This window comes from Catharus ustulatus, chromosome 2 (genome assembly GCF_009819885.2).
Source record: "Catharus ustulatus isolate bCatUst1 chromosome 2, bCatUst1.pri.v2, whole genome shotgun sequence".
NCBI lineage: Eukaryota > Metazoa > Chordata > Aves > Passeriformes > Turdidae > Catharus > Catharus ustulatus.
In genome coordinates, this window is record NC_046222.1 from 84,511,812 (window position 1) to 85,088,527 (window position 576,716).

At 40.5% G+C, this 576,716-nt stretch overlaps 6 protein-coding genes across 14 annotated transcripts; 2 read left to right on the plus strand and 4 right to left on the minus strand.

The window, feature by feature from the left end:
• Nucleotides 1–7,998: 7,998 nt before the first annotated feature.
• ZIC5 (Zic family member 5) lies at nt 7,999–14,633 on the minus strand. Its single transcript, XM_033051374.1, is given in 4 exon segments — nt 7,999–8,644; nt 13,112–13,994; nt 13,997–14,072; nt 14,074–14,633. Coding segments are annotated over 4 exon segments (1,737 nt in total). The 5' UTR covers nt 14,397–14,633; the 3' UTR covers nt 7,999–8,189.
• Nucleotides 14,634–14,721: 88 nt separating this feature from the next.
• Nucleotides 14,722–22,214, minus strand: LOC116992125. 6 transcript variants are annotated; one of them, XM_033051376.1, is made up of 5 exons: nt 20,515–22,214; nt 19,750–19,852; nt 19,492–19,555; nt 16,816–16,998; nt 14,722–16,099 (listed from the first exon to the last, which is right to left on the minus strand). In XM_033051376.1, exons 2-5 carry the CDS (start codon nt 19,757–19,759, stop codon nt 15,493–15,495), a joined length of 864 nt encoding a protein of 287 aa, XP_032907267.1. In that variant the 5' UTR covers nt 19,760–19,852; nt 20,515–22,214; the 3' UTR covers nt 14,722–15,492. The 6 variants fall into 6 exon arrangements, 4 of the variants coding, with proteins under 4 accessions (XP_032907267.1, XP_032907266.1, XP_032907268.1 ...); XM_033051375.1 differs by lacking the exon at nt 20,515–22,214 and having other exon boundaries at nt 19,750–20,050; XM_033051378.1 differs by lacking the exon at nt 20,515–22,214 and having other exon boundaries at nt 15,698–16,449; nt 19,750–20,050.
• Nucleotides 22,215–23,361: 1,147 nt separating this feature from the next.
• On the plus strand, nt 23,362–28,122 carry ZIC2 (Zic family member 2). Its single transcript, XM_033051379.1, has 3 exons — nt 23,362–24,425; nt 26,164–26,327; nt 26,523–28,122. Exons 1-3 carry the CDS (start codon nt 23,423–23,425, stop codon nt 26,778–26,780), a joined length of 1,425 nt encoding a protein of 474 aa, XP_032907270.1. The 5' UTR covers nt 23,362–23,422; the 3' UTR covers nt 26,781–28,122.
• Nucleotides 28,123–63,844: 35,722 nt separating this feature from the next.
• On the plus strand, nt 63,845–344,641 carry PCCA (propionyl-CoA carboxylase subunit alpha). Its single transcript, XM_033053042.2, has 24 exons — nt 63,845–63,924; nt 71,323–71,400; nt 74,518–74,565; nt 74,654–74,722; nt 100,481–100,594; nt 102,078–102,131; nt 139,881–140,012; nt 146,510–146,546; nt 152,024–152,102; nt 160,251–160,353; nt 166,246–166,340; nt 171,860–172,010; nt 182,247–182,390; nt 184,087–184,161; nt 189,312–189,380; nt 191,119–191,194; nt 203,548–203,658; nt 212,463–212,565; nt 234,639–234,741; nt 272,363–272,461; nt 284,252–284,305; nt 328,650–328,790; nt 341,032–341,109; nt 344,310–344,641. Exons 1-24 carry the CDS (start codon nt 63,871–63,873, stop codon nt 344,376–344,378), a joined length of 2,136 nt encoding a protein of 711 aa, XP_032908933.1. The 5' UTR covers nt 63,845–63,870; the 3' UTR covers nt 344,379–344,641.
• Nucleotides 344,397–371,651, minus strand: GGACT (gamma-glutamylamine cyclotransferase). Of its 2 annotated transcripts, XM_033053041.1 has the most exons (3): nt 371,584–371,612; nt 368,759–368,785; nt 344,397–347,677 (listed from the first exon to the last, which is right to left on the minus strand). In XM_033053041.1, exon 3 carries the CDS (start codon nt 347,658–347,660, stop codon nt 347,187–347,189), a length of 474 nt encoding a protein of 157 aa, XP_032908932.1. In that variant the 5' UTR covers nt 347,661–347,677; nt 368,759–368,785; nt 371,584–371,612; the 3' UTR covers nt 344,397–347,186. The 2 variants fall into 2 exon arrangements, with proteins under 2 accessions (XP_032908932.1, XP_032908931.1); XM_033053040.1 differs by lacking the exon at nt 368,759–368,785 and having other exon boundaries at nt 371,584–371,651.
• A 2,584-nt stretch (nt 371,652–374,235) lies between these two features.
• TMTC4 (transmembrane O-mannosyltransferase targeting cadherins 4) lies at nt 374,236–430,323 on the minus strand. Of its 3 annotated transcripts, none has more exons than XM_033051477.2 (18): nt 430,242–430,323; nt 427,808–428,023; nt 423,196–423,311; nt 421,035–421,251; nt 416,976–417,063; nt 406,302–406,399; nt 404,162–404,254; nt 400,673–400,834; nt 398,943–399,145; nt 395,507–395,678; nt 395,290–395,421; nt 387,943–388,022; nt 387,663–387,770; nt 387,395–387,536; nt 386,587–386,701; nt 385,966–386,078; nt 379,833–379,902; nt 374,236–379,314 (listed from the first exon to the last, which is right to left on the minus strand). In XM_033051477.2, the coding sequence occupies exons 2-18, from the start codon at nt 427,967–427,969 to the stop codon at nt 379,163–379,165; spliced, it is 2,223 nt and encodes a 740-aa protein (XP_032907368.1). In that variant the 5' UTR covers nt 427,970–428,023; nt 430,242–430,323; the 3' UTR covers nt 374,236–379,162. The 3 variants fall into 3 exon arrangements, with proteins under 3 accessions (XP_032907368.1, XP_032907367.1, XP_032907366.1); XM_033051476.2 differs by lacking the exon at nt 430,242–430,323 and having other exon boundaries at nt 374,236–375,658; nt 379,150–379,314; nt 427,808–428,038; XM_033051475.2 differs by lacking the exon at nt 430,242–430,323 and having other exon boundaries at nt 427,808–428,038.
• Between the last annotated feature and the right edge of the window lie 146,393 nt (nt 430,324–576,716).

Below are 576,716 nucleotides of genomic sequence, written 5' to 3' on the forward strand. Positions count from 1 at the left end.
TTTAACTCCGCCAATCTCTTCGGAAAGACATCGGGGCTAATAGGTGAAGTCACAGCTGGGTCGGGCTGACTTTTGCAGCACCGGCACTGGCCTCCCCAATCTCGCCCAGCGGCCCGCACCGCAAGTTCGGGGCAGAGAGTTCCCCCGGCACACCCCCGGCCCGCTATTCCCACCTCCATCCTCCCCTCCCACCCGTCTCTCCGGGGGGCGGCTGCTCGTCTGCTCCCCCCTCGGCGCGGAGCCCCCCGGCGCGGCTCCCCCGGGGTGCCCGTGCCCGTCCCGTCGGGGCTGCGTTGGGTACTCACTCGCTCGGCCCGGCCGCCTCGCTCGCACCTCAACCAGGCGCCTCCGCGGCTCTCCCCAGCCTAATTAAAGAGGGGAGAAGTGGAGCTCTGAACTTGTGTCTACCACTACAGGACGGCTGTAATTCCACCCCCCCCTCGGCCCCGAACCCCCCCACCCCCCTCGCATACTCAGACACACACACACTTCTTGAAGAAACTTAAGCTAGGATGCCAGGTAGGGTGCTTGGGAGATTTTGGCAAGGTGCCTGGAAGGGGATGTGTGCCCATTTTTCCTTGAAGCGTTTTCTTGTTTGAAAGGCCATTTGGAGCGCTTTAGACGGGCTTGCCGAGTGAAAGGAAGAGGAGGAGGAGAGGGGGAACACAGAGATTGAAAAAAAAAAAAAAAAGAAAAGAGTAGAAGAAGACGAACAGAATCTGACTATTGGGTTTCCCAGCCTCACGCTTGGCTTTCCCCTCCTCATCACTCGGGCAGGGCAGAACTGAGGTGAACCATTACCCCCTCCCCCCCATCCAATTAAGGGGTCCCGTAGCCCGACCTCAGCTCTGAGTGCACTTCGGGGCAGTGGGTCCCCGCTGACCCCGGGGGGAACGGGGGCACGCGCACACACCCCCCCCACCTGCAAAGGATCCCTCTGCGCCCCCTTGCTTTCAACACCCGGTGCCTTCGGCAGGTTGAAAAGGAGTAGAGAAAAGAGGAGCCGCCCCCCAATTTGCACCCCCGCTGTTGGGTATTCGCTGAGTGCGGACACGATGCCCCTCACGGGCAAAGCCCCTCTCGGCCTCCAGCGCTTTCAGGGAGGGAGGAACGAGGCGTCCCATCGGGGTTCGAGGAGACCCCACGGCCGGGGCGGGGGGCACAGGGATGGGGCCTGGGAAAGGCTTCTCCCCGAAATGCGGGGTGCCTCGGTGCTCCCCGCAGAGGGGAGAGCGGCGAGTCCCTAAATACGAGAAGGTAAATGCAGGGCGGGGCGTCCCGCCGGATGTCCCCAAGCCTGTGTGTCCCCCCTACTCCCGTGGCTGTCCTCGCCCACCCGCTGCCTGGTGGGCACTGGGGGCTGCCCTGCGCTGAGGGTCGGCCTCATTTACGGGTCCCGCAAAGGGCAGCGCCAGCAGCTGCCTGCATGCGGCCGGGCTACAGCCGGAAAGGGGCACAGGCACACGCCACGGCTCCCCACGCAGCCACGCGTGGGCTCCCGTACGGGGCTGCCGCCAGACAGCAGGATTTTGGGGAGGGCTGTTTGATGCTTAATTTGTTTTTTGGGTTTTGGGGTTTTTTCCTTTTTTCCTTTTTTCGCGGAAAACGATTAATTTGAAACAAATTAAGCTCGCCAGCCTCTTGTTTGCCAAACAGGCTGTTGGCAATGTGCAAACAGGCTTTCACCCCGGCACCGTGCCCCCGCTCCCCTCCCTGCTGCCCTGCTCCAGCCTTGGCCGCGCACCCTCCTCCTCCTGCCCCGCCGCGCCAACCCCCCCAGCCCTACAACACCGCTTGATTACTATCTCCCTGTTGCCCTTAGTGCACGATCCGGGTTTCTCTTCAGCCTCAAAATAAGAAGTGACACATGCACCACTAAACCAACGTGTGGGGAAAGCCCGCGGTTGAGAGGGGCTATTGATGGGAGCGCTGCAAAGAGACAAAGCTGGGGGCTAGTGGAATCAGATGCAGCCCTTAATTAACACCATCTTAAATAGTCCAACAGGCACTGAAGACAAAGTTGAAGAAAGACTTTAAGGCTGAGTGCCCCTCGACAAGTTCTTTTTTTTTCCTCATGTCATTCAATATTTAATGCACTGTGCTTGTAATGCTACTACTGGTGCTCCTTTCTCAGCAAGTACATTATTTTTTCACGGTGCCCATGGCCAGGGAAAACCCTTTAGGCAAAGAAAATCAAAATGTTTGTTGTTTTGGATGACTTATAACTCTTGTTTAACACAAGCACTTTCAAGAAAGTATAACAGGCGCAGCCTCTAAAGCAAACAACGAAATCCTTGTGACAGAGTCGGACACAAAAAGCACATTGTGTTATGGACTATCCCTTTTCTCTCCTGCTAGATGGGTGCCTGTCTGAGGCTGAACACCACGATGCCATTTTACTTTTGAACTATTGTTTTTGAGTTATGCCATGTGGTCAAAAGGAGAAGAAGGGAGGTTGTTTCCAAGCTCATAAGACAAACGAGTTGCCTTTCATTGAACTACCCCAGAGCTCCTTTAAAACGAGGTTTAAATGTCACCTCCATGTTTTTAATGGACACAGGGCTTCAGGGGCGACCCTTCAAAGCGCCTTCGTAATAAACGACCCTTATTAAATATGTCTCTGCCTGGGAAAATCACTTGGCAGAGGAGAAAAAAGGGGGAGCGGGGGTGGGGGAAGGAGAGACACGGTGCTGCCGGAGGAGCTCCGCCACCCCCCTGCTCCCGCCGGGGCCGGGACGGAGCGGAGGTCGGTCCCGCTCCGGGTCCCTGCCGCCGGGAAGGGCGGGGGCTGGGGGGTGCTGCTACACGGATACACTCGCCTCCCCCCCTCGTCCCAAACCCCCTTTTCTCCCTCCGCCCCTCTTCATCCCCCAAAATAAGAGGCTGAGTGAAAGGTTGGGGTGTTTTCCTCCTGACTTCTTTTTGTCCTTAGAAGAGCGGCGTCTGCGAGTCTGAGCTGCGAAGTTACTGATTTGCAGGCTGCATGTTAAGGCAGCCCATGTAAGTAATTTCTGCGGGCATCCCGGCAAAGGAGAACAAATCGTTGACAAAGGCGAGCCCTTTCAATTCAGCAGCGTCGTTAAGGAAACCAAAAAGTATTCTTCCTATAATAAGTTCCACTTCAAAGGACTTCTCATTCAACGGTGACTGCTTCGCACTTTTATTAAGTCCGGGCTTTTTCACTTGGCGGAATCATCTGTTTGGTTATTTTTCATCGTGTTTATTTTTCACCATTCACACAGTACTTGTATTAAATAAACAAAGAACAATCGCTCTGCAAATAAAAGTACTTAGGTGGGGGGGGAAAAAGAGAGAGTCAGAAGAGGAGAAGAACTGGAGATGGAGCTTCTTCCTCACTTATTTGTTTATCTGCTGAAGTTGGGGGGGGGGGAAGGTCCTAAAAAAAGAGGGGAGGGGAAGGGTCGTTGGGAGAGAGGCCAAAAAATATGAGACGTTCTGATGAAGTGAAAATTGACTGCGCTAACACGGCATGAAACTAAAGGTCACTGCAACTGTATCTTAATAGAGTGTCTCGAATCGAGGTGGACTATTTTAAATGCAGCTTGCTTTTGCTGCGCTCATTGCCATAGCAATCCTAACGCTCCGTGTTGATGTACCATAAAAGCAGTAGTTTGAATTTCAAAGAACCTGCCTTTGAACTTCTCCCTGCCTGATTAGGCACTTGCGTGGTGTGTGTGTGAATGCGGGAGCGTGGTTGTGTGTGCTGGCGGTACGCGGGATGCGGGGGGGAGCGGTGGCAGCGCCCCGCCGGCGTTTGGGTGTCCGAGCCAGGGGGGAGCGCGTGTGTCTGCCTGTGAGTGTGTATTCCAGCACACTCCCTGATCCCTCCTGCTCGGCTCTACCTGAAAATGTTGTTACGGGGTGATGGCCGGGGAAGGGGCGGAGGGGAGGGGGGAAGTATGTGACAGTCCATCCTTGCCAGCACTTCACAACTCCCTGGCGACATCTCCAGAAGCACGAAACACGCGGAGAAAACCCCTGAAAATCCTTGGTTCTCCCCACCACCCATCCTCTGAAAAACAAAGCAGCAGCTCATCCCGGCTGCCCCGCGTCCCACACCCTGCCCGTGGCGGGTGCGTTGTGGGGCGCAGCCCCGCGGCTCTCCACCGAGAGCTCCCCCTCTTATCCATATCCACAGCCCCCCTCCCCGCAATGCCATTTCCCACACTCCCGAAATTTCTTAGTCCCTTCAAACTTCGCTACCGCCGCTCTCGCCTTTAAAGGGCCGAGCGCCAGCAATAGTGTGTGGCGAGATGTCTCCCAGCCGCGACTACAAAGGTAAATGATTTAAACAGTGTTTGCTAGGACCACGTTTCGCCTAGGAAAAGATGAAGTCTTTGATGATGGCCAACTTGGTGTCAATAAGTGGCTTTCTTTGAGCCATATTCAGATGGGAACGTCTTGCTTGCCAATTGCCATAGAAATCCTAACACACCATGAAGATTGTCCAAGCGCCAAGCCTTCCGTTCTGGGCTAAATTACTTTGAAGTGGGGCAGGACGTGCACTGGTCAATGTTAACTCTATAGGGCGGGCAGGGAACACTAGGAGAGGGAGGTTGGAGGGGGGGGAAGCAGAAAATAAGAAGGGGAAACTTGTTTTAGACACTCTATACAAGGTTCTGCTCATTGTCAGATATCTTTTATCTTTTATATTTCCCATGAATGATTCATGTCTCGGTGGCTTTGTGTCGCCCTCCTTTTCACAAGAAACTTCATTAGGGAGCTATAAGTTTTCCCATTGATTGGAGCCCTCATTTATGAGTGTTTTTCTGCTTCGTATGTTGGTTATTGTCATTCTGCTTGAAACAACTCTTTGCAACCTGTTTCACCTTTACCACATTTAACAAAACTGACTTAAAAAACACTCTAACCTTTTGGTGAAACAGTTCTTGACATTTTGACCAGTCATTTTCGAGCACTGGTAAATTACAGGGCGGGGGACAGTCACTCCGGGCTAGTTTCATTTAATTCATTTTATTTTAAAAGAAAATTAAAAGGGGAAATAATCCGGGAGGATGCTGACACATGATTCCGTCCGGATTTTCTTCATGGGTTTTGCTCAGTTTTCCTCTCTCGAAATAAGAAACCTGTCCTCACTCAGCTTCTAAAAACTTCGGGGTTTTTCTTCTCCTTCATTCCTGTGATTTCCTGGCGTTATTTCTTGTCTGACCTCACTCTGTGTTTCAGAATCATCCTCTGGCATACAATTTCGCTTCTATGGCTACTACCGAAGAGTAGTGCTATTTAACTCACGAGTATCCTCAAGAGAATACTGCCAGGAAGATCTCCCTTTTTTCTTTTTTCCTTTTTCTTTTTTTTTCCCCTCCAACAGAAATAAACATTTTAATTTATTTGATTTGATGTTCCGATTAGCTGTCCTTGAGAGGAAGAATGTCATGTGTCTAAAAGTCTGACCTCTGCCTGTCTTATCTCTGTCTGTCTGTCCCTCCCTCTCTTCCTCCTGTGCATGGGATGCCAGCAGAAGAGCACCCAGCTGCTGACCAGGCACCCCGAAATCCTCTGCCCGCCCCCCACCCTTAGCCTGGCTCATGGGCAAACACCCCCAGGAGCAAGGCCCGCAGCCTGGGGGGAGGCAGGGCTGGCTCTGCCCAGAGCATCCCTCCTCTACCTGGCTGCAAACCCAAAGATAAATACGAAGGAGAACCCTGTTTTTACTCACACTTTTGGCTGGGCAAAGCCAGAGCATCTCAGCTGCCCCCAACACGTCGCAATGCTGCTCCTGCCGAGCTGTGAGGTTGTAGCTGGATCTGAATCTACCTGCTGACCCTCGGGGGGAAAAGGGTCTGTGTCTGCTCCTTGTCTGTTAGTAAGGCACATGCAATACGTAGGCATAATATTTTTATTCATTTGCATGATTTTTTTTTTTTTTGCTTTTTATGGGGTTTACAGAGATGAAAAGTTTTAAATTCGCAATTTTTTTCATTATTTAGGAGGTATCATGTGTCATAAAACTGTTGGGCAAGTGTGTGACCCTAAGTGTAGCAAATACATAAAAATAGTGATATATCCCCCCGAGCCGTAGTTTATAAACCCTGCCATGTCGTAATGTATAGTGCAATCTGTTGCTGAAAAAATGCATAAATTAAAAAGTTCGTTTATAAATCAGCACCAATATATCTCTAATAAGATTACATTACATAAATTATTTTTTAAAAGTTCATACCTTACTTTATTATTTTCTATTTATTCAAATGGGCTTTGAAAAACGAATAAAAAGCAAATCGAGTGAACTTTAAAAAATTATTTTCTATTCAAGTTTTCTGTTTGTTTTCAAAGTAACGCCTGCTTCTTCAGATCCAACACAACAGTATGAAGACAACGTTTAAAGGCTTCCAGAGTGACAGCACCATGCACTGTACTAATAATATAATATCTCTATGAACTATACATATATTTATATATTATCAGCACCAACACACCGCACGGAGGACATGCAGGAAGAGTCTGTTTCACATTACATCGTTCATTCAAGTAAGCTGAAAAATATAAGGATTTTTTTTTTTTTACAAACCACATCATCATAAACAACAATCTATCACCAAAATTAATAAGATAATTCTTTGGTGTGCTCTGTACTGTTCCAGGGGAGTAAAAAAAAAAAAAAAAAAAAAAAGGTGATGTCAGAAAATAAATTAATTTGACTGTACAAAATAATCGCGTTCACATACACGTTATTAACAATGACAAGACGACATCCACCATTCACGGCACACAAAACACATTTCCACAAGCCCTGAGGGGGAGGGGAGGGAGGCTGCCGCTTCTCTCAGGGTCTCTGAGGAGGAATTAGTGCTCTTTACTTCATTTGCGCCCCGCTCCTGACTCAAGGGCTCTAGGCCAGGATGTCCCCCCATGCCTCGCAGCCCCTCGGCTGCAGGGTAGGGTTGTGCAGGGCTTTGGGGAGGTTGGCACTCTGACCTCAGCCTGTGTCCCCATCCCTGGCTTCCTTCCCAGCAGCTCTGGTCCCCACCTCCCAGGTGACTCTGCCGGACCACTTCAGGGAGACGGTGAAAACACGCAGGCATCAGCTCGGTTGGAGAGATGTAATAATATACATAAAAATAATAATAAAAGATAATCCCTCTATGCCTGCCCCCTGCTCTGGGACTCATCAGGCCCAGGGGGCTGCTCCCCAACCCCTCAGGGGGCTGGAGGGAGCATGAGGCAAAATCTTGAGAGACGAACTTTAAAAAGAAAATAATTAGAGTAATAATAACACCAACCCCAAGGAAAGGAAAATTCACTGTTTTTGTGAGAGCTTTTTAGAGAAAAGAATAAAAAATATGTCACAGTATCACAGTTGTCAAATAGCAGCGTAGTTTTTTTTATTCTCTGGCTACGTTTCAGGAGCCATACAAGTACAAACTGTGGAGAAATGAAAAAGGAGTCCTGCATCTTTTGTCTTTCCTTTCGTAAATCGTTTTCACAATGTTACGTCAAAGGGTGAAAGAAAGGCTGGAGAGAAAATGCTGGGTGCAGGTGGGACCCCCCGACTCGGGAGAGAAACCATCAATTACAAAGGAGCTGAACTGCAAGAGGCGTGGGGAAACGCATTTATTTAATTTTATTTTAAGGGATGCACAACCTGTCCTTGACTGGCCAGAGCTTCAGCAGGTGCTGCTTTACAGTCAGGAGGCTGCTGCTGTCCTGGGGTTTCAGCCAGGCCAAAGAGGAGGGGCTGGCATGGCAGCTAAGGTACTTAAGAGCCATTCCAGATATCGGCTGGGCTCTGCCTGCTCGCAGCCTACGCCAGCTAACTCTTATTAAGAGCAATGGGCATGGGTAGAGTGGAAGATAGGCATCTCCCTTGGCACCGTCCCCCTGCAAAAATTGTGCGGCTTGGGTGACTGGGGCGGCCCAGCCTGGCATTATTAATGCTTTTATTTGATGAAAAAAAAAAAAAAAAAAAAAAAAAAAAAGATTAAAAAAAAAAGATTAAAAAAAGAAAACAAAAAAAAAAGTCCGAGTCTTTTTAATTAAATTAGTTACCGTACAAACACCATAGGGTTTCGTACATGGAATAAATAGCGCAAGTCAAACCTGATGGCACTTCCACGGCAGCCCTTGGTGCCAGGTGGCTGCCACTGCAGCCCGGGCCAGTGCGGTGGGGCCGGGGCCACCGGCAGCTTGGCACGCTCGGCACGGCCCTAGGGAGCAGTCCTGCCTCCCGAGGTCCTGTGGGGCTCGTCCTCCTCGGATGCCGGGGAGCTGTCGCGGCTGGAGGGGGTGCGGGGCCGGCGGGGAGCCCCCCCGGCCTGGCAGACGTACCACTCGCTGAGGTTGGTGACCGGCGGGGAGAGGGCGGCGGCGCGGCCGCGGGGCGGCTCGGCGGCCGGGTCGGCCTCGGGGGGCAGCGGGCCGTCGGGGGGTCCCGCCGCCGCGTAGCCCTGGGAACCCGGCGGCGGGGAGGGCGGCGGGGACTTGCAGTGGATCTTCATGTGCTTCCGCAGGGAGCTGGGGTGCGTGTAGGACTTGTCGCAGCCACGGATCTTGCAGTAGTAGGGCTTGTCCGAAGTGTGGACGTGGGAATGCTTCTTGCGGTCGCTGCTGTTGGCGAACTTCCTCTCGCAGCCGTCGAACTCGCACTTGAAGGGCTTCTCCCCTGCGGAGACACAGCAACGGCACCGTTACCGGCGGGCGGGGGCCCGGCCGTGCCCGCAGCGCTCCCGCCGCACCGCAGCCCCTCCGCAGCGCGGCCTCCGGGGGCGAGCGGCGAGGGGAAACTTTCCCCTTCCCTCCTTCCCCTCCCCTTCCCTTTTTTCCTCCCCCTTCGCGACAGTCGTGACACGCCCGAGGTTTGCGACTTTTTCCCTGTGTTTTGCTGCCTGTCACACGTCGCTGGCAGCCCTCAGGGCCGGAGTCCCGGGCTGGCGGCGGCAGGGCCCCCCCGGCCTTGTTTGCCCTCTGCGGCGCTCCCCTCGCACACGAGAAACCTTCATTACCGCTCTAATGACCGAACCCAAACAAAACCTCTCAATGCCTTTGCCTGCGAGGGCTGGCGTTTGCCGGCAGCCTGGCTCGCCTGGCACATCTCCTGCGTAATCCTTTCCCAATGGGCACTGCGCTAGGGGAATAATTAGTTTGGGGGAAATAAAAGTAACACCTGTTTAAGCATCCCGACACAAAGAGGGAGCACCCCGCAGCCCGGACTGGGAACCTGCGAGTTGGGGAGACCGAGCCAGACACCGGAGACGAGGGCAGCAGACTGCTGCTACTGTAGATGGTTACCCTGGGCAAATTTGGGTCTATATGTGTGCGGATGATCTACTTTTAAGAGTTTTTACACATTGTTTAACAGTTAAAAGGGTTGTGAAAATCAGCCCGCGGCTATTAGCCTGGTGTACCTTTCTCAAACACGCTCGTGTGCTGTAGCATACCCTGGAATACATATTATCTGGGACTTATAGCCATGTCCTTCCCCATAGCTCCAGAACCGACCCTTCCTCATAGCTGCCGAATAGGGCTGGGTAAATGCCTATTGCTGAGACACCGGAGGAAAAAAGAAAAAAGTGCCAGATCCCTGTACCGAAGCTTCTTACAGCAAGTTTTTCTCACTCTACCATGCTACACGTGAGTCCAGCACAGACAGACCAGCACTGATAATTTTGGTCATGACTATTGCAAATCTTGAGTCTGTTCAGACATGGCTGATGCATATTTTCAGATGTGTTTTGCTCTGAGGGGTCAGATATAACAACCCAGCAGCTCTCTCGGTGGACATTTTCTCCTTATCACCAAGCAATTTTTACTGCTCCTCCCGTTTGTAAGATCGTATTGTGTTTATTATAGATCAAAATAAAAATGGAAATAAGAAAACTATTTTTCTTTTTAGAAGCAATTTCTTGGCTGTTACTATAGAAACATACACCTCCACAGCCTATTTATGCATTAATTTGTTCAATTAAAAACGGCTCACCTACCACCAAAGTGGTAGCTCTAGAAAGTGCAAAGTTTATCTTCCAAAAAAAAAAAAAAATTACTGAAATTAAAATTGTGCCTCGTAGGTTTTAAGTGCAGGAAAACCTCTGCACACCACTGAGACAAGTTTCTGGTCACTTTGTTTGTTCATTAATTACTATTACTTCTTCCTGGAAAACAAATCAAATCTACTGGGGGGTTTGGGTAGTTTCTATCTGTGTTACCCCAAGGATGAAGGCTCACACATTTTGCTGCTGGCCGGGACCCTCAGAGCCCGAAGTGCAGCCCACTGAGAAATGCTCCAACCAGCTGCACCAAACCGTGTCCACTCCGTCAGGGTTTTAAGGAAGTGTCTTTCCACTTGGGTTCACGCGTGGGCACCCTCGCCAGACTCCAGATGGCAAAGCTCAAATTCCCCATAAGACCAGGACTGGGGAAGGTCCCGGTGTGTCCCCGTTACTCTGACGAGGGCATCACGTCAGAGTTTAACCATTTGTAGGTGGTTTCAACCCGCGGAACGGGGCGAGATGTTGGGAGCCATCCCCTAACTCCTCCTGGCAGCAGCAGTGCCGGCGGCGGGGAGGGGCACAGATGGGCATGGGGTCAAATTTTTGGAGGGTCTGGGAGTCATTGGAAGGAAGCCCGGCCATCCTAAGCATCGTCTTCGGCGAGGGGACAGCAAAATTGCAGAAGATAAGAGGTCCCCACTCATTCCCGCTAGAATGCACCGGGTGTGGAAACAGCTATTTGTCCCCAAAATTGAGCGGTAGCTGCAGATCGTGGTATGCAGCCAGCCCCCAGGGTGATGTTGTTTTTTTTTTAAAGAAAACAACTCCAAAACAACAAACGTCTCCTGAATTACTGAAATACTCTTATTCCTGCAGGATTACCAGAAACATGCAAAATCGTCTAATGATACGGTTATGGTGTTATTGTTTTCCCCCCCTCGGGCACCAAATGCCTATAATAAACGAATAGTTTGTAAATCTCTCCTGCTCCCAGGCTGCATAGGACTAAGTTAAAGCTGAGGTGGCAAAATGACAGTAATTAATCCGATAGGAACGGACAGAGAGTTTGGGATCCCTTGTCCACTCGAAGGCGTGGAGGGAAATACGTAGGGAAAGAATCCTGTCCGCTTTGCCCTCCCATGGGCCGAGCTGTCATTCGAAGTGGGCCACTGCCCCCACCCCGAGGGCTGCTTTGGTGCAGCGACTCCTTCTGCTTCGATAGAGCCTTTCCCTGTGGACTCACGCACAGTAAGCCTCCTGGGGACTACGGGTAGCCTCAAGCTGAAAACTCCTCCAAATTTCCCTAGCAAGATGCAACGTCCCACGCATTGCCTCGGGGTCCTGATAATCGGACGAGCCGTGCCTGACACGTATTTGGATTTTGGTAGGGGGCTCTTTTTCCCTCTGAATCTCTGCTTCCCTGCAAGCCTCTCCCTGACTCCTTCCCACCTCCCTCCCTTCTGCCTCTTGGAGCTGAGATGGGTAAGGAGCTGAGGAGGCCAGAAAAGTCCGCGGTGAAGTTTTGTTTTTCAAATCAAGGCAGGTAGAGAAGGCTATAGATGACAAAACCGGGGGCCTCCAACCAATTCCACGGTGTCATTAACACAATAACAACAACAACAACAAAAAGTGTCAGACCTTACCCCCTCCTCTCCCCCCGAGAAATGTCCCCCCCACACACCAGCCCCTAGCACTGGGCACCCTCCGGGCTCCGCTGCTACATATGGACTCATGCCTGACATATTCTGGAGATAAAAATCTATAATCCTTTCAGCCATGGGCCATTTGGTTTTACATCGGAACAACACGTTGTAGGGTCGCCGCTTTTCTCTTCCCGAGCAGCAAACAATAAATCAAGAAAGCAATTACGGCAACTCCACTTCCTTAAGTATCCTCCAAGGAATAATATTTGTCTGCCGCTATAAATCCCGGCTTCGTTCGTTTTCGGCAGAGTTTTACACCCAGATGGAAATGCGTATTTCGGGAGTGGCGAGGAATGAGGAGAAAGTGAGGGAAAAAAAAACAACCCGAACCAAAAAAACCCCACCAAAATCAAACCCAGAAAAATTAAATACTAAAAGGCTCAAACACCCCAAGCCCTTCCAGGGGGCCCCGCCTGTCCCCCGAGGCATTCTCCGGGGGTGCCGCTCCCTCCTCCCGTACCCCGCCGAGCAGTCGGGGCGACTTTGAAGTTTGCTTCTCAGATCCAAAAAGGGAGGGAAGCGTCCTCCAGTGAGAGCCTTCCCCCGCCTCGCTCCCTGCTTCCCGACTCCGCGGGTACTGCCGCAAGCAGGAGCAGCCCCGGCAGCACCAGAAGCCTCGGGACCGGAGTCAGTCCGCTAGCCCAGCGGCACGGGCGGTCCCGGCAGTGCCCTCAGCATCCCCGGTTAGTTCCGCAATAACAGTAGCCCAGGCCGGGGGGTACACTCGGCAGCATCCTTGGTCCCCGTAGCAGGGGCAGTCCCGGAACGGGGGCAGCCCCAGGAGCGCTGGTCACAGGGGCAGCCCGGTAGCACCGGCAGACCCGAGCACCGCCGCCCGCAGCGCAAGGGAACTGCGCCCCCAAGAGCCCCCGCAGCCCCATCTCCGTCGGGCCAAACGTCGCCCGCCCGGCTCCGTCCCCGCCGACAGAAGCGGCAGGAAGAGCAGAACCGCCGTCTTTCGCCGTGGCGGCTGGAAGCGGCAAAGCGCAGCGCTTCCCAGACGCGGGGTGAGCCCCCCAGGGTGCCCCGGACAAGGGCGGCGGGAGCAGGGACGGGCGAGCGCTCATCCTCTCCTCGCTCTTCCGCAGGGGCTGCTGCTCATCTTCCCCCGGCTCTGCGTTATTTATTAATCGGTATATTTATCCGGTGTGCCGGGATGTAGGGAGGTGGGTAGTGGAGGGGGGGTGGGGAGGGAGCTGCCCAAGGTGAAGGGGGGGCTGAAGGGGGGGACGGGACACGTGTGTGCAGGGCAGATGGGCCGGGTGCGTGTACGTAGCTGTGTGTGCGTGGCCCGTGTGCTGCCGAATTACTTATTCATGAAAAAGTCACATGTCCGATGGTGCGTAGGAGAGGAGGAAAAGAGGAGGAAAGGGGAGGAAAAAAAAAAAAAGGAAGGAAACCCTTACGGGGGGGGGCGGGGAGGGGGGAAGAACAACCCACCTGTATGAGTCCGCTTGTGGATCTTGAGGTTTTCGGAGCGAGCGAAGACCTTCCCGCAGCCGGGGAAGGGACAAGGGAAGGGTTTCTCTCCTGTGTGTACTCGGATGTGGTTGATGAGTTTGTATTTCGCTTTGAAGGGCTTGCCTTCGCGGGGACACTCCTCCCAGTAACACACGTGGCTGCTCTGCTCGGGCCCACCGACGTGCTCCACTGTGACATGGCTCACCAGCTCTTGCATCGTGCTGAAAGTTTTGGAGCAAGGCTTCCTACCGCCCGGTGGCGGCGGCGGAGGTGGAGGAGGCGGCTCTCGGTCGATCCACTTGCAGATCAGCTCTTGTTTGATGGGCTGTCGCATGTATCGCAGGAAGGCCCCAGCCGCCGCCGCCGCCGCCGCGGCCCCGACGTGGGCATGGTGGTGGTGGTGGTGATGGTGGTGGTGATGGGGATGGTGCGGGTGCCCGTGGCCGGCCGCCGCCAGGTTGAGGTTGACGGAGCTGTAGCCTTGCAACGCCGAGGAGGAAGAGGCGGCTGCCGCCCCGTAGTGCGCCTCGGCGCGCCCGTAGATCTCCCCGGCGGCGGCCGCCAGCCCCAGGCGCATCTGCCCGTTGAGCGGCGGGTGGCGGCCGGCGGGCGCGCCCTGCTCGCCGGGCGGCGGCGGCGGGAAGGCGGCGTGCGCCCCGTCGGTCGCGCCGTAGGTGCCGGCGGCCGAGATGAAGACGCCGTGCGCTGGCGGGTGTGGAAGATGGGGTGAGCCGGCGGGTGGGTGCTGCTCGCCCAGCGCCCCGTGCACGGCGGCGGCGGCGGCGGGCAGGTCCCGCCGCAGGAGGAAGTCCCGGCCCGCCGCCTCCCCCGACGGGTATCCCGGGAGGGCGGCGGCGGGCGGCGCGTAGGCGGCGGCGGTGGTGGCGGCGGCGGCTGTGGCGGCGGCGGAGGCGGAGGTGGTGGCGGCGGGCGCGGCGAAGGCGGCGGCGGTGAGCGCCTCGGGCGTGAGCTTGAGGGCGGCGGGCTGCGCCATGTGCTCAGGTCCGAGCGGCGTGAGGGCGCCGCCGGGGTCGCCGCCCGCGTCCCCGGGGTGGAGGTGGGCCGCGTGGTGGGGGTGGACGTGGTGGTTCCCCAGCCCCGGGAAGCCTGTCATATTCTGGTGAGGATGGGGCTGAGCCGCTGCCAAATCCGCTAATCTCAGTGTCGGGTTCCTCTTGCTCAAAGGGGGCTCCATAACGACACAGTCAAGCCCATCTACGCTCGCTGTTGTTATTTTTTTCCCTTTACCCGCCTTCAAAAACATGTATATATTAAGCGGCTCTTTAACTTCTTTTGTCTGCTCTCCGAGCCCCGCGCATCCCTGGCCCCGCTCTGCCCGCCCGCGATTGGCAGAGCCCTCACCACACTTCGGCGGCGCGCTGGGGAATACGGCTCGGACACCGCGCCGGAGGGATTGGACGGATGGCGATGATTGGCAGCGGCCGGGGCCGCGCGATTGGCTCCCTTTCAGGCCGCCGGCGCAGCGGGGATCCGCCCCCGCAGCCCCCCCGGCCCCCCCCGCGCCGCCCCCCGAAGTTGCACTTGCAAAACTTCGCGCGGGGCCCGACGGGGCGCACCCCGCGCCTCCCCCGCCGCCCCCCGCCGGCAGCACCGGGCAGCAGCTGCCTCTGCTCCCCAGGCATTGGACTGGGCGCCCTGCTCAGGTGCTCCGCCGTGTTTACGTTTGCGGGGCCGTGGGGTTTCTCTCCTAGCCTGGCGGCAGCCCACGCTCGGCTGCTGCCCGGCTCTGCCCACGGTTTCTTTTCCCTTTTTGTTTTTTTTGGAGGGCCACGTTCATTCATGGATGAGGCGGGAAAGCACTCCCTCACGCAACAATGCGCGCAACCCCACACCCACGCGAGGCCGACGCTGTGTGTACTCATGCCCAAGGCACCACTAGGGGAAGGCGGCCAAAGTTTCCCTAAAAAAAAAGACGACGGGCGTTAGGATTCCTTTTCTTAAGAAAATAAACGAGCAAGCGGGGAGGGGAGGAGGAGGGGGGCAAGTGGCACACGTTAGAGTGAAGTATTGGGAGCCTTCGCTCGCTGCCGTTTTATGGCTTCCTCCTCCCTCAGGGGCTTCCCCGGGCATCCCGTGGGGAGAGCAACCCCACGCCCCTCGGCGGTCTCCGCCAGCCGTAGTTCAGGCAGCTGCATCCACTTCAGCCCCAATTCAGCAGCGACGAAATAGAGATGAAATCCCCGCAGTGATACTGGCCCCGAGCGTAAATGCTCCTCGACTCTTTAGGATGTCGGAACGGGAGGGGGGAGGTATGTTGGGAAATGGGGGAGTCTCCGGCTGGTGGGTGTCGGCCCTGAGCTGCTGCCCTAGATGAAAAGGCAGGAAAAGTGGGAGCTCTCCTAAAAGGGAGCAGAGGTAGAGGACAGGCGGAGACAGCGATGAGACCGCCCCTGGGGTGCGGGGTGTTCTGGTCCTCGAAAGTGAAGCTCTTTGTGGAGCCGGAACTGGCCCTTCGGCACAAAGGATGCTGCCCTTTGAGGGGGTTGACTAGGCAAGGCCGGGATTTCCCTGCGAGCCAAAAGGGGAAAGGAGCATTGTCGTGACTTTTCCGTGGGAGGAGAAATAGCTTTTATTGATATGTCATCTGCTTTCTTCAGGCTGTTAGTGTCCCCAGGAATGCCTTGAGCTCTCGCACTCCTGGAAAGTGCAGGCAAGCTGGCTGCCCTTCCCTCTCTGCGGGGCAGCCTGGGACGCTTCTCCGTCTCTCCAGGAGAGGAAACGGGGCGGGGGACGCCAGTGGACCCGCACACACCCCCGGCTCTCCCCGGCCACCTAATCCCCTTGACGAAACTACATCTGTGCGTCTTGGCCGCTTTCCTGTGCCAAGCCACGTTCAAAGGAAGCCCCGTGCTGGTTCGGCATTTCCTGGGCCAGGCTCCAGGCTCCCCCTCCTCCACCTCTCCCGCCGCTACTCGCGGGGGAAAACTCGCAGAATTTGTCCCACGCCTGCCAAAAGAGGGGTGAGAGGCTCTCTAGGGAGCTCAAAGGGGAGCGAGACCCGCCGGTCCCCTCCCTTCTCTCCCCTCACCGGAGACAAGCCAATGCTCCCGGCTCGCGTGGCAGCCGTGGGGGTTTCAGTGATGCTGCAAGGCAAGGAATGGGAATAAATGACCCCCTGGTTATAAAAGCGGCTGCTTGATGGTTTTATTGCACAGTAAAAACTTCACGCAAAGTAGCCATACGTCTATACGGGTATTTATATAGGTATATTTTCTATAGGTTCATCCAAATAGTGCCTTCCCTCCTCCCCATATTCTGCGTGCGTTGCTGGAGATGGAATGGTTTGACGGGAGATGCTGTGGAGGTGAAAAACAAATATCACAGCTCCGCAGAACCTTCTGCATACCTTCTTGTCCCTCTCCTGTTAAACGCAGGTGATGTGTATCTGTCATCGATTTAATATGTCTTAATTCAAATATATACCCCGATCAATTTCTTTTTATGGGAGGCTATAAAAAATGAAAATATTTTATAGCTGGCTAATAGGCAGCTGACCTGTGACTATGGAGAGGGAGGGGTTGATGGAGACTCACGTGGAAATTCGCTCATTTTTAGGACTGGCTGCAAACACCAGGAAGAGAAGGTGGCTGCCCTCGCAGAGACAATTTTGGACTCTGCCAGCTCCAAAAGAACCATGAAGAATTTAAAGCCCATTAACTCACCGACACCAGCTCAGGCCCAGGCTGCCGCTGCTCTCTGGGGCTGCAGCAGAGGGGAGGCGTGCTGTGTTACCCCCACAGCCCCCCCACAACCCCGACAGCATCCGTCGAGGGTCGGAACGCGCCCTGTTCCCGCGGCGGAGCCGGCTGCAGAGCTCTCCCGCTGCGCTCGGCTCGTCGGCAAACCTGCCAAGGGACATCGGGGGAGGCTGCAGAGGCGAGGTGAAAGCCTGGAAGCCTTAAAATTTATTTCGTAAAGCTTCCTCTATAAACTGAGCTCGGGCTATCGGCTTTAGGAGGTGTTTAACTGTAAAACGCTGCGCTGTGAGCTGCATTATGTAAATGTATGCTAATGATCATGAACACCATTTACAAACAATCGTCTTTAATGCACGTCTTATTGATAGTTAGGGAGCGGGGAGCAATATTTTAAACGTGTAAAGCATTCTTCTGGGGAACCATTAGAAAGGGAGCGCGGTTGCCGCTTTCCTCGGGAAGACCTGCAAGACTCCCCAGATATGCCAGAAAAGCCTGCCTGCCTCCCGGCCCGTCGCCGGTGGCTTTCTACGCTCGTGGGGCTGCTTTGCGGCGCAGGGGGAGCCCGTGGCGCGGTTCCCCCCGCGAACATGCGGGATGGGAGGTGGAGTCCGCCCACAGCAGGAGGGAGCTCCCCGAGTCACAGCCCCATGGAGACCCACACGGGCAGGACGTCCCCACGGCACCCTGCTCACTGTCCTGTCGGGGGGAATAGCACAGAGGCGCAGGGACCTCGGCCGAGAGCCGCCCAGGCTGCCCAGGGGCGTGAAAGGGAAAGAGAGAGTAGCGATATGGCAGTGAGACTCCCCACCCCTTATTTTTGGAGGGGCTCAGCGGATAGATCGTTTATACTCTTTAAAATTAAACTTCTGCTGTGCCAAATGTCGTCGCTCCGTGCATCCAAGCGGGAGCCTGAGGCAAGGATTCGACGTCCAGGCTAGGGGCTGTCGGGGCCGGGACCCGCTGCACTTTTGGGACAGGAATTTACGAGCATAAGTTTCGGAGCTATCGTGTTCAGTGTGCGCCTCGTCGGGGAAAGAGGGGCCATCCCCTTTGCTCAAATAGGGACAAAAATAAGAAAAAAAATTTCTTCTATCTATCTATCTATCTATCTATCTATCTATCTATCTATCTATCTATCTATCTATCTATCCATATATAGAAAGAAAGAGATAAAGAGAGAGGCGGTCTCAGGAAACCCAGGCCAAATTTTGCTCTGCTCTCTCTCTCTTTTCCACTTCCCCTCTCTCTGAACGTCACCGTTGGAAGAAGCTGTTGAGATAAATCAAACAGTGACACTTTGACGGCTTTACTTGTATAAGCAATATGGTTACCATATGGCATTGTTATTTATGAATGACAGCATAAATTGTATTACAAAGTCCATCGCGCCTTATTGGGACTCTTCTCCCCGGCCTCTAACGTTTATATGGGCATCTCCAGATGGAAAAAGGTGCATGTAATAAAACCCGGCAGTGCTGCAGCAGACCCCATTTTGGGAGGCGTTGCGCCGGTCTGTGCTGGCTGCAGGATGAGCAGGGCGCGCAAAATACGCGGCGCTGCGCGTCCCTCAGCCGCAGCTGGGCAGGGCAGAGGCACCGGCTGCCGCTCAGCCGAGGTTCCCGTCCTGGAAAAAAGTGCTACACTGCTCCTGGCCCCCGCCGTCTCATGGCATTGCTGCTGAGAGCGAGGTTTTATACATATACAAGCGCAACTGAAGGAACAATAAATATTAATGGCACAAAAGCGAGGTGCTCCCTCCTTCTGTCCCTACCCTGCCTAGAGTATTTTTTCCTTTTTTTTTTTTCTTTTCTTTTTTCATTTTTTTTTTCTATTTTAGATTTTAAAGAAGCGTTTAAAAGTTACAGCTTTGGCTGAGATTTTCATTATTTCCCCTTTTCCTTTTACATTACTCTGCCGGTAGAGCCTGACAAAGAACTTTTGTCTCGAAGTGTGTGTTTTACAGAGGGAGGCTACAGCACAACACATGTGGTCTTCACGGGTCATAGGTCGAACGGCCTAGAAGTGGCTCGGATCGGCACCATCAAAGGTAACCTGCAACTTAATATCCTGTTGATGAGCTTGTTGAATTTATGAGCGTCTGTGATACAGACAACGGTGCAAGTGATGCCGCTCAACTGGCCTCTTCTCACCAGGCTACGGGCTGGCCACACTCCTCCTCCTCCTCGCCCCGCACCTCGTCCCTTTACTGTGTTGGACGGCTGAATTTTGGGGGAAAGACACCTTCTTCCCCCTTTTCCTCTCTCTCTCATACGCACACACACCCGTCTCCAGTGGGTCATTCCACCTCCTTTTCCCGACGAAGCCGTCGCCAGCCGCATCCTCCCATGGACAGAGCCCCCGGTCCCACCGCAGCCTGCGCTCCCACTGCGGCACCCATGGCTGCCAGGGAGGGGGGATGGAGAAAGGGGGCGCGGAGCCTCCCCAGAGGGCGGTGACATCTCTCGGGAAAAGGCTTAGAAGGAGAAGACGATATATACAATCCAGGGGAAGCAAGAAATTGCTCTCCCCTCGTCCCGCCTCCCCCCCCCCCCCCACCCCACCCCGCTCCAGCTCCCTTCACATCACCAGCCGGTAACAACAAGAGAAGAGCAGTTTTAAAGCGAATTTCGGAAAACTTACAAAGACGGGAAAGCTTTCCCGGGGAAGCTGACGTTTGCTCTGTAGGTCTGGCACCTCCAGAAACCTGTTGAAAAACTTCTTTCAATAAACCAGTTCAGCACCGACTTTGGGTGACCACTTGCTTTCCTCCCTCGAAAGCTGCCGTGAGCCGCAGGCTGTGTTCGTGGCCGTGGCCCGACGAGAGAGTGCGGGGCTGGCTGCCGGTGCCTCTGCCCCCCTCCCTTCCTCCCTTCCTCCCTCGCTCCCTTCCCTTGTTACCCTGTGACATGGGGGAAAGGGGTTTTGCGGTTCAGAGGCAAATAAAGCACTTCTTAGGAGGGACGGCGACGTGACTTTGAACTTGGATCAGCTCCTCTGTTTCCTGCAGAGAGAGTAGGGCTGGAGACCTGAAAGAATAGCAGAGAGCGGCCAGCCTGCGGGGGCTCCGGCTGGAATTCACTGCATCCCCCCGAAAGCGCCCCGATGCCGGCACCGCTGAGCAGGCAGAGCGAGGGGCGAGGGGAGGGGAGGCAGGAAATGCAGAAAAATAAGGTAAGGAGAAGAAAGAAAAAGGAGACAAATTAATAGAGGGGGAGAGAAAAAAGGAATAACAGAGAAAAGGAAGACAGGGAAGGAAGGAAGGAAGACAGGGAAGGACGGAAGGAAGGAAGGAAGGAAGGAAGGAAGGAAGGAAGGAAGGAAGGAAGGAAGGAAGGAAGGAAGGAAGGAAGGAAGGAAGGAAGGAAGGAAGGAAGGAAGGAAGGAAGGAAGGAAGGAAGGAAGGAAGGAAGGAAGGAAGGAGAGGAAAAAGAAAGAGAAAGAGAAAAAGAAATAAAAGGAGGGAGGAAAAGAAAAGAAAAGGAAAGAAAAGAAAAGAAAAGAAAAGAAAAGAAAAGAAAAGAAAAGAAAAGAAAAGAAAAGAAAAGAAAAGAAAAAAGAAAAGAAAAGAAAAGAAAAGAAAAGAAAAGAAAAGAAAAGAAAAGAAAAGAAAAGAAAAGAAAAAGAAAAGAAATCTAGAAGGTAGATATTTGTATGAATATTCACCCTTGTTATTATATTTTTTTTCCAAAACTGTTTTGAATTGCCAATTTCCTTGCCCATATTTGTTCTTTTTTTTCATCTCAGATGTAGTTTAAATGGGGGGGGGGGGGGGAGTGTATTCAAACGTCTAGTTTTCTGTGTGGTTTTTTTCACTAATCTGGAGGCAGATGATGCAGGAGATCAAGCTTTCTTCTTCCAGCAACGGTGGAGAGCTCCTCTCAGACCTCCGTCTCGAAATCTTTTCAGAGAAGAAAAATAGAATTTGTTCACTGTCTGTTCCTTGGGAGCCTGGGGGGTCAGGACAAGGACAGCATATGCTCCCAAGCTACAGCCTGGAATGGCAAGATCTGGGGAGCAGACACTCCTGCCTGCAAAGGCAGGACCGAATGACAGCGAGCAAAGAGAAAAAAGGCTGTTGGCATCAGAGGTGCAGCTCTGCATTAATATTCGGTTTATCTCCTATTGCCCATTTCAGATTAGAAGGAATCCCACTCCTTCCCAATTTAAATCCTCCCCTTGTTCAAAGACTAATGTCCAGTACCGGCACATTTCACTTTCGGACAGTCTTGGAAATATTTTAACTATTTAGTGACAATGATGGGAAAGACCTTAGATTGTAGGCAGTGCCCACGCTTGCCTGCCTTCCTTCCTTCTTGCCTTCCTGCTTTCCATCCATCCATCCATCCATCCATCCATCCATCCATCCATCCATCCATCCATCTCTCTTTGTAAAACTCCTGCTTGGACACTGCGGGTCCAGGTTTGAGCCTGCCTGTGTCTGATGTGGGATTTAATGTCATAGGAGGAATGTCGAAGAGAAAATTTCAAAAACACCCCCAAAACACACAAACCCCTATATTTTGGGTTGCTTCACTGCCAAGCACAGAACTGATGGGTATGGAGACGCAAGGTTTCGTGTAGAGTAGTTAAGACGGCAAATGTTATGCCAGGCTTTGATTTTTACAAAGCCTTATTTATTGGTGAGCCTCTGCTCTCGAGATGATTATTTTTCAGCCACTACAAAACAAACCGAATCAGGGGCCAGACGTGTATTTACTGGAGGGGGAGGGGAAGGGGACTTGTTTGCTCTGTGTGTGTGCGTGTGTGTGTCTGTGTGTGTGCTGGCTTTATGCTTTTTTATTCCTGCCATGTAAGAATCCGGTTTCCAAATAACAATGGCAGGGTGGGGTTTTGGGTAGGGATTTTTTTTTTCGGGTTTGTTTTTGTTTCTTTTTCAAGAAAGAGAAAAGACAAGGAAAACTCCTAAAGCATCTACTCTCAGATACCATTCACAACACATGCAGATCGCAGATCGACTTCGCTACTCCTACATAAGTGGTTTAAATGCCCAAAGAGCCAGGGCGACCGTTCCCTCTTATATTTTAATTTTTATTTGATTTTTTCTTGTCCCAGCCACCTTCTCCCCGTCAACGTGACTTTTATTTGACTCCCCCCTCGCTCCCTTTATCCATCATAGGCTTCATCTGCTTTAGCCGAAATGGGGAAAGGGGCTGCAGGGGTTATATTTTAAGCCCCTCGCTTTGTTTGTTTGCCTCCCGAGGCAGGATCACATGCCAAAGCGTACATCGATATTTTCCGAGATCGGCGCGCCTCTCCCCGCGCCACCCCTTCCCCTCGCCACGGGGGAGGCGGGCGGACGGGGGGAGTGAGACTCCCCCAAAAAATCAAGAAGCCACTGGCAGTGCAGGGCTGAAGGCGGCCACCGGCGCCGAGCGGGGCCGTGCCGTGCGGGGGCCGGGCGGCCGCGGGGCGATCGGCGGTGGCACGGCGGGGCGCGGGGCGGGCGGTGGGGCGGGCAGGGCTCGGGGCGGCCGCTCCGCCATTAGCCGGTGGCCGGGGACGCCCGGATGGACGGGGCGGCTCGGGCCAATGAGCGGGAGCCGGGAGAGCGGCCGGGCGGCGGGTGAAGGCGGCGTTGGGAGAGGAGCCGCCAGTGCGGGCGGGGAGAAGGAGAGAGGCCGGGGGAGGGAGGGAAGAAAAAGAGGGGGAGGGGGGGGGGAATAAAAAGCCGCCGCCTCAGCAGCGCCCACCGAAATAAACAGAAGACCGAAAGGCAGCGAGGACCCGGGCGGAGCGGGGCTGCAACTCCACCGCCCCGGCCGCGGCGCTCCGGCACTCCCCGGCCCCTTCCCGCCCCCCGCCTCCCCTCCTCACCCCCACCGCCGCCCTTATTGTTTTTAATCCGCCTCCGGCACCCCCCTCCTCACGCCCCTCCGCCGCGGCGGGCGGGGGCAGCGCGGCGCGGGGCACCCCCCGGGTCCCTTCGCTCCGTGGGAACCCGCGGCTGCAAGTTTTTCTCCGTGAGAGACACCGCTAATGCCCGGCGGAGGATAAAACGAGAAGCGGAGGCCCGGGAGCGGCGGGGGGCTCGGGGCGGCGGGGAGGGCCGCGGCCCACGAGGGGAGCGGCGCGGGGCCGGGCGGGCGGGGGTCGGCGGCGCTGACATCCCGGTGGCGGCGGAGGAAGCGGGGGGGTGGCGGCGGCGTGTGTGCGGGTCTGTGTGTGTGAGTGTGTGTGTGTGCGTGCGTGTGTGCCGCAGGGAACGGCGAGGCGAGCCTTGCCCCCCCCCACGTCCCCAGCCCCGTCCCTCCCCTGCTCCCCCTCCCCTCCCCTGCCCGCCCCCGCCTCAGCTCCTTTAATACACTTTGGTTCTCTGCTCGCCTTTGGACTCTGCTCTGCCTGGCTCCGGATACGACTCCGCCGGCGGCGGGCAGCGGCAGCATCGGGCCGGTGCGGGCGCGGGCGGCGGCGCGGGGACGCGGCGGCTGCCGGGGGGAAGCGGAGCGGAGCGGCGGCGGCCCCGCGCCGGGGCGGGCGGGCGGCGGCAGCCCGGAGGCGGAGGCGGTAGCGGGGAGGCGGCAGCGGCTGCGTCCCCGGAGCGGCGCGGACCATGCTGCTGGACGCCGGCCCGCAGTTCCCGGCCCTCGGAGTGGGCACCTTCGCCCGGCACCACCACTCGGCCGCGGCGGAGATGCAGGACCGTGAGCTGAGCCTGGCGGCGCAGAACAGCTTCGTGGACTCGGCGGCAGCGCACATGGGTGCCTTCAAGCTCAACGCCGGCGCCCACGACCTCTCCCCCGGGCAGAGCTCGGCGTTCACCTCGCAGGCGCCCGGTTACCCTGCCGCCGCCCTGGGCCCCCACGCTGCTCATGTCGGCTCCTACTCCGGGGCGCCCTTCAACTCTACCCGGGACTTCTTGTTTCGCAGCCGGGGCTTCGGGGACTCGTCGCCGGCCGGCGGACAGCACGGCATCTTCGGCCCTGCGGCCGGCAGCCTGCACCACCCGCACACGGACGCTCAGAGCCACCTTCTCTTCCCGGGCATCCACGACCAGCACGGCCCCCACGCCTCCCAAAATGTTCTCAACGGGCAGATGCGACTGGGCTTGCCGGGGGAGGTATTCGCCCGGTCGGATCAGTACCGCCAGGTTTCCAGCCCCAGGACTGACCCTTACTCGGCGGCTCAGCTGCACAACCAGTACGGCCCCATGAATATGAATATGGGCATGAACATGGCAGCCCACCACCACCACCACCCAGGTGCCTTTTTCCGCTACATGCGGCAGCAGTGCATCAAGCAAGAGCTCATCTGCAAGTGGATCGATCCTGAACAGCTGAACAACCCCAAAAAAAGTTGCAATAAAACTTTCAGCACCATGCACGAGTTGGTCACCCATGTCTCGGTGGAGCACGTTGGGGGACCCGAGCAGAGCAACCATGTCTGCTATTGGGAGGAGTGTCCCCGCGAAGGCAAGCCCTTCAAAGCGAAATACAAACTGGTCAATCATATCCGAGTGCACACGGGAGAGAAACCCTTCCCCTGCCCCTTCCCTGGCTGCGGAAAAGTTTTCGCCAGATCAGAAAATCTCAAAATTCACAAAAGGACGCACACAGGTAATTCGGGTTTCTTTCGGCAGATTTCCTCCTTCTGCCCTTGCCTATATGTGTGTATATATATGTAAACTGATAGATCAGACAGGGTGATATTAAATTAGGAGAGTGATAAAATAAGCTTCCAGTTTATTTTTTTCATACCCTCTCCATCACATGGCTGCGTTTGTTTTGGTTTCTTCCCCGGCAGCATACACCCCCCCCTACACCCCCCACTCCATTCCAGATATCGAAAGGATATTTTACTAATTTGTTTTAATTTGGGTGTGAGAGCTGTAGGTTCGTGCTGAGGGTCAGCGGAGTCTTTCCGCAGAAACGTGGAATGCAGCGCGGACCAAATTTTGCCGTCTTGCTAAAATACTAGAAGACATCTGTCCATCCATTCATCCATCCATCCATGTGAAACGCCTTAGTCATTTGCTCTACGCAATGTATTTGCATGCAACTTCAGCTCTTGTGAGCTTGGCTATTATTTATGGATACCGAGAGAAACTATATAAAAACGTGCAAAATCAATCACTAGTCCTAAATCCCGTTAGAAGTGGCAAAAAGTCCCTTTCTGGGAATGCTTTCCATTAAATTTAAATGGTGTGAGCAAGGCAATAAAATTTTCTCATTTAAAAAAAAATTGTTTTTAAAGTCTCACTCGATGTGATTTAAGGTGTTTTTGCGACAGTTTATTAAATTATGTAATAGGGAACAGAGGATTTGAGGTTCGGAAACTTCCACCCAAATCAGGTGGAAGAGGGTCGTGGGAGCACAGGCTTTCCTGATGGAAAATCGCCTGAGCCGAAGGGTAACAAAAATAAACGCATCCTCCCGCCTCATCTATTATTCATTTACTACTCCTGCCGGCTCAAACCGTGCCAGACTATTTCATAAAAGACGGCCAAATATTTTAGCGACTTCCATTCCAAATATTTACCCGGAGAAAGGCTAAAAATCTCGAGGCCTATTGTTTTCTCAAGTGCTAAGCCCGATGCGAGGTGCGAGACGAGCTTTAACAAGGTTTAAAATTTGAGAAATGTATTTGCATGAGATGTCCGCACTGAAGTCATTGTGTCTGAGCGGATGTCTTTAAGAAACAATTTAGGTGCTAATGGAATCTAATGTTAAATGCTTCCCCCTCCAAAGGCGAGGGAATGTGGAGTTCTCACCTCCAAAGTACTCCCTGGCATTTGGAGTCCTGGCAGCCGGGCGAGAGGAATCCCTATGAAAATTGAATGAAGTATTTTACAGACGTTTAATTTTCCCAGCGGATATGCGTTTATCTCGAATATCCATACACGAAACAATATGCCCGGCCTTAAATCTGTCGGTAATGGTTTCCAGTTTAACAGGATAGCGGATTTGGTACCGAGGCGAAGCGGCTCGGTGATACTTGCTCCTATTTTTTTTTTTTTTAAATCGTCTTTCTTCTTCAGTCTCTGTCTGGGGCTGGCTATGTGTATCAGTATAAGTGGAAATAAAACCAGGCAAGGTGCTGGGACGGGGATATCCCTCGGGTTTTTGTAGGAAAATCAGGTGAGGGATGGAGGTTGCCTCGCTTGAGGGCAACGCGTGAGCGATGCGGCCCTCTGGCTCTGCGGGTACCGGGACACAGCCGGCCGCTTGCTTCGGGAAACTGCTGGACGGTGCGACTGGGAGAGGAGGGTGAGGGCGGGGAAAACAGGCACGGGGCTGCGCGGGGTTTGCGCGGGGGCGGCCGCGCTCACCCCGCTGCTGCGCCGCTCTCTTGCAGGGGAGAAGCCCTTCCAGTGCGAGTTCGAAGGCTGCGACCGGCGCTTCGCCAACAGCAGCGACCGCAAGAAGCACATGCACGTCCATACCTCGGATAAGCCCTATCTGTGCAAGATGTGCGACAAGTCCTACACCCACCCCAGCTCCCTGCGGAAACACATGAAGGTACCCGGCCCCGCAGCCGGCGGCGGGAGGCGGGAGGGCGGCCGCCCCGCACCGGGCGCCCCGACGGGGCGGCGGGCGGCGGGAGCGGGGCCCAGGGGCGGCGGAGGGCCGGGCCGGCGGCGGGGGGTGCGCCCGGGGGGCGGCCGCGGCCTCGCCGTCCCCCCTCCACCCGGCCGTGTTGCCTTTGCCCCCCAGGTGCACGAGTCGTCCCCGCAAGGTTCCGAATCCTCCCCGGCCGCCAGCTCCGGCTACGAGTCCTCCACCCCTCCGGGGCTGGTGTCCCCTAGCGCCGAATCGCAGAGCACCAACAACCTCTCCCCTGCGGCGGCAGCGGCGGCGGCGGCAGCGGCGGCGGCCGTGTCCGCCGTGCACCGGGGCGGCGGCGGAGGCAGCGGCGGCGGCGGCGGCGGCCACAGCGGCCTTTCCTCCAACTTCAACGAGTGGTACGTGTAGGGCCCCGCCGGACTGCTCTGCGCGGCCCCGCCGCGCCCTCCCCTCCCCGGCGGTGGTGGTGGCGGCGGGCAGGACGAACCGAGCGAGCCCGCCGGAGACGCACCGGGAGACGCAGCCGCCGGCAACGAAATGACGGCCGAGCAGGATGGGGACAAGGGAACTTCATCTCCCCACACCCTCCCGCCTTCGCGTCCTCGTTTTTTTTTTGGTTTTTTTGGTTGGATTTTTTCTTTTCTTCTTTGAGAACATTTCGAACCAGCGAAAAAAAAAAAAATTCAAAACCTACGTCCTGAAAAATCATGAGAGAATGAGTAAATCAACGGAGGAACGGAAAGGGGAGAGAGAAAGAGGGAAAAAAAAACCCCAAGTGCCACCAACACATCACCCAGCTGAAAGCTTCCCAAGCCAGCGGAAAGAAACTCTCCCTCCGGAGTCTTCAGACAAAAGATCAGAGACTCAAAATCCTCTGGTCCCCGCGCCTCCCCGCCCGGAGCAGCCAGCGCCCTCCCGCCCCACAAACTGTGTATATAGCAGCCCTCTCCTTCCTCCGGCGAGGTGGGGAACGAGGTTTTCCTGGATTCTCGGTGTATAGAAGTTCGTCCCGTTTGTAAACCGCGGATTGGTCCCTTTCTTCTTCTTCTTCTTCCTCTTCTTCTCCTTCTTCTTTTTTTTCCCTCCTTCTTTTTTCCCCCCTCTTTCTCCCTCCCCGAGAAAGTGATGGACTTGTTTTCTTTTCTCCTGCTCTCCCTCCCCACTTCCTTCTCTTCTCCCTTTTCAGTTCATCCCTTAAAAAAAAAAAAAGTAACGTGGAAGAAAAAAATGGTTTCTTTTGTAATTGTGATATCTTGAATATTGTGTTCCTTTTTAAGAAGCAACTTGATTGTAAACTGCATTTCAACTATAGACTGGGGAAGAAATACCGTGCCAAAGTCTCCATTCTGTTACTCACAGACACACACATGAACAACGCTTGTGAATGTATTTTTCTGTTAGCTGGGTTTACATGTGATGTTTTAGTGCTTTTGCAAGTTCAATTTGTTAGTTCCTGTTCGGAAGATTGTGAGGAAAAATAAACGTTGTGCCGTTAGCTTTTCCGTAATAACGCCCTTCCTCCTGTAAATACCTGTTACCATATTTATCCATTTGTAATTAAATTATGGTATTAACTTGCTACAGAGGAAACAGTATTTATAAAGAATGTTTCTTAACTATAAATATGTACAATTGTGAGCATAAACTGTTTCAGATTTTTTATTTGAAGGTTTAAGTGGTTTCATCATTTCTTGTGATATGTTTTGAGAGTAATGCATACAGAAATATAATAAAACGTGTTGAAACTGCACGAGCTGTTTCCTTTTCATGCCAAAGGCTCTCTAAAACCTGCTATAAGGTACATGATGAGCTGAGCATCGACTGCAAAACAAATGCTTTGAAAACTTCCGCTGATTACTAGAACAGGATTCCTTCCAGCTGGGCTCTCCTGTCCAGATGAAAAAAAAAAAAATCCACAAAAGCCCCTAAAACTTTGTGAAGTCTCTGAGCTGAAAGAAAAGGGTGAGGATGCATATTCTCCAAATTACTTGTAAGGCAAGATCTCCTGTAGTAAAATATTTACACAGTGAGAGCACATCTTCCTCCGGCTCCTGCTTTCCTAGGGCTCACTCCTCTCTCCCCCGGTGCTTGTCTGGATGGGGAGACCATTGCCCCACAGGCTGAGAAAGCAGGTTTTTTCGGGATGGAGGTGGAGGGGCAATGGCAAGGCTCTGAACTCGGCTGTTTTAAGCCGTAGATTGTCCTTGCCTCCGGTCTTCTCATCTTTTTGGTAGCCTCCATGCAGCTTGGGAGAGAAGAAAGTTCTGATGACCGAGAGCTCACATTTCCCCTTCGAATTTTTCTCTCTCCCTCTTTTTTTTTTCCTTTCTTTCTTTATATATATTTTTTAATTTCTAATTTTTAAAATTTTATTGTATTTTAGCTCAGAGAGCGGTTTGGGTTGTCAGAGGTGTTCAAGGAGGGACGAAGGGCCGCCGGGTGATGACTTTCCCGGGATGCTGGCCAGGCGTTCGGCCCCACGTGCGTCGGAGCCCGGCTGGCAGAGCCGCCCGTGCAGGGCAGTCGGACAGCAGCTCCCCGGGCACAGCCCGCCGCAGCAGGACAGACAAGGAGAGTGTGACAAGCGGCCAGGAAATCGTGGAAAAACCTCGGCCTTGTCAAGCCACCGAAATACGCCTTGCGAAGAGGGAGTGCTGTGAGCCGGGCTCCGAGCGCCCTGCGGTGGCTGCGCTGCCTTCAGCTTGTGCAGCCCGGGAAAGCCCTCGGCTCCTCACACCCGGCCGAGCCCACCTCTCACGCCCCCTCCGGACCAGGCGTCGCTTTGGGTTTTTCGGGCTTTGTCCAGTGTGTTCAAATATCAATAGAGCTGCCTCCAGCTGGTGTGGGGGAGTTAGGTGAGGAGATGAGGGTACACGGGGGCCTGCTCACTTCTGGGGTGAGAAGAGGGTTACCTACACCCAGGGGAAGGGGAGGAGGGAGGGAGAGACACCCCCTCCCCCCGTCCCGCCGCTGACAAGGAAGTTTAGATGAGGAGCGGATCCGGAGCTTCCTCGGCGGCCGTGCTCCTCCCAGAGCGGCCATCCCCGCGCACACCGCAGCTCCCCGGGTAATCAAACGGCTATTAAACCCTAATTTATGTTCGGTAATAATATTACGTAAAAAAAATATTTATTAAAATCATTGGCATATGCTGCCTGTCCCTTGGAGACATCCGTGGGAAATCCAGCTGAGAGGATCCTTGCTTGTCCTGCCGGCCTCCCCGCAGCTGAAAAACCATACGGGGGTCCCGCTTCAGAGCCAGCCCAGTCTGCCCAAATGCCCTCCCGGGCCCAGGGGTGCACGATCAGCCCTGCTCAAGGGCCACCAATCCTGCTCCGCCGTCCCCCGCGCCGATGGGCTCGGCTCCGACCGGAGAGAAGGGCTCGGGAGCCGGGCTGCCCTTCTCCCTCCCCTCGGAGCCGTTTTGGCTTCGGGGGAACCCAGGGGTGATCCTTGAGGTGGGAAAGCGGCCTCTCTCCGGGCAAAACGCAGGTCATGGCCTGGAGGGACAGCCCCAATCCCTCCGGCAGGGACGCCTCTCCTCCGGCAGGCCCAGGGATGCGGCCGTGGCGGCTGTGGCAATGAGCAAGCTCCCCCCCTTCCCTGTCCTACCCAGGCTGGCCTTGAACTTGACCCTGCCTTGGCGCATCCAGCCCACAGCCCCTCTCCACCCGCCTCCCTCGTGCCCTGACCCTGGCCCGGCCCTGCCACGCTTAAGGGAGAGCGGTAAGTCATCGGGTTCAGAGGTTGGGGTTTTTTTAGGGGGTAGAGCAGCCAAGATCCCTTTCACAGCCTTGTGCAAGGGCGGCCCACTGGCCCAGAAGTCCTCCTCCTCGCCCCTTTCCTTTGTCCACCTCGACACCCTCAACTCCAAACCCCTCCCTCTCCGCAGCTTTGTCTCCTACTCTGAACCTGAACTTGCCGAATCTCCCTGCCCTGGCCCTGAAGACAACTCGGGAACCAATCTGGAGGGAGGCCTGAGGCTTTCCCAGCGGTCCCGATCTGCCGTGGCATTCCTCAACCCCCTCATGCCCAGCCACCTGGGGCGGGTGTCCCGGCCGCACTCCCCGACGGCTCTGCCCCGACGGCTCCCGGGTCGCCTCGGCCCCGCGGCCCCCCTCCGCCGGTGAGCAGTGGGAGGCACGGCGCTGCCCCGCTGCCGGCACCCCGTGCCCAGCTGTGGCAGCCTCATTCGGCCGCTGTCCTGCTGAAGTGTGATTCCTCTTTTGTACCGTGAAAAGCAGCATGGAGGGGTGGGTTTCGTTTTTGTCATTGTTATTAATAATGAAATTCTCTCCTAACTCTTCCTGAGGACGCCCTGAAAAGACAGATTGATTTCGCTGGGAATCACTCTCTCAAGCCAAAAAAATTGAGGGTCCGTCCACAAAAAAGGCTGTGCTTTGCCCCTTGCACCCGCAATTGGAGGGTAGTTCAGGGCTCTGCCTTCACCTGCCCCGTCTCTGCTTCACCTGGCTCGGCTGCTCTTAGTGGCTTTGGGTTGCAGCCGATGGTGGCAGAAAAAAAACTGAACTCAAACCCGAAGGTAAACCAATTCCCAACAAACAGATAGACATGAGAACAACTCAGACCGAAGTAGAATAAAATGCAGCAGCTTTCACTCGAACCCGAGCGTGGAGCGGCTGCAGAGCCTAGCAGCAGTGCCGGCGGGGCTCCGCAGCGGGCAAAGGGCTGCCCCTGCACGGCCAGCCTCCCGCCGCCTGTGCCGGGGGGCAGCAGCTCGGGCTGCAGCCGCTCCGCTTGGCTCTGGCCAGACCTCCCCAAACCCGTATCAGCCTTTTAAGTTTCCTCTTTGTTTTCAGAAACTCGTACACATTTCCTGCCGGCTATGAAGACATAGCAGGCTCCCCCAAACCTCTTCCCAGCCACAAGTGCACGCTAGACGTGCTCCCGGGCACAGCGAGGTATGTGTATTTTTTTATTTGTCATCTTCACGCACAGTTGTGAGGGTTGGGGTTTTTTGTATGTTTTTTTAAATGTCGTGGGTCGCTTTTTTTCCCCCCCCTTCCTCTTCACCCTCCCCCTTTTTTTTCCCCCCCATTCCTTTTAGATTTGGGGTATTCCCCTCCTATTGGATTTGGGTTGTTTTCTTCTTTTCCCCAACCCAGACGACTGGGGATGGAGCTGCATATTAGCAACAGAGCAAGCAAGAACTATTGTCCCACCCTGCAGGACATGGTGCCCCCCTCTGTCCCAAAGTGCAAGTCTTCCCCAGTGCTTGGGGTTTCCTCATTTTTCTTTCTTTCATTTTTTCTTTTAAAAATTTATTTTCTGGACGGCTTCTCTGTCTTTAACATTTTTTGGGGAGACAAAAGAAGAAAAGAGGAGAAGGAGAAGGACAAGACGACCGGGTGAGGGAAGAGGTTTCATGTCTTTAATAAACACTTCAAAGTCGCTGCCTAAATGGTGTCCCGAGAAAAGGAAGCGAGGCACCAAACGGACCGCGGATCCCACTTCCTCGCAGCGCAGGAAACACGAGCAGGTTCCCCCGCGTGGTCCCAAGCGCTTTTCAATGAGGAGCGCGGGGGAGCCGGCAGGGAGGAGCGGCGAGACCCGGAGCGGAGCGAGAACTCCTCCAGCGGCCCCCTCGCCGCGCCGAGGCCCCACGCGCGGGATCAGCTGTTGCGTTCCGGAGGGGGAAGGACGCTCTTTCGGTGTTAAAAAGAAAATAATCGGCAACTAAAGCAGGGGAGGGGGGTGGGGAGTAATTCAAGCGCCAGTAAGTGATTGAGCGGGTGTTTTACACGCGCGGCATCGCACCTCGCAGGGGGCTCGGGGCGGCCGGGGGCCCACGGGGGGCAGCCGGAGTGGCCCGGCCCGAGGCGGGCAGGGTTGGTCGCCACGGGATCTCCCCGACACCTGTCTGCGGGATCCGCCGGGTGCGGGTGCAGGGGGGCCCCGCACAGCGCCCCGGCCGCCCAGGTCCGTGGGTGGCCGCGGCCGGGGAGTCCCGGGGGCAGCAGGGACGGAGCTCGGCCCGACCCCCGCTCGGCCCGCGTTCCTGTCCGCGGAGCACCCCCAGGGGACGGCGGCTGTGCGGGTGTGCGCGGGTTCGGGTTGGATCTCGGTGTACAGCGGCTTGCGGCGAAAAAACAAGAAAAACAAAACCCAAAAAAACAACCCAGAAGAAAAAAGAGCAATTTTCATTCCAACTTTTTTTTCCCCTTCTTCTTCCTAGACTGCTAATTCCTCTGTGTGGGCAAACACCCTTTCTCCTTTGATTCTTAGTCACAGCGCCTAGATTAAATACCGTTTTTAATGAGAGCCGTGGCAGTGGCCGCATTAGGTGATGATAGTTATGAAGACGATCTGACCTGTTTTGATGAAGACGATCTGACCTGTAGGGAGAGAGGGAAAGGTCAGCCACATGCAGTGGCCAGATTTCTGCTTGTTCCTGGCACATGCTGCTACAATATTGATCCGCGGAGAAAGATAAACATAAAAGATAGATCGTATGTGCTGAATACTAATGAATGCGGCTTCCAGATTTTAATTGTTGTTGACTTCTTATTTCCACCGTAAACATTTGCTGACGTCTGTAGGGCATTTTCCCCAGTTTTTGTGGTGGGTTTTCATTTATGTATTTGTTTATTTATTTATTTATTTAAAATTTTCTTTTGTCTTATTTGATCTTGTTTTGATTATTTTAATATTTTCCTCCCAATCTCTGAATGTGTCACTTGACGGAAATCTTCCCAGCAAGTTATTTTCCCTATCAGCCGAAGTGCAACCACCCGAAAGCCAGCATCTCCTTTCCAGCGAAGGAAACCGCTCCTGACAACGGGGAAAGCTCCTCTGAAAGGCAGCATCTCTACTTGGGATGCTCCTTTCGAATTTCCGCTTCATTACTCGCTCCATTCCTTTGCAGCAAAACGCTGCAGATGACACCGGAGTTGAGGGTTAATTTTTTCCTCCCCTGCTCTCCCGGAGTGGACTGCTGCAAACCCAGCAGTTAGGCTGGAAGAGAGCTCTCCTTTCAAAGCCTCCCCAGTTTCCCAACTGTTCCCAGACTAATACACCTACGGGAGGCAAAGAGATGGAAACACGCCGTGCCTCGGGGAGAGAGGCATGTCGGAGGAGCTTTCCCCTCGGTTGTGCAGAGGGAGGAGGCTCTTTTCCGAAGGTTTTCTCTGCGATACAAAACTGTTAAGGATCATTCACTGCCCTGTCTCTTTCATTTTTTTTTCTCTTCGAGATGGTCAAATTAGCTGTAAACCGAGTAAAGCAGTCAATGAAACTGCTATCCCCAAACGCGCGTTTCAAGTTTCTGCTGCTTCGCGAACGAGAGTAAGCACCATCGGCTATGTAGTGGCAATTAACTATATCAGCCTCACATTTAAGAAAAAGGGGGAGATACTAAACTCTTAATTCCCATCATTACGAATAATTTTCATGAAGGGAACTTCTAAAAGATTTTTTTCAACTCCCTTACACTTTCCAGTCTATTTTTTAACCCCTGAGTGATTTACTACGTAAGTAATTTTAGAGGATGCAGTTTACAGCTTGAGTTATTAGACTGAACACCTCTGGCTGACACCACAACACCTTTTTTTTCGCCTGCAGCTGTGAGTCCCAACTCCATTTTCATACCAAACTGCTGCACATTCCTTTACAATATAGGCTTCCTTCTTGCAAAGATCAAACACTCTGCAGCCAACGTGTTTATTTTAAAATACAGGAAAATTAAAACTAAACATGGACTTAAAAGAAAAAAACCCAAATGCATCATTTATTTCCCTGCTGTCTCTTCTACTAAAATAAATTAGAATAAAATTAGGAGGGAACGGCGTAGACTGCTCCAATAAAATAATACAGTGACAGAGCCAAAACAGTTGTTTTCCACAGGAATGGTCCCTTCTGTTTGCTGTTATTTATTTATGTATTATCGTGGTTATGGTTTTAATTATATGTGGGAATATTAGGCCAAGATGCTGTAACCGTAGCCTCGCTTTAACACACTTTTCTTATTTGTTTAGTACCAGCGCTACAAGGCAAGAACAGGCACCATAAGTAAAATGCTTTTAATATTCTGTTTAAGAGCTTACAACAGTGAATCCCGGAATTACAGGAAAACCTGCAGGCCTGCTCCGTGGAGGTACCCGGCAGGACCAGGCAGATTTCGTGTTCCTCGGCAGGTTTCGGGGTGCGAGGAGGGAGAGGAATTGCGGGAGAGGTGCCCGGAGTAATTTTTTACCTAGCAAAGCAGCATTTTGAAAGCCTCCTTGCTGTTCAGCAGCACAGACACTAGGATGCTTCTTAATTTTGAGCATGGTAAAGGTAGACTTAATCTCTGCTCCTTCCGGTAACCTACTGCCTACTCTTCCCCTGGGGATTGAGGGGAGGGCTTTGCTGCAAGTCCTTTTTCTTCCATTCCATATTACGGGTTTTGTTGGTTTTTTTCCTTTTTTTTTTTTTTCCCTTGGTGGACCGTACTCGGTGGCGTTTGCGTTGCCCATAATATCCTCCTGCTCCTTCGCAAATCTTTCCCCACGTCACCGGAGTGATGAGTGAGGCGGGGAGAGCGGGACATACCTGCCTACATATATTTATCTTTGGTTACTCATATCGAAAAAGAGATTACTTTAGAATAAAAAAAAATAAAAAAGAAATAAAAAGTGAAGCGAAGGATCATTCCCTTAAGGAAACAGATAAAATAGTTTCTCCTCTCATCCCTCCAAATTATCCCCAATCCAAGTGGCCCCTAAGAGCGGAGCGAAGCAAGCCACGAGCCCGCACTGCGCTCTGGCTGTCTTTGCGAGGGGAAGCACGACCAGCCCTTGCCAACGGGGCCACGGCACGTCCCCCGCGACCCAAGGTCCGGCCCGATGTGCGCCCGACAGCAAAGAGGAGCGGCAGAGGCTTTCCCCGCTGAAATCCCTCCCGTGCCGCAGGGATCATCGCTGCCATTCCTGGGGCCTCGCCATTCGCGCTATCCGCACCTGCCCAAGCGCTCTCCGACCCGCGCTCCCGTCGCTGCTGCTGCTTTCCTCTCGCTACCTGCGCGCTCGCTGCGCGCACCGCGGGGGCGGCAGAGCCAGGACGGGCAGCAGCAGCAGCGGGGCCCGGGGGCTTTCTCGTCTGGGACAAACGACGCCCGCTAAGGCGAACGGCTGTGGCCACCAAACACCCTCCCCAACCCCCGCCCCCCACCCCCCAAAAAAAAAAAAAAAAAAAAAGAGAAAAGAGAGGGAGGCGAGTTTCTCGTTTCCAGCTTGTAAATGAAATTCTGGGACTTGGCAAAGACAGCGCAGGTATCTACGGGTGGCCCGTTCCACCCGCGGAGGCTGCCCGAGTCTCATGGGGGTGTTTACTAAGGTAGTTCCCCCCAAGGTGTTTCCCCTCACACGCGCCCCCCAGCTCAGAGGGCGATGTCGCTGCGACCCCTGACGGGACGTGCCAGGGGCAGCGGACACCTGGCCCCCCGTGCGTGCCTCCCCTGCTCTCCCATCAGGGGTTGGCCCCTGCACTCCTCTCCGCGCTTTCTGCACAGCACCTGCGCGGGTGCCACGAGGTATTTGGGGTGTCTACAGCAGGTGGACTGTTCGTCCCTGAGAGGGATCCGGATCCTGCTCCCCAAGCCTTTCCTCTAATGGATGTGTAACAAACTGGCGCAACCCCCCCCGTCTCTCCCCGGCAAGGCGCTTCGTGCATAGAGAGCTGGCAGGGGTGCACTTCGCGACTGCCCCGCCCTGGTCGGAGGGTCCGATGCTCAGCGGCCAGCACACGCCGTCTGCCTCCCGAGAAGTAGGAACCTAACCCTTCTCAGCGGGGTTTGAACAAAAAAAGGCAGTTGCGTTTAATTAAAAGCATCGGCTGAGGCCAAAGGAAACCAGGTTCAGGAGGTGCTCTAGCGGTTGAGGGGGATTTGACTTCGGGGTGCTCCCGCCCGCTGGGAAGGTTCCTATTTCCGCGGCATTAGGGGGAATGGACGTAAAGGTCGGAGACAGCTTTTGTCCCCAAACCCGATGAACCGCTGAATGCAATTTTGCAACGCGATGAGGAGTTAATTTTTTTTTTTTTTGGTCGGTTTTTCCTCCCCGGGAAAGCACTGAAAGTGGCTCCCCTCGAAAAAATACAAAGGGAATGTGCGTCCTGGCCCTTCCAGGCTTCGCTCCCCGAGCCCGGCGACACACAGTCCCGCCGGCACGGGAGCAGCTCACCCAGAGCGCCCAGGTTCTACAGCAGGACCGCCTGTCCTGTTCCCGCTTCTCCCGCGGCGGTAACAGCGGGACGCCTCCGCCCCACTGGGGCCGTGCATCCTGCTGCCCTGAATTTCACTGCCGGGCGAAACGCTGGAGACTTCCACCCGCGGGGCCACCGAGCTAGGGGTCCCTGACCGGAGGGGTTTCGGGTCGCGTTCCCCCGTGCCCGTCATTTTGGCATTTCGGCATTTCGTGGCGACCTTTAGATGTCCACCGCACTAGGTATGTAAGGTGCTCTCGGGCTTTTTGGGGCTGCCCCCTCCTCCGGGGTGACCTGGGCAACGAGGGGCGAAGTCCTCGTGGAATGCCTCGGAGTCAGCTCTCGGGAATTACACGCGGGGCACAGGCACACGCTGCGCCATCACTTTGTGAAATATGCCTGCCAGGCTCCGCAGCCTCCGAGGAACCTCCCATAGTTAATCCCGGCCCCTCGCCCCTTCCAGCTCTTGCAGCAGGAGGGACGCGAACAAACAAGGCTGCGGCTCCCTCCCGGTTTCCGCATCCCCCAGGCCCTCCTCGGCAGTGCCCTTGGTGCTGGGAGCTCCCGGGGGGGGGGGTCCTGGTTCTCCCTGCGCCGCCGGGCGGGGTCCCGTACGCGCCGTCGGAAGAAGCAGCGGGCAAGAAACCTCGGGGGTTCGGGACGGGCCGTGTGGGGCCGGCGCGGTGTCCCCCGCCTCGGAGTGTGTGTGTGGGGGAGTGTGTGTGGGTGCATGTGTGGGTGTGTATGTGGGTGTATCTGTGTGTGTGTGTGTGTGTGTGGGTGTGTGTGCGTGTGTGGGTGTGTGTATGTGTATGTGCGTGGGTGTGTGTGGGTGTGTATGTGTGTGTATGTGCGTGTATCTGTGTGTGTGTGTGTGTGTGTGTGTGTGTGGGTGTATGTGTGTGTGGGTGTATGTGTGTGTGTGTGGGGGTGTGTGTGTGTGTGTGTGTGTGTGTGGGTGCATGTATCTGTGTGTGTGTGTGTGTGTCTGTGTGGGTGTGTGTGTGTATGTGTGTGTGTGTCTGTGTGTGTATGTGGGTGTGTGTGCGTGGGTGTGTGGGTGTGTGTGCGTGTGTGGGTGTGTGTATGTGTGTGTGTGTGTGGGTGTGTGGGTGTGCGTGGGTGTGTGTGGGTGTATGTGTGTGTGTGTGTGTGTGTGGGTGTATGTGTGTGTATGTGTGTGTATGTGTGTGTGTGTGTGGGTGTGTGTGAGCAGTGTTTGCACACACCGCACCGAGAAGCGCCGTGGATGTGGCAGCGGTGGCGGCTGTTGGGGCTCAGCCCCACTCCCGGGCACCAGCAGGTTGAGAGGCTGCACCGGTGCTTGGGGCCCGGTATCAGAAACTAGACCATTGGAAACTAGACCATCGATAGCATGCCTCTGAAGCAGGGGGAGAAGGGAAGGAGCAGTCTTTGCTACACTGTTTCATATTTTGGTGGGATACATCCACATTCACGAGCCCTTTCACACTAATGCCCTTTTTCTTACATTTTCAATGCTTTCTAAGAGCACCCTCGTGGGTGCACCCCATACAGCGTGTGGGCTCCTCCATTGCCAGCTCAGCAGATGCTGTGGCGTCTCAGCCCCCGGCTTGCTAGCCCTATCTGCCCTCAAACACCCATGGAAACACACAGCTGTTTGGAGACACGAATACGATGGAGAAAAGATGCTCCACGACACAAAAGGTAATGTAAAATGTAATGGTAACCTAGTACTGCAACAGTTACATGGGAAAACCCCCTCATTTCCTTTGTCTATACAGTGGAAAAATTTTCTTTCCAGAAAAGAGAATAGCAAGCAGAAGGCACAGAGGTGCAAAAAACCAGCTTTAGGGTCAGGTTCCTGTTTCCCAAGCAAACCCAACCAACCACCACTACCAGCCAAAAGAAATCTTGTATGTTTTATTTGCCTTCCATGGACTTGTATATTCAGCACATCTTTTATTGCCCCACTGTGCTTCCAGAAAGTTGCTATACCTTAGCCTGAAATCACGGGCTATGGCATGAGCTTTTGGCAACTCCCTCCTGCTACAGCTGTGAAAGGAGATTTAGTCTCCAGCAGCATTCTTTCATCCCATCACTCACACCAGATATGAAGTGACTAAATCAGCTGCTGGAGTGGTTCGTTGTGCAGCCAAAACGATCAGCTCCCATGTGCAGCACAGTAGAGATATCATCACCTAAAAGCCAGAATGACGCTAACATGCAAAACTCCCCCAGCCAATGGCTGGGTATTAATAAACAATGATTACATCATATACAGCTCATACCAGTTTTGCTATTATCAAAGAGCAGCAGAAGCTATGTGACAGAACGCAACACCAGAAGTTCTGAGGTTAGCCCAGGTTAGGGACCTGCGCATTGAAATTAATGGGTATGTTAATCTTACATCTTAATTTCTGCAGGAGATGAAGCAATAAGAAATCACGTTGGGATTTTTGCCTTTAAAATATGTTTCTTTGATACTCTCAAATAATAATCCCTAAATGCATGACTTCTTACCTTCATGGGGTTTAAGTGGATTTCAAATAATTCCTAGACCTTGCACAGTCCTTTTATAGATAAATACCTTTTATCCTTTGCATGTATTTTACTAAGCAAGTATTATGGTGGGGTGTATCAGAAATATCCAGATGGGCAATGCCATCATCTGTGGTACTGTCAGGAGTTGCTGAAGAGATAATGGAGGTGTCAAGAGGCTGCAGTGGGGATTGAATAGCAAGAACTTATGAACTTTAAGAGCAAACAGACCATTTTAATTCAATATTCTAGAATGGGAAAGACAAATAGAAACACTCCAGCAGAACTGTTTTCAAAGAATGTTTTCTATGAAATCTCAATGGTGTTATGGGCATATCCCATTTGCTTCAGAATATTTACTTTTCTGTTGGTTATTTGAGAGTCTTTGATGTTTACTCAGCTGACCCATCCTGATTTCTTGCCCTTTGCTGCCCGTAGGCACCTTTTGTCACTGCATGCCTACATGCTTTATATTCAGCTTCCATACGGATCAGAGTTGTCTCTTGGGCAAGCCAGACAAAATGAAACCTCCAGGTTTATTTCAGCTGATTTGAACTGCTGCCAAGGCAAGGGCCACACTGTCTCAGGGACTGAGTTTTAAAAATCTAGTAAAGAACAGAACACTCAATTACTATTTATTTCCAGAAGGTATTTCTGCATCTTCTTATGGTTGAATTTTATGAAGACTCACCCCATCAAATTTTAGCCCCAAGCTGTGGTTTGGTTTTACACATGTCAGTGAGGCAGTTTTCCTCCTACAAAAAAACAACAAAAAAGGCCCCTGTTGGTTTTAAATCTAGCATGATTGAATGTTTGATTATTGTGATCACTGTGAAAGGGACCTGGAGTTCAATAAATAAGTAGACAATCAACTTTTTCTTTCTTTTTTTTTTTTTTTCTTTTCAGGATAAGTGTTAGTGAAATGGAAATGTTTCTATAAAATAAGAACAGTGCTACTCTCCTTTAAAAAACTATATGAAATACTGAATTTGATAAAACTCTGTGCACAATTGTTCTTTGAGACACATCCTAATTCCTAGTATGTTAAAGAAGACTGAATTTTAGGCTTCAGTGTCTATAGAATTACAGATTAGCAAACAAAAAATTCTTCAACCTGTTCTTCCATGTAGATGCCCAAACCACACTGCATATCCTGAGAAGTGGTCTTCCTTGTTACTTTTGTGAGCAGTCTTCAGTGAAGAAGCCAGGTACCAGCAGGGGATGAAGAGTGACCATCTTTCTCTCCCCAGGAGGTGATTTCATCAGGTCAGGATTAAGGAAAATAGCAGGGCAGGTTGGAATATCTTGCAGGACTGTCAATCCAACATCTTCCAAGAACAGCACATTCCCACAAAACTATGAACAAGAAAAAATGTGTGCTAACTGCAGCATATGAGCAGAAAACTTATTATGAGCCTCTAGAAAAAGAAATCATCTGTCTGCTTGGGAAAAGTAAAAAGCATATGCTCGAAGCAGTTATCGCATAAACACATGCCTAGAACATGAGCTCCTTCCAGCATGCAAATAAATTGACTAGTCACTCAATATAGTCTCTATATACTGAAATTTAAAGTAATTAGAGGAGAATTGCTGGGCTCCATTTGAAAATATTTTATTTTAATAACACTCAGGATATTTTCTGTATTTCCAGAGGTACTAGATCGCAGTTTGCTACATTTAATATAATAGAAAATTCTGTAGTCATTATTGACTGCAATTGCCAGCATACAATTTGAGAAGTAAAGTTCAATGTGGAAAACTGGTGATGGATATTGAAAGCAGTTTGTGTTCATATTCCACCTTATAACTGACAATTAGAACGAGTTGTTTCTTTGAGGAGATACAAGGGGATGTGGAAGTTGGTTTCAGACAAAACCAAACAGTTACAGACATAGCACTGTGTCTGCAATTAGTAGGTTGGTCTGTGATTTCAGACTGGTTTGGTCCAACAGGAACAGATACCTGGAATTAGAAGCTCATGACAATGGATTTGATAGTATGTTATGATATTCAATATATCCTCCTGCATTAGGGTGACTGCCCATTTCTTATTAGGGTCAGAATGTTCTCATTAGTAAATTGACCTTCATGATCCAAAAGTGCTTTCCCTGTGGGCTGAAATGAAGTGCTGCCCTGTGGAGAAGGACCATGGGGATTATCAAGTCCCAGCCTCTCTGCTTGGGCCTTTCAGCATTGTGCCAAGCAGAGGTTGATGAGATCTGAAGAACACCCCTGTCCCACTGCCAGGCAGGGGTTTGGTCCTTACGCACAAAAGAGCTTGGTGCTCTCCTTGCAGTCCAACATCCCTGTGATCTGTCTTTCTTTTCTTTTCTGTAAAGATGCAGAGGCTCAGGCTTATGACTCAAATTGTAGGGGACTCTAAAGAACTCTTGATGGAAGCGGAACCTGCCTGTTCCCCTCACAGATGGTATCACCTCGTCGTGGGGCTTAAAAGGGACCTAAACATCTGTATTTCCAGTGACACTCTGGCTAGATCCTTTTGTTCTTGATTAAATTTTACCTGAAATTGTAATTGGAAAATCATTAAACTTTTTTTGACAAGGAGATGGAGGCAGTGTCTGGCTGTGTTCTGCTGGTAGTGAGAGCTCAGTACCTTCCCTGTCCACTTCCCAGAGACCTCTTAGGTGACCTGGTTTGGGTGTCAGGATATAATGAACACTACTCACATGTCCACATTTCAGTGTTCTGATCCCACACAAATTGCTGTGCTGTGACAAAATTGTGAGGGCTTAGAAACAGAGTCAAGGTTCCCAAGCATGCAGTGCCATGAGCTTGTTTTGCTGTGTGGGGCTTCCCTCTGGAACCTCAAAACCACCTATACTGGAGAGGCACTGAATCATCTCTCAGGAAGTGATTGTCACTTAAAAGATGGAGATACCCTCTCATGAATTAACACAGTCTTTCTCCTCTGACATCAGCAGATTGTCCCTGTGAAGGCACTGGACCCATGGAGTTGGGTTAAATCTACTCCTTTCAATGATACAGTTAACCTCAAAGGTGTAATTTTTTTGGGAATATGTTTGAGCAATTTTTTTCTCCCAACATTTATAAGGATTTTCAGTATTTCGTTCCTGTTACCTTAAATTTGACTGTCTTTAAGATAAATAAAATCCATTTTAATTTATAGAAATTTATTTTAAAATTAATGAAATGCTATCCTGCTACAGAACCAGTTATAGCTACACTACTCAGGGGTATGAGCAGAGAGCAAAAGCAGTAGCCAGGGACATATATTGCCTTTCTTGCTGTGCTTTAAGGGGTAAGCACTGCAGATAATCCGGATACCCAAGTAATGCAGAACAATTGTCAGCCTTTGATGGAACTGAAAAATAATACAATCCCCCTGTTTTATTGCAGCAATATTTTCTCACTCCGCTGCTTTGAGGTTGAATGGGAGACTGCAATATGAACTCAGGGGGCTCATGGCTGTATGACACTTCCCATAGGACACGAGATGAAGAAGAGGAGAGCAGCTTACTTGTTTTATTGATGAAATATTTAAGTTTTGAGGCCTGTAGTCTCAATCCTACAGTCTCCATATTCCACACACTTTTGGGAACATTGATGAGAAAACACACATTTCTGGGAATCATAAGGCAATGAGCACATAACCTGGCTCACACCTGAAATCTGACATATTGTATATACTTAGCTTTTTCATGTGCAGCTTATACAGTAAACATATCAGCAAATGATTACTGGTGTCTATTATACTCAAGGTTGCCAAATATTTTCAATTTAATAATCTCCTTTCTTTTTTTCATGTGATCAGTTTTCCTAAAAAAATACTTTGTGGCTTTGAATTTCCTCTCTGTGGCTTTTGCCCCTAAATGATTTTCCTACATCCTTTTTTTACAGTGTTCTTTCATCCACTTTTGAAGTGGTGATGGCTAAAAAAAACAAAAAAAAAAAGAAAACAGAAGAAAATGGTTTCCACATAGACTAAACCTCCCAAACTATGAGAGTCACAGCAAAGTTAATATGGACATAACCTGCATTGAAGACCAGTGTCCTCCAGTCAGGTTTTGATTAATTTTCCACTAATTTTGACTGTTTTGTAGTGGGAACCTTCCATTTTGGGAAAGAAATTTAAGAGATTTGACTGGAAAGACAGATACTTCAACATAGGTTGTCCTCAGTCTGAAGCCTCCAGATATATTATGCTCATTAAGTGTCCCATTCCTCTGTCTGCATTTTTGTTTCTAAGAGGCAGAGCCTGTACCCTCTTTAGGATGAATAACTTGGAAAGAAAGAATTTACAAGCTCCACAAGTTTATTGGTTCCAGATTTCTTTCCTTTCCTTTTTTCCCCATCCACACATAATCTGAGATGCCTTCTTCTTAAAAGTTTAGATAAATATGTTGAAAACATTAATACATCATAAAGGTCAAAAGATTAAGCATTCAAGAGTCAGTCAACCTCAAGAATTATTGTAGTGAGATTTACACAATCTATATCCATTTCAAAACACATAGTATCAAGGACAGTTACAAACTTGTGCCAGGATTTCAATCTGCCTGTAAATTAATTTCCTGTTTAATTCTTTGCTAAAACATAAACTAGAGAGAAAAGAGGTTACCACATTACCAAAAATTAACATGAAATTCCTCTGATCTTAGTAGGCAGGATGTGGATAACATTGAATAAACCATGCATTGTGACTGCAACCTTGGCATTTTCCAGGTAAGCTTTCAGCCATCTAGAGCCTGAGCTCAGACAAAAAGTCTATTACTTTTCTCAGTGGCATAAATAATTTTAGGAAAATAAATAGACTGCTCCATATACAGCAAACTAAATGAATTATGATTCAAGGCGGGAAAAAACCCAACCAAAACTTAACAAACCAATTCTGATGTCACCTTATAACAGTGGCTGCTAGGTATGTATATCAAATTAATATCGTCTCTACAGATTAGTTCTGTTAATCTGAAACTCTGCACCAGTTATACAGACCAAGACAAGCTAGGAGGGGCTTGGACTTCTCTTTCAACTTAGAAGGATGGTTGCTCTGCCGCCTTCTCCTTTTCACTCTGCAATCTTCTCCTTTTAGGGACTTCAGGGCAGCAACGTTGGGCCAGTTGTGAGGAATTACTTAATTTTCCCCACTGCCACTGAGGGGGCAGGCTGCAATGTTGCTGTTTTAAAGTGCAATTAAACTCTGTTTTCTCTCTAATCCTTATTTTCTAAGAAAATGATGGTCAGGACTGATAAATGCTCAATATGGCAGTGGGTAACTGCTTAATCTAAACTAAACTTTGTTTTGGGATGAATCTGAAATTAAAATTGCTCCATGTTTTCCTCACCCCTAAACAGGACTAAATCCTGACTCCCAATCTGCCTGAGAAAGGTCTGATGGAGAGCAGCAACAGCAGCAGGAGCCAGAAGCAGACCAGCTGCTAAAATCAGGGAGAGTGAAAAGTATTTGTTTCCATGACAGACATCACCTGTCAGCTGTCATGGGTGGCACTATGAGGGATAGGTACCGGGATGTGATGGTAAAAACCTTCCTTTCCCTCTAAAACAATTGGCCTGAACTTGTATTTTACAGCTAAGTGAAAAGCTATTTACTTTTCCCAAACACACCATGGAAGTTGATGATATGGAACAAACTTGTCTCAGACCATTTATAGGCATATTGGCCCAGGAACTTACTTTAACCATCTCAGAGTATAAAAAAACTAGTTTTCTCTTCTGTAGCATCTTTTGCTAGAACGCCGTGTTGTTTCAGTACAGATTTTCAAGAGTTTTTTATTTCCCCACTCCACAGCTGCAGTGCTAAGATATTATTCAACTGCAGCTTTTTGTTATTTCTAATATCATCATTTGAGTCTTCCAAGAACCATCTAACACTTTTCCCATATCTATCAGGAAAACAGCTGCAGACCAGGGAACATCGCAGCGTTTGGGTGTATTTTCCAGATATTCACATTACCTGTGAGGACTATGAAAGAGGCATCTCTTCCTCAACCCTGCTCATACCTGAATGAAATTCCATTTCCTATTTGACTGTATGTTTTATTTTGTAATCACTTTTCCTCCTTCTCAACAATTACAAAAGGATAAAAAAAAGGTGGAATTGCTTATGCAAAGCAAAGCAGTGTAGCCTCTGTAGGAAAAAGACACATCTTTATATATAGCAGGTTTTAAAGAAAAGTTAATTTAATGAAATAATTTGCAAAATAATAAATGAAACATAATGCAGCTTGGACTCTACCACTGTTAGAGAGGTCCACTGAGGTCAACTATTCTCCCTTACAAAATTTTATCAACATCTTCATGCTACCTTAGAAGTGTTAAAACCCCTACATTACCCCTACAAAATCTACTGAAAGATGTGGGGAGAACCAAAAAGAAAAAAAAAAAAAAGAAAAAAAGAAAAAAAAAGAGGTGAGTAAAGAAAATCTATCCCTTGTGATTTTTTCTAAGGAGGCAAGAGCTTCTTTCCTGCCAAGAACCAATGTCTTCAAGGATCATGCAGCACTTGCAGCACTTGGTGCCAAGTGTTTTATGGCACCACACTCCAGCTGGCAATGGGTTTTGGACGCAGCTTCGGCAGTGGGAGCAGGGTGAGCTGACTGTTGTGTTTCTGAATGTAGCATGGTTCTGATCTGACAACCCTGGTGTGATGCAGAAAGGCACCTTATTGCTTCCTGAGAAGCTTTCACGAGCAGATTAGGTGCCTGGTCACATGGGGTGAAATATTTAAAATTAAACAGTTATACTCAACAGCCAATCTACCCGGTGCCCAGTACTGGTCAGGGAGCCCCTCCCAGCTGGGTAAGAAAGTTGTTTTCAGAGACGTTCTGACTGATAAAGAGAAGTTTTAAGTGAGGTGGGTTGAGAGCTGTTGAAGGATCGAGAGGTACAGCATGGCTTTCCTGGGGAGCCTTGTAAGTGGAGGGCAGCTGAATGGGGGCCACATCCTCTACCCCTGGATTGTGGCAGAGACAGGAATACAAGAGTTATGAGGCTAGGAGGAAGGCAGGCAAGAAGAAACATCAAATAAAAACCTAGGGGTAGGGCAGCCAGCCAGAAGAGGGAAGACACCTAGCCAAATACATAAATAATCTTGGGAAGCCAGAGTAGAAGTCAGTAATTCCCCAGTGCTTGCAAGCCTGTGGTTAAGGAGCTGAGACTGGATCTTCTAAGGCAAAGGACTGCCTATAGCTGTGGCTCAGGCCACTTCCAGCCACTCTGACCACCTTGCACAGGGATCCAGATGAAGAATAATTTTTTACTGAAATCACATTTTTGTGCCATTTTTATCCCCAGTGCAGTGGCACAGCAAATAATTCAGGCCTACCTGACAAACAAAGTTAAACGTATATTTGAAGAAGCAGAGCCAAGAGAGTGTATTTAGTCTCCACACTGAGAGTGTCCCAGACTCAGCAAACTTGCTGTCTTCAGTTTAACATGGTGATAAATTCAGAACCTACTCAGATAAGAACCTGATGCATTAACATCTGAGTAGCTGTAAACCGTAGATCACATAGTTCTCAAAACAGCCTTTTTACAGACACACTGAAGTTTTTGATAGGAGGGGAGTGCTAACATAACAAAAAGTAATACTTCTGGAAATGGGGGTGGGCTTTATTCCTTATTTTCTTTAAAGTAATGCAGATAAATACCAATATTTCATATATACCTCTCATAAATGGGTGCACCTAAACAAAGTTATTTCTCGAAAGTTTGAAAACTTCACAGCTTTTAACTCCAAAGAGCCAGTGGCTGTGTTCTTCATATCTTAGGCAGGTGTATACTGAAAGACAACCAAACGTTTACTTTTGAGATACCTGCCAAGTTTCCTATCTCCTTCTATAATGACATTTTGTCAGAAAACCCAAAGAATGTCCACCTGAGAAAAAATGCTAAATGGCTGAAATGGCAATGAACTGATCTATCTGCTGCAAGAAGGTGATATATCTCTGAATATCTGCCCCAAAAAAGAAGTGGAGGCCAAAACATTTAAATGGCAATCCAATGCTCTGTCATCAGCAGGAAACTACTTTGTCACTGACTGTGACAGAGTTTGCAAAACCTATTAAGACATCAGATGTGTAAAGAACTAAGAAAAACACATTGCAAGTGTATTTTATGGAACAAAGATCATATTGCCATAATGCATTTAAAAACTGTAACACCCTGAAAACAAGAAATGTTGTAGATGCATTAACTTATACCCTTAAGTTTTGAAACAAATTCAGGAACTTATGCAGACTACAAAAAAAATGTCTGGAACAACAGTAATAAATGTATTGGAAAAACAAAAAGCAAGCTGTAATTTTCCACAATAATCCACTGTTTCATGTGGGACACACTCTCTGAAGTTAATGGGAATTAAGGTGGATTTACAGAAGGATGTGGCCTGAATTTGATCTACAAGGGGACCTACAAGAGGAAAAGGGCAGATTTGTGAAGGAATCAGGCTTCAGACACACCCATGTGAAACACTGCATAGTATGTACTTAAATTGATGTTTACTAAACAGTAGTGTATTACAGGATAAAAGTCATGATCCAGTCCTGTGAGATGTCACAAAGACATGTGACCCTTCACTCATCTTCCCGCCGAGTCAGAGAGCTCAGTGTTTCAGAGAAGCTCTCAGGCACACACCCTGATGCAGAGCAGCTCACACAGCACTGCCTCACGGACCTGAGGCTCTCATCAGCAGAGTCCCCAGGAGACACAGCCATTCCCCATGCAGGAGAGAGCTGTGACAATCTGCCCTTTCTAAATGAAGGTGAAGAACAACAATTCCCTCTTCTGCACAAGGTACAATTTTCAAGGATTGATGGGTCAGTCATATCTCAACCAACATCCCTTGGGTTATTCATAGATACTTTTCAATAAAGAAGTATTCTATCAAATGTTATCCTTTTAACTTCCAGGCCTTTATTCCATAGAACAGGATGTAAAGAGAAAAAAAGAAGAATATTTTGCACTGTCTTGAGATTTGAAGATTTCTGCATTGTCTTGATCAAAAAAATCCCATAAAATTTCCTTTGAGGAGACTGTGAGAAAGCAGATCTTAGAGTGGAATAGATCAGGAAGCTGCATGGAATAAAAGATGGTGATAACATGGGCTACATCTTTGCCACATCAGCTGTAATAACTTGTTATTGACATTTTGTCTTTGAAAACATATTTTCTTCTCCACTGCAGGCTAAAAGAGTGGACTGCAATGTTTGAGCAAACCTGGAGACACAATACTATTTCTTAAGTAAAGCATATAAGAACAGATGAGGAAATAAAACATTCGGGTTTAGAGAAAAGTGTGAACTCAATATTCTTTAAAATATGTCAAATTGATCTGTCAGACTTCTCAGATAGAAAGCCATCAGAATCCATACAAAATTTAGGATTGAGGAACTGAAGCTAGGAGGGATGCCATTGGTCCTTGTGAGGGTGTGATTCTCAGGTTATGAGCACTGTGATTTCAGATACAGTGAAATGTGTACATGACACCAGTAGATGTAGTTTGGAGAAGGGAGTGAAAAGAAAAGTTGGAAAAGAAAACAGACATCAAAAGAAACTTCAGTTCCATGTAGTAGAAAACTACTTGGACACATAGAAACTGTATAGCCACATCTGTGAATATAAAAACCGCAGTGAAAAGGACATATTTTCCCTTTTTTTTTTTTACAACCCCCTGACCAGAAGGCACAGATTGCATGGGAAACCACAGTTGTTCTGGCTTTGTTATATTCAGGTGAGACTGATGGTTGCTATCCCTGCTCCTCATTCCTGGTTATTGTGAAAACCAGGTGTTCTGCGGAGTGCAGCAGGAGTGGGATGGGGTGCTGTATGGAGGCCAGGGCTGGCCATCACCCTTGGTGGGTGCTGTCACATGGGTGCTAAGAGCCCTTGACACTTTTGGGTATCAGTGAATCCAGGAGAAAAGCTCCCCATGGTGCTGGGCCCAGGCCTGGCCAGAAACAGTGCAGAGATGTGGCTGACATGGGGCATGGCTGAGCCAAAAGGGAATCCTGTGCCCTGGCTGGAGGTAGTGTGCATGGAGGTCACTGGGAAGACTGTCAAGGAGTGTTGGGGTTGAAGGTACCCTCAGGAACATGACACAGAAGTCACAAGTCAAACCAGAAGCATTAGTCTGCTCAGGAATTTGAGGCATTCTGGTAAAGACAGTTTTGTGGGAGGTTCCTTGAGCAGAAACGCGCTGTGCTGTTGTCTTCTCCACTCAAGTGCTTGCTAGCACAGCCCAGGAGATTATTCCTCATTATTTATTGTTTCCCATGATTAGGAAAGCAGGATCTCTTACATCATCTCAATGTAACAAATACACCACGGCACTGCTGAAGTAATGTAGGCAAATATTTCCTCACCAGCACAGCAATGCAGGCAAGCTCCAGCTTTTGCCTGGTTGCTCTGGTTCCCAGTCAGAGGACAGTCCACTGCAGCTGTGCAGCCCAACACCCAATTCTGTGCGCAGATTCCCACTTTCTGCTTTTGAAAACTCAGTCCAGATTTCCTTTCACTCTGGGGCTTCATGAGCTGTGGATTTGTTTTCAAATACCAAACACACTGACTGCATTTTGGAAGGGTCTCACTGTAAATACTCAACGAGTTTTTCCTGCAAACTTCATTGTTACAAAATTACAAATGACATGGAAATGAAAACAGGTCAAAACAAATTACAAACATGCATTTTCTGTTAAGAATCCATTTCTCAATGTATGAACTCATTTTTTGGGAAGCATGCCAAAGCATTGTTTTGAATTTATGTCTATCTCTACCAACATGGGATTACAAATATGAAAAAGATGCCAGAACTTATTGTAGGCAGAAGAATGTGGAAAAAAGGACAAACTTTTGCTTAACTCTGCTATGCAATATTTTGTATCTGTCTATTACTGGTTGTATGGGATACTCTGGACATTTTAAATTCAAATCCCTATGGGGTGTGATAAAATGTCTGGTGCTATAAAATGCCAACAATCCAAGTAACACACGTCCAACAGGTAATAAAGATACCCTTTAATGGCACAGTCATTAGCAAGGAGCCTTCATTAGAGGCTGGTAATATCCTGCTCCTTTTAGGCACACATTTATCACCTGATTCAGTGTTGCACCATATGACTGTGAAGACCAGGGCCTGACTACTTCCCTTCCTTCCTAGATTGAAAGTTTCTACTGTTCAAACTGGACAATTAATGTTTCTCAGTGGAGCAGAAGTCCTTCATTGGCTCTGGACTATTTGTAAGTTCTAACTCCTTGTTATATATATACAGTCATTTATTCTGAGATGTCCATAATTCCTAAAAAATATTTCATTTGAATATTGTATGTAGCCAGTAAAAGGACTAATATACTAAAAATGTCTGTTTTCAGAAGCTGAAAACTACCAAAATACCTGCTGGCACATTTTTCCTGGGGATGCTTTAAGCAACTCAAGAGCAAATTTAATTAGGGTGTTGTAAATTGGAATGACTCTACTGATAACTGTTGAGTTCTTGTTTCAGTGTAATTGGTACAAAAATTTCTTTCTGCCTTCCAAATAAATTTTTTGGAAGTGGAACTACCATGACTACAAAAACTATCAGCAGAAATAGAGGAGCAGGTGGAGTAATCAGACATCTAGACTATATATAAACTCTTGTGGAAAGAGAGGTTAGACTACAAGGGGCTGCTTGTGTGATTACATTATTTGCAGAAGGCTGCTGTTGACACCATAGCATTAAACATGGCTGAAGTAATCTTCCAAGTCTAATGTAAAAAGTTGCACTTCCCTTGAGATCTGCTTCTATAAGGGTGACACTGCAGGATGCCTTGGAGACAGTATCACTATCACGATATCAGTCTCCCTAGCACCTTTCTCAGATAAAAAATACCTGTCCCTGTTCAGAAAACTGATAGCAGTAATCAGTAAATCAGTAAATAGTAAATTCATTTGAACAAAGCAATTGGTGCTGTGTTTTGAGATGTAAAAGAGTTGTAAAACACATACCTGCCTCTTCCTATAACTATAAAAAGGCTCTGTGCTGGACAGAAATCTCTCAGAGGGCAATGGACAGATGGATTTGAGCCATGCTGCAGCATGAAGGGATGGAGTGGTGGAGGCTGTGGTGGCTGGGCCATCATGACGCAGAGCTGCTTCCACTTCCAGGTGCATACCAAGGAGCTGTGCTGTCACTTGCCTCTGAGCTATTCCTGCAGTTTCCCTATTGCTCAGGTCTTCAAGGTGTGTGGGATCCATCCTGCAGTCCTCAGCCCCAAGCAAGTCTGGGTGCAGGACCCATAGGATCACAGCACTTGCTCCTCTAAGAGGGGACACTTTTAAGAAGGGAGGAGTTCTCTTGTGTTTATTGAAATACTATTCTGCAGCATTTATTACACAGCTGCATGCACCATATCAAGAAAAATAATGTAATAACTATTTTATGTAACACACAACAAGTAGCAATTTGGTATTTCCTACAGATTTTCTTGTCAAAACCTCTAGTTGACTTGTACTTTATGCTCTCTGTGCACAAAATAAAGCCATGGTATTGGACTGAGCTGTTTCTTCTAAGGATAAAACAGTAAGAATTTATATTATATTTTTAAATGCTGCATACTGTTTTGGTTAATAAGTCATGATCTCTATTATTGAGGGCATGACGAACACTAGGCAAGCCTCTACTGTACAAGAGTACTGCAATGCACACCTGCTCAGCAAGCACCAAACATCTTTTATGTACTTCACAAAAGGATAATATTTTTCTTTTAGCAACATTTTTTGCTTTGGCCACAGTGAGTTTTGCTTTATTACCCTGCTGGTATTTTGATATTCATAAACAAGTCTCAAAACAGTTTTAAAACCAGCTTTAGAGGAGTAGTTCAGCAGTAGAAAACAACAGAGCCTCTGTCTACATATATCTTCTGCAACATTCAGCCTCTTCCCTGAGGTGTTGGACTTCAGACACATTTTATTAACATTCTGGAGTTGTACCCTCCTGACTAACCAGCCATTAGCTGGCTCACTGATCCTTAACTGCAGATCACTTTCTCTCTTATATAGGCTGCATTTCCCTTAGGTTCCAAAATAATTAGTCTCCCGGCTATGGATGTGATTTCTGTTTAAAGCAAAGCAGAAGAAGCACCTCAGCCACTGCTGGCAAGCATCTTTATTCATGCTAAGCTCCTTCTCTGGTTGATATTCACAGAGCACAAGATTCTAATTCTACTTAATAATTAGACTAATACCAGACATACTTACATTTGCCTTCCAGAGCAATTTTCAACACAGTAAGCAGAGTTGCGTGCACAGAGCTCCCATAGCAACATGTTATTGTTAACCAAAGTTGTGTGCACAGCTCCATGTGCTAAAAATTCACCAAGGACCAATTCAGCTGTCAGATACACAGGGGCAACTCCCACAGGATGCCAGAGGAAGGCTCAGAGGGCAGAACAACCTTATAAAAATATAATATTGTGTTATGGTAATAATCACCCAAAGTTCTGCTAGTCAATACTGTGAGCAGATCTGGTTTGGATCACAGAGATAAACCCCTGTGCTCTTTCTTTTGCCAGTGCTGAATATAAGGGCATTGTCATTACAAAATATTTGAATACTGTTCGTTGAAATGGGCTCTAGGTGAAATACTTTTATACTAAGGAAGTGTTGGTGCATCCTGATGAATTGTGTGACTGCAAGCACCACTTTGGAAAATTGAAATGAAAAAAACCTACTCTTTATCTCAGACTAGTAAAAAAAATACTGCAAGTGATGTCAGGAGGAGACAAGATAAGCTCAATGCAAATATTCACCAAATAAAATAATAAAAATATTTTTTTGCAGAGCATATACTGACCTCTTCATTTAGGAAAGGGAAAAAAGAAGGTAATAGAAATGCTGTACCTGAGGACTCACTTTTGCATAGAGTCACAAAAGTGGACTTTCCCTAAGCATTTCAGAGTCACTACTTATTTTGATTGCCTTTTAATCATATAATGCCTTTTGATCTGGCCTCCTATTTATTGAATATATCAAAAGCAATTGGAGTTGTAATAGACTAGAGAAATTTTACAGAAAGGATAGATACCCAGTAAGTATCTTTTGCTGCTCACACTTCCTGCATTGCATGATTTTAGCAACTTTAGGAACATGTTTTAACTCAGAGTACTGGACACTGTGAACCAAGGAGAACAAACACAGTAAGTAGTAGGTCCTCATAGAAAGTGCTGTGAATTCAGCTCCCCTGCATCCATACATAGAGATATGAGAACTATTCCCCTCCTCATGTTTGCATCTTCCTAAAGTAGGCAGGACTAGGCTCTCTCTGTCCCCCTGCCAAGTCTCCTCTGAGTGTAGAGGCTCTGTGCTGTTGCAAGTCCAACTACATCTGCTGTTTCTAGGTGCCTTCTTGTATCACAGTCAATCACAGCTGTAAATGCTGAGACTCAGACATCTTACCTCACTTTCAAACACAGCAATGCAATGCATAATAGCAGCCTTACTTTCCAAAACTAACCTGGAAAATAACATTTTCTTTCAGAGACAGAATCAGTCCCCTGTCTTTCTCTGTACATGTGCATATACCAAGTCTGACATATCTATTTCATACAAGGATGACTGGTTTTTCAGTCAAGCACATGAAGTCAGGGAGGGAGTCCTCTTAATTCCCTGGGAGGGGAGTACTTGGGCAATCTGCATATTTACTTCCTTTCCCCCCCTTATTTTATTGGATTCCATCTCCCTTGATAAGTAATTTTAAAATGTACATTTCAGGCATTTACTTTGATCTGTTTTCCTGGTAATTAAATTGCCAGTCCTTAAATTGACAATTTAAAATAATCCTAATTAAGACAAATTCCCCAAACTTCAAACACGGGTTTTGAATTCTAGTGTGAAGAGAATAAATAATGATTCTCTGAGTATTCACTTTAACACTGTCAACTTCTCCCAAACAAGGAAATTGATTTTCTCACCTGTCATGTTAACTAAGGGCACAATCCTGCAAATCCTTACTTCTTGCAAGTCTCTCTTAGTCAGACAGCAATTCGCTGGAACTAATTACAAGATTTGCTCACGTGAATAGGGATGGCCTGGATAAGGTCATTTGAATAAATGTGCAAGTGTGTAAATGCACTGACTAAGCCTGTGCTATTTCATACATACTGATGCTTAAAATCTCCCCTTGTGAGACAGTACCTGCAGTTCACATAGGAAGAGAAAATACAGATTTTTACAGGTTGAAATGAAAATAATTACCATGGACACATAGATCTATGCAGTGAATTGCTTTCAATCTGTATTGGAGTAATTTATAATCAGATGATCTGACATATATAAAAACCTGTAGTCCTTTATTTTAACCAACTACAAATATCTTTGTATATTGTGTGATTATGACACAGAATACTAAGACAGACAATAGCTTATGAGCAACTGTGACAGTCAGGAGAATATGAAAAAAAAATAATCTGAATGTCCAACTACTAATAGTCTACAGAGACTGTGAAACAATTATACATTACTATGTTTACCTCAGCCTTTTATATTTACATATTGGAATGCATGTTGGAAGGTTTAATTGCGAGGTTGTCAAAAGTAAAAGCACTTTTAGAAAACCAAACCATGCAATATTACAGGGGGGAAAAAAGATTCAAAAGTCTTTTGTTCAAATGGAAATACAGAAAACAACATGTTGTTTAAGCAGGATTTTATTTTCTTCTACTCAAGTGATGAAGAGGCTTTTGTAAAGAAAGGCTTTCATCTTACACATGCAGTACTCCATCACAACATAATTACCCTAATTTGTATTCCACTGTAGAAATAGGCTTTTTCAGCTTAAACAAATTAAGCAACAATCACTAAGTGTACATGACCGGCATTCTTTCAAGTAACCTGTTATCAGCTCCGGCTACAGCTTTATCTTGATAAAATGGAAATCCTTTCTTATTTTCCTACTTTCCCAGCCCCCCTAGGATCATGCCAGTCAGATTGCCTAGAGAGGGACCATGATTCACTGGCTGGAGAAAGGGACAGTGCGTCCAGAGATTATTTCCTACAGCCTCACTAAATCATTATGTGATCTGGGTCAAATCCCGCCTGCCTTTGGGCCTCTGTTTAGGAGAGAGCCTAAGCACACACTTAACTCTGCACATGTGAATAACCCGGCCACATTCAGAAGGTCTTTAAAATAGCTGCATGTGCTCCCTGCTGAATAGAGGCTGTTCTGCAGCTCTTTTCCTCTGACTTTGGTCGGTATTATGTGTTCTGAAGGATGACAGGACAAGCTCCATCTGTATTTATATTACAATTCCTTTAGCTGTGTAAATATGGACATCCCTGCCATTTGTACACATTCTTCTAAACATTAGTCTCACTCTGACCTGGCCTCACTTCAGTGAGGCTTTGCCTTCATCACCTTGTCCTCCTCAGTTCCTCCAGGGATGACCATGGTTATCTTCCCCACTGCTGGATCTGGATGAGTGCCCACTTTACAAGGTCCAGCTGTGCAAATGGCATCTGGCTTCATGTGGGCTTGTTAAGATATTTACATTAAAAAAAACCCCAAAAAACATCACCAAAAAAGAGAAGGCCATTAAATAAGGCCATTCCAGAGGTGTGGTAGGAGAACAGAGGTACCTGTCTGGTCACGAGGCAATAGTTACCAGAATTTGGACATTTCCCCAGGGAATAAAATGATGTTCCTTCAGCCTAAAGGAGGCTGATCCACCACACAGAGATCTTTTCAAAGTAGGTAGCTCTCAGCAGGAATGAGATGAATGGGAAGAGAATATACCTAACTCCAAAGAGTGGGAACTATTGCTGCTTCTCCTGAAGTGCTGGAGAAACAGCACATTCGTTGTGATCTTCTCTGACACAGCTGAGGTCAGCTGTCAGAAATATGAGAACTAGTGGTGGCAGCTGGGGAAATACTACCTTCCCCAGAGCTCTCCCATCTCCCTTTCTTTCCCAGTCATCCCTTGCAGACTTCCCTTTCTCCCACAATCCCTATCCCTATAGACTGTCAGACATGAGCAATCTGAAGGCTGCTTCACCTTCAGGGAAGGTGAGCTGAGGATGATCATAGCACAGGCATGGCGGTGCCCTCACAGTTTTGAAGGCAACAGGTCTCATCAACAGTCCAGCAATCTGAAAGGGGGCTCCTGAACATGGGCAGAGGGTGTGGATCCATGCGGCTTCAGGGGACGAGGCATGAAAAATAGGGTGAGTTTTCAGGGATTATGGAAGTCAGGAGCTTAGGGTGGACACAGCCCAGATGAGGCAGTTCCACAGCAATAGATCCCACTGTCAGTCCCATCATCAGGCAGAGACAAGGTCCAAGTCCAAGGTCAACCCAGAAAATCTGAACAATAGTTCAGGAACAGGCAGCTCAGAGCAGGCCTAATGACCCAGACCTGAGCTGAAATGGGGGTAACTGAGGTGATGACATGGGTGCAGTGAGGCTGACCAGGACAATGAGGGTCCCATCCCAGCCTTGCCCAGTCACCAATCTGGATTGAATGGAGAACGCTCTTTTTCTTAGAAAAGGCAATGAGAGAGAGCAAGTAGTGGTTGTAGTGTTCCTCCCTCAGTGTTTAGCATCTTATTTGTGCTCAGGAGTTCCTGAAATTAATACCTCAAAATCTGGTCTTTGTTAACTATGCCACCCTTTGAACTACCAAAATCCAGCACTTCCTAGCACCTTATGGTGAATGCATTGTCCTTCCTTGTCATCACTGGATCCAAGGAGGGATATGAAACTGGGGGCATTGAGAAATTCATACCAGAGAAAAGTTGTAAAGACTTAGGGGACTTAAATAGCCTTTACAGGCAAAGTAAGGACCTGGCAGGAGTATCCTCATGCTTGACATGAGGATTATCATTGATTTGTCATATGTTGTGCCACATCTGGAAGATACTAATCATTCCGAGGAAAATGGGATGGGAAAATCCACGCAACAGAGACCTCTTTGTGTCAGAGAGCTGTGACGAAATTAAAATGCTGCTTGACTTTGAGATTCAACGTTATTGAACTCCTTTTTACAAGCTTGAAATTTCCACTGCCTCCATCAGAAATTAGAGAAGATGGGTAAGAACATAGGTCTTTGCTGCATTAGCAAGAGAAATTGTAACCTACTTAAGATTGTTTCAATTGACAGCTCTGGCTGCCACTATCAGGAACAGAGCTGAGCAAATATTTTCTCTCATGCCTGCTCCCCTTTCCTTCCTCAGTGTTTCATTTCCATCTCTGTAGTCAGGGGTATGGTTGCACTATGTACCCAAGAAGAAAGCTTCTTTTCCTTTCGATCAAACCAACCTGCCTCTTTTGCTCCAAGCTTTCATGCCATGGCTGGAATCCAAACAAATTATTTAGTCTCGTTGAATTTATTGCCTCTTTTAAGGAATTTCATCATCTCCTTTAGCCTGTCCATGCCCAGGAGTAGCAAATTCTAAAAGCAATCTTAAATTTAAATGTACCATTCTGTTTACTGAGCAGTGAACCTTCAGGCAATAAATACTACAGCAGGAATTCACCAGGACTCTGTTAGGGCTTGACAGCCCCGACAGCCATTGCGCAAATCTTTGTTAGTCCTGACAACATGCTTTTTTTTCCAACCAAATGAATTACAAATTTTTTTTTAATCTTTGGGGTTACTCCTAATGCCTTAGAAAGGATCCAAAGCTGTTTAAAACTGTATTCACATTACAAGCAGGCAGTAAATGTAAGACTACTAGGCAAGCCCATTGTCACTCAATGTGAACAGAGAAGCACAGAGAAGCACAGAGAAGCAACTCAGTAAAACTTTTGTCCATGTACTAGAGTTGTTTAATGCATTTCATACACAACAAGTGCTCTTGACCTCTCTGGTTTTAAAAGTCATTTCCCTGGTTCCCAGACAGACTACCCACCCATCATGCAGAACCTTTAGAGGCATCATGCAGGTGGTAAACAGCAATCCTAGCAATCATATGATTGTGTTAACTTTTCCTTGGTCCTACAAGTGTGACAGCTGCAAGAGTTGTTCAGTCAGGTTCCAAGCCAAAGCTAATTTCTGTACAATGGGGTAAATAACACTCTGAGTTCACATTTGCTCAGACTTGTAGAGCCATCATGGTTATCCTGGCTCTGTAACACCCTTGTCACAAGGCTCCTGAAGAGGAAGACCTTTACATTGGCACAGTCTGAGTTCTCCCCAGACTATGAATTTCTTTCAGTATTTCATTAAGGTGGTATTTACTTCCAGGCTACACTGCAATATATTTTTTTATTCTTTTTGCCTTCTCTCTGTGAATTTCAGATTTTCATCCTTTTCCTCCTTAAAGAACTCTCTGGATCTCAGCTACTTTGATGCAGTTTTGCAGAACCCTTCAGTCCACAAAATCAAAGGAAAAACACAATTCCCGCAGAGACATCACTTCTCGGTGTCAAAACAGTTGAGATTCCTGTGCTAATCTCATAAGAAATTTCATTAAGGGGTATCACTTCATCACATCCAAGTTCGATGCCTTCCTGAAATGTGCCATTTAGGGCTGCACCTCACGAGCTGCTTGGAATTATCTGATGGGTGCTCTGCTACCCAGCCTTTGCCTCCTCTCTCCGCTGCAGGCTCTGTGGAGACCCCAAAGGCCTGAAGTAAGCGGTGCTTAACTCCTAGTTTTTACATCATGCTTCTGTCAATGGGCTTCTAACATCCTGAGGATGTGAAAAAGATAAAAGTTGTGTTTGATCCAAATCATCAGAGTGGAGGAAGCCAGACATGGTCCTCAAGACAAAAGGACTCTCACTCAGCTAATGTGTGAGCTCCTTCCTGCATCTTTCCCCATCCAACTCTGTGTTGCAGTGAGCAAATTTGACAGGGTGTTGGAGCACAGAATGCATCAATGGCCTTTAATGTGCCTGACCAGCCTCACCTGGGGCCTTCACCCACAACCTCTCCCCATATCCTGGGACATTCATTTAAGCTCAGTCCTGAGCTTTCAGCTTTGCTATATTGTTGGAGGTGTATTTGTCTCCAGTCTCTGTTCCTGTCTCCTGGCTGAACCTTGCTCTACTGTCACTGCTTTATGTTCAACCCTGCCTCTTGCTGCTTCTGACAGGAGTTCTAGGATAGACCTCTACCCAAGTCATCAGCCTGCCTTCAGCAGTCTGGGACTGTTGATGGACCTTGCTACCAGCTCCCAGGTCTGCCCACCCTGTTCAGATCCTATGGGACTGTGTCCTGCAGATGAGGGCTCCCTCAGAACTCTTGCCTCGGCTTTGAGGCTCCTCTGGCATGGCTGGGGCCAGCTCATGCTGCTCCCAGAGTTGTAGGGACTGAATGACTGGTGTGGATGGAATGGATGTGGAGTTATGTGACCAGCAGCTGGAAACTGGGATGCTGAAGCTGTGAGGTTGAGCAAGAGTTGGACAATCCAAATTTCCCTGAACTTTTCTCTTAGACTGTGTGGTTGGAGAGCGTGAGGTTGTCCCTGGAGTCCAAGAGGATCATAGAAGAAGGTAATCTGGCTTGGTGATTCACCATCCTCCACATGGCTTGGGGATGCCACCCCTGAAGCCAGGTAGGGGATGAGGTCAAGCCCCTCTAAGAATGGACTAGTGCTTGAGTTGCCTCTGAGAAACTTCTGAAGTCAGGGAGGTTCAGGACTTTCCCAAGGAGACCCGAAGGCTGGGGAAGTTGAATGATGATGCCTAGGTGGTTCGTCTTCCTGGAGAAAGAGAGACCACATGGCACGCAAAGCTTCAAGCTACCCCTGAGGCCAGGAGGACAATTTAAGGATCAAGCCAGCTCTGAAGCATGTGTTTATGTGGTAAGGTCAACCCTGAGGAGGCTTAGAAGGGGAAGGGTGTTCCTGCTACCTCCTAAGAGCCACACTATACTCCAAACCCTGGGCAGCTGGGCATGGGGTTGAACTTAAGGTGCCCCAGATGGGTAGGGAGCTGTTAGCTTGCACCCTCTCCAGGCTTCCCAGTGTTTGTGGCTGGAGTTTGGGGTGTCTGAAAACCCCTCCATCTCTTGACTCTCTTAGGTGAATCTGGCATGAGGGATCTCTCCTCACAGTCAAGGTTTTTCTGTGGGTATGTAGCAGAGAGATGTAGGGATATATTGACTAGTCTGATTCTAAGGCTGAATTTCTGTCTCTTGCAGAGTGTTGAGCAGAATGCTGATAGAAGAAAAGGTTGTTTACAGAATATATAACAGATACTTCAAAGAGTTTTTCTAGCTTTGAGTTCTTCAGGCACAGGCTTTTGTGCATAAGGCATTTCATGTTCAGTAAACCTGATACAATATATTCCCTATTAGATGAAGGATTGCAATTGCTCCAGTTTTCTCCCTGGGTTGCAGCTTAGAATTTACGTGATGATACAACAACTTACGATTTCTGTCTGAATTTGGGGTTATGTTAGAAGATGAAGGTAACTCTCTGCTCTAATGAAAGGATCAAAGAAATTCTTACTACTCAAAGCTGCAGTTCTCTAGGACCCCCTCAAAATAATGAGAGAATAAGTTGCACAGTGTTCCAGTGTCTTATAAACCTGCTTAACTTTCAGCTGTTAAACAGCTTCACTGAGAAAAGAGTGTATATTGAGTTATGGCATTACAAATATGCTTATACCCATGCAGAACTAAGGTCTTTGTTTTTATCCAAACTCATATATCCTTTAATTATTCTAGATATTTTGGTTTTGCAATTTAATTTTTGAATATCTATAATTTCTTTAGCAGTTGTGATGTATGTGAAGTTCTCTCTTTTTATTTTGGATGCTCAATAGTAATTGTGTATAATATTAATCCGTTACATATCTTCCTTTTCTTACAGAAACAAAATTTTATATTTTGTGTGCACTACCCATTTCAAAACAAAATAGACAAAAAGACTACTAGTAGAAATCTGTCAGTCAGAATCAATCATACTAAAAGCAGAAAACTTAATGTGCAAAGAGATTAGCATTTTTTTTCTTTTTTCCCCTCAGTCCCTTCGACTGGTGAGGAGCCTTAGCTTCACTTGGTAACAGGCTTGCATTAGGCCATTTCTCATCAAGTTCTTTATGCACCCAGCTGGCGGTGTCTGTGTGTAATCCCAGACAGTTTCCCTTTGCAGCTGTGGGGGGCCTCCTTTGATGCGCCTCTGTAGGGGGCTGCTGATCCCTCAGCTGGGGCTGGCAAACAGAATCTCCTCTGTAGAGGAAAAGAAAACACCCCGGTGATGCCGTGTGACTCTTTGCTTTATGTGTGCAGGAGGAACTGACGTCAGGTGCCTCAGGATATTGTTTGAACGCAGAAACACAGTGTTATGGTGTGTATCTCTGTGCATCTAATATTCCTAATGCAGTGGTGAATGTGGTCAGTCCACCCCCCTTCTGTTCTTGGTCTCTTTTACTTTCAAGGCTCTCCATGTCCACTGAAAAAAAAAAATCTGCAAGGTCTGCTTGTGACTATCAGTTGAAAATACGGTGACCTGCTCTAGACATAGTAAGAGCAGTTTTCTTGCATTGTTCCTACCTGTGCAGTTGTAGGCATTGTTAATGCAGCAGAGCAAATGAGCAAGTGTGCAACAGATGATGATTTCACTCTTGCTGCTCGCTTGGGAGGAAAGGGAGAGAAGTTACTTCACAGATCTTTGGTATGCAGCAGAGTTCACAGAATGGTTAAGGTTAGAAGGGACCACTGGATGTCTTCTGATCCAAACTCCTTGCTCAGGCAGGGACCCCTACATCATGTTACTCAGGATTGTTTCCAGATGGCTTTTGAGTAATTCCAGGAAAGGAGACTCTGCAACTTCTCTGGGGATTCTCTTCCAAAGTTCAATCACCCTCACAGTAAAGATCTTCCTCATATTCAGCTGGAATTTGGTGTGTTTCAGCTTCTCCTTTTGCCTCTCATCTTATTGACCAGCACCACTGACAAGATCCTAGTTCCATCCTCTTGACACTCTCTTTTCAGATACTAGCGTTCTCTTCTTTTTTTTTATTTTGTCACAGCTTTAATGCCTTTCAGTTTGAATGTAAATACTGATACAAGAGGTTTAAAAAGTGATGTCAAACAATAAAACTAGGTTGAAATTTTCAATATTATGTGTAAATGCAAGTAGGGACTTGTGATTTTCTGTGGGGACCATGAACTTAGTGTCCTATGAAAATATTCACTGGGTTTGGGTGAACCCAGTTGCCCAGGAGCTTCTGCCCTCCTCTGGTGCCTCTCTGCAGCATGGGAACATGCAGAATGTGACTGTACATATAGTATATATAGCCTGAGAGAAAACTTACTGAGGACTATAAAAGTATAAAATGTAAGGGTTGTTATGTAATGATGTGTGAATTGAGGCAGTGATGTAATCTGGTAAAACCTGCACTTACATAATCATCTGTCTGTATAGGAAGTACTTTCTTACCTGCCCAAGGAGCTATACTATTCTAAAGCCTGAGAGGGTTATTCCTAATCTAAATGTGTGTATTGCTCATATAGGTTTTCCTTATGGATGTAATTTTTTTGTTTTCTTCTAACCCTATCAGGAGCTTGTTGTAAAGCATGCCTTGGGTGAACTTCAAACTATGACCTATTAATTTTTCTTTACTGAGAATAATTGTCGTTCAGCCTCAGAAAATGTAGTCTTGATCTGCTACTGTAGTAAGGAGAAAGAGGAGGCTCGGGTCTACTCTCATCTCCCACATCACCATTGTAGGGAAAAAAATGGTAGAAATAATGTTATTTAAAAGAAAAAAACCCTGTTATTCCTGTGCTTTGTACTATTTGTTCCTATTCCTATGCTCGTTTGTACGTCCTGGACTATCTTTTCTGCGTTTCAGTGCTGTGGGCAGTTTATGCCTCTGCTGTATTTTAACAGAGGTCTGAGATGGTATCAGTGATACTTCTTACGCACTCTAATCATGGCAAAACCTTTACAGCGTTTCCTGGGGTGACAGTCTACTTGGGGCTCGGCTCTACTGTGTCATGGCCATCAGCTGAGATCCAGCACACCCGCAGCCGAGAACCTGGACCCAGCTGCACAGGTCATTTCAGAAGGGGCTGACTCGGAGTTTCTCAGTGCTAGGAAGCCAAGCAGCAAGTACTTCCTGCAGATGATGTGAAGCAGAGGATGATGAGCACCTCTCTCATGCCAACCATGCTTGTGTTTCTTAGGGCAGGAGCTTGTATCAGGCAAGCTGTCACATTGGCGCTTCTCACCTTCTCCCCAGGGAAGCCCAGGGGAGGAATGGATCCCCTCCCGGTGATGCTGGGGCTCCTGGCAGTGCACAGGAGCAGGCAGCCCCCTATGCTCAGGGCAACAGCACGAAGCTGCGTCGGGGATGTTTAGGCTGGATATTAAGAAAAGGTTCTTCAGCCAGGGCTGATTGGGCCCTGGAACGGGCTCCGCAGGGCAGTGGTCCCTGACAGCCTGGCAGTGCCCAAGAAGCCTTTGGACAGAGCTCTCAGGCCCACGGCGTGCCTCGGGGGCTGTGCTGAGCAGGGCCACCAGTTGCCCTTGGATGACCCTTGCGGGTCCCCCCCAGTCGGGGATGTTCTGGGGCTCCGTGTGCGCGCGCAGGGCGCGGCCCGGCCGGGCTCGGCCCCACGCGCCGGGCGCACACGGACGCAGCGCGAGCGCGGCGGGGACGCGCGCGCAGCCGCCGCAGCCGCGCCCGGGGCGGCGCGCGCAAGCGCGGCCCCGAGGGGCACGTGCCGCGCGCGGCGGGCCCCTCGCGCCCCTCCCCGCCCCCGGCGGGCGGGCGCGCGCCGGGATTGGCTGCGCGCGGCCCGGCCCCGGCGGCGCGGGTGAAAGGGCGGCCGGGCAGTGGCGGCCGCGGACATGGCGGTGGCTGGGTTCCTGCGCTGGGGCGGCCGGCGGGCGCGGCTGCCGGGGGTGAGCGTCGCCTTCGGGGCCGGCCCGAGAGTGGCAGCAGCTTGGGGGCGCCGAGCTGTGGGTGGTGGAGGCTCCCCGTGGATGGGGTCGCCGGGCGGGGGTTCCCTGTGCGGGTGGGCGGGGGGTGGGTGGTGTCTCCTCCGAGGAGCTTCCCCGTGTGGCCGGCGGGGATCCCCGGCTGGGTGAGCGGCTTCGGGGCTCTCCGTACGGGCTGGGCCGCGGCCCCGGGTGGGCGCCGGAGCGGCCCCGCGGCCGGGGGCGGTCAGCGAGTGCCGGCCGGGAGCAGGCGGCTGCCGGGGGCTGTGAAACCTGGCTCCTGGCCGTGTGCCTCGGGCTCCCGGCATCCGAGAGACCGTTCCTTGGCGTATCCCGTCGGCGTGTTGCCAGGAGACCGTGATTTTTTGTTTGTTGTCTTTTTTAAAAATTAATTTTTCTGCTGGTGAGCCGGGTTATGTGACACTAGGGTGGTGTAAGATCTGACGTGTCGCTTAGTGCTGTGGTCCAGTTGACATGGTGGTTTTTGGCCATAGGTATGACTCTAATGTCTCAGAGGTCTTTTTTGGCCTGATTGATTCTGAGGTTCTGTGATTTCAGTTTCCTTCTGCCCTTTCCAAAGCTCTGTTGAACACAAGCTTATGAGAGCTCTAGGGTAGAGGGTAGTTTTGTGTTATTTTTAGTTGCATAATGTTAACTAACAGAGAAAGGAGTTATCTCTTCCCCCCATCTCCCCCTTTACCCCAGATACTTGCGGTGCTTTCAGCTGTTACTTAAAGCTTTACTATGGTTTTCTCCTTTTGTTGCTTTTCATGGGAAGGCAATAAACTCGTTGCAGACCCATACCAATGTTTTTGATGAAGACCTGAAACTGTCTAGAAAATCTTATTCTGTAGCCTGTGGAGTAAATTCACTGAGGCACCTGCTGTGTTTTCATCTCTATTATTTCTACAGATTGTATTAAGAGATATTATTTTAGATAAGAACAAACAGCATTTGCACGTTGTGTAACAGTTGAATGACACTGCAGTTAGTTTCTTTATGGGAAAAGCAGTGCAACATACTTTTAATTGTTTACTGCAGAAAGAATTTACAGTTTGTTTTTTTTTCCTGAAAAGAAAAATTTGTGTAGCATTCCAGTGGAGAAAAGTGCAATGAATTACAGAAAATGTTTTGCCCAGCACACCCCTGAGGGTGTGGAATGGGCTTCTCTTTAGAAATGTTGCCTCATAGCAATGCTGTGAAGAACTCCTCACCTGCTTCTAGGAATCATGTAAAAGAGGTGGTTTCTGTGGGCAGGGAATTTTGAAAAGGGATTAAAGAGGAAAAGGACATGTGTTTTATCCAAGTATTTTTCCTTAGGAAATATATATGTAGTAAACCTGTGTTCCTGTGAAGGTGTATGCAAGATAAGCTTTTTGAAAACCAAACTTGTTTAATTGGAGATGACTTCATATTAACAGAGGGCTCATCCTGTTTGACAGCTTCATTTTTGGTAGCCACGAGTATGTGTATATAGATGTGGAAGGCTTCTTCTCTTCCTACAAAGTAGTTCTACAGCTTTGATGTCAGTCCTTTGGAGCCTCTGGAAGGCCTGTAAAAGGCCTACATTGTTTCTTTCTGGCATCTCAAGGATGTTGTCTGACAGCACCAGTGCATGCAGTATTGAAAATGTTGCATTAGTGGCACCTCTGTAAAAATAACGTTTCTGTAACTATTTAATAGCACTCATGAGTTATGTCACTGAAGTAATTTCTAGCCCTGGAGGTCACCATCAAGACAGCAGTATGTTGGGAAACCTCTAATATAACAAATTTACATGAAAATTGCTTTCCTAGATTCTTTTGTGTTTTCTGGAGCTGTGAGAAGCCCTCATTCTCTAACTACAGCCTTCTTTCAACATCAGGTTGAGACATGGCTCTTGATGTTTCAGTCATGAGTTTGAGAGAGCTGCTGGACTGTTAAAAATAATGTAAAACAACTATACATCATGACTTCAAGAGCAGACTGCTGATATAGATTTTATCAGCACAGGTAAATTTTTGTAATAATTGAATTGAATATATGGCAAGTTTCTCTGCCATCTGTGTACCCAACATTTTTAACATGGAAGTTATCTGTACTCTGGGAGCTCCTTGCTCTCTTCTCTGATGTTATTTTTAGCATGCTGTTATTCCAGGGAAATATTTTCACCCTTGTTCATGAGTGCAGAAGTATCAGGCTGATGGGATAACAAGGTTAGATATCATTTGCCACTAGGGAAGGGAGTTCAAATGATTGCCAGTCTGTGGAGATGTATGTAGCCATATGCTTCAGGAGTTTAGTGATTGTTTCTAGTATGTAAACTACAGATTTTAGTACTGACAAGCACTCTTAAAGTGTAATTCAGGCAGAGATTTCTGGTTCCAGGAGTTGCTTTTTAGAATTTGTAGGCAAGGTGTGCTGTGCTATGGGCAAAAAGTACAACAAAAAGTTTTTAAAGGAAAAAAATTGAGAGTTCATTAAAGTCTGTATTGGGTAAAAAATATCATTCTTGTTCTGAAACACTCTTTGTGTTCTAATTTATTTTGTCTGTCCCCAGCTTGCACAGATTGTTACAGTACTGTGATCTATTTCATGGGTGCCAGCCAGCCTTACTGGACCTCTTAAGGCTGCTGCCATTAGAAACTGTTCCAGCTTTCTGCAGCTGCTTGGTCTTAATCACAGACTGCTCCTTTTGAGCTCCTGCCTCCCTCCAACTTGTGCCAGCACTGCTGCATGAATATCTTGGATAAGCTGGACTGAAATCTGGCTGAGAATACATTTTTCCCACTCCTTGTGAGTAGCTGCTCAGCTGGTTGTATTCCCATGCCTGGTTCGCTATACAGGCTTTAGGAGCTGGCACAGAGGAGAAGCTACCTGGATATAGGAATGATTGAGCTTAAAAAAATAGCCTTAGGCAGATGAGTGTTTCCTTGTTTGTAGTTTGTATGCTATGTTGGCAAATATGAAGGAGATTTTCTGTTCTTAGAATTGGGAGTGTTCATCAGTCTGCTCAGAGAGAAGGAACTGTGAAGTGCAGTGTGCATTACAGACCCTTGTACCACAGCTGTATTTGCAGTGGGCTTCAGGAGAGTCTGCTTACAGCTACAAGGGCTTGGCTGTTCAACACTCTCAGCATACAAACGAAGGGAAAGTGCTTCCTTAGAGAAAAGAAATATAGAAGTGTTATGTTTCCCTTCCCGTATGAGATTTGTACAATATTCCATTGCTCAGCTATGTGTTCAACCTTATAGATTAACAGTGGTACAGTCACTGAGGGTGTCTGCTTCCTCTGTACTTTATACCTACACCATCAGTAGAGTTCCACACACAGGAAATTATGTTGTCAAATGAATTGAAATAAGGTTGCTGTGTAATCGAAGTATGAAAAAAATAATAATTTTTGTCAGTTTTATAACTACTCAGGAATACTGATGTCTAATACTAGATACACCACAAAGATAAAGGTGTTATTCTCATGGTGTCTTACACCCAAATATCTGAAAGTGTAGGGGCAAAAGTCTTAGGAGAGGTTGAATTTTTCTAGTGAAAAGAAGTGTGCTAGTCTGGCTGTTACTCTTGGGTATTGCTTACTGTATTTTCTAGTAAGGCTAAAATATGCATTCCTTCCTGTACTAGACTTCTTACAGCAAATATTGATATATGATGCTTTTTCCTGCCTGAAATCTGCAGCTCTGTGTCTCTGTTTAAACACTGAGACCTTTTTCTGCCTGTAAAACTCAGTATCAATGAGTTATTTACAAGCTGACCAGCATGGCAGAGAGATTTCCTTCCTCCATGAGGGCATGTAAACTTTTAAAAACACACATATAAGCCATATCTAAATAGCAAGTTATTTTTCTGTTTTGCTGTTGTATGCTGTGTCCTTAAACCACCTCAAGAGGTTTCCTGGGGTTGGGTGCCCAAGGGGAGGGAGGTTGTCTATGAGGTGTCAAAGTGGCAGTGTGCAGTAGGCATACTATTCTACGAGATTCTCTGTAGTTTGGTTTTTTTAAAATATGAAGTTATTTTATAACTGTTACAGCTATTTTAGCTCAGTTTGGCTATTTTGCAATTAATAATAGACAAAGCAGGATGCTTTTCCAAAATATACCACTGATACTGTGTTTTCCAAAAATTTGCTAGATGTGGGAAACTCCAAACCAAATGCAGAAGTCCAGAATTGAGTTCTCATAAATGAATGGCCTGCATTCTTGGGCTTTCAAGACTCAAAAGCTTTATCAAATGGAAGTAACAAATCATGAGAAATACAGGTTATATCAGATGATTCTACTGCCCTCTCCTAGTTTTACAAGACTTGGTCTTTGGGCCAACCTGAGCTCTCTGGGCAGTGTTCTGTGGAAATGTCTGTGTAAGGTATAATAGTGAAGGCATGTGTGGTTTGGGGGAGGTAGCCAATTTTAAGTACATAGCTTGAGAATGGCTTTTGTGGGTTGTTTTTTTGAGAGATCTTTGGGATTTGATGTAGCTCTTAAAGAACCTACCTATGGCAAAATCTTGGGAGCCTAGGGGTTGATGATTATACCTGCATAGCTGTTGAGTTGGAGATGGCAATTTATAGTGTTCCTTTGTGGTCTTAGATATGCATTATTTATAAAATGCTTGTTTGTTTTTGAGTAATTATTCAATTGCTCATAGTGGCTAGTGGCAGACCTCTATAAAGAGATTTTTCTTGAAGTGGATGCTAGATTAAACAAGCTCTTAAACCTTAGTATATATTGATATCGATATATACAGAACCCCTTCTTTTGAAAGCTATGAGCTGGAATTTAACATCTGAGTTGAGCAATATTCTTGATTTGGTTTAGGCAATTACCCTACAAGTACTCAGTTCAGGGCTGAACCTGGCTTTCTAAGTGATTTGCTTGTGTGTGCGAGAGGAGGCAGTTAAATTTTTAAACATAGGTATATAATTAGGTTAGGCTATTACAAGGTTTTTATGTGGGATCTGTGCAATTCTGTAATGTAAAACCAGACCTAAGTGTGATTTAAAGTTTTTCCAAGTTTTTTTAATTGCTTGATAATTTTATTCTTTCTGCATAAAAAGTTTTAACAAGGGTTTTTTTTTCCCAAGATGGCTAAGACTCTACAGCTTAATGCTGGCTAATTTCCCCCATCATAGCCTTTCCTTCCAGTCTCCTGTACATAGCTCTTCTGGTTTCTCATAGGCATCCAAAACTAGTTTTGCATGAAAGGTACTTACAAGAAAGTTCAGAAGCTTTTCCTTCCTTGCCTGGTTGTTGCCTTTTCCCTGCTAACTGCAAGTTTTTAGATTAGCCCCACTGACCCTTAACGAGCACTTTCTCCAATGAATAATATTAACTCAGTGGAGAGTTTCTGTGTGTCCTGTATGACCTTCTTTAAACTATTTGTGGTCCCTCAAGCACTTCTGTCAATAGTGTTTCTGAGGAGAGGGACTCAATCTACTTAACCATGTGTATTCTGGAGCAGGAGAGTGTACTCTGCTGCTTCTCAAGATATCCTTCCTCTGCCCTCTGACAATATCTAGATCACAATACAGTCACTGGAGGTGTAACAATTGTGGTGTAAACTTGGGATAATGACCAGCTGGCAGGTGTGATTTCAGCTTGCAGAATTCTGTCCTTTACTCCTCTCGTTAATGTCTGAAACAGATTTACTATCACACTCTCAGATAAAGAATAATATACTCCTGCAGAAAAAAACTTCTACCAGTTTTGAATCTAGCATATCAAATGACTTGTGTTTCAAGTTGGTTTGGATTTTATCTTTGGGGAATGAAGTGAAAGAAATAAAAGAGGCAAAAATGCCCACCAAAACAAACAAAACTGAATGGAAATCAGTTCACTGAAACAAGCTGGAATGGTTGCTTTCCACTAACTTTTTTTTAGTTTCAGAAAAATTAAACATATATGGAAGAATTAAGTATAGGTGGATTATCTGGGAACAGTATATGCTATGTCTGCCACTAGTGACTGGCAACTAAACAATTTGTGTAATTATAGTAGATTTCTGCTCATAAAGCTTGGTTGGAGCTGGCAGGGGATGGTATGGCTCTAAGACTTCCTTTACTTTTGTTGAAATATATTGCTTTTCCTTTATAGCATTAAAAGATTAGCTGCATTACAAATGTGATAGTCTTCTCAATCCTGCACTGGTTTCTGCTTTCTGTGATGCAACAGGAGAAGTATGTGATCAGACTAGAGGGCTGTATAGGGAGTGTTCACTTTCCAATTATTGACAACCACTGTTACCTCAAAATCAATATGAGCTTACAGTAAACTTAAAATTTTATCAATTTTTGAATTATCTTAAGTTCACTACTGTTGTGGAAGGTGCAGCTGAATTCTCTAATTAGGCTCTTTATGTGAACATATGCTTCCTTATTTTTTGTTCTTTTTTTCTAATGTCTGTGTTCATTTATTTTTTCCCAGTCTTTTCACAGGACAGCCTTTACTTTCTACTACTTCCTCAGATTTCTGCAACTTTTGAAAACTGTGCTTTAAGACAGAATTGACAGATTATGAGTTCTGGCAGTTCCCATTGCTGCTGTTTTGTGTTTCCTACTAGACAATGTCTAGTATTAAGGATTTTTATAGTCTTTTTGATTCCAAGTGGGTAATTAAGTGTGACTTTACCGGAGCTGTCTGTATTTTTTATATATTTTATCTGTGTGATTATTTTTTTTTATGGCTAACTGCCATTACGTGAAATGACTTGCTTAAGTAACACCTATCTGAATCTCCTTTTTGATGCACTTATAAATCTGTGATATCATCTATTGTGTTTTCTTTGAAATAGCATGTGTTTACTGCTTTTTCCTATGTTGTGCAAAAGTGTTGAACTATAGGAACTGTCTTTGTAGAAGTTGGTTCAGAGCAGAAGTCTAAGGGAAAAAGACCTCTTATCCTCAGACCACTATCAGGAGGTTATGATAGGGAAGGCTGAGACCTTAGCTACCATCTAAAGTCTGTTCAACATCTCCCCTCTGTATGGACCCAGTCTGCTGCCTGCCCTATGACCAGCAGTTCCCTAGCAGCGAAGGCCTCTCCCCATCCCCACTGTGTGCAAACATATGCATGAATGGTCCTTTGAGAATTTCTTGTAGGTATTTCTTGGAGCAAGAAGGAAAGAAGATGGTATAGTAGATGGTATAGTGTTGTTGCAAAAAGAGTTATGCTTAAGCTAGTGCATATCTAGAGCTTTTGAATTGTTTCTAGTTACTCTTTGTGGGTGTTTGCCTGGAGAAGGGCAGTTCTCTGAGCTTTTATTTGCTTGGTGAGGGAATGAAAGGCTATGGAAGTTTCCTCAAGATGTCAGTGTATGAAATGTTCTTAGTTTATGGCATACTGTAACAGGTTTAACTTCCTGTTTCTTCTGCAGTGGGAAACACTGTGTTCAAGATGGTGCCTTATAACTTCACATAAACTCTATTCTACTGTGTATGATCCAAATGAAAAGGTAAGTAGTGTGGTGCATGTTTCTTTTTGACATCTTACTGTAATACTGACATGTGGGGTTTTTAAGCTACCCTCTTCTTTGTGCTGTTGCTAACAATGGTAGTAGTTCTCTTGGTATAACCCATGACTGGTTTAATAGCATGTTTTTCTTTCTAAACCAAAAAAGAAAGTTGCTTTTGGAGGATACATGTCAAGCAAATTTTGGATACTACTTTGAGTGTATAACAAAAAGCTTAAGAAGTAATTGTGAGCTTGCGAAAATTACATACTGGCCTGAACATGTTATAGTTATGAAACAACTGTTAATGTTTTTCATGATGTGGGTGGTAATGGGCTTGTTAAAACATCCAGGAGCTAGACTAACCAAAAACTGTTTGTGGAAACAAAAGTATGTAACAGTACTACTAGCATGTTTGTTGGATGATCTGGCATGGGGGTGAGAACTTCAGAGCTTGGAAAAAGATGAGCCTTTAAGGCCTGCAAAGAATAGCAAATCCTCATTTTGGGACTTGTGCAGTAGCAATTACAATTTACAGTTATGAGCCAAGAAAAACTTTCCTTGTGGCAGATTGTCTTGGCATGGCCTCTGAAGTAACACACTTGGAAAAATAATGGAATTGAAGGTACACTAATATTCAAAGGCAAGGATGTCAACAATTCAGGACTGATAGGCTTGTCCTTATATACTGGTATAGAAGCAATCAACTAGACATGAAGCAATATTAGGAAATTTGGTAAACCGGTGTGTGTACCTAGAACTGTGGGTTTACAGGTTTTTTTCCAGAAGATTTATTTTTCTTAAGGTTCTTGCTTAATTAAGGACCCCCTGCTTTTCTAAATGCATAATTATATTCAGGCCATAGTTGGGTATTTGGTTTCTCTCAACTAGGAGCTGTGTCATTTCAACCAGTGACTGCCACAGACAATGGAAGGGGCAGTGAACAAAACAAACCACAAAAGAGCTTAAACTGTCTTCATAATGACAAGACTTTCATGTGACGCCTCTTCAGTCTAATTAGTGGAAATGATATAAAAAAATTACTCCAAAGCAGTATGTGATTTTAAATTTTTTTATTGTGCTGGACTTGAGTTTAATCTGTGTCTTTAGACAGACTAGAATTGAAAAATTAAAATGAATGTCAAATATTCTTATAATCTTGATATTGAAAGTCTTGTCTTGCACTGCGACCACAGCTGATTAATAAAACAGCTTTTATATACCAAGAACTAGGTTGGTGGTGAACTTAAGTCATGACACTTTTCAATACCAGGTATTTGGGAGTATTTTTTTAATTCCCCCAGAAGTCTGTATGCCTAAAAATCTTTAGGTACCTAGAACGCTGAAATTTAGATTCAGGAACAGTTTGTATGCTTATGTTGATAACCTTTTTAGACCAGATTCCCAGCTAAAAAAAAAACTGTTCCAAAAATTGCTAGCTCCTGTGGTATTCTTGAAGTTTGTGCCTCTGATAATTGAGCTTGTTTAAGGATGTTTAAGTTATGTCTGAGTTAGATGTACCTGTGCACTGATATTCAGCAGATCTGCCTGAATTTACTGTATAAGCTTGCTGCAGCTCTCACCTGGAGGGATTTCTTACCACTTAATTTCTGTATGGTGTTATCACATGGTAGTATTTTTAAACTGGTCATGTGATGTCAGCTCAACCTGACTTGGAAAAAGTAAATTTGGTCAAGGGCACCTTGAGTTTCTCTGGAGTATACAGCAAACAATGTCTTCTGGTCTGTCAGTAACACTTCCTGTTGGGGTTTTGCAGTGTTCCTTCCTCTCCTCTGGCACCTGAGTTCTCCTCCTCAAGTTAGCTGATGACTATGAGGCTTGTAAACTGTTTAGATATTGTGGTGGCAATACCTTCTCTTACCCTAGTTCATATGAAAACAAGCTGTTTGATGTAGTGGAGGAAGAATAGCTGTCAAATGTCTTTGGGTATCATTTGATAAACTTGATAGGATATGACTGCTGACTGCCCCTGAAGTAGAGAGTCCTGCTATGTATCCTATCTTTCATTTGGAGCATGGGAGGCAGAATAGGGCTGTTCAATTACTGTATTAAACTTGTGATGTGTCCTGGAGCTGCAACGCTGTGGTCTGAGGTGCGGAAAGCAGTGGGCTAAGTACTTTCACCCAAGACAATCCCTTTTGGTGAAGTCAGTATTTATAACTGAGCCAGTGCAGTTCCAAGGTGCACCTGTGTGTTTAGCAGCAAGGCCCATGACTGCAATATCCCTCGCTCCCAGCAATGAGATTTTTATGCTGAGCAACTGTGCTGCTCCACCACTCTTTCTGAATGGGAAAGGGTCTATGGCTTATTGACTTCCAAGAGCTTGTTATCCCTTTCTTACAGGCTCCAGGTGCGTCTGGAGCATTAGTGCATTCCAATGTGGAAGGTGACAGTGAATTTCAGGCAAAGTTTGATTTGTTAGTCTGTTGCATTGCAGATGCTACTTAGTATTGAGTGTGTAACAATGTCTTGATGGCCATGCAGGATTTTGCCAGGTTCCTCAGATGAGGCTCAGATAGGAGAAGGGGCAAGGCTGGTATAATTCAACAGGTATGCCTGTTCTGGATCAAAATGTTGATCTTTTATCCTTCGTGACCTAGGTATGGTGGAACCTCTCTTCCTTATGACTGGAATACCTTTTAAAGGGCTTCCGTAATTGATGAGTATTGTGTTCCAGATGAGCTATACTGGTTAGGGCCAGTGACCGCAGCATTGTACCTGTATGCTACCAGCATATACCTGTGCTGCTTCCAGGCAACATAAAACCTACTGCACCTCTTCCCTGGGCTTGGCTGACTTCTAGAGCTGCTGTAGGTTTCTAGTTGGCAAGGAGATCCAAGTAATGCTGGTATGAATAGTCAAAACCTTATTCTTCTGAACCTGTGTGTGTGCTAGGTAGATCTAGTATACCATACTGTTTGTTATATCATCATTTAAATCAGGAGAATGCTTTTAAAATTAGGTAATCTCAGAATTATAAGCTCATGGATAAACCATGATTTTAGTGGAAGTGGAGGAGAAAAGAAGGCATGTTTCTTGAGGGAGAAAAACTTGTATTCTGTTGGTCTCTCAAGATTCTTATTGCTCTTTTCCCTTTAGACTTTTGAAAAACTCCTTATTGCCAACAGAGGAGAGATTGCATGCCGAGTAAGTATGTAATATTTTAATTTCTTGATATTTAATTCTAAAACCATTGGTGTTTATATATTGATAATTGTCACTTCTTATGTGGTAGGTCATCAAAACGTGCAAGAAGATGGGGATTAAAACAGTTGCCATACACAGTGATGTTGATGCCAATGCTGTGAGTATTACTTAATTCAAGTGGTACATGAGGTTTTAGTAATTGAGCCACACTTGCAGCTGTTTTGCAGTCTTTTTGATTATTGTTGTAGGCATGTTGGCAATTCTAAAGTATCTTTATAATATGTCCTTTTCATTTATGTGCTTGAAGTGAGTGGAGATTCTGAGGTGGAGCAAGGATTGCACAAACATTTAACATGTTTCTTCTGTGAACTCCTGTGTTTTGCTTGTGTAAGTGCTGCCTTTCTCTTTGTGTGGATTAAGCTAGATACATGTGCACATAGGTACATATGGGCAATGAGTGAGAGTGGCAGTGAAACCTAAATTTTGTTTTGCTAATATGCAAAAAAAGGCAGTGAAGAGTGAATCCTAGAAGAAGGTGTAGATCTTAGTCTAAATTTTTTCTGTGTCTGGTAATATTTTTCATTACTTCCCATTACTTCCCACTTTCCAGAGAAAAGTTCCCTTCTACCAGGGATGCTACAGAGGCTTAATGGAGCTGTTCCATTTGATGAGGCTGTTGATGTGCCTTCAGTATAGGGCAGCATAGCAAGAAGGTGGCAAAATGGGATTTTAGACAAGTAAGGTACCTGTCTTGCCCATTTTCAGGTTTTGTAGTCTCTTCATTATCATTCGTGGCAATGACAGCAGGATAATTTCTTGTGTGGCGTAACAGCAAGTGTAGTCATATGTGCATATTCTTGTTGACTAGGGAGAACGCAGTAATATTCCTTGCCTGCAAGAACTGCTACAGCAGAAATGACTGGGGGTACCCTCATGTCCCAGGAAAGTTTGTTGAAATGAGGGAGTTAAACCCTGTATTATGATTTAATAAGAAATCACTCAGACAAGCTGCCAGGGAAAAATAATGTACAGTAATTTCACGACTATAAGGCGCACTTTTTTTTGCAGCGGGAATCTGTGCCGTGCGCAACAAAGTAACGAATTAGTAACGGAATCCCGCAATCGTGGAGTTTACTGGCAGGTGCTCAATTTGCAAACATTTTTCACAGATTGGTGTAGCCTTTAAAAGCATCCCCAAGCCCTCTCCCCGCATGTGGGCCCCGGCACTCCCACCCACCCCCAGCTGCCGCGGCTCGGGGCGGCCACAGCTCACACCTCAGGGCTGCCCGCGGTTCGGGGCAGCTTGGGGCCGCCTGCGATTCGGGAAGAGAACATTAGCAAAACTTAAAAGGACATGGGTGACTTCAGAGACTTTGATGCTTCTGTATTAATGCAAGTTTACAGATAGCTGCAAATGACATTAAATGGGATTGAATTGCATTTAGTTTTGTGGAGGTGGGAGGGTGTGTGAACTGGTGGGGAAAAACAGCCTGACAAAATGGCTGCTGAGACCCCCATAGAGCATTACAGTTGCTCATGTGGTACTGAATAAAATAGGTCATAATTGTTGCTTTCAGGTTCTTGAAAATAGTGGCTAATACTCCTTGATTGCATCTGTTATTTTGGGGAAAGCAGAGAAAAAAGTTGTATGCTGTTCAAAATGCTGAGTTTTGTTGTTTTTTTAACTTCAGTGTTCAACTTTGAAAGCACAGATTCTTTACACTTGAATAGGTAAAGTGGGGGAGGACCAGTAAAATTCAGTTTTTTTAAAAAATTAAAATCTGGTGGAATTACTTTTGATACGGGAAAAAAAGCAAGAAGTTTCATCTGAACAAGAGTAATCGTATGTACTTTTCCCCCTGAACTGATTGGAATAGAGGGTTAAGATGAAAGAACCTCCTCAACCATAAATGTAACACTGATGGTGCAAACATTGTCAGAGAAAGCTAGAGAACTATTGTAATGCCTAACGTAATCAGCTAAAAGTATGATAAATGAAGAACAAGCTTTCACTAATTGGATCTGAACAAAAGAAGGTATAGCATAAAGCAGTGAATGAGATATAATTTTACTTGGCATTTTTTAACACAGCAGGGATTCTATAGCCATATGAAGCAATGAACTATAAATGACTGAAAAAATCCCATGGGAAAGTAATGTAAACTATTAAAACTTAACTGAGTAGTGGGCAGTGAGTTATACTTCTTTTATGTAAGGTTTTTCCTATCAGTCACTTAAGACTTCAGGTGCTATCGTATTAAATAGTTTTGCGCCACATAATATAAAATGAAAAATAATGCAAATGCTCTTATTGATGTAAGCGTAATTGCACAGAATTGAGCTGTTCTCCAGAAATTGTCTTTTGAATGACAGAAAATGGAAAAAAATTAACTAGAAATGTAAGATCTAGTTACTTTCCTAACTTTTCTTGAGCTTGGAGTCTGAGACACTATTTCAGAAGGGTGTTGGGGAAAAATCTGCTTTAAGGAAACTGCAGAGTTGATTAGGGTTATGAGTTTCTATGCCATGTCTTTACAGGAGCTGAATGAATTTGAGTGAGTAAGATGAGTTTTTTTTCTGAAACAATAAAAACTTAGAATTTTGCTGAAGACTTCTCTGTAGCTTGGTGGGATACTGTCAGGTTCCTTTGTTTTTAAGGAATCTAACGGGCAAAAATAAGTATTGGAGGGCAATTTGGCACTTAAGTTGTAGTCTAAAAAAATTAGTCTGCAAAGTGGAAGTTTATCTAAAACTGAGGAGCTGACTTACTTGTGAGTAACTTAGATGTTTTAACAGTTGTCCAAACTCTTTTACTGTTTTTTGCTGTTTTATCTTTTGAAATATGCAAAACTTTCTTCTGTCATCTTCTACAAAACTAGAAATTCAGTCATTTTGACAACCATTGTCTCCCAATAGCATTTCAGGGATTTGTACTCAGAAAACTTGGCGAGATCTGTTTTGAGTACTTATATGAAAATTAAACTATTATTTTAATACCTTTTAGAAATATGTGATTGCTGGGCTGTTCAGAGTGTATAGAGTGGACTCTGCCTCCATGTACTGTCTGGAGAAATTAATTCTTCCTAGGTGGTGGTGTTTGCAAAGTGTGCAGAACAGGAGTTGGCCAGATCATACCGAGGAAACATTAGTCAGATTTGTGTTGCTCTTTTGTTCTTCCTTCAAGGTATTTGCCTTTTGTTTCAAAAGCAAGACAGCGTGTTGCTCATCTCTTCATGATAGGGGATGGAGATTATGCTACTGTCCTGTTCCCATGTTCACATTGAGTGAACCTCTGGACAGTTTTATAAAGCATGAGAAATGCAGGTGGTGGTAATCGCATGAAGGGAAATGACTCCGTGGAAGGAGTGTGCTTTTGTTCAGAATTGTAGCTTGCTTGCCAAATAATTTGCTGCTTTTTTTTGGTAAATTTATAATTGCTTTGAAACTGAGTGGGTTGCTGGAGGAAATAATTATTTTTTCATTGGCTATAATGAAAAATGGAAGCTTGATCTACTATTTTACAAGTTGGAGGGGCTCATCAGAACTCTAGAATCCTAAAGTTTCAGTCTTTTAGTGTGTGTTAATCAGTAATAGGATGATAGGAAATGCATATATGACCTCTGAAATGAGTTGCACTCCTGTTTGATGGCTAAGCTGAAATGTCACTTTTGTTGGATCCTTGTTGAAACTCTACCACTGAGTAGTGGAGGAAGGATGTAGAGTAGAATGCTTTAAGCATCATGCTGTGGCCTTACTGGGGCCACTGCCTGGGAGGTGGAAAGTATATGTTGTTAAGAAGGAATTGATACTGGATCTTTGACTTTTGTGGGAATGGTTATTTAATTACTAAGATGATTTATTTGTAGGATCAATACATGGATTAAAAATAACCTCCTGTCACAAAGTTCATTCAGGGCAAGTTGCTGTTGTCAGAGGTGCTGAACTACTCTTGGGAGAGGAATATATGGGAGCCCAGTCATCAAGATTAATTGCATCTTAAAGGTGTAGGTCCTCAGTGCAGTGGGGAGTCAAGTGGTGGTTCTGTGATGCGGAACCTGTCTACACCAGTAGGTAGTGGGGAGTAGCAGGAGTGCATCTGTGGAGTGAAATGGTTCATGCTGAAGACATGATGTTCTTCCTTTCTGGCTTTCTGTATCTCTGTGTGCTTGGTTCTAGTCTGGTGCTGAGAGCTTGGTGTCTGTGGTGGTTTGCTGTGCCTGACAGGTATCTGGTTCATCTGCTTTGAGACAGCTGAGTGTTAGAGACAAATGTGTTTGAAGTGGGGATGGCTGTGAGATTTACTTAAAAAAAAAAAGGCAGTCCTGATTTGAACTTAAATATTGATGTGTACTGAAGTCACTCTAATTGCTTTCTTGGGACAGCCCTCCTGGTGCTCTAACACTTCTCTGATCTTGTGCTGGGTTGTTTCCATGCCCTGAACACACCAGGCACTTTATTGATTAAGTTAGTTAAAACTTTTTCTACTGACTTCTTGGACTTTTTTGTATTAAAATATTTCATTGGAGTGTGTGACAGGTGCTGCAGCCATGTGTAGAAACAAACTGAGTTGGGGTAGGTCAGTAATTTTTCTAGCCTTGGCTGGGCTCTGATGCTGTACCCAGAGCTCTGGGGTTTGGGGAGATGCACAGGCATCTCAGTAATCAGGTCTTAAGCTTTAGGCTGAGCAGGGCTGAAGTCATTAGGCTTCACTTGTTCTAGAGATTTGCCTCTCTTGGACAGCAGTGACAGAGAGCAGGCAGCTCCTTCCTCTGAAACCACAGGTATGTGTAGAGAATGCTGCCATCAGCAGTTCTGGATCAATGTCTCCTGCTACCGTAATTCTGGTTCAGACTTAATGTCCTTGTTACGCTGGGTTTCCCCAAGAAAACTACTTGGTGTACACCTATTATAACCTGTTTGCTTTGTGCTGATCTCTAGAGCTTTCCAGAGGTGGTGGAAAGTGCTGTATGTAGTAATTTTAATGCAATTGAATATTGTCACTGTGACCAAAAAAGACAGTTTTACCATGTGCCTCTTTTAAGAGGAATGGCATAGTTTCCTGCTGCCTCGCCTCCTTGGATACAGGACATAAGGTCCCTTGGATTCCTCTTTTGAGGCTTTGAGAATGTCCTCATATCCTCAACAGCAACTACTTCATTGTGCAGATTCATTGCTCCTGTGGTTCATGTCCCAGTTGTGCTGTTTGTTATCAACTGTGGTTGTGGTTATTCAAGGATGATCTGTTTTCAGGCACTATTAATGAACAATACTATGTGGTAATATTATCTCTAATTTCTTGTCTGTGGTGGGTGTAAATACTGGTGAACAGGCCCCAGGCTGAATTTCTTTTTAGTATTTGGATGAGCTCTAGACAGAGAGGGACCTATGGCAGGTTTTCTCTGAATAGTGTTCACAAGTACTTAGAAAATTACTTTTACAATCAATGTAAGTTGTGCTGTCTACTAAGAGTAGTTATCTTCCTTTCTATCTTTTGTGTACCTACTACATGTGCAGCCTTTTGTTAAATTGATTCAGGCTACTTATCTGTATGAGAGCGGGGAGAAAAGAAAAAAAAGAAATGTGGATCAGCAAGCTGATATGGCTCTTTACATAGGTTAATGAATGCTAGAGCTGATGGCGTGAGGACACATGGTTGGGGACAAGGAGAATGAATACCTGATTAACCTTTTGAGAGGCAGTGTAGATTTAGTGTCTTGAGTTAATGCCATCACACATCTGAATAGGGGAGGATGTGGAGAAAAGGGAGCAGGGAAGGAAATATGTATCAGATACAGGTTCACACCATGTGAAGAGCTGGATTGGCGAGTGGAGCCATCTTAAAAGATCCTAATAAAAGAAACATTGTATTTAATACCAGTTACTTTCCTTGGTTGTTAGCTATATTGCTCAACAAGCAGCTTCCAGGCAGTTCTGGAGTCTGGGATTCCACAGATGAGATCCTGGTGCCATTTTTCCAGGGAGGAGTGTTAAACAAGAAACTGAATTGCTTATGAGGTGTCTGAAAAATTGGAAAACCCAAGATGGGAGACAGGAAATGAAGACACAACTTGTGAGGTATAAAGTATAGATGCATATGTCCTTTTAGGGGTGTTGTGGTTTTAGGTTATATTCTTTTACCTTTTTCATAAAAAGCATCTGTCACTGTATAAAGCATGAATGAGATATTGTTTTACTTATTACTGCTGAGTTGTCTGTAGGCAGCAACTAGCATCCTTTGATAGTTGTTTGAAGCCAAAAACCGCCCCCCACCCGCCAAACCCTTCATACATCTTGTTTATTATACAGGAAGAATGATAATCAGTGTTTGACTAGTTGGTGCGAGCTAATAGGTGTACTGAGTGGTGACTTGGATTTATAGAAATGCATGTATTCTGTTTAGATGTCGTACTTCCTGGTTTCTGTCTGTCTTGCTGTGCTAATTGGGCAGTGCTTCAAGTTTCATTCCTGGACTTTAACTGCATATATAACATTGCATGAATTCTCACAAAGTCCCTTTGTAGCTGGTGTTTAATGTCAGCTCACCTGTTGACCTGTAATGTTACTGGTCTTGTAAAGTAGACTGCTGACAGTTCTGAAAGTGAAACTGTTTTTAATGTGAGTTTAGTTGTTGACAAATTCGTGACAGCATACCGTCTCCCTTGTCTGTTTTTTGTAGCAAAGGAGCATCCCTGTCCGGGAAGTGTATCTCGTAGAGTGATCTCTTGTAATTTTGTTTGGATGGGGGCCCTGCATCAAACTGGTATGCTATGCTTTTAGCAACAAGCTAGGGGAGCTAAGTACTTGTTTGTATAATGTGATTTCTTTGTTAAAAGGTTTTAATAGATATTTGTCTGTTCTTGGATGGTATCATACTATAAAGTATGCTTTGAAAATAACATTAGTCAAATATTGGGGTTTGGTTTCTTATGATACTTCCTGCAAAAGATTTCCCCTACCCTCAATTAATCCTTAGTGTACCATGTTGTAAGAGTAGAAGAAAAGCATCTTTGAGTAACTGAACACATGTTAATCATAAATCTCTCCAGCAGCCATGAGTTGGTATTAAAAAGTTTATGGAAGGAATAGGGCTGTGGTCTTTAATGTCTTGGACTCTAGCAATTGCCTGGTGCTTCTCTGTGAGACTGAGAGTAGGAGCTAGGGGCCTTTATTAATGTGAGTTTTGCTCTGGTCCAGGCACTGAGTTATAGGGGAAGGAGCTGCAGAGAGATGAAATGACTTGCAGGATCAGGAAGGACAAACAGACTGACAGGCTCTTTGCAGAGAAGCTGCAGAGCCAACAGATTTGCATGAGACAGATTTGCTTGAGTAAGTGGAGGATAAAGAACTTCAGGGGAGGCTGTGACTCCTGCCACTAGGGTAGGTGGTGTTGGATGCCATAGATATGGTCATGAATAAGAAGCATAGAAAGTAATTTCTAGAAGACTGGAGGAAATATTGTCATTCCAAGACACTAGTACTAGTGAGACAGTGAAAACAATTGAGTCTTCTTGAATGTGTGGAGAATTGTTTCTTGGCACAAATGATTGAGTTAACTAGAGGAGGTGCTGTGCCGGCCCACTTACAGAGAGGGAAGAAGTAATTAGGGATTTGAAACCTGGGACTACTGTGAAATGGTGAGGTTTTGGTTTCCAAGAGGAGTAAATAAGACAAACAGCCAAATTGCAACCATGGACTTTGGGAGTGTGATTTTTTAATTTTTGTCCTAAACCAAGGATTTGCTTGCCAGCGTGTCATGAAAGGCTGTTATGGAAGTCAGAGTGGCTCAGGAGAGCTTGTTTATACTCAATGTAGTCTTCCGCAAGCAGAGGAACTTGGACAGAGAGTGTATAGAGCAGATGAAGTGGTATACTCCATAGTTTTCATAATGAAACTACAGCTCTGCTGGTGTTGACTATATATTGAAGGATATAAAGGGACAGGTGGAAGTGTTTGTGTAGAAGGTGAATTTGTGAGGTGGTCAACTTAGGTAAACTACTACGTGATTGAAAAAATGGATCTGCTCGGAGAGGTCCTGTCCAGCTGTAATTGTTGTTCAGTTTTGTTTACTGCTTTTTTTTAAAAGCTCACATAGTGGGAGAACTTGCAAAGCAGAGCAGACTAAATTTTTTCTGTTATATTTACAAATGGACAAATACATGATTAATCAATAGTCCTTAGTTATGCAATATGAAAGAAAGACGCTATCTATTTGACCATTTGTTGCATCATATTTGATGAGAAAAAGAAGCCTCTTCACAGATAATTTAAAAGCTTATTGTGGAAGTATGATCTGTGGTGCTTATTTATTTATTTTACTTGGGGGATTTCTTTTTAAATTGCTTGTCACCCATAGCAGAACTATCAGGTTCAGCTTTGGGGAGGCCTTTTTCAGTGAAGATTTTCATTTGGTAATGAAATTACCAAAGTACTGATGTGATTCTGAGAAGGTATAAAAAGCTAATAATAAAAGTACATATAAGCCTCCACTTGTATCTGAATTTTAATGAAAGTTGAGTGTAAAATTTCAAGACGAAATGTCCAGAGAAGTTTAATAATAGCTCATGTTTATGACAAACTTTTGCTTGTAATTTTGCTGGTCTTGTGGTTAATGTTTTCCAATTTTATATATGGTGCTTTAGCTGTTTGAAAGCACTTCAGCTTAACTTTTGGGACATGGTTTCATACCGAGTGCTTAACTAGCACTTCTGGATGATGCTGCTGATATAAGTTGGAGCTGTCAGTCCCCTAGAAATGTTCCTGAACCCAAGAAAAAGTTAATTTGCTGACCCTGATTCAGATTTTCTTTTCCTTCAAGGCCTTTCCTGAATATAACGAAGGTGTATGTATTGCCTGACTGATGCCTGGCTGATGTTTGTGCTCTGTGGAGGTGAGAAACTCTATTTGAAATGTGTTGGAGATTAACATGAAAAAAAAACTTAAAAAAATCCAGGGAGGGAGCAGGCAGGGAAAAAAAAAAAAAACCAAAAAAACACCAAAAAAACCTGTGATAACAAGTTTTAGGTGCTGTGACACACTCGCATAGCATTAGGGCTTTGGCAGTCTGCTGTCTGGTGCAGGGAAGGCTTGGTGCTGGAAACCTGCCCCAGCTTGGCCTGCCTGTTGGCACTCCTACGTCACTCGTGCTCTGAGAAAGGATCCCCAGCACCTCTGAGTGTGAATGACTTAGTACTGCTTGCTTGTATGTATTTAGCAGCTGCAAACCTTGTGTGTATGGGAGGGAAAGAACCGTGGTTGAGGGACTGCCTTTGAGTGCTATTGCTAGATAAAATCACATCCTGGGTTTTGTGAACCTTTCTTTTTGTAAAAGAGTGAAATGTAGAATGCTTGAGCTTGGGCAGCATCACTGCCTGCTACAGTGAGTGGCTGTGGGGATTTGAAAACCCATTGCTGTTCTTTTGTTTTTCTCTTATGCTTTCTGCAAAATCCTGCTTTGCTCACCTCTAAATTTTAGGTAGACTAAACTACTTATGTGTTTGCTTTTATTGTTTACCTTGTTAAGCATAGCAAAATTTTTGAGAACTGTCGAAACCACTGTTACATCTCTTGTACTTTAGTTTGAGAAGCCATTTTTTGTGTTGGTTGTAATACTTGAAAAATTCAGGAATTGATGATTCTCTATGCAGTAGTTAAATGTTGAATCCAAAGCTTTATTTTTACAAGACAAGTGCTAGTAAGGATTTTGCTGTTAGATTTTGTAATTTTAATGCTTTTATTTTAGGTGATAGCTTTTATTTGATAAGGGTATGTAGCAGGTCTGTAGGTACCTTAAATTACTGTTCTCTGTGCATACAAAACTGACTGATGTGGGAGAGATTTTAGATGTACGATAGGTTTTTTTGATAATAACATGAATTTGAATAGAAAATGTAGTTTTGGTGATAGTTAAAATGTAAATTGTATTTGATTTCTTTGTTGGTTTTGAACAGATTTTAGTATCATTATTGAATATGGGTTGAACTGAACCTGAAGTTTTGTCATGTCGTTGTTCAGTATCTGTGGAGCTCGAAATTGGCAGATAAACTTAGACTGTGAACTCTGCAATACTGATGCTTGTTGACAGCAGTTTCCCATTTACTCTTTTTTTTTCTTTAGAGGAAGTACTGTAACTCTGCTGCAAGTTAACTTCAATAACTTAAGAGACAGTGTAGGGGTTTTTTATCTCTTAATGTGTCTAACTCAGTATTCATCTGATAATAAAGTTTGCCTCTGTGCCAGTTTTTATTTTTTGTGCAGAGAATTTTCCAATTTAACTAACAAAAAGCATAATGGGTGCTTCTTGTCAATTAGTTCTGAAAGCTAATTTTTAAAATTAGGATGCTGAGATTCAAGAAGTGACACTGCTGTGTTAAGATTTTTTTTTTTGTAAAGCTTGAACATAAAGAATCCCATCAGCTGAACTAAAGCTTAGAATTATTATTCCAATTTCTTGCCCTCACATTTCTGTGAGTACAGCTGACAGATTAACTTCGGTAAATTCATTTTGCAGGCACGCATGCTTGTGTATTCTCAGCACCATTATTCTTTCTGCAGAAGAAATTTCTGTTGCCTTCTAGCAGTTAAGCCAACAGTAGCCTTCTCACAGCGCAAAAAGACCACATGTTCTTTAAGAAACCAGAGGTGTGGTAAGTCTGAGATGAAGGTGGCTGTTTGCTTTTAAGTTAAGATGAAAATATAACACTTCTTTGCTATGAATTTTTATAATGGAATGACACTTCTAAAATTTTTTAACATCTAAGCTTGTTTGGAGTGATATTTTCAATTTTGTTGCTATTATATTTGTTTGTAGCCTTACTCTAAACATAGGAAGGAAAGCACTGAGGTTGTGTTCAGTGGAAAAAGGTTCAGTTTTTGCTCATAATTTTGCCTTGCTTCATGTGCTAGAGTGAAGAGGTTGTTTTATTTTTCAGGCTCTCTGGTTCTTTAGGGGAAAGTGCTTTGAATTCCTTTGTCCAAGCATGTGGTGGTTAATAGTTCTTGGACAAGTTGCTGTGAAATCTGTTATACTTAGCATGATTGGTAGGGTTGGTAAGGTATGTCAGATAAGCCAAAGAGATGAGGGGTGTGGGTCATAGATTTGAGAGTGAGAAATCTGTATATGTGGATTAGAAACTGGTTTTTTAAGGGAGAGTATTTTGACAGGAAGCTTGTGAAGAGCTCTTGGGTTTTGAACTTTGGTAGTGATCCATACTTGCTATGAAAAGTAGACTCTGAATAACCTATGTCTCAGGTATGTAGTGCATCCATACCTAAATGACTTCATTCAGGGTTTTTATGGAGCTTTGCTTTTCTGTTGTATTTGCATTTACATATCTTTTAGAACACTTGGAACATTTGAAGGAGAAACTTCTGAGTTTCTCCTTGAAAAATGTTATGTTAACATTATTTGAACAGGAGCCTGTAAGTTGCTGCCTGTCCTGTGTAGCCCCACAGGGAGAGAGTACTTTGAAACTGGACAAGGGTTTCATTGTGAGCCTGTGATCGTATTTCAAACAGTCTGGGGCAGCGGAGGTGCAGGGAAGTGTGTATGAGGGTTCCTGCCAAGTTCAGGTGCAGTGCTGTGGGCAGGCAGTCGCTGGATGCACAACCAGAGTGCCTATAGCAGCAGTACCATCCACAACTGCAAGAGAGCGCCCTGCTGCTCTGGCTTGTACTGAGTGCTTCAGGTGTCTTCAGCCAAAAGAAGACTGTGGGATGGTAGAATGTGTCTTTGTACTTTCTTTGTTCTGCTACCTATTCTTTGCTTTTTCTATAGCGTTCTCAGTTTTTGATCCTTAGTTTTGGCTGTGTTTTTTTTTTTTTTTCTCCCTGACAATACCTAGCACAAGCATACATGGTTGTGGAATTTCTTCACACTTCCCCATCATATTCTTTAAGTATTATTTTCTTATTTTTTTCTCTTAATCTGTTGTGTAAGTGATGCACCATGCATTGAAGAATATGATCAGCCATTGTGCAAGTTTATTTTTCTCACCCAAGGTCATCATACATCATCACTAGAGTGTATTACAGATCTAGAAGATGGTGGTGTTTGTAGTTCCCTCTCTAGAACAGCTTTTAGATTCTGTTCTAGATAGCTTTACCATTAGAGGTTGCTTTGGTTATATATGTAATTGGACTGAGAGAGATGAAAGGACAATACTATTTTTGGAAATAGGGAAAGAAGTAATATTTTCTGAGTAAGCAGCTACTGCTGAGTTCTTATTTTGCTTCTTGACTGATAATCCCAGCTGCCCCCATCAGCTATTATTGAAGCAAGAACATTATCTTGTATCTTCTTTCTGTTGTGGAAAGTGAACTTTGCATGTGTCAATGAGTTTCAAAGCTAGCATTTCTTCTTTCAGACCTCTGAACACATTTATATTGTTTCAGCGGGAAGGATCCTTAAATTTTGAAACTGAACTTTGAAACTTTAGGTGGATTGATTAATGTTCTTCTTAAATTAAGGAAATTTACCTGTCCTTCTCCCCTCCAGAGAACCTAGGGTTTTTTTTCTCTCACTTGAACCCTTGAGATGCATTGCCTTGCTTTCAGCATGTCCTTTTCTGCCAGCCTACATACACATGGTAAAATAGATGAATATTTGACATTTACCGTGTTAAAACAAAAAGCCAACAAAATTCATGAAAATCTCTGAGAGCTGCATCTTATCCAGGTGGCCTGCTGTTTGAAATATGACTCCTGGTGTGTATTGTACTCTTAGCCCTAGGATTCAGTAATGAGATTGAGTGGTATCTTGCGTGAGCACTTCTGGATGATTGACAGTGAGGTGATGTGAATCATCATTTATCAGGATATTATCATGCCTACCCTTGATAATTTCTCCCTGCTGTCTGGGGAGGTGGTGAAGACAGATAGGACTTTGTGATGTCAAAGTAATTAGTGTGTGTTGGTTTCCAGCTGAACAAACTGGGAACTAATGATCAGGTAAATGAAGATGAAGTGCATTAGTGTAAGGATGAAGGTGCAAGGACCTTGGGGAAGAGCTTATCAAAATTTCATGGGGGTTATTTGAATATCTTACAATTTGTGCAGTTGCAAGCAGTATTTTTAAACTACTAAAGGATACTTCTGCAACAGTCTATTTACATGTCCTTTGTTGATATCTCTTCTAGTGAGGTTAAGGACATTAGACTCCTGTAAGGACTGGGAACTCCTTATGATTTTCATAGAGTCTAAATAGTCAATTTCTAGCTAATGGTAGCAATTTTGAGTTAAATGCTAAGGAATTTCAGTGTACACTGAAGAAAGGTTAGATTTTCCAGTGATTCTACCCATTTTTAAGTGGAGAGATTACTATCATTTACCTTTATATTTGACCCATAACTGGATCTGTTAATTATTAAAATATTTTACTGTTGCTTGATACATTTTAAAATATCTTTAAAAATGTGGACTTCGCTATATAATATGTGCTATTGTAACAGGCATTTAGCAGACATGATAGTTTCTTGATACAAGTTCTGAAAATGTTATGGATCTGTCATTAGTGAAATATTTTTTAACCTGAAAAAACTTTGTAAAGGTGTGTGCAGCTATTTTTAATTATGCTTAATGCACAAGGCTGGCTGAACATAATTGTTATACCAGCAGCAAGTGATCTGAGTTAATTTTATCACATGTGATTAGATATTACTAATTGTAATTAACTGATTGAAAAGCCTGTTTTACATGCTTGCTTTTCAATTATTAAAATGGTAATTTACTCATTGCCATTTATCAGTAAACTTGTGTTAATATACCAGTTTCCCAGATACCTCCAAGAATAACATACTTGTGACAGCAAAGTTTTGTAATTACAACCTTGTGGCAAAATTATTTTTTTGGCTAATTTTTATGTGTACAGCTTTTTTCTTATTTCAGTCGTTTCTTTGGTGGAAGTGAGTGGGATAGAATCTCTGGAAGGAATTTGTCCATATTAATATGGCTCATCAGAGACATTATATTTAATTGGAGAGCCTGCGGTATAGTCGCAGGAGGCTGGAGGGAATTATTTAGCATTAGCAATGGCTCGTCTGGGAGTTGTGCACTAATCAAGGAGCTTGTGTGTTAACTGTAGGGATGATGGGAGTTATGACGATTATGACATGTGAGCACATGTCTGAATGAGAACTGGACAGGCAATGAGTTAATCAAGAAATATATTAAATGGCTCCCATGCTGCTTCATTATTACTCTGTAGAGTGTCTGTCAGATTGTGTACTTTAACGAAAAATAAAAATCTGACGAATGGATGTTTTTGCAGGTAAAGTTAATACTAAATTTTTAAACCAAGAACTTGTTTCCTTTCTCTATTTTTGAAGTGAATGTGTGCTTTTAAGCACTGTACTGAAAGAGGTGAATGCTTGGCCTGCAGAATGTATTTAAACACTCCAATCTGCAAGCTTTTGTATTTTGCCAAATGCTTGTTTTCAGTAAATATGAATTACTTCCCACTTTCAACTAGATTTTCAAAAAACCTTTAAGCTTTTATATAATTAATAGCTTGCTAAAATATAAAATTTATTGTTAGCTACTTAGCTTCAAGGAAATAGAAATGCTAGTATTTTCTGTTATCAGGATGCTCCAAACCTTGTAAAATAAAGAAACCAAACACAGCACTCTTCAACTGCATGGACTATTTATTTGCCAGGTAGACACATTCTGTGCTCAGCATGGTTGGAAGCATCCATTTCCCATCCGTCATGAAATTATCAGTTATGCTGAAAAAATTCATGTTTAGAGGAAATGGAATTAATAAATTGTCCACCTTAAAAATAGTTAAACTGAATTATATTGGTAGGCAGATTTATCCCAGAGCTACTGGATGGTGAGCATGTGCATTTTTCCTGCTATTGTAAGCACTGACGAATTTAATACAACTTTCTACCAAACTGTAACCTTCATGTATTAGATTAATTAAAGCAGTATCATGGCTACTACCCAAAGTGTTAACCTGTAGGAGGTTGTTATTGAAATCCATTATCTGCGGAGTCAGTATTAGTGGTCAGCAGCAGCAGAAGTAAAACTGCAAGTAAGACCCTCCCTTGGGTGCTGTGAGCTCAGCAGGTTAAACTGTCAAAGCTTCTTAAAGGATGGATAGTTGAACCCCCTGGAGTTAAAGGTAAACCAATCATTTGCTGTCAGCAGGAAATATGACTTTATTTAGCAGGTTGGAGGGGGAAAATACCCAAACTTAAATGCTAACAGGAAAGAGGATTTAGAAGGAACCGGTCTGTAAGGGTGTGTTGCTATGCTGTCTAGATTCCATGCTACCTGGATAGATTTTTTAAAAATTCCAGGCTTTTCTGAAATAGGAATTTGTTTCTAGAGATGTTTACTCCAATGGCTTATAAAACTATGCGTAAGGTTGGGTTAATTTATTCAATCTGTGAATATTATCTATATGTTGTGAGGAATGCAAAAGTTTATGCCTCTTAAATGGAAACAGCTGTCACCTTGCAGAAAAAGGTTTTCTTTCCTTTGATGTTGTACTGGTGTTGCCTGTATATAATTGCCATGCAATTATCTCTTTCCTTATAAAATATATTTAGCGTTGACCAAGTGTGCTACATTGTAGATCTAAATATGTATTAATAGAATTTGTATGTATAGGCCTCATATTTATGATACTGTTATTAGGCTGTTCTGATAATGGTACTTCTCATTTTGTCTAGCTTTTACTTAATCTTCAGAGGTGAAGATCTAGAGCATTTGTCTTAGCACTTCTGAAATTCTTGCCTCAAGAAAGAGAATCAGATAAGTGACAGCTTGTCATGGAAGGATGGAAACTAGATGGTGAGGGAACACTTTGCTATCCTTCTGTTCATTGGAACAAGATCTGTGCTTGGGTGGGGAGAACTTTGTAGTGTTCTGCAAAGAATGCTCTTTTATGTATCAAGACCTGTTTCCTCAAAGCCGTGTTTTTAGATTAAATCTGCTTGATGTGCTGAAATAATACTGTCTAAGATTAATGGGAGGAGGAGCAATGGAGGCTAAGATTCTGTTCACTGTCCTTGAGTTAACTTAAGTTGGAAAAGTGTGTATCATGGGAAATAAGCTAGGAGGTGGAAATTTTGTTAGGGAAAATACTCAATGAACTAAAACTCCCCAAGCAAATAAAAGATCTTTCTAGAGTCACACTAAAATAAAATTTTTACAATTTGAGTAGCTTTGGCAGAACTATGAGGGCTGTAAGGAAAAAAAAAAATAGGTTGAAAATATTTGTATCAGTTAATCTGGAAAAGGATGGGACCACATAAAGTCTGGTATCTGCTACTGTGAATGAATTGTCTAGTGTTGGTAGTAACTGTGTGGAAGCTTTATTTGGACAGTGCAGGTTTCCTGTCTATTCCTGCCTGTTTGTTAGACTGTACACAGTCCTTGCAGACTTGGTGAACTGACTGCTTATCTGTGCAGTTTTTTTTGGGAGTGCTTGGTGCTTTTTCTCCATTGCACTGTTTTTGTAGACTTCCTCTTGACATCTGTATCTTGAAATCTCAAAACTGTCTTGTCTTTCAAAAGAAGACTTAGGATGGGTTTTATATAGAGGATTATCTTCTTCAAAGTTGTGCTGTAATGAATAATTAGTCTACACTGACATAGAAGTAATTTTCTTGCAAAACTAACAATTTTGCTTAAGAACTAAGCAAAAAATTATTTTTTTTAAGAAATCTGAACCTTCACATTAGGGCATTTTGAAGGAAAAATGCTCTACTTTTATAAATGTTATGTAATAACATAGTATTAAGTATGAATATTTTGAATGACATTTAAAAGTATTTAGTTCCTCATAAAAGCATAAGATTATGCTAGCCATGATGGTAATGTTGAGATTTTTATTATGCAATTTTTGTTAATTATATGAACTGCTTCAGTACTTAGCCGTAGTGAAAAAACCCCCCTCATGTATATTGGTATTTGCATACATACATGTCCACATATATATTTTCATTTGAACATATATGTATTGCATAGACATGAGGAATATCTATGTTTTAGGAAACCTGCTCTGGAATTTTTTCATCCTCACAAACTGATTTTTCTAGTATTTTCTTTGGATTACTTGACATTGTAGAACTTGCTTCATATTAGGTCTAAATTCCTTTAAGTCTAAACTACTTTCCTGCCCCTTCTCGTTCATTCACTGTATGGGATCTGATGGTCATGTGGCTGGGAGATGGTTTAACTTGGTGATCTGACAGAAGGCTGATTTTCCTTCCCCTTAGATTATTTTTCCACTGTGTCTGTTCAGTTCATTGTTCTGTTTCAGCTGTACTGTAATTGCTGGAGCTGAGTGTGGAGGAGATTTTAGGGGTGGGATCATCCTTTAAATGGCATTTTTTATGTGCCTGAAGTGTGGCTTATTGTGAAGCTTAATGTAAGTCTCAATATATGGTTCATTTTGGGCCTGAAGTTAGCCCACAATTGGGAAGGACATGACTCACTGTATGTCTGCATCTCGCATTTGTGATTTTAAAGAAAACTTAGTCTGGATCAGTAGTTGGAAGATTGTTGTATTTAGTTGATGTCCACATTTCCCTTTTCACCTTTCTGTTAAATACTGTTGTGTAGTTGAAATGCCAGGTGGCTGTGAATTCCCCTTGCTACTGTAAGCTATCCTCTCAACACTAGACTAGTTTTAGGAATCCCTGATCTTTGGATGCTGGAAGTGTTTCTGCAGTCCATCTATCTGTAGACATCTGAATGGCTGTGTACTGTATTCATCTGTCTGAAATTGCAACTCTGTCCAAAATAGAGCTGAAAACACTGGATTGGAGCATGTTACTGGTGTCTACTATGTGTTGCTTTGTACTGTGGCTGTTTAACCTGCTTTTTCTGAATCCCGTGTGTCCTGGAATATCTAGCTTAATTAAGAACTAAATCTCTACTGTATGAAGTTCTGTAGTTGATTACTCTTCCTGACATGTGATATTGTTTCCTAGACCTGCTTAGCTACTAGTTTTCCCATCTCCTACATGTCTTAATCCCTTTAGAAAGCAAAACAGAGAAGCATGCATCAAATGCATTCCTTGGTGAGCTTGTTTTTGGGGGAGGCAAGGAAAAGAAACAGCGTGAGAAAGATCTGTCCTATTGCTTTGCTAATGTGCTTAGAAACTGAGATTCCATTAGGGAGAGGCTGACATGTGGGTTCAGATGTGTTTGAAATGCAGGGAGGTTACTAAAAACACTGTAGGACATCACTATTTTGTTAACATCACACAAACTTAATTCTTTTTCTCAAACACTTAAAGTGCAGAATCACATACACTGCAAAGATGAAACTCGAGCATCCTCACAGAATGTAGTGGACTGCTCTAAATATGATGAATTGCTCAACTCCTGGAACAGATGGAGACTTTCTTTGGTAAATATGTTTATTAAATATCTTCCCAAATTGTTAGTGTATGCTCTGAACTAAAAATCTCCTGTTTGTCCTGGAGACTTGCTCTAGATAATGTATTCCAAAGTAAAAATAACCTGCAGACATATGAGTGGAGTTGCAAGCTTGCAGACTTTCTTCACAGCACCCCAGACATCAGCAAAGATGGTGTTGAGTGACTGTGCTGCCTCCTATTTTCACTTGAGTAAAGGAACTTGGTAGCTCTCCCACCGAGGGAAACACCAATGGAAGGAGGCAAGGGGAATGCTTTTCCCTCAAGATTGTTAATGTGTTCTGCTACTAATTCAATGTCTTGGAGTTAGATTGAGACATTCTGGTTTTCCCTTCCTGACTGCTCTACCTCTGTTAATCATCCAGTTCTTCCAAAGGTAGATTAGTGAACAAGGTGACTTACTGACCTACTTTTTCAATTACTCTGCCAAAGACAGACTGTTCCTGGTTGGTGTTGAATAAAACTTGTCGGAGATTGTGATACAAATTAACTATTTCATTCTGCTAAATTTTCCATAGCAAATTTGCATACTAGTTGGAGAGTTCAACACAGTAAGCACTTCCAATAAAATTCTGATGGAGAAGCCTTCTTTCTCACCATTGTTCTAGAAGGTGCTTCATTGAAGCTGTCTGACAAAGAATAAGCATATAGGAAAAGGCTTTTCAGAGCCAAGAGCTTTCTGGAACTCATCTCTAGAGTCTTATCTGTAATGTCTTCAGGATTCAGGAGGCATTTATTTGCTTGTCCCACAAGCAGAGCACAGTTTGAGAGTATCGTTCTATGACAGCTTTAGCATGGTCTGGTTTTCACAGTAGAAGAGATCAGGCCTCTAGGTACACTGGGGAGTCCTTTCCTTTTCATGATACAAGTAAAACTGTGTGTCTTTTTAGCAGCAAACAATGTTCCAGAGGCTCATCCGTGGAAGAGAGAATGGAGATTTACTTTTTTTTTTTTAAGGTTACCAAAATAAATTCGTGTGTATAAGTGAGAATGCAAACAGATGAACATCTTGATATATGTTGAAATATGACTTCTCTTGGTGTTGGTTAAAAATGCAGTCTTCCTTGCATACTTCATGTTGCTTGTCTTTTAGTGATTGTTCAGTTCAACCTGGATTTATTAATTTTAATTTTAGTTGAAAACTGTGGATTTTTGAGGCCCTTGGTTACTGAGGTTATTTACTGTCTTCGTTTTTTGACCAGTTGGCAAACTTGAATGGCAAGACTGGCAAGTAAAGGAAAGGGTGTTATTTTTAAAATTTTTTCTCAGCTGGTGTCCGTGAACCAAGGCTCTAATCCTGCAGATGAATGGATGGGCTGTTTTGAGGGTCATTGTAGGCTTGGAGGGGAATATTAGTAAATGTCCTTCACCAAAACACATTTGAAGGGCACTAAAGAATTGTTTTACAGAGTCCTTGTAAAACTGTTTGTGGGCCATCAAATTAAAATAGTTTAAAATAGGCTTGCAGAGAAATAGATTTATGTTGACTCGCAGGTTGACCTGTTTATTTTCATGAATTTTCCTTTAGGTTTTTGGAATGCTGAGTAAAATATGGGATAATTATGCTATTTGTCTTTCACAGTTTTGTTTTTTATGTGCTTTAGACCCAGGTTTCCATTGTTTTAGGGTTAAATGCTGTGATGGTGTGACAATATTTCTTTGCAGATAGCACTTTAAAGGCTGTATGACTACTGTGCACTATGTGCTTATACTTATTGTATTACTGGTATGTGTATTTTAATGTGAAGCTGCTAAAGACACTTAGGTCAGATGAACGATATGTTTTCGGCAAAGCAGTGAATTTGAACCTTTTTTGCATCTGTTTGGTATATTTGTTTTTTTAATTTTTTTGTTGTTTTTTTCTTTTTTTAAGGCTGTTCAATGCCACAGGCTTTTTGTTCTGTTTTGTCTGTCTCTTTTGGCAATGGTGCTGGCAAGATTTGAGGTGGTTGATTTTTTTTTTTTTTTTTTTTAGCTACCTTACAAAGGATTTACTCATTAGCCCTATTTTATGGGTTGAACTAATTGTGATTTGTCTTGCTGAGCGGTATTATGCAGTTTGGGCCAATTAAGTGAATCCACTTACACCAACGGATGTTGTTCCAATGTGTAATATTGATTTGAGCTATAAAAGGAGAATGACTTGTTTGATTAGATTTCTTTGTCTGAACAATGCTCAATCTTATCTAGTGTACCAAACAAAAGTGTTCTCTTCACTGAGGTTGTTTTAATTGCTTCTTAGGTTTGATTAGCACTGCATATGCAGCTATAACAGTTTCTCTATAACATAAATTCTGGAACAACACAGAAGAATTAGGGGGAAAATACAGCCTGCAGCTCAGTGTAACTGTCTCTGCTGCTTGAATATCAACTTGTATTGAGACCTGGGGATGTGTGGGCTGACCTACCCTGAAAAACTGGGACACTGGGGAATCCCAGACACTTACCTTCTCAGAGATGGAGGAGAAGAGGGAGTGTGTGTGTGTGTGTATGTGTTAATTAGACATTTACACTGAAGTAAATTGCATCTGTCACATGATAAGCCTCAGAATCTGCTGAAGTACATAAAGTCATCTGTGGAAAGTATGCAGATGATATTAAACACTGTTGGGAAATGCATGTAGATATATGTTTTTGTTCACAAAGTCAACCTTTATTTTTTGGACTTAGTAAATGACAATGATTGATTGTGGAACAAACTGGGGAGAAAAGCACTTTTTATTGTGAACCAGATCCATAAGAAGGTAAACTTGAGTTGCTGAATAATTATAATGCTAGGAATCTGTAGATTTTCTTGTGTCTTTGTTTTATAGATTGTATATGCACTGAAAGTGGTTTAGTTCTTTGCCTTAAGATATTGTTTAATACATTCTATATTCATACTGAGAACTCTTCTATGTTTTAATGTTGAGAGACGTAAGTATTTAAATGTAATTTGTTTATCATGTAGATTTCAACTAGGGATCTACAGCGACTGAATGGCCATGGAGAAGGTTACCTTGATTCTGTTGTGTTAAACAGAATACCTCTAGGACGCCTATGTATATTTTAGGTAGCAAGTTACTAATTTTGATTTCTTGAAATGATGATTATTTGAGATACAGGTTTAATTATGAAGATAATTCAGTAAATTCAGAGTATGACTGAGCAAGAGAGCATGCTATTGTCAAATGAACACATGTCACTCTCCAGGATAAAGGAGAGGTAGTATAATCTAAGTAATTTGGGCATGTACTAGCTCTAATTCAGTGCAGTCCTTCTAACTTGGGTCATCTGCAAGGCAGATATTGACTATTTTTGTGGTATTCCTATCCAAAACTTTGAGTTATGGATGTATTTGTCTTCTGGAGTATGATGCCAAACCCTGCCATCAAACCTGGTTTATAAATCCTCCTGATTTGTAATGTAGAAGGATCTCCAAACACAATTGCTGCTACTGTTCTCTCTTACTGCACTCTGCACTCTGAGAGCTGCTGCAGCCTGGAGTGGTGCTTGAAACCAGTCCAGGCTGAAAATGACTGGCAAGTCATCCCCAATGGACTCCTTACTTTACTTACCTATTTGCTGGAAATGTGGTGAAGAAACGTGAAGCTGTTCTTGTATAAAGATCTGGCAGGATTTGCTGATTTAGATGCCTTGCCATGAAGGTGGCTTCTGGACCCAAACTAGTTTTGTAACCACGGGACACTTTTGTACAGTTTGCTTCTGAATGAATAAGCATGTTGGACTTGAACTTCTTGTCTGTTTGTTGGCAGGAAGACTTGTGTAATAATATAGTTGTACTTCAAATTATTTCCAGTTGACTTTGTATCTTAATCCAAAAATAGTTACACCATTTAATAGTATTCATTCTAATGTTGTTCTGCTAGTTAGACTCCTTGTTAAAGCTAGAGTTTTATTACTAGTAGCTTATTTCTCATAGCTGCAGGAGTCTTTAATGAGCTGGTTGGCTGTTTGTGATTGGTTTGGATTTCCAAAGGTGACTGCTTAGTCTCTAGTTTTTGAATTAGGTTGAGGTCCTATAAAGTGAAGATTCAGTAGGTTTTGGTTTTGTTATTTTTGAAATATAATCGACCTTTATGAAATAGACTACTTAAAGTGTAAAACTTTTACAAAAATTTAACGCTTTTACAAAGAAGATGTCTTTCAATGATTTCTGGTCATTTGTATTCTGTAACTTAACAAGCCCTTGGTAGCTGCTTGAGACTTCTGTCTTGAGGCCCAGGTAGCCCAATATGATTAAAACCTGTGGTATAAACCATTAAGCACTTAGTTTCAACTGTTTTCCAGCCTTTGTTGTTATCCATTCATGCTTGAGATTGCAGGGTCAATTCAGATATTTATGAAGGAGTTGCATTTTTTTCAAGAACCTTCTGGGACTTGCTTCTTTGTTTTTGTTGACATTGGGGTTTTTTTTGTGAACTAAAACAGAAAAGGGAGAAATTATACTCCTGAGGTTTTACTGTTAGGGACATGTTTTGAATACCTAGGATTGTGTGATTTAAGTACTTAAGCAATCCTTGAATTTGAAAAACAATAAATTTGAAACTTAGGAGGCTTGAGGAAGGAGAGTTGCTGGATTCTTTGGACTGTCTAGAAATATTGCATTATAAGTTAGCTTCTGCAGAGGTAAAAAGTTTAGTGAATTACTGTGTGAAGCAGGCAGTACTTGGTAGTAAGGTGAAAGTTTCAGTTGTCATATAGACTCACATGATGGCTTTTCCTATGTTTACTAGTAATTATGTTTGTACTGTACTAAAAAAGATCTACCGTGTATTTGTATTACAATATTTGGGGTATTCTTCTATGTTCTATATATATCTGGGGTTCTTCTATGAACTACTTACTGTGCATTGTCAGAGAAATCTAAATGCTAAGGGGAATTGTCATTAAGAATTACTAAGTAGCAGATTTCCAGTTTATATGTGTGCTGGATTACTCACAATAAAAGTAGATATGAGAAGCCCCCTAGATGGAACAGCTGTCACTGGTCCTGAAAATCTAGCAGTTTTGAACTAGTGGAGGTGGAATGGAGACCTATTTTTTTTTTTTTTTTTGAGAGATTTGGCTGATGCATTCAAGGCTGAATTGGCACTGAACTAGAGAAGGTGCCAACAACTTGCAGTAAGGTGAACGAAGAGAAATGGATTTATCAGGTTACAGGGTAACATGGGAAAGGAAGAGTTGAAACTCTGAAGAGTTGAACAGCAAATGAAACATTTCGGAGAGGAGTGGGGGAATGTTGGGGAAAAGTGTACAAGACTGTTTATATGTATGAAATCAATTGACTTGCAATATCTTCTATGGCTGCTTTTGGTACTAGTGGGACTGTATTGGTGTCTTAGTGCAAGATGTGAGTGGATATGAGGTTTTCATCTTGATACCTAGAAATAGCTAACGATGTTTAGTCCTGTTCTATAAGGAAGCTTTTGGTTTTGTAAAACACACATTATTAATTAAGCTTAAGCTTGAATGATTTTGTTTAGAAATGTAAACCACATTGGGATTCAGAACAACTTTAAGCATATAAACTGATCATGAAGATGAACAAACACCATGTGCTTCTTTAACTTAATGCTGCAGGAAGGATGACACAGCCTCATCTTGATAGCATTTGATCAAAATAGATTACTTAATTACTAAGGGGTATGTACTAGAAAGCACTGAAACCTCCTGCATGATTGACTGTGCTAGCACTCCAAGATTTTTGGTTTTTTTTGCTCTGTGTGTATTGTGAGACCAATGCTGAAGTGATAAAACAACACAGTTGTGACTTTATAGAAGCAATAGTTGAAATGTGAAATATGTGGTGATTCCAGGAGGTTATGTGAACTCTCATATACTTAAGAATATAGCAAATTCAGAAGCTATTTAAAAGATGTCTCCAGAAAGAAAGATGGAATTAGGTGCCAAGTTAATATGCTTCTTGTGGGTAGGATTAACTTTTGCCAAGTTCAGAAAAGGTCAATAAAACTGAAGAAAACAATTAAAATGCTCAATAAGTGACTCTCTTCCTTGTCTTACATTTGTTTTATTTACCTGCTACTTATTTCTCATTGTATTGTTCAAAATACTGTCTGAGTGCTGCATGTCAGTGTTTGTTGATGGGTTTTGTTTGTTTTTTTTCTGGACTTGTTTCTTCTGAATGAGCCAATAGTATATACAGACTACATAACTTCTAGTTTGACACACTTGACAGCCTTCATACTACTTGCAAATAAAATTCCTTTTCACAAAACAAAATTTCCTGTTAATAAACACAAAATATTATGCAGAGTTAGAGAATATCCTGAGTTGGAGAGGACCCACAAGGATAATAGAGTCCAGCTCTTAAGTGAAGGACCCATACAGGGATCAAAACTACAAGCTTAGTGTTGTTTGCACCATGCTCTGACCAACTGAACTAATATCAGGGTCTTGTATTTCTCAAATATATATTGAATTAATACTAGAATAATTAGAATTAATGCTATTCAAAATTAATACTAATTGTCTAAAAGAAAATAATTTTAGACAATGTAGTCTGTTTCAAATGCTGAAGATATCAAATAGTTTTAAAAATTGGTAAGCATTGGAAATGTCAAATTGTCATTCTAAACAAGTCTTAGTGACAGCTAACAATCTTGCACAGTTTAAGCAATGGCATGCTTTCTTAAATACACACTGAAAGGGAGCCTACTAAAAGCAGAATGAGAAAAAGTGGTTGCTTGGTTTCGTGGTTATATGTGTATCTTACTTCAAAGAAAAGTACTCTGAACTCTAAAAGCATGTTAAAGACCAATCTAATTAAACTTTTTAAACTTAAAGATAAGCATTCTTGTAAGATGTAAGAAGACTTCTAACATCAAACCTAGCCATTTTAGTATTCTTGGTAAAATGTTGGAGAAGTTTGTCTCTTTTGTTTGACTAAAAAATATTTGGCAAATGCATATAAATGAGGATAAAATGGATTAGAAATCAAACATGAGCCTGCTTAAATAATTCTCAAGATTTTCTGGTTCACGTGTAGTGATATTGAACTCTTTAGTCATAGGCTTTAATTTGTGCATGGTGCTGACCTGATGCTGTGCAGGGACACTCATTGCATCCCTTCTTTCAATTCACTCTAATTATCCCCAACTTCCTGGGGAGCCTGCTTAGAACTGGTCATGAATGTTTGTTATTAAGTATTTAGATATTAGACTACCCTGGTTACAAGTAACAAAGTTTTTAGTCTGAATTTACATATAGATTATCAATATAGGAAGCTGAAATTATATTTGTCTTGATTTTATTTAATCAAATTCAAAATAATGTATTAGAACAAATAAAACATTTTGACAGTGACTTAAGCTGAGAGTTAAATGAAATAAGATTTATTGTGCAAATACTTGTATACCATTGTTGGTAATTTCAGTGTGTATTTTAGAGTGGTTATGGTATGTAAATGGTCTTTGACAAAATCAGATTTGTGTGCATGTAACTGGATGATGTTAATTATTTTTGCTGGGAGCATCTGTTAATGCAGAATATTGCCTCTTCAGGTTCACGTGAAAATGGCGGACGAAGCTGTCTGTGTTGGCCCAGCTCCCACCAGCAAAAGCTACCTCAACATGGATGCCATCATGGAAGTCATTAGGAAAACCAGGGCCCAAGCTGTGAGTCTGAATGTGTCTATCTGCTGCAGCTGTTTCATATATAGAAAGCAGAAAAGCCAGAGTTTGTATTTTTTTTAAGGTGTATGGAGGGGAAGTGATTGAATATGCTATTCCAGTTAGTTCATGTCACATGAGTTAAATGTGTCTGAAATCGCTACTGGAAATCAAAGGCTTTGTAGCATCTGGCAGCACTGGTTACTGATCCTGCAGGTGGCTGCTGGATTCAGCTTTCACACCAGGGAGCAGCTTCAGTTCATTTCCAAATTTGCTGGGGGGAAAAAAAAATTCCCAATTAGTTTAGAGTGCTAACCCTTTATATGCCATAATGGCTTTTCTAAATGTTTTACAAAGTGTGTCCAGAAAGGCTTTTGTTTAAACTTCATTTGAATCACTTTCTACATTGTCTAAATGTTACTTGCAGGAAGCTAAATGGTGCATCTCATAACCACTTTTGTTTCAGAATGTTTACAAAATGCACATTAGCTTATTTGTGTAAATGTGGGCAAGTCTGCCTTTTTTTCCCTCCAAGTTGGCCAGAGATTCAAAGCTTAACAGGAATCAGTAGGAAAAACTAATATGTAGTCATGCTCACATTCTTAATGTTGTTTGTTCTGTCACTGAAATAAATGTATTATTCAGAGCTATTGTACACAGAGCATTTATTCAAATAAAATTTGTGTATGCATCAGCAACACTAACTACCTTTGAACAGTTGGATCAGCACTGTGATTTCTTTCAAACATTGTTTTGGTACAGTGCCTTTAGAGGCCAGAAACTTTCCTGTGAAGAAAACCAGTATTTTCCTCCCTTCGAGTTTCTGAATATGAAACCCAGTTACTGGCTCTTTAAAAGAGGTGAATGAAATAAATGGCGTATGCTTTGTCTGTCAGAGTATATTAGATCAGGATTCTTATGTGACTTGCAAAAAGTAAAATGAAAACTTTCTCATGCTCCTCTCAAGTAATTAGGCTGAATGTATATTAGGGTGTGAGTAGCAAATGAGGCACATGGGATGCTTTGACTTGACTAATGAAGAGAGTATATATTGTGCTCTCTAGCCAAGGTCACTAGAGGTAGGGGGCTTATGACTGTGGACCTGTGCACCATTGTTGTGGTTAGTGCTGGAAATATTTGGGGATACTGAGTACTTTCCAGTGGTTACTGAGGAGAGTGGATGAATATATAGAGCTAAAAAGAGCAAAAGGCAAAATCACCAAAGGGAACGTCCGTTTACTCTGCAAACAGCTCCATTTGCTCTGCAAGCAACCCTTTTCTCCCTAGTTAAATTGGGAAAGTTTGTTTCAGAAATGGTAGCTCAACAACTTCAGTTAGGACAGAAAAATCAGTGTGTTAAGAGAGTTTAAGGTATTCAACCTATTTAAATGCTTAGTGATCTACTTCCCCATCCCCTGTATCTGAAAACATGTTTGGTGTCTAGTTGCAGAGTTCAATCAGCTTGGATTTTTTCTTTTTGTCTTCCAAGGTACACCCAGGGTACGGATTTCTTTCAGAAAATAAAGAATTTGCTAGACGTTTGGTAAGTTATTTTTATTTACTTGGCTGTGACTGATGCACTAGGTGGCACATACTCATTCCAAGGTATCTGAGGAATTAAGCTATCAACTCAAGGCAAATCTGAAAGATACCTCAACATGGGGGATTTCAGTATGCTTTCTGTACACGTGGATTTCTTACATTTTGAGGATGTAATTGCAGCCTGAGTTTTCTTTTGGAGAAGCCTGTTGGTAAGAACTTTACCCACGATGTAAAAACCTTTCAGGATTTTTGGTTATGCCTGGACTGTTTATGAGGCTGTTCTGCAAAACTGGGTCACTGAAATGATCTTGGTTAAAAGTATCTGGTTTTAAATGATCATTTTGGTGATTTGTAGCACAGCTGGTGAACAGCTGTATCAGCAGCCCTGAGAAGGTGCTGAACTGCACTTTGGGATGGGAATAGAAAGCTGTTTAAAAATTGGCTTCTCTGCTGGTGTTATTGTATTGTGGAGCTGTGTTCTCTGAAAGGACCAGAGAGTCAAGAGGATGCTGTTTTCACTTTGTCTGAATTAATAAAAATTATTGTTCAAAACCTTTTTACTTCAGTAAGGTTTTGTATATCGCAAACTGATATATAGTCTGACTCTTTTTTTTCCCAAAAGCTTTCATGCAGCTGCTTAAAAATGTGGGTAATGCTAGGAGGAAGTTACATCCACAATGTTTGTACAAAGTCCTGAGTAGATGCTGTATGTGTTGTCACTGCAGATCATGTGTTATTGTCTACAAATTTTGCTCAGACTAAGGACTAGCACATACTAAGTTGAAGTTCAAAGTAAAAAGCCTTTGCAGCTACCAACTTTGTTATGGAGTAAATGAACCACGTAGCTGAAGAAATGCGGGAAGCATTTGTTTCTGCTTTTGAGAAAAATTTGCACCTGTTTGGTTCAGAATAAAAAAAAAAACTTAGATGAACAATGTGATTCTAAAAGCATAGTTTTTTTGTCCTTAGCATTGTGGAAGTCTTCAAAGTATGTTCCTTGACTGTGTTCCTTTAGTTGCAATACTGGCCCTTACAATTCAGTTGATTATTTGGAGTTAGAGAATACCACCTTCTCATTAAGAGGTCTGTTTGAGAATGAAATATAAAAATTTCATACTTTGCAGTTGCTGCGATTTAATTTAATTTATTTATTTATTTATTTAAGCCCCTAGACAAAAACCAAGTGCAGGTTCTGTGGGATGCTGAGTACACCCTGCTGAGTGCTGGTGATGTTAAAGTTGAAAGGAATTCTAAGCACTTGGTGTTTGCCAGGATTTACCAAATCTGGGGTAATCTCTTACATGTTATTTTCATGCAGTTAAGCAGCTTGCTTTTATCACTGTTCTGCTCCATGTATGTTCTTTTTACTGGGAAGATTCCTGACTTAGTTTATAACAAACTCTGTTCTCAATTGATTAGACCAGCAGGATAACTGGCTTTCATTTTTATTTAACTGTCAGCTCCTGTTTTTTTTAGTAACGAAAAAAAATGTAATGAAATGGAAGTACTCACGCTATTTTGCTTTGTTTTGCTGCTGAGCATGGAAATTTGGTAGTTATTACTCTGAACCACTACATTCTGTCTTGAATCACTACATTCTGGTCTTGTTGTTATTTACAATAAAATGTAAGTGGTGTATAATGTCAGTTACAGTCTTGGTAATGTGACAGTCTGGAACAATTATATTGGCAGGATTAAGCAGAAATAGAGGAAGCACAAACATTCCTGTAGGTCCTTTCTACCCTTTGGTTTCTCATCTTTTCACTCATGTACTAGAAAAGTTTCTGAACAATTTCCTGAAATAATGTGGTGACTAAAAACATGTTCAAGTTTTCGGTTGGTGCTGCAGTCTCCAAATAGCTTTAATTTTGTTTCAGAAACCCGGTGCGTTCAGTTCTCTAAAAATATAATAAAACAAGGTAATGTGATTTTGTTTTGTTAAATGCACTATTTAAAGTCTCAAGACATAATCATGCTTCCCTTGATATCAGTTGATCTAGAACATCAAACTCCTCGTGAGAACTGGTGAAATGATCTATCTTTTTGTCATTAGAGCTGCTTATATTTTTTTCAAGACACTCTGATTAATACAGTTAGGAGGAAAACTTGTCTGCTGTTTCTTTTCTTTATTGAAGACTGTAACTGTTACGTTGTTTAAACTGTTGTGAAGTTGAAGACTTTTTGTTCTGTTTTCTTTCTCCCTATCCCATTCTTTGTATATACACTATTTTGTTCTTTTGCACTGAAAGTAGTGATGGAACTTAGGAAATTTGGGCTTATTTCCTGGTATGCATCTGTACTTTCAAAGCAAACTTCCTAAATTGGGAAGCTGAGAAGAGCACTAAACTTTTGAAACTTGCCAGTCTATCTATAAGAGCAGTAATGAGCTCAAAGCAAAGCTTTGTCTTCAATTAATGCATGGAGGGTCCATTCACATGTAATCCCACTGTGTGTGATTTGAACAAAAGCATGTCTTTTTGTTCATTGTCTGAATGACTCATGGAGTAGTATACAGCTATAGACAGTACTTCAGAAGAATTTGATAGATACTTAGAGTGTTGAAAATTGCTGGTCTTTATTTTTTTTCTTCTTTAGAAACTTAATTTTATTCTCTCTTAAAATGGGCAGGGGAGATACAAGTAAATGATCCTTTGTTTCCAAAACAAAATTTCCAACAAACAATCAGTGGATGAATATCTGGCATGTTGTTCATTGTGATTCAGTAAACAAATTGGTGCATTCAGTCCTGTCTTTGTGTATCTACTCTGGTTGCCGTTGTTGGCTGACAGACAAGAGATCCATGACACTTGCACTGAGTGAGTCTGTCAAAGATTTTATAATTACTAAGGTCAATTTCTTAAAGATTAATATTTGAACATGGAATCTTTTGACAAATTTACGATAATGCTGATAACATTGTTATGTAGAATAACAAAATATGGGTTTATGCAAGTGAATGTATTTCCTTAGAAAATAATTTGTTACTTTTAGTTTATGCATGGAAATATATTTTCATATAATTTCCCTCCTTCAAGGAATAATTGCACGATATTCAGTATTGTCATAAATGTTAAGTTGAAGTTAAAATCTATTGCTATATTAGAAAAAAATTGCTAGTATCCTTTGCCAGATGCTATGCAGAATTGAGCAGTTTGTTCCTTTCCTGCTTTAGAAGAGTTTGCTTGTGACCTCTGTCTTTTAGGTTGGCTTGCTTAGTGTTCCCCATTTTTTAAAAATTTAAGCAGACTTTTCCTGAGAAGCTTTGTCACCTCTGTTACCTAAAGCAATTCTTTGGAATTTGGGAAGGAGAAAGGTCTGAGACTGAGATGAGTCCTTTGGTTGACCTGTAATTGAAAGATATACTTTTCTGAAATTGCCATTTTTCTTTCCTTGCTTGCAAACCTCTAGAGCAGTGGGTTTGGTGAGTGGATGGGAGTGCTGAATTGGGTCTCTTAACATCCTGAATAGTTTGGGAGGATTGGCCCATGGTCCCAGTGACTCTTTTTTTTTTTGTCTGGGTGAGAAAAGAGTGAGAAGAAAGTGAGTGTGATTGCGTTGCACGGTCGTTGTTCCAGAGTCAGTGCAGCTACTTGTCTATCTGATGTTAGCAGCAAGTAGGAGTCTTACTCTTGCAGTTGAGGTTATTTTGAGGTTCCTTTCCTGCTTCCTGATAGACCTTGATGCATGATGACTCTGCCTTGCAGTTAGTCATAATGGGATCAGTTTTCCTTTTAATTTAAAGAAACCCAAATGAACTTCCACTTTACTGACTGTCATAAAAGTAAACAAAACAAGTAAACAATCGGTGAAATTATTATTTTGCAAGTCTAGTATGAAAAATATCAGTTTGCAAGATTATAAATCTTCGGGGTATTTTGGTGTCTGGTAGGTATGTGATAGTGTTTGTGCTTTCATAAAAGGTAGTGGATTGTGATGTATTTATTCCAAGAAAACGATTTAATATGTGAATAAAATTATCTCAAAATGATAGCAGTTAAAATTACAAATACAACCTTTATCTAGAATATTCTTTTCTGAATGCAGTCTTGACAATATTCTGATGCTCTGTTTCTTGACGCAAAAATAACCAGCCATTAACTCCTGCCAAAATCCACTCCTTGGGATAGAAGCCATAAACATGGTGAGAAAAAAGCATTCAATTTTGGAATAAGACGAATCTTTTTGGAGTTCCTAGCGAAACCTGGTTGTATACCTCTTTTGTGCCTTTTTAGCAACTGCTGTTTGACATGACATGGGGGAGAACAAAGCAACCAGTGCTATTTCTCTTTACCTTTTGAAGATAGATTAACATTCTTGGTGGAATTAAAAATCCCAACAATGTATTGTCTGAAATAAATGGGCAAACAATGTATATGGAAATGGATGATCACATGTTTGTAAATGGCAGCTAAGTTTGAGAAGGAAAAGGTAAACCAAAGAACAACTTGTGTCACCTTCTGTAAGGGGACACATGTCTGATCTTTGAAAAGCTTTGTGCAGGTGGGTCTATGGACCTATGCACAGCTAATTATGGGAGTCTCACCATTTAAAATATAAGCTCTTACTGGCAGGAGTGTTTCTTTACCATTGTTGTGCATGGGTTTGTTACTTGTAAGAAAATTGTGAAGTTCCTTTATTGTGGTTCAGTGGATGTTTCATTTTTGAGAAACATTTGGTATGATTCTCATGCTGTTTCCATATGCTTTAGCTTTTTACCTGACAACTCTTGTGACTGATTAGCATTTGTGCTTCTCAAATTGTGGAAAGGTGGTCAAAAAAAGGCAGTGGAAGTTTGGTACTAAGAAGCTACTTATGGCAGAGATTGTATACTTCAGGGAGTGGGGAAGACAGAGCTTTTGATGTGTGTTTTGTACACTATGCCTTGCAGGCCAGAGTTTCATTGCCTGCTAAAGCCAGCAGTGTGTTTGCTACCACTGCCTGTGGTGGCTTAAGGTGCTTTGTCTGTTAGAGACTGGAGGTTTTGTCTGCACAGGGTACAGTAATTTCACGAATACAAGCCGCAGCAATTTGACAAAAATTTTGGTGGAAACCCGGAAGTGCGGCTAATAGTCGGGGGCGGCTAATATGTGAATAATTTTCTGACATTTACAACCCCAGACGTGCCAACCAGAGTGCCGAGCCAAGCACCTGCCAGTAAAAGCCGGTGTTCTGCAATTGTTACAGTGTTACTCTGTTGCCCTGGCTCCCTGCAGGCAGCACGGGGGGCGGGGAGAGAGGCAGGAGAGCTCTCTTCTTCCCTCTACCGGAGCCCGGGGGAGAGACAGGGGTACCCCGCGCCGCCATTGCCGCGGCTTGGGGAGGATGGGGGGGGCGGCGCGCCGCCATTGCCGCGGTTCGGGGAGGACGGGGATGGGGGGGGCGCGCCGCCATTGCCATGGCTCGGGGAGGACGGGGGGGGGGGGGGGCGCGCCGTCATTGCCGCGGCTCGGGGAGGACGGAGGGGTGCTCTGCCCCTGCCCTCCACTACCGTGGCGGGAGCAGGGGGTGCTCCGTGCCTGGCCAGCGCTGCGGCGTGAGCGGGGCGCTCTCTCCATGCCCGGCCAGCGCCGCGGCAGGAGTGGGGCCAGGGCGAGCGAACCCAGAGGCGGCGGCCAGCCCCGAGTGGCACCATCAAGCTGGACCACCTGGCCCCGTCAACAACCCCTAGCGGGCCGAGCCTGCACAGCCTTAGTTGAGCCAGTAAACCCCCCGCCATGCCGTGGTTCTGTTAGTATTTGGCAGCTTTGTTGCATGCGGGTCCTCGCTGCGAACGACAGAGCGGCTTATATTCAGGTGCGGCTTATTTATGGACAAAAACCGAAATATTTGTCAACACCCAGAGATGCGGCTTATACTCAGTGCGGCTTGTATTCGTGAATTTACTGTAATAAAGCTTAGGTAATGTACTGGCCTGAGTGAACAGGTCACCACTTTGCTGCCCACAAGAGGTCTGCCTGTGAACCTGTAATTTTGATGCTTATTTTGTTCTGAGGCAGAATGCTTCTAGGTGTTACTTGTATTCTTGTATGTACAGTAATTTCACGACTATAAGGCACACCCTTTTGACTGAAATTTTGGCCCAAACCCAGAAGTGTGCCTTATAGTCTGGTGCACCTTATATAATGGACAAAGTTCGGAAATTTGCCTACACGGAAGTGCGAACTGCGAGCCATGGGGGGAGACGGCATGGCCGTGGCAGCCAGGTGAAGGCGGGGCCATGGTGTCGCGGCTGTCGGGAGGAGGGGGGGCTGCGGGGGCATGGCAGCTGGGTGGAGGTGGGCCCGGGGGCCCGCGACGCCCCTCCTGCCAGGTACTAAATCTGCTGTGTCAGGCTGGGTGAAATCCATGGGAGATACAAATAGTGTATGTACTAAATCATGGGTAGTGTTTGTCAGACATTACTACTCCATATGAGCTAGAAAAATGAAATGGGGGCATCTGTCTGCATAGCACTTAGTGTGGAAGTAGGAAGGCTGTATTGCTCCTTTCCTGTAGAAGGCCTAAAATACCTTTGCTAAAAGCCTTTGATGGCTTATGTTATATCATCAGTGTCCTATGCAACAGAAAAAATTGATGCCAGTTCCACCTTGTTGCAAATTTCAAATAACTATCTTGAGAACTGCTGTATATAGCTAGAGCATTTCTTTCAAGGGCAACTGTATGCCTAAATTTAAAAGTCTCAGGATGTGTATCTACAGGTCTTGAGGGTATACATGTGTATAACGTATATGCACGTATTTAAAGATGCAGAGTAGTGTTTTGTCAAAGATTCATATAATTTGATGAAAGTACTCTCCTCCCTGTTTATTCTTTTGCCTAAACTTCATAATCTTAATGTTTTTTTTTCTCTTGATCTCCTTTGTGATTAGGCAACTTCCTATGACATGGCAGTCTTGACCTATTTGTGTTTGGTTTTCACTTAGAGTAAGCCTTTATTTTTAACTTGTGTTTTTTAAAGCTATGTCTTTTCTTCAAGTGGCTTAATTTGAAAGCTTTAACGTGTGCCGCTGTCATTAGGAAAAATACAAGCACATAACCTCTTGATTTTAATAGTAGTGCCTGGAAAAGTGAGAGTCTTGATGGATGAACTGTGGACTTGCATGGCTTCTAGAGGAATGATTTAATGCTGTGCATGTAAAGAAGATATTAGAGGTATTTTTGCCTGCGTGGGCTATTGTAAGTCATTTAATGTTTCTCATGAGATGTCTTTCAACAGCAGTACTTTGGCATACTTAGTAGGGTGTGTGGTTCTGCAGATGAATGGATATATGGACTCCTGATTTGTAAAGATTCATTATTTCTTGATGTGCAGTGTCACTGCAATAGTACTTACGTCCAGACTTACAGGAATTCTTCCTGTTTCTTCAGAAATACTTTGTTTTGTCCTCTTTTTTCCACTGTTGCTGTGTCTGGTTGTGAGAATGAAAATGTACTGCTGTTTCCACAATTGCAGCTATCTTAACTGTGTGTACCTGTGTTTTTCCTCATTGCAATAATAGAAGACATGCAAATGAAATGCTATGTAACTATCTTCTTACACAGGTAATATTATTTACTTTCACTTTCTACCTCTTTACTATTGATTTGCAATCATGCACACAAGCTTGTCTGGTTATAGTAAATTCTGTCCATTCTGATCTACAGTGATTTGTTAAATTGTCTGATTCCTTGTGACTGATGTAACCTTGCAAATGTGAAGTCCTTCTCTGTTTCTAAAATCAGTTTTAAATTAGTAATAGTGGAGTTGGATTTAACATGAATAATTAAGAGATATGTTTTTGAAATAAAAACTTATGTTTCTCTGTGGATTCTAACTCACTTTTGTGGCAAGGCAGATGAAGCTTCAGCTTAGAATTCAACAATGTTCCCTTAATCACTTCTGTTTTCTGCCTGCATTTTAAGAAGTGATGTGTTTTATAGTTTGATCTGTATTCAGTAGATCTAAGTTACAGATTGAATACTTAAGAGTTTATATGTATTCTTCTTAAAATGTGTATCAAGAAAGTTAATTCTGACTTTAAAGATGACTTAGTAAAGGGTTTTTTTTTTTTGGTACACTCTTACAGATGAAATACATTGAAGCAATGGTGTGTGTGATAGAATAATTTTCAATATCACAGTATGACTATTCTGTTCTCTACTGTACCTGAAAACTAGTTGGAACAGGACCAAAATCAGTCTGGTGAATACACACTTTATGAGCCAAGATGTCTTCTTACAACCTGCTGTATTTTCTCATACACAAGGGCCTTTGTTCTTGACAGCGGTGTTACATGAAGAGGGATATGAACATGCTACAACTCTCACCCCAAGGATAGGAGGTGATTACTTTTGAGGAAAGTTTTGAGGAAGTTTTAAAATTTAACTCGTGAAACCTGTTTAACTTGGGTTGACCTGCTGAAAAGCAACTCTGAGAAGGAGGAACTGGAGGTACTGATGGGAAAGCAAGCTGTCCACGAGCCAGCTTGTGGCCAAGAAGGTTGATGGTATCCTGGAGTGCATCAGGAAGAGCACTGACAGCAGGTTGAGGGAGGTGATCCTGCTCTTTTGCTCAGCCCTGGGTGAGGTCACATCTGGAGTGCTTGGTCCAGTTCTGGGCTCCTCAGTACCAGAGTGACAGGAGCTCCTGGAGTGGGTTCAGTGGAGACCGACAAAGATTATCAAGGGACTGGAGTGTCTCTCTGGGAACTGGACCTCATCAAAGTCTGTAAGTATCTGAAGGGAGGGTGCCAAGAGGATGAGAGCCAGGGTCTTTGTGGTACAAGAAGTAGCACAAGAGGAAATGGGTAGAAACTGATGGATAGGAAGTTTTACATGAACCTGCAGATGATCTTTACTGTCAGGGTGATTGAGCACTGGTGTAGGTTGCTGAGAGAATTGGAGTCTCCTTCCCTGGAGATATTCAAAGACTGGAAATAATCCTGAGTAATGTGCTCTAGGGGTCCCTTCTTGAGCAAGGAGATTACACTAGAAGACCTCCAGCGGTTCCCTTCCTTCCTCAGTCTTCTGTGATTGTTGTGATTAATGATAGAATGTATTTGTTTCTTCTTTTGGTTTAGCAACTTAAAAATGACAATGCCCTGCTGAGTCTTCATTCCTAATTCACACCCTATAGTTGGCTCTTTCTGTTTTCAATTTTAGTGTCTTTGAGTGTCTTCTACAGTAGTTGTGGAATAGGATGCTAGCTGAAAGGTTTTTGGCTAACATGTTTCTAAAGATGAGCTGTTTTCCTGGATTGGGCAAAATTCTTTTGCCAAAATTTTTTTGGGGGAGGCTTCATTTTTCATGGTATGTATTTTGATCATAGTCTTAATTTCAGGAAATATTTTCTTGAAATTAAGGCTTAACATCATGTTGAATTATTAAAACTTAATTGTATAAACATGAGAATTTACTTTTTACATCTGTTTGGTTCATTTTATATTGTTGTATTTATCTTGATTAAAACTTTTTGTATAGGTGTTTAATATCTGTACAGTATGTAATGTTGGTGCTGTACTGTAAAGTTTGCAAATATTTTGAATAGTTTCTACAGTAACAAGACTTAACCTACTTGCTTGTTTAGTTTACCATAAGATTCCCTTGTGGATCTCCTTGTTTCAGTATTGCTTCCTGGGCAGGAGGCTGTCATGTAACATCTCTGGGGTGATTGTTCTCTGTGGTGAGAACTGCTCCAGTTACCTCTCCATGTTGAGAGAATCACTGCTAATATGCCAGATAGAGCTGGTTACTGAAAGTGAATTAAGACACTCTGTTCAGGCATGTCAGGGTTAAATAAGGTTTTTCAGTCTTTAACCTGTTTAATGACATTTTAACTTCTTAGCCATTCAGTTACTGTCTTCTGTATTGTTACAATATCTTCCAGGTGGTTGCACATTTTTATGGTATGATTGTAGAATGCATAATTCAGTTGGACCTGGTTTCTACTTAGCCATCAAATACAGTCTTTATTTCACAGTATGGTTGAGATTTGAGGGTACTTCTGGGGATAACCTGGTTCAACCCCTCTGCTCAAGTAGGGGTACTCAGAGCTGGTTGGCAGGACCATGTCTGGTGGGCTTTTGACTCTCCAAGGATGGAGACTCCAGAACCTCTCTGGGCAATCTGTGCCAGTGTTTGACTATCCTCACAGTCAAAAAAAAGTTTCCAGATAGTCAGAGAGAACTACCAGTATTTCAGCTTGTGCTTCTTGCCTTTGGTCCTGTCATTGGACACCACTAAGCAGAGCCTGACTCTGTCCTGTTGGCACTTTCTCTTCAGGCATTTATATATGCTGATGAGCTGCCCTTTAGCCTTCTTGAGGTTGAACAGTCCCACCTCCCTCAGCCTTTCCTTGTAGGAGAGTTGCTCAAACAAAAACATCTATAAACATATCAACATAAGTACTACTTCATAGTAGCTTACCTAGTTTGTCAGTGTGTCAATGAAGGCTTTTACTGAGCACAACAGGATCCATGATCCACAGGTAAGAGTAAGAATTTAATAGATTGCTTGCAACCACCTTATTGTGTTTAGTGGTTCATTTTGCGAATCTTTTAAAGAATTCCCTGTAATTCTTTAAAATTCCTTTAAAATACTTCCTGCTCATTCTTATGACTGTATCTGCCTTTTCACTTTAATTCTATTTGAAGGTTTACTTACAAATAAACTTTGTCTATTTTTACTGCATATTTAATTCATTTGTATTTCAGACTGAATGAAAGTGATCAATAACATTGGTAGCTTAAAGTATTGCATCTGCTGAACAGTTCTTGCTAGAGTTACAGGGGAAGTCTCTAAAATACTTAGCAATTGGAATGTTTTCAACAATGAAGTTTTGAATTAACACAAGTGTAAAAGTTGATTCCTGAAGTTAGGTGATATGATGTGTAGAACCTAGCAAGTGCTTCTTGTTCCCTGAAGGGTTGCCAACGCCTGTGTTCAGCTCCTGAGGATCAACTTACTAAGTTGTGGTCAGACTGCTGTTCTGACTGTGACCAAGGGATTACTGCTCCTACTGGCTTGTTACTGCCTGTCCCTATAAGGGGTTATTTCCCTCCTTGGATGTGCTGGAATATTAGTGACATTTAGTCACTTTAAATCTGTTCTGTTAAAATTATCTTTGTTTAAACCAATCATCCTCTGCTCCTAACTCCCCTATTAAAATCTTTAGGCTAGTACAGCTGGTTCTAGCAGAAAGAAGTTAACAAATTTCTGCATTATTCAGAATGAAGGCAGACTCAAAGGGATGGTAGCTTGAGATTGAGGTAAAGGGGTATGAGGAAAAAAAAGAAAGCAACCAAAGCTGATAAACTTTTATTTATAGCTGAACTAGTATTTGATAGAAATGTTATTGAGAGGGATTTAGGTACTTAATTTAGGCTGATTTAGGTACCTAATTTATCTTTTGAAAGTCTGTTCTGAGTGCCATCTGTTTATGATGTGTCCTTATCAAAAATGTTAGTAAAGCTTTTGAAGAACTTGAATAACTAAATAATCTTTAAGTAATTTCTTTAATCCACAAAATATAATGATCCCCTTTGTATGGGTGTGGTTTTTCACTAAAAATTGTCTCCCCGTTCTCCAGCATATAAGTTTACAGTAGCTTCTTGAAACATTGACAGTGTGAATTATTAAAAGCTTTGAAACTTAGAGTGACTGTAGAGTTGGTAGGGCTTTTATTGCACTATGGAGTGCATCACTGTTAGATGCTGTGGAGGTGAAGGTGTTTTTTCTGTGACTCTGCAGACCCTTGCTGTTTGGAGAAGATTATTTTCAGGGTCTTTTCCTCCCTGTGAGTATAATAGTAAGGGAGAAGTTGCTACAAGTTGACAACCTAACCTTGGGGCTTATTGGCAGCTAATCCTGTTTTATTTGATCACCTAAGATCTGACACTGCTAATGTTGTAAACTTAGAAATTTATGTAGGTTATCATGTTTATGATTTTTTTTCTGATATCTTGAAAAGTTTAATGGAAGATGAAAAATAAGGCTGTTATCAGTGTGCACACATTTGTTCATAATCCTGATTTTTGTATCAGAACTGTGTAGGAAGCATGCACCTGCTGAACAGTGTCTCACTGTTTAGAGATGGGTTCTTTAATTGATATGCATTTATGGCTTTCAGTACACACAGGGTTAAGTGAAAAGGTTGCAGTAATATCTAGTGAGGTTTTTTCCTTTAATATGCTCATTAGCAGTGGCAAGTGCAGCTTTTAGCACATGTCAGTAATTTACATTTCATTGCTGAGTGGCTGCCCTTTTTCAAGAGTTGTTTTTAAGCCTGATGAATATACTTGTGTTGGGAATAAACTGAGTAGAAGAATTGAAAGCCAAATACCCTGCCAGGCTTTTCAGTTGGTGCTGAAGTTTCTAGTGGGCCACTGATTAGTAATGCATGAAGCAGCAGAAAAATGCAAAGATGATGTCTGGAAAGGTTACTTCAGGTAGATTTACCCTCAAACCCCTCTTCCTTTGTAACTACGTTTACAGTAATTTTCCTCAAAATTTCTCCTTAAGGCCTTAGGAGACCTTCTCTTAATATAAGAGTGTGGTACATTAGCGGGACATCCCAACTAGATGACTTATTTAGAAGTGGTACAGAAAAGTAATGCTTGTGCAGTGAGTCCTAGAAGCAGATCATCTTCCAGGCTGTGCAATTTCCTGCTCTTAGGTCATGATGACGGGGATCTCAGTGAATATTTGCTCTGGTACTTTTTTCTTTCCTCTGTCTAATCTCCTACTGACTGGCTTGAAGATGTGTGTGGGTCACTGCAGTAATGGCAAATACGTGTTAGGATGCAGTAACATCATGGTTGGCAATTCAGATGCAAAATAAAGGTTGCTTTTGGAGGAAAATTGATGCTTTTATGTAACAACAGCTTTGTTTGGTAATAAAACCATATGATTAGCTAAATGTATTCTTGATGGAGTGGTATTCTTGATATTTTCCAAGCTACTCTATTTTCAGAGCACTGTGTGGAAACTTATACTGTGGAATTACACTTTTCTTTTAGAGAGACCTGCATATATTTTCTGTCCGAAAGGATAGCTATTGCTGAATTTACATACGTACATGGACAATGAAGCATTTTTATTCCAGATGCCTGTTAGGATCGTACTGACATGTTCTTCAGAACTCTTGCAAAAGAGTACTGGTGCTTACTCTTTTCCACTTTCACTCTTAGGTACTGTGAACATTATTTATATTTAAGTTACTTATTATACAGTTTGGGGTTATGGAATGCATTAAACATTTAGAATGGGAGGAAAACCAGCAAAAGATATTCCAGAGCAGTCCTGTGATGCCAGTTTATTGTGTAAGAATTTGTGAACCCTTTTATTACCCTATCTGAACATTGGGTGCACATATTGAAATTAGAATGTTTGTAGAAAGTAGAGCCATTTGAATATTCTTCACACACTGAAAATATTTTCATAACTGCCTTGGTCAGGTTTGGAATTTCTGTTGTTAATTTGTGAAATAGATATTTGGGTTGTCTGGGAAGGCTGTGTCCTTTACCTTTCCTGTGTTAGCATGGAGCTATCTGCAGTGGTAATTCGGTGATTGAGATTGTGATTGGACAACAAATACTAGTTTGAGTTATCCATAGATACTTTACTACTCGTTGTTACTGGAAAAACTTTTATGGTTGTGAGCCACAACTGTTTTCATGACTTTTTTATAAAAAACCTGAGGAAAATTATGCTTTTTTCATGAAAAAAAGAAACCTTGTAGGAGGTATTTTGCCTCGTGATTAGGATACTTGTATGTTCTTTGCTCTCTAAGAAATCTAGAGATACTTGCGTGGCGAAGTCATTAAGACTAGCAAACAGCTGAGGTTGTCTCAATAGCTTGCATAAAAATGGGGAGAACATTTTATCCTTTAAACTTAGAGTGATTTTAGTTTCTTTTTCAGGTTGCAACTGAAGTCATAAAGTACTTGCAGATTATGTGTTAGAACTGGACTGTGGTTCTGAATGGATCAAATGGAGAGAGAGCTAAGAGTGCTTTCAGATTTCTTCTTGGAGGTTTATGGTAGGGCAGGCTTCTGGATTAGAGGCTTAGTCTCTACTGAATAGGTGCTCTAGCTCTCACCCCTGCCCAGCTGAATGTGCTTCTTGATGGCTAACAAAGCACATCCTATGGCTGTTGTGAGTGCCACTGCCCTCCCTAGCCATTCAAGTAACACGAAGATGTGTCCTAAAGCATTGTTTATTGCATATATTTGTGTGTAGCGTTGTGCAGTTGTTAAAGGTGGGGGAACTTTTTGCTTTCTGGATCTTACAACTTTTTGGAGTATTGATCCATATCTTGATTGAGCATCTTGTAACTTCCTGTATGTACTGTAGCAGGAATAGGTTGTAACTGTGTATGCTGGGGCAAAGCTGTTACCACGCTAAAGGTGGTTCTGACTAGATGAATGATCCTTTGGTCTTTGGAACAGGATCTGATCTCAAAATGTAGGATGTCCCTACAGGTTAGTCATTTAGCTAGTTTTTTTGGGAGAGAGTTGTTTGCTCTCTTAGTTTAAACTTAGAATTGGCTTTCTATGAAGCAAGAGGCAAATTCAGGTCAGCCAAATTGTATAGCCCATAACCATATTTGTCTTCAAGGACATTTTTGGTAGAAGGCATCTAGAGAATTCAAAACCCATGCAACCCATACTGCAATGTTCAAAGGATAATTTTCAAGTTGCTCAATTTAAGTAGTTAGTATTGTGACGTATGTGATACTTTGGGCATTGTTGTATCCCGAAATGTGATTAAAAAATTTTAATCTTTGGGAAGACAATAAGTATACGTAAGTTAGGAATGAGTTTAAGAAGCCAGAGAGTAATATATATATGGGATATGGCAATCTCTTGTTTTCAGTGTATTTTTATTCTGCTTGCAGGAAGAACATGTTATTTTAAGGTGGTACCAAACTGAAACACTTGAATTTTGTGAGAGTGGTACTTTTATTCATGGACTCTGTTTTAATAATGTGGATAAATAATTTCCATAGCAGCCATATTATAAAACTGTGACTTCTTTTGGTGACTCTGTATTGGGCTACGCAAATACTGTGTGGGCTGTTGCATGTACAAAAGCTGAAAATAGATGTCTGTATATGGAGAACATGCCTCAGCACAAAAGGGCTGCTCAGGAATCCCATATGTAAGTTTGCTTCTCAAAGGCAGGCAGCAGGTGTGCTGCAGAGTGGTGCTTCCGCCTATCCCACCAAGAGAAGTTGTTTAATTTGCTCAGACTGGAATTCAAGAAGAATAAGTTTCCTGCCTGGACTTCTGGGCGAGGCATCTTGCTGGCAAGCTGTGCTTAACTGTAATTACAAAGCCATCATACTAAAATAATACCAGGCTATTTAAAAGCAGGTTTCTCAAAAGGTAAAAAAATGCCTAAATGAAGACTTGCATTTGGGTCTTGTGTGGGTGTGTATGTGTGTAGGCATTGACAGTTTTGTATTATGTACAGTAATTTCACGATTACAAGCTGCACTGAGTATAAGCTGCACTTCGGGTCGTCGGCAACATTGAGGTCTTTGTCCATATATTAGATGCACCGGACTGTAAGCCGCACTTTCGTTCGCAGCAAGGATCCGTGTGCAACTTTCACAAAGTTACCAAATAGTAATAGAATCGTGGGATCACGGAGTTTACTTGCTCGGCCCTGCTCGGGGCGGCCGCCAAGGAGCAGCCCTGACCCCACTTGCCACAGCTGCCAGGAAGCGGGAGAGCGGCATGCCTGACCGCCACTGCCACCGCGCTTATCGGGGCTGGGCAGTGCCGCTACGCTTGTCAGGGGCGAGCAGCGCTGCCGCGCTTGCGGGCTCTCACTTCCGGGTTTGGAAATTTTCTGAATTTGTTAATATATTAGCCGCTCCTGAGTGTACGCCGCACTTCTGGGTTGGGAGCTAAATTTTGGTCAAAATGGTGCGGCTTGTAATCGTGAAATTACTGTAGTTGCTTACTTGTTTACATGGGACTCTAACCTTGCTTGGAGGCTGTGTATTTTTTTTATTCATTCTTCAGTGTTTGGCTTCAGACAGTATTCAAACCTTGCACTGGGCAAATGTATATTTAAATTCTCTGGGAAACTTTATCTGTTTTTATCATATTTGTGAATTTATACATGTTAATGTATTTATTCTCAAAATATCTTGTTGCTCTTAAACTGAGCAGGAGAGGATTCTGTCCTACTACTTCTTTTCATGTTTTTTGTCTTTCTGTGTTCAAGAATGTGATGGCTTTTCATCTAGAAGGCACAGGAAGCTCAGGAGATAAGTGATCTTATTTGCAGTTATTTCAAACTCCAAGGAACAATTTCAGGTAGTCTGGGCATCTTGTGGGTGGAGTGTGCTCTGATTGTAATGCGTTTTCATAGTACAGTAAATTCACGAATACAAGCCGCACTGAGTATAAGCCGCATCTCCGGGTGTTGGCAAATATTTCGTTCTTTGTCCATAAATAAGCCGCACCTGAGTATAAGCCGCTCTGTCATTCGCAGCGAGGGCCCGTGTGCAATAAAGTTGCCAATTAGTAACAGGATCGCGGCAGGGCGGGGTTTACTGGCTCGGCTCGGGCCATGAGGGCTCGGGGCCACCGACAGGGCTGGGTGGCCCAGCTCGGTGCTGCCGCTCGGCGGGGCCGCTTGGGGCCGGCCGCCGCCACTGCTGGGCTTGGTCACCCCAGCCTGGTGTTGCCCCGTGGTGGCAGGGGGGGCACAGAGCCCGCCGGCACCCGCAGCGGCCATGGGAGCCGGGGATGTAGCCTGCCTGCTCCTGCGGCAGTGACACGCGGGGACGGGAGCGCCCCCCAAGCCGCAGGGCCAAGCAGGAGAGAGCTGCCCTGCCTTCCCCCGAGCCACGGGGCCAAGCAGGAGAGAGCCCCTGCCTCCCCCCAGCCGTGGGGCCAGCAGGAGAGAGCTGCCCCGCCTTCCCCACCCCCTGTGCTGCCTGCACACAGCAGCTCCACCCACCGCGCAACAGAGTAACCAATTTGTAACAACCACGTAAATGCAGGGTTTTACTGGCAGGAGCTCGACTTTGCAGTTTGCACTGACTTGGTTTGCACTCCCGGGGTTGAAAATGTCAGAAAATTATTCACATATTGGCCACTCCTGAGTATTAGCCGCATTTCTGGTATGGGAGCAAAATTTTGGTCAAAACGGTGCGGCTTGTATTCGTGAAATTACTGTACTTGACAACTAGACTCTCCCTAGAAGGTGGGGCAAATCAAGGTATTAAGATTTTCCATGGCTTATGAACTGAAATATGGCCAACTTTTACATGAGAATAGTAATGGCTATATTTATGGTATATCATGCTTAGAATGGTACAGTGTGGCTTCTGTTCTGCTTTCATAGTTGCTAACTGAAGCCTCCCAGCTGCTGTATGAAGATCCTTTTCACCTTATTGTGAATTAACAGTTTAAGCAGTATTACCACTGTTCTTTCTGAACTCTTCTTACTGGAAGTTCTAGCCTTTTGCAGATGCTGAGAGAAATTACTGTGAAAGAAATCTTCAGAGTGGAAGACTTGAATCTAGTGAGATTTAGAATTTGACAAATGTATTACAAGTAAGAGTTTCCAAAGAGTGAATAAAGGGCACTCTGGGTTCTGCTCTTGTGTAGACTGCTTCTGTCTTTCTACTATACCTTAGACCAAAATATCTGTGTGATAAGAAATTAATGTTTTAGCTACAATATTTTGTTTCAGATAGGTTGTATAGTAGATTATAATTGTATCTTCTTGTGTTACAAAAGGTTTTGGGTTTTTTTGTGTTTAGTTGCTTCCAACTGTACAAAACACTTTTACTGTCATTTTAGTGCTTGATAACTTAAGGCTTCATTGCCTCTGTACATTTTTCAAATTATTAGTTTCCTAATGCTTATGGCTTTAATTTACCCCCTACTGGTATCTTTAAATGGATTTTCAGAATTTTGAAAGTGGGCTACTATAGTTGTATTTCAGTACTGGTCCTGACTGACACAGAATTTCTTAAGTAGCCTCCATAATTAAAGGGATAGGAGGTTCAAACAAGTCCTACAGCAAGAAGCCAAAGATTCTCTGAAATAAATGTGTATTTGGTTTCTTAGAATGTTTTTGCTTTGATTATTTCTGGCAATTTGCCTGTTTCTTTTGCAAGTACTTTTCTCTCTGATGTAACTTACATATGTTAATGTCGGTATCATTCTTCTAATGCAATATACTTAATGTTAAAACATTTGCTTTGTTTAAAAAATAAGTTCCAAATCTGACATGCTCCATGCCTCACAGCACCAAAATATCCATAAAGGGTGGCTTAATGAGTTGAGTACACATATTGTATCCGTGGACGAGTGTATTAATGCATGTTTGCACACTATGTTCTGAATATAATTCAGGTTATTGTTTTAGCTCAGAGTGCCATAAAACTACAGAACTCTTTTTCTTTGAATTTATAGTTTGTATTTTCCATTACAACCTGATAAAATATCTGCAGTATGTTCATGCATGGACTGTAGTCTATATAACTTTGAATCATTTAGCATTCTGACACATTTCTGTGGAAAAAGTGTCATTCACAAGCACTTCAAAATCAGGCATTCTTCTTGCAGTTAAACCCCAGGGTTATCTTTCCCTCTTCCTCTTGAATGTGCTTTCTGGTAGGTAGGCTTTCTTTTTTTCCAGTTTCTGACTACTGTGTGGCTTCTAGGAAATACACAAATATGTTTTACGATTTCCACAGTATAGTAGGCTAGGAAATTTGTGACCAAAGTTTAAATCCAATTAAGGAGCAGCAGAAGAAAAGGGAATGGAAAAACCCTACCAACCCAATCTCCCAAAAGTTCTTGTCTATGTATTAAGATTCCACTCCAGCTTATTCTTAAAAAGCCTGCATTATCATTTAGTGCAGGAATGATTTCCTAAGTCTGTGACTCCATGGATGAAATACTTATATTGCTATGTATTCTCAATTTCATGTAATGGCACATCGGTCTTGACAGTACTATGAAAGTGAACCATTGCAACTGCTTTTGAACAAGTGAAAGAAAACCGGGCCTTTAGAAATAAGAAAATGTTATTCCCTTTTAAGGAGTTTCTAGTGTACTGTGTTTATATCTTGGTCTGGTGGAGTGAAATAAAATCTGATGATTGGATTCCATACCAGGGATGACAAATCTACCTAAAATATTTGGACTAAAAAGCTACTGCAGGGATAACTTAGGGGAGTTGAAATGGAGATGGAACTTGTCTAATGAAAAGCCTAGTTAATGATTGCATTTCAGCACGAATAAATAAAACTTTATAACCCATGTTCCTGTGATAGTTGAATGCCAGTGATATGAGCGATGTAAAATAATTGTTACTATTAAGAGTTTAAATTTAAACTTCTGGTTGCTTATTCTTATTTGAGTATAAGATTCCTGGTTTGATCTTGTTTTTCCCTATATAACATATGTGGAGTTTGGCCTTTGTTACTGTCTTGTAACAAAATAAACCTGAAGTAACAAAATTATAAGCCTGAAGTTTCTCATTCACGTTGGACCATATTTTGAGGATTGCAGTGAAAGCTACAGGTATCACTAATGTAGCAGCTTATGCTAATTATTCCAGAACAGAGATTGGTCAGGATGCTGTACGTTGCAAAGTACAAAAACTTGAACCTCAGTCTTAAAATTGTCTCAAAGCTCTTGCCTTATGACTTTGAGGTTAGCTTTTCAGCAGTAATTTGTTTTTTCTTTTTAAAAATGGAAAACAACTAAGATGCTTTGATGGGCAGGAAAGGAAATGCTTTTAGGTGTCAAAGTTGATATGTCTTGCTACTTTTTTGAATTGTGTGCCTTAAAGGAATTTAGCGCTCAGCTACATTGTCTACGTTGTGATATCTGGTAATGAAGATACTTCCTTAAAACAAGGAATCCAGTGTGATCTTCCAGGGAGTTTTGAAACTGCTCAGATGTCATGGTGATTTTTTTTTTAAAAAAAACAAAACAAAAAACAGTCTGAACTGTTTATATACTGTAACTTTCCATTACTAAGGCAGCAGACATTTACTGGATAATAATGTTCATGTATGATAGTTAAGGGTCTTAATTTGCCGTGCCTTTCTAAAAATTAAACTGGCTGTAAGACAATAGTGAGATGATGTATATATTCCTTTTTGGATTACGGAAGTATATTATAATATGAATAAGTGGTATTTGTATTTGGACCAAGGGAAGGTGTTTTAAGATTTTGAACATTGTAAAATTTTTCTTCAGAGAGTAAAATATTTGGCTTCAAATTTGTTGTGAAATTGGAGCTCCATGTGAGTGAGTAAAACAGCTGTCCTTTCACCAATGTATTCAGTCTGTTCATGGAGAGATGTGGTAAATGGACCATATTTTTAAAAATATGGCTTTAAAATATGTAGGTTTACATAAACTAGTTGAGAGATAATACATTAAAAGACCACCTTGAAATTATAGAATGAATGTATTTTTAATTTTGTGAATGGCAAAAACTCTTGTATGAACCATTCATGTGTTTGTGATGAAGAGATTTGCTCTTTGCATAAAGGTCACTGTGTTTTCTGATCTAATGTTGAAGAATAAATAGCAGTGAAGATGTAGTCCTGGAGCTGAAGAAAATTTGCTTGAAAGATCAAAGATAGAAACAACTTCAGTCACATTTTTGACTGTTTGACACTTAAATGACTCTCCGTTTTTTAAGAGTAATGATGGATATTACAAATTATAGTAAATGTAATTACCTTACGGTATCACTAATGTCTGTTGTTGACTTCATCTCTGTTACAGCAAAATCTAAAGAACCTTATTATGCTCACCACATCCCTGTTGCGCTCGATGTCGTGTATAGTGAAAAGCTGGTTTAGGCCTTTTCCCCTTCCTCCAATTCTGTTAGCATCTGAAGAAAAATAAAAAGGGGGTAAGCTAAGAAAATAAATGGGGGAAAAAACCTGGGGCTCCAAATGGAAAATCTTATTGCCTGCAACCACAAAAAGGTCTCAATCCTCCGCGTTCTTTAAAAAAATGGAGACATGCCAGCAGTCCTTGTGGCTGGGTAAAACAGTATTTAAAGGTGTGGGCATTTGTCTTCCTCTTTTTAAGTTACCTCTCAAGCTTCTGTAGTGGGAAAAGTCTTGTGCTCTCCATTAGTAGCTCTCCATTAATAAATTTTCAACATAAAACTTGTTTAAAATGTGACCAGCAAAGGCCAAGAATTATGATGCAATATAATGCAATATGATGTTTGTGATACAATGTAAGCCTAAGAGACTGCTTAGCGTAACTTTTGTCTTGTTTTCTTAAAGAATAATCTTTATATTAATCCATTAAACCCTACAGGTTTAGGGACCTGATATCTCTACTGTAATCCTTAAAATTAGAAGGCGTGGTTGCCTGGAAAAGTGACAATATTGGTCTTGGTTTCTATATTTTTGGAACTTTCCCTTTATATACATAATATTTTTGAATTCTTTTGAAATGTATATATATTCAGAGTGGAAAACTTTATTTATTCCAGACATGAGTTAATGAGTTCCTTATCTTCACATTTCTTTCCTGTATTGAAAATCTTGGAAGCCAAGATCTTTGTTTGTTCTTCTAAAAGAAGTCAGTCCCAAGCACCAGCTCTGGTTCATAAGTACTTTTCTGTAGGTGAATATCTTCTGTCAAATTACCTTTTTTTCTTTATTTTAAATGGGTATCTCCCTTGTCAGCTCTCATTTTGTTCATTTATTTTTAAATTTCTAATCTATTGGAGAGATGATGAGCACCAATTTTACACAGAGACTAATGCATACATGCTTCAGATGTTTTTGTTTGAAAATATACACATACACAGACTGAAACTTGGACGTAGAGGAGGAGTAAATTTAACTTGTCTCCAAGCAGTTAATTAAATCTTTTATTACAATAAACTAGAGAGATCATTGTGACACCATATTTAAAATAATGACTTATTTCTCACTGAATGTGATGATTCTTTTTCAAACTTTGCCAGGCTAATCCTTTATCATGCTTACTTTGTATCCACTTGAGATTGTGATAATTCAGCTAGAGCCTAAAGTATGCGACTTGGGGAAGGAGTTCTGCTGATGCAGAACTGTTTTTCAGCAATGGCTCTGCAACTTGTCAAAATTTCTAATTTGGAGCAGGTCTTTCCCATCTTTCAGCTGATTAAAGGCATACTTGTTTTGGAATTGGGAAAGACAGTTCTTCTAACAGGTGATTAACAGACAGTGTTGATTTTTCTAGGAGTTTCAGTGATTGGACCAGTTTCTGTTTCGGAGGATGGTATAGAGCTTGCATGGTAAATTCCTTTCTATCCTAACCTTTTCTCCTCCTGGGACTCCAGAGTGAATGTTTCAAGTCCTGTTCCAGCTCCTGCTACCAATGATACTTGAGTTGCTCCTACAAAGCAAGGAATGGGAGCTGTAATATCACCTTACATCTTGTGCACATTTGTATAAAGATGCAGCTTCATAATCTCTGTAAACAAAGTTGTAAGGTGTTGTCATCTCCCTTGTGCTGGGACTACTATTTATGTAATCATCTAGAGCAAACTTAGAAGTAATCTGGAAAGAGAAGCTATCACAATGCAGTGGCCAAGGTGTAAAAAATTAAAAAGCCTGGAGGTCAGGACCCCACTTCTTTTTCTGGCAGAATGGCACTACATTCTGACTTTGTTACCACGGTAGACCACTTCTCACTGTTGACAACTAAATTTCTTCTTGGGCTGAGTCCATTAGAACAAGCCTCTTGCTGCTACCTGATGAATTGTTAGCAGGTGACCACAAGGGTGATGAAGGAAGTTTGAGATTGTAAAATCGGCCTTTCGAGGGTTAAGAGTGTGTTGGGGTTAGAGTTGCTCTGCCATGCTGTGCTTGTTCTCTGGATACATTTGTGCTGTGATGTAGTTGTGGTTGCTTCTTGTTTCCTTGTCTCCTTTGGTGCAGGAGCTAAAACGTAGCCTTTTATATATGTTTATGGATGCTTTTTTACTGGTTATGTTTCAGATTATATTCTACCTTTAAGGATTTTTTTTTCTGTAGCTTTGAGGAACATGTAGTTGCACATACTTTTCAGTATTGAATTTGCAAGTCAAAACCCAGTTTACTAAGAATTTTGGGGTAGTCCTAGCTCAGCAGATAAATTGGAGGTTGGACTTCTGCAACTTGTTGCAGTTCATCATTTTTATGTAACTTAGCTGAACTATTGAGGTTGAAAAATTTTCCAGGGTACTGTGGTCTTATTTACTAACTTGTGCACGTCTGAGACATCAGTTTGCATCAAAATGAAACATATAAAAATCTGATAGTTTTACCCTAGTTTCATTCCTCTCTTGCCTTTGAAAAGAAATAAATACCAACTTTTCCAGAAAGATTGTCTTAATTTAACAAGCTGATTCCCTCTACAGGCTAAAATTTTAAAATTTAGGGCCTGTAACTGTTTAAGCATGCTTTATTTCAAGCACATGCTTATTTACAGGGTCCAGATTTGTTTGTCTAATTACTTTATAGCATGAGTGAAGCCAGACTGTCCAACTCTCAGGCCCATCTGTTGGAAAGGGGAAGGAGGAACTCGACTGTGTCTGTTCCAAAAAGCTATTTCACCCTTAGTCACCAGATAAAATTTGTTTCAGATTCAGAGTTGGTGGTATTCGGGAATACATGGTAGATACTTTTGTCATAATACATTACACTGATCTTAAAATGGTTGTGGTTCATAGGAGCAGGACCACAAGGGCATCTCATGGATTGCTTCATTTTAAGTGCCTGTAAATTCTCTAGTGCTACATATAGAAACAATTTATTGACTTGTTTTATTTATGACACTGAGATAGTGAGATGTTGTCCCAAAGCTGTAGCATTTTGAATGATGTGATATTGCCTGTCCATCATATTTTGTTCCACAGGTTTAAATGTGCCAAATTCCACTCTTACTTCCTCATGCTAGCCAAAGAGTATAACTTACGCATACTTTGAAAATAATTTGAAACTTTTATAGTATTCAGTGATGTTTATTATGACAAGTAATTCTTTGCCTTCAGCATAACAATAAAATTAAATGGCCAAATCTGCACGTTTCATTCATGTAAGAATTTGCATGAGTAAAAACAGGGCTTGATGGAGAACTCCAAATTTGTATATATGAATATACATGTCCTATCACTTAAAATAAAAATATTCCTAATTTTATATTTCAGGTGCTTTTATAGCCAAACGTAACATTTTTTCTTAATCTTATTTGAACATCCACATTTAAGAGGACAACATAATCACACATCTCTGCCCATAATATCTAATGTGAACTTCATATAAGTAGACCGAAAATAGAAACTAGAGGGAGACCTACATACACTGACTGTTAAAACATATAGGAAAAAAAAGAATATTTTCTGAGAATGATTTCCAAAGAGGAAAAAAATCTATTAATTTTTCATTTACAGTAATTTCACGCTTACAAGCCGCACCTGATTATAAGCTGCAACTCTGAGTGTCGGCAACGTTTAGGTCTTTGTCCATATATAAACCGCACTGGATTATTAGATGCACTTTTATTCGCAGCTAGGATCTGCGTGCAACTTTAACAAAGTTGCCAATTAGTAACAAAGTCGTGGGATCACGGGATTTACTGACTCAGCCCTGCTTGGAGCGGCTGCCAGGGAGCGGCCCCGGCCCTGCTTGCGCTGCCACCGGGAAGCAGGGGAGCAGTGTCCCTGGCTACTGCCGCCAGGAAGAGGGAGAGCGGCGTGCTTGGCCACTGCCCCGCCGCCCGGGGCCGGGCGGGCTCCGGCTCGGCTGGAGGCTGCTGCGGGCTCGGACTTCCAGGTTGGGGAATTTCCAGAATTTGTTCATATATTGGCTGCTCCTGAGTGTAAGCCGCACTTCTGGTTTGGGAGCAAAGTTTTAGTCAAAATGGTGTGGCTTATAATCGTGAAATTACTGTACTTAAATGTTGTGTGTTGGGCCTCTCTTGGTGGGCAGCTGTAAGAGCTAGTTATCTTTCTTTACAGGGTACAGTAATTTCACGACTGTAAGGCGCACCCTTTTGACTAAAATTTTGGCCCGAACCCAGAAGTACGCCTTATAGTATGGTGCGTCTTATATAATGTACAAAGTTGCGAAATTTTCCAAACCGGAAGTGGAAGTTGCGAGGGAGGGTGGCACTGTGGGAGTGCCAAGTCGTGAGGGGGGGTGGGAGTGGGCAGCCCCAGCCCGGCAGGAGTTGGGCGGGGAGGCAGGGAGCTGGTGGCCCCCGGGAGGGTGCCTGGGGCTGCGTTTAAAGGCTACACCAATCTGTGAAAAATGTTTGCAAATTGAGCACCTACCAGTAATCTGTTACTTTGTTCCACATGGTGCAGCTCCTCGCTGCAAAATATACCTGCACCTTGTAGTCCGGTGCGCCTTATATAATGTACAAAGTTGCGAAATTTGCTGACTCCCGGAGGTGCGCCTTATAATCCAGTACGCCTTATACTCGTGACATTACTGTAATTAATCCACAGTTTTCTCCAAGGAACTGTGTGTAAGATTTGAATAAGAACACCTTCTATTAGTAATACTACATACATCTTTTTACAAGGAAGCAGCGAAGGAGACAAGGCAGTGTGCTTCATGGAATTCCGTGGAATGGTATCTTTGCTGTAACTGTTGCCTGACATTATCCCATACGTACACTAGTGCTTGTTCAGCTGATGAGAGGGTGCCACAGAATGCTCCCTTACCATCTTCTCTCAGATTGTAGCTGCTTCTCCCAACTTCTTCTATGCCTGTGCTCGTGTAGGGAGTTTCCTCTTGTCCCTGCTTGCCCCTCAGCTGTGTTTTCCTAGCACCGTGCTGTATCCTGTGTTGACCTAAGACAGTTGGATAAGCTTGCCTTTCAGAGATGGAAACCTTTTGGATTTTTTTTTTAAACAATTATTTCATTGATCTAATGGCTATTGCTTGTCTGTGAAGCTAAAGGAACAGCATATTTTAGTACAGATGTAGAAAAAAATGACTAGAGACATCAGTACCACCAGTCATCAGAGAAGAAAGATCAGTATGACAAGGCTCCTACTTTCTCTTAAAGAAATGACTGTTGTGAAATTCAGTAGGCAGATACATATCCCTTTATCTCAAAGTAGGCAGGTCTTGTCTGTTTTGTGACAAGGATTTTGTGAGGCTCTCTCTAGTTTTGGTTGCTGTCCCTGTCCAGAGATCATGATCATCATGATATTCTCCACCTAGCCCTGTGGAGTAAATGAGTTTAGAAGGGAGCTTGGGAGACTAAGTCCTTCTTGAAGTGGCATCACCTAGAATGACTTGCTTAGGTTTCTATCCAGTTGAGTTTGGGATGTCTCTAAGGATGGAGATTCCACAGCCTCTCTCAGCTATGAATTCCTGTGTTTGATCAACATCTTCCAGTATTTCTTACCTTTCTAGATTCCAGCTAACATGTGACATGTCTCATCGCCATAACAGTGACAGTACCTCTGTAACTCTTTGCCCTACTGGTGACTGCCACAGGCATCTCTAGTCACAAATAAAGTTTTCAGTCAGCCCCTCTCTACCTTTCCTGCATGCTTTCCTCCATGTACCCTGTTAAATGTCTGGTGACAACTTCTTTGTTGACAGTTGATCCTACTGCCATTAACCGTTCTGGGGACAGTCCCTCTAAGCACCCCCCGGCCCTTTAGATATTTTTGGCTCATATGGTTCCCAGACTGATGTCTGCAAAGCTGCCGCTCAGGGCATGAGAGTCAGGAGGAACTGGGCCCTTGTGCTGGGGGAACTGACTTTTTGGGTCACTACTCTGTTGCAGTTAGTGACCTAGGGGACAGCATCCCATCCTTGGGTTTTATAATGGCTTAATGCTTGAGCAGCTGTTGCGCCAGTTCTATCCTTCCCTTACTTGTGTGGTGTTTTGTGTTTTATAGTAATTGCAGGGTCAATATATCTTGGCTTTGGTGAAAGACAGTCTGTTGGTTCAGTGAATTAAACCTGCTTTGGTGTGGTGATGACAAACAAAACCACAAACAAATGTGTGCCAATGCACGTTTTGTTGCTGATATTTACTACTTTTTTGGTTCTTAAATAATTGTTATTAATGTAACTGACAAAGTGATACATATTTTTTCCTAAATATACCCATTGATCATTTAATGTTGTTTTAAAGTGTCAGAAATTAAATTTAATGCTGTTTAACAGCTTTGTTCTGGTGGCAAAATAGTTCCAGTTTAATAACAAGTTGTAGATGCTTCCACCTTTTTGAAATGAACTTGATGGTTTGAGCTACATCTTCTAGTGTAGTTTAGGGAGTCTTTATAAAATCTCTGAAGGTCTTCAAAACAATCTTTATCAAATGTTGGATGATGATTTTTTCTATTGACACAGTAATACTTGTCTAAATATCTGCAATTGCAGCTGTTTGATAGGAAGTAAATTGGTAACCTTGTGAGGACAATGGAGAGAATTTTAAAGTCCACTGACTGACTGAGAAAAGGGCACTGTAGGTCAGAATGGCGTTATCCATATTTTAATTTGTTTGGGGCAATGAGCTTTTCACAGTGATATTTTTATCAAGAATTTTGCTTATTCAGTGTCTTTGTCTGTTGCAATGTCTGAGAAATGACACTTTTTCAATGTTGTTATTAGCGAAGATGATTATTAGGAAGATAATTCTAGGGTCACTTACCTTCCTGGCTGTCAACACCAGGGTTCCTTACGCTTAAAGCATTAGTAAATTCAGGGTTGTGTGAGCTTGGACAGTCATCATAAGTTTTCATTTGGTATCTGAATGTGCAGTATAAATATAATTATAGTCACCTAACTTCAAAAGCATCTTAAAATGTCTGGAAAAATACCAGACAGATTTTTTTCAACACACAGGCATACAATTAATACCCTTTGACTGCAAGCTCAATGTAACATCTCAGTAACAGTGCTAATTTTTCATTACTCATTGACTTCTAAATATATTCTCATGTTTTGTTTATTATTTTGGCCTTCCCTTTGGAAAACACAAGCTATGGTATTGTGAAGTGCACTTACTGATCAAGCCATATGTTTGTGTTCTCTATTAATTTGCAAAACTTCACATGCTGCTTAGGACAGGAGAAATAGTATGACTGTATTAAGAGTATGCCTTATGTCCATGCATTTTCTTAATTTGCTCTAACATTGGAGTTTTTAAACTATTTGTTTTTTTATTTGTCTTCCATACTGAACTTTCAGTTTCATCCAGAAAATTTTGTATATGCCATAAACTTGGATCCTTGATAATGTGAGGTATTGCTTTGGCTAAAATGATGCTCCCCTGTTTTTCTCTCTCATCATTGTCCTGTTTTTTCTCCAGGACTGCCTGGCTTTAATTTAGACTAATGTATATTTTTTGTTAAACGTCTTATTAAGCATTTTCTGCCAAGCTGAAGGCTTTTTCCAGACTGAAAGCCAAATGGCCTAGAAAATAAAATGCTTTTAACTTTCTCTGCTGAATTCAATACAGTAATTCCAAGTGTCTTCCCCCCTCCAAACAAATAAAAATATGTACCTTGAATCCTCATTTTCAAAAAAGTAAAGAGCTAATACACTCAAAGGGTAAATAGTACTTGATTGTGTTTTGAAATGAAGTAGTTTAATAAGTTTGGCTAGTTACGGTTCAAATGTATTCTTTAATTGGTAAGATGGAGTACTTATCAATAAGTCAGGACTCTTTCTTACCTTGCTAGCATATTCAGACTGGCTTTGTGCAACACTGGCATATTGCATTTTCAACTAAGTTTGAATTAATGATTAAACAAATACTGCTTTTACATCAACCAAAAATCTTGTGTGGTCATGCAAGTGGTGGAACTATTTCATGTTGCATGAAAAATGAAATGGTCTTCCTGAAGCTGGATGATCGGGAAGACTAAGATTACACTGCTGTTTGGCATTTCCTTTGTGCATACCTGATTTCTTCTCTTTATCTTCATGTAATCAGCAGCTATATCCATTGCCAGGATCTAATTCAACTTAATGAAGAAAGAGGTTCTGCTGTTAAGCTTCTGCATTTTCTGCTCTTTGTACTCCTCATGGTGCTAAAAAGAGATGAGTTAACATAAACCTGAGTAGGCTGTTTAACCTTCTTTCTCTTCTGGAAATGTAGATGCAATAACATTTGCAGCTGAAAAGGCTCATTCGAAGTTTCTAATGTTTAAGGATGCAAATGAAGCATTTTGTCTTTTCTGTCGCCTGGAGGTGTTAAGCAAGGAAACAGAGGTTTCTAGGATTAGTTCCACAGATTTCTTTTATCATGTAAAAATCAAGGCTGGTTTCAATGCCATGAAATGAAGAAAAGCAATATGGAAACCATCCAGGGAAAATTCTTAAGTTTAGCTTGTTTCTCCCTAAATTTTCTGGACATTCCTTACTACTGATATAGGTGACAACTCAAAACTCCTTCTAGCATACTAGGGTGGAGTTCCTGTGCCTCAGATGGTGTCTGTATAGTGTTTCATATATGGTGAAGTAATTAATCACGTACAGTGACATGTTATGCAAACTCTTGTATGCTCAAATTTTACAGTTTATAGTTGAGAAATGCTTCTGAAATCAATTCAATATTGCATTTAGGTTCTGGACAAACATATAATATATAGACCATCTAAACCCTTAAATTGTTACAAAGTGAAATTGTCAAGTAAGATTTTAGGTTGCTGATCAGATCCAAAATGAAAACCTCTAAGTATAGAGCCAGAGATGATACTTGTTCTTCTCAGTGTCTTGTGCTTTGAGCCCTTGGAAAAAGCTGACTGTTCTTTTCACTTGCAAAGGTATGACTGGGAATTATGTCTTGCACTTACAAGCTGCAATATACACTATGAGCTTTCTGGTAAAGGAGAGTTTTTAATTTCAAAATGCAGAATCAATGCAAGCACATTTACACTTTGTACATATAATCCATATTATAGTGCACAACTTGTATCTTGTTAAGGATGTTGTCTACAGATCAGTCTGGTTCTTAGTTTTGTCTTTGTAAATTTACCACTTTTGTGGAATTAGAGGAGATGACTTTGACGTTTACTTAAAAAACGATTTTCCATGCAGCATTAGTGCTTAAGGTGATGCTGACTATTTGGACTTATTCTGGCCACTCCCTGGTGTTTATGCTGAAGGTTGTGTACCTTTTCTCTGGTGTACGCTTTTTTTTTGGACACTGGAGTTAAGTTGTTTTAAATTGTTTATACTGACTTGGCAACTACACCTGTTGTTTAAGCTGGGCTTTAGAGTAGTCTAATGAATTGAGTCTTTCCACCTCCAGCATTTGAATATACATATACTACATTTTAAAAAACATAATTATGCCTATCTCTCATTGTATTATATATAGCTATATGCTGTTCCTGCATTCTATTCCTAGCCTGCTTTAAAGTAGTCATGTTTGGGGTCTGGGTAAGACTTGTTTTCATTTGGTCCTGCAGAAGTTTGTCTGGCCCTACTGGTAAATGATTAATGGATTTTCATGCCTCTGCATATTTGAAACTTTACTTTGGAGATAGGTGTTAACAGATTCATACCAGGGTTAAATAAATCAGTTAATATTTCTTAGAATGATGGTTTAAAGGGAGTATATTAACACATCGCCCTCCCCATGGTAAAGATTAAACATGGAAACTAGCATCAGTTGGCTTATTTTCAAGTGAGTATATTCTAGTTTTCATTTTTCTTTGATATTTCTGTCAGAAGAAAAATTTTCTTCTTAAAGGTGTGGTTGGAAAATGCTTTAGTGTTCTTTAAATTCAGTTTTAAGAAGTAAGACTAACTTCTTGCAGCTGTGTTCAATTTAAGGTAAAGCTTTCTTATTCTACTAGTTTTTTCTTTTCAAAGGAAATGCTTCCAATATATTACTTACTCTTACAGTATGTATGCCTGTTTGAGACAGTGAGTGCAGATATTTAAAGTGGCACAGTGTAGTGTCACAGGTACTGACACAGCTTGTGTGGTGAGTTCTGACTTCTACATTGTAGTGTGTTTTGAAACCAAGCAAGTTCTGATTTTGCAGTAGAATTTGGAAGAAGCCATTAAATCTGACAGACTGGGCAGCACAGTTCTTTATTACCACCTTCCTCTGCAAATTGCCTCAGGCACTGTTAATTTTTCCAACTGCCAGTTTATATTTTGCTTTTGAGGCTACTTGTTGTCACAGTCTTCCTGCCTTGTGCTTCTGCAGCTCAAGGTGATTGTAGTAATCCATCTCCTTCCAAAGACCTCAAACAAAACAACAGCCAAACCTTTGTAGAAATAACTGCAGTAGTCAAAGGCAGGTGTAGTCAGAACAGTAGGATGCTACAGCCCTTCCCTCTTGCATATCTGTGCTTTTGCTTACATCATGTATGGTCTTCACTCTGCCATAACCTGTACAGCAAGCTTTAATTTACTTCGGCATGGCTCATTTTGTAAAAATACTTGTTCTAATGAAGGATTCTATTTGTATGTGTTGTCTTTCTCTCACATGTCTTTGTGTAAATCTGTGTGCATTGCGAAGACCCTTTGTCTTCAGAAGTTCTGCTTATTTCATCGTAAGCAAGATTGGAGGAACTTTTCTTCACTGACCTGCTGGAGAGTTTCTGCTTTTGATGATCCATTACAATACCTAGGCTTTTTACTGATTCTGGCCCTTTGCGCCTTAAAATTAAAGAGCAGAGAATGAAATTTTTTATTTATTGGTACTAAATTTGCAGGTTGATGCCTGCACAAATCACTGGCCACTCCTGTGTATGCTCTTAATCCTGAGCCTTCAAGACAGCTACAACAGGATCCAAGCATTTGAGCTGATAGGTCGTTTCTGTGCATCTAGCAGAAAGCTTCAGGATGTTTTTTCATGTCCACCACATGTCTAATGTAGAGCATTTTACCAGTTCAGTATTTCCTAAGTTACTGAGTGGATGCTTTTTATTATATATTCTTATAGTAGATTTCCTTCCCAATGTTAAATGGACAGTTCTTGAATTCTGAAGTGTTTTATGTAACCACCTTTTTCAATTGATATCAGTGTGCCTGTGTTGGTGATGGTGTTTGTGTTTTTCGGTTTTTTTTTTCCCTTTTTCCTCCCAAATATTTGGGAATACTCCCAAATATTATCTGTCTTTGGATGTTTCATCTGGATTTTTCTGTTCTGCTTGGTTTTTTCCTGGGTTGTTTGTACTCTATTGGACCTTCCTTTTGCTGCCAGCTCAGCTTTTCAACCTTGCATTTAGCCCGTGTGACTTGGAGGCTTTTTAGCCCAGCTGTCTATTGCAGTCATCTTTGAGGTGTGCTGCTGATCTTGCTGTTACCTCATTGCTGCAGAATCGTGTTTCTGTATCTCTTCTACCCCTCGTTTGTTGGAATACTTAACATATGTCAGTTGTTTTAAGAGTGGCTTTGATGCTTCAAACTTCAGCCATTCTGTGATTCAACAGTGCTCCTCAGAGAAGCATCCTGTTTGATTTTAAAATAAACCTTTAAACAGTAATACTGACTTGACAAGAAGAGCATGCAGCCACCCTCCAGAGCACTTCAGAGTTTGAGGATGTGCCATCCTCCCAAAGGTTTGTGTTCCTTCCTTCAGTGCCCTGGTTAAGCTTCCTGGTTTAGCTTATTTTGTTTCATGAAAGTGATGGAAAACACTTCTTGCACAACAAAAAGGCCATTGTCTGCCATGCTGGTTGGCTAAGTCAGCTGAGCAGTGTTTAAGCCTGCCTTTAGAGAAGGGGGATAGACAGGACTATGGGCAGGCATGTGCAGGAGGGGAAGGAGAGAGAATGAGGGAAGAGGAACTTGGTCTGTTGGCTCAGTCTCTTGAGAGCTGTTACTGTCTTTCATAAGTATCACCCTGAATTGAAAATGTCATATGTAAGTCTGAATTTGAGAAATTATGCTTTGGTAGCAGCATGCAACAGATTGTGCGGGTTCTCCTGTACATTTAATGAACTTGTTTAAAACCAGCCCTGTAATTACAAAGAAAAGCTTATTTTCAATAAAGCAGAGCAGCTGCAAATGCTTCTGAGATCTCTCTATCCTCTCAACATCACTATCCTCTTCCTCAGAGATGGGAAATACTTCCTTAAAAGTAGTAATTTCAGGTACCAGGGAATGAACAACCACAAAGCCTTATTGCCACTGCTTCTGTGTGGTACAGTAACTATAGGGGCTCCTGCACCTGGAAGCAGTTGGACACTTGGAATGTGTTTTGCCACATCAGCATGCTGTGAGTGGAAAAATCCCCTCATCAAATGATCCTGGAGTGGAAGACATGAGATTCTTGATAGCAGTGTTTTTATACATGGCGTATCTCCTTGTTGGTTGAAGCTGCTTCTCTTAAGCTGATAATACATGCACATTCAAATATCTTGCTCAAATGAGGACACCAAAAACTGTCCATAACTAACATAGCAAAAGACAGAGGATAAGTTTTAGTATCACTTGTTTTGTCTAAAGCTGAGTTGGAATTGTTCAATCATTTCCTGCAGCTCCAGGAGGCCTGACAGTAAGTTGGCTGCTTTACCACAGATTCATAAGCCCACAGAAGAAGTGTGTTGCCAAGTACACGTGTGTAAAAGTTCTTCGTGCAGTTTTCCCTCCTTCATGCTTTCTATCTTTAGTTCTACTTAGGCTGTCACTGAGACTGAATCCACTACTGGCTGTATGATACAGTAACAGTGAAAATCAGCATTCATAATTTCCAGAGGAGGTGCAAAGGACACTCCTCTTCTAGACTCAGTGTCTTCAGTTACCTCAGGTCCACAGGAGTTTGTCAGATGGGCAGATCTCCTTTCTTGTGAGAGTATGATGACTTACACTAACATAGGTCTGTTTGACCCACTCTGTTCCCAGAGCTGTCAGAGTTTTGTGACAGACGGTGACTGTGATGGTCACTTAAACTCAATTGTGAACTTCCCAAATGGGTTTTCCAAATCTTGCCTTTGCTTGTTGTACTTTGACACACTGTGTTTAGTTTTGGCTATATTAGGGCTCCTGCATTCCCTGAGAGTAGACTGAGGCTTTTGTCTGGTTTAAAAAAACCAACCACCAAACCAAAGGGAAGGGAGAATAAATTGCTTGCAATTCTGTGGCATGACTATTAGACTTATTGTTACTGCTTTCAAAAATAGTGGGCTGTTGGGGAAGACTCATCATTATCTACTACTTAAGACAATTAAAACCTAACTTTTTTGCACAAATTTGTTATAAATTTTGTTTTTTTTATAAAAGATTCCTTATTATTTGCCTGTACCTTTGATTATGCAACATAGAGTAGTGATACACAGATATTACAGGTATGTTTCTAAACAAAATGCTGGTGTGTGTTTATGATGAAACTTGCTGTGTTTTCTGCAGTCAGATAATTAGTCTTCAGGGCTGAGATTTGCTGCTGAATGTGTGGAGGAGTAACAGAAGTTTTGGAAAATCTTGTTTGATATGCAGTGTGTAAGCTTGTGTGTGTACAGCAGAGGTTTTAGTACTTGCCGCTACACTGACAAGTCAGTGTGTGAACAAACTGGTAAATCTTTGTGGGAGCTGGAGATATTGCTACCACATTCTTTCTTATGGTTTCTTTTTGGTATTTTCAGTATTGGCAGTAGACTTCTGAGCAGATTGTTTAATACATTGTGTCAGTGTGGACAGTGAAGAAGCTGGGGCACTCTTCTGGTGATGAGCTGAGAAGCTTTAGCAGAAGGCTTGAGCAAGCATCTTTGAGTGATGAGGTATCAAATTATTGTAGCAAGACACAAGACTTTGTTTAGTAGTGCCTTAAGCTGACAAAGTAATTTTTATATGTTTAACTAAAGGTAGTTGTGAGTCATGTCAGATAATGCACACCTTTCCTTTGTGAGAGATGGTTAGACACACTGCCTGGAAGCCAGCAGAACCTCCTAGGTTTGTTAACTTACTTTTGATTTATGGATGTTGCAGACTGCAGAATCACATGATTTTATGTGTCCTTTGATATCATATTGAGTTAAACTATTTTGTTTCAGATTGTTCATGGGGAAATAACTAGCTGTGGTGACTGCCCCAGCTGACTGACAGTGGTGGTGGTACTGTGCTGCTGTTTGTTCGCCATGAAAGAGCTGATCTGTGTAAGGTTCAAAACAATTAAAGCCAAAAGCTGCATATGTAGATAAGTGCAGTTTGTAAATTCTGCATTATGAAAAGTATACATTAAAAAAAGACCAAGATGCAGGTTGCAACATGTGGTATTTGCATTAGAGTAATGTGAATCTACTGCACATCATCTGGTACTTGATTTTTAGTAAGTAGTATGGCCTGTATTGATGTGGAATATTACAGTTCGACAAGATTCATGTAACAAATGTACTGGATGCAGAGATCGATTTCGTGAATCAGTCAATCACGGCCTGCAGTGTTCCTTCTCAGGTGGTTCATGAATCTCTCCTGAATGGTACTGTTCTCCTCTTAGCCAGCTATCCAGACAGGAGCAACTGGGCACATGCCACAAATCAGGAAGATAAGTCAGTTGATCTAGCATGATGTTCCCTGTGGGCATTTGGCTGGAAAGGTGTGTGCTTGCTGATGCCATCAATGTAATTTTTATCCTCCCCTGTGACCTCCAGCTTGAACAAAGGTTTTAAATTTTCTGTCAGAACAAACATGAGAAAAGATGATACTGTAAGAATATGGAAGCAAGCTGCAAACTAGAAGTCTGGAATGGTCTGTTTTGAACCCGCTATCTTGACCTCTGGAGATCTTGTCTTTTTAATGGTAAACTCTGAGAAGAGAGTGAGGAGAGGAAACAATACATGAACATAAAGTTTGAAGTGGTATTGGTCCGGGTGCAAATGTCAACGTTGTGGCAGAAACTGTAGAAACAAGGTGTTTCCAGGTTAGAAGTGATGCAAGAGGGACAGTGTAATCTCCACTTGTCAAGTATGTAAGTGATCCTTTTCCACAAGGCTTTTTGAGGTTGGAATACAGTCTGATGACAGAGGAGAGCTCTGCCCTACCTCTAGGTGTATGCGGGTATCTATTTGTGCCTCTTGTTGAGAGGAAGAAGTATCAGTTTTCAGGTCGTTTCTGAAACAGTCAGCTCCAAACTTTGTGTCACTGTAATTTCATGGATCAACTCCTTACTTTGTTTCCCTTCTACTTTAAAAAGCGGATTTCTTAAAGTGCCAAAGGATCTGAACACTAAATAATTATAGATCTGGACCCTTGTTTTGGTCCTCCTATCTCTTCCTTCTTCTTATTGCAGTCTTCCCAACTTTCTAAGAGAGCTATAATCAATTTTTTAAATTCCTGAGTTGCTAAACTAAGAAACCCAGTGCAGTAGAGAAGAGCTGGGCAGAGATAAACCCCCAGAGGGTTCATTGTGAGTTAAAGCTAATAATCCTTTGATGTAGCAGAACTGATGCTCTGCATTTGGTTTGGGTGTCCTTGCACGGAGGTTCCTCGTGTGTTTGTAATGTTCACCTGATCTTTTCTGGATGATCTCTAGCACCCTGTTAGCTAGAACAGTATGAAATAATCTGCACAGAGCTGCTACTGTTACACTGGTCCTGCTGGGAAGCTACTGACAGTGCAAATGGTGACTCCCGAGCATACTGAGATCTCTTGGCTCTTACGAGATCACAAATAGGATGCTTCCCAAATTAAACATATTTTTCCTGTGTTCTGGGATGGGATCATGTACTACCATCACATAAATACACAAAGCTTCAACAAATTACTTTTTGTCATTAGTGACTAACTATGTGGTTTGTGTAGCACAAGTATGTGTCAAAGACATGGCATAAATTGTGATATAAAAAACTGCTATTTGCCATTTTGTTGGTATTAAGTTAGCTGCGCATTGGCTAGAAACAAGTTGTTTTTAGACATTTTACAGATATCTTAGAATTGGGGAGAAGAAAATAAATGTATCTTGGAAAAATTGTACAAGGCTTGATAATCAAAAATTTTATTTTTTTTTATCCTTGCCACTCTTTGATATTCTTTCCTTCTCCAGTACAAAAGATGTAAAGTTACCTGAAACACATGTGTACTTGTTATTGCATCAGTAACTTTCAGGGAATAGTTCTGATAGTATTGCCTTCAACTTACTGTAGTACTGACCTGAAAGGTTTGAGAAAATGCCTCTATCTGAATAACCTTGCTGAAGTCTATTGTTGGCATAGAGAAACAGGAGGAAGAAACCTGCAATTTAGTGTTTTACCTACATATTGATGTTGAATTGTTAAAACATTTTATGTTAACCCCTTTCCACATTATTATTGGAGAAGACTTGCCTGAAAGAATCAGGAAGTGTTATTTTTGTTATTTTTCTTATTGCTTTATTTTCAAGATCTTAAAAGTTGAACAATGACTGTATTTTCATTGTATTGTTCCACTGAGGTCTGGTTTTAGGAATGCATACTAGATAGAATTTTAAACTGTTATCATTTGGCAAGTGCATCTTTATAAATCACTTTTTGGTTATCTTAGTGGTGAATTAACAAGCCTCTGATTTCTGAAGGGTTATTTCTAACTTTCAGGCTGGAGTTCTTCCACTTGCAGCTATTTTTCTCTGGCCTGGCTTGTGATTTATACAAATACTAATTATAGGACTTTGAATCTGTGCGTATACATAGTTTCACAAGGTCATACACATTTTTAATGAACTGTCTGAAATATTTATATATTGCTCTGTTGTTATGTAAAGAGATCACTGCCTTATAAATCTTTGCATTAGCTCAAAAAGAGAAAAAAGTCAATATATGTGTATAGAAAAGCTGATTTTTATTTTTGTCTCCTAAAGTTTTATCTTCATTGTCTTTGCAGGCATCAGAAGGTGTCACCTTCATAGGACCTGACACACACGCTATTCAAGCTATGGGAGACAAGATTGAAAGCAAATTGTTAGCCAAGAATGCAAAGGTCAACACGATTCCTGGCTTTGATGGAGTAGTCAAGGTGAGAAATCATTTAATTACCGTCTGCCCACTGTAGGAACAGTGTCTAAATCAAAGTACACCTATTGAAAGTCTGATGCAGAATCTAATTATAATTTCCTCTTCTTTTTCAGTAAAATGTAATTAAAAATGAAGTACAGATTTTTACTAACAAGAGAGCTTTGGAGAAGAGGAGAAAGTCCTTGATAATAAATGATGTATTAGGAGTTCTTCAGTGGAGTATAAAAATACCTTGCTTTAAATTTAACATGAAGGCAGGTAGATGTGTTAAATGTCAGGTGTGGATTTGACTTATTTGCACATCTTTACATTTCTCAGGTCTTCTTGTTGGCCAAGATCTTGACAGCTCTGAGTTAAGTGAAGTTTCTTAAACTGTGTGAAGTTTCCACTTTATGGTCTGTTCTGATGGTGCATATTTCCATGTGTTGCAAAATTCAGGATGAGGATGGGGTGGAGGGAATGTGGTGGCTCTTTAGCAGAATCTACAGCAAATGCTCTTTCTTCGGTTTTAGAAGGAATGTCTTACAACAGTTTTGTAAAAACAAATTTGTTGTTTCTTTATAGTTTGTAAAGTTAAATAAAGTATATATTAGTTTTTGTTTATTTTCTGCAATAGTGATTGTGTTGGACTCTTACAAGTTTTCCTGTGTGCCTTAATATATTGTCTACATTACTGTAGTTAAGATTTTCTCTTTTAAAACCTTCATTGTATAAAACTAAAACTTGGTGCATTATAAAATGTTGACTTCCTGGGTTGAAATTTTTTATGCTTTACATGTCAAAGATCTTTTTCAAATGAAGTTTGAGTAAAACTGTTGCATGAAAAAGAGTGTAGTAGTTAAACTGGATTTTAAACTCTTAAAAAACAAAATACCCCCCAAAACCTGACTACAAGTGAAAGGTAAATAGAATACAAAGGGGCTAAGCCTCTACAAAATTACCTGGTTCAATAAGGCTGCTGGAGAACTTGACTAGTGAGAGAGAATGATAAAATCACAAAATAGACAGGGTCAAAATTCCCAAGAGAATTTTTCAGTACTTGTGATAGAAATGTGTGATGTTTGTAATGTCTGGTAGCAGGATAATGCTGCAACAGATAAAAGTGCGAAGACTTCCTCTTCTGGAGGACTCCATAGGAATTTTGGACTGGCATTTGTGGCCGTACTCAAGTCTGGGAGTGGCAAATTGGCAAATTTCAGGTTTTTGTTGCGTGTTTTAGCAGTCCCTTGTGTATGTGGTCCTTTAGCACTCATAGGATTTAACAGCAGCTGTTTTGCCTAACATTATCTTTTCTGATATCCTGTATGTTCTTCTAGGAATCCTGAAAATAATTTCCAGAAAAACATCTAGCTATGAGTTAACTTTGAATTAATCATTTGAGCATTTCAACATTCTCTAATTCAGAATTAAATACACAAAATGCTGGTTTTCTTATTGTATCAAGTTAAAACTTAGGTAAGGGTCTGTTCTACTAATAAAAAAACCCAAACCTGACAAAGTAGGATGATGGTTAATGAGCAGATAGACCTATAACCAGTGCAGCTGAGCAGCTTTCTTGCATGCACTTGTTTCATAAACCTTAATTGCACTGTTTTTGACAATAACCTGAAGTTCCTGATGCAAAAAGGAAACTAAAGTGCTGTGATTGGCAATGGGCTATATGCAACAATACGCTTAAAATTGAATGAATTAGAATGTAGGACTAAGTTGACAATTCCAGTCCTCTGGTATTGAAAGGAACTGTGTGGTAGTTGCTTGATCCCAAAGTGTCCATGTCATACCAATTTCATGTATTTCAGCCCTGCATCAGTTCTGATTATACAAAGAGTGTTGATGAAAAAAAGTACATATATAAAAAAAACCCCAAAGCCGAAACTGCAGTGTGGCCACCAAATGAGAAAAGTGAAGGTCCATGAACATTGCTGGCATTGTAGTATCCTTCAAAAAGTGGAGTTACAAATTTTAGGCTAACCAATCCTTTGATTACCAATTATAGGAAATAAAGCTGCTGGTAATTGATAGTGTCATACTTGCTGTGGATCTAAATATGTGCCTGTGTTTGTTCTCTGATATCCTTCCGGTGACAATGTCTTTTGCTCAAATGAATACCCAAAATAATTAGATCATGCAGGATGCCTGATCTTTGGTTAGAACTTGATATACTATTTTGCAAATTCAGACTAAGATTGGAAGGGCAAATCTGCATGATACCAGCTCTAATCAGAACAGCAACACACAAGGAACTGGAGACTGTTTAGAATTTCTGCCATTCTGTGGGAGACCTATTTTAGTCGCAGTTATGAAGCTCTCAAAATCTTTGAGGGCTCCTCTTCCTGAGAAATAAAAGTTTTAAAATTTTAGGAAGGAGTTAAGTGTCTGCTTGGTGCTGAAGTTGATTAGAGGTGGCTTCAACTTTAAAGTGAACTTCAGTAATGCTGAAGGAAAACTGCATTCATGCCTCTGACAATATTTGAAATTAAGAAGATACATTTCATATATTCTTTGTGGATGAATAGTTAAAACAAACACAGAATAACAAGTTCTAGTGCTTCATTATTTAACTCGGGACTGTACTGAAAATCTTTGAGTTGTCTTTATCCTTGTGAAATAGTGCTGCAGATACTTAAGTCCTTCATGAAGAAAGGATATTTTTTGTCTCTTATGTTGCTTAGTCCTTACACATAGGAGACACTATAGTTGCTAAAGTTTTTTGTAATAATATCTTGGAGAAGTTGCATGGAGAAAATTTCCCAGGGAGTAGAAATTAAATCAGAAATTTATAAGAAGGAAGCCCTTCAACAGTGTACTTCAGGCTGGAAGGATTGAAGAGGAGGATGCTTGGCATAACAGACACAACTAACTGTTCTTGTACTGTCATATACTGTACTGTCTAGCAAATATGAAACAGAGTGGAAAGATGTAGACTGGAGAGGGCAGTTTGACTAAGTTTTCTTCTCATCCCTGGTTCAGTTTCTCAGTTGGCTGGAGCAAGGATTGTCCAGTTTGAACATGTAAGGAACTGGAATCTTGTGCTGTCAGCTAGAGAGCCAACAAAAGCATTCAAAGCTAATTAATTTCAGAATGTGTAACTACAATTTGCTTTATAACACCCGATTGGGAGTAAATGGTTTTAATCAAAAGAATTAGCATTAATCCGTATGAGCAATGTCTATACTGAAGTTTCGGCTGAGATGGTGTATTGACTGTAAACAACAAAAGGGATAGTGAGAAATCAGGAGGTGGAGGCTTAATAATGAGCATAAGAACATGCTGTGGAGAAAAACTGGCAAAGTAATGGCAAGGGAAGACTGATTTTTGTATTGTTTCACCATATACAGCCAATGTGGTTTTTATGGCTGGTAGAGCGCAACTGGATGTAGACACTGATGTCAGTAAACACATTAGAGGTCTTCAGCAAGGCTCTGAATTGACTGTAGTTAAGTAAGTGGGTACCTGTTTTAACTGAATTTCTGCATTGAGATATTGACATTGGGATTGAATGATCACTGTTTAGTTGGAGAGGTTGTTAAGAGACTGGATAGAGAATCCAGTTCCTAAGGCTTAACACCCTTAGCCATGAAAACCATTATGCAGTTCTTCATAATAATACAGTGTTTCACAGTTCTAGGAGTCAATTAATCAGCTTTTTCCTGGCATTCCCTTGCATCAAGGCAGTTTTGTTTTTCTGTCTCCACCTGCTGGTACCTGTTTGAGAGCATGTACATGAAAGTAGGGGGTTCGGAATTCTTATGCTAAAGGACTATTTAATGTCTCCAACTTAATGGAATCACCTATTTGTGAAAACACTATGACATAATTTTATAACACTTAGGATTTTTATTAACTTCTACCATTACTTGAACATTTTTATTTGTACAATAAAAGGTGGTGCTAAAATTATATATTTCTTTACAGTCTCCAGTTTATTTTGTGAAAATGGTTATGTAGCTAATGTGCTTTTGGAGGAAGCAGCAGTAAATAATTTAAGACTTTTTCTTTAAAAAAAAAATTAAAGTGTTTTTAGTGCCAGTGTGGTTTTGTATATTTTGCATATGGACGTGTGTTAGTATCATAGCATATGATTTTTTGCTCCTTGTATGCAAATATCCTGTATCTGTCATAAGTTTTATGTTTCAAGAAGCTAAACTAACTGTCCTAACTTTTTTCTGATTACTCAAACTGCTTCTGTATTTATGTAATCAGCAAGTGAAATTCGTGATATTTTAAACCTACATTCAACATACCTTCTTATGGAAAAAGATCAAAGGATTCACCAGAGACTGCAATATGTCAATTTCTTCTTTTTTTTTTTAAATTAGTTTTCCTCTTTAAATCACAGTATAATTTGTTTTCTGGTTCAGAAATGCTCTTTGAAAGCGAAAATTTGAGTATGCATGGATTTTTATTTTTTTCCCTCAGATCTTAGTGTTTGGGTTCTGATATGTAAGAACTGTAAAAGAAACAGATGTTGATGCAGTATAAATTAATAGCTGTGCTGGGCAGATTGCTAAAGTCTTTTCAAGCCAGAACTAAGACAATTAGTGCTGCTGATACCAATGTGCTTGTTACTTAAAGTTGTTGTATGCATGTGTAAAAATACAGTGGCAGTGAAAAGTTGCCCTATAATGAATGATTTGCAGCTTGTCTTCCTGTGGACTACAGTGTATCAGTTAGCCACTTGTTTGCAGGTAACTAAGTGAAAAAAGATTACCCTGTTTGCTTCCCCCCCCTTAATCCTATTTTGCAAATATATGGGGGAGTTTGCAAGAGAAAAGAAATGTAAAAGTTTCCTTCTCAACTGTAATCGTGGCTCTTCATCAGTCATTACTCTTCCTGCATTTTGTTCAAGAGGCTCTAATTGTCTGCATTTGGCAGGTTTAACACTTCCTGACAGAGAGGCTATTAAGGGGAAGTATTCTCGCATAACTGTCACAGGCAGGAACAAAGAACCTTCAAACTCAATGTGTGGAAACCACTAACATTCTTAAATGACCCTTTTCATGCATTTTATCCCTTTAAGCTAAAATTTGGAGGGTGCAGGGTCATGGAAAGCAGCAAGGTGTAATAAAACAGTAAACTCTTGAGGGTTTTTTTTGGGTGTGAGGGGCAGATTTCTTTGCTAGATTTATCTCTTGAGTTAAAAACAATTGTTATTTGGAAAAATCTCATTAACAGATGTGACTGGAGTAAAAAGACTTAAAACTGATGTTGCTTTCAGGACTGCTTTGAACTTAACAAGCACCGATTTGTGGAGCAGACTAACTAATGAAAGGAAATTAAATTTTCTGACAACTTCCCCTACCAGCCCCCTTATTCTTCATGGGGCTGTTACTAGGTACTGAAGACTTTTAAAGAGGATTTTGTTTTATTATCGGACATAAATGAACCAGGTATGAACATTTCTTATGTATTTTTTTTAAGTTCTGACCTGGGTGCTTTTAAAATGGATTGCCTTGAAACCTTTAAAAATATCAGGTTTCAGTTTAATGTTCATAAGTCAGCCCCCATAGTTTCAGACACACTTAGCAGTTGGTGGTTTCCAGACATTACTGCCTTCTATACAAATTTTTTAATGTATGTCATGGGATAGTATAAATATTAGCAAATTTGGATGGAATTTTCAAGCTTAACCCGTATCACTGTAATTTAACCCTTTTTCTTTCTAATTTTGTCTAATGGAATTGTACTGTTACTAGTAGAAATAACAAGAATTAACTACTGCAGGAGAAGTGATTTTTGATTATTGAAATACAAGTAATTCAGGTATTCTGGTTTTTGTTCTCTGAGCTTCCCAGGACTTTTTTCTGTACCAGGCTACAGTAGTATGAGACAGCTGAAGCAATAGGTGGCATCAACAAAATGATTTGTAAAGCTGGCTTATGCAACTCTTAAATGAAAACAATTACGGGAATCTTCTCCTTTCAGTTAAAACTATGCATTTAAGGTTTATTTTGTCTTCAGAATGGAGAACTTTCAAAACTGAAGTGTTTGTGTTCTTTAAGTAAACAAAATCCATTTGTATTTGAAGAAGTTCTACAATGTTTTTTCCCCTGAACTTGAATTAGTCCCTAACAATAGAGAATCAACTCCCCCTACTGACAGCAACCAGGAAAACACAAGGAATACCTGTGAGGACAGAAACGAGCTGGTAGTGGGCAAACTTTAACGATCTGATTTATGGTCCATTATTGATTGTAAACGTCTAAATTCTAGCATTAAATTCCTACAACTGCGGAAAATCATTTTGCAATCCTGGTTGTGTTTCCTGTCAGCTGATTCCTTGTTGCTTTGAGTTTCTCAGTGCACTAATGATGAGGTAGAATTTACATTCCACTTATGGTATTAATTTTACATTCCTCTGGCTGAAAAGGGTCACAAGGTTGTAAAATCAAACATTAAATGAATCAGAGGAGACAGTAGTGCAATATATGACTGCCCTCAGGACATAGTGCAATGGCTGATGGGATTAACGTTGGGTCTCATTTCCTGCTTTTACAGGATGCAGATGAAGCTGTCAGAATTGCAAGGGAAATTGGTAAGTTCTTAAATTAGCTATGGTGGGATTTGTGTGCCTCTCAGCAGACATGGTTGACTAAATTGAATGTGTAATAAGTAATCCCTATAGAACAAATAATGTTTTAATAGTTTTTAAGTTCCCTGTTGCCCATAGGGCTAGAGGAATCTAAGCATTAATGCCCTGTCTCTTAAATCATCACATTTGAGTTTTTCTAACTGGACTTTACAGAACAAGTGCAGCCATGATTTCTGGAATGAATGTAATATGCAGTAATGAGTACCTCACTAAAGGAGTTATCTAAAAGTATATCTGCATTTGGACATGATAGTCAGAAGTTAGGCATGGTACACTTCTCTTTATATGGAGACTGACACCAGTGATGTTATGGTCTTCATTCTTCATCACTGTGTGGACTGCAGCTAGTTTGAATGTGATCCAGAGCACCAGGCTTCTGGGTGTACTGGAATAAAGTCGCTATTCAGTTTCTGAGTATCTTACAGAATGGTGAAAAGAGCAACCAGCAAATGAGTCTGGGACTAATTTTGATGAAGGTTAAGTGTAATATGTGTTTAATGAGTTTTGGCTTTTATTTACGAAAGCTTGATATTAGTGAAAATACTAAACCATATGCTTGAAATTACACGTTTTTAAATGCTTTCTAGAAGAAGGATCTAATGCAGTAAGATATCTGATTTTTTGTGGGATTTTTCTTTTAATTTTCCCTTTGAGACTGCGATCATGAGAAGCTATTTAGGTTTATCACAGGTAGATAAACAACTTTTCACCTGTGTCAAGAGTTATTGCTGTGCCTTTATATGCCAGATAGAAAGTGGGAGCTGCACTGCTGCAAATAACTTTTAAGCTTGGTAAGATCTTTCAATTTTCAGTTTAAGTTGAAGCGTTTATCCTGCACTGGTTAACTGCCCTGAAACTTCTCCTAGGCTTGTCTGACTTTTAGGCTGACACAATTGAAGTCAGCATTTCTGTGAGTCAGGCTTTGTGTCCTGGTTGTGAAATCCAGTGGTAACCAATCAGTGTCATGGGAGCATTACCAAAAGAAGGAGGTTATTAACCAAACTAGAGCATTCAGAAGAGAATGGTAAATACAATTGGGTTTAGTCCTCCATAAAGATATAGTAATGTGACTTTATTTCTGTTTACTTTCTCTTCAATAATCTTTCTTGCTCTTGTGTTTTAAAGATTTCCTGCAAGTATTTTTTAAAACAGTTTTGATGAATCTAAGTCAGAACGCATGCAGTGATTTTCTAGACACCCTTTAAAATGCATTCTTTTTAAATTTTCTTCTGAGTTCTTCTAGTGTTCTGTTGACCGGTTCTTGTCTTTGATATCAGTAGCACTTTGGAGGTCATTATATCAAGGCAGTCTTAAATCTGTGATAATAAAGTCAATTACAGACAGCTGGGTGGTACTTTATTTAGATGGAAAATTCTTAAATTGTTTTGATACAAGAAGAGTTTGTACTATTATGCCATGTAGTGAAAGAAAAATGTCCCTTCTAGCTTTTTCCCCACCCACATTTTGACGAGGTGATCAGTTTGGTTAAGCTTCTGTCTATTTGTAACCACTGACCAGGATAAAACGTAGTGATTTTAATTTCAAAGGATCTAAAATTGAGTGAAATTATAGTCCCTTGTATATATATGTAATGTACTTGTTCTTGTGTATAAAGCACTTGATATGTGGTGAAATACTTTGTTTCTAGTTTCACTAATCCAGAGTTTCAGTCTTCTAAGAAAGCTTAAGTAATTCTTAAAAAAATAACCATGGGTCAGCACTTAAAACAGTAAAACTGCGTGTGATGCTCTCTTGCTGCCTGTGGTTTTTTTCTGCTTCTCCCTGCTGTGTTTTGGCCAGAGATCCAGCAGTAGTGGAGCATGGCACCTCAGGGTTGAGAACACAGCCTTTACTTGTTTCAGTGACTGTTATCTATGTATACACATTTTCTAGGTGTGGAAGTGAATGTGAGATGTTTTCCTGTATTGTATAGTGACAGGGAAACTGGGCTAAATCAGAAATTGGAAGAAGTTCAGGCACAAATTGCTGTATTGGCTCCTTTTTACTGTCTCTCTTCTTTATTTGTTGGTGTGGGCTGTTGTGCTCTTCTGATCCTTTCTCAAGTGCTTAATTACATTGGCCTTTTTCCCATGCTGCTTTTAGGTCTGTTTGTAGAATTGTACATTAAGAACTGTTGGATTCTTAATTTTGAACCATTGATAAAACTCCAGTAAGTTTGACTCCTCTATTTGAAAGGATTGAACAACTATGAAGTACAGTCAGTTAACATTAAATTAAAGTCTCTACAAAACTGAAGAGATGAACAAGTTTTTTGTCATGTTTCATTTGACATGGGTTTAGTTAGTGATAACATTTAATAATGGATATTGAAAAGAATCTTGTAGAGCCACATGCAATATTGTTCAAAGTGATATTGCACAATGTCTTCTGTGGTCTACTACCTGCAACTTCATAAAAATGGGTAAATGACATCTAAAAACCATGATGACGAAGGGTGGGAGCTAACAACTGTGGGACATCGGTCAGATTTTCGAAACAGTAACTGTCCTGGAAACAAAGCAGTCCTAACTTATGATTACCTATTTAGCAGCAAAAGTAGGTGCAGTGATCTTCAAGTCTGACTGCTTTTTGCTCTCTTGCCTCCTAAGATCTTTAGACCCATTCATAAGAGGTGTCACAAGAATGGAAAACTTATAAAACAAGAGTAGGCTTTAATCTCACATGCAATTTTAATTTCACATAAATTGGCATCTAATTTGAGGGAAGAATTGAAAGCCTAACACCTGCTCAAAAATGTGTCTGCTTTGTGAGTCTTTTCATTTTTGTTGTTGTGGGTACTCACACATGGTGTTAGAAATCATTTGCATGCCTCTCACTTCCCACAACAAATCCAACCAATCCATGTGAGCAAACTTTAGCAATTTTGATTGCTGCTGAACAGTCCACGAGTGGAGAGTATTGAGTAATGCATTCTGATCCAGTATCCTATATCAAATGGTTACGGAAAACTTAATTTTTACAAGGCCTTCCTTTCAGTTTTTGGTGTTGGCTAAAGAGCTGCTCTAAAGCTTAGTTCAGTGCCCCCAAGAGTAAGAAGTGTGGAACCACATATTTGAGCAAAAGCTCCAGTACCCTTATTTTCAGGAGACTGGCTAATTTACATGGTAATATATTGAGGTCTGTTGCATTTTTACCTTCTCAACCAGAAAAGCTGTATGTATTTTTTCAAAATAGACCTTACTTTAATTTTTTAAAACTTATTTTATTTTTACTTCTGTCATGGCTCTTGAATGTCTTTAACTGCCTTGCCTACAAGCATGGTTGACATATATAATCGCTGTATATAAAGGGGGTGAGGGAGTGGAAGCAAAGTGGTGCTACACTTGGTGAATGATACTAGTAACCAATGTATAATCTCTGATAATTTAACCATGTGAGTTGTGAGCTATGAATTACATTTTGAAGCATACAAAGATTTACCAAGGCTCATTTTCAACATGGCTGTTTTGCTTTGGAAACTAAGGAGCAGTAAATTGGGACTAGATTCTGCTTACAGAATTAAAAATGGCAAACCATTCAAGAGACTGATACTGTTAGATTGAAACTGGTAGCATAATTAATGTTTTTTCAAGTACATGTAACACTGAATAAAATAGATTAAGTGATGGGAATTACCTCAGTGCATTTGCCATAATAAGGCTTGAAACAATGCTTGTTTCAAAATTTCACTCTTGCAGCTTTTTGGGTTGGAGAGGGTCTCCAGATGGTGATAGTATTGCCAGGGATTCGCTAGTGTAATCCAGTAAAATCTCATTTCTTGCATGGAAGTTAGACAATACGTGCTTTTAACTTTATTTCAAGGTATCCAGTGACTTGTGTAGAAGCCTGGCAACTGCCAGGGATCTGGAGATGCAGCTACAGCATCAATAAAATGCTCTTGTGTAGGTATTGCATATATTGTGTTTCATGAAAATTGGTTGAACTTCACTGTTGCTGCATGTAATCTAGAGTTATTTTGCCTTTACCCTTTGATCTCTGGGATTGTAGAGGCCTGGATCAAGCTCATTGTCACTCTGTTGCTTATCCTGTACCCTTCTGTGGGCAGTATCAGCTATTTCATAAGAAAATCTAAGAGAGACTCTAGAAGGGTTATTTGCATTGCTCTGTTTGGTGCTAACCTTATATGTTGTAACAAGAGACTACTTTAGACTCCAAGGCATGGAGATTTATAGCCTTTTGGTAATCCATGCCTATAGGAGCTTGGTTTGTGATCTACCTATGCTTAACTGTTACCTCTCTACAGCTTTCAGCCATGTGAATGCTTTACAGCCTGGGGTTTCGCAGTCTAATAATGTGTTAAGTTGGAAACTATTTTATTGTTTTTTTTTTTTCCTGTTTCTTTGTTAATTTAATGTTCTCTTGTACTGTTACTGCTTTCCTGCCTTCCAATCAACACTACTGTTTCTTATGCTTGTCTCATGCCTTTTTTTCAATATCCATTTCAGACTTTTTAAGAAAACAAAGGTTTTCCAGATCTTGCTGGTTTTAATTATCTTCTCTTGAACCTCCTTTCAGATAGATCACTATGCGGAGAAGGTGGGAATATTGTATTGCTGTCACTTGACAGAACAAGAGTAGATCTACATTCCAGAAAGAAACTGTGAATGAGTAACACCTATGACAGTAGACTGGATCACTTCTAGGAATCATATTCAAATGTTTTTCTGTCCCCAGATCAAAGCCTTTTATAGACTCAAGGTTCTCAAGGACTGATAGACTCTTCTTGGCAGACGAAATCAGCTGGTCTAGTATTTGCCTAATGCTGTGATTTTCATTAAACATACTAGAGACCAAAGGCATGAAGAATTTTCTGCTATCCTAGAAATGTCAAAAGCATTTAAATCAGATTCTTGAATTTTAGTTTTCTGCATGTTCATGCAGAGAAAGGTGAAGTTTTATGGTTTGACAAAATTGTTTCAGGAAGTTGCTTTGAATGAAATGATTTGTATTAAAAGATAAACAATCATTACTAAATTTGCATTTAAACTGTGTACTATTTCCTTACTCAGTCTTTAGACTTAATTTATGAAGATCTACTTGTTTTTGCTATTAATTTAAAAAAATTATTTAAACAACAACAAACAAAAAATGTTCCTAAAGAAATGTGAGCTTAGGTCAAATGCCTTATTCATAAATCACTTCATTATTTGGGAATAATTAATTCAGTGTTTTTTGGTATAAATGAATTGGAGAAGACAGCCTTTCTTGACTGCAGAAATTACTGCACTGACAGCTAAGTTTTGAAAAGAAAATTTTCTCCTCTATTCTCCCTGCAAACAAAGTGTTTTAATAAACGAAGTTATTGTCTATTGGCTTTATTGGACATGTGGTCAGTTGTCATGTTCCTCTGACCAACTGAACAAAGTTTGAACTTCTGTCTAATTGTTCCCCGCTGTTAGGCTACCCTGTCATGATCAAGGCCTCAGCAGGTGGTGGTGGGAAAGGCATGAGAATCGCTTGGGATGATGAAGAGACCAGGTGAGATGCTGTCCAAAAGCTTGCCTTGATGAATGCTGCAGTTACTGAAGTCCCATTAAGCCATTGTGAGCTGACAGTTGAGCAGATATGAAATGTTAGACAGAGAAATTGGATATTACTTGATTTTCTCCCTTTAACATAGTAAGAAATATACTTTGGAAGTTTGCTTGTGCCTATTTCTAATTAATTATTGCATAAACCTTACAAACATCATCCATTAATTTAAGTAAAAAACCAACATTTATAACTGCTGTTAGTTCAATGTTAGCCTGTAAATAACATTTTGCTGCATACCTTTCAGAATGCTGATTTATTAGTTCTCTGTGTTAGGTAGACTATTTATTGGCCCTGATTCACAAACATGAATGCATGCCATTAGTTCTGTTAGAATTGATGAGACTGATAATTCATATGTGGAAACAACATACGGTGTTACCAGAATGTGCTCTAATAAATTGCATGCTTCTGTGTTTAAAGCATTTGTATCAGCAAACTATTGTACTTTTGTCTGCTTTGAAACAACATGTGTTTCAACACATAGATGTTTTCATGTCTCTTATTGGTCGTCTGAATCCTGAATGTTTCACATGACTTTGTTGTTGGCTCAGAATTTTGCAATCCATTATCTGCTGATATTCTAGCAAGGAGCCTGATTTCAACTCTGTGTGCCGCTGATTTTACAGAAAAATGTATTTTCTGATTTTTTTTTCAAAGACTTGTAATGAAAAGCCTGTTTGATCCAAAATAACCTGAATGTTTTTCTTTCTGCATGGAGGGAGCAGCACATGTGCTGGAGTTAACTCAAAGTACAACTGAAATTTTCATTAGTTTAATTTGGTGATCTGCAAGACTTCCCTGTCATTTTTCTGTCCCCTATTAAATTTTTGTCAAAACCTAAAAATTGGGTGAAAGATCAATGAATGTCTAGCAGTTAAATTTTAGATTTAAAGAAAACTTGGTGGATTTATTTGTACCTTGCTCTGTCTTGTCCATTTGTATACAAATCTAAATAGTTTTTTGTGCATTAAAATGAAGATCTAGAATAATCTGCTTTCTTAAAAGGATACTTTGTTGCTACTGCTTTAGAATCCAAAATTACTGCATTTATCTTAATTCAGGCAGCATTTCCATCTGTTGGACTTGAATGGAAGGCATTCCTTTCTTCTTTAGTTCAGAAAGGAGCAAAGGAGCTTGATTAAGTAACTGTTTTAAAGTAAAAGCAGATCTAAAATCATGATTGCCAACTTATTTTGGAGAAAGACTGTGGTTATGGTTTAGAAAGTCACGTGGTAGAGCCGATTGGTACCAGTAGAAGCTAGCTAGGGATACTCTTCTACTTATATTTGCATATCACTAAATTAATTTGGTGATACTACTTTGAATCAGTCCTGTTTAATGATAATTTGAGCTACTTGCCTTGTTTACAAAAAGCCTTTGAATAACAGAATATCTGGAACTGGATGGGACCCATAAGGATTGTTGAGTCCAATTCAATTCTGAAGTATCCTTTAGCTCCTTATTGTTTGGAGTGGAGTCCTTATAATAATCATCTTAGTTATTTATGCAAACCTTGTCTTTGTAGTGTAATGTTAAATCTAAAAGGTGTTTAGAGGATGAGCACCCAGTCACAGAACAACACTATTTAGTGAACCTAAATCAAGGAGAAATTATTATTTTAATGTTTGTGAATAGACAAAATTAAGTTGACAAAATACTTGTTGCAGGAAGATGAAAGTAAGTTTTAAGAGAACTTCATGACAAACTGATTTTGCAAGTGAAGTAGAGCATTTGAGTTTCTCTTTGTCTGTCTTTAAGAATACCCATGAGGTTGTAAAAGATTTGTTGTACGTGTCCATTAGTTGTGTTATGGATCTAAAATGGCTCCTTTTTATGTGTCTATAGAACACTTGACTTTAGTGTTTTGAAGTTGAGTCAATTGTTACTGACATCAATGTATCAGATTGTTTTAATACTGCGTAAAACTACTGTATTGTTTGGCTGCATTCAGTACATGTAATACATAATAAAAAAAAATACATAATAAAAATTTAAAAATGATCACTTATGGGCAGGTTCTGGAAAAACTAGTATCTGAATAGCCTTTTGCATTTTAGGGTTCATAAATGCAAGGTGAGTGTGAAGAATGGTTGGTAATATTTTTGATCTGTAAACTTATTCTGGCTTTGTCTCATGGGATTAATTGAAAATACAGTAATTTCACGACCATAAGGCGCACCGGACTATAAGGCGCACCCCCCGGGAGCCGGCACATTTTGCAACTTTGTAGATCAGATAAGGCGCACCGGTCTATAAGATGCACCGCTTTTTTTTTGCAGCGAGGCTCCGCCCCCAGCTCCTCCCGCGCGCTTGCTGGCCGAGGCCCCGCCTCAATCCGGCAGCCATTGGCTCCCGGGCCTGCCTGTACCCGGCAGGGCCGGGCTATGCCCACCGCCGCTCCGTGCAGCATCCCCAGGGCCCCGCTGTTCTGGGAGTTCCCTGGCGCTCCGGGTGACCCAATGCCGGCAGGCTTGCCCCGTGCCACCACTGCCCCGATTCCAGCTGCTTGCCCCCTCCCCGCGTGGCAGCCGCTCCGATTCCGGTGGCTTTCGCCCCCCCCGCGCGGCGGCCGCTGTGATTCTGGCGGCTTTCGCCCCGCCCCGCACGGCGGCCGCTGTGATTCCGGCGGCTTTCGCCTGTTCCTGCGCGGCAGCCGATCCGATTCCTGCGGCTTTCACCCCCCCCGGCGCGGGGGAGGCCCCGATGCCAGCGGGGACGGCCCGCCCCGCGCGAGGGAGGCCCCGATGCCGGTGGGGACGGCCCGCCCCGCCCCGCGCGAGGGAGGCCCCGATGCCGGCGGGGACGGCCCGCCCCGCCCCGCGCGAGGGAGGCCCCGATGCCGGCGGGGACGGCCCGCCCCGCCCCGCGCGGGGGAGGCCCCGATGCCGGCGGGGACGGCCCGCCCCGCTTCGCGCGGGGGAGGCCCCGATGCCGGCGGGGACGGCCCGCCCCGCTTCGCGCGGGGGAGGCCCCGATGCCGGCGGGGACGGCCCGGCCCGCTTCGCGCGGGGGAGGCCCCGATGCCGGCGGGGACGGCCCGGCCCGCTTCGCGCGGGGGAGGCCCCGATGCCGGCGGGGACGGCCCGCCCCGCCCCGCGCGGGGGAGGCCCCGATGCCGGCGGGGACGGCCCGCCCCGCCCCGCGCGGGGGAGGCCCCGATGCCGGCGGGGACGGCCCGCCCCGCCCCGCGCGGGGGAGGCCCCGATGCCGGCGGGGACGGCCCGCCCCGCCCCGCGCGGGGGAGGCCCCGATGCCGGCGGGGACGGCCCGCCCCGCCCCGCGCGGGGGAGGCCCCGATGCCGGCGGGGACGGCCCGCCCCGCCCCGCGCGGGGGAGGCCCCGATGCCGGCGGGGACGGCCCGCCCCGCCCCGCGCGGGGGAGGCCCCGATGCCGGCGGGGACGGCCCGCCCCGCCCCGCGCGGGGGAGGCCCCGATGCCGGCGGGGACGGCCCGCCCCGCCCCGCGCGAGGGAGGCCCCGATGCCGGCGGGCCCGCCCCGCGCAGGGGAGGCCCCGATGCCGGCGGGCTCGCACTTCCGGGGTGGCAAATGTCGCAACTTTGTAGATCAGATAAGGCGCACCGGACTATAAGGCGCACTTCCGGGTTCAGGGAAAAATTTTTGTCATAAGGGTGCGCCTTATAGTTGTGAAATTACTGTACTTCTTGAAAGCAAATGTCTTTATATAGAATCATTCCTGGTTTGGAAGGGATCCACACGGATCATAGAGTCCAACCCCTTGCCTTGCATAGGACCATCCCCAATCGTCACACCGTATATCTGAGAGTATTGTTCAAAGATTTCTTGGACTCTGTCAGCCGTGTTGCTGTGACCACTTCCCTGGAGAGTCTGTTCCAGTGCCCAGCCACCCTCTGGGTGATGAATCTTCTCCTTGTTTGAAACATACACTTTTGGGTTTTTGGGCTAGTTAAAAACCTTTCTTGTTTAAACTGTCTATGTGTACAATAAGAAGGTTTAAATGAATGTGTGGTGTGATGTGGAAATAGCCACTGGAAGTGGAAAAGACTGATCTGAGGAACTTGATTGCTACTTTTATAGAATTACTCACTGTGGTAACTTACTGCTGCTTCATATTTCATGTCCCTTAAATATGTCAAATAATAATTGTTTTAGATCCTCTGTAATTATTATATTATTTCATATATAGTTAAGATTTCTGTTAATTTTTAGCTAGTTTAGGTAATTTCTTTCTAAAAGAAATACTGGTACAGTTTTGTCAATGTTAAAATTTGTTTTTTGAAATACCTGTTCACATGCCCTTCACTGTGTAAGGCTGTAGTGTTGACCCCATCTCTGGGTAGGGCTGCTGTTGTGTTTTTTAAGATTTGAGTCCCTCCCTGTTCTCACTTCTATGTCTTTTTTCCAAATTTTGGTCAAGTTCTAGGGTGGAGTTTTGTGTACAGTTCAAACCACTGACCCCCATCTGAAATTAAAATAGCCCTATGTTCACTCTAATGTAAGCTCTAGCTAGTTTTTTTTGGTTTGGAGAAGCATGTCTTTTCACCTAATAGATGCCCACTTGAAATTATATTGAAAATGAAGGGCAGATTTCGGAAAACCAGTTTAACTTAAGTTGAGGTTGGTAGATTTTTTACACCCTGAGAAAGTTCTGCTGTGGTCTGTATCTAAAAGTATTTTTAACTTAGTCATTGATCGTCCCAGCTCTGGTCTTGTGTGTGAAGAGCCTCTGTGCTTGCATCCCAGTGAACGTGATCTGAAAGTGCTTTCCAGGTATAGGCATTGTGAAGTTCTTGATGCTGTACAGCAGAGCATGACTAGGGCATTTGTCTGACTGTCTACGACTTGTCTGTATCATTCCCTCTTTGTGGAGAAACTGGAACCTTCTTCCTTCCAGTGTGCTCTCAACAGTTGTGTATCTAACTAAATCTTTAGGATTCATGGCTTCAAATGGTGACCTGGCAGCTCAGAAAAGGAATTAAATTCAGGACTCTAGCTTTTCCAAAGAGCAGATGGAAATTTTCTGGCAGAGGTTGTGATGGTTGCATATAAAGGCACTTACTGGCTTATAGGTTCAGTATTGGAGGTCATCATACAGGAGCTATTGGCCCATGTTTTATACTCTGTGGATTTGCAGATAGAAATTAGTTTATTTAGCTAGTAGTTTGAGCTGCGGATGTGATAACCTCCGAGTTGGAAATTTGTACTAAATTATTTTTTCAAGAGTTACCTGTGAAAAAATTGCAGCTTTGTGTTAGTAATTGCCTCCTATTGTGTCACCTTCTGTAACTTTTCCTAGATATTGAAGTGAGTATCTGTTTTGAAAGTTTTTAGTAAGGCAGCTTCCACCAACAGATACTTAGATGAAAGATTTTGTCTTTTAACCTATAATAATAGGAAAATGTAAATCGTCCTGTTTCTGAAATTTTTTCTTGGTGCTTATGCCAATTTTATGATCGGAAATCAAACATCTGTTCTCAGATTCCAAGAACCCCTTATAATTTCTCTTCTGTGGTCTTGTGCTTGGAACGAGCAGTGGGACTAGAAAAATTTAATGTGGAATAATAAGTAGAAAATAGTTCTGAATCTTCCACCTGCTAAAGAAAGGGATCTGTGAAGCATACAGTATAAGAGGACAATTATTTAACAACTCAACAAGCCTGTGCATTGAGTTTATTATCTTCCCAAAGCATTGCATTTGACCTTTCAAAATACTGTGCAAAAATGAGAGTGTGTGAGCTTGACATCTTTGGGCTGTCCTGCATAGGTATATGCTGTTAAGGTAAGGGGAAGGAATCTATTGGATGAGTTAAGAACAGTGTTTCCTAAAACCCTATTTTTAAAAAAACCCCACACGTTAACATGCCATCTACATGTATAAACATACATAATATTCTGTGACTTGATAATTTTAGTTGATTATAAAAAAAAAAAAAATTGGAGTTAAGCTGAAGCAATCTATATTGGTTCTGTGTGTGAAGTCAGTGACATTTGAGTATCTATTGGCTACTTATCAGGGTTTTAGAAGGTTTCTGCTATACTAATGGCTATCAAACATCTGCTTTATAACCTGATGACCCTTCTAATGCTGGTCTTGACCAGAAAAAAAAAATCTGTTCATTTTCTATTTCCTGATTCTGAAAAGTGAAATTTTACATAATGAGTAGAGTCTTTTGTTAATGTCTGACTGCCTTGAAAGAAAATTGTTTTAATTAAAGCAACACAACTGATCTCAGAGCTGGAGGCAGAAAGTTGGCATGGCTGTTTCACTTCAGACAGCTACAGGAAGGCTTGTGGCAACGTCAGTAATCCTTTTGTACAACTTCAGTGTAAGTGTACTGTAGGGAGAGAGGGGAACTGTAGAGAGCTTCTGTTTTTCTTCTTTATAACTGCATGTTTGAAGGCATCTAGAGACAGCATCTCATCCAGCTTCATTCTCTGAGTAGCATCAGCTCTCAGTTTAAATTGATTGCTTAGAACTTTGCCTGATTGGGTCTTGCATTGAGATTACACAGCCTCCTTAAAAAAAGCCTGCTCTGCTTCTTCATTCTTTCCAGCAATTTTTTTCCTCACATCCATTTGGAAGTAATTTTTATCACTGGACAACTGCACAGTTTTGTAAGATAAAACAAGGTCAGAATATTTGAGATAGTAATTCCTATTACATATAATTTAAAAAGAGTTACAGATGTATGGATGAGATGATTAGGCACCAGTCTTTTTAAACAAATAGTGCAGTGTAGATTTCTAATCAGCACACTTCCTTCAATGAAAGAAGTCAATTGTGAATAATTGTGCATAAAACTGTGACACAAAAATGTTTACAAAACAAAACAGCCTTTCATATAGAAGTTAAAATAACTGTAAATCAGTTTCAGTAAGAAACATTGCATATGGCAGTTTGTTACAGCACTTTTTTTGACAGGTAGTACACAGCATGACTAATTTTGATGTCCCTTTTTTCTCTTTACTAGGTAATTAAATATGTTGAAGTTAAGTATGAATTTAAGAAAGTTGTAATTTTGAGATAATAAATGTTGTACATTAGGTATAGTATCTCACAATGTTGAAAAAATGTGAACATACACTTTTAAATATGCACATTTCTCTACTGTAAGTTTACTTATCTTGTGAATCTGTGGTCTGGGTTAACTATATCCAAGAGGTGGAAAGCATGAAAATTTCAACTCAGTTGTCATGTAGTTCTTCTGGGCGCATGTCAGGGATGCTGTTTCAGTAGTCACTCACACAGAAATTTGACCAAGCTTTCTTTGTGTATCAGCATGAATGGCACTAATATGCCACTTACAGAGACTGTAGAAAATTTCAGTGAGGCTTTTGGGTCTCTGAATTATGCTCTGTCTTACCCTGAGAAAGCTGTTCATGAAGCTGTTTTGTCAGAGCTTATGACCCAAGGAGTATTTTTTCTGCTATTTAGAGAAAAAATACTTGATAAGTAGTCTTGCCATCTTAATTTTGGTTAACTACATATGTAAGAGAAGAAACAGAGGGAAGTATACAGTGTTCTGTTCACTTTAAGGAAGGGAAAAACTACTAGTACAGCTGGTGTGTTCTGTGAGGTCAAGTATTGCATCTTTAGGTTGTGTTCAGTGGTGGAATTTGCAATGTCTGTAATATTACATTTGCAGTTCTTTAATGCACAATTACTTAACCTCTGCTGTTCTTGAGTATTAAGAGATTTGTATGCTGTGAGTAATGGTGAGCTTCACCTTTACTTCTGTATAGCAAGTACTTGGTAATCGCTGGGTCTTACAATTCTATTACTTTATTAGTTTTGCAGAAGAAAATGGCAACAAAGAAAGTGAATCCATAATTGTTGTTAATGTTCAGGCTTTTTAAACATACTGAAAATTTTTGTGCTTTGAGAATGTTTTCATTTGGTTTGTGGTTGGTTGGGATTTTTTTGGTCATTTTAGAATAGCATGGAATAAGGGATACTCATTTCAGAATCAACTGCAAATGGTATAACTTTTTTTTTGGATGTGTGTGTTGATTAGTGAGGATTGACCGTTTACTGAAATCAGTAAGTGTTCTTTCTTGTATGCTTCAGGACTTCTTAAATACAGATTATTCTTTGTTTTCATTCTTTTAGGGAAGGTTTTAGGTTTTCATCTCAAGAAGCTGCTTCAAGTTTTGGTGATGATCGCTTACTGATAGAAAAGTTCATTGATAACCCTCGTCACATAGAAATCCAGGTTTGTACTATAATTATTATTGCTATTATTAATTATTATGTATTTATTTAATGAGGTTTGAACTCATAAATAAATCAAAGTTCAAAATGTTTCAAACACTCCACTAAAAAAGACCTAGAGTCTTGTGTTTTCCGGTGTCTTGGGTCATTGCTCAAACTACATGGCTATCATGTACAATACAGCCTTCCTGTTTTTATTCTCTAGCCTTTCTTTAGCAGGAAGACTAAACTGTGCTCAGTTTGTTGGGGAGAAAAAAAACGTTGTAGGCATCTGTCCTGAAGGCTGAAGGTTTGAACTCTGGATCCTGTTGGAGTGCTTGAGTGCAGCAGAGGATGTAGGAGTTCAAGAACTGCCATGCTTAACAGTTTGTTGCAAGGTGTAGGTTTTGTCAGTATTTTGGAATTCCCTTCTGAAGCATCTAATTCTGCTTGGGAACTCAGGAAGATTTGCGTGCCATTTTCAGCAGTTTGCAGTTCAAAATCAGTTGTATTCTCTTTAACTTTGGCATGTCCATTTCTGTCATTTATTGGATTTAGAGTTAAGTCAGGTCTGCTGATGCAGAACAAAAGTTGTTTTAGGCACTTGTTCACAAAATTACGATTTCAAAATTTGTGATGTCTGATCTTATATAGGTAACTGAATTGTTTGCCAACAGCCTTGAGGTATTTTCTGACAAGAAATCTGTACAGAGCATATTCATTCCTTCAACAGAAATTTCATTTTTTGCACAGAAATTTCATTTATTTGTGTGAAAAATCAAAATCCTTTCTGCATTGTGACACTTTTTTTTTTTACTAGCGAGAGCCTGAAGTAGCTCAATAACTAAGTGTAACAACAGTAAACTTGATAGTGTGGAATGATTTTTAAGAGAGAAATATTTAACATTTTTCACTCTGACAGAGGTGTGCCCACAGTTTGATGCTTCCTATGGGGCTAACTTGCATATTATAGAATCTTAGGATGGTTTGTATTTTGAAGGGACCTTGAAAGGACATCTAGTCCCAACCCCCTGCAATGAGCAGGAGTATCTTCAGTCATATCAGGCTGCCCAGAGCCCTATCCAGCCTGATCTTGAATGTTTCTGGGGATGGGGTACCTGCCACCTTTCTGGGCAACCTATTCTATTGTTTCACCACTCTCATAAGGAAAGATTTTTGCCTTATATCTAGTCTAAATCTATTATTTTTCTACCCCTATTCTAACCCTTTTCCTGTCACTATGGGCCCTGCTAAAAAGTTTGTCTCCATCTTTATCAACCGTCCTCTAAGTAGTGAAAGCTGCAATTAGGTTTCCCCAGAGCCTTGTTTCTTCCAGGCTGAACTACCCAAAATTTCTCAGCCTTTCCTCACAGGAGAGGTGTTCAGTCCCTCTGATCATTTTTGTGGCTCTACTCTAGACCTGTTCCAACAGGTCCATGTCTTTCCTGTACTGAGGACTCCAGAGATGGATGTAGTACTCCTGCTATGGTCTCAGCAGAAGGGAGTAGAAGGGGAGAAGGGAAGAAGGAAGAGTGAAATGAAGAAATGGTCTATAAACAGTGAAGCAGCAAAATGAAAAAAACCAGTGTAAAAATGAAATTTAAACCCCATCTTATTCTCTATTGAAAAATAATGGAAAAGTATTTAGTGAACTCAGTTTCAGTATTGTTTTTAGGGTTCAAAAGAGGTCAGATTGCTAGAGCATCTTTGTGTTCTCTTGCTATAGGTAATAATTTTTGGCTAGTTATGTTTTTTTCTCTTTTTGTCTGTGCAGATCAGTGCACCATAGATCTCTTTCTTTCAGTACTTGCAGATTTGGGAGATTCAGCAGGTTCCCACTGATTTTTCAATGACAAAAACTAGATGAAATTGGTTCCTCCATACTTCCACAAGTTTGGGACAGATTTTACATTATCTTGATTCCTTTGGGTTTAAAAAAGGGTAATCTCAAATATTTAGTACTTTATTTAGGAACTGTTGAATAATTTCAACAATATGGCTTTGCTATTAATAATTTATAGTTTTATTTATAATGGGTATACAGTGAACGTTGTTTTCCTTATACAAGCACTTTGATGGTTAACAATATCATAGCATATCATTTTAACTTCATGTTCTAATCAGCTTTAGGACGTTGACCTTGGTTCATTTTCAAACTGCTGAATATACAAACAATTTGAGACCAGATGCCAAATATTTATTAATTTAGCAGTAACTTTAAAATGGAACTTTTTTTAGCTTTCTTATATTTCTCTAAAGCATTGCTACTTAAAATTGTTAAATAAGAAATTTCCTGTGTCTAGCTATAAAACAATCACTTTGTAAAACATGAGAAAAGACTAAAACAATTAACAGGAAAATAAAGTCCAAATACACTTTATGCTTGAACTGATTTGAAGTCATGTTCTCCTGAAGTATCTGATAAAAAGTTTAAAGTAGGAGTACATGGAATGTCTACTACTTGACTGGACAACAATCCTACAACTGGAAACAGAATTTAGCTGAATCACGTAGGAGGGATTCCAGTACATAATATTTAATTATTTTGGCAAGTGGATGTACACAGCATGTACTAATACCCTAATAATCTAATACTGCAAAATGGGGCATTTTTAGTTTTGAATGCTTAGATAATAGAAACAAAAGCTGTAGCTGGGACATGCATTTTTAGTGAGATGTTTACTGGAATCTCACATCATCTCAGATGATTTCAAAATGCTGAAATGGTCTTCTTGTTTTATGCTTAGTTTCTTTTACTGGAAACAGTGGATGCAGAATAAAAAAACCTAATGCTGGATGTTGTTGGCTTATTCTATTTGTAATTACAGTAAATTCACGAATACAAGCCGCACTGAATATAAGCCGCATCTCTGGGTGTTGGCAAACATTTCGGTTTTTGTCCATAGATAAGCCGCACCCGAATATAAGCCGCTTTGTCGTTCGCAGCGAGGACCTGCGTGCAATCAGTAACAGAACCGCGGGAGGGCGGGGTTTACTGGCTGAGCTAAGGCTGTGCAGGCTCGGCCCGCTAGGGGGCCGCTGACGGGGCCAGATGGCCCAGCCCGGCGCTGCCGCTCGGGGCCCGCCGCCGCTGCCACTGGGCTCGGTCACCCCGGGTCGGCACTGCCCCGCGCTGGCAGGCAGGGACGGAGCTTCCCCTGCTCCTACGGCAGCGGCGGCGGGCGGGGACGGAGCTTTCCCGCGCCCGTGGCGCCGGCGGCGGGCAGGGACGGAGTTTCCCCGCTCCTGCCGCGGCGGCGGCGGGCGGGGACAAAGCACCCCGTCGGCTCCCCGAGCCGCGGCAATGGCTGCGCGGGGCTCCCGTCGGCTCCCCGAGCTGCAGCAATGGCGGCGCGCGCTTCCCCCCCCCTCCCTGGGCCGCAGCAATGGCAGCGCGGGGCTCCCGTCGGCTCCCCGAGCCGCAGCAATGGCGGCGCCGGCTTCCCCCCCCCTCCCCGGGCCACGGCAATGGCGGCGCACGCTTCCCCCCCCTCCCCGGGCCGCAGCAATGGCGGCGCCGGCTTCCCCCCCCCTCCCCGGGCCGCAGCAATGGCGGCGCCGGCTTCCCCCCCCCTCCCCGGGCCGCAGCAATGGCGGTGCCCCCCCCCCCCCGTCTCTCCCCTGGGCTGTGGCAGAGGAGGAAAGAGAGCTCTCCCGCCTCTCTCCCCGCCCCCCGTGCTGCCTGCAGGGAGCCAGGCTCCACCCGCGGTGCAACAAAGTAGCGATTTGTAACAATCGCAAAATGCCGACTTTGCAGCTGCTCAGCTCAGCACTCTGGCAGGCACTTCTGAGGTTGTATTAGCCGCTCCTGATTATTAGCCGCATTTCCGGTTTAGGAGCAAAATCTTAGTCAAATTGGTGCGGCTTGTATTCGTGAAATTACTGTACTTTCTCATAGTAGATGTTAGTGCATGTCTCTTTTTTCCATTTACCAATAATGGAAAAACATTTCTTTTCAGATCCAGGTTGCTGAAATTTAGTAGGATATGAGAAATGTCCTGAAGTTAAAAAAATAATTACTACTTGGATTGAAAAAAATGTGTTATTCTCTTCTGAAAAATACAGAGAGAGAGAGAGGAGATAAGCACAATGACAAATTTTTATTACAATGTTCCAACACTTTTTTGTTTGTTTTAATGAGAGAAAATTCTATGGAAACTTGTAGGCTTTCTAACAGTAAAGCAGAAGTGCTCACAATGCATCATTCTACTTACAGTACAGTGATTTTTCAATCAAGTACCATGCTCTAATACTAAAATAACCCACATGAAAAATGTGTCCAAAAATCTTTGTACCTCCCAAATGATTTCTTTTAGGGCCCCATGGGTTTGTAGAGCTCCGCTCACCTAGATTGGATGGGTGAGCATTTAGGTAGGAAGTACCTTTCTTTTTTTTTTTTCCCCCCCTTTTCTTTGTGTTGAGTCCCTTGCTAGGGAATCTAGCAGTTGTCATCCTGTTACTACTTCTGCTACTAAAACTCCGCCTTGACAGAGAAGAGAGTTTAGGAAATCCTACAGTCATCAATCTTCTAGATCTCTTTTTTCACTAGAAAACTCCATACATTTGTGAGAGCACAACAGAGTTTTTTAGGAGGGAAAACACCTGATATTACAGGGTACAGAGCACCCTGGATCTGATGCTACACAGTGCACATTAGTTCACTGCCTTGTTTTCAGTCACATCTACCCAGATTTTTCACGCCTTAGCAACCACTGGTGTCATAGCTTCAGGAATTCATCTTGCCTAGTTCCATACTTGCTCTGTGGTGATAAAAGGAATAATAAATAATACAGATTCGTTGTCACAAATATGAGTAGATATGGTTGAGTTCACACAGTTTGAGGAAGATTGTCTCCTTGTTTTATATTGTCAGTTTTCAGTGTAGAACTGTGCTATTAAAGAATGAAGCATGAATATTGGCATGGGTTCCCGCAGATCGGAGCAGGAAGATAGATGGAAAAAAAATGGGTTAGAAGAAAAATTTTATAAGGAAGAAAGGGAGCAGATGTGGTCTGTGTTAAAAGAAATTGTTCTAAGAATAAGTGTACAGTTATCATAAGATGGGATGAGGTCTGCTTGAATTTTCAAATCTAGTATTTGGTATTGGAAATGGCTGCATCATACCCTCAATTTCATCAAGGGACAGAGTTCCTTTTCTTGCTTTCACTTCTAGTTTGAAGTTGAAGTATCAGTTAAGAGTTCTACTATGCTCAACTTGTGGACTTTTTTTCTATCGTGTAATTTATGTAGTTGGATCTAGATACTTGATTTTGTTACCTTTTCCAAGAATTGAAGCTGCAGCCAAGAACTGTAGTTACTGATTTTTAAAAAAGTTCTTAAAACTACTTCTTTTATATCCTTTGAATGTACTGAGGAAGGTGCAAATTTTATTCTCCTTAATGAAGGATAACAAAGTTCTTGAAAATTTTTTTTCTTCTTCATTAAAGATAGGGCACTGTGGTTTGACTACTAAGAAAGCTCCATTAGACATTTTTTTCTGAAAGCTTTTGTGTGTAATTCAGAAGCAAAACTTGGCATCCTTTGAGATTTTTTTTTGTTGGTGCAATATTTTGCATTTATGTAATTTTGTAATGCAGTGCAATTTAAAATGCTTGAAAATGTAGTTTTAATCTTACTTCAGCCTTTTGTAAGAAGATCCCTAATATTCAGAAATAAAATTTTGAAGTGAGAGATTGTTTTGCTATATACAAATTATACATAGAGGCTTTAGAATAGTCCTACTCAGAATTTGAAGGAATGTTCAGTTAATATTTAATATATAATTAATTTTCTACACAAGGCTTTATTTTTAGATTGGTGGAAAACCCCAAACCCTGAATGCCACATAACAGTATTATGTCAAAAGACCATATGCTGACATATGTTTGTTAATAGCAGTGTATTATTGTTGCAGGTTTTGGCAGATAAACATGGCAATGCCTTGTGGTTGAATGAAAGAGAATGCTCCATTCAAAGGAGGAACCAGAAGGTTGTGGAGGAAGCACCAAGGTGTGTATTCTTGATGCAGCTTTGTAGTAACCGAAAGCACTTTTGGAAGCCCGCTCGTTCTATTTATTGTCCAAATGCAAGCAAGTTTTATTCTATTAAAAAGCACAAAGAAAATAAATGTTTGTTACAGTCATTTGACTGTAATGCAATTTTTATGTTCTTGAGGGTGTTTTGGTTTTGTTTTACAGTGTCTTTCTGTAAGAAAACAGGTTTTGTGTAATTAATATTTTTCATGATTTTGTATAAAATGGATTTGGATCTTACTAATCCACTGTATCTGGTATGGCTTTGTTTATATATATATGAGACTTTTCTTTGATATTCACTTTTGAATATAAAAGTCAAGTAAAATATGAAGTAAGTATGAATTTTACCACAGATACAGGGTCTGGTTGTAGGACTAATTGTGTAAAGGCCACATAATACTGTATATTTCCATGTAAATTGGAATATAAAGTACAAAATACTCTGCAGCGCTTTTAGTACCGTTCATGGTAGTGAATTAGAGTTATAGGTATCCAGTAACTAGAAGGTACAAAATTAATTTAATCTTACTGGTTTAAAGTGAAGCTGAAATACCTTGATGCTATGCAAGATATGGCCTTACTGTGTTTTCTGTTGCATAGCAGTCATCAGAGAATATGTGTATAAAAAGGGGTAGCAAGAAATTCTGATTTCAGAAATACAGACATGAGTTTATCACTGCCTGTGGGAATTACCAGTATAATATGTTCTCCAACTGGGATAGGTTTGCTGTATATTTTTATAGCACAGAACTATGTGATGCAACAATTTGGGGTGTGAAGAAAAGAGCATCACCCAAATGATATTGCTTTAGAGGTGCCTTATTAGTTAATGGGGAATCATAATTACAGGACTGCTGCTGTTTGGCCTATATTTTAAATAAAAGAATGAAGTTTAAAGATACAAATCGACTTATAAATGCTTCCTGCTAGTGCTTGTGGATTTCTTGGAAGGTTTATGCTGCTTATGCCTGAAGATCTTACTGTATTATTGTGGAAAGTGAATACTTCAGGTTTTGATATAATGCACGTGTGCATACCTAAGCACGTAAAAGAGGAGTATCTTCTGCCTCATGAGTATATGTAAGGCAATACCTGTTATTCCTGCCTGCTCCTTCTCCACGCCTGTGGTCAATTAAAGTGGCGTGATACGTCTTTCTCTCACCAGCCAGCTGTGATCAGAGTGTTTTTTCATCAGAAATACCAGCCTTTTAACTTTCTTGGCTTTCTCTGTTGGAGTTGCCAGTAAGTTTTCTCATCCCCTCCTATAATCCTACAAGAGTGTGGGCAAGTCAGTAGCTTCCAAATTTTGGCATAAAAACTTTTCTTCCTTTTTGTTGTTGAATGTTTTAGACTCTGCCAGGCTTGTGCTGGCAGCTTTGGAAGTGTTACCTGCCTTACAGCCCCTTGTACTTGGCTGCAGAATCCATTAATTTTCAAAAGGTTACAATATTTGCAGATAAACAGGGCACTAACTTCTATGAGACACTAGAGAGACCCTAGAGCCTCACGTTAATCCTTCCTGTGAATGCTGTTTCAGTTTGATTGCTTAAGGACTCCTGGACATACCTCTTCTGGTATGGCTGGATGGAGGAAATAGACTGTCCTCTTTTCTCCTTTTAAATGGTAGATACTATTAAGAACTCTGAGATAGGCAGAACTTTTTAATTTTCTTTTATGAGGCCTAGGGGATAGGGATGTTATGGGCTAAATTTGGTGGTGGGTTTTCTTTTTTGAGGGTTTTTTCTTGTTTGTTTGTTTTTGGCTTTTAGACAATTCAGACCTTTTGACATTGACCTTGTTTCATGCCTTTTTTGATTTACTCTATTATGATGGCATTTTCCTAAGTGTCTAATTTAGGAGACTGAGGGCCTTTTAGCTTTGAGAGTAACCTGTGATTTTCTTAAAGCTAAGTCTACAGCTGCTGAACTTATCTATATGGGATCATTTAGCATTTCTCTAGTTTTCCTAGGGAAGTTTAGTCTTTTGTTAAAACAAACAAACGAAAGAACTCTTTTGGGGAGAGAAACTCCTTTAGTTCACACACCGAGGTTACAGTATTCAAGGGACCTCTGGTGTTCATGGTGGTCAATCCCCCAGATTCATAGAGAAGACCAATAACTTTTCTTGTACCCTTTCCACGTGGTGGGTTTCACATGTGAATTGTTCTCTCTGTTTTGGGAGGTACATCCAATCATCACAAGTTTTTTAGTTTGTGTTTACAAAGTTAGTGAACTTCCAGTGATGTACTGTAATTTTATCTGCTTCTACTTTCGCACATTTTGGATATGCTGTTGTCTTCTAATTTCACAGAGGCTGAACATTTAAAGAGATGAGTGACATGAGTGTCTTAGTGTTGTTCCTTAGTTGGATTTTCACAGACAGTTGCCATGAGATACTGTACTTTGGCAAGAAAAAGTACAAAGGTGTGGTTGTATTTTCCTGTCTGCTGGAGTGGTTAATAAGAGATTGTTTCCTGTGAGGAGAAACAAGGCCCATAAGTATCAGAAAATCCACGGGTCCTTTATGATTAATTAAAATGAAATGTACAAGAGTATTAACTGACATCCTATTCAATCCTATTGGAGTAGTAACTCAGAGTGCTCTTAAACTTTACTTTGGTCAGCACATGTGTCCTGTCTAACAATTTTGGAACCTGTTAGAAGCTTCTTAAAGCACTTCAAATTTGCCTCACCACTTGTGTGTAGGAATGGTCATCTGTTCAGAGGCTCAATTTGAGTGAATGTATATAGGCAGGAACTTAGCAGAAAGGTGCATTATTGAATTTTACTCTATCTATAGGTTCTCCTTAGAGTTAGGAATATGTGGGTCAGAGTCTTCATTTTCCTCACTGTCTAGAATTCCTTGAAGGATTTTGGGTTAAGAGAAATGTGAGCCTGTTCTGTTTGTGACTGTGCATGTGATTCAGAGGTGGGCACCATTTGGATGTGGGGGCAGAACTGTGTGCTCAAATCCTTTAGCCTATTTATGCCCATTGTCTGGTAGTAAATAATGAATATTTCAAAGGATAACGTTTTGTGTAGGTAAGTAATTTTTAAAATAAACAATATGCTTGGAGCAGGGAAGCTGACTTTGACATTTAGAAAATTGAGGTTTATTCCCCCAGTGTGGTGGAATCTTCAGAGGAAGGGTAAGTGTTATGATAATTTATTTTTTGTCCATACTGAGCAGTACATTTCCACTGATGGTGTAACTGTTTGTATTTTTCAAAATCTCAATTTTGTCTGGGAGTGAAGGTGATAGGGGTATTTTGGGAAACCTTATCTGGTGAACTAGAAGTAGAGAAGTAACATCTTCCCATGTGGTGCATCTCCCTGGCTGTTGAAATGAAGTGACTAACCAATTGTGTTCCCTTTAATCAACTTCACAATAACTTGATGAAGGTCTTGTGAATGAAATGTCAGGTCTGATTTATTTTTTCTTTTTGATACTTTTTTTTAGTGAATACTCTTATTTTTTATGGTAGCCTTTGTGCTGCCATAGGAACTGTTTGTCTAAAGAAAAATAGGTGTATGTGTGAGAAAAAGATTTGAAGTCAGACTAGAAATGCTGTGTTTTCAATTGATCCCTCATTAGACTAGAGAAGAGTCATCTTGGTTAAAAAAAGTGCTTGGTTAAAAAAGGAAGAAACAGTGTATTTAAAAGGTAAAGCAGTAGAGGGCAATATGAAAACTTTGGTTAATTAACCTAGCCAATGGTAGGGATGATCCAGTCATTTCTGAATGTAAAGTGGCTTAACTGTGTGGCAGAGATCAAATTTAGCGATGTGACACCTGTGTTCCATTCTCTGGCTACAGCAGGAGGTGAACAGTGAGATCTCAGACCTACATGTAAAAAGTACAGGAAGACACCACTGCAATGAAGGGGAGTAACTGTCTTTCATCTGTATGAGAAGTAATAATGGTTATTTTAGAAACAGAGTATGGAGCTGATATTGAGAATGTTTTGTTCTTCATAAACCACTCATTGAACTTTCATGATCAAAGCCCTGCAGAAACTCCACACTGAATTATAGAATATTGATTTTTTGTAATATATTATCCTCTTATTGAATCAAAATAAGAAAGATTATGAAACCATTTTACATTTACTAGTGCCTGTTCTTATAGGTATGAGACAGTTTTTGTCTTCTGAAATTCCCTTTCATCTGATGTAGGATCTCGTATAGCTTTCTTGAATGAGACTTGACTTTCTTTTCCTTTTGGTCCCATTTGCTAAGAAAGAAATTTTTTCCTAAATTCTGATAACCTGCCCTATGGTCCATCAGAATCTACCTGTGTGGGCATTTGAAGGACAGAGATGTGAAGTAGCACTTTCCCAGTAAAGAAAGGGATTCCATGTCTCCTAATTTGCCTAGATATTTGTTCACTTCTTGTGTCATGTCAAATATGGTTTGTTGTGGCAGAAGTCTCTAGCTCGTCTGTGAGTTCAGGTCTCAGTGAAAAACACCACGGTAAATGCTGAAAGATAAGTCCTGAAGGATTAGTCCTAGCATTGACTTCTGCCTGAGTGCAGTCCAGGGTTCCGGATAGGGCTTTACTGGCTTTGAGGCCATTTTAGATAGTTGAGGGCTCCTGATTGCTCCTTTGCAGAATTAGGGCCCACTGTTGAAGTCATCTTGAGAACTATGCTGAATGCTTGGTATTTTAGTTTTAAAGGCTAAATTAGAGGTAACGTAGAAGTGACTGTTTATTCCCTTGCGAAAATAATTTGAAAATGATAGCTGAGTTATGTTCCTATGTTCCTTTTTGCAAGTCAAAACAGAATAGCTACATGTTCTTTCATTGAAAAATCAATGTGTCAGGTTAAGAGGCAACTGGTTTCAAGGCTTTGGTGGAAAAAATATGTATACCACATATATATATAGATAGATAGATAATTAGTCTGCATAGGTTACTTTAAATATGAATTTATGGTACAGACAAGAGGAACTGACAAAATATGTTACTTCCAGAGTCTTTTGATTCACTGGCCTAGTGGAAGTTATGGGGTGTTCTGGACTGAGGGAACTTGGCATTTGGGCAGTGTTCACACTGGCTCCCAAGGTGGTAGCTGAGCTGCTCTTTGGGTGCCCTTGAGTGCATCCAAGATTTGTGGAAAAGAATGTATTGCAATTAACATGGATAATAAATATTCTTTCTAAGGTTGCATTAGTTTGTATGTCTTTTTTAAAATTTAATTTGCATTGTTTTAGATCTCACTGTTCTAAGAGTGTTGTGTTCTGTTATTTTATATTTTAGAGAATATGGTTATTTATCCTGAATTTCCTGTACATTAGCAGTAATTGTAAAGCATACAGTGTATCTAGCAATATAGGGGCAATAAAAATGTAAAGATATACATTTGACAGTCTTGACATGTTTACATAACTTAAATAATGATGCTGTCTTCTTTTGACTATAGTTTAAACAGAACAGTAAATGATAGAATAACTGTTATTTTTTGACTAAAAAAGTAATTATTTCTATGTTGTAGCACTTTTCTAGACCCTGAAACTCGAAGAGCAATGGGAGAACAAGCAGTAGCTCTTGCCAAAGCAGTAAAGTATTCATCTGCTGGAACAGTAGAATTCCTTGTGGACTCCAGTAAGAATTTCTACTTCTTGGAAATGAATACTAGACTTCAGGTAAGAAAAACAACTCTTCAGATTCAGAAAAATGTTATTTAAATAAACAGATCATAACCTTCTCCTATATTTAAGGGTCTGCTCCTGCAAAGATTTAAACATAAGTATCTTGATGCATGTGAGCACTTCCCACTGAACTTTAAAGATCTATCCACTGAAAAGATGTACTCACATAAGCTTGCCTATGCAAGACCTTGCAGCAGTGAGCCCTTGCACAGCACTCAAGTTAATGTTCAGAGTTTTTTTCTCTTTGTTACACTTGACCTAAAACCTTGCAAAAGGTCACTGGTAAATGCTACTGTGAGTACACAGTAAGTAGCTAGCCACTGCTCTCTGAGGCTTTCCTGAAGCCTTCTGGTCCCTGAAGTTTCTTTCTTGTTTTTCATACTTTGATGATCACTTGCCTAGTTTCTCTAGGAGGGTGTTTGAAACGGTATGTATATATGAGCAATAAAACACTAGCAATCTGCATATGATTGAAACTGTGACTTGAGTGCAACTGTGTAAAAAGCATGCTGACATGATGTAGGATTTTTGTGACAATTCATGTAGTCAGTAGAAGCTATTCTAATTTACACTGCAAGTGAACAGATGAACCCTTCTACCACTTTTTTGACTGTTTGATGGATTTCTGGTCATAAGGTAAGAAAACAAGTATATAACTTGGATATCATTCTTGAAGATGAGAAGAGTGTTGTAAGCAAGTCTATTCTGTTGCCTTTATCCTTCTTTTCTCACTTTGTTAAATAACACCAGAAAGACTGAAATGTAGAATCCAGCCCCAGTTTGGTAAGCTTCCCATTCTGTTTTAGCTACGTTTCATTAGGGTTATGTCCTGCATGCTGCTTGTACATGTAGGCACTGATAGAGTATAAAGAGATCCTCGTAATCTGACATCTTTGCATGACCTTATGTAATAACTGGGTAAACTTATGATTTAGGTAACTTTATGCTTTGGGTAAAGAAGTTAAAGAGAATTTTAAGGGTGTTACAGTCTTCTGTGCCAGGAGAAGACTGCTAGTAAACCTTTTCTTGCCTTGCTGGTGGCAGTGGATTTTGAATTAACCATGACAGTTACTTCATGTGCCTTTGGTAGGCACTTATCAGGTCCACCTTAGATTCCGTTAGAGGGAGTGGTGGTGAAGGGCAATGTGTAGTTCGTTAAGAATTCTCTCATATTGGTCATATTCTTTAGAGTTTCCCCCATCTTGTAGTTTTTGAGCCAACATTTTTTCAGTGACTTGATGTTCTTGTTTACATAGAAGAAAATTAATTTATGGTTTTCTGCATAACCCACCAGAACTTCAAAACCATTTCCTTGCTGTAGTACTATTGACCATGAGTTCCTAAATGGAATTAGTGATGGAATATCCTTGCACTCCTTTTTGTGGGATACTTTTAATTTTGTAATTGTTAAACACAATTTAATAATTGTGTTTAAAATTCCTTGCTGTTTTGCAGTGTCTTCCCCTGCAATAAGCACTGGTACATGTTTATAATCCCACATAGGAAAGAAGAAAGCTTTTACAATTCTATCTTTAAGGACTTTAGACTCCTTTTGAAATATAGCCTAAGCAGTTTGACAATCCCCTATAATAGCAGACTCATTCTTTCTAACTCTTAAAGCAATTTACTAATCTTACTATCTTGTTTAGATAGTCTCTACTTCCTCTATCCTGACTGTGTGCTATCTCTAGAATTTCAACTTGAATCTGGAGTAGTAGTTTTCTCTGATTTTTGTCCCCCAATCTTACCCAATTGATCTCTCACTTCTCCCAAGTCTCAAGATTTACTTTCTTTTCAGTCAACAGTTATGCAACTACTGTATTGTACTTGCTCCCTACTATTAAGAACCAAACCTAGAAAGTCTACTGAAGGTTGTCCAGCTTTAACTTCAAGACCAGGATAGTCTCCAGATGTCCCTGTATTGCTTCAGTCTTTTTTTTCCTTTTTATATCTTTACATCTCCTAACTGTAATTGGTGACTAACAAATTCACTTGCCTTGTTCTTGCTGAACACTCCACAGCTGGAAGAACTTTCAAAAATGATGGGTGTCTGATTCATAAATGATCCTCTCAAGATATTTGTCAGCATGCATTAGACACAGCTATCTGTCAACATCATCAGAACATTTCTATTAAATTATGCAGTTTTCTGGCTGTTTTAATGTTTCAATCTCTGATCAGATCAGATTTTTATTTTGGATATAAACATCAGAATATACTTGCTAACTAAACTGTGTTCTATATTTTGCACTGCCTTTTGATTTCTCCCCTCCCTCCCTCTGGTGTACCTTTTGGATGCCTTTTAGTCTTTCTGGTAGATTATTTTGCAGCAATCAGAGTTGTATTGTTACTTTGCTGTTTTTTTGGGCGACTCTTTGGGAATATACCTTTTCTGTCATACAGTTACACAAAAGAAGTATAAATAGCACCTTGAAGAAAGTTTATATTTTATTTAGTTTTTGTTTTAAGTATTGCTGCAATACTATACAAGATTGGAAAGCAGAAGAAAATTGGTGAATCAGCTCTATTGTGTCTCTTGTATGCTGCACAAATGTGTTACAGATGTTTTACTGTCTCTAAGTGATTCAGCTAGAATGGCTTATTATTTGCTGTTGGCAATATTCTTTTTGTTGTATCTGCTTTTCTGCCATCTTTCAGAGGCTAGCTGGTAAGTATGAGACACAAGATTGAGGATTGGATAATTGCATAGTAAAGCTAGTTTTTCTTGCTTTCCCTAAGTGAATGTAGAGATGTCTGCCCTAGCAGCTACCAGAGAACTTCTGTGTCATTCAGTGTCATTTAAGGCACTTTTGCTGTGCTTTTCAGGCAGTTACCATTGTTAAGATTGAGGCAGACCAGTTGTTGAATATCTGATTCTTTATAGCTGCTCATAGTGTGGTGTGTTTTATGTTGCCTAGTTGTCATCAGCCTAATCAAGGGCAGTCATGATCTGAAACAACTTATCAAGAACTTTGCAATAAATATGAAGTTTCTGACCCCTTAGATTGATAACCTTTTTGCCTTCCAAGTTATGTTAAAATCTCTGAAGGTACTTTAGAAGTGCTGACTTTCACCAGAAAAGGTTCTTCTTACCTTCACTGGAAGAATAGATGATGTTTCTGCTGGACTTTTATAAGAAGGAAGTCTGTGATCTATACTTAAATATCTGTTAATACATGCGTGTGTGTTGTAGCTAAGCTTCATACATATGGATCAGTTAGGGACAGCAAAGGGAAAATATCCCATATTTTAGCTGTTTGTAGTACCTCGAAATGAGAAGCATCCCTTGTTGGCTAGAGAAACACTGAGAAATGTCCAATGAGTGATGTGGATTGAATGCTTATCCTCAATACAATTGGTATGTTTGTGTCTCAGTCTGTTCCCAACCTTCTGCCTCCCTCATGAGTTGTGAGATTTAAATAACATGTGAGTACTCCCTTCCTCCTCAAAATGTGGCTGAATTTGCTCAATGTAATTGAAAAGATAATGTGTAGACTGGAGTTGAGAAATATAGTAATTTCAGTAGCTGTGGGTTTTCTCTTCATGTGTTAGATTGTTTACTTTTGTGACAACTTTTTAGGAAATAAAAATTAATTTTGTAGAATAAACTGATGTGTTTGTGAGAGATTTGCTGAGACCAAATGGCATACCTATGTTTTTAGTTTACAGTTGTCACAGGAGTATTTTATGTAAATGTTTTTAAGTTATTTTAAGGTAACTTGATTCTAAGGCATAAAGTGAAGGTGAGTAATCTTCCATAGACCTATGAAACATTATCCAGTGCTAAACTTTTGTTTATAATTTTCTGGATTTTCATCAGATTTTACTGATCTTTGGAAAATTATATACTCCAGAGCTTTGTCTTTGTGCAAAACATGGGAAGAATTTTACGTGCAACATATCTTTTCTTCTCACGTTTTTCCACCCATGAAAATGTAAAAAGCATGGCTGGAAAATGTCTAAAAGTAGGTAGAAATCCTATTGCAGATGGTTTGGAGCTCCATTGCTTAAAAACTCCTGGTTCTAACAGCCTCTCAATGGTCTCTCTCTATTCTGTTTGCTCATCACCAGTCGGCACCTGCTTCATGTTTGATTAGTGAAGGATATTAGTGCTGGAAAATATTGCAGCTGCACTATATGGAACAGTAACAACAAATTACAAATAGTAAATTGCCACCTAAAGCCACAGAGGGGTGGTGACTTTGGTATCTATAGCAGAACCATGGGATGGAGAGTGGTGATCTTGCTGTCTTTGTTGTGCATAGCTGCCTGGTGGATGACTTGTGACAGGTGGGCAGAAGTATGGGAACAGAAAAAGGGGCTGGCTGGAGTAAGAGGAGTAGATTTCTATGAAGTCAGAATGGAGGGATTTCCAAGTAAAGTCTCAAGCTGCTGTTTCTGCTGTTTGCTGAGAGCTCTCCATTTTTCTTAATATTGGAATCTTGTTTTACTGTGACAACACTTTGCTTCAGTCATTTTAAATAGTCTAACGAACAGTGTCAGATGGTAAAGACTTTCAATTGCTGCTAACCTGGGCTGAATTTGAACTACTGACCTAAAGGTGAAAGGTCTCTTATCCCATTACCAATCTGCTAAGCCCACCAGAATCCGTTCTGCACACAGTTTATACCAGCTGTTCATGGCCATTTTTAGAACCGAAAGAAAAGGTGATTTTGCTGCCAAACAACACTTCTTCACACAAGAGGGTCAGCCGACAACAGTTAACCAAATTTTTGCCACATTCTTGCCTCCTAATGCAACTTCCATTATGTATATACTGGTTGTCTGCTTTTCAGGCTTCCCAAAAGAACTACAGAAAAGCATTGCTAATTGTTGTTGACAGAAGAGAACAACATTGTTTGTGTAAGTCATTGAATCTGAAAGATGCCATTAACAGTGCTGCCAAGGCATGGAGTGATATCTTAGAGACGACATTCCCATGTAACTCTCATAAAATACTATTAAAAATGTAGAGAAAGAGGAGACTACTTAATAAATGGAGAGACAAAAGGTCATTCTTCAAAGACTACGTTAGTTTCTTTGCTTTGGTGAATTTGATGTAAAGCAAACCAAAGAATAGCTGCAGTGTGACCAGAGCCATCTTGAATGAAGTATTCTGAGAAACTTTTAATACTGCAGCAAAATACAGTAAAAAAGGGAATTGCATCTTTAGGAAAGGAAGTATTGGGTTTGTGCACACCAATTTCTTTATTTTCTTAGATGGAGTATGTAGTGGAAAGGAAATAATGTAGAATTACTGAATTTCAAGAATTTTTTTTTAAGTGTTAATTGAGGAAATTATGTTGAAATTGCAAGCTAATTAACTTGTTGAACTAAAATGTTCTATTTGTCTAAAACACAGAAGATTCAGAATGCATAGGTCACATAAAATGTCTGTCCCATACAGCATAGAAATAAATCCTTGCAAAAGAAAATTGAGAACTGTGACAATGATTATTGGAATATAACTTCCTATGAGGAAGTAAATTAAATACAGTAATTTCACAACTATAAGGTGCACCGGATTATAAGGCACACTTCTGGGTGTCAGCAAATTTCCGGACTTTTGCCAATATATAAGGCACACCAGACTATAAGGTGCACTTTTATTTTTTGCAGCGAGGATCCGCCACCGACTCCCCCTGCGCGGTTCCTGGCCGAGGCCCCGCCTCCACTCGGCAACCGCGACGCCGTGGGCCCCCGGGCTTGCCTGTGCCCAGCAGCCACGACCCTGCTGGCTCCCCCTGCGGCTTGCACTTCCGCGTTGGCAAATTTCCGAACTTTGTCCGTATATAAGGTGCACTGGACTATAAGGCGCACTTCCAGGTTTGGGACAAAATTTTAGTCAAAAGGGTGTGCCTTATAGTCATGAAATTACTGTACTTTTTCAAAGTTCTATGTTATGCTGAAACAATTAGTTTGTACTGAATGTCTGTGCATTAGTTTTTATTTCTACATCTTACTTGGGAAACAATAAAAGAAGTCTACCTGAACATCTTAGCTAATGGAAATTTTTGTGCTCTGGTTACCTTCAGTTCTTCAATTGCATACTAATAAGTCAGAGAACAAACAACAAATGTTGTTATATAGGATGTCTGTAATTAACCAGTTATATATTCCTGCTTTCTATTCATTCTGTACATTAATCCAACCATTGTCTGTTTTTTAGTAACCTTTATGAAAAACTGTTTTTTACTGTGTGCTCCCAAACCCCATGTACATATGAACTATTTTGCAAAAAGATGTGACCCCAGTGTGCTCCTGCTCATAGCAGTCAGGAAGCTTGCATGCCTGAAGAGCAGAACATGTGTGCACTTCTGTTGCTGTTTTCCGAAATAGAAACCAGGCTTACTGAAATACAGGGGGCTGAGAAGCATCTGTAAGTTGGTGCATTTGGGTCAATTGATACTGGATTTGGCTGCAGGAGCAAAGCCTGTGGGACTCCAGGTGAATCACATTTCCTGGAAACTGAGGTGTATGTTGAAAGTTAGTTTTGAGATTATTTATCTGAATGTAAAGGGTTATATGACACCAACTAGGGACTTACAGTAGTAGGGGTGACATAGGCTGTAGTTTTAAGTCTACTGAAATTTAGATTTTCTTGGCTGATGTGACGTGCTTGAATGTTCCAACTGGTGTGTGAGTAACTTGATGCCTTATACACACAGGGACAAGAGCAGTCTGTGAATGTCCAGAAGTGTTTGCTGTTAGATCTGAGTACCTTAATAGTTTTGAGAAAAATGTGTCCCAGAATTATTCCCCTGAATATAAGGGGAGCAGTAATCACTAATTTAACTCTTAGCTCCAAGTGTCCATAAAAATGGCATGACTGTTTTTGTAGCTGTGGATGAACCCCAGTATGGTAAAGCTTTAAAACCACTGGCATTCACAGAACAGGAGGAGAATTAAGAGCCTTTCCATACTATTCTGGTGATGGATGCTAACTGGCCTGTGATTTTGGTAGGTTTCCCAACTCTTATATACCTGCTTTACCATCTATAAACCGGGACATAATTATTATTTTCTGACAGGCTTTGCCACTAGTTTCTCTTGCTGTATAAATGAGAAGGGGATAGGGAAGCTGAAACACTTCCAATGCTCATGGGAAATCTGGTTGCTGTGATAGGTCTTAAGAACAGTAAATCCAGTATGAAGGGGAAGCACTTTCCCTTTACTCTGTGTAGCTATTGCTGGTCATAGCAGGTACAGCTTTGTGGACTTGAAAGCAGGAACGTAAGTGGCATTTTTCAGAGAGCTAAGGCTTTAAAAAGGAGGTATTTATCATTCTCAAGTGTATTGAAATGATAACTTGTTATTAACTGTTTATGAGCAGACTTGGTATAAGTAAAGGAACTCATAGTAAAGGTGGTACTTTTGGCAGCTAAATAATTGAGAGTTCTTGCTGATTGATTTTTTTTTTGCCTGTCCTGTTGAGAATAAGGTACAGCTGCCTTGACACAGCTATGATCTGTAGATTGCTTGCTGCAGACATGTCTGGTTTTGCCCTTTGTGTTGAAAACAGCAATAATAATATGTGAATGTAGCCACTATCATATAACCATACTAACACTGTCTCTTTAATGGCTGAGGTTCACTGACATCATCTTGGATCAGTCGACTGCAAAACTGAGTATGGCCTAAAGCTAAAGGACTTGATCAATTTAGTGAGATTGAGCTCCATTTGTAAGCAAACTTACATTCATCTTATCAAAAATGTAGTACTTGTCTTAGTCTCCATATACTGGCAAGTAAAAGCTGTTGATGGAGAAGGGATATAGCATAAAATGAGTAGAAAAAATACAACAGGCAGACAGAGTAAAGATGGCACCTGGAGAAGTGGAAAAGAGGGAAGTAATTGAAGTCTGGTTTTGAAGAGTGATTTTATAAGAGATGCAATTACTTTAGTCAATTGGCTGTTATAGTTGTAGAGATTTTAAGATTTAAGTTCTTTTCTACAATGTTTTAGTCATCTGATGGTCTTAATGAATATAAAAATGCATTTAAAATACATTTAGTACCCCAAATTAATGCTATGATTGGAATTGTCTATGTTATGCCTAAATAGTAATAGATGAAGCAGAGTCCTAAAATAAAGTAGAACAACTTCTCCCCACCCCAAAAAAAACCCTCAACATTTTTTCCTATACATATTTTCTGAATGCTGTTTTGTGTGGAGACACAAAGGGAGTATTTTGAAGAAACAGAAGAAAATATTGACCAAGTCAAAGATCTGTATTGAAGACTGGATTAAATAAATGTTTGTGAGTCGTAAGAACCAAACAACAAAAATATTTTTCTTTTCAGAGACATTCCATCTTATTTTGATCATCAACAATAAAACTGAAAACAACAATGAAGCTATTGAATCTGGAATGCCAGTTGCTATCCAAGAAAAATGGCAGTATAACTAAATAATGCAAATGCCTTTGGAAAAATAAAAAGTATTTTAAGTATCTGGAATGTTAAAATTCCAAACATGTTCTCAACTCAAAGGTAATCTTTTAAAACTTAAATTCCAAAGTAGGAAAATAAGTTCTGTTGTCCAAATATGAATGTGTGATAAGTAACTTTCTATTAAAACTTAGGGAGTTTTAATAGAAACTTCAATTCTTAATGGAAATCGAATTGCTTCAATTTAACACTGCAGGATAGGCACTGAGATGTTTCATAGATTCTTAAAATACTGTTATTAAGCTTGACATGCTGGAGAGTATCATGTATTAGGTAGAATCAAGATTGAATCCCAAAGGTACATCCTTAAACTGTATAATCAGATTCCCATTTCAATGTCACTTTTGTCCTTCAAAGAATAGGTGCTTGTTTCAGTGATGATTTGTCATTAAAATTATGTCAAAATGTCTTAAAATGTTGTTGAAACTCTAAACAAACTCGCAGCACACACAGGGCTAATTATGGATACCATCTGTTTATTTTTACAAAGCTTCTTTTTCTTAAAGACCAAAGCATCTACTTGTTGTGGTAAGCCACAATGTTGTTATAATGACTGAATATTTTCCTTAATACTATATACTTGAAGGAAGAAAGACAAGGGGCTTGGTCAGTGACCTTTTCCTGTGTCAGAAAAGGTACATAGTATGACATTTCGCAATAAACAGTTGCAAAGTGCATTTTCTTGAGGTATTTTGCCCCTTGGAACACAAATATTTTATAAGAAAAATGGCAGTTCTGTCATGATTTCTCTATGGAAGGTGGTGTAGCTGTTTCTGTGCAAAGTACGTGCTTTTAGCATGCCTGCCTTTTACTTGATTGATGTGGTGGTGATCAGAGGAACCACCTTGGTTGATTTTACTGTCCTATGCCTAGTTAAAGGCTTTTTAAAGTTAATCAATGGACTCGTTTCTCTGCCCATGTGAAAGCAAAAGCATGTGTGCATGCGCGTATGCATGCCCATGTGTGCATGCTTGTACGCGCATCCTGCGCGAGCGGCGGCAATTCCCAGGGCAGCCTCTTCCAAAGCTGTTAGCGGCAATTTGCTGAGCGCGCAGAGCCACTCTGCTGGTCCAGCCCAGCTATTGTGCATGCTAAGCACTAAACAGATAAGTCTGGAGGGGGGGAAAAAAAATTGAAGGATCCATCTGCTCATTTCTGCTACACTGCGCTGATGCAAGATTACGCTAATCTGGTTGCTTGTCAGGACAGGTTAGTGAAAGAAGGCGAATGGGTGAGATATAGGCTACGCTGGTTTTGTGGAAAATTGGTAGCGGCTCCTGTACGTGCCATGTTAAGTGTAGCAGAATGGGTTGATTATCAGCTACTTTGAAATTTTCAGTTAAAATATAGTTATGGCTACAGTGTGAGTCTCTTCAAAACGGAACTGAACGGGAAAAGCTTCCAAACAAAGAAAAATTTACTCATTGTCATCAGATGTATTTGAAATTGTAAAATAAGCTGAAAAAACCCTCAACCAAACAAAAAATCCTTACAAACTCCCAAATACTCTCAGGTCACCCCTCTCGTTTTCCTTTTGTTTACTGCTCTGAGTTATTGTCATCTGCTGATTATTTCTTCGTGTTTTCCATGCAAAGACATCAGTTGCTGGAATTTAAGTAGATTTTTTTTTTTGTGGAAAACGACCAAAATAGAAATATACTCTTTCTCTGTTCTTTGGCTGGTTGAGTTTCATGTTTTTCTGTGTTTTGTTTACAGAGAGGTGCTTTTGTTTTTGGTTGCTTTTTGTTACCTACTGACTGACAGTTCTTGACCTTGCAGGTTGAACATCCCGTCACAGAATGCATTACCGGCCTGGACTTAGTCCAAGAAATGATCCGTGTTGCTAAGGGTTACCCTCTCAGGCACACACAGGCTGATATTCCCATCAATGGCTGGGCGGTTGAATGTCGAGTTTATGCTGAGGTAAATGAGTGGTAATGGGGAGGAGGGGGTAGGTGGTTGAATTGTGGCGTAATAATACCCAGGTGAGGATAGATGCCAAGGTGAAACCAAGGAATATCATGTGAAAGTCGTGATTTAGAGCATGTAACACAAATGGTTAATGAGGTTTTGTGGAATTGTCGAGTTTTTGGTTTTTTATTAAAAAGATGGTGTGTGTTTCGACATAACTTTTTCCTGAAAATTGAACAGAAAGATGGTAAAAGAGAGAGGTAAGCAAATATCATTAGAAATTAACCTGCATGTTCAAATCACATTTAATGATGCTGGAGTTATTTACCAGAGTTAATTATTCTTTCTAGGTCTCTGAAATATGTAGCTGAAACTTGTTGATGTAAAAAGACAGTTGAAATTTGATGTCTTACAGATTTTTTTGTTGTTTTAATAAAACTTTTGAAAAGGTTGTTGAAAAACCTAGTTACACATCTTCTGAAACTACAGTTTATAGGATAAACTTTCAAAGCACATTCCAAAACAATAATTGTGATATGAGTCTCTATCTCACCTTAAAGAAGCTTATGAATATTAAACCCCATTTTCAAGCACCTTCAAGACATTTTGAAGTAATGTCATTTTGTTGTCACTTTTGATACATGAAAATGAAAATTTAAGTTAAAAAAATAAAAAAAAAAAATCATTGAGTCAGAGTGGTTTGAGTTGGAGAGGACTTTGAAGATCATCTAGTCCCAGACCCCCTGTCATGGACAGGGACACCTTCTGCTAGACGAGGTTGCTCAGAGCCCCATCCATTCTGGCCTTGAACATTTTCAGAGATAGGGGCTGGAAAATAATGCCTATCTTCCTTCATTTAGTTTCAGGAACGTTTTAGGTAACTGCATTTCAAAACGAGTTCAGCACCTTTCAGCACCTTCAGACATTTTTTCCCTTGCTTAACTGTTAGGAATTTTGATACCTAGAGCATCTTATTTGACGTTGTTGTTTTTTGGTTTTTTTTCCCCTTCATGCAATTTCTAAATTACTCTACTGATTCCATGTTGTACAGACTATTTTGATAAAGAATAAATATTTGCCCTGTGACTGTCATGGAAGCTATTCTGAGTTTTAGTAGGCTTTACCCTGAAGTAACTGATGCTTGGGCTTTTAATTCTGGTCAGCTTGAGTCCCCTCACATTTGTAAGTAATGAATCCAACTACTTTGCCATGAATTAGGTTATTCTGCAGGCCATATATTTATTTGTTTTCCTATTAAGTTTGTATTGGTGTTGCATTATGTACATTCATGTAGGAGGTTTCCAGTGGCATAAAGATCGGTTTGACTTCTTAAAATAATTGAAATTCTAACTACTCTTTTTATCTCTGAAAATTTTTTCTTATGTTCTCTTTTCAAGCCTGGCCTCCTGAATACTTTCCCATCCTTCTTCCAAGTGTAGCTAATGAAAATGTCATCTTTGTATATTTTATTTTGGGTGAAGGATACTTCTTTGCTTTCTAACTGATGCAAGAGATTTTATATACTTACATTTCTTTATTTGGAATTGTGGGGGCAGGTGGATGAAGAAATGTTCTTTGACACAAGTAATTCTGGGCAAGAAAACAGAGTCATTCCAGTAGCAGATTCTGTTATACTTAAAGCTTCTAAACGTTTTCTGCTCCACATCTGTAAAAGCTTAATGCTTTCTCATGTTGAAATTTTTTGCAGGACCCCTACAAATCTTTTGGCCTGCCATCCATTGGTAAACTGTCTCAGTATCAGGAACCATTGCATGTGCCAAATGTAAGTAACTGTTCTGCTTTTCAAAAGTAGGTGCTGAGTGTCTCTATATGAAGACTATAAATACTCAGCAGCTTTGTAAACCAAGGTTTTTTTCCAGCTTTTTGCTGGAGTGGGAACAGGACATGGCAGTGCTGATTTGTGCAACCTGAAAAACTGCTTGAAAGTGAACAGTTAAAAATGTTTGGATTGGGTGTAACAGAAAGCCAGTAAGTGTTGAAATAGTTTGTTCTATAACTTTCAGTGTTAGTTTTTCAAACACAGCTTTAGTAAACGTACTTGTGGTCATTAGAAATGACAGTGAACTGTTGAGTCAACTCTGTAAGCATAGAGAACTGGGGACATTAGCGAGAAACTACAAGTGCTTTTTGTTTAGCTTTGTAGACTTTAAAGAGGAGTTATTTGTAGACTTTAAAGAGGGTGGTTATTATGTGTTTCAGGATGCAGCCTAACTATATAGAATAGGTGTTTAATAAACAGTGTTTTCTGTTGGGTGTAAAGAGCAAATATACTGTCTTTCTGTAAAATCAAGGTAGTAGATTTTAAGTGCACATATACAAGAATGACACTGTGTCAGTGCAATGATGAGACTGTACCATCTGTGAACACAATTATTCAGTCTGATTGCTTGCACAGAAAATACTGAGAGATTACAGGAGGAATCTTAAATGTGGAGTTGTTATTGGATATATGATTTATTTCGCTTTTTAAATTGTTTTTGCCCGTGTACTTTCTAAAGGGACCTGACCCTTTCTGGTCTTTAGGGCTTCATGCTGTGTTCAAAGCCCGAAAGCAGAAAAAAATTGTGAAGATCTAAAAGGCATTATGTGCTCTTAAAGAGGAGATGAGGGAAAGAGGTATCACTGGATGTATCTAAACTTCTTTTTAATGAAACAAAGAGTGTATTTAATAAGAATTTATAATGAGTACTCCAGTGGTTGTTAGAAGTTTTCACCATGTTGTAATAGCTAACACGATGTCAAACATTTTGCCCTTGCAAGTTTTTGCAATTTGCAATTTTCCAAACGTGAGACCTGTTGAAAGTACAAGTGATAATGGACAAACTATACCCCCTACAGTCTTTGTCCCACCAAATCTTTCTTCAATTAATGCTGCAGCAGGAGTTTTATGTAATAACATTTGCGCTTGTGAGCCATCCATACAAAGAAAAAACAATTAAAATGCCTTAAATGTTCTGCTTACTGCTGTTATTTGCTTGTGTGAATGTTGCATGTCAGCTAAATGGACCACGGAATAGATAAAGTGATTGGGTGTAGGAGAGTGCACACTAAGCTTTGTCTATCATTATTGCTGGGAGCAATCAAATTGATGCCAGCAGGACAGTAGACGCGTTGACAGCTGTAATTATGTATCTCCATGGTGATCACTTTTGGCCTGTCATGGAGGCCCATGAGTCCCCTCCCTTGCAAGCATTTAATCAGATTGGGCTGTCACTTGTCAGGTAGACAGGGTGGGCTGGGAGTTGTGCTTAGGGGGAGAGGTGAATTGAAAATGAAGGGTGGGAGATGCCCGATTGCTTCACATAGTCCATCGTGGTACCAAAGAAAGCAATTTTAATTACACTGGAGGCTTCAGAGCAATGGTTTGAGGAGCTCATATGGAGTCTCTAGGCTTTCTCTTCCTGCTTACTTCCACTGTCATATTAAAATTAGAAAAACTATTTTTATGTAGACACTCATGATTTGGTGTCTTAATACATGTATTTCTGCTACCATGAAGCTAATTTCTCTTCTGAGAATGTCATGCTGCTAAGAACAAAATTAATATGGCTAAAAAGGTACAGTGTTACAGGCCCATTGTGCCGTGGTGTGTATTTTCTGCATTTTAGGTTTTAGAATTGTCAACAATTTGGCTTGAGAAAAATTAGGAGAGGCTTGTAGTGTGTCACAGCAAGTTCAGCTTATGCGTATTGCCAGTTGTATTTGCAATTCATTTCTTCTGTGTCTCAAGTTGGCTCTGATTGCCTACCACACCTGTGTGCCAGCTGCTCATGCTGGTGGAACTGGTGAGCATGGCTGTGTGGGAGCTTTTGCTTAGCCATAGCGAACAATATGATGGCTATTTTTGTGTCATGTAATTTGTAATTTCCTTAGAACGTGGTGCTCATAAGTACCAAATTTTTCTCATCTTTGATAATGAAGCTTAAGACAGGTGACTGCAAACCAACCCCTTATGTGTGATAGTGAGCTTTGATATTTGGTGCTCCTACACAACCTGTTCTGCTATATCTGGAGAGTTCCAGCACTGCTCTCTGTCAGTATGAGCAGCAGTCTGGTATTTTAATGACTCTTACCAGGAAAAGAAAATTCTTAGACTCGGATATAGCAAAGAATTGAGAAATACTAGAATCTGTGTGCCTAAGTGGAATTTGATGCATTAGGAGTTTATTGCAGGACTGAGACACAGACTGTGATTCCCTCTTTCCCCCCCACCCCAAGCATTTTTCATTCATTTTGCTGTTGTCCTAATGTAATAATATATGAGGATAGTACAACAGCAATAAAGTGTGAGGGTTGTGACATGAATGAGCTCTAGGCTACAGCACGACCTTTAACCCTAGCTTTTCCTAAATATCTAAAATACTGAGTAAAAGAAGGGAACTATATTAAACAGAAGTAAATGCTGGAGGTCTAATAAATATTGCTATTATTTATCAAGTTCAGCACATTATAGTGAGTATTTGTTGAATTAGGGTTTCTTCTTCATCCAATATTCATTAAGTTCTGTCACACCATATAGTTTATAAAATCACCTACTGTTACCAGGCTCTGAAAATGTAAGCACCACAGGGAGAATTGAAGATAGTATAAATGTATTTCTTTTTTGCTGTCATTTTTTCAGTCATCTTGAGTTTATTTTATGAACATTAACTTCCATAGAGGACTCCATATTTTTTTAAAGGAAGTCATGCAGTAGTTTAAGTAGCTCATATTCACTGTAGCCTTTTCAAGATATTGTAGTTAGGAAAAAATGTGAATTTTGTAGTGGTCATGTACATGTGTTGTCTATGAACAGAAACATAGAGCCAGGCAGAGCATGCAGTTGGTTGCCTCAGAAATCTTAGTTAACTTTAGGGTCTGACTCACCTGCTTGTTGTGAGTCTGAATCATGCAACTTTCACATGTTTTTTCTTTGTTAAAAGATGACATACATGTGTCAATACTTACCTATGCATATGTAAAGCACCCCTGAATGCTTGTGTGCAATCACTTTATAGGTTCTGCTTCAGAGGCAAAAGTTACAGTATAATTCAAGTATATGTGGAGTATGTATGTCATACCATGTCTTATGTATGTATTTGAGTATTGCAAAAATTTATCATGGACAGGGGATTTATCTAGAAGTGAGTAGGTCAGTTAATTCTTTCTGATTTAAATGTGAGAACATGTGCATTGACTTTATACATAGGCAGCCATTCTGTGAGAATGGATGGTTTAGCAGCTGGAAGAAAGGAAGCTGAGAAATACACTGCATGTTTTTTCTGCAATCATGACATGTCTGAACTACCTTCTCATCAGTAGCTAATGTTAAATGTACCTGATGTGAGTAGTGGGGAGCCCAGTTAAGCGCAGATAAAGTACATTCAGATAAGATGCTATTAAGTGGTACAGAAGCAATACTGCTTTTACATGTGAACAAATATGGAAAAAATATGTAAACATGTAAATATAAATATAAGAATACAAATATGTGAATAAGTGAATTTCTTGTTAAAATAAATATAATGTCCTAAAAACTGGTTAGACAGTGTTTCTTACTAAAGAAAGTGAATACCTGCTAGGGTATCTTTTTATGTCATTTGGATAATAAAGTCATCATCATGCCCTCATGTGGATTCTCTAGACAAGAGGTTCTACATGTGGTCCCTTGATAATTGCCTAAATTAAAATATTAAAGGCCTAACAGCCGTTGCATTGACCTTTTTCTGCCTTGCTGCAGACAGATGAGCTGCTGTTTATTACAAAGGTTCCTTCCCACAGGTGAAGATTTAAGTGAGATTCCAGGACCCTCTTCCCACCCTCTTTGCAATGCAGTATATTGGAGCCCTGCTGTTTCAACAGCTTTGATTAGAACCCTCTATCCTTATGATCTCCAGAATGCATTTATCACTCGAGTTATTTTGATTAGTTTTAAAAAAATATTTTGGATTCCAGTGCTCAAAACTAGCAATTTAATAAATATTTATTCCCCAGAAATTGCTCATTTGAAAAGTTTTATATGGCTAACCTCATTGTTACAGTGATGAAATCAAACTGAGAGATGAAAACAAGAATCAGCAATATACAAACTAACTTGCTGGCTGGTTAACAGCAATCAACCTCTTCAAAAGAAATTTTTGAACTCGTGTTACTTTTTTCCATGAATATTGCAGAATCAGAGCTTTAATTGGGGCTGTGTCCTTACAAAACAAAGCCATGGAAAAAGCTGTGTAAACATTAAAGCCTCAGGGGAAGAGCTGCAACAGAAAAAAAAAATGTTTAACAGTTGAGAGGGTGAGACAGAGAAGGAAAGTGTTACAGACATGAAAACCATAGGCTCAGTATTCCTATGGAGCTGATAAGTAGAGCTCCAAAGTTCCTGCTGAATGCTCCCTACTTCTATTCCTACTGAAACCCTTGGAAGGGCTGTAGCAGAACATGAGGAATGTGATTACATATAGATGCAGAAAGGGTGATTATAAGGGTCATCCCTCATGCCAGGTATCATTCAGAAAAATAATTACAACTGTATTTTATTACAGGGATTAAATCAGAATTGAATGTGTTTAGAGATGAAGCGAGTGTAAAACAGCTGAAATTCTTAGATCAGATTTACTGTGTTTATTATATGTGTTTATTTTGCATTCTAAAGAACAAAAGAGAATTTTGACTATGAACTCAAGATTGCAGTCAGGCTTCTCATAAAGGAGAGACTAATTTGCAAGTGTTTTTGCTGGTGAACTAAAAAAGCTTCCCTTCCCTCCTCCCAGATTCTCTGAAAATAAATAATTATTCTAGTCTTTCCAGGGGGAAAAATGTATGTGATAAGCTTTGTGGGGATTATGGTTTAAGGCTGATGGGTAGATTTTATCCTCATGTTGAAATTTTTTTTCCCCAGTAATAAATAATTATTTTTGCTTCTTATTTTTGAAGGTGCGTGTTGACAGTGGTATACAACAAGGAAGTGATATTAGCATTTATTATGATCCCATGATCTCAAAAGTGAGTTGATTATTATTTATCAATATTCTAAAGGTATGAAGTACTGATTTTTGACATACAGTAATTTCACGATTATAAGCCGCACTGAGTATAAGCCGCACTTCTGGGTTTCAGCAACTTTTTGGTTTTTGTCCATGTATAAGCCGCACCTGATTATAAGCCGCATGTTGCAATACAGAGTGTGATCAAAGGTATCTGTTCTATCACCATCTGTTGAGGGTGGGGACAGTGATCCTTATCTCAATGGCAGATAATCTGCTAATGGGCCATCCATTGAAACCAGGCAGGGCATTGTTCTTTATCTTTTCACACCCCATCCTTCCTCCAGGGAGTCATTGTCTGCTAATGGCCCATTGAGTCCCACTGTGTGACTGATAAAATTACTGCATCCCATTGCAAGTTGCTCCAACCAGGGGGAAGAGCCCAACATTTCTTACCAAGATAAAAACAGAGGTTTTGGGACACTAAGGGAGCCCCTTTCTCCACTGGACTCCAGTGGAAAACCGGATTTCTCCACATCATCACTGGACCTCCAGAGGGAAACTGCACCTTGTACAGGAGCACTGTTCCAACAGAACCACATCTGTCACTGCAGGAGGATGCAGCCACCATTTAATGGGACTGCTACCAACACCCTGCCTGACCGGGTGCCAGGTTGTATTCTGACTTTGTCAGGGTTTGGAGTTTGTTTCTTTGTAGTACTGTATTTCTATTTTGATTTCCCTAGAAATGAACTGTTATTCCTAATTCCCATATCTTTGCCTGAAAGCCCCTTGATTTCAAAATTATAATAATTTGGAGAGAGGGGGGTTTACATTCTCCATTTCAAAGAGAAGCTCCTGTCTTTCTCAGCAGACATCTGTCCTCCAAACTAAAACAGCAACTTTTTGTTCTTTGTTCATATATAAGCCGCACCTGATTATAAGCCGCACTTCAGGTTCGGACCAAAATTTTAGTCAAAATGGTGCGGCTTATAATCGTGAAATTACTGTATATCTTTTAAATGAGAGGGAGCATATTAAAAGATTGGTAAATCAGTATTTTAAAGGTGCCAGGCATAACATGCCTCAAGGGAATACAAAAAGTGAAGGAAGAAGTGGAGTAGAAGAAATCTAGTGTCACTTCTAAATAAAATTCTTTTTACCTTTTGACACTGTGATTATTTGTCTTGCAGTTTCTAATTAATAAGAAGATTTTGATTTCAACACCAACCTTTATTGTCTGACTTACATACTGCCAATCTATCTTTTTAAATATAGTCTAGCCTGAATGTAAATGTCAGTAATTCTGGCTTCCAAAAAGAAGCATTGAAAGAAATGCTTGATAGTGTGTCTTAGTATTAGTTCTTATTCATCAGGAGTATAATGGTAAAATTAAAATATGACATGATAGAGTTCAGTCCTCAAACAAATGATATCTTAGGAGTTTGTTGGGCATTAGGAATCTGGCGAGTCAGCTTGGATATTGAACCTCTCATCTGATTTTTCTGAGAGCTTGTTTAGATGCTTGAAGTTTTATGAAGGAAAAGTGATTGGCCTTCTTTCATTGAATGGGTTAAGAGATCTTAGCTTTTTCTTGATGTTTCAGGGAGCCTTTGTAGCACAAATACAGTACTGGTCAAGAAATGGTTTTATGACTGCAGAAGTTCTACAAGCCTATTTAATTTTTAAATGCTATTTAAATTCTAGAGACAAACATCTAATATCTAGGTAATGTAAATACTTTTTTTTTTCTTTAGCTGATTACCTATGGCTCTAATAGAGCTGAAGCATTGAAAAGAATGGAAGAGGCTTTGGACAACTACGTAATTCGAGGTAACTAGAGAAATTTGGATTCCTAGTGTGATAGGCTGTCATCTGTTTCAAGAAAACAGCTTGAAAACATAGTAATTAGCAAATTGAGTAAAGTTCCCACTTCTTAAGTGCAAATTAAAACAGGAAAAGCTTGTGTTAATTAAGCTGAGAAGATACATCAACTCTAAAGAGACTTTTTTCCTCCATTTTTCTCTTGCATATTTTAAGATAAATATTTAAAGATTTAAATTTAAAACTCATAGTTCTCACTGAATGGTATCAATGTGGTATGGTATCAATGTGTAATTGATTTATTATGTTGTAGAGGGGAAAAAGGCCATTGTGCTGTAAGAAATTTAAAGTGATTGCCATTTTTTAGGAGTTTAATACATTGATTGCAATTAAATATTATCACAATGCCGTAGTTGATCATGTATATATATGTTTCTCTTATTTTCAAGGTCATTGTTTAGTTTTGGGCAGATACAGATGTAGACTGTTGATCAGCATGTTTCAGCTCTTGCTCACTGATTGCACAGGAGATGCAGTCATTCTTCCAGGCTTTCCAGGCAGCAGGGGTAAATCAACCTTGACCACTTTCACTCTTTTTAAGTATTGGTGAGGGAAGTCATATTTTGTGTGGGAGAAATCTTTAGGTCTTCCTCTGTGTCTTACGGAAAATAGGAAGGACAATTCAGGATAAGAGAGGTAAAAATTTCTGTGAAGTTTCATAGCAACTTGGTTTGGCTTTAATGCTGTGTTGCTGAATGGTACAGTTGCCCTGTCAAACTCAGAAGTTCATCTGTCTAGGAGAAAATGAATATCCCTCTAGCACAGTGTAGTTAGATACATGGTAGGATTAGCCATTGTAAATGAAGTGCTAACTCTAACATGGATTGATATTGGTGCAACTTGAGCCATTAGACTATTGCAGTACAATGTGCTGATGTAAACCCCTGCTGTATAACAGCTGTGTAAATTTATATGAGTGAGAAATTTATACTGCTATAGTTAGATTGATGTGAGGTGGGATTTGTTGGTGTTGTTTTTAATGGAGGCAGGTTCTGGATTCACACTCTGTTGTATTGATAGCAAGTGATGCTGAAAGTATTTTATTTAAGGAGGATATTGCAAATGCGTGTGGAGCATTGTCTTTTATTGTGTTGTATTATGGGACGGAAACGGATAGTTTGTGCTTTGGTAGTTTATCCAGATGTACCTAATAACAGTTCCACAGATTATAAATACTTGTGAAGGGTATGAGACATTACACCTAAAAAGTACTAATTTTTATTCTTGATGTTTTTGCAGCCTTTTTATTAGTATGCATGTTTCTGTCATATCTAATGTCTCTGTAGTATTTCTATCTGAGAAAGTCTATTTTAGTCTATTAAAACCATTTAAAGAGGTAATTAGTGAACTACATGGGGATTTTTTTCTAAAGTACTGCAAACCACAAAATTTAATGTACTGCAGGTTTCAAAAGTAGATGAATTTTCAGAACACATTTTTAATTGCAGTGGCCAATGGTTTCCATTTGAAAACCATCAGGATTTTTGTGTAGTTTTACACAGCTGGTAGTTTCTTCTCAGTGTTTATTTAAAGTGGAACATTTGTGGATATTAAAGTATCTCTTCTCTTGCCTAGTGTGAATGATTCTTGGTAGGGTAGTTAGTGGAAATTGTCCAATCTAATGTTCTAAGCTACACTGGCATGTGCAGAACTCCCTTTTTGGTTGTTTTTTTTTTTTTCCCCTAAAATGGTAGTGTATAGTTTTGCTTTACAATGTTGGGCTTCTGTGTAACAAAATATTAAACTACCTTGATCTTTTGTAAAGTACCTCACATGAAGTCTTTTCCAACTTGAGTTTTTCTTAGTCATAAAAGATACAGAATAATTTTTTACCTAGTTTTGTGGTTACTTTGATTTATGTTTGAATAGTGAACTTGTACATAACTATTCAGAGATTACCAGTCTTCCTGAATAGTATGCTCCAGATCCCTATTTCTCAGCACAGCCCCCTTGTCACCCTGATTTCCTGGCAAGCAGCACTTGTTTTCATGGTGTTTTAGAGATACTGTGTTTTTCCCTGTAAGTAATGAAGTAACTCTTCTAGAGCATTTTAGATAAGCAATACCAGCTGAAGTGAGTGCTGGTTGCAGTGATGGTGTGCACTGTGAGAATTTTAGATTTAAAATCCCAAGGATTGCAATTTCTGTAAACAAAGATGCTTGTTCACTCACATAGGGTGGGAATGGGATGTAGGGTGACTGGGTAACAGGTCAAGGACCATCTAATATGTAGCTTAGGGACTGCTAATGGAGGATGGAGTCTTCCCCATCACTTCTGTGTCACCAGTTCAAAGCAGACAAAAGTTGGTAAGGAATTTTAGTCACTACTATTTTGATGGTTGCTTGCTGACCTGTGTGAAATCAGTGGTTTTTATCCAGTTCCTAGAAGACAAATGTCTTCTTGGAGCAAATGCCACTATACAATGTCATTCATGGCAGTCCCAGCAGAGAAGCCAGGACTGAAGTAGCACAATGACCCTTCAGGAGGTGACTTATCTAGGCTTGGTTGAGGCATGTTGGCAGTGTGAAGGGCAAGGACTTACTCTGCTGCTCCTTGTCTGTTGGCTGTGTGAGAAAACATTCAGTATCTACTGCTGTGGCTTTGGGATATTCACAAGTTACCCCATTCCTTTTTAGCTCCATTCCATTTACAGGGAGCAAGTCCCCAGACAAGTCTTTATTGACTTGTTTTCTTGGACTGGATATACTACCTGGCCTTGAATTCATGGTTTAGCTGTCCTTCCCGGTTAAATCTGCCTGACAAGATCCTGAAGGAAATTAAAATAATTAAATTTAAAAAATAATCTAATACTTGCAAAGAAGGAAGACTTAAGCAAAATTTGAGTAAGTAATACCTTAAGCAACCAAAGCTGCATCATATAGTGCCTGTAATAGCAGTATCTTCATTAAAAATGTTGAATAAAGCAAATTGGAGTGTTTGCAAGAATGCTGTGCTTCAAAAATGCCTGCTGTGTTAATATTTTATTACAGTTTGGGCTGATGACAACTTGTACACAGTGAAAAAGGAAATGCTACAGTCTGTTCATTGGTAGATGACTAACTCCAGATTGAGTCAAGATAGAGTCAATGGGATCATGAGAATGTAATCTCCATCTTCGTTCCTGTGAAACGTCCCCATTGTTGTTAATGGGAGCAGATGAAAGTCTAGGATAGCGTTTCTTTGAGTTGTGGATTAGATTAAATGATCTCTTGAGGTTCTTTGCAATCTAAATTATTCTGACAGAAACTGATTCCTCCACTGAGAACTGATCTGGATTCAAAATCTCAGCTGAGACTCCGGAATGACAAAGGGTCTAATTAGGTAACATTTTTATCTCTGAGTCTTGCAGTATAGTTCAGGGGTGATTAACATTAAAGGTCCAACCCTGATTTGTCTCAAGAAGAGACACTTCTTGTTTTGTGCAGTGGTCACTGAAGAATTTGTGAATAGTGGAAAGTTCAAAATTTCAGTCAAGCAGAGAGGCACTGTTGCTCGTGGGGTGAGGCATGATTTATTTTCTTTGAGCATGCACTGTTGTTAGTAGTTCATTTCTTTCTATTATGATACTTCTTTCAGAAACATTTTGTTGTTTTGGTTTTATTTATTTTAGAGGTGTTTAATTTGAACAACAGAAATAGGGTATTGAAGGAATGCCTTTCAGTGTATATCCTGTGTGTGTAAACATGGTGTGGTGTGCTTTTCTTCTTGGTTTTTCTAAAGTTTTAATAAGCTTATTTTTATTTATTTAAATTTTAAAAATGGTTACATTTATGCAGCAAGTATAATACATTATCAATTCACTAGAGAGTCTGATTGGATGGATAGCTCATATCCCTGAGTGCAGATTCCTATAATCTTTCGTTTGACCTCTGTTTACTTTTTATCTTCCCTGAGCATTCTAAAGCAATAACTTGAAGTTTAAGTCTTTGTATAAAGTCAACCCTTCTCTGTTGAGATCTTGCTTGCTCTGTGGAGAGAGGAATGTATTAGACCATTTGGGAGGAAGAAGAGTGGAAAAAGGAGCCTCTGTGGAAAAGGATAAATAGCAGATAGAGCAAGAATGAGTAGAAATTAAGAAGAAATAAACCAACTGATGTTGGGGGAATCTTCCAGCATGAGGTGAAAGAGCATAGAGAAAACAGAAAAGTGTTAAATAGTGGTGGTGAACGTTTGAGGGGAAGAGGAATGTAGAAGTTAACTGAGTGGAGACCTGCCAGAATAGTTGCAGCAGAAACCGTTGTCTTGAGCTTTTGCAACTATAACCACACTAACTGGGGGGGAAAAGGAGAGCTGTACTTAAGTGTTGTGAGAAGGCCTTGGCTTTCCAAGAACCACAAAGATTGGAAGGGATCACAGTGGATCATGTGGTCCAACCTCTCTGCTTAAGCAGGGTTATCCTGGAGCACAAGGAAAACATCCAACTTCAATTTTGGTATTTCATCATATATTTCAAAAAAATTAATTTCAGGTACAAAGCTTTTCACACTAAACTTTAATTTAGACCTAAACATCATAAATTAATGAGTTATTTAGTTTTAACTTGAAAGATACTTTTCAGTAGCAGTATATATGTAAACTTTAGACTCTCCTGTATTCTAATCCACTGCAAATGCTCTGACTGAGCAAAACAACCTTTGTGTGTAAGAAGCCTATTTTGCTGCAAAAGCAGTGTGTAATGTCTGTTCTTAAATGAAATGAGATTTTGATTTTTTTTTGCGCTTTTAAAAAATGCTTCAGCAGGTGAATACAACTTTTGCACAGCAGAGGTAACAAATGGGTAGTTCTGCTAGAGTGTTTGTTCTCACAAACAGATTACACAAAACAGAATACATGAAAGTGTATTGATGTGGAAACCAAAACTGGAGAGGGGAAGGAAACAAACTTAGTTCAAAATCACTAAAAGGCAACATTAACTAAACTAAAAGTTCAAAATTACTAAAATGCTTAGTAACATCAGCTTGGAGCTGCTCCTGTTCTCCCCTTTTCTTAAGCCTGTCACAAGGGAGGGAGTGGGCATTCCAACTTCTTGGTGAAATGTTGTGGGATCTAGTTTAGGAAAGGTTGCAGATTACCAGTGTCCTGTGGAGAAGAAAGAGAAAGGCAATTGAAGTACATACAGGCTGATCAGGTAAAAGAGGAAGGCAGTGCTATTGATGCAGAAGGGGAAATTAAAATAAGGTACTTTTTTTTTTTTTTTTGTCAGATATGTTTTTTGTTTCTGTGATTTTTTTTTTCTCTTGCTTTTATTAAGGAGAAAGAACTGGGGCAGTGAAAAGGAAGAAATCTAATGTGTCCAGTTGAGAAGGCACTGAAAAGCAAGTGCTATTACTTCTCTAGACATGAAGTTGTCCTGGTGTTGTATTCCCTATCTTTAGAGTAAAAGGATATCTGAGAAGAGGATGATGGTAGAATGGCCATTTATTTTCTTTCAGTTTTCTTGCTTAGCTTCTGCTTCCGATTGTTCTACTGAGTTTGAACTTATGATTTTACAGTACAATATTACCATATATTATCTCTTTTTACCTCCCTTCTTCTCCCCCTTTATCCTGGTATGTGAGTTCAGTGAGCTCAAGACTTTTGTATCTGAAAGAATTATTGTTTATAATTGGAATACATGTTCAGCTCTGAGGGTCAGTGGTGTACTGATCCCATGGGAGAAATTTACATGGATGTTTGTGTATTAAAATTAAAAGCTAAAAACCCCTTTTTTCCTTGCTTTTGGGATGGGACTTTGTATGGAGATAGCCAGCTGTGAAGTAAGTTGTAGCAAAGCACAAGCTTTGAAAGACAGTTAAACAGTTGAATGTTGAGCGTTTTAGGGAATATTACGAAAACTTTTGGAATTATGAACATGGAGGCTTGCTGGGTAGCAATCATGGACTTGAGAAGTTCTTGTGTTGAAGGTGGTGTTTTCACAGTCTGTGCAAGTCTGATAATGTTCTTGTTTTAAGGACAGTACCATAATCAGTGTTTCATAATGCTCAGCGCAGAGGTTAGTTAATATTTTTTGTATTTTCTTTAGAGAAATAACTGAGATACCTCTTAAGCTTCACATTTATTCTTATTCAGCATTCAAATTGTTGGGTGATAATTTAGCTCTGCTGGCTTGTTAAAAAGAGAACCTCTAGTCTTGTACTCCACATGTTGGTTTTGCAGTCAGTAAGTGTGCAGATAAAGTTCTTTCTGTTCCACTTAGCACCATTTGTAATTATCAGCAAGTTAAGTCTATTCAACTGCTTATCTACAGAGGGGCATGTAGGACTCCAATTAAGTTTACATGGATAAATGCAGATTTGTGTTTGCAGGCATCAAGATGACAGAAGCTTAATACTGTAAAAAGGCTAATCAACACTGAATATGTTTAGTGTCAGTAAATATTTATAGTGAAAACACTGCCTATGATTTTGTGCCTTGGCATTCCAAGTTCTGATTTTTAGTGAGTAAAAATATGGTGTGATAGCCTCTTCATAAACCTGTTATAAAATTGATTTCTATAAAAAGAATTTTATTGTTGTCTTTGGGTTTTTTGTGAGGACGGGTTAGGAGTTAGGCTACAGAGTGTAAGTTAATGAAAAGTCTGGTGTACTTAGCAGAGTTTTTAAGGCAGAGAATGAATAAAGGAAAGAGGCAAGATAGAGACAGGCAGTATGGGGAGTAATTTATTCTGATTATAATTTAATTTTGGTTAATGAGGGCTTCTTCAAATGGGGGTTGCTAATAAGCTGTGGTGAGCAGTGTGATTATTTAGTATTTTCCTGTATTCATTCGGCAATAATGACAATTTAACTGGAAAATTAATGGAACCACAGGAATGTATTCTATGTAAAGCATATGAATATGTAGTTTTAAAAAAATTCATTAGCTCTCCATAATTTAAATACTAGTTTTCTTTTACAAATATATTCTAGAAAATAGTGTGTAAAAATTGTAACTCAAGAAGCATACCTTAAACTGACGTTTTCTACTGATGTTATATTGTATGAAATCAACAGCCATGTAAAATGAAAAAATTGAGGTGGAAAGAACAGTGATTATTATATTTGGTTATGTTTTGACTTAGAGGAAAGAAGAATATAACTGTAACTGCAGTTCTGCATGAGCCATACCAATGTAAAAATCATGATGCTGAAGTGAAATTTTGCTTTCTAGAAGAGAAATAAATTTATATAGTTTAGGATTTTGCTTGTTTGTTGAAAATGTCATGGCTTGTCAGGCTAACAAATGTGATTTTGTTCCTGGCAGTCTGCAGATCTGCTCAAGAAAAAGAAAAATTCTATGAAAACCACTGCAACATAAATACAATATACTTCAGTTTAGTGTCTAACTTTGCATGAAATAAGCATTGCCTGTTAGCCTCTGTTTGATCCTGTGAGAGTGTGAGGCTAATGTCTGGCCGGTGTTTTGGAAGCAGCAGGCAGTCAGGAGCAAGCTGCTCTAGGGGTCCTTATTTCTGTAGCCTAGTAGTTACTCACACACAGATGGAGACCTTATGAACTTTGACAGAGGTCACACTAAATTGCAAATCTAAAACTTCTAGACTTCTGAAGGATTACACTGGTGATTTTTTTTAAAGCCATATGATTTGGTACATCACTAAAAGTATCAACTCAGTCTTGAGAAGCAGATGAACCATGCAGTCATTGCTCACATAATGATCGCAGGGACTGATAAAGATAGCCTGTCCTGATATTTTAAAGAGAAACTTGTTTATTAAAATTTTAATTTGTGTATGTAAAAATGCATTTTATATTGCTTCCCAAACACTTAGGCTTGTCTGCTCTATTGAATTTATTAATGGAATTTTGGAGCTTAAAACATGGCAGAAACATCCTATTTTTTAGATGCACATGAGTTAGAAATAATTGAGAATACTCATAGTATTTTTTTGATTTTAGGTCTTTCGGGGCAGTCAGTTGAGACACCAAACTCTGTCATCTGTCATCAACCATCACCTCCCCAGGGATCTTTTAGCAGTTTAGAAAAGAAAAATGTGAGATGATCTGGTTACACATTGTAGCATGTTTAAATCCTGGATTCAAAGTTGGGCAGCATTGAAGAACTTCTCCTTGTCTTGATGCTGTAGTAGATGAAGTCTCTGGGATATTTTAACTTATTATTCAGATTGGAAATTTTGGGGAGAATTTGTAGCAGCCAAAGACAGACATTATTTGTTTCCAAGTTATGATCACTTAGCATAAGATTTTTAATTCTTTGGTTTAGTGGAGATGCAGTGTGACTTTCCTTCAGTGTTTATGAAATCAGGGTCTGTGAATTATTGTTTAGGTCGCAGGCAGCAAGGATCTTCTTTTAATCAAATGGACAGTTTCTATCATGTCATCATTGAACTGCTTGTGTCATGTGCTATTTAATGTCTCATGAACGAGTTTTTAAAGCTGTGATTTTATGATTCATTGAGGCTGAGTCTGACTTGGTGTGTTTAAAGTGGTTTCAGTGACGACCACACAGAGAGCTTGAAAATTCACACCAGCAGCAGACTAGTAGGGGAAGAAAACTTTGAAAGTGTTTGAACCAGTCAGCATATAAAATAACAAGGATGTTGTTCATGCTTCTAAACTGGAAAAACACAAAAGAAAAAGGAGTGTAAAAGAATGTCCTATAGTCTCAGCAATTTGCATGCTCTGTAATGCTAGTGTCTATCCTTTGGTGAGATCTCAACAAGGGAAAAAATCCAAATAACCTAATTTACAGCTGAAATACCCAAATCTGCAATGAATTATTTTTGAATATTATTTTAAACTAAAGCTATTAAAAAAAAGTGCTAATAATGGAATTGTGTCATCTCTAATTGTGATCATATCATCGTAATTGTAATAACTTGTGAATAAAAAATATGCGAAGTACAGAATTTTGTGCTTTGCAAGAGATATAGATGCACAGACAAATTTTTGCCATAAACTTTTTTGTGATGTGTTCAGCATTTTATACTTAATGCTGTGTAGCTAAAGCCAAAGTTAATGTGACATGCTAAATGCAATGTGATTTGGAATTCCCTGTTCCCCTGACAGTGACAAAAGAATGTGATTTCAGTAATTTCACTACTATAAGGTGCACCCTTTTGACTAAAATTTCGACCTAAACCCAGAAGTGCGCCTTATAGTCCGGTGTCCCTTATATATGGACTAAGTTGCAAAATTTGCCAAACCGGAAGTGTGAGCTGCAATGGGGGGCGATGCCATTGGAGGGCCAAGTCGTGAGGAGGGGTGGGAGTGGGTGGCAGGAGCCGCACAGGGAGGCAAGGAGCCAGCCCCGGCAGCTGCACGGGGAGGGAGGGAGCCAGTGCCAGCCCCAGCCTGGGTGCAGGGGGCTGTGGCGCTGCCGCCCCTGGCCCGGCATGAGCTGCGCAGGGAGGAAGGGAGCTGCTGACCCCGGACCACTGCGAGCTGCGGCTGCCCCGAGCTGCACCTCACCAGCCGGCGCCGGAGGCGGGCAGGAGTGCTGAGGCCCATGGCACAGGGAGGGCGCCTGGGGCTGCATTTAAAGGCTACGCCAATCTGTGAAAAATGTTTGCAAATTGAACACCTGCCAGTAATTCGTTACTTTGTTGCGTGCAGTGCAGGTCCTCGCTGCAAAAAATACGTGCGCCTTGTAGTGTGGTGCGCCTTATATAACGTACAAAGTTGCGAAATTTGCCAACTCCTGGAGGTGCGCCTTATAATCTGGTGCGCCTTATAGTGGTGAAATTACTGTACTTTGTATTTCCAGAGGGGTGAGAATGTGCACAGCTGAGGTTGGATAACCTCTTTCCTATAGGAGCTCCTTATTTGTCCATTCCTGGAATAAATCAACACCTGTAATGCTCCTGAACTGCATGTCTATTCCAACTGTTCTTAAGAAACATTAATGTTTATGAGCCAGTGTTACTGTGTGTAGCCATATTAAGATGGAACTCTTCTGGCTCATCAGATTTTGTTTGATCTCTTTCTAAAATTGAGAAGAGAATTCAGATAAAGATGGTGGTTTTCTGACCTATAATCTTAAACTTTCCAGAGATCACCTGTATGCTACTCTCAAAAGAGAGAGTAACTTCTTTATGAAAATTGTTTGCAGTAAGGAGAGGATAATTTAAGTGATCTAGAGAGATTTTTCCCAAGGATTTTTTTCCCTCTCCTATATGGAATTTCTTGTACTTAATGTTTCAGTGAAATTACTTTTAGTGACAGGTGCTAAACTGCAAGTACTTCTGGCAAAGTGCAGTTTAGAATTTCTGTATAACTTACTTAGTTACATGGAAGTTATTCAATTAAAAATGAAATCATTTCAGAGATGGAGTAGACAGGCTGAGAAGTGGAATGAGAGAGAGATGAAGAAATGCAGAAAACATAAAGTTGCATAATATTCAGAGAAATTAAAGGATAAAGGTGTCTCTAAAGCTTCTGTGATAAGAAATTTTAAAATTAAGTACAGTAATTTCACGACCATAAGGCGCACTGGACTATAAGGCGCACCCCCTGGGAACCGGCAAATTTCGCAACTTTGTAGATCATGTAAGGCGCACTCAACTATAAGGCACACCATTTTTTTACTGCGAAGATCTGTGCCGCGTGCAACAAAGTAACGAATTAGTAAGGGAATCTCGCGATGGTGGAGTTTACTGGCAGGTGCTCAATTTGCAAACATTTTTCACAGATTGGCGTAGCCTTTAAATGCAGCCCCAAGCCGCCTCCCTGTGCACAGCACTCCCGCCCACCCCTGGCGCCGGCTGGCGAGGCAGGGCTCGGGGCGGCGGCGGTTTGGGGCGGCTTGGGGCCATGGCTGCAGCGGGGGCCAACGGCACTTTCGGGGCGACAGCGCTGTTTACGGGGCTGCAGCGGCGGCCAGCGCTGCTTACAGGGCTGGCGGCACTGTTTATGGGACCAAAGTGGCGGTGGTAGCCGGCGCTGCTTTCGGGGCTGGCGGCACTGTTTACAGGGCTGGAGCGGCGGCGGTGGCAGCCGGCGCTGCTTATGGGGCTGCGGTGGTGCTGCTTACGGGGTTGGCAGCGCTGTTTACAGGGCTGCAGCGGCGGCGGCGGCCAGTGCTACTTACGGGGCCATGGTGGCGGCGCTTAAGAGGCCAGTGGTGCTGTTTACGAGGCCAAAGCGGCGGCCGACGCCACTTACGGGGCCACAGCAGCGCTCTTTACGGGGCCAAAGCGGCGGCGGTGGCTGATGCTGCTTACAGGGCTGCGGTGGCGGCGCTTACGGGGTCGGCGGCACTGTTGACGGGGCCAAACTGGCGGCGGTCGCCGGCGCTGCTTACGGGGCCGCGGCGACGGCGCTGTTTTTGGCGCTTTCCCACGGTGCTTTCTTGCGGCGCTTTCTTGCCGCTTTTTGGTGCTTTCCCGCCGCGCTTCTTGGCGCTTCCCCACAGCCACTCCGCTTTCCCCCGCTTCTCCCTGGCCGATGGCTGCGCCGGTTCCCGGTTTCCCCTGCCCAGTGGCCGCGGCTCCCGTGGTTCCCGACTCCCCCCGCACGGTCTCAGCTCCCACGGGTCCCAGCTCAGCTCGCAGCTCTCACTTCCGGGTTGGCAAATTTCCGAACTTTGCACATCAGATAAGGCGCACTGGACTATAAGGTGCACTTCTGGGTTTGGGGGAAAATTTTAGTCAAAAGGGTGTGCCTTATAGTTGTGAAATTACTGTAAATAATTTTTGTGGGCTGTATGCCTAACAGAGTCACAGAGTGGTGCTAAAAGAGAACCAGGGTATTCAATAAAAGAATTGACCAGGCAAGGTTGGATAAAAATACATGTGGAGGAAGCAGTAAATGTCTTTGTTTTGTAAGGACAGGAGTCTCTTGTGCATTACAAATGATAAAAATGTTGTAAAATTATATGTTAAGTGGTAAAAGTTTTTACTGTATTTCATTACTGTGATTGGGGTGTAACATAGTGCATATCTTCCATTCAGGGTTCAGTGGAATTGAGCTAATATTTACTGTCATGACAAATTTGTCATTTCAAGGAGATGGCTCTGGTCTTGCCTAAATCTTCTGAACCTGAACCAAAAGTCTCTTGGTTGTGCTTGCTGTTCCTAACTCAACAGAGGTGTTTGAATTAGGCTTGATGAGATGAAAATTTGGATTCTTTACTTTGTATTTAAGCAGAGCGTTTAAAAGGATTTGGAGGCAGGAATGAAACAAAACTGGTAAATCTACATTCATTACATCAGTACTATGGTGTCTAAATTGTGAATGAGTATTTATTCCAGAAAGATAGGAGTTCATATTTTTATAAGTCCTTTCCTACAGTAACTTGTGATTAATATTACCTGATTTTGTATTGATTTGTTTTTTTGTTCTCAGGTGTGGCTCACAATATTTCTTTACTGCGAGAAGTTATCATCCATCCACGCTTTGTTCAAGGAGACATCAGCACTAAATTTCTTCCTGAAGTCTATCCTGATGGTTTTAAAGGTTTGTTTCATTTGGGAATGTTTCTTTTCTTTAGCAGTGGTGTTTTGATTATTGCTCCTTTACATTCTTAGACTGATACGCTCCCTAGTCTGTACTACTTCGTCAAATATATCTGTGCATACACACAATTAGACTTTTTTAATAATGCATAAAGTTGAAATAGTGCACTGTTTTTTATTTTCAAGAAGGGAAAAATACATACTTCTAGTGATCAAATATTAAATGAAATTTTGCCAAAGTCAAGAAAAACCATTTATAGGTCATACAAAATACATAAAATAAACATCAATTGAATTCTGCTATGCTATCATGCTTCATTACACACAGTACTTCTGCTGTTAATTATAGTTGTATAAGTTTTCACTCAGCACTGTTGCTTCTTCATTAAGTTGGTGTAGCATCTTTAGAAATGCCTTTTGGCACCCTTTGTTTTCTCAGTAGCCTTGTCTGGAGGATCTGACATTTTATCACAGTATTTCAGTAATCTGGTCTTAATACTCATTACACACAGTAATGGGCATAATCTTGAAATTGTTAACTCATATACTAGGTTAACATAAACACAAATGCAATTATTTCTTTACAGCATCTCAAACTACTCAATTTCAAAAATGTTTACCAATGGTTGCTAGAAAAATGTAAGAAAGCAAATTGATTGGTTTCCTTTCACAAGGATCAGGTTTTAGAAGGTTGTCTTCTCTCTTAACTAATCTGCTGTAGATGCTTTCTTGACCTGTGTGGTCAGAGACTTGGCTCTTCCATACAGGTCTTTCACCTCAGCTGGCATTCATCAGGCAGAACATATTTCTTATTAAAAAAAAGACAGTATTTATAGTTCATCATTCATGGGTCCTTTATGAATCCCATGGAGATTCCTTTCCCCCCGTTCATCATTAATCCAATGTGGCAGAATCCTCATCCCACTTTGGAAGCAGCACTGCCGGATTGGCAGTCACTGGACATGACTGGCACCTTGCCAAACTCTAGTCTCATTAAGGAGCAGAACAGATTTTTCTTACCTCAGGACTCAGTGTGTGAGTGTGTGGATGACTATTCTTTGCACCAGAACTACATGATAGTGTGATGTAATTGACAACTCTGTGTGTGATACAGTCCTACATGTGGGATTAATGCATCCTGCTTGTTCCTGGCTCCTGAGACCACAGGAACAGGTGTTATAGTCACCATGAGTGGCAGTGGGCTTGGGATGGTTCAAGCTGAAAAGTTCCTTTGTTGTTTTTGCTAGGGGGTATTTAGCTAATCTTTGGGTAACTCAGCTGGCTTTCATCCAGCAGAGATTCCAGGGTACTCTGATCATCTGCCCTTGAAGGCTTGGTGCTGCTATGGCTGTTCTCTCTCCCTTCCCTGACACTTGAATACAGAATCTCATGTCTTGTCTCTCTGATGTTTCTGTGACTATTTAGTCTTTATCCAGAGCAGATCTCTAAACCACCATGAAACCTTAATTTTTTTCACTGTTGCTGCTTTTGTTAGGGTAGTTTTTTCATAAGTTCCCGGGTTGAATTAGCTTGTGAAGGAATGTGGTGAACTTCAGTAAATGTGAAAAGTGAGTGGGAGACTGGGAATGGGGAGAGGAGAATGGAGGAAAATGGCAAGGAGGCAAGATGTTAGTCTTGATACCATATTGTGAGAAGGCAGCCTCACCTGGCACATAACTGGGAACAATAAAAACATACATCAAACAGCAGTATTGTATTAACAGATTATTAAACTTTATGCATTTTCTGTGGACACCAGAAGACATAAGAAACAGATATTGTGATGCTTCATAGTTAATGATTGGTACATGTGAAATTTGTAGATTCTTTTCTTGCTGTATGAAAAATTTTGCTCATCTCTTTCCACATATCAAACACAAGCACACATTATCTTTCTTACTTACAAAGAAACATATTATGGCATGTACTTCAGTTCAAGGATAGTTACTCATGAATACTGATTAAAAGCTCACCAAAGAAACTGAGAACTCTTTTAATGATATAGTTTGCACTGGATCAAAGCCTTCATGCTTTAAAAAAAAGGATGACATGAATTTGAGGATAGTTTTTTAAGTACCCATTGAAAAATATTTCTACAAATCCAAGGACACAAATGGGAACTGTTGCAGGCAAGCAAGGATGGTGGGCAGATGACAGGTAGAAGCTCAGCAAGAGAATCAAAGACAAAAATTAATTTATATGTAATTTAATTTAATCACTTTAACTTTTTAATATAAATACCCAGGGTAAACTTTGCTAAGAGTTAAGTAGCTTCATGTATCTTACTGTTGCTTATAGAAGATGAATAGCTGTCAAAAAAGAGCTGTGGCAATCTGAAAAATTAGAGTAATGTATAGCCAACATAGATCTGGAAATATGTAAAAATATGTGCTGTTGTTAACAGTAAGAATCTATACCAGAAAAGTTTTATATTTGGAAAATGTAAGAAATAGAGATATTTAATAGAATCGTGTGTAATGTTAATGCTCAAGCACAATCCGTTGTGGTTTTTTTGTAACCTGCACAGTTAGTAGTGATCTACACTGATGATAAGTAATGAACCTCAGCTGTGTTCTCTCTGGTGACTGCATGAAGTACTGGCCCATTTTGTGTGTGCATTTTTCTTCAAGTATAAATATTGAATCTTAAGAATAAACTAAGAGATGCTTTGTTTTACAGGCTCGTATCTGAGTTCCATTATAATCCTTTATTAGGAGACCTTTACTCTAAGTTTATAAAAAATGAATTATTAGATGTATTTTGGCTAATTTTCCATTAACCTATGTGATGCTCTCTTCAAATTACATGTAGAATGGGCATGTTTAGTAATTTTAATAATTTTAATGATTAGAGTTTAACTCTTTCTTCCCATCTTTAAGTGAACATTCACTATGAGAAGTAGTTTGTTTATTGCAAGTTATTTTAAAATACTAGCTGTGCTGAAAGCAACCTTGTGTGGAATATGATTAGTGTGGGAAAGCAACTGCTGTCACACCCTATTTTGTCCATGTGAGGGATGGCTGGCTGGAATGCTGGCTGGCAGTAGGTGAGCTGGAGTGGGTTGCTGCTCGAGCACCCACGTGTGTTTTGGGAGGCATGTGGTTCTGAGAGTGGGTACAGGAACACTGATAGGTCAGGTGGCACAAGTGCACCTGTCTTAAGAGTGGCCTCCAGGCACTTTGCTTGCAGAATAAAAATGCCTGCCAAGCATGAAGGAGTCAGGTGCACTGTTCTACAGCTTCCAAACAACCTGTAGCCTCTGTACTTTCTAGTCTCCCCGATAAGGAAATTTACTGTGTATTATCCCTATTTTATAGGGACAGAAAGTGCATCTCTATTTTCACAAAGATCCAAGAGGAGTCTTGATCAAAAGAGAAAGGATCTTTAAGTTAGTACCCTGTTCATGGGATTAGTTATTGTGGTACAGTCTGTTTCACAGTTTATATTTTCCTTGTTTTCTTTTTAAATATTGAGATTTTGTTTTTCTTGATGTTCCACTCTTTTCGGCTGTTAAAGGGATGTCTGAAATCAGTCACTCTCTTTGGGAGATACATTTTGTGCCAAGGAAAGATGGGGCATTTTCCAAGAGATTATCACAAAAGTCATCCCAAAATACATGAGGAAAAAAAAACAGAAAAGGAATAATTTACTTTCCCTCTTCTAGCATGTTTGCCTCATTTGAATGAGGAGAGGAAGAACAGAAATTCTGATGGACAATCCTTTATATTTCTAATACAGAAAGGAATAAAGAGGAAGTACTTCTCTTCTGAAATGGCATATTGGCTCCAGAGACTGTGTATGAGGTGAAGGTTTTTAGATATGTTGTGTTTACCACAATAATGTGGATTGGACAATATGATTACTCTGCTTAACACTTATTAAAACATGTCTGGAATACTGTGTCCAGTTCTAACCCCCTCATGTATGTACGAAAGATGGCAATAAACATAAGTCTAGTCAAGAGCCATAAGGGTGGCGCTGGGGTTGGAACAGGTGACCTGTAGGGAGAAGCTGGGAGAGCCAGTCTTCTTTTTCCTGGAAGCAAGAAAGCTTAGGGTAGACCTCAGGACAGCCTTCTAGGACCTCATGGGGTTCCCAAGCATGTGAAACCAGGCTCTTCAATGACTTGCACAGAAAGAGTCAGGGGTAATGAATTGGTGATTTTAAAGGTGTCACTGCACAAACCTCTGAACAACCTATTCTGAATTTGATGTTGAGATTACTTGGTGGGAAGGGGGACACTGAAGAAACTAAGGATATTTCAAGGTCCCTTCAGACTCAGTCATTCCATGATTCTGAGTGAAAGTGCTTTTTAGGTAAATTGGGACTGCAGATACGACATTTAAATTTAAATCTAGAGGCTTTTGCTATTAGTAGGAGGGGGAATACAGCTTCCCCTATCACTATTAGAACATGGAAGATGCTTGCTGCTAATTCCATTCATTTTCTTCGCATTGGAATGTAATATTTATAACATTCAACTTTGTTTTTTGCCTCAGTCTGCTTGGTATATGTGCCATCTGTAATCGTTAACTTCAAAATTCACTGGGAAAAACTTGAGCTAAAACACAACCTAGGAATGTTATAAACATTGCCTACATTTGTGTTGATCTGAATTATGCGTTGCACTTTTTATCTTGCCCATAATGCTTTTAATTTTTATTCTTCCCAATCAGAAAACAGTCACTCTTCAAGTATTAAGTAACTCACTGGGGTACATAACCAGGACTTGTTTGTTTTGTTTTGTTTTTTTCCCTGTAATTGATAGTAGGAAACACATTTCTAGGACAAAATGCAAATGAGACTGTTATGAGAAAAATGACCTTTTATGTAATTTAATTTGAAGCTGGTTATGTAAAGTAATTGCATGAACCTTTTTGACTCAGCTTGGGGGATACTGGGATAATATTGATTTAAGCAATCATAACATCAGGGGAATGAGAGAGAAATACTTTTTTTCTTGTCTTCCTTCCGACCAGGGTTCTGCCATTTGCTAGTAATAGATGTGTGCAGTCTAGTTTTAAATAACATGAACAACAATGCTTCCACTCCTTTAGTTGTGACTTAATTTTATAATTATTCTTTCTGGTTTGCATTTGCCTTATGTAATTCAGCTGATAATTCAGTGATAATGCAGTAGTATATCCCAGGTCAAACAGACATTTGGGAGCTGCCAGTTCCATGTTTTATTGTGAAGATGAAATTTCTGTGTAAGCCAGGAGTCTGCAGTGATAAGAGCAGGGAAGAGCAATGGTGTAACTTTGTATATTGGAAATTGGGGGACCTTTGCTACTTACTCATTTCACTCTCAAGGAAGCACTTGGACAACTGCTCCAGAGGTAGTTTTGTTACTCTTCAATCTGTATGGTGAAAGTGAATGACTGTGTTGTTATATCTTTATTGATGGTGAATGTTAACTTATTCCTCAAGACACTCCACTGAAATCCTGAGGAGTGTTTTCTGAATGGAAATAATACTTGATGGGAAACAAAGGTATTACTATCTGGAACATTTGTGTATTGCCAAATACAGTAATGCAATTGTAAGTTTGACTTCAAAACTGGTTAGAATTCAGCTGAGCATAGCAGCAGAGCAAAAGCAGACAGCAAGTGAAATGGGAATGGAGTTCAGAGAACTAAGGGAGTATTGACAGCAGTCTATCCTGTGTAATAAAGGTAAATTGCCATCCTTAGGAAGCAACCTTTAATCAAACTTCTGAGGTATGCCTCCAAAGTTATGCTAAGGACATTCAGTGGTAGAGTTCTATGTTTATTTCCAAACACCAAAACCTAATTTTGGTATGTTCATGTTAACAGCTTCTATTATCTCTCAGAAATCCTGCATTGGATACTACAGTCATAACTGGTTTTCTGCTTGCCATGTTGGTGTAAATAGTGACAAATGGATAAATATTTTTTTCATGTTGGCAGTAATGAAGCGAGTGTGACTCTTGATCAGTTCTTAATTGTTTCAACTTACTGACCTTTGTTCACTGTTTGGAGTTAGATTTTTATTGAAGATACAGGAAGAAAATAGATTTTGTGGCACAGCAAGCACAAAAGCAGTTATTTCATCCAAGATGGGGGTGTCGTGTAATAAAACCTTTGAAATGGGATCTTTCTGGTTTTACCTTGTTCCTTTATTTGAGTTGGTTCTAACAGTGTGTTAGGTGTGCAGGTGGGAACATGCACTTTTGGTCACACAATCTTGTCTGAGTGTTGGGCAGGAGGACTGAAAGGCAAAGGCTTTAGGGCAAGTTTCTGATGTGTTTTTACCTGAGGCATGTAAGCAAATCATCAGTTTTAGATTCAGTGTTTTGAAAAAGTGATTTCAGAGTTTCTTCACCGTGTGTAAGCAATGGGAAAATTGGCATATTTCAGATCCAGATAATTGATGTTATTGCAATGTGTAATTACATAAAGCTTATATATATACACATATGTATGTGTGTATATGTGCAAATAGTACAAAAGTTCAGTATTTTTTGAGTTTTGCTGCGCAATCAGTTTTTCTAGTAACTGGCAAAGGAAAGATTGAGTTTGTTTCTGAAGCCAGGTTCTCAACCTTTCAGCATTTTTATTTCTGCATGTGTTTGTTGAAGTGAAGACAGTTTCCATTTCAAGGCAGATAAAAAAAATAAACACTGGGCAAAGGAACTTGCAGTAATATTCAGCCAGAATATGTTAATGTGGACTAAATTAAAAAGAAATTGATGCAGATTTTCTGAGTTTTGTTATTTTTAAATTTACATTTTTTGGCCTGTGGTAACTTCTTTGTACTGTTAGCTGGACTTTAATGAATGCATTCCCATAACTGTGATATGATTGCATTTCTGAGGTGGACTTTAACTAGCCTCTTTACCTAACCCTGTTTAACATGCCCAGTGGAATGATGGGTTCTGTGCAGAAGACATCCTGCTGTAAAACTGTGACTTTGTTGCTGTAGAGTCTGCTCCAGTCCTTTATAAACAGTCTCCATTCTGGATTTTCTTCAGGATCTCATTAGTCTTATTTTATTCTGCTGATAGAAATTGTGACAGGCTAGTAACCAGTACTGGGGAATATGAATTTACATTACATGGGAACTGAGATGATGGGAGGGTGGAGATACAGAAGGGATCTGTGTAACTGTCTGCTGCAGAACTGGAAGCAAATGTGTCCCCCCTGGGTAGAGCTCCTCTGGGAGACAGAGCCTTCTGAAGCTCTTCCCCCATACTTTCATGTGAAATCTGTACTTGTTCTGGATGATGGCATTTGCTGTGGTATGTGCACATAAAGCACTTTTTGAGAGCTGTGTTGTAACGGAGTTCAGCAAAGTCTTTCAGTTCTCAGCCTTTATCTTTTGTTAACTTTATTGTGTAATCCTCCTCTCTTGCTTGTGAAACAATCCTGTTTTCACTCGTGCAAAATCTCTTTCTCAAGGATAAAGTTTTCCTCGTCATGACAATTCAGCTTTGCAGTTCTCATCTTGTTTTATGTCAATTTAAACTTCCTGCCTTGTGGACTGAATACTTTGTCTTTTTGTTCTCTCTCACAGAATCATAGAGTGGCTTGGGTTTCAAGGGACCTTAAAAATCACCTGGTTCTAACCCCCTTGCCATGGGCAGGGATACATTCCGCTAGACCAGATTGCTCAGAGCTCCATCCATTTTGGCCTTAGGACTTCCAGGGATAGGGCACCCGTGCCCAGACAACCTGTTCCAATGCCTCACCACCCTTGCAGTAAAGGACTTCTTCCTAATGTCTAATCTAAACTGTTTTAGTTTGAATCTATTCTCCCTTGTCCTTTAACTGCATACTCTTGTAAATATTATCTCTCCATCTTTATAGCAGACACCCTCCAGATACTGGACAGCTGCAGTTAAGTCACTCTGGAGCCTTCTCTTTTTCAGGCTGAACAATCCCAGTTCTCTTAGCTGTAGCATGTAGGACAGGTGCTCCATTTCTCTCCTCATCTTGGTGGCCCTTCTCTAGAATCTCACATAATTCTTGGCTGCCTATTTGCCATCTTTTCATACCAAATCTGTGTTGTGTGATTTCTGACCTAAAGATGGGGAGGGCAGAGTTCTGTCACTGTGCTCTTTTAACCTGTTGAATGGACAATTGAATCTCTAGTTAACTTTCACTTTCTGGAACAAGACCGGATTGGTAGAAAATCTGCTTCCTATCACCCTGGTTGTATCTTTTTGCCAAATAATTTTTAGGTTGCTTGCCTTCAGATTATAGACTGCTTTGAGCCGCTTTCTCCTTCTGAAGTGTCAAACTGACTCTGACTCCCATTAGTTGTGAATTAATGATTACACAAATAACACTAAATGACCCAGGGCTCACAAGCAGCCTTATCCCCATTTATTTTTTGGGTTTATACTGTTGTGCTGTCCCTTTTGTTTGAAAGATCTCTAGCCTTTGCCTCAGATAAAGTACTGAGAGTGTTCTATATTTTGAGTAAGTTCTAATGTACAGATGGATTCCTTACCAGCATGAGGTACAATATGTCAACCAGTGACATTTCAGTAACGAAAACAAGATGCTGCAGCATCATTCAGTTTCTTTTCTTTTGGTTGTCAAATTGTTTTTAACAGATACACCAGTGTTAGCAATTGGGCTGATTTGTATGAAAACATGCAATTTAAACTCTGAAACTCAGAGCGTCTGTTATGCTATGCCTCATCTTCATTTAGAGGGGAAAAAATTTATCTTTCATGTGTAAGGACTGAGCAATGTCTTAACTGGTAGTTATTACTTTTTGTGTCTGTGTTAGTCTGTGGTATATAATTTTAAAAAAAAATTTCTTTCTGAAAACTAGGACACAAGTTGACAGATCTTGAAAGAAGACAACTACTGGCAACAGCAGCATCTTTGTACGTGGCTGAACAACTGAGATCACAGCGATTTCTAGGGACTCCAAGGTAAGTTCATTTCTAGGAACTCAGACGTGCTGATGCATTTTGTTAATGGCATCTTCTCATGCACAAGAATAACTGGTGAGAAACTGCATGGTTTCTTAATATAGTCTGTTTTTTCTAAATTCAAATGAGCTGTGGCTTATATTTCCCTACTCGCACAAGTCATACATGATTATTTTTATTCTAAGTATTAGCAAACTAATAGGCACAAAAATGTGTTACAAACCAGTACAGTAATTAATGCACATCAGGAGTTTCATTAATGCAAAATGTTGCTGCATTAGTAACTAACCACAAATTGAGCATCACAAATTTCCCATGTGCCCATTTGAAGCAATCTAAGCACTTCGGCATAATATGAATATTCAACTACAGAGCTTTAAAATATTGTAGATTTATGAGTAATTTGCTACCTTGATGAAGAACCTCAATAGTTTGGAATCTTAATTCTGAAAACACTTTCATACTGTAAAGGTGGAAGGTAATTGATGGAAGAGTCAACATCTTGCTTTAAATACGTTTTTTTGGTGCTTTTATTTTCCCACTCCCCCATTTTTTTGAATTGTAGCTGCTAGTAACCTAGGCAGTACTGTAAATTGATCAACTATTGCAGTAGCCCATGTCAAAATGCTAATTCACTTATTTGACTTTTTTGAACAGTATGCTTTTCTCCTTTAGGCTGTCTAGCTTTTCTTGTCCTCTGGCCATCATTGTCAGTGCCTTGAGACCTTCTGTTAGAATTAACTAAATTTGTGAAGCTTGTTTATCTAGTTGGTGTTAGCAATGGTTGTATACAGGGAATCCTGACTTCAGCATAACTCTCCTTGCCTCATTTTTTGTAATGCAGTTGCATATGCGTTTGCATGTGAGGGAAGTCATAGCGTAGGGTAGACATTATTCACATTCCATGCCAGTGGTTTGACAGTGTATTCTATTACTGATTTTACAGTGGTCAGGAATAAATCAAATGTGGTTTCAAGAAGTCTTTATTTTTATTTGTACCCACAAAGATAATTAGTACCACATGGTATTTAAAAAAGAAAAAGAAAGACACTAAGGGCAAGCATAACAGCTTTGTAATGTGTAGCATATGCAGGGCTGGGCCATTGCTTGCCTTATGCATCTACAGGGGAAAGTAAAGAACCTTATTTCCTTCCCCAAGTTATATCCTCTATAGTGAATGGCATAAGGAGAAGAACAGACACTCAAAAGCCACTGTTGCCTAAAAAATGATGAATCAGGAAAAATGAGGAGGAACTTTGATTGTAGTTTTTACTGGCCAGCATAGGAAGCAGTCTGGTATTGCTACAGAGAAGCAATGGATTACTTTGTGCTTAGAATAAGGGTAAGAATTGTTAATTTAAGCAGTGATGATTAAACTGCTATTGCATTCTCTGCTCTGCTTTGTGATGTTTTTTTCTCTTCCCTGTAAAATGCTCTAAGTAGCTAAAAAGAAAAGAAAGGAATCCAAATTTTGAGCAGTCTTTAAATGTTTTGCTTCTTTTGCAAGTACTTTTTTTAGTACTGAGGGTCAGTTAAACGACTGTTTTAACTGAGATAACAGATACATGAATGAAGTATGGCATTGAGCAATCAGACATGGTCATCCATCTCTTTTTGTGCTGTGTTAGGGAAACAAATACAGTCCTGCTTTTGAAAGAAAGTTAGCTTGTTTTAGGAATGCTAACCAAACTCAGTCACAGGTATTCTTCCACCATGGGCAGAGAAGGCAGAAGTCTGGTCATATGAAAAAAACACACATCTGTAAAACTAGATTAAGGTATGATTTTCCAGATTTTAAATGGTGAAGCTAAGAAATCTTTTCAGTACAGGGAAGATCACTTTCTCTTGCCATGATGGGTTGTACTTATGAATCCTTCAAAAGTCAAGCATTAGAATTTTCTCCAAGTGGTGGCTGAGTGTGGTTCCTATTGAATGTATCATGATTTTAATGCATACATACTGCTAGATCTGCTTGCTTTAATGATGGCAAAGCTGCCTCTTTGAGGCCAAGTAAGGATGAGCTAATGCAAAAATGCTTACTGGTGTGTAACTTTGAAGAAACCAAACCTGATAATGATACCCTTTCCCCAAAATCATACAGCTTGTTCTAAGGAAAAATGAGGCCAAAGGATTGTGCAGTGTCTTGGACAGTGTTCTCCAATTCTTAGAGCAGTTAGTGGACTCCCTCTAGAGGGAACTGAGCACAGTGGAGCATATGAATTACTATTATACTATATATTTTAATTTGTTTTCTTTTCCCTTTTGGGAGCCATATTTATAATATGCATTCTTTTCACAACTGCAGGGGTATTTTGTGTTTCCTTTTCCCCTGTGATTTATTCAGCCCATGATCACATTTGTTATTCTGGTCAGATAGACAGAAAGTACCATTCTTGGAGCTCTTCACAGAACCTCCAGCTTTCACTGTCAGTTTACTGGGACTATAATCACATGAAATGCAGTTTCAGAGCCAGATTAGGGAATCTTGTTGCAGGCTGCTCTTCCCTTGCTGTCTGCCTTTCATTCTCCTCCCCAGTATTCAGGTGTGATTTTGTGTGTAGTTGCATTCCACTCTGGTTCTGCAAGAATGACCTATGATAGCATAGAAATTATATAATCACTGTTTACTTTGGATCATTCTGTCAGAAACAGGTTACTTCTGACAAGTGAAATTGTTCTGGAAGAGCTACAAGAGTGAGAATGTGTAGCAAGGAGGAAGATGTGAGCTCATGAAAGGGGTTCAGAGGTGTTCTGTGACACAGGTCCAACTAGTAGCAGCCTCATAAGGGGGATTCCTCTATAACTGATGATACTTTCTGGGGTGTGACTGGAAAATATGTGTTTTGCAGTCCCCTGAGTGACAGAATAATCAACTGTAAGGTTCTTGCTGGAACATGTTCTGGACCAGCGAGCTGTTTCCACCTTCGGCATGCAAGTTCCTTCAGCCACTTTCAGCCAACCTGACCTCTGTAGTGGCAATCTTCATTGCAGTAGGTTGTCTGCTCTTGAGATTAATACAGGCCACAAGCCCAAGTCTGGTTTGCCTTTCCTGTGTTTGAATAAATGGTGTTATGATTTGGGTGGAGCACCCACAGGTGACTTTCCACTGTCTTTATTGTTATATAATGCCTCTGGCCTCATCAACAGTCTCCTAGAACTAACTTGCCAGGTTTTAGCTGCTGGAGAACCATGCATGCTCAGAGTTACAGGAATATAGGCATTTATTTTTGGGATGCAGTCAAGTATTTACAGCATTTTCTGTGTGGGTGTTATTTTTTTCCCCTTAATTTAACTGGTTTTTATTTAACCAATTTTCTTGGGAAAAATTGGATGTGGGATGGTTTGGTTTTTTGAGATTCTTCCTGGTTGAGGTGTTTTTTCAAATATTTTTGAAAGGTGATTTGCTGATGAAAGTGTTTGGTATTTTGTGAGCCACATACCAACGTGAATATTTCACTGTGATATCCACATAATGGGGGCACATATTTCCTACAGGAAAGAGCCATGGATGATTAATGATTGTTTCATTGTTCAGCTTTTAGTTATTTTACCTAGGACTTTTCCTACTTACTCCATAGTCCACTTTATTGTGAAACTGGTGCCACCCACAGCTGCTGAACAGATTTACAGCATCTAGTAAAACCCTAAGGTCTTCTAGACAGAACTTGATCTTGTTTCAAGTGGAAACATATTTTGGCTGAAGGGAATCCAACTTATTTTATGTCTGTTTGATGTAGTTAGCCTTTGAGACCAGAAATGATGTTGTACAGTTGAATCTTCACATTTTGGCTTCAGACTTGTTTTCATTAGTGGGTTGGGAGGGGAATAGGAGAGTGTCTCTCCAGGTGTGGCTACATCATGCTATCTCATGGGTCTACTAATGTGATGTTTATACTTCTAAACCCAATTGCCTACAGCACTTCCTATGTGTTGCTTGTGTTGGCTGCTAAGTGTATTTTCCTAATTTTTCTATGGGTTTTACCCTTTCATCATTTATGACTTGGAAAAAAACCAGTGAGGCTGCATGCCCATATTACATGATACTACACACAAAAAGATGGTAACACGTTGGAAAATGTTTTAAATTGCTAGCAAGAAAAAAACAAAACACTAAAGGTTTTTCTTGCTTGTGTGTTTAATATAGAAGACTGGTTTGGGAGTCTTGAGTTAAACTGTTCTTGTGGGACCTTAGACAAGTCAGTTGAATTTGTCCTCAGTTTACAAAAAGACAAAGTGGCCTTAATACTTTGCTGCACTTTTGGGGTTTTGTAAATATCCGTTTATCAACATGTAGGAAGTATTTTGAGACCTAAAATGCACTACGTTTTCCAAACATAAAATAATATTTTCCCAGGAAGGAAAGTGTATAGTGAAAAGATAAAATACAAACTAATTTTTTTCAAGTTCTGAAATAGCTGGGCCATACTTTTGTTTTAAAATTCTGAAATCCAGGGTCCAGTGCAATGAAAATAAAATGGCTGGTGAACTGCAAGAACAGAAATTAATTTATTTAGCTTTATGTTTAATGGATTATTCGAGGTTCCTGTCTAGGTTGATTCAGTACAGCTATACTGATCTTTGCCTTGCCATTGCTTGATTATAGGGCAGCAAGGAAACTGCTCAGAGGGCAGTAGAGCCCCACACCTCTCGGGCATCCTTGCTCTCACAGAGACTACACCTATTACCCTGCTGGAGTCTGGGACAGAGCCAACTCTTTGCCAGCCTAGGGCTTCCCCATATGGAAGGATAGTCAACTACCCAATAGGAGAGCTTTCTGGCTCTCCTGCACTGCTGGAGCAGCACAAAATAAGGTTATGTTACATTAATTTTAAAAAGAAGGAAGATGATGTCAGGAAAATTCACTGGAGTCATCTGAACTGGCCTCTTGGAAAGGGAAAGAGTTCTTTTCAGCATAGGCACTGCTGAACTATATCAGTTATATTATGTGCATTTAATTTTAGTTCTTCCCTAGAACTGCAGTATTATCACAAACAGTTACTGGAAGTGCAGCTAAACATGTGCATTTTGCTCTATCTTACAGGTACCCTCTATATAGAGAGAAACTGCTTTGTTTTCATTGGTATGGTTGATCAAATCCAGCCTACTTGTGGCTTTCTTCATTTCTCCATTTTGGAGTTATGCACTCATCCTTAACTCATGAGAACAACACTGTCTTATCCTTACTGTTCTGGTCCTCTGCTCAACAAGTTGAGCATTCTTCCCATGATTTACTGTTAGGCCTTTGAAAGTTTCCGTGTGTTTGTGTAACTACTGCAGCTTCACACCATTATTCTGTGTGGTCTCTTCTTGGGCCACAGACTCGCAAGGTGGTGAGACCCCATTCTCCTCTTTTTCATGTGAAATCCTTGTTCATAGTGGGCTTTTCTGGTTGTGGTAACCCTCTTGTCTCTCTAGCTGTTATCTCATGTTGTTCTTTTGACCTCTTGTAAGATATTACTGTATTTTTTTTGTAATCTTGCTTAATAACTACAAAACCAGATGCCATATATAATATTCTAGATGTCTTTAAAATCTGGTATTATTTATGGTTGTTCAGTTGGTAATCACAGAAAGAGGATTATATGTGCTAGAAACAAACAAGTAGCTGCAAGTATATGAAGCATGCATTTTTTGCCAGCTGGGAATGAACTTCTATGGAAAATATACAAGTTGAAATGGGACATTAAGGTACCATTTATGACTTTACAGAGTGTATGTATGGTATTTTTTTTCTTTGATTTGATTAATGCAATCAAATTGATAACACAAGTTATGTAAGATATTTCTATAGTTGTTTGAAAGCAGAGACATCGTTCCATATGATTCCTAAACATGCATTCCAGGAACAGAGAAGTCTGTCTTGAGAAATTTTCATACCTTGTCATCCCTGTCATTTGTAGGGAAAAATGTATTCTGGGCACTCAGGAATCCAAACTTGCTCAGTCTTCAGAGTTGCTAACCATTATGAAATCGTTATGAAGATAGTAATTACTTAAAGTTTGAATCTCAGAAAACATCTCTTGGGTAAGATCCCCACATCTTGCTGAGGTGATTGCTGGTGGGAAAGGCATTCACTAAAGTAGATGGACCTGGCTAAGTCCCTATGTTTATTTTTTATTTTCACCATGTCTTCTGTGAAAACAGCATCTGCTGTAAGAGCTTTATAGCTTCTGCAGCTACTGTTCACTTAATGCTGAAACTTAAATTTGCATAATATAGACATGTGAATGTTTTCTATTGTGCTGCCAAATTCCTGTCCCTTTTTTAGTTGTTAATCTGGCCCTTTTCTCGTCTGTGTTTTGCTCATGACCTCTTCTGCAAGATTGTCTCTTTACAAGACCTCTCTATTTAATTTACTTTGATCCCCTCTATAAGCCCAAGTATTATTTCCGCTCATGCAGGTTTACACCTCCTAAACCTGTGCTTTAATATTTGTCTATGTGTAAAATGTGTACGCGTGAAACCGTAGAACTGACAAGGTGTGTGCTAATCACCATGTGCTCCCTGGTCATTTTACAGGTATTTTAAGGATATGTTTTTGTCTTCCTCTGTTTATTTTACTTGGAGTTTCCAAGGGCAGAAATGAAGTTGTGTAGGATAATTTTTATGGAAAGGCAACATTTTTCTTGACTTCTGGGTCTCTAAGCTCAGTAAATGCATCTGTAATTGCATTCGCATGAGAAGTTTTGCTGATGTTTCTTTCCTAGGATTATTAAAGATAAGCATGACCATCAGCTCCTGACCTTGTGTAGTTCCTTGAGGCACTGGTTATGTCCTGCTGTTTGTTTGTGTAGTGTATAGCTTATTCTGGATGCTGTTGCTGTAGAAATGTCAGCAAACTATATGGGAAGCAAGTCTCTCATTCAATATTGTCTGCATGCTTTTACATGTATGTGTCTTGATTTGTCCATTCTTTAGCATGCTGGCTTCATTCGCATTAACAGAGGCTGTAGTTAAATACAAGATACTGATTGAAGGGATAGGTAATTCATTTATATCTTTGTTGTTGAGTATTAGAATTTTCAACCATTTCTTTTCCCTTTGATTCAACTGCAAAAGTGGGATGGGACACAGAATGGCCTCATTATTGTAGGAGTATTTCTCTGTTCCCTGCAATGATTCCAAAAGCTCTTGCACACTTCATCAGTATTATTGTAATTCTTTGGCTGCAGGATATTTGGCAGCTGTTGCACCCCACTGGCAAATCCTATTCAGACTTCACTTCCATTCACCATTGCCATTGGAGAATTGATTTCTCTCTCCTCTGCTCTAACCTTTCCCAATTCATTTTGGATTGTTCAATGTGAAACATTTTAATTTCATATCATACAGCCATTCAGCTCACAATCCTTTTTTAACCTGTCACCAGGGTAACAGCATAGCATGCTTGCTTTAGGCAATCAAGTTTTTATTTCACATGCTTAATGTTGCATTAAATGTTTGCATTTTGTTTAACCCTCTTAAATACTTTAAAATGTGGATATATTTTGTGGGGTAATGAAGTTTCTGATATCAGTGTCAAGTCTTCAAAGAAATTGTCTTACTTAAAATAAAAAATAAGAAATCAGAAGATGAATACAGTAATGAGAGGATTATTAATAAAATCCCAAATGGCTGAATAAGGCAAACATCCATAGAATGGTAAAAATATTTTTCCTCTGGTAAAAGCTTCTAGAGGCTTATTATTTTAATCTTTAGACATATACTTTGGGATTATTTTTACCTGTAAGTGCTTGTATCAAATTAATGCAAATATAGGATTAACCATGCAATAACATGATTTAAGAATTTTCTGGCCTATACATGTCAACCTACTTCACACTGCTTGCCAGATGTGTGTGGAACTGTAAGCTGAATATCAAAATTAGACTTTATTGGGATGATGCAGTTGATTAAAGAAATATGGAAATTTTAAGTATCTGTTTTTCCTCTACATTCCAACCATCATGGCATGAAGAAGAGGCTATAACCATTTTATTGGAAATAAAAATAACGAGTTTGTGTTATCATAGATGATTACAAAAAGAAAATAAAATGGACATTTTCATATCTGAAAAAACATTGATTTCCTGTAACTGATGCTACAGAGCAAGTCCTGACAGAGCACGTCTTGGTAAAGGAATAGGACCAGCCATGTTTGCCATCACTTTTTTTTTTCTTTGTATTTAAAAAAGTCTGTAATAGATGTCCTCAAAATACCCAGACTATAACTGTAATTAGAGGTGTAGTGTGAAAGGCTTTTTATCTGTCACGATCTAGTCTCAATTACATAGGTATAAAATATATGGGGGAAGGGGTAGGAAGTATTTAATTTTAGGATAAGAAAAATCTAAGAACATGACATTGCAAATAAGTCCAGACTTTCTCATTTACAAATGAAATAAATCCATAATGAAAGCACTGATGCGTGTTAGCACTTCAAAATACTAATTTTACAAACCTTCCTGTTTTCAAAATAGGTCATACATATCTATTGCTGTTTAAAAAAGCCAAATGCAGAATATATGATTAGTGTACTAGTTATGAGTTCCTTGAGAAGACAACTGTTTGCTATAGATCAGACCCATAAAGTTGACTGTTAGAATTCTTCTTCCAACAGCACGTGGCTAACTATAGAAGGATAGAAATGAAGTTTCTTCTATTATTTTCCAAGCTTTTTGTCCAGTTTTCTCTTTTCCCAAGTTGTGCTATAAGCGACCAAATATTATTACCCACCTAAAGAGGTTTGGCAGTGTTTTGTTACTGAATTTTGCCAAAAGGAGCCAAGCATATGGTAACAGTTAATTTATTGGTTCTTCTAACCTCCAGGGAACTCTTTACAGAGAGCATATTACCTTTTTATCTAACATATTTTAAATAAAAGAGCTGTTGACTTGAAATTTGATATGCCAGTGTAGAAGCTAAACTTTCAGTGCGATTATGCTCAATTCAGCCTTGTTTAAGGGTAGGACTAAAAGTGTAAACATACAAGATTGAGCTAAGACTTCTTTCTTTTCAACTTTCAGAGAGCTGGGTCTCTTCTGTATAATTTTTGTGAGCGTATGTGTTTGTGTGTTTAAATAAAAATACTGAAGAGACATTTTCTTGAGAAAAATAAGCCCTACCTTTGTCCCAGCAGTCTTGAAGATTTTTCTTCCCTTTTGTTTTAAGATATTCCTGTATGTGCATTACCAAGGAATGATAAAAGAAAGGAATATTTTTAATTTCTTTGTATGTAAGACCACATGCCTATTTGTTGGTTTGTGACAATGTAACTTAGTATAATTCTAAGGGGAGAATTGAGATATTATAATATTGTTGCAATGGGCTTGAATCTCATACCTGATATTTGCACAATTCAAAATCAGTCATCTACTACCTGCATTGGAGATAGTGTTCTTTGTTCCACCTTAAAGCTGTGTATTTTTGGTTTTGTAACAGGGAGGTATTGTGAATCTTAAAAAGAAACCTACATGGATATGTCATTGTATTTTCAATGGGATACTTGGGATAGACGATGCTTTAAGTAAAACATACTTAATACAGATTTCTGTTGCTTCTTCATAAATATTCAAAGACCTGGATATTTTTTCCATGGATCTGTGTTGAGACTGCTCAGATGATTTTTTTCTTTTATGATTATGGATGATTCTTTAATATCTTTCACATACTGTTCTTTAGTAGTTTACTTTTCTGTATAATTAGATGTGTTGCTTGGAGTTTGTTTTGGCTGTGGCTTCCCTTTAGCCTACATCTTCAAAGCCTGTAGTGTGAGAAAGACTGGGCAGGAAAGAACAGCACAGGACCTCGTTCTTTTGAAACCAGGGATGTTTACCCATGGACTTAGAAAGGAGATGACAAATCTTTATCCTGTCTCTCTGGTGGGTAGTAAAATTAGTCTTTCTGCAGTTAGTAGTGAGAAGATACAAATAAGTTGCTTACTAATATTAAGTCAAACTTATTCCTCTATTTGCTGTGGTTTTCTTCTATTCTTTGATCTTGGACATTGCATGTCTGCCTCTACTACAGGCTACCTTTTCCCAAGTCTTAAGACTTGTATTGAAATTAACCCTTTTGAGTAAATAGGCTGCAATTCTGTTCTCTGGCAGTCTGACAGCCATTTCAGTCTTGTTATATGGGGTAATGTAGCACCTTTCCACAGCCCACTTCTTTTCACCTTCCTTAGCCTTCTCATCCATATGTGTCTTCCCAGAAGCAAGGGATCTTGAGAGCTGATAGCATTTTGATTTTTCACAGTTCAAAAAAGTTGGATTGCAATGAGAAGTTGTTGTGTTCAAGGCCTGTAAAGGGTGGAGCATAACTCTTCATAGGTAAGGACTTTTGTGATTTAACCCCAACCACCAACTATGAAGAAAATTACCTCTACCCTAGCCAAAATTAGCACACAAAGCTAGTTTGTCTCACCCAGGAAGGTCCAGAGGTGTTGCAGTAATTTGCATTTTAGAAAAATGATGTTGGGTATAAACTTTGGAAACTTTGGGCTGAGGGAGAACATGAATGTGTTTAGATTCCCTCAGCAGGTGAGTGCGCAGGAAGGACTAGGGCTGAAGGCAAAGCTAAGAACCAATTCTGAACATCTTTAGGTATCCTCTTTCAGCTGCCATACACTGCAGCTGAAAGTGTATTTCAGAAATACTTTGGATCTTCCTCATGTTTCAGCAACAGTTTTACTTCACATTTTACCATTTCTGTTCAAAATGAGCTTGTTTTTTTGAGTCAGAAAAATCTTCATGTTCTTTTTAGCATCCTTTTGATCACATACAATTTGTTTGTTCATGCTTGTTTTTAGTATAGAAACATTCACAGAAAAACGTGTATTGGGTTAGCAAGAAAGAGGAACAGTATCATCTATGTGTAATTATATTCATTAAATAATAACTGGATAGGTAAAAGGTAATGTTTAAAGAAAAATGCTTTTTCCATAGCATTTTAAAATGTACTTATATATTACATTTTAATATGTTATTGATATATTGATATATTGATATATTTTATATTTAGGACATTTATTCTTTGCCTTGTGAATTACTGAACTGCCTTGATTAGTGCTAATTTTCTGGGAAAAAAGGAAAGGAAGGAGTTGGAACTTACAGTTAAGTACATTGTAGAAGTGTAACTATATTCTTATACTGTAACTATATTCTTATACTCTCCTTAGACTTTATTTACCTTTCTACTGTTTATCATTGAATATTGGACTAGAGGGATATTTAGACCAGTCAGTACAGACATTTTTATGTCCCCATCCTGTATTGATCCATTATTATGCTAAAATAACAATCATCAGTAAGGTTCATCCCACCTACACAGCCTGGCTTCTCTAATTCCAACCTTAGCTTAGTGGGCAAATGTTTTTGTATTAGTACTGAGAATGAGGCACTAGCTATTACAGATTTTTTGTCCTTCACATTCAACTCTAATATAATAATTCTCAAATTCCTTCATTTGGGTCTGATGTATATAACTTTAGCAAAGTTGGAAGTCTATTTTTTTTCTTACTTTCTTCTCTTGTGAGACCATAATGTGAACAATGGCAGATGTCTTATTAAAAGGATGAAAATACATAGAGGATAATAGATATTTATCATCTTTTGAATATGTATCACTCTTAATTAGATGCCTGTGTTTCTGTGGCCTAGACTTGTAATGCCTAAGTAATGTAAAAAATACAGGTGAGCATTACCTAAAGTTAGTTCAGGCAATTTCAGGTCTAACTCATTGTGAGAGGTACCTTTCTCTTTCCATTAGTTAAGAAGGGAAAAGATGGTTAATATGAGGTGGTGAAAGCTCAGTGGTGTGAGTGCCGGATGTAAGCTGAAAGTGTACGGGCTGAGTATGGAAGGTAATGAGAGTCACTGAGCTCTGCTCTGTGCTGTAATTGCCTAGACATGACGTATGAGTGCTTGTTGGAGGTACGCATGTTTTATGTTATCTAATATAATTTCTAAGAAACTTTTGGGGGTTTTCTCATCTGCTCTGTTTTTTCTCTTTGAATAGAATTAGTGGCATTAATCTGTTTCATAGGAACCTAGTGCAGAAGAAACAGAGAACAAAGCTTTAGAATCCATGAAGTATGCCACATTTCTTACATGTAGCGGAGAGGAAATAGCTGTCGCATTACCTGTTGGAAACTGGCTTGAGTACTTCTGGCCAAATGCTGTAATCACATTTACCTGTGGTTTGGTAGATACATCGTTGATACTTGTGTTGTCACCCAGCACTAGTTCTTGTGTAGTTTGGAAAGGCAGGCACTCTCTAGAAAAACATAGAGTTCCAAATGAATCACAGCTCTTGGCCAGCTTCTGTTTCTTACACTATGGTATGTAGGAAGGTGCTAGATGGCTAGCAAGGAAAATCTGGTCATACTTCTGTAGGATTGTGGGCTGTCCTGAATGTGCATTCTGTGTTTTGCCTGAATTAAGTCTCTTGTAGAGGAGAAAGCACAACAGAAAAATGTGACCAATACAGCAGTATTCCAAAACAGATTTCATTGGCATGAGATGGTTAAGCTCTTGGATGGACTCTTGGTTCTGTTGCAACATGTTTGTGGGAGGTGATAACCTCTGTGTGATGGCTGAGCTCTTAAAATACTCTGGAACTCTACTGAAATATGGTGCAAGCATTGTATTTTCCAAGATGCACAAAAAAATGAGTGTGATTCTATTTTAAACAATGACCTCTGGGATATTGCATATATAATAGGCTTTAGAGAGACCAGGTCAAATCGTGAATCCTGCAAAGTGTGGCAGAAATTCCATACTTTTGGCAATACAATCTGGTTAGTTCCAAGGGGGCTGACAGATCAAAAGGGTGAGAGGCCTAAATGAAACTGTAAACCACAGGAAAGACAGCATTCAATACACAGCTCTTAACAAAAAACTCGAGAAGATTTTTGGAGGTGGTGTTCTCTAAAAAGATGTTTTCAGTTTGGCCTAAGGTTGGGGGTTTTATTTTGGTTAACTAGTATAATTTAAAATTTTTCCTTAGTTTGCACACTGTGTTCCTTGTGGGCCTTAAATAAATCCAGTGTTCTTTCTCTCTGTGCAGTTGCCAAATTTCATCAGAGATGGCTATATTCTGATGTCTTTCCTTTTACCTTGAGTGTAGTAGTTGTCTCACTCCTGATAGTGTGCCTCCTTTATAGTAAGTTCAGCAGGTACTGAAAAGTTTCACAGTATTAGGTCTTAAAAACTTTGTTTTTTAAGAAAACACTGTATTTCAATTTTTTGTTAGTGCCTGTGGACCAGGTGTGTATCTCTGAATAAGAAAGAGGTTAATTTGGTTTTCTGCATTAAGTTTGTAAATTAGTGATAGTTGGGGAAATGGGAATCTGTTCAAGAAGATATTATCTAACAAGACAGAGGCAGCTCAGGCCATAACTTTTTCAAAATGGAATTTAAAAATTTGATTCTAAGATATGGATTTTCTCCTCCAAAATGGCAGAACAATTTTTTAAATATGCTGCACTTTACAGTATTTTCTTTGCTTCCAGCTGACAGGAGCTGGTAGGTATTAAACACTTCTTAACATAACTTTTACTGGGGCAACTAAATGAGAGGGGTTGAGCTTGAATTTAAATGTCCAAGGTTTTTTTCATTTGTTTGTTTTTGTTTTTTTTTTCGCCTTGAATATCTAAACTAAATACCAAATTTAGGATTTTGAGGGAATACAATTGCAGAAATTGTCATTAAGATCAAAATCTCTTCATATGAATAAAGGATTCTTCAAGAATTACAGTAATTTCATGACTACAAGGCGCACCCTTTTGACTAAAATTTTGGCCTGAACCCGGAAGTGCGCCTTATAGTCCAGTGCGCCTTATATAATGTACAAAGTTCGGAAATTTGCCAACCCGAAAGTGTGAGCCGGGAGCCAGCAGGGCCGCAGCTGCTGGGTTGAGGCGGGGCCTCGGCTGGCAACCGCGCAGGGGGAGCCAGCAGCGGATCCTTGCCGCAAAAAAAAGTGCGCCTTATAGTCCGGTGTGCCTTATATACTGGCAAAAGTTCGGAAATTTGCCGACACCCGGAAGTGCGCCTTATAATCCAGTGCACCTTATAGTTGTGGAATTACTATAATCTGTCTTTAGAAAGTGTACCATCTTGTTCATGATGAGAAGCTCATACTTTCACTGTATGTATTTGAATTTTGATTAGATTGGTCCAGTCCTGTGAGCTGAATGCCCATTTGTGACTGGAGTGTGCTGGGTGCAGTTCTGGAACCTGATTTCTGCCTTGCTTCATCACAAAGGGACCTGGTTTGCATGTCCCAAAAGTGTTCTGCAGTGTGATCCAAAGCAATTTAAGTGCAGGTGGTTGGGATAATTTGCTTTGAGATCTACTCCTGATCTGAGGTACAACACTGATATTCTTACAACCCCTGTATATTCTCCAGTTACTTCTGAGTTATCGTACTCTCCAGAACTTCTGTTACAAAAGAGGGATGAATAACTGGAATTCTAACAGAAGGAATGACAGATTAAAGCACTAAATGTGTTTTGATTCATGTTTACAGCTATTAGTGGCAATTGAGCTCAAGATTAATAGGCAGATTTCACTACTGAGATGAGTACAGCAAACCTAGCATGATGTTTCAAAAAAACAGAGTATGGAAAGTAGTCTTATGTGTAGAAGTAAAATTAAATTATTTCCTTATCAAACTTAGAGATAATTTTTAATCACTTCATGTCATTTTCGTATTAGTAGGTTAGCATTTCCTTCTGCCTATTTTCTATGTGGACAGCAAACCTGTAGTATTCTAAACTTAATACGAAGTGAAAAATAACACATTATTAATGGAAACAGCTCTTCTTTGAATGGAGATGTAGGAAACAGCCCAACAGACAGCTACATCCCAACACCATCATGTTATATGAGAGTACCTAATTGCTACTGGATGATGTTTTAACAGAAGAGCTGTAGTCCTCCCTACTGCATCAGAGTGGTTTGTTCTGAAGCTCTTTGCATATAAAAAGAAAGTGAGGTAATTATTGTAAGACTGTTCCTAAATATCTGCACAGTAAGTTTCTTTGTTTAAGGAAACAAGGGAAAATTTGTACAGGAAAAGGCATTTACTGTTTTCCTATTATGGAGTAAATTATTATTAATTTTGCTAACTGCCCAAATTTATCTTTTAATTTGGAAAACAACAAAGTTGTGAAATTGATTACTTTAATTGGAGGAGAAATAGCCCAAGCTTTTTTTGATGACAAACATATTCTTATATTCTTTTCTTCATAACAGTTGTTAGCATGCACAAGTCAATATTGTTGACTGATCTGATTAAAACCACCTGCTTGCAAGTGGTTCCTCCTTTGGTAAATAAAAGATGGTTGAAAAAAACAGATTAGAAGCACAGATTTGTAAATTATGCTAAAAATAAATGTCTTTTCTCTGTACTTGTGATCACTTGATTTGAGTGTTCCCTCTTATTTCACAAATACTTGCAATGAGACAAACAGCAACATCTCTTATCCAGCATTAATGCTTGTGATGTTTGCTTTTTCCAACAGAAATCAAATACTAAAGTAGGCCTTAACATGTCATAGGAGAGGATATCTGTTTCAGATACGTTTTACATTTATTTATTTGAAATTTTCAAGGTATGCTGTTGCCTACTGAAGGACTGGGCAGTCTGATCCTTTTCTGAAACTGAGAGGTCTTGGGCTCTACTTGCAGCTCCCAGGGTTGCTGTGTTTCACGCAGTTTATTAATGCAAAGTGCATAGAAATTTCCTGGCATTAGGACCAAGTGCCAGAACTTTTTATCCCAAAGAATGCATTTTCAGGCTGCAAACCTGAGTCTCTGAAATCTCTGAGCCTCCATTAATCTCTCATTCCTTCCTACCATCAGCAGAGTGAGGTGGTGAGTTCCTGGGCCCTGTCTCTTCCTTTTGAGAAATGTGAAGTGGATGTGAACCCCCACAGGCTGAGGAAGACTGATCCATGGATCTTTGATTCTTTGGACATAGGCGCTGCAAACATGACTTTGTTGTATCAAGATGGGCAGTAACAGCAATCCTACTTCATTTATCCGATAGAGTTAAATCTAAAAGAGACATGCAAGATGTTTCAAGAAGCTTAGAATTATTGTTTGTCTGCATGTTTGGAGGATAATTTCTTGTTAAGACTGTGGAGACAGCTTTGACAGAGGAGCCCCTAGTTCCTTGTCCCTGCCAGGCTGCTGAGGATGCTGGCTGTAAAACATTGGGGTTAGGGTGTCTCTCTTTGCAGGACCCAAGCCCCACGTGTTTAGAGACCCCCACAGTGGAAGTGGGTCACAGGGTGAACTCGGGTTCTTTGCAAGATAATTTCTCATTTAAATGAAGGGGAAAGGCTTTAAGCTGTACTCTTAGGTCTGGGCAACTAAATTCATCATGGGTTTATAAGAACTGGCTTAACTGATTGTTCAGCCCTCGTCTGGGTTTCACTCCTGAAGGCACTGGAGGTTTTCATTGGTCACTGGATTGCAGGCTCTTATGGCAATGCAAATTACTCAAAAATCTTCTGTTAAAGGAAAAGGAAACATCCAGATGTATGCTGTTCTGAATCCAAGCACAGTAGATTCCATAGCATCCTTTTAGAGCATTGCTTTTTATTTTATGATTTATCTTCCATGTAATTTCATTTTTTCCTGTGGTCACTATTCTAATAGAGTATAGGCTATAGGTATGTATATTTATTATTGATCTCAATGTGATATGTAAGAAAATGTAATGTAGAGCCTTTTTGATATAACTATTGAGTAATTCTTTCAGCCTTTGTCTGATCAGCTGGCACACAGGCTAGTAGAGGTTATTATTTTGTATGACATATGAAGAACTATAATTTAGTCTAATGATGGTTTATTTTCATATTCACAGTGAAAGGGGTGCACGTATATGTATGCACATATAAAGCAGGAAGAAGGAAAACCTATTTTTAAGTAAAAGGGCATGTAATATGTATAGATGGACCAGTCTGAATATATGTAGAAAATAGATGTAGAAAATGTGTGTGAATAGATATAGAAAATACTTCAAATTGCTGAATAAAATATTCCCAGATTCTTAGGTTCCTTGCACATAATTTTTGGTTCTTAAAATAAGCCTGTGAAAGTGCTGCTTTTATCTTTTCTGTGTGATGATGAACTTTTATGTTGGAAAGTGTTGAAAGTACTCAGATACTAAAGCTTAGATTTGTGTTTTGTTTGGCAGTACACTTCTGTTTAGAATTCTTTTAATCTGTCCATTCCCTGCTTTTATATTCATCTGATAGTTGAAGGTTCTGTGAAGGATATTTCATTGCATATGAACTTATTAAACCAATAATGCTCAAAAGTGAGATATTTACTTCCCCTTTTTTTTTTTCATCACAAGATAGGCTCTTGTTTGAGTTGTTAAATTTCTATTTGCCTTTCTTGATTTTTTTTTTTTTTTTTGGAGGGTTGGGGGAGGGCAAGGAAAATAAGAAACAATTTATATGGTAGATCTAAAGTTTCATTAAAATTGCTTATGCCCTGTCCCAGGCATTTTAAGTGGGCCATCTGTCTAAACATCTCTGCATTTTTTTCTGATCATTTCCTCGACTTATTCATGAGCCATGGGAGGGCTCCTTTGTAGTCTCCATGTAGCTGGTTCAGTCTACCCCCACTGAATACATCTATGTGCTTGCATAACATATCTTTTCACAGTGCTGGAAATTCTCTGAACTTGGTTCAGATGAATGGCCCACTTTCTGAAGGTCTTTTTTTCTCCCTTTGCAAGATTTGTATGCAGAAACTGACCTTGGTGGCTACAGAATCCAGCACATTATTCTTGATCATTTTACAGGCCACCTGCTGTGAAAGTTATGATGAAGGATTTCTTAATGATTCTTTGACCATTAACATTGTTTTAAGTCAATATTTCACTTTTATTTAACTGTTGAATAGGTAATTGCACAATTGAAAAACAGCTTTATGGAGTGTCATATAATGTGGTTTTCAAACGCTTGTAATCTTTCAAACGGGAGGATTTGTTATGATAGTTTGGGATTTCTCTGTTTACATAAAGTATTATTCAGCAAAAATATCAGAAGTGGAGAGGAATTTCTAAGTGTTTCCCCCCTCAGCATTAGAACACAAATTTTGAATTGGAAGTAAAAAAACTTATATGCAATTTTCTGATCTTTCAGGAGCTGTTGACAACCTAACTCATTTACATCATGAATGGTAATCGAGAGAGAGACAGAAAATTGTACTTTTTGTTGAGTTCCCTCTGTTTGGTTGGTGACAATCAAAATGGCCAGGGCAGAGTTATTACTTGATTGGCTTTTGTGTCTGTCTATTCTCTTTTATTACTTGTGTTTGACTAAAATAGGTAATAGTTTAATTAATGTTTTCCATGAGCACAGTAAGTATATGTCGACCCAAAATTTTTAACAGTTGTCTGCTTTCCTCATTGAAAACTTGCAAAGAAACTAAGGAGTTTTGGTTGCTGTGTTATTCTCAAGTGTCTTCCTCTCCCACACATGGCATTTTGGGGGTAAAAGGGAAATAATACAGTCTACACAGACATCAGCTCTAGTTGAACAAACAGCAGTGGGGCTTGAAAATAAATAACTAAGCAGGAACAGTGCTGTTTTTCTTGATGAATTGCTTAAATGTTTTTGTAATTGGTGCTTTGGAGTAAAGCCTTTACCACTTAAAACCAGGCCATCACTCTTCAGCAGTGCTCCTATGCTTGTGATGCTTCTCCTTAGAAGGCAGTTTGGAATGGAGAGGTTCAGAACTGCCCTTTTTTGTGTGGAAGCAGTTTATAACACCCTTCTCCACCCACCTCCTGTTGTTGTGGCTGCAGTGCTTTGCTCTCTGTCCCTTGGTGTGTAATGCTTCTGGCAAGGATCAGCAGTGCAAGGTTCTCTGTGGCCCTGCTCCCCATCCACCTGGCACTCATCTCGATGTGAAACTTGTGTTTCTTCCTTCAGCCAGTGATCTTTATATGCAAATGAAGTAATTTTATTGGATGATATGTCATTTGCCAAAACTGGAAGAAAAAAGGGAAGGCATGTTTAACCCTAGGAAAGACTGTGTGGACTCTGAATCTAGGGATGCAGGAGGAAGCGCTTTATGTTTTCTTTGTGTCTTTTATGATGGCAGAAATTACACTATTTCTGTTTCAAGTTTTTTTTTTTTTTGTGAATACAATATGTTGGATTTCAGCACATTATGTAGAATTTTAGAAGTTCTACATTTTGAGAGTAGACAGAAGTTTGTGGAGTTTTCTGTGAACTAGTGCGAAATATATGCAGAGTTCAGATACTCTCTTTGGGAGGACTTAAAAATCTTCTCAGCTAAGGAAGCAGTCTTGGCCAAGAACAAAGTCCCATGCAGTGGGACTTCTCAGATATTAAAAAAACCCTCAAACACCACAAAACAACAGAAAACCTCACCACAAATCTCCTTTCTTAGCTTGGTAGAAATTTCTGCGTTTCTAAAGTAGTTTATGGACGTGAGCAACTTTCTTTTTATATTCAACAAACTTAGACTTTGATCCTTACTGTTGGACTTCATAATCCTTATTTATATGAATGTTCCCTAAGTGCAAATCCTATCAAAATGGTGTCTACTACAAGATAATTTCTTTGAAAGGAATTTGGTGTAATGAAGAAGTAGGATTGTCATGAGCTAATGTCAGTATCTGTCCTAGCCAGTGTCAGTTACAGTTACAAAACCACAGGCAAAGCTGATTAGCAAAGCTGAAAAATGTCTCTGTGCAAATGGATCTAGCAATTCCAGTAGGGAAGTACAACTTGCTTGATGTTAAATGCAGCTCTGGACCTTGCCCTCCTGGCCACTGGTGTTGCAGAGAGAGGAATTATGTGTCTGTTTGAAACCTAGGCAAAGCAGTGATCATAGTTATGCCTTTCAAGAGGCATGCATCCTGTTTGGAGATATACTTGACAAAGCTCAGCAAGACAGGACTGAACAAAAATAAGCCCTGCTGGAGAACAAGACTGTCTTTCCTTTGATGGCCAGCAGCCAGATTCATGAGGTCACTTCCAGTCAAATGCAATATGAAGCAGGGCTGTGCCAGCGGGGCTGTAAGGAATCTCATGACACCAGTGGAGTAGATCTACTAAGCTGAGTTTGTGATGAGGTCCTAGTTCTAATATAATAAATATGAAGTTGCTATAAACCACTAAATCCTGTTGGTTGTTGCAGTAGAGTGTCATGGAGAACTTAACCAGGTGCTGCCTCTATTCCTCCTTACTGATGCTCTGATACCGGGAAGTGCAATGAAAACATCTCTCAGTTTTCTGCCTGCTACCTGTGCAGGAAATTCCTCTTCCTCTTCTTCAGGAACTCCTGTGTCTGTTGCATTTCCTATCAGCCAGTCTAAATGTTTGGTGACATACAGGAATTCCAGTATGAGCTGCTGAGGAATGACATTGTACCCAGTAAATCACAGATAATTCCTTAGATTTATTATTTTGACAATTGTCACTATATTAAATGTGAAAGGTGACACTTGGCATTGTTAACAGGGGACCAGGTTATTTCAAGATCTGTCTTGTGAGCTTTTGTGGTAGTGATAGAGGTGAGCTAAAGTGTTTGGTAAAATTTGATGTAAGCCTTACTTGGCTTACAGAAGTAAGTATCCAGAAGGATAAATATGCATCTGTGTCTGATATATTTAGCATTTCCATTTCCCCTTTTCAGGCACATGGCAAGGCACAATTTTTGGAAGCTCCTTCCCTCATTAAGTACTTGAACTTACCCTTTCTTAAGTTCCAGGTGTCTAAAAACCTAATGTTCTTTAAATAATCATTTAAATCCTTAGCAAGTCAGTGTGTTGTCCTTGGCTTGGGCAGATAATTTCTCCTCCTGTGGCCTCTGGAGGCCTCACAAGTGCTTCTTCCTGTTGATTCCTCAAGAAACCTGGGTACTATCTTTGGGGAGATATGATTCACTGGTCACCTGAATCCTATGGAGGATGCATGTGGCATAATGTGTCTACAGTTTTTAAGCATTAAGAGGTTTTATAAGTGCTATAAGGTACAACAGGTTAATGGTATACCAGAAATGATCCTTAGAGGAGATATAAAGGTGATAAAATTATTATCCCTACAGATTTCTTACAGAAAAATCTAAATGTGGAAGAGTCAATGTGGAAGAAAACCTATCCCAAAATGTGTGTTTGTTTTAATGAAGTTTAAATCTCACCACCTGCCTTCCCTTTAGGCTGTGTGGTGCGTGTTCATGGTAGCATATGGTGACCACTCATTAGAAAAGTTGCAGTATATTTTGGACACCAGTTGTTACAGCAAAGTGGAAGAGACTTGAGAAGTTAGAATGGGGAAATTGAAAATGAATTTATATTTAAATAAAATAGCTGAAAATTGCATGTTTCACTCTGAATTTCGAAGAATGGAGGCTCAGTTCTCATTCCTTTGCTGCCAGGTGTGTGCTTTTTTAAGCTGAAAAGATTCAGGTTTCCTGTATTACTTGAGAAATGGTGCAGCCACAGAATGCTGCAGGAATCGGTATAATCCTGCATGTGGGCTGTGATGATACATCATTATTTTTTCAGCATGCTTGAAGTATGCTGTGGATGAGATGCTTAAAAATGTATATTAGTTATAAATTTACTAGTATTGCTTGTTTGGCTGAATCTTTTGTCTGTAATTGGCTTTTAATTAAGGTTTACTGAGAAAGAGATTAAAGAAATAATGATTATATTTTGCCCTTGAAAAGACTGCTCCAGTTATCACTGTTGCTATTCTCCTGCCAACCCACTTTCTCATCCGCTTTTCATCCTGTTTGAGCTAATTCTGCAGCAAGTGGTGGCTGCATTCAAGGGCCTCCTATAACTTTATCAGCATACCCAGTGTGTCAAGGCAAATCTAGAAAGAAAGAGTGTATTTTCTCCTTATATGCTATTTTACAGAAAAATGTATTTAGTATATATTTTTTTCAAGTATGCTCTCCAGCTGTGTCTATAGATTAATGATATTTTATATCCTTCATGATCATCCTATGAGGCAAGTGCTTCTGGTTAGCTTGGGAGAAGCATGAAATCTCTGTTAAAAATTTTTCTTCTGTCTGTTTCTTTTTTAGAATTCCTATTGCCAAATCAAAGAGAAGTAGCTGGGAGCTCTCTGTGCATCTAGGAGATGGAATTTACCCAGTTGCAGTTTCAAAGGATGGCTCATCATTTTCTGTAAGTTCTGCTCATTTTCTAAGAAATTTAGTGAATTGAATCAAAAAATATATATATATATATGTTATCCTTGACACCTGTTAAAATTCTCCATCTTTCCATTGACTAAGGATAGATGTGCGGTTTGTCTTTAGAAGGCATTGCTGTGAATTACCAAACAAGACTCTGGCAGTTAACTAGTGCTAGTGAAGTGAGATTTTTCTCAGGGCTCCTGCCTGTGGAACATTTTTGTATATAATTGTTTATTAATTTGTTTTAAAATTATTCTGTTTAGTGTCTTGTTTAGAAGTGGCATCTTATACTCCGTTGTAGATATATGAGAGCAAGAAAATAAATACAATGTTGACAAAAATTGCATTACCTTAAGCTAGTGTTTAGAAAAACAAATCAAAGATCCAAGTGAGTTGAATAAGCGATCACACTGGAATGGCATTACTCAGCACTCTGTGGTAGAACCGTATGTGGCCATAGTAAAATTCCAGTGTTTCAAGATGTGCTTATTCACTTCAGATGAATGTAGAAAACAATAGTTTATACACAAATATTCTAAGGTAATTACTTAAGTACTTAATGTTGTCAGCATGAAAAGCAGAAGGACCGACCATGACAGTAGAAGAACAGTAATGCTGTATTTGGTAATTCAACCATTCAACATAATGAAACCAAGACACAAGCTGGTTGAAGTATTAGGAAGATAAATTTATAGGGAGAACTACTTTATATGCCTGTTAATTGTGATTCCACAACCAAAATGAGATTTCAATTTTTTTAAAATAGGTAGTTGACTTGTATAGTCTCTCTTGAGTCTTAGGAAAAAGATTTCAAAAAGGCAAGTTTTCTTAGAATGGCAATGACACACTTGCTGAATTGTTATTTAAGAAGCAAAGGCCAAGTCTGCATGCAGTTTTTAAAATCTGTACAGTAGTCCTAAGAGGCAGCCTGTGAACTTGATACAGCCCATTCAAACAACAGAACACCTCTGTCACATTTCAGCCCGGTTTAGAGTTGGGCTGGCACTGGTTTATGTGGCAGATATCCCTTCCCAGGAGCAGTCATTGCCCTCAGCCTTTCCACCTTTTTGTTGCAGCACAAGAACTGCCTACTGGTTGCTGTGAGTGTTGCACAGGCCTTGGCTGCTGTGAGCTCAGAAATCTAATTCCCATAGTTAGACTTCTCCAAACCAGAGAACTATTTAGCACAGCCAGTTACACAAGCATACATCTGCATACGTGCACACATTTTTTAGAGATTTGCTTGAGTCCAGACCTGTTTCTCACTTTAAAAGGAGCTACTAACAGTTGTGATGTCTTGCAAGAGTATGAGAATTATAGCTAGTATAAATCAGTTTGACATGATATATGTGGAGTCTGATTTCTGAACATTTGGTTTGTCGCTCAAAACAATAGCAAATGTGAAAGTTCCTTCTCATATCCTTGTGTCCCTACAGTAAGTTATTGCTCTACCTTCTACTGCTAGGTAAGGAGGCAGAAGCATCCCTCAGTGTCACAGAAGGGGTGCCTAAAGCACTAGGGAGAAATTAGGGGTGCCAGGTTAGGACCGGCTGTGTGCCTGAAAGCCTGGGCCAGAGGGATTTGTGACAATTGCTTTTGCATTCTATTTCCACCCTAACCATGCCTATATACTTGGGGGGAGATATAATCCTTATTTATTTGTATCTGGGAAATACCTGTTAAAATAAATCACATCAGGTGGATTTAAGAAGTCTCTTTCACTTAATATATCTATAAAGATATAGCATATTAAAAATTGCACCTGAGCTTGGGTATGTAAAAAACAGGTAACTCTTTTTTAATAGCAGGGTTGTTACTGGATAAATAGCAGAGGACATGTTATTCTTCATCAATAATTTTCTTTTTCCTGGTGTTCTCCTGTGACTGTGCTGCAAACAAGAGTGTATAGTAAATACAGCACTGTCAAAAATCTGAATTGTTATTCAAAACTTTACAATGGAAAACCAGCTGCCTTGAAACTTCAAAGAAAAGAAATCAAGACTAGGAATGAGAAATCTTGTTTCTGATCAGGAGGTATAACATAGCATTAGGAGAAAAAAGGGGGAAATTCAAAGCTTGCTTTATTAACTTTGCTGTCAGAAACACAAACCTCACTTTTTGAACTTCTGCATTTACTTTTTGCTATTAAGTTGGTGTGACACAGGCTCCTGCCTTTGTGGGTTGTGTCCCCTCGTGGCTTGTGACAAAGATAGCTGAATCTGTGGTGCAGTTAGATAGCCCAGTGGGAGGGCCACCTTCACATTCCCCTTCAGAAGTTTACTCGTGCTGCAAACTGTGCTTTGCACAGCAGCATTCGCATCCTGATTTACTTTGTTTACCACAGGGACTCTTCCAGCAGTGACTCCTTTCTTTTTTTCCCTGTAACTCTGCTACACTCACCAGCCAAAAGCTCCCACCTCGCAGTGTGCAGTGCTTTGAGCTCTGTGCAGGGAGTGTGAGCAGCAGGCTGCTCCATGGATCCCGCTGTTCCGAGCGGATCGTTGGTCAGCATTTTGGGCTATGGGTCATCTGTGGTCTTCTTCCTTTATCATGAGATTCCTAATGAATTGTGTTAACTGCTCTTCGCTACTCTTTATTTTTCAGAATTTGGAGTTTTGAAACCATCTGTTTTTAACTATTTTGTTTGTAACAGAGGTCCTTGATGGGGGCTGGCTTTAGGTCACTTCAGCAACCTTGCTTCCCAAAACTGAAGGATTTAAAGGATAAGTGGTCAAGTGTTAGCGATGCTCTTTGCCTGAAGCACTGCAAACAAAAATATTAATTTTTATTATTCCAGTAGAGGTTAAAAACTTCTGTGAATCGTAGTTTAATAACTTTTCTTATAAAATAGCAGTAACTTGGTTTTTATTCTGAAACCAAAAACATATATGCTAGTATTTAAGTTTATATTAAATTATTGTACTAGAATTTTCAGTACCAGACAGTTGTTTCTGATGATAACCTATCAACATAGCAAACACTTTTGCAATTAAAAGATTCCAATGAACTGACTTGAGAATTAAAATTTAGCAGCTTTGGTGGGACCTGCTTGCTTGTGTACAAAGAACTTGCCAATTAAATTGATATAAATGTCATTTATACTTTTTTTTTTTGTTCTATATATTACTTGCTAGAAGAATTTTTAAACTAACTGCTTGTCATATATACCACTTAGTTTTTTTAGAGGACAGATGGTCAGATTCTTTGCTTTGATTAGTGTTGTTATTACACTTAAAATTTTTTCTCTTGTCAACTGAATTAAAGATCTTACAATCAAGATTGCTTCTAAAATAGAATTTGAAGGAAGAATACCTTCCTTTACATGAGACTAATGCAAAACAGTAACAAGCATCCCACCACCAGACTCTGGAATCTTTTGTTTACTTCAATTACAAACAGGAGTCTTTCCCATCTTGCCATTTTCAATTGCTAGTCTGGCTATCAAATGTGTTTATTTTATGATTTCATTGATTGAGTTTTGCTGTTGAAGTTTGGAATCTGTTCTTCCTTTACAAAACTTGACTGTTCTGCATGGTACTGAAGGGTGGGAGAGACAAAACCAAATGGAACCTACATATATTGAGGAAACCTGGTTAGCTGTGTGATTTCCCTGCAGCATATGAATATGACCCTTCAAAACCAGATGATGTCAGCTGCCAAGGATGGTCTAGTTCAATTGTTTATCCATAGGATGGTTTGAGTTGGAAGGGACCTCAAATGTCATTTAGTTCTAACCCTCCTTCCAACCTAATTTTAGTTCAGTGGAGGAATTCGTAATTGTATTCTATTCAATAAACTTAATTCTTGAAAATCTTTTTGCCATTATCCATTTTCTGATTATTTGCTACAGTGTACAAATACTCTGTCTTGAGAATTCTTTATTGATGATTTGCATGGTTTCTCTGCAAGTAGTTGTTATTCTCCTTTGTCATGTTTGAAAGAAGTCCTTTCTGTTAGGGTACTTAATCGCTGTAATAAATGCATACCTTCCCAGACTGCTTAGCCTCATCTTCTCATCAGTTTTGTTGTCAAAGAATTTCCAGCTGTTTTCAGTTATAAAGTAGCTTCTTATCATTGAAGTTGTTTATTTTTTATTTTTTTTTAAGCATAAGGTGTCATAGTTCAGAAGTTACTTTGGGAAAATGGAAATTTGATATATTTCCAGAGGGACCTGTATAGGTCAAATGCTGAATAAGAGGAATAGAGAAAGCTAAATTCCTTAATTCAGGTTGTTACTAGAATGGGCTACCATTTTCTCAAAACACTGGATCACTTCCTAAATCCAAAGTTAAGAACAAATAAATGTAGTATAGATATGAAATCTCTAGAAAAACATTTTTGAAGCTTGTTCAATCCAGTCGGAAATGAATGTTTTAAATAATTTTTAGGAAAAAAACCAGTTTTTTCCCCCCTATCTTTTTCTTGAGAAGCAAAGAATACCTGTGTGGGTGGAAAATCAGTCTGTGTACCTCTTAACATTTCCAGGAAAAACCTATTGTATAACATGAAATGCCAGCATAAAAATAAAATCTAAAGCATTACTGTTATCATTATTTGAGTACATCCTATATGAGTAGGTCCATATTTAAGTGAATGCTTTACTGTAGTTAGTGAATTCATGTTTAATTATGGTTAAGCTTTGACTTCAAATTCAAATATAATAAGCATTTAATTTGGAGAATTTTGGTGTATTCATTTGCTGTAAATTTCATGACTGATGAGTAAATTGATTTAAAAACTACTTCAGGAAATTGTGTTGTAAATTCTCTTGTGGAGGGAGGAAAAATACCAGCCAGAAATCAAACAGAAGTATGCAAAGCATCAAGTGGAACAAGGAATAATAAAATGGAAAATCAGAGCAATGATACAGAAAGTTGCTGTAAGCAAGCTCAGTTCACACTTACTTCCTTAAGCACAAATGTGAATGAAGTGGGATAGTAATTCAGTGCATATTAAGTTCTGTCTTTACAGTAGTCTGTGTACAAGAATAACATTGCCCATCTATCACGATAAAATTAATAACCTTGTTAAGAGAATCAATAAAATACCAGAATTATTATGACTAGTATTTTACATTTCTGGTATGCTACAGGCACATAAAAACTAATTGGTCATACGAAAGAAATATGAATACTGTATTAACAGGGATGAAAAGCAAATACCTTGTAGGTATTAAAGCAATAAGAGGGGCAGCCAGTTGTAATACAAATTACCATATATCCCTAGAAGCAGTAGATAAAGACTTTCTGCTTAGACAAGTTCTAAGTATATGTTATGTGTTAGATATTTGAAATAAAATGTATTGTTCCCATGTCCAATATTAGTTTGAATGAAAGGGAAGTGCATGTGTAAAGGCACTAGTGGGTGCGGGGAGATCTGTTAGATAATCCTTACAACTGTAAGTAGAAAACTTTCCCTGCCTTTTTCCACATGGTTTGCATTTTACTTGCAGCATAGCACACAAGCTCTTCATTGCAGTACATGTACAGTTGTGCAAACAAAACTCTGTTACAGAGTTCTATGGGTTGCATATGTATAGAAACTATTGTTGTAAAGATTGTATACCTACTTTCAATCTCTTAGTTGAGTTTCAAATCCAGAGCATTTTTTGTTGGTAAGACCCATGTATTGTGTATCATGTCACTTTAATGCAGTATGCATAATCCAGTGCAGTGGTGAGAGCAAAACCCCTGATTTCTACCCTTGCAAAACACTGGCTGTAGTAGTTGTGCTCCTGCTTGTTGATGGGCTCTGTGGCTTTATGGATCCTGCATTCCTTTTTCTTTAGTGACAGATTTACTGTAAGGGTAGAGGTTGCCCCATCCTATCCTGATGGGGTGGGGACAGGTGCTCCTGGGAGGCAAGCACTCTGCACTTGAATCTTTCAATCTGAGGAGAGCACTGATCCCTGAGTTTTGACTCTGTGGTAACTGCTTTAATTGCTACTTTTCTGTGACTGCTGACATTGTGGTTTTTTAATGAAAGTGGCCTTGGCCTCAGTATCTTGTTGTGAGCTCAGTATTTCTGGTATGCATTTCCACTCTGCCTCATTGGATGTCTCAGTTTAAGTGCTGTGATCCCTTACATGAAATAGAGGTAAATACTGAGTATACTCATATAATATTTGTATATACTTAGATGTGCTTTTGTACTAAGCCAGAGGAGAAGCAGAGTGTTTCTGGATCGTACAGTTTTTTAAAATACCATGCCAGTTTACCACTAAGTATTGCTTTGTAAAGAGAGATTGTTTTACTGGGTTTGTATGTCTCAGATTAGTTTGTTCACACAGTACTATAAACATATAGAGAAAATATCTACAAGTTTGGGAATTAAAAATTATTTGAGTAATGTATTCCCTAATTATTTGAGTAATGTATTCCCTGTGTGGCTTTAAATACACTCTTCCCTCTGTGTCAGGGCAGTATAATAGCTTGGTTATAGTAGTTTTTGGAGATTTGTAGTTCTGCTACAAAATTCACAGTAACATAGTCTGGCACTGGTATGTAGCCTACAAGACATTTCTAAAAATAAAATGCAGTGAAAGGTCTGAAATGCTAAAATGCAAAATATTTTAAAAGCAGGCATGGTCAATTTGGATGTATATTTTCCTTGTGTTAGAATCAGACTTCATTGCTTTAAAATATATTCCTTAGTAGGCAGAGGAGGAATTCAGTTTTTGCAATGATTAATTCTAAATTACCTAACGAAGAGTTTTACCCACACAGGTGGCTTCATAGCATGAAGCAAGTGGTATGAAAATAGAGACTATGTTCTGCCATGGGTAATGATCCAATGGTTCCAGGAATTCCAATGAACAGTAAACTGAAATACAAATTAAAGCTCTGTAACAATACGGAACAATAACATACCATTTTCCTTCTTCACAATGTCACATTTCTGGCATACAGCTTTTAATGTGTCCTGTCACCCTTCAGTCTTCCTGTGGTTTTTAGGTGTAAGACTGAAAACACCTTGAGGCGTGGGTGTTACTTCAATTCATTTGTGTGCCATGCACACTTGACATCCTGTGCCACAATATTCATATAATGATTTTCTAATTTCTAAAAGCAGTGCTTTAGAAACATGAACATTGCTTGGATGCTTTTCTTTCCACTGATTTCTCATCCAACAAAACTGGAGAGAAAATACCCAACCAACTCCTTCCTGTGCCCAGAAACGCCTCCAACATTCCAAGCCCTCTTCCCAAATTTTGTAGAATGAATAGATTAAAAAATGTTGTGAGCTCCTCCTGCTGGTTCAGCAGAAGTAATAGTTGCATTTAAAAGAATGCTAATGTAGTGTTAAGAGCCTGGCTTACTACCACAAAAGCCGTAGTTAACTCTGCAGCTCCTGGATGCTGCTTCATCTTTACTTCAGCTCTCTGAGCGAATTTTAGCACATTTAATATTCAGTATAAGATTCTTTATTGCAATCTCTTGATGCTTTGGCATAAGGAGGGACTAAAAGGTCGTTGCTGTTTTGAGTTCCTTTCTTAGCTCTAAATTTCTTTGCTGCTTTTTCCCGCTCCTTTAATTTTTAAGCAAATCAGACTATTAAAATTACTAAAATGTAGCTTTTATGGCTTATAAAAAATAGTGCTCCTGTCGTGGATAGATGTGCGTCAGCTGTGACTAAATGTTTTGATGTAGTCTTCTCAAAAGATAGACTAGAAGAGCTTTCCTTTGAAATATGTGAAGCAGTTTTAGACACAGCTTCTCAGATGGATCTAATTAGTCTTTCATACAGACTGGATGTCCGTTTGTTGCAGCTCAGTTCTCATTTCATTCACCCATAACTAGAAACACCTCGCTTCAAACGTGTTTCTTCAAAGAAAGAAGGGTTTAGGGTTCCGTGTTTTACTGCTTTTTGATGTTGGTTTCCCTTTAACTGAGAAGACCTTATGTTTATACAACTGTTATTATTAAGAAAACATAGCTTTGTTCATGAGAGTTCATTCGGTATCCATGTTGGCTATTGGTGGCAGTCGGAGATCTGTGGAATAGATCTTGCTATACAAGACTAGTGGGACAGCTGTACGGCTGGCTATTAAGCTTGTTGTAACAAAGATTTGAATGCAAGCAGGATATTCTAGTAAGACCATGGAACCTGGTTTATGGGAAGATGAAAATTAAGATTAGAGTGCAAATGATCAGGCCCATCGATGGATAGCAGCCCTGTTTGTTACTTATACATGGTATAAAGTCACCCAAGAGATGTTGTGCTCTGTTCACCATGTTTACATGGTGCAGTTTAGTGCAGCACAAAGGAGCCTGTGCTGACTAACCTGATTTGGGCAGTGCGACATTAATGTTGCTGTACTGCTCCTAGTTGGAATAACTTGTTAAGAGCTGGCATGTTCAACTCTGTGTGACAGTGTGTTGTGCTGTGTTGTGACATTTCTGCAGTAAAGAATATCATTAAAACTGTAGTGGGAAGTGTCTGATCAGTGTTAAACAATCAGAGTCTGATACTTGGATACAGCTGTGGTTGATCTTTAAGGGAAATGAGTGGAAGGAAGGCAAGATGACAGATGCTCTGCACATGTCTGTCCCCCACTGGCTGCTTTGTGGTTGTGATGTCATTTAGACCAAGTGGAGTTTGCAGGAACATACTGGTGGTGCTGGCTTTACTTTTCTGCTTTCCAGAAGTGTAGCTGAGCTGATTTTGCCACTGGACATTGCTATTTGCCTCTTACATTCCCTGTGAAAGGAAAGGCAGTCCAGCCCTGCTGGAACTGGCTGGTCTGCAGGGCTGGCTCTTGGTTGGCTCCCCGTTACATGTGTACATCAGTAAATCCAGCACACTTTTTGTGTTTACTGGGAACCACTTACTGTAATACCTCTTCCTGCCCTGTGCCTCACCCAGTCATTTCCTCCATTTGCCTTTCACCATGTCACCCTCCTTATTTTCAGTCTTCTGTCCACGGAGGCTTCACGTTCCCCATTTGTCCTGCCAGAAAGCAGAATTGGGTCTTCTGTGTATTCACTCACAGGTTGGCCAGTCAGCTGTTGGGTGAAAACCAAATTGCCCTCATCTGTCCAAGAGCTGAAGGAAGCACTGATTTTGTCCACTGTGCAGCTTTTCATTTTCATAAAACTTAACAGGATTTTAATATGCCTGGTTAATACTGACAAGTCAGAAGGTTCAGAAGTTGAGTGTGTGCTGGGAATTTAGAGGAGGGACATGCAAATAAACCATGCATTTTGTTAGCCTCTTTTTCCTTTTGAGATCAGGCTAAAGATAGTGTTACTGAAAGGGTTAAGAAAGAAAACAAAGCTGTTCAGAATTCAGGAGGAGGGAAATTATTTTAAATTATTAACAATGAGTTGCATCTCTGTCTGTGGCTTATCAAGAATAGAAAAAGGAATCAGATTTAAGTAGTCTTAATATATTGCCATTATTTCATGTTCCAGAGAAAAATCTATGTATCTGAAGGACATACAGTAAATCGAAATAAATTGGAAACCAAAACAGACATGTAGCTCCATAATTCTAGAATTATTTAATGTCATGTTGTATGCACTAATATGGTCGATTGACCTTGGCTGAACACCAGATATGCAACAAGCTGCCCTATCACTTCCCCTCTTCAGCTGGACAGGGCAGAGAGAATAAGACGGAAAACGACTCATAAGTTGAGGTAAGGCAGTTAAGTAAACAAAAGTGAAAAATTGCACACATGCAAACAAAGGAAAAGACAAAAGTGTTCTCTGCTTTCCATCAGCAAGTGATATCTGGCTACTTCCTGGGAAGAATCCTTTCCTAAAAGGTGATTGTGCATTCAAAATCTGTACCTTCTGCCTGTTAACATATTTTTCTTCACTGCTACTAATGTGTCATTTTTCAAGTCATGCCTCTTTTGAGTTTGTCTTTGTTCTGGTTTCATTCTTCTGAGTAGTCCTAGTTTCGATCCCTCAGTTGTCTTGCCTGGTTCATGCTCATTGTCTGTCTAGTCTGAGTCTCCCCTTTGGAGTTCCACATCAATTAGCAATTAGTCTTGTTTCTCTTCTGTAGAACCTTCTACATAGCTGTTCCCTGCTTCACAGGCCTACAGACTTTCATCCGTGTATTGGTCCTTTTTTTCTAGGACCTCAGTGTTGATTTTGCTTGTCCCATTTCTTCTACTATGCAGTCTGTTTTGTAGTTCTGTTGCTAATGTCACTGTCTCACTCTTTAGGTAGTTTTCTCTTTACCCTCATCTTGTACTTCCAGCGGCTTCTTCCCGGACTATCAGTGCATACTTCCCTTGCTTCCATTCTCTGAGATAGATTTCATGTGTTTCTGTTACCACTTCCATTTATTTCCTCCATTTTTAGTCTTCTTGCTCACCAAGTTCCCCCTTGCCTCCTTGCTTCTTGCTCCAAATTTTCCTCTCCATCTTTTCTGCACTTCCCTCCCAGACTCATCTAATCTTTGTCTCATCCTACTTTCTCCAGTTATGGGGCCTTCAGTGTCCAGTTTTTGTTGTGTGTGGATTGTTTATGCCACTGCTTCTCCCTTTGCTGCTCAGCCTTAGCTGGAGTAAGCATTGAAACTCCAGAGGTGATAGTCTTATTAGTTTTATGCTTGTCCTGGTATTCTACAATCCAAACTCACAACTTCAGTGGGAACCTGTGTTTGTCTCTGGGCTAGCATATGTTAAATGCAAGAAAGACTCTTCTACAACTGTGGCTATGAAGTGTGGTATATCTAGATATAGATAGGATGTGCCTTTTGAAGTGCATAGAAATTGCCCAAAGTTATTCAGGTTGTAGGAGAATGGTAGAGGTGCATTCCTACTGTTTTCAAGCTTCTGTTCTAAATAATAAAGCAGTTGTTTCAGCCTCGCATAGAAAAGTCAATAAAATTTAGTAATCTGGCCAAAAATGTACTCTTGTTCTGTGTCAGAAATAGCTGCATATTTCTCTCTGAAATAACTTCTGAATGACTGTTCAGCCTAAACAGAGTCCATCTGAGTTATAAGAAACTGAAAATGCAGTGTGATAATGGACAACTTTGGTACTAAGGCTCTTCCCTTTCCCCTCATTCTGTAGCTATGTCCCAGCCCCATGCCTCTTGGCAGGCTCTTCCTCTGCTTCTCCCATGCTCCTGTCTTCATTCCAACCTTGTCTTTCTGTCGTGGCTGCCCTCTTGTTTCCACCACCTAACCTCTATCAGCTGTTTCCTTTATTGCTGTAATCGCTGTGTATTTTCACACAGTGACCTGTTTGTCACTGTTGGAACAGCCCAGCTGTTTGATGGCAACAGACTAGTTTGCATGCATAGTTTATCCTGTTTTAAATAATATTTTCTCCTAGCTGATGGAGGAGGAGGGAAATAACCATACACCCTTCATATTAAGCCAAACTGCCATTCTGATTTTTGATGATTGTTAAGTTTGCTTACTGTTAATTTACAACAAACATAATTTTGAGGAACTTAGCTTCTTTTACATTAGTTTTATCAATCAAACTGTCAAAGGAAAGCTACACTGGTGGCAAACCATAATGAAAACACAGAATGATTTGGGTTGGAAAGGGCCTTTAATGATTTAGTTACACACCGGCTCGCCCCTGCCATGGGCATGGGCATCTTCCACTAGATCTAGTTGCTCAAAGGCTCATCCAGCCTGACTTTGAACATTTAATATGCAATAAGCAAGAATGAAGACTGATTTTATTGTCTAAAGATAAACAGCATAAATGAAGAGTAGAGATAGACAGATAGACATCCAAATCTCAGAAAACTGGAAACCTGAGCTTCCTTTGTTTATAAACAGACCAAGAGCAAAACCAGCTGGAATAATATAGCAGCAACTTTCAAGATAAAAAAGAAATAGATTCTCTCCTTTACACAGTTAATGGATTTTTTTCCTCTCCTCCTTCCTTGGTAAAGGAAAACTTGCAGAAATAGGTGAATTAATAGGAACAGAGGGGAAAGGGCCAAGGGATTGTCATTGTCAGTCACAATCAATCTATCAATCTAGTTAACCAAAGTCTGTGGTGAGATGAAGTTGTATTGGCCCCTTATATGGGCTACATCTGCAATCTGGAGTGAACCATTGGTGATGTAGAATTGCTCAGGCTGACTGTGCAGAGTGTGAATCTTCATTACTTCTTTTATTATAGTTTATATAATAAATCTCATTTCAGGAGATGCGGTTTTGCTTTGTAAAAATGTGCTTGAAAAAAATGAAGTGCCATATGACTGTAAGAATGAATGCTTTTTAGGAGTATTACAGAGTGGGATCTTTTGAACCTTTTGAACAATTCTCATTCCCGACAGAAGCTGGTTCAATGGCTATGGGTGTGTCTCAGAAAATTCAACATTAGTAATGCTTTCCAGAATAGGTGGAAAATTGTTTTGAAAATGGCAGTGGGAAATATGTTCGGTGTTGCATAAAACTCTGTTATTTTTCAGTCATTTGGGACTATTAATCTACTTTCCTAGATCTGCCTGGCTCTTTCTATGGATATTCTTCAGATGGAATTTTTTAATAGTCTCCATTAGTTTATCATTTTAACAAGTGTACAGATAGCTGGAGTGATTAGCAGATGAAATGACTTCAGAGTATAAATTCTCATTTGGTCTTGGAGGTTATATTTAATCTCTGTTGTATGCCTTCCTAATTGCAAGCACATTTCAATACTTAAAGTTAGAATTCGAAAGACTTATTATTCAACTTCTCCAGATCAGAATTAAATCAACATGGACCGACATGTTGTATTATTTGTTCAAAATCTGATAATATAGTGTCTTTCTCATTTTAGCCTAATAATATTTAAAAAATAATAATTGTTTTAAGCCACATGGCAAAGTTCAGTGTATTTTTCAATTAAACTGTTGTTGCTTGGATTGTTTTGGTTTGCTTTTTTTCTGTTCTTGTTAAAACAGTACTATCCTGTGTTGCATTTTCAGTGGAACATAGCAGTTCATCTCTGAAACTGCATCAGAATGTCCTGTCATTGGTGGCAGCACTGAAGAAAGCTCAGTGCAAATTTTGCAGTTTTTGCAATTTTGTCTTGTCCTCAAGAAATGTCTGGAGACTAAATAAAAATACAGGTAACTGTTGGAACGATATGATTTAGATACAGCTTTGTGACTTCAGATAATCTGAGAGTATATCTTAACTGTGTTGGAATTTTTCCTTGTGAAGTAGTGGCATTAAAACCCAATCTGTGCAAAGCACGTAGAAGATTAATTAACATTGGGAAGAAAAGAGATGTCTGAGCCTTTCACCTGTAAGGTACCCTTTATCTCCAGCTGAGTTTGCCAGCCTTTAATGCTATTTGTCATCTTCCCCAATAGGTATCTTGATTTTTTTTTTTCCCACAGTGCCTTTTATACTTTGAATTACTCCTGTAATGCCAATACCATGTATTAGAATATTATCTCTCCTGAAGGCTTTAAGTATTTTTTTTGCTTAAAAAGACACATTTATTTAACTGGTGTATATTCCCTTTTAGAAACAATTAATTTAATGACGCATTGAGAAAGATAAAATGTCTATTCCCAGTTTAAGGATGTTGTATATGCAGATTTAAGGCCTGTGTGTTATGATGATTTTTATATAACTATTTTACAAAGAGGGTGTTTTTCATTATTTTCTGCTAAATCAAACACACACAAAGATAGTTCTACATGCAGCTTTGCTGTGGTGTTATGGTGCACACTCATGGGTGGTCTTTACCTATGCAAGGAGTCACCTTGGTTTCTGCTGTTGTGCTGTAAGGAATTAAATGGGTTATGTAGACAAGGACTCCTTTAATGAATTGTGTCCTTATGTGGTGATCATTAGGGCAGGATGGACCTTCTGGTTGCTTCTAAATGTGAAGTAATTTCATTTTTTGTTAATGGTAAAACTATTACATGATTTGCCATAAAGGAATGGTGGGATCATTCTTTGCGCTTATATTTGACATTGATGCTTCTTTTGTGATGTTTACATGAATATTTGCACTTTTATCTTTACATTTTTGGTATATGTGTTTATGTGCATACTTATATAAATGTATGCATCATATTTAATGATATTTTAGCACATAATTGAAAAAACATAGCATTACTGAGATACTTTTTCATAGTATCTTAAATCTCTCAATCAGGGAGAATTGATTTTTTTGGTGTGCTTTTTTCTTTTTTTCCCTGGTTGCACCTTTTGGCTTTCCTTAAGGAAATATATTTTGTCTGAGCAATCTCTTGGGTTTAGGTAACCTTGAGCTTCAGTGCTTGTAGGAATCCTGCCCTGAGCTGCATACTGTCCTTTAACTTGTATGGAAACCTTATCATAAGCACAGTCTGCTTCTTTTCCTCATTCCAATGTAAGGCATCTGTATTTAAGATAGTAGTGATAATCTCCATTTTGATTGCATGTATCCAAGGCTAAAAAAGCTGTGGTTGCAGTATATCTTACTTAGAAAAAGTAGTTTTTGCAAGTCTCAGGATGGGATAAGACATAAACATTTTTATTTTTCTAGGACTGAGGTTTTTGTTTTGTTTCTGTGAATGTAATGTTAATACGGTTTTCATAGATCATTCTGCATTATGTTGCATGACAGGAAATGGGGCTTTTACAGATGTAAGCTATTGACAGTTTAGGTATCAGATCTTAACACAATGAAATGGCTTATTACAATCATGAAATTCTTTGTATTGTCACTGAATCTTCGTGGTACATGCAACTTTATAATGGAAATAGGTGATCAATGGTTTTAATAGTGTGAGAAAGTATTTAAATCTTCTTTTAATTGGTTGTTAGTTGGTGATAGGTAGAAGGATTCTAATGATACCAAAGTGTCTCTTCACTGAGGAACTGCTGATTATCTGGCACTGGTTACTGGATCAGAAGCATGTTTGTCTTACAGGAAAAACCTGCCCAAAATTTCTCTCCACAGAAATAAACTGCTCTTTTTTCCTCTGAAGTGGTTCAATGGGCAAGATCTTGTAAGAACTGTGCAATTTCATATGGAAAAGTACATATAATGTCTACTTAAGTTACAGTATACGTGAGTTACCATTTTTTTCAGTTCTGCTCAGATTCCTAAGTGACAATGGAGAAGTCAATTATGAGATTTTAAATTATTTGTAGTGGGTGTACTTTGCTATGTGGGTGCCAAGGATTAGATACATCCCCATGACTAAAGGAGCTTGTCTGTGGCAGAGAAACTGAATTAAGGGGAGGGTAACAATGTTGTGGTCTCATTCAGGCAAATCTTAAGCCTTAGGAGCTTAACAAGAGAGAATGTGTTTTAAACTTCCCAGGGGCAAGGAGGGCTGGCAGACTCCACCACTGCAAATGGTCATGTAACTGTCAAAGTTACTCTTGAAGCATTGACTGCCAAAATAAAATAAGTGTATTTTTAGGAAATCTGGGAGTAGAGATATGCAGTAATTTCACGATTATAAGCCGCACCATTTTGACTAAAATTTTGGTCCGAACCCGAAGTGCGGCTTATAATCAGGTGCGGCTTATATATGGACAAAGAACGAAAACTTGCCGTTTTAGTTTGGAGGACAGGTGTCTGCTGAGAAAGGCAGGAGCTTCTCTTTGAAATGGAGAATGTAAACCCCCTCCCTCCGAATTATTATCATTTTGAAATCAAGGGGCTTTCAGGAAAAGATATGGGAATTAGGAATAACAGTTCTTTTCTAGGGAAATTAAAATAGAAATACAGTACTACAAAGAAACAAACTCCAAACCCTGACAAAGTCAGAGTACAACCTGACACCCTGTCAGGCAGGGTGTTGGTAGCAGTCCCATTCAATGGTGGTTGCAGTCCCCTTGCAGTGACAGATGTGGTTCAGTTGGAGCAGTGCTCCTGCAGAAGGTGCAGTTTCCCTCTGGAGGTCCAGTGGTGATGTGGAGAAATCCGGTTTTCCTCTGGAGTCCAGTGGAGAAAGGGGCTACCTTAGTGTCCCAAAACCTCTGTTTTTATCTTGGTAAGAAATGTTGGGCTCTTCCCCCTGGCTGGAGCAACTTCCAATAGGATGAAGTAATTTTATCAGTCACACAGTGGGACTCAATGGCCATTAGCAGAAAATGACTGGCTGGAGGAAGGATGGGTTGTGAAAAGATAAAGAACAATGCCCCACCTGGTTTCAATGGATGGCCCATTAGCAGGATATTTGCCGTCGAGGTAAGGATCACTGCCCCCACCCTCAACAGATGGAGATAGAATAGATACCTTTTATCACACTCTGCATTGTAACGTGCGGCTTATAATCAGATGTGGCTTATAATTGTGAAATTACTGTACTCTGAGTAGTAGCACTGTCTTTTACTATCCCTGTAATTGTTGCAATTCTGTCAAGAACTTGTATGACCTTCAAATATTTTCTCCTAAAACTACCACTATGGTTTTGTGATTGCCTAAACTTAAAGGGAAACAAACTTATCATACCTTGATATATCATTAGGTACCTGTTGTTCCAAGTCTCAATTCAAGCTTGTTTGGCTGCACTGGTCCTACAATGGATAAAATGTGGATTTAATTTTTAGGGCTACTATTAAGCAGGAATCACTGCAGAGGAAAAGAAAAAGCATCAATAAATAGGTGTGGAATGACACCTATTTGGAATCACATAAAAGGATTGATTAATTCCATGAAGTCCACTACTTACATGTCAAAGTCACAGCAATGGATAAAGTAAAAGCAGTTAAACCAGGGTTCCTATTGATATGACTCCATCTTGACATTCTCCTAATCCATGACTAGGTTAACTAGGTGAGCAAAGTGCTTCCAACCTCTCTTTTCTGTCTAGTTGAGCTGCTTTATTCAGTATTTCTCTGCTTCTGAAGATGTAAGGTTCCTTTCTATATAACATAATGGTAAGGAGGTTTTTGCAATTTTGAGCTTTATTAACTGAATTAATGCCTTCAGCAAGAGTACAGATACAGAATGTGTGCCTTTACTGAAAGTATATTTAATTTTTATCACTTTTATGACAATTCTGCTGTCTTTTGTCTGGAAACAAAATGGGTGAAGATGAAAAAATTGGCACATAGTTGATACGAAATGTAATGCTAATGTACCTATATTGTGATTTTTTTTCCTAAGTAGCAAGTAGTGTAATAGCTTGATAACCTTGAAAGGATTGGAGAAGTTGAAGAGAGAGATCCCTCCTTTGTTTTACATTATCTGGCTGTGCTGAGGAAAAATGTATGAGAAGTTTTCATTGTGAGGTGGGTGAAATTCTTTCTATCAGAGAATATCAGTGCCCAGGGCCTCACTCTTAATGGCATCAAAGTTAGTTCAACTTGAACAATCCTGAGTCCATGGGTAGGAAGACAGTAGATTTCTGTACAAAGATGTGCAAAGCTACAAAAAAAAAAAAAATCAGATGTTGCAGTTATTAACAAAGAGAAGACCTGTAAACTTAATGCAATAACTGGCATTTTCTTGGACAGAAAGTTCACCAAGCTCCAGGTATTCTGAGAGATTAATTTTCTAGTTCTGAATATTAATTTTTTGCAGTCCTACTTGCCATTATTATCATTACACATCACCTTTGTTGTGGTTATAACAAGGAAACTTCCTACAGTGAAGATCAATGTGGAGTCAGGTAATTGCAGTTTATATTAACAAGCTTTGATTATTTTGAAGTCAACTGGTGCTGTAATGCAACATAGAAGTAAGTCTTCCGTGACTTTAAAAAAATCATACTTTCAGCTATTCTTGTAGAAAATGTAGAGATCATTCATTGTAGGGAACAGGAGTTAGCAGTAAACTCAAATGATGGGTGCTCCAGCTCATGGAGTCTGTTTTGCAGAATGCACCTGTCTGAATTCAGTTTTCCTAGAATGATTATTCAGGAATGCACCAAAAATTTTTTGAGACTGCTGAGAAAATAAATACAGTAATTTCACGACTATAAGACGCACCCTTTTGACTAAAATTTTCCCCCGAACCTGGAAGTGCGCCTTATAGTCCAGTGCGCCTTAGATGATGGACAAAGTTGTGACATTTGCAACCCTGGAAGTGTGAGCCGTGAAACGTGGGGGGAGCTGGCAGTGCTGTGGCGGCCAGGTGGAGGCGGGCCCGGGGGCCCGCGGCACCACCCCTGTCGGGTCCAGGCGGGCCTGGGGGCCCATGGCTGCTGGGTACAGGCGGGCCTGGGGGCCCGCGGCACCGCCCCTGCTGGGTACAGGCGGGTCTGGGTGCCCATGGCCACCAGGTTGAGGTGGGGCCTCGACCAGCAACCGTGCAGGGGGAGCTGGAGGCGGAGCCTCGCTGCAAAAAAAAAAGTGCGCCTTATAGTCCGGTGCGCCTTATATGATCTACAAAGTTGCGAATTTTGCCGACTCCCGGGGGGTGCGCCTTATAGTCCGGTGTGCCTTATGGTCGTGAAATTACTGTACATAAAATATACTTGATTTTCTTATTATGTCATCTTTATATAGTTACAAAAATTCTGTTAGAATTTTAGCATTTCATTATGCATTTAGGGCTTTGACAGCTGGTTTTGTTGTCTGTTCTGGGTATTTTGACCTTTCCTAGACATTTCACCTATAAACTCTCAGAGGTATCTGTGTGTGTCAGACTTCATAGCTGGCAGTCATGAGTATGATTGCTTTGAAAATTGGTATAGATAGGTAGACAGGTTTTGTTTCCTGGATCATTTTATGAGAAAAAATGGGGGTTTTTTTTGGTCAACTTCAGTTGTCTGTGCTGAATGATTTTTACTGTTAAGTTATTGTTTCCTAAGTATCCCTGAGCTTACTGATTGTTTGCTCTACCATCTATTGATTAGGAAGACAACAGACATTGTTTAGGTTTGCCCATTAAAGTTACTATTTCTCCAGTCCTTCATTAAAGCCTTCCTGTTAGGATGCCTGCAAAACACTGAGTCAGAGGTTAAGCAACAACTATGCTGTGGCCAATTTTGTCTTAACAAATGGTGCCATTGCAAAGTCCTCATCAGGCAGATGTGAGGTGTTCATTTTATGGGGAGAGGTGATGTGTATGGCTAAGGACAAAGGCTTTGTTTTCATGAAAATAACCCTTGCAGGTACAAGAGAAGGAAGGAGACCTAAACCCTGTGTGTTGGATATTTTTCCCTTATATAAATGTTTTTCAATTTTCCTTAAAGAAGGAATGTTTGACTGTCCCTAGCAGTAGCTGGGGCAGAAGGAGGATGGTGTGGCTTAATTTGTCCAGTATTTCCTTAATCATGGATGATGAACGTGACAAGGGATTCACTGTGCAAACCAAAGAACCAGCGTAGCTCTTCTGTAGAAGATGTTAGTTGTTTCAACAACAAAAGTTGTTCATACATCTCTTGTATGCAGATGGTATCTTGGTCTTTCATTCCTGGAGGGTCGCCATCAAAATCCAGGATTAACATTTAGTATATCAGAGTTTCCAGTATGACTGGCTGAAGTACTGAAGTCCCTCTCCCACTTATGGCTGTAGACAAACAATGGCTTGACTGTTCCTGTACAAGCCTCCTTTAGACTAACAAACCCTTCTATCATTGAGTTCAGCATGAGAGCCAGCAGCCACTCACCTATCTGCCAGTTTTGTGTAGTGGGAAGTGATTAAAGCCTTTCTGTTGTTGAAGCTTTACTGGTGCAGTGAGGAGTACCAGATTCTTGAGGCTGGAGTGCAAATGCCTAGGGAGGAACATGTTGTAGGATGGCCATGGGGCTGTGAGGTTGGAACAAAGGGAGCCTTTGCCTGGCTAGGACTTCTCAGAGATTTTGCCCAGTGACTGGTTTTGACACTACTGAGTAGACACGAAGTTTAGCTCAAGTTTTGTGGTTTTGCAGTAAGTATAGTGTGCTACGTAGAATAATTTTTTAGTGGTTTATATACTTGGGTATTACTATTTATCTATGAACATGAAACACTTGTTCAGCATTGTTTTAAGAGTCGCCTGAACTAAATGCCATTTTTTCCCCTTAAAATTTGAATAAAGCATCTATTTAAAATATAACTTATAGTTTATATCAGCTAAAATCAGCTGTTCCACTTCTTGAAATGTTTCCAGTTCTAAAAAGACCATCCTTTCAGTAGGGGAATGAATAATGTAGGTTAGCTTGTTTCTGTGGGCATTTATTACAGCCACGCAGAACAGTTCCTGGAGTGGTTTTCTATTTCTTATTTAGCAGCAGTGAAAATCGCAATTATTCTATTTACTTGGCTTGCCACTATGGCAAAGAGTAACTCTTTGGACTGTGAGGAGGAAATATTTGTTTTCTCTGGCTGCTCTTTGCATATGCTGCTCCAATTATAATTAAATATGGATATTTACTGATAAAATGGGGCATTTCTCAAGACTGGTTATACTGATTTTTTAAAATCCAAGTTATAGGCGAACGCAATCCATCTTGTGTTTTGTATAATGCTATTCATTATACAGAACTAATAGTGTAGTGAATCAATAAAATATCACCATACATGTCAGATGAACATTAGGGCTGTAAATTCTTCATCAGGAAGAATCTGTAGGGGAAAAAAGGAAACAAAAAGCTAGATCAAAAGCGATGTGGGGAATTAATGTGGAGAAGATGAAAGGGAAGGAACTGAACAATAGGGTTGATGTAAGTGGAGGATTAGGTAAAGCAGAAGCAATCATTTTTTATGGAACAGATGAAAATAAATTGAGAATAATTGTTATGGGAGGTGCAAGTGGTGGCAAGTTGAAAATGACATGTATTTAATAGCCTGATGAAAACTAGGGCTTGTTCATGAATTGTGCCTATAATTCATTTCCAAGGAGTAGCTTTCTAATACTTCTTGTAGTATCAAGTGTTGTTCTATCTGTGGCATTCACACAAGCTTATTGGATTCTTTTGAAAGTTAAAATATTGTGCTAGCATCATTCAACATTGTTTAGCTCCAGATAACAATTTTATTTAAAATATTTGAAGTCAAGCAAACCTTGACTTGTCCTGTATACACAATGCTAGGTTAACTGGCTGGCTTAAAGGAGTGTTTACAGACACAGTTGATTGCTTGATTCTGCAACTTAACTCTGAAAATTCCTAGAATACAGGATACACTGAAATTATTATTAGGGCAAAATTCTACCTGTTTGTAAGCATGCTAAATGCGGTTAATAATGTCTTAGGAATGAGGAAAGCCTGTTTTCCAAAACTGTGCATTAGGCTGTGATGTATGGTTCTGTTGTGAAGAGTACTTTGAGAATAATCAGGACCTGGTGTTACTGTTCCCCGGCTGTACTATTATTGTGTTATTGTGTTCTCTGCTGAATCCCACTCCATGCAGAAGGTAAAGGAGCCAGATGTCTGGCTCTCAGATCTCAGAAGTCATCCCATTCTCTCACAGAGCAGGAGTAGTTCTGTAAACTATCAGAACTACTATTTGTGCTCAGGAAAAACCACTGGGAAAAATCTGAAGAGACAGTGCTACCTTTTTTCTTGAGTCCTTTTCCTACAACTATTAGGGAAGCCCTGAGTAGAGGGGTGGAGGGGGTGTTTGAGGGGGTGTTTGCTCTTGAGGGAAATTTGTTGTTCGTTGATTGGCTTAAAAGATTCTTCCTGGAGAATCCTAATTTTTTTCCCCACAATACTGTCATACCACATCAGTCAAGAGCTATGATGATTACACCTGTAGGAGATTTTGGAACTTGTTATTTCTGACTGTCCTTTGTTTGGCAAAGTTCATCTATAAGTCAAAGCATTGGACATGGTAGTGCTGGAGGGAAGCAATATTATGTGATATTGTGTAGTTCTGTCACTAATAATTTGGAGGCTGTCTCTTTCAACGTTTTGCTGTTTTTCATAGAAGTATATTCAAGCTCACTTCAGTCCTTGTTGCTCTGTCTCTGCTGTTCTCCATTCCTCACCACCTTTTGAATAATGAGGCCTTGAATTATAGACACACGATGGTAGCAAGCTCTTTATAGCCCTCTCCCTACCACTTATGATCTGTTTGATTTTTCTCATGTGTGAAGTTAGCTTTGTTAAGATGATTTTCTCAGTAGGGCCTCTGTATAGACAGGGACTATGATTTTCCTGCTCTGAAATTGTGTCCCTTGCCTTTTTGACCTTGTTATATAGTAGTTATTTTATTCAATCCAAAATTCATTTCTCATTTTCTGGTGTTTTCTTTTAATGTTACCGAGCATTTCCCTGAAAGTTTGCAACTTCGGGGTTTTTTTTGTTTCTTTTTTGTTTTGTTTTGTTTTTTTTAATGTGTTTCAGCTTTTAAACACTTTTTTTTCTTCTACTTAATTTTTTCATTTTCCCTGCTATTTGCACAATATTTATTTCCTGCTGATACACTTGCATATAACCTTTCAAGCTGTTAAGAAATATTAGGAAGGTCTTTTTGCTTTATTTCATTGACCATTTCCTAAATTTTCAATTTCCAGCTACATTGATTCTCTGGATTTTATGTGCAGGCTTCTGAAGGCCTGATCTCAAAGAATGCCTTATGCAGTTATATTTTCTCTTGTTTTCTTGGTTAAAGCTTGTATGGAGCAAAATCTTTAATGTGCTCTGTTCAGTCTCTCTGGTGCTTCCAACTATTTGCTGTTATAATGTTAAATCTTGTTTCTTAGTGAGAATGAGTTTCACACTTGTTGAAATAAATTGAGATCAGCTGATTGCTCCCCCATATTCTGTCACTGGAGGTAAAATGCAATTTCTTCTACACTGTATGGATATACTGTCCTTGTGTAGTATGGGGTGGGTGATTTGGACTCGCTTATCCCCTTAAAAGCAGGGATACCCCTGGCAAAGTTTAGTTGAATAAGGGAGCAAAATTAGTTTAGGATAATTGCATTCCTTGCATTGAGCTCTTCTCCAGTCTTCTAAGACAAGGAGGAATTTCTATTAGGGAGATTTTCTTGATTCTTTCATCTCCTAGTGGAGCATCTCTGTGTTCTTGTGTGAGGACCATTTAAATGGCTGGGATAGTAGAATCTATATGAATGTACATGGGTTCCCATCTCTTACACAGGATATTTTCTGCAAGGTGTGTTACAGGTAGACAGATTTACTGGGCTCAGGAAGTGGGCCCTCATTACAAAGTGCTGGTAGAAAGTGGGAAAGTGTTGTGTATTCTAGGACTTTAAATGTGAAAGTTTAAGGATCCACAGATAAACCTCCCACATGTTCCCATCTCACTGATATTTCACAGTTACACTGGAGAATATGAAATGATGGCTGCTAGAATAAAAGGTTCTGTCTTTCAAGTTTTTAGAAAAAACTGATAGAAAATCAGGTTAAGAAATATTGATGGAGTTTCTGAAAGGTCCGAAATTTCTTTGGGAACGGTTTTCTATCAAAAATAATCCTTTTGTGACAAAACCTGAAAAAAAGAAGAAATCTCTACATTTCCCATGATATTTAAACAGCAAAGGCAACTGTAGTGTCAGGATGCCCATGAAGCAGAAGTCATGATTGTTGGGTGTTTACTTCCAATCTGACATCTAATTGATATCTAAATCATATCTCCATAATATCAGTGTTGTAGTAAATATGCAGCTTAATGTGTGGTGATTGAATGTTTTATTTTAGACAGTGTAAAACTTACTCTGTTCTTTCTGACAGCTGTTCAAAAGCTGTGTATTTTTTATTTGTCCAAGGTCTGAATATTTATAGGTGATTAAAATAAAGAGGTTGTTTAGCAGGTGCTGACTGCAATTTTGTAGCTGCAGTATCATAATCACTTCATGAGGTTTCTCTGTTAAGGAAATTGTCTTTGTTTAATGCTAAAGGATGTAGGTAATCTGTCTCTAATGCCAGATTATTTCAGGGTGTGCACTTCACTTTTTCCCCTACATTTGCGTAGATCGGAAAACTGAATGTTCCAAACAACTTGTGGAACAGTTTCCATATCAACTTTTATGTACTAAAAATGTAATTAAAATTGTTCAACCTAAAACATAAAAAGGAACTCAAATTTAATTTATATGGCCTTTAAAAAGAGAATACTATTTCTTATTTAACTGGTTTTGTTAGCATGGTGGATTTGAATTTACCCCAGTAAAAGTCAGTGGCAAGCCACTACCGCCTATTTAAATGTAAGTAGCTGGAACGATGAGGAAATACTGAATTTGAAGAGGTATCTATTCACACATATTATTTTTATGGCTTTTAAGTGAATTCATGGTAATCAGTTTGTTAACATAAACAATGCAATCCCATTAGCTTCTAAGGTAAATAGCATTAGACGCAAACATCTTTTTTACATTGCTACATGACTTGATTTGTTCTGCATATGGAAACACTTTAAAACTTTTTTGCATTTCCTCTTTTGTGTAAGTGGTTTATGACTCTTGTAATATCTCATCTTTCACCTGCTGTGTCAGCTTTGCATCCTTATCCCCTGTGCACTGGCCTGTGTTCTTCCCTTTTCTATTTATCACTGACACATCTGGAGTGGTGACATTCCTATTCCCTATTCTGTGTTTATTTTAAAGCTAGAGGAGGGGATTTCTAAAGAGGAAATATGCTTACTTACTGCTACTACTAATTCCTTACAGTTCTTTCTTTTCCCTGCAAGATGACTGGTGTGTTTTGATAAAAATGAGTATTTTTGTCTTGGTATTGGTCAAATATGCCCAAGAGAGATGATTCAAGTGTTTGGTTGGGGAGCAGGAAATGATGGAATGGATTTAGTAAGGATTTCATTATGCTATTACTTTTCACCAGCTTCTGAAAAGTTATCAGAGAAAAACACTTGCTTTGGTTTTGAAGTCATTAAGCCTCGAAAGTAACCAAACAATGGGAATAGATTTATAGGTATTTTTATTGCATCTAGACTGTTCTTCCTCAATGCTTATTTTTATTTCTAAAATGAAAGTCCACTTATATCTCCTGGCTCAAAGAAAAGGTCTCCTATAAACACTTATACTTAAGGAACATTAGAACTAGTCTAGTTGTTACAATTTTATTGTTTACCCTAATCCAAATGCTTGGTAGAGCATACAGAAGTGAACTTTTTGGCTATTTTGATCAAAGGACATTGCAGATAAGATCAAAAGAGATTTGGCTTTTGAAAGAATCAGGTTTGATTCTATGATAGGGTTATTGTTCTGAACCATCTGGGGCAGTTTGGGGAAGATATGCAACAGCAAATATTTTGCATGTGAAGCTTTTAGTTGAAGTGGTGAATAACCTTGGACTGGGTATATCCAAAAGACTGGTGTTGACCTATATGCTGTTGTGACAGCTGAGAGCAGCAGGTTGGAACTGCTGGATGAAATCCATACCCAGTTGCCCACTGTACTTTCTTCTTGTCACTACACAATGTCAAATCAAAGACTTTTTTTATTTTATTTTTTTTAACTGTTGCTTATTCTAGCTTTTACTAATCCAAAGAGAATATAGACTTGCTGCCATGGTAGTACAATGGGAAAAGTAATTTAAATCAGTGGCAGACTGTGTCCAGTCTGAGCATCCACCCTACACAACTAGGCCGAGGTGGAACGCAACTTCCAAATATAATAAAGTAGTGCTTTTCTTTCTCATTAGCTGTTTTGGTGCCTGCTGATTTTGTTGGATCTCTGTATCAAGTTGTAAATGGTGTGTGAAATAAAACATTTCTCAGTTGATGGATGTGATCCTCAGGATTGCAAATACTCTTCAAATTGCTGTGGTATATTTTTTTTTAGATCAGACATGGAAGTCTACCTGATGCATAATGTTCAGTTTAGAAAGGAGATAGAAAGAAGAACAGCAGGAAATGGTTTTTGATATCTGGGTAATAGTACTGGGAGTTCCTCACTGGCCAGTATTAATTCCCACCCCACCCCTCTCCTAATTGTGAAAACAAAAATTAGAGACTTGAGACTTACACGTGTCTTGTCAGCTGCACATTGCCAATCAATGCAGGAATTCATTAATTCTTGACTCTAAGCTTGACATCCAGCTTTTGGTGATGCAGTCTATTAAAAAAAAAAAAAAGTAAAATCTGTTTTAACTTGTGTATACTTATTATATAGCTTTCACTGACTCAAATGAATATTCACCAAATGAATATATGTATTAGGTGAATACTTAAAAAGAAATGTATTCCAAAATATGATTTTTCTAATAGGGTAGTATGAGTTTTAATCTGTCGTGTTTTGTAGTGGCACTTCGGTACAATAATGTCATTCTACTCTTTGAGAATTTATACTGTCAAATGGGATAGGGCTTGGGATCTCTGTGTGCCTCTGGAGTGAAAGAATGGAAACTTGGCAGCTCAAAGTACAGTAATTTCACGAATACAAGCCGCAGCAATTTGACAAAAATTTTGGTGGAAACCCGGAAGTGCGGCTAATAGTCGGGGGCGGCTAATATGTGAATATTTTTCTGACATTTACAACCCCAGACGTGCCAGCCAGGGCGCCGAGCCAAGCACCTGCCAGTAAAAGCCGGCATTTCGCGATTGTTACAGTGTTACTGTGTTGCCCTGGCTCCCTGCAGGCAGCACGGGGGGCGGGGAGAGAGGCGGGAGAGCTCTCTTCTTCCCTCCTCTGCCGCAGCCCAGGGGAGGACGGGTGGGGGGGCGTGCCGCCATTGCCGCGGTTCGGGGAGCCGACGGGGGCCCTGCGCCGCCATTGCCGCGGCCCAAGGAGGTGGGGGGAAGTGCGCACCGCCATTGCTGCGGCTCCGGGAGCCGACGGGAGCCCCTCGCAGCCATTGCCGCGGCCCGGGGAGGAGGCGGGGTGCTTTGTCCGCACCCGCCGCCGGCGCCACGGGCGTGGGAAAGCTCCATCCCCGCCCGCCGCCGCTGCCGTAGGAGCAGGGGAAGCTCCGTCCCTGCCTGCCACCGCGGGGCAGCGCCGACCCGGGGTGACCGACCCCAGTGGCAGCGGCGGCCGGCCCCGAGCGGCAGCACCGGGCTGGGCCACCTGGCCCCGTCAGCAACCCCTAGCGGGCCGAGCCTGCACAGCCTTAACTCAACCAGTAAACCCCGCCCTCCCGCGGTTCTGTTACTAATTGCACGCGGGTCCTCGCTGCGAACGACAGAGCGGCTTATATTCGGGTGCGACTTATATATGGACAAAAACCGAAATATTTACCAACACCCAGAGATGCGGCTTATGCTCAGTGCGGCTTGTATTCGTGAATTTACTGTAATTTTGGAATCAGACTTGCTTAATGATTTCAGTATATAGACATAAATCATGACTCAATAGCTACTAAACCAGCTTTGTCTACCTTTATCACAATCTATTAATTGATAGCTCCCAGCATAATGCTCCTAGTCACCCAGATCCTGTCATTGGTCCCTATGCTAAACCCCTTTCCAAGACAGAAAACAAGAATATCCTCAACAGATTAGCCTATCAAACAAGCCCAGTATGCACATGACAGCAATACTGTTTGAACCACCTGCACGGTTTTCCAGCCGTCTAGGAGCAGTATCTGTAGCCAGGTTGGATTGTATTTAGCTGGGCAGAGCCAGGGCATTTGTCTTTGTAGAGCAAAGTGAAAAGGAAAGCAACTTGTGTTTTCTTCTTTTCCACACTGATCCAATAACAATAGACACCCCTATTCCCCAAACCAGCTGTACTTTTTGTCTCTGAAGCTGTTGCCAGCTTTTTTAATCGCCGTTTTATTTTCTTGATGTATTTTTAACTTCTACCCCCCGCCCCTTTCTGTAGCCTTAGTGGGCTCAGGCAGGTTAGAAGTGAAAGATGTCATTTTAATAATGACTCTGCAAGGAAAACTGAAGGAGTAAAACAAAGCATTTGCTGCAGTGAAGTGTTTTTGTTGCATACAGCCTCTCTACTAGGTTTTGCAGAGAGGATCACTTCCCTGGTGAATGCTCAAGAAAGCCCTTGCTGATTAGAGGTGATGAAGGCCATCACTTCTCCCTCTCCTTTTGTTTTGATTCTGTTGTTGTTAAGCTGAGGAGCTGATGCCTGTTGTGTGCTCTTTTCCTTGGTCTCTATGCTGGCATGCTCCCATTTCTAAAGTGAGATCTACCAAAGCAGCTAATGGTAATTTGCATCTGTAAGTGCTACTTTAAAGAAAAGAGAGATAATTTCAATGTGTGCACATGTGTTTGATTTATTCTAGTGGTTATGTGCTATTTGCTGCTCTTGTGTTTGAGGACTGCCCATTCTGTGAATGTGCTTAATACTTTGAAAACTTGAAAGTTATGATGGCACCCCACACAATGTCAAAATGTGCATTTGAAGTAAAAGCCCAGCAATTCAGCTCATCTGGTCTTGTTCATAGCAGGTAAAAGGCTGCCTTGATGACACTTAGAGCAAATGAATTTCTCTCCTGCAGTCATGCACTGAATAAATTGCTTGATCTAGTTCGGTACAAAAGGACATGATCTATAAATAGTTAACAGAGCTTTCTTCAGGACAAGTGATCTATAGACTGGAACTCTCTCTTGGGGTCTTTTAAAAAAGTAAGTGCTGATATGAACAAAAGGAAAGTTTGTTTAAAAAAAAGGCCTTTTTAATGAGATTGAAACTCACATACTTTAACTTCCTTTTGAAAGCGTCTGGCCAACCACTTCAAAAGTCCAAAAGGCTAACCTTACAGTCACTTGAAGAAAAGAAAAAAGGTCAATCTGCTAATCTGATGTGAATATATTGTCAATAACTGAAAATATGAGATAAAACAGCTGTTTAATTTGAATCAAAGAAATTGCTGTCATACAAGCATCAGTGAATTCAATTTTTACAGTTTTAGGCTTAAAGGAACTTCTTTTTGTGACATTTTTATACATTTGTCGATATACCATACTGTTGGCCACAGGGTCTCTCTCTGTCCTATATGCTCTTTCATGCACTTTTTTTGGCAACTAATATTGCAGGTTTTTAGACTGTTTGTATTTGTGATAAGCAAAACTTCTAAGACATTTAAGTGTACTAAACGAAGCGTCCATCTACCAAATTTCATCATGTGGCATTTTGAGAAGGAAGAATAATTCTGTAAGATCATAGACTCATTAAGGTTGAAAAGGATCAATGAATCCAACCTTTAATCAAATACACCTTGTCGTCAAAACCATAACACAAAGCCAGAGTTTCCAGGAGAATGCTGTGGGAGACAGTGCCAAAGGTCTTGCTGAAGTCCAGGTAGGCGATAGACGCAACCTCTCCCTCATCCACCAGGCAGGTCACCAGGTCATGAAAGGAGACCAGGTTGGTCAGGCTGGACCTGCCTTTCTTTGAGCCATTCTGACTGGGGCTGATGCCCTGGTTGTGCTGTCCATGCTGTCTGATTACACTCAAGACAATCTGTTCCATAACCTTCCCAGGAAATGAGGTCAGGTTGACACGTCTGTAGTTGCCCAAATCCACCTTCTGACCTTCCTGTAGGAGTGTCACATTGGCCAACCTCCAGTTATCTGGGATCACTTCAGTTAACCAGGACTGGTGATAAATGGTTGGGAGTGGCCTGGTGAGCTCTTCCATCAGCTCCCTCTGCACCCTCGGACGGGTCCCAGCAGCCCCATGGAGCTGTGAGTGTCCCAGGGCACAGCAGGTCACTGATGCTTCCTCCTGGATTGCAGGGGCTCTGCTCTGCTCCCTGTCCCTGACTACCAGCTCAGGGGCTGGCTGTCCTGAGGAAAACCAGTCCTTCTGTTACAGACTGAGGCAAAGAAACTATTAAGTACCTCAGCCTTTTCCTCTTCCTTGGTTACAATATTCCCCTCAGCATCCAATAAAGGATAGAGATTTTCCTTGGCCTTCCTTTTTGTTGTTAATGTATTTATAAAAACACTTTTTATTATATTTCACAGCAGTGGCTAGATTGAGTTCTAGCTGAGCTTTCGCCTTTCTAATTTTCTCTCTACATGATTCTTGTACTCTTCCTGAGTTTGCTGCCCCTTCTTCCAAAGGTCATAAACTCTCATTTTTTTCCCCTGAGTTCCTGCAAAAGCTCCCTGTTCAGCCAGACTGATCTTCCCTGCTAGCTTGTCTTTTGGTACATAGTGATGGCCTGCTCCTGCACCTTTAAGATTTCCATCCTGAAAGTATATCCAGGCTTTCTGAACCCTTTGTTTATAAGGGTGTTTTCCCAAGGGACTCTGAATCATTAAGTTCTCTTTCACTGAGTTGAGAGCAGTCATCTTGAGAGTGCTCTCAGTATGGATTTCCCTGCCTGTGTGACCTGTGCATGTGAAGTTGGGGTTTTGGTGGCAGTGTGTATGCAGGCCAGGATGGTGATGGTGACAAAAGGGCAGCACATGGCTGGTGTGGGTGTCAATCCTGTCAGTGTCTCCAGGACACATCTAGCTCCAGGACTGGCACCGGCAAGCACAGTGTGCACATGTGTGACTGGGCAGAGCTTAAGCACAGATATGACTGTGAGTGCTTTGGGGGCCAGAAGGATCCTTAACTAGAGAGAAGAGAAAAAGATCTATTTAGAAATTTGCCATGGGTTTTGGGAGAGCAAATCATTCTGTACCTACAGAGAAACTAGAAACTAAGTGTCCAGACTAGGAAATCACTTGAGCAGGTGAAGGTCACTGGCTTGATCAATTAAAAAAATAAAATTAAAATAGCATAGTACAGTCAATCTGGGTGAGGAAGTAGACTAAGACTTCTCTAAGCAGTTGAAGGAAATCTGTGTCACAGGATGTGCTGGTCATGGGGACTCTGGGATCTTCTGGAAGGGCAGCATATGGGATGAATGGTGGAAGGTTTCTGAAGGGTGCTTGGGATAACTATTTGATACTGGCACAGGATGGGTAAACTGGCATTGACACACCCGGATCTGCGACTCACTTCCAAGGAAGAAATGGTTGAAGAGGTGATGCCAAAGATAGTCATGGCTGTGACAGCCATGAAATAAATAGCTGTTATTTAGGATCCTGAAGGAAATTAAGAAAAAGATGAACAGGGTACAGATCTTGGACACCTGGATAGTGGATGTCTGTGTAATCTTTATTTATGCAAGATGCTGCACTTGCACTGGGACAACTTCGGCTATCAGTACAGATTGGGGGACAAATGGATTGAAAGCAGCCACGCTGAGAAGGATTTTGGGGGTGCTGCTGGATGAGAGGCTTCATAGGAGCCAGTAGTATTGTGGGCTACATGAAAAACAGCATGGCCAGCAGGTCAAGGAAGGTGATGCTGTCTCTCTACTCTGCTCTGGTGAGATCCCTCTTGAAGTGGCGTCAACCTGACAGACTTCTATGATAAAGTGACAGAATTTGTGGTCTAGGGGAGAGCAGTGAATGTCATTTACCTTGACTTTAACAAGTCTTTTGGCACGATCTCACCCAACAAGATCAAAAGCCAGTTGAGTGATCAGACTCAGCAGGCCATGGTTAATGGGTTGTACTCTGCTTGGAGGTCACCAAGGGACTGCAAGGGTCTGTATTGTGACCAGTCGAGTTCAACAGCCCTATCAATACCCAGAGGCAGCAGCGGGAGTGCGCAGTCCTAAGATCTACAGAGACAGAATTGGAGAAAGAGCTCAATGCAGTCAAGGGCAATGCTGCCACCCAGTGGGACCTAGGCAGGCAAGAGGAATGGACTAATGGGAACTTTGCAAAACTGACTAAAGTCAATGTCTGTCTTGTAGATGTAGTCTTTGATGTGGTCTGAGTTTTGAGTAGAAGGATCTAATGACCTCCCTCTCTCTGCAGACTACACCACTGTTAACAGAGCACAGGGCACGGGTGGCAACTTTTGGTGCCAGGGCATCCTGCTGTCTCAGTCATGTCCTGCTGACATGTCTGTCCACATCTCCAAGTCCTTCTCCACAGAGCTGCTTCCTAGCCAGACAGGTCACAATGTATCTTTGTATGAGTTCATCCTTTTCACATGTTGGACATAAAAATTAGGCTTGAATTTCACAAACTTTTCATTAGCTCTTCCTCTTGCCTATCTAGGCCCCCCTGGATGGCAGCCCTGCTCTTGAGTGTTTAACCCAGTTTTGTGCCATCTGTAAACTCGACAAGAGTATACTGTCACCACTTGTGTGGTCCTGGAAAATGTCAAACACTTCGAGAGTAATCAGACCCTAGGTCACTAGCAAATACAGTCCAAAGAACAGCAGATAAAGCATAGACAAGGAGGACCTTAACTAATAAGAACTGTCCACATGGGAAATCTTACTGGGTTTCTTTGCATTTATGCATAATTCATTTTCATTTGTGAATGACAACATGTGAAGTACTATTATCTGGTTGCTGCTCTTTCCTAATGTGGCAAATATGACTCTGATTTTGTTCAAGGTTCTTAAAGTCAATGTGGGGGAGCTAGAGCAAGATGTGTAAGAAGACCCAATAGTTTCCAAGACAACTCTGCAAATTACCATATGTTCTTATGTTCTCTAGGTAGCCAGTAATTTTCATGGTAAGGAAGTGTGTTGTGGTTATTTGCTATGGGAATATATAGATGCAAGATAATGTTTGAACTCTTCTGCTGACTGGGAAGTTTTTTTATTTTACAATAAAAACTAGCAAAATATTTTGCAAAATGCTTTGCATCATGCTTCTGAAGGAAATCTTGGGCTCATCAGCCCTATAAAGATTTTCCTCACATTCTTGAGGTTGCACAGAACTGCAAAAGATAGGGGATAGGGGTAGGGGATAATAGCTTTGAAAGAGGACAGCTTTACTTGCAAGTAAAACCCATGTGCTTCTCCATTGGCTGGGACTGTAGATTAGATGAGAATTTCATGCATTTTGTGAAAACTGTTTGGGAACCAAAAGCTGCTTTATCCAGCTCAATTTGATTCAGTCTGAGGTCTCTGCAGACTGTTACTGAATATTGCTGTCTATGGCTGGATCTTCTAGCCACACTGTGCTACAAGTTCTCTGGTCACCCCATCTTCTGCGCAAGAAGCAATACCTATCCTTTACCTGATTTGTAAAAATGTGAAGAATCTCCTTGCTGTTTTGGCATGGATGGTGTGGTTAGCAGTGATGGAGGTAAAGAGCCTTCTGCTTGAGACAGTTATTTTTTTCCACAGAAGAGGAGAGCTTTATTTATGTAGGTTTGAACAAAGCCCTCAAACATACAGACTACCTCACATTTACAAGTATTGTGATTGCTGTTATTGTTCCTTCTTTGCAGGAATGATTTTAAGGTTCACTTTTCAGAGCCCTTGCTGCCCACTGGGTGTGCCTTAGATTAATGCCAGCTGAAGGGAATCGAGACTATGACAGTGAATATTCATATATCCTGTGAAGAGTAATGTCAGTTTTCCTGAAAAGTACATCTTCATGGGCAGCTGTCTTGATCAGAGAAACACTTCAGCAAGGCAGGTCTGCAGAAGGTGATTTTTCATTTTGTAGATCCGATTGATTAGAGAATGCCATCACTTCAAAGAGGTAGAATTGAGGACTGTAAGTACTATGGCTAAGGGTGGCATAGCCAAGTAGTTAGAGTCAGGATTCTTGAGTTAAACACCATGCTGAGAGGCAGAATTGAAACCATGGGATTAAATCAGCAGACTTAAGTTAGTCAGACTCAAGGCTGGCATGAGGAACTTCAGGCATAATGTTTTGAAGCATCAGGCAGGAAACAAATGCTTCAGCTGCCCTCTAGTCTCCTGGAAAACCACCTTCATTTCCAGGAGAAAAGAAGTGACATGTGCCAGATGTACGCGAGACTCTGCATTAGTAAATTAACAGGGCTATAACACCCAGGCTTGTGCTGCCTTCTTTAATTGCCTGACATGCATACAGAATGCCAAATTATGTTCTCTAAAGGAAACTGAATGCAGATGATGCTTTGCAGCTCTTTGCACTATTGGTTTGCTGGTACCTATCATGCTGAACTTCAGGAACTCACTCCACAAGAGGTGAAGGGGCTGCTATTTGTGTAGTTCAGGTGCATGCCAGCGAAAGTCTGCAAAGTTGTGACAGTGGGGTAAGCTTTTGACCTTTTTCTAGCATTGTGTCTTGAACTTGTCACTCTTCTTTCTGAGACCTCATTTACGGTGGCTTTTGAATTGGAAATAATTGGAAAGGACTGTGGCTGCTTTTATCTTTTATATCCTCACGTAGGGACAAACAAACATTTTAAAATAGGAACAATTCACCACCACTGTGTCATGTGGAAGTAGTGCAGCAATTCTAACATAGTTACTGTAGATGCACATACACATGTGTATACTTGGAACTGAGTAGAGTTAAGGATAAAGTTAGACTATATAGGTGTAAAGCACTCATGACCCACTGCAAGAGTGAATTGACTGGGATCTTCTCCCTGCAGTTTAAGTGTTAGCATCCATCGAATAGTGATTTGTTCTTGCCTGTCTCAGGAGCACAGAAACAAAGTAAGATGGGAAGTAGTCAATGTAATGTCGTTAGTTAATCCTCATGCCCCCCTTCGCACCCTAAACCCCAACCCCTAAGCCTAAGGCAAAAAGGTCCTGGGTTTACTGCAGTATTTATTTGTGGATAATACAATTCCTCCAAAACCTTCTGCTCCTGGCCCCTGGAATTTGCTATAATAGATAAGGTATCCTAGATACCAAGGTTGAGCCAAATTCCTTAAGAATTTGGTCACTCTCCTAACACCTCAGAAGATAATTGGTTAGAAATTAGGATGTTTAATTGGTCCGTTCACCTTTTGAACTTCTCACTTATATTGGATGCTGTTCTTTGTATAAACTTCTATTGGTTGTAGTTTGGATCCTTCCTGAACCTGTAAATATAGCTGCCTGCCCTTTGTTCGTCGAGAATCCATGCTTGACTCCCTTCACATGAAATAAACTCTTGTGGAAAATCGTCAAGTGTGGCCTCCGGTCTTTCTTGGCTGATGAAAAATGTTGGTTTTCTGAGAGATAGCTACATGTTAGCACTCTCTGGTCCTGGCAAATCCATCAGGGACCGAAAGAGAAAACCCACATTTATTAGGTTCAGTTATGATATCCATTGCTAGAGGAGGAATGAAGGCAAATGCAAACTTCTGACAAGTTCTTCTACCATCTTTCCCTGTTTCTATCTGCTAGCCTTGCTAGGCAGTTGGCTCTTGAGCTGCAGAAAGGAGGTTTGCTCTGTTAGATAAAGTGTTGGTTTGATTTCAATCCCCATCTGGTTTTTGGCACACTGTGTCCCATCTTCTCCCCCACCCCTGCCTTTTCCCTCATTCGTAGTAAAAGTAACATGATCACTACATGGTAGATATCCTCAGTCCTTGTTCATTTTCTCTCTCTTGATGTCCTGTCTTTGTCATCCTACCTATTGGAGCACAGATACCCAAATTTCCTTGGGATTATCTTGGCTTTGCATCATCAGTTGGTTACACATGGTGCTAATAACACAAAGGTCAATCCCTTTATAGACCATGAACGTTAAGAGTTGAACTCAATGATCCTGGTGGGTCCCTTCCAACAGGGAGTATTCTGTGATTTCTGTGATCTTCCCCAGTTGCACATACCATGGTGAGCTGCAGGTGAAGGCAGCTAAGACCCTGTAGCTCCATTCTATGAGAAGACTGCTGCAGTTTATGGGATAAACATTCATTCATATAACCCTTCCCCTGACCCTCTATTCTTTCTTGAATAGAGAAACCATAATAGTGGCAATATATTATCTGCTGGTTTCTCTGTTGCACATAGAGTGCCATGATTTGTTTAGACTTATATCTGCTTGCTCTCTCCTTTCAGGGTAGTTTCCACCAGAAATGTTGTGATACTAATGTAATCTGGACTCAAGAATGGCGAGACTTTATATACCCTTGTGAGGGATTTTGGGGTCATTTACCACTGTGACACACTTGGTTTACTCCTCTTTTGCTCATCTGTACAGTGACAAAAGAGCTGATGATTAAATTGAGTTTGTTGTGGAGGTATTGACTTGCATGCTGCCCCTGGAACATCCTCTGCTAGAACTGTAGATAGCAGCTATAGATTTTCTCCGAGGCTGCTTGTAAATCCTACACTGCCACAAGCAGTATGGTGTATACTTGAAGGTTTTTTTGGTGACCAGTAGCCTGGTCTGCTTTGATGCTTTCTCAGCTCTATCCCTGGAGACACGTGGTAAGTGATGTTTTCAGACCCAGACTCCAGTGCAATCTTTCTCTGGTTTTTGCAATAGAGACTGAGCTTTTTAAATAATTGCCTATCAAAGTTCAGTTGGTAATCAAAGAGGGTTGAGACAAAACTGGATTTGCTTTTCTCCATTTGGAAAGTTTTTTTCAGATCTTTCTCCTGTTCTCAATAAAGACGGTATTTGCTGATACACATTTGCTGAGAGTGGGCTGGGTTCACCAGAGTGTTCCAGCTGCTCTGCAGTGCTCTGGAAATGCAAACCAGCTGCAGGTCTGGCTTAACTCAAGCCAGGTTTTTGGCTGGTTTGCATCGCTGGAACGATGTAAAGTACCTGAAGCATGCCAACTAATCTGGCCTATTGGTGAACCATTATAAATGACTTGTTTTTCTTCTTGTTCTTTACATGTAACTTTATTTATGGTCAAAGCCCATGGAAATTGCGTAGATTGTATCACTAAGGCCAACTTTGTATTCAAAACTAAAGTCTATAAAATTGGAGTGTTTTTTAAGCCAGAACTTTTTCTTCTTAACTGAAATAAATTTATCAAATTACACACTACTCCTCTGCACTTCTGTGTTATGGATTTCCTTTAAAATGCTGCTTTTTATCATTAGATCAAATAATAATAATAAGTCTGAGACCTAAGAGTAGACTTTATAAGTTTTGTTTTGCAAAAGTTGTGCTCAGCTTTTATTCTAAATGCTTTGATTTTTTTCTATTTTATTGAGAATGTATGCAATAGTTGTGCCATTATCACTATTGTCTGAAATTTACTGATTAGAAAATACTTTGGAGATTTTTAGAGAAGAAGAAAATTGGCCAACCATGATTTTCCTTCTGTTTATTGTAAATTATAGAACTGAAATAATAGTTATCTATCTTCAGTAGCATGATGAGTGTTCAAAACATGCCATAAATATTAATCACCAATTAGTGATTAGTCTATATGTAATAATTTTTTTCGTAACCATCTCTTTCTCTGAGGCTCTTATAGTATTGACTGTATGGTGTGTGTTTATAAACAATATAATACAACAGAAGAATGATAGAAGTGTTATTACAACTGTGCTGATCTACACTTTTTTCAGAACCCAGAATTTTTGCTCTTCACCTCTAAATATTTCTGTATAATGAATATGGTATGATTAAAAAAAAACCAACCCAACACTTTCTGGATAAGCATATTGGCATTCACATCAGAAATTGTATTCCTCTGTAAATTGAAAGAAAACGTGTCAGAATTTGCAAAGTTTTCTTAGACTTTGAGGCAAAACAACGAAGAATTAATTACTGCCTCATATTAATTAAGATAACAATGCAAAGCCCTTCATTAGAAGCATAGGAAAAGTTCTTCCTTGGTCCTTGGAGAGAATATTATATGCAAGCCCTGTTGTGTGGGTTGCAAGGTGTCACTGGAATTTATATGCATTACTTGTCTAATTGCAGTAAATGTAGCATGTCCAGATAGGTTTAAAAGTTGGATGGCTGTTTGTTACTTGCTGGAAATCACTTGAAACCTTGCTACTCAGAGGCAGCTGTTCACAGGTCCTTCACCTCTCCCCAGAGATAGCTGGAAGACTCTGTTGTTGGACCCTGTCTTTTATGGCAGAAGCAGTAAACATGACAGGTTGTTTGGGAGCCATCTGTTTTAAAATGGTTGCTGCTTTGTATGCAGTAATGAACTTGAGATCAGTTTTCTGTCTGTCTTCATAGTAACAGCCTTGTTTGGTGTCACAACAGGTGGAAGTTGATGGGATGAAACTAAATGTGACCAGCGAGTGGAACCTGGCTTCACCCTTGTTGTCTGTCACCATTGATGGCACTCAGAGGACTATACAGGTAATCTCACCAAAGCCTCTTTGGGCTGCAAATAATACTGAAATGTGGGGTCTAAACTTGCCGCATCATGAAAATCCTGCGATGGTGTACAAACAGCAGAATGGTTCTGCTTTGAGACAAATTCACTAAAACTCTGCACACACTTGAAGTTACTTATCTAGAGTTTTGAATATCTTGCTTTTAATGAGAAGTTCCTTATTTAGACAGAAGTCTACCTCAGCTTATAGGCTTGCTCTATTTAGTGGCTTGTGAGGACGCAGTTTCTTAATCATGTAAAAAATAAGAAATGGTTTACTGTGAAACACAAACCAACCAAAAAAACTAATCAACTGAAATAAAACAAAAAAAAAAACCAACTCCCTCCTAACACAATCCACAACAAAAGCCTACATGGGGACCTACAGTAAAATTAGTTTCTCCCTCATGTTTGGATTATGTGTTTGTTACACTTTTGGGCCTTTGCAGTTGGAAAGTCACAGGGCAATGCATCTTCCATGTAACATGTTTTTTATATACTTACTGGAAATATGATTAATTCCATTATTTGAGAAGATAAATGTAGAAAACATCCCAAACTTACATGACTCTAAGAAAAGAGGACTGGAAAGCTTAAAGTGGTTGTATTATCTTTCCTTCTGAACACTTAGGTGTTTGAAACCAAATCCACACACCAGAGACTGCTTTTCTAAATATAACCTCAGTCAGGATTTATGTATTTGTTGACAAATCATTTATTTATAAGTATCTGTTGATCCTGGCAATAACAAAAAACAAATCAGAACGTACTGAAAGTATTTTTCTACATATAAGAGTATCTATTTCCTATACATTCATCAGTGATACAATGGTCAGATTTCTCATCATTTACAATGGAATATGTGAATTTAGTTTTTCATTTTACCCCTGGTAGATTACCCAACTGGAAATACCATTCTTGCTTTGATTGAATTTAAAAGACTACAACTTGAAAATAAAAATTATTGTGACTTTCAAGGTTATTGCCTGAGTTAGTGTTTCCCGAAAGTGAAATTCTCACTGTGTTCCCAAGTAAATTCTGGACTTAAGTTCTGTAGATTTCTTGGGAGGTTTATTCCATCTTCAAGGTGTGTGTATATCTAAAATAATTTTCTATTTTTAGGTGTGTTTTTCTTTTCTGCTGTTTTAATACTGGTCCATTTTGGTACCATTTTATAAAATACATTCCTAATTTTAAGCTGGAAAAAGTACCAATGTATGAACCTATAAAAACTGCCAAGGTGAAAAGCATTATGTTTAGAATGGGTAACTGTGTTCACAAAACTTCATTGCAAACTATATTACTGTGTGACTGGATACATAACTAATAGTAGCAACACCATTTCTCTAATAATAGTGGAATTGACACATAGTTTCAAAATTACTGATCCTATGATCTGAAGAAACTTTCTTCTAGGAGCTGAGCCAGCAATAGTGTTACTGCACTCCCTGGGTATGACCAAACCCTATGAAACACTACAGATCTAGCCACAGCAATATGCAATGAACTGACTGCATGATATCTAGCCAACAGAATGTGGAATAAGCACATATGTTGTTTCCTTCTCAGATTTTATCTGCCTTTGCTTTTAGCAAAGAAACTCAGTAGCTTGAGAAGTTATTAATCTTTTAGTGTATATATGTAAATTTATGGGAACCTTAAACTTGACCTCTAACAGTCACTCACGGGAATCAAAATTGGTTTTTTGGTTATATATTTCTGTAGACTTGCCCCACTGCAAGAACCAAATTAGACAAGTGTATTCCTGTAGGTCAATTTGTCTCCAAAAGCAATTGACCCCTGAGTCTTGAAGTATCTTCTTTCTACAACACTTAGCCCTAGAGCCATTTAAGCAACAAATATGGATGAATCGAATAATTCCAGCTGTGCTTTATTAATTTTCAGCCAATCTAATTTTTCTTCATAGTTGGTTTCATTCTTCTAAATTTGTTCAACCAAATACAATCTTTGTGAATGTTTTATTTCTTTGAAGGCTTGATTTATGCACCTTCGGCTCAATCCTGCAGTCTGACCACAATCTAGCAAAGCACTTAAGCATTGAAACAGGGAATAAATAATTTTAAAATGTTTTGGTTTGAAATATATTTATGTAATTGTCTCTAGACATTCAAATTTTGGCGTATCTGTTGCATGTTTAAAAATAAGTAATTAATCATGCTTCTGTATTTTCACTCCTCTGCTGAAGGCTCAATGAGAATTAGAGCAAAGCAGAGCACCAACTCTGCTGCAGAGTTATGAAGGGCCCTTGTGTATAAAACTCATGTTTTCTAGGACAGTTTCTAGAGTATGGGACCTGAGTGCCTGAGGAGAAGTACATGCCCTGGTCACAGTCTGTCTAGGGCATACCAGGGCACAACAAGGATGTGTGGCAGCCCCCCTCCTCCTGCTTTTGTTTCCTGTGTGAGGAAGCCCATCTGTGTGCAGCAGATGGGAGCTGCAGAGTGCCTGGCCAGGTCCCCAGATGAGAGTGGGACCAGAACCCTGGGGTATACTGCAGGTCCTGTGGCTGCAGCATAAGGGCTCTGAAATCATTGTGCTGCTTTGGGTTACTGCGAAATCTATAGGATGTTGTACAAAGTGATGAAGTGATGAAAACCTTGGATCATTTGAGCAAGAGATTCCTGAGATACAGTCTCCAGGGATGGGGCTGTGGGCAGACCCCCTGGCATTTCTTCTAGTACTCAGATTTTATCATGGGGGATTTTTTGTGGCTGTTTTTAGTAGTTCCTCAGTTAATCTCAGTTTCTCGACATTTTTTCTACTTATGACTAAACTCTACCTCTCATTTGGTGAGGCTGAATTTAACACATCCTGAAGTGTAGGATTTTGTTCACCAAGCAAATTACTTTTTTTTTTTTCTGTACAGAAATACTTCACCAAAATGGTTTCCTGTACTTGTTTCAAAAGATGTTAGTGACTCAGAATTTGACTTACACCTAGTTATTATGAATTTGGACTTTGCCTTTGATGAAAATCAAAGAATTATAGGAATATAGTTAAAAAATGCCTTCCTCAGATTTGAAAGGATTGGGATTTATTTATTTGCAAATGCAGGTTTAAAATATTCATATATATAAAACAGGATTTTAATATGATATAACCTTTTAGAAAATACTTAGAATAAAAATAAATGAATAAATGAGGATCGTAATGAATTCATGTGAAGAGTGAGTGGAAAAGGGGAAGTTGATTTGAGCTGTGGATAAGAAAAATAAGAATTCCAGTGGAAACTGGAAGGGAGAATGGTGGCTCAGTATGGTATCCTGGGAAGTAATGATGATTGGAAGAAAGACATCAGGCATGTTTTGGGACAATTGGGGCATTTTTACTTCTCTGTCTCCTCCTATATGCAAGTAAGCTGGATTTCAGTGAGTTCTGTGCCTGCAGAAGTTGTCTATGACCTCTTCTGTTTCCCAGTATGAACTGGGGAGCAGGTGGAAGGAAGGAATAAGCTGTCTTTTTCCATAGAGTTTGAACACCTTTTATTCCTGGTGGGTACTAGAATCTGAGGGGACCACAAGATAAATCAAGGAATCCATGGAGTCCAGCAGATGGGCTTGAACCCAAATGTACCTCTGCCCTTACTGAAGGTTACTAGTTGGGCTGTGAGTAGGTGCCTTCTTCTGGGACACTGCACAGCAAGACCAGGTATCTGCAAGGTGAGCAAGTTTCTCAAGAAGAAAATACATCTAGGAGGAATCCTCAAAGCAGCAACTACTTGTGTTTGGGCAAGTTCTCAAAAACCACCCCACCAACTATTCAGATTTCAGGACTGCTGTATGGCAATGCTTCATGGACAAATTTTACAACTGCTTAGTGCTGTTGAATGCTGTGCCTTCATTGATCCTATCATCAAACACTCAACTCATCCTTAAATAACTTTTACTTGCAGATAGTTCCTTGTAGCAAAAGGATACTGAGCCAGAACCACAGAATGCTTTAGTTTAAATAATTTGTCACCATCTTTGCCAATACTTTTGTACCTCTTAGTTCCATCATATGCACCCAGCCTTTTCACGACCAAAGTGTTGAGCCCACAGCTCTGCTATCTTGCTGTTATGAAACCTTCTACCCTCTAAGGGTAGTGTCAGCATTTCTGCCTAGACCCTGGAAAACTTTTCATGGCTTTTGGCACCTTCTGCAAAGCAATTTTACAATAGCACCAATGATAACTCTTTTTTTTTGTATTTCCTGGCTTTCAGAGAATTAGTTTCTGATGAACTAAAGCTCAGTGGAATTTAGCAAGTACTCAACTGGACAAGGTCCTGAGCAGTTCAGTATCACTTTGACATTAGTCTTGCTTTGAACAGGGAGTATGACTAGCTGATTTCCAGAGGTCCCTTCCAGCATGACTGTTCTTGTGTCTGTTGGGCATCCCAAACTCTGCAGTGAAGAGGTCTTTATCAGTCACAGCAAGGTGTAATTAGGAGTGTAATGGAGCTGCTAAACAAGAACATGATCCTGTAAAGCTGAAATCATCAGTCTCAAGCTTCAAGTGTTTTTGTGAATGAAATAGATGAAGATTTATCAGGGGAGCTTTCTCTGCTTAGTGTTAAAGGGAATTTGGTGATGGCATCACTTATTTTTTCATTTAATTTATTTATTGCATCAACAATTGCAGCAGGAGTAGTATATTCTGCATCCTGGGGTATGACAAATGTAAGTGCTTCTCTGATACAATGTTTCTTTAGATTATTATTTTGGTCTATAATAACAGAAAAAATGAGAATGCTGTAGGTTATGAAGTCTTTGTTCCAGGGAAATGTCTGACAGGAGAACAAAGCCTTTGCCCAAGTATTCATTTCCTACAACTCTTTAGAGACATTTTTCATATGTGTAATTTTTTTATTTTTGTAAGGAAAATTACCTTTTTTCATTTTGCTGTTTTGAGATCTCAGATGTAATCGGTGATAATGATATGATATATTATATAGGTTTTCAATCTAAAGTACCATTCCTTCAGAACACTTATTTTTTTAACCCCTGAAAATTATTTAGGGAAGGTTTAGTGAGCAGTGTTTATGACTGCTTGACAGTCCATTTTTTAGTGCTGTGCAATTACTGCACATACTCTGCTGTTGTCCTTTAACCATGATTTCAAAATTACTCTTGCTAGCTTGTCTCCAGAAGAGTGACTCAGAATGATCTGCAGACATTTGGTTATCCTATACCCACACAGCTGTACTTTTGGGTAGAGAAAAGCCAGTGTGAGCCCCAGCACTCAATTCCTGATGGCCCGCATTGATTAACCTGTAGATCACCCCCTGTTTTTTTTTCAGCCTACTTCACTTATGGCTAATCTAAGCCAAATCTGGTATAGATTTCTTGTCCATGGTTCAGGTGGAGAATATGTGAAGGGAAGGGGAAAATTAAAGGGAATAAAAACTCATGAAAGTACAGTAGAAGAACTGAAACCACACACCACTACCTATATCAGTTATTTAATGCAAATGAATGTACTTCATTTTTTTCATTCAGGAAGGAAATGAGTGATCAATTGATACATTCAATCAATCCCTCTGAAATGAGATTAGTTTTATCCTGTCTTACTCAAGATGTTAACCAAGTAATGTTAGTTGCCATATTTTTTCCTCTTGGAACTATGCATTTTCAAGACAAACAATATTCAGGATGAATCATTATCAGGATTCTGTATGTGTCCAAGGACCAAAGCATTGTGTTCAGTCACTGACAGACATTGTAGTTTTATGATGTCTAAACCCTGAAAGATGAAGAGTGGCTCTTTTGAATATGGTAACACATTCAGAAAGCAAAGGGGAAGGAAGAGGAGGGGCATAAGAGTGAGAAAGGACTATGGATCCTGTCAAGAATTTTTCTCAGGGCAGTCACAGACATTTCTAGATCTAGAATCAGATTTTGACTGCGTTATTTCACCCCCTTACCAGGAGCAAGGTGTATCGTGGCCTGCCAAAACATGGGTAAAACTTCCAGAAGTTCTAGTCCTGTTGTGATTTAATGTAGTAACAGCAAAAAATTTAGAAGTTCACAGAGAAGACTAAATGCCTAATTATTGTATTGTTGTAAATCTTGGGTTGAAGTAAATGTCCTTTTGATTAATTCTTTACTAACACTGAATAAACAGTATTCCCTGTGGAGGTTTTTTTTGGTTGCTATTTGGGGGCATGGGATTGTGTTGTTTGTTTGTTTTGATTGTTTTTTGTAGCTTAAAACCTGTCATCTACTTCTTTGTAACACCTACCTCTCTCAGAGAATTAAAGAAGCACATGAACATACTTAGAAGGCACTCTCTGTATATGTAATGGCATACCTGCAATGATTTTAATGTTAAAATAAAACTTTTCAAAAAGAAGTAGCAAGTAACAGTCACATTGGATATCACATAAATAAATATTGAAGAGGATCTGTGTTTCTATTTCTCTGTCTATGGGAGGACAGAAATTCCCAAGTCATCTACTGCAATTGAATCCCATGCATTAAAAGAACTATTAAAAGTTGGTACCTCAGCCTCTTACAAACTGCACCTGCACAATCATCTGTGTGGACTGATGCCCTGTAAACCACTCGCCCCCTATTTAACATCTATATTTGTACTGTTTGGGAACAGATTCCATTTAATTCCTGGAAAGGGACTGGGGTAGCTTGCAAGAGGTGCCAGGGGAGGCCAGTATTTCAGCATTCTGGCAGGATTCCTTTTAATGGGGAGGACAACTTCAGCACGGTGCCACTAAGATCAGTCTTAGGCATCTTTCACAAGTCAAAATGCTTCACACACAGCACTTGATCATCTCTTCCCCCACTGGATGATTGCTGCCCTTGTAAGAACCTGAGAAATGTGGACATGCCCTGAGGAAGAACAACTCACTGAGGCTTCCTTTACTATAAAGTGTGAACTGAAACTGGTAATGGCTAAGGGTAGAGTAGTGACAAAATCAGGCTAACTTCTCATCTGTAATGTAATGCTCTAAGGGGAGAAAGTGATGGCACCACCAGTGCAGAATGTTAAATTGTGAAAAGGTAGGGTGATTCCCAAAGTGGAAAGGCTTGTGGGGGGTGAGCAGTGCAATACAGACAGGCTCCAGCATAGTACAAATCCTGGTCACATTGCTAATCTGGGATTGCATCCCTCAACTGGGATTTTGCACGTTGGAAAGGCAGTGCTGAAATGAAGTTCTGCTTTCTAGAAGGAAAGGGAAAAGGAGACTGATAATCTGAAATCAATCACCCCTTTTTGTTGAGAGGATGACTTAAAGGTTTCACAGCTACTTCTGCAACCTTTTCCTCCTTTCTCACCCAACCATGGGACTCCAAAGGCAGGAGTGACATGAGTGGAAGATTGAGCTTTCCATATCTCCAAGCACCCTCATATACACAAAATCTCATAGATTAAGTACTAGCCAATGAATCTGTTAGAACTTTACAAGGTGAAATACTGTGGGGTTTTTTTACCTCCTGACTTCCCTATTGTGGGAATAATTTGTTTTTTAATTAAACCTATCTAGGGATGATTCTGGCCTGTGCTGTGTTAGGTGGACTTTTCAAGAATCTATAAGTATTCACCAAAAAGTGGATAGCGTCCTCCATTTGAAATTCCTGGCATAAGACGCTCAGAATTTTTGTTAGTGAGCAGTTGAAATGAAGCAATAGGGACTGGGCTGTAAGAAATTCTGCATTCTGAAAAACAGCACCGTGCTGGAAAACTAACAGTGCTTCACTCAAAATTTTATCTGTAGCCTACCCATACATTTTCTGGGCTTGTAATTTTGGTTTTGTTTTCTTTTCCTGAAGACAGAAAATAAAATCTGTGTGTTTTCTGTCTCCAGTAAAAAAGAAATTATCTCCAGCTTTTACTTTCAGCAAATAAACCCAGTATATACTAGTTCAAGATAATTGTGTTTGAGAAGGTTGTGTATCTATTTATCTGATTGCCTTTGCCTGTTCAAATTAATTCTGACTTTGGAGGATATATTACTTTTTCATTTGTCAGCAAAGAAAAAAAAATAATGTTTTTGGGTCTGTTGGAGCTTATTTTTGTATTGTTCCTTCTCTGCAGCTGCTCCCTTCCAGTAGTTTGGAGAGTCTTAGAGACCAGAAGATTTGTGGAAAATAATCTAAGATCTTGTTGTTGTCTAATAATGTCAGTTAAGAATGTCTTTCAGTAATACATAATTTTTGTTTTCTTGAGCTGCTTTATCCTTCTTCATGTAAAGGTTGTTATAATTTTTACCTGCTACTGCTCATCCATTGCAGACTTAATGCAAAGCTGATTGTAACCCTACTGCATCTTACAATGAATACATCATTGATACCCAACTAAGTGGAAATAATTTTCTATGGCAAAGCAGAAGCATTTAAAGTCATATCACACTAACCTCTTGTAATTTACTGGTATTTACAGATTAATATGATTATTTCTGAAATGAGTGTGGTATAGCACATACAAGACAGAGGAGAAGAAATAAACACATTTTGTATGATTGTATATACTTTTCTATTTTTACATGTGTGCATAAGCATTTTGTTTGTATATACATAACATATGCAGTATAACATACTGTAACCTGTGTGTGTAAAAATACATATAATATTTATGTAACACTCACACCCATTTGACAGCTTTGAGACTGCAGATGGATTTTTTGAAGTTGTGATTTTTTTTCAGATTAGAGTTAGCATATTACTTTCTCATAAGGAAAGAAAAATATTCTTTTAACTCACATGATTCTAATTAAGTTAGTTGGAAGCTCTACATGCAGAATCAACCAGAAAATAAATTGGTTATATCTAAGATCTTATAATTTATGTCAACAATAGAGTTTTACTGTATTGACAGGTAAACATATGGGGATGTTTTGTCTTTGAACAAATGATCAATTTCCCTTGCCTTTTTGGTGTAAAATTCCTAGCAAATAATTTGCAATTTATTAGGAGAGCAATGACAATGCATATAATTAGCTATTTTCTATTGTTACCTCTATTTGATTACTTTCCTGCTATCACATGCAATATGAAACCATCTATTATGAGGTACAGAATATGTAAATATCTAACTTTACAAGAGAAACTGGAGACTGGTCTCTTTTCTAAAGAGGTGGGAAATAAAAGAATAATTGTTAACCATGTCCTTTCATTTTCTTGTAAACATCAATTACATTTGCAAATCCCAGAAACACAAGCTGCCAGTGGAACAGAAATAACTCTTTTCAGGAAAACCTAATCACATCTAATAGCTGAAATTTATTTACTGTAATTTGAAACATTAATTATGATAATGTTCTGACTCCTTTTGTAACACAGTTCTCAAAAACCTGGCAGCTTTCTTTTTGGTCTTGCTGTAACATATGTTTTGTGACTTGCAGAATTTCTCTGCCTTTCTTTCTTCTTTTTGTTTTTTACATACACCCATGAGGGAAATTTCTTTTTCCTCTCTGTTTCTTAACTATTTTGTTCACCTTCTCCATTGTTCCCCCTGCCCCCACCCAGATGTTAATTTAAGAGATGGATTTTAGTGCTTATACTGACTTTAAATGCGATTGACACTGCATGTAATGCTTTGTATTTTGGACACAGCAAACAGTAGCAATGAGGAGCTGCTATAGTGTGATATCACTGTGCTCCAACAGTGTCAGGGCTGGAAAAATGCTGCTGATCTCTTTGTCTTGTCCTGAAGCTGAGGTTTCAGAAGGCACCTTCTCTATATACATATTTATTTGGCTTTATTAAAGTGGTTATTACATTATTTTTGAAAGGGCTTGGCTTTTGCTGTGCTAGCTTATTTGGCTGCAAGTAAAGAAAATCTGTGCGAGAAAATACTTTAATGGTTTGCTTTTCAGTTGGGAAAAGTAAGTCAAGTTGTCAAGCTACCTGGCTTTACTCTGAAAACCTTTAAAGAAAATGACAAAAAGGCTCTATTTTTCTTTTTGTTTTGTTTTGTTTTTTAAGTTGTGTTTTTCTGTGTGACAGGGAGATTAGCCAAAAAAATGGAATTTTTATTAGGACATGAAAAGGTCTCTAATGACTCTTGAAAGCGGACAAAAGGGTAGCACAATAAGTGACAGAACTCTAACAAGGGTGGAGGGCATTCCAGGAAAAAAAGAAATTAAATCCTTTAATTTTTTTCGGCTTGCCATTTTCTGACAGCTTATCAAGTGGTTGGGACTTGTTTGTTTTGGCATGCGGTTCATTCATTGTAGGCAGCCGGTACTTTGTTCTTCTTTGTGGTTTCCAAAACCTGATTGTGTTTATCCTAGACTGTGGGAAAAGTGTATATTCCTGTTTCCTTTATAAAAGTAAACGTCAGGTTTTGTATGAAATTTTATTTCCCATATTTTCCATTCCATTAATCATTATTGTTGAAATATGTCAGGCTCTGGCACATCACCCTTTGTTTTCATATGATTGTACAGATTGCAATGTCAGTGTGTGACCCGTTAAGTCAAAAAATAAGCATGTTTGGGCTGTAGTAATTATTACTTCATAAAGTGTAGCTGAGGAACATGCACAATTAATGAAAAGGGACTAGGATTTAATTTATTGCTATTAAAATTGTTTTGGGAAATATCTAGCTGTTGATGTGTAGCACTTTCTCATTTGGTCTAGAAAAGACTTAGGGGAGCCATGATAAGGGCTCTGTGTATACCTGTAGGTAGCTGTAGAAAGGAAGGGAATTATCTGTGTTTCCTTCATGTAATGCAAAAGACAAAAATTAATATGAATAATACAGTTTGAAGTAAGGGTTATTTTAATCAAATATTAGGAAAAAACTTCCTAATGGTAAAGATGCAAAACACTGGGATAAATTGCTTAAGGAGACTGTGAATTTTTTGCAATTGAAAGATTTTGAGAATGAGTTAGAAACACATAATTTGGGATAATTTTGATTCTGCTAGGAGTCAGGCTAGAAGATCTCTCAAGATTATTTGCAGTCCTTATTTGCTGTTCTTATAATGTTTTGTCTTTAAAATGCCGACGGTTTCCGTGCAGTTCTTTACAACGATACTCATCTTCTCAGGCCTGTGCTTTAGTACTTCTATGTACAATTGGCATTGTGTAAAATGAGGGCTGTGTTCCTTGGGTTGGGACCTATGTGGGCCATAGCTTAAATAGTAGGAATGAAATGTGAGAAAAAACTTTTGACATTAAAGGAGAAAACGATTCACAGGAAGAAAGAATTCTTTATACGTTTTGCATATTTAAATGATGTTTAATACTGTGTGAAACCAGTAATATATTTTCTCTTGCATTGTCTTGCGGCTTACTGACAATGTAATATTTGAAGACTCTTTAATAACTTCAATCAACTCCCAAACCACAGTAGGTGACCAGACATTTCATAAGGTCACTTTTTTTTTCTGTTTTCAGAGTAGCATCATTGAAGGTTTGCATTTTAAAAAGAGATTAAAATGTTTCTCATTAGGAGAGAATGAAGATAATACTAAATGTGAGTAACAGGAATACAGAATCATAGAGATGGCAGAAGCCTCATTATTCATGACATTTGAGCACAAGGTTGCTCTGTGTTGTACTTGGCCATATTTACCTTCATTGTCCTTCAAAAACGAATTTTATTGAGTTGACGGAACTAAAACCGAAATCTGAGATGAAGTATGATTTAGACTTCTAGTACTCCTGCTGAAGGAAATTATTTTATCTGTTTTATGTATAGATTTATATATTCAATTTTTTTTGATTACTTTACAGTTATGTGACAAAGAAAATGGAATGGTTACAAATTTTGAGTTGCTTTAATCAATTCTTACATTTGTGTTTTTCAGCGGATTTCTCGGAATGCCTCTGGAGAGACAAGCATTCAGTTTCTAGGCACAGTGGTAAGCATTTAATAACTGTGTATTGAAAAGAGTTAAGTTGGTAGAAGAATATAATGTAAACAGAAAGTAGCTAAATTGCACTTCTAATACATTTACACTTGTAGTTGTGTGGTCAGTATTATGTGTAAATATTCTGAGTTTAGCAGGTGAATGTAGGCCAACTGCAGCTAATTTCCAAGGCACACTATCTGTGTTCTGCCTTTCCATTGATTCCAGTCTGCATTTATTTCATTTAGACGGGATCTAAAAGTAACTGATTGTAGATGTGTAAGCTAATTGCAATATACTGAGGTTTGATACACATCAGGATCAATCCCACTCTTCCTCAACAAATCAACTTATGATCTCTATTGCTTCACTGTATCACATACTCCTACATCCCAAAGTGGATATCCCAGTAACTGTCTTAGGAAAAACTATTTAGTAATGCAGTGTTCTGTTCTTTTCTCACTCTGACCAGATTTGGTACCTCTGTAGTTCTCTCAGATTTTGTTGGATAGAAGTATGCCTAAAATCCTAATCAGATTTTATATAATTCAACAGAATTTACTCTATAAAATTGTTCTGTGGAGCAGTCACATATAATATACAAGTTTTGTGTTAGGTCATAGATGCTTATAAACATACATGTGATTGAAACAACTTCCAGTTCTGTGATTTGCATGGTTAAAATGCAACCATTGAATTTTTCCAAGTTCCATATGCATATAAAAATAGTTCTGAAAATGAAATAAAATTGAAGTATCCTCTAAAGTAAGTTGTCCTGCTTGCTGCCAATATATTTCACTGTAATGCTATTAATAATGAAAAGCCTAGGAATGAAACATTCCATTTAGAATTTAGTCCTAACATATTTGTGCACTATTTGTTTTGGACTCAAGTGGATTAGGATTGCATATGATCATGCTGTCATTCTACTTGTGATTAGTTCTTGTGATTAGTTCTTCTGCAAGTCCTATGAAGCCATTGTTGGTAAGGTGACATGGTAAACTTAACAAGAATACCTTGCATTTATGTTTTACCTTTTATATTTGTTTTTAGAAATGAAAAGGTGCCCCTAATATTTTTTTTTTACTTCTGCAAATACATCTCTGTGCATACATATTTATTTATGTATTTGTCTTAATCATAAGCAGAATAGCAGTAGCATAAAGACATAAAAATGAACTTTTGTTCTGCACTATTGTATTTATGACGATGCTTTTGGCTCTGGAGTTGCAACCTGTGTGAGATTGCTGCTAGGTGGCTGATCAGATGGTCTTTGTGTGAGAAGAAAATAATTACTCCAAATGGATAAGATATAAACACAAATGCAACTTGATACTGCTGAGTAGATTTTAATTGATTTCTCTCTAAGTGAGTGCTGTAGCAGGGAAAATTCTGATTGTGTATTTAGTGACATTAAATATTAAAACTGTTGTTCAAATTGGATACGAAAATATTTTGTATTCTTTGGTTAGAAGTGCCCAGAAGTCTCACTTACAGGTCAGAATTCATATTCTGGGCCTTATGCAACAGGAAAAGATTATAAAAGAGGGAATAGAATTGATGTGCTTTTAGCTTTAAAAAAAAAGATTGAAATATATGTTTGATCTTGCTGACTAGCTCGTGTGTGTTTATTGAATCCTAGTTACTTGGGAAAATCAAGTATGTGATTACAACTAAAATTCTCAGGAGGACTAAACAGAAAAGCCTTGAGTATGCTGAGATTTTTTTATTTAATATAAATTATGCACGTCTTGCTGATCAAACCCAGAGAGAGAACTTCAGCAATCAGGGTAGAGAAACAGTAATGAAGTCTGCTTCCCAGGGTTTGTTCCAATACCAGTTTTCCCAATGTGTGCCTGTGCTTCTCTCGGTTTTCTAACCTGTCCTCCTTTCCCCTAAATCTTGCTTTTTCATTTGTCCTTTGCTCATTTAACATCCTTGTACTGTTCTGATTTAAACTTAATATACTCAGTTTAGGTAATGGAGGGAAGATACAATGATATCCGCTACATAGATACACAGTCTGTATGTGTGTACATGTGCACATATACAAATGCAAATGTTCAAACAAAGAAAATGTTATCTTAATGAAGGCCCTAGAAATACATTTTGAGTTCACCATTATCTCTTATTAAATCCTTGCTAAGTGCAGTTGACTTAGGAAGTGTTTGAAAGGAAAATTTAGCAGCAAAAGACTCTTGATTGCTTATTATTATTATTATTCATTGTTATCGACATATTGACATAAAGTTACTTCTCTACTATTTTTTTTTTTTTAGTAGCAAGCATAAGGGATAACTGTGGGCATTCTGTGTTCTTTTTGATCAGGGCAAATGTTGATGGCACTCCAGTGGCACCAGGCAGCACTGTGCTATGGAGTGTACAGACCACTGACCTGTCCAGCAGAATATATTTTTAGAACCATCTTGTAAGGAGCACAGCTTGCCTGGCTTGTCAGGAAGGCATCAACTTCAATAAATGGCTTCACTTGATTTTTTGACATTGGACTGTAAGAACAACTCTGCTGCTGGATTTTGACAAAACACAAGCCCCTGCTTCAGGAAGGCAACTGACATTCTGAGAGGAAGTGAAAGCTGTGCTTCTCTATTAGAAATATCCTGGCTGTTCCAGTTAGTTAGGTGTAGGACAGAGAAGACTGCATTGCAGATGAAAGACAACAGTATAATATGAATTTTGCTGCATAACATATGGTAAACATCTAGAAAGTAAGATTAATTTTTCTGTTAGTGTAGCAGTGTATTTCTATTATTTTAGAGGAGAACAAGAAAAATCATGTTGCTTTCTCCAGTGATATCCTAGCTTTGAGTGCATACTGTTAGCATCACTTGGGGGTCCACATGGATTTGTAATAATGCTTTTGTTTGTTTCTGATCATGTGAAGAAATTCATTGCTACTTGAGCATTTCTCTTCTCTTCTCTCCAAATTGTAGTGGGATTAGATAGCTTATTTTCTCCAAATTGGTTTTTGATAGAGGGTTGTGAGTCTCAGGTATGATAGAGGTTCATGCTTTTGGAAGATGTACAAGAATGGTTCTGCCTGAGGAGCAAGCAACTTGTAGCTGCAAGAAATAGTTGTTGAATGGGAAATTGCACTGGTTTGGTTTAATTTTCTTGTGAGGATAGCATTTTGAATGCTCACTAAATTATTGCAGAGGAGATCCTGGGTTATTGCTGTAATTGAGATTTTACATGAGTTTTTGCTCGTTTGTCCCCTCTGATGAATGTCACTAGATGTGGTGTGCTGATGGAGTCCTGCTATTTTGCCACTTCACGCTAGATTTATTCAGATAGTGTATTTATTAATAGCATTACCATAACAACGAGTAATCTGGTTGTGCTATGTATTGTACAAAGAAAAAGGAAGCAAGATAGTACATGATTCAGATTAATGTCCAAAACTGTGCCCAGGAGCAAGGGTGCAGGAAATAAGGAAGCTGTCCTTTATGGGGTGTCTCCTGTGTGTAGGCAGCTCACAGAATAGGTTTGTCAAAAAAAAGTAGAATCACAGAATTGTTTAGATTGTAAAAAGATTTCCGGGATGATCAGTTCCAACCCAGCGTTATCAAATCCACCACTAAACCATGTCTGCAAGTGCTCCATCTACACATCTTTTAAATACCTTCAGAGACAGTGAGGAGTCAGCACCACTTTCCTAGGCAGCCTGTTCGATGTTTGACAACCTTTTCCATGAAGAAATTTTTCCAAATATCTGATCTAAACATCCCCTGGTGCAGCTCGAGGCAGTTTTCTCTCATTGCTTGTTACCTGAGAGAAGAGACCAATCCCCACTTGGCTGCAACCTCCTTTCAGGCATTTGTAGAGAGTGTGAAAGTTCCCCCAGAGCCTTCTTTTGTCCAGGCTAAACAGCCCTAGCTCCTTCAGCTGCTCCTCACAGGACTTGTTCTCTAGATATAAAGATCATACAAAATAGATACATAAAATCTATAGAAAAACTCTAAGATCTATACACAGAGCTTCTGCTTCAGCCTCTGCAATTCAAAAAACTGGATGTTTGAGTACTCAGAAGACCAAAGTCCACCCTTCATTCCTGTCTTTCTAATTACCTTCCATTTTCTGTTGTGTCTTTTGTCTTTTCGTTCCACCTTCTGTTCTCTTACGTGAGAGGAATGTTTTTGGCTGGCCCACTGCTGGCCCCAGTCATTTGTTGGTTATTGAGGCCTCTCAGCAGGACTTCAGCAGTGAAATACGTCTGGGCAGGCAGCCTTTAGCACTAAGAAAGCTGCGAGTATATAGAGAACTGCAGATTATTGTGAAAGCATTAAACGTATTCTAGACTGTGTGTAGAATTTGAAATAAAGAAGTTGTGTATGTTCAGATAATGAGCAGCTGGGCTCCATCGTGTCTGTAATGCCATTGTCAGCTTTGGGCTGCAGGCCATGCTTGACAGTGATGCTCTGCTGACCCAGTGGATCACTTTCCTCAAAAGAGATGGTCCCTATCCTCTGCTCATTGTTTATGCTGTTTCTTTGATCTTCTCTAACATCACAGCAGAAATATAAGCAGTTGGTTTTTTTTTCCTCTGAGGAGTGATGAAAGAACATATACATGGCATACTGCTCAGTATATCACTTAACAATATAGGGGAACACAATATAGGAACCCACATGGAACAGACTGGAATAACTCTGGCTTAAGAGTCAAGCCATCTTTAAGTGCTTTCTGAGTTTCCTAGCATTGTTTTCTTGATTCATGCATCTCACTGGAGGTTTTTCCATTGCTGATCACCAATGGAGTGCTCTTTGCCACCTTTGATTTACAAAATATTTTAAGCTTTGCTGTGGTAGCTTATGCTCACTTATGATCTGTTAGCCTGTTGAGACTACATGTCCTTTTCTTCAGCCTTTTTGCAGACCCATTTAAAAGAGTCCTGAGACCTGCCACTGCAACCTGATCTGCAAATTCCAGGTCTAGAATACTGGGTTTAGGAAACGTAGTCTCTGTCAAGCCATGGCCATACTTTTTAGCATAGCTGGCATATATTCTAGTGCAGTAGTAATCACAGTTAGTATTGATGAGTTTTGGGTTTTAGCTACTTCCAGATAGATTGGCAAAGGGAAATTCTATATGCAGTCAGGGTTGTTAATTCTGTATCCTGTTCATGGTAGTCAGAACCAGAGAGCTTTATGTAAAGGCAGTCCTCAAAATCTTTGCCTTTGCTCCTGTCTTACTGCATTTTCTTAGTTCAGTTATGTATCTATCGTAATCTTAGGAGCTACAGGCCAGTATAGTAACTTTTCTCACTGTTGATTCTCCCTTCTGTTCCCTATTGCCATGGTTTATCTGCTTTTGCTTTAACAGCAAACTTCCAACTTTTTGCCCCATTACTGAGGCTTGCAAATTGTCCTCAAAGCCTGCAGTCTGTGTATAATCTCTTCAGCAGACAGTTTCCTCTTCATTTTTCCCTTCTCACTGTGTTCTTATAAAACTTTGACTGTATGAATCTGATTCAGCTTACAATGGCAAATGTTTAACAATCTGATTCTTTCACCCTTAGAAATTGTTACAGTTCTTAACAAGTTCTTTTCTTTCTTTATGCTTTTCTTTCTATAAGCAACACTTCTGAAATTAGATACTCAATATTTATGCAGACTTTCAAACATTGGTTGAAGACCTGCAGAGGTTACAAAGGTGGTATTTATTGGAATACACGGAGAACTAACCACAAGAAAATAAATGTAGGCCAATAGGTGTTTATTTTGCAAGCTAATGTCTTTTTTTTTTAATGGTTTTCTTAACTCTTCCCATTCACAAGCCTTAAGATTAGAGTCCCTGCTGATGTAAAGGGAATTGTACTATTCTTTTCATCCATTTTCAGAGGCACTGTGAACCACAGTGCTTCTAGTAGTAGAACTATCATCAGTGGCATTTCAGTAGTGCAGAAGGTGTCAACAGAAAAACATGCAGTTTTTTCTGAAAACAACTTCCTTTTGAACGTGGATGATGAGAATCCTGAGACTGGCCACAGTGTGCTGTGGTATTTTGTGGGAAGTGGGTAACTCACACAGCAAGGATTTCATTTGTGAAAGCAGTGATCATCATTAGGACTCGGCAGTGAGAATTGTTCCAATTCACGAGGTGTGAATGATCAGGTGCAGTCACACAGCTATATATGCTGTTCACATTTCAATTCTCTTAGCTATTATTTGCGTATTTTAAAGCAGAAGGTATAGTGAATATATTAAAACTGTTCACTAGGGGCAAACTCAAAAACACCTGAGAGATCTAGAAATACCGGTGTTAACCAAAAACTATGTCCCTAAAATCAAAATAATCAGACGATTGTGGAAATCTTGCTCAGGATTCCTTTGGAAAGAGAAATAAGAAAGTGCTTGATGTTCTTTCTGAATTTTGCTCCTGTGACTTAGAAGAAATCAGAAGTGCCACAAGTTCCCACAGAACAACTTCTTGTAGTCTGTGTCTGAGGTCTCCTTGAGCACGAGGTGGTGGTGCTGAGGTGAAGCTGAAGATGCATATGTGCTTGTTGGATCCTAATTGACTGCTGCAAAATTTCCCTCAACTGGACTATGGATTTTGTTTCTGTAACAGAGCCAGTGCTCTTCAGAAGACTTGTGTAAACATAACTATGATACTAGTAGGTAGACGGATTTAGCTTTTCTTTGAATCAATTTGGCTGAAATTGTTCAGCAGTTTAAATGGTGAATGTGGGTAAGGATAAGGAGTTGGGAGTGGGGATTGAAAGGCAGAAATCTGCATTGCAAGCGCTCTCTTCTTACAAAACCAGGATAGAGGTAGGCTATTGCATTTAAATTCTAATATTTTGCTTTTTATTTATTCATTTTTTATCTTGGTATTTTATCTGTTGTCAATTAGAGTTTTAATTAGCAGGAAAAAAATGTGATGACATCACAAGTAGGTCAGGATTTCCATGAATGTGCTTAATGTCGGTGGATTCTGTAGTGTGTGTGCTGTCTGTAGTATAGTGGTCTTCGTTCATAATAAATGAGGCCCCTCATCCCTCAGAAGTAAGCAATGGAAAAATAAGGATTTTTGATTTTCCATACTTCATTTCACAAGTTTCTTTCTTACTGAGTTCAGTGACACTTTAAAGACAAGGACTGAACTTGGTTGGTTAGGCTGTTACTTCTTGGAAGACAAGTGGGCAGCTTATCCAAAGGTGTTACTCAAGTGATTTAATTTGGTAGACTATGATTTACCACTGAAATAATTATTAATTGTTGATTTGGCCAAAGAAGTGTTGGTGGTCTTTTTTTTTTTTTCCAACTGTGTCAAGACTATTACCTTATAGTGAAGATGAACATTTTCTTATGAAGATGTTTACTAGACATACATGTAGCCCATGTTTTTGAACAGCCTTTTGATGTCTGCAGCTTTGGCATATACCCAAGAACTGTTTAGGAGGAATTAATTTATATGACTTCGAAGCTTAACCAGGAATCTTAATGAAACAAAGGCATGAGGAAGTTAGTAAAGCTAATTTAAGTCTCTGAATGTAAATTTTAAATTAAGTTTTTATTGATAATAAATATACTTTGTTTCTCATTAGTCTTCTAGGCTTCAGTGGTAATATCAGTAAAATAAACATGTTTTACAAAGATTTAACATTAAAAATGCTATTAATATGACCCTTGGTACACCAGCACAATTAGATTTCAAAGTGAGCATTTAGGATGTAACAGCGATTAATGACAACCATCGAAAACAATTTTGAACTCCATCAGTTTAACTCAGGAGGGTAAACTTAATATGATAATTTATCTAGTTGAATTGTATCAGCTTAGCAGGAAAGTATGCAAATATGTGACCCTTACCTAGAATCTAAATGGATGCTGTGCTGATAGATTTATCAGTTCCATTAAAGAACTTTAGGGAACTTTGGAATTTCAGCAATTGTTCCCTTGGAGGTTGAAAACCAAACCTGATCTCATACTGGGACCATTCTGGTCTGCATATTTCCATAATTTGCCTTTGCTACTAATATGACAGCAAGACGCAAATAACTGTTTCTAATAATATCAAATGGAGTTGTGGAGGACAGCATTTTAATGTAGTAAAAGACCTCCCCGTGGGGTTGTTATTGCCACTATAGAACAGCAGTTACACAGTTGCAACAATAGTCTCTTAATTGATTCGTTTAATTAGCAAGAGATGAAGCTTGTGCTGCATCTTGTCATCTGTTACCGTGGGGGCGGCTACAGAGAGAATCTCTGCATTTGTCACTCTGTACAGTCAGGTTTAAGCAGAGTAAAAGGCATTGCACCTATAGAGATGAGCATTGGTGAGAACATTCTGTGAGTGTGCTTTCACTCGGGTGTTCAGTGTGTGGACATGTCTGCTTTAAGAGTCTGCATGGCCTCCGGGGGAGAATTTATGACAAAGCATTGTTTTACTGGAGGAAAATCTTAATCCAACCATGCCAGGCATTTCTAACCTAAATATGCAAATCTAAGTATTATAGGAATGGTGGATTATTTGGGGCATCACTGTTGTAGACTAGATTTACTTGGAAGAAATAGGGTCAGATTAGTGAAACCAGCCATCTGCCTTGTGATTGCTTTTTCATGGCATTTTTGTCTCCAGACTAGATAAACAATGAGATCCATGAGCACATGGTCCTTGGTAGGGAGCATGTGTAAAAGAGGGAGTTTTTTGTGGTTGGTTTTCCCCAGAGTAGTTATGAATACAGATACAGTGCTTTGCTTGTTTCTAGGAGATGAAGTAATTTTTTACTGAGATCTATTTTATTTACATTTTAAGGGTATGTAAATAAATATATTTTAATGACATGTAAATATATTTGGAGCTTTGGTTTCATTTTTCTCTTCTCCTTGGCTTAGCTTTGTCTTCTGTTCAAGGTTATTCTTCCTTATGGAAGGAAATATTTCTAGAGGAGGACAAGCTTCTTGTTAAATGCTAATTAAGAAAATGAAGGTTAGGTTGGCATACTTCCATTGTCATAACACTGACCTAAAATAAGGGATCTCTTACTAATCTGAAATAAATTAGAGGGGGAAGCAAGTAATTCTGTGCATGTGAAACACTTGAGATGTCTTCTCGTGGTCTGTTTTTTAAATGACTGTTCTTTGGGGATTTTTTTGTTTATTTGTTTTTGGTTTCCCACTTGTGTGCTCTAGTGTTGAACATGCCATCTAATTTTGGTATACAATGGTCCTGTCACTCTGTAGCAATATACTGTCAGAGAAGGCATGCTTTTTAGAACAATTTAAGTGAAGATTTAGCCCACTTATCATTAAAGATCCCATGGTAATTTCCACAAGGTTCTGAGATTGCTTCATATTCTCAGAGTCTTGGCCAAAGTCCACTTTGTGTAATTACCTTCTGTCTGCACAAATCTCTATTGCAAATTTAGATGTGTTTGGTATTTTTCACTTCCTGTTCTAAACAGTGAAAATATTGCTACTCATACTGCCCATAATTATTGTGGGTTATAGCCTAGGTTCAAATAAAGAGATTACTTAGTGAATTTTGTGTTCCCATTGTTAAAATAACGGAATATGTGACAAAAGATGAGTAAACAGTAGGATATAAATTGAATCCACGAACTGATGGAATAACTAATTGTTTTACTGTTTCACTGCATTTTGTCTGCCTCTGAGCTGAAGTATCTCTACTGCTAGGACCTTTTTTGAGGGAAAGACCAACTCTCAGACCATATCAGAGGTCAAACTTAACAGACTGCATGGTTCTTTGAAGCAGGGCAGAAATCAGTGTGGGGCTCTAAATGCTGTTGCCATGCGCTCAGTTGACTTTTACATGGATTTCATATGTTTTTGTTCCCACAACTGAAACCCTTGATTGTGTTAAGATTTGTCTCTTAACTAAAACTGGTTTCAGTTCCTCTTTCTGCATGCTTTCATGAACTCCACAATATATGCTCAATCATGCTGTCTTTAAAATGGTCCACTTCTGTGTTGCCTTGTTTGATAGAATTTATTGCCTTCTACTTGAAGTTACTGCTTTCATCACTAAAGCCTTATATTACTTTGTTGTATGCCATGTCAAATCTTTTTACTGATATTTCATTTACTCTTTCTAATAATCCTTTCTTTGTTTCTTCTGCCATATTTTTCTTCTCCGTCTTTTCTCAGATTGCTTCTCCTGTGTCAGTTCTTTTAAACATACTTGTATTTTTGGGTTTGTTGGTTTGTTTGGTTTTTTTTCTCTCTCGAAAGATACACAGATTAAGAAGAGAGATAGCAGTATTAATCTGACATAAACTTTCATGGCTTTCTCTAAGTAGCATTTATGAGAAGAATAAACTTGAGAATAATTGCTATGCATCAGCAAGTATAGCTTGGAGCTATAGCACTATAGCTACTGAAGTTAACATATAAGTATTAGAGATGGTTACATACCAGGGACTCTTGTAACACAAAAGTTATTCCTTTGTTTATTCATTTTCTTCATAGCATGTAAAATCTTTATTTTGAAGCACTTAAATTTTTTCCCAGCGTTCATTTAAAGCTCTCTGCAAATAACAGGGGAATTCATCATGCAAGAACACACAGTTTATTTAAATTTTTATGCAACTAAAATTTCACCTAAATTCTCTTCTGTTAAAGTACATTGAAAATTATGTGAATGATATTTTTAAAAAGATTCTGTGCATCCCTGCTCATCTGAAGGACAGCAGTCCATGCTGCTGCAAGCGCTCTCATGGTACAAGCAGGCAGTCTCCATCTTTGTTTCATTCATGCTATTTGATATTTATAGTCCTTGCCCACAGCAAGGCAAAGGAAGGTGAAGGACAGAGCAGTGGCAGTAGGAAGTATCATGCTTTGTGTGACCATCTCCCAAACACCAGTCTTATGTCTTGGAGAGGTGCCACGTTGGCAGGGTGCACAGGAAGTATTCACATAGCAAATTGTGTTACGAGCAGCAGAACCACAACAAGGTTCTTCCTGAATCTAATGCTGTTTGATCAGGGGGAGGGAGAGAGAAAGGGAGGTCAGGGCAGCGTGGATGAAAAGGAAAGGCCCACACTATTGTAAGGACAGTGAAAACAAGCTGCCCCTGTGCCAAAGGCCTTCAGCATATGTGACAGAGCAGTGCTGAGTGGGCCACAGGAATGTTCAATCAAGGCCAAAAAGCCCAGTGGGTTGGAAAGCTCTGGTAATGCCTTGTGTTTCCACTATAACTCCTTCTCCTCCCTGCCTTAGAGCAGTTTATCTTGACATGCCCTCAGAAGCAATTTTCACTTGCTGCTTTCTTTAATATCAGCTTTATATGAGGAAAAACAAAGATGTTTGAGTTTTAAAATAGTTTTATTAGTGTTCTGTTACAAGTCTTTGGGTGTTCCTTGTTTTTTGTGAGGGGTTTTTTTGTTGTTTTGGGTTTTGGTTTTTTTTTTTTTTCTCCTTAGGTTTGTCTTTTAATTCTAAGGGAGCTGCAGGGAAACCTTCCCTTAGCCTTGCAAGTTCCAAGCCTACTGTTACCATTTAACAAATACTCAGCAAGCAGAACAACCCAATGTGCTCGCTGTACCTAAGCCAGATCTGGACACTGCATCAAGAAGATTCCAGCTACATTCCGACAGGCATTTGTTCCACAGCCTGATTTTGACACATTGACTGAGAACAAGGAACATGATAATGAAAATAGCCTTGTTTATGGTATCAGAGGGTGGCTTTTGTGAGTCACAAACTGTACTCAGGTGTTCTGTAAAGCAAAATATAATTTTTGTGACGTTACGAAGCATCTCAAGATGCTAGAGAGGCAGTGAAATTTCTCCACTCTTAAAATCACACTGCAGGCAAGAGGAAAACACAGAACACAAATATTTCCTAATTTATCTTCAGTAGCCAGATAGAATTGCAATGTTATATGTGGACTAACTGTACAAACATGCTTACACTCAGAGAGGTCAGAGATGGGTCTTATAGAATGTTTGAGGTTGAAGGAAACCCCCCAGTCCTTCAAAGCAGGGTCAATGAGAGCAGCCTCGCCAGGGCTGTGTCCAGTTGGCTTTTGAATATCTCTATGAACTCTGTACCCTGACAATGTGTTCAGTAATTTGCAAATTCTTGGCTGTCCCCAGAGCACTGGGCACTGACACAGAAGTGATGTAGATGAAGAAAAAATCAAGACAAGCAACTCCTCGTCTGTGGTAATGCTGAGTGTAAAAGGGAATAATCATTCTTTGCCAGAGGTTGTGTGACTGCACTTAGAAGTATCCAGTTGAGGAGAGGTCAGAAGCTCCATTTCTAATCTGAAAAAGACTGAACACTTGTGGTGAAGACATAGTTATATAGCAGAATGCAGCAGTGGTATTATATATAGGAGGAGTTTTCAAAAACCCATCACTGAATGATCCATCCTCAGTGGTTCATCTGCTGATACCCTGCATTAGCTGGTGAATTTTGAGTCCAAGCCCATTTGTGTTCTTTTCCGGTATCTGTCAGCACTGCAAAAACTCCTCCACCTTTGCACCAGTTCTTGAAACATTTTTCAAGCCCATGTGGTGTTTGTGGTGTTTCAGTTTTGGTCATGTGGCAGTTGGCACTGATTGGTTCCAAAACCATTTTCAGCATCATGAGACTTGCTGTGAGGCCCCTCCAGCTGTAGAGAAAACGAACTGCTATCCTGCTTCTGATTTTCTTCTTGCTGGGTTGGTTTGTGGTTCACAAAGTCCACTCCCGTTCTGGTAGACTTATATTTGAACTGGCATCAGTAACATGAGAGATGTAACAATTTACCTGAGACACCTCATCTGGAAAAGGATTATTCTCACTGACAGATTGTGTTGTTTGTACAGCTTGTGTGCCTATGCTGGGTTGAGCAGTTAGCCTCAAATTACTGACAACTGTTGGAACTGGGCACTGGCTGCCAAAGAATTTGTGTGTGCTAGGGCTGGAGAATAGGCACCCCAATAGCTAGTTGTTGAGTGGAGGGTGGGGAGTCTGAGCCAAGCTGACTTCCTTGGGCTTGAAGGAAGCAGGGTGAACTCCTGTTACCATAGATTGCCTGCAGTGTCTGTCTGGGTAGTGGCGAAGGGAGGGACTGTGAGAAGACATACTAGGGCAACTGCTTGAGGTTGAAGTGGAGATACCAGGTTATTTGAACTCATTTTCCATATATAGATTTTGATGAGCAGAGTAAAAAAGCATCTGAGATGGAAGTTAGGCTGAAGGCTGTGATTTCCACGAATTTTCATGTATGACAGTGTGAAATGTCTAGCATGAGCAAGTCAGATGCTTGGTTTTATGCACAAAGTGCAAACTGAATGGCATATATTGGTTTTTGGCTTCACTACAAACTGTAATACTCTCCAGGCCATTGTGGCTTCTCAACAGCAGGAGACAGCAGCAGAGAAGTTCCCCTGCAGAAAAACTTTGTACAAATGCAGCTGCTTCCTAGGAAACTCGCTGCCACAGGCATGCTCAGCATAGGCCTAAACGCCATTGCAGTTATTGGTGTGTATGTCACTGTCTTGTGTCTGAAACAGAGCCACTTCTCAGTACCTAAAGGATTTCTCTGTGCCTGCTAGCTCAGAGCTAGACCTCCAGGGCAGGGTAAGCCAGCACTGTGCAGCCCTCCTGAGCTCAGCCTGGAAGTGCGCGTGTTTTGGTTTTGATGCATTTTTTATTTTGTGTCAGAATTTCCTTATGTAATATACAGCTAGAAGTGATTTTCAAGTACTTTGGCTTCATCGTGTTTTTGTTAACCCACCCCCATGCTTTTTATGTTTGAAGGCTCCATTAGTGTCCATAACAAAGAGAGAGTAACACAGATGGTAAACATTTTTACCACAGAACACCAGCAGTGAACACCATATCACTGATTTAGGAGTCTCTGTACTGTGCTTGCTCAGCTGTACATAATCACTCTCATTTCCTTCCCTTGGGTTTCTGGCCAGCTTAGGGAGACTTTCCTGATGTGCTCAGTGAAGTCTCCCTGGCATTGCAGGGCTAGTGCTCAGTTCTCACATGTGCCTCTTTGTGGAGCAAGAAGTTCCACACTGGAGCTGGTGTGAGCTTTTAGCTGGCATGTTCTCTGTTTTTCTGAAATATATTTTCACCAAATGTACAAGGCTAAAATTAAAATTCTTTTGGGTGAGGACAATATCTGCCTTAGCTGCCTGGCATCCTTAGTGCATTTGAATGCCTCCCTGATATGAAAGATAATGAACCTTTGGGAACTGTGATTAGCCCTGCTAGGGGTTTGTGGGATAGTTGCCATGGTAGAAGCCAGTGAACATTTGGTACAAAGCAATAACATTCTCAAAGTTTCAATTTTCATTCTGGGAATGCTGATAGAAAGATGAATGCTATGAATAAGGGTAGCTGGTTCTCTGCAGTAATTCAAATAAAACTGTAAAAAAGTAATTAGTTTGGTGCAGCATTTTACCAAACCAACTAGCTGTGAGGTTCTTATGTTCTCTTCCTTTTCACTTTTTTTTTCCTACAAACAATATAGCAAATGTAGGCTCTGTCTATCAGAAATGCATGTAGCTTTTCTTTTGTACTTAGATGAGAGAGATAAAGTCAAATTAAAATTTCACATTAGCATTCTGCTTGTAAAATGAAAGTGCTCTTTGGACCAGAGGAATTTTTGGTTTTTTTTCTCAAAACAAGCATGCAGTACAGTCTGTGTAGTGGTGGCCCATTTTGGTGACTTGTTTACTAGTGTGCCTTTCATATCCAAATTCTTTGCTACAGACAAAGCATTCAAATACTTTTTGTCAGAAAAAGAAGATGAAAATTGTCTGAAATTGGAACCAAGTTCGCATTCTCTGGAGTACCGTTTCAGCCTTTGGGAGGACCGTCTAGTGCAGAGTAACTGAAAACTCAAGCTAGGTTTGTTTGAACAATCTAAACTTAAAGAAGAGACAGCAAAACAAATACTTTTTAATTCTTGTGCTTTTTTTATATTTACACTGGCAGTGGTGTCTTCCTCAGATAAAACGTTTTGATATTAAGCAGTTCCTCTAATTTTACTGGGCTCTGTTTCTTTTTATGGTAACACACACTGTGCAGGAAGGTCATTATATGGGAGAAAAAAGCTGTCAGCATAAAAGAGAAAGTTAACATTGCACATGTCTTTGTTTATGGGGTTCTTGGAATGTGCTGTGATTTGAGCCAAATGATGGCTTAAACTGTTCTTTTTAATATGCTGGATCACCCCTCCCTGTGTTCTGCAGTAACAGGTACTTCACCTTGCAAGTACAAATTGTAAAATTATCTGTGAATTCATCTCAAATGTTTCCTTTTTATGTTGCTAGTACTTGCTTTAGAGACCATTTAAATTTTTCGTAAATGTTGGGGCAGTGTGGTTGTGGTTGCATTCAATTAATCCAACTGTGTGTGATGAGAACATTGATATAAATAATTGAAACATGTATTGGTTGCATATTCAAAATCAGTTTAGGTTTGTGCAAGTCTGTGTTGCCTGATGACTGCACGTCACAGGGAGCCTTGCAAGCTGCATTGGTGATTTTTGTTTCATTTAGTATTGCATTAACATCTGTGGCACAAATGGCCATTTATCACATGGTAGTTTTGTTTGAGTTCCAGAAGAAAGATGAAAGAAAATGCAGCTACTCTACATTTTTTTTACTTCCATCCTCCTACAAGTTTCATGTCTAAGGTTAAATGAGGGCAAAGGGGTAAAAACACTGAATAACTTTCAGGTTACGCAAGCAGCAATAAATTCTGCAGTTTTGTACCTTAATAAAAGAAGAATAAAACCTTGTCTTTTCTAAGCCAAAACTACTGCCTTTGGTTTCATCTTGAAATGAGGTTTCCTCATAAAATGACATGAGGCTGATCAGATGTGAACCATCTTAGGGATTCCTGTTGAACCAGTCCTGCACGAGTGAGGAAGGAGCCCTGATTGCTTGGAACATGAGAGATCAAATCAACAATTAAAGGATAATAGTGAATTGGGAAGGAAAGGGAAGATGACTAGCCAGGAAGGATTAGCCTGAGTCAGGAACAAATTTCCTGAAATTACTCAAGCAGGTGCTTAAAGGGAGGTGGGTTATTCTCTTAGAGTGATTTTTCAGGAGTGCATGAGCCAGCTACAAGCAGGTCTGAGAGGCCATGGAGGAAAAAGCTCCTGGGGAAGAGAAAGATACTGCCTCATAGGGTCTGAGAGAAAGCAGTGTACTCCTGAAAGATAATAAGATTTCTGCTGTTGCTCTTGCCTGTGAGAGGCAATGTGCATTGTTCTATGAAGGAGGTTAATGTGCTAGCCCACTGACCTTTTCCACTGGGGAAAACGGAGTGTTTAAAATACATATTTTCAGTGTGATTTATTTGTATAATATCAATAGATATTAAAAGCAAGACTTAGTGAAAGGAAAACAACTGGCGTAAACTAGGCAAGTTTCACAGGGAAAACCAGCATCTTTTATTAGGCCAGCCAACGATGCTGTGAGGAAAAAAGGCAGCACCTAAGTTCATAGCCTGTTCCTTGCTTGCTTCAGTGGGGAAGGAGGATTTGTCTGAGATGTTTTCACAGGCTTCATCCCTATACTTTGATGGTGGGAAGCTGGAATCTGAGAAAGGGACACATCAAACATGGGCAGGGGTGAGGCGAGGACTTTCGGTTTCTGCTCTGAAGAGTTGGTGCACAAAATGTCAGTGCAGTGTGAGCACTGTTTCATTAAATGGCCCAGCATTAACAGATATTGTAGCTACCTGTGTTTAGATATTGCAGCTACCTGTGTTTCTTTTTATTAAAATACTCTGAGATCGATTTTGTGTACTCAACTGTATGCATGCCTGCCTAGTGAATAAAAATGAGGATTTGCTTTTCACATTTTCAATGTGTTTCATTACACTGGATTCCTTTACAAGCCAAGCTGGTATTTGTTTGGCTGAATTCATCTTGGAGTTGTATGGGAATGGACACCTCAAATGCTAATATCTGATTTTTATACACACTATAACATCTGCACTAGTTTTTGTGGGGATTAGGATTCTATGGGCAGTGCTTTTGTTCAGGAGAAATTAGTGTTTGGTAAACCTAGATTGCATATTTTACTATTTATAAAATATTAGTCAAAGGATTATCCATTAAACACTTCTTCCACTTAAAGGAAGAAAGCAGAGTTTATTTGGATGTAAGAGGTTTCACCAGACAAAGCAGGGAGACCCGCAAATACCGAGCATCTAAAATTCCAGTGTATTTTATTGGACAAGGAAATTTTATGTTAAAAAAACATGTACTTTGAATGATTTCCAAAATATATTGTTGGATTCGGAGTTGTGAAATGTAATTGCTTTTACATCCTGGCAGAGCCACAGGATCTGAAGTGGCTTAAGAATAATGAAGACTGAAGGCCAGATTTTCAGAGACAGCTTAGTCCCACTAAAATTAATGCATGTTAGACACCTAAATGCCTTTGAAATCTGACTCTGAGCCCATAGTTTTTGTTGCTCTTAATACTTTGGACATTTCTTTATGCCAGCCCTTTGGTTCAACTCAAGGAACAGGAGAGGGATTTCCTGTGTCGGTCAGCAACGTGCTGTTTAGCACTGGAGCTAACCCCAAGCACAGGGCTGGGCAGTGCTGCTCAGGGATTCACTCTACATTAATATTACTCTAGTAGAAGTCAAAGTTTGATTGCTGATGCGACATTTGACTCCATTCTACAAATAAGTTCTGAAGTAAGAAGGATGTCAAAGTACAATTTCCCCCTCCCTGTCCCCCACTTTTTCTCCTGGGTTTCAGTGTTCCTCCCGAGACTTATTTTGAGAGAGTAATATACATCCCAGCAAGATGGACATCGCTGTTCTCATTGTGTTCTCACAGTTTTATGGGTAATAATACTATGCTGTCTTTAAAGGAAGGAGCAACCTTAGAGAGTCAGGCTGCAAAATAGCTAAAAAGTATAATTTTTTCCCCATCAAATTATAAACCTGTACTGTGCTTGCTGAAAGCACATAATGAGTAGAAAGTGAGCACTAATCTATTTGGCTCTGTCTGAACCTTCATATTTCTATTTATCTCAGTGGGAGTTTTTCATATTCTACTGATGTTATTTTATGTTTTGCTGACTTTCAGGTTCAGATATTGTCACTTAGAATCATGTTGACTGCCTGAATGCAAAATCAGACTTTGTGGGAATTAATAAAATCATGCTATTATGGACGTTGGAGATGGCACTAGCTGATATAAATGGTATCTGAAAATGATGTAATGAGCTGGTTATGCCATTCTTTCTAGGTTCTTTTTCATACACTTGAAAGGTTTTTGCAAAGGTATATGCATATTAAGGATCAGATTCTGCTTATGTTACTGGGAGAGTATCTCTAATTGATTTAAGCAAAGTGCTAAACACATGAATGAAACTTCTTTCCAGTTGCTACTTCATTAGTTGCAAATTACTTTTGCCCAGTCTTTGCCCAAATTACTTTGTCCCCAGTTTGCCCTCTGATTTTCCCTGGATGCCTGTCTCCTCCCTACCACAGTTCCAGACTGTGGTTATTGAACATGCAGTGACTTTGCAGCCAATTCAGTGAGGACTGCAAAAAAGTTGAAAAGATGAGCAAAACTTGATGCAGAGTGTTGATACGAGGACACATACCACTGATGGTGGTGTTGAAGTAGAGAATGTGTAGTGGTGAGGAATGCAACATGTGAACTAAGTAAACTGCAGCTCTTATTGGCAGTTCCATGCATGGCTGGAAAATGTTTTTTAAAGTAACAGTAGAAAATGGAACTTGTTTATAACAAAACTGAAAGCACAAAGAAAAAAGTTTAAAATTAATTCAGCATTTTAAATTAAAAATACATTAAAATCTGCTATGTAAATAAAACATTTACTTATTTTGTAGTGAAACTTAACTGAATGATCTTGGAGAAATAATGGAAACCTTTTATTAATACCTTCATCTTACCCATCAAGCTCCTTATTCGCTTTGTGCCTGTGCTGCCAGATGGTGAGTTGAAATTCAGGCTCAGATTTAAATGCTTGGTATAAATGAGGCATATTATGGGGGAACTCGTGAATGAAATTCAGTTCTACTTGAATGTGTGAAGACAAACAGTGGAAAGACTTTCAGATAGGGAGTCTTGGGGAAACAAGAACCTACAGTCACCTCGTCTCTTTGATTCAGTGAATTTTGAAGTAAAGAAATTTCAGGGGAACTGCAGAGTTTTAATCTTATGGCTATTTTTGAGATCACTCAAAATTTCTCCAGATACCTTATGAGACTTTGAAAATATTTAGGAATGGAACCACTGAAGTTGTCCATTCTGAAGAGTGAACCCAAACTATCAACTTCACCTTAGAACTGGTAGAGAGGTTGCTGACATATTTAAAAGTGCTACAGGAAAGTGCTACAGAATGATTCCTAATGGTCTTATTCTTGAAAGTACTTAAAATAATGACATGCTTTTATGAACTGAAATATGTGTAGACATTTTTACCTTGGCCCATCATTTAGCTGCATTCATTCTTGCTTTTTGTGTCTGCTCAAAACCTCTTTGAATGAGCTCATGTAATGGAAAAGAGGACAAACCCTTGAGTTCATGTACTGCTTTTCTCAGTAGTTTCCATGTGACTAAGGATTCATAAGTAATAGAATTTTGAATGCCCAAGGAATCTTTCTTCATTTATAACAGTTTATGTTCAGAACACTTCAATTCCTTAGAAACTAAAATGTAAAATCTCCAGCAAATTATGAGTTTACACTCTGGTTTTCTCAGCAGAGAGAATCCTTCTCCAAGTTCTCCAGTACTTCAGTGGCTGCCACAAGTAAAAATGTTACAAGTGTGTGTCGTTTGTCCATCTACTTGCTGCTATGTCCTTGTGGTAGAGGCAGTAACATGGCTAAAGGCAAGCTGATGTCTAGGAAAAATGATTAAATATCTAGAAAAATGATTAATGAATGGATTCTTTATTCTTCAGAAGTCAAGACTGTGGCATTGAGTAAGTCAACCAAATTTCAGCTTAGGCTGGTGGGAATACAAAATATTTATATGCAGCACAGATAAATTAAGGCTGGTTGGTGGTGGCAGACTTGAAGTTGGAGGCATCTAGACCACTTCCATAGACAAGAAAGTGGAGGCTAAAAAAACCCACTGGAAGTTCTTATATGTGCTTTAAAAATTCTTTATAGATGTTTCTGGAAGGTGAAGTTGGTTAAAGCATGGTGCTAATAACACCGAGGTCATGGGTTCAATCACCATGTGAGGGTTGGACTTTATGATCCTTGTGAACTCCTTCCAACTCAGAATATTCTATATTGTCAGATGGACAAATGTCTAAGAGATGGAGAAGAAGATTATGATGGAGAAGAAGATTATTCAAAGTTCTTAGTGCTTGGTCATCACTTGTATGTGTGCCAGGTTGTACTTGAAATCACAAGGCAGAACAAATTGAGAAAATATGCCTACTCAAAGAAAAGTGGCTTGTTTTCATGAAAAAGGGCTGAGTCTGCTCCTTAGGTAAGAAATTAGTTGGGAGTCTTATGTTGTGTTTTTTGATTATGTTTTCAGATATGATAGATTCCCCTTGCATGCATGCATATCAGTGGAAATTGCAAATTCTTCCATCTTTGAGGCATCAGGATGTCGATAATTCACCACTGTCTCTTAGTTGGAGTAAATTATTTCTTTCAGTAGAGAACTGCTCAAACCTTTTCTAATATGATTTTGTCTGCAGCTTGCTGGTGACATCTTTACTATGCAGGCATGCATGGTGGCCCAGTGGGAGTTTCAGTTCACTTCCGATTATTTCCCAGGCTTTGGCAAGGGAATTTCTCAGGCTCAGACAGTTTTGAGCAGTCGTTTCAGAGCACTCCTCTTCTTCACTGCACATCAGTGCCAGATTTTCAAAGATGCAAATACAGCACAGTGTGTGACAGTTCTGTCTGTGCAGCCCAACTACATGTATTTGAAAAGGCAATTGTTTATGTCTGGTTTTGAAAATCCCATTGATACTACAGTGATGCTATGGAGACAAATTAGTTCTTTCAACAACAGAGAGGGAGAGAGATGAATGTTTTAATCAGAAGAACAAAGAAAAAACACATGTATTTATCAGTAACTGGGTTAATGGGGAGAATTTACTTTTTTAATTAAAAAAGTGAAAAATTAAGTCTTACTGTTAGCTTGTTTCTGTTTCAAATGATCTGTTTGCATCATTATGTATTAATCAATACTATTTTTCTGTGCACAAGGATCTTATTTATTGTATTTATATAACAGTGCCTGATGAACAGGGTGGCTGCTTACAGTGCAGTGATATTGAGGTAGTTTGAGTTATAAATATTTTTAATGATCCTGTTGTTGATGGATGGATTATTCCTCTCGGCAAAGGCGAAGGCTTACCCAAGTAGCTTAAGAGAACAATTTAAGTGTCAGTTTCACAAGTGAAAAAAATCCAAAAAGGAAAAGGAAGCAATTCATTCGCAACGGGACATGGTGCAGAGGAGGATAACCTGCCTTCAAAGATTTTTGTTTCGAGTATTATAATGTTTAATAAATAGTTTACTTCAAAGGGCTTTGCTGGAGAAAAAAAAATAAAATAAGCAGCTTTCCTGCTATTCTTGTTCACTGGTCCAGTGTTGCTATAAGTAGCTCATATCCTGTCCTCTGTGGTCTCAGGTGGTTAGCTTTTGTTTGGGAAACCGAAGCTTCAACCGAAAGGGCCGTGCCTACCAGTTAAATTATTAGGTAGTTGACAATATGTCTTGAAAATCAATGGAACTCATTGTGGGACTTGGCGGGGTGACTTTGGCAGGGGAGGAGGAGTCTTGGTATTATTTTGGGTGATGAGCAAAGGCAACAGATCAGATCATGTAAAAATAGAAGTTGCTAAGAAAGGCATCCAAAATAGGTTCTTCACTTTCATCTGCCCCCACCACACACTTTTTTCCAAGCATTGTTAAACCTGCGTAGAGTACAAGATATATTGGGAGGTCATTTGATCTGTTCTCAGTGTCATGATTAGCTGTAACAAAACCCATTCTTATTTGAAGTTTATTTGACATGTTTTGTATCCATTTCAGTATTTCTGTATTGTTTTGTTTCTGCTAAATGTTGTACTTTGTGTTTTTGTTCCATCAAGTAAAGAAATGACTCAAGGTTTAAAGGAAAAGGCTTGGGTGTTTCCCAAATAATAATACTAATACTAACAATAATCTTAGGCTTTCTAGTTCTGGGCAAATGAACTAAGCTGCTGTTTTCTTCCATTGTTTTTAATTCTGAGTTGTTTTAAATAATTTGAGGGAGTAGTAGTATGTTGCTGTCATCATTGTAAAGCCTCATGGGGGCTTGCCCGGGGGTGTTTCAGACACATTCTCTGGCCCAGATTTCAGTGTCTTTCCTAGGAAATATCTTGTATTTCCAGCCATGACATCTCCAAGTCTATGAAACAAGAAATAACTCTCCTCATGTGATTTTTGTGAGGAAGAGGTTTTTGTCAATAAGGATTTATGGGGTAAGGAGGAGAAGTCTGAGTGCAAGGACAAATAAGTTCTCCAGAAACAAGATATTATAATCACCTATAAGGAGAGCTTCAGACAGGCAACACACAGCCTTTCTCCAAGACCCACCAAGTATGTAAGGTGTAACACTGAGCTGTCTCAAAGTCTGTTTTTCTATTCAGCAATGTATGATCTACAGTAACATCCTTAGTTACTCTGACTGGTGGAAAGTTGGTTTTACCAAATAATCCACACACATAAAATAGAAATGATTCTGAGGATATTTTAGAATTTCACCTCTGATTCTTTTGCATCTTTATTATTGATCGTGTATTTTGTCTGTCATCATCTGATGACTGTGAAATAATTAGTCCTCAGAACCTGTTGAGGAAGTGTAATTGCTTCAAATCAGCCCTTGTTCAACTTACAGCTAATGAATAACTATTGCAGACTAATCAGTGCTATAATGGTAATTAGTAAAGTGGGTAAAATAACTGGTAATTAAAATGATTAAAGTTGCTTGTTTGGTATTCCATGTTGAGCAGTAAGTAAATGATGAATCAGAAATCATATAGGGTTCACATGTGTATTTATGCCGCTTGGAGAAATCTTCTGCACTTCAGACAGTAGTTTGAAGGGAGAGGACATGCACTCTGGTGGTGACCAGGGCTGCCAAAGGATTGTGCCTTGTATCACCAGGGGCCCTTTCAGTCCTGTTCTCCTTCACCACCTGTGCAGGTGCTCACATTCTGCCAAGTTCCTGTCCCACTCCTACAGGCTCTCCCTTACTCAAAAGCCATGCTGAAGTCTTTGGTGTGTGCCTTGTGGATGAACCCTTATCTGCTGCCTCCACAGTCCTGGGTCCCTTCCACATCTCCAGGTCCAGTAATGACTTCATCTAGATAAACTGCTTGTAGTTGTCTTAAGCAAACTCAACTGCCAGGGAGGGAAGACATGAAACTCCTTCCCAACTATCCACCAGCAAATTTATGACACAGTGACTTAACTTATTTTAATTTTTTTTACAGAAGGGCCTTTTGTGAAAGTTTTTCCCATTATCCCACTATGAAAAAAACCTATATACCTGTGCTTTCTTTTCAAGTAACATGTACTTCTGTTTTTCTGTCCTGTGATCTTTTGCTACTGTTTCCTGACTGAGGGGGACAGCATTTTTCAGAACTGGAAAAAATAACAGTCTGATTTTCATCTGTCCTATTGGAAATGGCCAAATGTTAGATATTGTAATTGGAGATTGCTTGGTCAATAGAGAGAATCAGGTACTTGCAGGGATGATTCATTTCCATGTGCTTCTCTGGTCTGTAAAGGAGTGGAAGTTTCTTTGTTCAGACTTTGATTTCTAACTTTTATATGTGTAATGTAACCCAGACATCTACAGGTGCTGTCAGCCCTAGCACAGGACCAATAGGTGCCCTGTGGTTTTCTAGAGCAACCTGCAGAATCCAGGTGGGACCTTAAAGCATCCCAAATGGCAGTGGCACTTGAACTTCACTTCTAAAGCTGAGATGTTACAGAAAGTTTCTCTTCAAGTCTGGAATTTACTGGGAGCATTACCGGCAGAATTTCTTTTCACTGTGTGATGTACTATCTAATACCTTAACTCAATAACAGAACTTCCTTTAGAATGCCTTTCAAATGCATGAGAACAAGAGAAAGCCTTGTTTGGTTCCATGTTTCATGTTGCTGATCATAATAAACTCCCTTCCACTTAACCCCTCCTGCTCAATACTTTATTTCCTGTGCAAGAGGAAGACTCACAGCTGTAAGATAAAAGGTTTTATAACCTTGAAACAGAAATAAATTCTTGCATGTATATCTACTTATATAAATGTATAAATATAATTTGTTCATACACAAATTTGTTCATACACATAATTTGTTCATAAGCATAGCTTATGTTCTAAATAATGTTGCTTATAGAGATTGAATTTAGGTAAAAAAGAAACAGTTTAATGTAGATATGAATGAATCAGATGATGTTTGCACTTTGTGTATTCAGGTAGTATGGTTCTGCATGTGATAAAGAAGCTTAATTAGTTCCTTCCCCCTCCCCCGCTCTGTAACTTTGTTGACGTGAATGTTAAATGAATTAGTGAAATTATGAAGTCCGTTAATAACTGGTATTTCAAATTTAAAAGTCAAATGTTGGGAAGATGAGGCTGGGAGGAAAGAAACAAAAAGAAAAACCAGCAAAGATAAAATATTCTTTGGTGGTGGTTGTTGTCTCCTACACTAAATTGCTTTACTGCCCCATGGTCAAACCTTCAGTTTTGTGGACTCCAGCAGTTACAGTAGCTCTCTGCATTTTACATATGCTCAATTGAGTATTGTTTGTCATCATGGGCACCTGGAAGTGAATTGTGGAAATTTCTCTTCTGTTTGTGGTTTAATATTAGATGGGAAATAATATAAAGCATAGATTGTTAATTGCAGTTCAGTTTTATATTTATTCTGTGAAGCTAGATATGATATTTGTTCTATTTTTGTGAGAGGTTTGGGAGATTGTGGTTGTGACAAGGATATTTTTATTAAACACAGGTAAAAGGCAGGAAATATGGATGACATACTGCTTGCTCTATTTTTTGCAAGCAAATAGCGAAACAATGATAGATGTAATATATGAGCAGATTTTTCTTTTTTCTTTTATTTTTTTTTTAAGGAAAAGACCTTCTCTAGATTTTCAGGAATTCACAGTTTTTTTCAGGGAAGGCAACTTAAGTCTTAGAACATATGTGTAAAAGAAACTGTGAAGTTGTAGTTGATTTCTGAAAGATTTGAGCCGTAAAGATAGTGTATTTTTAAAATCACTATTCTCTCTCTCTCTCTCTCCATAAATATATACAAATTTTCCAGTGTTATTCTAAAGCATTCTGTTTTTGTTTTCCTGACTCTTATGCAAAGAATATCTGAATATTAAATTGGTAGTAAAACATGTGCTCAAGTGTTCTATGGAAGTAGCCTTTCTTCAGTGTACAGTAATTTCATGATTATAAGCTGCACCATTTTGACTAAAATTTTGATCCAAACCGAAGTACGGCTTATAATCAGGTGCGGCTTATATATGGACAAAGAATGAAAACTTGCTGTTTTAGTTTGGAGGACAGGTGTCTGCTGAGAAAGGCAGGAGCTTCTCTTTGAAATGGAGAATGTAAACCCCCTCCTTCCAAATTATTATCATTTTGAAATCAAGGGGCTTTCAGGCAAAAATATGGGAATTAGGAATAACAGTTCTTTTCCAGGGAAATTAAAATAGAAATACAGTACTACAAAGAAACAAACTCCAAACCCTGACAAAGTCAGAGTACAACCTGACACCCCGTCAGGCAGGGTGTTGGTAGCAGTCCCATTAAATGGTGGCTGCATCCTCCTGCAGTGACAGATGTGATTCAGTTGAAGCAGTGCTCCTGTAGAAGGTGCAGTTTCCCTCTAAAGGTCCAGTGGTGATGTGGAGAAATCCGGTTTTCCTCTGGAGTCCACTGGAGAAAAGGGCTCCCTTAGTGTCGCAAAACCTCTGTTTTTATCTTGGTAAGAAATGTTGGGCTCTTCCCCCTGGCTGAAGTAACTTCCAATGGGATGCAGTAATTTTATCAGTCCCACAGTGGGACTCAATGGGCCATTAGCAGAAAATGACTCCCTGGAGGAAGGATGGGTTGTGAAAAGATAAAGAACAATGCCCCACCTGGTTTCAATGGATGGCCCATTAGCAGAATATCTGCCGTTGAGGTAAGGATCACTGCCCCCACCCCCAACAGATGGAGATAGAATAGATACCTTTTATCACACTCTGTATTGTAATGTATGGCTTATAATCAGGTGTGGCTTATATATGGACAAAGAATGAAAAGTTGCTGGCACCCAGAAGTGCGGCTTATACTCAGTGTGGCTTATAATTGTGAAATTACTGTACTTCCCAGAACTTTCTGTAAGTGAAAGCAGGATTGCTCAATATGTATAAAGGTTGAGGAAGTGGCTAGAAGGATGTGATACATTGGTAGTTGGGAAAATGGCTGCTGCATCATGACTTCAGAGTAGTGCAAGCTAGGTTGAGTTACTGTAGGAAAAATGGGACTGCCTTAAAAAGATTAAAGCTGAAGGAATGTGGGGGTTCAAAGGTACAGTCTGTAAGGGAGAAAGAGCAACCAGAAGACCAGCTCCCACTGAAAGGGAGTGGTCATAGACACTCTTATCTCTAATATTTTCTAAAATCTTATTTTCTCACATTTTACTTTAAGTAGCTGTTAATGAAATTACTTTGGCAAAGTCTCTGTTTTTAGTTGATTTTGAAGTTAACAGAGTTGTTTTGTCAATCTCATTTGCATTAACTTAGTTTCCAATGTATGTAATATAACTTAAAATGAATCTTAGCTTATATTAACTGACATTACATTCATACTTTCTTTTCTAAATGAAAAATACTGTCTTTGGATGTCCTCCCTAGAGCTAAACATGTCTTTCTCACTCTGTTTTGAGCAAAACAAAATGAAATTTTTGCAATGTGCCCTTCAAAATACAGAGATGTCTTTCACATGATGCTCATATGATGCTCAAGAGTTCAGGCATACATATTTTTCAAGAAATGCTGAGAATATTTAACATTTCTTTCTTGAAGTTTCCTTTTTTTCTGTCTGCTACCTCATGTGGCATAGCCTTGTCAGAGGGCCAATGATGTTCAATGTGCAGTGGTGTTGCCTGGTAATTTTTCAGATTGCTACTGTACTGGTGCTGCCTATTAAATTCAGATTCTCCTTATATGAAACCTAAAAGAAGAAGTAAAAAGACAGAACTCAGCTTCCACTTCAGTTAGAATTCAGTCACACACCAGAAAACTCACATTTCTGGGTATTGATTGTGTTCATTTGTCACAGCAAAGTGCATTCATTGATAACTACCTGCTGCTATTGAATCAATTGTATGTGAAACATGGGGCATTATTGTCAGGTAGGGTAAATAATATTGATTCTATTTTAAAGTGAATACAGCATAGGAGAAATTAATTTGATTCTATGAAGTCATTAAATTATGTTCTATCAACTGTATAAACGGTGAAGGTCATGTAATACGATATCATGAGGCAAGTTACAGCTGCAAGTTTTAGCAAGGTTTCCCCTCCATAACTGCAGCAAAGACATTTCAGTTTTGTTTTGTATTAAAGGGGGAAGAGAAATCCAATGCCTGTAATCAATCTTAAGGTGGGATCCCAACTGGTACCAAGTCCTCTGACACTCCTTAAGTGGAGCTACAGTCTTAACTTACTGCAGCAAACCAGGCCCTTGGTTATGCTGTAGGTCAGCGAATTTTGAAGCTTCAAATATTATTGTGACTATAGACTCTGCAGTCAAAAGTCCTTATCTTCCAAAATTAGCAAATAATCAGAAAAAGGAGAAGGGAGTTGTGTTGATTGATCATCTTTGAAACCACTGGCTCTGTGAAAGAATAGCAAGGAAGGGCAAGTGCAATAAGCTCAACTACCACAAACATGAGTCAACCATGAAGATGACTTTGGATTGCTCTTGCATCTATTCCCTTCTAATGACAATGAACTGTCTTACAGAAAATGTGTTTAACAGCAGCAGCTAGAGCACTGAAACTGTGAAACACAGAACCCTTTTTTGGATTACAGGTGACCATAAACAGAGTTGTCTGTATATGAAAAAGGGGCAGAGGATGTGAGCCGTGAGTGAAATTCGTCTGTAGAAAGTAATCCATAGAGAAACAAAGGTAGATGGATAACACTAATCAGTGTTACAAAAATCAACAAAAACATCTGTGTGATACAATTCTTTGAAAACAGTATCTCAGTATCACGTACACAGATGTCTTTAAGCATCAGGCCTAAAGGTTCAGAGCAGTTCAAGTGCCTATTTTGGCACCTACAGCAAAATTCAAGTACAATTTATGTGTCTGAGTCCAAGAAAGTGATCCAGGAGTTTAGGATCCAGTAACCTTCAGAGTGTCCTCAGGAGACCTAAAGTAGATTTCACAGCTGTCTAACTAAAGATATCTGTGTCTTCTCAACAACCTTGCTCTGCAGAACTGGATATCAAATCACTTATCCTCCCCGTGCTGCTGAAACTAAGTACAACTGAAGTCTCCTGAGAGAATAGTCTTTGGGAAACATCTAGCATGGATGGGCAGAATTGAGTTCAGCCCAAAGCCTAGCAGCTGTGGCCACACTGATGAAAATTCATAGCAATAAAAGGTAGAGGTGGTCACTTCTTGCAGCTCCCCTTGCTGCTGAGAGTGTTTGCCTACAAGACTGAGGGTAGAAATTCTGTGCTAAGTTCCACATGACAGAATTAAAATTTGCACCATCCCTGCAGTATGTTGTTATTGCCAAGTCTTAGAGAGATAGAGGGAGAAACCCTGTGATTGAGACATTCTACAGGGAAAGCAAATTTTGATCCCCATTTTCAGAACTATTTCCCCCTGTTAGACCAGGTAGCTGGGCAGAATTCCTCCTCTTCCCAGCTGAGTTCCTTAGCCTTTAAAGTACATAACTAGTTTTGTTCTTCCCTTGTCCTGTTTTTCCACTCAGGGATACATAACTGCCTGCCTTGCACAGCAGCAGTGGCCTTCTTTGAACACCTTGTTGTCAAATTTGTAAATATTTTAATTATTGAGTCCATTTTGAAGTATAGAGTGCTAAGCTGCATCTTGACTGCCCTTTCACCACTCTGCTTGGTGTGTTGCAGTTTTCATCTACTGATGAAAGCATCCCTTTATTAGCCAGACCAGTATTGCATTGTCAGCCAAATTTCAACCATGTTGAATATAGTTAAAATTTAAAGAAAAGAAAATTTTTTGCAATGTGTCTCACTTTAAAAATTTATTAGTGAATAATGTTAGAGGAGTGATCTGTTAAACTTTGATCTTATCCCACTGTGAAATGTCCTCAGTACTATTTCTTTGCAGATTTGACAGACAAACTGAGAAGCTTTAAATCATCCAGGTAACCTGCATGTTTCTTCCTAGCATTATACTGAGTAGTGAGAGTATTGTGATGGATAAAATCAGTGCTAATTATTTCTAGTCTTAAAACCCTTTCCTTGTCTTCATCCTCATGATACTCTACACAGCAATACTCAGGAATTTGCCTTTCTCAGCAGCATTCTTTGTTGTTCTGAGTTCCTTTTCCTGTTCCCAGACTAGGTTTATATAATTATTGATACGCAGACTCACTCCTGTTGCTATTTATGCCAAGTGTGATGAACTGGTATGTTGAAAATAGACATCTAACTATGGATGTGTTACCCTGCTATATTATTGCTGCTAAAATTCTTTCAAGTTGATTGGTTTTTACCTTGTGGCTAGTGGATCATTCCTAGTCTTCTCCCAGGGTAGAGAAATTCACTGATTAACAACAGATTTAAGGAGTTCAAATGTCTTGTGAATAGTGCTTTTGTTGTTTTTTTCTTTTTTTTTGAAGCAAAGAAGGGCAGTTAAAAAAACGCAACAAAGTTTTCTAGTGATTGAAATAAAAGCACTGCTAGTTGCATTTCACCTTTTAAACCAGCAGGGATATTAGCCTGGTGACCCTGGAAAACAGCTTTTGGATCTAAACCAGTGGTAGCTCCAAGAGTAATACTCCAGATCTGTGTAGGTTGTCTGAGCAATCATTCTGTTGGATTACATTCAGAAAAATGCTAGCATGAGGAAAAAATATAGTTTAGATACATAATAACATAGAACAAAATGTGTAAAATCTGGGTACCCTGGTCTGGTGGGAAGAATCTCTGGCTGTGGCAGGGGGCTGGAACTAGATGATCTTTAAGGTTTCTTTTAAACCAAACTATTCTGGGATTCTACAAAAATGCATCTGTAAAAGAAATCCTAGAATGGCAATTGCAAATATATTTCCCATGGTGTTTAAAAAAAAAAAAAGATTGTTCAGTGAAACAGAGAACTGATAAAATATTTATTCAAGGTGTGTTATCTTTGAGTTTGATTTGCACTGAAAAAATTACTCCTAGCTTTGTTTAGGATAGTTGGACAGTTTCACATGATCCTTTTAATTGTGTGAAGAATTGAGTCAGTAAGAGAGACAAAATATGGAGATCAGTACATTCTGTGAATGCTTCACAAAGACTCAGTTTAATTAAAAAATTAAATACTAAATCACTTTAACCAAGAACTTTGAAATATTGCTGTGAGGACAGAGGTCAAATCAATTATGAAGTAATGACCAAAGCTCACACACTAATAACTTTGGTAGGAGTGGCTAGGAGTTATTAATTGTGGTGCTCTAGTCTGATGGTAGTTTGGGTGATTGCCTTTTACTGCCTTATCAAGCATATTTCACAGGATCACAGAATCCTTAGGCCCTCTTGGATGGGACCTCTGGAGATCTTTGATCCAACTCTGCTGCCAAGTCAGGGTCACCTGGAGCAGGTGACACAGGAATGTGTCCAGGTGGGTTTTGAATGTGTCCATAGAGGGAGACCCCACGGCCTCCCTGGGCAGCCTGTCCCAGTGCTCCGCCACCCTCAGAGGAAAGAAGTTCCTAATGTATTGCATACAGTAATATTCATCACATAATCCCTAGTCCCAAGTCCACTGGATAATGTTGCTGCTCACTGATACATGAGTCCCAGGAGTCACTTCTTGCAGGAGTGTTAAGGGCTTGGGCTAAGACAGCTCAGTCATAAATTGTTTAATCTTAAAATCATACAGTAGTTTGGGTTGGAAGGAACCTTAAACATCATCTCTTTCCAACCCTCCTGCTGTGGGCAGGGACACTTTCCACTAGACCATGTTGCTTGATGTCGTCAATGCCTTGAACTCTGCCAGGGATGGGGCATCTGCAGCCTTTCTGAGCAACCTGTTCCAGTGTACCACCAACCTCACAGTAAAGAATTTCTTCCTAATATCTTATTTAAATTTACCCTCTTTAAGTTGAAAGCCGTCACCCTTTCTCATGTCACTAGAGGCCCTTGTAAAAAGTCCCTCTCTTGCTCTCTCATAGACCACTTTATGTAGTGGAAAGCTGCTAGAAGGCAGAAGTGGCCCCTAGAGCAAAACTGGACCCTGTTCTCCTGACTTTTGTGTCACATTTGGACTTGAAGAAGGAAGTATCTGTATTATGTGCTACTGAGTAGGTACAGCAACAAAGCTTCAAATGTGTATTTTGAACCAGGAAGAAAGACAGAATTGAAGCACCTTCAGTGCTAAGTGACAGATGATGAGGGATTTGTATTGCCAAATTGGATTTAGGTGCTTCAATTTTGCTTAAGTGTCCTACTTTAGGTATGTAAGTATTTTTGAACTCAGCCCTTAGACAGTAGCAAATGTTGTCATGGAAGGTTTGAATTACAAAAGCACTAGTCTGTGACATAAAAGAGAATTTCAAGTCCTACATGAATAGTTCTGCTAGTAACCATGGATGCAATAGCATGTATTTCTAAATTACAAAGGTTAGAGAATATGCATCTATTGCTAATGTATATATTCTTCCTAATGCCACAAAACGATCATTGAAAATTTAATGGTAGGAAACAGGTATCACACAGTGCTGTGCTATGGCTGGGCTTTCATGGTGATTTAGTATCCAGAATAACTAAAAAAAACCATAACTAAACCCTGTTTTATTACATATAATAAAATATAGAGATTTTGTGTGGATTTTCATAGTCTTACTGTCAGTCTTTTATTGCATCTGAAACAAAAATGAATTTATTTTAAACTGTGGAATGCAAAAGTAGAACACAATTAAGTGGTTTTTTGTCAACCGCCTCCTGAAGAAGATGTAAGAATGAGGGATTCATTTTTGAAACAAATTTTTTCCAGGCAGGTATGTCCTTATTTATGTGCAGTGTAGTAATGCACTTAGTTGTTACTGAATTGAAAGTTCTAACTAAAGTATATTGAGTGATGCCATGAACTGAATGAAATTAGTGGAACTACTGACAAAAATAAATCCAGAACAAGATCACATCCAGGATTTAAAGCCTCTCTATCTCTGACCTGGCTAGTAATGCTACTAAACCCCTTAAATCAGTAGTCAGGCTGTGTAATTGCCATGGTGTGAGAACAGAGTGTCTATCAGGAAGACATATGGAAGAGATTATCACACCATTTATGTAAAATTGTACCATCTTGGATGACTTGAGTTCTCACACATGTACTGCTTTCTCACAGCTTACCCTCATGACCATCTAGACTCCTGCTTGGAATTCTGAGTTTCCAACAGCCTTACATATGTATCTGGACTTGCCCAGGTTCAAGGGGCTTAATATTTAAACTCTCCTAAATCCGTATTTCAATGCAGAGAGGATTAAAATATACTGAATCAAAATGTACTGTAAAGAGGTCTTGTCCTCCTAAACACATTTTTCTCCAGTTGTAGATGACCTTGTGCTACCTGCTGTACAAAACAAAACAGAAAGATGCTGTGGCTTACCAAGTAGTATTTGGAAGTGTTCCAAGGCAAATTAACAGACCAAGTTCTAAGCAGTGCTTGTCCAACCATTAGAAAACTTAGTAAGCTGTGAAAGAATGCAGTTTGCTCTGCAGTTTTCTCCCTATGAAGTGTACAGACTAAAATAATTTTTGTAGTCAGTGGGAATTAAGGTCCATCTAAATGTTCCCTGTGGTTGTAGGTGTCCTCACAGTGAATGAAAGACCTCTCTCTGCTCTGCTTTTTCCTCCATTTAAGTTAGTGCCAAAAGTAGTGCTGAACTTGAAGGGGAGTCAAACATTTACTATATCCTGGCCATCCAGAGGGGAAAAAACATTGGTATCTACAAATGAAGCAGCATTTGCTTGACCTTTCTGTAAATGAATTTTACTCATTAGGTTGTTTTTTTTTCTAATGAGGATATGTTATGCTCAAATCAGATAGCACTTTTCAAAAGGTACTTCAAAAAGTAAACTTATTGAATAGCTTACAAATTTGTAGTTAACCAAAAGGAATCAAAGTGAAAAGTAGTAAATGTCCTACAGGTTTTGCTATGTAATTGATACTTTAGTACACATCTTTGGCTTTTCCCTTTTTATAAGTAATTACCTTGGTCTTTAGTCACACCAGACTCTACAGGTTGCTTTTGTGAACCTTGTGCCATTTATTATCAGTGGACTTGCTTTTTATTGTTGTGAGAGTCTCTTACTCTAATAAGTTTTACTATGTCAAGACATACAACCAAATCTCTAGTCACCTGTAGCCAGTGCAGCTCATGGCAGCCTTTGTTAGTTGGGGACATCTGCATTACTCCTCAGACAGTGAACTCCAGGACAACTGAATCAAACTTCTCTCTGAAAGACCTAAAGATGTAGTTGTAGGTGGTGATATTGCCTCTACCTCTACAGCTACTTTCCAAGGGTAATAACAGGAGCAGGGCAAGTGGCTACTTATGAGGCTGCATGTTTTTATTTTCAGAATACTGAGCCTTTCTAGCCATGCTGTCTGTGGTACAGCTGAAATCTCAGGGCAAGCAAATATTATAGTTACCTGCAGGTAACTGTAGAAGGTATAGTTACATGAAGATTCAGATTATTCAGAATATAATATCAGTTATATGTTAATACAGTTAATACTGCTTACTACTACTGGGTCTACCCCTCACCTTTTCCTGTATGCATCCTGTAACAGTGGTCACTAAAGTGGTTGGCTTGGTTGTTTGTTTGGTGGGGGGGTAGTTGTGCTTTGTTTTTTTGTTGACTTTTTTTAGGGAGGTGTATTTTTTTTGAAAAGTGAAACCAAAACCCCATCCCATTGTGCAGCCATCTGGGTGTTCTCTGCTACACAATGCAGAACCAATTGCATGGTTCTTGTCAGTGGTTACATTTTTATTGTTACATAAAATAAACAGGTCAAGTGTTCTTGCCATTTTAAATACTTGTAGAAATAAAATTTATTTTAAAATTAATACATGGTAAAAAACCCTAGTATTATCTATTAGGGTTAGTCATGTTTAACCAAACTGTCTGTACATAGCTACTAGATATATTTTTTCCTACTCTAGATCATACTCTATGTTTATGGGGTATGATTTTGTAAACATGAGCATGTGAACTGCCTTATACTGAAAAGCAGTCCCGATGGCTGCTGTTGGCCTGGTTACATGAGAAAGGTTAGGCAAAAGCCTGCAGGATTGGGACACATTTCAGAAAACAAGTACAGTAATTTCGTGACCGTAAGGCACACCAGATTATAAGGCACACCCCCCGGGAGTCAGCAAATTTCGCAACTTTGTAGATCATATAAGACGCACCGGACTATAAGGCGCACTTTTTTTTTGCAGTGAGGAGCCGCGCAGCGCGCAACACAGTAACGAATTACTGGCAGGTGCTCAATTTGCAAACATTTTTCAAAGATCGGTGTAGCCTTTAAATGCAGCCCCAGGTGCCCTCCCTGTGCAGCGGGCCCTGGCACTCCCACCCACCCCCGGCGTCAGCTGGCACAGCTCCCAGCTCCCACCGCGCAGCCATGCTGTGTCCCGGCTTCCCCCCGGCCGGCGCCGGCGGCGCTTGTTGCCACTTTCCCGCAGCGGTGCTTGTTGCTGCTTCCCCACAGCGGCGCCGCTTGTCTGCGGCAGTGGCAGCAGCCACGTCGCTTCTTCCCACTTCCCCGCGGCTGCGCCGCTTCCCTGCCGTCGGCGATGCTGCTGCTTCCCCCCACGTCCCCCTGACCGGCAGCCGCGCCGCGTCCTGGCGTCCCCCTGCCCGGCGGCCGCGGCTCCCGTGGTTCCTGACTCGGCTTGCAGCTCTCACGTCCAGGTTTGCAAATTTCGCAACTTTGTACATTATATAAGGCGCACCGGACTAGAAGACGCACTTCCGGGTTCAGACCAAAATTTTAGTCAAAAGGGTGCACCTTGTAGTCATGAAATTACTGTAGTTGCTTTTCTTGTGCAGATATTTTCATGCTCTTTTTCAACATACTTTATCAGAGAAATAAAAATTATTACAGTAGGAACTTCTGGTGTTTTGAGGTGTAAATCAAGTCACTAATAATGTAACCAAACCATTTTCTCAAAGTTGCAAGTGCTGTGGTAGAAACTCGTTTCTTACCAACCTACAGATGAGTTGAGGCAGTGGTGTGTGTTTTACCTGTGGTCCACATGTGGTACTCAGGGCAATTCTCCCCAGCTTTGTCATTAAATAGCAGATTTAAAGTAAATGTTTGAAATATAAGTTGACCGTATTTGAAGCATAAGGGTGATGAAAGTGATGCATTATGTCACTGTAGCATATTGACATTATCAATTATGTGTTATTAAACAGCTTAGCTAACTGAATGATTTACCTTGTGTTTAACTGCCTCTTTCAATTAAAAGTAGCAAATGCTGTAGAACTGGGGCACAGTCATAGAAACCATATATTTTCTCCTGTTAACACCAGCACTGCTGACATGCAAGTGATGGGAGTGTTGGCATTTTGCTGCAGGCTCTAATGGGCTAGTTTAAATGGCCTAAAAAAAGTGATTAATGATTAGGAACAGGACTGTTACACAGCTTCACAGCTCTTTTCCTCAATGCATTTCCATTTACGTCAACCAGCCGCACACTTGGGAGGTGTTATTTCAAAGTAGTCAACACAGGGGCATTTTTCTGTTACCATTTATTTCTATTTCTTGGGTCCCTTTGGTTGTCCAGATGTAGCTAGAGTTTCCCTAAAATTGTAAGCTTTAGTGATAAAGGAGGATATCCTCAGACTAGTATGTCTGGTGACCAAAATCTAAAACTGTGGAACTCTATTGTAATTTCAAAATATCTTTACCATCACTCTGCTTAATCCTGTTTGGTTTATTGCATTGGAAATAATCTAAAGGTTCCTCACAGAGTGACTGAAGCACTTCATCAGCCAGTGCATGATTCTCCTCTGCTATTCACTTGATTTTTGCAGCAAGCAGTAATTTGTACATTAGTCCTGCTTATTTGTAATGGGTAACTGTCCACCCCAAAGCCCTCCTTTATATACATGGGTACACATCTGCATATATGTTTGTTATGTGTATTTCTTTGGGAACTGAAGTCAGTAGACACTGCTGCAACACTCCCACCCCAAGTAATAATTCACACTTGAACCTCAAGCCCCAAGTAATAATTAGGTGCCATGTGTAGGAAAAACAAGTAGTTCCAAAATAAAATTAAAAACAAGCTTGGAAAATCTAGCATCTCACTCTTTTTAATGAAACTTAGGAGACTGAGGTGTCTAGCAGACATAATGCATTCTCTTTGCTCTTTTAAACTAAGGCAATATCAAACCCTGGAGTAGTGGGAACACTCAAGGGGAAGATACCTTGTACTTTTTGGAAATTTATTTCCCTGTACTGAGATCTTAGAGCTTGTGGCTGAAAGTCAGCACTTGCTCTCAGGTATCTTGTTGCAAGAGAAGGAAATTCATTTTCTTAGAACAGAACATTTGTGTAGTATTTTAGTTACTGGCATTCTTTTAGTGATCAAAGTGTGAAACTAAGTCTTAGCTGTGTACAAGTCCAACCAAGTTTTCTGAAAAAGAAACTGAAAAAAAAAGTTCATACAATAATTTGGAGGGCAGAGGGGAAAGGGGGGATTTAGGTGTAGAGTGCTGTGGTGTTGACTCCAGCAGGTGTACTAGAGCCACTCTTTTGCAGAATAAAAATGATTCCAAACAGATTTGAAGTGTCTGTGGGGGAATAAGCATAACTCAAAGGTGAGCTCATCACCAAGCTAGCTTGTCCTTGAATGTGTTCAAGGTGGTATTGTAGCTCATCTTCATTTTTTAATGCTGTTTTTAGGAAACTAAGGCTGAGGCAGGCATGCCGAAGGCTCAGTGTGTTTGTTCTCTGGTTTGGCAGTACCTTTGACTCACCTGGTGGACTTCAGCCAAGCATATTAGAGAAGGAAGAATCCCAAAAACATTATGGTCCAACCTGTTTATTGAATGTAATGTGTCAAATTGGAGGAGGAAGCTGCAACTCTGTGTGGTAGGGAGTGTGGTCAGAGAGTTTGGTTAAAGCCCAGTTTTTTAAGATGAGAGAATGCGAACTGGGGAGTGCAGCTGAGAATACCCCACAGCTGTAATGGTGTTTTACATGACAAAGATCTACAAACCCCATCTGAGAAAAAACAGGCCTTGATAGTCCTGGTGCTGACACAGCTAGTTGTTACTTCTGAGAGATTCTCCTCTTGTTTGTGCACTACATGCCGGGAGATTTATATGAGTTTTCTTGTCTGGATATTCACGGGCCAGAATATGAATAATTTTTACTACAGGTATGTAAAGCTGCTTTCCTTCTTCCTCCTCATTAGGACATTTAGCTTATCAGTAGCCACTTAAATGTCTTGGTTGGTTTTGCCTTTTATTTTTTTTTTAATTTTTAAAATCGTGTTTTATTTTTGCACAGGCATTTCTCTTTGCAGAGCCAGCATTTCTAGTCCTCAGTTGGGTCAGGGGAACATCTGCTTTGCATAGTTTGCAAGTGTTACTGATTAACTCAGGCCCCCAAAATCCAGGCAATGTGATGCCTGTTCCCAGGCCAGGCTCAGCCTGCTACTTGTCTTGTGGAAGCATGTGTTGAAGTTCATTGCACACATTTATTCTTCAGTTTTCTGCTTGGCTTGGATTCTCTTCTAAGATTCTGTTCTGAAACAATGATTAAAACTATATAATTTAAAAATATATATATTTTTCCTTATGCATCCGTGCTGGGTTTCCCTCCTGTAGTTCATACTAGTACTGCTTGTGGGCAGGTTTCAAAGGAATCTCATCTCCATATGGTTGTACCCGATAATCCTTTATCCACCATCTTCAGCTCTCATTCCGTTGCTTTCTTGCCTGTGGCTACGTTTCTATCTCTGCATCAATTAGCACAGTGATTTATACAACAAGCAAGCAGTTTAGAGGTAATGGTACACAATTAACATCTCATTCCACCATAAAGGGTATGCTAAATACCCCAGTCACTGCTTTCTCTGCCTGGAATTGAAATAAGTGTTTGTCCTAATTCATATGCTATCTGATGTGAAGTGGGCCTGCTTTGTATGGCACTACACCATTAATCTAATTATAGATAGCTGCAAATGAAGTGCTGTCTGAGCACAGAGACTGAAGAAAATAGCGCTTTTGTCATTTAGCATGACTCTGTGAAGCAAGATCGCACTTTACACGGCAGCATGGCAAAATGGGAATCTGAATAATATTGCTGCCTGTTGCATCTTTTCTAATTACAACAGCATTGTAAACACAACCGGGCACTGATATAAATAGAGCTGTAGATATGCTGTCATGTGGGTTGTAGGAGAAAATCCTTAGTGTGCTGTTGTATTAAATGATGCATCCTGATTGACAGCTACCTTGAGACTGCGCTGATGGAGTTGTCAAAGCGCTGTGCGAAGGCGCTGCTACAGCAGCAGCAGCTGCGGCTCCCCGTGCCGCTGACTGGGCCACAGCGCCGGCTGTCCGGCTGTGTCTGACTGTGTCCGGCTGTGTCTGCCTGTCCGGCTGTCCGGCTGTGTCCGCCTGTGTCCGACTGTCCGGCTGTCCAGCTGTGTCCGTCTGGGTCTGGCTGTCCAGCTGTGTCCGGCTGTCCAGCTGTGTCCGACTGTGTCTGGCTGTCCGGCTGTCCAGCTGTGTCCGTCTGTGTCTGACTGTCCAGCTGTGTCCGGCTGTGTTTGGCTGTTCAGCTATGTCCGGCTATGTCCGCCTGTTTGGCTGTATCCGGCTGTCTGGCTGTGTCCGCTTGTCCGGCTGTGTCTGGCTGTCTGGCTATGTCTGACTGTGTCCGCCTGTCAGGCTGTGTCTGGCTGTGTCCAGCTGTCTGACTGTGTCCAGCTGTCTGACTGTGTCCGCCTGTGTCCGACTGTGTCCGCTTGTCAGCTCCCACCTCTGCCCACTCAGCCCCAGTGTGCAGCAGAGGGATGCTGCTATTCTTTGCATGGCTTTAACCCTTGGTAGGTTTCTCTAGAGTGTCAATTGTGTATCACACAAGAATGGGAAGTGGGAAATGTGGCTGAGTTACAAGTCTAATTAAGTTTCTGCTGGGTTCTGGTGAGGCTTCTCTCGGTTTTCTTTCCCTTTTGCTGCTACTAGAGGCTCATGATTTTTGTGACTGTTTCGAGATTTTTCTTACTGTTATTTTTTTCATCAGCTGTCTCTGTAGCAGTTTGAGTGTTTGCTCCTCCATCAGACTAAAAGTGCTGTTATTTTGTGCAGGTGTTAATGCCAATCCTCACCACCACCCTGTGGAAGCAAATTAGCTCTAGGACTCAGAGTTCAGGGAAAAAAGCCTCTGTGATTTGCAAAATGTCCTTTTTCTCCTTGTTCAGTAAGGCATCCTTGACTCTGAAAGAAGATGGTGTCTGACATCCTTGAGTAATACGGAATAAATGCATCATTTTCCTGCTTAGATGCTGTGGTGGAAATCTAAGCAAGGGTATGGTCATGATGTTGACGTGTATAATGGTTAATAAAAAGGGCATTGTGTTTGGAACTGGAACATTGCTTGGTGTTGCTTCCACTGAATACTGAATAATATACTCCATGTGAATTGGTGACGTCAAACCACAGGTGACAACAGTGAAGTGACTTGAGGCAGGATATGGATTGGGAATGCTGAAGGGAAATTATGTGACCACAGTTAATACATTTCACTGGCTCCAAACCAGAGACTGTGAGGCTAGTGAAAATAATGAAGACACACAGCAGACAATTTCTCTACTGAAATCTGAGCAACGTCACATTTTCACCCTTCTGACCACAGGAATGACAGGCATTTGAAAAACATGGTTGAACATTTGGGTAAAGCATACTGAAAATCCACATCTGGTCAGCAGTCCAAACACTAACGTAAGTAACATATGGGTAGTGATTACTCTATAAAATCTCCAATGGAGTTTGAACATTTACAGCTTCTGGGGACATGAGTTTCCAGTGTGCAGGGAAGATCATATTTAAAAAACTAATGTGAGATGTAACAGAGTGCAATTTTGAGCATTTTAGTGAAGATTTGCAATATTCCGATATATATGGTGAGGGAACCATATCTGTGCAAACTACAGAACTCATTTTTAAGCACAGATGGGGTGAGATATGCCTTGGCCATCTTTTTTTGTGTAGCGATCAGTCTACTAGTCTACTGACTTGGGGGGATCAGTAGGGAATGTACTGACAAAAAAAAATCCACAAAACCCAAGGTATAACTTCCACTGTATTTGCTTTCTTCCCCCCGCTACCCCCTGCCTCTTCGACCCTGTATTGCTATTACTGCACCTTTTGTGCTCTTATTTTTGGAGATTTGGTCATGGAGATTTGGTTGTAAGTGGTAGTTTTGCATTACATAAACATCCAGTTCATTTAGTGAGAGAGGTAGGACAGGATGCTGTTGTCCTTAGAAAACTATTAAGTAACATCACTTTTCCCTATTATAATTTTTGTCAACTGATTGTGGAGTCCCGTGGTCTGGTGGAAAAGAAACACCTGTTTTGTGCCATCAAAAGCTGTATGGCTCCTTTTGGTACTGCTTTATTGACTTTACTTTGGCTGGCGGAATTGGGCTTTGAAACCCTGTGGAGTGGAGCAGTGGCTGGTGACAACTACTCATCAGCACAGACCTGATGGCTAGCAGATTTCCCTGCTCTCAGGGTCCACCTGCAATCTATTTATGACTCCAACAAATGTTTCTTCTGGTTTAGGCCAGTGGAAACCTCCTGGTCTCTATTTATAACCCAAAGTTAACAACCTTCCCCAATTTACGCCCCCTTCTTTCTCCCATCTCCTCCTCCTCCTTCTGAGCGTAAAGGAAGAAAATCAGAACCTCATCCGCACTTGGTTAGCAGCATATCAAAACTTCTGCTTCCTATGTTCAGCATTGTTCTCGCTAAATCAAAGGCATAGCAGCAGCGTTTGTCATGTAATGAAAATACGTGGTATTTTCTTAATTGCCTTTGTTGTGGCAGCACTGGCGGGCAGGTCCTGTGGCTCTCACCCGGTAGGGTGAGCAGCACCCTGCACCCCGCTCCACAGCTCATCTCCAGGGATAAGTAGCAGCATCACAAAGGGATATTTATGCAGGTATTTAGTGGGGTCCAGCCAGCAGCAGAAATACATCAAAGGTAATCCTAGAGAAGGAACCTTTCTTTGTGGCTATGTCTTTTTATATTCCGAAAGGTCATTAGTGAACCAACTGTGCCAAAAAAGGCCTTTCCCCAGAAGTTTACTGTTGTTATTTTTTACTTTTTGATTACAGTAACTTGCTTATCCCCCAAACAGACTAAAGAACAATAAACAAATACAAAAGGAAAAGGAACAGCTCATCAATAACAAAGACCTACGTTTTAAAGCTTTGAGAGTACTGACTCTTACATCTCACTCCAAGCAAAGCAGGAGTCCTGCAGAGAAAGGAATCTAAAAGATATGAAAATTATAAAGATAGTAAAAACAATGTTTGCTAGGGATATTTTAGCTTGGTGTGGAGAACTGAGCTTTAAAGTGCAGCATACTGAGGAATGTGTTTTTCCCTCGCTGTTGAATGTTGCAAAGTGCATAGGGAATTCTGTATTTCAACCCCTGTGAAATACTGTAACCTAGATGAATGCAGAAAGTCTGGCTTTCTCTTCAAGTTTAAATTTTGAAATTGGGCAGCTCAGGAGTGTTAATGTGACTTAAAAAACTAAATGACATCTAAACCTAATCTTTGAAATCATATCAAAATAGTCTCTTGCAAGAGGCAACAATACAGTCCACAAATGTAACTTATTTCTGCATTCTTCCTTTTTTCTTTCATTTTTTTTTTTAAATTTATTTTCAAACTCTGAGTGCAAAGAAGACACTAACCATGGATACTGAAACTGTGCAATTTGTTGTAATTATATTCCCCCCCATAGATTTAATGAAGGACTTTTAAGTACAATTTATCTTTGATAAATAGTCCCTCTACACAGAATGTTTATTGGATTGACAGCAGAATACACTCTGCAAGCTTTTTTTCCTTGCCACTTATGACTCAGATGAATTTTAATAGGAGTAAAAAGCTTTTATTTGCACAGTAATTTCACTTAAGGATCATATCCTTCAGAAACTGGCAGACACTTGTACGTCTTGATTGCAAAACAGACACTCAAGAGTAAAGAAACATGCATAAGATGTTATTATTTGACTTGTCACGCTGCTGCAATTCTATTTGCAGTTTGTGTCACCAGTTCTCCTATAGGCATCGCCTGCCCTGTCCCTACACTGGGAGCGTGTGTCCGTGTCTGCTCGCACACGTGTGCCTTGCTGGTGGCTGGAAGAGGAGCCACCATGAGAGCATCGTGCACTGGTGCCTTGAGCTGAGACAGAGCTGCCTGTGTTTTGGGCTGCAAATTGTGACTGCCACGGTCTGAATCGCCACGATGATGCCTGCAGGAGGCTTGGAGCTAAATCTGCTTTCTGTGTACCAAATGGGACTGGTTTCCCTGAGCCACGGCGATTGTGACCGATGGCTGGGAATGGGTCCTCAAATCTTTGGGTACCACTTAGAGCTTCAGGGAGCACTGCTGTGGTGTTTTATTGCCCTTGCTGGGCTGTGGTGGCAGGGTCGGCCAATGTAACTATTTGCCTCTATTTCTAGTTAGGAGTATTTCCGAGTGAATGGCTGCGCCGATGATCTCACAACACCTTGTGTGTCCACACACCATTTATGGAGGGCGGTAATCTTCCCTTACATTGTTTTAATTCGGCTTTGAAAGCTGCATTTTAAAGGTGTCACTGCAGAGTTAATCACCTTTTGCTTGTATTTCTAAATACCTTGTTCTGCTTCCTACAGAAGCAGAAGGTAGAGTCCCCTTTACCTTCACCATAAGGATATCGGATTTTTTCTGTCCATGTAAAAATGAAAAGTAAAGACATTTTATTGTTAATAAAACAATAGCTAATTGTTTTGGAGGAAAACATACTGTTCCAAGCAAGGTGTTGAACTTTACATCAGCAAAATACGCATTTGAATTGTAAATGCCGCCCGCCGGATGCTTCTGATGAAAAGCTTTGTTTAAATTATTGATGAAGCGCGGTGCTGGCCCTCGCTCGCTGTGCCCTGGCGAGGCGGGAGTGTCACACAGAGACCTGCTGCCATCTACTGGCTCCGTGCGCTGCCTCCCGTCCGTCCGTCCGTCCGTCCGTCCGTCCGTCCGTCCGTCCGGGGCCGGGGAGCTCACCAAGCGATGGCAAGCTTTTAAAAACTCAAAGCCCTGGGGCCGAAATCACTTTAGGCAACATTTATATGCCTTCCGAAGGGTTTCGTTCTAAGGGATGCTCTCACCTGAGGGTCATCATATTCCCCTCTGTTTTTAATTGCTGTAAAACATGCTAGAGAAAACAATGCTTTCTCCAGGTAGGTAAAGGCTGCTGGATGGATTTTATTGCAGATAGAGCATACTCAATACAACAACGTTTGATTGTTCTGCTTACGCATGAAAAATCAGGATTGAAATTGAGTTAATAGGTTTTAATTGCAAAATCCGAGCAAATTGCTAACTTCAAACGTTAAATGCATAGCAAAAATGAAATGTTTAAAAGGTGAACAATGTTTAAGATCAGTCATGTCAATGAAAGTCTGGCAGACTTTCCCAAAAGGTCGATTTCCAATTCATCACTGTACTGGGAAAGAATCCCTCACTATTCCTTATCCACCAAAGATAATGTGCAGCAAGCATAAGGGCATTTCTGTTTTTAAATTTGCATCTCTCCTCCCTACCCCCAGTTTTAAAATGAGTCCAACATCTCTTTACTGTACTTGATTCTTTGGTTTTATGTGCACTTTGCTGCAGACTGGGGTTGCATATTTTTCTTTCTACATCCTGAAAATGAAACCCCAAATAAAGATTTCAAACAGTGTTTTTTAGACACTCCTGTGAAGAACAGCTAACAGATGTATTTCATAAAAACATGGCATAAAATAATGAAGGGTATTGACTGGAATTCACCGAGGTAAAGTTTTCTAAACCAGTCCTCTTTCTATTCTTTAGTACAAATTGCAAATACTGACGAAGGTTGCTGCAGAGCTGAGCAAATACATGCCAGAGAAAGCAGCAGAGGACACCTCCAGCATTTTGAGATCTCCCATGCCTGGAACAGTGGTGGCAGTTTCTGTCAAGCCTGGGGACATGGTAAGAAATGTGATCTATATATCTGCATTTTCATTATCTATCCCACAGAAATTTTGCCTTGGTGCAATTGAAACTACAAGTCACATGGTTTGCTGTGGGGTTTTTTTTTTTTTGTTGTTGTTGTCTTGGTTTTGTTTCTTTTATTTTTTAAAAATCACCTGTAGAATAAAGTGGGCTGAAGGATGCTATTTTTAGTTTAAATTATAAAAACTAATAAGGAAAACCAATTCAGATTAAACTGCCTTTGAAAGGAAAAATCCACAGCAGAAACTCAAAGCTTGGTTGTGCATCCCATGACGGGGAGGACAGGTACAAGGGAGAAAATTGTGGGTAAATTCACCTCAGTGTGTATATGTGTGTGTGTGTATCTGTATCTATATCTTGTTAGTGCTAGCAAGAGGAAATTGTTGATTTTCTGCCCTGAAGTAATGAAAATATTGCTAGGAAAAAAGGGGACATGGGACAGATATTTAACTTTACCCCCTTTTTTTTTTTTTTTTTTTGAGAAGCCCTGTGTTATCATTTTGGAAGACACATGAGTTGGGAATTCTGTGCTGGGAATTTCCAGGCTCATATGGTAGTCTTCTTGTCTTGCAGAAGGAATAAACTTGCCATACAGAAGGGTGAGGGATTATACTGTAGCTAGTCTGGGGATTTCCAGTGTTCTTTACCTCACATTGAGTTGGAAACAAATCTTTGTTTTAAAGTTGTATATAAACAGACTTGAACTCAGCTTTATATGAAATTCTACCACATTGTATAATTTGTTGTTTCTAAGATCGAGGCCCTTATGTCTCATAACCATTGAAAACAAGGGAGTGATTACAGATACAGGAATATTTGAATCAGATTGTGCATATTAATTTTAAAGTACTGTTGTCAGTTAAATGATCCCATAAACATGTATGTAGCACTTAAATACAAACAGAAGCTTCAGTCACAGGGTTCATAATTTATGGCAGTGAAACCTAGCTTTTTTTGAAAAACAATTCAAAAATGTGATCAAGATCTGAAATTCAAAATCAGCATCGCACTTATTAGGTGGCAGTCATCAATCATGCTGGCAAAATGGTATATTTGCTTACATTTTTCTATGGTACCACCTTTGGTTTTAAAATATATGTTTGTTTCTGTCTGTGTACAGGGAAAACAGAGTCACCATGTTACTATAAAAGATCTGTAGGTGCAAATGTTTGTAGTAATCAAATAAAGACATTTCAGAGGTAACAGGTCTAAGTTAAGCTGGTAAGAAATTAGAAATTCTTTTACCTTCTACACTTAGCTTTCTTATGATCTATACATGCACACACACAATTTAAATACTTTAAAACAAAAGAACAGTATTCAATTAAAATTATTCTTTATGTCATTACATGGACAGAGGAATCCGTTTTCTTTGTCTCAGGCAATACAAGTGGCTGAATGAGGGAGCTCATAAGCCAATACTTTTCTTTTTGTGAAGAATTAAGGGAAACATTTTTAAGTCAAGGATTTTGAGACTTTAAAAATTTGTTTAATATTTATTTTTGAGAAGTAAATTCTAAATGTTACCAGCCTTCTTGCCCTGAATAATAGTTCTTGTTGTCTTGAAGGAATACAATCAGTGGAGAAAGAGGCCAGAGCCTAAGGGATTTTAAGTAAATAAATAAATGAACCTCCCTCCACAAATCTACAAGTGGTGCTGTACATCAGAGCACAAGTTGTTAAATAATGTGTGTGAGATTTCTTTTTTCTCTTCTCCTCTCCTGTAGCTTTTTGCTGGAGGCACTGAGTGGCAGAGCATTTGAGCAGCATAATCTATGTTCTGCTGACCTGAGCTTGTCATTGCTAATTGTGTGGCTTTAATTGCAAAAAACACATTTGCGTTACTGAAAAGGGTTTAACTTAAATCCTTCCTTTTCAGGACTAGTGTCAAAACGTTAAAAAAAAAAGCGAGCCAGCAAGGGAAGGAGGGTAACATCAGCTCTCGGCGCTGAATGAGCAGTGGGATGGTGGGATTCAGATTACACGTCTTGGCTGTCTGTCAGAACCCAGCTCACCCACTACAGCTGCTGAAGGCATGATGGGCAGGGAACTGTAGCTCCTTGATAAATACAGCTCTTTTTGTTCCACTGCTTGGAAAAAATCTGATTTCTTTAGTGAGCTGGAGGAATGGGAATTTAAGTCGCTCCTATTCTGTCTGCTTGCCACTGGGTTTGGCAGCTCAAATTTGCACAGTGTGTGAAAACAGCACAGCTGAAAAGCGGGAGAACGCGAGGTAGTTGTCCATCCTTCCCCTCAGGTGTTGCTGCTGCTAGCAGTAAAGCTGTCAGGTTATAGCTGCTCTGAGACTGTTTGCCCCAAGCTGTGGGTGTGCAGCACAGTGTTGGTGCAGCACAGTCCCTGTGCTCACAGAGGCACCCTCAGCAGTCAGTAGCACAGGGAGCCGAGCTGCCATCCCCCTCCTTCAGGTGTAACTTTACAAATGGTGAAGAAGCACCTAGAGAGGGTCACCTCATCCCTGTCTGACGGGCCATGCTGCAAACTCGTGTTTGTTGCCTACAGTTCAGCTCCAGGGCATTGTGCCTGGTCAGGTAAAGCATATGGCGTTTGTTAGTCCCTCTCCACGTTTCTGTAGCCAAATGAGAGGGAAGTGCTGGTCTCTGGGTTAGTTGTCCCCACTTGATGTGTCATTGTTTTTTACTTGAGGCACAGTGTTCTCTTTGGGCTGCTGTTGCTGAGAAATACTTTGGTCTGATGAAGCCTGATAGAAGATTGCGTGAGCATCCTCTATCCAGCTGGTTTGATAAGCAGTTTTCAATTCATTTTTTGCCAAAAGATATTGCATATGCAAGGAATTTATTTTCTTTTGTCTGTAAGATGATCTGTAGATTTTAGTAACACAGTGGGGAAGTGCTGTTTGTCATTTAGAGAGAAGCAGAACTTGTGATGCTGCCAATTTCTTTAGGGTTTTAGTTACTTTCTACTTTCTTTATTTTCCTTCATGTGATCAGAAGACTGTAATTAGTTGTCAGTCAGTTATTCCTGGAAGCACAATGAAGGCACTCAGAAGCAGAAAGCAACATAAACAATGAAACAGAAATCTGGTTGACTAGAAAGGAGGCTAATATTATTTAGGGAAAGAAGATTTAAATTTAGATTACATTCCTCATGATAACACAGTCCCATTAATATAGGAAATATATCCCTTACTGGAGAATGAGGGTGTTTGTGTATTTGTTTTCTAGTTGTTAATGATTGTGTGCATTAGGATGAAATTTGGTTTTGGGAGAATTACTTTTTGGTTCCTCGTGGTGCCATGGGCCAGAGAAACTACTGGACTTCAAGAGTCCAGGCAAATAATTCACTCTGTTTTTGCTGACCCTGGTGGCAGCACAAGCCAGCCCTGGTAGCACACAGCAGGATTTTTATGCCAGAGTGTGAAGAAGACACTGCACATGGTTTTACTCTCACCACAGCTACCACAAAGACAGCACCATAAAAACTACAAAAGCTGCACAAATTCCTTTATTTACTCAGAGGGCAGGACACAGGCAGGCACTTGAAAATACTTCTTTGTGTTGTTTGGCTTGGTTTTTGTGCATGTAGGATTCTGTGCACTGAAAGTGCAGGAATAGGGAAAGATCTAGATCCTAATGGTTGCACAGGTAAAGCAATGTTGTTGTTCCTAAAGCAAACACATCCAAGGTGCTCCCACTGCTGATTCCAAATTTGGTAGTCTGAACTGTCCATAGCAATAAAGAAAGATCTTAGCTGTTCTGGCTGACTTGCAGCCTTTGCTATATTTTCACCTATGAACATAGTTTTTGCTTTTTCAGTTTTCTGTCTGTCAGGAATGTGAAGGTGTTTTTGTTTTAGCTGTATGTTTCTATTGGTTGTTTTTCCTTTTTAGTAACATTAGCCAGGACAGGTGTCATTACTAAGCTAATGCCTAATACCTGGCTGCCCTAAATCTCTTTAATGAGTCCCCCCACACTTAAATATGTAAAAGGAAAGCACCTCTGGGTAAACACCCCAGTGTCAGTGAGTCTTTTAGGACTACGGCCAAAATAAGAGGATGATTAATTATTTTCACCAAAATTTCTAAATTTCCTCTTTCCAGTAGATTAAGATTACTCCAGGTTTTGGAAGTTATCACCACTGAAGCCATTTTCTAAATGTAGTTTTCTCATATAAAAATTCCTCATGATTTCAGATTGATGCTAGTGTAGCCATGGGCGTTAATACTGCATGGGATGAATTTTTTCCCACCAAAATGTCAGCTGTTAAATGTAGATGCTAATTGTCTCAATAATTTCAAAACTGGGTAACTTGAAGGCTGCTTTTTTAGTTGTATAATTTACAAAAGACATTGCGGTGTTTCCACCTTTTAAAAGTAATTAAAGAAAAAAGTTATGAATTGTGTTCTTCTTTCAGTTCAGTTGCATGCATTTTATTTCAATTTCTCTAGTTATTCTTCAGAAGAATAGCTTTAAAAAAAAATCTTTATTCATGATTTTCCATCTCACAAGCCTTGGGAAGTTTGTGCTATGGGAAAAAAAGTTTTGTTTGACCTCTACTGCTGAAATGCTCACTACTAAAAACCCAAACAAAAGAGCTTTCTAAATTCTGTTTGTTACTACTTCATTAATTCTTGTGAAAGAACAGGTGAAGTTTTAACCTTACCTGTTACCATCAGGCAGTTTTTGCCTGATGTATTGTTGTATTTGCCATTCAGACCTCAAAATCTTAAAAATAATTTAAAAATCTCCTTTTTAATCTTACACTGATTGGAATTCATAGCAGAGAAGCAATATCCAGGTAAAACAGTAAAAATGTATTTGCTTAAGTTTCACATTCTATTTGGATAAATATGGTATCAATAATTTAGTGAGATATTATTTAATTAAAATACCACTTTTCTCTTGTGTGTGGACATTTTTTTCTTTTATTGTCTTTCCCTTTCCCTCCTTTCCTTGCTCTTGTTCTTCAGAGCAAATATAAACTCCACTTATCAGTTGAAGGGAATTTGAAAACTTGACAAAATATGGTCGCAAGCCTTACATAGTTTTTATGATTATATGTATTTGACAATTTTCTTTCGGGTTATCTTTTGGGGGAAAAAAACCCTGTTGGTAAACAGGAAATGAAAATATTTTTCATGGTTGTATAATTTCCAGAGTAAAAGTATTCAAATATTTCATCATTCTTATTACACAGGGCCACAAGTAATAATTGTGGTTACATTGAAAAAAAATATAATAATTGTTCATAATGTATTGATCCTTTTTTTTATATTTGACTTGAAAAAATATTTTGCTATATATTTTTTGCAGTTGGACAGTTTGAGATTTGTGTTTGAGTACAGTGTAATTAAGAAGGAAATCCTGTGATGATGAGTTAGAAACAGCTAATATTATTAGAGTTTCCTCCTAGGGGGAAAAATGTTACCAATGCCTTGAGATTAATTAATACAATTTTAAAATTATTATTATTTTGGTGTACTTTGCCTTTTCAAGTACTAAACAACTTTCTAGCTGTTGCTAAAAAAGTTGATTGATACAAATTGGGCTGAGTTAGCAGAAGAATAGCCCCAGAAGTGCTCTGCCTGCATATCACTTCCCCAGCACCCTGGGATGACAGAGGCAGTTGGGGAAGTGTGTTTTGGATAAGTGGGAGTGCAATGACCAGTGCTGATTGCTGTCAGGGGGACATCACTGACCTTTAGTCAGAGGTCAGAAGATGTGGGATGTGTTATGTTCAGATTCATTCGTTAAAGGAGTGTGGCAAAAAAGTTTAGTAATGATTTGTCAAATACTATTAATTGCTGCTAATTATATTTGCTGTTCTGTAGCTCTGGTTTCAAAGTTAATTTGGAAAGAAGAGAAAACTTGCACTAATTATTTTACATGGTAATGGACAATGCCAAGGAATTGCAATTGTTGCTCATCCAATTCCTCTTGATTTGTTTTCTTGTTAGATGCTGGCTGCCAGACTGCCAACAAGTCAGAGAGAAAAGAATCTGGGGAGGGAATGATACTAGCATGGACTAAGTTTAAACAACAAATAAACAAACAAAATTCCCAGTATCTTTATAAATAGTGAATGCATACTTAATTCACTCAGTGATTTTTGCACAAGCATAAACAAGATGCATGTTTGCAATTATTTTGCAGAAGGCTACAAGAGAGGATAACTCTCATATCGTGCTATCTTGCATTGTTCCTTTTCACTTAAAAGGCTCAACAGGGACTTAAGATGCGGTATAGTAGAAATTGTGAGTGATGTTTACTGGTGTCTTCCCAAAGATGAGGAAGGAGATACCAATAAAATACAACTCTCACTTCACTTTTAACCAAATCTAAGCTCATATTTGCTTAGGGCTGCCATTGTTTTTTTCCACTTCAGCTCCAAGAGCCTTAAAAATGTTACGCATCAGAGCACCTGTGTTCTAAATATAATGGTCTTAAAAATGTAATTGAGGGATTTTCACTTTTGTAGGCAAATCAGCAGGGTTGATATTGATCCGTCTTTTTAGGGAGCCACAGTGCACCAGAAGGTGATACTGTAGAGGGCCCCGTAAACCCTCGGAGCCTTCTGTCTAATTTGGCAGAAAAACACAGAATGTCGGACAACAAAAGAACGATCCGATTCCGTAAGAAATCTTCATCCCTCCCACCTCCTTTTCACAAGATAAAAAAAAAAAGAGACTTAATTTTTTCAGCTGCGCACAATGATTTGGTGCTCACTCTTGCATTGAAACAGTTGCTGTCAAAACAGGCAGGAAACAGTTTTCTTTTAATTGCTGAAATCATTCGGAAGTGCTTCATGCACGGCTTCTATACAGCAGATGCTGTGCATTAATTGGCCTGTGTAGGGCTGACCCAGGGTTCCTTGCAGCGGGCCCAATTTTAGGCAGAGGGTTTAAATAGCTTATTTCTTATTTTGTATAACCTGGCGTACATTATGAGTGCGCCTGCACGTGGGGTATTTCATGGTCTGCAGTTTCTAATGTCATGTGGGTTTCAAAACCTGTGCTTCTCTGGTAATGTACTAGCAGCAGGTAAGCTCTAAATACCATCCATCAGGAGCTAATTTTTTATCCAGATACTCCAATGACTGATGAACCTGTCTTTTGTATGAATGTTCAGCACAGGAGAAAGCCATATGCCCCTGGCACTGGTTCCTATGCATTCTTTACAGTTTGTGGGGAGGAGATTAAGGAAAAAAACAAACCCTTACATTTACATGTCTTTCATTTATTTAGCAGTTAGCACTTTCTAAAATAGCTCTATTTTTTTTTTTTTTTAACAGTGAAAGGAGATTTAGGTCTTTTAAAGCAATCTGACTCCCACTACTCATTTTCTTTATCAGGAATATTACTGCAAACCCTTAATAGGGAACCTTGTTTTGCTACTCCCCGTCTGTTCAAAACAGACCTTAGCCCATTAGAAGGTCCTCCCTTGTGTGGGAAGACCACAGCTGTTACTGTAAATCTCATCCAGTAACTGTATCACCCCCATTTTGTGGCTCTGAAGGATGAAATTGAGAAATGGAATACTGTGCAGTCATCCTTTACATCTCCAATTTTAGGCCTTTGCACATCATTTTCATGCTTTTATTCCAAATCAAACAACATTAGTGAGCAACACCACTCTGTGCTAAATGCCTGGTGTCTAAGCAGCACCTACGATCTTTGTTTTTGGAGGATTTAGGATTGGGAGGCAAGTTGGGGTTTTGTTGGTGGTGGTTTTTTTAAAAATTTTATTTTTTCAGTCACTCTTTTCTCTCCCTTCTCCCCCACCAAATCTTCCCCATTCCCTAGAGTTTGTCAGAAGCGGAAATCCAGATGGCAGTGAGGTGCCTAAGATGGAGGATGCTCTGTTATGCCTCCACAGAGGAAGTGGGAGCTCAGCATGGCTTACAAACACAACTTTAAAAACGCTTCTGTTTCTTTAAATCCTTCTGAATAAAGTGGCTCTAACTTCTTGTGAAGGATATTGGGGGCTTTAATCAGAAATAAGAAGTGGTTTAAATCATTAGCACAACAAAGCAAACTATAAGCTTGAAGATAAAAGTCTCAGGGGAAAGAGTCCTCTGAAAATAAATGGGACTTGATAGATTTCCATATCATTTATAACTTCCCTTAATTACACTTGGAAGACTTGCCAGTAAAACTGGAAAATTGGCAGCCTATATCCATTATAGTAATTTTGCCGACCATGGCAAGCAGCTGGCTTTACTGGATTTTATTTCCCATCACTCACAATTAATCATCAGCTGGAGATGTCTGAAACTCCTCAAAACGTAGCAATACTGTGTGACATTCAGGCCTCCTTAAAATGCTGAAATCTGCTGAGTAAATGGGCCGAGTTCCCCTTCCAGCGAACTCATTTTGGTGCGAGGCAGGCTGCCGGTTAATGAGTGCCACTTCGATAATCGGATGCGAATGTGAACCCTGACCTCATGTCAAAGGAGAGGACGCAGCAAGCTGGATAAAAGATCGGTGATTCAGATCTGCAAACTTTACACCAATTAGACAGAGAGCGGGGAAATACATCAGCGCCCATTGGGTTTATCAGAAAGACTTGTGGGGCTTGTGACCATTTTGTAAGCCTAACATGGGAGACGTCCTGTCACAATCATTAAGTCTTTATGCGATGACGCACAGAAGTCTGCAGAAAGTGTACCATATTCACAAAGATCCTGCGGCAGCAATGCCCTCGGGTGTGCGCCGTCTTTTCGTGCTTCTGAGCTTTCAAGAGCCCTATCTCTGAGTGTGGATGGTCTTTGTGGTGCTCGTGCATGTGCAATGAGAGCAGGTCGGCGTTGCTGCTTCTCACATCTGCTTCCACCCTGTGGCGTGAGTTGCTTGGTTGGGAAATGACCGGAGACAGCTCCCTGTCCTGTGTGTAACCTTTGGGCCAGTTGAGAGAACAGCCACCCTGAGTTACTCGAACAGCACCACTGACTGTTCCCAAATTCACGTTACAATTGTTAGCAGTTGAGTACCCTCCTCTTCAATGATCTTCTTTTTTCCTTTCTCTTTTCTGTTTCTTTTTCCTTTTCACTCTGTGAAGAACAAAACTGAACAGCTACTTTGAACCGCACCATGCAGAAATAAACTGCTAGAATACAGACTGCAGGTCTAGCAGTCACTTATTTATTTTGATACACCAAGCAATGTAAAGGTCGATTTGTCTGTAGCTTAACTCTGTGAAAAAGATACCTGAGATTAATTTCTTTTAAGAAAAGGAGTCCTTTTGCTTTACTTGGTTCAAATAAATGAGATTTTTTGTTTGATTTTAGTTGCCTGTTTTGACAGATTTAGGTCATCACTGAGATGTCTCTAAATGGAAATGTAAAGATTGTGGTTTTCACTGGTTTACCATCCACTGAAAGAAATAAATTATACAGTGAAAATAGAGCATTAAAAATGGTCCAGATAAATCCTTAAGTTAGACAAGTTCTTAGTAAGAACTTGTACACGTCTTTGTGGTTTTCATTTCCAGGCTAAATAACAGGCAAAGGGATATGTGCAATTATAGAATGAAAGAAATTGGACAATGCCCAAAAGACTGAAAAAGAGGAAAGAGAGATACAAGTGCCTAATTTTAGGATTTGTCGCTTTTCAACACAATGAGCAAAGCTGTAAAGGTTTAACATAAGAACAGTAATTAAACTTCTATGCTTAAGTGACCCGTGTGCCAAGATAATTTTCAACAAATTGCACATCATCAGAAGTACTGACACGGCATTTTCACTTGTGGTACCTGCTGAAAGTGCCTTCTTCCTTTCAAATTAGTAAGACTAGATGTTAACTGGATGCTTTGACTATAAATTTTGTGGGTTGAGGGGGCTATTTCCTTTCCAGACACTGCATCCTTTGTCATCAACCCAACAGGCATTGTATAAAACTTTATTTTTGAGAAAGAGGGGAAACTGAGAAGAAATACAGATGAAGGGATATTTCCATCCCACAATCACTAACACTTCCTGCCATTTTAGCACCATACTTACATCTACTGAGACAACTCTGTACTTTTCCCGTAGATGTGTTTCCAGAACTCTGTTTAGGTAACTGCTGACTGGTTCATTTGCACACCTTCCTCCTGATGAAGCCATGTTACAGTTAAATGTAACTGCTGAAGGAGAGAGTTTCTTGTGGCCTTGTAATTAGGCTAATGAATTCAGATCTGTCGTCCTTAGCATCTCAATCTTCAGCAACCTCTAGAGGCCCGTGTTCTTGGTTCTCTGATAGCAGAGCTTAACCAGAGGGTGGCAAAGTTGTTTCTGAAATGCATATTTTAATAATAGCATTACTTAAACAAAACCAACAAACTTGCCTATTTTTTCCCCTTCTCTTTGAATCCAAAGTAGATATTAATTGCTTCCTCATAACCTCAGAAATGTTTGGAAAGTTCAAAGCAGATGAAAGCAAAGTGATGAGGTAGGGAAAAGGAGAGGAGAAGAGAGAAAAGGAAGAGTGAGCTGCTGGGACAAGGCTATGGGCAGAGCAGCAGGTGTGAAAGAAAAGAGATAGAAGACAGGGAAAGGGAATAAAGGGGAAATAACTGGGGACAAAGAGCAAGTCTTTGATACTATTCACCAAACTGGACACCTGCTAATGACTTAACTGCTTGCCTGAAGCTCAGGATGGAATTTCTGCAGGGCAAGAGTTGGGTTTTGGGTGTTCTCTGTATCCAGTTAGTACACGATATTCCCATACCAAATGCTTTCCATACTTACCCTCCAAAACCTCTCACACTGTTGTTGCCAATCTGTTGGAGGAAGGGTGTGCAAGTACCTTTTAATGTAATGATTTTTGTTTTGTTTTGCTCAGAATCCATAGGCAGATATCAGTGCTTTTCCGTCAGTTAGTGAAAAAATAGCTTTGCTTAAATTTTTGGAATGTTCTTCATGCAATGTACATTTGATCTCTGACTTCACATCTGTCTGTTAGTATATACCTCCAAAGTGGTACATACTTGTCCTTAAATATCTAGTATTCATTTTACTTATAATTAGAGAAATATATCTATGTGTATATATGTGTGTATGTAAACAAACATTTTGTTGGCACTGGCACATATGACAGTGCATAAACCAGATTTCTGCAGGTTTCAGATTATCCTGTTTAATGAAACTTGGAAATCAGAGTGAAAGCATCCCAAACTTGCTGGGATAATGAGGGAGGGAATAGCAGACTCCATGTGCTAAAGAGCCCAATGAAAAGACTCACAGTGGGCACTTGGAGCCAGGCATCCCATAGGAGTGTACATGTCCTCAATCCTGACATGCAGGTCCTGGACCCTCCTCTTTGGGATACATCATCTTTGTGGAATGACCAGCTGATCACAGGGTTATGCAGGGTAAATTCCAAATCCCGTTTTTCCTCTTGTGTTTAAGCAGCTTCCACAACCACTGTCAAGCCTTGAGTGGCAGTTTCTTCTGTGCAAGGCGGTCCAAGACATTGGAGGGAGGATCTGACTGGGAGGCACAGGGAGCCCAGCAGAGCAGCCCAGTGGGCTCCTGGTGACCTTGAGCTTGCACACGCCTGTTAGCAGGACACAAAAAAACAGAAAGAGGAAACCTCAGTGTTTCCTTTTAAGAGCTCTGAGCTGTAGTGAAAGTGATGCATTTATCTCTTGCCTGCTGTGTGGATGAGAGCTGGTGGCTCCTCACTGATGTTCTTCTTTCTGTCAGTCCAAAGACATCAGCAACCAGCAGAGGCTGCCACGTGCAGAGGTGTGGCATTCTCCTCAGCATCAGCCCTCTGGGTATTGCTGGACCTTCCAACCCAAGCTCCCCCAGACACCTGCCAAGGGACTTTAGGCTTCTGAATCAGTATCTATGGGCCCTGTGCCAGGGAAACAAAGCAGAAGTTCCCTGGCCAAAAATCCACAAATTAAATTTTGCTCTGCAATTAATTGATGTTGAACTGTGGTGGTGTGAACTGTGGAATGTGAGCTGTGGAAGCTAGAGCTGAATGGATGGGATGAGAGAGGTGCCTTTCAGGTTTGCCTGGTTTTAAGCAGGTGATAGTTTTAAGCAGGTGATTTCCCCCTGCCCCAGCCCCCCCGCTATTTTGGTGCCAATTCTGTGATTGTCTTTGTGTTGTGACTGTGTAACTGACTTGACTTGTGTCATGAAAGTCTTTATAGCATTTAATGAAATAATCCTTTTATTTTCCATAAGAATCATCACACTTAGAACATTTCAAATCCTCTATCCTCATTTTTTACTGCTTGAATTTCACCAGGTTTCGGAAGGTCAAGAGATTTGTGTAATTGAAGCAATGAAAATGCAGAACAGTATGATTGCTGCTAAAACAGGCAAGGTAAGCCACCTTAGGTCACTTAAAACCATATGCAACTTGTCAAACAGGATAGAATTTTAAAAGGAAAAAAGGAGGATTCTGGTTGTTAAGGAATTAAGTCTTGATTGTTGTAAGTCTTTCAAAGTGAGGTGTCTTTAATTTTGTAACATTTGCATCTGCTGTGAGTGCTGTTAAGTAGTTCCGAGCCTTAGATAGCACAGCAGGAAGTAGTTTTACTGGCTTTGGAAATTCATATAACTCTCTTTTTCCTAAATGATTTGTTTTCTGTGATGTTACAATGCCAAGTTGAATTGAAAGGTGTTGCAGACCATTTCTCCAAATTTCATCTTTACAGAAAGCAACTGAAGAAGAGAGATCTCTGCCAGTTAATTGTTTAATGGCGGATAATTTGACATTAAATAAATGCACCCAGAACAAGGCATAGAAAGTGCTTTTTCAGGAAGGAGAAAACAGCAATTTTTTATTATTGTGACTGTTAAATACCAAGCCCAGATCTGCACATTTGTTAAGCTTTGCAAAGCTGTGCATTAGACTATCCTGCTTCTGAGGGATCAGTGTTGTAGCCCTGGAGCTGGGACTTTGCTGCAGTGTAGGATGTGCCAAAACCAGCATTCTGGCCAGGAAACTGGTTAAGCTTATGTGACAAGGGCATGCTCTAAACCCCAGCTGGTCTGAAGACTGTCAGACCTCAAATTGGGACTTCAGAGTCTGCCTGTGCCAGATTATAAATCACAGCCTTAAACCATCACCTAGACGTGGGCCCCAGATCCATCCTTTCCAATGGGAGAGCATAGTGTGGATCTGGATTACATATCCTCCTCTGTTGCATATTTCCTAACCTGCCCTAGCCCATCTCTGCCTGGGGTCAAGCCCCTTTGCTCTCTGAGCACAAACCCAGGGCAGGAGCCTTCAGCCCGCATGGAGGCAGCAGGGAGCTGACTCTGCGGGCAGGGACCGGCTTTGCCACTGGCAAAGTTCGCTGAGATCTCAGGATGGCTCTCAATGCCAAGGACTGTTTGTGTGTTTACAAGAAAGGCTTTTTTGGCACAGCTCTAAAATTGTCACCAAGGCTGGGTCCCAGGACTTGCCTCTTCCAGTGCATCCAGTGCAAAATTGGGTCTCAAGAGAAAAAAAAACAGAGAGGAGAATGTTCCTTTTCCTTTTGCTCTAACATTGCCACTTTATTGTTTTATTTCATGCATTAATTTCTATATAGTTTATTTTTTCACTTGATTACTATTTCCAAGCATTTAGTCTTTCATCTGCCATTATTTAACCCCTTATTGCTGTTCTTTGCATCCACTGGTTTTAACTAGTATTTGTAATGAAAACGCCATTCCCTCTCCCACCCACCCCATTTATTTATCAATCACTTTAACCTTCCCTTTCCCACCAAGTTGTTCTGCAATCCATGGACCTGTTTCTTACCATCCTGCTTGTACTTCTCCTAAATATTTCCTACTCAGTACAGATGCCACATAAAGCCTGTATTTGGTTTATTAATCCTCCAAGATAGGATTTATTAATCCTCCAAGGTAGGATGTGAAAGGCGCACAAGCCATTCAGGGGGCCTCACGTGCACCTTTCTATGCACCCTTGGTGCACCCATTTTAATAGCAAGCACGTTATTTGACCTTTAGAATATTAAGAATTTGAATAAGCACAAAAATTTTGGGCTGTGTAGAAATGAAGCTGCTAAACAGAATTCATCCTGTTCTGCAGTGCAAAGTCATGGCTCTGAGTGCTAAAATAACTTGGCCTCTCCACAGGAATGGGATGTTTGGCACAGGCTGTTAGTCCATGTTTTGATGCTTTGAAACTGTGTTTTGAAACTCAGTTCATTTGTCTTTAACTGGAAGATGTTCCCATTTTCATTCCTGACTTGAATTCCTTTTCTGTATCAAACCCCATTTTCCTGTTTGTAATTGTGAGAAAAGTGGCTTGTTTTTATCTGCTTTGAGTTTACTCCAGCTGCAGGTGGTTTAAAAATGAGAGAAAGCTGGAGAGGAACTGGGGAGCCTCCTGTCTTCTACAGGGTCAGCTGTGCCTGGGTCAGCACAAGGAACCTGCCCTGCTGCACGGCAGAAATGGCTGGGGATTTGAAACACTGGTTAGCTCCAATGTTTGCTGAACCTTGGCTTTGTAGAAAGAGAAAAGCAAGGGGTAGAATGTTTTTCACACTGCTTTCATCTCCTAGAAGACTGAGGCTCAGCAATTGGGTACGCTGCCCAGCTACTGATTTAGAAATAAAGCCCTTGTTTGTACTTATCACGCTGTCTTTGCCCGTGCTCAGCATCATTTTTGGAGCTGTGCTGTGAGTGTGCCTGTGCTACAGAGGCAGAGATCTGCTTACAGCTCACGTGGCCTTAGATTGTCAGAGATGGATGTGAGCAATAGAGTGTCCATCATAACCTGGTACTTGGGGTGTGCTGTGCATTTCCTTCAGGAGCCCAGGGTAGTGCTTGGATAATTAAAATGAGCTATCTGCTGAATAAGGATTGGGGCATGTCAGTAAGAGCTCTGAATTAATGCTGGAAGCAAACTCTATACAACTTTCCTATTTTCTATTGCTTCATGTGCTGAAATGGAATTCAAACATGTTGCAGCCTTTTATAGAGGAAATGAGGGACTAGTATATTCCAATTCAGATTTGAATCATCTATCCCAACTGTCTGGAGATTGAGAGAAACTTCATGGCTGCAGTTCCAAGATTCTGCTATATTTGAAAACTGTAATTGAAGAAATGGTGGAATATTTCATTACAATGTCCCAACATGAGTATTGAAGAATCAGTCCTCTATTTAAAACAAATAAACAGCAGTGCAACCAGTTGAAAAAAGGTGCTTTTTAATTTTCAAAAGTGGCATCTCTATCTGATGTTCAGGTCTTCAAGCATCTCTGTTGCAAGCAAACCAGCTAATGGTAGGTGCCTGAGTATCCTGATGGAGTTGGACACCATTTGTCCAGCACTGGCATTCAAAACAGCTGGGCTCTGAGCACTGGAGGTCGAGCACTCAGCCTCTCGGGGCCCTTGCAGCACAGGTGGATCTGTGTCCCTGGGGTGTCCTCAGGCTGCACAGTGGCCATCACCCTGTGCATGCAGACACAGTGCTCTGTGCAATACAAGCCACATCAGCCAAGCCATTTATTTCACCAGGCTATCGAGGAAGGGTTTAAATTCTGCTGTTTCTGCACCCTAGGTGAAAGCTGTGCACTGCAAAGCTGGTGACACTGTTGGAGAAGAAGATCTGCTGGTGGAACTGGAATGAAAAGTTGCCTCCACACTGTTGAATTAACTAAGCCTTTATTATTTTTATCTGTAAAGTAACATTAAGGCAATTCAACACGGAAAATGGACAGTACTACGCACAAGATTTTATACAGGCATATTTACTGTATCAGTGGTTAAGACAGCAAACACAGATGTTAAATCTTGGCAACAGATCCCAGATTTTTTACTTCCATAAATACTTGTACATAACCTTTGTAATGCTTTGATTTTTCAGGATCAAATAAAATCAATAAAATACCATTTCTGCTTTGAAACAGGAAAAGTCTCTTTTTTAAAATAAAGAAAACACAACAAAAGCCAAAATCTGATTTGTCTTCTCCACGGCAATGTCTCTGGTTTGAGGCCCCAGCCAGGCTGTACAGAATGGCTGGCAAGAATGGAAAATTAACCACTGAGCAAACTGAGCAGTTCTCCTTTACTCTGTGTAAGTGCTGCACAAGTACCACCAATAGCTTAAATTCTGATCAGATTTATTTCGAATTAAGATATATATTTATTGAATTATCATGTATTAACTAATAAATTATTATAGAATTCTTGATTATATATTTTAAATACTTATGTATTATTTTTAATGCTTTGTATAGATTAGATTTAAATTACCGGCTAGAGGCTTTATTTTGCTGGTGCAGACATTTGTCATGTATTTTCATTTAAAGTTTTAAGGGAATTGTCTTTTATTCAAATTCATACCCAATTTCCCTACCCTTACCTTCTTGATACTGATTACTGGATGCCTTTACAGAAGGAGCTGGCATTGTTCTCAGAACTCTTTAGCTGCTGCCCCAAGGTACTACTAAGAGCACATGTTGTGTCTCAGACCAGGCGTCCTCCTGAATGCCTACAGGAAAGGGAGACAAAGGGACCTTGACCACTGGTCCTTGCCCTGGAGTGGAGCTGCCCTGCTCTCACTTTCTTGCCTAGGATGTGCAGAATCCTGCTACTTCCCAGAAAGAAACCCTGTGGCCAGAGGTGCCTGGGCCCTTTACTGGAAAAAAACAGTCGGTGACAGGGCTAGTGACTCATGTTCAACCAGGAAAGCTTGATTCTGCTTGAAACTTCTGACTGAAAAGGCATTGTTCCTGTTATTGAGACACTGCTAATTACAACCCATGGCCAAGGGGGAATATGTAGTGCAGGGATCTGGTTAGGGAATTAGTTTATAAACTCATCCAGATGAGTAAGGAGAGTGTTTGGATAGTACCTACCTTCCAGGAAAAGTAATGCTTTTGGAGTTGGAGAAACTGAGGCAGAAACCCTGCAGATCTCCTTACAAGTCTCTTTACTGCCATCTTACCCCTATCCAAAGGAGCACAGTTCAGTCTCTGCAGGTTGCCCTAAACAGATAAATATTCTAAAGAGACACAAGTATTCTACTGTCAAGTTACTTGTTTTGCTTTTTGCAGCAACATAGAAGCTTTTCTAAATGAGATGCAGCAGTGCCTACTACTGCTAAAGTTTAGGCTGATTCCCTACCCCGGATTTCCTCTGGCCATCACAGGGCTACTGGCAGTGAAGCAGAAGTACAATATTGTTCTTAATTGTATCCTTGCTGCATTTGATGGTACTTTGGCTCACATACAATGCCTGCTCCAATCCCTTTGGCAGCTTTGGCTACTGTAAATCTATCTGTACCAAACACTGCAGCTGATGGAAAATATAAGGCACAGGAATGTAACAATAGAAAGCCACAATTTTCCCAGATTGTACAGAAACCGGCACAGTTGCTTGGGTCAGGGGGACAACAGTCTTCTTTACATATTTTTTCCCAATTTAAATGTTGCAATAATCACAATACAGGTCCTTTGGATATTTTTATAATGTATATAAATTTTTCCCCCATTAGAAAACTCAGTTTGCATATGGTTGCAAGTTCTGCATTAAAATGCTTAGCAAAAAGTCACCTTGACAGTAAGTGCTCACAACAGCTCCAGTGTAGGTTTGCTTTTCCTGGTCCCCAACAGCCCCCACATCCCCCAGAACAGACACACACACACACAGGCACACACACACACACACACAGGCACACACACACACACATCCCCAAATCCTACAGTCACGCAGTGAATGGACGCAGAATCCAAAGTGCTCAGAATGTAAAATTAAAAATACAATTTTAAATGTAACTTATATTCTCTCAGTATTTCTTGACAGTGCGTTTTAAAACTAAACACAGTTGAAAAACAGACCTTTCCAGTTCAGAAAAAAACCCATTGCAATGCAGAGTAAGAATAATCTTTACCTTTTCTCCAGCAATTTCCTATTTGTCTAGAAGCACCAAGTTATCTGACCAGCTTTCCCTTTTTGCATACAGTAGCCTACTAACTCATTACAAGTCAATATTCAACAGGAGTTGTGCTTTACTTTGCAGACATTTACATCAGTTTCAGATATTAGTGCAAGAGAAAATTTGTCAATTCAGGGGAAAAAAATTAATCTGTTCCTCTGCCTTTCACTGACCTCCATTATTATGCACCAAGGCAAAGGGGGAAGTTGAGGGAATAATTAGACCCCAGACCTGATGTGCACGTACAGTAATTTTACACCTGGTGCAAGCCCAGTTACCTGCAGCAGGTTGGGGGGCCAGGAGGACACTGACTGCCTGGGGTAGAGTCTGCAGCTCTGGGCCTACGGGACTTCAACACTAGTGCCAAGGCTTCTGGGTTGGGAAGGTTACAAGAGCTCCTGCATTTTAATAACAAGGTATTACAGCTTTCCTGGAAAGGTTACTGAGCAACACCTGCTTAGCACTATGTCTTCGGCCAGGCCGCGTCACCTCCTGTCTCTATTCCCGGCTTTCCCGTAGGACGTAGGAGAGGCCGTGCTTCCCCGAGGAGTCGTAATTGTCATAGTAGGGGAGCCCGACCCACTCGGGCGGGTACGTGGCTGTGCTGTACACGAAGCACTCCAGGACGCCGTCAGCCGCTGCCCGCGCCTCTCCCGCGCCGCCCTTTCCTTCCCACTCCACCACCTGGATTCTCATCAGGGTGCGCTGGTACATGTCTGGGCAGCCTTCGAACTCATCCAGGAACTGCAGCATCTGCTCATCCACAGAGTAAATCTCCCCAGCAATGTGGTGGCCTGTCCCCGGGATGTTCAGCATGTAAGGAATATTGTATTTCCCTGCAATCACCAGCGGGTACTTCTCCACTGTGCGGCCCCTTCCTTGGAATTTTGCTAGGCCTTTGGCCGTGTTGATCATGTGCTTGTAGTTGGGCTGGCCCTTCTTGAGTGTGCCATAGACGAAGACACGGGCCATCGTACTTGCAAAAGCAGCTGAAAGACAAAGAGGTATGTTACCCACAGGGCCAGTGCCCTGGAGAGCCACGGCCCTGCCTAGGCACCTCCTACACAAAAGGCTGTTTGGGCACGTGCAGAAATGCTCCCGTAGTCCTATACCACATTCAAGTATCATACTCAATTCAAGTACCTTGAAACTTTTCAGACAACAGCTACATCAGTGAAAAACAGACCAGGAGAAAGTCAGCGTTTTGCAGCAGTTCTTTGCTCCAACCAAATTACATTCTCTAAGGAATATCAAACATCAGCCAACACATCCCTGACCCCCAGGAAAAGCTCTAAATCCTTCTTAATTTCTCTCTTTCTCACCATTATGGGAGCTGTGCTGCAGCAAGTGCGTGGTGTTGTGCTCAGTGGCTTCCCAAAAGCAAGTGTAACCTGGTGTGGAGTCATCTCATGGATGTGCTGATGGATTGCAATAATGCCAGCACCGAGGTCCCGCTTGCTGAGTGACAGACCAATGCTGAACAGCAAGCTGTGGGGCTGGGGGAGAAACTGGAAGCCAGGGCTGCTGGCAGAGAGACCAGGTAAGGCCGTGTTCCTCCTTGTTCCTCCTCTTCCCTAGACAGACACCCCAAAGTGTTAAATCACCCAACTAACTGGTCTGCACATGTGTGAGCCCTCTCTTGAAAACAGACCCTGAACAACCATTTTCTTTATCTGTGAGCATGAAACACTCAAAATTGGTTAAAATGGAATAAAAGACTGGCTTTACTGAAACATAACAGGGGGGAAATGTACCTTCATAGTTCCTGTATTATTTTTTCCCACTGTGCCCTGCTTGTCCTCCATCATTTCTGTAGGGTAGAAGCAGTTCTTGCATTGTGATGTTTTCCCACATTTTACCTATGGTCGCTGACTGGGCAGAGCCTGCCCCATCCACAGTCACCTGGCTGGGCCAGACACCCAACATCAGAGGAGCCTGTGTAGCTCTCTTGGAAAGAGTGTCATTAAATAATGTATTTCAAATTTGAGAAATATTTTAAAACAGTCTGGAAGTAGAAATTTAATCTATTTTCTGCAATTTACTCTTATTTTAGTAAACTGTTAGGTTTGGTCACTTATCCAAAAGGGTGTGTTGCTGGCCGAGAACAGTGTCATTTAGAAATCCTCAGTAGCCAAGCAATTTCCCCTTTAGTGAAGCAAACAGTTTTTCTCTGTATCAAAATACAGCTTTCCAAGCAAAAACACTGTATGCCTTCATTTACTGGCAAACTGCTTTCACTTAGGGGAATAAGAACACACTGATTTTTCCCCCTGTATTTTATCAGATATACTTCAGAGTAATTTATCCTTCATGACATAAACGAGGTTTTTTCTTGGATGCAGCTCATTCCCTCACAATAAAAAGAGCATTAATATTCAGTTGGCCCGAGTCTCTTTTATAAGAAAAATCATTACCTTTCAGATTGTGTTTTGAATAACAAACACAGATCCTTCAGGAAGAAACTTGTCCCAGTGGGGATTGAGAAAGGATCAGAGTTAAGCATTGAAACATGCAATTAATTCCCATTAGGGGATTAGGGCACTCGTGTTCACTTTGAATCAGAAAAATGAATTGTGAATTAAATTGTTCACAACCAAGAGGTTACTTGTCAGAGTTAATAAGTTAAAAAATAAAAAGGGAAACCTAAAACGCACATAAAAAGCTCTGTAGTGAGTGGTGCATCTGTAAGAAAAAGATACGCTTCATTTCCATTAAACAAAAGCTCTGTCCCTACTGTACAGCTGGAGATAAGCTTCCAAAAAGTTCACAGGGAACAGTGTCACCATTTCCTGGTGAAAACAACTTCCCTGTTTCTGATGGTACAGCACCTGGCTGTTGGGAAACATCAACCATTTAAAGAAAGGCAGCCATCCTCCCAGTGCAGGGTCCACAGAATTCAACAGGAACAAAGGAACTTGCTAACCCAGGTTTGGGCAAGTGTTTCTGATCTAGGCTTTGAGCAGGCAGTACAGAGATGGAGTAGGAAGCTGAAGTTTCAGCCACAGCTACAGCTCCCTGTGGCACTTCTGTGCCCCACAGCGGCCCTGTCACTCATGCTGGATGGGCTGAGCACGACTTCTATTTAAAAAAACACAACAACAAAGCAAAACCCAGCCCTCCAGCCAAAGAGGGATTGAAATAAACTTGGTAATAACATTTCCTGATCACTACTCCATATAAATAAGACATATACAATTTTTTGTGCAATAAATCTCTGTGCTGAGCATTGCGCTGCAGAAAGGCTGTAGACGTATTCACATTACTTAAAGCACTCGCAAATCCTGTGCTTTTAAAAGGGTTTTGGCCACCTTGTGGCAGGAGAGCACAGAGCAGATTTGTATTTGAGGGTCATTTCACAGGCTTTCACTATGCAGCTGAAAAGAGTTATAGATGGCACCCCCTTGCTGAATCACCAACAAGAAGTTGCCTTTTCTCACTTAATCAATTTTGACACTTCTTACCTTCACTAAACCACCTGAGAGGAAAAGAAAACCCACCAAAAACCAAACAAAACCCGCCCAGACTTACACTGAATATTAGCTGCCAGGACAAAACAAACCCATTCAGAAAGTACTTTCATGAAACATTCATACCAGAATCATTAAAATTTAATGTCATGGGGAAACATGAGTGAAATCTGTATGTCATCTCTGCAAACTATTTTTTTAGCTATGAAAGATGACCCGCCAGATTGCTTGTGGGATCTGTAACTAGTTGCTTCATCAGACAGGATGCAAAGATCAGAAAATAGAGGAACTATTTCAGCATCACACAGATAGGTATTTTTGGGTGAAAAGTGGCTCACAACTGGTACCAGCGAGGAGCCCAGATTGCCACTTGGCATTAGTGCTGGTAGGGTGGCAGCACTGTATCCACATCCACCCTCACCCACCAATGGAGCTCTGGGTCAGGGCTTTGGTTTTCCCTCTGGAGGGCCAACAGCTCCAGCGAGTGAGAGAAGGGTGGGCGGCCATGGGGCCAGTTACTGGCTCACTCATCCTGCACTCGCAGATGAAGCTGCAACCAGGCTCTTTACTCCCAGGCTGTGCCGAAAACAAGACTTTGCTTCCAAGTGGCAGCAGCAGCTTTGGGAAAAAGCACCTTCTTTTTTAGCACAATTCAGACAATTACAGGACCCTACCAGCTTCTTTTAAAAATAAAACGTGGCCCCAGAGCTGTGCATTGTGCTGGCTCCAGGGCTGTTTGCAATCATGCTCTCAGTGGGTTTGGGAGAAAAAGTTTCAACAAAATAAAACCTAACTCAGAAAGTATCCATTTCTCTCACTCCATACAGTAACATTATTTTCCCTTGAGAAAAATTCTCTGCATTGGCTCTGTGACCAGATATAGTTACACATTAATTCTTCAGAAGTTTCTTAAAAACTGTAGGAAACAGGTGAAAAAACAAAATGCCTTGAACTTTAAACTTGAGCCCAGTCTGTTTGAATGAAGGGAATTTTAAGGTCACTCTTCACTCAATGCTAACTTTCAAGAAGGACTAACATGCCAGAGAGGACTCCTGGGACCGCATCCTGTTGGTCCTTTGATGCTTTCATTTTGTTGCTTGCTATTTTCTTTATAGCACAGACAAGGGCTTCCTGCCTGGGCCGACCCCTTCCCAACCTTGCTGAATACCTCGGAAAAAGTTTATGGCAAGACACCTTTCTTACATTAACCACAGAGGCACCAGTGAAACGATGGCTCCTTTGAAATCAAGAGGTTATGGTCTCCTCACAGCGGTCACCCGCTCCAAAACCATGAGGTGCTGGTTTGTGAAAACAAACAAGAGTATTGGAGTAACCAGGACCATGCTGGATGCTACTGGGCGCTACCTGAAACTCCACTTAACCTTCTTTGCAGATTCTGTTTATTTCTTCCTTGGATAACTCACATCCCCAAATCAACAAATACTCCTGTGCTTAAACTGGAGTATCTTGTGAGCCTTTGCCAGGAGGCAGAGTAAGGATGCCCTTCCTTTGGACAGGCATCAATCACAGCACTGCTCACGTGCTTTGTCCCCCTTTGTCGTCACAACAAATGTTTGCCTTTTGTCTCTGTGAAAACATTCCAAATAATTTTCAACTGTACTGCATAAACAAAATGCATTAGATTAATTTTTATTACTTACAGAAAGAGTTTAATTCCCAAAGTGACTTTTAGAAGGTCTCAAAGTGGCAAACAGATAAAACCACCACATGCAAAAAGATGCTGGGAATGGAATTCAGAACACACGCTGGACACAAAATTAGACTGATCAACCGGCTAAATTTCTAGAGAGTGCAGAGATAGGAGGGGATCGCCAGCACATCAGGACAAGAAAAGGCAGATGAAAATAACAGAAGGTCAGTTGATGTGGACAAACTGAGTTGAGAGGAAGGAGGGGAAAGCTGTCACCTCAAGAGAAAATTATATTAGCAAATACTGACTGTTCTGTCCTAATATTAAGTCATGTTGTATAAGTTTCACTAAAGTCTTGAGACCTCCATCCAGAAACCTGTGGATTACAAAACTATTTAGAAGGAGCTCAGGGCAGAGCACTGAATCCAGAACTGTTTTACTTGGGCCAAGAATGAACCAGCAGGAGCTTAAATAGGAACTGATAAGATGGGGCATAAACACCTACAAATATGGGTAAAAGTTTTTAAAAAAAGACAGCTGATTCTCTGCATACATGAACATAAAGCCAGCAAAATTTTTTGCACAGAAACGTTACTATGGATAGGAACATCTTTCTAATTGTAAGAACAGACAGGCATAAGAACCATAACAAATGACCCCAAAAAAGCTTGAGGGCTCTCTTCTCTTAGGGTGGTCAACAACAGATACCTCAGCATCACAGGGCAAGGAAACATCGATGAATTTCTAGACTTGAGTCCAGACCCTCCCCAAGTCAGAGTGGTGAGCGTTGTGCCGTGTAAAGGCCTTTTCCTCCTGTGAGCTCTCACACCTGTTTTTGTGTCAGCAATGGCAGCAGCAGCATGGAAGGCAGCCCCAGGCTGCAACTGCACGTGTGTGCATGAGGCCAGATTACTGTGGGGTCTTTCCCTGATGTCTGCTCGCTTCATCTTCCTGAGTCAGGGGGCTCTGTGCACCTCCTCAGTGCCACCAGATACTTTTCCAGTGCTTACTCTCTTCATGGCTGACAAGTCCACATATATTTCAAGAACCAAGAAGCACTCTACTGATTCTCCTATGCTTTTCTGACACAGGGAAACTAGAACTGAAATATTTAAGGATAAACCATGAATTTATGCAGGGAGAGAAACCACATCTCCTCCTTTGTTCACACTCCATTCTCCCCATGCCTTTTCAAGTGTTATTGAGCAACACACCAATGTTTCAGAAGAACACAGCAATACCTCAAGCATCTTAGTCTTGAGTGCTGAGGTGTGTTTATTGAAAATCAATAAACAGTGTAGAAGCCTTGAAAACTGGAACTCTCAACAACTTGTTCAAACTATCATGGATGCTAGTTATTCTTGTCTTAGAGAAAGACAAGAGACTAGATGGCTTCTCAAAATCCCACTCAACCATGGTGGGTCCTTACAATGCAGTTTTAAGTACACTACAATTAATTAAACTTCTATACACAAAAACATCTCATCTTTGCACTTTTAGCATAGGTGCTTACACTGTTGTGTCTACACAAAAGGAAGAAAAAAAAACAACCCAGAAGAACAGAGCATAAGCTTTAAATGCCAGACTGCTGTTACAGGAAAAAAGTAGAAAAACAACTTTTGATAGGGCAGTCGTGCTATGCCACAGTGAATTTGAAGTGGTTTCCATCATTGAGATGCAGAACAGAGCCCAGAGTTTCAAACCACCGACATCCTGAAACTCGGGACAGAGCCTGCAGCTTGGATAGGTTCCCTGCGAGGTCAGCACATTAATTTACATGCCAATACCCGGAGCGGTCAGTTCGCTGTTTTGCACCGAGAAGATCATCCCGGCCTGTGGAACATGGCAAACACTTTGAGTACCTAAGCATGGGAATGTATTTCTCTACACTGAAAGGATGGTGAGAGAGAGAACGGGAAGAGAGAAAAGATGGGGTGTTGTGTGGGATTGTGAGGTGCCTGTCCACAAAGGAAATGAGGGAACAGCTGCACAATGATCCTCTGTGAAGAGGGGAGAGGTGCCCAGGTCATGGCCCAGCACCGTCCCTTGGGAGAGCGACTGAGCCTGCAAGGGAGATGTTTATAAAGCCCCACTGTTGAGCAAGAGCATCCTCCCACTGGCAGAGGCCTATGGCTTGGGAAGCCATCTAATGCCTTTGCTCCAGCTCCGTAGAGGTGCCACGGCAGGGGCTGCAGGCAGGATGAGAGACCCAGTGGTGCCTCTTGGGCCTCACTGTGTGGCTGGCTGGCAGGGCAGCAGCTGATAGAATAGAGCAGATCACTCCAGCCAGCAGCTCCACAAGCAGCAACAGGATGTCTCCCTGGGATGAGTCAAGGTGCCTGTGCCCTGCGGCACCACGCAGAGAGGTCACTGCAACACAATGCTCCTCAAACCTTGCTAAAAACCAAAGGAGAGCACAGATGTTCAGGGAACAAAATGTGCTCTGCTAAATGAGCCAAACAGAAAAATCCAGTATATATCTGGGAACAGTAAATATTACACTGAGTATTTTTCCTCCAGAAATGGATACACACTCTTAGTCTAGCTACTAAAACACAAACCTTTGACCAATGTGGCAGAAATTAAGCATAAGAAAAACCCCCACAGACTGTTTTTTTTTTTTCAACACATGATTCCTGGAAAACTATGAGCTGCTTTAAATGGTCAAAGAAAGGCAATTCATATGCATTTGCTGAGACTACATATACACACTCAAGGATTTTCTACACAGACCCATGCTTTGCCTGTGTAAAGAAAACCAGAGAAGAAGAAAGGAAGGTTAAAACCAGCTGTACTGAAGGAGCCACCAGATCTCAATGAAACACAATTTTAAATTTTCCACCAGAAAGGGTACAGATAGTGTGGGATAATGGCCAAAGGACATTTGCTCTGAATGTGGGAAATACAAATTTTGTGAGGTTCAGAAGAAGTAGTGGACAATAAAGTATATCTATACACACAGAAGTTACACTAACAGTAACGCTTTTTCATTTGTATGTATACCACTATGTACCAATGGAAGGAGGTGAAGCCTTCCTTGACATTTAGAGGACCAGAGCTGGGGTTACTAAAGGTCCATAGAAGCAAAAGTGGAGCTTTTTTTTTCCAGTCTATGAAGCAAATTTGTGGAGAAGCATAATATTTAACATGGGACATACTAGTAACAAATCAGCTCAACAGGCTGCCCAGGGAACTGGTGGAATCACCATCCCTGGAGGTATTTAAAAGGTGTGTAGATGGGGTGCTCAGGCACATGGTTTAGTGATGGAGTTGGCAGTGCTGGGTTAACAGTTGGACTCAATCTTAAAGGTCTTTTTCCAAACTAAATGATTTTGTGATTCTATTCTAATTCACTACAGTTATTTTATTTTTCTTACTACTTAAATGTATATGCAAGTCTTACACCGGTAAGCTACCTGGGTAGTTTTATTTAATAAAAATATTTTTAAGGTGAATTTCAGCTTGCAACTTAATACAAGTCAGAAATAAAAACCCAATTCATATCTCAGCAACATATCTCTTCCACCATTTTCTAATATAATAAAAGGCAAGAAAATACAAACCAAAACAGGACATCAAATAAAAACTACAAAGAACCATGAACAGATGTATATAATTAACTTAAATCCCACCGAGGTGTATCACTTCTCTTTAGAAATTAGTAACAAGTTTACTACAGAACAAGTAAGTCACAGATCATCATGAAAAAAGAATTAATGAGTTATTTCAACTGTCCTGGTTTTGATTTTTGCTAAGAATGACTTGCAAATTCCTGCAATGAAGTCTGACACATACCTCATGTTCTTCTTCAGCAACAGGGAATGCATCCTTATCCCAAAATAAATACATTTACTGGACTCCTATCTTCTGCACAGAAGAAACAAATGCATATTCTGGAGACATCAAAAAAAGCCTGAAATTGCATTTAGCAAGGCACTGGAATATTTGCTTTCAAATCCATAAAATGTACTGACTCTCAAATATCCAAATATCCTTCTGCCTGGTAGAGTCAAAGCAAGACAAGAAATCTCCTATAAAGTATATGTCAAATTAAATGTTTATTTTCTGGTAAGCAGTGCTTTGGTCTCTGATGCAGAAACAGATGTTATAGCCTAATGCAAAATTTAACACAGGTCTGTAAGATCTGTATTTACTGAAAAATGAGGAAAACCAGCTATACAACCCCTCAAATCTTCTCATGGAGCCACAAGAGTCTCACAAGAATTACTGAAGGAAGTAACTCCCTACCTCTACATATACATTTGCAATTGCAGATAAAAACTGTTTTAGTTTTTTGATGACACATAGAATTTACTCTAATTCAAAGTCTCCTTGCCAGTTCTTCATCCAGAATGCTTGGAAGGAAGCTTTTATGAAGAGCATCTTACAGCAGGGGTAAGACTGTTAACAGAATTACATAATATTCATCTTAATTTATATGAGCCAATTACTTACAAATAAAATTTTTACATAAACGAAAATGGCTTTATACATGCTCTGCAGCCTCTCTTCAGTGACCTTTGAGAAAGAATTTCTGATAGTAGCTTGATAAAGAAAGGAGAACAGAATTAAGTACTGGAAGTAAATGAGAAAGGGATTAATATGCAATGTGGTTCTGAATGCGAAAAAGCCAGGTCAGGGTCATTAAACAACCTACTGACAAGGATAACACAATGAACCTGGAGTTCATCATTTGATAACCAGTGAAAACATCTCTAGACCAAGTCACAGGGAAGAACTGTCTATGAACAAGTAGTAAGTTAAGGGAAGATTATAACGGACCATATTACAATAAAGCAGTAATAAGCACAGACAAAAGTTAGCAGTCATATTCCTCAGGAATCAGTATTGTTTCATTTCTTGGTGATGCGGTACTATTTGCTACAGCAATTAGCTGTGTGTGATGCATCCAGAAGAGCATCATTTCATGCTACAGCCACATGAGATGGCCTAAGAACTGTGTGATTGAAGATAGCTTTTAATGATGCAAAGTTCAACGACATGTGTTTAGGGACCATGGATAAGAACTTCTGGGGCACTCACCATTTGAAGGCAATAAAGGAATCAGAATCTCTCAAGCTGGAAGGGAGGCATAAGAATCATGGAGTCCAACTCCCTCACCTCACAGGACTGCTTAAAGTTAACCCACATGACAGAGAGCATTGCCCAGACTCTCCTCGATCTCTGACAGGCTTGGTGCCATGACCACTTCCCTGGGGAGCTTGTTCCAGTGGCCAGTCACCCTCTCAGAGAAGAATCTTTTCCTCATGTCCAGTCTGGACTTCCCCTGCTTCATCTCATTTCCTCTTATCCTATCACTGCTCAGCAGGGAGATCAGCACCTGCCCTCCACGGCCCCCCCTGAGGAAGCTGTTAAGGCACTGCAATATCTAGGAGAGAGTCCAAGTACACCTATCCATTGATCTAGAGTTTGTGCTGAGAAAACCAGCATGAATTAGGCAATATCACAATACAAAATGTTCTGAATGTCTCAAGCTACATCTTAAGATGCAGCCAACTTAGGACTGGAGCAGGTCCCAAGCAAATGTGGTTAAGCCTCCATTATAAATTAGCATATCTTCTGAATAGCTTTAGTCTCTCCCCATAACAGCCTCCTTGCACACCCAAAATATGGGCCGAAATTATGAGAAAAGAGGATGGCTAAACTGGCTACATTAGCTGTCAACAGAGCAGACCAAAGGGGATGCACAGAACTTGCATGAAAAGGGAAACTACCCCGTCCCATGTCCATACTGTGGGACATGAGGCAGAAATGACAATGGATCACTATATTCCTGCTTTCTCAGGGTTTGCTGTGGAAAGAAGAAAACAATTCATACATCCTGCTATTTTACTGGGAACCTTTCCAAATAGGTCCCAAATATCCAGTAGTACGTAGAATATCCTCCAATTTGCTTCCTCATGCTTTTTCAAATTTCAGTGTGAGTGAAGAGGATAAGTAGGACAGGAACAGCAAGTCCCAAGACTTCTCTACCCTGCTAAGTGGAAAGTTTCCTCTTGCATTGGGATCAGCAGACATTTTTAACACACACCTCTCAGCATCAACTGATACACAATAGAAAACCATCTGCTCTTCCTGTCAGCAACTTTGCTCCTACTAAAATAAATTTACAAGCACCACTTATAATTTATTTTTATGCCACAAATAAGGAGAACAGCCTCCAGTAAATACAATCAGCACCACACTTGTAAAAACAGACTGCTTGCACTGAAAGGTCTTGGCTCATAGCAAATACAGCCTGGGAGTTTCAAGAAGTACTTCTGGATGAACACTCACACCAAATGCATTTGACAATGAAAAACTGAAATAAGAAGGGATGATTTTATAATTCTCCAAAAATCGCATTTTTTGAGTTAGAACAATGCTACCTGAAAAATATTAAAGATATGCATTATTCACACAATATTAAAAATGCACAAAAACATTATTAAATGACTTCTTAGTCCAACTTGGCCATAGGAAGTTATATTCCAGCTCTTGAACAAATCAATCACTGCCTTCCCAGTGCCACTCTCCCCACACAAATACTGCACAGTACAGCAGACTTGGGCAACTCCCAATGCCCACACACAGAGAAATAATGTTATTATTCTGAACAGCATTTTTCCCAGACTTGACAGTATCTAGGGACATCTGGAAATCTCAGTTAATTTCACTTCTGCATTCCTTAAGCAAACACTCACTTAGTGATGCTAATTAACTGTGGAAAAATTAAATAATATAATTAGAGAGCCAGATGCGAATCAAGAAACACTGTATTACTTAAAATACAGAAAGAAATCATATGACATTTTAATTTTGTCTTTTTGATATGGCTTAAAAAGACAGGTAATGATCAAATAACTTCTGACTTTCAGCACGTGAACATTTCTTTCAAAATAGTTAAACTAGTGGCAAATTACAAACCCTCACTAGCTCACCGTTTACTCCACAATAACTATCAATTAGTAGAGGCATGCCTCTGAATCCATAATGCATTACATTTTTTACTTTCAACACCTGGTGTCACCAGAATAACACCATATATTTCTAAAATGCTCTGCAGTGTGTGTGCGCTTTGATTTTAGGGCAGCAATACTTCAAAGGAAGTGGAATTGTAGAAAATTATGGCAAGCAATGCACACAGATTACACAGATTTTTTTTTTTTTGTTAATTGATATATTATCAGTTAACTGACCATAGCAGGTCATTTTAAAAATGAGGCTCAAGGTACCTAAAAGCCTTAATCCCTTAGACAAGGTCAAAAAAGGCCTGAACAAAGTGAAAATTTTCCTGCATTTCAGTATTTTCAGCAAGATAAATCCTAAACCTTTTTTTTGCAAAACCACTTTAACTGGTGATTTCTGCTACACCAGAATTTTGCTAATTGCAATCAATTTTGTAGGGGCTAATCAAAACCTTTCTGTCCAGTCTAGGGCTGTATTAATCGGTTATTATTACAGTTCCCCTGAGAATAGACAGAGGAGAGCGATTTTGATTGATTATTGCTTGGAGCTCCTCGGATTCCCAAGACACTAAATAAAAAGTTAAATATCAAAGAAGGTTTAATTAATTTTAGTCTCTCCTTCTTTCCACTCTATCAGCAAAATAGAGCTGATAAAAAATTGACAAATTAAAGGGAAATTAAAAGAGTCAGAACTGGTGACCCTGTATTTTTTTTTAATGAGAAAGTACATGCATTTATTTGCTCTAATCTTTAGATAATGGGCATAAGAAAATGAAAACCTTCTCAGCTTTTGATGCCTATTTTAAAGCCCAAATGAAGTTATGGCTGGCAGTTAGATTAATTGGTGCAAGATTTGTGTTATTCTTTTTTGAATATTAAGATTTCTGTTTTTCTTTTAATATAGCATTTCAAATAAATCAGTGAAAGAATCCTGAACTCTTGGGGAAAAAAAAAAGTCATAAGCTTGTTATACAAGAAAGACAGAAAATACTGTATTGCAACATACAAATGTAGTATTTCAGAATCAAAAGGTTTAGCAGTCTGTATTTTGGCATAAAATTCTGTATCAGAAAAGAAAGGAAGACATGATCAAGATATTTATAATTAATTTTGTAAAAACTTACTCAGACTGTCACTTCCCTTCCACTAATTATGAATAGGTTTCCTGCAGCAGACTTTCCAGAAGTCATACTGCCTTTCAATACTTTGTCAGTTAAGACAGAAGCACTTCCATAGGTACAAGTTTCAGGTTTTAGTGCAATCACTGTGGATTTAAAGCTAGAACAGAAAAGCTAACCCTTATACAGGAATTATTTTCAGGTGAGTGCATTTCTAGGATCTGTAAACAATGTCTGGAGGAGATCCCTATGTGCCTGCAAGGCATTCACTACCTCTAAGCTGATCTGTGGGGCCAGCTTTTTCCTGACAGGCTTCCAAATCCCCTAAACAAAGACAGGCAAGCAATACAACACTGAATAATGGTATCAAATAACATCAATCCACATAAAGAATAAAATAGTAATGGAAAGTAGGAAAACAAGATAAAGCCTGGGAAAAGGGATGCAAGTCATTAAGAAAAAGCATCTCTTCTCCTCAATGCTTGATTTAAACAGGTATTAACATAAATTAGTAATTTTTAAAAGAGACAGAGCCTAAATCTGGGGGGTTAATCAAGTTAGACAGGTTTTATAGGCAGGTTTTGTTTATTCTAACACCCACCACTTGCTCACTTCAGGATTTCAGAGCACAAACCCCCCCAAACAAAAAAAGAACCAAACCAAACACCAGTAGTTTTATGTAAAACAAGGCGTTAATTATTTTAGAACTCTCTAGCCCCTTACCCCTTTTTAAAAAGAAAAAGTAATAATAAAAAAGACCTTAGAGGACTGTTTTCTCCCAAAAGATACAAGTATTCAGCGGTCACTGACTCAGAAAGTACTTTTATGTGCAGGAGCAGAAGGACCACTGGTAAAGTAATACACAGGTCACAAAGGTTTATCTGGTGCTGCTCAGCAGAGTGGCCTGACGTGTCCTCCACCACAAAAGACTGCCCAGGCAGACCTAGGGGACACCACTGGGATGGAGATACACACTATTCTAATGTCAGCTCCTATGGAAGAAAGAAGGGATGCAGGCCTTTTAGTAATAAAACCTAGTATTCAGAATGCACACAGAGGCAGTTTCTCATCTTTAGCACTGCTAAGATGTGCAGATGCTGAAAAGAAATCTGTCTTGATCCATACTAGTTACTTTGTCTTGACCTTGGCAGAACTTTTGACACTGATAATGCTCATGATATTCCCACAAGCAAGCTAGAAAAGTATGATTTACAAGAACTGTTGGTATTTAGACAAAAGAACCAAACAAACCTCCAAAACTGTTTTAGAAAAACTAGTTAATATTTGTCAGAGGTTAATCTCAAATTGGACATATCCTCAGGATTTGTTTTCATTCCAGTAGCAGGGAAGCACCAGTAATGAAAATACTGAATGATGTGCACAAGGCTAATGAGACAGTCACAAATCCACAAAATAATCCTTCTCCTGGTTGTGTTTGTTTTTCATCTCAAAAACTGTTTTTAGATCAGAGATATGACAGATTTTAATCCCAAGCAGTTCTGAAATAACTGCTGTTTAACAAGGATTTTAAAAATATAAATTATATTTTGTTTACAGGCATATAGATTTTATTTATTCTATTGACAGCATGCTGGTGAGATACATCACTTTGATATGGAACCATTAAAAATCGATACCCTCACATAGTTTTCCTCTAAGCTGCTGATGTGGCAACTGTAGATAACAGACACTGGTATTTTTCTAGACATATGATAAACAATCTTACACACACATTTGTTTATCCACTGGATATGTGATTCACAGGTGAACTGCTCCACATGCATATGAGTATAATCTACAGCAGTGTCACAGGTTTTATCAAAAACAATAATGTAAGCTAGTACACATCTCTTAAGACAGCTAAGTGATTGTATCCTGGTAGCTCAGAAAACAGGCTACAAAAGCTGCATCTGCAGCAGCTTTGCCCACAAGACAGAAATAATGAGACAAGCAGAGCTGTCTTAGTAAACACTAAAGTTATGCGTGCTGTTAGTACTGTAGAGCATTTACAGATCACAAGAATAGAAGATTACTGGGGAGTTTATTCCCATTAAGAGATAAAAATCATCAAGTTTAAGAGTGACTGTTCCACTGTCACTAAAAATACTTCCTAACACTCTTCCCTAATTAAACTCCCAAAGCATCACTACTACCTAAAGTAAAAACTCAGCTGATAATGTAGCTGATGGTTTAATGGGTTGGCACAGAGAACCACAGAGAGGTGGGGCAGATGTCAAATAAATAATCCATCGCATACATAATCTCAAAAACCAGCACAAGAGATTAAGTTTTGACCTATCTAATGTCATACCAAATTACCTGATGTGGCAGGAGGGTCATGAAAGACAAATTATCCTAAAGACAATGTCATCTGTTCCTTCCTTCTAGTACCATACCTACCAGCTCTGGTGTCTGCTGCATCACTCTCCAGACCCTGCTTAAAATCTGGTTGCAACAACATAAATGGTTAATCTCAAAACCTCTCCAAAAAAGCACCCCAAAACCAATCAAAATGTTTGACAAACCTAGAACACAAAGGTCAGTCCTGGACTTGATAATTTTCTTAGTCTATCATAAGACCTGAGAGCACAAAGTTATTATATCAAAAAGAACAACTACACTTAAAATTCACCAGTGAACTGGACTGCCATGTCAATGAATAAACACATCCTGAGCTCACAATAAGACTGCAATCATAATAAACCTCTGCTAAAGACAGCTAAAATACAGAGCCTGATTTGAGTTTCCACCTAAACCAACACTGAAACAGAAGTTACAGATCAGACATACAGACTACAATATGACAAATTAAAGAGATTAAATTGCTGTTTTGTTATACAGAAATTAGGAAGAAAATTTTTAAGTTCATACAAAATTCAAGATACTTGATGCTCTCCATTAATATAGTAAACTGTCACTAAGCATACTTAATTAAAAGACAAAATAACTACTAGCAGTAAAAGAACAGACTAGATGAACAGATGGATCCAGATATATTTTGACCTAAATTTCTTGGTATTTTGACAAGATAAATGAAGGTAAATATAAACAAGAAGAGGAGGGAGAGGAATAACCAGCCAGTCAGTTTATCTCAGTAAGGAGTCTCATACTAGAAAGATGAAAAAACCACTATCAATTCCTTTTCCTTCTCTGCTTATGTGATTGTCTTCTCAAAGATGTTTTGTTTATGTTAAGTAGGTTTCTTGAAGCTTCCCATAACCACTTACATATTCACCTGAGACATTAATTATGCCGGGAACTCAAATAATGAAATAAGGCCCACTGCCTTAGGACAGTTCAATCAAAAGAAATAAATCATTAACCTGTACTATAATTTAAATCTCTTAAAGGTCGATTTTATTCTATGCTCTCTCTCTCTTGAATTTGACCCCTGCTAGAGATAACAGTTAAGAGAACTGTTTCTATCTACAGAGTCCACATAAGGCAGAGATTCTTCCTTCTGAGCCCTTCATATCACCTTCCCTTTGGGCACTTTCCCCAACCAGACAGTTTCTAAGTATGTAACTTTGTGTTACTTTCCATGTTTGAAATGAGCTTCAGAAAGCCTCAATAAGATTTGGCCTGTGGCTGGATTCATATCCTGAAAGTTTTCATAGCAGGTATATTTGAACTACATCACAGCAAGGACGGCAGCCTTGGAGCAGGTTAGTGGTTTGATGTGTGAAACGTGTATGTGCATTGTAAGCATCCTGCTGGGATTTATTCCCTACGTAATTTTCAGCTAAGGCAAAATCAAGCCTGGGGCTCCACTCCATAAACTGGGTTGAAACATTCCTCTCCATTCATATAGTTTCTCAGTTATGTACACATTTTAGTAATATACTGCAGGGTCAGTGCAATCTCATCTAAATTTAATTTAGTTGTTCTCCTATGCCTACATCCATCCTAATACTTACCAAGCATGATCTCCACACCTCACAAGCAGCACCTGACCTTTGAAACACTGCTTCACCGTACATGAAGCCACACTCCATACATGTGCTTACTCTATCTCCTCTCAGTGAAACATTCTGGAACACTGAGCTCAGATTCCTACTTACTCATTCCACAGAAAATCTAAGTTTTGTTGGTTCACTAAAAACTGCCTCAAGGAAGACCAATAGCAATTGATACACACTCAAACATATCTGAAAGATGACATTAATTCCAAGATTATGTTCTCACACAGTGAGTTTTAGTGATCTTTTCCCCTCACTTTCCTAGCCTCTGTAGGCTTGTCCCATCCTCTTCAGAGTTCTCATTTTGCCAGAAGTTAAGTTTGGGCCTAAAATGTTCTTCAAGCCACAGTTTCCCTTGAGCACCTGCACAGGTATGCAGTCAGGGGAATAAAGAACTCATTAATAGCTATTATCCTCCTTCTACTCCTGACAGTAAATCCAAGACCATGACATCTCAGCGGATGTCAACAATCATGGCAAGTGTAGTTTTTTCCATCCCTTATCTGATCATCTGCACCAAACTACTATTGCTGAAAACTCTTTTCTTCAGTTGTCTTCAGTTCTTCTACCCACATATTCTGGTGAGTTTCTCTCTCAACTAGTCCTATCTTCTGATCTCTGAGATAAAAAATCTGAATCTAGCAATTTTCTCTTACATTTGTTAATATGGATGCTTATGTTATGAAGCCCCTTCTCTAGACTTCTAACATTTCCCCTTTTTTCCATGAGCTTTTCACAAAACCCATGAAGGAATTCCCATTTTTAACTCAAGTTAAAACACCAGCAAGGACCTGCTGCCTCATTGTAGAATAGTGTCTTCTCAGTCCAGGTGAGCTGGGTTGGCTAAATCCCCACAATGAGTGAGTGTGTATTGCCACATATCGCCATCATACAGTTTTTTTTATCCCTTAAGCAGAGGGAAATACATAAAAACAGAAGCCAAAAGAATGTCATCACAAAAGGGAGGCAAGAATTAGGCAGGAGGACATCACTAGGCTTACCTTAATTTAAAACTCCTGCAAACACCATTCCTCCAACAGAAAAACAGAACAATGCCCTTATTTCTCACTGACTATTTACAGTCTCGCTTCCAAGACGGTTTTTCTCAGCAATGTTTTGAAGAAAATTGGTTTGTTACTATTTTTACTTCAAGATTTCACTACTACTGTATATGTGGACTGGGCCTCTCCTGACAGGAAATAATCTAACTTGTTACCTTTGATTTCTAGAGAAATTCACACATTCTGAGATCCAACCAAGAACAAAACTGTCATTTACAGAACTTGCAAGATTTGGATTCTGTCTATGGACAGAATCCATAGACAATTACAGTAATTTCACGAATACAAGCCGCACCAATTTGACTAAGATTTTGCTCCTAAACCGGAAATGCGGCTAATAATCAGGAGCGGCTAATACAACCTCAGAAGTGCCAGCCAGAGTGCTGAGCCGAGCAGTTGCAAAGCCGGCATTTTGCGATTGTTACAAATCGCTACTCTGTTGCACCGCGGGTGGAGCCTGGCTCCCTGTAGGCAGCACGGGGGGCGGGGAGAGAGGCGGGAGAGCTCTCTTTTCTCCTCTGCCACAGCCCAGGGGAGAGACGGGGGGGGCCCGGCGCCGCCATTGCCGCGGCCCGGGGAGGAGAGGGGGGACCCGGGCCGCCCCTACCGCGGCCCGGGGAGGGGGGGGGAAGCCCGCACTGCCATTGCTGCGGCCCGGGGAGGGGGGTGGAAGCCCGCGCAGCCATTGCCGCGGCTCGGGGAGCCGACGGGGTGCTTTGTCCCCGCCCGCCGCCGCCGCGGCAGGAGCAGGGAAACTCCGTCCCTGCCCGCCACCGGCGCCACGGGCGCGGGAAAGCTCCGTCCCCGCCCGCCGCCGCTGCCGTAGGAGCAGGGGAAGCTCCGTCCCTGCCTGCCACCGCGGGGCAGCGCCGACCCGGGGTGACTGAGCCCAGTGGCAGCGGCGGCCGGCCCCGAGCTGCAGCACCGGGCTGGGCCACCTGGCCCCGTCAGCGGCCCCTAGTGGGCCGAGCCTGCACAGCCTTAGCTCAGCCAGTAAACCCCGCCCTCCCGCGGTTCTGTTACTAATTGCACGCGGGTCCTCGCTGCGAGCGACAAAGCGGCTTATATTCGGGTGCGGCTTATCTATGGACATAAACCGAAATGTTTGCCAACACTCAGAGATGCGGCTTATACTCAGTGCGGTTTGTATTCGTGAATTTACTGTAAAATGGCATAATGATTTTAGTGGTAAAATTTAGTGTCCATACCCTAGCCTAGTTTAATGTGCAAATTAAACAACAAACACTTGGGTTCAATTAAAAGAATTCAGAAAGAATGCTATTAATAGCCTCCAATGATCTCAGAGGGTAGCATTCACCTTGCTTTAATTTCCTACAGTTCAGAATCTAGGCTGGTCACTCAGGCTTCACCATTTGGTGTAAAGAGATGTGAGGTACATCTCTTGTCAGCAACTACAAATGAAACTCATCTCAAATCCAAGTCTGTCATCCTGGGAAGCAGACTAAAGAAGAGGGCAGTGCTGAGGTACAAACTCATGATTCTTATCAATACCATGTGTCAGTAGAAACAATAAAACTTGAGTCATTGAAAGTGCTGCACACAAACTGGCCTGCCCGCCACAGGGCAAAACATATTAACTTGACAAATTTCACAAGAGGTGTAGACAACATTTAGTACCCGAGACGCAAAGGTGGCAGCAGAGGTACAGGACGAAAGCCAGGATATCCCAGAATGAGTCAAGCTGGAAGGGACCACAGTGGGTTACAGGTCTCTACTCCCTGCTCAAGCAGGTTTATCCTAGGGCATGTTTTACAGGATTGCAACCAGATGGTTTTCAAGTATCCCCAGTGAGGGAGACTCCACAACCTCTCTGATCAATCTGTTCCAGTGCTTGGACACCTGCACAGTAATGAAATTCATGCTCATGTTCAGGTGGAACTTCTTGTGCATTGGTCTCTGCCCAATTCCTTTCATCCTATTGCTGGGCACCACCGAGCAGAGCTTGGCTCCATTCTTTTGGCAGCCTCCCTTCAATACTTACTGATGAGGTCTTCTCAGAGATCCAAGAGAGAACCTATAGAAGATTTGAGTCCAGACCAGGTGCAAAAAAAATGTATTTTGCAGAGAAGTCTTTTATACTAACATTCCAAAACACTACTGAAACTGTGAATGATATTTTTACCAGAAAGTAACAAAATGCCAACAAACATTCCTAATGCTTCTGGAATACTAAGTAAACAGCAAGACTTCTAGACATGATGAGAAATTACTATCTGCATTTGCTTCCCCACTAAAAGGAGAGCTACAACCCTGACTGCTATTGGAGCCAACTCAGCCAGAAGTGCAGTACAGCAGTTAAAATTACTGTTTGGGATCCAGGTTTCCTCTGACATCTCAATGATTTGCCTTACACATCTTTACCTTAGGACTCATGAATACACCTTGCTGAACAAAGCAAAGCAGCCAAGGCAGCAAGCACCCTGCACTTTATTAATGGGAACACAACCAGCAGATTATGGGGAGTGAAAATCTCCCTTTACTTGACACTCACTAGACCACACCTACAATACTGCACCCACTTGGGGGCCCAAACCAAGAAAAAATATGGACAAATTGCAGTGCATTCAGACAGTCATGGGGCAAGTGAAAAGCAACTCGGGAAGCAGCCTTTTCAACTTCAGAAGAGATGGCTTTCAATTCACCTAATAGCAGTCTTCCCATACCTGTGGTTATCCAGGAAACACAGCCAGGATCTTCACAGTAGCGCATGTCAGAGTTGGAAAGCAATAGGTATAAAACAAAATAAGAGAGGCACCAACTTAATTCAAGGAAAAGGGTTCTCATGATACAGACAAAAATTGAAGCAAGCTGCCCAGAGCTGGTGTGTAGCTCTATCCCTACAGGTTTTTCAAGACATGTTGGATAAAACACTGAGCAACCTGGTCTGGCCTCACAAACAGCCTTGCATTGAGTAAGGAGGTTGGACGAGTGACTCCCCATGTCCCTTCCAAACTGAATTTTGCTGTGATAGAAGTTGTGGGCTGCATCAGGCTAGACAAAATGAGGGGAGAGAAAGAAGATAAAGAGACTTGCAATTATTCTGGTATTATTTGATAGCACACATTTTTCAAATTGCAGCATTGTTCTAATGCAGCTACTTTCACACAGCTGAAGCCTGGCACCGGCAGGGTGATCTCCCTTTCATTTAGGAGCAAACCACAGCACTGGAAAAAAAGCAATGCTTGAAGGAAAGGATGAGAAAAAGCAATTCTACATGACCAAGAACTTCTGTCAGAATGTCAGCAATACAACGGTAACTCTGGCTGTTAGTAAAGGTCATGAGCAATTAGAGTCAAAACACTGCAGAGAGAGGTGGTTATGTAGGTAATTCCAAAGAAAAAGAGGTGTCTTGTCAGACAGAGAAATCAGGAGTGACAGTGATATTGAACATGTTTTCTCAAGATGTTAAGAGCAAATAGCTGACACACTTAAAGAAATCACAGTGGCCAAGATTCTTAATATAAAGGCCATTCTTCAATGACACTGTAATGGTAAATCAATAGGACATGATATTATCCTGGTACAGTCTGTCCTTCTTCAACATTAATTGGAAATGGGGAAAAGAGAGCTGTATCTGACATGGTCCATAAAATGTAATTAAACCTTTGTGGTGAAAAAGAGCAGAAAATTCTGGATAGCTACAGATTCTGGGTTAAGAACAGTGATTTACTACTGCCTGAATAGTTCAATTTCTAAAGAAAAAAGGTATTAAACATCCTCTTTGGAGAGACAGAATGCAAAGGGTATTACATTTGCTAACTCAATGACATGACTGGCTCCATCCATTTCCCCTGTCTCTTACTCAATTATCTATGTAATACTTACCCTTTCTGTCAGAATACTGCAAAAAATCTATGAAAGATGAGAAAACAAAAGGTAGCATCAGTTCATATAGAAAATGTGCTCTGTTACAGGACATGCTTGCTGCTTAATCAGTTCACGTCACTTAAAATATCATTCAAGTTACACATTCAATTCTACTTAAATCAAAAGAGTTATGAAAATTATTTGACCAGGTTCAAGTTCAGAGAACTTTTAGAGTGTGAGAAACATGCAAGAAGACTTGAATAGGAATAGAAAAGCGCATTGCTCCAAAAGTGAAATTACAAAAACTACAGTGAAATGTAGCATCTTTTTCTTCTACCACCAGTAACCATTAATAGCATTCATGATTACACAGAAAAATAATTTGGCTAATCCATTAGAAAGCGCAGCAAAGTTAGCAGCAGAAGGCAAATGCCACAATGTGCCCCTGGAATTTACTCTCTTATTTCGCTCTTTAACACCTCCCATGACTATACCTTTGTGCTTATACCTACACTTGCACATTGACAATGTAGACCAGGCAGCCACATAACCTAATTTCCCTCAAGTTCCTAAGAACAAGCACAACCACATAAACAAGAGAAGCAGAACTGGCAAAATCTATGGTTACATGAGCAATCAGATGAAAGTAATTTTAAAGAGGCAACTTGTTTAAAACAGAGTTGGGTTACTATTGGGAGTTACAAGAATGTACAGATAGACTTGGAGGTATGTTGGTTGGATGGGACCTCTGAAGGTCGCCTAGCCCAGCCTCCCACTCAGAGCAGGGCTAAAGCCAATGCTAGATGACACTTTCCAAGGGAAGAGGCTGTGCTCAGCAGAACAGTGGGTGGCAGAGACAGCAGGATGTCTGGTGCAAACCAGGCCTTGCTTGTGCCCTCTACTCTCTGGAGGCACAGATTTCCATGTCAAACATCGGCCAAGGAATGCATGAGCTGACAAGGTAAGCCTTTCTAAAGGATAAAAAGGAGAAGCTGCAGTAAATAAAGCACTCCAAGCAGTATCTCTATGCTGAATGACAGGAAAAAATGAGCAACAGAAAACTCCAATCACATGTATAAAGGGACCAAAAAGAAAAGCTATAAGGAGTAGATGACATGACACGTACTAACAACATGACACACTTTCTTCCATGATGGGGTGAAGCTGTATTCAGTATTCCAGTGGTCTCAAAACAAACTCATAAACAAGCTCAAAGAAACTTGCTTGCAAAGCTGATGGCAGAAAACCATGCTAATTTGGGAAGTGAGGAGCAAACAGGCTGCAAGAACCCAAGGAAAATGAAGTGTGACGCACATATCAAGTAGTTAATGTTCGTCAGCAGTCAGGTGAAGATTTAAAAACATTAGCAATACATGGAAAGGCCATTTTTTGTTTTGCTTAACACAGAAAGTCTTTGAAAATTCAGGTTTTGAGACAGACAGTAAAAGAGACATCTGTTTAGTTTAGCATTTATCTAACCATGGCAGGAGAAAGCTGTTCTACATTTAGGTAACAAGACATGTTATTGCTCATATGACTTTGACAGCTATGATGGAGCAAGGACAGGCTATGATGCCACTTAAATATACTGTAGAGACTGTCTAAGTTTTTAAGACTTCTCTCAAGAGGAGGAGAGAAGAATGAGAGAAGAATGATGAAAATTTGTCCATGTTTTGGTCAGAGATGTGAAATTTAAAGCCTCTCTTAATGGCCTTTGTCACACAATGAACAACTTTAATTGTCAATAAATTGCTTTTCCAGGTTGACTGCCTGCTTAAGCTAGAGAGTATATAAAACAGGTCCACTCCTCAGAGAGTTCTACATGAAACAACTCGGTCATGGAGATATTTACAGTTGTGCCACTGTACGTTCAGCTCTACAGAAGCTGCTACATTGGTATTTTCAAAGCATGGCAAAAATTACAGAAGCAGCAAATTAAAAAACACCTGAAGCAAAAAATGAGGAAGTTAATTGTCTGGAATTAACACAGATATAACTAAATGAACCTTAACCCAAACACAAAAGACTTAAGTAAGTCTGTAATGGAAAAGGATACAGAACAGGTGGGGGACAAAAGTACAGCAAAATGAAAAGCCAAAGCACCTCACCCAAACATTCTGTTCCAAGCAATGCAGGCAGAAAGATAAGTGCTCTGAAATATTATCTTGTAAGGATATACAGTCATTGAATGCCTTGGGTTGGAAGGGGCCTTAAATCATCTATTCTGAAGCCCAACCGTGGGCAAGGGCACCTTCTATTAGACTCTGCATCTATGATACCTGAACTCTTTCCTTTCTCTTTTCCTTCTAGCTTAGGTATTGGCTCTTCAAATGCACATCACTAACCCATTACAAGGGCAAAGGCATGTTACTAAAAGGAGTACTTGGATCATAGTGAGCACTTCTGTTTGGAGGATGCGCCTGAGCACCTGCAGCACGCAAGGTGATCACGCCCCTGGCCGATCCAGCGCCAGGGACAGCTCTCCCTGCACTCAGCTGTATCACCGACATGCCGCCTCGCACAGAGGCGCTGCTGTGCCCTTGCCCCACGGACACCTGTGCTCCAGCCGGGAGCCCTGAGCCGCCCGCCGGCCCCCTGCCGCCGGCAGGGCAGGACCGGGCAGGCTCCCACGTGGCGTTCGGAGCGCGGGCCGGGTCGCAGGCTGCTCTCCGCAGGCCCGCAGGCTGCTCCCCGCAGGGCCGCACCGCCGGCCCTCCCGCAGCCCGTGCCGGCACCTCCGCCTCCCCTCAGCGCTTTCCCGCGGCATCACGTGTGGCGACGGCGGACCGGCCCCGGCCCAGCCGCCCCGCCCCGCTCTGCCCGGCGCTCTTCGGGGCACTCACTCGCCAGAGCTGCCGCTGCCTCCGCGCCTCCGCTCCCGCCTGCGGCCTCCGCGTTCTGCCCGTCTCGGGGCGCCTCTCCGGGGAATAGGCGGCGGGGCGGAGCGGGCCGTAGGGCGGTGCCTGCCCGGGCTCCCTCCCCTGCGGACGGGGCAGCGCGGGGAGCCCGCAGCGGGACCGGGGTGAGCCGGGGTTGCTGGCCGGGGCTGGCGCGGCTGCCAGAGGGACGGAGCGTGCTTGGCCGGAGCGCGGCCAGAGCGGCCAGGCGGGCGCGGGGCCGGGACAGCCGGACAACCCGTGCCCGCTGCCAAAGCAGGAGCAGCGCCCGGTGCTCCCGGGAAAGGCCGCTCCCGGAACCCGCACCAGGGCCTCGCCTCCTTTAGGCCGTAATAAACGTGCGTCAAGCAATTTGGCAACATTTGGCAGCGAATCTGGCCTTTAGAGAACATTTAAAAAACCCCTTATTATTCTGTAAACGCTGTTGACTGCTGTATATGAAGGGATTCTGGCTGCAGGCACAGATTGGTCTTGAGTTGGCCGAAGCAGGAGTTTTAAAGTTTGAGGGTGGTGAGTGTGCCTTTCTCTACCACCTTTCCCCGCAGCTTGTAGCTTCCAGCTACCAGCCAGACTCCCTCAAGCTGGCTCCGTAGGGATGTCTGCTCTTTAGCAAAGCATGTGAAGATTTCCACACAGCAAATCACTTTGAAGTGATAGGAGGACTAAGAGTGAGATACCCCTTTCTGTGGTGCTGTAGAAAGGGCCCTGGCCGATGGCAAGTTGAACATGAGTCAGCAGTGCCCTGGTAGGCAGGAGGACCAAGCCTGTCCTGGGGGACATCAGGCACAGCAGCACCATTGGGATTGTCCCACTCTGCTCTGCACTGCCGCGGCCTCACCTTGAATATTGTGTGCAGTTTTGGGTGCCACAATATAAGGAAGGTACTTAACTATTAGAGAGTGTCCAAAGGAGGACTTTGAAGGTGGTGAGGGGTCTAGAGGAGAAGCCATATGAGCAGTCTGTTCAGCCTGGATGAGACTGAGGGGAGACCTCACTACAGTCCACAGTTATCTCATGAGGGGAAGCAGAGGGGCAAACGCTGATTTTTTTTTTCCTGGTGACTAGTGACAGAACCCAAGGGAATGGCCTGAAGCTGTGAAGTTGTGTCAGGGAAGGTTTAAGTTTGATATGAGAAAAAAGGTTTCTCAACCAAAGGATAGTTGAGCCCTAGAACAAGCTGTCCAGGGAAGTGGTCACAGCATCAGCCTGATGAAGTTCAAGAAGCATTTTGGACAACACTCTTGGGCACACGGTGTGACTCTTGGGAAAGGCCCTGTGCATGCAGGGCCAAGATGATCCCTGTGGGTCCCTTCCAACTCAGCATATTCTATGATTCTTTTGGGAGTACCATTCTGTAGTTATTGGGACAGCAGGTTATATTTTGGTGTCAGTCCCTTCTCCTTGACTAGTTACTAAGTGGAAGCCAGGTTGTATCTCTTGTATAAAAGACTATTCACTTTCTTACCCAATTACCACTCAATAATTCTATTCCACCTATAACACTGGGTAGGATTGTTGCAAAACAACATATAAAAATATGTATATGTAAATATATGTAAAAAACTCTCTTAAGAAAGGATGTTCTTTGATGTTTGCTCTTTGTATGCTTTTAAGCGTAATCAACAACAAGGGATAGTCAATCTGTGAACGAATAACAGCTAACAAGAAAGCTCTAAGTGATGTCCAGGTGTTGGAAAAAACAAATTACTTGGTAGAACTGCCTTGTTAGGGTTTAGGGCTTAAAATGCTTCAATGATCTCAGACCTAGGAGGAGGTTAAGAAGCTTGGGAAGAAGGATGTACCACTGATAGTGGACACAAAGAATGCGGAAATTACAGGCCATGAAGACATCTAGCAGAATTCCCAAGATAAAGTAGAAACTAATAAACCAAACCCAGCAATTGTGCCGAAATCAGCTCTGACTGGGTAAATGACAATTCCAGCAGGGGGAGATTGTGACCACTGGCTCATGGACCCCCAACCCAAGAAACCCACCAACCCCAATAAGAGAAAGACTTGAGCATGGGGCTAATTAGCATAAGAAGCAAGAGAATCATTAACCAATAAAATAATACCAGTTAATAAGAGAACTATGTAACTTGTAGCGAGTGAACACTACTAATTCCTTTGTTTGCTAAATTGTGGAAATAGTAAAAAGTTCTGATAATTAGTGTGTGCAATTTGTGCAATACCACTGAGCAGCCCAGGATTGTGCAACTCTGAAATAAATAAAGTTTCTCTTAAGTGTGTAATTATTGGCTTGTTGCACACTGGGTAAAAAATCCGATTTTGGCAGAGGTTGCTCAGCATTTGAGGTAGTAGTTCCTGCTTTCTATATGTTAATATTTAGAGACTGAATTAATTAGTTAAGTATTCTATTGCTTTCTTCAGGTGCTGCTTTTTTGTTTGTTTGGGCACACACATTCAACATCAATACACACTGAATCAAGATTTTGAACTCTTACTCTAAGAGGAAGAACATCTTCCCGTATGTCCCAATCCTAGTCTGCCAGACTCATTAGGTTTTCTTCCTAGCTTGTAGCAGAACCCTGAATTAAAAACTTATTACAAAAATAAACACCATTGTCACAATTAAAATCTATGCAAAAAAAAGATAGCAAAATGCAGATTTATTTCATGGCTTCATTACAAATGTATTTGCTTCCTGCTCAGCTGAAAATAAATTGAACATACCATTGGCAATCTAAATGATTAACACTACATAAAAAAAGTTCAGCTCAGAAATCACAAGCTATCAGTTTCAGTACCTGTAGGGATTTTTCCTAACAAAAATACTTATTTTAAAAAGCCCTGAACCACTTGACATGTATCATCACTGACACACACGGAACACCCATGCCACAACACGGCAGTGCAACTTTCTAACACAAAGTAATCAGTCCTGCAACAATCCATAGTCCATGCAGCTGTGCACATCTTCCTTGGAGAGATTTATAGTCCTTTTCCTTTGAAGCACAGGGTTCAAGTTGCTGTGTTTATAACATTACACCTATGTACAACCACTTCACATTATTCTGGAGCCCAGCACAGTCTGAAATGCCCTTTACTAGTAGCACCTGCTGCTTGTGGTGTTCCATGACACAAATTTGGCTTCCTCAGCTTTTACGTCGCAGAAATCCAGCCATGTGATCTCACTTTTGCTCCTAGCAAAAATTAGTCTTTTTGAGTTAAACGTGCCCCCATTAACGCACATTTGGTAGAGACATACCAAGAGCTGTGGAAGGGAGCACTGTTCAGTGAAAGGGCCAAGTTGAGAGGCACATGGGAATCTACATGTAATGACAGGTATGTGAATGTACCAATACTCATGTGAAATACGGAATACAGGCAGGAACCAGCAAATAAATGTCAAAAAGATACCGAAACAAAAAGCCTCACCATATTGAAACACACAGTGCTATATGACGTTTAACATTCTAACGGCTACAGCTTGAAATAGCAACTGCAACGTAAGGAAAAAAAATACAAGTCTCACTGTTGCAAATTTACAGTTGCTTTAGAATTGCTTTTTAAAACAGGAGTGAAAGACACCAAAATTCATAAGTTATTACTGTTCATTACAGAAACAGAAGCTAGCAATGACTTGAACCGGAGATGAACATTCTGTTTTCATACACAGGGATTTGATGTTCAATGCTTTATCACTCATGTAAATTTATCAAAGTTAATTTGTTTTCTCCCATTCCCTCATCCAGCTACTCTCTGACTCTCAAGGCAACTATCTGCCAGTTTGCTTCAATGCCAGTCTTTTAACATTCTTGGTGCCAATAATGTACGAGAATGCTAGAGGGACCAAATTACTTCATGTATGGGACCAGAGTACTTCAACTGAAAGCAGCAGTGAGATTTTTCTTCTTGTATATGAGCTGATCACCTTAGTTACGCTTTGAAGTTAGTGAAGACGAATATTTCCTTCAAGTATGACTTCTTACATCCTAAAGATTTTTTTTTCCCCAGTGACTATACAGAGAACTAGGATGAATAGCTCAGGTACAGGTATCTGAAATAGGAAGGAAAAGGTTCCCAGTGAAGAGGCCCAATATTTTTAAAAAACCATTCAAAAGTATTATAGATTTTTATTTCTTAGTGCCCATAAACACACACACAACCCACATCTCTAAAGTTTAAATACTATGAAATTAAATAATAGGAAACTTCATGTACATGGCATTGGTCTAGACACAATAGAGACATACAGTTAGGGAACTCTGCTGGAAGTTTTTGGTGAAAAGAGTCTTAATCTTAACATCCATAGCAGTCATTGTGACTATTTTCCTGACTCCATTCTGTGCATTAAATCATTCTGTATTTCTCTTCTCAGAACTGTATTTGAACAAGTAATCCTTCTCAAGAAAAGAAAGAAAAAAAAAAAGGAAGAAAAAAAGGCATATTAATTTCCCTAGGGAATCAAACAGGCCAACTGATAAGGAAACCTTAATTTTCTGGAATTAGCAATGGGAAAAAAAATCCAGCATGCTGGAAAGATAGACAGTATTTGTACTACATTTATATACAAGTTCACTTTTTCTTCACCTTTTTCTGTTTGAAGTTGAGTGTTCTGCACTGTTCCAGGAGTCAGTTATGAGGTATGAAAATGAAAAACCAATAAAAAGTTTAACATTATAACCATTTTAATAAAAGCCACTGCACTGTTTGCACTTTCAAAGTATTTCTGAAAATAAAGTAAAAAAATATTTAGTATTCTTAAAAGTCTTAAGGAAGTTTTTATTACAAAAGCAGTCATCTTTGTGGCTTCTTCTGAACATAATTCTGCCTCAACATTACACTTAGACATATGGGTATGCTTCATATTACCATCATACAAGTAATCACATTGAATTTCTATAGTAGTAAATATTATATAAAACAAATAAACCCTCACAAAAATATATGCAGGTAGCCAGAAAGCTAATCAAGAGGAAATTATATTGTCTGTACTGAAAAGTAAACATCATTTTCAAATATTAACAAAACATCCAATTTGTTGGTCTGTATGGTCTGTCTTAAGACTCTTGAATAGAAGGACTTCCACAGAGGAATTTCTGCAGCTTTGGTTTATAATGACCCAGAAAGAATTCATCCCTCATACATAATATTGATCTAGTGGATGTCTTTAAAGCTGATATGGAGAGCAACAGGGAAAACTACACATGTGGACTTCATGATGAGAATAATAATTTAAGTTCAGGATGTCATATTCCAAATATACAGAAAAGACCTGATTAATATTTATCTTCTGCTATAAATTAGCTCATCCAGCCACATCCCAAGTCTTTAATTCCTCGTGACTGAAGAAGCTACATGTTCTCTCTGTCTGATGAACAGTAGGCTATGTATGGAAAGCCTTAAGAACCTGCTGTTTGTACTGAAGGGTGTATCTAGTTCAGTACCTTTCAGATACAAAAGCAAGCTAAGCTATGCTGGTCATTGAAAGATGATTAGCCATACTTGCAGTGTAAATTCTGCCTACCAGATACTTATTAAAGAGAATGCTTGATTCATATTCAGAAACAAATTTCTGAAAATTTTGTACAGAAGCCAGGAAGAAATGGAGTTTGCCACAGCTTTGTACCCTATGTGAACTAATTAGTTCCACTGAGAAACAGGCTGTATTTGTAGGAGAGGAGCACACATACATGTCTCTGGCACCTTGACTAAAACCAGTATGTAGCCATGTTAGTTGGTTCAAAGCCAAATTTGTGGATAGCACCACACTGCCACAGCCTTGCTGGCTATATCTACAGTTAGTGTGGCAAAAATAGTACATTAAAGTACCTGCATGACTTGTAGTACCCGAGCTAGCTTTGTCAGAGGGTGCTTTGGTAGTTCTGCAGTATTGCAGTGTGCTCTGTAGACACACCGAGTTCTTGAAACAACTGTCATTTCCAAGCAAATGTATAATGTAAAAGTAGCCTCTGGGAGGTTCAAAACATGGTATTGATATAAAATGGTTCTATGGTGATCAGATGAGAAGGTCACATAGCATCCTGTCCTGTGGCAGGAATTTCCCAGACACTTAAAGTGGTTCCACACACAGATGAGTTGTGTGTGGAAAATGCTAAACAGTCTCACAATAATCGATGGACAAATTAGGAAAGCTGCAAATACTGTGCTGATCAATTTCTCCCAGGGTACACGGATGGCAAGAAAAAAGGAATATGAAAAGACAGGTAAAGTTCTCCAGCTTTCATATCCAATAGCAAACTTCCAATCTTAAACAAACAAATAAACAAACAAAACCAAACATGTCAAAAACCCCCAAAGAAACTGGAAAAACCAACCACCAGCAAATAAACAGACATGTGACTACTTCCTGAAGCAGGAATGTAAATATTACTACACAACAAACAACTCTGGACAGCCAGAGTTCAAATGTGTATTAAAGCATAGCCCCTTTTGAGAGGTAACATGGTACCAACATAAACCACCTCTGAATCATCCCACATCAATGTGCTCAGTTTATGCATTAACAGCTATGCTTATTTATCTGCCCCTTCAGCAAACACATGAGCCATGGGAGACAAAGGTGAAGCCAAGTTCTTCCAGGTAACAGATCAACAGCCAAGGTCAGGTCTTCTGCACAGTTACTTTTCCACAGAAATTCTCTCTTCATTCTCCAGCAATATAGGAGCTGAAAGGTGTAATGTCCTTAACCAGAAAGCACTGAATTGCCTGACAACACAGCAATTAGGTGCAACACTATACTGTATTTAAACCACTGACCTGCCACAGGAGCTAAAACAATTCTGACTTGCTGTCCATGTTGTCTGTAGTAGCTGAGGCTGTCTGCAAGAATACAGAAACTCCACCTGACTTCTGTTGCCTCACCTTCTTTCCATTAGCTGCTTGCTAAAATCTCCATCTTCATCGAACAGTATTTTCTACACTCAAGCATACCTGAGCAGTACACTGGCTGACAGACATTTATGGTCAAATCCTTGCCCTTATTTACTCCTGTACAAATCTCACACTCCACAGGCTGGAGATAGAAATGAGCATAAGGGCTCAACTCAAATTATAGGAGTAGACTGATGTGCTGGAGATAATTCATTCTTCCATTGGCTCTGCAGGACTGGCACTGAAAGGCAGTAATAAAACTGAAGTGGACAGATATTTTTCATACTTGAAAAGATCAGGATTTAAACAGGAAATTGCACTTTTAAGTATCACTTTCAGAAATAAAACTGCCTCCTGCTATTCATCCTGCTACTAAAAAAGTCAGATGAAGATATCAAATTACAAGTGTATGCTGTGAAATTCCATTTGCATTGCTTTTATATACCTCTAAAAATGTCCTAATGGACTTTAAAAGCAGTTCAAATAAAAATAAAATGATCCCTCAAGCTGAAATGTTAGCATCTGTAGGAGGGCAAAACTGGACATTCAAGTGTGCAGTGCTGGTGGTGTTGTTTTTGAGAAATGATGACTGAATTCTGTACATGGTCAAAAGTACTCATGTAACAGCAGTCGTAAACAGCATGCACAGGCAACCTGAAAAGGAACATCAGGCACCGCCTTTCTTTTGCAACTGCTCCAGTTTTCTTCTTAAGAGGTTGTAGTTTTCCTTGGTTCCTGGTGCCATGGGATCAAGCTTCAGAGAGACTTCATAGTGCTTCTTTGCTAAGTCAAGGTTTCCCCAGCGATGATAAAGCACAGCTGGAACATCAATGGGGAATTTCATTAGCAATATTGTTGAATAATGTACAATCTTGCCAATCACTTGGAGAACAACATTGAAGTATTTGTTTCCAGTGAGGGTCTGTCACTGGCTGGTGGCACAGTAGCTGCTTGTTCTGTTGCCAAATGCAGGAGCAAAGCCTGGGAGTAGAACTGGCATGGGAATGATGAAGGAATGAATTACAATGGGGCCATAAATGGCAGCTCTTATCTGGTGAGCTCATTGCGGGTTACAAGCATAGCATAAATGAACCAATTTGCAGACACTAAAGTGCAGCTACCTCTGGGCTGGATTGTGCAGCCCTCTTGATCTGTCATATCGTGTGACAGCTTTTCTGGCTTTAGTACCCTGTTCTTCTGGCTGGCAGGTCTTCTAGAAAGTAAAATAGAAATCTGCCCAGCAGGAAAAAGGCTCAAAAGATGGCTTTTTCTTTTTAAACACAATGAATATGAAGCAAATAAACAGTACAGCTGATAAGAGTTAGAAAGGCTCTTACCTAAATTACCGTGATAACTGGCAGCATTTGGATTGGCTTTAATTGCTTTGAGGAACAAAGCTTCAGATTCCTGAATAATTTAAAATAACAAGTCATCAGGAAAGTCCATTCTCATATATATAAAACAATACCAAACTTATCCACCACTGTAATTACAAACCCTCCAAAACAATGCTATATCTATATGATAACACCTTATAATATACTGAGCATGTCTGTAGCTCAGATGCCTACAGCCTCCTGAAAACAATAATAATGCTACAAATAAGTGTCATGTTTTCATAGGCTGCTGTTATTTTAGCAGAAATTTATTAAGCACTAGTGAAGTTTGCTCATTGCCTAAAGTAGCTTTTTTTAACAGTTATAATATGTTCAAACATTACCTGCTGAAGCTTTCCCTACTTATGCAATCAAATTAAGGAAATGTAATTTGGTATCTAAGCAAACTGCTTATAGACACTTTTCCTTTTACAATAGTTTTAGCATTAAAAATATGGGTATTCCAGTAAATCCCTTTCAAACAGATGTTTCAGTGTGCTTCCCCATGAAGTACCTTTAGTACTGAATAGCTGAGCACCTTTCACTTAAAAAACCATTTCAAATCATATAATGCCATGCAACATCCTTCACATTTTCCTCACCAGTTATCTTCTCTGTATTACCACTTGCAATGTATACTCTTAAGACTCTTGATATCTGAGTACTTCTTAGAAGACTTCAGTTCCCTCACCTAATATTCAGAAAATAATTTACCACTAAATTTATTCTCTAATTAAAACAATTCTGTTTTTCTAAACTAGCTGCTAATATTGGTACCTTTTTTCCCACAGCATATTTCCTGCAGAAATTTAAGAAGCCACACCCCCTCCCCCCATCCAAATGGAGCATATTTACTCACTGACATGCAAGCTTAAGTACTCAAGAGGAAATTTTACATAGATTTCTATGCTGTGCTGTGCTTTAGGGAAAGTTGTTCATTCAGTTTCAATGCAAATGACCTGAAGATAAAATTACCTCAACGTGGTAGACTTCCATCTGAATGCACATAGTTGCTGTCTGAGGTATGTGAGAACAGTAACATGGAGAAAAGTCCTTTCCTTTGTGCTAAGCTTTCACTGCTTAAAATAAAACACAGGCTCTACTGAAAAAGAAAACCTGTCAGCCAGATTTTTGGTTCCACTATCTTCTCATGTCAACCATGAAATAACTCTCTGTAAGGGTCCCTTCAGGGAAAAAGAAATTTCTGATGTCAAGATTGAGTCACCCAGCTCTGAGTGACTTAAGAGCCTCTCCATATGTCAAAATTCGAACCCAAACTAGAAGCATTGCTGAGCACAGCTGAGGCTGCCATTCTCAAGCCAGGAGAGACTCTTGCAGAAAGTGCCTGCATCTCCACTAGTCAAGGAAATGACAAACCCCAGGGTTCTCAGAGCCAGTCCAGTGGAGGGCTGTGAAGATGATGAGGGGACTGGGACAACTTTTATGAGGAAAGGCAGAAGGAGCTGAGCCTGCTCAGCCTCAAGAAGAGATGACTGAGAGGGGACCTCATCAATGTCTGTAAGTATTGTAGGGAAGGTGCCAAAAGGATGGATCTAGGCTCTTCTCATTTCATGCCATGCAACAGCACAAGAGGCAATGAGCAGAATCCGATGCACAGGAAGTTCCACCTGAACATAAAGAAGAACTTCTTTACTGTGCAGGTGACAGAGCACTGGAACAGATTGACCAGACAGGTTGTGGAGTCTCCCTCACTGGGGATATCCAGAACCTGTTTAGACAGAATTCTGTGAAACCTGCTCTAGCAGGGGACTGGATGAGACAATCTCCAGAGGAAGTATACTTCTCCAGGAGAAGTATTCCTTCTCCTGATAGGAGTTAACAAGGGAGTCAGATGTTTGCAAATTTAGAGTATAGGACTCCATAGTACAAGTTTTAGCATTGCTTTCCTATGGCACGAGCAGTTGCTCCAGCATTCTCATACTCAGACTATTAAAGTTCCTGGATGCATTGGTATTTTGAAACCCATACTGTTTCATGATTTCATTAGTGTTTTGGATGATGGGACTGAATGCAATCTCAAAACTTTACACAGAGTACCTAAGAGGAGGGAGTGAGAAATACACTGGAAGGGAGAACAGCTGTTTTGAGGGACCTGGGCAGGGCAGAGAAACAGACTAGCAGGTATCACAGAATGGTTGAGGCTGGAACGGACCTCTAGTGACCATGTGATTTTGATAAGCCCTTCTGAGACCACACATGGAGTATGTGCCCAGGCTGGGGGTCTCCATTACAAGAAGGACACAGACATACTCCAGTGAGTCTTGCAGAGAGCCACTGAGACAGTACAGGGCTGGAGCACAAGACATGCAAGGAACAACTGAGAGAGAACTGGATCTTTTCAGCCTTCAGGAGAGAAGGTGAAGGTGCTGCACAGATGGAAACAGACTCTTCTCACATGTCTGTGAGATGGGATGAGACATAATGGATGCAAGCTGGCATACAAGTAATTCCAATGAAAGGAAACATCAATTTCTTTTTTATCATAAATTTGGTCAAGCACTGAAAGATGCTGTCCAGAGAGGTTATAGAATCACTATCCACAGAGATGTTCAGGATTCAACTGGAACTGGCCCTGGTTTGGCTTAGGGGTTGGACTAGATGACCTTTAGATGTCATTTCCAGGCAAAATTATTCCATGATTTCCATGTTTCTCAGTCACCTGAGAAACATACTGAGACTCAAACATTTGGCAAATGGTGCAAGATAACCTCCTCTTTCCATACAACTCTCCAATCCTAAAAATCAGCAGTGGATTGGCACTTGAAAGCATGTAGTAATTTCAAGTCCCACAAAGTTGTGTTTTTCCCCACTCCAAATTTTAGTATTTTTGTCTCGTAAATTGTTTTCTTTTCTCACTGGGCAGGTTAACAGCAATCAAAATGAAAGATATGCTCACCATTTAAATCAGCCTTATGCCTAGAAGTTGCCACCTACACAGAGGAGGAGCATCTAATGTAGAGACTTGCATCCTTTCCCTGCTGAAGCACAGTGGGACAACACGTGCAATGCACTTCCAGGTAATTTAATGAAATACATATTCAAAACCTGGATGCCATTACCATACATCTTCAACTCCATGCTGAGAATATTTTTATCACCACTATTTGCTCAGCAGCTAGTAGAAGCATAGTGGTTGATTAAAGGCTATTTAAGGTGCATCATATTCATATTACTGTGGATATATGGAGTAAATATACATTCCAGTACATGAGTGGTATTTCAAATTGCTGCATCTTGCCAAATCTTTAAGTGTTGCCAAGAAAGCTGCAGCTTACATATAGCAAAGGCTTGGGGTAAGCACACTGCATTCCATCTGCTGCCAGGACCACAAAATTGTAGTCTGGCTTTATTTCAAATACAAAAAAATGCTGAATGGTTTCAATTTATTGCACTTTTTACAGAAATAGCATAGATGTATATATAACAAAATTATAGCACACATCTTTTTCAAAGAACTAAAGATAGCTTGGTTCTTCATCAGCTGAGATAAGAACAAGCATTTAAAGGAGAATCTAACTTGATATAACAGATGTTAATTAAGAAACCCAAACAAAACCACAGAAACAGCTCATCCTTTATGCGCTTTTCTCTCTGGAACAATAAATCATTCATCACTAGATACAAACAAAAAATAAAGGGCTATTTAAATTTTTTTTTGTGACGTAGGAAACCTATCTTCTGCTGAAAATCAAAGTGCATTTGAAACTGAAGGAAAATGTGTGCTTATTGGAAGGAGGATAATATTGTGTGCTTATTGGAAGGAAATCTCTCACAACATAATAAAATCTTTTTGACTCAATGTCTTTTAAAATAGGAGATAACAAAAAATCCCAGAACAGATCTTCCTTTGCAGCAACAGAGCCAACATAGTAGCAACTTTTACACAGACACATAACAAGTAAACTAATAAATTAAATGCCTGAGGTTATACAACACATCAGACAGAGCCAGGCAGCACTCTGGAAATTACCTCCATCACCTTGACAGTCTTCATTCCCCATTCCTCCCTTCCAATTCCATTCAATAAAAATCCTTGAAGAGCCATCCTCTTCTCTGTTTTTACATGGTGAGAGGGTGGACAAGAAATCTGAATTTTTCATGTTTTTGATTTTTTTTTTTGTCAGTAAGCATTCTCCCATTACAAACAAATCTGCATCTCCTCTTTCCAGGCAATGCCAAATACAACCTTTGTAAATGAGCCCACTTTCCAATTCCCTTAATTTGCTCTCCCTGTTATAACCCATCAGTTTTAAGTGACTGGTTAAGCTCTGCACAAACCTACTACTCCATATTGAACTACTAAAACACTCACTGGCGCTCTGCTTTTTTCCTCGGCTCTACTGTTCCTTTTGTTTTTTTCAGAACGTGGATATAAAAGTTGCACTTTCCCCTACTCTTACTTCTGCTTTGTCTCCAACACGTTCTCCTGCAGCATAACCACCTTTCAGGGCTGGCAATCAAAACCACTATCTTCTTTTTTATTTTTAAAATCCACTAAGACAGACTTGTCTCTCCTACACCTGGAAAAGTTTTCTAGCTTGTTTTCAACTTATTTTTTCAACTTTATTTCATTATGAATGCTCTTTATTCTGTCACGCTACCTATTCTTCCTGATGAATGACTATAAAATCCTCTATTCTTCCACAGGCCTGACTCACCAAAATAATTCTAGCTATTACCTCCTCCATAATCTCATATCTTATGCATTCTGGATGTTAATTTGTGTCCTTCTGGAACTTTGTTAAATTAAGCTAAAATATATATTTTATAAGTCTCAGGTGGAGAGACAATAGAATTAGAGTGTCCACAAAAAATCCCAGCCAGTCTAGAAGAAGATAACTACTAGACAAATGCATCTATTTTGAGAATCATGGACTTACTAAAGTTGGAAAAGACCTTTAAGATCATGAGTTCCAACTGTAAACCCTGCACCACCAGCATGTTCACTATTAAACCATGTCCTCAAATGCCATATCTGTACATTTTTTTAAGACTTCCAGGGATGGTTGACTGCACTATTTCCCCGGGCAATCTGGTCCAATGTTTTTCAACCTCTTTTGTGAAAAAACTTCCTAATATCTAATCTAAACCTTTCCTGGTGCAACTTAGGCCATTTCCTCTTGTCAAGTTTCACATCATAGAATCTTCTTACTTCATATGTAAATGAATATGTTCCTGCAGTGCTGTTAACATTATCACTAGCAAAAAGATATCAAATCCCTTAAAAGCCTAAAAAAACCTAAAAAAGGTTCAGTAAATGATGTGTACTGATGTCCTAAGAAACACCAAGAACTCGATTATTAATTTGTCCTTATCACATATATAAATCACTGATTATAGAGTCAGTTTACACAACTAACTACATTAAATGTGTATAATTTATTCTCTGTCTGCTTAAACAATTCCCTTTGGTAAACAAGTAATTCTCATCAGTTTCATTACATTTACTACTTGCAAATAAAGGTAGCTGATGCTGAGGTACCACTCACAGGCTGGTCCACTGCATCCAAGAGAAAATTCAGTATATTGGGCAATGTATGTACTTTCTCTCATAGTATTCTGAGATCACCCAGGTATCCCATCCTCAATCTGGGATTAACAAACTCGTGTTACTATATTTTAGATCATGTCTGAGACAAAAAGGCTGGAATTCTTATCTATATATGTATATATTCACAGAATACATAGCAAAAGCACAAGGATTAGCCTGTCCCAATTAATTTGAGTTCCTGAAACAAGGTCTCTAATTCAATGCAGGCTTTCTGCCTCGGCAGTGAAGCAACACAAGACCCTAACTGCCCTCTAGTGTGCTTAAGAGCCTATTTCTCTCCACTGACCACTGACAGTGTAGGGCAGCAATTTTTGTAACCCAGGCATCTAAAATAAGGAGGGATAAGCTCAAGAAAGAATCACACACCAATACTGTGACAGAAAAAGGCCCTGGAACGTTATCTAAGTCATAGTCCACAATGGCCTCCTCAAATGGTTTCTACAAAAAATGTAGATGTGGTTTAATTAAGGGAAAAAACCCAACTAAACCAACCCAAAGAGTCAAAAAGCTCTAGTTACCCACCTTATATTTTTGTGATTTCCCCAGTACATTAGCCAAGGAAAACATAAGGGAATGATCATTAGGTATTAATTCCAGGGCTTCTCTTCCAACTGCTTCTGCTTGAGCTAGGTTGCCTGGGAGCCAGGTAGCAGAAAAAGAGAAATCATGTTTTAACACAGCCTTATTAGTTACTTTTCATGCTGCAAGCACACATTTTACAAATAGCTGACTGCATAGTTTTCTAGAGAAAACCAGGTGTCTCTCTCTCACACACACACACACACAGAAACACACAAATGTAAAATCCTGTGACTAAGGCAACAAAATATCTTCATTTTGTTTTCAACAGATAACACCTTCAGAAGAACAACAAAACAGAGATTAAAAAGTTCTGGAATTTAATCTATAATACAAACATGCTTGCACAATGATGGCATTTCAAGTAAGTATCAGAAATTCAATTGATGGGCTGGATTTCAAGTGATACTTTAAAATTACTGAGTCAGAAGGCATTCTTATATTATTAGAGTGTCTGGGTAGCCAAAGAAGAGGTAGAGATCCTTCTAGATAGAAACACATAAAGGATTTTTAAGTTTTTCTAGACACTGAATTATTCATTAAAAAATTCAAATAGACCTTTACCTGTGTTATCAAGCAATATTATCATATTGTTCCAAGCCAAACTGTGCTCTGGTTTCAGGACTGTAGCATTCCTCCATGCATTCAATGCATCTATATGGCGATTCAAATCTGCATACTAAAACAAAAGAAAAATCCAGTAATTTTGCTAATACTTCCCTTACTTTCCTACCATTCACTAAAGACACTAAAAAGTTGTTAATGTCTTGCTCCTTTCTAGTGGGATTTATTTTTATAGACAAAAATAAACTTAAAGGAATACTCTTGTAGTATGGAAGATAAGAATGCTATATACTAATTTTCCTTTTCTTTGGAAGTAAGGCTTGTCTTCAAATATGCATGTACCCATAGAATAAGGAGAAGAAGCAGCATACAATTTAGAAATCTGCACAAGAGATTTAGTAAATATTTAATGTACATATTTCCAAAAATCTAATTTGAATTTTTCAGCATAGGTCTACTAGCTAAAAATATACTAATGTATGCAAAACAGTCCAATATTGGGAAATGATGAATAATATCTTTTGGAAAAAATAATTTTAAAATCTGTATTTTTGTTTATACTTCTTTATTTGATGAAGTAGTATTACCAAAGGTTGTGTGGGAGGAAGTATACCAGGAAAGCAATAGGAAAAACTGCCAAAAGTATGAAATCACCCTAAAATACAATATAAGCAAACTGGGATAACTATCAGCTTTCAACAGTACAGCAGAATTATATACATCTATCTATTTTTATATATATGTATATATAGTCACACAAAGACACACAGAGTCCAGTCATAGCTATAATTTATTCAAAAGCACTTACCAACCGCCCTAAATTGTAGTAACAATCTGGATATTTTTTTCTGTGTTTAATTGCTGTCCAGTAGCTTTGCTCTGCCTCTTCAAACCTTCTTAAACTGTTCTGCACTATTCCTAGATTCATCCATGCAGCAGCAAAATCAGGTCTGGGCAATTTGGGAAAAAAAAAACACCAAGAGAGGAGGACAATTAAGCCTTTGAAACACAAGATCCTGTTGTATCATTTTGGCTCAGTTGGTGCAAAACACTGTTTAGCATTGGTCTAAACATACTGTATTTGTACAGCTAAGGACAGCAACTCTTCTGCTTCATGGAGCTCATTTCTTTCTTTCAGAATATTTCCAAGGTTGTTCATGGCATGCACATATTTGGGATTCAACCTAAAATTTAAAATTTAAGAGATTATTATTATGCATCGACATGTATTAATATATGCAAATTGCTAGCTCTGCAACGCTGCAAAATATGAAAATGAATACCTAAGCATTTTCTTCATGTTAAACACGAAAGCAATTTTAGGACAGATCATTAAAGCAGTAAAATTTCTAATACCTTACAGCTTCTCTGTAGTATTTGATTGCAGCACTTTGATTTCCTTTGTCAGCCAGGTTTTTGCCAACATTGTAGTGCACCTGAAAAGACAGATGGATATTCTACCAGATGCCATACAGTCAGATATTTTGTGGTAGCTAAAAATTCTTTTTCCAAAGAGAAACAGTCAGCACTTGTGTCATTCACTGCTGGCTTTTGGTGTAGGTTGATACTTAAGATTGAATAATTCGTACAATGAAGACAGTAAGAAAAAATCTGAGGATTTTTTACCTATTCCAGCTATTTATGAGAGATTATTCACTTCCTAGTTTTATAAGTGAGGTCATCACACCTTTCACAAGGCACTGTGTATGGAGACCTCCTGCTCTTAATTTTGTTTATTTGCCAGGTAAGAGAAAGTTTGACTCAAATCAAATCTATCATAACAGAAGGAAAACTACAGCAATGTGTCAAACTTTGTTTTCATTATAGCATGAACTAGAAGAAAATCAACATTCACAAAAAAACCCAAACAAAAGGTAACAGGCACAATTACTGTCTTTGGATAAAAACATATCAAGGAGTGAAAATAATATGAAGTAATATGTATAGCAACATGTTAGAGACTTTGCCTGTTAAAAACTGAAGAATGAAGGAAGGATCTAGAGCTTTCAGACTACAAGGGGAAGATGCATCAACCTAATTTATGGCAAGAGTAAATAGGAATAAATATATTTCAGGACAAATCTGAGTTGGAAGACATCTCAAAACTCACTTTAAGACAAATCTCAGAAGACTATGTTACGTGGTTGAAAAGTACTGTGAGTACTGACAGTTGAAAAGAGATTTCTCAGCATCCAAATCAGGACTCATTATTTAGATGACTTTACTACTTGAAATCAAATTGTATATACTTCATCTAAAACACGCACATGGTAATTTTTTCCAAACTTTGAGAATCTAATTTCAAAACACTATACAGGAATAACTTCAGTTTGAAGTCCAGAAAGATAGGTTTGTAATGCATTTAGGTAAGTCTAATTCACCTTCTACATTCAACAAAGGATTTTGTCTGATTTGTTCATTAACAGAAAAACCCTAATTGCAGTTGGAACAGTATCTGGGACCTATTGATCCAGTACACATGATTGTTGGAGCTTAGTTGTTATGGTATTTAATTGTTGAATTTCATCTCTATATGATTATAACTATGCAGTAACATACCATCAAGAAATAAAGTTAAGGACATTTTCCATGCTTTCTCAAATGGGAGAAAAAGTATTTTCACTGGTTTTAAGGAGAGCAGGGATGCTATAAAGCTTTCTAAGCATGCACAGAGGTAGCTCCTCACACTGTAAGGTATAAAATAACACACAAATTCAGCATCCCGTAAAAGCACAGCTTCCATGAAGAAAAAGATCCTGGGACTGTACTGTACATTAATAAATAAAAATATGACAAGGCCATGGCAAAGAAGCAACAGAATGGCACATTTACATCAACAAATAACCAAATGAAGATCCATTGACAATGTCAAAAAAGACAAAAAGAGCAGCATTTTCCCAGGAGTCATTAAAGTAAAATGAAGTACCCTAAAAGGTGTTTCTTAGGACTGAATTCTATTTATATATCTCTTCCAGAAGTTTTTCAGAACACTAACATTCTTACCAAATTGGATTGCTCTGATTATAGATGTTGAAGTTTACATATTCAGATTTTATGCAGATAAAAGATAAATTGTGCCAACACAGAAGAAATACTCAAAGATTTCACTGAATACTAGATGTTAGCCCCTGAAGTATGAAGCTTTACACTTCAGTATCAGCAAACAAAATTATATTTAACTTGATTAAATTTCATTCTTTAAGAAGCTTTACAAAATGAAATTTGACTAAAGACTGGGACAGAGCAGATGAGAAAAATCTTGGTGTATACCAACCACTCAGTCTTTCACATGTCTGCTGTCTTGTGTTAGGAAACAGCACTTCAATTTTCTATTTTTCACAGTTTTTTTAAAACATGTAGTATCTTCACATCCATTTTTTTCCCAAAAGTACCAGCAGCAAGAATATTTTTCTCATGCAAACAGAATTGTGCAGTCTGAAGAAAACTGAGAGATATCAATTCTCAAGTCAAAACATCAAATGAAGTTTAAGTGTACTTGTACATTTTGTGAACTGAACTAAAAATATGTACTATGGTCTGTTAAAACTGATAGCACAACTATTTAAATAAACTATCAGCATTTGCAATAGTGTATTTCTTTTGTCCTCTGTTATAGGTCCTGTGTGAAAGGAAATGGTGCTTCTACACAATACCCCCAAAAATGAAGGGTTCCTTGCTGTATGTAAGTTTTCTAATTTCCCTCCAAGTGAAATTGTAGCTTTAGTTCCTCTCAATATGGTGGTGACAAAGAAGGGAAGAGGAAAAAAGCCCAAAACCAAACATACAGAAGAAGTGCCCAGCCTCCCATAAATATCCAATGACAAAAGCAGTTCTGCAATGTGTTATAAGATGCAGCAACATCCTGCTCTTAAGAACAGATGCAGCAAAGGGTTTGCAGGCACACAGTCATTTGAGAGGTGCAAGTTACTTCTGCCATCCAGCTGTGTCTCTCACTTCAGTGGCCACAGCAGACAGATGCCAAGGTCAGCCTTTAGCTCACTCAAAGCAGGCCTGCAGTAACCACCTGCAGTCTGCTGAGCACAAGGCTGTGACTCTCCTGCACAGCACAGGGACACAAGTGCTGTCTGTGTACCACTGGGTGGGAAGAATCTGGTCTGTAACCATGAGGGGCCAGTGAGTTGTTTAAAATTTCATCTCTAGAGGTGTGGTTCTTCTGTTTTTGACAGATATTGTGCATGCCAGTCTGGGAGGGAAGATTTTCCTCTCCTGGTTAAACATTTAAGAGCCCTTCGTTATTAAATGATTAAATATTAACTAAAATGACGTATTACATTATACCCAGATGATCCTTTATCAATTTTAGACAGGCAATTACCTTACAGTAATAGCTCTAAAAGGAGCATTTCTCAGGGATGCATAACAACACAGTATTCTCTAAATCTAAGAGATCAGGTATAAATACCCTAGGGTAGAACCTACTCTTTCTCAACAGGCATGTGTTAAGTTAACACAACCATGGCACCAGAGCCAAGGAATAGGCTCTATATATTTATCTGTTCCATACCTCAATCAGCCTAATAAGTCATTATAAAAAAGACAATATTATTCTTTGCCAGATATACATAGTATATGTTAAATTTAGACAAGGAGAGGAAAAGAAATAATTTCCTGTACAAAAACTAAATTATTGCCAGGTTGATTATTTTACTTTTGTTTTCCCTCAAAACAGAACAGGAAGATACTGAAATCTAACATCATCTTCTAGGAGGTCCATCCCCTCAGTTGGAGCACTACTATTATCATCAATTTTACTGTCTCTTCCTAGCTGCTTATAATCTCTCTTTCAGCAAATATGAACATTTGCTGAAAAGGATGAAAGCAAAGCACAGATGTCAAAATTTCTCCAGGAACATGCAGATGCCTCTGTTCAATGCCAGCTCCTGTCATCAATCTCCTCTTTCTTCTACTACTAAAACTCTGTTTTCTAAATAATAATAAAACAAAGCTTTTTTGCTATTCACATCTTGTTTGTGTATCTAATGTTGTCTAAAGGTTCTTCTGCATGACTGCATGTGTACACAAAATTTGACATCTAAAATGATGGCAAAACAGTGCAAATAGCCCATATAAACAGAGCCTACAGCATTTCAGTTAAATTCCTCAGAAGATAATCCCCTTTTAATATATAGCGTAAAGAAAAAAAATCTCAATATCTAAAGGAAATGCCCTCTAGATCAGCTTTCTTAAGGATCAAAGATCAGATCCTTAGGCAGGATTAAATCTTGTTCTGTAACAAAGAGGTTTTACAGAACCTTTTAAGAATGTATAGAAACCAGTCTCACAAACTTATTGTACCTTTTCAGTATTAGCACAGCTCCTCTCTGACAAACTTTATCTATAATGATTGCAGTTTGCATAAAGCATAAATTTTGAAGCTACTTACTCTGGTATGTCAAGGCAGATAGTTAGTAACATTATGTTGGGAGTAATTTTAACTTCCTGGCTTATTATTGCAGAAAAGTTGCTACTGAAATGGCTTTTCAAAAACTATGTTTATTAATTTCTATCCTTTACAGAAAAGCCAGTAGCAAGGAGAATGTAGAGATTACATACAAAATAACAACAATTTTTAATCATTTAAATTCAGTTATTTCAAATCTAGGTAAAGAAAAATGCTGGCTATTTCCCATATAAGTAACAATGTAACTGCAATTATTTATTTAGATAATCAATGAGAGGAAGTCATGCAGGAATAAAGACCATCTCTGGATTCTTAACTGCTATGACTTTTCTAAAAGCTGAGAGAATATAACTCAGTTCTTCCAACAGTGCAAACATTTCCAACAGCAAAAAAAAAAAAAGGCAACAAGATGAGCATTTTTGGGAATGATCTTTAAAATTAAAAGAAACAATGTGTAATGACTTCAGAAACTGAGGAGCAACCCAGCAATGTCTAGAAATAGTGAACAGCAGTAGAACAGGATCAAAATCTCACATAATCTTATGCATCCACATCTGTTCTGGTTGTCAGGACTTCTTTTATCATCCGTGGAGAAAAATACAGAAATCTAGGATACAGTGTTTCTGACTTATATCTCTCATTTAGTCCAAGGTGAGGAACCCCATACTAAAAGAAACAGCTGCTTCTCCCCAGGAGAAGAATCCAATCCATACAGTATGAAAAGAAGTGGTAGGAAAAATGGAATCAATATACAGGCACCTCCTGTTCAGCTAAGGAAGACACTGCCAAATGTATTAAAAATGTGTACTGTGTCAGTCTAATGACCTTTGAAACCAACCTGAATGCAGGGCCACACGAGTTCAAATATGTGACATGCTCCTGGACATGTTTAACCAAGATCTGTAACATATACCCACCCAATCAATTTGTATAATACACACACATATATATATATATATACATATATATATATATATAAAAAATTTAAATCTGTATTGGGAACTTTTTTAGAGGTCAAAATATTTGTAGCTTCATTATGGTACCTGATTATTTTTAATAAATTTTAAAGTCACTGGGCAGTGTTTATTAAAGTTGGTCTTAAATGCCATCCTCTTTATCCAGATGTGTCACCATTCAAGGCACCAGATTCACTACTGTGCCAGACAATCTCATTTAATGCATTTTCCTCATTTTTATCTAAAGATATGTTTAAAGAAATGAGTCTTGAAATTAGGCAAGGCAGTGCTGTTACTACTTGTTATTTAGAATTAGGGTAAGTTTACTCTGTACTTCCCACACAGACAATTTGGAATTGAAAATAGCTCTACGACAAAACACGAACAGCTTTTTCTGCTAGTGAGGATTTGAGATTCTGCTACATAATGGAAGTAAAGCATGACTACATTACACATATTTAATATGTTCCAAGAACAACAAGAAAAAGCTATTATCTCTGTGCCATTCTTTGGTGTGCACCAGCCTCCCACTGAAATAAATGGGTCACTGAAAGAAAGTCCTGTGGAGTCATTTTTAGAGGAAGTCTGGAATTTCAGGACAACTGAAGATCAGAACAAAACCAGGTTCAAAATTTTACATTTGCCTTTGTCAAAATTATATAAATATAGCTGAGTTCATAAAGAAAACAAGAGATAGGCTCTCATACATGGACTCTCTAATGTTCCTGCTTAGAAAAAGTTCCTTACTATTGTGGTTTCAAAGTTACATCCTTCAGCAAAATTGGAATGTGAGCCTACAATCCTTTCCCTGTTCACATCTTCATGCTTTCCACTTGTACAAGCTGTCACCAGCAGAAATACAGCTCAGGCATGTCTACAGTGCCCAGTGTTGACAAACACAAGCTCATTTTGCCTGTACATTCATTGGCTTTAAACCAGCTGCATTAGTTCAGTAGCTTGTGCACAGCTTATCGGCTCAAGCACAGTACTGTGGGAGCACAGCTACACAGCTTCCCAGCCAGGCATGGCTGCAGTCCAAGGAGCTTGGAGCACAGGCAAAGAGTGTGGATCTGTCTAAAGCACTCTTACCATGGCAGATGGATGGAGTTACACACAAAGAAAACAGATTGCATTTGCTCCATTTATAGTATGCGCTTGTCATCCAGAAGACAAGATATACTGAGGTCATCATTAAAAAGAAGGTGGTTGCCTACCGCTGCCACACAATAAAATACAACAGCTCTTTCCTACGTATTAAATTCTCAGACTACTGAAAGATGCCACCATGTTGCAAATACTGGCCATAAATGTTTTTTACAACTCACAGTTGCATATTTCTATTCCAGTGAATGCTCAGTTTATCATTCTCTTTGTGAAGTTGAGCATTCACAGGTTCCTTTTTAAACCCTATGTCTTGATTGGTATTTTCTAGATACCACTCTAGATTACAGGAATCTAATATTTTAAAACACCAATGTATTTTTATTGACAAGCTGCACATTCCCACTCCCAGGCTCTTCAAAGAGTCTCTTTATTGAAATTCAGACATCAGGGCTCAGTGGTATGCTCCAACAGATCACAGTCTTGGCTGTCAAAGGACTGCTGTGGAGGTCACCTCTGTTGGAGGCTGGAGTCAGACTCCAATGCTGAACACTGCTGCTCAGCTCAGAGAAACATCCTATCAGTCCCACCATCTTGTTCCCTCACTAAGCCTGCAGGGAAAATTGCAGCTTTCCTCAGTGCTCATGTCTGAGGAGTCTAGCCCGCTCAGCTGCTGAAAAAAGCAGAAGTGGGAGCAAGATTTTACTCCCACATTCCACAATTGCACTGATGATATGCTGCTTTGTGCCTCAGCTGTGCTGGCTTTATATACCACTGCAAGGTACACAGAAAGGATTCTAAAAACAGCAAAGACATTTTTCAGTTGAATACATTGCTACAACTTACTAGCCTTGTTTTGATATTTTTTGTTGTAATAACTTGCAATTATATATACAATTCTTATAAATAGATGTTATTAGCACTACATACAAATTTGACTTGATGTCTTTCTTGAAGTACGTTCTCCCCTTTACCTCATTTTCCCACTCCCACCTCCAAGTTCTGAATTACAATATTGTAATTTGCACTTTCTGGTATTTTGACTCTGCTACCACTGTAATTTAGATGTCTGACATGTCACTGTCATTCCTGAACTGAGCAAGACTGTAAATAACACTGTAGCTCAATATATTAACTATGCATAACAACTCCTTGACCCCAAATTTCAAAACAATTAAAAAGAAAAGAAAAAAAAAAAAAGATTAGAAGTCCATGATGACTTACTTTTGCATTCAGAGGGCACACAGACAATGCACTCCTAAAAAGCTGTTCTTCAGATCTCCACTGACTGCTGCGGAGTGCACAGCGCATAACATTTATCAACAAGATTCCAAGTACTGCCACAGCAAGAATTTTCTTAAAGAAAGAGAGCCAAGTTAAGAAAAATCATGCAATTAAACAGCTTCATCATCAACAACCTTACTGATTATTTTGATGGTACCTTTTTCTTGGCTTGCTTACTCAAGAGACTAAATCCATATGTAAAGAGAATACAATATCCAATACTGGGGAGGTAGATGACTCTCTCTGCAACAACAAATCCTACTCGGAAGAAGAGATTACTTGCAGGAAGAAAAGGGATAATAAGAAATCCAAGTCCCAGTGTAAGGATTCTGCAAACAAGAAACAGATTCTCAGATTAACTACAAATCTTAACAAAAGTACCTTGTCCACTTAACATACAAACTCTATTTAAGCATTGTAGAAGGATGTGCATATAGAACAGGGCATTCAAACACAGCCTTTGAGAGCCACTATGGTCAAATTTCAGTGAGGCACTTTAAAAATCATTGCTACAATTTCCAGAAAAGCAATATTCATGCTTCCAGGCCAGAAAATAGCCCCATTACATATTAATTACATAACTCCTATTTAAAATACACAAGCAGGAAAAGTAATGGTAAAAGCTACCTGTCTATTTTTGGACCTAGTAAGACAGTAATGGGGGAAAAAACATAAGTCACTGTTAAAGAAGAATGTTAGGTGCCCATTCAACCAAGAGGGTGGTTTTCCTCCTAACAAAAGCATCAATAGTAGAATCCATTGTGGTTAACCACTTGAAAGTTAGTAATCTACTCTCTTTCTACAGACAGAAGAGACACACACTTATTGAAAGCGGTTTGTCTTGCTTTTTTTAGGCACCAATGTTAGCATCCTCAGCAGGTAGCTCTTTATGGACTATACAGAGTTCAGACAAAAGAGTCTAGGTACCTCACTTTTACAGAGCTGACATAAAGGAATAAGAACCTCAGGTCCATGTCAGGTGTTTCTTGCAAAGGCCATGGGCATGGTAATTTTCTATTCTAATTTATTACAAATGGAACTCTACACTGTGTAAGGTAGATATGTCCTCCTGGTCTTTTCTCATCCCCACAAGTCCTAGGCCTTCACTAAACTTTTTGTCTTCACTTTTTACTAAAGAACTATTTAGCAATAAGGGCTTAGTGAGTGCATTTTTACTGGAAAGCATGACATCACTTGTAGCAAGAGTTCCACCCCCTCTCCAAAGTGATATATCTGTGCAAATAAGTATGGGAACAGCAGAAAAGCAGGCAGGTGCACTGTTAACATTTGAAGGGATGAGAAGGAAGAAAATAATAAGAAAATATTTTACACTCTGAACAATAGAATTACCTATGTTGGTGATAAAATGAAGACTATAGAAAATGTGGGCCCTCTCTGAAAGCAAATGGGAAGCCTGGCTACCCAGGACATGGAGTAGGCTGAGTATTCAATAACCTTTTTGTCTCAGACTTCACCAGCAAGTGCTCCAACCACACTGTTCAAGTCACATAAGGCAAAGTCAGAGACTGGGAGAATGAAGAACTGCCTGCTGTAAGAAAAGGTCAGATTCAAGAACACCTAAGGAACCTGACAGTGCAAAACTCCATGGGATCTGGTAAGATGCACTTGCAGATCCCGAGGGAACTGATGGATGAAGTTGCTAAGGTAGTGCTGAGCTCCTACCCATCATAGCTGAGAAGTCATGACAGTCCACTGAAGTTCCCACTGACTAGAAAAGGGGAGACATAACCCTCATGTTTTAAATAGGGAAAAAGGCAGACTCAGGAAACTAGGTCAGTAGGTCACCTCTTTGCCTGGCAAGATCATGGAGCAGATCCTCCTGGAAAATATGCTAAGGCACCTGGAAAATAAGGAGGTGATTGGTGGAAGCTAATCTGGCTTCAGTTGAGGTAAAAATGTGTTTGACAAATTTTATAGCCTGCTACTATAGAGTTACAGCATTGTTGGATAAAGGAAGAGCAAGTGATATCATCTACCTGGACTTGTGCAAAGCATTTGACACTGTCCAGCATGACATCCTTGTCTCTACTGGAAATATAGATTTGATAGCTGGACCTCTTGGTGGCTAAGGAATTAGCTGGATAAGGAAATGGCTGGATGGTTGCACGCAAAGAGTTGCAGTCAATGGCTCAGTGTCCAGAGTCCAGTGACAAGTGTTGTTCCTTAAGGGCTTGTATTGGGACTGGCACTGTTTAACATCTTTGTGGGTGACATGGATGGTGGGACTGAGTGCACCTCAGCAGGTTTGCCCACAAAACCCAGCTGTGCAGCGTGCTTAACACACTGGAGGGAAGAGATGTCATCCAGGGGGACCTGGACAGGATAGGTGGGCTGATACAAACCTCATGAAATCCAAGTGCAAGGTCTGGTACTTGGGTCAGGACAATCCCAAGAAAAAAGATGGGCTGGTTAGAAGATGGCATGAGGGCAGCCCTGAGAAGGATTGGGGGTGTTCAGTGAAGAGAAGCTAACATGACCCAGCAATGTTAACTTGCAGTGCAGAAAGCCAACCATATCCTGACTATCAAAGCAGCATGGCCAGCAGGGCAAGGGAGGTGATCCTGCCCCTCTGCTCTGCTCTGCTCAGATCCCAGCTGGAATGCTACATCCAGCTCTGGGCCCCCAAGATAAAGAGGACATGGACCTGTTGGAGTGAGTCCAGAGATGGGCCACAAAGATAAGGAGAGGGCTGGAGCACATCTATGGAGACAGGCTGAGAGAGCTGGAGTTGTGTATTCTGGAGAAGAGAGAGCTCCAGGGAGACCTTCTAGCACCCTTTCAGTTCCTAAAGGGGGCAACAAGAGAGCTGGAGATGGGCTTTTCAAAAGGACACGTCGTGATAGTGCCCCATTCCTGGAAGTGTTCAAGGACAGGATAAACGGGGCATTGAGAAACCTGATCTCATGAAAAGTGTCCCTGTCCCTGACCTTTAAGGTCTCTACTAACACACACCATTCTGTTGAGCAGTTGAAAAATTTTAAGGAACTGAGAAATTAAATCTACATAAAATCCACAGGAACAGAACCTACAAAGTTAAACAGAAGCCCTTAGTGAAAAAGAACAGTTTGCAATAATTTTTTTAGTTCCTTTGGGCAAAGTACAAGTTGTTTTCTGAGTACATATTATGGGTCAAGCATTTTCCTTTTAAACTGTATGACCATGGCCAGTATTTTTACATGCTTTCAAAGCACATCTCTCCTCCATTATTAGGAGAAAATTAAAGGAAATTATGACTTGCAAGAAGTAAGGGCAACAACAAACAATTTCCTGCTGTGTTTTGAGCACATATTACTTTTTACCACCTACAGTGTTAAGGATCTCAAAATACCATTTCAGGAATAAAAATAAAGCAGCCATGCATGCCTCCTCCTCCAACTCTGTTTCCTACTAGTTGGTGTACAGTGATGGACCCAAATTGGGATAAAACTGTAATGACAGCTATAAATATTTATTTGAACTGCATTTGCTAGACACTGGTTCCACCGAATTGTTAAAATTATCAGTAGTGGATTTAACAAAATAATACTATACTAAAGTTGGCCAGGCATTTAAAATTCATCACTGTCTCTTACCTTCTCTTATGGCTGTCTTCTGAGCACAGAGCTTGGCATATCAGACCAATTAGGCAGAACCAAAGTGCTGCTAGTGCAATTATCCTCCAGTCGCTGACGGATTTAATGAGGGGTATGCAGCCCATTGACCAATCAAAACACAGCCACCAGGGACACAACAGCAACCATGCATTCAGTGAATAGTAGTAATTATAGTTTATAGCCTGTCAGTCAAAGAGAAAACAAACATTTATTTGATACTAAACCTGGGGGGGGAGGGGAGCAAGTTTAGTCCTTCTCTCTTCCCTCATTTCCCTTGTAACACAATAAAGAGGTCATGAAGACTGGTAAACTACAACTATTTACACATCCATTACTATTACAGCTGTGAAATTATTTTAATTTTCTTTTAAACATAGCTAGGTGGCTCTCTAGTTCAGAGCAGGGAAACACAGTTCTGTGCTGTCCAACCAATATTCATATGTAAAAAAGAACAATCTCATACAACAGGAGAAAACATCAAAAGACATCACCCACTGTCTTCATCTTTCATTCTCCATCTCCAGAAAGATGCTTAATGCTACCAGAGGTACATAGCCAAGACCTACAGTAATTTCACGAATACAAGCCGCACTGTTTTGACAAAAATTTTGCTTCCATACCGGGAATGTGGCTAATATTCAGGTGTAGCCAATATGTGAATAATTTTCTGACATTTTCAACCCTGGGAGTGCAAACCAAGTCAGTGCAAACTGCAAAGTCGAGCTCCTGTCAGTAAAACCCTGCATTTACGCGGTTGTTACAAATTGATACTCTGTAGCGTGGCGGGTGGCGCTGCTCTGTGCAGGCAGCACAGGGGGTGGGGAAGGCAGGGCAGCTCTCTCCTGCTGGCCCCGCGGCTCGGGGGAAGGCGGGGCAGCTCTCTCCACTTGGCCCCGCGGCTCGGGGGGCTCCCGTCCCCACGTGCCGCCACCGCAGGAGCAGGTAGGCTCCATCCCCGGCTCCCATGGCTGCCGCAGGTGCCGGTGGGCTCTGTGCCCCCCACTGCCGCCGCGGGGCAGCGCCGGGCCGGGGTGACCGAGCCCAGTGGTGGCGGCAGCCGGCCTCGAGCATTCCCGCCGAGCGGCAGCGCCGAGCTGGGCCACCCAGCCCTGTCGGCAGCCCCGAGCCCTCATGGCCCGAGCCGAGCCAGTAAACCCCGCCATGCCGCAATTCTGTTACTATTTGACAACTTTGTTGCACGCGGGTCCTCGCTGCGAACACAGAGCGGCTTATACTCGGGTGCGGCTTATGTATGGACAAAAAACAAAATGTTTGCCAACACCCGGCGATGCGGCTTATACTCAGTGCGGCTTGTATTCGTGAATTTACTGTACTCCAAATACATCAGACTAAAACTTTGTGCTATTTTCTTTAGTTGTGAAAGAAGATGAAAAGTCAAGCACAGTATGTGGAAAAGGGATGAAAATCAGCAAAAGCTAATTTCTTGGATGCATGGAAAAAATGGTGAGTAAATGGAAAAGTATTTCAATATGTCAAGTGCATGCTAAATTGAATGCAAAGAATAGGCATGGTGCACTATTTAAAAAATTGCAGAGAATCATCACAGCAGCACAGGCAAAGGTGACTCATCACACATATCTTGAAACATAAAAACTGCCCATTTTGTTTCCTAGAAGCACAGAAAGCTCAATTTTACAACAAAGACAAATGTTCTGAGCTGGCCAGAAAAAAGCAACCTCATAACTTACTCTTACAAACAGACTGTCAGCAAATGAAGCAGGGTTGTCTACTTCAGTGAAAGCTGGTGGCCCCGTGCCCATGATCCTCCAGCGGATATAAAGTATTCCAGCCCCTCCACACATCAAAAGAGTTATCCTGAAAAGCAGCCCCTTCCTTAACAGCCCAGCATTCTACAGGAAAGAAAGAAAGAAAAAAACCCAACTAATATAGAAACAGTATTTGTTCTCTTACCCAACACATTCACATCCTTTTCACTTCCATCTCAGAAAGAAAAAGCTATTCCTGTGCAATTTTGCTATTTAGAGTTGACATTTTAATTGGAGAGTATTTTTTGCAAACATTTTCATTTCCTTCTCAATCAGTAAACAGAACTTGTTAGTTCAAGAAGACTCTCTTCCACAAATCCTCTGTAATTGTATAGCTGATGTAGTTTTACATGGCAATTTCTGACAGGGAACTTGAGCAAAATACAGCCTTTAGTATACAGTATATTAAATTAATTTATCTTTTCTTTCTAAAATGGAGGATAATTACTTTGGGGACTTTGTTTTAAATAGCTATTTCCACCTGTCTGCTTGTCATGGAAAATTTTTGTCCACTTAGGCATCTTTAGAGGTAAAATTACAGGTATATACCAAGAAAATTGAACAGTTAGGAACTGGGAGGGATTAGAAACTGAATTAAAATTTTCACACCCAAAAACATGATTAAAAAGCTAATGACAGAGAGGCACAAAATCACTTGCTTCAGGGTAAATTACCAAAGATCAGAAAAAGTATAAATTTTGTTTGATCTACATTAACTCGGTTGGTTTACATCACGCATTTTATAATATACACTTCAGGGTGTAAAGAAAGCAGCTCACATAAAACATAAAGTGATGGTGTAGACAGTAAATCTGACAGATTTTATATCTTTTTCTTCAGAATATATAACACTTTTCTCCAAGCACACATCATTTTCATAAATTAAAAAAAACCCAAACCCAAAAACAAACCAGTGTAGAGTGTAGACTCTTCAAGCTTCACCAGCGGAGACTGGAAACAGAATTATCAGTAAATATAATAACACACCAGTCAAAGTTTTAAGATGGCATAGTAATTATTATTACCTCTTAGTGAAATATGCTCTTTAGCAAGGACCACCATAGTTGTTTTGGATATCAATATCAGCTACGTCTGAAGTTTAAAAAAAAAAAGTAGGCTTCCTGAACAAAGACAGACATCACTGCACTGGCTGTAGATACTTATTTTCTAAAAGAATGGAAAAGTTAAATTAAAAAACTATTTTCAGATTGCTTTTTGTAATTGACACTGAAGTCATGATTAAATATTTAGCTGAATACCTAAGATGAAGCAGTCTGTAATTTGCTTTTTCATAAGCTAGCCTTTGTGATCAAATGCTTGCTTCTTACCAGGACATCTCAGTAACCAAAGTTACTACAAGAAGGATTTAGGAATGGTTTTCCTATAAAATAGCTTTTGGAGAAAATTGTACTATTAAAAAAAAAAAACAAAACAAAACAAAAAAACCCCACATATAGTGAAAATTTATAACTGCTTTATGACAGATTAACAACAAAATCTCTTATCCCAGGGCTTCATTTCACTTAACAGTACATGCAATTTCTTAAAGGCCAGATTTCACAATCGCCACAAAATCTCTCAGTAGGCAGAATGTGAAAATGGAAGAAGTGTTATTGTATCCTCTCTGATTTAGAATTAACTGAAATCTGGCATGAAACTGAAACCTGCATTAATCAAGAAGATAAAAAAATGTTCTTACTTGCAGAGTTTTTAGGATCTGCCTTTCAACAAAGCAAAACAATCTTAGATACACTTCCTTGAAAAGAGCAGAACAGTTTTTTGCAGGTAACAGGAGCCAAAATTAATTACATACTTCTACTAAAAAAATAAGAGGGAAAAGTTACATCTGATGTTTACTGAGACAGAACCATTTAAAAGTTCTTCTTTTAAACAGAAGCATCACGCTCTGAGCTCTTCATGCTTAAAGAATAAGCCTCCAAAAAGACTTCCTAGAATCATAGAATGGTTTGGGCTGGAAGGATATCTTTTGCTAGATCAGTTTGCTCAAAGCTCTGTCAGTCTGGCCCAGAACAATTCCAGGGATGGGGTTTCCACAACTTCTCTGGGTAACATATTCCAGTGCCTCACCACCCTCATTGTAAAGAGTTTATTACTTGTCAAACACTGGAACAGGCTTCCTAGAGAGGTGGTCTCCCTGGAGCCTTCTCTTCAGCATTCCAGAAGGTCACTAGATTGGTCAGGCACAATCTGCCCTTGGTGGAACTGTGTTGGCTGTCTCCAGTCACCTCCCTGTCACTCATGGTTTGACATAACTTCCAGAAGGATCTGTTCCATGATCTTACCAGGCACTGATGTGAGGCTGACTGGCCACTTATTCCTGAGGTTTTATCTATTACCTTTTATTTCCAGCACTTAATTCTAAACTAGCTCTGCTTTAGATCCCTATAGCTCTAGATGCTTCCCCTGTCATAGTCTAGTTGACATTAGGATCCCTATACAGCAAAGCTCCCCACCATTCCTGTTTGCTGCCTGAAACCCTTCTGTAGTCCTCACTTAGCCCTTCTTGTTCAAATCTATTATTTCATTTCTAGAGCACCTACTTCCCCTGATTTCCTCTGCAGCTCCTCATTTCATTCCTTGAAAAGGAATTTAAAAGCCCCATGGGACTTGTGCCACTCAGAAACATTAGTGAGACTTCTCTGCAGAGAAACCACTGACTGAAGCAAAGTACAAGGAATATTCTTTTGCCTTGTTGAATGTTGGATGAGAACCTTAGCTATTCAACAGCAGTGATGCTGTAGGAAGCTGTAGGTCTATTTGGCTGTTATCCATCATTGATCTGAGGCCGAGTGCTCCTGTTATTTGCTTGCCAGTGCAAATACTAGCTGCCAGTCTCCACTTCAGACAATACCAGATAAAGTAACATCAATCAAAGCCAGAAAAATCAATCCCTAGCAACTATCAGTGCTTACGTAACTTTTTCCTTTAAACTCCAAAGCTACTAGGACCCATTAACATAATATGCTTTTAATGCACTTGTCTAACTGTGTCATTGAGAATCTGAATAAATATCTCCCTCTCTTTATTCTGACCATAACGTTCCAAGTACCATTTCAGGTGTATAGGTACTGACCCTGGAGAACTTGTTGCATCAAGCAGTCAACTGATCCACGCAACATTTTTAACACACTGTTGAGAAAACTGTGGAAGGGATTTCGCTGTCCAATGCAATTCTAACAATACACTGTTACTACTCATGTTGCTGAGAACATGTCATAGCACACTGCCTTACTAGACTGACTAACAATAGCTTTTTTGGTTGGGTGGTTATGGGTTTTTCCCCCCCAATTCTTAACAACAAAACTGAATATTTTTGTTTTAGGGCATAACTGTCTGAATGGCCAGAATGAACAAAATCTGTAAGAATGAAGGGAATGTCCAGGGACTCACCTCCAATGACTTGTCCTTATACAGTAACTTTCGAATGAGCTCCAGAAGATTTATCTTGTTAATCACCAGTGCATCAAACACTGCATTCAAACCCTAAGGAACCAAGAGAAAAATAACAGCACAAGATGAAGCAGCTAACCACAAATATTTTCTTTTAAATATGTCTTGAATTGCACTTCTGCTATGTACTGCACATCTTAATTCTGATTCCAAACAAGTAAAGAGATGCATTGTTAGTAATGATGGCAGAATGGTAAATGGAGCTCAGATGAGTAGAATAACATTCTACTATAATGGGAATTCTCCTGCTACATGGAATAACCCTTCAGGGAATACCATGTACCAGCAAGCTAGATAACATATGCGTGGTCACAACAGAATTCTGCTCTCCATCTTCTTCCCCCAATGTTCTGCAACGTAAATGTTGCAGTCAAGAGGTAAGACTTCTATCAGTAAGTTGGAATTTCTTTAAGCCTTCTACCTATTCTGTTGTATGCTATCTTTGCACTTCCAGGTTTCAGAAATACTGTTTTTAAAGGGCACAGGCAAAGGCTTAGAAAGAATTAACAGAGGTATCAGGCTTGCTTTTCTTGCAATTACAGCAATAAACACAATACAAGTTGCTGGGGGACAAATAAAACTAGAAAGAGTTCTGCATGACATCAGCCACTACACATAAAACTAGAACATACTCAGTGCTTTGCAGGACTGTACTTGGCACATAACTACCTCCAAGCAGGCAAACAAAATGTATAAATGTGTCCAGGGGTAGTTCTATTGAGGTTACCAGCAAAATCAAACTTTAGCATTTCTGCTTCAAAGTTTCAGCATATCACCACGATAATTATTGACTACTTATCCTATATTCTAATAATTTCAGAAATTACCTCACTGATCTAAAGATTAAATAGAAAAAAACCCAGTAAAACTAGTTCCAGGTGAAGCAGAGCAGGTACACTGGGAGACAACACGCCCTACACTAACAGCCAAAGGGAAGGGACAGAAGATAGGTTGGAGTGAGGATTGGATCCATGTAGAAAGGCCACTTGCCAGTTAAAAGGCTTTTGGCTTACTCACATGGAGATAGAAGGCAAGAATTCTACTGAAAATCACATTCAGCCTCCAAGTAATCTTTTAAATGGGTGATTTAGCCCTTTATCCCTCTGACCTGTGCCCCTTAGCACAACAATAAATATAATCATCCTGGCAGTGCAACAGCAAACAAATAAATCCCAAATCCAATAATAGTTCTGCATCTGCTAGCTCAAATACTTACTTCATACTGCTAGAGTAAATAATTACACCGTGTCTTAAGACAATTCCTTATGTTTTCCTTACAGACACCTTTGAAAAACACATCACTTTACAAACATCTATAAAAAAGTCCCAAATCAAGAAGTTTTCTGTATTTTTTTCCTTTTCCTCTAGCAATGACAAGAGGTCCTTGCTGCAATGAATTTTATGATTCTGTTACTTACCTGTTATAGCTAAAGCTATAAATTGGATTTATTAATAAAGATATATGGCTATATAAAAGGTAAAAATCACAGATACAGCATTTCAGGTGGCCAGCTTAGTCACCCAAAACAGCATTGTCTTCATTGAAGTTATAAAAAGCTAGACCACAATAAACATGAACAATAACTACATCTGTTTCTACAGAGCCTTAAATAAGGGACAAAAGGAAGAAAAGCAATACTAGAAGTGCATAGACAATGGTCCTAATTATAATTACACTGTTTACAAAAGCCAGGGAATGGAACTTTTAAAAATGCTCTCCTCCAGTTGTATCTTTGTTCATGAGCCTTCAATGAGAAGACTGTAGTTCTGCTATCTCAAGAATTACATTCAAAAACAAGGGCAATGAAAGTGAAACTTACGCTGTAAAATCTTTAAACTTTGCAAAAATATAGGCAACCTGCTTACAAAAATTAAAGGGGAAAAATTCTGACAGATTGGCAAAGATATGATTAAAACAGATCTACTAGAATACTGCTTTTTGTCAATATTAACTAGCTTTCTGAACAGAATAAAAAGGTGTGCACATCATCAGCTGTGGAGAAGATTAATTTCTGTAGACTTGACAACTACACCCTGACAGATGTTGAGGTCAAAATTCAGTTAATAAGAGAATTCTTACCAGTATTGTAATTCCTTGTTCTTTGCACAGCATGGCTATTGCACCTAGGACAACACTCACCAGCACCCAGAATACAGAAAATGTATGTCCTTCCTTATCTGTCAAAATAAAGAATGCCATATCTTTAGGCATTTTATAATTTAAAGGTAAATTAAAGTAAGAACTAAAAAAATAAACAGCATTTAGTATCCCAGGATCTGGATACACGGACTTAAAAAGCATAGGATACCTCCCCAATATGCTGGCATTTGTCCCTTTATTGCATTTTCTGTTCTTGGAGACATTAGAAATCTCCCTATTTGCTCCATGTTTTAGTCAGATTAATTAGAATGGCAGAAGCTTCAGATAATTTCCACAATTTGTCATCTGCAAAGGTTAATTCCCAATATTTAGAGACATTTATCATCCTTAGCTAGAGCTCTGTCATTACTGGCCACTCTCTTCCAAGCTACCAGAAGAACAAGAAATTCTTTATAATAGTTACTCATGAAGTGTCACACACACAAACTGTTTTAACTGCAGTCTAGTCTACAAAGGCACAATGAGCTGCTTTTCCAGAGCTGCTGCATTTATCAAGTACCTCTTGTCATTTTATTCTCACTGCGATAGAATGCCATGGAGCTCAAAAATGTCAGCAGCTGAGCAGAAGCAGTTAGTCCTTGCACTCAGGAAGCAGTTTTACAGCAGGGTGAGGAACTCTGGGTTAAGAGATCAAGAGCAACTACAGCTTCTACTCAAAGAAAAAGTCTTTAAAGACTGTACCATGTAACTGATTTTGGATACCACAGGCAGGCATATAATGAATATAAGACTAAATCCTACTTCAGCCAAGGTACCATCACACACAGAATATACAGGTACTTCACATAAAAACATATCTGTCACAACCTCCACTCCATAGGTGCAAGCAACAGAGGGAAGCACTTTGCTCATTCAGAAGCAGTTTCTTGATTCAAGTAACAGGGGCTCTACAGGCATCACAAGAATCAATCTTTGACTTGGCATGTGAAAAAACAAAGTTGAACTCTGCATTCATTGACTGAATCCCTTTCCTACTTTCCTTGATCTCTAGAGCAGTTCTCTTCTGCTAAGGCAGGTTTGACCCTCAGTGCGTAAAGAGAACTGCAATAATAGTCTATGGGAAGGATAAATGGCAAGATTAAGATATTTCACCAGAAGTAGGCATCTACACCTAAGCTGGTACATTAGGCTTCCTTTACAGGTCATGAGAAGAGGACACCTTTAGGGATTAAATGCAGCTGAACACCCTTCAGTGAAGTAACTCTGCACTGATTGATACAGGGACACCAGTACAGTACCTCAAATGTTGTTGGGGTCATATACAAATCATAACCATAAGTGTGAAAAGGATCTGCTGACATTGGCATCCTCTTTCATTTTGAACCAGACTACTTCTTTTGTAGCAGAGAGCTCCAAACTTTTAATACAAATATGTCAAAGAACAGGTTTTGAGGTTACTTCTAACACTCCTTTCTTATGTAAGACTTCTAAAGTTCAACAGAGTCAATACTAAGATGTTTGACATTCATCATTGCAATACATAGAGGGCATTTGATGCCCTTCACTCCAAATTAAGTCTCCAGAGGTGAGGTAAGACTTAACATTAGAGGCGCAAATGTTATAAAGATAAAAGGAAGGAAGTCATACACATCTGAATAATGCCAAAACAAAGCAAGAAAATACAAAACACATAATGACTAAAGAGACATTGGAAGCACAAAAATTAAAATGTAACCAGGAAACTCCAGCCCACATCAATTAGCTGAGGGTTGTTACACATGGAGGAAAGGGCTTTAATATTCATACTAAAAGTATTGTTAAGACAAAGCATTTTGTCTAAATCCATCCCTTCAAGAAGCTCTTCAATTTTTGGACTTTGCATAACAACAGACTGTTCAGCCAGTTCTTCAAAACCAGTTTGGAGTTTTTTTTATTTTTTTTTTAATGTAGAAATCAACTAGCACAGAGAATGCAAGGATAGAAGGCAAAGTAATTGACTGTGTTCACAAAACGACCATCAATCATCCTTAGTAAGTGTAAAAAGGAGAATAGTGGAGACAGCCAATGGACTTTAGTGTATTTATGGAAGCAGACTTTCTTTCATTGAGAGGTTTCTTCTCTGAATCAAATTCTAATGGAAAGGAGTGAAGACAACTAAGCACTTCTCAGAGAAGTAGTATTCAGTACACAAATACAAATTATCTTAACACAGAAGATAGCAGGAAGCATATATAGTAAGACACCCGCTGGCAATTCAGAAATGCTTTGATGATTCAAAATATAAGAGTAATAGTTAAAAAGGGAACTAGGTCAAATCATCAAGGACAAGTGTAATAGCAGCACATTCATATAGAAAAACTAACATAGAAAGGTCATATTGCAAAATGAGAAAAGGTAATGTATGTAAAGAACAAAATCCCACAATTCCATAGATATATTAGTGAGAAGAGTAGTGAGGAAGAAGTTATTCCAATATTCATTGAGAAATAAAATGGAGAAGGCCAAGAAAACAGAAGTGCTCTGTGCCTTTTTCCTTAATTTTTTCCAAACAAGTTAGTTGCAATCAGACGGCAAGTACAGCATCAGCAGAAAGGGAAGAAGAACAAGCAAAAATAGTGAACTAGAAGACACAGAATTCACAGAGAAGTTAATCTGTTTTAAATTACAATTGGTTACATTAACTTCTGGTTGCTATACAACCCAGAGTAAAGTCAACTATTACTTCTGAGAAATCATGAAAAATACATGAGAATCCAGGAGTTTGAAATAAAATAAAATAATGCCTACATGTCTACTTTTGGAAAGGAACAAAAATATGAAAGGATACAAAGCTAAGCTGACTGGTCAAAAATTACAAAAAAAATCACTACACCTAGACAAAATATTTTCTAGGCGACACTAAAATATAAAAGAATATGATTAATTGTTTGCCATGTCATTTATATGAATCTAAGTATAACTTCTGACTTGGACAGAAAAAAAGATGTCTTCCTGATAAAAGGAAATCTGTAAACATCCTATAGCTTGACTTTGCAAAGGCATGAAAATACCACTGGAAGCAGTGTGAAATATGCCACAAAAATATGGGCTGCATGAAACTGTTACAGAATAGGTACAAATAACAGCTGGAAAACTACTATAAGATACTAGCTTGCTGTGAAAAAAAAGTAGAGATATCATTCTGTACTGGATTCTTCCTTTGTCCTTATTCCATTTGGATGATGGAATAAGAAATATGCTTATTAAGACCAGAAGTTCTGCCAGGCTGCAATGGCCAGGAAGCATACAAAGGAGAAGTCAGAATTCCATTGACAAACTGGAAAAAACACAGAATCATATAATAGCTTGGTTTGGAAGGGACCTTATGGATCATCTGATTCCAAATCCCCTGCCATGGGCAGGGACCCCTTCCACTAGACCAGGTTGCTCAGAGCCCCATCCAATCTGGCCTAGAGAAATGGTCTAGCCAAATAAAAGACAACTGAAGCCATTCGATGGGCACACACTCAAAGTTGTGGGTAAAAAAGTTTGTCTTGTGAACATCCTAAGTCTCAGATGCAGGAATTGTCTCAGTTTGCCCAGCAAAGTCAATTTTAAGCATGGACTCGCAAAGATGATAAAAACACACAGCAAAAGAGAAATAATGAAGAATAATGAAGGTCCCAAAAATTGAGCATCAGAGACCTGGACTTCAGTAAGGCCTTTGACACAGTCTCCCATAAGATCCTCACAGAGAAGTTGTTGCTGAACAGGTTGGATGTGCAGACAGTGAGGTGGACTGAAAACTATCTAAATGGCTTGTCCAGAGGGTGGTTGTCAGTGGTGCAAACTGTAAGTGAAGGCAAGTGTACTCAGGAGTCAATACTGGGTCCAGTTCTACTCAACATCCTCATTAATGACTTGGATGATGGGGCAGAGGGCACCCTCAGCACATTGGTTGAGGGCACCAAGGTGGGAGGAGTGGCTGATACACCAGAGGGTTGTGCTGCCATACAGAAGGACCTTGTCAGCCTGGAGAAATGGTCTGGCAGGAACCTCATATGGTTTAATGAGGGGAACTGCAAAATCCTGCAGTAAACTCTCCTGGACAATTGGCTCTAGGTGACCTTGTGTGGGCAAGTCAGCTCAGCTGACCTCAAGGCCCCTCCAAATTCAACAATTCTGTGATTCTGTAAACAAGATCTCCTCCTGAAAAGCACAATCTCTGTTCCTTTGTTTTCTTTTGCAGGCTCAAAAAAATCAACAATTATACAGAGAATTATAATATTATCAAAATTCATCAGTGATTAAAATTTCAAAGAAAAAGAATTTCAATTAAGAAACATTTCATTTCACGCTTGTTCCTGGGTCAATCTACACAACATCCCTCCATTCCCACCACCCCCTGCCTCAACTGCAGAAATCTCAGTAAATTAGGCTGGCAAAATAGATACAAAAAACCATCATTCAGCAATGCTTTCAATTTTTTTTTTAAACAGTGATTTGAAAATGTAAAGTCGTGCATAAGTGCTTATGATGATATACACATGTCAACAGAAGTAATCAGTCTAACAAAGCATATTCCCTGAATATGGTGCTGCTTCCCACCAGAAAAATCTTGTCAGAAAGCGAAACCGATCCTTCACTGGCACCTGTGCCTGGTTGAAACTGGTATGCCATATTGTGAGTGGGCATTTTGCCACTCTAACAGATGGACAAAATTGTAAGCATGCCAAAGAAATAGAGTACTTGCTTATTTTTTTTAAGCTGGAAAAATATAGTGTTTCTACACAAACCCAAAAGGCGTTGCTCAGATGGTCCCTCCTTAGGAGTACATAAATTCTGAAAGTTGAGGGGATTCAATAAAATACCTATGAAAACCATAAACAAGCCATGAGAGCTCCTCCATTTAGACTGTTAGATTTGAGTATAAGCATTTCTAGGGCAAGGATGCATACACAAAGTGTTTTATAGTGTAGAATTGACTGATCCTAAATTTACTAGCAACACATTGACAGTGCACTTAAACACTAATCCTATTTCAAGAGACCTTAATTTCTGGTGTCCTAAATCCTCAAGTCAAAACAAACTCCTTAGAAGTGAAGGATATGAAATAAATGCTACATTTAAACTACCAAGCTTAGTTTTATTGTAAAGCCAAACTAACAATATCCAAAGCAATTACCACCAATTCAGACATACAGGCATTCAGCATTTCCTTCTTCAAACCCAGCTGAGCAACTTAAGAGTCAGCCAGGTGATAGCTTGGAGCAGTTTCATGAGTCACCATTCTCAGGTGAAACACAGCCACTGATTCTGTGAAAGCACCTACTCCTCTGAAGATTGAAGCAAAGAAAGTTATGTTGAGCTCCTACAGGAAGTTTTAATTTTCAACTGAAATAGATTCCAAACATTCATATATTCCATTAAAGTGCCTTGTCTGTGGGGATGGTGTCTTCCAACTAAATTGCTACAAATATTCTTCTAACCAAGCTCTAAGATTTCCCTGCTCATGAATTGCTAAGCAAAGGGGGAAGAATTAGTTAGTCTTAAAAGATCACACAAGAATCCACTTTTAGAATTAAATTAAGCCCAAGATCTTCTTGTGTGTCTCCAAATGTACATACTACTGCAGCTCAGCTCAGTGTGTCACTTAATAACGATATTACAGCAGGAAATGCCATTCCTAAACATATCCAGCCATCTCAAATTCATTACCTAGGGGCCACACTGAAGGAAGCACCTATCCCCTGAATTACAACATCTTGGAGGAGTGAAAGTTAGCAGGAATTCTAGCAGAAGAAAAGGTCATTGCATTTCCTCAGCCAACTAAAATCATATAAGTGCTAGGCTTTTCACTTACAACTATTCCCTCCAAATGTGTTTAAATAAGAACAGTAGGGCACACAGTTGAAAAATCAGGGCCTGCATGTTTAACAGTAGTAAACACTTCTAGACCAATTGCACAATAGCTAGCAAATTCCCCATATCTTAACAATCGTCTCTTTCACACAGGAGACTTAAATGTTTCCAATCTGTAGGAAAACTTCCCTAATACACACCTCCAATTTTCACAAAACTCATTGCTACTTTGCATGCTTTATTAAATTAGCAATGAACTAGTAGATGATTAATTGACATCTACACAGAACAAAATAAAATAGAAACACACAACCAGAACAAAGTAATTTTTAGATGTCATAGCATATGAGCAAAGAGTTGGTCCCATATTTAATATCTACACCAATATTATTCACATGGACCAAGTCATGAACTCCTCATTTTACATTACTCGGAGATTGCCAATGCAGATGGCAAATACATGCAACTGGATCACTGTCAAAACTGAAGACAAAGGAAGGCAAAAATGAACACTACAGCAGTTTTAAACTGCCTTACAAATTCCCAGAGAAGCCGCATTAAAATTCAACAAAATTAATAACCCACAATTCCCTTCAGAACATACCTAAACAGTTGTCAGCTCTTGCTGTCTCCAAAGCCTATGCAGTGGATTTGTCCCCACAGTTGTGTTTAAAACAGCAGGACAGAATGAGAACAACAGATTAGTTCCTTGCAATTATAAATGTTATCCTTTCAAAGATGCTAACTTCAAAAATGGTATACTGGGAAAAAGTAACAGAATTGTAGGACTTCAGTAAGACATAATTATAGCCCACATAATTAAATGACTGTACTTTAAAATAAAAAAAAGCTTTGGATTCTGGCTAAAAGGAACTGTCTACCTGAAAATCCACTGAAACCACAAATAAATCAGGTAAACAAGCTGCAGTATATCTTGAGCTTTACAAAAACCATTATTTTCCTTTGGAAGATTTCCAGCCTGACACTGATATTTTTCTGATTTCCTGACTGTTCTCACTATTGTGTATACTTTCCCCATGGTACTTCCAAATCCTCCTCAGACATTTTATGAGTTCCTACTCCCACACAAAAAAAAATTATAAATCTTTATTTTAATTTTCTCAAGTGAAAATTAGCACTAATCAGTCTCTCACATATGATTTTTGACCTCTTTTCTTTAAAGAATGACAATTCATTAACTGTACCTAAACTATTGAAACATAAACAGATTTTTTGAGTTCAGTCATATACAAATTTCTCATTGCCTTGCTGCAAGAATAGGCAGGTTCTTTATTAAAAAGTTAGATAATCTGTCTGATAATAGTATTGAGATGCTGCTGGTAGCCATACAATATATGTTACTGACCCAGCCATGTCAGTAGCATCACATCAGGCTTTTTAATGTTTGTTTTACTCTGATGCTCACTTTAAGTTCTTGAAATAAAATCAAACTGGCATCAAATATGTTTTGGTAACCATATTAAAAAGATAATACAAATACAGTCCACAAATCTTGATGGTCTTAAGACTTGTACCCTCTTTTAAGTGGTCCAAAACAATCACACTACAATGTGTCTATTAGTAACAATTAAACAAAACCAAAACAAAACAAAACAATCCATCTTTGATACTTCTCCCAACTGTAAAAATTTGGTGATCTAAGCTCTATATAAATGTGTCAGCCAAATCCAGGGACCAAGATGCAGTTGACCTACAGTTTAAGGCCATTCTTGCCTGCAATATACAAAAAGTCCAGCAGGACAAAAGGAAAAAGGATGTTAGAACAAACTGGTACAATCCACTTTTTTGCATGATCACCATAAGGCATCTTTATTTGATTAGGAACATAAACCTGATACAGAGGTTTTCTCCCTCTCTTTCTCACAAAGAAAGATTATTCCACAAAGATAAATTACCTTCTTGGCCTGACCTAGAAAATGCTGTAATAACAGTTCTTGCTCTAGAACTAGCAACCATTTGTGGGGACTATCACAGACATTCTGAATCTTGAGGATTTGACATCAGAAGAACAACATTCTAAGAGAAGGAAAAGCACTTTTTCTTTGCTGCTTAGGAGACATTGTGTAAGTCTGCTTTTTAAATTATATGTGCATATTTTTAAAAGGCATGTTCTTATATTCACAGTGACACAAGCTTACATTTGGGATTGACTCTCTCAATCTATTCTGAATCAAACTCAGCTAAAGTCAGATAACAGTTATTTACTCCTTATTTAACCTATTATTTGAGAGTACCTAGAATATCTGTTCACAACAGAAGGAAATTCATACCAAGGGTAAAACTTTTCATTTACTTCGCAAACCCACTGAAGAGTCATATTCACAGTCACTTCCCCATATTTGGTTACCTTTTCCTAAAACCTTTCACACAAAGAATCACGGGAACAGCTCAGTTTGGAAGGGGCCTCCAGAGATCACCAGGTCCAATCTTTGCAGGAAAGGGAGGGATCACCTAGAACCCTGTCCAAATGCATCTTGAAAACCTGCAGTCATGGGGACTGTGCCACATCTTTGGGGAGACTGTTGCAGTGATTGATTGTTCTTGCTGCAAAAAAATTCTTCCCTACATCAAGGTGAAACCTTTCCCAGTGCAACTGCACCCATTGCACCCATTGCCCCTTGTCTTTGTCATGTAGCTCCTTGTGAAGAGAGAGGCTCCATTTTCAACAGAGACTCACCCCTTTCCTACAAAAGCACTCATGTTCAAACAGCTGCAGGTTGGATCAACCTCCCCTCCACAAAGGAAAAAAATATTATAAGGGCAGCAAGTAAAACTGTTTATGGTCTTTGGTGGGGTTCAGATAGAGAATAGATGGATATGATGGTGAACAGGACTGTTGTTTGGAAGGGCTATGACAAACTGGAGGAATGGGCCTCATGAAAATCAAACACAACACCATACAGCAATTAAGGCCTGGGCAGCAACTCTGCAGAAAAAGGTCTGGAGTGCCTGGTTGATAAGCTCCTGGCTGATGAGTCAGTAGTGTGCCTTGGCAGCAATCAAGGTGAAAGACTCAAGTATGTAACTTGGATACAAATTCTTGTGTACAGAAAAAGTCTAAACTTCTCCAAGAAATTGTAGAGGGAAAGGCAGGCAGTGAAGGTGACAGTAAACATTGAAAATTGACATGAAAGACAATGCTGGCAGACTGTAATTTTCCTTGGCAAAATTGCTTAAAAGACAAATCTGCTCCCCTATTATGATGTAATGCTGAATAAAAATCTGTAAGGGCTACTTAGTATCTTCTTCAAACATTTTCCTTCTTCTGTATCAATGACACAAATTTCAGTCCAAGAATATTGACACTGATTTCTAAAAGCTATTAAACTGGGCTTCACAAGTTGAAGAGCATACTTAACCAGAATACACATCCTTAATTCCCAGGATGTTCTCTATAACAAAATAATTAGAGGGTCCTATATAATTGTCTCCAGTGGTCATCCTAAGAATTTGGTTCTTGAGTTCTACAGCAAAGAAAAGCAAAGATTATTACCCCTGCCATATAAGCCTGTCTACCCATGACATTGGAAAACAGATAAAGCAATATTTTATCTATCTTACTCTACCCACTAATAGAAGAAATATCATAAGCACAATTATATCCAATAAAACAGGTGAGAAAAGAATAAACAAACAAGCAAGAACCCAAGGCAAATTTTCATCAAGAAATCATTAGCTCAGTTGAAAGAAATTAAACCTATTCCAATGGAAGAAAAATATATCCAAAGTATATCCAAACAGTAATCATCCTAAGTAACATTTGAAATGGCAAGATAAACTTACAATATCAGCAATAGAAACATACACAGTAGTTCCAAACAATCTAAACTGAATCAGTAGGAGCTGCTCACAGCATCTCACAGCTCGCTGTGGTCTAACTCACTCCCCTCAACCCACACTGAGGTCTCTGTCATGCCTTAACCACGCTGTTAAGCCAGATCATCAAGTCAGCTCAGGTGCCTCTGAAATACCCTGCCAGCTCTGGTTAATCATTACAGGCCATGCCTATTGAACAACAGACAAGTTCTTCACAGCCTTGTGGGTTTACCAAATGAGTCCAATATTTCATGTGGGTAAAGCACATTCAGATACCAGACTGCATGTCCTGCATAGCTTTTCACAGTCAAGAAGTCGTGCATTCTTGTATGCTTATTTAACAGAGCCCCCAAAATAATTTCTCCACAACTGCATTTGAACTGCCCACCTGCATTCAGATCAAATGATACCAGAGATCTGAAAGCTCACTTGAAAAACCATCTACCAAGGAATTGTTCATGTTAAACACAGCTGCCTTACAAAAACTCTATGAGTAACACTATATTCAGCATATATGCCAGCACTTGTATATTGCAGGAATTTAGAAGGCTTAGTCATAGGAATAATTCTTTGCAATTCATTAGAAATACAAGACTCCCATTTAAGACATCCCAACATAATGGCTTAAAGAGTAGTAAAATACCTAAGCATGTACATTTGTAGGTTTGAGTTTTTTCTAAAATACTTATTAAAATACTTCATTAAACTTCTACACATTAAAACATTTAGCAAATAAGCCTGTCAATAAAGTGGACTTTTCTTAAATTAAATTCAGTGTTTTACAATAATTAGGGACAGCAACCTTTTCAGAATCTCTAACAATAAATATCTGCTAAAGCAAGTTTTTAAAAAATATATATTTTATGAGGGTAAACAAATCAATCTGCCATTTAAAATTTTGCTGTATTTCACTGAAATGTACAAATGCTGAAAATATACACAATAAGAAATTAAAGGGGCAAACAGAATGCTTACTTTCTCTAAATGCTTTACAGTAGCCAAGGAATGACAACAAGAAGAACAGGGCACACAGTAGGTCTGCTCTGCCAACAATCCCAGCAACCTTAAAAAAAATAAAGAAGTTTCAAATTATCAGATTTTTATTCTTTAAAAACCTGAAGTAAAAGAACACAAAGTGAAATATATAGTAGACTACAATTGTATCACTTTTTTTACTTTAACCTGGTTTACTAGACTAGTTATATCCAGTTTTTAAGATGTGTCCTATTTTTTATTGGCTATTTTTTTGTATCAACTGCATAAATAGTTTGGCTTTGCTTTATGAAAATGTTAGTTTATGGAATTTTTTTTTTTAAGAAATGAAGGAGGACTTCATTTCAGGAATAAAATTTAAACTCTACACAGTTCCATCTGTTTTTTGGATCAAATTGCATTTCAGCAGAACATTTAGAAAACATGGAAATATAAACCAGTTTGGGTTGGAAGCAACTTTAAATCCCATTGCCTTCCAACCCCCTTGCCTTTCACTAGGCCAGGTTTCTCAGAGCTCCATCCAAACTGGCCACGAACACTTCCAGGGATGGAGCATCTACAACTTTTCCGGGCAACCTGTGCCAGTGCCTCACCACCCTCACAATAAAGAATTTCCTCCTAAAATCTGATCTAAATCTACTCTCTTTCGATTTGAAGCCATTACATGGCTTGGAAGCCAAACATCCTGAACCACAATTAAATTGGCAGCTCTGCTGAAACACAAATCAAAACTGTTCACTTTCAGAAGACAAGCCAGCCTTCAAATTGCAATCTGAACACTCAGAACGGACAAATTGCTTCCAGCTTGCAGATTCGCGGGGGGAAAAAAAAAAAAAAAAGAAAAAAGAATCCCCCTCTGGCACTCTTTTGTGTTGTATTAACTGACTGCATTAGAGCTACCCCCAACTGCATCTTAAAACTGAAGTTGTACTAATGCAAAAGAAAATGAGAAGCACATCCTGGGACTTCTCTACTTGAGATCTGTGCCAACCTACTTAAATCAAGTGCAATCTCAGGGCTATCTGTAAGCTTTGGTTCAAGCCCCTAAACAGTATTTACAATAACTTGCTGAGACAGAGCAAGACACTTTTGGATCTTCAATTCTCAATTACACAAAGTGTCAGGATAACACCACCAATTTTTTGTGAAAATCATGACATGGAGCTGGTAGGGGACTGTATAGGCCCTGATGATAGAACCTCACTAGAACATACACCCAGAGCAAGGATCATGGAAATACCCCTCATTTTTCAGTCTCGCTCTGCTTCCTGGAGTGCTGAGTTCCATGTTTTCAGGACATGTACAGATGCAGGGCAGAATAGCTACAGGTTTTCTTTTTAAATTCACTTTTTGCGATTGTATTTCAGGAACAAAAGCAGAAACTTCAGTTCTTGTATATCAGTTGTCTCATTTTGTGTGTGGAACAGAAAGAAGAAAGTAAAAAAGAAAAGGGCATTTTTTGTGTCAGGGTAACATGATGTAACAACTATTTCTAAATAACATCAGAGAAAGAGAAGTGTACAGGCATGAGAGTATGACCGATTCCACTGCAGAGACTCTCTCACTTTTACCCTCAGCTTCACTTGAGCACTGCAAAAAAAGAAACTGTTGAACTCCTAAATTCAGTTCAGAAGAACTTCTTGATTTATCTACAGCTGTGCACCTAACTTCTCTGCTGCTTCTTCTTCTACCATACAAAGGAATTATGAGAATTAATTCAATAGCTGTGGAGTGCTTTGAAAGGTGAAAATAATGATGTGTCAGAGCTTCAGGAGCCACTCTTCCTAATGAGATAAAAGTTAAGGTGAGCTGACACAATTTCAAAAATAAATGTCCACTTATTACAGCAAAGAGATTAACGGGCTAATAATGCACGTGGCCTCAGATGACTCCAACAGCAAAATGTTACCTAAAAGCAAGATAAGGCATATAGATTCTGGTAAGAAAGCAAACAAAGGGAAAAAAACCAAACCAGTTTTAAATTAGTATCAGATATATTCTTGTGTCCATGATTCATTTAGCATTTAATCACCAAAGTGTTACAAAGAATAGGCCTTTTTTAGAGCAGAGAACTATAGCACAAGAGCATTTACTTGTAGGTAGGAAAATTATAGTGTTTTCCTTACACAGGTACTGAAAGCATTATACCTTTCAATATCTCTTTTACATGACAGTTTGTTTCACTGTATAAACCAAAACTCAAAGCAGCAAACAGATGGATTCTTCACAATTTTATGTCAAAATATGTCATTTCATTTCAAAACCAGGCTGTCGGATACTTAAAACTCACAGGTTTAAAATCATAAGGAATGCTTTATAAGAGATGCTGCCAGACTCACACTCATCCTAGAACTGTAGCAGCATAATGACTTCTTCACTGGAGCAAGATTTATTATTCATCATGTAAATAATAAGAGACTTTTTTTCATTCCTGGATTTTAGAAGAGAGCTGATATATAAGTGTGGTACTTTCCCCCCCTCTTCTTCCAGTGTTTGCCTGAAACATTTGCAAGTCTTCAAATATGCAAGCAGACCACATCACTTATAATTTATTTGACACGACAAAGGGCTTATTAATATTCTCATGCTGATTTAAATATATTTTAGAGTCAACTGGAGTGAAGAATAAATTTATGGATATTGATAAAGAGGTCAATAGTAGGTCTACTACAAAGTTAAGACTCAAGTGAGATTTCTCTTTACATGTCAGAACATCAAAAGCACTGAAGACTTGTTTTATTTTACTCTGACACCTAAAACTGGTTTAGGAGAACAAGTATGAGGGGCCCTTCTGACATAATGCACTCTCACAAAGAAGTTATTGCACAGGCGAGTGAACACCAGAGAATGATTGTCAAGATGTTTTAGCCACCCTGACAGAAAAGGTGCCAAATTACTAATGCATAACTCTGCATCATCTCTAGGTCTTCAATACATGCAAGGTCTCCAGTCAGCTGAGAGCACAGCTTTCAATAACTTTTTCCCCAATAATAATGTGCAGAGCAAATGCATGAAACCAAACCCATGGCATATTGTGAATACATGAAAAATACATATGTAGAATGTGCACTGTAGGATTCACTGTTCATTGCTAGGACAAAATCAAAATTAAAGCTAGTACTTTTTCTGTAGCTCACACCTTCCAAATTCAAACAAAAACCCAAAATACTTTCCCTTATTGTGATAATTTTATATTTCATTTATCCATTATCACAAGATTCAAGAAATCAGTGATGATGTTCAGCAAGCCCACTGGCATAAGGCCATAAGATTTTCTTAACTATGAGCACAAGAGAGCTTTTTAAGAACACCATTTTCTCTTCACAGAATTCCCACACAAGGACTTTGTGTTTTGGTCAGATGTTTTAACTGATTGCTATACATGTGCCATGCTTCTATTCTGCATCTTTACATCTCTGCTTTTGCCTGCACTATTAAAGGGCCCAGTCAAATTTGTGTTCCCCATGTAACTAATTACAGACTGTGATAAAAAAAAAAAATTCTTTAATCTTCTCCTTAATATTTAAAATATAAACCCAGTTTGATCTCTCATGAAACAGGATGATTTCCAGCCCTTTAATCACTTTCATGGCTCTTCTGAGCACTCTCAATTTTTTCCAGTGTTGTCTTTGCAGCACAGATGCAAAATTGGATACAGTATTCCAATACTCACATACAAAGTTCATAGAGTGCCCCTACTTTGGTTTTAAAACTCTTTGCTTTTTTTATCAATGCAAATGGAAATGAGAAGTTATTAGGGAAATTCAGCAGGTAGGGAAATTCTGTAGCATAGTGCTATCCTCCTTTAGTTATAGTACTTGAATGATTTATCTTCCTTAATAAGGTCTAACTCGATGGAATTACAAGCCTTGGATGTACTAACCATAATATTTGATTGTTCTATTAAGACATGTGCCAAGAGAAGTGTTAAGAATGTATAACAGCAATCTGTACAGTATAAGGCTATGCCAGAATTCATTAGTCAAGACGGTCAAGAAATTCTAAAATAAAAATCTCTGGAGATAATTATTTGATACTTACACACTCAGTGTGCACTGGATGCACAGCAAAGAGCAAAGCAGCAAGAAGAGAGGACTTTGGAGCCAGGTTTAGCCGTCTTCCTTTATTACTGAATTGCAATCCACCCAATAATATGGAGAACACATCAACCATCAACACTGAGATAGTACAATGCAGTATTATATTGATGACATGGAAACCAACTGGGTAGAAGCCGCCAGCAAAAAGGTAATTAATTCTATATAGAAACAAAAAATATTAAGGTTAGGGATTACAACAATGGTTAGAAAAACACAAATAGAAAAACTAAACAACTCTATAGCAGACATGCACACAAAAATAAAGTAGACATCTCAGTAGAGATGGTGTTACCATTTAGACACCACAACAGGATAGAAACAATATCCCAGTCCTTAGGCCAAGGTATTCATGGGGATATCACATGGATACAGTACCTAACGTCTCCAAACACTTATGTTAGCATCATTTGTTAATCATTCCTGTAGTTACTTAGGACTGGCTTTTGGTCAACAAAGTACCTTAAGTGTTGCAACACAGGAGCATCCTGGGGATAAACAACTCCGCCTGCTGGGATATACCCTTGGGTTTAAGAGCGGCCAACTTAATTAAATGATGTTAATTAAACCCACACAGTGAGGGAACTAATGTGCACTGGGACTACGATTTCTACTGACATACTCTCTGAAAGAGATCCTAGCATGTGGGTACAATCAGTGTCCACCCAGAAAGTAGTCAGCACATCTTGGTAACTGATTTGTGAGACTGGTTAGAGAGATGTTCCATACAAGAACTAGAATCAGAAAGAAGTGTAAGTGAAAATTCAGGCTAAATCCCTATTCAAGACAAGAACTCTGCAGAAAAATGGAAGCTGAGAAGACAAGGGGGAAAGTCTGTGCTGTTATCCACATGCTTTTATCAATAGTAAAGGTACACAGAAACTTAGTTTGAGTAGGGGATCTTACACAGTTCTTGGTCAATCTGCATCTGGCATAAATGAAACCTGTTTATAAACAACCTGTTATAAATATGATACACATAAAGGTTGGAGCTTAGGGAAATTAACTAAACCCATTTCTTACTTGTGAAAACAGCATAGTAATGATTGTATCCCAGTTCACTCTTTAAACAAACCAGAATGTTATTAGAGATGGAATATACCACAGAGACAAGGAAAAAAAAAAAAAGAAAGCATTTCTGTGTAATGCACTGAGAGTTTTAATAGGTTTAGGACTCTGACATGTTCTATTCAGTTGCTTAATGTTCTTGATGAAAATATGAAGAAAGCCCAATAGAGAGTGAAACCTACAGTGCTAGGTACTTAAAACACTGACACAACCCTAAAGGGTCAAAGTTTTTCCTTGAATATGAAGAGTGGGAACACTACCTCTGCACGCACTTAGTCCCTGGCTTGGAATGGGCAACTGCAGAACAAGCACCAAGTCCCCACTGACACTGAGTCACGAGGGGAAAATAAATAAAGACTGAGTCCTCAAATATTCTCTGCATTACTGTGCCAGATTTTTACATGGTCTACTGTTTGCTCAAATCTTTGTGCAAGAAACATGAGCTAAGCATCTACAAAAGTAATCCTCATAAACCTTTAGTTATTTGACAAAACTAGCACGTTATATATAAGCAGATATTTCACTAGATTCTCAGACACTCGAGTTAGAATACTGGAGTGAATAGATGGGAAGACTATACAGAGAGCTGGTGGAAAAAGGTCACAATACCTTGATGCTATTTATAAAATAAACAATTTGACAGGTCAGCAGGAAAGCATAGAACAAAAACTACAATATCAGTTTAAGTGGCAGCATGGCTAAGTGAAGGGAACATACACCTCCTAGCTTCTTGATGATGTGACATACTAAACTACACTGCACCTAGTACCTGGCATAGAAGACAATTAAAACAAAAACTCTAAAAATATAAATACAGAATGCCAAAATAATGAATATTTTGGGAAAGAAATCACTGGAAAATTAAAACACCATTTGAGATTAAGGTAGTGAACTCAAAAATCGTATTCTGGAAAGGCATGCAACTACCCTCCAGCTACTCTGTGTTCTTGCCTTTTCTGTTGCCTCCCCACTAAATTCAATTGAGTCAATATAGGTTAAAAAAATATTCAGACCTCAAGCAAAAATACAAGCCTCACCTGAAAGTTAGGACAGTTAGCGGTCGATATGACTTATGACTGGTATTGCTGCTGAGTTTGCTACCCCAAAAGTCATGATACCACAGGTCACCAAGTGGGGTTTCTGCCCTGAGGTCCTAAAAGAAAACAAATTACCAGATTCTTAAATTTTTTCCTTTGTCCAAAGCAGCTAAACCCCAAACAAACTCCAACTAATACAAGCACACACTAAGATGGACATAGCAGGAATTTTGTTGGCTCACTACTGACATTTGATCCACAATACCTAAGTTTGCAATGAAGGTCACATCTTGAATGCCTGTCATTGTAAAGGCCATGATCCTGGATTCTGTAAGTAGGCATGACTACATGAAATTTAGAGTTATATTCATGTCAGTTTATAATCTGGTCAATAGCTGAGATATGAAACACATAAACCTCCTTACCTTATAATTTTGCAAAAAGCCTTTGATTTTAGGTATAGGTTATCTTGCAATGAAGGCCAACTATAAGCTGATGCAAAATAGTAATTTTTTACTAGTGCAATAGCATAACTACGAATGAAAGCATGAAATCAATGAGACTAAAAGTAGGAAACAACAATTAGCTCTTTCTGATGCCTTGCTTTGCACAGAAGTATTCAAATAGTTGAGGTTGTTTTAACTCTTAATACATGAAATCAAGAATCAACATCTCTATATACTGCTCTAAAAGATTAAAAGACAGAAAGGTAATGAATTATTTTAATTTGGGGTGCAATAGGAGTCTGTTTTTTTACTCTTGCTTGCTCTTCCCTTTTATCTCAAAGTCATACTGATAATGAAAAATCCAAATAATATAGGCTATTAAATGGAAAGCATACACTTTGGAGGACAAATAAGGACCTTGCTAGCACCTGCCTCAGTTTTCTATGAGGACAACCTTGGAAGTTCAAACTAACACATTCTTGCCCTTCTTCTGCTTCCCTAGTGCAATTAAATACCAATTTATGCTACAGCAAGGTACATGCAGGTTAAAGACACTTGAGACAGAACCTAAAAACAAAACCGTACAAGTCAGTACTACTCCTGCAATCAACAAGTTACTCTACCCCCACCTTCTGTCTTGAAATTATTTGAGACCAATGAACCATAGGAGGTGAAAAAGACACTGCAAACACAAGTAGACAACCAGGCTTACTAACCCTACGAAAGGTCTTACAAACCCTGGTGCTCCTGTCTTATTATTCCTACAACTACATCTACTTACAAGATTCCCACATTGCAATTCCTTTGGTTTATTAATTCCAGTTCCTCTCCAATGCTGCAACTACCTCACTTGCTTCTACAGTATCTTGGAGCACTTCTGTGCTCTCTAGAACCTTCCATCTCACCCTTAGCTAGTATTTTTGGTTTGCACGTACTCCCAAATTACAGCCAAACTGCTATACCCTGATGACTAGCTGCTGCTAAACTGAACTTAAAATAACCAATTTTTTCTTTAACAAGAATATTCCTAACATATTCTTTCATCCATCCAAAAATACAAATTTAAAAAAAAAATCCAAGAAAATATTTCTTTCTATCACTTGATCAAATTCTGCCAGTATTAGTCAAATGAACGGAAGTATTGTCTAATAGGTAACTAGTCAATAGATTAGAAGAGCGAGCAGGGCTAAAAGTGCAGTCTGAAAAAACCTAGACTGCAGCTGTCAATCAAGGCACTCTCAGGGAAATTCTTAAGAAATGAAGACCCACAGGGGATCCTACTTCGGCTTAAGAATTACCAAGATGAAAAACTTCTTCACGCTCTCACAGATGTTTCTACTGCCAAGTAATAGCTAGAAATTTCTTTCTTCTTCCAGGACTGCAATTTTAGCCTTAGGTACCTAAATTCCTGTTCCATTCCTCAGTGGTATACACAAACCCTAAAGGTCATAATTTGACTCTCAGAGTGGGAACACACTCAACCAGCAGCTCACTAAATCAATACAGCCAGCTTTCCAGGGGCAAGCTGGGACAGGGATGTACACCAACATCTATTGAAGTCTTTGTACTCCGCAGGGCACCGTTGTCAGAGGGTGGTGTGGCCCTCAGACTGTTTTCTCAACCAGTAGCACTGCTCCTTGTGTACATAAGGTCTATGAAAGACCTACTTTTATATATGTTAGTACTGAAAAAGAAGAGTATGTCTTCCATGTCACAGATGGTCTTCAGTAACTCGAGGCTTGATTTCCCATTCTGCTACAATCAGTCTTCTTTTGTCTTCCGTCGGAAGAATGCAGGAAAAAGCTGAATGCATGGAATTACTTAGTGATTAGATTACATTTCCATATGACCTAAAAATCTTCAATCGTGCATCTTGCCCTTGTATCCAAGTTCTGTGAGAAAGTTTCTTACATTAATTTTCCTACTTAGTGAACTTATGCTAAAATAGGAATGGTTTGCTCCAAGAGACACAGATGTTTAAAAGATATATGTGATTCTCTCCTCAAAAACCTAAAGTAGCTATCAAATAATCTCTAAATATTTGATTAGCAGCAACTTACGGACAGCAGAGTTCAAGATCTGAAGAAAGGTCAGTTTTTCTATACAAAGGCTTATGGAAATGACATATTGTGTCTGAAGCTCTGCTTAATCCAACTGTTTGTCTTGCCAAGTAAATAAAAAAAAGACAAAAGCCACCGTTGTGTACCAGTTAAAATGCTGCTTAAAATGATAAGAAAGTATCTGGAAAACAGCGTTTAACGTCAATAAAATCTAGTAATGGAACGTTCCACAGTACAATAGGCATAAGGTCAACTAAATGTGTATCTTTTGCTAAAAAGCCAATAAAACAAACAAAAGATTGGGATGATGGCAGCTAGTGAATTAACAGAAAGGCCACTGTGTGCTACCCAAGAAAATACTACAGTAGCAATGCTCAGTAAATCTATAAAATTACTTCAACTGCTATCTTTCCTATTAAATAGGAATAAAATATGCTATGCTTTGTTTAATAAACTGTGCCATTGGTAGATAATCTCCCTCCCCATTAAACTGGTAAGCTCATTTTCTTTCTGAATTTTTCTTGTGGATTTTGAATTTCCATATTTCTGTATGACCCCTATGTTAAAATGATATTGCTACAAAATCCTCATTTAATTTCTAGGGAATAATAGAAGATTTAGATGTGAAAAATAGAATCAGCCTCACAGTTTTTCAAACATACAGACTACATATGAATTAATTTATTTAAACAGTTGGTTGAATTTCTCAGCATTGCCAACAGCTAGAATCCTGGAGCAAATTGTTGGGTTGCATAGATAAATTGAAACATTTTTAGAGTAAAGACTGAAAGAAATTTGAGGGGAATTACAAATGTGGAAATTGCACATTAACAAAACAACCTGCCTTGTTTCAACACCAGTCTTTTGTTCATTCTTTCAGGAAATTAAAATATTATAAACAGGTCCCAAATAAAACTTTGCGGAACGAAGCATTGCCAGGAGTTGTGCAATCTAAAATACAATATTACTTTAAAAAAACCCAAAGCAACAATGCTATAGGTTCTCAATTTGTCTACAGTATTCTCTTGAAAGCTTTGAGCTTTATTTCCATGTTGACAGATATATTTCCCCCCCATACATTTATAACTGAAAGAATGATGACTTACACACGCATAACAAAAATTTGTCTAAGCAAACAGTAATTCTGCCTGATTCTAAAAGGCACATTGTGATAAGTTGCCTCTATATCTTGTGCAAGGAAAGACATAGAGAAAAAAAAGGGAAAAAAAAGTGAATTGTGCTAGCAGTATGAACCTCCAGATTATCCTCTTTGTAACCCCATGGCTTCAGGAAGACAGAACCAACAGATGAATGTGATTATTTTTATCCTGTGTTTTTCTTTCTAAACATTGAACAAGTACCTTCCAGAACAGCATAAAAGCTATAACACCAATACACATCCATGGGCACAGGTTCAATCAATGCTACATGTGATCCTGCAAAGTGTCTCAGCAATGGAAGACACTCCACTGCTCAAAGTCAAAAGAATCTCAGCTAGGGGTTTGTTTGAATCACATGTTAATTTCTAAGCATTTCAAGGTCTGCTTATCACATGTATGGTCAGCTTTAAAATGGGACACAAGAATAATCCACCTCTATCTCAAAAAAATACTGTTGTCAAGGAACTTTAAGCGGGGAAGGAGGGAAAAGGAAGCTTTGCTTGCTCCTGTAACATTTTTATGGCATAAACTACGCCTGAAGACCCCCTGCACCCTACAATAGCTTAATGATGCCTCATGTACCTGCAACCAGACTAAGTTTATTCACTGGTCTTTTTCTGTGACCCTGAGAAGACAATTAACAAAATCTCCTATTAACATCCATAGGTATCAGAAAAGTTTACTGTACACTCTCATTGACTTAGGAATGAGCACAAAATTTGACCTACTGGCAGTCTTGATGTATAGGTACCCTTAAATCAGGCTCAACTTTAAAAAACACTCAATAAAACAGAATGGAAAAATGAAGTTAAAAAAAAAAAGTTATACCTAAAGAAAGCTCTTTACTAGGTTGAAACTTTTGGGTCTCTTTAGGTCAAGTGTTGCATAATTTCTTTTCCTATGACCTTTTATGCCAAAGGGTTTCAAGAAAAGAAGAAAGACAAACCTTATTATTGATGATGGCTTCAGAATCATCAAAGACAAAATCTCCATCATAGCTGTTAGCAAAACAGAGGAAGGAAGTTAATGCCACAACCATTTTAGCCCAGTATGATGGAAGGAGGAACCATGATACATCATGGTCCAGATTAGGTTCCATTTGTGCCATTCTGTGAAAAGCTTGTTCCAAGTTGGGAGCTTCAGCATTATGTTGGTTGAAAATCTGGAAGAAACACATACAAGTGCATGGTTACAGCTCTAACTCACTAAAAAAGAATTTTAACGGAAAGTTAGCTTGGGAGAGAAGATGAAGTTTCATATAACCTCACATTTTTTCCCCTCAGTGTCTCTCACAGTTACTGGAACATACCTAAATATAATTTTGCACTTCAAATGAGGAAGGAAAGGCAGAATTTCTCATGGTTGGAGCACAGAGATAAATACAATAGACTCTTAGATGCTAAGGTAAAACTTTGGCATGGACAAATTCTAAAACCTAGAGTAAATCACTGTTTTTCTGTTTCTTACTGTTCTTTTCAAGCAATACAAACAGATGCATCAGGGGACTGCGAAGCATTTATAAAGTTCTGTAGAAAATGATAAACATTATAATTTCTTTCTAGGTTTGAAAAGCAAACATTGTCAATTGCCAAAAGAGCTCAACTCCCTTCAGGTAATCAAATTAAAGGACTCAGTCTTACACATTCCCCCATGCAAGGAATTCATACAAATATCACAGACATATGGAGATAGCAGTTAATGGACTAGGCCCTAAATCTCAACAATTTCAGCAATGAGACAACAAGACCCATAGAAATGAGATGGGACTAGTCTTCATGAGATCACTGCTGTATTCATGGGCTCATGAGGTTATTGTGACAGATGAAAAAGACCCTGCAATCCAAGCACATCAGTGATAGATCAGTGTGGAGGTACTAAAGCTGGAGGCTTACACCCATGAGCCGCCTCTACTTGCATGGGTGTCTCTGGATGCTCCAGAGCCAGCCTTCTGTCTGGACTACTCTGCCTCTGCTTCTCAAGGTGCTCAGACACTACTGTGAGTGGTCTTATTACGAAGTGCTGGTATAAACAGCAAACAAAGGAGGTTGTGAATGGAAAACTGCAGTAAAAGCCAGGCAGAATATGATTTTTTGATTTTGTAAGCCCAAAGAATGATAGGCTACAAAGTGTGCCTATCTTCAGTTTCTTCTTATTTATTGGCTTATTAAATCAACTGTTACACTCCTGAAAATATTGCATTTAATACCTTCATACAGAGAAATAGAATATCTAGAGAAACAGCTCCAGTGCACGCCTGCAAACATTGCATCTAATGTCTTTGCACGGTCCAGGAAAACAGCTCCAATCATTTGGTTCTGGAACAGAGCTGACCATTAGAGCTGCTACAGCAATTGATCTGTGGCTTTCTCTTTTTTATATTCCGGTCCCCGCTTACTCCCAATTCCTGCACACACGTGCGCAGGGACAGACCGCACACCCTGCCACACCACTCTGCCCCTCCTCGCCTTGGAGGCTTCCATATGGCGCTGCTCCCAAATTCAGATAAAGTCAGTAACCTGGAGCTGTGCAACCTGAGAGCCTAGAGCTCCCTGTCTGAGCAAGGCAGCTGCCTTAAGAGCAAAACCTTTCCTCGGAGTAGCTCACCCTTGTGCTCGTAGTTTGACGGAAACAAAGAGAGAAAGCGTGGCTGTTGACTGAGGGAAGTGCACGGCGTTGCTCCCAACAGCACGGATACAGCATCAACACGCAGCACGCAATTAAAACATTTCACCTACTCAAAATTCATTTCGCCCTGAAAGTTTCTCCCATTACGCTTGCTCTATTTATCCGGCGCACAGCTGCTGCCAGCCCTGTTCCCCGGGAGGCCGGTCCGTGGGGGCTCCTTCGCCGGGCAGCGCGGTGGCCGCACGGGCGGGGCGGTGCGGGCACCCGGAGGCACCGCCGCTTCCCGGAGCGCCGCGCACGCCGCTGCCCGGGGCAGCGCGGAGGGACCGCGCCTGCCCGCCGCCCTCTCCAGGGAAAGGCGAGCCTCAGCCGACCGGAGAGCACCCGCGGCACACCGCAGGCAGCCCCGCGGGGCGGGCACGGTGCCTCCCGCCAGGCAGCGCCGACGCCGCGGGGGTGGCCGAACCCTGGAGCCCCACAAACTTGGGGGGGTCCCGGGCACCCGGCGGGCGGTCCCGGGGAAGGAGCCCGCCCGGGAAGGCAGCGGCGGCTGCGGGGTAAGGGTCCAGGCTGGAGGGCAGGCGAGCCCCGCCGAGAGTTTGGCGGTGGCCCTGCCCCAGTCGCCGCTCCCCTTTTGTCCTGGCGGCGACGGCTCCGCCGTAGGGGGGCCCGTCCCGTCCGGCCCTCACCCCCCGGGCCGGTCCCGCCAGCGGACGGAGCACTGGCAGGACTCCCGTTCCCCCGCGCGGCGTTACCTGCGAGGACACGGAGCCCGCGCGGCATCTCCCACCCGGGAGCGAAACTCTCCCGCCCGGCGAGCCCCGAGCCGGAGCGGCCGGCGGGGGAGGGGCCGCGGCGGCTGCGCCTCCGGGAACATCCCCGCAGCCCATTGGTCACCGTCCCGCCCCGCCCCTCCGCGGCCCCGCCCCCCGGGGCAGCCCCGCGTGCCCATTGGCTGCGGCCGCGGTGACGCGCGGTGGGCGGGGCCGGGCGGGCGGAGCCGGAGCTCACTCGCGGTGGCCGCGGGGCCGGTGCGGGTCTCTCTCACTTCATCTCAAACTCCGCACCCGCGCACCAGCGGGGCCGGGCAGGCTCCCGGCAGCGTCCGTCCGCTCTGCCCCGACAGTGGTCATTGTCCTGCGCATCTGGCTGGCCGCGGGGTGGGGGGCGGCTGGGTGAGCTGGGGAGAGCAGGGGCCGCCCGGCGCGGGGGCGGGAGAGCCGCGAGCACCGAGCCCCTCGCTCCTCTCGCAAAGGCGAGAGTCCTGCGGCCGGCGAGCGCGGAGCGAGAATCCCCCCGGGAAGCTGATACAGAGCCGGGGGGCGGTGGCGGGGATGGGTGTCGAGGTCCCGCCGCCTGGGACGGGGAGCGGGGTGAGCTGGCGGTGCGTTCCAGCCTTTCTGTAATTGGCTCTCGTCCTACTGGGGTTGGGCAGATGCTCTCAGCAGGACAGGTACTGTGAGGAGACAACAAAAAGGCGTAGTTAATCCGGTATAGTTAATTCATACGTTTAAACATCATCGCAATTTCCTTGTAAGAAAGTGTGATTAAACATTGAACTGGTAGCACCAAATGTTCGGCAGAAGCTTCTCTAAAAACACCCCATTAAAATCTTAATACGCTGAAATTGGATGAGAACTCCTGGCGGTGTGCCAGGGAGTGACATACAATTTGGAGTGGGATTTTTAAAGATGTTTGCATTATCAAGCGTCAAATTAACAAGGTTATTTCATGGCTCCTTTGAGGCTTTAACTCTCGAGTGGAAAGGCTGCTTTGGGAGGGCTTTGGTGGTTGCCACCCATAGCTGTCTGCTGACACCTGCTTTGGAACATCTGCTCTGCAACACGGGCAGCTCAGCTGCGTGTGAGGCAGCAGCTGAGCCAGCACAATTGCCAGGCTCGTATATTATTCAGCTGTATGTGTGGAGCTCCTGCTTTTAAGATGGGAGTCTGTAACTCGTGCCTGTTAAACACCTACCGCAAAGCCTCGGAGGTGCTTCTCGGTTGTGAAGCGGTGGAAATCCGGCGACCTGCTGTCATCAAGCACGCCGAGCTCTGTGAACTGATTGCAGACTTCTGGTCCCTGTGGTACAGGAGCTAAAATAGATATGCAAAGACCTGCAAGCCAATAAATTGAGCCTTGTGCTTTAAAATGATCTTGTCTGTTCTGGCTTTGTCCCTGACTTAGTGGTCTAAGTGGGCACAACAAGGAAGCTTTGTGTTCCATAATTTCATAAATGGCAAAAGTGAAAGATGACTTTATGACTTTTGGGTCATTTTGCCTTATAAATACAAGGTAAAACATGAGATCATCAACAAAAGCGTGTTTTCTAGATTTCTACATCTTTAATCCAAAGCATTGAGATTTATATCACTTCCTAAAAATAGCTGTTCTGCCATATTATTTCATGATTAGGAAGTGCTTGTTGATTTTTCTTGATATTTCCTTGCTGTTTCAACTTCCACCCCCCAAACTACCTCACAGATGCATTATCAAGTCAAATTCTTGTCAACACGAATTGTCAAATTCAACAATCTTCCTGAGATTACAATATTTATAGAATTTTAAAGTCATGTTTGCTAATGGAAGGGCCCTAACTCAGAAGAGAAGGGCCCAATTTAGAAAGAAATTCCTTAGTTAGAAAAGGCAGTGTATCACGTATTCAGTCTTAACTTCTATAACTTCTAATGAAGTAAATGAAATTTCAGTTCATGCTTAAGTTTGCCCATATGTAAGGATTTATTTTAATTTAAGCATATGTAAATATATGTAAGATTCTGTGAATCAAGGTTGAGATTTGCTTCACCAGACTCACTGTGACAATTGCTAGACTTGTACTATTTGACTCACTTTCACATTTCTGTGTTTTGTTCTGCAGCTAGTTTGACTTTATCATATTTACTGATGTATTTATTTCTAGTAATGGCCCATTCAAATCACACACTCTTCTTAGTAGCTCCCTTACTCACATTTCTTGGACATCTGCACAGCCTTGATCTGTGCTTTTTAACTGGAATTTCATTTGGTTGGTGTATCTGCTGGTATCATCATTTCTGGTCAAATATATATATTTCCACACAGCCAGATGCACAGATGGTATAAATCACCTCATCACCACTGATGTCAATACAATAATGGTGATTAGCATTTCCCTATGAACTAGTTAACACATGCAGAAGGCTCTGCTTCTGTTATTTTCCATAAAAAAATAACCATTTATTTTTCTTAGGGCTTTAATATTTTGCTTTTTATAATATAGCAATTATTATAATTTATAATTTTTTATTATGACCTTCTACTTTAATTAACATGAAGAACTGCAGAGCAAATACCTGTTCTGGAGAGTTCCCTAGTTCCCTCAAAATCTGATTCAAATCAGCTACAGTTGCATAATTTATCTTCAGTCTGCTTCTTGCTTCTTTGCTTCTTTGGAGGGTTATTATAGCATTTCAATTTGAAGCAGTTCCTAAATACAACACTTTTTTTTTTTTTTTTTTTTTTTTTAAATCTGCAGTTTCTGGGAGGGTTGTGTGTATGAAGTGAGTATCTCCTCGCTCTTGTAGTTTGCTCAGCATGCTAAATCGATCTGCCTAAGTGGCTATTGCATCCTTATTTTTAGCAGCCTGCTACTGCAGATCTGCACAAAGGCCAGCCTTGCTCTTGTAAGAAAGGAGTGTGCAAAACCCATCGTATTTCAAGGGATCAACACTTGACAGTATCACAGTGACTTTGCAGACAAGAGAATAAAATGTCAGGGACTGTGGTAATGCAGGATTCAACAAAAACAGTTCAGAAGCTTAAAAATGCTGTCAGTTGCTACCACAGTTGTTTTTGGAGCAGCTCCATTGCCTGGATTTTACCATCATAAGTGTGGCTGTGGCCACTGAGAGCCACTGCTTGTGCCTGTAGGCAACCAGCTGGTCCCTACCTGTTCCATGGTTGGGGCATGCACAGATATTTTTTATGTAAATATTTTTATAAAGAAGAGGCATATTTTCCCCACTATTGTTAATAGTATTTCGATGGTCTCTTCCTCTAGACAGCTGGTGTCCCAATTAATTACACTGAATAAGGCATTCTAAGTAGCAGGTCTTAGGCAGCTTCTTTTGTATGTCATGTATTGCACATATGTGAGTGTGTGTCTGTATGTAGAGACAAGCAAACTCATATGTCTGGTGCAGTTGCAATGTTGATCAGCTGTAAGTCATAAAAACAAAATAGAAATTAAACAGAAGTTAAACAAGATTTTTACAAGAGGAGTGCAATGAATGGAGTCTTGTTTCTTGGTTTTTTTCTCTCTCATCTTCCTACACCTCCTTGCTTTACTAACTGTGGTTCTCCTCGTGACCCATGTAAGTCATCCTCATTAAGATCCCTCGGTGTTCCACACTTTGCTTTTTGGCTTGCCAGCTGCTCCAGGTTCCCTTTATTCTGTGGCTGACCAGGGCTATGAGTGTGTTTGCTGGTGAACAGCTTGCCCAGGCTTCCTGGCCAGGCAGTGGCCACGCAGAACTGGTGACAGCTGGGTCTCTCTGTGAAAGTGTCTATCAGGTTCACGTTGCTGCCATTAGGGGCTTTTTTATGGCACAGGAGCTGAACATGCTTGAGGCTCCTGTGCTTTGATAACTCTGGATTAAATGCAACAGAAGTTATTAGAAGAGGATTGGCAGGAAGACCCTACAATTCTAATTTTCTTTCAAACTGAATCCTTTAGCCCTGCTACCACAGACATATCCCTGCTCACTGGTTGAGAATGAGCAGATCCATTAATGACTTGTTGCTACTATGTTTTGCTGCTACTAAAATGTAGTAGGTAAAGTTGAAGGACTATGGCTCACAGTCTTAAATTGTTAAAACTATGTATACTTAAACACTCATTCTCCTTCTCCCAAATCAGTAGATAAGAAATATATTTTTAGAACAGTTAATTCTGAATGGGAGAATTATTCTCCATGGAATGTGTTCTTTTCAATAAAAAATGAAAACGTAGTACGGCAAAGACTTGTGGATAACAAAGATTCCACTATTCTCTTGTTCTCTGAACAGTAAGAATACTCATCACTACCTTAGTACTTTAGACATAGTACAAGCTATACTTCAGCTTTTATGGGAAAAATAAAGAGCTGTCTATCAATAGTCAACCTAAACCTTTCAAGGAAAATATCAATGTAGTTATGCCAGCTTGTTACAAATTCACCATTAATACTGAACTACTTCACTGTGCCTCTGCCTAGTTTTTTGTTAGAGATAGTACACCTCTCTTTGCCAGACATTGAAATTAAAATAACTATCTGTTCTTGACACAAAGAAGCAGAAGATAAAAAGAGAAAATTTAAATGGAAAGTGGAACTCTTAAATCATTTTCAAAAGTTCTCAAATTTCCTTCCTAAAATTATTCCAAGGTGTATGAGGTAGATTGGAGAGACAGTCTGAATGACTGCATGTGCTAACATTATGATTTAAGAATGCGTCCAAGTTTTACATTTTAAAATTGTATTGTCCTAATCAAGAGGCTGTACAAGCATCTCTGCTGTCAGAACCAACTTGTAATGCATTAAATTTGTCCTCCAGTTTAATAGTATTTAAACTACACACACATACACACAGATATAAATAAAATTAGGCACTTTTAAAGATCGCAGTATCTACCTTAAGGTTAAGTTGATTCGAACTTTAATGTACGCTATATAAAATTGCATTGGGTGATACGCTAAAAGATTAGAAAAATTATAATCTACTGCAAAAACCTTTCAGCACCTAAAGAAACTTCTCTTGAAAAGCATTCAAAACCCCGCTCAGAGCACTGGAAAAATTATATGCCTTTCTTTGTATTACCTAATGTTAGCAAATTGGACCTTCATTTTGCACTCACATAGTAATTTCCCTAAATAAAATACAGTGCTGAATGTGATAAATCAGTGAGATGATGTCATTTTGTACTGAGTAGTATGAAATTATGATGATGTATAGTAGAAGAAAGAATGAATTGGGGCCTCTACCTTTTCCTGCTATTTTTAACTTTTCAACCGTAAGTCTAACTTTGTCTTTTATTTCATTTCCACACACTGACTTACCTAACAATGAGTTCCATGAAATCCTGAAAATTCATCTGCATGTAAAGAACTCCATGATCAAGGCCTATATTTAAAAAGTAGGAGGAAAAAAGGAATTTTTGATCTCTAAAAGTGAGAACTGTAGGGAATACATACAATGAAATACTATAACACCATGAAAAAAAGAGAAGCTAACAGTGCATGATTCATATGAACCCAGTTTATAACTCCTAAGTCAAAATCTTTATTGAAAGATCTTAAAAGCACACCCTGTTTGAGGTATAGCTGAAGAGCACCGTGATCCAACAGGCAACCATTAGACACCATCAGACAGCAGGCCAGGATATCAAAGAGTAACACTGACATAAACCACAGAAATTCTTTCGAACTTTTCTTGTTGCTTTTATTTGTGAAATTAAATTGCTATTCTTACTAAAATAATTTTGTTTTATATAATTGAGGCTATAAGCATGAAATCTTACAGTAGTGCTTGCATTTTTAGTGTCTACCCAAGAAAGCACTGAGATATTTAAGACCTATAAGTTACTGTAGAGTGTAGTTAGAGTGGCTGCTTTTAGATAATTTCCAGCTGTGATTTGTAAGTAACATTTTTCTTTCTTTCTTTCCCTTCTTGCTCAGTGCTAATTATGGCTATGTAACAAATTTAAGAAGGAATACTTCATAATCTGTTGTTTTCATCCGGAGTGCTTACCATCTTGCTTTAGAGGTGGAAAACCTGAAGATTAATGAGATAAAGTTGCTTAACCGTGATTGACAGTAATTCAATGGCAAGAACAAGAAACAGAACCCAACAGAGCTGGTTATAACATAATGTTTTCTTTCTAGTGAGGAATTCTGAGGAAAACCCCAAGGGTTTCATAGAACACAAACTTCATTCTTCTTCTGCCCATCCAAGAGAGCTCCATCTCAGCAGAAAAGGGAATGAGTTTTTCAACCAACCAATTATCTTCTAGAAGACTTCTTATTGATGGGAAATGGATTTGATAGGGCACCCCTGGGCAGGCTGCCATGCAATGAATTTTGCACCTCTCTCTGACCCTCTGAGAGGGAAGAAAAAGGAGAGTTCTTCTCTCTCTCCCCACCATGACTTCAGTTTTGTGCCTCCCAGTCTTGAATATTTTTGCCCATTATTTTGACTGTTTCCTGTGAGGAAGATATTCAGAAAGATTTCACAACCAGCTTTGTAAACCTGTGTATGTAGCTTGTAAAACAGACCCTTTTTCATAAGTTGGCCTGAACAACACATTGTCTGTTGAGCACCTGGTTTTCTACAGAGCCTGTAGCATTTTTACTTGTTCTTCTGGTGCCTAGTGAAATGCAATTATTCTTTTTCCCCCCACTTAACTAAGGCCCATCGGTGAGACTCCTGTCGTGATAGCTATTACCAAAAAACCCCAAAACACAGGAAACACAGAATTCCTACCCCAAAGAGATATTTTGTGCCCCAGAATTTTGCTACACTTAGATGGGTACAGCAGCATTTATCTAATAACATTTACTAGATCTGGTAAGGGGTAAGGCAGGGCCATCCTTGTATTGGTGATGGACAGAGGCAAACTATTGATGTGCTCTTCTGTTCTGATACTGCTACAGTGCTCATTAAATCTTTTTGCAAGGAAGGCCTGGGGGCTATTAATTACTCTGATTTTCCATATATAAAATGGAAAGAATTGTACTAATCTGTTGACAAGTCTGCATGAAACTGTCCAACTGTGAAATAATGTTGAAAATTTCATTTTCTCAGAGATCCTGTCATCTCCTTGCGGTGGTTTTTTTTTTTTTTTATTTTCCTAAATGAGTTAGTAAAGCACTTATCATTACCATGGAGACTAATATTTTATTGCAAAAATTGTAATTGCAAGCAAGTTTCAAGGTTGCAAGCAGATTTTCCAGAAATCAGGTCAATTGATGAAGTACTTGCACTCAGTGTTGGCTGCTGCAGTGCACATCACTTTCATTCTGAGTCTTATTTACATTCCAAGCCTCAGGGCTCAGCTGCCAGCAAATCAATCGCAGAATTGTTGGACTGTGATAGATTCTGCAATAGGATAATAAAGGAAAAATAACTTCACTGAAGGGTAAACTTGCTTGCATCTACCCTGGGGTACATCAGAGTAGCAATGTGTGTGTGTAGGCAGTGACTGCAAAAGAGTTGATGCCCCACAGGAACACATGTGGGTTGGCATACCCATAGCAGGCTGTTCTTGTACCCACAGCAAAAGAGATGGCTCAGTGCATGAAAAATCAAGCCCTGCCTGATAATAAACATCTCTTGCAATTATTAGTTTGATTTACTATGAGAGAAAGAAAAACTTTACTGCCTATTTTTTCCACTCTTTTTTTTAACACATTAAAGAAAAATGAATAAATTTTAAAAAAAGTCAAAAGGAAGAAGAAATTGCTCCAGTCTGCAAACTGGAAGTAAAGTTATCAACCATGAACTTGAGGCAAATATATGGAGAGGTTTCTGCAAGTCTGTCTCTTTGGATTCTGCCTGAAGGTTTCTATACAAAGTTCAAAGACATGAGATTTCTTGACTGCCTCTTGATGGAAGAACATTTCTACTCATGTTTCTTACTCTTGTATTTTTTCCCTTCCAAGTGAGTCAGAAGTATCGAGAAATTGTTCCACAGATGCAGTGGCCTGTGGAACATGATCAAACACAGGCTAGGCATTAGTTGTTTTTATGAAAGATATCTGACTTTAAAGAACCCTTGACAACCCACATGCATTTGCAGCACTTATCGTTTTTATTAGTATCTGCTTGAGGACCCAGTTCTAAAAAGTGCCAAGTGTTCCTAAGGTGTCTGTGTTGACTTCAGTGGCAGGAGTTGTATGAAAGCAACATTTGGGTGGGTTAGACTGGATCCAGGCAGAGCTATAGCCCTAGCTGGTATGTACAGACACTCACATTAGCTTTTAAGTCTTCCTTTTCCAATCACATTTAGTTTGAAAACCATATTGCAAGATATCAGCTGCCTCTGAGCAAGTTTGCTGTGTTCAGGGTCAAGCCCTGGTGATGCTGTGTTCCTGACCTCAAATGTCAACACTCCAGTGTGCTGCAAAAGTTTTGTCTTGTACTGTCCTGTACTCTCTTGCCTAAATTATTCCTTGATAAAACCGGGATACTGTTGAGGGAGCTGTCAGGAAATACAGTTGTGTAGCTTTAGCAAACAAGTATTTATGAAGGACCAAATTAATCAAAAAGGAGAAACCTTCTGTTCCTACAAGGCTATTATGGTGCTCACTAATAGCAGAATTAAATCCAAAGTCAAATACAAGACCATTAACCCCATTAGATGTAAAATAATAAGTCTGGGGTTTAACTGTGTTACTGCTCCTAAATTCTGGATATAATGAGAACTGATATTGGTACTCCATATTCTGAAAATGTATTATAAAATACTTCATTTGTGTGGTTTTTTACCATATCACGTTATCTGAAACACTGGGCAGTACTCAACAAATGGTACACTGATACATGAAAAGGAATTGTATCTCCTCTATTTAGTGACATGAGAGAGAAGGGAAAAATAGAAGAAGGAGAAAAAAATTAAGACCCAAGGCAATAATTATAGCAGGCAATAATTCAAATTATGTTGTCCCAGAAAGTTCTATAACATGAATTTTTAAACATTTGCTTTCATGCAGTTGTGTTCCCTTAAATATGTGGCAAAAGATTAATATCTCTTGACTGCAAAAATAGCAAAAATTTTTTTGCGACTGACTTGTGTTCATGTTGTTGATTTTATTATTCCCTCAGGAACCATTATTTTGTGTTTAGCTTCACCAATTCTCATTTTGAAATGGTGCATCATGATCCGTATCACATCCTTTAAGTAGTAGGGTAGAGCGGGTTCATAGATTTTAGGATTTAAGTATTTATTTTGGAAATTTAAAAAAATAAAAACAAAACCCAGAAAACTTTGAGAAGGGATTTCTAAAATATTTTTAGAGGCTGCGGTCTTCTTTGGAATGGTATTAAAATATTTATTAAGATTATATAGGATCCAAACATAGTGATATGCTCATCTCAGTGGCTGCCCAGGCTGTTGTACACTCAATAGTTTTAGAAAAGGGATTTCAGCCTCTTGAGTAGTGAAGCTTCTGGCAGCATTCATGTGCGCTACCTTCACACATCATTGCTTCCACCTTAAAGCTGAGAGATGAGCAATAACCTTACCAGTTTAATCTTGATTTTTATCAGTTCAGGACTAGCCTTTCCCCCTTAAGATCTTGATTGTCCAATAAGGAAATGAAAAGGAACATGTAGGGAAGGGAGGTGTTTTCTAATGGATAAATTTCCTCTTGCTCTAAATACCTTTGTGTGGCTCCACTGGTTACCAGTAGAGATTAATAAGACTCTCCGTATTAGGCTACTGTAAATTCCTGCCAGAAACTGAAAATTAATTATCTGGATCCCATGCAAATAACATACCTCTAGGCCATCCACTTTTACTACCACCTTTATTTCTTTTATTTTGCTGTTGAAGGTATATCGAGATCTCACATTAAGCCATCTGTCAAATTCAAAAGATATTTCTCGTAAAAAAAGATATTTTCTGTGTGTCACATTTAACTAATATTTTTTTATCTTTTGGCTTAAGCTATTAACTACCTAAATAAACCTAAAATATTTATTTTATTAAAAATAAATAACTTCCTAAAGATAAAGTGTTCTTGAATATGTTATACTTCTTTCTCTCATCAGCAGCAAGGAAAACAAGCATATATGATTATTATTATTGTTATGAACATTATTCTAACCCTTTAAACACAGAAGCAGCACTCACAGTTTGTTAGAAAAACAGCTACTTGAGGAGCGGCTTTCTACAGGTAAATCTAGGTCTTGTAAGCAGACCCATGGTCCTTTTAGGCATTCTAGGCTCTTCCCAAGGGAACATTGCTGTCACTTCATACAAGTTTTGGTTCAGGGGACATCTAGTGCATCAAAAACACAAACTGTATGCTGAGCTGCATGAAAAGGATTTTGACCAGTAGGTCTAGGAAGGTAATTCCATCTATTCCACTCTCATAAGACCTCACCTGACGTGCTGTGTCCAGGTCTGAGGCCCCAAGATAAGGAGGATGTGGACCTGTTGGAGTCCAGGGGAGAGACATGAGGATGGGGCTGGAGCACCCCTCCTATGAAGGCAGGCCGAGAGAGCTGGATTTACTCAGCTGGAAAAAAGGCTCCAGGAAGACTTTAGAACAGCCTTCCAGTACCTAAAGGGGGCTGACAAGAGAGCTATAGAGTGACTTCTTGTGGGAGCATGTGGTGAGAGGACAAGGAGCAATGGCCTAAAACAGACAGAAGGTCTTTTTTTAAATTGGATATTAGGAAGAATTTTTTCAGTATGAGAGTGGTGAGGCACCAGAGCAGGTTGCGCAGGGGACCTCTGTCTGCCCCATTCCTGGAAGTCTTCTAGATCAGGTTAGGCTTGGTCTTGTGGAACATGTCCCTGCCCATGGCAGGGGGGTTGAAACTAGATGGTCTTTAAGGTGTCTTCCAACTCAAAGCATTCTATGATTTTATGATTCTGTGAAAATTGCCTGCTTTAGAAGTGTACACCAGCTTCATCTTGTTGTTGACAAAATCAGGTTTTGGAAGAGGGGAACCTTGTTTTGCCTGTTGAAAATTTACTGGTTTTAAATTTGAAAAATTACTGGTTTTTAAAGATGAGAATGTGTACTTGTTGTAAATTCATTCAGTATTGTTTTACCAGTAATAATTAAGTCATATATAAGCAAAAAAGAGTTCTCATAGAGGTCCCAAAGTGCCATTTAAACTGATGATGGTGTGTACTCACTGGAGAAAGACTATCAGGGTCCGCTGGAAGACTTGAGAACATCCTTATTACTGTTAATACAAATGGATAAGAAATCATCACTAAGTCAAAACAGGTGAAGTGCAGGAAAATATATGTGTGTGTGTAGACATATGTATACATAGACATATACAGACACACATCTATCTATCTATCTATCTATCTATCTATCTATCTATCTATCTATCTATCTACCTATCTATCTGTCTATCTAATCTATGTGAGTCATCGTAATGACTGCTGAAAATAGCTCTGGAAAGATTCTTGGAAGGGAGTAAGAGCAGCTTTATAACAATCTCTTAAAAACGTCATTGTTATTTTGGAGCATTCATCATACTGCTGTTCTTTTCCATTGCACACTGCAGTTTTTGTGACTTTGGCAGTAGAGGTGTTAAGCTTTTTCATTGCAACAGAGTGGAAGTTTTGTGACTCCCGAAACTCAGTGCCTATTACACAAATAACTGTGATTTCAGAAGATTGAATTTCTATTGATAGACCCAGCGGAAAAGTGCTTATTAGTGTAAAAGGAGGTTGGGACTGTGGCTGGACAGCAGAGCAAAACACTTTCTTGAACAGTGAGTGCTTTCTTAAGACTCCATCTGTATTTCCCCTGCCATGTTAAGCTTTCAGTTTAGCGGGAGTCATAAAGGCTTCAGGGGAACTTATACTCAAGTGCATGTATAAAAAGCCAGATAAGAGTTTTAACTGACTGAGGTCAGAAGTAAATTTCAGTAAGTCATCTTGACTTGGTTTCTCTTTGTATATACACATATGCAATGTGTTCTCTTATAAAAGGCAAAGTTGAAGCAAGTAGTGACTCCATCTGAAAACAGTCATACATTTCTAAGGGCTTTAAGTGGGCTGAGGTTTTTAAAGACAGCTTTGATGAACTAAATACAGAGCAAAGGATTGCCACATTTGACTTTTAGCTGTATTCTTATGATGAAAACATGTAGCAGATAAAACAGATATAGTAATTGTTGAACCAGCTAGCAGAGAAGCTATTTTTGACAAACACAATTAAGTACGGTACATATGCAAAGTATTTCTGTACGTTGTCCAAAAGATAACCCAGTAATTCTTAGAGATAAACAAAATGTCTAGCCACCCACTAGATGGTGGCAAGGAGCACAGTTAGGTAAAATTGTATGTCTAGCAGTGTATGAAGTTTCTTCCTAGCAGCAGAATCAGGTTAATCTGCCACCAGATTCTTCTCCATAAGTAGACATTAGAGCCAATCCTGCTGAATGGTAGGAAAGCCTTTGTAATGGTGGTCTGGGATAATAGATTTTCCCAGTTAGCCATGCTGTAGAGCATCCAGAAAAAAAATAGTTGGTGTGTGTGGGGTGCTAAATGGTACAAACAGTTCAACTGTTGAGGTAACTCCAGCGACAAAATTATTTCCCCGTGGTAGCTGTTCAATAGAGCTCCAAAAGTGCACTGATATGTTCAGAAAAACAAAAGAGAAGTGACAGCAAATGTTTTTTTTCCTATGACAGAATAGTGATCCTGGTGAGTTAGAACATCAAAACAAAGGCTGTGTGACAGCTGAAGGGCCTGTGCTTTCCCTCTCCCTGATCTGTGCTGCATCTCATTAATTCCCTTCAGCAGTGGGAGACAAGGGCCCTCACAGGCACACAGTCAGAACCACCGGCACCCAGCCCAAATTAACTCTTTCCCAGAAGGCATTATCCACAGTGTATCTAGAACACCACCTTCCTCATTTGTTGCCATAGGGGTTGTGAAAATAAGGGAAGCAGTAAGCAGGAAGGAATCAGTACCTGGCTCTGGAAAGGTAAAGCTGAGCGTGGGAGGCACCTTTACTATCTGCATGCCCTGTTATAAAAATGAGATAGCTCCCCAAAAGGATTCCCATGTTCTGTATCATCTGCAAAGGGCTGGTTTGTGTACCTCGCTGACAGATTGATTGTGAGCACAGCTGTGGAAGTGCTAAGGGATCAGCAGAATTTAACACCAGAATTCTGCTTGCACTTTTAAATTGAGTAGGGGTGCCCTCCTCCTGTTCCTACCCTGCATGGTAGGCGGATCATAAACAATAAAACATCATAAAAAGGCTGCCCAAGAGTCAGAGTAGGTGCTATTGCATTTGGTGACGATTGGCTGCTGCAGCCACTGGCAGAGGTTGAATATAAACCAAGTCAGGCTCACATAGTTTAAGGGGAAGGACATGCATTGGTGGAAGTTTTTTTGCTGTAATCTATAGAAAGAAAAAATACATACTAAATGAATATAAGAAAATATATTGTGCATGGAATTATTTAACCCTAAATCAAATGCTTGCTCAAGGTTACCAGATTTTGGGTTCAGTAGAAATGACCACAGTAAACTTTACGGACATGCAAAATTTCCTCATCAGTCCAAGAAGTGTGAAAAGCAAAGTGTTTGAGAATGGCACTTTCTCACTACCAAGTAATTAATTGAATAAGTGACTTTAATAATGAAAGAAGAGGGAGCCCACTGAACAGAGTAAAAGCAACAGGGAGGTTGCTTGAGGGGAGGATTCTTCTGATTCCACTTTAGGTATCTACAGTGCAGCCTGAGTCCTCATCTCTCCAGTGAGTGACTAATAGAAAAGCTGGGTACTACTTACCTACCATCAGCATATTTTGGCAAGAGTGGAGCTGAGTGTGATTTCACCACTTGGCCAGTTATAGGGTGCTGAGTAGAGCACTGTCCTGTCTTCTTCAATCCTGTTGCAAGCTGGAGCTTTACTCTAGATGATTGTCATGTAACTTTGTGCATCCTGACCTTCTTGCTAGAGTAGCAATCCCCTATTTACCCCAGAGTTTACAGAATTACTTTTTTCTTCTTTTTTTCTTTTTTTTCTTTTTTTTCCCCTGTAGAATCACCTTTCAGCATTGCACAACAGCTGCTGTAAACTAAGTCTGCTGCAGTCTGTCTGCTTAGTGATTTCTTCCCTTTAAATACCTTGCCAAACCATAGAAGCTCTAACAGAGTGCCTATCTTCTGTTACAGGCCTTATAGCACCAAGCTTAGCCAGAAATAACCTAGCTTGATTGAAAAAAAAAATCCTATTTTACTTTGTATAATTTTTAAACCACCGGTGATGCACAGGGGAAGCAAATAAAAGGCTCTATAGATTGTGTGTCTGGGAATCCGTATGTTCAAAACTCTTGTGATGTTTTTTCATAGCACACAATTTGAGCACATTAAGAAAGGCTGACACCTGCAGTCACAGATAATTAGGTCAAACAAAAACAGCTATAGGATGATGAAGAATGAATTAGGAAGGTCTCTGCTTCAATCACAATGGCTGGTTAGTCACAAAGGCTATAAATAGCCCTCAATTCCATTCTGCATATCTTGAAAATGTTGCCCAGGCCCTTTACTGTGTGCTAAATTTAAGATTAAGGCACTCCAGCTCTCCAAAAAAAAAAAAAAAAAAAAAGAAAAAAAAAGAAAGAAAGGAAAAAAGAGAAACAGGAAAGAATAAGTGCTTTTTTGTTCTTATCAGCAACAGAAATGTGATTTTGGCAGTGCTGCCCACTGCATTGGGTAAACAAGTACTGTATAGGACTTTAAACCAGACTGTATTCTGAATGACCCTTCCGATAAATTTATGCTGCTGACTCTGAAGTGTATAACATCTTAAGTCACACTGCTAAATATGCTCAAATTACAGAAGAGACATAACCTGTAGATTTGCTATTGCTCTGTGAGTTTGGATCTGAGTTAGATCTAAAGCTTTGGGTCACAATCATTTGTTTCCACACAGCTCCTAAAAAGGCTAGGGATTTTCTCTCTGCAGCAGGAACGCTGCCAAGATAGAATACTTTGAACAGTCATTTGTTTCCAAATCATGACCAAGTGTATCTGAGTGATGCACTGAAAGCAAATCCATGACTTGAGGGCTAACCATCAAGACTAAATTTATGAGTCAGGAAGACCTGTCTGTCAGTGTGAACTTGGTGGAACATGCCCTGCAGATCATTTAAAATCCTACATTTTATCTCACATTGGTTTGATCAGCATACTTGGGCACACATGAGCACAGAAAGCTGTTGTGTACACTGTAAGTGAATGGAAGGCAGAACACACTGCTCACACAGCATTAGAGGCAAAACTTTTTTGTCTTGGTTAACTACCACACAAACACTTTCTTTCATGGTTAGCTGCTGGATATTCCTTTTCTGCCTGTTCTCAAGCTCCAGAGAGATTTCTGGTTATCAACAGGCTATGTAAAGTAAATGCGTACCTTATCTTTGGCAAAGATTGCACCCCTTAAGGAGTTTCCAGCTTAAAAATTTTATCCTAATTGTCTCAGAATTCACAATTTCTCAAGGGAAGCAATGTCACTCTGAAAATTTTAGTACCTTGTCAGACTGGCAGAATTGCAAACCCTTGCAGAACACAAAGTGTCCTGTTCATTCCTCTTCCTCTCTGCTGGAACTGCTCCTGAAGATGTGGAATAAGGTTTTGGATGGGATTTATATTTCCCCTTCTTAGAAGACCTTTAGACAACAGACAGAAGTAAATTTACATCACTTGAAGTGAGGTTGGTGTAACTGATCACATGTAGCTCTTTATCTACATCTGGGCTACTCGTTCTGGGCTTCTTTATAGTCAACAGGAAGAAAAAAAGGCACCCATAGATCCCCAGACTTATTTTAGAGATTTGCGTTGGTGGAAACTAAATCGTAATATAGCAAAGCCTGTCTCCTTTGGCACTAGAAACTGTGAGCCATTTTTTGGTCTTGAGATCCTCCCAAAGAGCATTCTAGGAGCCAACCCCTGATGAAAGTCTCTCAGTGTAACAAATATTTTTAATTTTTACTAAGAATCTGAAATACATAATACAATACAATATAATAATACAGAATAATGCAATACAGATAACACATTAAGAATTCTTATCTTCAATAATATGAAACATATTAAAAATTATTAGAAGTTTAAATTAAAAATTTGTATTTTATCCAAAATAGTGTTATTAGGTAGTTAACCTATTTTGGATGAATCTAATGTACCCAAGTTTAAAGATGAAGAACAGCTTGAGATTGTCTGCAGATGGAAACCCCAGCATGAGCACTGACTCAATAGCAAAATAATCCTGCAAAGAATAACTCTTCTATTATTTTAACTGATATAAAATCGGCTTAAAAATTTAATAATTTCTTATAAATACCAAATTATATTGATCTATAAAAGGTAGATGAGTGAATTTTGGACTCACTCTTACATGAGGTAAATGTTAAAATCCCATTTGTGAATGAACTGACTTGTCTAGTTATGCTCATAGGAAGCTCTGACACATTTCTTGAATGTGAATGTTGTCACTACCAGTGTTTTCTGGTCATTTGATTTCCCATAAATATTTTCATCCATGTATTTTTTAAAAAATGCTCCATATGTTATTAACCCATAGTAGTTAATAAACCAGGCTCTGATATGTGAATTAAGGTTTAATGGTAGGTCTGTAGAAACCTCTACATGCTACATTTCATACATGCCACCTATTTCTGTAGTTCTTCTGAATAAAACCACAGATCCAAAGCCTTGAGGGCCACTGGGATTGGTCAAACAGGGAAAAAAATCCAGAAGAACTCCACATAATTTTCAAATTTGCAGGTTAGTCTCAACTCTCATTTTAATGCCAATTATACAGATGATCTTGAACATCATTTACTTTTCATCTCAAGTCCAAACCTCTATGGATAATTTTAGCTACCTTAATTTTGCAATCCAATGTTGGTCCAAAATCCATTGGCTTCAGCAGGAGCTTTTCAGCTGACTCTCAAATGAGCTTTGGACCAGTTCCTCACTAAATACAGATCAAAAACAGGGAAAAACCATCTCCTAGGATGGTCTCTGTCAGGATTCTCTGTTTACCATTACATTTTATAATGTTAGCCTCTTCAGCTTTTTACACAGAAATTGCTTCAGATCAGTTGAAAGACCTTTTTCTCTTGTTAATAAAAACACATTTTAAATATCTCTTGAAATCTGTCCTGCTGACACTAGCTGAAAAATATGCTATTACATTATGCATGATTCTTGACTGTTCAGAGTATGAAAACCCCCTCCCTACTATAGTCTTTTAATCATTGGAATATTATGCTAAATGTTTGCAGTTTATTATTTCTTATAAATATGGCAATCAAGTGATGAATATGTGTTGTTAATAAGGATACCTATTTGGTATTAATAAAGTCAAATTGAAATTAATTTACTAAGCATCAGAGAGATCATTTTCGAGTGCATCTGTTTGCAAAGAGGCTTCACAATAAAGATGATTTAGGGAGTGGAAGTTGTTTACTGCTCTGGTGGTACGTATTTCTAAGTAATTTTACATTCCCCCCCTTCCAGGTTTTCAGATTTCAATAACTATTGTGATTCACTGGATGTAAAATGAATGCTTAACTGCATTTATTACCTTCTTTAGTTATTTCAAAGTTGGGACTAAAGACACACAACTGAAGGGTTACAAAGGGACAGCACATCCTTTCAAACCATATCTAGCAATGAATCTCCTGTGTTCAAAGCTTCTGGCATTGCTTGGCCTTAACTTTCAGAAAATCCAGCACTTTACTAGAGAATGTAAAGCAAGCATAAAGATAAGCATAAAGATATAAGATAAATATAACACATTATATTAAATACAAATTAATAAAAAATTTCCGAAGAAATTGAAATGAATGCAGAAAAAAAATCTGCTTTGCAAATTGGAGCAAAACACCTTGAGGTTAATTTATTCAGTGTGAAAGTACTGAGCAACAACAGACCTCAAGTAACATCAAGTGTAACATCAAGACTATGCAAGATAAAATTACGATGGAAAGAATAATGTATGACATAAAGGTAGAAGAAAATGGTATAAATTAGAATAAATTTTGTCAAGTGAGCTTCATGCCTGAATAACTGAATTCATTTTTTGGATAACAGGTTTTATAAAGCAGGAAGATATGATGGATCAAATTTGTTTAGTAATGAACAGTGGGACTGGTCTGATTAAATGCATGTGTCTGGTCTGGGGACCTCTATTTCTGAACTGCTCACCTCATGCTCCCTTTTTTGAGCACTGCCAAAAAACAGCTCCTCTTAGGGTATGATTCATCCCATCCTGAAATAAATATCTAAAATAAGTCAGATGAATCACCCCTACAAGTGCTTACTTCTCTCCATTGACTGCAAAGTTAGCCAGGGGTGTCTAGCTCAGATGTAGATGGCCACTCTAAAGACATCTAAAGACATCTGAAGCTAAATGGAAGTAGTCCCACTGAGACAGACTAATTTATGAGTAGAGCATCTGAGATGATGCCCCTAGGAAAGTGCTCATTAATAACACAGAGGTACAAACTTTGAGATAGTTAGGGAGTTGTTTAAAATAGAGATGAAAATGAGCAATATTGAGAAAAATATGCATTGGGTTGAAGGGAGGTACTAGGACCATTTTTCATGAATCAGCCTTGGAGTGCATCTGAGTATTTTCTTTAATGATTTTGGCATGAGAAGTAGGATTGAACTAATGATATCTAATATGAAACTGGGTCATACTATTGATATGGAAGAGAATGAGGATACATGAAAAATTAGATGAGCTCGATAACAGTACAGTTGGAACGAGATGAAATTTAATAAAAGAAAAATCAAATATTTTTGAAAAATCTGAAAATATTGCCTAGGTACCTAAAGTGTATTTTGTAAAGCATAGATATCTAATTATGGCAGGAAAATTAAGAAAAAAATAGTCTGTTCAATCACCTCTGTAACTGAAAAGCAATAGAACCTCCAGAGTTTTTTCTATTCTGCATGGTTAATAATACTGTTACTGTGGCTGAACTGAACATCTGGGAGCTTGTTCTCTGCCTGGGCTTCTTTAGGGAATTTAAGGTCCCTGGAGACTGCAGTGTCTCTAAGTTTTTTCTAATTATACCTAACAAATTAACAGTCAGTATTGCCACATTTCAAAGTCAGCAGATAGATGCAGAATAGACAAGCCTATTTACTGGTCAGTGGTGTAGCTGCTCACATGCCTGAGAGGTGTGCAGAACTTAACCATCTTATTGTGAGAAAGGCACTCTTTATTCTTCAGGGCCAGCAAAGAATTAAAGAGTCAGAGAGGTTAAAAGGGTGTGCTGAGAATGTCTTGCTTGCCAATAGTGTTTTTTAACAAGGACCAAAGAGAGGACCTAGATCTGGCTTTAAGTTTTGTTGCTCTGTTTTAATCATGATTGTTTCACTCAGATGACTGTAATTCCATTTCAGAGGTATTGCCACAGGCTTATTCCCTATTATTTGCTTGAACTCTGGCTCACCTGTACTACAAGATGAGAGATTAAAGTTTCCTTCTCTCAGTGGGTTACAAACCCAAACAATTGTCACTGGGGGAAAAATGAAATTCAAGTCTCCTACTGATCTGGTAAATGTTGTAATAATTGATCTGTTCCTGATCTTAGGCAAATTGTTTCATGGCCATCTTTCCTATCTGATGGGACAATGAGAGTCATCTGCTGAAATGTTGCCCAGAGGCTGCAAATGCCCCATTCTTAGATGTATTCAAGGTCAGTTTGGATGGGGCTCTGAGTAGCCTGGTCTACTTGAAGATGTCCCTGCTCTCGGCAGGGAGGTTGGAACTAGATGACTTTTAAAGCTATTTTCCATCCCAAACCTATCTATGATTCTGTGAATACAGAAGTCAATATCTGAATAGTTACATAGAATCACAGACAATTCTGAGTTGGAAGGGACTCACAAGGATCAACAAGTCCATCTCTTAAATGAATGGCCCTAATGAGGATCAAACCTGTGAGCTTGGCATTATTAGCACTGTGCTCTAACCAACTGAGCTAACCTGTCTGGAAACTATCTATAGGAGTGCTAATAATGGGATTTGTGAATTGGTTTATCTCAAGATTAATACTGAAAAGTAGACAAATTAATCTTTTTGGGAGTGCTCATGTCTCTCCTTTGAGTATAAATGGAGCTTGACTATCTCATCGACATGTAGATTTTATAAGACATTAAAGGTCTGTATGTGTGTAACTCACAGTACTTCAGTCAAAAGATGGTTTTTTATCTCTCAATCTTTTTCACGTTGGTTCAATGCTTTCACTCAAATCCAAGTTCTGCAAAATTCCCTGCTCCTCTCACTTGGATTGCTCATGGTACAGTTTACATATTGCTCCTTTCAGTGATTTGCAAAGCTCATATTGACCATATACCTTTTCTATAGACTGCAGGCACCTGACTCAGCATTTTGGAGCTCATCTTAAACTCTGTGGGTAATTCTTGGTGATGGAGTGCTGAATATCCTTATTGTTCATAGACAAATGCGCTATCTGGGTGTGTCAGCACTTTTGAAATGCAGGGATCTAGAAACTCAGTTCTGATGAGAGTTCAGCCAAGAGCAGATGGTGAACATTCTGTACCACTCTGGCATGGCGTCCTTCTCTGTACATGGCACAGAGGAAAAAGAGAAGAGACTCTCAGCTCCTTTGTAAAACTCTCATTCCTGCCCCTCAGAAAAGTTGAACCCTGCTTTAATGTACAGATTTTTGACACAAAGCATCAGTTTGAAATTGATGCTTTAGAATTCTGTGCCCCAAAAGTTAATGGGGAAGAAGTTAACCTTTTCTTTCTCCACATCAGGCTCTGTTTTCTTAAGCCCTGTTCTTCGTCATAATCTCTTCAGGGTCAGAACTCGTTTTTTCCAGTCAGCCACCTGCAGGTAGTAGGGCAATGATTTTGTCGTGTGATGATTTATGAGGGTGAACAAAGAATGACTTGTTTTTTATGGCTTGTACTTCAGAAAATTTTGAAGGCTGAAAGTAACCCAAGTGAGCATACAGAAAACAATGGTTCTGGTGTTTAAAACAAAAAAGCAAAACAATTTTCCAACAAATTTAGAAGCAAATGAAACAAAACTAGCACAGGGTGGCTGATAATTTCTACACCTTTCTGAATGATAATTCATACTCATCCCTGCTCTGGGTATATATTTTGGAGAAAAATTTAGAATACCTCAAGCTATTTTCGTTTTTTTTTGCTCACTTCTCATCTATATCACCAAACATCCCTATTGTCTGTTTTGATTCTGGGGAGGAGGGGATTCTGTAGCTCTGTGTGAATGCCTTGGTAGGGTTCAGCTATCATAGCAAGAATAGGATCAGACTATATTTAATGCCATTTTCTTCTGAACTCCACATCTCTCCTGACACTGTTACACTAGAGTTCAGAAAAGCTGTCTTTTATATGACGTTAAAATGCAAGTCCAGTTAAACCTTTTCTTCTCCACTGTAATTTGCCATTTGCATTCCTTTTCAAAACTCATCAGTTTTTCAACAAGGCTTAAGTAAAAATTTTAACAGATACCATTACTTCTATCATGCCTTTTGCAATGCCAGCTGTTCTCTTGAATTCCAAAAATTTGGACTGTCTCCAGGAGAGTGGGCTGAAGCATTGGAGGAAGTCACTGAAGCATTCTTTTACACTGCTGCACTGACCACAGCAGGTCTGCTCTCACCTTTTCTGTGGTAGCTGCTCTTTGCTGCCCTAAGCCATAGACCTCAAGCAGAAGAAGGTGAAGACACGAGCTGCCTGCTGCTGTCAGCAACTGTGGGGGAAGGCAGGTTGCCCCCAACTGCAGGCAGCAGATGCTCATGAAGTATCTGCCAAAAGAGTGTTTGGGGAAACAGTACATGTGTTACCTGGCACCAGAGTATTAGTGAAGCCAAGAGGTTGCCCACTTTTTCACTCAACACAGTGACATACAGTGAAGTGGAAGATGAGCCTGTGCAGTCCCAAAGTCCATCAGAGAATAAAGACCTAGGAATGATTTCCCAGTCCTGTCAATTGCATATCCTGCACAAAAGCTGAGTGGAAATTACTCCAAAATAGTGTATTGCATGTATAATGCATTGGAAAACCCCTAAAGTGGTAGAGTATATGTATGAATTACCATTTGTTCTCTTGCTAAAAAGAGTACTCTTTATCCCCTTCCCTAGGCTGCCTATATAACTTCTTGGTCTTAAGAACACTTGGCAATCTCAACTGTGTTTTATCCAGGTAATGAGGAAATTGCTCTGGCTCTGTTCTTTTATGCTCATGTGGCATGTCAGAATATAAAGTTGTAACTTGTTTAAGATCTTCCTCTATCAAAATGCTTTTAAAGTGCACTTGTAAGTAAAAGGTTCCATTGGGTTTCACTTTTTTAATGCCAGTATTAAACATAAAAACAAATCAGTTGGGCTGTAATATTTAAAGTGCTAATAAAAGCTGGAAAATTCAGAACTAGGATTTAATACCCAGGGTGGATGCTCCAGAAGTTTCCAAGCACCATCTAACTTTATGTAACAGCTTTGGGGATTTACTTTGTCTCCTAAAGGAAAAGAACCCTACTCATTAAAAACGGCATAAATAAAAACAAATAAAATTTGAGATGGGCAGCATACCTTGTTAATCCCAAGGAAGGTCATGCTTAGTAATGACACTAAAGGAAATTCACCATCCATGTTCTTTCTTCTGTCTCTCTACCTTAAATGATTTCAAGTCCCTCCTAAACACAACCTTGTGAGGGCATTGGATGTACTTTTCTGGCTCAGCAGTCAGTTCAGACTTTGGTGAAAGGATTTTTCCTTGATTTTTGTAACCTTTTCCTGGCAGCATTTGGCCAATGGCAGTCATTATCAGGACAATGGCAACAAAATAAGCGTCATCCTAGGGAAGCCCACGTGCCTAGCTGACAAACCATAACCTTTCTGAAGCTACCACAGGAGATTTCTTCTAAAATACTCATCTGCAGCTGGAACTGTACCACAATCCCAGCATTCTCTCAGTAGTGTAAAATACCTGAATGCTCCTTTAGTATCTATTTGGAGGTTCATAAATGGTGAAAACAGAAAAATATTTTCAAAACAAAATAATGTGCTTTGTTTTAGTATTGAGATGTTTCATCTAAGCATGGAGGGAAGGACTGTCTGCATTAATTCAGAGGAAATGTGTGATTTATTTTGCCCAATTTAAACCATGGGCAAGAAGGACAATCCAAGGAACTGCAGGCTGGATGACCTCATCTCAATCTCCAAGGTGTTGAGGAGCATCTCATCTCAAGGTGTTGGAGCAGCTAATCCTGGGAAGCTTTGCCTAACATAATAAAGGCAAGAAGGTTATTTGGTTTAGATTGCAAGGATTTATGAAGGGGAAATCATACATCGTAATCCTAATAGCCTTCTCTGATTCCATGACTGGCTTGGAGGGCAAGAAGAGTAGCAGATCTTGAGGTTAGCAAGGCTGTCAAACCTGTCTTCTGTAAAAGTTTTGCAGCAAAAAAAAAAGAAATACAGTCTAGATAAAGGAGCAATAAGGTGGCCTGAAACCTGGCTTAAATATCAGTCTTCAAGGGTTGTGGTCAGCAGCACAGTGTCTGCCTTGAGAAGGGCCAGGTACCACCACTGATGCTGAGACCTGTATTGTTTAACATAAACATTGATAGCCTGGATGGTGGGATGTTGTTAGGATACAGCTGGGAACCCAGAAAGCAGCCTTGTTCTCAAGCTACCCAAGGACAAGAACTAATAACAATGATTAAACACCTGCTGGATACGTGACAGACGTGATATTTTTCACAGAAGCATGTTTTCAAAGAGCTGTTGCCTTCTTCGACCAATGAGTCTTTTCTACTTTGTTTTTTGTGATCTTCCTTATATAAATGCCACAACCTTTTCAATAAATTGCTCTTTCTTGCTGCTTGCAAGAGAAGTCGTGTTGTTGTATCCTTTTCACTGCTTCCTAGCCCTACAGTGACAGTGGGACAGACTGCAGCCTCAGCAGATTTGCAGATGATAAAAAACTTGGAAGATTGGTTATTAGATGTGGTGGTTGTGCCACCAGTTCATACAGACCTCAACAGGCAGGAGAAACAGGAATCTTGTGAAATTCAGCAAAGGTAAATGCAAACTGCTTTGCAGAAAAGGACTTGGGGACATTCCCAGATAATATGTTCTTTCAGCAAAGAAAGCCAAAATTGCCCTGGGCTACTTTAGGAAAAGCACTGCCAGCATATCAGAGTAGGTAATCTTTCCCCTCTAGTCACCATCTGGAGCGCTGGGTCCAGTTCTGGGCTCCTCTGTACAAGAGACATATGTACATGCTGGAGTTAGTCCACCAAAAGATCTCAAAGATGATTATGGAGTTGGAGCATCTGACATGTGAGAAGAAGTGAGAGAACTGTGACTGTTCCACCTGCAGAAGATTCAGGTGGGGGGACTTATCAACATGCATAAATACTTGAAAGGTGGAAGGAAGGGAGCTCCAGGCTCTTCAATGTGGTGTCCAGTAACAAGAGACAATGAGCAAATTCCATTTAGTATAAGAAAACACGAATTTCCTGGGTGGGAAGACTTGTAAAACATAGGGGCTATTTGCCCAAGTAGTTTGTGGAGTGTCCATTCTTGCAGGCATTCAAAGGTGACTGGGCCTGCTGAGGGGCTTCTACAAGTTGTCATGCATCATAACTTCTTATTCCACCAGTGCCATCTGCTGTATAGGAACTAGAAACAAACACCTCAGGAAAAATGTTAATTTTGAGAAGTATGGCTCTTTGCATATTTACTAAATCATCGGATTCTGACTGGAGGAATTACAAAGAACAGATGCTTACTGATACAGCAGCTCACACCCTACCGAGAGAATAATGTAGCAGTCCTTGCTCTACTTGCTAAAATATATTTAAATTTAAAATGGCCTTGCATTGTTTCATTTCTCTGTGTTATAATGAACATTCATTTCAGGGAATGATCCAATAGAAAAATTGGCTTCAGTTTTTACCCAAATTTCCTGAGGGCTTCAAAATAATAAACACTTTGGCTACATGTATTGGCATTTACTGCACAACAGGGATATATTCCTCCCATTCTGCTACATTGAGGAGGAAGAATATTATCACCTACATATCTCATTGTTACTTCCATTACAATTGCTCTCTGGTGATGCAATTCAGAAATGAGGCATTTTTCATTAATTTAGTTTACCATGGAAACCCGTGCAAGATAATCTACTTCTGCTGTGTCTGTTGGTAGTAGAGAAGACTTTTTTTTGCCTGAGATATCACCGTGTTTCCTGGTACCCCTCCTTGTGTCATGCTCTTGGCAGCAAATGAGATAAAGCAGTAGCAAGTACAGTAATTTCACGATTATAAGCCGCACCATTTTGACTAAAATTTTGATCCAAACCCGAAGTGCGGCTTATAATCAGGTGTGGCTTATATATGGACAAAGAATGAGAAGTTGCTGTTTTAGTTTGGAGGACAGGTGTCTGCTGAGAAAGGCAGGAGCTTCTCTTTGAAATGGAGAATGTAAACCCCCTCCCTCCAAATTATTATAATTTTGAAATCAAGGGGCTTTCAGGCAAAAATATGGGAATTAGGAATAAAAATTCTTTACTAGGGAAATTAAAATAGAAATACAGTACTACAAAGAAACAAACTCCAAACCCTGACAAAGTCAGAGTACAACCTGACACCCTGTCAGGCAGGGTGTTGGTAGCAGTCCCATTAAATGATGGTTGCATCCTCCTGCAGTGACAGATGTGATTCAGTTGAAACAGTGCTCCTGCAGAAGGTGCAGTTTCCCTCTGGAGGTCCAGTGGTGATGTGGAGAAATCCGATTTTCTTCTGGAATCCATTGGAGAAAAGGGCTCCCTTAGTGCCCCAAAACCTCTGTTTTTATCTTGGTAAGAAATGTTGGGCTCTTTCCCCTGGCTGGAGCAACTTCCAATGGGATGAAGTAATTTTATCAGTCGCACAGTGGGACTCAATGGGCCATTAGCAGAAAATGACTGGCTGGAGGAAGGATGGGTTGTGAAAAGATAAAGAACAATGCCCTGCCTGGTTTCAATGGATGGCCCATTAGCAGAATATTTGCCGTTGAGATAAGGATCACTACCCCACCCTCAACAGATGGTGATAGAATAGATACCTTTTATCACACTCTGTATTGTAACGTGTGGTTTATAATCCGGTGCGGCTTATGTATGGACAAAGAATGAAAAGTTGCTGGCACTTGGAAGTGCGGCTTATACTCAGTGCGGCTTATAATCGTGAAATTACTGTACATATGTACCTATGGTATCTGTGTGGTGTGTCCATGTGCTCGTTCACACAGACATGTGTGTTTGTGTAGACAGGCGCAGGTCGTGCTACCTCAGTCCTCCAATACAGACATGGTGTAGAGCTAAATCCCTTCACTGTCTGCTCTTCAGGGTGGGAAGAATTCACAGGTGATGTCCCCCCTTTACCCTGTGGAAGGCTCAGCAACGCTCCTGCTCTCCAGCTTGGCATAAGACTACCCAGGGATGCAGGTCAGGGCCACTTCTTAGGTGGACAGTACTCAAGGGAAAACTGCAGTTTTGATCTGACTGAAAATGTTTGTGAAATGGGAATTCTTTCTGAAAAATCAAAGTGCTCTTTCAATTATGTTCCAAAATCATGCTTGACTACTGCATTTAACAAAATTCATCTTGATTTATTTTGGCTAGAAGTAGTAATAACATTAGAAGTATGCTAAAGAATAAAGGGAGATAAAATATCTCACTTGGGCTTAATTAAAATTTTTTGTTACCTTAGGTTCCTTTTTCACTTCTTCCTATACCAATGAAGGAAATTGAAAAAAAATTGCTTGGAATTTATTCCAAATGCTTTTATTTATTTTTTAAATTTAGTTTTATTTGATTTTATTTGATTTTATTTAATTTTATTTAATTTTTCAAAATACACCCTGTTTTGCCAAGCATTATTCTTGGGCTTTTAAACTACTTACAATAAGGATTAATTTTGAATGACTTTGACCTGGATCAGGCTTGGCTAATAAGGGTCTAATGTAATATGGCCTCCACCTTAACTATGCTGTGATTTGCAGGCAAAGTAAGTTAGATGAATTAATCCTGTTGGATCTCATTGATTATACTTCATTTTAGGCAAGTTCTTATGCTTACATGTTTTCCTCCACCTACACCAGGGAAAAAGTGAAATTTAAACTGATTCCTAACTAGAGAAGCTTGGGCTACCTCTTTACTGGAAACAGAAATTCAGTGGTGCAGCAGCTGGCAATTTAAACATGGAGTTAGTGTATTTCTTTAATGGCAAACCCATCCTTTTCATATAACAATTGATATCAAAAGATATCTGAATTTAAAGTAAAATGGATATAAAAGAGCATTGATGTATTTCACCTGCTTATGGATAGCAGACAACTTCTGAGAGAACTTCTAAATCTGTCTTTGTTGGTTACAAATAAAACTGTTCACTGAGTAGTTGGAAAAATAAAAAACGAAGCATTTGGTATAGCTCTTCACCCTTCATCCCTTCCACTTGGAGCATACACATCTCTGCGAGTTCCTGTGCCTGCTCTGTGTGTGGTCTGTGCCCTTCTCCTTTCTGGTTCTCACATTCACGGTACTATAAATACCCTTGGCATTTCCTTTAATGTTCCCTACAGTATTTTATTGTCACTAATAAAAGAAGTATTTATGAGAATTGTGACAAAATGATAATTTTGATAATAGGGGATGTCTTAAAAATACAATCTGTCTGTGATCTGATATGAAAGGGCTTGAAACTGTTGCTCAGAAAGGCTGCTCAGAAATGCTGCTTTATATCTCAGTGGCTGGCTGATGCTGAGACCTGGAAGCTATGACTTCAAATGTACATCTACTTAAATATTTAATTATTGACTTTTTACATTAAACATACTTGTGTATTTCCTAAAATAGAAGCTTAGGAAAAGCTGGGTACAACATTATTTATTGAAACGTTTTATTCAATCAAACTGAAGTTGTCAGGACTTGGAACATTCTCTCTCTCCACTTTCCACAGAGAAATCATGATTCTTGCTCAGGATCAGAGGTTCAGGCCTCTTCACAATACAGAGCTCTTGCCAATAAATCTTACCTAAGTGGTTTGTAACACATATGTTGACTTATCTCTCCAAGTCTTGATTATGAAAAAAGGGTTTGTATTTACTTTTAGTTGGTGAAAAGGTCCCTCACCAAAAAAGATAGAATATTTTCTCTTATTTCTTGGGTTTTTCTTTCCTTAGGGGGCCAGTAGTTTCCTATGCTTTAATTTTGGTTTATTTTAGGTTTTCTGTGCCCTCACAATGGTCCTTGTACTGCTAATTCACAAATCTTGTGGGTGAGAATGCTTCCTGGATAACTTGCAACACAAGAACATTATTCTGCCCTCTCCCTTTCATTCTGGTAAGACTCAGCCCCCTGGCTGAGCCCCCACACTACATGTATGATAAGGTATTTTCTTTATTGCTGTGCTGGTACCCTGCCATCTTTGGTCTCATAAAAGAAGGCTAGCACTGCAGTTAAAAGGGGAGTAGGAAAAGAGGCAGAATATAGTTTCTTGCATCCAGCCAATTAAAATATATTGCTTCATGTAACTACAGGATGATGAAAAGAATTAATTTTTCACAAATCACTTTTTCCAGTCCCCTTTTGTGGCCTACATCTTACACATTCTTGTAATTTCTTTTAATAAAATAATAGTTTAAGTATCTGGCTTTGCACCATTTAATTTTTTTTTCCTTTTTGGCATGCAACACAGGGATGTTCTCTGGAATCAGAAGAAAGTGGTTTCCTAATTCTGTTCCCAAGATTACTCCTGTTTGCAAGGCAATTTATTAAAAGCACTTGTATTCCTATTCTAATTATCCCATCTCTGGTTGGCAATGAATGTCTGTATTGAACATAGTTATTGATCAAAAAGATGGTAAACAAATCTAAACAATGGCCTTATAAATTTGTCTTGTCAGAATGTAAATAATGAAATACATTTGACAAAGTAGATGAGTGGTGAAGGCCCTTGAGTCTGTCTGACCCTGACAGAGGCTTGAGCCAAAAGTAAGGCTGTAACATGGACTGAGATCTTGGTTTTGACAAGATAGGCAGGGTCTTTGTTAATCCATAAATTTTTTTCATATAGAAAGGCTGTAAATAATTCAGGCATCAAAGGGTAATCAAAATATCAGGGTAAGAGATTCCTAGAGGACAGCAGGGCAATCTACTGCCTGTGTTCCAGACCAGTAGACAAGTCAAACACAGGTATTATTCATAGCCATGTTTTTCAGGAAGGCAATAAACATGCCATGTTAAAGTATTATTTCACCCCCTTACAAATAAAAAGGAATATAGGATTAAGGAAAGGAAAGGAAAGATTAAACAGGTCATATTGGCTCTCTTATTATAACCAAAACCTTCCTTCCAGAGTACACGCCCTTCTTTGGGCCAATGATTACTCAAGCTTTTGGTGAGACCCTGGTTCCTTCTAAAATCTTGGTCATCTTGGCCTATACTATGGCCTCTAACAACAAAAAACTCAAATGTATATAAGCTTGTTAATGAAAATTAGTGGTAGGATTTCCCTAATTTTAGATATGTAAATTTTCATTATATATATGGCATTGACAAGGTTAAAAGAAGTAAAGAAGCTGCCCACATGTCTCTAATTTATCAGAATTTACAAGAATACGTGAGCTGGAGTCTGTTTTTAATTTTCATACTTTCCATATAGTTCCTGTAAGTACATTGGCCTTTTGGCAAGAAACAGCAGAATACTGGAAGCTACTGAGGAAATTTATTTTTCTCAAAATTACCACTCCAGCAACACCAGGGATGGTTCTGGTAGGTCCTGTTTGTCCTGAGCAGCCACACCTGAAATCCCCACTTATGCATTCTCCTTCCCATGGTCCAGGAGCCCTATACTGACTCAGCCCTGGGCACTTAGCCCTGACCCTAAAGTACACTTGGAGTTCTGGCTTTTTGTTTACCTTGTCTGTCCATGGACCCTGTTCCTGGTCCCTGGCTCTGGCCTCTGTACTGAGATCTTGTGGGCTGGTGCTCGCTGGGGAAGGCTCAGTCAGGGGTCTGCTCAGCTGTTGGCTCAGCACTCACCTGTACTTCTGACTTCACCTCTCAGAAGAGTGGCTTTAGGGCTGATTCTCTCATCCTTATTTATGGCATTGAGTGGACACCCTTTATTTAGGTCTTTTTCCATCAGTGATGCTGGCTATAGACAACATGCTGCTGGTCAATATATAACAGCTTGTGAATATATTCTGAGAATTATGAACAACCAAGTAAGGTGCTTCCCATGTGCTTCTGAATACCTGATGGTTGTTATTGATTTCTGTATGTTTGTGCCTCGATCATCAAATGAACACACAGCATCTAGACAGGTTATGGAGACTTCCTCAAATCAGTACCTTGATTTACAAGAGAAAATCTTTTCATCTCTCCAGAGAAACAGGCCCATGATCTTCTCCCTTTTAAATCAGACTATCAGGGTGTTTCTGTGAAGGTGAGTGTTATTAGCTCTGTGCCAGTTTTTCTTTGATGTGACTGAAGGGTAGCATAAATGAGTTTTCTAGACTGAGCTGATTTCTTAGGAACTGTTTTTCCTAAACATCACTTTTATCATATAACGTTAATCAAAAAGATCAAACAGCAGACAAGCAGCTCCAAGATTTATTGCTCTTTGTGACACACTCAGCACTTGGCTAAAACTTGATCAGCTCTTACAGAACCCAAGTGGTTCTCTATGAAACAGAAAAGCAGAACTTAGAGGTTGAATGATGGCCCAGATTTTCAAGAATCAGTATGACAGCAACAGAGGAGCCAAAAATATTATTCTCCAGGCATCATGTCACTGGCTGAAAATGGTATTTTACTTGCTTTACCAAATTTTATTTTACGTAGCTTTATACGTATGGGAGGAATTACCTTCCAAAAGAATAGTATTTTGTGGATTATCATCACTGCAAAATCCCAAAGATGCAGGTGATTTACAGAAAACAGCAGCTACCTATAGGGTTTTACTTCTTTCGGATTTTCCAGTTTTTTGTTTGTTTAATTATTTGTAGTACAAGAAGGTTGTTTGCTTTTTTTAAAAAATTTATTTTACTGTTGGTAGAATGTGTATCTGTTTTTGGTTTTGTTTTGGTTTTGTTTTTGTGTTTGTTTTGGCAGTTGTGTTTGTTTTGGTGTTTGTTTTGGTGTTTGTTTTGTTTTGTTTTCTTGCGTGGTAAGTCTACCAAGACAGAAAAAATATAAAAATGATAGACTCACAAAGCATGGCTCTTTAGATTACAAGTTTATTTCAAGGGAGGAAAAGGAGGGAGGGAGGCAGAAAGAGAGGGAGGAGGTAGTGATGTGTCCTCATCCTCCTGCTACCTGGCATTCCCATTTCCCATCTAAGTGATCTGAATTCAGGGATGTGACTGGGGCACTACTAGGGAGAGTCCCAGCTGTTTTGTCTGCCTTATATGATCAAGCAAGGTAGGTAGGTGGGTGGTAGATCTGGATGGGCTGAATTTGTCCTCAAGGTCACACCCTGTCTGGTAGTGTAGACAGCATTTTGGCTTCTGTTTGTAGCAGCTCCAGTTTATAAAATGCACCCACGCCTAAATTCAAGCTCTTACTCCAATTTATATTTAGAATATTGCTCAGGGTGCTTAGGTTCTTCAGACCCTCTTGTAAGTAATTTGGACTGCAATATCTAATCCTGTTTGTTTCTTGTTTTAAGGCAGCTTGCCCTTTTAGTAGAGCTCCTGTGAAGGCAGAGGATCTCCTCCTGGGCAGACACACTGCTTCACATCACCTTGAGAAATGTGCATGTTAAGGCATTTCACATTTCAGTGTTCCAGTCCCTTTGTAAGTTTGTTTCTTAAGCCTATATAGTTCTTGTTGCATAAGTTTTTAATGCAATAGGTGCTGCTTTATGACAAACCTGAATAATGACATATCTTGGAAAGATGTGTATGGCCCGTAATGAATCTTCTCATCTTTCATGATCATTAATTACTTGCTAAATTCTCAAGGGCCTAAGTAAGAAAATACTTAACTGACTGCTAATGCAGTGGCCAGCACAAGATTAATCATTACTTAACCATAAGACATTGTTCTCCAGGGTATTCTGTGAATAGTGTATGTCTTCAAAATGTTTTTCAAAGAGTCTACACAAGGGCTTGGTGAAGCAATTAATTCACCATTTATGTTTTGTACCAGAACAGAATGTTTTTATATAATATTTTTGCAAATGAAAGTACATAATTTAATCTTGGCTCTATTGTTAGAATTTAATAATCAAAACAAAGCAAAAGCTCCACAGTCCCAGACACCTGTCTGTTTCTTTTAATGTTTTATATGTCTTAACATAAATGCATCAATGTATATTATGAATAAATGAATGAATAAATTAAGAAAACATACTGTCTGTTCTTCTTTAGCTTACATTTATAGCAATGATTTATGTGATCTCCATAAAGAGCTGGTTACTGTTGCTGGAAATATTAATTCTTCACAGAATGAAAAATTCAGTTGTTATCATAGCTCCAAGCAGTTTTTTCACATCTGAATGCTAGGAAGATGCACATGATTTATTTTATGTATGGGATCACATACCAGAGTCCAGGCTCAAGAATACTTTTTTGCTCCCTGTTATTTTTGCATACATTATATGGCACATGTTGTATTGAAATTTTTGCTTCTGCACCAAAACATTATTTTTGTTATTTATCTAATAAAATGCTAATTAATTGATTTTTTTTTTTTTTTTACATTCACATTACTGATTTTAATTGCCAGTAGTTAGCTGGTAAGCTATCTCAGACTGCTAAAAATTCCTAGGAGTGTACTTCTATTACCAGGGCTATTGAGCATGTCAGAAATTACAAGGGGAAATGAGATTTTTATGGCTCTGGATCTCAACATGACAGGTAATAAAGTTGTTTCTGGGACAGTATCACCTCTCACAACAAGTCAAGTGTGATGGTTTTGCCTAATTCCTGTAATGGGGGAACTTTTATTGTCCCTTTCTTTTGCACTGCTCTGAATATGTAAGCTATTAATTTTCTGTTGTGAATACTCACATACCATCAAGTGTTTGACCTAAAATATACATTGCACAGCTGCTCAAGGGCATGGAATATTACCCCTTTTTCATACTGTATGATAAATGTGAAAATGCTTATAATAATGTACAGAAATCATTACTTTCCCTATCATGAATCAATGAGCCTGGAAACAGAGAAAACCTGAGACAGAGCTTATTCCTGGTACTATTGGAACCAAAGGGATATTTCATTAGAGAATGCTTCAAAGTTCTTCTTATCTATTAAGGACACTTAAATTACATGGCAGCTACTAACCAGCTGTGCTATAATATTATGCAAGGTTTTTGATTGCTCAGAGAAGCAACACAGTACACCATATTTAGTTATTTGTGATTTTATGCTAAGCTTTGCAAACTGGTACTGTCACTTGTGCTGATGCATTAACAGTTTGAATATTTATTTCAGCTGATGCAGTTGCAATTTTTGTTTTTCAGATACGACAAATAAAGCCTACTCCTGTAAAACTGCATTAACTGTGAGGCAGTGATACTTTGTACACTGCTGAATATCTACCTCCGGCGCTGACATTTGCTAAGTAACTTAAGAACTCTCCTTCTACTAAATGTAATTTAATAGCTGGCATCAGGTGACTTTCTCCAAGAGGGGCAGAGGAACAGAATTAGTTACTAATTATTCATTAGTCTAATGAATAATTGAGATAAGCTTTAGGCATTTCATTACCAATAGAAGGCTATTTAAACACTGCAGACATCACTTGGGCCCTATACACAGATAGTGTGGTCCCTCTCTGTTTCATTTTTTATTTCAAGTTTTGCCAAAAGAAATTGACGATGATCTTCTACTGGTTTGGCATATGTAATATTTTGGTGCTCATAGGAGCTACTGGAGCATTAGCATAAGCTGGTATTACAAGTAATCACCAAATCTTTTTTGCAACTGAAGCTATAGCACAGATTGCTTCGGCCATTATCCTTTCCTTACCACTATTTGCCTCACTGCCAGGTCATCCTTTGTTAAAGTGCATGAGTGAGATCTGGACAAAACTACTGGAATAAAGCCGCATCACCAAGAAATAATTTCCATTTGTAGAAATATGAACAGATGTTTTATAAATCTCTTCTACATTCACATAATCAGAGGAACATAGGTCCTGATTAAGAACATGAGTTTCTGTGTATAATTATCTTTCATCCTTTTCCTTTTCTCTGTGAACTGTGGGTTTTTATGTGCCTTTTTATGCTGCATAGTGCCTGCCCCACTGGTGCTGCCATAAGTATCTTACTACAAATTGAAGGCACTTGCTTCAGACAAAGAGAACTCAGCTGGCTATACTCCCAACAGCAGCTCCTCTGAAAGTCATGGATCTCTCTTTGTTTTGATCTTAATGCACAACCTGAAGCTAGTTTGTATGAACATACCCCAGTACTTTGAATATTTGGGTGTGAGTCTGACCATTTGCAGGCAATGCTTTACCTGCTCAGAAACTGTGAAAGCTAACAGTGTTCTGTGAAGCAGTGCCATCTGGAAGCATCTCTCAATGCTATTTGAGATGGCTTGCATGAGTTAGAGAGATTTATTATATGGCTGTGCCTATTTCATACTTAGCAGGTTAGCACAGTGCACCAGCTCAAATAAGATGTGACATGCACTATCTTCACCTTTACACCATATTTTGGACGTGGCTTGTCATCAAAGCTTTTGGCACAACCTCCTCTGGCATATTTCTGGAAAACCTGGCAGCTCATGGCTTGGACAGGAGCACTCTTTGCTGGGTTAAGAGCTGGCTGGATGGCTGGGCCCAGAGAGGGGTGATCAATGGTGCTGCATCCAGCTGGCATCTGGTCACCAGTGGTGTTCCTCAGAGCTCATGGTGGGGGCCAGTCCTGTTTAATATCTTTATTGATGGTCTGGATGAGGGGATTGAGTCTACCCTTAACAAATTCATGGACAGCACTAAGTTGAATCAGCTTTTGATTTGCTGCAGGGTAGGAAGACTGTGCAGAGGGATCTGGTCAGGCTGCCTGGATGGGTTGAGACCAGCAGCATGAGGTTCAAAAAGTACTGGGTCCTACATTTGGCCACAACAACCCCATGCAGCACTACAGTTTGGGGACAGAGAGGTTGGACAGCGGCCAGGCAGAAAAGGACCTGGAGGTGCTGGTTGATATTGGCTGACCATGACCCAGTGTGTGGCCAGGTGGCCAAGAAGGCCAGTGGGATCCTGGCCTGTATCAGCAACAGGGTGGCCAGCAGGACCAGGGCTATGATTGCCCCCTTGTACTCAGCACTGCTGAGGCTACAGCTTGAATGCTGTGTCCAGTTCTGTGCCCCTGAATTCAGGAAGGACCCTGAGGTGCTGGAGCAAGTCCAGAGAAGGGCAATGGAACTGGAAAAGGGTCTGGAGCAAGTCCTGTAAGGAGCAGCTGAGGGGCTGGGGTTGTTTAGCCTGGAGAAAAGGAGTCCCAGGGGAGACCTTATTGCTCTCCACAAACACCTGGAAGGAAGGTGTAGCCAGGTGGGAGTTTGCCTCTCCTCTCAAGTGACAGGGCAAGCTTACCAAGCTTTTTTCCAAGCTGCAGCAGGGAAAGCTTATGTTGGACATTAGGAAGAATTTCTTCACAGAAAGAACATTAAAACAGGCTTCTCATGGAGGTGATGGAGTCACCACCCTTGGAGGTGTTTAAGGATTAAAGATCTGATGTGGTACTTAATGCCATGGTCTAGTTGATGTGATGGTGTTTGGTCATAGGTTGGACTTGATGATCTCAGGAATCTTTTCCAAACTGGCTTATTTATTGAGGAGATATTAAGGGTCAAGAAATTCCACCTAGGGCAAACATAGTGTAAGATGCCCTAGCTTTTCCTGTAATTCACATCTTCCCCTTTTGTTTCATGCAAGGATGGCAAAAGGCATAGGCTAGTATCTGTTACCCTTCTACCAATCTGCCTTCCCTTTCTCTCTATGGATCCTTCTGAAGGCGATTGTTCCTATTTTTGCCATCTGAAATCTGAGTCATTTATTTACAATCAGCTGGCATTTTCTGTGCCTGCAGTTTTGCTATATTTTAAATTATTTTTTGCTATTTAATTTCATATTATGTTGGACAAAGCAATTTCAAATATTAAACAGTACTCTGAAAATCAAATTTCTAGCACTAACAGCTCAAAGCTGGATTGTTGTTTATATGAAGAAAAGTTTTTTCAAAGAGAGAAGAAGCAAAGAAAGTTTTTGCACATGAAGCTTCTGCTACATTTTCCTACTGAGATGTAGGTTGGGTAGAATCTTTGCAGTGCCATTGTGAGATCTAGATTCCACTAATCCAGCTGACTGTGATATCACCATGGATTGGAGCTTTCCGTGCTGAAACTCAGGCATCAGTACTAATTTCCTGACACCTTACCTTTCTCTCCTGAAACCAGGTCACCCTGCTGTTGATCTCTGATCTTCAAGTGGGAAAGTTTGATTGTTTGACCCGACCAAATATGATTGCAGTGAACAGAGTTCTCCTATGGAGATACTGAAGGCAAGGACAATGTAGATTAAATCAGATCCCTTAGTCTCAAAGTATATTTCAATCTTAAACTTCTTTGTTCACCTACTTCTTTGCCCTCATAGAACAACTGCTTGGTGAGGCAATTGGATAAGAACTTAGTACTTGCATGTGCATGCCACAGGGAGTTATAATCTTGGTGGTTTATTTCCATTAAGCTGGATGTAAGAATCTTTGAATTAAATTTCTAGCATAGAAGAAGCAAGAGTGATTTATTTCCTGCATTTGTATTAGAGCTTTTACTGGTTTTCTCTTACTCTTAGTTTTATGCAGCCTCTCTTTCCCCTATAAATTATTGATTTTGTAGACAAATAACTGTTCCATTGCCAGAAGTTAAATGTCTTTTTCTGCCAGGCATATGAGCTGGCCTTCAGCTTGAGCTCTGAGATTCACTCAAGCAGAATTTATGCACAACAGAATTGATGGGTTCTCTTTGCATGACTACTAGCCCATGTGGGTTAAATACCCAGAGATTAAACTTCGAAATACATGTGTGTGTTGAAACAAACAAAAAAAAAATGTAAATCATCCAAATGCCTTAGCAACTGCCTTTTCCTTTGAAACCCCTACTCCCTGTCAGAGACTTGGCTGCCTCACTTGCAGTTTCCTGGGGAGCAGGCAGATCTCTGAGCAGAGCCTGCTCTTGGCTGTTAGTGTCACAGGTCGAGTAGCAGTGGTTTGGAGAAGTGAAAAACCCAGAGGGAAAATGCAAAGCAGGGAACTATTAGGGTTAGAGTGACAGGTGGACAAAACCACAGTGATTCCTCTCATATTGCTCCTGTATTTCAGTAGGATATTGTGCACATTTCAGCTTTCAGTGTGGGTGAATCTGGGTCAGGTGGAAAGTGCTCTGTTCAGAATAAGGCTCCTCACTCAAACAGAAAGGAAACAGTGTTAGAAGCACAGGCTCACTCACACGTGTGACAGCTGTGGGCAACTGGGAAGATTTCTGATAAGATAATTTTATTTTACAGCTCACCTCTCGAGGTGTATGTGTAGAGTGAGTAATGCTAGTTGCAGAGAATTTTCAGTGCTCTAAAAGTGGAGGAGGGGATGTAGAATTATTGTGGATACACATGAGTGAAACAGGGAAAGTAAAGCAAAGCAAAGCACCCTTCCTACAGACTGGGCTGCCTAGAGCCAATTCTTCAGTGGAAATATGATTATGTTGAGGAGTAGAGGAGGATGTTAAAATCCACCTCCATCTTAAATTAAAGAAGTTTCTATCTAGTAAAATTTTTCCTTTCAATGGTTGCTTTGAATGTGAGAATTTTCTTCAACTCTTGATCGCTTCCGAACTTAGAGTTTAGTTTTGCCTGCTTTCAGAGATGTTGCTTACTCAAGGTTTTTGTGGCAGCAGCCTCATTTGCAAAGTCCATCTCCATCTCCCTTGTATATTCACTTCAGGTCTTCTTTGGAATTAATCTAAAACATAATTTTCCAGTCTTTCTGTTTGTGCTACTACTGGGAACCTGCATCATATTTGGTGCTTGTTCCTGTGTGATTTCCATGTATCTCCCAGAGTATGGCTCCACAGACCTGTGCATACACAATGCACCATGCATGCCTTCACCATTTCAAACAGTGAAATTCACTCCTGTTTTGAGGTTCTGTTGCCATCATTTGTATTAACTCAGAGTCCTGTTCATGAGACATTATCCAAATACTGCAGTAGTGTTTGAGTAGTTTCTCTCAGATCAGGGTGTGAGTGAGTTCAGAGTGCGGGTGTCATAAATGAGTGAATGAAGATAAGTTGAAATCCGTTTTCTGCCTTATTTTCCAGTTGCTTCTTCATGTGCCATTTTAGAGAGTAAATTGGCTCAAGCTTGGAAATTATTTGTGTACATGACTCCTATTAATATTCAGTTTTCCATGGCATTTTTGAAACATCTCTTCCTTTTTAAAATTATTGATCTTGTTGACAACAAACGGTTATCTTGAGAGATATTAAAGCTCTGCAGCTACTTGAGACTTGAGTTGGATATTAGCATGTGCTCAAAGGGTCGCAGGGATACAAAAATATTTTTCATCTTGGAAAGCCTGCTGAACCCCTGGCAGGGGAGGACAGGAACTCATTTTCTTACTCCTGTGGAAATATCAGCATTCCAGCTGTGGAGGAAAAACAGATCTCCATTGGTTTTGGTGCTAGATTTTTATTTCTTAAATACTGCTGATAAGCACAATAGTGATATAGTCATCTATGATCAGCACCTTGGTATCATTGGTTAATATTTCCTACCACTATGTTGCTGGACCTTTTCTCTTTATCCATGTGGTGATGCTTTTGATCTTGTAACAAAAAAGAGGAAACTTGTGCTATCTGCATCATCAGGAGGATAATTGCCAGCTGACTTTCAACTCTTTCATCAGCTTTCATCATCAATGCTCATTTGATGTGCTTCATATACAGCCCCTGAAGCTGCCCATTGCTCTCTCATGCTTGATAACACTTTTCTAAGCAAGTCCCAATATAGCCATCACTTGAGAATTCTGCTAAACACACTTGTTTGAGTTGCTTGCATTTCATCTGCTGTATATTGTGGGAGAATTTCAGGCCATATTTGTTATAGCTCAAGGAGATGAAGTCCAAGAATGACTCTTAGCAGAGGTGGTATTCATCTCACCTAATGATGGCCTTCTAAAACCAGGCATGCAGCTAGACCTAGTTATTTGAAGTGTCTTGTACCTTCACTGGCAAGGATCAGGTTTTTATGTTATCTACCTTCAGTGACAAGCCTACCTCTTTCCATGCTCAAGTTCTTCTAATCACATAATGATTTTTTCTATGGTGCTTTACTGTGAATATGCAAACACCTCAATTGTCTATTAGTATCTATAAATTCAGGTAAAAAACTGTAATTCTCTGGGTTTTCAAAGTGTTTTTCACATTGAAAGATACAATCTAAACTCCTTTTTCAGCTGTCACCAAAGTCCGTGGAAATAAAAGGAAACTGTACACAAAAGATCAGAAGGTAATGTAAGATGGATATGGTATAAAAAGAAGGAAGTGCATCAAGAGACTAAAGGGCATGGCTGAAGGAGGGTAAAGGAAGAAAGCAGACTTCCTCCCATGTCTGTCTTTTAAGATTTCAATATTTAATTAAACATGGAATATAATAACCTTTAATAACCATATCCTGGGCTAATAAAGTCCTTGGCCTTCAGCCACAGAATGTATTAATCCAGATTATGTGTATTACCTTATAAATAAAAGGTACCCTCAAGTTATAATAATAATAATTGGGTTCTTGAGTTGTTAATTTCCACTATGGAAAAATGAACAGCAGTGTGTTCAGCTAAGTCCAAAAGCTACAAAGCAAGCCAGAATGAGTGAGATGACTTTTCAGTATGAAAATGTCCAGGTGGATGTTATGTCTGTGAATAATGCTTTCAGATGTTCAAAGAATAGAATCAAGCATCTGTTTTCAAAGATAATGGAGAACATTTATTCTAGTTGAAATGCTGATCTAATAAGTGTGGTTTGTTCTGGCCCTATTTCTCTGAAAAACCTCCAGAGTTTGGAGGTTTTTCAGAGAAAAACCAAAACACTCTTCTGTGTATTTGGATTGGCATAATCTTAAGTTTTGGGGCTTAGTTTACTGCTTGAAATAAACAGAATGGACACTTAAAATCTCTTTTCTGGTTTCTCTGTCTAGTTGGCCTATCTCATTATTTAATGTGGGTGTGGAAGCCTGATAAAATACCTTCTCTTAAAATGATGCATTTCTTGTATACGTATATCAATGTTGCTGAGGTAATTTGTTAACTACAGTGAGCATCCTTCCTCAGTGTCTTGGTGAAGGCTGGAATTTTTCTGTGTAGTCATGTCTGTGTAGAACAAATGAATTTTGGTATTCTTTATTCAAGTGGTTGCCACATGTTTTCAAATAATAAATATATACAGTAATTTCACGAATACAAGCCGCAGCAATTTGACAAAAATTTTGGTGGAAACCCGGAAGTGCGGCTAATAGTCGGGTGCGGCTAATATATTAATAATTTTCTGACATTTACAACCCCAGATGTGCCAGCCAGAGTGCCGAGCCAAGCACCTGCCAGTAAAAGCCGGCATTTCGCAATTGTTACAGTGTTACCGTGTTGCCCTGGCTCCCTGCAGGCAGCACGGGGGGCGGGGAGAGAGGCGGGAGAGCTCTCTGCTTCCCTCCTCTGCTGCAGCCCAGGGGAGGAGGGGGGGGTGCGCCGCCATTGCCGCGGCCCGGGGAGGAGAGGTGGGGGGGGGGGGGGGCGGGGGGCGCCGCCATTGCCGCGGCTCCGGGAGCCGACGGGGGGGGGGCGCCGCCATTGCCGCGGCCCGGGGAGCCGACGGGGGGGGGCGCCGCCATTGCCGCGGCTCCGGGAGCCGATGGGAGCCCTGCGCAGCCATTGCCGCGGCCCGGGGAGGGGGGGGAAGTGCGCGCCGCCATTGCCGTGTCTCGGGGAGCCGGCGGGAGCCCCGCGCCGCCATTGCCGCGGCTCGGGGAGGAGGCGGGGTGCTTTGTCCACGCCCGCCGCCGGCGCCACGGGCGTGGGAAAGCTCCGTCCCCGCCCGCCGCTGCTGCCGTAGGAGCGGGGGAAGCTCCGTCCCTGCCTGCCACCGCGGGGCAGCGCCGACCCGGGGTGACCGAGCCCAGGGGCAGCGGCGGGTGGCCCCGAGCTGCAGCACTGGGCTGGGCCACCTGGCCCCGTCAGCGGCCCCTAGCGGGCCAAGCCTGCACAGCCTTAGCTCAGCCAGTAAACCCCGCCCTGCCGCCGTTCTGTTACTAATTGCACGCGGATCCTCGCTGCGAACGACAGAGCGGCTTATATTCGTGTGCGGCTTATCTATGGACAAAAACCGAAATATTTGCCAACACCCAGAGATGCGGCTTATGCTCAGTGCGGCTTGTATTTGTGAATTTACTGTACTTAATGCCTGCTACCCAGGAGGAATATTGAGTTCCAAAAATCATTGTCCTAAGTACTGAGTGCTGTGAAATTGCTTCTTCTTTGGGGTGCTATTTGTGTCTGGATTTAAAAACGCAAAAGACAAGCAACCTAAAATTTCAAACATAATTAAACTACAATAGAAAGTACAGTAATTTCACGAATACAAGCCGCACCAATTTGACTAAGATTTTGCTCCTAAACCGGAAATGCGGCTAATAATCAGGAGCGGCTAATATGTGAATAATTTTCTGACATTTACAACCTCAGAAGTGCCAGCCAGAGTGCTGACCCGAGCAGCTGCAAAGTCGGCATTTTGCGATTGTTACAAATCGCTACTCTGTTGCACCGCGGGTGGAACCTGGCTCCCTGCAGGCAGCACGGGGGGCGGGGAGAGAGGTGGGAGAGCTCTCTTTCCTCCTCTGCCACAGCCCAGGGGAGAGACGGGGGGGGGCCCGGCGCCGCCATTGCGCGGCCCGGGGAGGAGAGGGGGCGCCCGGCGCCGCCATTGCTGTGGGCTGGGGAGCCGACGGGGTGCTTTGTCCCCGCCTGCCGCCGCCGCAGCAGGAGCGGGGAAACTCCGTCCCCGCCCGCCACCGGCGCCACGGGCGCGGGAAAGCTCCGTCCCTGCTCTCCGCCGGTGCCACGGGCGCGGGAAAACTCCGTCCCTGCCTGCCACCACTGCTGTAGGAGCAGGGGAAGCTCCTTCCCTGCCTGCCACCGCGGGGCAGCGCCGACCCGGGGTGACCGAGCCCAGTGGCAGCGGCGGGTGGCCCTGAGCCCAGTGGCAGCGGTGGCCGGCCCCAAGCGGCAGCGCCGGGCTGGGCCACCTGGCCCTGTCAGCAGCCCCTAGCGGGCCGAGCCTGCACAGCCTTAGCTCAGCCAGTAAATCCCGCCCTCCCGCGGTTCTGTTACTAATTGCACGTGGGTCCTCCCTGCGAACGACAGAGCGGCTTATATTCGGGTGCGACTTATCTATGGACAAAAACCGAAATGTTTGCCAACACCCAGAGATGCGGCTTATGCTCAGTGCGGCTTGTATTCGTGAATTTACTGTAATTTTTTGTTTGATTACATGACAGGATGTAATCTCAGCTCTTTTTGACTGGTATTGCTACTCTTAACCAGGAGTCCCAGCACTGCAAGGAGTATGTTGATTCCTTTTCAAATTATGATACTGGGGATATGTGGTTTTATGTTTCTTTCATATGCTTAAATGTTTGAGATTGAAACTGTAGAGATTATTCATTTACTTTGCACATAACATAGCACAGTACAGCTGGGAAAAAAGCCAAATTCTTAAAAGCATGAAAACCTCAATAAATTCCGTAAATAATAATTTGGTTGAACAATGAATATTTAAGAAAAATCCCCTAGCTGCAATATTTAAATACAGTAAATGAGGACTGTATTCCACTGAGGCCATGCTGTTGCCAACATTGAAGTGACTTTGGATATAACTTTTCAGGCACGTGGAAGAGGAACATCCTTTGCTCAGACTTACATGAATGTGAACAATTGCACACAATATCCTCTGTCCTAATCTTCTACACTTTTCCATGCACATGTACACTATCCATAATTATTTCCAGGTCTGAAATCTGGCTCTTGAGGTTGTAGGAAATGTTACAGATACTGTGCTCTGTTATGGAAATATCACCAGCTACTGTCAGGGTTACTCAAAGATTGCTTGCTAATTATTTATTATGAAAAGTAAATGTAGCATGAGTAATTTATATTCCTTCTTATAGTCAAAGGCAGTAATTTCCATTGATTGTTTTTCATTATTTTTAATAGTAGAAAGAAATCCAGGAAAATATCTGCTTATTTCTCAGTTCTGGAAGCTTACCTTTTCTCATATACTGAGCTACAGATCTCCCTTGCTTTTGACTTTTAAGTGGATAAAGCATATTTTGTTCCTACAAGATTCCCATCTTCCTTTGCTGTTGCATACAACATGTTGGTGTATCTCTTCTACCATCTGCTCTTTTATAATTTCTCTCTTCATTTTTTGCCAAACTGATGGAGAACCAAAGACTTTTTTGTTGACAATTTGGAATACTTTTCTTCTAGGATAATTTTATAGCTTATGCAAATAAGGGACTAATCTGCTTGTCCAACAACTACAGATAAACCAGCACGTACAGTGCAATCTCTGCATACAACTCCATCAATGATCCCTGTAACATTCTATTATACCCCTGACTTTGGGTTCATGAACCACATATACTTGTCAAGAAATTGTCAAATGTCTCTGTCAGGCACTTCATGAATCACTGATTGCTAAAAATCAAGTATAATCTAAAAAGATAAATCTCTTTCTCTGTCATGAGAAAGAGAATTCCCAAGAATTTAATGCTGGCTGGTTGCTGTTGATCAAAACTATGGCAGATATCAGGCTTTCTTCTGCAAAATACACTAAGTTGCAAGTTAACTCTTATGTAGAAACTCAGCCTAGTGACAAAAGGAACATTATGAAATCTACCTTCTGCCAGGACATAACCTGATTCTACATTCTTCTGCCAGTTTGTGATGTTATTGACTGAATGAAATCATTGCTCCTTGCAGCACCAAGACTTCTAGACAAGTGTTTCTGTTTGTCTATGCAAGAATAATTTAGCAAATCTGTGAACCCCTGAAGATGAAATAACTTTTTTCAGATTCAGAAAGAGCTATAAGCAGTGCAAATTCCACTTGCAGTCTCAAGTTGTTTAATTGCAGCTGCTGCAGTTCTCACCTTGGCCAAGCTTGTGTCCATTTGGATGCATTCAGCACTGGTTCATTTTGTACCAGCACAATTCTGTCAAATATGTGGGAATCTGGGGGGTTGTGCCCTGGGGCACAGACTGAATAGACTCTTAGATGCACACCTGTGTGCTAAATGATGTGATGGATGAGCCCCTATTTGTGTAGTCGCAGAGAACTGAGCTGTAGCATCAAGCTGTTACAGTTCTCTGCTCAAGGACCCTACAAATTTGATGCAGTTAATTGGAGAGTCCCAGGCCTGGTGTCAACTCTGCACGAGCACTTGCTGCTGATACCAGCCCTGATGTGACCTGCTGATGCTCTGGTATGTGACAGGACCCTCTGCTATGCCTGCACATTGCAGCAGCAGAGCATCATTCAGGGAACGGCATCTCTGCTGCTGCCACAAAATATTTTCACAAATTCTTTTCAAGGCAAGGGTCAAAGCGCATCTTATGGTCTATGTAACTTCATTTTGCTTGTGCTTGTGGGGTGCTTCCTAGTAAAAACTAGGATTGAAATATAATATGGAGGAATTTCAGCTGATTTTTACTGTGAGTGATCTAGAGCTCAGATGTGACTTTTATTTGAAAGTAGCCTTCTTGAAAGTAGTGGTTGTAGAAGCCTTTTTTTATGCACTCACATTAGTGATTATTATTTTTGTTGGCTTCCAAAAGTGGGTTATGTTTCGTCTAGTTTTAGAAAAAATAGGTGCAATGTGTCATAAGTATCACTGAGCTTAAGTGGATAAAACCAGATACAGTAGAACATTAGGGGTGTCTCCAAATTGTAAAAAATGAAGTATTTGTGGAAGCTGAGGTTACAAACTCTGAAAGACTATTTTGTCTTCTATCCACTAGAAGATCCTGCAAAATATTATTTGGGTAGGCTGACCCTCTGTGGGGTGGTTGGTATTCCCTGGAGGTATAATGGCTACAGCTAATCTGTAATATGGCTGAGAAAATTAAATATTGATTTAAGGCTAGGTCTGATGTTGCACAGTGTTATTAAATTCAATTCAGTGGTGTTAATTCTACATTTCACACTTTCTAAGAAGATTACACCATCATTTCAGTTTCCCCAGCAACATGATCCTTGGATTCTTTTTACTCAGAAAATCTTGTGAAAAAATATGATTAAATAGAACATAAGCACGTGTGCACGCAAAACCACTTTTCTTTTAAAAACTGGTCATGTTAGGACTAATTTCTGCTTGGATTTTCTCATATCAGTGTTACTCTATAATTCCTGACTTACGAATGTCAGATTTCTTTCAATCTTCCTTTATTGTTTCTCACTGCTCGTAGACAGTCGTGGAGTTGTGCTAAATGGGAAATATGCTCCTAATCAGATAAAGGTGTTAGTAGTAATTTTGTCTTTAAAAGCTGTGTTTAAGGTCTGCTTTCCGTCCTGAAACCTATGACAACTAGGAGATGCCAGCACACATCATTGGTGAATTACAGTTTGGTTTGGCATCTGTTTGTCTCGTGTGTCCTTTCACAGAAAACAAATATGCTCTTTGTTCTAACAGAAGGTCAGGCATTAAACTTAGATGCTCCCATCCCAGAGGCTTTTTCCCTGCCCTTCTCATACAGAAACAGGAAAAAAATTCTTTATTGTGAGAGAGACTCTGGAATTATCTCAGGTTTTTATTACAATGTCTATATAGTTTGAAATTTTTGTTTCCACTGGTGTTGCAAGATTTATCTGTTTCTGTAATTCCAAAAGGCAATATAAATTCTGAAAATATATTTCCCAATCTCTGCAAGCAATTGTTGTCTTGAAAGTGGAGACAACCTTGAATGAAATATAAGTGAGGGACAGAGCAAGGGAGAGATGGCAAACTTCACCTTGCAATTCTGGCTTCTGCTGTGTGATCTACAGGCATAAGAGTGAGGTGAGAAAAAAATGTATTGTTCTTGCTAAATTAGTCCCACAAAACTTCTGAGCAAAAATTATTGACTGAACCACACATTTTGGTAACAAATAGGTACTGTTTTGTTTTGACTAATTTTATGTTCACTGGGAGCTGATATGAGCCCATATGTTTGATATGTTGTAATAACCTCTAAAATCTGAGGAATTGATATTGGAAAAAAACACTGTGCTTAAAGTGAGAGATGAATATTTAAGAGAGTGATATTTTAAAAGAGACAGAGAAATTAAAATAGCAGCCATTAGAAAAACTGTTAGAATATTAAAAGACCAAATTGAAGATGTTAGCTGATCTTTTAAATATGGAATGTTAATAAGGCCATCCTGTTATTATAAGTACACGTTATTATGAATAGTATCTGGGTATAAAGAATCTAGTCATATAAGCAAATGTATTTTTAAAAGCTACCAGAAATTGCTATAAAGATAGGTGTTCTACAATAAATATTTAATATAGTATTCACACATTTATCCCTGTTTTTAAAGCACTGCTTTCTATTTGTAGCCCCCTGTATTAATTAATATTTGCTATTTTCACTGAGGTCCTTTTGGAATAAGAAATGCATGTCTTAAACATTTTGTTTTCCACCATGGTTCTCTTTCATTTGATGTAAATCTGTACTTTTCTTTGCACCTAGCCTCATCTGTGTCTATCATTGACTTGACAGAACAGTGGGTTTAACATCCTAGCTCAGCTGTATTACACTGTAGTTCATGTACCAGAGAGCCATCAGCATGTCCAGCCACACTGAGCTGTCATAAATCTTACTCCTAGCCTGGCTACCCTGGCTACCTGGCTACCCTCCTCAGCTCAGCTTCTTCAGCTTGTTTCTATGATACAGAAATGCTCAGATATCACTTTCTATAGGGAAATAACCATCCCAGATATAGGTAATTTGCTGGTATTAAACAGAAGCTATCAGGCACTATAAGGCATCTTTAGCGAAATGAGTCTCCAAATAGATGTCTGCTGGATACCTCGTTTTCATCATTTACAGTAATTTCACGAATACAAGCCGCACTGAGTATAAGCCGCAACTCTGGGTGTCAGCAACATTTCGTTCTTTGTCCATACACAAGCCGCACCTGAGTATAAGCCACTCTGTCATTTGCAGTGAGGACCCACATGCAACAAAGTTGCCAAGTAGTAACAGAATTGCGGGATGGCGGGGTTTACTGGCTTGGCTCAGGCCATGTGGGTGCGGGGCTGCCGATGGGGCCAGGTGGCCCAGCTCAGTGGAGCCGCTTGGCGGGGCCGCTCAGGGCTGGCTGCCGCTGCCGTCGGGCTCGCTCACCCTGGCCCCGTGCTGCGCCGCGGTGGCAGGCAGGCACAGAGCCCGCCGGCACCCGCGGCGGTGGCGGCAGGCGGGGATGGAGCCTGCCTGCTCCTGCGGCAGCGGTGGCAGGCGGGGGTGGGAGGCCCCCGCTGCCCCCCTGGGCCATGGGGATGGCAGCACGGAGCCCCCGCCTCCCTCCCCCCCGTGCTGCTGGCACAGAGCCCACCTCCACCCGCCGCGCAACACAGTAACCAATTTGTAACAATCGCATAATCCCGGGTTTTACTGGCAGGTGCTCGGCTCGGCATCCTGGCTGGCACTTCCAGGGTTGGAAATTTCAGAAAATTTTTCACGTATTAGCCGCTCCTGAGTGTAAGCCGCATTTCCCGGGTGGGAGCAAAATTTTAGTCAAAATGGTGCAGCTTATAATTGTGAAATTACTGTATATGCACATATTTTCTGACAGTATTTCCCAATATCTATGTGGTTGTCAAAAACAAAAAACAGAGGAAAGGGAAGACTTCAATTTATTAATAACACAGTAGTTTTTGAAGCTGGAGTTTCTATTTGGAAGCACTGAAGGGAAGGTGGAATAAAAAGGGCAGAACTGAGCTGTCCTCAGACGGACATCTAGTGTTAGAGCCAAGACAAGGTTGACTTTTATTGTATCTACACAGCACTGATAGGTGTGACAGGTAAGATCCAAGGGACACCTGTGTCTTTCTGGAGATGCAGATGCAGAGCAGTTGTGTTATCCTGGAGTATTGCAAATGGTGCTTTTTTTTGGGCAGCTAAACCAGCCTCAGCAGTGCAGGATTCCTCAAGGTATTTTCTCCTCTCATTCTTGATTGGAAAGCAGCACTAATGAGACTGAGACTGCTACTTCTTTCTCACTCTTTTTCACTCTCTCCATGCTAATGGAGCCACTAATGGCAGTTTTAGTCCTGCAGTAATTATTACTCTGACCTGAAGCACAAGCTCATTGAGTGGAGTCAACTGGTAATGACTTTCAGTCACAAGTGATTTGAATGATTTTGAACCAGTGACCTGGCTGTTGAGGTGAAAGTTGCTATAATTATTCCTCTGAGCAATTTTATTTCCTCTGGATTAGTTTGTTTTACTATTCTTCTCACAGTTTAAGAAAAGAAACAAGAGTTGCATGTCTGAAGGCAAGTCTAAATTGAGAGCTATTTAATCTCCCCACCTGTGTGTATGCATGAAATGGAGATGTTTCAGCTAAAGGAGATATGAGACAGTGAATCATTTACTGCAGCACTATACGCAGCTGAACATTTCCCACTACTGAATGTTGGTGAATGAGTGTCCAGATCTGCTCTGCTGAGCTCTGTAAGAAGTTCAGCTGCAACATTGCCTCTCATATTGCAGATTTTTGCTAGCTCAGATGTCTCTTCACTGGGCTCTCTTCCACTGTGTAGCTGCATGGCTTGTATTTAGCCCGTGCTATCCTATGTCAGGAGTCCTGCCCACTTTTGGACTCCTTCCTTTTAGTTACGTATCAGGTCCTGCTGTGCAAGATGCAGACTTCTCATGTTGCCTGAAACCACCTCTGACAGCCTGGTGTCATCTCTTGCTTGACCAGTTTTGATTGACAAGTAACTTGTCAGCCTGGCAGTGGCCATGGTGTTCGTGTCTATACATTTGTGGATTTCTGTAAGAACAGTGTTCAAACACTAAGGACTGCAAACATGAACTTCCCCTAAGATACCTGTTTTTCAAAGATGGGTAAGGCTAGAATTCTAAAGCTGCAGGATTTTCTTCTAAAAATACATGATTCTAGAAAGGTTTAGGCAAGACATTAACACCCACGAGATAATTTTTTTCTCCCCTTGTCCTTCATCACCTGCAGAGAGCAGTGGCTAAGTGGTACACTCTGAAAATTTTGTAGACATTACAAATTTCCATACACAGATGTTCTTTCCCAGGGAGAGGCCATCAGCTTCCATCAGCATTAGCTTCCATTTGGAAGGTAATGGCTTCTTTCTGGCTCAAGAAATTGCTTTTGACACCCTTTCTGGCTTGTGAAGCTGTATAACTGCTTGTAATGCATTGTCCTGGATTTCAGAGGAATTTTTTCATTGTTTGTTGCAATCAGGTTTTAAACCATTAGTGTCAGAACCAGTCAATGTTCATGGAGATTTAGCTCTGGTAAGTTGTACAGATTTTCCAGGTAAAGCACAGGCACTGCAAATGTAGACTCAAAATTACATTGTGTTTTACTTCATTATACTGCTTTGCTTTTTATTAATTTCAATTGTATCTTTGGTTATAGCTTCAGATTTTTTAAGTTTTACTTTTATTTTTTACAGTTGGGTGAGCAGACTGATGCATTTAACAAAAAGTGAACTTTAGCCACTTGCCAACATGAACAATGAGGGTGTTAATGAGGTCAGATCTGCCAAGAGCAAAACGATGGAAGCTCAAAAATGCTGTCCAAACAATGCCAAACCAGTGAACCACTTTTGCAGTTCATGTTAAAAAATAAGTGAATCAGACAAATAAAATGGGATGTGAAACAGAAACTGGAGACCAGGGTTCTTCCACTAGGGCTGAGAATCGTGCCCCCTTTTTCACTTTTTCTGTTCCGGTAAATTTGAGAGTTTCTTTCAACACAGTGGAATACCTTCAGTAGTAGAAATGAGGAGATTTTGCTATTTATTTCCACGGCTGAATTTTGGATGAAGTCTAAGGGACAAGACACATGGAGTTCCTCTGTTCAAGACATACAAGGTCTGCTATTGAAGAGGAGGATGGATGAGCTGTTACTTCATATGCTATGAGTGCCTAGAAAAGACAGGTAGATTGAAAACTAATGCCATTGATTAGATTTGTTTTAATTTTTATATTGTAATTTTTTGTTGTATCAGACATTCTACTGCCTTTTGATACAGCACTTGCTGTCTTTTCTAACAGAATAATTAAATCTACACACATACCACACATATCCACTCAAAATGTCTATGTTTTTGGGAATCTGTTTGCATACCATGAATATCATCACTCTTGCTATCTATCTACATTTGATTTCAGAGGAAGAATGGTCTGAAGAGGAAGACATCAAATGCCGTATGTTTTACAGAGCTTATTCCTGTTATTCCTGTTGCATGTCTTACCATCTAGTCTATGACAGCCTTGAAGACTGAGAAGTCTGCAAGTGTAGTCTGTGAAATAGCCTACGGCCCAGAAATCCATGAAAAATTATCCATAAAAAAAGATGTGGAATCTTGAGATTACTGAATCTTTACTTAATATGCAATAAATTCCTTGTGTGTTTACACATTGGGAAAATTAATTTGAGTAAATTGAACATTGTTCATTTTTCAGGTAAATTACACAGTCCAAAGAATTTTCTCTGAGTATTAAAAAAAGCAGTAGTTGACTTTTGTTTCATTAATATCAGGAGCATTTTAGTATTTTCTTTTTCTTTTTAGTAAATGTATTTGAAACACCCAGTGCCAAAGAAATGTAACCAATATTTCAGGTCCCACAGAGTTTTTGAAGCTATTTCCTGACTTGGAAGTTCTGACTTCATATAGGTGTAATTATGCATGTATATGTATGTGTGCCAGTTCATGCAGACAAGAGTCAGTAATATTTCAGTAAGAGAGGTTATTTGTTCTGCTCTCACCAATAGCTGGAAAAAACTTGTGTTTACTTAACTTACTCCATTATTGTAGCAAAGGTGTGGATGGTAAAAGAATGCATGCAGGTCCTCACTGGAAGGGTGGCAGAAAGGAAGGGGACTGAGGTGGTAGAAGGATTTGACTAAGGAAATTTGAAAGCCAAGGGAAAGTTTGGAAGTAAAGGAGAAAGTGGCAAATTTACATACTCGTATTTTCTATGAGGAGCTGAGTACTGACACATTAAACCTTTTATTTTATACTGCAATCAAATTTTGGGACTTTTTCAGTTCTTATATTTGCATAAATATTTTAAAAAACTAAAGTTTTAATATTTTTCAGAAAGTATATCAGGAACAATTTCTCCAATGATTTCTTCATGCAGAGTTATTTTACAATTTAATTGTTTCCATGCCTGTGAATTAAGTAGGCCAAGATTCTCCCCAGAGGGGATTTTTATTGTGAATTTGACTACCTAATCCATTTTAAATTGGCAGTTTATAACTGACACTTCATTAAATTGCAACTTCTGCATACTGCTACAGTTGGCACTCCAAGTTGGTTAGTTGGGACCTGATCCTTTATCCTTGCTTATGCAAGTAATATTACAGAGGTATCATCATTCATTGCATGAGTGAGGTCTCCAGGTCTACAAGAAAAATATATTTTGATTAGTTCAATAATTGCCTGTAAATGTTGCTGGTCTTTATATGTGACTCTGCTTTTGGATTTAACTGTGTAAGTCTGCACATGTATTAGTCCTTCATTAACAGTCACAACAAATTGTGCAGCTGGTGTGAGATAATTGCATCTGTGGGGCATAGCAACATGCAAGATAGATATGCCAATTCCCTGAGGCTGTGATTAGTCTATAGGAACCATTGTCCCTTGAGTCTTCTTTTGGAATTAGCCTAAGTCTTTCTTGTATAATGAAGTCTTTCAGAACAATGAAAAATCTGTACTTTCAGTTCAAAATCTTTAAAAAAGTTAGGTGACAAGGTGGGGGGAGGATGGGGAGGGGAGAAGGCAAAATAATTTAGCTGCTTATATACCACACTTCCTTGTGCCAGAAAGTACAACAAAGGAAAAATTGTTCAAATGGAACATCTATTGTCTTCTGCTAAGGATGCTATGTGCTTGTGAATGTGCCTATACAGCTTTGGGAGTTGTGCTATCAGCCTGCCACTCAAGTTCCTCCATCTGAAGAAGGGACATTCTCACAGGCAAATGTAGAAGAAGAATATTCATTTGGTATCAGTGGAAATGCACAGAGGGAAGTCAGCATTCTTCAGAGTAATTTACTGAGTTCAGGCATAGTTCTTGTTACAGTAGGATAGGATGTGAACCTCATGGATACAGTTTTTATGCAGGACCTATGCCACAGATAGACTTAAAAATTCTTTACACCAGTGTAGCTGTCAGTGATGATGCACAATTATGGACAAGTTCAAGTAGTCTGGCAGACCAGACTGCACAGAAAGATAATGTGAAGATACTTCCTGGGTTCACTTACTTGGGTTCACTGGTGATATGGATGACTGAGGACACTAGCTCAGAGGATAACTCAGCTTCCATCAAATTATCAAATATGTATGCTCTCTGTATGACATCTGGGAAAATGTATGACCTAGTCATATACAACAGCCGAGTTCCCTATTTTGCAGCAGTGAAAAAATTAAAAACACTGAAAACCAAGAATAAGCAAGGTAATGAGGTCTGCCCTTGTAGTTTTAGTAAGCAGAGGTCTACAGTAGGATATTTTCTTTGTGACTTCCCGAATGTGGTGGGGTACTTGCCAAAGCTAGTGCTTTTTATGAGAGATAGAGATTCTTTTAATTAAATGTTTAGGTGACAAAAGATTATAGCAGAAATACTCTCTCCTTCCAGATTTTATAATGAAGAGAGAGAACAATCTCAATAATATTACAGAAGGACTGAGTGCTTCTTGATGGTAGAGAGGAAACTTTGCCTAGAAAATAAAATAATTCCTGAGAGTACAAGAAAGATTTGAATCTTTGAGAAAGTTCTTCATTATTAGGGAAATTATTGTTGGCAGAATTCTTGGCACTACACACATAGCAGCCGTATGATTTGCAATTCATGGAAGTAATGTTTAAGTCAAGAAAAATATTACCATTTATTTATAGTAATTTCACGATCATAAGGCGTACCATACTGTAAGGTGCACCTCCTGGGAGTCGGCAAATTTTGCAACTTTGTAGATCATATAAGGCGCACCGGATTATAAGGCGCACTTTTTTTTTGCAGCGAAGATCTGCGCCGCGTGCAACAAAGTAACAAATTAGTAACGGAATCGCACGATCGGGACGTTTACTGGCAGGTGCTCAATTTGCAAACATTTTTCACAGATTGGCATAGCCTTTAAATGCAGCCCCAAGTGCCCTCCCCGTGCTGTGGGCCCCGGCACTCCCGCCCGCCCCCGGCGCTGGCTGGCGAGACGTGACTTGGAGCTGCCTGTGGTCTGGGGCGGCCCGGGGCTGCCCATGGTTCGGGGTGGCTCAGGGCTGCCGTGACGTGGCCGTGGCTTGCACTTCCAAGTTGGCTCAGGCTGGTCACCAACTCCCTCCCTCCCAGAGAGGCGGTGCAGCGGTGGAGTCCGCCGCTCCCCTCGTTCCCGGCGCGGCAACAGGAGATGCCATTCCCCTTGCTCCTGGTACAGCGGCATGGCAGCGGGGTCGGCCACTCCCCTCACTCCTGGCGTGGCAGCAGGGTTCACCGCTCCCCTCACGCCCGGTGCGGGGGCCACCGGGGTTCGCCGCTCCCCTCACTCCCGGGGCGGCGGCAGGGGCTGTGCCACCGCGACAGTGGCGCTTTCCCCTGGCCGCCTGGGCTGCGCCACCGCTGCTCTGATGCCACCGCCAGGCGGGGTCTGCTCGGGGCTGTTGCGGGCTCACACTTCTCTTTCCCCCTGGGCCGGGGTCTCCCAGCTTCTCATTCCCCCTGCCCCTGGGGTGGTGCTGCCTGGCTTCTTGTTCCGCCCGGACCGGGGCCGGCAGCAGCTCCCTCCCTCCCCGCATGGCTCCTGCCAGCCATGGCTGCCCGCTCCCACCCCCTCCTTGCGACTCGGCACTCTCGCAGCACCGCCCCCCCATTGCAGCTTACACTTCCGGTTTGGCAAGTTTCACAACTTTGTCCATTATATAAGGTGCACCGGACTATAAGGTGCACTTCTGGGTTCGGGGGAAAATTTTCGTCAAAAGGGTGCGTCTTATAGTTGTGAAATTACTGTAATCCTTTTACAGCTCCATAAATAAGTGTCAGATTTGCTGAAAAATATTGATTTTTTTTTTACAGTCTGTTGAAGGATTGATTCTCACTCTTCTCTGTCTCAGGAAGAATGTTTCACCAGAAAGTCACATTTGTACATATCCAGGGGACAGAGCAAACAAACAGAAGCACACTTTTTACTTGATAATGTAGTCAAGTCAACTGTGTTTGAAGTCCCTTCAGCTGCAGCAATTGTTGACAACCTTCACAACTAAATTAAATTGGATTTCTTTTGTTTATTTTCTTTGGAATCATTCATATATAGATGGCTCTGAAAAACAGAGCTTCAAACGTAAAGTTTCCCTCTTGGCTTCCATGCAGACCTGTGTGAAATCTAACCTTTTGAACTCACGCTTCATTACCTTGGAGGTGCATGAAGGCAAATCCCCGAAAGTTTAGGCAGGCACTAATTTATTCCTGAATCTCTCTCTGTCTCATAAACTTCTCACACAATGCACAAGAATTCCCAGAACTGCACAAAAGATTCCAGTCAGCAGGAGCTGATTGACTCAAACACTGTTTTGAGAGGTGGGAGCTGTTGATCTGGTATTTGATTGTTTTCTCATATGCAGATGGCTTCAGTTTCAACTTATGTTCACTGCAGGCTCAAAAAAATACCATGTTCTTTACTTCCAAAATATCTACTTCTCCACTGCTGAGGAATTTCACTTTATTATGCCTATGGTATTTTTTATACCTGGTTTCCTGATGATGTTATAAAGCAGTCTCACATTTGTTTCTTGTGAAATTACTTTACAAACTTGATCTTTTGATTTTTCACACATCATTTCACTAAAGTACGGCATAGATTATAATTTATCTCAGCATAAATGTCAATGCTACATGTTTGTCTGACTAAAATGAGCAGTTGCAGTTGAGAAAATAGAGAAAGAGAGGGAAATTATAATAACAGCTGCACAGATGGCTTTATACTGTGTGGTGCCCACCACCACACTTTTAACACCCAGTTTTATCCTCTACTGGTTACTTGCTCTGGGAATGACTGACAATTTAGCTTTGCCTAAGACTTTTCCCTTATCATTTAAAAAAAAATAAAAAGAGTACAAAGTCAATTTTCTACTCTGTCTATACAACCACAGGCCTGCACATTATTTTTGTATCTGTTAAAAAATGTAATAAAATGTATTCTCTTCTCCTTGAGGCAGGAGTAGAAGGGAGTGACTTTGCTAGGTGCTTTGACAGTAGGTATCTAAAACTCTGAATTGTTCCTTTCCAAATTCAAACATAGTTCAGTGCCGGATTTTTAGGACATTTCTTACAGTGTTTATTCCTGTTAAGGATGTATTTTTCTTGCCTTTTGCCCAATTCTTTCATCACTGATATTGATTAGATTTATCTATGCAGAAACCTCTATGAATAGAGGCAAGAGTGACAAAATCCAGCCTGCAGTAAAGAACAGGCTATTCATAATTAAAAAAAAAAATCAAGTGGTAAAACTAAGCAGACACCGAGCATCATTTGCACTGACAATCGAACATTCAGGCATTAATTATTTATGTCGGCCTCATGCAAAATACTGAGGAACTTGTTATATAACATCAGATATTGCATTAGTAGTCCAAAGTTTGAGAACCGTGTATAATGCCCATGATAGCTGAACAACTTCTTCAGAACTGAATGTTTATTTGGAAAGCAAAAAGCTTGTTAAAAGCCTCAGAATAAAATAATGCAAAGTTTTTGTTATGCATTTTAAAGTCAGGATGGTTAACAAATCATTTACCATGTTAATATGTCAGTAATTCCTATCTGAATAGGTCTGTCTCAATAATTGTTGCAAGACATCATTCATTTGTATTGCTCCAGAGAACATACACTGTCTGAATTCTGTTCATTAATTCCTTTCCACTTCACACATAAATATGGTACTTGACATGCTGTCCTTGGTGATGTATAACAGCAATTTGCTTCTGACCTCAAGGTCACTTTCTTTTTGCGTGTGCTACAAGCTGAGGTTTTGGGAAGCCTGTATGAATGCTTATGGTAGAACTGGTGCTCTGTAACAACCTCTGTTGCTACATGATAAACAGTTAATTACTTCTGAGGTCATAAAGATACAGACCTTTTAAAGTTGTGTTTGCTGTGCCTCTTGTATGCCAAACTTAATTTCATGGACTGGAAGGAGATATTTACCTACTTCCTTCCTTGTATAACAAAGAACTTCATACTGAGTTTGGGCTACTGTTTGCAGATTTAAAAATTTTTATTACTATTTTTTATTTCCAAGACCTGAGTTTCATAAGTGGGTAGGCTCAGTCTAAGGATCTGCCTGAGGGAGACTGGCTGGAAGGCAACTGACACCTGTCCACTGGAAAGACATAATTCTTTATCATATAATAGAGTTTACTATAACTATTCTAATTGAAAATAAGTCTATGATAAACAGCTTTTAAACCACATACAATTCAGTAAATGTTGTAAAACCCTTACATGAATTAGTAAGCTTGAGAGTTTTAAAAGCATGATAGAGAGGAAAAAACAGATCTGTCATGGGCCTGGAATAGTGGCTGGCAGGCCTGTCCCAAAAGACATTCTAGATGCAAAGAAGAAAGAGGTTAGAGGTGCTGGTTCCCTTTCCTGCAGGCTGGCCAGTACACATACTGGTTGCAATTTCTATCTATCCAGAAGAAAAAAAACCAAACAAGGCAATTGTCTGATGGGAAAACTCAGAGTGAGGAACAGTGGGTGATGTTATTAGTTATTTGATTGTACCAATATAAAAAATGTAAGAAGTAGGAAAATATTTTTTTTCTGAGAATCGTACATTGACATGTATGTCTGCTCTGCTTAGAGATGGAGCTGAAATTATAGACAGTAGCTCCAAGAGCTGACAAAGGACTAAAACCAGCTAAATGAAAAGACTTCCACAACAGCCTACAAAAACCTCCTAAATTTTTTTCTTTTTGGTTTAGGTCACTATGATCTGTTAATCAAGTCTCTACTTCAGTTTTGCAGTTACTTTCTGCCATCCACTCGTCACATGTGCCAGTGACACTTCCTTAGCCCTTCTGATGGTTTTTCAGAAGCATTTGGAGCAAGGGACTGATGATTTGTCTAAACTTCAGAAAAATAAGTCTTCTGACATCTGAGAAAGGCTTTCTAAGGATCATCTTCAACTGCATCACTTGGCACAGAGAAAGTGCACTGCAAACTATTTAGAAGCATGACCTCAGCAGACATGCACCTGACATCCACCTCTGTAGGCTTTGTGGTTTCCTTTATCGTTGTACTAGTTAAAATTTGTGTGGTTTAAAAGGTTTTAAGCTATGAAACCTTTTTGTTATGTGCATTTCAAGCCTTTTGTATTTTTGGATGTTTTCTAAACTATCTGGTCATCTCAAATGCATGACTAATGTACGACAGAGGGAAGAGGTTTTATACTCTTGCCTGAAATGAAGGTTAAGTGCCTGAAATTGGGGAACACAACTCTTAGACTCAATTTTTTTCTTTCAAGACGTTTCATTTCAGCTTTTATAAAACTAGGGTCAAGAAGCAATCTGTAGAACAGATGGTGTGTGCAGCCTCTAGCCTGTTTTAAAGATGAATATAAGAAGAAAAAAGTATCTTCAGGAATTTAAGAATGGTAAGCCATATTGATTAAAAAATATAGAAAGAGCAGAAGGAGTAAGGACAGCAGTCTGGAATTGCTCTCTACCCTCATGGTTCTGGTTTACCTGCTCAACAGATTTATATTTGTTGCTTATATGGACATCTCTAATAAAAAGGAGAGCAGCATGGAATGGAAGCATGAAATTCAAAAGAACAGGGTAAAAACAGTATGGTAGTAAGAAAGAAAGCAGTGGGGCTTTTTCAAATTGCTCATTCACTAGCAAGGAGTACTACGGATCAGGAAACTGCAGAAGGTTATCTGCTTCTGCCTTTTTATTCTTCTTCTCTTTCTTTCACTCTGGATTTGCATCTCTCTTGACATTTAAAATCAAAACTGTCTGACAAATTCAAGCAAAATTCAAGGATTACTTGCTCTATAAAAAATGCTTTTTGGCAAAATTATTTGAAGAGAGAAAAAAAATTTCCTAAGCTCCAGCTCTTAACTGTGCTGCAGCAGCTTAACAGCAGAGTAGAAGTGCTTGTGCATAATTTATATATAATGTGAATTTGTGTTACATGCAACTATAGGAGCAGACGCCACAACTGAAACAAGTATGTTTAGATCATTTTGTCCACTGTGTAGATGGGTATAAATTACATTTATAGGTGAAAGAGTAGGAAATATGCTTTTTTTCCAGCATTACCTACCACACTGAGACAGGTCTACTTTTTAATTTTGTGCTATTGGTTTCTATAAAATGGAATATTAATTCTCAATTTGCAATGCGAACAATAAAAATTCATGTTGTTGTTTCTCAAGTGCTAAGGTCCAATATTTCATCCTGACACCAGTTTCCAAATAAAGGAAGAAAATGTTTCTTTATAAAAGAAATTACTGCAGCAATAACATGCAAGATATGTTTACAGGGACTGTGAGGACTATTTAGAAAGACTGTTACAGTAGAAATGGTGAATTTGTTTTCCCTGCTCTTGTTTGCATTGTCGATGTTAAGATCCCAAGGTGAATGAAATCAGGCCTTTTTGAGTTATTTTTCTGCCAGATAATGCTAACAGTTTCTCAGCATGGTAAAGGAGAGCTTTTGAAGGAAGAGAGAATTGTTTTTTATTGCTTATATATTTTCTGACAACTCTACTTAAGGAAGCTCGTGCATTTCCAAGATATCTCTTGACCTGGTCTAAAAGGTTGAATAATATTAATATCGGAGATGTGAGAGCCTGAAAGTGTGAGACTCTGCAGTCTTAGAAAAGCTAGTAATCATTTGTGCTCTTCAGTGCCATGACATGAATGGCCAAGTCAGTTTGATAACATCAGGACTCTGCTCCTGCAGATTCAGCAGCAGTGAGACCATCCTAGTGAAGGCTTCCTCTTCTATCAGGAATTTTTCTTTGCCACTGACAGCTCTGAGCAAGTATCTAAATATTTTTCTAATCACCACAAATGAAGATAACACCTACTGCACTGGGACTGTTTAGACTTAATTAGATAATATTTCCAAAACATTTTGGAAATGCTGTAGTATCACAGAATCAGAGTGGTTTGATCTTCACTTTCTGAAAGCTACCAGATTAAGGCATGGGTGATATGTCTGGCATGAGCAGTGTGATGCATGAAGATGTTCTGCTTCTGACTTGGATTTCAATATGTCATATTGCACAAGGTTTGTCTGTGGGTGGTACCAGTTTGCTCCTGATGCCATATAGATGTGTAGCCTGTGAGTCTATATAGTAATGCCATCCTTTGTGCATTTTGCATTACACACTTGATGCTATTTTTGTGCTGATTTCATGTTGCTGTAATTCCATGAATTTCAGCAACACCTCTTTTACAGCAAAAATTGTAGAGTCTGTGCAGTCTGTATATGGTTTGAATTCAGCCTAATAGGATTCATTTTTTTTTCTTTATAAGAGCAAGTCTTTTCTGTTTTCATTTATTCTGTTCAGGGTTACCATGCACAGGTTGTTTGGTGGTTACTCTTACATGGTGGATAGCAATTGCTATTATTAGTGTTTCGTGCTTGGGTATCTGGCAGAAATACAAATGGAAAAGCCATGCTCTGGAAGTCTGAAATGACTGAATTAGTTGTACTTTTGAAGCATGTTTTCAGTTTTCCGTAGAATCAGACTTTGCTTCTACTTTTATTGTGCTTTCACACACATACACATGCTTTGACCAGTCCCTTAAAACTTTCACAGCACTTACTAAACCCATCAGTCTGCTTTGAGCTTTACATCAGCTGAGAAGTGTTGAAATTCTGGCAATCTTCACAAATTCCACACCATGTTTGTCCCTGCTCTTGCAGTCCGTGACAACTCTGGCAATGGCCCCAAAAGCCATCAAAATCACTTTTTCACATGGATTATTAGAACTATCAAAGATCTCTGTAAATATAGCTTGGAGCCCTTTCTTTTGCAAAACCAGACATGTTAAAGGGACTGAAATAGCTGCCATTTGCTATAAACTGGATGGAGAGGAAAATTATTAGAAAGCACCACTCCAATGGTGCATGCACTCAGCCATCTGCTACAGGGACAGGGAACTTTGCAAGCAAGCAAGGAAATTATTTTCCTCTTTTCTTCACATTCATGGCTTGCCATAGTTACAGTGCGTAATGTTTGGACCATGCTTTAACCTTCCTTACTGAGCTTTGTCAGAGCAAAATGTGGGGTTTTTGTGTTACGAGAAACAACTATCTGGTATATTCCCTGAATTCACTGATGATCTGCAAGAATTCAAAGCCCTGAAGAAATAACTCCCTGCTTCTGCAGGTGCAGAGTAGCTTTTCCAATTCTGAGATCAGCTTACTTAATATTAGAATTTAAGTCAACTAGTTGTTTCTTCAAGTGGCCCAGGATGCACTCATCATCCACTTTGTAAGTGGATTCAGTACAGAATAGATAGAACAAAAAAAAGTAACCATCAAACTGATATAAGAGATATTCTAACATTCACCATTTTTAAACTTCTCAGATATGTTACAACTAAGAAAATCTGCACTTGCAAAATCCACTTTCCTTTGGTTATGAACTTACCCTTGCTCAGTGCCTTACGCTTTGAAATGCTCATGGTTTCTTTCTACAACCCTTTAGTACGACTTTTTCTGCTGTAGTTTCTCACCCTGTTGTTGTGTTGTAATTCCCACCATGCTGCACCTGCAAATGCTTTTGTTCAAGGCATGATTGGACAGGCTTTGAGCAACCTGGTCTAGTGGAAGGTGTTCGTGCCCATACTGGCAAGGTTTGAACTAGGTGATATTCAAGACCCCTTATATCCCAAACCATTCTATGAGATTTTATTGCTATGAGAGATTGACAGATTTCTCATGTGAAGCACTTGCTAGCTGTGTAGAATTGGCTCTTTTACAGCTACGTTCTCATAGTCCTTAATTTGAAGCTTTTCATTTACCTCAGAGGAAAAACAAGACTTTTAAAATAACAGAGTAGATAATAATAAAAAATAATCAATAAGCATTACTCAATGATGTGCATGCACAAAGATTGACAACAGAAGTCTGTGCAGCCCCTGCAGCTGATCAAAATGTTCACCAGCCAGTGCTATTAGTGGGAACAGTCAGGGGGAGCTATAATAAAAAGTACCAGAACTATGGAAAAGGCCTGCTGAAAGACCATCATCAACTTTTTTAGTTCTTGGTATCAACCTTGAAGTCAGTGGAGGCAACTAGGCTAAGACCCCACAAATAGAAACTTGTGCTCACAAGTCTATCTAACATTCTTTCTGTGACACTATCCCAAATATCTGCCAAGGCAGCATTCAAGCCCAGGGTGTTTCAGCTATCAGTGTGAGTAATTCTTTTGTTCAGAAATTCTGACACCATTAAGCCTCAGATATTGCTAATCCTTTAAAACAGGAAGGAGGCTCAGCCTAGTAACTGAGCTCATTCAGCATCCACTGGTGCAAACAGGGAACCATTTCAGTAAAAGGGTAAAAATTGATTCTGTGGTAGAGCTTGACAATGATCTGTAGGATAAATGTGATTCCTCTTAATGTTAGAGGAGAAGGAATAATCCAAGGGAGGGGACATTATAGAGCTAGTAAATTGCATAGTCCAACCAAATGAATTCAAAATATATTTCCCTTACTTACCTAGAGAAAGAACACCTTCCAGGTAGGTCTCTGGCACTGATAAATATTTCAACGTGGTTGATAAATTTAATCAAGGAAGATTTCTCCTTCTTGATAGTAGTTTCCAGAGTGTCAGGTGCATAGCTAGATTTAGGAGAAAAGGTGGACCCATAAATAATCAGCTGACAGGCCTGCACTGGTACCCCAAGGCCTACAATAAAATAATTGAAGTTCCACTGTAATTTAAAATTGGGAACTATGTCCTTACAAATTATAGGCTTGGATTCTACATTTCCCCTCAGTGTTTGCCAATATACTCGTCAGAATGGAATGGTGGGGTTTGTGTGGATTAGGTCTATTGAAAAGCTTACCAGCCTTCTTCATGATGAAGAATTCTCTGCCTTTGAAATAGGAAAGTATGGGCACCCAAATATCCGCAGCTATTGAGACAAGAGGGGTGGCTGGTTTTGGCTCTGAGAGCGCTGGAGCTGTACCCTGCCTACATGTGACTAATAGAATCAGCATAGCTGCTGCTTCTATTTCCATCTTGACACATTAATTGCTTTTTGTGCTGGTAAGCAACATCTACAGTTGGGTTATCAGAGCTATTTTCCAAATGATACTAAATAAAGCAATTTTCAATGTCCCGGTGTAGAATGTGACTGGAATTCCTTTGTGGCTTCAGTAAAATTTCACTTTATTTCAGATGTGAACTTCCTTTGCACCACCGTGCTGTGATTAGGAAAAATCATTAAATTGAATGCTGATGATTAGCTGCTCCTAATTTAGGTGAAGAAAAAGGATGAGTGTCACTTTTGGAGCTACTTGTGTATTGTTCACTTTAAATGTCTCTTCTTCGCTCAGAATAAAAATCAAGCAAGCAAGCAAGCAAGACACCCAGATGCCAGCTGAGTACCTCTGGGGTTTTTGTTCTTCTAATCTTCTGGTTAGCACAACTGAAAACACAGCTCCCTACAAGTCTCAGTGAAGTGAGCTGATCTACTTGGCTTCACACAAGCCTGATATACCATGCTAATAACAGTTGTCTTTTCACTCCATTGCCATTATTGCAGCATCTTATGCTTTTTAGATATCTTTACTTATAAAATACTGAATTTCAGTTCACAGTCTTCGGCAAGAAAAAAAAGGCTGTCAAGACACCAAAAAAACCAACTCTGAAAGTAGACTAAATGGGAGGCAGGCAACAGATGTTTCCAAGTATTGGAAAAAGTGTTGGGTTTTTGTCTGTATTTGAAGACAAAATTGGAAAATAGCCAATTTTTGTCCTATTTGTAAGCAACTTTCTGCTGACAGGTTTTATTTTGCAATCATCAGTGTTAGCTAGAGCATATATTTTTATTCACCCTGGGGCATTATTATTTTAAATGACTCTTCTTAATTTTATGAAAAATACTTTGAAATGATTCTCTAAAAATTTTGTAAAGCAGCTGTCCTAAAAGCCTCTCTTGTGAACTTCCTCACTCAAATATTTTTTTTGGAGTTGATCTCAGAGTCCAGTCTATGAGTAGTCTTCCTCTGTAGTTTGCAGAAATAGGATTATGCATTACATTAACATTTAATTACCTCACAAAAGTGGATACTTTGAATCTGCCCTCTAGGCCTTTCATAACATCTGGGAGAATCACTAAGTAATGTGTCTGAATGAACAGGAAGATTAATACAGGAATAAAAAACACAGCCATAGGCCCTTAGTTTTCCTTATTACAGAATATTTTAGACAAGACTTCTGCTGCCTGGGGGGAAAAAAAGGTATTTGACTCAACAATAGTCGGTAATCTAGCTGTCTTTGCAGTAAATACACTTTGCAATTGTCCCAATCTGCAGCAAATGATACGTTATTGTCACTCCAGGTGACAGCAGAGGGATGCTGTCACCAGTAGTAACAATTGCCACTGGCCAGGTAGCAATGGCACTGTTATTACCCTCTACTGCTGTAACTGTGAGGAGGGCTTGAAGTGTTCTTGATCAAATTTCAGGCTTTAAGATAAGTATGATTTTTTTTTTTTCTATAGGAAGGAAACTATTTCCTCATTTTAATAAGATTTTTTTTTCCTGAAGAAGAAAATACCATAAGGCCAAGAGGATTTTTTTTTTTTAAATCTGTAAAATTAGTAGCCTAAACAAAGAGAGAAGCCAAGCAGCAAAAGATGTAAAATCTGTGGTAAACCTGGCAAAAAAATAGAGTATCACACCGAATCATTTATCTCTACAAGTTCAGCCACACTGAGCTTTTTGCCAGAACAGCATGATCCCTTCCTCATTGATTTTTTTTTGAGCTAACAGTCCTAAATGTCCCTTTTATGGTAAATAGAAACCTGAAACAGAAAAATTATCATACCTTGAAAGAAAAGGTCAAACAAATGGATTGTCACAGTTTGATTTTTTTCCCTTTAAAATCATGTCCAAATGCACTAATAATGAAAAAAATGTCCAAACAAATATCAGTCAGCAGAGAGTCTGAAGCCATTCTGGACTCAAGTTTTCTGACAGTGTTTCTCATGAATTCCTAATTTTCATGTCCTAGGAGAGAAAGGATTAAGGGGATTTTACCCAACCCCTCTTACATAAATGCAATCAAATATTCTTTCAAAGTTTCTCTCTTCAGGGGCCACTTTTTCTATAACTAGAAGCCAAAATAAAAAATCTGAGAAAGACTTACTGTGGCAGTGGTAGAACTCCCCATTCCAAACCCTCCTGAGAGACCCACACAAGCTCTCCCATGCTGTCCCTCTCTCCTCACAGTTCTGATCCTCCCTCCTACTCTGATTTTCAGTGACCATATGTAACCATAATCCTTCAGGCATGTTCCTTGATTATGAGACAGGACAACACTTTGTCCTAAGCCTGCCTGCATGTTCTGACTGCAACAGGCAGCAGATGGGCACGATCCGCAAGGCTGTGACTTAATTCACAGCTTTTAAACCTGTTGAAATAAAGTTTTGGGGATTTTTTTTCACTTCAAGGAGCTTAAAAAGCTTCAAGGAGCTTCAAGAACTTGGAGGCAGAAATTTGTTTGGCTCTGCCAGTTGAGTCAAATGGCTGTAAATTGAAGAAAACATACTGATCATACCAGGTGTTACCAAACCCCTTCCCTGTCATTTCTGCTGAGGAAGTGAAGCAGGGAGTAGTTATGGGAAAGGGTGGAGGGACTGGACTTTCAGTGATCTACTTCTCACCATTTCTGCCACACAAAATGAGCCTTGAGCCAGAACCAGGGCAAAGTTAGCAGGATTACCTCGAGCTTCTGTGCACATTTACTGTCCTACCCTGTTTTTACCTTCTCACACTGCCTTGCAGATTAACCATTCTCTGGTGTACATTGCATGATGAACCATGGTTCTTCTCTCTGGTCAGCCTGCACATGCAGAGACCAACAAGTTAATTTATACTCTCACTTTGGGCATACACTGCTTACCTATCAGAAGGGAGAGGATGTTCCAGAAGGGCTGGGCACTTTTCAGCTAGCAAGCACACAGCTGCTGCAGCTGCCTGCCTGGCAACCACCTTCTTTATAGCTTGAAGGTAGAAATAATACCTATGAACTATGTCATGTGGAAAAAAATAAGTCTAGTTCAGTTTAAGCTTCTCTTGTATATTCATTCCTCTTTCTGGTCTGTGCCTGAACAAGGTGAAGTTCAGCATCTGAGTGAGATTGATTTGCAGCCCTGTGAAAGAATCCTCTGCCAAATAAACAACTCAGCTTCAGAAGTGGGAAGAGCTAACAGCTTCACTCTTCAGTGCAGTCACCACACTGCTCAACAGCTACAGTAGAACCTGACAGGGCTGAGAATTTTGCAAAATGAGATCATGACACAAACATAAATGAGTGGATATGAGATGGTTTAGTAATCCATGTATTTTCCTGCTCTAATCACTAGGCTTCTGATTATTCCTCATCTCTTCTGACAGTGTATATTAAAAAAGGTGTTTATTTCAGATTATAGTCCAACAGGGGCACTAATTCATATCTGAAAAGCCTGTATGTGAAAGCCTGAAATGAGGCATTTTCAGAGGAATCTCCTCCCTGTTTTCTGCTACTTTCTGAGACTGGAAATACGAAATGTCATGAATGTGATTTTTGAATTTTTGTATTTTTTATGCTTCTACTTTTGTCCATCAACATCTAAAACCTGAAAGGACAAGGAAAATAAATGAGGAACAACAAAAGATAAATAAGATTTAATTAAGCCCTAAAAAGGCTTTGTTTACTTGGGGCCAATCAGCTTGTTGATACCAGCTTTTGACCAACATGACAATGTTGTTTTCTGATTTTCAGACTGTTTACTCTTATACAAACAGATCAGAAATCCTCCTAGCAGCCCTGGGGAGGAACTGCTAATTGACTCCGTTTATTGGAAACGTGGGAGAACTGCAGCCTGCTTGCAAGCCTGTGCCACTGCCTAGCATTATTTAGCACAGTGCTGCATTTTAAGACTCAGAATTCGGATTTCGAGTGGATTTGCTCCAAGAATTTTCCTCTGCCTGGTGTGGCACTGCTGAGGCTGGGTATACACATCTTGTTTCAGCAAAGCTCCTTGATGGTTTGTCATCGTCAGATGGTGAAGAGCTACTTGTTATCACCTGCCTGCCAGGTGGAGGGTCCTTGGATCCACTGCACTCCTTGTGTTGTTGGTCCCTAATTTATCCTAGACAATTATATGCCAGACATCTTAAGAAAATTAACTGCTAGATCTTTGCTAGCTCAGCTCCTCCTTCCACAGGGAGCAGATTGGCACAGCTGGCTACCTGATCATCCCTGCATCCTCCATCAAAGAGTAAAAAAGCCAACAGAATGTGAGCAAGGGAGGCAGAGCTCTTCAGTCACACCTGGGGCCGGCTGAGGAGGTGTCACAGGCAAATTCAGATCCTCTGCTGGTATAGGGAAAATATTTCTAGATTGAAGATTTCTATCCCTGAGGAGATGCATGGAAAAAGCAACTCACAAAAAATATATAGAAATTGTGGAGAAGGAATTCTCAGAAATAAGGAATTTTGACTGCTCCAAAATTCTACTCTATTCTTCATATTTCTTTGCTCCTTTGAGATCCTATGAGATCAGAATTGCTGAAGCTGCTTGGGCATGACCTCTTGCTGTCCCTCTTAGGCCAGCCACAGATGCAGGGATCTAGCTTATAACTGAGGGTAGATAGGTGGATTTTTCAGGAGTCTGAAGCAAATGGGGAAAAACTTGTTTGTGACATTAATGCACTGAAAAGATAAGAAAGGTATCACAGTAGTATAACCAAAGTTTCAGTTTGGCAGCTCTGGGACTGGGTTAATAACCTGTCACAGCAGGTTTCCAAACCTCACTAGTCACAGTTTGTGAAGTAAGTTGAAACTGCATGTCGTGTGTGAAAGGAATACAAAGGACATGTAGCAAAAATCTGGAAGAAGAGCTATAAGGAGGCAAAGCCAGACACCAAAGAAAGTATACACATCAAGAAGTAGAGGGAGGCAAGCCTTTGTCAAGGAGCAAGTTTCAGGTACACTGGGAGTAAATTCTCGATGTACAGAGAGAAGGATGAGGACATCAATATGCCAGAAAAGCCAATACCCAGCAGAAAATTAGAATAGGAGAAGCAAAGAACCCATCAAACACGAGAAAAATGCTAGCTTATTCTGAAAACACAGGCAAATTACCAAGCCTGGGGCAGCACTGTGCTGGGTTTCAGGATCCCATTCATGATACTTCTAGACAAAGCTCTTCCCCTGCTTAAGTCTGTTGCATTTCATGTGCCCCAAGACCAGCATGAGAAAATTATGGATACCTGCATGGATGCTGTGGATACTCAGCACCTCTGGCAAAGAAATGCCAAGCCAGGTCAAACTTGCAATCCACCTAACCCACAGTGGTACCTTTCTCTATTGTCAGCATTGGATGCTTCAAAAGGAGACTCGAGATGTGTGGAGCTGACAGCAGGTAATTCTCTCCCTCACAACATTGTGAAGGATGACATTGTTGCCCTTCCCTTACCAGCAGTAAGAGATTCTAAAATGTCATTTCAGTGAAATATAATGTGGCTCATGACATCCACATTTTAAATGCTGGCATGAATCTCCAGGTGTCTTCCTATGGGACAATAAACCTCAGTGACCTTTCAGGTGAATTACAATACTGACTAAGCAGTGTGGATAGGCAGCACACTAAAATTTTGTAGTTTACTGATTAACATCCATGTACAGAGGAAGAGAATAAGGGACATGAGCATATCTGTATGTATCTCACCTGGTATCTGCAGGAATTGAGAATGCTGTCTCTGGCCTCCAGCCTGCAGACTGCAAGTTTGGAATGGTGTATTCTGAGTATCCCAGCTCAGGGCTGGCCTGGAAAAATGCCAGATTTGCTTTTATTTTTATTTGCACTGAAGATACTGAAATAATTGGTATTTAAAAGTAGAGAGTTGAGCAGACTTTTGGGATGATTGGAGGAATCTCAGTGGTCTGAGGCATGGTTAAACGTGGACGTAAGTACTTTGCCCTCCCTTTCCCTTGACTGCCTTGGGTAGTTTTCTTTTTAAAGAGCAAAGAAGCTAAAAGAAAATTATAATGAAGGCAAAACTAGGATGCTTAACTCTGAAGAGCTGAGCTGCCATCCTCTGAGCGAGATTAACAGCAGCCAGCTACAGATGTGAGCATCTGAAAATGAATCCTGTAAACTCAAAGAACTAAATCTAAGAACTAGGAACTTAATAATTTACAATGAGTGCTTGTGAATAATTGAAAGGTTGCAAGAGAGCCATTCCTTGGCCTGAAATCAGTTAGTCTGGTTGCCTTCTCAAGCTGGCAGGTCTTCCGGGGAGGAGATTTGGCCACTGTTGTTCAGCCCCCAGTGGAGCGTAAGTGTTGGGAAGAAATAAAAACAATAAACCAATGGGGTCAGCATCTAACAAATAGTAACCCCAAAAATAAAAAAGGAGATACTTCTTGCTGGTTCAGGGGAGGGAGCAAGCAGGGCAAGACAAGATTTCTCCACTGATTACATGGCGCAATATGGGGCAAATTTCAGAGAGCAAAAATGTTACTTTACCCCAGTGAGATAATTTCTGTGATAATACCAAGCTCTTTTCCAATATATGGGACACTACAGACCATCACATTTTCCTAAAGTCAGAAACTAAGGCAGTGTCATCCTTTCTGTCCATCCAGCTCTTAAGACAGGCAGGTGCAATGGCCACTTCCTGTGGCATGCTGGTCTGTCAACAGAAGTAGGTACTGGGTAGCAAAAAGGCCAACCCAAGAATTTCGAGTCCGGCAAAGTTTGAAGCAACCAAAGAATAGGGAAAAAAACACAGGAAATCTTAACTCCGACCTTGTTACAGAACTACCTGTACCCCCGTTCCTCTTTTTTCAGAAAATCAGAGGTCACTTTCCTCAAACACAAGTCTGTTTTTTTTTTCTTACAGCTACAGGAGCACAAAAGCCATTGGACTCTGCCTTCTTCTTTCCTTTCCTCCTGACCCCAGCAGTTAGAGCATCACAAAATACAAGTTTTTGCCTTTCTCAGGAGGTATATCTGCTTCTAAGTTAGCAGTGAAAAGAAATCCCAGCATGAGAAAAACAAGTGTTCTTTTGTACAAAATGTCATCTTTTGAATCAAATGCAAACCCAAAGTTTAAACAATTGTGTTTAGTACAGAAACACAAGCATGCTGTTAGGAAGTATTCACAATGTGGCCTGACTTCGCAAGTTACACATTGCCTGGTGTTCACAGTTTTGTGCAAGGCTGTCAAATCCTCATGTGTGAGCCCACCCTATTGCCTCTTTTCCCTGTAAATTTTTTCTGGACATCATTGGCAGCTTCAGTTGTTCTGCAAAAGGATAAACATTCCAAAGGTCATTGCATTTCTTTGAACATTGTGTGGGTGGGTGCTGACTAGAGAAGTCCTCTTGAGGCTAGATGGTTTGACATTGTCCTTTACTGACACCATAAAATTTTAACAGGAGAGATGAAGTCCCAGTTTTGACAATAGCTTCACTGGTGCTTGCAGCTTCTTAGAGACCAAGATCAGTCAGCTACAAGATTCAAGTCTGACAATAATCAGACTTTATTAGCATCTCACAGAACCACTTGTTCCTTCCTAACATCTCCTGAAATTGGAACTTGGAATATTTTCCAGTTGCTGTCCTGAATATTTATGTGCTACTGGTGCCCATGTGTGAGCACAAATAATCTCCTGTAAAAATGTCTGCCCTAGCATGTAGATAAAAAGACATCTTTATTGCATATCTAAAAACATAACATGTTTTTGGTATTGTTTGTTATTTAAATGTCACACAAGGTCAATATTATTATGGGACAGATGAAAAATATGTGTAGGACTCGTTCATTAGCTGTTGCCAGATAAAAATCAGAGTGGGTGGACATGAAATAGCACCTTCAGATGTTGACTGCTTGATAAATATCAGGATTGTAATTGCATCTCCAGAAATCAGCTCTAAAAATAGAGTGAGACAAAAGAAAATGAGATGTGAATAAGAATTTATAATAGTGTTTTGTATAATGTCTCCTTCATTAGCATCCATCTGGACAGAGCTGATTAAGTCTCTTTGCGCACGTCTCTAGGCAGGAGAGATGAAGATGAAAGGATATTCCACAGCAGACAGCCACAAAGTTGTTCCATCAGTACAATCAATGCATAAACACTGACAACCTGCAGGCAGGCTGCACTGCATTTCCCCCTCTTTACTTCACTCTGGTGCTGTGATTTGATTCAAAAGTGTGGTGTCACTCCAGACTATCCTGCCCTCAATTCCCCTCACTGGGTAATGAATGCAGAGGGCAATGCCATCCTCGTCAAAGGCTCAAATCCAGACAGAAGGACCAAAGTTGACAGAGGTAATTCTAAAAGACTGGGGAAAAAATGAATTCTGTATAGATAACTAATTAGAAAAATTGGATATAGCATTCAGGCTGCTGTGCCAAGCTGAAAAACCAAACAGCACAGGATAGATTTTCAGGTAACAGGCAATTCATTATGAAAGAAGTATATTTCACATTGAAAAGATTTACTGTCCATAATAATCTTTTTGGATTAATGGCTTTAATTAGCAGAAAAATAGCAGACTAAAGCTTGAATCAATCTGCAAAGATACCCCACTCTCTTTGTTAATGCAGGTGTTTTTAACTTTTGAAAGAAATCAAGCATAGAATGAATTGATTTTTTTCCAAAACCTTTCCATGAAATGTCAAATTAAAAATCAAGACATTATAAGTATAAACTCAAGAAGATCATGCATTCTGAGATACACAGGCTTAGTTGGAACTCAGCAAGAAAATTTGATATTTTGGTAGGAAGCATCAGGAGAATTACTATAAAACTATCTGGATCAGAGGGGGTTTCTCTATTTCTAGCATTACTTTCCAGAAAAGCTAGGTCTGTGTGAACTGTCTGTGACTGAACTCAACCCAGTGTGAAGTCTGGAAGTCTCAAAAATAGTAAAGATCCTGAGTTTTCTCTAAAAGAAAGCTTTAGCATAATTTCTCATCTCACTGGGAAGCTGAGGCACCACCCAGGAGAGGTATCTGTTAAGTCCTCTAAGAGAGGGGAAGGCTTTGCTTAGAGCTTGGAGTTTTTTGGAAGCTAAAAGTGTACATGAAGAGAAGCCCTGCCTATGAGGATGACTCTGTCTGTGCCCTGTAATAACTATCTGCAAAGCTACATAGGGAAAAGTAATTTTGAACATCAATGATAAAGCTACTAAGCGCTTGAAAATGGCTGAGCAAGATGGGGGGATGGCACAGGAGCCCTTTCTCATTCCCCTTTTGGGATGGGGAGCATGTTAGTGAGAATGGCTGATTTCCAGAGCTTCTGCTACTGGCAGCTGAGCTGAGCCAGAAGGTTTTGGTGTCCCTCTCTGCTTTGCCAACAACTGCTGTGAAGAGTTTTATTAGTCTGGACAGTGTAGCAGAGTTCATCTGCAAATACCTGATCCTGTTTTGGGAACTCCAGCAGTTCTCCTGGCTGACCCTATGCCATTCTCCCCTATGCCATCCGTTTCTTAGCAGTCTTGACAGCTTTTCCCCATTGGAGAGAGGCTGGCTCATTCCCAGCTCTTCTCACTCAGGCTGTAGACTGTGTTAACCCACACTTTTCCCCTGTACATTTGTATCTTGATTTCCCATGGAAACAAGCCTGGAATGAGCCCTTCTTCTGCCTGCGGGTCTCTCTCTTCACTCTTAATAACTCTTGAACTCAGAAGCTGTTTTCAGCCAGTTTTGACAGAGAGGCAGAGGTCTCAAAAGTAATTATGTTTTTACCAGTTTTATAAAAATGGGCATTTGGGTGGATGAGAAATGGGAGTATGAACATTTGCAAATTCACCTCTGGCTTTTGTCTGATCCCTCTGGCATCTTGGCATTGCTGAATGTGTCAGGCCAAGGATCACTGCCAATGTATTTTCTGGGAAGACATTGCATGTATTTGTGGTGTTAATGGAAAGTACTTGTGTAATTTGGCAAACACAAATAATATCAGAGGACACTAATGGCAAAAAATCGAGGCTTTGTCACATTAGATGCTCATTACTTTTCCTGCATGACTGAAAGACCACTTTGAAGCCAACATTAGAAAATGTGTATGTGTTCATCAGTTCATCTCTAGTCTTTGAAACTGTTAATCAAATTACAGGCCAAGTGAAAGGTTTCATAGCAGAAGTATCACAGAATCACAGAATAAGCTGAGTTGGAAGGTACCCATAAGGATCACTGAGTCCAACTTCTGCACCATCCCAAGAGTTATCCCACAATACCATGTGCCCAAGGGCATTTTTCCAACTACATCTTGAGCCTGTTCCAGTGCCAAAACACCCTCTGGGTGAAGAATCTTTTTCTAATATCTGACCTAAACCTCCTCTGACATGACTTCAAGCCATTCCCTTGAGTTCTGTCACTGGCCACTACAGAGAAGAGATCAGAAGATGCCCCTTCCCTTCCCCTCACAAGGAAGTTGCAGACTGCAATGTGGTCTCTCCTCAGTCTGTTCTTTTCCAGGCTGAACAGAGCAAGTGACCTCAGCTCCTCTTATAACTTCCCCTCCAGACCCTTCACCATCTTTGTTGTCCTCCTCTGGACACTCTAATAGTTTAATATCTTTCTGACATTGTGGCACCCAAAATGCACACAATATTCAAGGGAGGCTGCCCTAGTGCAGAGCAGAGCAGGAAAATTCCCCCCCTTACCCAGCTGGATGCTGTGCCTGATGAATCCCAGGACAGGGCTGGCCCTCCTGGCTGCCAGGGCACTGCTGACTCATGTTCAACTTGCCAATGACCAGGATCCCCATGTTCCTAAAATAATCTGATCATGTTGAAATGCAAGGCAGGCAAAAATTCAGTGAGCAAAAATAAGGGGCCTCTGCATGGTTAACAGTTGATTTAAAACCAAGGGGGAATGGTATGTCCTGAACTAGAAGTGTCACTATTCTGTTACTCCTACATCTGCTGTATATAATAAGGATTGATGCTCTAATAATGTGTTTTGCAGATAGGTTGCTTATGACACCATACATCAGAAGAATGAAGCCCTTTAGACAACATCACTGTAAATAACTCCCAAGCAGCACTGTTTTGCTGATACTTACTAGAAAATTTGATTGTGTTCAGGATGGGGACCAGACATGTCTGTGAGCAATGAGTGCTCTGAAGCTGTCCTTTTCTACATAGAGACCCAAAATTGCTTGGAGAGAGTTACATAAAGAAGCAGCCTGTCTATTATCCCTGTGGTGAAGCATAGAAGCAAAATCATGTTACTACATAATGAGCTATTTATGATTACATATCAAAAGAAAGGTCTCTTAGCTTTCCTAAATGAGCTGCAAACCTGTTTAAATGGTGGTTACGAGCTTGCAAGTTGGTTTTGCCTACTGTTCTTGTTGAAAATTGTCTGCTATGAAATACAAATATCCTTCTAGCTTTCCCTGTTTCCCTGAAAATCTCCAAAGCTGTGAAAAGAGAAATGTTGGGGGAAAAAATGCTTTATAACATCATGAATTTGCTGACATAAATACGTACTAATCAGAGTGATAAATTTCTGTCTGATACAAGCAGCGAAATAAAATAAAAAGGACGTATTTGTGTCAGCATATATCAAAACCCCTTGAGCTACGCTCCTCTGTCAGACTTCATAAATACTGGATCTGTCATCCCAATTCCACTGCAGCACTGCAGACAAGACTCTAGCAATGTATTTATTTGATATGATTATGATATAAACTTCATGTTTGATCCTTCTCTCCCTCATGAAGTAGAATATTAGATTAGACGTTACCATGTGTGCATCGTAATCATCTGTCTTTTCACAGACTCCTTTTTGATCGATGAGAGAACAATTTTGCTTATTTTACTCAAGCCAAGAAAAAGCTAATTATATTCTTTCCTGAACATGCAGTGTTATTAAATTTGATAGGATTGGCTCCAAATAAAATACAGAACTTGGAAAAACAATTATTTCTATTATTAGCAACAAGGCACATTCACTCTGCCGTAACTGTGGAGGTACTTGAAATAATCTGTCTTCTTGTCACTATTGTGAAAGGCAAAGACAAAGTGAAAAGTACTGAATAGCTGCACTATAGACGGGTGTACTGCATCTCTACCAGCACTGCAAGCTGTATGTCAGCCACTTGATTTAAGGTCATTTGGGAGGGAGATCCTCAGAGGAAAGAGACAGACAGTTAAAAGGCCTTTCCCCCCATTCACCTCCTTTTATCTCTTCTCTGGTGTCTGTTTTTATTAATCCCTCCCTTGGCATTAGGGCAGCATACTAATGAGCAACTACCTGGTGCAGCTGGGGCTGTCATTGGAGAATAATTAATGCTGGTGCCAAAACCCTGTTCTGTGGTTTATCAAACAGTGTGGGGCTATGCATGAGTACGTAGGAGCTCATCTCTATAGGAGGATCAAGGAAAGAGACTAAAGACACTCTTATTTCCCAAGCCCTGTAATTAAACAGTAAACATCTGACATATGGATGTTGCTTCAGTTCAGCTCTTTGTCCCTTTCAAAGACTTACTATGATGCTTGGCTTCTCAAAATTACTTCTTTATGTGAGTTTCTACAGAGTAGAACTTTGTATTTGCAGTGGGACTGCAAATTAGTTGAACATTATTTTTTTCTGCTCTCACACTAGAAATTTTTTCAATGTACCCTTCTAGAGAAAGGCAGTGACAATATACTCAAGTGAACAGTCAAAGATATTCAAATTGGCTTCCAGATTAATGCAAGCAAATGTCAAGGTGACAGCTTGCTGGTGTTTACAGCTTCATATTCAAGTGTTGAACTATGCATTTTATCTATTTATTATGTGCTTTTGTGACAGCTTTTAATTTACTAGCAGCAATGCAAATGGTGTTTTCTCAAATATGCCGACAATATGTGTCCCCTTGAACAGCAAACTGAAGTTAGGGAAATAATAAGAAAATAGTTTTGCATGTCTAAGAAGAGACATCCACTTTGTTGAATGTGAAAATTCTGGAGAATAAACATGATTTATTCTGCAGTTTTCCAGCATGGAGTGTCCCCTCACAGCTTTCTATGGTATATATCCTACGCTATCAAACTACATTACAAAATTAGTTCACCAAGAAATTTTCTTAAGAAACATATCAGAGAAGAAAATCTGAGTAATACAAGTGCTCATTTTCCTAATTCATGTAAACAAATATTTGGCTTTATGTATTCCAAATGATTGGGGTTTTTTTAGGAATTGTCCTGGATTCTTTCTCTAGAAATGAGGTAAGGCTTTTAAACAGAAACAATATTTTAATTTCAATCAAACGAACTTTAAAAAACATGGTTTTTTTCAGAAAAATTTATTTTTGATTTGCTACAAATAGCTAGAAAATGGTTACAGTAGTTTCACGAATACAAGCCGCACGGATTATAAGCCGCACCCCCGGTGCCTCGACAATGTTGCTGTCTTTGTCAATAGATAAGCCGCACCCCGAATATTAGCCGCACTTTCATTCGTCGCGAGAATCCGTGCGCAGCTTTCACAAATTGGCCAATTAGTAACAGGATCGCGGCATAGCAGGGTTTATTGGTTCGGGGCGGGGCCAGGCAGGCTCGGCCCGCTCATGGTTGCTGACGGGGCCGGGTGGCCCAGCTCAGCGCCACGGCTCGGCGGGGCTGGCCGGGTGGTGCTGCCGCCGCCGCTGGGCTCGCTGGCCCCCCTCTCCCGTCAGCACCGCCCCGCTGCCGCGTTTGCTAGCCCTGCCGGCAGGGCTGCCGCCGCCGGGCTCGCCGGCCGTGCCGCGTTCGCTCGCCCGGCTGGCAGGGCTGCCGCCGCCGCCGCCGGGCTCGCCGGCCGCCCCCTCCCGTCTGCACCACCGCTGCGTTTCCTCGCCCTGGCCGGCACTGCAGGCCCCTGCACCGCCGGGCTCCCCCACGCTGCTGGCCCCGATTCTGCTGGGCTTCCCCCGCTGCCAGGCAGCCCCACCCGCCGGCCTTCCTGCTTCTGCCATGCTCCCCTGCACTGCTAGCCCCAGTTCTCCCGGGCTCCCCCGCCCCCGGGCTCTGCCGCCCCCCCTGCCCCGCCCTGCTGGCTCAGGCTCAGCCGCCCGCCCCCCACACTGCTGGCCCCACCTCTGCCAGGCTTTCCCACCTCTGCCGGGGCCGGCCGGGCTCCAGCTTGGCTTGGGGCTGCCGCAGGCTCTCACTTCCGTGTTGGCAGCTTTTAGAATTTTGTTAATGTATTAGCCGCCCCGGAATATTGGCCGCACTTCCGGGTTTCCACCAAAATTTTGGTCAAATTGGTGCGGCTTGTATTCGTGAAATTACTGTACTTGAAATTATGGACTTGTAAACTCCTTTTTAGCATTTTAGATAATGGCATTTCTGATCTCAATTAAAATATCTGTAGTGGAAACAAAGCCCCTGTACTAAGATGCATTTGTACTATGAAGAACATTCAGTGGCAACATGCACAGTCTGGACAATGTCACAGCTAGAACAACACATTCTTCCTATAGAGAACCTATTTGCATAAATGAAAATTACACGTGTCCTGGTACAGTATCATTATTTTATATTTTATAAATATAATTTATTCAAATGGGTTTAAGGGCAAACATGTGTGATAACCTCCCACTAATTGTTATAAACAAGCAAGTACTCAATTACCATATACTTCTTGGAGATAATCTGACACTAATGAAGGATATTTTAAAAACCAAAAAAGCAAAATTTTTTTTTTTTTTTTTTGCTGAGAGATGAATAAAACACATCACACAGTGCACATCATCTACTGTTGGATTAGTGAAAAATTTTAATTAGTGATTCAATGTCAGTGGCCACAGCTATGGTGCACCTTGATTTGGTCAGTGACATGGTGGGCGTTTAGGGGCATGTCTGGGTAGTCTAATCAACCATCAGCAAAGTTTTGGATGTATGTAAAGGTCACCCTGCTGACTGGTCATAGAAAAGAAGAAAATCTGAAACCAGAGTGGTAATTGTCAGAAATGCAGGTGCCCTGACAGGGAGGAAGGAAAAGAAGTGGGATTATGAATATGTAGCACAAACACTAGAGCAAGGCTATACTTCTTGGTGTTCCCAGCTTGCCTTCCAGGGTTCAGAGGAAGAGTCTTTATGAGAGTAAAGGGAAATCAATACATGAGAATTAAACTGCAGCAATTGTGTTTTCTTTCCTGTGTGAGCAAAATAGCCAGCGAAGTGCCTTGGACTCAAAGTATAGTTTAAATGAAAGCTTTATGAAGAAGGATTCAGAGCAGGTTACCAGAGGGTGGGAAGTGCCTCCCTTTCGCTCATTTTCAGGAAAGCCGTGTGGGGGCACAGCACCAGTGCAAGCCTCTGTGTCAGGAAGGGAGAGCTAACGAGGGGTGCTGAATCAGTGATTTAGAGGAAGTAATTGTGGACAGAAGGAGACAGACCCTGTGGCAGTGGCAGAGCTTGCTGGCATGACCAGCAGTGCTGGTGCTGCAGTGCCACTCCTCAGGCCATGACCAGGAAGTACCTGAAGCTGCCTAACCTGTAATGCTAACCTAAACCTAGACGTTTGCAGGAGCTGCTGTTCCTCTGACCTTGGACTTAGCTCCTGGCTCAGCCAGTGACCAGAGCCTGGCATGTCCCCATGTTTTGCTGTTTCAGAGGTGCCACATCAGAGTCTCTTCTACTGCCCATCTGGCTTAGCAGCCTCCCTACAAGAGACCTGTACAAATTCCCTGTTGAGGTGTTTGTTCAAATGCTTTTTGGGAGGCAGAAGGTAAAATGGTGCATCCCACCCTGCAGTGGAGGGTGGCAGAAAGGCAGTGCAGAGGTGAGTGCTGGTTTTGTCTAGCCAATACACTGTACTTCAGGCCCTTGTGAAAATCCATTCACAGTGGGTCACTCAGGTGAGGTATCTTTTCTCCTGATATGCAATGCTCTAATCTTTTGCCAGAAAGGCAGAAAGATTTGAGTTGGGTACCAACTAATATAAAATTCCTGGCCACTGAGGCACAATTTCTCCAGCCAAACCAGAAAAGTAGCAGGACTCTCCCACTCAGTCAGAAGAGAGAGAGCTAGTGGTCCCTTACTTCCTTTTATTTCAACCCCTGCCAGGTGGAAGGAGATAAAAAAGAGCAAAGCTCAAGTATTTCCTTTCTCTCCTGTCCTTAGTGCTAAAAATAAATTGAAAAATAAATTCTTAATAACTAAGCAGAGCTCCAGACTGTCTCTGGCAAGTCATTACAGTATGTAGATTTGTTTTCTTTATACACAAAACCAGAGTCAAAATCCCATATAAGCTTCTTTTGGCAGTATCTGAAATTACATGCCTGATCTTTTTATGCAGCAATCCCTCACTGAAAATGCCTCTGCAATTTAAATGCAGTGTGAAGCATTTACTGTTCATAGTCTATGCAAAAGTCTGAGGGAAAAAACAGGAATTTATCTTATTGCAGTCATTAATGCGACTGTCTTCAGCTAAGCAGAATAGTACTGTGTTCCTGGTTAAACTGGGACCTCAGACTGTATTTTTTTATGGTCACATATAAACTGGCCCATAATAGTGTATCAATAAACCCCAATTACACTCAGGAAAATAGTAAAAACAAAGCTCAAGTGAAGCTCAATAAAGACTACAGGCAAATGAGAGCTGTGTGGAATAGCGACATCCATCTGGTATTTTTCAGTGACTTCTAGTCAATTACTACATTTCATCATATGTAATCCTCTTTTATCTTCTGTTCCTGCTGCTACAGTAATTCTCACTCTGCTACATCTGTGGCTTTACTGTGAATTTTTATCACCTATGGGTAAGTGGACCTTTTTTGTTGTTCCACTAGCAGTTGGGCTGTACCTGCTTGGGGAAGAAAAAAAGAGCAATCAAAATCCAACCCAAGAAAAAGAAAAATTTAATTGCAAGAGCAGGGAAACAAAAACTTAAAGACTAAAAGGTAAGAATATAAAATAAATCTATTCAGATATGGCAGATAATATTGAGCATGGCAAAGGTAACTTTCCACTCAGAACATGAATTGTTGAAAATTGGTGGAGGTTGAAGTGTCTGGAGTGACATGCATTTTTAACAACCTTCTATGATTTGACCATATCTGTGACAGCCCGTTAAAAAGAAGCATTCTAAAATAAGTCATAAATGTATTTTTCTTAGACAAGGAAGCTTTGGCTGTCATGTTCTCATGACAAACATTAAATCCAGAAATATATTCTTCGTATATGTTGAAAAATAGAAGGTTAAATCTGCAGCAGAAGAGTTGATTTTACAGCTCTTGTACTCTGTGCTAGTCTATTAACATGTTAAATCCTACAAAGGCTTCCAGTGATTTTTGTGCAGATGTAGAGTAGGAAAAAAATCTTGTCACTTTCAAGGCTCTGTAAAAAGACAGGCATCACATAAACCTTTATATTGGGAGGGACTGTTCTCTTGGGGCTTCAGACAGAGAAACCAGGCTCGGTGTAAATTATGAGTTTGTCTGTGGGAATATTGACTAATGTATGGAACCATCTTCACAGTTGCCCCAAAATAAGGGGACACTTCTAGATAAGTTGTCAGCTGAAAGAGTGAAAATGAGGACAGAGCCACAGAGGAAAAGTATAGGAAAACCAGTGGGGAATGCATGGTATGGATCTGCACCCTGGCTCTTCTGCATTCATGCACAAACTCATTTTCATGATGATTTCAGGGGATTGACACCCCTTCCCCAGAGAGGCAAATGAACGTGTCATCCTGTGGCATGGTCTTTTTCCAGAAAAGTGGCTTTCTCTCCCAAGTACAAATTCCCAATGGAGCACAACTGCTTGTACATTTCTTGTTTGGAAGTTATTTGGCTGAAAACGAGATAAAAACAAACTAGACAAGGCAGAGAACAGAACTAAGAAATATAAACAGGCTAGTACTATATATCATCTTCAAATTAATAGGTTTTAAGCAGAGGAAGAATGAGGGTCTGGAGCTTCTTCCCCAGGTCTGGAACTGCTTCCCTGTAGGACCAGAGCCTGCAAGAGGCATGAATAGATTCAAGATAGAGCACAAAGAGCTGAAGAAAGAAGTAAAGTGACATGATTGAAAGATGCAGCAAGAAACAGCATTTGTTGGTGTAAGAAGTTCTTTTCAGGCCTATGAAAAACTCTTTTTAAACTTTAAAAATGAGAAAAACTGAGTGAAATATTTCACCTTGTCTATTTCTCCATTTTGGATAAAAATATCATGTATAATGTCAGTGCAAATTAAAAATGAGAAAAGTTTTAAGATGCCCCTATTTTAAGTTCCAGGATTCAGGTTCAAGAAAACGTCTCCCTTCCAAATACCAGACAAATGCAGCAGAGGGATGCTACTGTCCCAAGGATGATGGTGCAGTAGTACTTTCGATGTATTCAGAACTATTCAAGCCCTAGAAAAATGGCCTCTCTTAAAACCCTAGAAATCCCTCTGAAGAGTCAAACCTGTGCCTCTGTGGTGGTTTGCTTGAGGCTGGAACCAAATGTCACCCATTTGTCATGAATCAGGTGCTAGAGCCAGGAGCTGGCAGGAAGGATGGCAGAGCTCCCCAGACCGCCTCGCTGCCTGGATGCACTCATTCAAATGTCACTCAGCTCCCACAGTAAGCAAATAAGCAGCTGCCATGAGAGAACTGATAGACACTTTAAGTCCTGGTTATAAAACTTGTTATGTTTTATTTACTCAGCATTGACAGCTTGCTCTGCACTGTGCACACAAAGCAGTGCGCTCTCTGCCTGTGGGAGCTTTTGACCTCAGGGATGAAAAATCCAAAGGTTCAGGAGACAGTGTGAATCTGGATTACTGCACCCATCATCCTGGCCTGCTGCTGTCTGGGTTGCACATTTCCTTTCCATTGCTATTAATTAATTTCCTCTCTGTGGAAACTGAGATGCACCAAAGGATCTTGACCTTTCTGGAATTGGGACATTGCTGAGACATGTACCCATGTACCGGGAAATAGTCCATATTTTTAATCTATGCATAGTCTTAAGCAGCTTTATATCCAATGGAAGCAGAATACCTGGAAGAAATGAATCAGTTATAGTCACAATTTGCATATAACTTGTTACCTACATGTTTCAGCACTCCTGTGGTTTTTTTTTTCCTCAACAGGTCTAGTTACCCCAGAAGGGAATCACAGTGATGTACACTTCAAATGCCTGTCTCAGAGATCGCTCAAATACCTTCACAACATTATATCATGACATTTGAAAATATCCAAGTTAAGGGTCTCCAAATGAGATAAGGACATCAAAATGAGATGGCACAAAGACCAGGAAATGCCTAAAGCTAGCTGGCAGGACGTGCCAAGAACAGGGATATCTGAATTCCATAATTCTTCAAAACCTTTTGTGTGGCACCTTGTTTCATACAAGAGCATTTGATCAGTGCTTAACCTGGACTATGATCAAAGGTACTCCTCAGCCAGGACAGTGTCAGAGGTACCACCCAGCTGGCTCAACAAGGACCTCACCACTGTGGGAGATGCTCTCTCCAGTAGTCCTTGGCTGGCTGCATTGCTAAGCAGCCTCACTGATTTCAGCACACAGGGTCTGAAGGAGGATGACCATTCTGTGTACAGAGGCCAATGGATAACAGAAGTGGAAAAGGAAGAAGGAAGGAAGTTGAAATAACTGATGGAGAACAGGGACAGGAGGACAGAGGAAAAAAAGAAAGTGAAAGGACCTTCAATCAATTTAATTAGCATTCTGACTCTGAAGAACCCTTTCAAAAGTGAGTAAAAATCAGTGAGTATTTTTATCTTTTAGCCCTTTTAGTGTGTGTGTGTTTTGGGCATGATGAAGGTTTACTGGGTCAGCAGGAATGGGATTCAGCTCAAAGATAAACTCAGATCCAAGTGTTTGTATGTGTCTCTACTTGTGAGCTGTGAGTACAAGCTCTTGCTATAGCCAGTGGAGGTCTAGGGGAATGGTAGTTTTCTATGCGCAGGTAGTTGATAAATGCATTCTGAGATGCCATAGAGCATCCAAGATAATTCTCTGCAGGTACCAGGTCTTTCACACAATTTATTACACCTTGAAAATCTGCTGAGTGACAAACAAGATATCTCAAAATTATTCCAGATAACTGAGTGTAAGCAACTAAATCATGCACCTGGTTGACAGAATCTGAGAAATCCATAGAGCTGTTTTTCTAAAGCTTGCAAATGATGCTCAGGGGCTGTCTGAACATAACTGTCCCAGTTGAAGAGGAACTGAATCCATCACATCAACCCAAGCATCATCAGTTCCCTGGGGGATCTCTCCCGAGATCACTGGTGGTGCTCAGCAGTCTGTCCTGTGCCTCTTCCCATGCTGGTTGCTTTCCAAGTTCTGGGTAGAGAACAATTTCCAGGTCGTACTGCTTCCTCAGTTGTCAGGAAATATTTTCAATAATTGCGTTGCAACTCTCTGCCATACGATGCAATTTATCTTTGTGAATCTTTATGAGGTTGTAGTTGGAAGACTCACAGGTGTCCATTAGCTGCAGCTGATTGATTTAGTTATCTTTATTTTGACCACCCTTGAACTTTAATTGCAAAAGCGGAGATTTTTCAAAATGCTACAGTCATACAGCTCATTGTTCCTGGCTTAAGTGATGAAATGGTCCCTGGCCTTTACTCTCAGAACTGGCTTCCCAGCCAGTGTCAGGTAAGGTGAGATGGACAAGGTTATAAAGCAGTATAAAATTTGGTGCTCTGATTTTTTGCTTTAGTATTTTAGGCCCAAACATTTTAGGGTTCAGAGCCACAGAACAAGAAAATTCAACTGTCTTATTAAAAGCAACCTCATGTTCTCTAGATGCTGTCATTCTTCTGTCCTTTTCCGTGCTCAGTGTCCACACATTTACATTTTTCTTTTCTTTAGGAAGCAGAGCTGGCCGCGGTTTCAGCTGAAGACGGCACATTTTTTTTCAAGGGATGACTAAAGAGAAAACAAGTGAATGCCTTGAGTCCTCAACTGAAATCAAACCTTTGGAGACATAATTGTAAAAAATGTGAGGTGATCTGAGGCAAGTTATGAGTGAAAGCTAATGGCAGCGGATGGGAGCAAAGGCATTTAAGTTGCAGAGATCAATCTTATTTATGCCACCTTTTTCAGCATTAGACAAACTGCATCAGGCCATGCTGACTTTAGCTTTGGTTTTGCAAAGCCTTTTGAAGAGGATTGCGCAAAACCAAGACAGAACAGTGTGAATCCAGGTTTGCATTTATTCAGGATGTCAATGTCAGGGTCAGGATGGGAAAGGGATGCTTGAAAAGAAGAAGCTAATGTTTTTAGTTGATTTTCTCTCTAAACCTCAAGCATGTGATTAACCTTTCTAATGGTCCTGTCTGATTTTCAGACTATTGGGGAAGCCAGGCACCTTGTTTTCCTCAGTTTTGTATTTAATAAGGTTGTGTACATCTGTTAGGAGTCTCGATTCAGTCAAACTTGAACATATGGTGAAGTAAAGTCAATGAGACTATTTGCAAGCTTACAGTTAAGTGTGTGGATGGGAACTTTGCTGAGTCAGGGCCATATTGACTCACAAGGCAAACTGGCACATAGATTGATATTTAGCTGTTAGAGGCAAACATAATTGCCTGCTTATTTTTCTTTTAATACATCTCTTTTATAGGTAATATGCAAAACTATAGACATGAATACATACACACACAAAAGAGAAAGCAAGTTCTGTTAAGAATTCCAAGAGAGGAATAAAAGCAAGGGAATTTTATCTAAAACTCTACTGAACTGCTATTTATTCTCAGCTTCATCTGGAAGTTATCTTTCCATATCATGCCTTCCAGAGTGTGCCAATGAAGATTCCATGTCTTATAATATATTTGAGAGCTTTTTTAAAGCTTGCACAATGTGTACAAACTAAATCAGAGCAGTGTGGCTGACTTGACACGAACCAACAGTCACTTGGTTGTTGTTTTCATAACCCATACTGGAATTAGGCACTCATTCTGAAGATGCAAATATTTATTCTCGAAGACATATAGAGATATGAAGAAAGTCGATGAAAACAAAATGAGAGAAGCAAAGAATAAACAATTGGTCAACTTTGAAGTAAACATGTCAGGATAAAAATGTCAGCTCAGCTAACTTAAAGAAAATAAGAATGGGAGAAAATGATAGCAGAGTTGAGCCAAGGAGCAATATTTCTGTCAGAGGAGACCCTGCTACGGGAGACCAAAGTAGAGTTTGAAGTATAGACCTGAAATTGAGACAAGAAGAGGTACTAACTGAATAGCTCTTAAGTCGGTCCAAGAATGTAGTGCGAAGGGACAGCTGTGGAGGGAAGGTTGGGTGCTCCATCCCAGTGCAGAGTCACCTGTGGAGGCCAGGTTTGGTCATTGCTGCCCAGTACTTTGTGTATCCAGTCCAAATTCCTGTTTCCAAGCCTGTAACCACAGGGTTTCAGAAGGGTTGTGTTCACCTAATGAATGGAGAAGAAGGAGTTTTGCACTTTGAGCAATGGAGACTTTGAAGAGGTCCAAAGGTATAGTGATAGACCTGTTTGTGAATTAGAAAAACCTTTGGTGGGAGTGTCTGACTCTGGACAACAAAAAAGTGATTCAAAATGGCAAAACCCACTGTGGATGATACATATCCTCCCAAACTGTCTGCTCCAGGCCCCTGGAGTTTGCTTTGGTAGATAAGGTATCCTAGATACCAAGGTTGAACGAATTCTTTAGGAATTCGTACTCTCTCCTATCACTTTGGATGATAATTGGTTAGAAATAAGCTTGTGTAATTGGTCAGTTTACTTTTAGAACTTTTGACTCAGATTGGATGCTGTTCTCTATATAACTTTCTATCGATTATAATTTCAATCCTCCTTGAATCTATAAATATGACTGTCTCCCCTTTGTCTATGGGACTTCTGCCTGACCTCCCTTCACAGGAAATAAAGAATCTTGTGGAAACGTCTCACAAGGCCCCCGGTTTTGTCTGCTGGCTGAGTGGACTGCTGAGAGTTCACTGATCGATATCAGTATCTCCTGCTCTGGTAAAAGACCCACCAGAGACAAAAGCAGTTCATAGTCCACTTCTCATACCTGTCTGTTGAACACCATGGTGTATGGTTTTGGATGACATTACACTGCTGAGCCACTCTGTGCTTCAGGTCTGACAGTGCCACGCCACACCACTGCTGTTCCTCTCAGCAGAAAAACATGTGCCTGGCAGAAGCATGGCATTGGAGCCCAGCCCTGCTGGAGAAAGGGCTGTGCTCCTCCTGCTCTGGTTCCTGTCACCACATTTCTCAGCTCTTGGCTAGACTGGGAAACCTCACCCACTGAGGACACAGGGGAGAAAACCAACTGTCATACCCAAGTGGTATTACAGCAGCAAGTCACGGTTGATCATTTTATTTTTTGTGTGTGTTTTGGAACACAGAGTAAGGTAGGAAAATTAGCCTCAAAATCTTCTATCACAAGTGGTTACATTTCAAGTTTTTATGGCCAATCTCATTGGTTAACAAACTGAACATGAGCTCCCACTGTGATGTGCCAGCTGAGAGCGTAGATGCCAGCTGAGGAGGTGTAAACAGCAGGATGTCATGCAGGAGTGGGGGGAGTGTGCATTCCCCGCCTGCCCTCCCATATGGCAGAAGCAGAATTGTTTGCAGAATACTGCGCCCCATCCTAGTGCCAGGCTTGAAAGGAAAAAAAAAAACAGAAAAAAAGAAATAGAGAAGATGAAAACTGGAGAGATTTTATAAAAGATAATTTTAGAAATCTAAAGGAATTTTAGGAGCAGACATCTTCTATTACAAGTATGGAATATATAACATTCCCTATTAATATAATATTCTGGCATAAGGGTCTTGTGGAAGCAGCCCCTTTATCCTGAAAAAGAAGATTGAAAACTGAGCTGAGAGCAGCCTTTGAACAGCCCTAGAGAGGATGGGAGTATCTGACACCAGTGAATTGCCAACACTGTGGAAGAAGCAAGAGCTTGTGTATGTGTTTGGACTGCCAGCCAAAGACTGACGTTTTGAGGGGAATTCACAGTTTTAAGTAGCAAAGGTATTTAATTGTTGGAGAGATTTACAAAGGGATGTATCTTTAATACAAAAGTAATTTGGCTGTTTAACTCGGATAGGAGTTAGCCCACTGTTTTGTAGGGACGTGACCCATATAATCAGAGCAGCTTCAACAACATCTATTGAACTATTATTTTTTAAAATCAACCCAGGTTATCTTTACTCAAATATTTTAGTTGCTAACCCAATCACATCACTGTTTTAGGGGAATTATTCATAATTATGGAGCAGAGTCTCCTCTCAAGGGGAAAAAGGTAGAGGCAGCGGTTTCTTTCCATTGTTTAAATAAGTCAAACCTCTGGTAGAGGAGAATGCATAAGAAATAGCAGCTGTGTTCTGTGAGGTCAATCTGAAAGGAGCCATAGCATAGCAGCAGTTTTAGGGAAATGGAAATTAAATTCAGGGGAGACTCTAGGTTAGTAATTCTTGCTTCAAAGGAAGGACAGAAAAAACACTTATTGCCTTGGTCAAAATGCACAGGGCATGTTCTGACTTAAAAAAAAAAAATGAAGACAACAATATAAAACAAGTCAAGTCAAAACAAACCAAACCAAATTTATTCACGCTTTATGTAGAACAGAGGCTCTAGAAAAAGATGAGAGATATCATGTGACAGTCATGGCAAAAATAACACATTTTATAGTTCTGAACTCAAAATCAAAGTAATTTATGTCACAGAAAATAGAGTTCAATTTGAGCTATTTCTGAAGTGGATATAAGTAATGAAAAAATGTCAGCCTATGAATTCTGCATTTGCAGTCAGAGAATAGGCAATGGCATAATGTGAATATGTGACTAATAAGATACTTCAGACACTTGTGGAAGCAGAGGGAAAAGCTGAAAGGTGTTTTTAGATGTGATTCTGAACTTGACTGACTTTTTAACAACATTCACAAAGCCTACTATTTTCATAGCATGCTTAATATTTCATGTCTGCTGCTGAGTTTTACGCTGAGATTAATATTAACAATAATACACATTTGAACTAGTGGAAGTGAAACAAACTATGTGAATATCAAATCTACTCAGCACTCGCTTGTCTTATGGTTTCTCAATCCAACTTCGTGTACTCAGACTCTTGTTTACTATTCCCCAACAAGTACATATTCTCTGTTTGAACCAATAAAAATCTTTCAGGAAAAATAAAGCCAAAACAGCCCCTCCTTCACCACCTCAACCAGTTGTGAGGTAAGGGTGATGATGATCCAGCCCATTCCTTCTGCAACAGGCAGTGTCTACTTTTATTTGCAATGCATTTGCAAAGCAGTACTAATTTACTGAGTAGATCATGTAGCTTATTGATGCTGTGAGTTGCACTCACACAGTTAGTCATTTTGGTATCAGTGAGATTCCTTGAATGTGTAATATCTACTCAGTGGGACTGGGGCTTCCAAAATGGGACTTGGAGAATATAAATGGCTTGTGCCCTACAGCAATAGCTGCAGTGCCCTGGTGTGGATTTGCAAAGTGTGACAGAGACTTCAAATGAGGGACACAAAAAATTAATTATGCAGACAACTGAAATTGCTGAGGATCCCTTCCTTTAGGGGAAAAATTCTTTCTGGTACCAGAGGCTCATGATTATTTATTTCTGCTCATAATTTTCCATTACAAAACTGTGAAGACACAAATCTGTGTCAAAGGGAGATGGTTTTTGAATTAAAATTGGAAGCATCCTCAGGAGGCAGTGGGATATGTGCTTAAAATGTGACTTGAGGGACAAAGATAGAAGAGACTACTTGGGGGAACAAGACTACTCCCTTAGAAAGGGAGTAATGATGAATAGACTGAGGATATATTTGAACAGAAGTGCAAAAGTGAGCTGCCCCATGTTCAGCTTCCCCAGTCATTCACATGGGGAAAGCTGCATGTAACTCTTTCTATTTTGAAAGCTTCTCTTCCTATAGAAGGCAGGAACAGGGACAGGAAATACAGTGTCTGGTTGTGTTTTAGTTGCTGCCTGCGGCATGGTGCACAACCACAATGCACACCTTGAGCAGGGCTTTGAGCCCCATTGAAGCCTGGGGATTGGCTTTCCCATGCCAGGAGGAAGAGGCAGCAGTCAAATTCTTACCATAAGAGAATTACTCCAGAATAGTTTGCAAACTGCCTCATGCCCAAAGCATCCCCCTGCCTGTGTCAAAGATGCATTAATGAACACTGAAGAAGCATCTCACATGAACATTGCATTACACATATATACAAACCTAATTAGCTCATGTAGTGTTTAAACCAAGAATCCAAAGGATGCTATCAAGAAGGTCTTAATCCTTCAAGAACTAGGGAAGTGAAAGCATGCAGGAGAAGTGAAGCTATTTGTGAATTCAGTAGTAGCATGAGTGTTACATAATTCTCTGAATAGGAATTTAAAATTGCACTAGTTCTTTGATTTAGGTTCCATTTCTTCCGAAGAAAAACAGCTTGCTGTTAGTTTGTTCATGTTGTGAACTGATGGAGAAGCAGATAATTTTGAGGTACCTGAATAAATTATCAGGCTTATTCATATCACTGAGACCATTCTGGCCAAATTGGCAATACCTTTGTCTTCTAATTTCAGAAAGATCAGTCAGGCTTAGCCCATCTTCCTTTAAAGAGATAAAGCCTTTTTGTCTGATTTATAGAAGCAAAAAATCAAAATGCTTCTCATTCTGGGGTTCAACTCCCTTCATGCTTGCTGGGTTAATTTGTGTAAAACCAGAATAAAACCAGCTGACCTTGGGTCTTGAGGGAGCTTTAAAGCCTGAAGCAGGAGCTGAAAGAGAAGTGCTGTAGAGCCATCACACACGTCAGCTCTCAGCTTTGTGCTTGACATCCAGATACCAGCATCAGCTTTAGATACCTGCCCTTAAAGAGCGTGGTTTGGCTATAAATATTCCAGCGAGAAAGAGAGATAGGGCTGACGTGTCACAGCTTTGATCTTCTCTGGGTGAGCTGAAGAAGACAGCTTGACCCTGTGCCTGGGCTCTTTGCTGATGTGTACTCAGCAGCAACACACACCTACAGCATCCAGGCCTGAGAGAACAAAACTGACATAGTCAAACTTTCAAGACTCCACCAAATAAAAAGGAACAAATATAAAAAAGAATTTTTTGAATACAAATCAAAGAAATATTATCCTTTAGGAAGAATTGTTCCAGGATTGACAAGTCTCTGTCAGACTGTCCTACTATGAATTTGGAGAGCTGAACTGGAGGGAAGTAAGACCTTCCACAGACAATTTAGTGGTGTGAATTATTACTTGTTATTATTCACAATGACATTGCATTGGTACTTAAGCATGCACTACAAAAAGATTGCCTCCATCTCCAGGGAAATGGTGATATCAAGAGACAGAATAATCACAGAGCTTGAGAGGAGGCACAGGCAGGGAGGATGATGTCAGTGGCACAAGGCTACACAGCAGGTCAGCAGCTGAGGGGCACGAATTTCTGGTCCCTGACCTGGATTGTGCTTCCTCCCCAACTCAGCCTTGCACCAACAAAAGGCTTTCCACCCTTAGCGTTAAGTCTTAAAATAAACAACTTAATAGCATCCCATATGTGGTCCCTGAATTAGTGCATAATGGAAACTGGTTTTACAATCTCTTACATTGTTACCCTGCTGTTGCTGTCACTTTTCAGCAAGATACCCCAGACAGCAGCCTGGCTCAGCAATGACAATTTCAATTAAAAACATTTGTTTTCACATCCTTTTAACAGTTTCCACATGGCGAGAAGTGCTTCCTCTCCCCATGTGAATTTGGGGCTCAGGATAGTGAACAAAACATGTTCTCTCTGTATGGAAAACTTAATTCCATTGTGGCTTCATTTTGGCATTGTGCTGTAGCAGGGCCAGGGAGTTGCACTGTTGTGTGTCTCACAGTGCTAATGGGAGTTTATTTTCTCTAATCAAATATTCTGTTTAGCCCTTTTCCAACCTAGAAACAAAAGCAACTATCATACAAGCAAGAAAAGAACTCTTGTGTAAGGGCTAAGTTTGTTTTCTATGATATCCAGCCTCTAAATATTCTGTTACTAGTTTGCAGATCATATTTCTGCAACATCTGGGGTTAAGTACACTTTATGCTGCTGTACATGGATTTAAATAAGTTGAGGCATTTTATAGTTTAATGTCCTGACACTGCAAAGTAAACACATTTTCCCCCAGATATTTAAGAGGGTTTTTTCGCATCAGTATGCTAGGCTTAAGGAAATATTTGTGATATGCTGCAAATATGTACATTTTTTAAAGGAAAATGATGGGTTTTGCCCATTAGCAACATAATCCTCTTCCTCCAAAGAGCCAAAATCTCTGCCAATACCCAAGTTCACTATGTTTCCCAGAAGTCATATCATTCAGCAAGTAGCCAGGGGATCAGGCCCTGCCCTGTATTGGAAATGATACGCAGATATGTTCATATTTGATATGAGAGGCAGGCATGAATAAAACTGTCCTGGTGGTTTTTACCTTGGAGGACACAATACTCACTAGCAGTGATTAAAACCTATCCTGGGGTGAGACAGAGCAACCTGGTCTCTTCCCTTTGCAGGATTGCTTGATACTTTTATTATGTATTTCGGCTCTCTAGATACCTCCCTACTTAATTTGAAAGCTCCTCTGCCATTTATTATTAATTGACTGTGAACAGTCTCTCTGAAATTACTGTTTCTTGGGAGATGGGTACCTACCTTTTTCCCCGTAAAACTATGTAGCAGATGCTTGCTTAAATTCCTGCTGAATGACAAAAAGCAAGGTACATTCAGGCTCGACCTGCATCATAACATCTCTCACCCTGTATGCAAAGGTCTGGCAATTGCAGCACTCATCCAGAGTGGGAGAAACTGAAAAGGAATGATCGAAAGGCTGAGGCAAGCTCACCTGAGGGGATGCTCCTCTCCAGTCATCAGTAGGACAGACAAGAATCTGGTGAGGTGACAACTTACTGCTGACATTGCCCTGGTTCCTTATATAACTCTGTGTCTCCTGCATTTCTGTCTGGAAAATGGCCAACTATAGTTCAGATCATCCCAAGGCAGCACTAGAGGCTGTTTACTCTTGTAAACAGGAGGGGCACAGTAGGACACATCTGTGACCTGACAGACAAGTTCAGTATTCCTTTTGTTTTCTTATACTCTCAATGGAAGCATTAAATATTTACCAGAAACGGATTTCAAGTGCTTTATTTCTTTACATGAGGAATGTATGAAAGGTGCTTTCCAAGTGTTCTGGCAGCTGTGTTGGGTAGAAAGACCATCCCCTCTCACTGAGCACCAAGAACTTCAACTACTTCTGAGACATACTTAAGTCAGGCAGCAAAACCAAGAAGACTGTAGAAAATCATGTTCTTTCTATTGCATCAACAAAAACATCCTTGTGCTGCCTGTGTAAGTTCAGCAACTGTTGTGGGGCTGGAGTCAGGGACCAACCAAGTAGAGGTCTCATTATTCCATATGGATCCAGGGTTTTTTTTTGTATAAAGGTGAAAATAGCTCAAATATAGAGAAAGTGATGGGCAGAGGTGGTGAGATCAGTATAATTTAAACTCGACACTTCTGTTTAGATATTACAATCATACTACTGGCCTACCTTCCTTTTTCAGGACATTGAGCCCTGGACAAAGACAGTAGCTTAAGAAGGGCAAATACAGGTGATGGGAATGGGGTGATCAAGTAGGATATGGAAGATGGCAGAGATTGGCTGTACTTCAAGAAACACTGATGAGCAGAACCCTTATGGCACAAAATGGTAGATGCAAATAAAGAGAAGAGATTAAGAGTTTATTTAAAAGACAGCTCTAGACAAGCAGGAGAGTGAATGCTACAAGTCAAGGAAGCCAAATGAATACTTGTGTCGTTTGAAATTTAAAACAGTGTTAATAAACATTTTAGCAAAATCACTCTATTTGTCCTATACACTTCAACAAATGCAGTGGGGGTCTGCTGATCCCCATGGGACAACCATCCTGAGGGACTGCTGTTGAATCCTGAGTCAGACCAGATTTTGTGGCATATGCAAAAGTAAAGAATGTTTCCTCAATGAAGAAAACCAGATTAGGTAAAGAGTAAGTTTATTTTATGTAATATTTTTGAAGTCCAGTAAATAGTCCTGGAGTTTTCATGTTCAAATGCACACATATCCTATAGGCATGTGGTATTACTTATTATGTGGGTATTTCTTCATATTTCTCTCTTCCACTGCAAAATGAACCAGCTTAAAGTAGTACCTATATTACAGAACCTGCTATTTTATAGAGCTGACCCTAATGGTCAGTGTCCCAGAACAAAGAATGAATAAAAGCATCTTTTTGACCAGCTAAATAATATAATCTGGGTTCATTAGCACTGGAAACAGGGTAAGATAAAAGTGAAACTATCTGTATAACCGAAGTGTATGTGAACAGTGTAAGGCACAGTTATGAAAGACTTGAGGCTGATTTGACTTTTCATTGACTTCAGTGGCTCCTTGAGAATATCTATCAATCAATAATTGAATAGATTAAAACCAGAGGTCTCTAGAAAGCAAATATTACAACTGTTCCAGGGTATTGCCAATATAGCAATTTAATCTTGGCATGAGAACAAATATATCTACCAAATGTCTGAGTAAATAAATTTGTTTGTTAGAATTGTTGGTAATTTAAGAGAGCTGGGGTCATGCTAAAATCTTCTTTTGTGTCCAAGAATAATGTGTGGACTAAACCAGTTGTCTCAATAAGAGGGAGACTGAGGGGGATGGTCCCAGGGTTCATCTCAAGTAAGATAGATTCTTAAAATGCCTGCGATAAGTAAAAGGACCTGGTCACTGAAAGTGCCTGTTCCTTTCTGTTAGATGTTTATCCTAGTCTATGTATATAAACAGCAGGCAATCAGAGTTAAATAGTGATCTTCACCACTGGTCATTGCTGTTACCTGCTGTTACCTTGCTTTATCACCTGCTAAAGTGGGCAGCAGAAAGTAATGAAGATGTACATGAAGTTACAACTTCAAATGTCCAACAGGCATCAGGCATCCATTTCTTCACTGACCACTGGAAAAACTGACATTGACAATCCTGAATGCCTATTGAACTGAATAATTTTGTCTTTTGAGCTCAGATATGTTTACCAGTTCCCAGAATCATTAATTTAAGTTGTATGAATATGGTCCCTAGGTATTCATAAAACAAGTGTTTTCGGATGCCAAATGATTGCTTACGTGAATGACATCTCTCCTAATCATCACAGAAACACCCTGGGTTTGTACAAAAAAGTCTGGATTGAAGAAGGACCTAGAAAGGAGATGCTACCCTGTACAAGAGTGAGATCTCTTTTTTTTCTGTAAATGAGGAACTCCCAGAACTCAAGCTGGTAACCCACAAAATTGTGGTCAATTTGAATTCTCTCTTAGAGATGTAGTTAACTTTGAGTATTGATTCGTTTTTGTGGCAGAGAAGATAATTCTCTGTTGAGTAGAAAATGAGGTTTTTTTCAGGCTGCTTGTACCTACTTCCTTTTTTGTGTTATCCAAGAGTGTTATACTGTTAGCACTGCAGAACCAAAGAAAGCTTGTGAACTCCTTGTCCCCTGGGGCATGCCCATCCTTGACAGAATGATTAATTAATTTCTAGTATCACCTGCTGTGCTTGGGAATGTTTATCTTGCTGAAGCTGCACAGGTTAGAAGGAGGCTGGCTTGTCTGGCAGGATCTGAACAGAATTTAAACAGTGATCAAAATCAACATCACCTCTTTCTGTATTGACAGAGAAATGGGGAAAACAATGCTGGAGCTGCTCTCAGCAAAGGCAGGAAAAAGGAGCAACTGCATGTACTCTAGATCCACATGAAACTAGTCTTACATTTATAGTGTCCCACCGAACTGATGATTTTCCCATGATTTCAAGAGTGATTCAGGCTGGGAAAGCCAGACAATAACACACTCCGTGATCTTTTATGGTGATTGTCTCCTCACCACTCCCTGGTACACAAGGGTACTTGCCGCTCATTTTCCCTTTGTGGTTTGATTTGTGGGGGTTTTAAAATGTCAAAACACAGTTTACCTACTTTTTATATACTCATAAATCCAAATAAATAATAAAATAAAAATTGGACCATTTATTCAGTCACTTTTCGGTGTATAACCTCATTTTAAAAATACAGGCTTAGCTGCAGGGTAAGTAATCTTTCAGCTTTATGTTTCCAATCTGTCAATCTGATCAGAGCTTAAAGGACTCCTGTTCTCTCTTTTCCATAGAAACAAAACACTTACTCAACAGCAAATATAGCTTGAGCTGCCTCACAGACAATGTGCATCTCTACTTCTCCATTGCCATTATCTTGGAAAATTGGCCAGTTGTCAGCTGAATGGACTTTGGTACCAGGCATTTTTAAGGTCATTGAGTGGCTCAGTACAGAGGATTTGGTAGCACAAACATTGACAGATTCTGCAGAAAATATGTGTCAGGGATAAATACCATTCCACTTTTGTGATCATGAAATTCATCACATATTTGCATCTATATATATAACCCAAAGTTTATATATCCTGAGTTATGACTCAGGCCTCATCTACTTCTTTGCAAGACCCCTTTTCAGTGCTGAAGTAGATTGATGAATCTAAACTTTCTCACTTTCTCTTTAAGGCTAAGCCAACTTTGTCCTATTCTACTTTTTGGACTTGATAGCACTAGTCTCAAAGCTGGTTCTTTGTTTCAACAGTGCTGAAATAAAGAACAACAGTGGTGCTATACTACAGAAATTAAGAACACCAGAGCTGAAATAAAGAACTACAGTGCCATTTTCATTCTTTTTTCACTATCATAGTTTTCTGTAACAAATCTCTAAGAGGAAAAACTTCTTGCCTCCAGTTCTCTGAACACTGTGGTAGCAAAATTAATGACAGGCAAGGTCTTAAGTTGTCATGATTAGAAATACATTATAGATGATCTGTAGTAAGTAGAGCTCTATGAGGCAGCAGACTATGAGTTGCTCGCTGACCAAAAGAAAATCTAATTTCTTAAATTGCAAAAGCTGAAAAAAACCTAAAAAACCTGACTAATTTAATTTGTTCCAGTGTTTTTGTCTTCTTTTGTTTTGCTTAGTTTTTACCAGGAAACAGAAAAACTTCAATTCCTTTTGAAGGCTAAAACTGCATACGTGTTTCAGCAGAAAGACCCAGAGCCATTATTTGCCCTGGGAGATCTAAGTCAAAAGCCTGGAGAAATAAATGTCCTAGCAGTATTCTTAAGAGTAAAGAAACCGTAGAATTTATTTATTTTTCTGAGTTTGGTATAAGCAATTCATCTGCTATTTCTGGGTGGTCATGAAGTTTATGCTGAAAAGATTATTCTGTAACTACAAAACAAACCAAACCACAAATATTTAAACAGCTAAGAAGATATTATTGTGAGAGCCACCGAAAAAACCCATATTTTGAAAAGTCTGTCAATGAGACAGATGAAAAATTTTTGAAAATTCTTTCAGAAAAAGTTTAGACAAAGTCAATGGGAAACTCTCTACCCTCTGATGTACTCAAGATAACATTTGTAAATGTTTAAAATGTTGATTGTAGTCGTATGAGTTTACAGTTTAATCTTGGCATATTTTTTCATAAAATAATGAGTGCTAGGCATGAATATATGAAATTAGCTGATGTTTCAGTATAATTTTCCAGCACAGTGACCTTTTCTAGTAATTGGTATTTCCTCTTCCATACTTGCTAGTGAAGCCTTCCAGGGAACATAATCCTACTGCCCTTACTTATGCTGAGCAGTACTCAGTAGCACCCAGTACTTCTAAGTTTGCAATAGCAGAAATTTACTTAGAATCAGAGGTGCATTTGAGCATCTAGGAGCATCTTTGCCCAACTGTGACTGGCTGTGCATCCTTCGTGGCACCTCAGTGACATCGGTGCTGGGTTTCCATTATGGATGGATGCAGCAGTTCACCCAGGGCTTGGCTGAATAACTCTATATTTCATCCCATGATAGAAACTGGCTCTTGTCCTCCATGGTAGGAAAGCACCTGTGGTGGATGACAACAGCCATGCCACAACATTTCTGTTATGTCCTCTGGATGCAGGAGCAAGCTTATTCAGAGCTAGGCAACCAAATGCGAGTATGAAATATTAATTGTTAAAAAGTGCACAAAATTATCTAGACTTATTTTCTGGCTTTGTTTGCAGAAAATCAGAATAATTTTAGATTTAGCTGATTTCAGGGGAAGCAACAGTTGAGACCTCACTTCTGAAATGGGGTTCACGTATCTGGGATTAACTGTGATCTAAATGTGGGTTTATGTCTAGCATTCTTTTCAAGGAAACTATAAAGAAGATGAGAAGAAATAAAACCCCAATAATTTAACGCCTTCTGGGTCTATAAATAGGAAAGCTAGCTCATAAGGAACTGGAAAAGACTTCCATGAATACCAGTCCAGCACACACATTTACTTTTGGGCAAATAAGTTTAAATGATATAATTTTATATATCACTAGGGTTATTGGAAAAAAACATAAAACAAACTGTGTCATGTGGAGTTTATCTCATCCATCAGGAGTCATGGAAAAATTAGATGTCTGTTAAGAGCTTGTCATTTAGACTCATGCTAAAGTATATGGCAAAGTCATACCTTCCAGAGGATTCAATATCCCCCATGTCCTAGCCAACTACTTTTACATGGGATAGCTTTCTGTCTGAAAGTGTCTTTATTTCTTTTCTGACTGTAAGGAAGATTGAAATAGTTTGATTTCATTTGAAGCCACTGTTTACCACTTCTAGATAGACAAAACAAAACTGAAAAATAAAAATAGAAAATATGCAAATACATATAAAAAATTAGAGAAATACAAGACAATAAAACTGAACCCAATGTTAATGGTCTTTGTGGAAATGAAATTATTAATTATACTTAAATTGAAGGATGAAACCAAGAAAAACGTAAGTGAACTACAAAAAAGAGAAAAGCTATCTTTAAATTACAAGAACTTTACATTTAAGCAATCCACTGATTTCTCCTTTTATGATCTTCTTCTTGCATAAAGATAGCAAATAATTTTAACTATGGCTTTGATTTATATTTTTGGGTTTGTTTTTTTTTTTTTTTGTGACCTAGAGTCACTAATCACACAGCAAAGGCAAACTGAGAGTAATCTGCAGGTGGATCAAATAGCATTGTTTCACAGTGGTATTTTCATGGCATCCAAAAGGCCTCCCTGTGCTTTGGAAGAAAGTATTGGAGCTATAAAAAAACACCAGAGTATTCCAATTGCCAATCAAGTTATGTTTTTTTTCTTAATTCACTGAAATGTACTGATATAGTCTCTGTGATTTGCTCTTCAGTAGATGATGTACATAATCACTTACTTAGGGATGCAGTGATATTAAATATTTGTGTGGCATCTTGGTCTTGTCTTTATACAAATGTGCCCTGGTTCTGCAATATGGGTTAGCAAGGTACTCAGGAAAACATCATTTCACCATAGCCTGTAACACTGGCTACCTCCACCTTCCATTAATCTAAAGAGCAATCTTTTCAGGAAATTCAGCAGAAGTAAAATAAAATCAAAATAAGTGGTGGTCAAGCTACTATGTTCCCATTACAAGAACTGTTTTTTTGCAGTGAATGAAAGATAAGAAGCCATACTGGGCAAGAGAGAAGAATTCCATACTAATATATGAATGTTAGTTATTCAGATAGGGAAAAGCTTGTGGTTAACCACATGATGTAAAGCAAAACATCTGGGGACTTCTGATTCCTGAATAGTACACAGATTATGGCTAACTGTAAATAACCATGAACAAAGAATATCTCAGTAGCCAATATTTTTCTCTGCTGGTATCAAATGAAATTCATTTGGTATCAGCTGGAGTTTTTATAGTCCTAATGGAAGTTATTTTGAGTTATCACGTCAGCCCATAAGTATACAAAGGCAGCAATTTTCCTGGTAATCTGGAGATCAGTTTGTATGTAGGGGGTATACTTTAGACTGTTTCTGCAATGCAGGCTTTTATCTTAATAAATGTGGTGAATCATAAATAAAAAGGAAATGATAAGAAAAGAACATTCATCTGGGGCTAAGGTTGCATTTGGAAGCATTTCATAACATCAGGGTCTGAAATCTCAAACATGCTGTCCAGTAAACCCTGTGCTCAGTGGAGAACCAAGGTACCTGAGAACTAAATATACTTTAGTTATATTTACAGTTACTCCTCTGATAGTCCTTTGACATATGGCAAAATCCTGTTGAATTCTGTTGGGATGCATGACACACATAAAACTGCGATTTTTTTTAATAAATTCATGAATTTTAGCACATAGCAAACTGCCAAAGGATTAAGTAATCGAATAAATAAAGAAGGTTTTAACTCTGTTTTTTTTATAGCTCTGCAAATCCTATCAGCAATTCCAGTCTTTAATTGCGGTATGTTGATTAGTATTTCAATACTCTTTGTTAAGAGATAAATTAATTCTCCAAAACTGCACTATCAGAAGAGCTTTCATATTTCATAGCTTTGTTACTCATTTTCTCTAATGACAAATTTAACAGTAGCTAGTTAAAATTTATCTAGTGTAATGCATACACAGTGCTTGGAAGTTACAGAATGTGTTGTTACAACATGCATAGACAATTTGGCTGTGCAAGAGAGTAGGGCTGGGCTTTCAAGAGGAAATACAGCTGAATTTTCTTATCTTGATTAAAATGTCGGTGACTGTCGGTGTTAATAGCCCTTAAAGATGAACTGAAATTTTCTAATGCCCATCAACCATTACAGCTATGTGAGGTATGAATTGCTATCCTCCACAGGATTCCCTGGCATCCAGGAGCTCCCCTTGTGACACTGGGACAACCATCAGGGTACAAACCAGCTCCATCCAGGCTTGACCACTAAAACACCTTCCCACTGTAAACAGAGTGAAGTGTGAGAGTACATGATATAAACCCAAGTTTAATTTTGTTTCATGTTGGGGCTTAACTGGAGGTCCATCAGACTTAGAAGTGGTCCCATACCCCATCCTCTGGCTGCAGCAGCTACTTGCTTGTTGCCCATACATTTGTGTGGGGAATATATTTTAATTTACCCTGTAATTATGTGCAATATTTCTTTATTATGATACTTGCTATTAATGCCAATTATGTAACACAGTCTGTCAAACTGTGTATTGACTTTACATAATTAAAGCATGATCAGCTAATGAGATAAACAAAAACAACCAGCTGAACATAAAACACATTGCTATTGGCTTTTAACAATGTTAAACTTCAACATTTGCCTCTTTTTTACCACTTCAGGTAAAATTCAAATTGGAAAAAAGGCACACCCTCTAATTTTGTAAAGAATGAAAAGTTCAAAGTAATACAACAGTTCAAATGTTTTCTTTATTTAGTGAAAAATGCTGACTTTCAAGCTGAAATGCAAAAAGCCAAAAAAACCCAATTGTATAATCCTAACCTGTCAGAGATGATCAGTCCTTTTGGGTTTGAATCCCAATAGAGAATCTGTTTTTATGTAATCTTCACAATAGTTACAGGGACATAGTTTGTAACCAGCACTAGATTAATAATTTTCTATTTAGGTAACAATGCATTTAGATGCAATTGCTTGGCTATACTTCCTTAATGGTAACTTTCTTTACCATTAAATGGTTAAACGTCAGCCCACATTCTTTTTACTATTCTAGTGAAACAACTGAATCATGAAACCTACCTGAACTGACAGACAAAGGCAAACTTTCAGCTGCTGTATGTAACTAAGATGACAAGAACATTTTTCCCAGCACTACTGAGATTTGGATCTTCATTGCCTTTCCCTTCGAGCAGTCAGTTCCACTTTAGCAAGGAGGTTCCAAGGCTGTTAAAAACCCAGCATCACCATGACATCCATGCTCACTTTGCATTCATGACTGTAAGGCAGTACAGAATTAGGATTCTTCTCGTGAGTACGGGTGCTCTCATTTCACACTAAGGACCAAGGGGGTGAAGATCAATGTCTGTATTGATATTTAAGCAAAGCCACTGAAGTGACATCCTGAACTGCATTAAATACCAAGTTCCTTGGCTAGAGGATGGTCTGATCTATTCTATTCTATTCTATTCTATTCTATTCTATTCTATTCTATTCTATTCTATTCTATTCTATTCTATTCTATTCTATTCTATTCTATTCTATTCTATTCTATTCTATTCTATTCTTGCCATGCCTTGCCATGTCATGCCACTCTCTTGTGGTGTGCTGTTCTCTGCTGTCCTGTCCTAGTTTTTAGAGCAGTCTCACTATGCAAAGAAGTCCAGCATTTTTCCAGAGGTTTATCAAGCAGCATCCTTAGCATCTCTCATACTGAGATTACTTTTTCTTGCATTTTTTTCTCTGGGAAAAGAATGACATGTGCAGTGGTGTGTTTCTGTTGGGTGGGACACACTTGGAGACTTCTGCTTTGCAAGTCAGTCTCTATTGATCTAAAGAGACAGCATCAGGTGCTGAGTTCTGTGACAGTCCTTATTTTCCAAGTTAGTTCAGTCTATGTAGTTCTGCATCCTCCAGTCGCTTGAGTAAGCTGCTTGTCTGAAATGGGAAAGCTATACACTTATAATAGAAAAGTGAATTATGCCAGCAGAACAGAATTGTCAGCTATGTACTCAGCCTGCAACAGGCTTAAAGAGAGGAAGCCTTAAAGAAGAAGACAACTTGAGTCTTATATGCTATTTTCTAGAAAGGCAGTCAGAAAGCAGAAAAAAGATTTTATATGCTCCCAGGATTGCTGAAGATTACTGCTGAATATTCTGTCCTAATAAAGTCTAGGTTATTTAATTGCTTTTCTCCATATGGAAGTAATAAAGGCATTTCTAGGAAAGGCAAGATCAATAGTCAAATGACAGGATGCAGTCTCATAACCACACAGAACTAACTGGACTTCTTAGGGATGCTACTATAAAAGAGCTTAGTGTCAGTAAAGAAAACAGTGTGGGGACTTGAATTTGCCTCTGTGGATATGAACCCTCATCTCTGAAAACCTTTCAGATTATTCTCCTTTGCTTTTCTACCAAACTATTTAGCTAGTAGTTCTAAGTAAATGATGACTATGAAAAGAGTAAAAGTAAATATTGGGAGACATTGAAAAGAGAGGTGGAGTCTCCTTTTGCTATGCTTCAAGACAGATTTTAATTGATTTGGCAAACTTCTTGAGCCCTACTTTGCGGAGGCATCACCACAGCTCATCCTACAGCCAAATGCTGTAGAGATCCCAGCAGATGGGAACAGCATTGAAAGCAGCTGATCAGTCATAGGCAGCACTGTGGCTGTCCCCATTCTACCTTGTAGCCTACATTCACAATGTCTGCTTTCAGGTGATAGCTTCAGTTAGCCTTTGCCTCATTTCTGTTTCTGCTTGCTTAGTCTGGGGAAGCTGGATGTTGGCCTAACAGCAGGATGAATCAATACCAGCTTCTTTAAGAATCAGCAGGAAATTGGATGTGACAAAGACAAGGTTCCTGTATAGAATGAATGTTTTGGTCTGACACAGCCTAGGCTGGTTGTGGCTGTCATACAGCAGCCAAGAGACAGCTCATGACTGCTCAGTGAGGCTTCTGTCTCAGCCTGGTGAGTGAATGTGCTGAGCCCTGGCAATGCTAGCAGGATGGGAGCTGTGGTGCTGAGCCTAATGGATCCTCAGTAAGAAAAAGTGACCCATCAAATGTTGTCTTCACATGACACTTTCATGTAGGAATTTACTGTAGTTAACTTAGGGCTCTTCTGTGGTCAGGACTGGTTAAAAAAAGCAGGTGGTGCACAAGAGTATGAATGGACAGTCACATTATCCTCAATTATAACAGTAACTATGTCTTTTAAGACTGTGTTTCAAATATTGATAGACCAGTACAGTACAATACAATGCAATACCATTCTAGTAATTATAGTAACTTCACGACCATAAGGCGCACCGGAATATAAGGTGCACTTTTTTTTTGCTGTGAAGATCCGTACCACGCGCAACAAAGTAACGAATTAGTAACAGAATCCTGTGATCATGGAGTTTACTGGCAGGTGCTGAATTTGCAAACATTTTTCACAGATTGGTGTAGCCTTTAAATGCAACCCCAAGCGTCCTCCCCGTGAGTGGGGCCCAGCACTCCTGCCCCACCCTGGCTGGCGAGGTGGGGCTCGGGGCGGCAGCAGCTCACACCTTGGGGTTGCTGTGGTTCAGGGAGGCTCGGGGCCGCCAGGGCTCAGGGCGGCACGGCGCTACCCACTCCCTCTCTCCCTGTGCAACTCCTGCTGGCCGGGAGCTGGCTGCTCCTGCCCCCGTTCGCGGCTCGGTGCTCCCATGGTACTGCCCCCCCTTGCAGCTGGGCTCACGGCTCACACTTTTTTTTTGCAGCGAGGAGCTGCGCCATGTGCAAAAAAGTAACAAATTACTGGCAGGTGCTCAGTTTGCAAACATATTTCACAGACTGGTGTAGCCTTTAAATGCAGCCCTAGGTGCCCTCCCCGTGCCGCAGGCCCCCACACTCCCACCCGCCCCCGGCAGTGGCTGGCGCGGTTCACAGTTCCTGGCTACCACTGCGTGATGGGTCCCGGCTTCCCCTGCCCGGTGGCCGCAGCTACTGTGGGCCCAGGCACTCCCGCCCGGTGCTGGCTGGCGCAGCTTGGCTTCTTCTTCCCCCCGCGGTCAGGCCGGGGCTGGCTTCTCGTTCCCCCCATGCCTGGTGCCACCCAGCTTCTTGTTCCTCCCACGCCCAGTGCCGCCTGGCTTCTTCTTCCCCCTGCGCCGGGGCCAGGGCCGGCAGCAGCTCCCTCCCTCCCTGCACGGTGGCTGGGGCTGGCGACAGCTCCCTCCCCTCCTGCGTGGCTCCTTCCTGCTGCGGCTGCCCACTCCCGCTCCCCCTCACAACTTGGCGCTCCCGTGGCACCGCTCCCCCTTTGCAGCTGACACTTCCGGGTTGGCAAGTTTCACAACTTTGTAGATCAGATAAGGCGCACCGCACTATAAGGTGCACTTCTGGGTTCGGGGGAAAATTTTAGTCAAAAGGGTGTGCCTTATAGTCGTGAAATTACTGTAGTGGCCTCAGGCTATCTTTCAAAGAAAGCTGCATTTAGAGGTATGCATTTGAATTCTGTGCAATTGTATTGATACTTGACACAGAATTTCTAAGAAAAGCACAAATGATTCAGATGTGATCTTGTCTCCAGTTTTTCTTATAACTGACCTGAATTTCCTTTAAGTCAACAGGAAGGTTGCTGTGATGCCACTGAGCATCCTTTAAATTCTACTTGTTAAATCCCCTGAGACTACTTGCAGATATTAAAGTTGAGTAGGTATTTTCAGATTTGAGCTGATGTTTATCAAATATAAAACTGCAGTAATAGTTGAAGGCCTAAAAGACTTATGATTCTTTTCCTATGACAAAGAAAAGGACTAATTTTTATAGGTGATGCAATGCTTGCAGTGCTCAAACTAAAAAAAACCAAAAAAAAAAAAAAATCCCAAAACTGTAATAGAGACTCTGATCATGTAAACCAACAGAGTAAACCAGTAAATCACGAATATTGTAATTACATCTGGATTAAAAATAAAATTTGAATATTTATACTGTTACTATGCTAAAAAACCAGTTTGAATTATTAGGAAATCATCTTATTTTTCTTAGTAGATAAATTACTGCCTCTGCCTCCATCCAATTCTACATTCAAAACTACATGATTTAACTAATAAGAGAGGGGAAAAATATTTTCTTAAAACATGTTTCCTGTGCTTTGCAGTAGACATCTGTCATGGCTGAGTGTTGATAATAATGAAAAAGGTACAATCACCATACCCAGATCCCAGAATTCTATAAACACTGTCTGCTGAAAGCTTGGGAAGAAATGCATTCATCAGGTTTACAAAATGAAATTTGGTTCTTCGGTCCTGTTCCAATGCCTAGTGTAAAAGTTCAAACCAATTTTCTTTTATCTTATTTAGTTATTGTTTTATATTATCTGTGTCACCAGCCTTTCCTATCTTCTAGATCAGCTTTATCTGATGCTCGCAGAGTGTTTTCTTATTAGCAGTGACAAAAGCGTCAAGTTTCACTGATTTTCAGAACTGGATTCTTACTTCTTTTCTTTTTCTTAATTAAGATACTATTGCATTTCTACTGTTGAGAAAACTGTCTTCTCTTAAGGCACAAATCATGCTCTTTTCCACTGTAGAAGTTGCTGCTTAAAAAAAAGCACAAACAAAAAAAAATCTAAATACAGCATGATAAAATAATGATACTCAGCTTCATTATATCATGAAGATAGCATGGAAATAATATCTTGCCTCTGTTGACTGAGCTAGCATCTCAAGTGTCTTTCCGATGAAGTCAACAGATCTATATCAAGCAATTTTAAAAAATTGACTCTAGGTTGGCTATCCTGCCAGGGAAAATGCAGAGAACATTCCAACTCGGTTTTGGGGTTTTTTTCTGTATTTCATCTTTTACAAAAGGAAAAAAGATACAACTGACACACAAATAAAATGCTTTGACATTTAAGTATTTAGTACACAGAAAAAAAATCCCATGATATTTTCTTTGATGTTCATTTCTTGGCATTTCGGAGGAAATGAGTTCTTTATTCTGCATTCCAGAAGGAATGTTTAAAATGTCCTATTTATGGACTATTTCAGAAGGAAACCCACTACAGCTCCATTAAAACCAAAGTAAACCAATACGTTTCCAATATTTTGTCTGTTGGCTGTCACAGCAATTCTTTATTGAATTAATGCAACCAACAGCCTCTCTAGAACTAATCTCATAATAAAAATTTCTGGATAATATTAGACACACTGAGGACTAAGGTTTCTAACATACTGGCAAAAAATCTGTATAGTGGTCTTTGTTTTCAACTTCCTCTCATGTAAGAAGTTGAACTGAGGGATTCTTGAAGGGATTCTTCCTATCTCTTTTTGTCTTTCTTTCAAAAATGACACATACATCTAAAATAAGAGTTCTGTGAGCATGCTGAGTCTGTAAAGAGAAAGAGGCAGCTGCAGCAGACGATGTTTCTTGTTCTCAGGTAATTGTCAGGTAAGTAAGATGAGCTGCCCGTGAAAGAAAGGAATCTGTTTCTGTCCTTTGCCAGATGGATTTGTGAGGAAGCACTCCTACCATCTTAGCTGAACCTTTTCACACACACACAAAAAAGCCAGGCACAGGTTTCAGCATAGGATATCTTGCTGGAGTCTTTGCTTCTGACAGATCTCAAAAATGGCAAAAGTACCTGCTTTTGAAATATCTGTAAATGTTTTATTTGACCTGCTGTGTTAATAGCCAGGTACAGAACAAGTAAAAGGAGAAAAAAAAAGAACATTTGGCATGAACACTATAAATGTGCTGTGAATACTTGTGTATTTTTTATCAGTGTCATTTTGATGTGTTCTCCAAGTGAGAGATTCAGAAATCACAAAGTGATAGGGGAGAAATGAACCAAAACAGTTAGCAGTGCTCTGATGCATATCTATCATGTTCTGTGAACATGATACCCCCCAGACTTCTATTCCAACTAACTCCAGACCTTTTCTTACAGCTGCAAAGGTGTATTTGATGATGGTGCATTCCCAGGTTCTTATTCTATGCTCTCAGGTGCCAAGAAGATACATGGTCATTTCAGAGAAATCAATAACAGTCTTCAAGATTATATTTCATAATAGACGCTAACCTATTGATCATGACATCATTTTTAATCAATTTTTATAAAGGTTTTAGTTCACATTTGAGGAACTTGTATGGAGGCAGAAAACTTACTGGAGATTTAGAGAGTTATATGATCATGCAGTAAAAATGTCAAAATATTAGTAATAAAAAAAATCGATCTTATGTCCTGTTAATATAGGTTGTATTTTTCAGAAGATAGCTGGTTTTAAGGGACTCAGTGTTCAGTCTTCACTACTGTCCTCTAAGATAGGATGAATGGGAAATCGTCACTTCCTATATTTGATAGTTGCTAGAGACATCTCATGTGTCTTTGAGCTCATTAATTTCACTGAAATCTCTTCTGAAATGCAAAGCATAGCGATGATGTTCAAAAACCTGAGCTTACTTTTGCATTTGGAGGCAGAACACATTCTGTGATTTATTCACTGAATACTTTATAAATGTAATTACAGAACAGTACAGATCACCTGTCATCAATCATTGTCCCAGTAATGAAAAAGTCATTGTTTACTCCACTACTGTGAAGAGTAAGCTTGAGACAAAAGTTCAGCCTGCATCAAGAGGATGATAAAATGCACATCTTTTGCATAGAGGAGAACTGTTATTTAAGGCAGTGTCAGAGGGATAGGTAAAGAGCTGTACAGAAAAAGATTTTAAATCCCACTTTTTTTTTTTATCACACAGAGACAGTGCATCTAACTCACATAAAAGTCAACAATATTTTATATCTTGATTTTACATGCTGAAAATAAACATTGCAACTTTATGAAGGCATGGAATTGCCATGCCTTCTCCTGAGAGTAATTTTGAAGTAATCATGTTGTTTTTCCGTATTAAATGTCCAATATTTTTGTTGCAGTTTTTGTAAATTGGTAGTGTTTTATCTTGAAATGTAAATTAGTCTTTTAAAATTAAGTCCTACCTTACTGAAAGAAACAGCAAAATTTTTTTCAGTGGGTCCAAAATATTATTCCTACTTCAATCTTCAATAGAATAGCATCTATGCAGAGGTTTGGTTATCATTACAGGCCTATGAAGAGCAAACATTTAATTGCCTGTGAGGTTACATGATAGAGAAAATAGTATCTTAAATGTTAATGATGGCCTTTTCTTTATTGCAAGTTATTTTATCTGAGGAGAAAAACCCCAGTAAAGTTTTTTTTTGTCTAAATTACATAAATTATTAGATCCCCTAATGTCATCTGATGATTCACAGTGAAAGTTCTCTTTCATGGCCAATTGACACCAAATGGCAAGAACAGACCTGAGGGCAAACTGAGCAGAATACTTTATTGTACAGCTGAATTCAGCCAGCACACCAGCTGTGTAATTCCACCAGATATTACTACTTTCAAGGCAAATGCAAACATTATTTTTTCTGAAGGAATGCTGTGCAGCACTATAAGGCTTTCAGACCTTGGCCGCTGAACCAAGATTGTATGAAGCTTCATTACTCTGATCATATCTTTAATAGATAAGATATCTGATAAACAGGAGACCCTCTGCACCAGCTTTCACACAGTGGAAACAACTACCTCACAGCTTTCTTTCATTTTTCTGTGATTGTTTTCTAAAGAAAATATGACTGAAATGGAATTTTTCAGGCAAATACATTAATTGAAAGAAATAATATGTCAATCTAGAAGACTATCCTCAGTTGAGAGTTGGTACATTTTGTTTGATTAGTTATACCACTCCCAGCAAGGTCTGTCACCTTAGAATATTTCCCTCTGCATAAATTGGAGCACTACATTGCTAGCAGAGTGCCTGGCCCCAGCCAGGCTGCATGAAGAAAATCTTTGTGCGCTTGCAGAGGTGGCCATCTAACATAAATCTTTCTCTTCCCAGGCCACAGGGGCTTCATCAGCCAGAATTTAATAACTTTGTATTCATAATGGTGACCTGGAATCCCCAGTCATGCTGCACTCACATATTTCACTCACACTCACACCCCAGACAAAATTTCCTAATGACTCCTTCTCCATCCCCTCACAGTAAATGCACCCGCTCATTGGGGTCTGCTTGCAGCTCAGGGACTGTTTCTCCTTTCTAGGCTTCAGAGCTTTCTATAATGTAGTAAATATGCTATTGATTTCAGAGGAATCAGTCACACAATTAAAATGGCCACGTGCTAAATTGCCTACAGCACCAACTTCCACTCTGAGACGTTTTCCATGGCAGCCTGGAGTTACAGACTCCCACTGGTCCCAATACAGGTTTACTCTCTGCACACAGTTCTGTGCAGCTATTTATCCTCTGTCTGACTGTGGCTAAATCTGTATTATTTCCTGGTAGATTAGAAGAATATGATGCTTCTCTGAACACTCTATGAGCCTCCAATTTCTAGCAGCTCGGGGGAGAATTTGAGTGAGTTATAGTTACTAAGAATTTTGTAGCTGTCAGTGGATTTCCTTTCCATGAGCATAAACAGTGTCCTGAGCTTTTGGTAAGTCCACCATCCTGGGGGATGAGTTCTTCCACAGCTCAGTTAGGACCTCTTTTTTGTGCCCAGAGTGCTGCTCATCACATTTTCTGTAATACAAATGCATTTAAAGTAGTTTTCTAACTTTTTGTGAGGGTATAATATATAATAATTATAATTAAATTGTAATGCATTATAATTGCTGATTTTGTATTATATATCATATTTTACTTCAGTTGCTGCACTGCATTGCAGATTTGGGGTTTTATAACCTACATAACTCTGACAAATAGTAAAGCCAGTTTATTCAGATGGACTGTGTAGAGTTAGGTCCAAGATGGAGCCACAACTACTTTATGAGGTCTCTCCACACATCCTACAGTGCTTCAGGGTCTCACATTTTACCTCCTTAACTATTCTACCACGGAAAGTTATAAGACTTGTCACTGGCTTCCATGGGAGCAGTACTGAGCTACATATGAACTATTCAAGGTCCCATAGTTATAAACTATCAAGTGCAGGAAATGAACCTTTATTTCCTGAGTCCTTATGTATTACTTTAGCCTCTAGGTGCACCTTTTTTCCCTTGTTTTTATTTAAAAAATATTTTTACCAAAACATATTATTTTGTCCATGATGTTTCATGAATAATTACTCTTACAGTAAGACCTGGTTACTTTTCTCATATATTTTTGATTTAGAAATAAAAATAACATGCAGATCTTCCAGCTAACCAAGTTCTCTTGAAAAATTAATGGAGCAATTTTGTACTTCCTGTTGATCAGATCTTCATGCTTGTAAGCCAAACACTGGTCTTTCTTACAGAAATCAAAATCTAAAATCTTGTTTCATGCTTGCACACAATTTTGGACACCTTTGAATAAGCTAAGAGTAACATAGGTAAAGACTACTCCAGAGCGTGGAGGTGTTGAACACAGGCAGAAAACATGTTGGATAGTTTGTTGGTGCAAAACCTTTGCTCTTAGTTATCTGCCCTGGAACATGTGGAAAAATGTGTGACTGAATCCATGATCTCCTGCTCTTTTTATGATGACATACTGACAAAAGATGAGCAAAGGAGTTGTGAAAAACACATATCAGAACTTACAATACTTCTGCAAACCATCCCCCAACACTTCCCAAAGCAACCTCAGTCTTTCGGAAAGTTTTAGCTATGTTATTTATACTGAGGACTGCAAGGGACAGCCAGCCAGAAGCATGGAAACCTTCTAAGGGCAGCAATATTACTTAAAACAGAATGTTCCCATGCTGCCAAATGGACCAGATTCTATGGCAAAACAGCTTAGAAACACAAGAGCAGTAATTTCCACGATGGTGTTCATCTCTAAACATTCTCTGAAGATATTTTATAAACCCATTTGAAGGAAATGAATCCATACAAGATATGGGATTAGGAGGGTGAAAACAGCATAAGCTACAATTTATGTTCACTGACCTCAGCAACTATATCAGATTGGCTGTCAGTCTCTGTGAAATAAGTTGAACAGCCCCTGATACTGGGGATTTATTCCTTTGCTTGTGTCATTTTATTCCTGAAGGTAGCTGTGGATTACTGCAGTTTGCTGACACTTGCAGAGGTGTGGCTATCACCACAGAAAAATCAATAAAATATGAATGATAAGGAGCTGCATTAATTAAAAATTATGAATTTCATTGAGAAGTGCTGCTTGCTATGATGTAACATGTGGGAGATGCAGGGTACTACAGTTAGCACTTGAGATATGATGTAGCTCAGGATTTACATCACTAGCTGAGCAGTTCCCAGGTTTGGACTGTGCCAGGACTGACAGCACAGCTCTGGTACATTTCTTGGTTGCTGCATTTACTCTTTGCTGTGGTACTGGTGAAAGGAAAGAGCAGGACATGGAAGTGCAATTCTCATGTTGTGTCTGGTACAGGATGAAGCATATGTTTCTTCTTTCTAGTCAGAGACAGACAATCCTTTTCATGTTCTGTCATTTACTTCATAATGTGTTACAGTGACACTCTTCAAGTAACTTTGAAATTACTTTCACACCACTTCCACAGGCAGGCAAGATTATTGCTATATAGAATGTGACCAAATGTGTTTGAAATCATTCGGTTGTATAGTACACCAAATACAAGGAATAACATTAAAGCACTGGTTATAAGTGTTAATTTTTAACAGAAATAAACACTGAATAGTAAAAACCTTATTAATTGATAATTTTATTTCTATTTAACAGTAATAATTAGAAGATAATAAGTTAATAATTATATAGTATTGCATTCCCTGGATGTAGCTTCATCTTACAGAGTTGACGGAACAAATTCTCTTGATTCCTTGCTTGGAGAAGTCTTGGCTGTTTTTAGTGAAACCTTGTTAGCAGTGATATAGGTTATTACTGCATTTTCACTTTTGTTCTTTTTTGGTACTGTCAGTCTATGTCTCCAGACATTCATAAAATGATTTTGCTTCTTAAAAACACAAAAGCTGTCTGAAGACTGAACATTTCTAGTGTCTGTGTTTCTACCCTTTGAACAATTTTCATGCTGTTTTTCACAAACTCTGACTGCATTTTTTAGGCTTTTAACTGGAAGTTTTGTCCCAGCTCTGTATCATCGTAATGGTTTATGATCCCATAGTTCAGTGAAGTTCTGCATTGTCTTGATTTTACTTCCAAGCCTTGAATTCTGATCTGAGGCTGTCTCCTCTGCTCTGAGTCTTCTAATTGCCTTTTTCTCTGATCCCCATTATACTCTACTTGGCAACTCCACAAGCCTTCCAAGAAAGATGGTATCTCTAACACTGGCGACATGGCTTTGTTACTGCTTCACAAAGGATGCTGAGCTGGGTTCACATGCTCAAAGACTTCTTAGCAGGGTCTATAGCTACAAACATACATAGGCTGTAGTCCTGAAAGTTACTTTGGGGAAATAAACATTAGAAGAGAGAGCAAGTTAAAAAACAAAACAAAAAAACCCAAACAAACAAACAAACAAAAAACCCCCAAAAAAACCAAACAAAAAAAAACCCCAACAAAAACAGCAGAAAGGCTTTCCCTAGGTCCATCTAGGAGAAAAAGTGATGAGGCTTTCTGGTCAAACACTCTCCACAGATGCCCTCTCCAGTGCATTAGGATCCCTTCTCCCCGCAAAAAGGTTTCCTAGAGTGACATTTTTCTTTTTTCAGAACCTGATCAAACCCTCTTTTGTTGTCTTGCTTACAGTGACAGGAATATGCTTTGATAATATTATCATATTATCACAGAGTCATAGAATCATAAAATGTTAAAGGGTTGGAATGGATCTTAAAGAGCATTTAGTCCTAACCCTTCCTGCCATGAGCAGGGACACCTCTCACTGGACCAGGCTGCTCAAGGCCTTATCCAACTTGGCTGTGAGCATTGCCAGGGTTGGGTCATTCACAGTCTTCCTGGGCAGCCTGCTCCAGTGTCTCACCACTCTCACAATCAAAAATTTCTTTCTAGTATCCAACCAAAATTTCCCCTCTTTCAATTTGCAGCCATTACCCCTTATCCTATCACTACAGTTCCTGACAAAAAGTCCCTCTTGGGCTTCCCTGTAGGTTCCGTTCAGAGACTGGAAGGCTGCTATGAGATCTCCACACAACCTCCTCTTCTCCAGGCTGGACAGTCCCGACTCCCTCAGCCCGCCTTCACTAGGGGGGATGCTCCAGTCCTCTCATCCACTTCATGGCATTTCTCTGGGCTTGCTCCACCTTGTCCATGGAGTTCCATGTCCTTCCTGTGTTGGTGGTTCTGGTGCTGGATGCGGTGCTCCAGGTGGAGTCTCACAAGAGCAGAGCAGAGGGGGAGAATCACCTCCTTCCACCCACTGACCACGCTGCTTTTGATGCAGCCCAGCATTTAATTGGCTTTCTGGGCTGTGGGCTCACACTGCTGGTTTATGGTGAATTTTTCATCAACCACCATTCCCATGTTTTCCTCCACAAAGTTACTCTCAATCACTTCTCTGCCCAGCCTGCAGATGTGCCTGGGATTGCCACGAACCAGTTATGGAACCTTGCACTTTGGTGAACTTCATGAGTTTTGAATAAGCCCACATCTAAAGTCAGTCAAGGTCCCTCTGAATGGCATTATTGTCTCTCTTTTTGTAAATCAAACACTACAACCAAGGGTAGGAGACGGGGGAAGGAAGGTGGGATTTTCATGCAACAACAAAAAGAAGAACCTATAATGACACTTAGAGTTTGGAGATGCAAGGCCGAGAGAATAACAGCATGAGAACAATAGTATTAGAGCAAAAAGAAAAAAATCCAGCCCTGGAAAATCTGGAAAGTACTGCTTTTTTAGCCTGAGTAAGAGGGTAAAGAGCTGGCAGGGAAAGTCAGGCTGCAGAATTATGACTGCAACACCCACACCAATGTGAAAGATATTTTGGGCACTGAGTAACCTTATGAAGTCCAAGAATTTCCCTAAAGTTTTCACGTCTTATATGAAAATATATTTCAAGCTCCATTCTTTACGAGTTTATTATATAGTTCAAATCTCTTTAACACACCCTGATAACTGTCCTGTTCTTGCTCACTTAACTGCAGAGTGCTAAGCAGACCTTGAGCCTCTGACAGGAAATATTAAAGAAGGGTTTTTGAACCATGAGAAAAAGATGGGTTGTTTTCCGTTCTTGATATGCTCTGAAAAGTTAATTAAGAGATAATGAAGAACATGACTGTGAAAGTAGGAGAAGAATTTGTACTGTGAGCATCAACTAAGTCTAATAGATTCCATCCACACTGGAATGATGGATTTTCTAATAAGACAAACCAGGAGGTAACCTACTTTTATGTTTACCATCTCTCTTTGAATATTTAGGCTGGGACCCCTGAGAGAAAATACCTTTTACATAAAGGAAGCCTGAGTAATCTTAGACATCTCAGAAAGCAGAAATCTTGATCTCCAAGGAGTAAAAAAATAAAAAACTGTAATTTCTGATTTGGTTGTTAGGGCTCACTTCATGCCCAAACTCTATTTTTTGTAAGGAAGGGTCTTCCCCCTCAAACCTTGCCACTCTTAATTTGGTAGCTTTGAAAAGGCCTATCTCCTCTATTAATTGCTTCTGCTTCCTTGGTGGACATGGTAGAAATTCTTTTCTGTGCATCCCGTTCTCAGCCTTTACAAGCTCTGGTTGTTTGAGGGTTGCTTTCCTCAGGGAAAAGGATGTTGTTGACACCTCAATGAGATAATGGAAATAAACCAGTAGGTGTGTCATATATGGCAGGGTCCAACACTCTCCAAAGAAGTTTTGAAGGTAACTCCAGGTTACCAAGAGTTTCTTCTCAGGAATGAGAAGGTATTTCAGAATCTTGAATTCAGATGGAGACACATACATTGGTCATGATTGCCCCCTGTGCATAATGGATCTGGCAATACCAGCGGACTTTGTGTCACACACAACTTCTTCCACTGAATTACAGCCACCAAATGTTAGAACAGGTGATGCAAAATAATCCAGTTCTCTTCAACTCTCTCCTGGTAAAGTTGCCTCTGTTCCTACCATTATCAGGGGGAAGGACAGAGGAGGGCTCTTTACGTGTTCTCTGTTGCTCAGTACAATACAGTGGGATAACAAGGTAAGTGTTGCTAACAGAGCAAGAGATCCTAGCAGATGAAGGTAGACACTTCCATTTTACATATATAAAAACATCCAAGGCAGGCATTTATGTCAGAGGAAGCTTTAGGACTACAGACCTGCAAAGCGACGTATGCATGTGTTTCCTAATTTGCTACAGGCTAAATCAGCCAGGTAATCTTCAACCAAAGACTTAAACTGTCTAAGGCAATCAGTCTGAGTTTACTTGAAAAGAATTATGGTGCTGTTCCACTGCCACATTGGGCAATGGTTTCTGACAAGGTGCAGTCAGCATCTCCAGGGTTGGATAGGGAAAAGAAAAGCATTCCTGTGACCTAAAAATGCTTGTGAAGTTCAGCCTTTGGGAGGTAGTGTCACTTCCAGGCTGACTGTCAGAACCTCACCTGTAGCTGTGTTTGGCTGTAGCAAAGGAGGGAGGTTGGGGTTAGCTGGAAAATGCACGTGGCTATGTAGAGATTTCATGGCACTGATACTAGTGTGTGTCTTGGCTGGCTTGTAGTCAGTTCCCTCATAGTTCTAGGACACTGATGGGATTCACTAAGGAAACTTCTGGTATTATTAAAAACATCTCTTGAGATAAAGTGCCTGGTCCTGAGGGCAAAGCCAGGCCTAATTATCCTCTGTGGACCCAACCTGGGACTACACACCCAAGATCCTGCGCCCTATTTCATCTCAGCCAGGTCCTGTCCCAGATCCAGCAAAGCTGCAGGAATGTCTGTGCTCAGACCTGCATCTCTGCTAACTCTGGCCAGACTGGGAGCCCAGCTTGTTGCTCCCCAGAAGTGTCAGAGGTTGTTGGTGTCCCTGCTACTGGTCCCAGTTCTACCCAGAACACTCACCCCTGAGGTCTCCACAGTGCCCTGATTCCCAATTCCATGGGAGCACCTGGTCACTGCTGATCTTGGATGTTATATTTCTTGTCTAAAAATATCTCTATTTTATAGTTATTTTAAAATAACTCTATAGTTATATGGCAAGGCTATACCAACACCAGTCAGTAGGTCGGAAGGATTTTTTCCAAGTCAACTGTGTATGTGCAGTTCACTGCTTTTTACTGAACCATCACACTTGCTCTGCCATCCTGGGTATGAGTCTCACACTTTTAGCTCTTTACATTGGACTGCTTTCCAGAGTCTCATTCCCCAGTCTGTATATACATCCAGGATATTCCCACCCCATGTGCAGAATCTGGCACTTGTTGAATTTCATGTGGTTGGTGATTACCCAGGCCTTTAATTTGTCAAAGTCTCTCTGCAGGGTCTCTCTGCCTTCAAGGGAGACAGCAGCTCCTCCCAAAATTATTGTCTGTGAACTTATACAAATGTCTCCTGCTATTTGTAAAATAATGTCCTAATTCAGCTGCCAATTACAGAGAAGGCATCCTTTAGACTGCTATTGCTGATAAAGAAGGCAGTATGTCCTTCAGGGTCCTGACAACACAGATTGTCCATCAAGGTAATGCAGGAGTTGTAAGAACACCCTCAGGGATGTCAGTCCCATGTTTTATCTGTACAAGCTCTCTTTCTGTAATAACACACTTCTTATTTCCTTGTTTAGACACCAGCAGAGAGATGTGGTTCTGCATTTCAGTAAGTGTATGCAATTCCATTAACAGCAAGAGAGATTGGAATGTGCAGCAAGAGATGTTATATCCTGAGGCATTCATATCTCATCTCTGCTGGAGAATTGTACTGTGTTTGTCGAGGAGTAGAGAAATTTCATCCTGGTCTTTTTGGGGAAATTCTATATAAACTCATAACTAACAAGTGCCCTTTTTTCCCCTGAGATTTTTTAATGATAATTTTCTCTGTTTACCAATTGTGGAATACCAGCAGGTCACACATTACCATAGATTACCTCCAAATCCCAATGGCATTTATTAGATATGAGAAAAAAACCCAAAACAATATGGTTGTGATAGAAAGGATATTTTGTCTCATTGACAGATGTAAGATTTGACAGCAAATCACCTAGATCTCACTTTACTTGGGTGTGCTAAAAAGAGCTGTAAGAATTCATAAAACTATGGAGAAGAAATCTCTGTTAAAAAGGAAAAAAAATGTATTTTATCGCTATGTGCTTCCACCAAATATTGAAACTTGCAAGCCAGCCTAAAGGTAGGCTTGTAACCAAATGTAGACACTGATGTTTGGATCTGCTTTTCAAAGGCAAGTTCTATATACACAGGTTTGAAGTCTGTGACTTTTAAGTAAAGGTATCTTTTTCTTTTAAGAATTTGGAGAGAGTTACAAAAGTAGGATTTTAAAAATTGGCCACAATCTTTATTTTCATGTCTATAATCGATGAATGAAATGTCTCAGAAAATGTTCCTGGGAAACTCTTCATTCCACTGAGAGAGAGATTAGAGAAAATTAAAAGCTGAAATGGGGCTGCAGTTAAGTAGGACTGGCAATTTGTCACTGGTGTGGGACTAGCAGAGCAGAGAGAGTGACACTGAGGCTGAAACACTGATAAATGTCCTCAAAGTGAAGTTAACAGCAGTGTATTTGAAAGAAGTGAATTTTCTCCCTTTATTCAATGTTTTTGTGTCAGAAATTGGAAAATGCAATGACCCAATTATTTCTTTATTGTATTGGCATGCCTTCAAGTGACTGCCATTTCACACTGATTGAAGATTATAGTTGCTGACTATGTTGCTGTAGAAATTGCAGAACCTTTTCCACTTCCATCTGAAAATGTTATGCTCAAAGAAAATAGTCACTCTGTGCTAGGAGTTGCTGTTCAGAGGTTTGTCCCACAGGTTTTCTATTACACTAAAGCAGCGAGATCCAGGGAATAAAGAAAAAATGAAGATGTAGGAGAAAATTATTTCCCAGACTGATCCTTGTGTCTAAAACACTGGAACACCTTGTTCAAGTCACTGCACTCTTTATGCATGCTCAAAAGGAAATAGCTTTCCCTTCATTTGCTGGTGAATTGCCTTATAGTTCACAATATTTTAATTGGAAAGAATGACCTACATCCATTCCAGAGATTCAGTGATGGTGCGTACGAACAACAAAAAGTCAAGGGCTGAAGTGAAGCTTGTGTCATCACCTCACTCTTTTAAAAAAAATTATGTGCTAGGAGCATTGCAGGCTAGAGCACTTCCTAAGGCACAGATTCAGCTGTGAAATAAAATGCAATAATCTGTCATTTTATCAAACTACCCATGCATTGTTAAAAGACTGCTGGGGATGGGAGAGCTTGAATTAATTTCTACATTCATTGGCTACAGAGATCAGAACTCCTCCATACTTCTGCTATAAAATAATTCACATAAGAGTTTAATTAATGCTGGGTTTTCGAGTTATTTATTATGATTTACTGTGTTGTTATGATTTATTGCAGATGTTTCATTCGAAAGGAGTTGACAAATTTGTGTCTGGAAGAGATGGCATTTTTAATTTTGCAGGTGATTAAAAGTATAAGCCAAATTCTGTTCCTAGATTTCACTTAATTCCTCTGAGACAGAGTCCAGCTTTAGTTTACAATAGACTTATGCAAGTCTTCAAAGAAAGCTCATTTGCACAGTGTTGAAAGGGTGATGTTCTACAAAGTATATAAAGCAGTTCAGCTTGTCTCTAACAGCAAACAAACTCATGTAGGTTCAAGCTAATTACTTTTTGGCACTGAGGGACCTGAAGTCTTAGTTGCTTGTTCTGAGCTGTCACTTATAAATTAACTGTCAAAAGACCCTGAACTTGTGTGAGTTCTGTGGCTTATTACTTTAGCCAAAGGCAGCATAAAAGCTTTATATATAAATTTGTAAAATATATGGATATTGTCACTTGAACTCGGGGTAAGACCATTATTTGTCTTGAGTTCACTTTACCCACTTACATTTTTAAAAGTTAGGTGCTGAGGTACCTAAGCTTAGGGAACTACTGGAAAAACTCCTTAGGAATACATCTTACAAAAGCTGGAAACAGCTTAGCAGAGACAATATAACAATTCCTGGTTAGAGAAACAGGTCTCCCACTCACATGAGAATGCTTAGGGTTGGACCTTTTGTGAATACATTTAAATTCTTAAAGACTTCCACTACTTTTCCCATACTTTTCTGAATTGTGTTTTCTATTTTAGGAAGGGCCTGACTGTAAATCCAGAATAGACCCAGATCATAATTTTATTTGAATCTTCACATGAAATGGTTTATGTTGCATTCTAGAACATTATAAATTAATTTAATTCTGTAGACTGTTCTTTTGTTTCTCTCATTGATTTCAGCCCAAATGTTAATCTCTGAATCTATATGTAGGCTAAAGAAGAAAGTTTCAAAACTGAGTGACTGGTGTTGATTTCAGAAGTCTGATCATAATTAGTCTATTGGAAAGTATTGGCCTGAGATGCCATGTACTTTGGAAGATTTCTCTTGTAATAACTCCTTGAAAGCCGAAATGCTTCATTGCAAATGGTGTTATTGACCTGTGTATGGAAAAGACCTTTCTTCAGAGAATTTTAATTTCATATATTCCTCCTCTCCTTTGCTTTGCCTTGCTTTGGTTTGGTTTTAAAATGTGTCTTTAGGGATTTTCTGAGCTGGTTAGTAACAAGGAAAATATTCCTGTATCTTCTCATATCTACAACTCCGTGACTGTCTTGCTACTCACTATTATTTGGAATGCAGCCAAATGAATTATTAGTGGCAATTGTTCAGCTGATGTTTAATGTCTCAGCCTTCAGAAATGGTGGGAGAGAGCCAGTAATTGTTAAGAGTTATAAAAGGCATTTCATGAGGCTATGCATGCAGCCTTACAGAAAACTATTTACTCTTCTCTCTCCCTTTTTGGATCTGTGTCTGCTTTTCTTTTATCTCCAAGCAGAAAATTGAAAGCTGTTTTGTTATTTTTCTCTGTTTTTTGAAGGCTTCATTACTTGATCTGTTGCCAGCATCTGTGCAACTACTAGTCAAATTTGTCTGTTAAAGATAAAATTATTATTTTTCCAGCAAACTCAAATCAAACATGAATGGAGCTTTTTCCTGAATATTTTCCTTTCTCCCTCATTCAGATTCTGGTTGCAACTGGCAGCAGATACTGCAACACTCTGATATGTCGAAATTTCAGCACCTTTTTGAGTACACATTTGTGCCGCTAATCTCTGCTTTATATTCTAATTTTCTTTGTTAATTTCCTCAATTTTTCTCAATATATGATTATCTTATTTTTCAGCCAGTGAATATGCTCTTTGTGAAGCTGTAGTTTATTCTATGAATAGTAAAACACTGTAGAAAAGGAGAATCCTCGTAGGAATTTCCATCCCACCCCAAATGAACTAATGGTCCCTTAGGTTTCACTTACCCTAGTGTGAACAAGATATAAACAATCCAAGTTGGTGGAGTTGAGAAAGGGACATGAGTGAGGTGAGAATCCATCTGAAAGGATTCCATCCGATCTCCATCTTCCTCCATCTGAGCAAGGTGGTTCAGAAATTTTTAAGGTGCGTGAATTACTGTGTCATTGTTGTCAGATTTCTTATGAAAGATCTAATTACAGATCTGTTTTACTTCCATGACAGAACACCAGCTAGAGCTTACAGAAATACATTATTTCTGCAGTCTGCATACCCAAATCTAGTGCTAAAAATTCTTCTGTAGTTGTAACTAGTGATGGCTGAAGCAAATTTTGTATTAAGCAGATTATAATTTCAAAAAAACAAATGGTGTAGTGAATGGGCATATTTTATTTGTAAGACTTCAGTGTGTGCAATCCACAAGTACAATGTTAGATGGTTGACTGAGAATTTGCAGTCGACCTGGGGAGCTGAGTATCACTGCACACCTTCCCTGAATGCTGCTGCTGAGTGAGCCACAGAGAAATCTCATTACAGAAAAGAAAAACAAAAAGTTAGTTCTTTACAACAGACAAACACATGTTCCTTGGAGCATTCATTTTGTCCCCCCCTGAACTTCCCTGGTGAAACATGCTGAGAACACTGGTTGTCTCTTTCAGGGTATCTTCATTTTGATTACAGTAATTTCACGAATACAAGCCGCACCAATTTGACCAAAATTTTGGTGGAAACCCAGAAGTGCGGCCAATATTCCGGGGCGGCTAATACATTAACAAAATTCTAAAAGCTGCCAACACGGAAGTGAGAGCCCACGGCAGCCCCAAGCCAAGCTGGAGCCCGGCCGGCCCCGGCAGAGGTGGGAAAGCCTGGCAGAGGCGGGCCAGCAGTGTGGGGGGCGGGCGGCTGAGCCTGAGCCAGCAGGGCGGGGGAGGGAGGGCGGCAGAGCCTGGGCCAGCATGGCGGGGGAGTTGGCAGAAGCAGGGCTGGCAGTGCACGGGAGCCCGACTGCATAGGGGAAGATAGCAGAAGCAGGAAGCCCGGCGGCGCGGGGCTGCCCGGCGGCGGGGAAAAGCCCCGTAGAAGCAGGGCTGGCAGTGCACGGGAGCCCAGGGGAACCGGGGCTAGCAGCGTGGGGGAGCCCGGTGGTGCGGCGGCCAGCAGTGCCGGCCAGGGCGAGCCAACATGGCAGCGGCGGTGCAGACGGGAGCGGGGAGCCAGGGAGTCTGGCAGCGGCGGCGGCAGCAGCACCGCCCGCAGGGCAAGCAAACGCAGCAGTGGCAGTGCAGACGGGAGCAGGGAGCCTGGCGGCGGCGGCGGCAGCAACACCGCCCCGCCGGCCCAGCCAAGCCGTAGCGCCGAGCCGGGCCATCCACCCCTATCGGCAACCATGAGCAAGCCGAGCCTTCCTGGCCCCGCCCCGAACCAGTAAACCCCGCTATGCCACGATCCTGTTACTAATTGGCCAATTTGTGAAAGCTGCGCACGGATTCTCGCTACGAACGAAAGTGCGGCTAATATTCGGGGTGCGGCTTATCTATTGACAAAGACACCGGGGGTGCGGCTTATAATCCGTGTGGCTTGTATTCGTGAAACTACTGTAAGTCTGGATGCAATTTCTTCAACTAACTTTCACCATCTAAATATCTTCAAATAAATTTAAACACATTTTGCAGTCAGTAGAGGGAAAGAGGCTCTGAAGAAGGCAGCTCATCCCTTCTTCGAATAGGGATTTGAGAGTGAAGTATCACGATCAGCCTATGTGAGTTGTGATGGTGCTGAAATAAAGGGCCCCAAGCCCCCTCCTGTCCCCAACCTGGCATCTGTGCTGCCTTCCCTGAAATGGGTCTAGACAATCTTCCATAGCTAGGACAAATACCAGTTTGGATTCTCCTATCTCTTTCCTGTACCTGTAGGAGATGATTCTTAGAGGATATAAACTGGGTGAGATGAATCTGCCCCATTGACTGGGAAAGAAAGATTAACTTGTTAGGGACATACTGCAATACTTGGCTCAATTTTTGTATAGAAAAGCATCCAAACTACAGTCTGCCAGAAAGAATTAATAGCAATAGACTTTTTTTGGGAAGTTATGACTAGCTGCTATGCATTTCCTGGGAATTTATCCAGTATTTGTTTCCAAACATTAATATTATTTTCTGGAAATAAATAGAAATATTTACTATTTTACATGAGCTTTGTCTCTCTCTTCTTCTCTTAATATTTTAATTCACTCCTCATTCTTTACTTCCATAATCTTTTGCAAATACTTTGTAAGATTTTGAATAACAGTGCTGTCTTCAGGTAAGACCATCTAGGTAATCTGGGAGCCCAGAAATTGAATCATCCTTTTGTTGTAGATAAGCAGCATCCTGAATTTCTTAATTTTTTTTCCATGAAAATGGAGTCTCAAATCATTAATTCAGGTGCAAACATTTATATTGCAAAGCGAAGTCTTCCAAGGCTAATTTTACTCTCACCTACCTTAGTTACTGAAGATTTCTATCCATGAAGATGCCCAGTTTGGGAGACTAGTTGTCTCTGCTGACCTGGGGCTTTTGCCAAATTACATCTATGTGGTTTTTCTGAGGCCTTCAAATGGAGGGACTTAGGCAGTAGGCTTTCTCTTGCTTTTTACAGTTACAGGATTTTCTCCGATGCTAAGTAGGCTGATTTCACAGAAATTATAACCAATTATAAGACAGATATGTGCATAATACCTGAATACCCATCTAGACCGGTCATGCAAGGCTACCTCCACAGAAGAACAGGCTGAAATGGGTCAGGAATTTAAACTAATTGCTATCCCCACATTAGTCTAAATGAGCATTTAAAAACAATGCTGGAGTTAACTCTACAGCAGCACAAAGTGCATTTACTGTGTGAGGGGAATACACATTTGAAAATTTCAATTAGAATTCATTGAGGGTTACCAAAAGTTTAATGTGAATTGGACCTTACTATTGCAACTGGGCTTTCCTCTTAACTTCATCTGCACAGGATTAAGTCAATAGTGAAAAGAATGTTATCAATTAGATTGTACAACAAGTGGCTGTTTGACTTAATTACCTGCAGCATTATCCCAGTTGTAAAAGATGCATTGGCAGTACATACTTGTTTCCAAAACAGATAACTCAGTTTCTCTGAAATCACACTGAAACTGAGGTTAAAATACCTTTGAGACACTTTTTCATGGCTCAGCAAACTCAGTAACAAAAATAAACTTGTCTCTCACTTTGCCAGTCTAAGTGATGCTTAATAATCAAGAATGTCAAACTACCTCTTGGCTCAGAAACAGAGCAGGCTGTATTGTCCAATTCCTGAAAAGGTATGACCAAATATACCTATGGCTAACAAAAAACTCAATAATTAAATAGGCAGGTTTTCTTTTGTCCAGTTCTTCCAGCATAGTTATTAATACACATCCATTTCTCAATTCTTTCCTGGGAATAGAACAGTTTAAACAAAAGTAGTTTCAACATTGCTTTTCTTTGCCTTTATTTTGCTCTGGTGACAAGTTCACTTGAAGGTTAGGAAAGTCTAATCACATTCGCTACACGTGTTAACAGTAAAGAGTCGTTAGATGCAATGATTTTTCTGGTGATAAAGTTGACTAAAGAAGTTCCTACCTCCTCTCAAACCCATCAACACCTGTCCTCTGGAGGCAAGCTAATCCCCTCTTCTGAATTTTCTTCAAATAGCTGAGATAAATGTATGTTTATGCTCTAAATTGGATGAAGGAACTCCAGATTCTGGAAAATTGTTAAAAACATGTTTGTGGGGTTTTGTTAGTGTTTTTTTTTCCCCTAAAATCTTCACTAGCTCTATGTTTTAGTCAAATACGTCTCTTACACCTCTTCAATGCCTCAGTATTTTTTTGTTTGATGCTGAGATTCAGATGATCATTTGACAGCCACTTGCAGAGAATTTGCTGGGATTAGCATACATCATAGATCAAGCATAGCCAATAACTTTTATTGGTTAATAAAAGATAAACGGAAGTGTGTGGTCTTTTAGAAACAGTTTTATTTGTGCTGCTAGGTGTGAAACACGGTGGTGAAGGTCTGATGTGGTTTGACCCCAGTCAGCAGCTCAGCCACTCACAACCACTCACTCAGTGCCCTGGTGGGATGGGGGAGAGAATCAGAAGCCACAGAAAAAGTGAGACAACTCATGGACTGAGATAAAGACAGTTCAATAGTTGAAGAAAAGCTGTGCACATAAACAAAGCAAAGCAAGGGATTCATTCACCACTTCCCATGGACAGACAGGTGTTCAGGCTTCCCCAGGTAAACTCAGCTCCATTATCTGTAAAGGCGACTTGGGAAGAAAAACAACATTATTCCAAACATCTCCCTTTCCTTTTTCTTCCCTCGGCTTTATATGCTGAGTATGATGCCATATGGTTTGGGATATCCCTGTGGTCACTTGGGGTCAGTTGTCCTGGCTGTGTCCTTCCCAACTCCTTGTGCACCCTCAGCCTGATCATTGGTGGGGCGAGAGGCAGAAATAACCTTGACTGCGCAAGCGCTGCTCAGCAGCAGCTAAAACATCCTTGAGTTATCAACACGGTTTGAACACAGATCCAAAACAGTCTCATGCCGGCTGCTGTAAAGAAAATTAACTCCATTCCAGCCCAAACCAGCACAGGATCACATACATCTTGCTGCCATTTGATTGCAAGGATTTTCTCAATGCGCGTCCATCTTCTTTAATCAAAGGTTTCCACTGGTGGAATTCTCTGATTAGACAGTTGTACTTGATCATAAAGTCTGCTATAAAAGAATATACTTTGTACCTCACACTGCATAATCTTCATCTCAACAGCTTCAAAGCAACTTCAGTAGCAGCTAACTTTTGTTTACTTTTCATCCAGCTTCTCTCTTACCATAGATGTTGTGGTGGGTGAAGTAGTCCTTTGAACTCAGACAGGAAAGCAGGACACATGCAACAGATTTCCTGCACAGGTGTTTGGTTTGCCTACCAGTTGGACAGTCCCGATCTTTGCCATTCAAGAGACAAGTTTTCAGTCAGCTTCTGCTATGGACAAAATATCAGAATATATTTCTTTTAGATTAGACGTTTCTTTAGGAAAATCTTGTGTAAGGGGAGCAACAATTTTGCTCCCAAGTATGGTGGTGTGCTGCTTCTGTCTTTTTTTTTTTTCCTTTTCCAAGAGTGAATACAAGCTCCCTCCTCAGTTAAACTGATTTGAATTATGCAGTAAGGATAAAGAAACAATCTGTTCAGATTGCAGCCACTCTAAACCACAATGGCTCAGAGGCTTCATGGAAACAAGACTTGGCTCAACCAAAATCAACCCATACAAGGATTTTGCATTTTAATCAGCATGATCAGAGTGTTCTTTCCCACTAGCGTGTACTGCAAAATATCTACTTGGTGGCAAAAAGCCATTAAGCACTTAAGAACAGCAGTTCTTATGCTACATGACTCACATACTTACACTCTAACTTTTCTGGGGTTAGTAGGTTCTTTTGTCCAAGGGCTACATTTGGCAATTTTCTAAAGCAATCTCAGATTGAAGTGACTGGAAGTTTTACTCAAATGAAGATGACACTCTCTGATTTACTGTTCTGCCTTAAAAATGATGAATAGCCACAATGCTTAAACATGGTCTTGATAAGATCTAGAAGGCTATGGCTCAGACACTGCTGGCTCAATCTCTCTTTGGGATGGTTTTTGTGGAAAGAATTAGGTGGAATCAATTTGGTGTGTAATGGGCCACAGATCATTTATTTTTCTGATCTTCAAAAAATGGCCAAATGCAATGAAGAGTCACAGTAAGTTTTACACACATTGTGTTATGTTAATTTGTCTCTACAGTCTTAATTTCAAAGCTTTCATAGTTCTGTCAGTCAATTTGATTAAAGATGATAATAAAGGTAAGTCTAATTTTCCTGGATTTCAACACACCTTTATTTTCAGCAAATCAAGCTTGCAATGACAAGAATCAGAGTCATAGACTATCAGTGCACTGTAACAGATGAATTTCCCAGGGTAAGTAGTCGTCTTTCACAAAGGGTGCATAGATTTATCTTCATTAAGGCATAGAAACCAACCACAACACATCACACTTGACCATTTGATTGTCTACCTTCCAATTTACATCTCTGTGTCCTTCCATCAATTAAGACAGAGGTGTTAACCTCATTTGTTAAAGTTACTGAAGACTTAATTTTGACCTTGTTTTTTGGTTACTGAAAATTTTCAAATGCTTCTATTTCTAGAAACCCCTTTAAAATCCATTGCTAAGGGCTTATGCAAGTGTTCTTCTGCAGAATCAGGCAGGTAAAAGTAAAAATGACTCAAATATTTCTTTTCTGCCCTAAGGGGGTGGAGCGAGAGAGACAGGCAAAATTGATGAGGCATTTTCAAGTTCAGTGTGATTTAAAAAGAGCCCAAGTTTTAAGTGCCTGTATATGAAATTATATGAGATGTGTGAAAAGGCTTGAGGTTGTGAGTGGAATTTGGCAGGGAAACAGCATTTGCTGAAAAGAAGCAACTATGCTTATTTTGTGGGGAATTGGTTTCATTTGACCAAGCTAAAAGCCTTGTCAAATGATGAGCTGTAGCTATAAAATATGCAGCTTTAAAAAAATACACAGCAAACATATGCATGGCAAACTTACTACATAATGAAAAGTCTAGTCAGGTAAATTGCTGCAATTCAGAGAAGGCTCCCTGAAAAAGGTACCTAGCAGCCTTGTCAGGCACTAAATGGCTGCTTGTGCAAGAAAGGGTTCCTGCTGACTTAGTAGGAGGTGTTATGCCGCACTTATACCTCCTAGGGATATACTGCTTCCTGGCTATTGTCAGGGACAAGCCAATGGATGAAACTGGAATTTGGTTTAGTGTGGCAGAACTCCTATATTTCTAAGAATGTAAATTTTACCTAAAACCGAAAAGCTAGTATAGCAACCTGGATTCCCCTAGCAAAGCTCATTGCATTGCAAAATGGAAATAATATTTAGAGTATCTGGTTTCATCAGAGATTTTGCCATGCCACAAGGAAGACACTGGGCCAAGACCCCTGTTAATTTTCATATCTGTCAGTATGTATGAACATTTTCCTTTGCAGGCGATTTCCCAGCTGAAGGTTCAAGGATGGCCTTTTCTGCATCTGTGTTTTGAGTTTGTGGGAGAAGCTGTCCATACTCCATTCAGTACTGCTGCTACCTGGCACTGTGCATTGGCCTCCACATCAGTTGTGTGGTGATTTTAGTGTCATTTCTCAAATCTCATCGGAAAAAACAGACTGGGCTAAATAAACTTTTGTTTAAAAATGACAACAAACAACATCAAATGAAAGAACCACAGCTCTGTAGGAGTTTTCTGTTAGGAACAGGGGTCTCATTATCGAAGGTATTTGAGAGGTCAGGTCCAACTGAAATTGTATCTTAATATCTCAAGTTCCCATTAATTTCAGCTGAGGAAAAAAAAGAAACAGCTTTGTATTAATTATTTTGTGACTACTTAGCTTCTTTTGGTCTTGATTCTAACTTAAAATAACTCATTAACTGCAGTGTACTTCATATTACATATACTTCCTCTTTAATATACCTTGCTTGCCATCAATTCACATGCAAGTTCTATCCAAAACATCTGCTGAAAGTACCTACCCCTGAGAGCACTAATCTCAATATTTACTTAGTTATGCACTCATACTAAACATCCCCAGCTAATACAAAAGGCAATCAGTTTGCTGATTCATGGACTCTTTTATTTCAGCTTCAGCTAGGAGCAATAAAAACTAAAGTTGAATGTGATTTTGAAAAGGCAGTCTGGTTTACATGAGAATTTTGAGCAGAATGGCCATTGATGTTTTGTTCAGTACTGGTGCAGGCTTCTCCTCTGGGGAGCTGTTGAGCTCCTTGAAAAGACAAACCCCTTTAGGAGGGCTGCCCCAGAAAGAACCACAGACCCCTTCATTCACATTGCAAGAGGAGAGTACCTGAACTCAAATGCCTACCACACAAAAAAAAATGCAGCAAAAACCAGGAGAGCTGATCCTGATTGGAAGGTTACTGTTTGGGTAAGAGCAGCATCAAGGACTCCTACCATATTCAGAAAGCTGATCCTTTATAAAAGGAAAATTTTGAAGACACAGTCATTTGAGATCCTGTGTGATTCAGCTCTTGAAAGCAAGCAGGGCATGATGCCATATTTCCCTCTCTCTGGGACTTGTTTCAGGAGGCTGACTCCCGAAGAGCTGTCAGCCAGCTGTGCTTCTTAGCAGTGATGCTGAAGCGTTGACTCAGGAAAGGAGGTAGGAGGCATTTAAATCACTGTCTCAGGCTGCCAAGATCAAAGCAGAAGTTGCACATTTTTAAAAGTGTAATGTGGCAGAACATCTAATAGCTGTAGCATGGCAGAGCAGCCAGTGCTAGAAGTGCAACGCATGAGTGGCCTTTGCCTAGGACACGGCTGGTGGCACCAGCAGGAGTTGCCTACCCCGGTGGGAGACTGAAGGGGGAGAGGCACAGAGCCTCCTTCTAGAGGGCTGCAGCAGGAAAACGAGGTTGACACTGTTCTGGGAAGAATAAATCAAAGAAGGAGAGGAGAAAAATCCCTTGATGGCTCTAAGGACCCAGAGAAGGAGCAGACACCTCCAGGCTTTGACTGTACAGTACCATTAGCTCTTTAAGGACCCATGCCCAGAAGCTCTCAGTTACCAGAGGGCAAATAAAAGACTTAGTATGGTGCCCACTCTTAGCTCCCTTGTTACAAAATTCGTCTGATTGAAATTGCTGCTGATGCAAAGAAGAAAGCAGGGTAATTAGGCAGCCATGTAACTACTCTTGTTTAATTTGTGTTACCAAAGCAGCTAGAAACAGGAGGCATTTCTGTGTCACTGTGTGTTACACAAATACAGAACAAAGAGATGCTCCCTTTCCTCAAAACCTGCAATTTTAATATGCTTAGACAAGAGACCTTAAAGAGACATACAAAATGTTGAGATGCACGAGAGGTAGCAGGCCAAGCATTTCCCCAGAACTTGCTTGTGGTGAGGGAGGGAGGAGGAAGATGGGGCTGCAGGAAGATGGGGCTGCAGAGGAGGAAGACACATATGACCTCTGGGTGACACAGCAGAGCTGCTGAAAGATTGTGTGGACAGAGTGAAATGGCAAAGTCATGAGTTCGGGGAAAAAACCTCTGTGGTGATGTGCTGGCAGCACATCAACAGCACAAGGTGACATTTGTCATTTCTGTGGCAAAATCTGTTTCACTAGCTGAGGCAAAGGATTTTAATACTGGGAGGAAGTCAGCAGAACAGCCAGCACATGTACAAGTGCACCCCAGGCAGTCTGTGTCATCTCTGAGGAGCAGAAACCTGGATTACAGGTAAGGACAATGTACTGTTTGTGGGGCTGGACAGCCAATTGTAACCATAAGTGTTTCCCAAAAAAAAACCACTCAGAAAAGTTCAAACCCAGACAATTCCCTCACTGCCACAGGATTCAGACCCTGTCAAAGATGTCAGTCTGACAGTCCTGGAGCCTGAAGTGCTCTCATTATCCACAGAGCAGGTGCAGCACAGGGAGCGGAAGGACAGGTTTCTCAGTGCTGATCTGACAAGCCTGCCTTTAGCAGTAAGATGCCACTTTTCTGTGACAGATAAATTGTTGTTCTCCTGATGGAGTCTGCAATTTGTGGTGTTAGGAGCAGTGGAGTTTGGAGACTGATTGCACTCTTGTTGAGAGCTGAGTTGAGGCAAACCACCTCCTTTGGATCTCTTGAGTGAGAAGTCCGTCAGAGGCAATACCTTACAGTCAAAACACATTGCAGTGTAATTTAAACCAGCACCTCACAGGCAAAAGATTAGAGTCCCACTTCAACCCTACATTTCCTCTCCAAAGTTCTTTATGTTGGCTTTCAGACTCTTGAATCATTCATTATCTTCAAAATTCCTCTCTTGGACCTTATTGTCCTTCCTCACCTGCCTCAATAGCTAAGGGTCTGGAGAAACTATTGGGAAGGGCAGGACACAATTCTGATGTAGAATTATCAGAGCCACCTCACATGGATGCTGCGACCAATCATATGTACCTCCACCTGGAAGTGTTTTTCATTGCTTGTCATATGGTAAAATGCACATATGCTCCCTGGTCCACCTCTCAGGGTCTCCCATGTCAGACAGTTCCTGGAATACCTGACTGGTGCCTCTTCTTTCTGACTTACATACAAGGATGTCTTGTCTCAATGTCATGGTTTCCTACAACTCCAATCTCTATTCCTAATATATCTCCATGAATGGAGAAGAGTTTCTAGGTTGTTAAACCATAGGTTTACTCTAAACTAAGGATTTAGCACATATGGGCAACTTGGAAAGCACTGGTAAATCAAAAATTCCTCATGCCTTAGAAATGTGTGATAGGTAGGTACATAAAGTTTTTCTTAATTTTTACTCATTTGTTTTGAACAATTTTACATCTCATTCTCAGCCTTTAAATACTTCTTGGCAGAGCTCACTGTTAGCCATGGTTTAATTTGGGGCTTTAGTTTGTTGTCTTCAGTTTTCATATCAGTCAAACCAGCTTGGTAAACCCCCTGCACTTCACAGTTGTAGTTACACTGGTTGTGCTCACAAGTTGCACTAGTTTTACCAAGTCCCTGAAGCACTATCAGTATTTTTCAGGATATCTGTATACCTTTTTGACTTGCATTTTGATATTCTGAACAGCCACTGCAAATGTCACTACTTTCCAATATCAGTCCAAAATGAAACGATAGTTTCAGGAAGGTCCTCTCCTACTTCCTTTTCAGATATAGATTATCTGTCTTTGTGCAACATAAATGTATTTATCAAATATTTCCCCACCACCCTTTTTGATGTCAATAGCAGCATTCTCCACCAGCATCAAATAGGCTGGATACCTCTTCTGGTCTGATTTAGAATGTGGTGTAGGATATAAAGTGAATATTTTTATACCATTGCTTTCCATTTTTGCCATTTGCATCTATGTCATTTGAAAGGACATTTGTTTTCTTCTATTTTGAGTGGCTTTTAGTGCCTTTATCAGTATTGACTGTTTTCCTTATCCATATTTGTGACATTTCCTTTAATCCACTCTTCAGTATCCAATCTTTAAGCATTGATTTGTTTAATTTTTTTTTTATTAAATATCAGTGCTTAACCCTTTTTTCAAAGCAAGGGGTTTCTTGCCCAGAAGATTTCTGAAAACTTTAATTTTAGGGCAGATTTGAACCATGTTTAAAATTATGAGCTATGCCAAAAATTGTTTTAATTTTTAGAAAATGTGTTTTCAAAGACATATCTCTATGCAGCAACTGTGGATGTCCTGTCTTTTTGAACTACCCATGTGCAATCAGAAAATTGCTACCTAGGCAACAGTTAATTTTTGGGTCATTTTGTGCTAGTGATTGGTTTATAGAATACTGCATCCCCTGGAAATAGGCACTTATTGTTTTGTGTAAGAAAAAACTCTTTGCTCTAAACAGCTACTGTTCACTTTCAAATTTAAGCATTCACTACAAAGCCATTTAAAAATATAGAATGCCTTTAAGCAATGGTCCTTAAATTTTGATAATATGGACTATTCAATTACCTGAACAAGTTACTCATCCAAGTAACTTGGATAACTTCTGAAATTATCAGTAGCAAATGATCAGCCCCTCAGAGTGGGAAGACAGGTAGTTTATCAGTTCAGAATATCTTGTTTTGTGAGGGATTCAATCTGTTTTATTCACATACACCCTAGGGGAAACACGTGGGTTCAGAACATTCTGTTGTTTCTGGACTGGCAACTTCAAGGCATGCACTTCTCCTTCTTCCTGTGTAAAAGTGAAGCATTGCCAGGTGTGACTAGGAGATGAACTCAGGGCTTTGGACTTTGTGGAAAGTTGGTCTGATCCTACCTGGCAGATCTATTGTTAAGGGGGGACGAAATGAGAGAGTGTGATGGCTTCTTATTCTACAGAACTCTGAAATTACAGCTTGGAGTCTCCTGAATGGCTGCTATTCCCTGTCTTGCTCTTTGCTGGGTGAGCTGACAGTACCTCACAGCTCATATCATCACTGAGACCATGTCAAGCCCTTGCAGGAACATTTATGTCGTCCAGAGTGGCAGAGTCACATTCTGATGTTCTGCATTCAGTGCCTGGAAACTCTGCCTCCACATCACTTTGGTCAGAAAGAAGTCATTAGATCAGATTATATTGCCATTTATTCATACCTAAGAGAGGAAGATGGGACTTTACATATTAATGGGCAGAAATTATACATCCATTTCAGCATCAAATAGGGGAAACCTTCCCAAAAGGCCAGGTTGGATGGAGCTTTGCACAACCTGGTCTAATGGAAGATGTCCCTGCCCATGGCAGGGAAGCTGGAACTGGATGATCTTTAAGGTCCCTTCCAACACAAATCGTTCTGTGATTCCATTGTTCTATGAAACAGGATGTATTTATAATAACTTCCCAACCTTACATATTTGAAACACTTGAGTGAAATAACCACTCAGCTTTTTAAGTGGTTGCCATAGGAGGAAAGAGAAACATTTACATGCAGTGAAAGAGAACTAAAGCAAATCTTGTAAGGTACTGTTCTGCATTATCTCAGGCACTTCAGTGTCAATGGGGAATCGGGCATGGCAGGCATCCAAATGCTCAGCTTTTTACTACCAGTGATGTTCCCTTTAATGTTTTTGTCTTTGAGGGAAATTCATTAGATGTAAAACCTGAAGACACATTATACTGTTCTGATCATCCTTCATTATTCTTGTTCCATATGTATTTTAATAAAGCTGACCCCAAATGTTCAGAATTCACAAATTACACTCCTATAAATGATCTTGAGTTAGAAGCTAGAAATTTTTAAGAAAAAAACCCCCATAAGTAATAAAAAGTTTTTTTATTTTCTTATCTTTTATGAGCTATTATTCTGGTTGTGTCATTATCATTAGGTTCCTTTAGTGAAATTAAAATCTTGATATTTCTCCTTGCCTTTTGCTTGCCTTGCCTTGCCTTGCTTTGCCTTGCCTTGCCTTCCCATTTTCCTTTTACCCTCATGGACTGCTCAGGCTGCTCTTTAGTTGCATTTTTGAACATGTGTTTTTGAGGAATTATGATTGCTTTTCTTCTTTCTGATTAAGAGAAGTCCTGGGTAAGGAAGATGTCCTGCTCCACTTTATCTGCCTTAGTTTTGTACACTGAGCAGAAAGACTGTGGACATTTCTCATGTCCAGATCCAGGTATTTAAAGTAGAGAGGATAATTTTGTGTTTAAGGCACAGCAAATCTGTGAGAATTTTCTGGCTTCCTGTGAGCCACAACTTGAAAAATATTAATTTAAAATGAACACAAAAGGCCATTGACTATTTAACATGACCTTTAAAAAAGTTATTTTGCTCTTTTTGGAGGGCTGACCATGGAGGTTAAATTCAATAAATTGAAGTGCCTCTCTATACTTCTGTGTCTGCTTTTGTACTGTGTGTCAAGCCTCTGTTACGTGCCTTGGAGAATTCTGGGGTAATTGGCTTGGATAAACAACGGGCTGGAGAGTCATTTTAGGACAGTCAGTTTTCAGTCAGTCTCTTTCAGAAAGAGCAGTCTTCCTTAAGTTTGAGTTGTGCCTTCCCACCCTGTGTACCTATCTGGGATATTGATGAGCATCCCAGCCCAGTGTAGGATCTGGACAACTGAAATTGGTCAGGGGATGTGTGGGTGCCTGACGAATCCCTCTCCACACACCACTTAAGGAGTGCTCTGTTAAGGTACTCTAAACACAGACGTACCCCGTATCTCTGATGCCCTGAAGCATCTGAGACATCTGAGCTGGTCTGAGAGAGCTGATGTGATGCTCGTGTTTTGAGGTCATAGTGTGGAGGTAGTTGGGATTCCCTAGGGCATCTCCCATGAAACCAGAAAACGGAACATGGAAAAATGAATCAATTTCTAACATGTTGTCCAGATTTCCATGAAGTTTATTTGGAACTAAGAGACGCAGCTCACACCTTGAACTGTCTTAAGCTGTGAACAGAATCCCTGTTTGGTTATTATAAGGTGCAAACACAGGCAGTTTAAACCTCACTTAAGTATTTCATCCAGTGGTATTTGTACTACAAGATGTTACATCTGTACAAACAAAAATGAGACATTCTCCTTTGTGTAAGGGGAAAAAAAGGCAATGAATGCATAAACAATGGCTGGGGATTTTTTTGGTTCTGTTTCCAGATTATTACTTTTTGTCTTTGTATGTCAGTGTTTTCTTTCAGTTCAATGATGTGTTTTGAAATCTGTATTGCACACTTTCTAAATTCCTAAATGAATTATTAGAGAAGAACAGCAAATTATGGGTTTTCAATGGCAAGATGGATATCTGCCTCTTTGCATATGCATTTTATGTAAAAATACAACCATGCTTCTAATTTGCTCGCTACAGTGTGACCTTTGTATTATAGTTTTGCTATGGGAGTTTCAAAAATTGTTTCAGACCAGTGGATCATGTCTGAAAGAACAAAACAGCAAATATATTGTAGCTTTTTATTAAGGCTAATGCATGCTAATAAATGCTAATGCCATTTTCTAAAGTACCAAATAGTGATTTTAGACTCCAGCATAAGAATCTGCGGATTAGTCTCAGGTACTTGAGAGATGGAAAGCTCTAAGCTTAAAGACTACAGTTAAAAAGGGAAAATGGAAAACTCAGGGAAGAAAGCATGTATTTTTAAAACACTAAAGTCAGACTGCTTTTGTTGATGTCCACATCTTCCCTGTTTTTCCCTAGGGCTCACATGGTTGTAGGCCTCATGCTTCTGCCAGCCCCACGGGATCACATCCAGGGCCTGCTGGTGTGTGAAACAGTGCTAGGTGCTTGGTCTGGGCAATTGAACTGAGGTGAGGCTTGAGGTTCTGCTGTTTGCTGAGATCATTGGGCCACATTTGGCCTGGCTGTGATCCTTCTACCCAGCAGATATGTCTGGTGTCCTCCGTGCGCTATCTGAACATCCCCTCCTGATATTTCAAGGGTTCCTCTGCTCCAGAGATCCTGGGATTCTAAATTTTGGTACATTTAAGTCTTCCTAGTACCACTGAAAGAAGCTGTCTCTCCTAGAGTAGTTCTGAAGGTTGCTATATTTCATAAGGGAAATGTCCTGGTCTAGCTTTCCCAGCACACAGACAGGGAGGTATTACCCTGCCTTGTAAAACATAAATCTGCCCTGATGAAACTGGAATTCCAGAAGTTAAGCATACCTGTGAAAAAAGCAAAAGAAAAGGGATTTTCCCAGTATGAAGTCAGTCAGGGATGAAAAAACTACTGCAAAGGATAGAAAAAAATTAGTGCCAAGATTGGGTTGTTATAGATCCTTGTTAACTGAGGAGCTAGCAGTGATTTCTATTGTCTCTTAGGTGAACAACAGAATTTTGAGGGTTTTACATGTTCTATTCTTCTGGCTGAGCCAGACAAGTGGTTATCACAAGAACTCTTATTTGTTATACCCCAGGGTAGATGTGAATGATGTATGAATATAATTCTCTCCCTCTGCTGTAATTCTGAGACCTACCCCAGCAGGCTGTGGCAACAGCTGCCCACCCACAAACACAGAGCCAGGCGATAAGGCTATTGTGAAAAAGATTAGTTAATTGGATTAATTGTACAATTACATAGAGTCTCAGGAATAATCACAGGGAAACAGAAATCTCTTAACAGGCAAGAACTCTTTTTTTAAAGTGTCACTTCAAGAGTGACAGACAACATTGATTTCCACTGCAGAATTAAAAAAAATTCTATTCAGAGATAACCTTCTTTAGAGTTGATGTCTTAGAGGATCCTGGGTAAATCTGAGCCCTGTTCATGCCATGCAGCCAGCAAATGCAAGCCTTTGGTGTTAAGAGATGCTACTGTGGCTGCAGAAACCTCTTGTGGTGCACCCATCAGAAACACTACAAAGACTGGGAGTGAACATTGAACATTGAAAGAAGGAGCAGTCACTATCTTTCTGTCTCCCTTTATTATTTGTAAAGTATTTGGAAGAAGACAGTTGCTGTAAGCATTTTCCAATCCTTTGTCAGCCTTGTTACTACCCTTTTGTCCACTTCTAACCACAGTACAGTAACAGCATAGTTGAGAAGAGACAAGATGTTTTTGGTTCCTTAAAATCAGAGGCTTGCTGTGCCTGGCTAGTATTGTTACCCATTAGCTAGGAAGAAAGTTGCTGGTTTTGCTTATCTTGTACACTGAAAAATGCCTCATCCAAGAAATTAGAGAAAGAAAATAGTGACTGGACATACAAAATAGCCAACAAGCTGGATGATGACAATAATACATAATCTTGAGAAAGAATTTTGTTCATTAAGTCTGCAGGGATCCCACACTCAGTTTGTGGAACAAGGTCTTTAAAAATGCACAGAAAGACTAAAATAGCCATAATACTTCCTTTTTTAAGTGGTGAAACAATCACCTTAAAACATTAACTAGGGGTCTGCAACGTGACTTGGGTCTGTCTGACAAGGACCCAAAGACATGAGCTCGTTTCAAAAATTATTTTCATTGAAGAGTTCTGGAATAAAACTGTGAAAATAAGAGAAGTTTAATCTCTCTTTAAATAATGCAGAGAAGCAGCTGTATTTTTTTGGTTCTGCTGTTATTACAGTAATTTCACAACTATAAGGCGCACCCTTTTGACTAAAATTTTGGCCTGAACCCAGAAGTGCGCCTTATAGTCCGGTGTGCCTTATATATGGACAAAGCTCGGAAATTTGCCAACCTGGAATTGTGAGCCGTGAGCTGCAGGGGGAGCCGGCAGGGCCACGGCTGCTGGCTGGAGGCAGGGCCGTGGGGCTGTGGCTGCCGGGTGCAGGGGGCCCGTGGTGTTGCGGCTGCCAGGTACAGGCGAGCCCGGGGGCCTGGGGCCCCGTGGCTACCGGGTTGAGGCGGGGCCTCGGCCAGCAACCGCGCGGGGGAGCTGGGGGCGGATCCTCACTGCAAAAAAAAAGTGCACCTTATAGTCCAGTGCGCCTTATATGTCGGTAAAAGTTCGGAAATTTGCCGACACCTGGAAATGCGCCTTATTATCTGGTGCGCCTTATGGTCGTGAAATTACTGTAACTGCATTCTGTATACTATCCACTTTCTAAAATCCTCTGGAGATGTTCTTTTTTCTTATACTGCATTTCTATATCTGAAGTGAAAATCTGGGCCCTCTGAAATATACAGAAGTCTTGTCCTGTCTGTTGGTAAGGAGTCATACCTGGTTCACCTCAGCAGCCCAAAGAAAAAGCCTTGTTTTTTTAATGTATCCAAGCTTTTTATTTTCTCGGATAACTCTTCCTCATTCCTTTGCAGTCTTACTGAGGAAATGTGTTCTCATTCTTCTGTCTTCACTGATAGCACTGGCAGTAGGTGCAAGAAGGTGCTCAAGGAGCATGATAACTCTGGCAAAAGATGTAATTAGCTCTATTATTGACACTATTGGCACCTGTGTAGTGAGGGTTTATGCATTGTTTGGAGTACGATGGAGCTGAATAACCATGTTTGCAGGCAGAGAAAAATCACTTGATCAATCCACACATTCACTCTCTTTTTCATGTTGAAATGAATTTTTAAGGTCTGTCAATAAATAATAGAAACATATTGAGGGATTCAGTCATTCATTAGGTTGGAGTGGCCTAATTTTATTCATATGAGGTGTCTTTGCACAAATAACAAGAGTGATTCAAGAAACCCTGGTTTTATCTTTAATTTATACTTGGCAGTAGTTAGATGTTTCTTGCAAATGTGTGAAGTAAGGAAAGCCAAGCTTCAAGGGAAATGGACAACTACATTTATTGCACAAAGACCTGTTAATAAATAGGCTGGGAGAAGGACAAACAAGTTAAATGTTATGGGCAAAAATCAGTGGAGCCTGTGTAAACTCATCAATTAAACCTTGCAGAGTCTGGTGGGGCAGTCTGCATGGGAGCTGTGACCTCTGCTGCTACTGACTGAGACCCGGCTTTTCTAATTAACGTGACTCTCCAGGGACCACTGAATTGATGATGAGTTTTTTGCAGGTACCTGATCACCATTGCAAATAGAAGCTCAGAAATTCAGACTGCAGGTGCTTCGCTCTGTGCTGCTGAGATGAATTTTCTCCATGCATGCAAAACATGGAGTCCTACAAAACTGTTGCTCAGTCACTGCTCTGAAAATTCAGTCCACAGGATTCAGCTTCTTTTTCATTCTTGTCATTCAGCCTTACTGAGACTGAGTGTGACCTTCCCTTTATATGATCTTATTTAAGCGATAAATTGCCTAGTCCATGAAAGTGTATTTTCTCATGATTTCCAATAGCATTTAAATACACCAGAGGTTTTTGCTTTGTCTCCTTCTGGTCAGAGGTTGCTGCATATGGACACTTTTGCCTCAACAGAGGAGAAGAATGCCTTATTAAAACCAATAGTTTCTACTACATGACCTTTTCAAGAAGTATTTTACATTTTACTTAAGAATCTCAAGAAGTTGAAAGGCTATATTCACATCACATTTCTGTTCCATTTAATATCCTCACTCGTATCTTGAAGCATTTAGAAACAGGGCTTCACTATAGCTTTGAAGAAGAGGCTAATTCTTATCGGAATACAAACTGGACCTTCTCAGAAACATTATATCCTTACACAATGAAGATACAGGTGATGAGCAGTGCCTAAATAACCTGGGCTGCCTTTCCATTAGGAAAATTAGAAGTGTCAGAATTTTGGGCTGTGGCAGGCCACACAGAGGGGATCAGCTTCACTGCATGGGCTGGCTTCAGGCTTCACATACTCCCAAGCAAACTGGCAAATACTCTCATTCCTGTCAATTACAAATTTCAAATACCTCTTGGGATAAACTCACAGGTCAGGCACCTCAGCCAAGAAAGCTGTTCAGAAAAGGAAAAGGGTATTGGAAATAAAATATGTAAAGCTGGAAATAGTTTTGTCTTTGCTACAGTAAGGTGAAGTCAGAGATACAAGTGAGGAGATGTCCCACAACTGCCAGATGAAATCCAACAGGGAGAGAGTTTGGGGAAGGGTTACAGAGGAGATCTGGGGTTTCAGGTGTGACAGAAGCCACAGGGTAAAAATAAAAATATTAGAAAAAGAAAGATGACATTAAAAAGCTTGGATATGCAAGGGTTTGGTTGCAAAGTTGAGATTCTGTGAGGAGTCCCACTGAATATTAACCCTTGGTGAGGCACAGAAGTCCTTAGCAGCCAACTCACACTTTTCAATGCAAAATTGCCACCTAAATTCAAAATGCCTGATGTTTGCTTCCACAATGGCATTAGTCCCATTTTCTGAGGAAAGCAACATGTAGGATGAAGGTAAAGAACAGTGACACAAGGGTTAACATCCCTGGGAACTTCAATTTAATGTTTCTTTCTCAGAAGCCTGTTTCTGGTGCCATGCTGGGATGCTAACAGATGAAGCATGTCTGGATCCATGTCCCTTAATATTTCAACCTTTTATCTTCTGGTCCACTGAGGAAGTGGTGCAGAACTGAAATGCCACCCATACTGTGACAATTCAATTGTTGCTTTATATTTTAAAAATGTCCTGTTGTTCATGGAAATATGACACCAACAAAAACCCAATAGGAACTAGATGGAATTATTTACTTGTCCAAAACACCAGCTTCTTTATCTGCAGAAAATCCATGTTTCTTTTGCAAATATCTGCTAGTGATGGGGCCAGCTGGATTAAAATAATTGAGGAGTTAAAGTATCAACCCAGGAAAAATGCTTGTTAAAAATACTGCAAGGCCAAAAGGAAGTAATCAAAAAATGTTGCCATTGTTTCTTAACTTTTTTTTAATCTTAGAACACAAAATGAGGTTTGACATTAAATGGATGCACAAATGCCAACAGCTTGTCTACTTGTGTTTGTAAAGTTTATCAATTACATATTTTTATCTTTTTTATGATTTTGGACTTTTACATTTCCGTCTTGGCGTTTCAAATATATTTGCTGCAAGTGGAAAGGATGATGGCAAAACACTTCAGAAGTGCTTCCAGTTATATTGACCTTGAATTATAAATCCTTTTCTGGCAGGATGAGCCGGCTACTGCTGTACTTCAACCAGGGCTGGTTGACTGAGAGCTTCTAAACATGAAGGTGAGCAATAGTGGGTGAAAATTTATCAGTATGTGCATGTACAAGGCTGAACCCACAATTGAATTTAATTCAAAAAATATGTGGTTTGACATCCTGAGGGATTGTGTATGTCACATGTGTTCATTTGATACTGTGAACAAGTAATAATGGGACCCTACAAAAGCCCCAAAACAAAACAGGAAGAGGTATTTGAAACAAACTCTCCATTTACAGCAATAATTCTGCATCCTTTCCTACACTTTATAACACACAGTTGTATATCAACTATGTGAGAAAGGAAAATTGCTTTTATATGAAAGAAGTGATTTTGAAATTGAAGAGCAAATAAGAAGACTATATTTTTTAAAATAAATTTGTAATGCAAGTGTTCCTCTCAATAAATGGAGACTGTTATTTTTTGAACAGGCTTTTATTTCTAGAATTGCTAAAACCTTTACTACTACATTGAAGTAAGAGAAAGCCAAGTGATTATTGACGTATACTCTAATTAATAATTTTCTCCTTCCAGAACTATGTCAGCACCATCATTACTCCTATTTTAATAACAGAAAATGAAAAAGTAGGCATAATTCAAAACTGCTGCTTAGTATAACATGGATGGATGTGTAGAAAACCAGAAAAAAATCAAGCAGACAAGCAGAAGTAAAATGATTAATGATTTCTTCAAAAAACACCATTGATTTAATAATTTGGGGTTGAATGTGGTGCATTTTGGAAAGCCCAATTAACGGCTGGTTAGGAGGAGATAACTGTGTGTGGAGTGCCCTTGCTGAGTGCATAAAGACAGCAGTATCTAAAGGTTAAAAAATGGATGCAGGAGAAAATGCTTGGAAACAATTCAGGGCTGAACATGCATGAGGTCAAGTGTGAAAACTGCTTCCTGCTTATTCTGTTTTTTATCTCCAAGCAGAGAGGAAATCAATAATCCCGTATAGTGCACACTTCTGAATAAGAACTAGCCACCCCATCCTGAGTAGTCCATTCACGTGAGCTCCATGCATTGACAATAACAAAAAAGAAAGAAAGGATCTTTTTTCTCCATTGCCACAAATTAGGAATAGTATTTTGCCTCTTCCCCTTGGTGCTGCTTTAGACACGGTTTAGCTCACTGCCATTGCACACCTGAGAGGGACACAAAAGGTAACCTTCAACTATTTGGATATAAAATGAAAATATATCACACAAAAACTGCTTTGAGTTAAGCAGACTCTACAGGTGAAGATGAAACACCCCAGAATGGGCAGAGTACTTACCCAATTCACGGACCAGCATTTTACCATCCTCTTTCCTTCTTTTTAAACATAGGTGATTGCCTACAGAGGCCAAGGCAGGAACCACAGACCCCATTCCATGAGTCAGTTCCTTCTAGTGCAGATGATTTTCTTTTCTCCATTAGCAAACATTGATTTTTCTAGTTTTGTTTCTTTGGACCTACACTCTGCAAGGCTCCGCCTGTTCCCATTGTGCTGCTGCAGATCATCAGTAACAGCAAGAAAAACTGACAATAATGCAGGCTACTTACCTGCTGGTTTTGTGCAAGCAGTGAAAGGACAAAAGCACAAAAGGATGCAGAATAAAGATGCTCTGGTGGTTAATCCATTCTTAAACACCTCCCTCTACTGTGGTGCCAGCAGCAAAACTTGACAGTCATCAGGCTGCAGCTGAGCAGAGACCTCTGCCCAACGCTGTGGCTGGAAGCATCATTTCAGCTTGTGCTCTCTTGGACTTCTTCATCTGATTTACCTATCACTTGTAAAATATTTTAGGTTGGCACCATCTTTTCAACTGCTATGTCACAGGGAAATGCCACACTGTGCTGTTTAAAACCAATCGAGATAAAAGAGGCCTATTTACTTTTTATTGACTTGTGAGGTAACAAGAAACCACTGAAGCAAAGATTCAAGACAAATTAAACAGGCAAACCACACCACTAGATGTTGAAAAGATCTTAATGCACACCTAGAAATTTCCAAAGATCCTTCTATAGCAAATCCCAGGATGTTTTAATCCCATGCCATCTTGCAGTCTCTTGGCAGTGGGTGTCCTGCAGTGCAGGGTGTGGGTGTCTCAGCCTCATGGATAGCCCTGCTGCTCCCCACAGCCTGCTGAATCTGGCCGTGGCATTTCCAGAGAGCCATCTCTGCTGTTTAACTCAACCCAGGTTCCTTGCTTAGGACATCAGGATGTGATTGCCACACCTGTGTCCTCATGTAACAAGGCTTAGCGTGTATTATTTTGCCGTGTGCTTTGCGGCCCCCACTGAGTGATCCAGAGGTGCTAATGTGCTTGTGTTGGGACTTGGGCTTGGCAACACAGTGGGGAAAATCCTGGTTTGATCTCTTGTTTTGCAGGGAGAGTGTAAACTTATTGAACTTTTTTATTTTAATGGAGGTATTTCAGAATTTAGCTACCACTGCTACAACAAAATGCTTTTGCAGAACCATCCTTTTTTTGAGGCTTAGAAATGTATGTTTAATTTCCATCCTAAATTTATTCATGGCCACTTTTTACCCATCAATGCTTGCACAAGCAATGTTCATTAGTCTGAATAACAGCTATTTCACAGGCTGCAGCACTGGAGGCCCGGTAGGAAGCTCCAACAGCCAGGCAGACTTGTGGGCATCCTAAATCCATTTTTCAAGGAATTCTTCAAGGCTGGAGGAACAGCTTGGTGTGATAGCTGCATGGAAGCCAGACTCTCAGCTGGGGGGGAATGCTAGCAACAGTAGGAAAGATTTCTGGATGAAAACCAATAAATGTGTTGTTACACAGGATTTTACATGCAGTGGGACACAGCTTCACTTGAGAGTAGAAGCCAAATTTTCCTTGGCCGTTATCAATCTCCCACACCTGATGCAAGACGACTTCCAAGGGAAGAGAGAAACTCCTCAGAAGAAAGTTTAATCTTCACATGGATATTTAGCTACACTAACATAGATTTTATTAAACAAAAAGAAGATCAGATTATTGCTTTAGTTTGCATGCCAGAGTGCTCAGCTCAGCATGGAACACTTTGCCAGTGTCCATGTGTTGTCCCAGGGGAGCCTTTTTGATAGCTTGTGTGATAAGTGAAGAAGTAATTTGTGGCTTTGTATCTGTGAATGGGTTATGCTCATTTGTAATAGTCCTATTGGGAAGTAGCAGCTTCTGCCTCACAACACAACCTGCTCCTCATTGCTGTGTCCTCTCCTTCTGACCAGGGTCACTTGAGAAGCTTTCAGCTTCAAGGATCTCCAGACAATCAACAAAACTCCCATGGAGGCAGGGCACCACCTCTTTCTTCTCAGGATCTTCATCACTTCTCAGCCAAGATAAAAAAATATCTTTTTCATGCATGGTTAAATGGATAATCAAAGGCTTCCCTGGCACAAACAGTGCTGATGCTGTGCTCTGTTTGTTTGCCCATAGGTAAAAGATATTACCTTGCCTAGGTATCTCCAAAATTTAGTGTAAGTTGTAGAAGTGAAGTCACATTTTCTTTCTGCCTCTCCTAGAGAAGTCCTGGAATTGATTCTCCTCCTCTCAAACTGCTGTAAGCCTGGAGGTGCTTTCACAGACATGTCCTATACATATGGGATTCATTTCTAGTTTTTAAGTGTCCTGGATTTCTGCATATAGCACTGTCTGCCTAACAAGCAACATTTTCTCACCTAAAGCTAGTGTAATCAGCTTGTTCTACCTAAGAAGGAGAAAACAGTTTCCATATTTTTCATATCATCACCTTTTCAAACCACACCAAGACACTAATCTGAGTATTTATGTATTTTTTTAACTATATTTGTATAAAATGCAAACATTCACTGTTAGCTTTGGTTTTAAAATACTGCCTTCTCAGAGTTCACTGATGACCTTCAGATAGTTGGGAGCATGTTATGGCTCTGGCAGACATCCTGGGAAATTTATGAGTGCTACAAATCTCCAGTTCTTCAGAGGTCTTTGAATAAACTTACATGTCAGCATAATGAAAACAAGTAGCAAGCTGCTGTTGGTAGTCAGGGACCTTATAAGACTGCACTAGGGTAGGAGGTTCTGGAACTTAATAACCTTTAAACTCTAAGTTCTGCTTTTAAAATGTAAATGCAAATAATTTTGTGTGGATGTGAATTGAGATCAAAAGAATGAACTATGGAAAGAGATTTATGTGTGTGGGTCATTTCTCAGCTCGGCAGGGTAAGTCAGCTGGATGTGAAGTAGTCTTATTTAAAAGCATATGGAAAAATTAGGAAATATTCCTGCTGAAGTTGGACTCCTAAGATTTCAGGTTCGTACAGCAGATGATATAGAGTCAGGACTGTCTCTTTGAGGAAAAGACCACTTCAGCTGGAAGTCTAGGTAGTGATGGGACAGAATTTATGCATAGATGCAAGGAAGTTTTTCTCTGGAGCTCAGAAGCTGCTTAAAATGTCATGTTTCAGCTTGCCACATTTCACAGACAAACTTCTTTCAAGATGAGTCATGTTTATACATGTTTCGCTTGTCAGATGGGGCCCATGATGGACTCATGCGATGATGTTGTACTTCCATATGGGATCCTGTGATGACTGGGGATTGTAATTAGGGCCCCGTTCCAATCCAGACCACTCTGATTGTGGGAGGGTCTGTCCTTGGTCTGTTGCTTAAAGGAGGCCACATGGTATTTGGCTGCTGTAGAGAGAGTCAATGTCCAAGCTGAGCTTTGATCATGGAGCTGTGCCACAGATCCCAGACATTTCTGTGTGTGGGAGGACACAGAAGGAAGAAGAGCCCTAATGGCAGAGGTTTGTGGAGTAGGAAGCACCTGGGGAAGTCTCTCATTCAGCTGTGGTATTGTCCGGTAAATTGAGAACCCAACCCTGCTGAGTTGTGTCACATTTACCCCCAGACTGCAAAGGGACAATCCTCAGTCACTTTACAGCCACAGATAACTTCAGACTTCTGCAAGTGAAAACTTTTCCATGGCTCTCCATAGCCACTTTCTATAGCCCAGGGATGAGTGCTGAGATGTCTTCCATGCTTTAAAAGAAGCCAATTTTGGTAAAGGACACTTTTAGTTGAAAGTAGGCACAGGAGCCTTCCTCTGGAGGACAGGAGCAAGGCAGTAGTGGGGCTGTGAGCATTACCTAACATTTTGACAGGGCAGGAGCACTTCTGCTCAAGGATTTGCAGAAGTTCTCCTAAGCAGGCAGCATCACAGACCCAGTTCTGTGATGGAGAGGCACCAGGGCTGCTGAGAGGTAGCTGAAGATGCTTTAAAGCCTGGCACACATGAGCAGGGCATGGATGTCACTGGGGACCTTGGTTATGGCACATAAGATTTGCAGCACTGCCTTGTGCCTGTGGCTTTTGCAGGTGTTCCTCCATTGCTTGGACACCTGACAGTGTGTGCCATGGAGTGGACACATCTCTGCAACTGCATTTTAAAAAATGCTCCATTCCTGCCTCCTTGTCCATAGTGGTGTGGTCCCAGCCTTTTCTCCACAGGAATTTAAAGATTCTGGGCCTTAAAATGCTTTGGGGAAAGACTTCCTCTTTCTATGCATTTTAGAGCATCAAGGAGACCTGAGCTTAGCAGAAACTGTCAGATAAAAAGCACTGCTTTTGTGTGTTTCCCACATATATATATATATATATATATATATATATATATATATATATATATATATATGAAAAAGTACCATTGTTGCCAAGGAGGGCTTTCTCTGAAAATAAGGAGATGCTAAAATAATTATTATTTTGAGCCTGAAAGGCTTGACTTTGGAAACTCAGAGTAATTTTAAAGCAAATATACTTTAAAGTTCGTTTTAACTGGGTTCTTTCATTACTTATCTCAGCAAAAGAACAGTGGCCAGGGCTGTCATGTTTGGTAGCTCATATTGCATTTATATTTACAGTAATTTCACGATTACAAGCCTCACCGTTTTGACTAAAATTTTGCTCCCACCCCGGAAATGCAGCTTACACTCAGGGGCGGCTAATATGTGAATAATTTTCTGACATTTCCAACCCTGGAAGTGCAAACTGAGGTGCCGAGTCGAGCACCTGCCAGTAAAACCAGGCTTTATGCGATTGTTACAAATTGGTTACTCTGTTGCATGGCGGGTGGAGCCTGGCTCCCTGCAGGCAGCACGGGGGGGTGGGGGGGGAAAGCGAGGGAGTTCCCTCCTCCAGGCAGTGCAGCCCTGGGGAGAGGCGAGGGCTCCCTCCTGCTGGCCCCGCAGCTCGAGGGGAGGCGGGGCCTCCCGTCCCCTCCTACTGCCGCTGCTGTGGGTGCCAGCGGGCTCCATCCCTTCCTCCCACCCCGCCGTACGTGCCAGAGGGCTCTGTGCCCCCCTGCCACTGCGGCGCAGCACCGGGCCGGGGTGAGTGAGCCCAGCGGTGACAGCGGCAGGCCCTGAGCGGCCCCACTGAGCGGCAGCACCGAGCTGGGCCACCTGGCCCCGTTGGCAGCCCTGAGCCCTCATGGCCCGAGCCGAGCCAGTAAACCCCGCCCTGCCGCGATTCTGTTACTATTTGGCAACTTTGTTGCACACAGGTCCTCGCTGCGAACGACAGAGCAGCTTGCAATTGGGTGCGGCTTGTGTATGGACAAAGAACGAAATGTTTGCCAACACCCGGAGATGCGGCTTATAGTCAGCGCGGCTTGTAATCGTGAAATTACTGTACATGTCCTGCAGTGCCCCTCATCAGTAGGAAAAAGCAATGTAAAATAGAAAAGAAACTAAAATCTGCTTCTATTCTGCCTTGCTTTGTTTGTTGTTACTAACAGAGATTCACAGGAGAAGAGTAGTAATTAGAAACCTGCTGGAGTCACTTTGGGTCAATTTTTATTATTTGAGACACTAGGAAT

Coding starts and splice junctions, on each gene's coding strand:
- LOC116992125 (XM_033051376.1), bottom strand. Junction 16,999..19,491: donor GGGAAAGCTTTCCCGTCTTT/GTAAGTTTTCCG, acceptor GTCCCTTGGCAG/GTTTGCCGACGAGCCGAGCG. Junction 16,100..16,815: donor CTGGGCCTGAGCTGGTGTCG/GTGAGTTAATGG, acceptor CTCTTTTGGCAG/GCGTGGGACAAATTCTGCGA.
- ZIC2 (XM_033051379.1), top strand. CDS start 23,423: ATGCTGCTGGACGCCGGCCCGCAGTTCCCGGCCCTCGGAGTGGGCACC. Junction 24,426..26,163: donor TCACAAAAGGACGCACACAG/GTAATTCGGGTT, acceptor GCTCTCTTGCAG/GGGAGAAGCCCTTCCAGTGC. Junction 26,328..26,522: donor CCCTGCGGAAACACATGAAG/GTACCCGGCCCC, acceptor TTTGCCCCCCAG/GTGCACGAGTCGTCCCCGCA.
- PCCA (XM_033053042.2), top strand. CDS start 63,871: ATGGCGGTGGCTGGGTTCCTGCGCTGGGGCGGCCGGCGGGCGCGGCTG. Junction 146,547..152,023: donor CAGAATTGCAAGGGAAATTG/GTAAGTTCTTAA, acceptor CCCCGCTGTTAG/GCTACCCTGTCATGATCAAG. Junction 284,306..328,649: donor TTCAGTTTCTAGGCACAGTG/GTAAGCATTTAA, acceptor TCTATTCTTTAG/TACAAATTGCAAATACTGAC.
- TMTC4 (XM_033051476.2), bottom strand. CDS start 428,038: ATGTGTTTCTTCCAGATTTTCAACCAACATAATGCTGAAGCTCCCAAC. Junction 417,064..421,034: donor ATCCAGTGCACACTGAGTGT/GTAAGTATCAAA, acceptor ATTTTTTTTAAG/GTTGCTGGGATTGTTGGCAG. Junction 400,835..404,161: donor ATAAGGACAAGTCATTGGAG/GTGAGTCCCTGG, acceptor TCTTTCCTGTAG/AATGCTGGGCTGTTAAGGAA.
- GGACT (XM_033053040.1), bottom strand. CDS start 347,660: ATGGCCCGTGTCTTCGTCTATGGCACACTCAAGAAGGGCCAGCCCAAC.